Source organism: Delphinapterus leucas, chromosome 7, assembly GCF_059928025.1.
Source record: "Delphinapterus leucas isolate spDelLeu-1000000601 "Yukka" chromosome 7, BTC_Dleu_Yukka2, whole genome shotgun sequence".
In the NCBI taxonomy this organism is placed as follows: domain Eukaryota; kingdom Metazoa; phylum Chordata; class Mammalia; order Artiodactyla; family Monodontidae; genus Delphinapterus; species Delphinapterus leucas.
Genome location: NC_143135.1, coordinates 2,652,092 through 3,228,807, shown reverse-complemented (window position 1 = coordinate 3,228,807; position 576,716 = coordinate 2,652,092). Strand labels below are relative to the sequence as shown.

Below are 576,716 nucleotides of genomic sequence, written 5' to 3'. Positions count from 1 at the left end.
CTGTAGCCAGGACATAAGCTGCCACAATTCCGAGAACTGGCCTGAAGGAAATGGGAACACACCGACCCTGGAAGTGAAGATTGACTGTCCTTAAAACAATCAAGATGACGCTGATCAGAGCACCGCACGACCAATTTCAAGACGGCTGTCAGAGCCGACCGTGCTGTTTCTGCATGGAGCCCCCTCCCTCCACCCCCGGAATGTGCACTCCTGAAACTCCCCTTTAAAAGCTCTTGCTCCCTGATCAGCAATAGGGAGTTGGTTCTTTGAGACATGAGTCCACCTTCTCCCCAGGATTGCTGGCTTCCTCAGTAAAGCTATCTTTCCTTTTACCCAACACTTGTCTCTCAGTATTGGATTCTTGAGCGATGAGCAACCATACCTGAGTTCAGTAACAATCTCTTTTGTTTCCCACCTTTCAGGAATCACTGTCATTTGTTGCCCGATGCCTAGTCTTAAATCTACTGTTTCCTATGTTGTCTGAGCTTTGGTTGTTTCCTGCGGAAAGGTAAATCTGGCCTCTGTTTTCCCATCACGGCCACAGGCAGAAATAGTCTTAGCAGTGAGCATTATTATTATTTTTTATAAATGTCTAAGTTTCTTTTTTTGAAAATTGCAAACATAAACAAAAGGAAAGGAGAGCATCACGGGAAACCCTACGACCTTTCCTGAAACTTCCACGATCATCTGATTCACGGTATTATTCTCGCTAAGCAAAATCACACGTCCCTGCCCTGAATCCACACCGCCTTGCTTCTCACTGTGCTGTCACTAGCTGACCCCCAGTGGGAGTGGAAAAGTGACACTGCCATCCAGCCCAGGACAGTAGTGACTTTTCACCCCCTGCCCCCAGCTCAGGGCTGAGAAGACCCTCACCAGCCCCTGGCCCCAGGCTCACTGGCAGGTGAGGTGGCGCCCGCAGCCCAAATGCCAGAATGAACGCCGAGGCGATCCACTTGGGCTCACTCTGGGGTCCATGATCACAACTGAGAAGACACAGGGGACCACTGATCTGGACAAAGGAAGAAATTACCGGTATTCCTGAGAGCCCGAGCCTCCCCCCACTCGCCCTGCCCCTCCTGCATTGGCAGACTGCGGGCACCTAGCTGCTACAGCAGCTCACAGATGCTGTGAGATCTGGCGCGGGCCACTAACAAGTAAGTCATTTAGTCTCTATCATAACCACTTAGCAACCTCTTTTCTCTCTATTTCCTGTTTGGGACCTTTGGACGCATCAGGCTGAATAATTGATTTGAGCAGGAAAGCCTCCAGCTTTTGAAGTTGCTCACTAATTACCTGGACAGAAGGAAGGAAGGATCTCTACTCAGCCACACGTCTGCTAACCACGATCGAAGCAGCCCCGCCTGGCCTGACTGATTCCTCTGTTAGCAGGATGCATGGTCCCCTTCACTGAGGCACAAGGCTTCTGAGTGCCACCCCTCTTGCAAGGAGCGCCGCCTTTCCACCTTACGCCAGGCACACTTGGCTACGACGGATGAAAAGGTGGTCTGCAGAGCATCTTTTTTTTTTTTTTTTTTTTGCGGTACGCGGGCCTCTCACTGTTGTGGCCTCTCCCATTGCGGAGCACAGGCTCCGGACGCGCAGGCTCAGCGGCCATGGCTCATGGGCCCAGCCGCTCCGCGGCATGTGGGATCTTCCCGGACCGGGGCACGAACCTGTGTCCCCTGCATCGGCAGGCGGACTCTCAACCACTGTGCCACCAGGGAAGCCCTGCAGAGCATCTTTTATAGGGCTCCTGTGATGGGCTAATTTGTGTCCCCTCCAAATTCATATTTTAAAGTCTTGACCCCCAGTACCTCAGAGTGTGACTGTATTTGGAAATTGGGCCTTTTAAGAGGTAACACTGAGGCTGGTCGGGTAAGCCCTAATCCAACCTGACTGGTGTCCTTATAAGAGGAAACTGGGACACCCCATGAGACCCCAGGGATGTGCCTGCACAGAGAGATGGCCGTGTGAAGAGGGTGGCCGTACACAAGACAAGGAGTGACACCTCTGAGGAAACTGGCCCTTCCGGCCTCCAGAACTGTGAGAAAATGAATTTCTGTTTAAGCCACCCAGTCTGTGGTGTCTGGCTGTGGCATTTCGAGCTAAGACAGGTGCTAAGCCCTGTGCTGGCTGTAGGGATGGCTGGGAGACTGTGGATGCTGAGTGAGTATATTCCAACGTAAGCAGCTTAAAATGGACGGGGCTAATTCAAACCAAAACACAGTGAAGAGAGAGGCCACGGAAGACGGAATAATGACCCTAGAAGTGAGATGTCCAGGCAGTTAGCTCATGGTCAACCGCAGTCTGGGGGTGCATTCACGGAGGGCTGCGAGGCTGGGGCAGGTGGCTGGAATTCGGCCTCCATCCTGGCTGGGGTGTTTTCCGCTAAGGGGTCAGAGGAGACCTCCCAACAGGAGGAATCTAGAGGTCAGTTTCCTCTGGTAATTGCAACTGTCACCCCTTACACGGAGACAGTCACCGGGGGAGGCTGGAGGTGGGGACCCTGCTAGCGGAGGAGCTGTCTCCAGCCCCAGGATGGATTCTGAATTCCTCGTTGAAAACATCCCGGCCATGAGCTCAAGAGCTCAGTAAAAGGTAGTGCCATGAAAGAAACGCAGAGAGCTAAGTTCCCTTCCCCCTCTCAGTTCCCCGAAAGGCCCTTGCGGGAATTCCTCAGCTTCATAACCCAGAAAAAGCACTAAACATGATCACGGAGACCGCACCTGATGGATTCTTGGAGGCGGCTGAAACTCTCAGAGCTCCGGGGAGCTGGGGAACTTCTCATTCTGGGTAGAACCTCTGGCTGGAGGGAAGGTGCCTGCATTTCCCCAAAGCCACCTTGCTGTGGACGACAGCCAGCTTTCCTCCTGGACGACGGGCCACTCGGCGCCTCCTTCCCTGTGTGGGCAGCACGTTGTCGCTGGCCTGCCCACTTCTCCCGGGAGGGGAGGGGTTTGTTCTCTTCGAGAAAGCAATGAATGAAAGGCAGACCGGAGCGGTCTGGGTGTGGTTCATCCAGGTGGAGTGTTGGTCTGGAGGCAATTGAGCGGGGCAAAGCCGGGTTTGTTTGCAACGTGCGGCCTCCGAGGCTTTTGTTCTTGACATCATCCTCACTGTAGAGTGCCCTCCCCCCGCCCCCTTCCTTCCTGGGGACTCGAACCCCTGGTACTCCCACGCAGCTGGTTACCAGATGCCTGGGAAGCCCTGGATGGTGAGCGTCAGAGCCACGGCCAGGCCACGGTTCCCGTTCCCCGAGGAAGCTCTAAGCTCCCAGTCTGCCCTTTCTTCAGCTTTGGGCACACAGGGCGTGGCCTCCACTGCCTCCTCTTAGCCTAGAATGACCAGGGGGAAGTGAGTCCAGCTCTGGGGTCCCTGCCCTCTGAGCAGACATCAGTGCCGAGTGAGGGTGCGCAGGGCTAACCGGCTGAGCCTCCGTGGTGGATGGCTGCGGGGGGCCTGATCAGCTGTGCCTGGGTTTTCTTCTGCTTGTCTCCCCAGTGGGACGTCCTGTTCCCTGGTTTCCAGGCAGGGTGTGGCAGGGAATTCGGTCTGACTCGTCCCAGAGCTACGGAGGGTGCGGCAGCACGACCTGGGTAACTCCCTGCTCCCTGCCTTGGGCAGGGGTGGATGGTGGGCTGACACGGGGAGGAGACCCCAGGAGGGAGAAGAGGCCCAGTTGGCGCTGATGGGGGTCCTCGCTCTGTTTGTCCAGTGGCTCCCCAGCTCCCTTCTGCTGGTAACTGCAGCCCTTTTCTTTCCCCGGCCTCCCCATGCGGCCCCACACAGTGTCAATGGGAGGACAGCCCTCTCTGGTCATGGGAAAACCCACATGATCTAGTCCTGGCCAATCAGAGCTCCCCATTTCCCAGGCCACAGTGATTGGTTTAGGGAGGGTCATGTGACCCAAGTCAGGCCAATCAGAACCCTGCCTAGATTCTGCCAGATCTCCTGGGGAAGGTGGTCTGTTTTTTTTGGGGGGGGTGGGGTGCTGGGAGGGTGTGTGAACAGGGAAGGGGGTCCTTAGTGGGAAAGACAGGCCAGCACCTGGAAGGGCAGCAGTCAACCGGGGAGAAACAGAGAGAGAGGGAGATACAGACAGAGACAGAGAGACAGAGATGGAGACACAGAAACAGAGACAGAGAGAGAGAGAGAGGCACAGAGAGACAGAGATACGGAGCAAGAGATAGAGACAGACCGAGACAGAAAGACAGAGAGACAGAGAGAGAGGAAAGAGACAGAGATACAGAGAGAGAGTGAGAGCGGGGTACCACTGTGGACCTCTGCATCCAGCCAAGCGTCTGGGGACCCACTGCCTAATTGTTGAGTCACCTGCACGTCAGATGCCAGCTGAACCTCAGCTATTCAGTTGGGCACATCAGCTGTCACTGTCTGACTGTTTTTTGACCTAAAAAAATGGCAGCTTCCACTTGTATCACTCAAAGTTGAAAGAGCCCAGGATAAAAATGGATTCAGCTGGTTGCTATGCTGAACTGCTGCCCCGGCCCTCTGAAGCCCTGCCTTCGTTTAGATCTTACGGGCTTCATGAGGAGCACAGAGCACTCCTGTCCTTGACGAGCCGTCTAAAAAAGCGGTATTTCAAATTCCTAATGGTAGCACCTCCCTGGGGTACGCTCTCTAGGTGGCCCTGACCCAGCAGGGGCGCTGCCTGGCTCTCTTTAGAAGCTGGGGACCCCCGAGGGCACCCCCGAGCCTGCTTCTGGGGATACGGACCCCCGGCCCATCACCCGCCTCCTCGTGGAGGCCTTACCCTGGAAGCAGCCCGCACCCCACGCCTCGCTGTGGGCAGGGCTGGCACCTCGCCTGCTCTGCTGAAAGCCTGATGCCGCCTGTGGGCCCAGATTCACACAGGGCCGCCTCCTTCCAGGCTGGCTTCTTGAGAGGGAACACCGAGGGGGCCTCTCTCAGCCGAGGGGCTGTAGGACGTGGGGAGGCCTGGAGTGGGGACCAGGGTGGCCGAGGCACCCAGAAACTCGTGCCCACTCAGCCCCACATCCATTGGGGCCTCAAATGCAGCTCCCTTTTTGGAGCTATCAGTGTGGTTCCAGGGACACAGACCCTGCCTGTCACACAACCGAAGATGTAGGTGCCAAGTGAGGGGGTAGAGGGAGAGGAAAAGAGAGAGAGAATAGGACAAGAAGACCCCCCAGGCTGGTGTGTTGCCCACAACTCCCTAGTTCTGGTCACAGAGAAGACACATAGCTGGCCAGCAAGTGCAGTATTGTGGGTCATAAGAGAAATGCAAGTTAAAACCACAACGAGGGCTTCCCTGGTGGCGCAGTGGTTGAGAGTCCGCCTGCCGATGCAGGGGACACGGGTTCGTGCCCCGGTCCGGGAAGATCCCACATGCCGCGGAGCGGCTGGGCCCGTGAACCATGGCCGCTGAGCCTGCGCGTCCACAGCCTGTGCTCCGCAACGGGAGAGGCCACGACAGTGAGAGGCCCGCGTACCGCAAAAAACAAACAAACAAACAAAAAACCCACAAAGAGACACTTCCGCACACCCATCAGAATGTTTAGAATGAAAAAGCCCGACCACACCAGGCGTAGGTGAGGGCATCGAGGAACCGGAACTCACACGTGGCGGGAACACAAAATGCGGCAGGCGCTTTGGAAGACAGTTTGTGAACTTCTTAAAAAGTTACACATTTATGTACCACGTGACCCAGCCCCTTCCCCTTCTGAGTATTTATCCAAGAGACAAAAACCCAGATCTGAGCAAAGACTCGAACATGAATATTCACAGCACTGTCACCTACAGCAGAGTGGAAACCGTCAAGGGCCCGTCAGCAGGTGAGCGCACAACCACGCAGTGGGACACCGTAGATGGGACCCTCACTCAGAAACACGGGGGGAGGAATGGCCGGCACAAGCAAATCTTGAAATAATCACGCTGGGCGAAAGAAACCAAAAAAGAGCCTAGACAGTGTGATTCCACTTATGTAAAATTCTAGAAACAGCAAACTGCTCTGCAGAAGCACCAAGTTGAGGGATGGTGGCCGGTAGGAGGCGGGGCGGACACAGGGGCGTGGGAAACTGCTGGAGTGACGGGTGCGTTTATTATCCTGGACTTGGTGACGGCTTCGCCAGGGTACACACAGGCCAGAATTCAGAAAAGTGTACCCTTTAAATATCTGAAGTTTATTGTACATTGATTATATCGATGCCTCAGTAAAGCTCTTTGGGGAAAAAACCCTTACACCATATCGCGGGAGGTCAGCAGAGAAGCTGCCCCACGTGGGGAAACGGCATTCAGTGTGAAGAAAATACAAGAGTGTGACCGAGACGCGAACGTGACCTCGCAACGGCCCCTCCAACGTTTCAAATTTCTGGGGGACGCTGTCCGAATCCATGCCCTCTGCCAGCCCCACTGCTCCTGCCGTGAGGACGGGGAATGGGACCCTAACTGACACTCCTGCCCCAAACTCCGCACGTCAGCTCAGGAAAGACCATTTCTGTATTCTGTCCTCGCGGCTGCAAAGTGCTTCTCAGCCCGAGGATTCGGGGGCACGCGGCCCCCCCTGTGACAGTGGGGCTGCTCTTCACCCTGCCGCAGGGCCTGGGCCGACATCGATGGTGTCCCGGCAGAGCCCTGGTCTCTGCATCCTCCCCGGGGCTGGCCCTGCTACGCCAGGTGCTCTCTGGCCATCAGCCCTTCTCTTTTCCCGCCCAAAGCTCTGCCCCAAGCCCAGATCTCCCAGTTCTGCCCAGTCTGGCCTGCTTGGGCCAGGGCCCAGGCGCAGCCATGCCCCCCAGCTTGGCACTGACGGAGAACCCAGCAAGTGCCCCCCCTGGTGTATGACCTCACGGCCCACAGTACTCACAGCAGCCCCCGGCCCCATCCCGCTAGATCCTGCCTGAGTTTAACCCCAGCTGATCAACCTCCAGCTCCCGTTTTGTTTGGGGCCTTTCTGCTGGGGCACTGTCACCGGGCCCAGGCTGCGCCGGCCTCTTGGGAACACCTTGGTGCACAGGGCTGGGTGCTCCACACACATCCCTCTGGAACTAACATCGTAGGATGTCAAAGCCCCACCTCCCCACGGTGGACCGTACTAGGAGGGTGGGGGGCCATTGGAGGCAGGACAGGCTGGTTTGGTGCCTACCTCTGCCCCTCCCTCACACTGCACCTTTGGACTGGTCGCCTGACATCTCCATTCATTCATTCATTCATCAATCAAGTACTTGACTCCTGGCCCCTGGTTCCTCCCATGTTCACATGTTTGCACTAAAAGGACCTTCTGGTCATCATCCCTCTGCCCTCGAGGGGGACTTGGCTCATGGGACCCCCTGCCCTTCCCCCACTCAGCATGCACCCCTGGCCCCCACCCCGGGCAGGGAGTGTGTGTGTGGGGGGGCTGGCTTGATAAGGCGTGCGTGTACCCCAGTGTGTGGATACATAAACAGACACACAGACATTGGGGGTGCAAGGTCGCAGAAGGACAGGGGTTAGAGGGCTTCAGAGCACTGCCTGACATGTTTCTAGAAAACCTGGACCGTGGCTGAGTGGCGAGTGCAGAGGTTCGGGAACACGGGCTGGGCAGAGTGATGGAAGGCGAGTTCCCGAGGCTCCTGAGAGCTGGGGCTGGACTTTCCTTTCCCAGCATCCCCATCAGATCCCCGGAGCTTGGCTGTGTGCAGCCTGGTGGCGTCAGGGGCTCAGCACCTGTTGACTGACTCAGTGGAGTGTTCAGGGTGCCCGGGGTCGGGAAAGCACACTCCCAGCCCTAGCTCTGCCCTTAGCCGCTTGAGTGAGGGGCCACAGCCTCCCCGAGCCTCAGTTCCTCCCTTTATATGATGGGGATGCCCACGGCCGCTGTGAGGCTCAGCAGAGGTCCTTGAAAGCACCTGTGAGCCATCCTCTCTTGAGGCCTCACTGGGAAACAGGACAGCAGAGCCACTATCCCAGAGGGATCGGTTTGGTTAATGACTAGAAATAGGGACACAGTCCGCAGGCCATGAACACCCAGCGAACGTCAGCCCCTTAGAAGTAACCACAGTCATGCAGCTTGTGGCGGGATGGTCCCTAAATAGGTCCCAAGACTCGGCTGCCCAGGCACTCTGGTCCTCCACCAGCCGCTCAGGGGCCTATTCAAGGCCCCCTTCCCCGCGCCCTGTCTCGGGGCAGCATGAGCAGTGAGGGCCCTCCTTGCCTACCCCCATCTCCGCGCCCGCGTCACCAAGGACCCTCTTCCCTCAGTCTGGAAACCGTGACAAAACAGAGCCCAGAAGCCCCCAGGGGACTGGTAGTTCCCACCCCGTTAGAAAGAGGAAGAGTGACTCAAAACCACGCCTGGGGTGACCACTGACATTTTGAAGCACGACGAGGGGGTCGTCAGTGTCCCAGACCCCGGCTGTGGCTGTCCGGCTCCCTGCAGGATGGCCACGGTGGGGCCAGGCTCGGACCCCCGGGCGGCACCACTCGGGCTCGGGGGGAGGGGGTCACACGGCTTCCCAGAGCCTCCACTTCATCATAAACAAGGACCCAAAGTGCACAGGCCAGTTTTGAGAATGAAGCCGGGTGACAGGCGTGTGGGACCTGGGCAGTGGCCGGCAGCACAGACGCCGACTGACCACTGCTGCTCCCGGCACAGGGCACGTGCGGACAAGAGCCCAGGACTCCCCGCCTGGTCGCGGTCAGCCCTGCAGCCCCCGGGAGCCCTGACCAACACCACAGCACAGGACAAGTGGTCGGCGAGGACGGTGACGGGGCTCCGGGCCCAACTCCCCTCGGTGGCCCGTCCACGTCAGGAGCTCTGCTCCAGAACCTTCCATTTCCCAGAAGTCTCTCTTCGCAGCCCCCATCCCGAAGTTCCATGGGACCTGCTGCTTCGGTGGCTGCCCCAGAGACACAGCTGGGCCTCCACACGGCCTGTGTCACCAGGGTCCTTCCTCCGACCCTGGCAGAGACCCCAAACCAAGAGGAAGAGAAGTTTGGGGCCAGCGACGAGCAGCAGCCTGAGCGGTGCCTGGACTTCGATCTCGATGCCTGAGCTGCGTCAGGTACCTCAGCGCCCGGTAGAATCAGCTCTTGGTTCTTGCCTCAGGGTAGGGGTGGGGAGGTGGAGGGAATGTCAGGACTGCAAGGGGCTCAGGATGCTGGGGAAGCGCCAGGGGCGGTGGGCTCAGGGCAGCCCCTCTGAGCACGACGTCAGGTCTGGGGAGGGCCTGGTAGGAGGTGGAGAGTGCACAGGTTGGGGGCCGGGCAGGTCTGGAGGAGGAGAGGTCAGAGGTCAGCTGCCCGGGCCTCCAACCGGTTCACCCTCCCAGGGCTGTGGGAGCTTCACGGCTGGGACGTGAAGTACTTGACCAGTGCCCAGAACACACTTACAGGCTGGCCTGTGTCCCTGAAATACCCATGTTGGAGTCCTGACCCCCAGCACCTCAGGATGTGGCTACGGGGTCTTTCAAGAGGTGAGGAAGGTAAAATGAGGTCACTGGGGTGGGGCCCTAACCCCACAGGACTGGGGTCCTTATACGAAGAGGAGGTCAGGACACAGACACACACAGAGGGACGACCCCGTGAGGACACAGGGAGGAGACGGCCGTCTACACGCCGAGGAGAGAGGCCTCAGGAGGACCAGCCCTGCCCACACCCGGATCTCGGATTCCAGCCTTAGGACTGGAGACAATAATTTCTGCTGTTTAAGCCGCCCGGGCTGTGGCACTCTGTGGCGGCAGCCTGAGCAAACTCATACACGTGGTAAGTGCAGGGTCCTGTCAATGCCTAGACGCTCTGTACCTATTTCACAGAGCGGGGAACGGACGCACAGAGGTGTACGGCACCTGGCAGGCTGGCGCCCAGAGCCCCCCTCGCCCTGCCAGGCCCCACCTTCCTCTGTCTGCAGAATGCGTCTGTGATTCTCAGAATGACAACAGGCTGCCAGGGCCGGGGCCCTGCCTCCCGAGGGAAGGAGGGATAGGCACTGCTTTAGAACTTGTAGCCTAGCTCTACACGAGCCAGTTTCCAGGGGGCTTCACTCTGCTCGCCCGAGGATGGTGACATCATGCACAGCCCACGAGGTCGCAGGTGGCACACACCATCCTTTCCCACAGCGGTCACGGGAGATGCCCAGAGAGGACACAGACTTCCTGGCCTATGTCCCAGGGCCCCCATGTGCTCACTCCCATGGGGCGACGACGGTGGTCTGGACACAGCGGTGGCAACAGCGTGTCCCCAGGAAGGTGGGGGTATGGTGGCCACGGCCCGAGGGGCCCGGGTGGGTCACAGGCTGGGCCGTTATTTCACACACCAGGGCTTACCAGCCAAGGGGCGGCCTTGTGCCTGAAGGCAAGCGAAGTGGTTACATGATTCCACCTGCTGATTTTCACAGCCAGCCGAAGGATCTGAGCCCAACCGCTCAGAGACAACTAAGGAACAAATGACTGCTCCTTCCACGAAAACGCTGCTCATCTGTGATGGTTCAGACCCTCGGGATGCCATGAGCTCAGACATCATGTACTGTGGCGATTCTCAGCCTGCTTCTTGCCTTGACCCAGGGTGGGCGGCATTCCCATGCCCACAGCAGTGTCAGCAGGGGATCTCACATCTGCCCTTTCTTTCCAGCCTTTGCTGAATACAGGCGAGTGTAAACACTAGGTTAAATACCCTTCTTACTCTGATCTATTGTAAGTAGTCCTTCTGCTTAAATGTAAGACATGACGCCGTACAACATCTCTCCTAGATGAGAACACAGGCAGAACATTCTCTGCCATAAATTGTATCAATGTTTCCTTACGTCAGCCTCCTAGGGCAATAGAAATGAAAGCAAAAATAAACAAAGGGGACCTAATCAAATTTATAAGCTTTTGCACAGCAAAGGAAACCACAAACAAAACAAAAAGACAACCTAAGAACAAATGGTGTGACCGACGAGGGCTTAATTTCCAAAATATACAAACAGCTCATACAACTCAATGACAAAAAACCAAACCACCCAATCAAAAAAATGGGCAGAAGACCTAAATAGATATTTCCCCGAAGAAGACGTACAGATGGCCAACAGACACATGAAAGGATGCTCAACATCACTAATTACTAGAGAAATGCAAATCAAAACTACAATGAGGTACCAGCTCACACTGGTCAGAATGGCCGTCATTAAAAATTCCTACAAATTATAAATGCTGGAGGGAGTATGGAGAAAAGGGAACCCTCCTACATTGTTGGTGGGAGTGTAAATTGGTGCAGCCACTATGGAGAACGTTACTGAGGTTTCTTAAAAAACTAAAAATAGAGCTACCATATCATCCAGCAATCCCACTCCTGGGCATATATCAGGGCAAAACTCTAATTCAAAAAGACACATGCACCCCAATGTTCATAGCAGCACTATTCACAATAGCCAAGACATGGAAACAACCTAACTGTCCATCGACAGATGAATGGATAAAGATGATGTGGCTATAAATATATGTATATATATGTATGTGTGTGTGTGTGTGTATATATATATATATATATAAAATGCAGTACTAGCCACAAAAAAGAACGAAGGGGCTTCCCTGGTGGCGCAGTGGTTAAGAATCCACCTGCCAATGTGGGGGACACGGGTTTGAGCCCTGGTCCGGGAAGATCCCACGTGCCGCGGAGCAACAAAGCCCATGCGCCACAACTGCTGAGCCTGCGCTCTAGAGCCCGTGAGCCACAACTACTGAAGCCCATATGCCTAGAGCCTGTGCTCCGCAACCTGAGAAGCCACTGCAATGAGAAGCCCGCGCACCGCAACAAAGAGTGGCCCCTGCTCACCGCAGCTAGAGAAAGCCTGCGCGCAGCAAAGAAGACCCAACACAGACAAAAATAAATAAAATAAATAAATTTATATAAAAAAAGAATGAAATAATGCCATTTGCAGCAACATAGATGGACCTAGAGATGATCATACTGAGTGAAGTATGTCAGGCAGAGAAAGACAAAAACCATATGATATCACTTGTATGTGGAATCTAATACGATACAAAAGATCTCACTTACAAAATGGAAACAGAATCACAGTAGTCATAGAAAACAAACTTATGGTTACCGAAGTGGAAAGGGTTGGGGGAGAGATAAATTAGGAGTTTGGGATTAGCAGATAAAAACTACTATATGTAAAGCAGATAAGCAACAAGGGCCTACTGTAGAGCACAGGGAACTATATTCAATATCTTGTAATAAACCATCATGGAAAAGAAAAAAAAGTAGGTCCTTCTGTAAGCTCTGCACCCACCCCATCGCTGCTGCGTGAAGACGCAGAGGGTGTGGACGTCGCCCCAGCCCAGCCCCGCTCTGTACCAGTTGTGGTGAGGTCTTCCTACTGGTCAAGACCATCATTCCCAGCCAGTGAACCCATGAGGCATGACCAAGCGTCTAAACGAACAACAAAGGTGCGACTTCCTGATAAAACAGAAGGAGGCCCCGGCGTGGTCCCTGTGACGGCCCCCATCAGTGTCTGGCTGCCACACAGCTCGGAGAGGACAGATGGGTGGGAGCCGTTGCCCGGGGGCATCCATTGCTGGGCAGGGTTGAAATGCGTCTTACTTAAAGGAGGCCCCTGCGAGACCCTGGCCCGTGTCTACAATCACAGGGAACCCGGGTGAGCCCGCCGAGCAGAGCCCTGGAGGAAGAAGCTGGCCTGTACGGGGCACCTAGGATGCGTAGGTTCCGTGCCAGGCCCAGGGACCCCAACCTAGACTCGATCGGCCCTGCTCACTGCCTGGTGATGGATCCGTGTCGGCCACCTGTCAGCACAGACCCACCTCCGCCACGCGGCAGCTGGGCTGAAGGGCAGCCTGGGCTGGCCCTTCAACGGTGCTGCGTGGCCGTGACCAGAATCTGCCGCTGAGCCGACTGTCCTGTGTGAAAGGCGGCGTCTGGGGGACTCCCCGAGCCCTGCAGGCAAAGGCTTGCACCCGGGCGCTGCGGCTCTCTCGGCAAAACCTCACAACCAGCCCCAGCCTGTGCCAGACAGAGGAGACCCCCAGAGTCGCCTAGAAAGATGCAGAGGGCTTTGAAGTACAATGTGATACCCATCTCTGCAGCCTGACCTGTGGCACGGGACCCTCTGATGGCAACGTTCATCCCACACGTTCTCCTCGGGGCCTCCGTGCCAGCCTTGTGTCCAGACATGGCCACAGCGCGGCAGGGGGCACAGCTGCGTGCACTTGGTGATACGTGCTAGGGCTTGGGCGGGCACAGCACGTAGAGTAGAAAAGCGGATCCTGGGGAGTGGAGGCAGGGGCGTTGGCACCGGGAAGGAGGAGAGGGAAGAACAGCTCCACTGGGGGGGGGTGGGAGCCAGAGCTATAGGGATGGGGGGGCACCTGGGACTCTGGAGTGAGTGTGGGCAGAATCGGGGGGACGGGGGAGCAGTCACTGGCTGAAACCAATGGTGTGCCGTCTGTCTTGATGGCCCCCCACGCCGCATCGCCTCCCCGAAGACCCAGCAAGAACATACAAAGAATGGATTCTCCCCTGGAGCTTCCAGAAAGAACCAGCCCTGCCGCTACCTTGGTTTAAGCCCTGTGAGACCACTTTGGACTTCTCACCTCCAGAACTCCAAGATAATAAACGTGGGCTGTTTTAAGCCACTACATACAAGGTCACGTGTTATAGCAGCCGCAGGGAACACATACGCAGGTACAGCTGGCTTCCGCAGAGGCTGGAGCAGGGTGAGCCGCGGGGGACCTGGCTGAGGGCTGACGGCGGGGGGTGGGGGGGGGGTCTTCCCAGACCAGCTCCTTCCCTCTCGGTTGTGGGGTTGCGCGCTGGTGGGGACCAGCTGTGCTTGAATACCTCTCGACAGGCAGGCGGCGGCACTCAGTTCTGCTCCCCGAAATTCCCCCCGTGTCCACGCGGCACCAGCGGGCCGTCTCCGAGTGCCCCTCGCTGTCACAGACCCCGTCAGCCTCCAGGACGCTCCACCCGCAAAAGGAAGTCCAGCCGCTGACGTGCAGCGTGGATCAGCAGGCTGGGCTGCTGGTGACACAGCCTCGCTCTGGGCACGCTGGGGTTCGCTCACTGTTGCCGCCAACGGGGGCTCAAGATGAAGGGGAGGGGCCAGGCCCCCCGCCAGGACTAAGGATAGCTCCTAGGCGTGGCGCCTCGAGACCATGCACGTGAGCGGCCTCCCCACTCTCCAGGCCCCAGTCCACCTCCAGCTCCACCAGTGGTCGCCTGGCCTGGCTTCCTGAGACAGCCAGAGAGAACCTGGCACAGGCAGGAGTGAGGCCAGTGGGCCCGGCTCCAGCACCAAGTCTATGTGCCAGTGGGAAGCTTCGGGACCGTGCCGCCCGCAGCAGCTGAGACACGCAGGGCAGGTGAGGGCGGGCCTGGGGGCTGGTCTGCTGGTTTTCGAGCCCCTCTGTGAACCCTAGGAGCGCCCCCCCCACCCCAGTCACCCTGCCTTGTCACAGAGCGTGCCGTATCCAGGGCACTCGTGAGGCCCCCAACCCCTTTCTGCCGTCATCAGCCCCTGTCCGTCCTGGGTTTAAACCGCCTCAGCGAGGTAACCCAGGGAGGAAGATGCTAGGCTGGGGACAAGAGGAGCCTGAATTCAGGATAAACCCAGGCTCGCGGTCCTCCTTTCCTGCAGACGAGTCGTCCACGAGGACCTCGGGGGGAGGGACGCAGTGGGGGAATCAGTTCCTTTGCAGGGGGGCAGGGGAGGAAAGGATTTTGTGGTCACTGAAATAAAACCGCGAACTAATCACTTATTCCACTAAATTAGGAAAGGCCTGTTGTCCCACAGAGGTCCCCTTTCCATCTGAACACATTGTGCGTTACGTTAGGGCTGCTTGGGCTTTCTTTTTATTTATTTATATATTTTTACTTCTGACTGACAGCACAACTTCACTGTATTTATTTTTATTTTATTTTTTTGTGGTACGCGGGCCTCTCACCGTTGCGGCCTCTCCCGTTGTGGAGCACAGCCTCCGGACGCGCAGGCTCAGCGGCCATGGCTCACGGGCCCAGGTGCTCCGCGGCATGTGGGATCTTCCCGGACCGGGGCACGAACCCGTGTCCCCTGCATCGGCAGGCGGACTCTCAACCACTGCGCCACCAAGGAAGCCCCTTCACTGTATTTTTTAAGCTGAGGGCAAAGAACGAATCTGGGGGCTGGATGGCGCTCAGAGGCAGCCCGGGAAGTATAAGAGCCCGGCATCTTCACGGAAGCAACCTGCCTCCATCCTTGCTGTGCCGTCTCCGAGCTGTGTGACCCTCGGAAACCATCTGACCTCTCTGGGCTTTCACTTCATCTCCCATACAGAGAAGGTCCCAATGTCATCTCTCAGGCTGAGGCAAGTGGGGTTGGAACGTCTGTCCCGGCTCAGTCTCTCCTTTCAGCCAAAGAGCCGGCACCAGGGGAGGGCTCGGCCCAAGCAGAGAGCAGACGGGGATGGGGCAGCCGCCGGGGCCTGCTTTGTGAGACGTCCAGAGAGCTCGTGCAGATCAAAGGGAAGGAAACACCCAGTGCCGGCGTCCGTGCGATGGGAGGGGCCTGGGTGGGGGTCAGCCCCCAGGTGGCACCCTCGGCATCCCGTCCCTCCAAGCCCCTCAACTCCATCTGTGCTGGTTGATCTCCGTGGAGCCCACCATGCCCGGGCCCCAGATCCAGTCAGCATGTGAACACATGTCTGAGCACGGCGAGCACCAGGGTGAGACTTTATCTGCTCGGAACACTCAGCCTCTCCTCCTCCTTCAAGTCTTGGACGCCCTATGCTCTGCACAGAGGCAGCAGACAACACAGACAATACAGACAGGAACCCACTCTGGTCTGATGAGGTGCTGCAGGAGCTGGAGGCCACGCAAATGTGTCCCCACGTTCCTGGCAAATCCAGGGTGGCCCCTGAGCGATACTGGTCCTGAGGACCCCAGCCCAGCGTTGGATGCAGCGGGGGTCCCTGAAGAGGCTTTGCCCAGAGGTCACGGCCAGAGGGGTCACTGAGTCTGCCGTGCAGGAATCTGGCGGCTCTTCAGAGCCAGTGGGGAGGGGGGCTTTGGAGAAATGTGGAACCCTGGGCCCTATCCCCAGATGATCCGAGCTGGTGGGTCTGGGCTGGGGTCAGTGAGTGGGGTCTGCGTGTTGGATATGGGTGCTGCCGTGTGGACGGGGCGATGCTCGGTGCCGGGGAAGGACCTGCTGGTCAGGGCTGGTGCTGAGTGCCGACCTGTGGGGCCGTCTGGCAGGGGACAGTGGGGGGTTCCGAATTCTGCCTGGCCCTGGGGGAGGGACAAGGGGCTTTCTCTGAGGGGTTTGCGGGAGCTGTGGAGACCAGGGGACGGGGGTGTCTCTGGAGAAGGGGACCCCCGGGGGACTCCGGGTGGCCCAGCAGTGTCACCCCAACTGATGCAGGAGTGGGAAGGAGGCCTCCCGGGTGGGGGGAGTGCTTGGGAGCACGGGAGCTAGCGACTGGGAGGGAAGGCAGTGCTCAGAGACCCCCGGCTTGTGTTACGTCACACAACCGAGTGAGCGCTTGGCAAATACCAGCAGGGGTCTCCTTCAGCCACAGGTCAAGCAATTGCCACGGGCCAGCTGACTTCCGGGCTACAGAGGGGGCAGTGCCAGGGGGCCCAGGCAAATGGAGCAGGGCGCAGACACTCTGGATAGCCACATCCCCAGGTCCCCAGGGGTGGCCCCCTCTGTGCTGAGTCACTCAGGATAAAACCCTGGAGTCCTCCTGGAGGCCCTCCTCACCCCTCCACCCCACCACCAGCAAACCAGCACCCACCTTCTCCAACGTCGACCTTGAGTACGCCCACCCCACATGCCCACTGCCAGGACCCTCTCACGTGGATTCGGGCAGGGACCTCCGAACTGGTTCTCCGAGCTGCCCTCGCCCCCCTGCAGTCTATTCTCAACCAGGCGGCCAAAGAAGATCTTACTGCCCAGGGCACAAAACATAGGCAGTTAAAGCCAACCCTGCACCGTGGCCAGTGAGGTCCCTGCAGCCTGGCCCAGCCATGCCCCTTATGTCACCACCAACCATTCTCCCGGCTCACTCAGCCCAACCTCAAGAGCTCCCCCCCGCCACTCTCCTCCAGCTTCTAGGCACGGCTCGTGGCGTCTGGAATGATGTTCTCCAGACACCCACACAGCTTCCTCTCTCCCCTCGTGCTGAGCAGCCCTGACCACCGCAATGAATGCTGCCACCGCCCCTCTCCCGGCCGTCCTGTACCGCCCTCTGGCAATCATCGCCCTCTAGCAATCATCGCCTGCTCTCTACTCAGACAGTTCACTTCGTGGCTCTGCCCATTTGCAACTCGAGCTGGTGCCTGTCCAGGCGGTCAGCAGAGGCGTGGAGGTCGGAGGGTTGGAGGACAAGCCCTGCAGCTTCACTGCCACCACCCCCGGGGCAGCATTGGGCCTGGGGCTTGATTTAGGTGCTGTAGAGGTTGTCCTGGATTTTGTGTGGGAGGCATGGTGAATGCCACCTCACAGCCCCTCCGCGCTGGATCTGCCCAGGCCACCCCACCTCACCTCAGCTCGGACAGTGCACCATACTCTGTGCGCTGGCAGCCCCACTGACCCAAGAGAGGACTTGACCCAGGGGTGGCTCATCCACTGGCCGGCCAGGGGCCACTGTCAAGGTCTGAGGCAAAAGTCGTTGCCCAATGGAGTGGGGATGACCTGTAGAGCCAGATGGACCGGCTACTTTCAGAATCAGAGAATTCGGGGCCAGTGGTAGTAGAACAGACTAGCAGAGGGGGGCTGGGACAGCATGAGGGAGGGACAGGGACAGTATCCAGTCTGTAAAGCTGCCCCAGGCCCCCAGGCTCCGACTCCCAGAGGACACTGTCCTACAATATGCCCCCCCGCCCAACCCTAAGTGTCATTAAAAAATTGGCCAGAACCTGTCCCTGTTCTTTGTTGCTAATGAGTACAGGTGTGCTTTCATCCATCCTTCCATCCATCCATCACTCCATCCATCCATCCTTCCATCCATCCATCCTTCCATCCATCCATCACTCCATCCATCCATCCTTCCATCCATCCATCCTTCCATCCATCCATCCTTCCATCCAACAGCGATGTGAACTATTGAATAAGCACCTCCCCTAGGGAGACAGTGAGGAATAAGACAGATTTGACCCTGGCTCGTGGAGCTTCCAGCCTGCAGGAACGCTGAGTGAACAATTAATCAGAGTGTGAAGGTTCCTAGAGGGTGGCACAGGTGCCTGCCCTTGGGGTGAGTAACACAGTGGGGGCTATTCTAATCAAGCAAAAAGGTCAGAAAAGGCTTTGCCAAGCACGCAACCATCAGACCTGGCTGGTGCCCGGGGCTGGCAGGTGAGATCGGGGCAGGGAAAAAGGGGGGCTTTTACTTTTCTGCCTTATTTACGGGTGCAGAATTTAACGAAGCATTCTGGGCAGACTATGGGACGCCGGAGAGCCAGGGGAGAGGGGCTCGTCCTCAGTGGAAGCGTCTGGGGCACGATCAGCTGGGTATCTTAGAGAGATCCCTGCAGGCATGGGGGAGGGGCAAGCACCCGGGGTGGGGATGCTGTTAGAAGGTCACTGTGTTTGTCTATTGGTTTTGCTTCTCTTAGGGAAGAGCCAGGAACCAGCAGCACAGGTGGTCCTGGCGCCCAGCGGGTCACTCAGAGCCGGGCAGTGTGACACGCGGATCTCCGTGGGGATCTTGGGCGGCTGGCCAAGTGGCACGTGGAGGGGACATGTGTGGACCCTTAGCATCCATTGCTGGGCTCGAGCACCATCTCCCTGAAACCCAACTGGCAGGACTGGTTACGAGGCACCTGAATTTTTGAACAAGGCATTTCCCACCTGTTTATTTTTCCGGACTCCCTTCTTCCAGGAGAATGATGCAGGAAGCACAGCTCATAGCCAGTGCTGTTTGTGGGAGTGTGTTCTGGAGGCTTCTACCTGGGACAGGTGAGCGCCTCACCTACCAGAGTGGGGGTGGTGCGTAAGTTACGCTGTCTCAGAATGCTTTGCTACTGAATACCATAGAAAAGTCAAAGTCCCCCCCCGCCCGCCCCCGCCAACTTCATCATCCCCTTCCCGGGAGCACTGCAAACATGCCTCTTCAGACATTTGTACAAATACAGAAACACGTAGGTGTCCTTTTTAATAAAATGGGGTCACTCTCGAGTCTGTGGTTCCTGCAACGTGCTCTCATCACCTGGCTGTCTTGGCTGGGACACTGGATTTCTGGCACTGTTTTCCACGGCCACACCATATTCCACGGAGAATTGTGCTGGGGTTTATGAAGGCAGTTCCCTCGGCCGTCCAGGGACATCACACCGCACAAATCACCCAGAGGATCAAACAGTACACCTCTCTGCCCCTCCTGTAAACGTTCTCTAAAGGCAGACTGGCCATCGAAACCCCCAGTAGGCAAGTCCTACCAGGCCAGAGACCGGGCGGCAGGAGGGCAGGCGAGGAGACCCTAGGGAAATGCCCCGAAACAGCACCATCATTGCAGGAACATTCCTAGCAGTGAAAGCCAGGGAGACGAAATTGGTTTGGGGGATTCTGTGCAGCCGTCAAGATCACAGACATCGGTACTTAACTGATGTGGAAAAATGGTCTCCCTGTGTTGTCTGAAAAAGGGCAGGTTACGATGGAGAACATGAGGAGTCCATATTTCAGAGAGAAAAGGTGTTTGTGGAGAAGATCCACAGAAAACAAGAGCCAGGGGCATCTGGGGCTGGTGAGGGTGCTCCTGGGGGCAAGACGCTTGCCTTTGAATAATTACTCTTTTAAGTAGTGTCTGCCCCTGATAGATGTCAAGTCTTAAAAAGGAAAAGACAGAGAGCTGGAGGGAAAGAGAAGGTCCAGAACTAGAATGGGATGGAAAACAAGAGACAGAGAAGAAAGAAGCAAGGGCGGGAAAAGGGGCCCAACCCCCCGGGGCATGCCGGCACAGGTGATCACAGGTGAACTAGCAGTGCAGGTAAATGGAACCCATTCTCGGCCAGTTGGGGAGGGGATGCCATCACCAGTCCCCACCCAGAGTGAGAGGCAGGATTTCTGCCCATCTGGGATTGCACAGCAGATTTATGGTCAGGGGTCATTGGCAAGTCATTGACTAGGACCCTGCAGAGCTGGGATTTGAACCCGACTCTGTCAGACCTTGTGTAAGTCAGCTCGGATGGCTGGGACAAAATACTAGACTGGGGCTTAACCAACAGCAGTTGATCGTCTCACGGTCTGGAGGCTAGAAGTCAGGGTGTCAGTACAGTCAGGCTCAGCTGAGGACCCTCTCCCTGGCTTGCAGACGGCTGCCTTCTCTCTGTGTCCTCACATGGCAGAAAGAGTTCTGGTCTCTTCCTCTTCCTGTAAGGGCACTGATCCCATCGTGGGGGCTCCACCCTCATCTAACCCTAACTACCTCCCAAAGACCCCTCCTCCAAATACCCTTGTAACTAAGCAGGACCCTATGGGGCTTTCCCAGGACACATGCACCCCATTCCCCCAACCACCCATGTCCTTCACCTGCCTCTTGTCTGTAGAGAAACTTTACTCAAAGAATAAATTTACCCAGAGAATTGAAAAAAAGGCAGAAGTAAAGAAAAGCAGTCAAACAGGACAAAATAATAATAGTTTAGCCATCAGACAAAGTCAAGGACCTTTAGTTCCTCCGCCAGGGCTGTAGCTAATATATCCTGAGCAGTACTCTTGGAGCTGTTATGTAGCTGCTGAAATCCCCACCAGGTGGAGGAAGTTAATTGCATGATAACCAGACTGTAGCCATGACATAAGCTGCTCCATCTTACACAATTCTGAGAACATTTCCTCAAGGAAATGGCAACAAACTGATCCTGGAACTGAAGGTTAACTGTATTTAACTGTATTTAAAACAATCAAGATGACGCTGGCCAGACCTCACACGAGCAATTTCAAGATGACGGTCAGGGCTGACTTGTGCTGTTCTGCGCGTGGCCCCCTCCCTCCGACTGTGCACCCCTGAAACTCCCCTCTAAAAGCTCTTGCCCCCTGACTGGTTCTTGGACACGAGTCTACCTTCTCCCCAGGTTGCCGGCCTCCTGAATAAAGCAAACTTTCCTTCCTGCCAACACCTGTCTCTTGAGTATTGGCTTTCGAGCTGTGAGCAGCCGGACCCGAGTTAGTAACACCCTCACATGTGGTTAGGGCTCCAACCTGTGAATTTAGGGGGGCGCAGTCCAGTCCATCGAAACAGCTCAAGGCTCCTCTTCCTCTGTCACATCCCCCTTTCTCTCCCAGACACTGTCCTGTGCTCACTGGCTTGTCCGTCCGTCTGTCAGCCCTGCTGGGAGTGAGCAGAGGCTGGGTCACGGGGACACCAGTGAATGCCAGCCAAGAAGTGAGGGGTGGCCTCCCTCATCGTGCCCAGGCCACCAGTCAGGTGGACACTGTGGGGAAAGCTGGGCACTGGGGACCCCGGTCTCTGGCTGCCTCAAGAGGGGACGAGGCCTGGGCTGAACGATCAGGCAGAAGGGCCTGGCTCGCTGGACGGTGAACACACTCCGAACCCTGCATCAAGCGGTGGGCAGCCCTGTGGCTGGGAATCCACCCTCTCTAGTGGAAGCTATATGCACCCTGGCTGAGGCTGCTGGGCAAGCTCCTTGGCCCATGTCTCTGGGTCCACAGCATCCTCCTACACGCCCACCCCTGCATTTCTGCACATCATCTCACCACGGGCTGACGTCTGCCCGGGACTCACTACGCACCCGCAGCCTCGATCACTCACACTTGCCTGAAACGAGGACCTTCTGGGCACCCGTTTCCCACCCAGGGAGCCCGGGCGTGTCCATCTCACTGTGCTAACGATCAACGTCCAGCCATCCCCCCACCCCGGCCTGCCACAAAGCAGGTGCTCAGCAAACCCTGGGTGAAAGGAAGACAGAGTCGCTCGGGAAGCCGGAGGCTTTCTGGGGTGCTGGCTGTGAGTGGGGGCCAGGGGGCTCTCACCCTACGTCACAGACCGCTCGTGCCCAGGACCATGCATGGTGCCCACAGCCCAGGGGAGGCCCAGGCCACCTCTGCTGCCTTTTGAAGCCCCTGCCCCAACACTAGCTCAAATATCAGTGCACATGCAGCCCAGCAAGGGTAACTTTTTGGCTGTGAAGTATCAGAAGACATTTGTACACTTTTGCTTCTGCGGCCGTCTGGCTGGGTGGGTCCTCTGCTGGGGATGGACCGTACCTGCTCAGTGATCCTCACGTGGCTCTGAGATTACTTGCCCACTGAGAAATCTCACCTACAAATTCGTTTAAAATGAACATTCCATGTAACAGTAAATAAAGTCTGGATACAAACTTCATTAAATATTTACTCATTTAAATGGCTTTATTATCTTTTCAAGTTTTGGAGCCTCAAAATGTCTTTTCTAGATCTCTTTGCTTTGGCAAAGCTCGTGAGCTCTCAGCTCCTGGCAAAGGCGTCCTGGAGGATGCCGGTGCCGTGCCACCGCCCCCTCCCCCAGCCTCCGCCTCCTCACTGGGCCTGGTGGCTGTTCCGCCCTCCTGCCCCATGGGGCTGCCGAGGAGAAGAGTCAGCAAACCCCAAAGTGCTCAGAAGGTACCCTCCTACAACATCCCCAGGCAGCGGGCGTCCACGACCGATCTGTCGAATGAATGAATGGATGACTGAGCGAGCAAACAAGGGTTAAGGGCCAGGAAGCCTCGGGGCGGGGGCGGTTCTTGGTGGCCAAGCAAAGCGTGTCCACCTTCTGAAGGGACAAAGGGGTGATCTTGTCCTTTCAACCAGCCCCCGAGCCTGCTGGCTGGCAGTCCCCGTCCCCCGGCTGTTGGGAGGCGCCCAGGCGAGGCAGACGGAGACAGTGGGGGCCACCGGGGTCCCCTTTCTAATCCTCCATAGACAGAAAGGCCATTCCAACACAAGTTTCTCTCCAAAGTTCCCCAACAGGCCGAGAACAGAGGCAAGCATCCTCCCAGCTCCCGTTGTGAAGGAAAGAATGTGAAAAGCCAAGAGGAAACGGGCACTCCCCCCTCGCACCCCGTAATGGGGGTCCCCGCACAGCCTGTCCACCTCCTGGAGGGGGCCCAGGCCCCCGGAGCCTCACAGCCCAAGGTCACTGCCGATGTGAGAAGGGAGGGGGCAGACAGAGAGCTGGGGGGCGGGGTGTCTGTGCAGCTGTCATCATTCCTTCACTAGTTCATTCATTCATTCATTCAACAAGCACATGGCAGACACCACGCTGGCCCCTCTGACACAACGATGAGGACACCTGTGCGGGACCTGTGGTGTCAGGCGTGGTCTGGACCCACCTGGCGGCAGTGAGGCCAGCCTGCAGCTGACCTTCCCAGGCCGCCCTGGCTGTGTCCACAGGCCTGACACACGCGGCCGCCCCTGACACCTTGTGGTCAGCCGGGCAAGACCAGGAAGGCCCCGTGACACTGTCCTACCTGAATTCCCCCGTCCTCAGAGGCTTGGCCCTGCCTCCCTGCCCATCAGACAGAAAGAATATTCTTCAGGGCCATGAACGCTTTGTATCAATAGAAAACAGGTCCCTTTAAAGAGGGAGCTTGACAGCCATCAAACACCACTGATGGACAAATGCGTGAACGAAACATGTACGTCCATCCATGCAGGGGAATGTTTTTCAGCCACAAGAAGGAATGAAGCCATGACACACGCCGCCACGTGGATGACCCTCCATGACGTTCTGCTCTAAGTGAATGTAGCCAGACTCAGACGGTCACATTTCGTGTGATTTCATGTGCATGAAACATGCAGAACAGGTGTCCAGCATCCATGGAGGAGACCAAAAATCCAGGAGTGGCTGCCAGGCTCGGGGGAGGGAGAGGGGAGCGACTGTGGGGAGGGGAGGGGAGCGACTGGGGGGAGGGAGAGGGAGCGACTGGGGGAGGGGAGGGGAGCGACTGTGGGGAGGGGAGGAGAGCGACTGTGGGGAGGGCGAGGGGAGCGACTGGGGTGGGAGAGGGGAGCGACTGTGGGGAGGGGGAGGGGAGCAACTGGGGGAGGGAGAGGGGAGCGACTGGGGGGAGGGAGAGGGGAGCGACTGGGGGGAGGGGAGGGGAGCGACTGGGGGGAGGGAGGGGGAGCGCCAGCTGATGGTGTAGGGCTCCCTTTGGGGGGGGGCATGAAGATGCTCTGGAACCTGCCAGAGGTGGTGCTTGTGGGACACCGTGGAAGCAGTGAATGCCACTGAATTGGACACTCTGAAATGGTTAATCTTCACCTCAGTAAAACGTTTAAAAAGTGAACTTGAACCGAAGATGGGTGAGACAGGCTTCAAGCCTGATGTGCTGGGTCCTCCTCAGGGAGCCCATTTCTCGTGGACGCCACTCACTTCACGCTCCCCGCTCCCTGGGCGGCTGGGGAAGGGGCCGGCTGCCCCTGCAGCTCCCGGGACGGGCTGTGCCCGAGGGAGGGTGCCCGGCTGCCACAGCCTTGCTTACTGCAGCCCGAGGCCCCTCCTACATTTGCTCTTTGCCCCACAGCCCAGGCAGAACCGCAGGCCGGCCCTGGCACCAGCCCCGGGACCTCCCCCCGGGTGGGGGGAGGGCTGCAGGCCTGGCTGGCCCCGAGGCCCCCGTGCCAGCCCCGCCCTCCCCGGCCTTCCTGCAGCCAGCGGACTCTATGCCCGTTTGTTCAAAATCCACAGCACCATATGCGCAGCAACATTTAATTGAATAAATTTCCTCATAATGTGCCCGAGGCTTGTTTTAAAGATGAACTTTCACCTCTGAGACGCGGCTTTAGAGACCCAGAGGGAGCCGTGCCCACCTAGGGAAGCACCCAGCCTGGCACCGAGCTCTCTCCGCCCAGGGCCACTTGCTCTGCCACCCAGCAGCCTCACACATGTCTATGAAGTCGGAGGAGAAAATCCCCAGCCCCAGGCCCAGACTCCACCCCCCAGTCACAGGAGAGGTGGGACCCGCAGGCCTTCCCCAGGCCAAGGGTCCCCCCCTGTACTGGGTTTAATGGTGTCCCCTCAAAATTCATGTCTACCCAGAGCCTCAGAATGTGACCTCATTTGGAAACGGGGTCTCTGCAGATGTCATCAGTTAAGATGAGGTCACGGGGAGTAGGGGGGGCCCTGATCCCACAGCTGGTGTCCTTATAAGAGGAGAAAATACACAACACGGAGGCGGTGGCCATGGGATGACCGAGGCAGGGGCTGGAGGGGCGAGGCCACAAGCCCAGGGACAGCTGGGGCCCCCAGAAGCTGGAAGAGGCAGGAAGGACCCTCCCCTGGATTCTGGCCTCCAGGCGGTGAGAGCATCAGCTTGTGTGGTTTGAGCCGCCCGGTGTGTGGTCACTTGTTCCAGCTGCCCCGGGACGTGGACCATCCCCGCTCCAAGGACAGCTCCCTCCCCTGTGCTCTGACAAAAGCCCCTGGCACACAGGAGGCACCTGCCACAAATCTATGGAAGACCTGAGGGGCGCATGGCCAAACTGGACACTTTGTTGCCCTCCAGGCTTCCTACCCCTTGTACTTCCTCCTGGACGACCTGGTGTGTGGGGACCAAAGGGCCGGGAGGCACGTCTGCCAGGCGGTTCCAGAAGAAACCACAGCCCATGGGGCGGGGGGGGGTGCTTCTGAGATGGGCTGGGGTTGGGTGGGAGCGAGGGCGAGGGGCTTCGGGGCTTCTAGCTTCTGGGGCGGGAGAAGCGCCGTGACCCAGAGCCGTGGCCTGGGTCCTGGCTCTGGGTGTCCAGCAGGCGCTGCCCAGGCAGTGGGGCCGGTGGGTCAAGGGGCCGGCGCCCCCGCCCCTCCCCTCGGCGAGCATTTATCAGGTGCCCTGTGCCATGGCCCCACAGACAACTTGCCTAGCCCAGGGGCACGGGTGCTTTGATGGGGTGTGCCTAGGGCACTGGGGGTGCCAGAGCTGGGCCCTCACCCCGACTCGGGGAGTCACAGGAGGCTCCTCGGAGGAGGAAGTGGGGTCCACAGTGCAGCCTGAAGGCTGGGAGGGGCTGGGGCACAGCACGGACACAGGCCTAGAGGTGGAGGGCTGGGGGGAGCTGAGAGATGGAGGGAGACGCGGCCGACCTGCCACGGGCTTCATCCCGGGGGCAGTGGGCAACACGTGTCTCGTCCGGCCACAGTGGGACAGGCTGCGAGTGCCTACCCGCAACCGACGCTAACCGCTGACCTCTGCCACCACGGCCAGAGGGTGTGCCCAGGGGAGGGCCTGGCCCTTTCTTTGAGGTCTTGCTGGGGGAGATCACACTCATGAGTGAAGTGACAGGAGGACCGACCGGGACAAGGGGGCTCCTGTGTGGTCGTGACCCTGGGGTCTACCACCCGGCTATCCCAGGAGCCTCCACAATCTGGGGTCAAGTCCCCACCTCACTTGGCCTCTGCCTCGTGGTCACATGGCATCTTCTGTCTCTTATGAGGACACCCCTCCCTGGCTTTAGGGGCCCCATCCCCACCCCGGGTAATCCAGCATGACCTGGTCTTGAGACCCTTACCTTGATTACACCTACAAAGACCTTTTCCCCAAATAAGGTCACATTCACAGGTTCTGGGTGGACATGAATTTTAGGGGCCACCACTCAGCCCCTGCGCTCTGTGAATATTTTAGTTTATTTCATTTCAGTCCTTCTGATGGCCGTGGACGGATACAAGCTCCCCCCACGCCCCAGTGAGTGAGACCTGTCTGCACCTGTATTTTATATCCATCTCGAAAGCCCTGAACAGGCCCCCCCAGGGCCCTCTGGAGAAAGCGGAGTATGAAATGCACCTGCTGCCAGGTGTGGCCGTTCCCTTCGGGCCAGGTGGGCAGCAGCAGTGGGGCGCTGGGGGCAGGTTTGGGTACATAAGGGGCACGAGGCTGCTGGCTCCCGCCCCGTGTCCTGCTCGGGCTTCACTCTTGCCCCTCTGCCTTCCTGGGGCTTGTCCCTTCCAGAGCACCCACGACTCGAGGACTCAGACTGGGAGACGGGAGAGCTATGGCTCCAGAAGACCCCGGAGGCCAAGGAGCCCAGGCGTAGTTTCTGGACCTCACCGTGGGTCTGGGGCCTGTTGGAAAAGCCACGTGAAAGGTCACCTGTGGCAGCTGGCTACAGTTGGGACTTCCTCACCTGTCACGGTCACCCTGCCCCCGCAGGTCCCACCTGAGATGTCACCTCCCGCGAGCCACCCACTCGGATGCCTGCACTTTCCCTCCCGCACCGGCGGGCCCGTCTGGGACCTGGCAGTGAATGAGACCCTATCCATCCCCCCACCCCCACCCCATGGAATCCGGGGCCAGCAGAGCCCGAGGCCGCTGCAGGAGGAGGGGCAGGAAGGCTGCAGCAGGCGTTTGATACGAGTTTGTCGGATGAATGAAGGGCGCGCGCGCGGAGCTCCACACAGCTTTGCTCGGCTGGAGTGTAGGGTGTTTGAAGGTGGAGAAGGCAGGGGAAGAGGCTGGAAATGTAGGCTCGGGGGCCTTAAATATCTGGGGAAGGAGTTTAGAATGGATCCCAAGTTAGCACAAATGACTCAAGAAGGAATCAAAACCGGAATAGTCCGGCAACCATGAAAGACATCACACCAGCAATTACACATCTTTTCACCAGGAAAACACGAGGCTCAGTTGGCTGTCTGAGCAGGGTCAACCCAGCACGGAAGGAACAAATGATTCTAACCCCAATAACGTCTTCCAGAGGTAAAATGAGAGAACACCGCTCCCCAGCTTGTTTTGTGAGCCTGAATTGATTCTCAGATCAGAAAAGGACAGTATCAGAAAGGAAAATTACAGGAAATCTCATTCATGAACTTAGATGCAAAAATCCTAAATGAAATAATAGCGAATGGAATTTAGCGATGTATTAAAAAGATTACTTCATCATGGCAACTTGGGTTATCCTAGGAGCCTAAGGCGGGTCTCTTAGAAAATCGATTCATGTAATTAATTAGCAAAGGGGAAAAGCCACACGATTTTATCAAGTGATACGCAAACGCCCTTGATAAAATTCAATATCCATTTGTAATTAAACCAAAACCCCTCAGCACATTGGGAAGAGAATGAAATACTTTAACCTGATAAACTGTGCGTCCAAAAACGCCTAGAGTCAACAGAAATTTTGAAAGCATTTCTTTTAGGATCAAGACAAGTATGCCCTCTATCACCACTCCTATTCAATATTTTATGGCGGGTGGGTCCTACTCAGCGGAGAGAGAAAAGAATAAAAGATACAATCAACAGATAAAAGATGAGAATTAATAAGAGAATTTTAGCAAGGTAGCAGGATAAAAAATCCATATACTTGGGTCAGCTGCGTTTCTACACTCCTGCAACAACCAGCAAATGTAATTAAAAAATATATACCACGAAACGACAAAAGATGAAACTACTTAGGAATAAATCTAAAAACGTCGCCTTTAAGCTCTTTACGGAGACAATTATTAAATCTTTCTGAATGACAAGAAAGGAGACCTTAACAGATGGAAAAACAGTTACGTTCTTGGAGGGGAAGATGATATGGCATAGGTGTGGATTCCCCCCAAATTGGTCTATTTTGGGTCAATGCGATGCTAATAAAAATCCCAACAGGGTGTTTTTTTTGTTTGTTATTTGGTGTAACTTGATTCACTGAAAAAAAAGTATATGGGAGAGTAAAGGTCCAATAGCTAAAATAATCCTAAAGAGGAACAAGCTGGGTTGAGTGGGGGAAGGGAGATGTGTTCGGGACAATGGCACCAATGCCCCACCCAGAAACAGACCCGCATCCGCGTGGACGCTTGGTTTATGATTGAGCCAGCACTGCATTACTTGGAGAAAAGTGTCTTACTCCACAAATGATGCCGGAAGAACGGGTTTTTCCACCTCGGCGGGGGGCGGGGGGGGGGAAGAAATGAAATTGGGTCCCTACTTCGTACCACACACACACACACACACACACACACACACACACACACATTCCTGGATTAAAGACTTAGATGTGAAAGCCAAACTTATTAAATTCCTAGAAAGTAAGACTGGAAAATATCTTTATGACCTCTTGGTAGAAAAGAATTTCTTAAGTAAGTCACAAAAAAGCACAAGCCCTTAAGGAAAAGTTGGATAAATTCATCTATATTACATTACGGAATATACAAAGAACACAAATCAGGAAGAAACAGATAAACAACCCCAGGGAAAACTGGGCCAAAGAGGAAAACAAGCATTTCCCAGAAATGGAACCCCAAACGGTTCACAAACATATGAAAAGATGCTCCAGAGGGTGCGTTGGTAACCAGGCAATACGAATTGAAATGCCAATGAAAAACCACTGAATGCCCTTAGACTGGCAAAAACCACAAGGTCTGGGCAATAGCTGCGAAGCTCTGAGACCTGCCTCCCAGCGTGATGGTCTGGGGTGCGGGGAGGGGGTGGGGGTGTGGGGCAACCGGAAGGGCCACTACCGAAAGCTCTGTGCCAGCCCCTGGGAAAGCTGCCCTGGTAACAGCCACAAAAGCCAGGAGGCTGCCAAGCGTTCGCCAACAGAAGAGTGGACACCCACACGACGGCAGACGCCAACATCATCTCCCAAACTCCCCATCAAAATGGCCCTGAAAACAAAAAGCGTTTCTCCTTTTTTTTTTGGGTAATTTGATTGGTGGCAAAACCTGGTCACAACAGGAGCAAAGGCATTAATCACGTACATTGATCCCACTTCGTGTGAACATCCCGATATTCTGATGCGGGAAAATCAATGTGCTTGATTACACGGTGCTACTCACTGGGATTATACGAAATACAATAGAACCTTGTATTTTGTAAAATTTAGTTTATAGTATAAAATATACACATGATGCATATTTATTTTATCACCTTTGCTCTGAAAGGAACCTGGCCCCGTGGGCTCCGGATGAGGCACTAAGGACCTGTCTGGTCTTAAGTGGAATCCTTTACATTTCCTGGGAAAGCAAATAAGGCACATACTTCTCTGAGGATAAACCTCAAATGCACCACGATAGCCAAAGAAGCAGCAGCCCATCCAGGAACCTAGATGCCCAGATTCCACTTGCGTACGGTTGGGAAACAGGCAGAAGTGAGCTCTGTTTGTGATATAAACGCAGGTAGCCGTCCAGAAACTAACACGATACTGTAAAGCAACTATACTTCAATTAAGAAAAAACAACGCAGGTAGCCCACCACAAAGGGAGCCCAGAAGCAGTGGCAGGGAGACAGCTCACAGCTAAGGGCCCTGCTGTCCCCTGCAAACGGTCCCTGGGCTCAGGCCAGCATCTCCCGGCTGACTCCAGGGTGAAGGAACGTAGGACAGAACCTGCCACTGATGGGCCACGTCCACCACACTAGTCCAGTCCTGGACAGCAAGGGACCCTAGCTCAGGCCACACGTGTCACTCCAGGTAGGAGCAGGCAGGGGGCTGCAAACTGCCCTCCAGATGCTTCTTCCTGCCCTCCCTCTTCTGTACAGGCACCCCACCCCCACCCCACTGCCTGAAGGAGAAACCTATGTCCTGGGTACTCTCCTCAACCTGACCCCCCCAGATCCAATCCAGCGGCTGTTCCGGCCCATCCACAGCTGCCCTGGTTACAGCCACAAAAGCCAGGAGGCCACCCAGCGTTCGCCAACAGGAGAATGGACACCCACACGACGGCAGAGACCAACATCATCTCCCAAACTCCCCATCAAAATGGCCCTGAAAACAAAAAGCGGTGGCTGCCTGACGCATCACCCTCCCCACACTCCACGGTCCCCATGGCAACCTCATGGTCTCTCAGGGCCACAGGTCAGCCTAAAGCACAGGGGTCCAGGCCTCCCTCCTCCATGCCTGTGATGCTCCTCTCTGGGTACCGCCTGGCTCTACCATTACCCAGGTTACTGCTGAAGTGTCACCTCCTCCAGGAAGGCCCCCAGGATCACCTGCCCAAATTATCCAGGTCCCCTGCATTACTGTCACCATACCCTGGCTGCTGCCTATGTGGCATTCTCACAGTTTGTAAACAGTTTTCCTTCCTTATTTACTTTCTGTCTCCTTGAACGACAAGCTAAGTATGGGAAATATTTGTGTTTGTCTCTGTCGTGAACCCAGGGTCCAGTAGAACCTTTACTCAGGAGGAACACAAATACTCTTGAGCAGATGAACCACTAAGAATAATGATAATGACACCAGGGAACAGAGAGGCTGAGTAACTTGCTTAAGGTCACACAGCCACAGAGCTGGGATCTGGGGAAGTGGCCTCCTCCATGCTGGGCAGTCCTTTCCTGGGCCAGTCCAGCTTTGGTGCTTTCACGAAAACTCAAAAGGCCCTGGAAGAAGACGGGACAGGTGGGGGTCGGCCCAGGTGGACTGCCTCCCTCATCGTGCCCCTTTCCCAGCTTAACTGACAGGTGAGGAGATGTCCACGGAGCCCTCCGCTTATAAGGAGCCTCCCCCCGCCCAGGGGGCATGCAGTGACCCACCTGGATGCTGGTGGCCGCAGTGATGTGAGCAGATGGGGGTCAGCGCCCAGCAGAGAGGATCAGGGAAGCAGGACAGCCCAGTACAATTACTCAAGCAAATACTTAACCAATGGGCGGGAGCTCCCAGCGCTCACGTAGACCCGCTCCTGCCCCCTCTTCTTCTCCCTCCTTTAATAAATATCCCCAAATGGCTCTCCCACCCATGGTGGGGGGAGGGGGCTTCAGAGCAACCAGACAAAAGCGAACCTAGCGAGCACATGCCTGTGACCTTGGCTGACCTAACAGTCAGGGAGGCGGGTGTGGAGCTCTGAGTGTTCCTGGGGGGCTGTCCGGCCTGACCCGAGGGCAGCGGTCACTTCCAGAGGAGGGAGCAGTGGGACAGAAGGATGTGCAGGGCCTCAGGGGGCTCGTCGAGTGGCCAGCTCTCCCGGGAGAGGAAGCCTCGTGAGGACTGTCCACTGGCTAACGCCCGGCCCTGAACCCCCTCCCTGGGTCCTCCCTGCACCCCTGTCCAGTCTGGACACAGCGACTGGGGACCCCCGACATGCACAGCTACTTGGGGGCCCGCAGGCCCCTCTGCCCTCTGAACGGTCTGGACGGTGAGTCCAGTGGGCCCGGGGCTGGAGGTGGCCTAGGAGAGGTGGCGCCGGCACTCTGGACCGGGGTGGGCACCATCCTCACACCTACTTTGTGGACGTGGACCCTCAGCCCGGGAAAGGGTAGTGGTCACCGCGTAAGGGTGATGATGTCACTGCCACAAGGGGTGAGAGACCTTCCCCCGCGCTGTGTGTGCCATGTGAACTGTCACACGTGTGCACATACACATATACAATGTAACACAGTAACACACAGACAGAGCGGTCCTGGTGCCTGACACCCGGGGAGGGGAAGGGGCGGTGCAGACACGCACACCCGCGCACACACACATGAGGGCTTACAGGGCGGGCTCGGCAGTTTGGGGGCCGATCCGTAGGCACCATCCCTGGCATCACAAGGCCCTTCATTCAGCTGGAGTCTAGATGGGCCTCGGGGTGGGGCGGCCAGGGGCAGGGACTTGACCTTGGGTAGGGCCAGGCCGGAGGCCTGCAGCGGCCCTCCAAGGAGGGGACACATTTAATTACGAACAGTGTTTCCGCCCTGGATGGCCCCTTCCATCAGGCCGCATTTCTTTGTATATAAAAATGTCCTCCCGGCTACTCCAGATCTTAACTGACAGCGATTCCTTGGGAAGAAGCTCTCGCTCTGGGTGGCCTGGTCACAGGGTCACACGGTCACACGGTCGTGTGCCTTGGGGCGGGCACACCCGCAGTGAGAAGTGCAGCCCCAGGGGCAGCCAAGCTCGGCACACCCCCAAGGGCGAGCTGTGTGCCTGCCGTCCGCCCAGCAAGGGCCCCTTCTTGGGATGGCCTCTCATTACCACTCATTTTTAGGTCAGACTCTCGACCCTTGAGTTTTCCTAATGCAGCTGGTCCCTCACCTTCCAGCGTGGCGCGAGCTCCTGCCAAGTTCTTAATGGCCCGAGGCCTTCAGTCACCTTATTTTTAGCAATTTCCACTCCAGCTGCTCAGTGAAAGTGCAGACGTATCAGGAACTTTTTCTATCTCATACTTTCTTCCAAAGAGGCGGATGGAGGCAAGGGGTACAAAACTGGACCCCGCAGTTCCCTGGACCCAGTGCACAAAAGCAAGTTACAGATATAAATTTCCAACCCGTTTCTTGATGTTTCTCCTCCTGGTGCCAGAGCAAAGGGAACCTGGGAAATTTGATGGCAACCAGCCCCAAGACGGCAGGCAGGCTGGCTCTGGTCCGCGGTCACCACGGCAGCCGAGCTGTAAGCCTGGCACCAAAGCCACATCCCTATTTGGAACAGGACTGAAGAGAAATGCAGCTGCTGCTTCAGTGATTTCACCTCTCTCCACGTCCTCTGCAGGAAGCATGGAGACACCAGGAGGACACACAGGATTGAAATGGTCCCTCTGAAATAATTTATTGTTCCCTCCCTCCCTCCCTCCCTGGAATAAAAAGATGCTGTGAAATATCATCACGCAGGAACTCTGGGGAGAAGCCCCCAGAGGGCTTGGGGTCCCCAGATGGGCCATAGCAAGTTGGGCCACAGCGAGCCCCACTGCCTGGGAGTATTCTTGGTCCGGGACACCCAAAGAATGTTCTGAGCTACCCCATCACCGTCAAAGACCCATCTGAAAATCAGCCCGTCCCATTTGGAAACCGTCTCCTTATTCTCCACTGGAACTGAGGGTCTCATAGAAACAGCCTTAGCAAGTCCAGCTACTTCCTGCCTCAGTGCCTTTGCACATGCTCTTGACTCCTCTGGACGTGTTTCCCCCCCCCTTTTCCATCTAACAGACTCCTCCTACCCACTCTCTTAAAATCCTCGTTTGCATTTGCAACCTTAACATTCAAGCAAATTGCCTGGGATCCTGTTAGGATTCGGAGTAGGATTCGGCAGGTGCTGGGTGGAGACGAGACCTGCGTTTCAAACAGGATCCCGGGTGATGCGGACGCTGCTGGTCCAGAGCCTTGTTTGGAGTCCGATGTTCTAGAGCCCTGACTTCTCCATTCTTCCACTGACCTGCCTGCAAACGTCCTCACGCATCCCAGACCACGCTGCACCACAGTTACCTGTGACACACGGACCCTCCCCCTGTCCTTGAGGGCCATGCCGAGTCCCAGCCGCCTCTTTGACCTCCAGGACCCAGCCAGGGCTGGGAGGTACCCAGGGGCAGAGAGTCGGGAGGAGCAAACCTCATGTGTTCCCAGTCCTCGGGCGCCCCCCCCAGCCACGATCCCCGTTACTGGGTCAGGCAGCAGCAGGAAGAGGCTGGGAGGGAGGAGGGCCAGGCAGCACCCTGGGGAGGCTTTGTGCTCCCAAGGTCCTCAACCCTGGACTCGGCCCTGGAGACGGGCGAGGCCCAGCCTCTGGCTTGTGACCCCCAGGCCCCTGCCATGATGCCTGTGTTTCAGCTCAGAGATGAGGCACTCGGGTGGGGTCGCAGGCAGCGAGGGCCGTGCCCCTGCTCCAGCCTCTCCACAGAGCTGGGGTCAGACGGGTCTCAAATCCATGAGAGGATCCGAGGCCCCTCAGAGGGAGGCAACTTGCCACTAAGCATCCAGCCTCACCCCCGGAAACTAACGAGGCGATGGGCCCTCCTCAAGCCTGAAAAGAAGTGGTCCAGGCTCGGGGTATTCACAACTGGCCCAAGCCTCATATCACAGGCCTGGGGAGATTTTATTGCATGAAGTGGTTTCTGGGCTAAACTCTGGGCCAGGCCTCCCTGGAAGGTCAGAGGTGTCCCACCAGCAGATGCCAAGGACCTGGGGACCTGGTCACCATCAGACTCCCCCTTCCTAGCGCTCCCATCTGGTGCTACCCATCCCCCGAACCTAAAACACTTGCTTGCTGGGGACCAAGCGGATTGGCCTGGAGGAGGGGCTGGTGTCTCTCACACTCCTCTCCTGTCCAAGGGGAAAGTGGCACCAGGGTCCCATGTGGGCCTGCCACCACGCCCGCGGCCAGGCACTGGCTGGTGTACATCGTTTGGAAGCAGCCATGCTGTCTGGCTCCAGGCTGGCTTGTCCCTTAGGAAGCCAGTGTGCTGTCCAGAGAGAGAGGGCCAGGGGTGAGGGCAAGAGGTCCCGGCCAGCTGGGGTCGAGAGGAGGTCACCCAGTGTTCTTGTTGTTGGACAGGGTTTAACCCCTTCCTCCCCACCCTCTCTTAGAAAGAAGAATCTACTTCTGGTCTGTCCTTGTGGGGCAGGGTGAGCAGCTGCCTGTCGTCTGCTTGACTCTGACCAGAGAGGCTGAGTGACTCCCCCAGGGTCACTTTCCCACAGGAAAGGCAGCACCAGGTCTCCCGACCACTTCCCATCAAGTTTTCTGCGGAGGAAACAGACGCAGGTTTCCCCAGACGCTTTTGCTGGAAATGTTTCCTGACGTGCAAGGAGGGTCTTTTTCTTGCCTCTCTTTGTGAGAAGAGATAGTTTTTCAGTCACTGGTTGGGATGCACGGGGACTGACTTAGTCGGACAGCTAGGGGGCCCCCTGGGGAAATCTCAGCCCCTGGGGAGTGGGCCCATGGGCCTGAGAGGCAGGCTGGGTTCAATCACAGCCCTGTAGCTCTGAGACCTGGGAGCCCAGGCAGGTGACCGCAAAGCAAGGAACGTCGCTTCCCATCTGGTTCTGCAAGGATCAAGCCACTGACCACCGCAGTCACTGACCTACCATACACCCTGAAAGGAGTTCCGGATGAAGGGCAGGACGAGGGACCCTGTGCTTTGGGAAAACAGGCAGAACAGGCCCTTAGATGGTTACATTTCAGGAAAAAGTTTTTACGAACCCGAATTCTTGCATCTTCCCATACTTGGAAAAGCACTAAAATCACTAACTGAGATGCCTGTTCCTCGTGACCAGCAGCAACCTTCTACCGAGACTTGTGCTTGATGGCACGTACCCCCTTGGCCAAAATCACATCTATACTGGCCTCTCCCCCGACCTCTTTGGAGCAGTTCCTCAGAGCTTTCTGAGAGGCTGTCTCCCGGGCTATAGTCCTCAGTACGTCCCTGAATAAAACTGAAACTCACAGCTCTCACGCTGTTTTTTATTTCAGTCGACATCACCCATCCTTCCTCTGAGCCTCAGTTTCTTCATCTGGAAAATGGGTTCATGGAAGGGCTAGTGTCCAGCCCATGCACAGCAGAGGGACCCAGTGAGGGCTGCTCTGCCTCTTCCTTCTGGCCATGTCCCCAGTGGTCAGCAACGGGGCACTGCTCTGTGCCGGCCTCTCGCTGCAGGATTCAGCTCCCCACACGACCACCTGGGCGTGGGCCCCGGGCACACAGAGGCCCATTCACGATGGAAAGTCTATCCTATTTAGTCTCGTGTGTTTACAGAAGATGACAGAACTTGATCTCAAGTTACAAGCCACTCAGCTCAATGCGGTTTATTACGCAAAACCTCACTTGGATGGCTATAAATGACCCTCACAACACAGACCTCAGGAATTCTCTGGAAGGATGCTGCCTGGTTTTGAATATGACATAATGGAAACACAAATTGATGCTAATGAAGTTCGCTGTGTGGAGAGGACGCCTGCCTGGGCAGCTGCGGGCAGTGGGACTCAATCAAGAAAACCCCGCCTGTGCGAGGGCCCGGCCGCTGGACCGGCTTGAGAGGGGTCGGGCTGTCTGCTCGCTCCTCAGCCCTCGGCCCTCGGCCCCAGGAGGAGGAGAGGCTCAGAGAGCATTTACCGCGCACACACACAAAGAAATGAAAGGGCGTCTGGACTGCCTTTGAAGGCAGATACTTTCTGAGTGGAAGAAGAGAAGAGGACCCTAGGGGACTCGGCTGCAGAGAGGATGAGAGCTCCCAGAAGGCTGCCCCATCTATTCAAGTCGGGCCCCCAGACAGATGTAACCGAGGGCACGGAACCCGGCGATGGGTACAGAGACAGTCTGGCAGGGCTTCCATAAGTTAACTGTAGAGTCACCCTAGGACCCAGGACCCCACCCCTGGGGGATGTGCCAAAGATGTGCGTCCACACACGTGTACCCCCCCTCCATGTTCAGAACTGCATGATTCACAACTACCAAAAGGGAGAAACAACCCACATGTCCATCACCAGAAGAACGGAGAAGCCAGAAGGGGGTCCGTCCACACAGTGGAACGTTATTTGGCCATAAAAAGGAACCAAAGATGTGCGTCCACACACGTGTACCAAAAATGTGCGTCCACACACGTGTACCCCCCCCTCCATGTTCAGAACTGCATGATTCACAACTACCAAAAGGGAGAAACAACCCACATGTCCATCACCAGAAGAACGGAGAAGCCAGAAGGGGGTCCGTCCACACAGTGGAACGTTATTTGGCCATAAAAAGGAACGAGGCACAGATGAACTTACCTATAAAACAGAAACAGACTCACGGACACAGAGAACAGACTTGTGGTTGCCAAGGCAGGGGGAGAGGGAGGGATGGAGTGGGAGTTTGGGGTTAGCAGATGCAAAAAACTATCACATTTAGATGGATAAACAACAAGGTCCCAATGTATAGCACAGGGAAATATATTCAGTAGCCTGGGATAAACCATAATGGAAAAGCATATAAAAAAGAACATATATACGTGTATAACTGAGTCACTTTGCTGTACAGCAGAGATTGACACAACACTGTAAATCAACTGGACTTCAATTAAAAAAGAAAAAGAAGGAACGAGGCACTGATACATGCTACCATGCAGACGAACCTTGCAAACATTCTGCTTGGTGACAGAAGCCAGACACAGAAGGTCCCACAGTGCAGGGCTCCATTTATATGAAATGTCCAGAATAAGTAAATCCAGAGACAGAGATCAGATTGGTGGCTGCTGGGGACTAGGGGGGAGGGGCGGGGGAGTTGCTTAATGGGAATGGGGTTTCCTTTTGTGGGGATGAAAAGGTTCGCAGGCTTCCCTGGTGGCGCAGTGGTTGAGAGTCCGCCTGCCGATGCAGGGGACACGGGTTCGTGCCCCGGTCCGGGAAGATCCCACATGCCGCGGAGCGGCTGGGCCCGTGAGCCATGGCCGCTGAGCCTGCGCGTCCGGAGCCTGTGTCCGTAACGGGAGAGGCCACAGCAGTGAGAGGCCCGCGCACCGCAAAAAAAAAAAAAAAAAAAAGGTTCTGGAGCTGAATGGTGCTGCTGGTATCACATTGTGAATGCACTTAATGCCACCGAATTGTTCACTTTTACATGGTTAAGATGGTAAATTTTATGTTATATGTATTTTATCACAATTAAAAAACAGTTACAGGACCAACGGGGGCCTTAGAGGGGTGCTTCAGTGCCCCTGAAATTCCATCAGCTTAACCCATTCTTAGATTTGGAAAATGGGCACGTTTGCCTCTAACATAGATGGCCTCTGTGCTCAGCTTCCAGGCCCCGCCTGCGGCCTGACCGGCAAAGAATTGCTTCATGCCTGCGTCTGGTTTGCTGCCGCTCTGCCAGAGGGTCTGTGGGGTGGCAGAAGTCACGCCCTGTAACCTCGGGCCAGGCCCCACCCCGTTCGAAGCCTTGGGCTTCTCAGAGGCAAACACGGAAGCTTGAACTGGGCTCCAAGGATTCCCTTTGTTCGCTGATTCTGAGGAGATGATCTTCTAAGCAGCCTGCACTTGTGAAGTAATAATTAATTTTCCACTTTATAGTAATTAAAGGCAAACGTAACTACCAGCCAGAGCTGTTGACTGGTGCCAGTGGACAGAACAGGTCCGGAGGATTCTGAGTTAGCGGATGTGATTTTAGCCCAGACGTAAATGTGACACAGCGCTGGCATGCACGGGGTACCCAGGCAGCGCTTCCAGCGCTCCTTTAGGCTTTCTGAATATTTAAAGCGGCTCATATATCCCAGTGTCACACGAGAGGACCCGTGGGGATCCACAGGACTTATGCCAAGAACGACGGAAATCTCTCTCATCTTAAAACGCCTTGATTTTGAAAAACAAATGGTCCTTTAAAGATGAACGCTGCTTCCAAATGGAACCTTTGGGCGCCCTGAGGGTGTTGAACCTGTCGCCATAGTGACTAATAGGCAAACTTAGGCTTTCCAGATTTCTATAAACCAAGACCTGCTTACCCACACATGCCGAGGCTTTGGAATTTATTAGAAGCGGCATCCTTTTAAAAAGAGCTCTGAGGTTCTCAAATCAAAGATGCCACTTCCCAGGGCTGGTGCTAAAACAGTGCAGGAAAGGGTTCTCTCACAGAAGTCCCCGACGGAAAGTTCACGAAGGTTGCAAAGGGCACGTTCACAGGTGCCGGTCAGCTGAGGTCCTGCTCTCGGAGGGGACGGTGAGGCAGGCCAGGGTGGGTCCAGACAGCATCGTCACCCCCGACTCCACAGGCCCAACTGGAGCCCCTGGCCGGTCCCCACCTCCCCTTCCCATATCGTTCCTGCATTGGTCCCTCAACACCCCCAGGCACTTGGTCACCACCTACCACCTGTATCTCATCCTTCATGGATCCCCCCACCCCTGGGCTATATCACAGGGCAGAGTGACATGGGAGAGAGACAGAGGACTTCGGGTCTGAGGGCATTTCTGCATTTGTTGATCTTCCCATGCTTTACCTCAGCCCTGCATCAAACCATGGTCTTGGAAAGGTTAAAAACTCACAGAGGGCAGGGACCTGTTGGCCAGGGGCAATCCAGGAGGGCATCCTAGGGTAGGTGTCATCTGAGAATCCGTTGTTCCTTTAACTGCTTAGGGAGAATTTCTAGGTAGCCAGGCACTCAGGATGGGCCTTCCAGGATGAACAAAGGAGTTTAGAGAACTGTCTTCATTTCTACTGAAAATGGCAATAAAAGGCAATTTTCAGTTCTCTCCCAGGCACTTAGGATCACGAAACTAGGCTGCTGCTGAAAGGGAACCAAAAGCCTCATCCCAAATATGTCTGTGAGCTGCTAAGGATGGCAGCCCTTGGGGGTCGTGAGAGGCACGAGGTCTCCAGGGGGAGCCTGGGGACCCCGGGCTCCATGCCGGGTCAGGGGGGCCTTCGAGGGTCACCTGTGGAGGTGCATGTTCTAATAAGGGCCCTGAAGGTGCCCCCTCCTGCCTGCACACACGGGCTCTGAGTGCGAGAGCAGGCAAGGTGGGGCTGGCGAGGACCACCCAGAGAGCCACGGAAGCCCACCTACAACACCCCGCCTCTGATGTCGGTGGTACAGTTCAAGACTGCCGCAGGACAGGTGAACACCTGGCATCCAGCTGACCAGGCCCGTGTCTCCAGGTGGGGCTTCAGGCCAGAGCAAGAAGGGTCTGGAAGATGCACCTTCTCACCAAGAACAGGCCCAGGCCTGGAGCTAGGGGAGCCTGGGGCAGCTGGGTCCCGGGGCCGCCCCTACACAGAGCCCTGGACACGCCCCCCCCCCCCCCCCCCCCGCTGTATGTCTTGCACAAGGGGTGTCCTGACACGGGCCCCGCTCAGGTGCTCCCCAGGTGTGCTTCATGGGCCAGCTCTGCGGGTTTCCCAGCCTGTCACTGCAAGGAGCCCAGGCAGCAGCCCTGGCCGGGGGGTCTCCCCGAGGACAAGGCCCCGAGTGGGTGCTCAGGCAACAAGGAAAAGGACCAAACAGCTCAGCTGTAACTTCCACACTCCCGGGACATGGCTGCTGCTTGCGCACATGCCTGTGGAAAAGTGCAACGAAATGGGTGCAAATCAAAAGCCCCAGTGAGCTCAGGACCCTGGCTCCTGGGACCCTGCTTGCCTCGCCACCACCAGAGCTAGGGCCGTCTCTTCAGTCCCCAGGTGTCCAAGGAAAGGCCAGCCTGGTCTTTGATCTGATGCCTGCAGGGCCATCCGTGGCCGCTCAAATGTTTTTCTTCACTTATGCACACACACGCATATGTCCTCTCGAATACTTCTCTCCTTCTTTATATAAGTGTATTTAGATAAATCATACTTTTTTTTTTTTTGCGGTACGCGGGCCTCTCACCGTTGTGGCCTCTCCTGTTGCTGGAGCACAGGCTCCGGACGCGCAGGCTCAGCGGCCATGGCTCACGGGCCCAGCCGCTCCGCGGCATGTGGGACCTTCCCGGACCGGGGCACGAACCCATGTCCCCTGCATCGGCAGGCGGACTCTCAACCACTGCGCCACCAGGGAAGCCCCAAATCATACTTTTAATGACGCATCATCCCAGGAGTATATCTATATATCAGAGAGCTATGACACTGCTGAGATCGCCAGGTGCCAACCCCACCTCTATCCCAAAGTAACTGGGATTCTGCATCTGTGCTTTTGTGTGTTATTACATGTTCATACCCCTAAACAATCCATTGATTCATTCTGCCTCCTTTTTAGGGAACTTGACATAAATTGTAATCAAACTTTATGCCTTCCTCTACAGCTTAAAGTTTTCCCTCCACACTGCTTCTGAGATTTATCCACGCTGATGTGCGTGGCTGAAATTCATTCATTTCCCCACTGCTGGACAGCATCCCTTCTTCGAACGCATCACAGTTTCCCGATCATTTCTCTTGTTAATAGGTACTCGTGTCATTCCCAGTTTCTCGCCACCGTGAGCAGAGCGGCTCGGAACCTTCTTGTGCGTGTCCCCAGTGCTCGTGAGTCTGGTGGGGGGTGTTGGTGGTGTGTGTGCCCCAGAGTGAACCGCTGCTCTTACAGTCGGTGCATTTTCAGTTTTTGTGGACAACTGTTTTCCAAAGAAATTGCAACTTGGGGTCTTTTTCATGTATCCTTCCAAAAACAAAGTGTTGAAACTGGAAAAGGCTCTGAAAGGCCTGGCTTTGTGCAGCAGTGCTGTCGCTGGAGGTGCGCCCCCCCCCCCGAAAAGATATGCTGAAGTCCTACCTCTCGGCACCTGTCAATGTGGCCTTCTTTGGAAATAGGGTCTTAGCAGGTATAATTAGGATGTAAGTTCAGATGAGGCTGTACTGGGTTAGGGTGGGTCCTTAATCCAAAATGACTCTTCTTATAAGAAGAGGGGAACGTGGACACAGATATAGACAGAGGGGCAAGGCCATGCGACAAGAGAGGTGGAGTTGGAGGGAAACAGCTGCTGGCTAAGGATTGCTGGCAGCCCCCAGAAGCTGGAAGAGGCAAGGAGGCATGTTTACCTAGAGCCTCAGCAGAGCGAGGCCCCGCTGACACCCTGACGTGGAACTTCTAGCATTCAGAACAACGAGACAATACATTTCCGTTGTTCTAAGCCCCCAGCTGTGGTACTTTCTTATAGCCCCTAAGACACTAATACAAGCAGCATTCCCGGTCCTCCCCCGGCCCGCCCTCCAGCCCAGCCATTGTCTCCTGACCAAACAGGTCTTTAGTTATCACTGTGAGAGCAAGGACGGCCGAAGCCCTCCACAGATCCACAAGGATGTGCACGTCCCCTGAGCACGGGGTAAACATTGGAATCCTTCTCAACACAGCTCTGCAGCCGCCTGATTCCACCACTTTATCTTAGCAACAGGAAGGACTGCACTTCCCATCCCTGTGTTTAGATGCTTCTAAGGTGGGACAGGGAAGGGGCAGCTATTCTGCTCCTGTCTGGGGGACTGTGGTCCCGGAGGTCTGGTGAGGCTGAGGGAAGGAAAGAAAGACAACCTTCTTTGATCCACACTGTGCGCTGACCCGTTAACCACGTGCTACCTGCAGCACTTCGTGGACGAGGCCTTCAGAGGGCCTGATGCCCTCAGCCTCTCTCCAGGCCCAGCACCCGAGGGGTGGGTGAGGAATGGCCCACCACCAGCTGGGCTCAGAGGGGAAGTGGGGCCGGAGCACCTCTGCCTGTGGCAGCCCCCATCTGCCCTCCGTGGCGGGGACTGGCTCCTTGGGTGGCAGCTGTTGGGCTGGTTGGTCCAGTTCTGGGCTCGGTACCAGCAGCCCGCCCGCCCACAGAGCTCAGCTTCATGGGCCAGCGCTGGCTTTGGGAGCGGTCCGGGAGGTCTCTGTCCCCACCTCTCTTGCTCCCAGGTCTGGCTCCCCATTGGGTCAGTGGTGACGTGAGGGTGAGCGAGTTCGGGGGACCCCAAGAGGAGGCCGTCCACAGCCCTGGAGGGTGAGCCCAGCAGAGGAATAATATCCGAGTACAAGCGAGAGAGGCTGGGGCGGAGGGAGAAGGGACAGGAGGCAGGACCAGGCCCCGGGGTGGAGCTGGGTGCCGCTTCCTCCAGGCCCAGGACCTGACACCTGAGGAGGGTGGTGGGCTGGAAGGAGGGAGGCTGAGGCTGCCGGGATGGAGGCTGGGATGCGTTTCCAGGCCCAAGAGGCCCAGAGCCTGGCTGCATCCCAGGCAGGGCTTCTGTCAAGCCCGCCACCTAACACGGCCCACAGGTGAGCAGCCAACCTCCTGAACATGCACCTGCCGTCACGCAAGAGGGATGGCAAACGTCACCTGCAAAGGCCAGAGTTTAGATATTTTAGGGTCAAGGTCACAGATCCTCCCGTGTGTGTGTGTGTGTGTGTGTGCGTGTGTGTGTGTGCGTGCACGTGTGTGTGTATAACCCTTTAAAAATGTAAGAACTTGTCTGTTTGCAGGGTGCACCAAAACAGTTGGGGGGTCAAATTTGGCCATAGTTTGCCAAACTTGCTATAAAAGAGAAAATCGTTGAAGAGCTGGGTGTAAGAAGACCCTGAGTGAATTGTCAAAACCAGGGGTTGTCGGGACAGACCACAGGTGTACTCTGGTTGGGATGCAAATTTAGTTCTGGGCTTCCTGGGGGGCTGGGTAAAAAGGGAGACATAGCAACTGAAGCCAGAGGCAACACAGTAGCCCCTTGGGTTTCCAGGACCCACCAGCCCCAGAGCAAGTTCAAGTTCAGGGTGAATTTGGAAACTGGGAGGGCGGCAGGAATGGAGACCAGATTTTCAGTAGCAGGGTGGGGTCTGCCGCCAGCAAACACGACCTAAGCTTGAAAACGGAGCTCCTGAGGGGTGTCGACCGTGTCAGGCATGTGTAAGTTTGATTTCCTAGATGACAGGGCGATTTTAACTCGGGGACACAGTGTAATGCACGGAGGAGGCCATTTCAGAAGGTGAAAATGAACCCAGAGGAAAAAGTCCTTGGGCCTTAGGACCCAAGTCCCGTGTTAACAGGCACTCACGGCCCGCCTCGCTCTCCAAGGACAGAGGCGCACGATTCCTCGGCAGTCCTCCCACTAGAATCCCACGAGTAACCCAACCCCAGGCCTGCGGCTGGGACTCGGTAAGTAAGTCACAGAGCGCAAGGCTGGCTGCCTAGAGAAGAACCGCGAGGCACGTGGTTTATGAATACCGTAATCCAGCGTAATTAACACCGACTTGGAGAGCAGTACCAAACTTCTGGGTCACGTTAGCCCACATCTAAAGGCCGACACCACACGGAATGTGGTGAAAACAAACCCGGGCCTGGGAAATCGGGCAGGGAAGGTCTGCAAATGTGGAGGCCGGCTCTCCAGGACCTACACGTGACTGTGGAGCAGAGCCACCAATCCTGAGAGCTACGTCAAAGGGTGGTGAGCTCCGTGGGGACCAGGGACACCCCAAAAGCAGCCAGGAGATGAATGAGGGGGAGCCACTGCCCACCTGCTCATCATCCCTCATCCTGTCTCCTCCTGCCCGCGGGCCGGGCTTCTGTCAAGCTTCCCTCAGGGCAGCCCCCAGTCCCGCCCCCAGGCATGGTTCTAAGCACTTCCTGTGTATTGATCTGAAGACCCAGATGCGAGTGTATTAGATTTCTTATTACGGCTGTAACAGATGACCACAAATTCAGTGGCTTAACACAAACTTATCTCACAGCTCTGCAGGTTCAACTGTCGGGTGAAATCAGGGTGTGGGCAGAGTCCCCGCTCCTTCTGGAAGCTCCAGGGGAAGGAGGACCCTTCCTGCCTCTTCCAGCTTCTGGGGGCTCCAGCTGTTCCTTGGCTGCGGCTGCAACACCCCAACCTCTGCCCTCTCCCCATCTGTATTCAAATCTGCCTCTGCTTCCCTCTAGTAAGGATGCTTGCGATGAGACTGGGCCCACCTGGATGGTCCTGGATGGTCTCCCATCTCAACATCCTTGACTCCGTCACACCTGCAGGGTCCCTTCTGTTGTGGCTGGCAACATACAACACAGGTCGGGAGGCTTAGGACGCGGATGTCTTGGGGACTGCGATTCAGCCGCGACCACAGGAAAACGCTCCCTTCCATCAGGAGGAGCCTGGGCTTGGAGGGGAGGTCACAGCCCAGGGACCCCATAGTGCTGGCGCCGGCTGGCGGTATTTGCGGGAACGGACCCTTGGGCTGGCCTTGGTCCATGCATGCCAACATTCCCTACTGTGAGGATCTGCTTGGTCTAGAGCACGTGTGCCTTCACTTTGTTCTGTCCTGGTCTCCACACTTGGGTGGAAACGGGTACTTACCCCCCTAGGGTCACAGGTGCATCCACTCCACACCCACCTCTCTACTTCGGCTTCCCCAGAGGTGCCATGGGGTGGGTGTGGAGTTTCAGGGTGAGAATGCAAGTTGAGCTCTTCCCACGGTGCCTGGCACTTCGGGAGCCTAAAATATTGGCCAGTCTAATTGAGACGCGGTTCAATATTTCCCATGGCAGAAGCATCATCTCACTGCTGCAGCCTCATCGCAACAAAAACATAATCGTTCTGCCTTTAAGAAGCCTGTAATGCGTTGGGAGAAATGCAGATTTCACGGGCTGTCAGTGAAGGACTTAATGAAGCAGAACAGGTAACCCCATCAGGATCACCAGGAACTCGGAGAGCTGACTCTTCTGGGCAACGCTGCCGCCACCTGTGGGCACAGAGGTGATGCCCCTTCCCGTCCTCCTTCCCTCCAGAGACTCCATCGTGGGGGTCCTTCTTTCCCATCTGCTCTGAAATCACTAGCTGGGCTGTTCATCCACGCTTGCCTTGCCCGCAGGCCAAGTGCAAAGTCTGTTGTGATGGGCTGAATACGTGTCCCCCCCACCCCCAAATTCATTTGTTGAAGTCCCAACCCCCAATGTGCCTGCCTTTGCAGATGGAACACTTAAGGAGGTAATCAAGGTTAAGTGAGGTCATGAGGGTGGGGCCCTGATCTGATAGGGTCAGCGTCCTTATAAGAAGAGACACCAGTGCCGTGTTCTCCCTGTTTTTCCCCGTCATTTGAGGATGCAAACCAGGAAGAGGCCCCTCACCAGGAACTGAATCTACCTGCACCTTGATCTTGGACGTCCGGCCTCCAGGACATTGAGAAATAGATGTCTGTTGTTTAAGCTGCCAGCCTATGCCAGCCTGTGCTGACGAAGACATTTGTAGGGCCAAGTGTGACACCCACCAGGCCTCAGTTCCCCATCTGTAAGGGGGGTGGGAACAGCACCTGCTCCAAAGGCTACAGGGGGATTAAACCTTCCAGCCTCCCCTCTGAGTGACCACACGGCAAGGCAGGAAGACCCACAGGAAGCTTCCATGCAGATACTGGGGTGCAGAGAAAGACTGTGCTGATGACCTCCCCAGATGGCCCCATTTCTGGGGCTCTGTATGTCCAACAGGAGTTTTAAATGCTTTACTCACACCGAGGCACCTATTCTCACCATGTCCCTCCGTCCTGATCCCCATTTTACAGCCGAGGAAACTGAGGCAGGAGCTGACAAGCGCGAATATGTGGAGAAATGGGGCTCAAACCTAGGCCTTCTGAATCCAGAGACCCGGCTCCAGCCCGGGGCCAGTCTGGACTGCGACATCTCCAAGCAACCCAGGCTGGTGACCGTCTCGGAGGGAGGAGATTTTGCCGGTGCACATGGGCAAGGAGAATTTAAGAGGGAGGATGGAGATGGATGAGGACCACTGCTATGAATCTTTCCCGGCAACATCGGTAAACTAAGCTGAGAAACACATGATTTATGGCTTCGAGGCGGAACGCGATAGAGTGTGTCTGACAGGTATGGCCAGCGGGAGGCATGCTTGTGTCCAGGCCTAAGGAGCCTGCAGGTCCCCGCTGGGGAGGGGGAAGGACTTTGAGGGGTGGGACCCCATGCCCAAGGCCACCTGCGGCCCCTTCCCTCAACCCAGGAGAAGACAGGCTTCTGAGCTCTGGTTTCTCTGAGCTAAAACAAACCTCCCGGTTCTGTCCACACCTTGCTGGGAGTTCCCAGAGCTGAGCCCGGTCCCCCCAAGGAGGGGCTCTGGCCGCTCTGCCGGGCTGTCCCTGAGGTGAGTCAGGCTAAAAGCATGTCACTGGGGCTGTCAGTGGGCCAGCCGACAAGAACAGCTGGCCGACGGCTCCTTGGCACCTTTTGGACCCAGCGGGGGGATCTAGTGAGCATCTCACCCCCCCAGGGCACAGCGGGGCTCTCCATCCACCCCAACCCCAGCTGCCTATCCCAGAGGGCCCCGCGGTCGCCCCGCTGAGTGTGAAGAAAACCAGAATCCCCCCATCTGTGAGTTCTAGCCTCGGAACAGACGCCCAGTCCGACTCTTTCTCTCCACCCCAATGTTTGGATGGACCGTGGGCCTCCTCTGGGTCTTCCTGTCCCCTGGGTGAGTTTCCTGGGGCCGCACAACTGAGTACCACACACTGGGGGCTGCAACCAACAGAAACCTATTCTCTCACAGTTCAGGGGGCCAGAGGCCCCAAACCAAAGTTCCTGCAGGTGCATCTGTTGTAGCCTCCCTCCCAGCTCTGCCGGGGGCTTCTCCCAGCTTCCTGTGTCTCCCCTCCTTCCAGAAGGACACCAGTCATTGGATTTGGGGCCCCGGATGCGGGATGCTTTCATCTCAAGATCCTTATAATTACACCTGCAAAGACCCTTGTTCCTAACAAGGCTGCTGATGGAGTGAGATTTGGGCGGGGGACACTACGTAACCCGCTGCACCCTCCAATCCCTTCTTCCCGCGGAAGCCAGACAGGCTGAGTCGCACTCACCCACCCCCGTGTTACTGCCCATCCCAAACGCTGTCGCCCTGGAAATAAAATCTGAATTGTTCACCGCGTCCTCTGGGGCCCATGCCTGCCTCTCCCACCCACCCTACCTCTGCCCCATCACTTGGACCTCCTGTCCCCAAGGCTGTTGCCAGTCTGCACCCCTGGGCCTTCCTGCAGCCGCTCCCACAGCCAGGAGATGGGGGATGCTGCCAGCCTCGGCTTCTCTGCTCCCGGCTCCCCGCACACCCTCCTCAGAGAGGTGGCCCTGACCCACCCCCCGGCCCAGAAGCCCGGCAGGCCCAGGTGTGGACGGGGCATGTGCAGGTGCTGGGAAGAGACGGACAGGAAGGAAGGAGGGAATGAAGGAAGGAAGGGAGGGAGAAAGGGAGGAGCCGCTGGGGAGTCTTCTAAGCGGACGGTGACGGCAGTCTCACATGGTGACCCAGCCACCCGTGGGTACTTAAGTTTAAATTGCTTAAGATTAAATAAAAATTCAGTTCCTTAGTCACGTGGCCACATTTTACGTGGTCAACAGTTATGTGTGGCCAGTGGTACCATATCGGGCGGATGGGACATTTCCAGAAAGTTCTGTTGGACCGCATTGCTCCGGACCAATGAACCAGAGAGAATTAGAGGCTGTCAGAGTAGCGAGGGGCCCTGGGACTCTCCTCCAACCTCCTGATCCCTCCCAGGCAGGCGGGAGCCAGGCTGATGTGGGGAAGACATGGCTGGGCTGTGCTGGGCACTGGGACGGGGGACGGTCCCCGGCCTCGGTCCCAAGGCGGGGGTACAGCGGGACCTGCTGCTAAGAACGTGGAAGACATCCCAGAAGTGGGAACTGCCGGGGCCTCTGCTCCCGCACGGGGAGGAGCCGTTCAGAGTGTGGTCACCTCATAGCAGGAGGCCCTGGTGTGCCCTGGGGGGTGTGGGACAGGAGAGGCCAGCCTCAGCCTGCCCAGAACCTCCTGGGACCCAACATCCCGGGACTGGCAGGCGCCCCCGCTCCAGGAGGCTTCCCGGCTTCAGGAGGGGCCGAGGCTGGGGGCATTTGCGGGAGGACGTGCAGCCACCAGCGCTGAGAACAGATGGATGGACGTGGCGGGGGGCGGCCCGTCACTTGCAGCATCTCACTGCCCGGCCCCGAGTCTCCGTGAGGTGGGTGCACGTCATACCGCTCTCCCAGGGGACAAGGGGAAAGGACCACGGCCCTGAGGGCAGGCGGTGCTTGGTCCCCTCCTCCCCCTTTCCGGGGAGGGGTTTCTCCACGAGGTCTGGTGGATGCTGCCCCCTCCCAGAGGGCAACCATGGTCCCCCCGCCTTCGCAGGACTCACGGCCACCTTTTCCTCTGCCACCCAGTCCTGTCTGTCAAATAACCGCCCCCAGGGCCAGGGGCCTGATAAAGAACAAAGCCGAACCTTGGACCATCTCCCCGCAACGCAGGGGTCCTCAGCCCGGGCGACCCCCGCCTGGAGACGTTTTTGGATGCCACGACCAGGAGGTGCTTGACACCGCACGACGTGCATATGGGCCCCACAAGCTGAGAGAGCCTCGGTGGGGAGAGGCTGCCCGATCCCACCTCCCTCCCAGCCACTAGGCCCCGTTTCTCTCATCTCTTTTGCAAAGAGAACCTCCACAAGCGGTCCCCTCGCATTGCTCCCCGTCGGCCTCTCCCAGGGGCTCTGTGGTTCCCGCCCCCAATTCTCCCACGAACCTCTCGGTTCCCGCCACTGTTCTTTCCCCCCATCCTAAGTGATGTCTTGGGTCATCCGGGGGCCTCTCACCCACTGCTCTTACCTGGACGCTGCCTCTTGGCCCCGGCCCTGCTCTCGGCACCTGCCCCTCACCTGGATGTCCAGGAAGCACCACAGACCACGCCGTCTGAGAGCCAGGCCCCGGCTCTGGCCCCCCTACCTGTCCTGGCCCCGCCTTCACAGCCCAGCAAGCTGCAGCCTCCACCCAGATGCTTACGGCCAACCGGGGAGTGTGGTCAGCCTGATTCCTCTTTTCACCGTCCCCCCCAGTTCAGAGTCATCAGCTAATCCTGTCCACTCTCCCTCAGACCATCCTTCTGACCTGTCCTCCCCGCCCAGTGGCATCAGAGCATGTGCTCTGATGCACTCGACTGGGCTGGCTCTCCCGCTGGCGCCCCTGTCATCTGCTCTCCACACACGATCAGCGTGACCTTCCCCAGTGTAGGTCGGGCCCCAGGCCACCCCTGCTCCCGGAGCGAGGCCACCGCTGCTTCGCCTGTGTCACCCTCACCCCTTCCGCCATGACACGCCTACTTCCCTGCGGGGCTCTCAGCTCCCAGAACACGCCCTGGGACTTCCTTCCTGCCTCCAGGGCTTTGCACTGGCTGTTCCCTCTGCCTGGAACACCTTTCCCTGGTCTGGAAGGGCTGCCCCACTCAGGCTCCAATGACGCCTTTCTGGAGAGACGCCTTCCTGCCCTGGTCCTTAAACACCCACGTGAGGGTCCCCTTCAGCAGGTATCACCACTCGAGCGCCATCTCTATCTGCTTGTTGCCTGGTGGACACGTTCACCCCAGCATCGTTGCGTGATGACACATGCGCATACTCCCAACTCAGGACGCTCCCCCCACCAGGGTGTCGAAGTCTCTCCTGGGGCTCCATCACACACTGCCCCGTGGTGACCTTTGGCCTCCAGCCCCTCCCAGAGGGTTGGGCTAACACGTTTTGTCTCCAGTCTGTTCCAGAGGTCAAAACTGATATGGGGTGGCCCCAACCCCCCATCACAAACCACACTGTTAGGCTGTGGTGGCTGAAGCCCCAGCAGACAAAGACACGTATCAGGCAGGACAGGACGTCCCAGGGGCCCAGAGATCCCCTCCCAGGAGCTGAAGGCAAGGGCCGGACCTCTCTTTGGGTCAGGCTAGTTCTTCAGTGCCTGGGCCTACCCCCATTTTACAGGTCAGAAAACTGAGGCCCAGACATCAGGGAACCTGCCCAGAGTCCGAGCAGTGGGGGGAACTGAGCTCTGATGGCTCAGCCCCTCTGCTGTTTCAGAAGGACCCTCAAATCTCCATACCCCACACCATCCGGAGGTCGATCACGCCGGTGCCGGATGTAACCCCAGCCCAGCTGCTTGCCAACAAATCCGGGAAATGGAATAAAAGATATTTGTGTAAAAATGGAAAAATAGGACATGCTCATGTATAAAATGCGCACGTAGAAGGATGAGTAATGGAGGAAGAGTGGTCCCCACCCATTCACCCCACGGAGACCTCTGGGACGTGGGGGCCTGGCGTCTTAGTGGACCCCTGCCTGCCGCAGAGCCCAGGCCTCTGCCCCCCCCCCACCCCGCCAACAGCTCTGCCTTCAACTCCTCCAGGCAGCCTTGGTCCCAGAGCCCCCCTCCCCGCTGAGCGTGGTACCCCACACCCACAGTTGCTAAGAGACGGTTGCCGAGAGTCACAACTCAGGTGGCAACGGAAAACGCCCCCAGCAACACGGTTTGCCGGGCCCATTTAGAGACGTGTTTTCTGGTCCGCTCAATACCTCGGCCTTTGTGCAGACATTTGAATGGTTTCCTCTCCCGTGGTATCTGGACGTCACGGAGCATGCACTCTGCGTTTGGGTGTAGTTGTGAAACAAACATACCAGTCACTATGTCTGCATTCAATGTGGCATGAAGCCCGGGACCGAGAGGCAGGGAGACACCGTGGGGAGAATCCACTTCTTACCACAGGCAGGCCGGGGCTCTCGGCTGACTTAGGACCTTGTCTCATCGGATCAAACCCCGAGCAGGCAGCTTCACGCCATGGAGTCCAAGGCCCAGCAGATTCACGGAAAAGCAGGAGAGGCCGACGGCTCTCACCCCGCAGCAAGGCAGGGTGTCTCTGCTGCCGTGGGGAGCCCGAGCCACTTCCTGACGCCCCGAGGCCCAGAGCAGACGTAGCACGAGGGCTGAGCCCCGCCAGCAAGGGCTGAGATGCTCTTCACCAGCTCCTCAGGCCACATATATTTCATTTTTGGGGACCCCAACCCAGGGACCCCAGGAGCTGGCACAGACAGTGAGTCAGACAGATGCCCAGAAGTTAGGATGGTGGCACGGCTGAGGCAAGGCACTTTGCCCGAAGCATCTCTTCTCCCCAGCCCTCCATCTGGCCAGGAATTCTAGCACGAAAGGCTCTCGCTTTTGGGTTCTGTTCACCAGAAGCCCCATTTTTCTGTCTGGGCATATGCAAGGTGTCACTTCTCCACCCTCTTGAGGCTGCGTGTGTCCGATGAGAGGGGAGCAGAAGTGACAAGTTATCCAGGCAAAGCTTAGAGAGCCACCACACCATTCACCAGGCTCCCCCACCCCAACCCGCCTCGGCCACTGTCACCAGCTGGTGACGGCCAGTGGGTGGGGGCTACACCCACCGAGCTTCTGAGTGAGGATGACATGGGACAGAGCAGAGCCATCAGGCCATGAGGGCCAGCAGGAAATAAACCACCGTGATCTTGGGGCTGTTTGTTACCACAGCCTGACCTAGGCTGTGCTGACTGCTACAGGCTAGGCAGGTATCACACCTCAAGGGCACCCTTTAAAATGCTAGCATCCCTGGCATGGGGGAGGTTTCTTAAATCTGAAGATTTGCTCAGGTAGCCCACGTTTGCATGAAGAGGTCCACAGGTTAAGCCAGGAGGTCCCGGAGGAAGGGGACTTGGGAGCTCAATTCTGACAGGAGCCTGTGGGGGTGTTCCAGGCAGGAGGTGGCATGGGCAGGAGGCTGACTTCAGGGCTGGAGATGGAAGGGATGCTTGTTACGTGACGGAAGGGGGAAGGCGGGGCAGGTACCAAATGCACACGCCCCCTCCTTCTCTTTCCTACCCAGGCCCATCCCTGCCATGCTTCTCTGGGCCTCAGTTTCTCTATCTGCAAAATGGGCTGAGTCACTCCTGTCCTGCACACAGTCTCACCTGGTGAAGACCAATGGGAGGACTCTGTACTGTGAGGGCCGGATACACAGTACCATGGTAGTGCCTCAATATATAAAGAGCATGTCTCGCTGGGATCTTGTTCAGTCCTGCAGTAGTCCCGAGAGCTAAGTATCCGGCTCCTTCTTTTGCAGAAGTAACGGAGGGCTTGCCCCAGGTCACCCAGCCCACTGAAGGTAGAGCTCACACCCAGCACCAAGCCAGCGTCACTCCTCTGATTTCCGGAGCTGCAGGCCCCTGAGCTCTGCCTTCCCTCCGGCTGTGGGTGTGGTCTCCAGGTGGGGAGAGGCTGCAGCAGCATCTCCCACCCTACACCCACCCCCCACCCCCCACCCCCCACCCGACAGGTTCTGGGAGAACCTCTCGACCCCGACCCCGCAGAGTGGACAGGTGTGGCAGCGTCAGCAGCATGCCTGAGGCTCTGGGTGGGTAAATAATCCCAGTTCCGGGGCTCCAGCCTCCAGCGTGGCAAGGCAGTGTGTTCTGTGCAATCAAAGACAGGATGTACTTGGGAGAGGCCGCACAATTGTTGTGAAGTGGAAGAGAAATTAATTTTAATCTTGGAGTCGATTCCAGCCTGGGAGGGAAGTGCCAACGCTCAGAGCGGGCTGGTGGCAGGCATGTGCTGCCGCTCACGTGGCCACTGCAGCCTGAACGTGGGGGGACATGCAGCCCAACGGGCACCCAAGGCAACACAGCCTCCCTGGGGACCCTCCCTCATAGCACCCCAAGCCCACCCCTACATCCTGGCATAGGAAGAGGCCCCGGCCCCCTCATCCCACCCAGAAGGTCTTGGATGCGTTTTCTAGAGCTAGTTCCTCTCCCTGGACCCTTCCCTCTCCCACTAAAATGTACCCACCCTGGGATGCCACCCACCAGATGCAAAGGGGCAGGGGCAGGGCAGTGGGCCGAATAGAACCACCTCTTGCAAATGCCCTGGACACTCTGATCATGCCTCTGCCATTCCTCCCTGAGCCCGGAGACCTACAGCGAACAGGCCTCCCCACTGACCCCTGACTGGTAAGCCCCACCCCGTCTCTGGGCCTCAGTTTCCCCAGCTGTATGGCCAGCGGCTGGTGGCCAGCTCCGTGGGGGACCAGTCTGACAACACCCATTCTACTCTCCTCTTCCTTGCTTCGGGGACCCCAATTGCATCTTTGGGGGTGGAGGCAATGGACCAGCTCTAAAGGTCTCTCCTGAGCCTGACCTCACTGCTAGAAGTGGCCACGAGGGAAGACCACCTAAGGGGCTTCTAGAAAGCTCTCCACGGGGGTGGGCCCAGCCTTCACTCCTTTGCCCCCGGCCCTTCCCCTTCTTGCTGCCCGAACTCCCACGACCTGCTGCGGTGGAGCGGGCATCTTGGGACCCCAAGGAGGCCCCACACTGAGGATGGCCATGCCAACGGCCAGGAGGAGCCTCAGTGTCACCCCTGGATTTCTGGCTCCATGAGAACCCCATGATCTCTCTGTGGATTAAGACCCTGAGGTTTGTTCCTGGCCACTGGATGCAATTCCTAAGTGATGCAAGCTCCGAACAGGGATAATAATAACAGCTGTGTTATTATTACTAACGCAGGGACTGCGCTGAGCCCTTCAACCCTGAGGATCTCATTCACGATAGCAACGTGAGGCCAGTCTCGCTACTGTGTCCATTTTACTGACGGGGCTGAGAGATGGTGGTCAGTCGCCCCGATCTGGGGAGGGGGCTTCATTTTGAGGGCAAAAGGCAACAGCTCTAAGCGAGAGAAGCGGGTCAGAAAAGGTCACAGGTTGTACGATGCCATTTACAGGAAACGCCCACGACAGGCAAATCCTTCGAGACAGAAAGCAGATTCGTGGCTGCCGGGAGTTTGCAGGGCAGGGGCATGGGGTCGGGGGTGATTGCTAATGGGTACGGGGCTTCTCTTTCGGGTCATGGGAATGTTCCGGAACTAGAAAGTGGTGATGTTTGCACAACACTGTAAGTTGCCTTTAGAACAGGGCCTCCTGGTCTCCTCTCTGAGTGGGGGGACACAGGAGCCCTGGCTCTGTCAACCCCATCCACAGGGAGCAAGGAGGCACCAGCCCCAGCCTGGTCCTGCGGATGGCAGGGGACTGTGGCTGAATCTCCAAGACCTCACAGGGAGTCCTGGGGTGTGGGCTGTGCCTGCAGGTGATTGGCCGAGGCCTGAGCATCCAGCATCCTTCCTGCTGGGACTACAGACCCCCCAGGGGCCCAGCTCCAGTCCACAACTGGGTCAAAGGCAACAATGAGTCCTAAAAAGACAAACAGGGCCACGCCGGGAGAGCCTGAGCTGGAGATGTGACCGCAGTGGGCTTTAGCTCACACCCTGCTCCCTACCACGCTGGGCAGCTACCTGGAGGTTCAAGGCGTGGGCTGAGGGCCTGTGTTTGGTGCAGGAGAAACCACCCCCAGTGGGCCGGCCCTGACTTCACAGGTGTCTGCAGGTCAGACGCTCCGGGCCCCAGAGGGCCGGTCAGCCCGGGACAGACCCAGAGGGCAGCAAACGGAAGGGGAGGCGGGTCCAGGGCTGCCCTGACTGCGGCGGGAATGGTAACAGGTCCGCGTGCAAAGGCAGGGTCTCGAGGCCCCAAGGCCAGCCTAGTCGGCTCTGACATCTGCCTGTCATCCAGCCCCCGCCCCTGGTGACCCGGCTCCCGCCCCCTGGTGGCCCCGTCCCCCAGACACATAGGAATGGATTTAAATAGCAAGAACAGAGCATCAGATTAGCTATGAGGAGGCAAAGTGTAGACCAACCAGCTACCAAGAGAAGTGGGCAGATCCCTTCTGCGTGGCCTTTAGAAAGAGAAGGGGGTTGATTTTCCCAGAATAAATGAGGCCCAGTTGCCTACAAGGAGGGAGGGCCAGCAGGGCTTTTCCGGGCTCTTAGGTTTTGTGCAAGCGACACATTTAGGCGGAGTCTGAGAGGAGCCTGCGGGGCTGTGTCCGGCGCATGGGTGCACACATGCCCCTTCCCCGCCCTCATCAGACAAAACTGTGGTGCTGCACCCTTTTTGTCAGCATTGACCTCCCCGTCCAGGCAACCGAGGCTTGGGCTCCCCATCGGCTCAGCCAAGTCACTCAAGGGACACTGAGTTACTGAGGTCCGAGGGCCAGGCACACAGCGGAGCTCCGAGCCAGGGGGGTGACTGTAAAGGGTGCCGGGAACAGGGCGGTGCAGGTGCCCCTAGCAGTGGGGATATGGGCCCGGCATCTGTCCTAACCTGGGGGCCAGGGATGCGGGGATGCTTCCTGGATGGGCAGATGGGGCTGTAAATATGCACATCCCGAGCGGGATGGAGCCGTGTCCTCTGATCTAATCAGCCTCTGTCTGACGGCCCTCCTCGCCGCCAGGCCTCCCGAGCTCGAGTCTCGGGGCCGAAATCTGTGGGCTAATTGGATCACGATCCAACTCGTTCTGACTGCCCATCTGCGGCCCATCTTGGAAAACACAAGTCTCGGAAGAGGAAAGCGGTTTCCAAAGGTAATTTTCTCTATTACATTTCTCAGAATCACATGTGAAAGTTGACTCATTAGATTTCTCCTTATTTTTGAAAAGAAAATTTATGACTTTGAAGGCTTAAGTGGTTTTCATTTACAAAACAGAAACAGACTCACAGACTTCAAAAACAAACTTATGGTTACCAAAGGGGAAAGGTTACCAGAGGGGTAGGGATAAATTAGGAGCTTGGGATTAACACATACACACCACTATACATAAAATAGATAATCCACAAGGACCTACTGTAGAGCACAGGGAATGCTACTCAATATTCTGTAATAACCTATATGGGAAAAGAATCTGAAAAAGAATAGACATATGTGTATGTATAACTGAATCACTTTGCCATACACTTGAAACTAACACAACATCGTAAGTCAACTATACTCCAATATAAAATAAAAATTAAATTAAAAAACACAAAGTACAACGAAAATGTCAACTCTTTTCTGAGAAAGGCTACGTTGAAACGCTAAACATTCCGATGAGATTTGTTCTTCAAGAGTGGGCTGTACGGGACTTCCCTGGCGGTCCAGTGGTTAGGACTTTGCCTTCCCGTGTAGCGGGGGCAGGTTCGATCCCTGGTCGGGGAGCTAAGATCCCACATGCCTCGTGGCCAAGAAACCGAAACATAAAAAAAAAACAGAAGCAATATTGTAACAAATTCAATAAAGACTTTAAAAATGGTCCGCCTCAAAAAAAATCTTAAAAAAAAAAAAAGAAAAGAAAAAAAGAGTGGACTGTACCAGATTTCACTCCAGCATCCACACTGTGGGCTGTTCTCTCCTGAGATCTGAGCGGCCCCAGGTGTGGCTCCCTGCCCAGGTGGGTTGGAAAGCGCCTTTGAGTCAGACCCATGTTCTTGGTTCAGCCAGAGGCTCCTTTCTTTCCTTGATAACAGTCTGGATTTTGATTATTTTATAGAACCTTCTCTTACAACAAAATACTGCCCCCACCCCCCATTTATATCTGATGCTGCTTGGAGACCCCCGTCCTCCAGGGCTGTGGTGAACTGGTATTGGTCCAACACATGGCAGGCACTCAGTAAATATGGTAACCAGGATGGTCATTCCACGAAAAGCTAAAAAGGGTAAATGTACAGCAATAATTCTTTTCAGAAAAAATTATTATTGATTTTTTAACTTTTTGAAATAAGGTGGTGTTGACTTAGAAGGCAACGGGGTGAGGGTGCAGATATGACCAGAAAGAGAACACTGCTCAGCCATGCGGGCTGGGACGCCGGGTCTCCGAGAGACGTCATTACGTGAACCCCTGAATCCCAGTGAGGCCCTTGGACCGATGAGGGGGCAGGAGGGTCTGGAGAGTCACTAGCGCCTGTTGAGGAGACAGGCCCTCAGGTCCCCAGACCTGGATATGGGCAGGAGGGGCTGTCACTGGGCAAAGACGGGACAGTCAAAGAGAATAATGTCTGCAACAGATTTGCATGCACTGAATATATAAACTCCTGTGAGTCCATAAGGACACGTAAGAGAGACACAGACAGAAGGAGGGAGAAAGAGACCCCCCCCCTCCACCCCCAACAAAGCAATACAGACCCAACTCCCTGGATATGGATGGAGATCGCTAAAGCACTAGCTCCTTACAGAGAAACTTGATAATGCAAAAGAAAGCATCAAGCATCTATTTTGCCTTCTCGTACAAATGGTGTTTCGGCTTAACCACATGGTTGTTTGTTTATTTGTTTTTTGCCTCACCACACGCAGCCTGGCAGGATCTTAGTTCCCTGACCAGGGATCGAACCCGGGCCCCGGCAGTGAAAGCGCCGACTCCTAACCACTGGACCGCCAGGGAAGTCCCCCAGATCGTTTTATTTGATCAGGGAACATTCTTCACGATTGGAGAATGCCAGCTAATAACTGTGCAAGGGGTGTCAGCTTAGGAAATGACCATTCACCAGCCCTCATGAACTCATCGATGTCGGCGGAGCCCGCCCTGGAGAGACAGAGAGACCCCCTGGGCGAAAGGCAGGTGGGGAGCTTCACGACAGAGCCATCACCGCCCAATCCCGCAGGCCCAGCTCCTGTCACCCTGGGGGGAGGGACCAGATCTCCGTGCCTCCTGATGGGTTGAGGCATGAACCGCGTGGTACCCCCAGTGGGCTGTTGGGCCCAGTGGATGGAGCTGCTGGCGCTCACCTCCACCTACGAGAAGTAGGAGGCACAGAAAGAACAGGTCAGTGACAGCACAGGGGACAGACATGCGCCCAGGTGTGCGGCAGCCTATGGCCAACCAACCCAGGAAAAGGCGGGGAGATGGATTAGACTGAAAGAAACTTGGGGGACAGAGCTGCCACAAGCCACACGGGGTCCTGAGACAAGTCACTGCCTTCTTTTTTTTTTTTTTTTTTTAAGTCACTGCTTTGAAAGGACCATTCCTGAGATGACTGGGGAAAGGGGACGATGGGTGGGTTTCAGAGGATGCTGAGGGACCAATTGAACGCTTAGGTGGGACAGCGGTGTTGGGTCTCGCAAGCAGGATGCTGTGCTTTTAAGAAATGCAGACTGAAGTGTTCCAGGGGAAGTGACTCGATGCCCGGGATTTGCTGAGAAAAGTAAGAAGAGAAAAGAAAGGGCTGGCTGGATGGTAATGATTTCTTGGCTATAACACGGAAGTACAGGAAGCAAAAGAAAAAATAGATTGGACTGCGTCAAAATCAAAAACTTCTGTGCATCAAAGGACACAACCAACGGAGTGAAAACGCAGCCCAGTGAATGAGAAAATGTTTGAAAACTGTCTATCTGATAAGAGATGAATATATCCAGAATACATAACGAACTCCCACAACTCAGCAATAACAAAAACATAATTCAATTTAAAAATGGGCAAAGGACCTGAATAGACATTTCTCCAAAGAGGGTATACAAATGTCCAATAAAAAGCATACGAAAAGATCGCCAACATCACCGGTCATTACGCAAGTCAACACCATAATGAGATACCACGTCACACTAAAAACAACCAAAGCAACAAGAGTTGGGGAAACTGGAACCTTGTGCAGTGCTGGTGGGAATGTAAAATGGTGCAGCTGCTCTGGAGAACAGTATGGTGGCTCCTCAAAAAAACTTAAACATAATATTACCATTTGATCCAGTGATTTCACTTCTGGGTATGTACCCCAAAGAACTGAAAGCAGGGACTTGAACAGCTATTTGTACACCCACGTCCACAGCACCATGATTCATAATAGTCCAAAGGTGGAAGCAATCCAAGTGTCCACGGACGGCTGAATGGATAAACTAAATGTGGTCCATCCATACAATGGCATACTATTCAACCTCAGAAGGGAAAGAAATTCTGACACTTGCTACGACGTGGATGAACCTTGAGGACATTCTGCTCAGTGAAAGAAGCCAAACATGAAAGGATAAATCCTGCAGGATTCCACTTCTATGAGGTCCCTGGGGGAGTCAGGTTCATAGAGACAGAAAGCAGGATGGTGGTTGCCAGGGCTGGGGGGAGGGGGAGGGAGTGTTCAATAGGGACAGAGCTTCGGTTTTCCAAGATGAAAAGAGTTCTGGAGATGGATGGCGGGAATGGTCGTACATTATGAATGCACTTAAGGCCACTGAACTGGACACTTGGAAATGGTGAAGATGGTAAAGTTTGCTATGTGTATTTTACCACAATTTAAGAAAGCATTAAATGAATGTAATGGTCAAAAAAAGAAAAAGGGAGGGGATGGAGGGAGTGAATGCAGGCTGTGATTTCTTGAAGGACAGATCTCCACGTGGCCAGATCAAGGCTTCAAAAATCCTTGATCCTGTCCCCACTGTCCTGGGCCTCACTGCGTCTTAAAAGGCCCCCTAGGACCTGGCCCCCACCCATTCCTCTGACCTCATCTGCCCCCTCCCAGAGTGTTCTAGAACGCACGGCACCCCTTCCTGGTCCAGGCAGGGCCTGGCCCTTTCCCCAGCCTTTCCCTCATCTTCTAGGTTTCAGCCTAAATCTCACTCCTCTGGGGCCCTTTCCTGACACCCATGGATGAGGGCTCCGTCCCTGCTGCTCTGTGCCACCGCATCCTAGCAGGTGCGTGTGTGAGTGTGTGCACACGTGCGTGTGCACATTCGCTTCCTGGGGCTGCTGGGACAAAGGACCCCAAACTGGGGGGCTTAAAACAATGGATTCTCTCAGTCTGGAGACCAGAAGTGAGAAATCAAGGTGTCAACAGGGTCGTCCTCCCTCAGAAGGCTCTAGGGGAGGACCCTTCCGGCCTCTTCCAGCTTCTGGTGGGTATCGGTGTCCCTTGGCTGTGGCCGCGTCCCTCCAGTCTGTGCCTCTGACTCCACGTGGCCTCCTCCTTGTCCGTGTAAAATCTGCCTCTGCCCCCTTCTTACAAGGACGCCTGTGATGGCATTTAGGGTCCACCTGGATAATCTGCGATCATCCCCCCACGTCAAGATCCTTAACTTCGGGCTTCCCTGGTGGCGCAGTGGTTGAGAGTCCGCCTGCCGATGCAGGGGACGTGGGCTCGTGTCCCGGTCCAGGAAGGTCCCACATGCCGCAGAGCGCCTGGGCCCGTGAGCCATGGCCGCTGAGCCTGCACGTCCGGAGCCTGTGCTCCGCAACGGGAGAGGCCACAGCAGTGAGAGGCCCGCGTACCACAAAAAAAAAAAAAAAAAGATCCTTAACTTCATCAAGTCTGCAAAGACCCTTTTCCCATATACGGTGACACTTACAGGTCCCAGGGATGAGGATCTTCGGGTGGCCATCGTCTGTCCTACTATAGTGTGTGCATGAGAGAGAGTGTGCACGTGTATGTATGTATGTCTGCACGTGTGCACATGTGTGTCCCTGAATGTGTGTGAATGTATGAGTATGTGTGTATGTGTGTGTAGACCTCTTTCCCTCGAGCCATCACCGCCACCCCTGTCCTGGTGCTTGTGGACTGTGTACTCCAGTCCCCCCAGCGTGCTTGGGTGGGGCCAGGGCTCTCCATCTCTGCCGAGGCCCCACCATGGGGCACAGAACTGACTATCGATACAGGTTTTCCACGTGAACACCCTGTACTTGAACCAGGTAGCCAGAATCCAGCCCTTGCAGACGAATGACGGCACAGTTAGCTTGACTAGACCCGGTGCCTGAAGGGAGCCGGGCCTTGTTTGTTATTCATAGGTGGGGCCTGGGCTCACAGGGTGCTCTGGAGAGCAGGGTGGAGAAAGATGGGGCGCTGTGTGACTGGCCCCTTGCACCCCCAGAACCCCAGCAGCCTTGCTGCCCTTATAGCGGCCTCCTGAACCCCAGATCTTGGCCCCTGGTACACCAGGACCCCAGTAGCCCTGTAACCCCAGATCCCAGCGCCCTGGTACCCCCAGAATGCCAGTAGCCCAGGGAAATGCCAAGAAGCAGTCACCATGGCACCTGGGCCAGACTCCAGCAAGCCAGTGAGCCTGCCGTGTGACAGGTAGTCTCGTCTGGGGTCTGTGAGCCACCAGCCTCGGCTTTACCTGTGGACCCAGGCCTGCGGAGCTCACCTGAGAGGTCCGTGCAGGCGGGTCCCGTCGCAGGTAAGCGCTCTCGGCCCAGCAGAGGAAGCTGGAAGGTACCCCTGGGCCAGCCGGCAGCCCACAGTGGGCTGGGATGCACATGGCAACTGGGGCTAATTTTCTCCTGCAGAGAACTTGATCCCATAATCTGGTAAATACACACTAATCATTGCTGCGCAGGGAGCATACGTGCTCCGGGGTCCGGGGGGAATGGGCTGGCGGAGAAGACACCGCCGGCTGCCAGCATGAACACGCTGCCCGGAAGGGGGACCCCCAAAGCCAAGGCTGCAGTAGGAGAGGCTTCCGGTGACCGAGGACGGGCTCCGTGTGGGACGTGCCACCCCTGCAGTCACTGAATCCCACACCACGCGCCTGCCTGACACCACTTACAGACCAGGGCACTGAGGCCGAGGGTGTGGACGGGCCCCGTGTCTCCCTGCCGAGCATCCCTGGAGCTGGGATGCAAGGTGAGTCAGCCTGAAGCTCTCCCGCTTTGCACTGAAGCACAGTGAGTCCGGGAGGCTCCGAACAACCGGACCACCACCCACTCTGATGGGAGGTGCTCTGCTGGATCAGAGGTGGCCAAGGGAGCCCCGTTTTGTTCACTCTGAGTTTCTAGCGTAGTAATGATAATAGAAAATCTGAACAATTACCAACATATGCAATGTGGAGATTTGCTAGAAAAATCTTGACGTCCGGCTGCTATAGACTGAATGTTGGTGTCCCCTCCCGCCCTGCTGACCGCCAACATTCCTATGTTGAAATCCTAACCCTCCGGTGTGATGGTGGGTGGAGGTGGGACCTCGGCAAGGTGATTAGGTCACGAGGCTAGAGCCCTAATAAATGGGATTAGTGCCCTTATAAAGGAGACCCCGGAGAGCTCCTTGGCCCTCTGCCCCGTGAGGACCGAGCGGGCAGAGCTGCGGCCCGAGGGAGGCCTGATTTGCCCCCTGCTCACACAGAGCTGCCCCTCTGGCTGGGGGTCAGGAAGGAAGTCACCCCCAGGGCGGGATGCCCATAGAGTGCTCTCGAGTCTGGGCTCTGGAATCTTGAGTGAGCCGCTCAATCGCTGGAAACGTCACCATTCTTCATCTGTAAAATGGGGTCGAAGATGCTAATCCGATAGTACGACTGACCAGCATCCTAGTGGTGCCCACCTGGGATGGGACTTAGAGGGTCAGGAAGAGCCTCTTTGCTCCACTTAAAAAATTTCAGCTAAAGTCACATACTGGCCATTTCCTCATGAAAAGTAACAATAGATACCGGACAGAATTTTTTTTCTTTTGACTGCATTGGGTCTTCATTGCTGCGCGTGGCCTTTTTTCTCTAGTTGCGGCGAGGGGCGCTACTCTTCGCTGCGGTGCGCACGGGCTTCTCATGGCAGTGGCTTCTCTTGTGGAGCACGGGCTCTAGGTGCATGGGCTTCAGGAGTTGCGGCACGCGGGCTCAGTAGTTGCGGCGCGTGGGCTTAGTTGCTCCGCGGCACATGGGATCTTCCCGGACCGGGGCTCAAACCCGTGTCCCCTGCACTGGCAGGCGGATTCTTAACGACTGCGCCACCAGGGAAGTCCCAATACTGTACAGAATTCTTTTAATGGTAAATTTTTCTACAATGCATTTCTTTTAAAAGTGCTTAAGTCGGGCTTCCCTGGTGACGCAGCGGTTGGGAGTCTGCCTGCCGATGCAGGGGACGCGGGTTCGTGCCCTGGTCCGGAGAGATCCCACATGCCGCAGAGCGGCTGGGCCCGTGGGCCATAGCCGGTGAGCCTGTGCGTCCGGAGCCTGTGCTCCGCAGCGGGAGAGGCCGCAGCAGTGAGAGGCCCGCGTACCGCAAAAAAAAAGAAAAAAAAAAAGTGCTTAAGTCTGTCCATAGGCTCTAGTAGAAGGCACTTCTCCGTCAATGGCCGAGACCGACCCTTTGCTCTCCTTATGGCCCAGGGACACCAGGGCCCCACCTCCCCTGCAGTGAGGGACGGCCAGGACATGGGATTCCAGTCAGCGGAACGTAGGTGGAAGTAACTAGCCAGCCAGATGTGGTGGAGCCTGGCGACCCGGGCACCCATATATTGGGGATAGAAGACCCAGGAGATGGGGAAAGCCTGGGTCTCTAATCACAGCGTGGACAAGGGCTGGCCGCCCTTTGGGAGCATCCTTTTGGGACTTGAAAGGAGCAAGAAATAAACTTCCGTTGTTCAAATTACAACCATTATTCATCGTGGGGCCTGTTTGTTACAGCGTCTGGCGTTACCACCGCGACACAAGGTCCAATGCGGTGGGAGTCCTGTGAAGGCAGCTGTCCCTGGGCAAGGGTCCGGCACTAGGGACTGTCATCAGCGCTGGCTCTTGTGGGTGAGTACGTTCACATTCTTTCGTGGGAGTTCGCAGGGTGAGGGAGAGAGGGTCACGGGGGACCGGACGCCAGGGTGGGGAAGGTCAGAAGGACAGGGGCCGGGGCTGCTGTGTGTCCGCACTGTCCCTGGGGCAGAGGCTATTTCATGGGGTTTTCTCCTTGGACAGATTCACAGGGTCTGCCATCAGGGTCTCTTTAAAAGGACGCCAGGAGAAGTCATCCCGACAATTCCTGTATTGTGCCCTGATGCCCTGATCGCAGACCATTCTGAGGAGCAGGGAGCAGTCAGGCTGTGGCTTCCGGGTACACTTTTGTGGCCGAAAATGCCACAGGCTTTACAACTTTGATTTCCTGTTCGATTCAAACTCAAATCCCGAATTGCAGCGCCGGGGGGGGGGGGGGGGGGGCGGCGGGGAATGACCGGGTGGAGACGGCGGATGACGTGGCGGGGAGGGGGCGGTACTTAGCCGTAACCCCAAGCAGAAGGTGGCCTGCTGGAGCATCCCAGGTGAACCGCTTTTGAAAACGAGGTTCTGCCTGATTTATGGGGACAGTGGCTCGTGATCACGACTCAGGGAAAGCTGAAGAGTGTCCCCTTCTGCTCACACCAGCCGGAAAGGGAGGCCTCCCGCGGCTGCCTGCACCTGCCCTCGTCTTCTGGGAAACAGCAAGCGGGGCACGCGCTTCCTGGAGATTCACAGCTGGAACAGGAGTCTCACCGCGGAAGGCGGCTAAGAATCCCGAAGGCCTTAAGAGACCGGGAACGATGCAGCGGTGTGACCCTCAGGCTCGCCGGCCGTAATCTTCCCGGTTTGTTCAACTTTCATCCGACGACAAATACAAGTTTTAGAGAAACTCGCACCTCATAGGAGTCGCCTCCCTTTGACTCGCCCCCATGCACCTCATAGGAGTTGCCTCCCTTTGACTCAGCCCCACGCCCATCTCCTTCTCCCAGGGAACCCGGTTATCACAGAGCTTTTACGCACATTCATGTTCCCTCGGAAAAGTCACAGTACGGAGAATGAAACTTTAAAGGAAGCATAAGCGTTTCCATGCTGTAGTGGTTGTTCTAAAACCTGCGTCTGCCACGTAGGGTTACATTCTGGGGATCCCTTGTGTCTGCACTTACCTCTTGCTTTTTATGCTGCAAGTTATTTTTTTTTCAATTTTTATTGGGGTATAATTGATTTACGTTGTGCCAGTTTCAGGTGTGCAGCAAAGTGCCTCTGTTATACGAATACATAGATCTACTCTTTTTCTAGATTCTTTTCCCATACAGGCCATTACAGAGACTCATCTCTTTCTTTTGAACTTCTGCGTAGTTTTCCTTCATCTGACAAGGATTTACTGAGGGTCTGCTACGTGCCAGGTGAATAAAAAAGACAAAGTCTTTGACCTCTTCGAGTGTACGGCCCCCTCTGGGGCCGGGGAGACAGACCTACAATAAAATATGCATATAAACTATGCCATGTGGTGCTGAGTGCCCTGAATACACAGGAAGCTGATGAAAGGACTGGGGATGGGGGAAGGCAGGAGTGCTGGGAGCCGGGAGGCCTCTGGGGGCCTCTGAGATGGGGCCCGGGGGAGAAAGAGTGGCCAGCAGGATGCTTGCAGCTCGCCCGACTCACCCCTACTGCCGGGGTCTTCCCCATCTTATCACCATTTCAAAGATGCTGCAGGGAACGTGCTCGTTCATGTGAGAGGCATGTATCCCGGTGGGACAGGTCACGCACAACACAGAGCACGTCCATGCCTTGTGTGACCCTAGGACCATGCACAGCGGGGCAGGGGCATCGGTGATCCGTTTCAGAGCCGAAGGAACAGTTATGACTCACCTGTGGTCTCACGGTATTTTTAAAAAGTCAAGAATACTGCTTTCTTTCTTTCAAAAGAATAAAAAAATAAAAAATAAACTGTAAAGTACACATAACACAAAATTCACCATCTTAACCATTTCTAAGCGTACAGCTCAGGGGCATTAAGCACATTCAAATTGCTGTGGCAGCAGCCATCAGCGCTGTCCATCTCCAGAACTTCACGTCACAAACTGACACTCTGTCCCCATTAAACGCTAACTCCCCGACCCCCTCCCCCAGCCCCTGGCCCTCACCGTCTACTTTCTCTATGGTTTCGACTCCTCTAGGGACCTGCTATGAGTGGAATCACAGGCTTTCTACCCCGGCTTTGGAATTCCTGGCCCCTGTCCCTCTGTTTCCCGAAGCTTCCCAGCCCGGACACCTCGGGGGGCAGTGGCGAGAACGGAGAGGGGCTCCCATCCCAGGGCAGAGTCCGCAGCCCCCCGCTGCGGCTCAGCTCCCGCTCTGGGCAAGGTGGCAACGCTCCCCTTCCTACTGTAAGTAAAGAGGAAGGTGGCCCTTTGAAAGCACACCTTTTGCAAGATTATTCCAGAGACAGGCTTAGTATGAGCAAAGCCAGACAGAGGACGACCTCAGAATCCATGCCCAGACCTGCTGGCCAAGCCTCCCGGCCGCTGAGCCCCACTTTGCTGTGATCATTCCGTTAATTCCTTCCATCATGCGTTTATCTCCCAAACAACAGCCCGTGCCTTGTGCCAACCAATACCTGCACCTGTATCTTGATAAACAAATGAAGAAGGAGGTCACTGGCTATTTAAGGTGACCTCAGCCGAGCGGGGGCGATGGACAAGCCAGGGGTTAATCAGAAGGTCGCGATGAGGGTGCGTATGGAGAGGGCTGGCCAGGGGGCTGCTGGGCACACAGCCTGTTCTCAAAAACAACCTCCAAATGAAACCAAAACAGGCAATTCCATCCAGAAGGCTCATTAAAAAACACTCCTGGAAAATTAACGGACAGCAAACACAATTTCTTCCTGGTACGGGGGGGCCGGGCCGGACACGAGAATGGGAACCAATCGGTACAGGCCCACTCGCTGCAGGGGCTGGGCTGCTGCCTAACGACAAGGTCATGACGCGTGTGCCTGCCACCAGCCCCTGGGCTGAGTCACCTTGCGCTCAGAGACTGACACGCCCCCGTCTCGAAGCACGCCCGGGACCCAGTGCAGGCGGCCAAGCTCCCTGCCAGCCCTCAGGGCCACCTCCCCAGGAGAAGACCATATGGTGTTCAAGAACCACCGACCCGGAGCCCAGACTTGGGTTCGAGTTCTGACCCATCCCCTCCCTCGCAAGGTCGTCATGCTGACCAAGCCCCCAGAGCCTAGGGTGCAAATGGCACTACTGTCACCTCCCTTGCGAGACACAGCAGGTGCTCAGCAAAGGACAGAGCGTTCCAGCCCCGTGTGGACCTCAGCAACTCGCAGGTTGAGGCCTGGGGCCGAGACGGTAGCGTTTCTGGTCTCCCTGGCTACCATGCCTCCCTAAGGGAGGCCGTTCGGTGTAACCGACTGAGTCTCAGGCTGGAAAGATTGTCCATCAGACGTGGCCTCGCCCCGCACAGCAGGTCAGAGGCCCCGGGAGCTCATTTCCCAAGCATGCTCTTGTGGACTGAATGTGTGTTATCCCCAAATCCTTATCTTGAAGCCCTAACTCCCAATGTGATGGTATTCGTGAGGCATTTAGGAGGTGATTAGGGTTAGATGAGGGTGCAGCCCCCATGATGGGATTAGTTCCTTTACAAGAAGAGGTGCCAGAGACGTGCTCTCTTTCCCTCTCTACTAAGTGAGGACAAAGCAAGAAGACAGCCGTCTGCAAGCCAGGAAGAGAGGCCTCACCAGGAACTAAATCAGTCGACACCTTGGTCTTGGCCTCCCCAGTCTCCAGAAAGAAAAGAAACAGGAGAAATAGATGTCTACTGTTTAAGCTGCCCTGTCGAGATAGTAATTTTTACAGCAGCCTGAGCTGACTGAGACACTCACTTATCGCAAGTTTGCCCCCGGCCCAAGCAAAGGTGCCCAACCAGGCCCCTCACCCTCAAAATTAATGCATAGTGTGGCCACAGCTTATCTCTCCCAATATGCGCGGCCCCCAGGGCTGCCCCCTCTCAGCTCTGCTGGGGACAGCCAGGAGCTTCTGTCCTCCCTCGACTCCTCCTGTTTTCCAGTTCAAGTTTTCACTCCGTCCCTCCCTTTGAAAATACTGGCGGAGGAAATGCTAATGTGTGACGGATGCCTTCCTCTTGGGCATGAGGCTTGGGGGAGAATCTAACTCCGTGGTCTTTGGGAAGAAGGACTGGGTCTGATTCATTTCTGATTTCCCCAGCCACTAGGCCTGGCCCTACGTAACAGCTGCTCAAAGTAAGTCTGTAGATATGTAACCCAGACACACACTTGATCCCACATGTTCAGTCCATGCCTAAAATGAGTTTCAAACTCTGCTGAATCTGCCTACCCAGCGGTTCCTCTTCCTCTTTCTCACACCTGAAACTCTACCTTCCTTTGCGAGCCCACCCACCCCGGCTCTCAGTCCTTGTGGCCAAGGGGGCTGACCCAGCCCAAGGCCTAGGGGAGGGCATGTGATCCAGCTCGGACAATCAGCATCTTCCAGCGGCTTAGCCAATCACTGGCTCAGGGATGGACATGTGACCCAAAGCAGGCCAATGAGATGCTCTCTTTCTGCTGGGGTTCTTCAATGGACAGGATGAGAACCTGCAGCTGCTGGAAACCACATCTGCCGCCTTCATGGGGAGAACCCACCCGAGAGTGAAGCCAACATAGAGGAAAACAGAGAGAGGGGGTAAGATCCTGGGAACATCACTGAGCACCTGGATCCAGCTGAGCCTGAAGCCAAACATCTCTGGGATTTTCAGTTACTCAAACCAGTAAGTTCCCTCTGCATGCCGAGCCAGTTTGGCTTGAGTTGTGTCAGTTGTAGAGGAAGTTCTGGAATAACACACATTGGAGAGAACGGAGGAGATGGGGCACTCTTGCTTTGCTCCCATCCTTAACCAACTTCCCTTGATGCTTTAAGACAGTTCCCTTCACCTCCTCCAGGAAGCTCCCCAGGGGTCCTCTAATGAGCTATGACCTTCACCTTCCATGGACTTTCAATCCGCTTAGTCAGTGCCTCCCCTCAAGACCTGAACTATTTCATAATCTCCAGTTGGGCCTCCAGGCTGGGCAGTAGGATCCACCTGGAAAAATGTGACAGGGGACAGTGCAGCCCTCGAGTCCAAGCCCCAGGGTCAAGCCCAGCCCCACCATGAGAACTGTGGAGTGAGTCTGGGCGCACCATGTGACCTTTTTGAGCCTCAACTTCCTCATCTACAAAATGGGACCATCAGCAGAACTGAGCTCCTGGTGCTGGGAGGAGTGTGAAATGAGACACTGGCTTGTCCTGCACACACCGACCACCAGCAGAGGACGCATATTCTGACCGAGTGGCCGTGAACCCTGTTATCTGGGCGAACATCCATCACTTAAGGCTGAAACCGGCCCTTCCTGCTCTTGACCCTGCAGCCCCCACTGCCCCCCTTGGACGCTGTAACCCCCGCCTCCTTCATCTAAGGTGTCCCTTTACTAGGCTCTCCTATTCCCCCCACCTCTGGCCCTCTTGGCAGGCGACCCACCCATGACCTCCAAGATGATCGGCCACCCAGAACCAGGCGTGTGCCCGTCCTCACAACCTGTCCCCATAGTCCTTCTTGCCACCTCTGCTATGGTCCCTCTGGCCCCTGGTCCTCCTTGGTTCTACCATCTCCAGTCTCAGCCTCTGTAAATCCAGGGGCAACAGGTTTACATGCCTTCTATATGAAAACTACCCGCCCGGGGAAGATGCAGCCCTTTGAGGCATGTCCTGCATCCCCTGACCAGCGTGGGTGCCAAGACAGCCCTGGGAGATGTCCCTACCCCACCGTCCCCCGGGCCCCCATCTCTCAAGGCCCTGCCCCTTGGTCAGTTGTGTTGTGGATGCTGGGCAAGACGCTCTGTGTGGATGTCCCATCCCACGCTCTCCTGGGAAGTCGGTTCTGCTACTATCCCCCACCCCAGGAAGCCTTCCCCGACCCTCCAGCCCACCATGGTCCCTCCCTGGCCAGCCCCTTTACTCCGTTCCCTATTCCAGGCCGTGTGGTAGAGATGTTCACGATGTGGGCTCTGAAGCAGCCGCCTGCCTGGGCCACAGCCCGGCCCTGCCACTCACTCGCTGTGTGTCTGTAGGCAAGTGAGTCCTCCTCTCTGTGCTCCAGCCTCCCTGTGCAGAAAAAGTTGCTGATAGGAGTACCCAAACTCGGCGGAGCGTTAAGTGGGTTCAGCACGTGAAATCCCAGAAATGAAGCCTGGCACACAGGAAGTGCTCAAGGAATTCAAGCATCTCCCTTTGTCTTGTCCTCATTGTTGTTTATGTTGTTTGCAGTCAGCGTATGCCATCCAGCAGTGATGTTGCCAGTGGGTTTGAGCTCTGGCTCCATGGGCTGGGCTGGCTCCCCTTCCTCTGCTCCTAGGCTTCTCCCACCAGGCCCAGCATCAAGAGGGTTATTTACTAAGTGCTCACTGAACAGCTGTTGATTCAACCCAAGGCTGGGTCAGCAGTTTAGATAAACAAAGAGTTACCCTATAACCCAGCAAGCCCACTCCTAGGTACATACCCCCCAAAAGCTGAAAATAGGGACTCAAACAAATACTTGTACACTTTTGTTCACAGCAGTATCATTCACAAATAGCCAAAAGGTAAAAACAACCCAAATACCGATGAATGGATACACAAAGCGTGGTTCAACCATCAATGGGATGTTATTTGGCCATAGAAGGAGGAGCACTGACACAGGCTACAACACGGATGGACCTTGGAAACATTCTAGGCGAAAAGGTCATGTGCTGTAGGATTCCACGTACATGAAAAGTCCAGAACAGGCAAGTCAATAGAGACAGAAAGCACATTGGCAGTAGCCTGAGGCTGAGGGAGGTGGGGGGATGGGGAGTGTCTGCTAAATGGCTATGATGGGGCTGTTCTTTTTTTTTGGTACGCGGGCCTCTCACTGTTGTGGCCTCTCTCCCGTTGCGGAGCACAGGCTCCGGACGCGCAGGCTCAGCGGCCACGGCTCACGGGCCCAGCCGCTCCGCGGCATGTGGGATCTTCCCGGACCGGGGCACGAACCCGCGTCCCCTGCATCGGCAGGCGGACTCCCGACCACTGAGCCACCAGGGAAGCCCCTAAGGTTCTATTTCTTGATGCTGGTGGTGGGTACACAACATTGTGAACGTACTAAATGCTGCTCGACTGCATGTTTAAAAGTGATTTTTACAACAATAAATTTTCAGGTATGTGTATTTCGCCACAATAAAAAAAGATATACACAAGGAGAAAAGTACATGTGTATACACATGTGACAAAACGTATCTCTAACAGACACACATAAAGAAATAAAAACCCAAGATAAACCTCGCTATAGTAACCCTGTCTCCTGGTGGCATTACCCGACCTTTTCCTTGGGTGACAGGGTGAATGTCTGAGAGGCAGGAGTGTTACGTGGTCAGAACATGGCGCTGGGCCCAGACCTCCTTGGAAACCCAGCTGGTAGAGCTTGTAGGAGCTCTGTGGCTCTGAGCCTGCTAATTTGATCTTTCTGTGCCTCAGCTTCCTCATTTGAGAAACGGGGACAGTGCGAGAACCCACCTCACAGGCTTCTGACGATGCCTAAACGAATCAGTACACGCGGAATGCTTAGGGATGTGTGTTAGCATTGGTAGCCGATGCTGGAGACACGGTAGGAATGGGCGGGGGGTGGGGGGTGGGGATGGGATGTTCAGTCCGGCATCCTTGCTTGGGAGAAATCTAGAAACTCAAGTCATTGTACCAGGAGCCACACCATCGAGCTCCCAGCAGCCTGCAGCCACGGGTGGCCACAAAAGGCAGCTGGTTTCTGGTCAGCTCATGGGCAGAGCACTGCCCTCCTGCCTTCCTTCTCTCAGCCCCAACCCCAGCTCTCCAGGACCCGTGCTGGACACTGGGGGTCCTGGGGCTCACACCTGACCTCATAATGGTGGGTTCCATGGGGAGAGGTTCCCAGGCAGTGAGACCCTGCCTAGGGGGAGAGGGGGGGCCTGGCCTGGTCGGGAAGGCTCTGTATCCCTCCCACGCGCTAACAGCAACAGCAATGACAATAGTAATGGCTCCTCTTGTGAATACGATGAGTCTTCTTTGCAGATGAGGAAACTGAGGCACAGAAGGGTTGTGTGACTTACCTAAGGCCACACAGCGCATAGGTAGAGGAGTTGGATTTGGACCCAGGTGGGCTGCCTCCTGGCACTGTGCTTTTAAGTCCTGCTCTAACCTGCTTCTCAAGGGCAGCAGCCTCTAATCTGGTCTCTCTGCCTCCACCCCCTTTCTTTACAAGGCCCCAGCTCGGTGATCCACAGGCCATGGACTTCCCTGCCAAAATGCCCGAGGTAGCTTGCTTCCAGTGACTGAGTGAGGTCCCACCGCTCAGCTCGGCCCTCAAGGCCTTCCCTGGTCTGCAGGTCCTGTCTCCTTTGTCCGTCCTGGGCCTCCCGACATTCCCCACACATTCCTATGCGTTCCTGCCTCTGAGCCTTCATCCAGGCTGTGCCTTCCATCATTTCACAGACACTGACCGAGTGCCTGCCACGTGCTCAGCTCTGGATGGCTCCTTAGCTCGTGGAGCTTCCAGGTCAGGCAGGGTCAGTGACAGGCGCTGACAGTGAGCAGGTGTCATGGGGAATGTTGGGAAGGCTTCCCGGAGGAGGGTCCACCGGGAAGAGATCTGAGAGCGAGCTGGAGTTACCCTGCTGGAGGAGAGGGAGGCGGAAGAGGGGTAACGGTGAGAGAGCGAGTGTGAGAGAAGGAGGGAAAGAGGGGAGAGAGGGGGAGGCAGCAGTGTGGGCAAGTGCTGGGGGTGGGAGGGGGTATGACACACACTTGGGAGACCAGGGAGAGAGGGCCAAGGTCAAGGCTGATCTGCCATCTCCTGCACCTGCCCAAATAACCCGTTCCTCCCTTTGCACCCCAGCCAAGTTTACAGGCCTCCCTCTCCCCACACACTTGGCCCCTCAAGTCAGAGATGGCCTCTTTCATCTCCAGGACCCCTAGCCCTGCCCACAGAGGGCCGAGCACGGAGGATGCGCACTGAAAGCTTTGCCATATGAAACCGAAGGCCCCGGGGAGAGGGAAGTGGAAAACTGGCCGGTGGGTGGTTGGTCTCATGGCACAAAAGCAAGGAGACCATCCCCAGGATTTTGCAGCATCAGACGGTAACTGTGGCCTTCCATGACCCCTTCCCCACTCCTTCTTATTTCAACTCTATTTATCTTTGGCACACACACACACACCCTCATGCCCAAGACTGACAAACTCCATCAATTAAAAGATCCTACAGGGCATTTAGCACAAGGCCTTCCTTCAGTTCATTTGCCAACCTAACCACTGTATCATGAAACTCCCCACAAAAGGGCACTGCAGACAGAGACAAATCAATGCTAACGAGGGCCTGCAGAGCTCACTGGGAGGTGGGTGAGTGGTCGGAAGGGAGGGAGGGAGGGCAGGTGGAAAAGACCCAGGAGGGCTCCTTACAGGCGAATCAAGAGGCCCACCAGAGAAGACTGAACCAGAAGCTTCCTATGTGGGGATCTCAGCTCACCATGCCTTCTGCAAACCTCACCCTGTGTACACTGGGGCTGGATATATAGCATCCTTCCTGGGTTGAGGAAGATCATTATAAGATTACATTTCAGTGACCCAGGATTTACCCAGGGTATCAACCAGACCCAAGCTTGGGAGTCACCTCAATCAGATCTCCCTGCGGGGTCCTGGCAGGCTACATAATCTCTCGGTTTCATCACCTGCAAAATGAGCATAAAACACCTACTTCCCAGGAGTGTCCACCGTTGCACGTGTCTTGGGGCCTCTTTTATGTATCAGGCGCTGTGCTGGGTACTAGACACACAGCAGAGACCAGGTCAGCAAACTGTCCAGCCCAGAGGGAGCAGGCATTCTTGGGAAGGAGACAAACATAAGTCAACCAGCCAACACACGAGAAGATTTGGACAGTTGAGGAAGCACACGGAGGAAGCATTAGTGTCGGGGGCAACCAGAGGGAGGCTGGGAAGCCCTCCCTGAGAAGGTGACGTGTGAGCGGAGACTTCAGGCTGGCTTAGAGCACAGGACGGCACAGATGCTTTACCGCAGTGATCCCTTCACGCCTCCTCACGGAAGAGATGTCTCCACCAAGCAGACAAGCACACTCACCGAATCATAAGCTGTTGTGTCCAGGAAGGCCAAGGACACAGGACACAGAGATGGGAGGAGACGGGAATGCGGGAGGGGAAGTGCTGAGCCCGTGCACCGGGCTCCTCCTGATGGCAGGCTCCGTCCTCTCGGCTCTCAGGTTCAGCACCCTGGAGAGGTCTGACCCCGGGATAGATTTCAGCACCGTGGACAGGTCTAAACCCTGCAGAGACGCCATGCGCCCCAGAGATTCAGTACCTTGGACAGGGCCCGTCACGCCACCCTTCCTTCTGTTGCTCCCTGTCACTGACCAGCTCATACGTAGTTGCATCTACTTAAACTGACATTCCAGGCCCTCCCTGGACCAGCCTCTCAGCTCTACAACATCTGACCACTCTCCAAACCCCCCTGAATGTTCCTGACCCCCTGAGCTTTCTCTGGACCCCTTCCTCTCTAGTTTTCTGCCTGTAGAAACCCCACCGACTTACCAAAGCATTGAGCCAACCCCACCTCTTTCATGAAGACCTTTTCCTGATTTAAATTGGGGCCTTCGCCATACCCTACTTTTTGCCCTCCTTCCAGACTGTGAGTTCCTCGAGGAGCTGTGTCTGATTCATGCCTTCTCTCCCAACAGCACACGCCAGCCCAGCACCTGGTGGGCACCCAATGTGTGCTGCAGGAGTGAATGAATGAAGTTGCAAAAATGACTTATACAAGTACCACCAATTGTTGAGAGCTCTCTCTGCCAGAAACTGCATGCGTCACACACATTTTTATCTAGTTTAAGAAACTGAGGCCAAGAGATGAAAGATTTGCCCAAGTTCACACAGTGAAGAAGTGACAGAGCCTGGATTCAAACCCAGATCACACTGCACAGCCTGTGCCCTTGACCGTGGCTCCTTTCTGTCCCTATCCAACCCAGTGCACTGCCATCTGCCAGTCCCGCGGAGCCTTGAGCACAGCAGCCATGGTCCCCTGAAGTGACTCTGAATCTTTTTTTAGCCTGAAATTGAAATCACTGATACTTCAAATTAGAACCCCAAAATGAACGAGCCAAGAACTCACACCTGCAATCGCTAAGCCACCCGCATCCACCTTCTCAGCAGGATTCTGGGCTACTCCTCAGCCTGGACCACCTGTTCTCAGTCAGTATGGAGGACAAAGTGAACTATTCTCTAGGTACAGGAGGAGCCACGTCTACGTGCAGGAAAGGGGACCAGCCTCCCAGCCTTCCAGGGGCTTCCCAAGAGCAGTGCCCTCTTTAAAGCCTCAGAGAGCAAAGACTTAAGTGCAGTGAGCCTCAGAGAGCAAAGACCCCAGTGCTATGGCCTCGGACAGCAAACACCCCGGTGGTAGGAGCCTTGGAGGGCAAAGACTTTAATGACAGCCGTTTGCCCTGGGCACTGACATATTCTGAAGGCAAAAACAACAAAATTAGCCGAACTCCTCTGTGCTGACTTTTTTTAGCTACTAAAGGAATGTTCTTCAACCATCACTGAGAAGATAGCAGGAAGCTTAGACCTTAGCAAAGTCTCGGCAAGGTGATAGAGAGGCAGGTCAAGATGGCCACAGCCTCCCCTCCTACAGTAGCTCAGGTGCTGGCAGCCCAGGAGCAGGGGAGCTCGAGTGGGAAGCTAGCCAGGGGGCCCAGGTCTTTTCCAAAACCAGCACAGCAAGAAGCCGCAGAGCTTCAGAACGGAGACACTCCACGTTCGGAGGGACCCGGGACAGCCACTGGAACCTACTTGTCTTTTAACGTGAAACTGACAAAACTTGACCACCAAAGTATCAACATGATTCAAGGTCAAGAATTCGCCAGTCGCCCTAGCTTCCTGCCAACATCTGGCACTCGCTCTTTAACTTAGTTATTGAATCAAACGCCCATTTAAAATGACTTAAATAAGATATTAGGAATTTTGCGGGGGAGGGCAGTGGGTAGAGTTACTAGATCGGCCACACAGGCCACCAGCAGGACATGTGACAAAGCCTCTCATGATACCCTGGAAGGTAAGACAGAGAAAGTGAGCGGTGTGGCGTGGCTGAAAAGGAATGCTGGCACTGGGGAGACCACAAAGGGCTCTGGCCTCGTCTCTGGGATTTGTTGCTAGAGGGTAAAATGAGAATCATGAACAGGAGTTCCAAGATTACCTAAAGCCAGACTCGTGCCAAAATAGGATTGAGCAACGCAGTGAGTGCCGGGGAAAAAGAGGTTCAAGCCAAATCCGGAGGCAATGCCTGCCAAGGATATCTGGGGCTTGGGGTGGGGCGGGGTAGGTGTCTGCATTAGCTGATGTCCCCTCCACAGAGAGGCACCACGAAGCCACAGCCAGAGCGCTCTTGGCTGGAAGTGCCCGACTGTATGTGCTTGGCCCATGGCGGGTGTGCTCTGTAACAGCTACATGCTGGAAACGACAGTGGTAACAATCACCTGTCATTATTATAACATTATGACTTATTATCTTTTAATTGAAGTATAATTGATTTACAGTGTTGTGTTAATTTCCGCTGTGCAGTAAAGTGGTTTGGTTATATGAATATAGACATTCTTTCTCAGATTCTTTTCCATTATGGTTTATCACAGGGTATTAAATATAGTTCCCTGTACTATACAGTAGGACACTGCTGTTTATCCATCCTATATATACTAGTTTGCATCTGCTAATCCCAAACTCCCAGTCCTTCCTTCCCCCTCCCTGCCTCCCCCTTGGCAGCCATGTCCTCTTTGTGTGACTTATCACTCTTACTGGTTCAGTCACTGGTTTCATCTCCTGAGTCAGGCGCCATCAGTGACGATGAAGGACACGATGATGACCAACAATGGATACTGACGGGATGCTACGCCCAGCACCGCTAGCCCCGCGTGGTCTCCTCGCCAACAAGACAGGGGCTAACAGCAGCTCGCGTGCCTAGAGCTCGGGTGGCACATACAATGGACCCTTGAACAACACGTGTTTGAACGGTCTGGATCCACTAATGTCCGTATTTTTTCAGTAACTATATAGTTGGCCCTCCGTATCTGCAGGTTCCACACCTGTGGATACTGAATCCTCGGACACAGAGGGCTGACTGTGACACTGAGCATTTATGGATTTCGGCATCTGCGGTGGGTCCTGGAACCAATCGTCCACGGATACACCAAGGGACTGTAGTTCACCTCCGGTGCCTTAATTCACACAACCACCCAATTTGCTGATGGGAATGTTGAGACCCAGGAAGCGTGTGCTGACTGATGACGTGCATAACCACCGATCAGGAGTCACCTGGACTTTACTATTTACTCTCCTCCGTGTAATACTTAATTTTCAAGCTGGGGAGGCTGACCGGTTATCACCAGGTTGTAACAACTGTTCATACCTCCAGCTGGGTTGAAAGTAATGGTTTGGGCAAACGTGCAGCTAGGATCTGTGTTACATTTTCCAAGTCCCGGTTCCCAAGCAGCAGCCTGACAAACGTTTTATAAGGTACTCCAACGGTCTCTAAGGAAAACACCAGGGCATCCCTCAGCGTCCTCACTTCAATGCAAACTGAGATTATAAAACAGTTCCAGGCCACCTTTAGTGCAAGTATTTAATAGGAGGAAAAAGTAATTAGCAAACTCAAGCATCACTTTCCTAGGAGGAAGGATATTGCTGCCTGCTTTAATTGCAAGGGAAAACCTATTTAGGGAAATTAACACGAAACGAGATTGGCCACTTCAGGACTAAGAAAACAATCACAAAAACCATGGGAGTCTCCCGTACTGCATCAGGTTGGGGGCGTGCTGGCCCCAGGAGAATAATTAACGCCCACCACAGCGCTGTTGACCTGAAAGCAAACAGTAACTCCTTGTGGCCACGGAGGCTGAGACATTGCTCGTCTGCCTGAGATGGCTTCTTCTAAGGAATAATTTTCCATTTGTGAAATGAATCCCTGTCAAAAGTTAATACTGTCTTTCTAGAAAATCTGAGAAATAGAGAGAAGTCTGCAAAAGAGAAAATGATCACACAGGATCCCATCACCTAGGGGTTAATACTTTCTCTCCTTTTTTTCCTATGCTTATATTGGGGGGGAGGTGGTATCATTTAGAGGATATTGTGCAGATAACTTTAATTCTGTCCTCTTCACCTAATATGGGGTAACCGTTCCCTGTTGGTAGTGAGAACTTCTTGCAAGCATAATTTTTAATGCTTTCTTATAAATCCACAACAGATTCATGGTGTCCCCTTCACCATCCCCCTCTACCTCCACCCTTTTCTTTTTGCCGCACTGTGATCTCTGCCTGTTTTTTAGATCATTCCCTGAGGGTGGGGGATGGGCTCCTCGATGTAAAATTCCCGGTTCAGCTTTAGGGCTCTCATCACATACCTGCCCCGTCAATTTCTAAAAGGTTTACGGCAATTTATCCTTTCACATGGCAACCTAGGAGTGCTGTCACCAGAGACAGGCATAGTCATCAAAGAAGTGTTTGCTAATTAGAAAATAAAAACTGGCCTCTCCTTGCCCGTGCTTCTTCTTACTCTGTGCCCCTGTACACATCCGGCCCATCAAAACATCTCCTAGCATCTCTGAGCTGTGGTGTTCTTGACTCAGACAGCCTGGGCTGGAATCCCAGCTCCCCTGCTGCGTGACTGTGGGCAAGTGATCTAACCTCTCTGTGCCTCAGTCCCCTCATCTGTAAAATGGGGATAATACCGATGTTATTTTACAGGATTATTGTGGGGGTCGGATGAGACATTGCAGTGCATGGCAGATACACCCTCGATGACTCCAAATAAGGACACGGGCCTTCGGTTGTATTTGTTGTCAATGTTGTTTGCTCTTTAGATGTTTACGGTTTAGTTGTAGTATGAGCAATTCTTGAGATACAGGATATTTGAGTTTACGAAAGTAATGCAAGAAACAAAACTCGAGTTTCCAAATGGGGAGGCTTGTGGAAGAAAGCCAGTGAGACCAGCGCGGTGCCTGCTTCTATTTTTTTGTTAGAACGCTAAATTAAGATGTTCAAAGAGCCAGAACAATGAGGCCAGCCGGTCATCACCCTTCCTGCCCAGCGGAACCCCCGGCGGCGTCACCGAAGCTCCCTAGAAACGCTGATGCTCCTGCCTCGTGGTTCCGATTCTGTGGGTGTGGGCTGAGCCCAGGTCTCAGTGTCTTTGAAAGGTCTGCAGGCCACCCTGGTGCCCAGCCGGCTTTCACTGGGTGAGGCCGACGGGCACTCCAGTTTGTTGAGTCCCTGCAGGAATCAGAATGACACCCCCACCTCCAGTCTCCTTAATTACCTCATGCAAAACTGTCGCCCCATCCACGTCCTCCTGACGACTCCTCCCGGCAAGCGGCCTCTCCTGCCCCACCTCCTGTGGTTGAGGAGCTTGAACCGAGATAATCTCAAAGAAATAGCAGACGGAGTATTCAACACACTGTACCCGAGGCTGGCTGCCTCTCAACTTCGACTGCGACTCTCTGAGGCGTCTCACTGTTTTTTAAACCAGTCTGAATTGGGTTTCCTTTTGGTCCTTAATCATTCTTGGCTGGTGGAGGCCCCGACCTTAAATGTGACCCGCACAGGAAGAAAACTTGCCCAGACTCCCCCGCCTGCTTCTCCCTCTGGGCTGTCACTGCCCCCGGCCCACCTCTCTGAGGATCACTCCCTGCCCCCCCAGGTCCCCAAAGGGACACTCAGAACCCACCGCCCACCCTGTCCACTCCCACTGCCCCCAACAGCTCTCTGGGGAAGCTTCAATGTCATCAGCCATCCGGGGGACTCGGGCACGTCAAGCTGATCTGAAAATGGTAAACACACGCGGTCTATGGAGCCGCCTGCTCGGATGTCTCCATGCACGGAGTGCCCACTTCCCCTTCTCCAGCCCTGAGATGAGGTTTCATGACAACCTGCTGGCACACCAGGGCCCATCTATTTCATGGTAATTCCCAACTGGAAGATAGCCTTTTCCACAGAACTTCATTCAGACCTTTGGCTTTTTGGCAGGAGGGAGGGGCGTGGTCAACAAAGAAACAATACCAACAACAAAAGGACAGACTCCTCCCCAAGGGCAAGGCAGAGAGATACACATTTTAGAGGGCGAGCACCTAAGAAATGCACGCACAAAGGAAACCCTTGACAGGGTCAACGCCGGCAAGATGACCGTGTGTGCGTCAAAGTCCAAGAAGGAAAAATGAAATCCAGTAGCTGCTGAAGATTCTGAAGAGTGAACATTCACTCCAGAAGTTGCCTCTTGGTCCCAGAGTTCACGCTGCAGCGCACGTTTTTAAAGTGAAAGTAAAAACCGGACCCGCTTTGAGTTCCTTTCCAATGGCAAAGAGAAAGGAAGGCTTGCGGGAGGGTGGGGGGGGGCGGGGATGTGGGGAGATGTGGACAGTTTGCCCGCCCTCGGGGCAGCTTCCAAACAGGACCCTGCACTTGACCAAGAGCCCAGAAACCCCAGGCTCTAGGATGGCTTCCGGTCAAAACAAAGATCCACCTAAGACATGTGAGTCTGTCTAAAACAATCCCTCCACGGTTGAAGCTTTTCACTGAAAAACATAGAAAAATCTTCTGTTGGAAAAAACATGCACCTACAAGGCTGTAAATGATTTTACTATTCCAGGGGCGGAATCCGGCAGCTGGGAAAACAACTCAGTGGAGATAGTCCTTTACACCCAAGCTCCTAAAGGAGAATTTCTGAGCCCCATGAGGCAGCCTTGGAATGAAGTGGGAGGAGCGAGGTTCCCAGGGCCCCCCACCACACACACCGGCCGGCCCACTGTGTTCCCCATTAGAGTAGGACCCGCGGTGAGCAGCCTTGTAGGGCCTGGGGCTGTTTGGGGCCCACATCTCCTTCAGGTCATTTGAGACATAATAAGACAGACATAACCTTAAGGCAGCTCAGGGCCAGTCATTCCTGGAACCCTGGAATTCAGAGGCTGCCCAGAATATAAAAGCTGTTCCAAAGTGGCAAATACGTTTGCACAGCAGAGGTTAGAAGCAATGTCAGACGAGGTGCTTGGAAAACAGAAGAGCAGAAACTCTTAATGCTCCTAATTTCCATGGAGCCTTCCATCCATCCGACCAGGTGGCATGCCTTCTCTACCTGGCCCAGGTGTGCGCTGCGGACACGTCCGCCAACCGAGCGCAGCTCTGCTTCCTGGGAGAGGGGTGGGCCCAGCAAATGCTCTGCGGCCGTCCCACGCTTCTTTTGTTGACTAGTTTATCAAGGAAACAATCTGATGAGCCTAACAACCAGGGAAGCTCCTGCCTCTGCAGCCCTCATTTATTATTTAAAACCGAACACCAGCAACAGCTATGGCAACTTACTGGAGTCTCTCTGTCTCTGCCTCTCACACACACACACACACACACACACACACACACACACACACACGAAGGGGACTTACATCACAACTGCAACCTACAGAAGACGATTCAACCCAGTCTCTCTGCATTTTCATGAGGTTACAAATCGAGTTAACTCATGAAACCACAGCGGGTTTCGGTCTCCACCATGCTGGGTACGCATCCCACAGTTTCAGTGGACGAGAATCCACGGGAGTGCAATTCTTCATCTGAGCCAGGCTCTGATTGGTCAGTAGTAACTTAAATACATCTTTCAACACACACAGTGAGACTGACGCACGATGCCTGGTATAAGGTAAAGCACCTTCTGTTTCACGGCTCTCTCTCCTCCAACAGCATCTTTCCTTCCGGGTTTCCAGCACTCTAATAGTCTCCAGAAACACCAAGGAGATCATGAGTAGAATTGCAGCTCCAAAAGCACCCTTGGAAGGTTAGGCATCGTGGAGAGAAATGGCTTTAAGCCGCCGTCTCGCCATGGCCTGGATCTCCTCCTTTCCAGAACGAACAAGTGTCTGGCCGGCCCCACGGCAGAGGCACCGAGTGCCCGGCTGGACACCATGCACCCATTCTTTCCACCTACAGGTGGATTTCCAGAGCAGATGAGACAGGGCTGAGGGTTAGCCCTAAGGAATGCTCTTGCAAGAAACATGAACTCCCAACGGGGGCCATCTGAGCTTACCAAGCCTCTTAGAAATAATTTTTTCAAGGTATAACACAGTCTTTTATTCTTGATATTTCCAAAGGGTAACACATTCCTTTGAAAGTAACACCTAAACGTGCAAAAGGCAGGGAGCTCAAGTGTGCCGGCAGCTTGGTACCTCAGACACACCACCATGGTGACTCCAGGTGAGGCTTGAAGCAGTCGGGCACTCACGTCTAGTGAGATTTTTTAAACGAAGAGGACTCTCCCTCCTTTCACCTACTAGCAAAAGCTAGTTTTCCCAGCGTCTGAGTTTAAAAGTTTCCTTTTTGTACCATCAACTCCAGCCACCCATCTTGCCCAGGCTCCTTGGTGTTGGAAGGCCATCATCCATCCAACCTGTCAGTTACTTCGACTTAAAAATCAACAGACTCTCAGCCACCAACGCTACAGACCTCACGTGAGCAACAGCCATAGTACAGCGGTTTCCAGCCTGCGCTCGTGACACGAGAATGGGCCATGGCTCCTCTTGGGTCTATTCATACAGTCACAACCACACATCCACGCGTGTCCCCGACACCCATCTTTCTCTTCCGTCTACCTCCTACTTCAAGACCAACGGCCAAGTTACATACATTTCAAGCCTCCAAAGAGATAAAGCTACAGTCTCAAAGACAATCCCAACACACAGTCCTCAGAAGATGGCATCCACCGTGGGTGGAAATAACCAAGCAACCCCGGTCCACGGCAGCCTCCGTGCCTGCCCCCAGATCTGGCCCAATGACCATGCTGCCAAGACCACAGACCCCAACCCCACGAGAGTCGGCACTCTCCCCAAGCAGAAAGATATGAACACCGCTGTCCCTACCTCAATCAAGAAGTCCCCAGTCCTCAGTCCGGCTTGCCATGCCACCCCACCTTCATCCACGGACTCCAGGTACTGCAGGGCTGGGAACGCTGGCGTTGGCGTGAACTCTTCGATGGGCGTATCCGCTGGGAAGACAAGGTATACCTCATTACAAGCCTGGGAGATGTTTCCAAGTTGGTAGCCCAGGCCTCCCACGGGACCCTGGGGGAAAGCAGGCCCTTGTATCTCCGTGGGAAGTGGGTGGTCCAGGCCAGCTCTCCCCCGGGAAGGGGCTGATACTCCTGGTCACGGGTCAACACCAACTCAAGCGACGGAGCCAACTGCATTTTGGTGCCACCAACATCTCTCTTGGCCTCTGCGCTGAAAACACAGGATAACGTGCTCCCCTGTCCATGTCTGTATGTACACGCCTGTCATTTTCTTTAAAAGCATCAGTGACTAAACATTTTCAGTTCTATAAATGGAAAAGTTCCCCCCATAACCACATGGAGCTACAGAAACACCACACTGAACTGCTTGCCAAATTTACATCTACGTAGACTCGCAACCAAGGGAATTCAACTTGGAGCGTGGACAGAACAGAACGCTGACCCAGTGGGTGGCTGCAGATCTGGAATCCGCTTGTGAATTCTCTCTGTTGGGAGCCCGGCTCTCTGTGGCCACTGTGCGGCCAGCGTCCATGGGAGGGCTGGGCCCCCACTCCTCAGCAGAGCCAGCGTTGGCTTCTGGGCCCCAGAGCTGCAGAGGGAAACTCTAGGGGAAGAGGTGGACTTTCCTGGGTGGTCATGTGAGGCCGGGGGTGGCGGGTGGGAAGAGGAAGACGGCCTCGGTCGGGGGAGGGGAGACATCACACAGACAGTCATGGACACACACGGGGGGGACAGCTGTATCTCTTCTCCCTCCCTATGAACGAGCTGCTGTCAGGGCAGCCCGGGCCTTGAGCAGGTGGGGCTGCCACCGGGGAAGGAGGCCTCCCGGGCCAGCACAGGTGCGGGACCCCCAGCGTGGCATGGAGGCTCCGAGATCAAACTTGCACACGGTTTCCCCACACACGCGGGGCACAGATGTCTCCTCTCACGGGGACATGATGCCATTTTGTTTTATTCTGAAAGGGAAGACCCCAAGTTCAGGGCTGGCAGTGGGGGCACTGCCGTGGAACACGTTCCTGGAGCCCTCACTGCAGGCCACGTGACACGTATGCTGCCGGCTGGGCCACGGCGGAGGGGACCATCTTGCAAAGTCACCTTAGAGGCGGGCACCCGCACGCCTGCCGCACTCGGAGCTGGGGCCCACTCCCAGAACGGGGCAGTTCTGAGGTGCCCGAAACTCGGGACCGGGTAATTCTGGGCGTCTGAGACCAGGAGCTCCGAAGCCAGCCACAATCAGGCTGAACTAAACCATGAAACATAGATGAAACCCAGGAATTAAAAAAAAAAAAGAGTGGGGGGAGGGAGGGAGAGAGAGAGAGAGAGAGGGAGGGAGGGAGGGAGGGAGGGGGGGAGAGAGCGAGCAATATTGTGTACAGAAAATTAAAAATATTCCTAAAGGAAGCCCCGATGTTTTAACAGGCAGAATGTTAAAGAACATGGTTGTCTAGCAACCGAGTACCCCCAGGAAAAGGGCTTCTTTTTGAGCCGGGGAACATTTTTTCTACAGGCGTGCACACACACACACACACACACACACACACACACACACACATGTGGATGCATCCAGGCTGGGAGCCGCTGCTCTTACCTTTCGCCCCGCGGAGCACAAATCCGAAGCCCTCATTGTCTTTCTTCTGCAGGACCACGGTCTTCTCCTCGATGATGCAGTCACTGTAGAGAGAATTCCGGGGATAGCGCCCATTACTGTAGCCCGTCATCATCACCGTGGCCGATCCTCCAGCGGGGACGTTCATCATCATAGCCAATTAATCACCCCAGCTCGCGGGATCCAGGCAGCATGGAGGCAAGCAAGCCGGGTGCAGGAGGAGTGAAGGCAGCTGGGGGGCAGGCTAACGGGATAGGCGGGCTCGGAGGGGGGGGCCGGGCAGAGGCAGAGCGGGAGCGAGCAGGAGGCAGGAGTCATACATGGTGATGGCAGCGCGGGCTGGCTCTGGGCAGCGGAAAGCAGAGAAAGTAAGTGGCCCGCGGGCACGGAGGAGGCCGCGCGTTACGGAGCCCGGGCCGGAGGCAGCATCCAGGGCGGCGCAAGGAAGTCAGCCGGAGCGGACAGGAGGCAGCAGGCTTTGTTTTTTTTTTTTTCTTCTTCTCGAAGGGCTTTAAAAAAACATCACATTCTTTGTGCTCCCTGCAGCCGCAGGCACCGGGAGACGCGGCGACCCCTCCCTCTGCTCCGGGGGAACGCGGGCCCCCCTCGGTCTTCGGCGGAGCCCACAATGCCACCGGCGGCGGCGGCGGCGGCCGGGCGTCATCCCGCGCGGAGAAACCGCAGGCCGGCGGAGGGGGCGGCCGGCGGGCGGGGGCAGGTCACTCCAGTGACACGGGAGCCACTGACAACCCGGCCTCCTTTGGCGTGGGGACGGGGAGAAAGGGGGCTGCAAGCTCCCCCTTGGAGACACAGTCTAAAGCCACACCAGCTGCCTCTTGGCACAGAATTTTTGTTTTTTTTTTTAAAGGAAAGAAACCCCAAAGCTCCAACTTTGCTTCGGTGGCCAAAGCCTCCCACCATCCAGAGTACGGGCGCGTCGCCACGTGATCAACCGCCCGCGGCACCGGGTGCAGGACCGAGGTGGACTTCCCGGCACCCCGCCCACCTTCCGGGGGCTGCATCCCTCTAGGATTCCCTGCTGCCCCGGAAGTAAGTCGGAGGGGGCGGGCAGGGCCGCTGCAGGGGAGGGGCAGGAGGCAGCCCGGAGAGGCTTTCTCCAGGGTCCTAAGGGGCTGGCGTGGGAGGGCAGGGTGAGGCGGAAGGGCCCCAGCGGGCGGGCCCCCAACAATTCCGCAGGCCTCTGTCCTGGAGGGGGAGGCCTGGGGATGCAGACGGCGAACGGTGGGACGGGCTCGAAGTCCCAGACGACTGAAGGTCAGCTTTGCCCAGCACTGGATTCGCCTCCTGCAGGAAGCTCTTGGCCCCCGCTTGCAACCCAGGTAGGGTGGACCGGCAGGGGCCAGCAGCCGAGAGCATCGCACAGCACGGACGAGCCGGGGCAGCTTCCGAGAGGTGGGGGACGCAGCCGGAGGACACACAGGTGTCCGGACCCGCTGCTGAGCCCTCCAGCCCTGCATGAGGTGCCACACAAAGGAACTCGTGGGCGTGACCCTGCCTTCCAGGAAAGCAGGGAGGGACATACACCTTGACAACAGGCAGACCACACAATCCAGGATGACCGGTCCAGGGTGTTCTCAGAACCTGGGCCGGGGTTCAGTCCCTGGGCACTCACTCAGCCTGCCAAGTACAGGGGGCCCCAGGGAGCCATTGCTTTAACTGCCGCTTGGCGGGGAGCCAGGACCCGGGAACCACAGGAGCGGAAGGGGAGGGGCTTGGTGGGCGGGGCTCTGGGGGGAGTGGACCCTCCACCAGGCCTGTCCGCCTTACCATCCCGTGCCTTCCCCGACCAGAATACAGACACGACTGTCTCCCCACCACCCCTCCTCCCCACCTCTGAACTTCTCAAGCCTGAGGGTGCCCTGGCTGGGCAGGTGCAAACCCGCCACCTGCTCCTCCAGCGAGAGGCCTCCAAGGGCCTGGCTGCTGAAGCCACACCTTTTGCAGCTGCACGTCCCCCTGCAGGAGCGGCCCCTTGAAACTCTGGAAGGATGGTGCCTGTCCCCCTGGGGACACATGTGGCCCCCGACGCCTGCCTCTGCCCGGCTCCAAGGTGACCCTGTCCCGCTCTCCCCTCTCACGGCCTCACCATGGGCCGGCTCCGCCCGCCTGGCAGGCGACCCCGACACCTTCAGCTGGACCCTCCAGCTGTCCCCCAGGCCGGGGAACTTGTTAGGGGCAGTGTGGCTGGCCGGCCACTGGTTGCCTCCCTCCCTACTGACCGTGGTGGGCGAGGGAAGGCATTAGCGTCACGCAGAGCTCAGCTCAGCTCCTGGCTTTGCTCTGGCCCCAAGGTCGCTCTGACCTTCAGAGCCTCAGGGTCCCGCTCTGCAGAATGGGAATAATAGCAAGGCACGCCTTGAGGACTTCACGAGGAGTCAGCAAAGCAATCCATCTGAGCCCAGGTACGCAGCACGTGTTAAGAACAGCAACCGTCCCGAGCGGGGTCATCGTTGGCGTGTGCCAACCCCCTCCTCCTCCTGTAAGGACCCCTCCCAGGCTAACGGCAGAGCCCCTCTCCTGAGTCCCCTCTTAAACCTCGCAGCGGTTCCTGACGACTTGCTCATGGCTGCCTGTCTTGGCCCCGTGCTGTGTGGCTACGCCGTCCTGCTCACCGAGAAAACGCCCGACTCCTTAGTCTCTGATCTGAAGAAAGGCAGCTTGAATTCCTCTCTCCTGCATTAGTTCAGTAGCTAAACAGCCCCCGGTCCCCTGCCCGTCATGACCCCATCTCACCTTCATTCACACACAGACCTGGGTTTGAATCCCAACCTGGGCATTCACCAGCTTAGCTTCTCAGAGCCTCAGTTTCCCTACCTGCAATGTGGGAGCAGTAATTCCTGCCTTGCAAGGACTCTGAGAGCAAGTGAGGGCAGTCCCCCTGCCCTCACAACAGGGGAAGGTGCCCTTGTCAGCATCCCCACGTGCCGAACCCCCCAGGAGACAGTGACCTCTTTCTGGGGTTACCCAGCACGGGGCCACGTGAAATGGAGCAAAATGGGCATGAACGCAGGCGTGCAAAACTGGGGTGGCAGTGGCCGAAGGAAGACCGCAGGGTTTCGAGTGAAGAGGTCTCCGGGACGGTCCCCAGAGGGCAGGGCGGCTCAGCATTGTGGAGGGCCTACTGCACGCAGCTGGCTCCGCCCAGGATGGGAAAGGCAGTTCCGGGCTCTTAGAAACCTACAATCTGGGTAGCAGTCCTTGAGAAGCGATGGGAAACTCCAACACGAGAGTCATTCCCTTAAAACAGGAGCAAATGTCCAGTTTTGTCCGAATGGCCCGACCACCCGCATGGGATGAGAATGGGAAATCCCACAGTCCAGACCTCAGGGCAGGTCCTTCCCCAGGTGAGAATCTCCCAGGGGGCTCTTTTGGCTGCTTTATGAACCTAAAAACCGTCTCAGGACGGCAGCCGCGGCATCTGGAAGACGTGGCTTCTGTGTGCTGCCGCCAGAGATGTGCCGAAGCCCCGAGAACCAGAGGCCGCCTGAACCTCCGCCCCAGGCCAGCCCTGGTCCCGCCCGAGCAGATCTGCCCTCCAGATGCAGCCCCAACGCGCGAGATCTGACTTCACTGGGGCAGGACCTCGACACGTGCACGGTCCCCGTGCTGCTCCCCGCGCTGTGCACGCAGAAGTCACCACCACCTGGTCCCTGGGGACGGGGCCTAGGGACGCAAACAGCCCAACCCCAAAGTGATCACGCCCACCTTGCTTTGCATCTTCCCCCTGCCTTGGACCCCAATCGCAGCCCAGCCTCACGGCCGAGTCTCCTCCATATGCTCAGTTTCACTCCCCTGAAACGCCCTCCACTTGGCCTTATCATTTACCCACGTCCTCGCAGTACCTCACTTCCTTCTGTTCCACGTTCCCTTTGCCGGCCACGTCCACCCAAGCCCTCCTGACAAGGGGCCATCACATAATCTCTCTACGGGGGTTCCCTCCAGCCTTGTCCCAGCCTCTGATGGGGCCCTTCTCACCTTCAAAGCCATCACCTGTGGGCTCCTTGGGAGCAAACATCATGCCCCTTTCTCTCTGAATCTCCCTACATGCCATAACATCTACTCTTGGTAAGATTCTAACTGTGTTTGTTAACGAGAAAAAATTGTAATCCCGTTGTGCTCTCTTCCGATGTGTTTTCTGAACAGGGCAGGAGAGCACTTTAACGCACCCCAAGTGTACCCTCCTTTGGCAGATTCCTCTAACGGGCGCTGTGGAAGGTAAAGGGGGTGGGCGTTCAGCCCAGCCAAGTACAGTTGCTCAGGTTGCGCACAGTACAACTACGGAGCACACCATTACATCGTGGCCATCATAGACGCATATGTTTATTGCAGTGATTTTGGCTCAGCTGGAAGGAAAGGGCCTCGAGGAAGGGGCAGCCACCTTCATCGAGTTCATGCAAAGACGGAGTGCAGGCTTTTGGCTGCCTCGGGGAATGCAAGAGATGTCCATAGATGCCCGTCTACCTGGGGGCTGGGCTGCCGTGGAATCAGGAGGTATCCATAGAGAACCACATCCACACTGGCAGACACAACCCCGTGTTGTAAGTCTCCTGGGAGCCACACAGTACAGACCGTGCAAGGTTTCCGTCTTTTCACTCCCTAATAGCCCCATGCACACAGCAGGAAAGAGTGTGCCGAATACACATGGAGCGAGGCAGGAGTATGGTGGGAAATCGGTTGGCTGCCAGAGAGGGCCTCAGAGTCCCTGCCCCACTGGCAGGCCTGAAGACATTCCTGGTGCCTGCCTGGCAAGACCGCAGGCAGCCGGGCCTCAAGTGGCCTTAACTGTGGCCCCATGATGGGCCTACAGAGAAGGCTGCGCTTGGCTTGGGTCCAGAAAGGAGCACGTGCCAGTGATGACAGCTGGCATTTAGGATTTGCCAGTCACTGAACAGGCTCCCTTGGCAGTGGTGTCTGACCCTGGAGGAGCTGTAAACCTGAAGCCACAGGAAGCCGGGCCTGGGCAGCTGAGATATATGAGCAGGTGGGGCCCTGGGGTGGCTCTGTCTGCCCTGTCTCACGTGGGAAGGCTCATTGCAGGCGTTTTAATTTTTTACACAAGGACTGTTGGGGTAGACCAGATGGCCTCAGCCGGGCTCTCAGGATCCCGGCTGGGATGTGACCCTGACAAGTCAAACAGCTCCATTTCTTCCCTCTGCTCCACTGGGATTGCATTTTGGCCTAGAACCAGAGTTTAGAAGCAACTGGGGCCAATGGTTAAGCTACCACGTTAATTCATAAATTAATGCAGCCCTTCCTTACTGAATACCTTACTTCACCTGAAGTGTCAGGTGAGGGAATGGCTATTCGGCATTTTTGGAGGGAACAAACCAGACCCAGTCTGGCCCTTGTGGACATGTCAGGGGTAGTGGGTTGAATGTGGATCCCAAAATTCTGTTCAAGCCCAGCCCCCCATATCTGTGAACGTGACCTTATTTGGGAATGAAGTCTTTGCAGATGTGATTAGTTAAGGCGCTCAAGAAGAGCTCGTCCTGGATTTAGTGAGGGCCCTAAAACCAATGACTTGGGCCTTAGAAGAGAAAAGAGAGGGAGATTTGAGACAGAGGCTCAGGGGAGATAAGGCCGTGCGTGTGAAGACAGGCAGAGACAGGAGGGATGCAGCCACAAGCCGAGAAGCACCAAGATCGCTGGCAAGCACCAGAAGCTGGAAGAGGGAAAGGAAGATCCTCCCCCGGAGCTTTTGGAGGGAGCACTGCCCTGCCGACACCTTGATCTCAGACTTCTGGCTCCAGAACTGGGGGAGGATACATTTCTGCTGTTTGCGGCCACTCACTCTGTGGTCATTTGTTACAGTAGCACCAGGAAGCTCATACACCTGGCGGGTGGGAAGATAAATATGAATCCAACCATCACACAAATGTGTAGGATATAGTGCTGTGTGAACTAGAAGGGGGCTGGAGGGCTTCCTGTAGGAGGAGGACCAATGCACGAATAGGAGTGAATGGGTTGAGGGGCTGGAGAGGGAAAGAGGGAGAGGAGAATATTCCAGACAGAGGTGGAACCACAGGAATAAAAGTTCTGAGGCCCACCTGGGAGGCAGGAGGGGCCGATCACACCAGGCTGTGGGTGTGGGCCGCCTGCACACCAAGAGCAAGGCCCAGGGGTGGCAAGAGGCTGGAATGCAGCTTCAGGCAGGCCCAGGACAGCCCATGCTTCCCCCTAGTATCACCCGGAAGGCCAAAATGATAGAAAGCGGCTGATCTACCACTCTCCCCACTAGCCTTTTCCTGGCCAGGCCTGAATCCCGCTGGGATAGCCCAAGGCTGACATAAGCATGTGGCAGAAACTCTGTCCCACAGCCATGTTTCCTGCTCAACAATTCACACAGGGAGTCTGCTGTTGCTGGTGTAACAGCTCTTCCCAGGCACCAGAACGAGATGCTGGCCAGAGATGCTGCAGGTCATCAGGCCGGCCCAGCCCTGTGGCAGGAGAGGATGTCAGATGAGGCACAAACGCGGGTGCAGGAGGGGCACACACGCCGGACGCGGTGCCTTGGTCAGAAGCGCTGATCCCCTTCAGCTTTGCGGAAGGGGCGCTGTGGACTGCCGGGCGCAGGCAACAGGGCTCTCTCGGCAACTGGGCCCTACAACCCAGCCCCCAGTGCCTCAAAGCTTTGGGGACCCCACAAACATGTTTGCAAGCTGGAAAAGAAAATCCACTGGCTCCAAAATCCAAAGAGCAAACAACATGGAAATTAGCCTGCGTTTAATTAAGTGTCTCTGAAATTGAACATGGGGTCAACTTCATTACTGGCTAAATTCTGTTATCCATCACGCACCCTTGCATGTGAAAACTACCTGCGAGTCAGATTTTCTCACTTGGAGACACTTCGTGGGTATGTGGCTCAAGGCAAAGAAATCACAGAAGCCGCTGGGGGTCTTCCTGCACTGAGCTACTCACAGGCAAACGGGTCCAAAGGCAAAATTACCAAAATCATTTCAGAACTATTGTCTGTGTGGTAAGAAGGTATATTGAATGCGGGCTGTGGGCGTGGTGAACACAGCTGATTAGATCTGGGCTGGGGCGGCCGGAACTCAGGGTGCAGGGCCCCAGGGGGGTCTTTCTAAAGCAGCGGAGGCCACGTGGGTAGCCTGGGGACACCTGGGGAAGATCCTGGAAGAGAGGCCGGCATATGTACCACCTCTGAATGCTCCTCCCAGAGCACCTGTGGGGGGGATCTCGCCTTCTCTAGGGCAGGGAAACGGAGCCCCAGAGAAGCCGCGTGTGCGTCACTCCCCATGGAAACGCATTTCGGTGACAGAGCCCGATGGAGATGGGAACCGGGACGCTGTTAGAAAGAGGGGCCTATAGGGACGGCGAATGGCAGCGGCTGTCCTAGAAACTTCCGGGCTCTGCCAGTCAGGAAGGATGAGGCTACACAGAGAGCCCGTCGGCTCTTCCAAGGGGGATGCCAGGAGCCTCAACAGGTGTCCCAGCTGGGCAGAGATGCCAGGTGTGGGCAGGCGGCCCAGCTCACCACGGCGGCGCTGGCTGCGGAGTGGCACAGAGGGCCACTCCACAGAGGGCAGGGCCAGGCCCGCTCCTTGGGAAGGGCTGGTGGGCCATGAGCGAGCGGGAGGGGTTCCCCAAGTCATCTGTCCGTCACCGCCAACACTCGCTACCGGTGGGGCACCTCTCAGCTCGCAGCCACACACGCTGCTGCTCCCTGAATCCTGCTTCCTGCATCCCAGTCGGGAGAACGCTTGGTGTTGCCCTCTAGCCCTCTCCACCCCTCACGAGCAGGAGGCAGCCCTAATTCCCAGGGGATGGGAAGCCCACGCCACCTCGGTGCTCAGGGAGGCGGACTGCGCAAGGCTGCTCTGTGTCACGCGCGGGAGACGATGAATGTGGCCAATTCATCCCCCAGTGACACGGCTCCTGGCTCCTGGGGGCCTTGCCCGTGAAGCGGCATCACCTCAATCTCACGGGTGAGGATGACGGGCTGTCCCCACGGAGCGCACCCACCCAATCCACGGAGACGCGCTCTTACGGGAGCCGTTTCTCCAACAGGCGATTCTGAACACGCCCCGCCTGCCACGATCACGGCATCTCCCTGCTCATCACTAACGTGATAAACAATTACAAGTTTTTCCCAATAGAAGCAATAATGTGCAAAGAACTTGATTCAAATTAAATTGTCTCATCACTTTGTAATAAATCACCCCAGAGCATGTCCTAAGCGCAAGCAGGCTGTGTTACCTGCCAAGGACGTAGACGACAAAGACATAGCTTAGATGCCTCCGGAATCATGACAGGAGGTGTGATCATCGCTCCCCGAGGAGATGCACGGAAGTGTGATCGGAAAGGGAAACCAGCCACTTAGAAGCGGAAAGACCCGGGTGGGGGGTCCCGGTTTCACCAAACCAGCTCTGTGACCTTGGATGTCAAAATATGGATGGCAACCGCAGCCTTGAAACATCACAATGAGATAAGAAATGGGGTAAATAAAAAAGAAATTAGGAGTTTGGGACTAACAGATACACACTACTATATATAAAATAGATAACCAACAAGGACCTGCTGTACAGCACAGGGAACTACATTCAATATCTTGTAATAACCTATAATGGAAAAGAATTTGAAAAAGAATATATATATACGTAACTATATCACTTTGCTGTACGCCTGAAACTAACACAACGTTGTAAATCAACTAGACTCCAATAAAAAAAAAAGTCCACAGCACAGGGTGTGACATACAGCAGAGGGTGGCAGACTTTATCAGCTAGTGAGAAGGTATCTTATGCGTTCATTCTGAAAACGTTAAATGTAAACTGAAATATTTATACATGCTCCCTACGTAAAAGGATCTCCTGGTGACATCAGCAGGGCACCCCAAGGCTTCCTTCCGTATAAAGGTGCAGACAGACCTTGCAGTTACCGGGGGTTCAGCTCCAGATCACGGAAGTAAAGGGAACACGGAAACAGAGCGAGTCACACGAGTTCTCTGGTTTCCCAGCGCATATAAAAGTGATGTTTACACTGCAGCCTACTAAGTGTGTAGAAGCATTATGTCTACGATAATAACGCACATACGTTAATTAAAAAACACTTTATGGCTGGGCTTCCCTGGTGGCGCAGAGGTTAAGAATCCGCCTGCCAATGCGGGGGACAGGGATTTGATCCCTGGTCTGGGAAGATCCCACATGCCGCGGAGCGACGAAGCCCGTGCGCCACAACTACTGAGCCCGCGCTCCATAACAAGAGAAGCCACCGCAATGAGAAGCCCACACACCGCAGCGAAGAGTAGCCCCCGCTCTCTGCTAGTAGAGAAAGCCCACGTGCAGCAACAAAGACCCAACACAGCCAAAAAAATAAAAATAGAAAAGAAATACTTTATGGCTAAGAGATATTAACCATCATCTGAACCTTTAGTGAGATGCAGTCTTTTTGCAACAGTAACATGAAAGATCATTGATCACAGCTCACCGTAGCAAATATAATAACAATGAAAACGTTTGAAATGTGAGAATTACCAAAATGTGACGCAGAGACACCAAGTGAGTAGATGTTGGAAAAATGGCGCCAACAGACTTGCTGGACACAGAGTTGCCGCAAACCTTCAATTTGTGAAAAATACACGATGAAGCAAAGTGCAGTAAAGTGAGGTGTGCCTGGACATCCTTCACGTGCGTTTATTTAGAGCAGGACACTCCTGTGAGTCAGAAAGCCAGGAGGCAGGGGGCCCGTGAGGGAGGGATGCCCAGGCACCTCCCTGTGCTTTCAAAGTGGCAGGAGCCCCCAGGGCTCTGCCTGTGTAGACGCCGCGTGCTGCCGTCACGAGCAACGTGCCGTCCCATGTCACCGGAAAAGCAGGGAGCTCAGCCTTGCAGGACGGGGCCCCCCAGCAACCGGGGAAAAGATGCTCCAGGTTCCAGGGCCAGAGGAAAAGAGCCTTGGTACCCATGCAAGTGGGACGCAGAATGCCCAGGTGCCGGTCCCAACCCGGGGAGTCTTCCTGAAGCCTCTGTTCCCACCTAACCTGTCGGTACGTGTCATCCGCAGGAGCGCCAAGACAGAGCCGGCATTTGCACACCTGTCCTGAACTCCCCGTATTCCAGGGCCCCGTCATCTTTTCACGTGAGGACCACAAAAGCTTCCTGACCAGTCTCCCCTTGAATTCACTCTTTGTTATAAAAACCTGAAATCAGATCATGTCTTTCTCACTTAAAATACTCCGACAGCTGCTCATCAGAATCGGGTAAAAATCCGAATTCCCCACCACGGCGAAGACCCTGTGTGATGCCCGGTCCTCTTCCTCGATCTCCGTGTTCCAGCCACGCGGCCGCCACCGGGTCAAGCCCACCTCCACTGCGGTGCCTGCGCTCCGCCTGGAACGCTGCTGCAGGCCCTCAGGAGCCAGACTCCCGTCACTGGCCACGTCCCGAGGTCACTTTGCGGAGGCGCCCTCCTTACTGCCCAGACGCACCCTCCATGGTCCCGGTGCTCTGCCCTTCCCTCTGCTTTATAACTGTCTTTTCACTTACTGAATTTGAAATTGTGATTTATTTGTTTACAGTCTGATTCTCCCAGCAGCGTGTGGGTGCCCCCAGGGCGGGGCCTGGCCCTGCCCGCCTCACTTCTAGACGCCCCGCTTTCTCGTCCTGGCTCTGGCAAAGGCTGGCAAGGGGACCCTGGACAGGATCCCCCCACACACTCTGGGCTTGGGGTCAGAACATTCCGGTAGGTACTTAAATGATGCTCACTGACTCAACAAATGAAACCTAAGCCCGGGACTCTTGTGTACGGTCTGGGATGCAGATGGGGTGACCCACGTCCTGGGCTACCCGGGACCGGGGGGTTTCCTGAGACACGGTGCTTTCAGTTTTAAAACCAGGCTGGTCCCAGGCAAACCAGGAAGAGATGGTCGCCCTCCTGTTCCGCCGCCTTCAGCGGGGAGCACAGTGCCCGCAGACCTGTTTAAGCCGCTCTCCCACACTACCTCCCCCAAGACCCTTCCCACCCTCCAGGCGGGTGGGATCATTCTCGTGAGAGTCCGTGAAGCTGGTGGGGGAAGGGGTTTGCCCAGGGCCACGTGGCTCGGCCAGGGGCAGGGCCAACTCATCAACCTTGGCCTTTGACCCTGAACTGAACGTTCTTTAAAGAAAACAAGCAAAATACAGACACACACAAAGAAACCAAAACTAGGGGAGCAGGACAGTGTTCCTGGCATTTTGCTGGGGGTCCGGGAAGGGGCTGCCGTGACTTTTCTTCCTTTGGTGATCAAAACGACAGGCCAGGCCGCCCCATCTGTCGGTCTCGAGTTTGCCCCCAAAGACCACGCTGAGTGGGCTGGACAGACACTGGGCTCAGCTGGCGAGGCCAGTTCCTGAGTCCCTCTGGGGGAGGTGGGCGTTATCCACAGCTATAAAGCCACTGAATCGGACTGAGCGGGGGTGTCACTCGGGGACCCTGGCTTTGGACAGGAGGTGGAACCTGGGTGGGGTGAGGGGCATGGAGGGCTCACCCTGACCCCACAGTTCCCCTGCCAAGCTCACCTGCCCAGGATGGCTCTGACCTCTAAGGTGAGAGGCCACGAGAACCCCAGGCTGGGGTTCTAGCCCGCGCGCTAGAACCGGCTGGAGGGGAGAGCCCGGCCACCGCTCCTGTCCACCCCAGAACACCAACCTCCTTCCATGGGAACATTCTATTCTTGTTCCAAGTGCTGAGGCTTAGATGAGAGACTGCCTCCACTGAAGGGGAAGTTCTAAAAGTCACTCAAAGGGTGAAGGAGGCACACTTCCAGGTGGATGGAGCCCTGTGAAAGGAGCTTGGCAAACGTTCTAGATCAGGGGTTGGCCTTCTTTCTGTGAAGGGCCGGAGAGTAAACATTTCAGGTTTTCTGGGACACAGAGTCCCTGTTGTAACTACTCATTCTGCTGGTTGTGGCTGAAAGGCAGCCACGACACTATGTAAATGACTGGGCGGAGCTCTGTTCCAATAAAACTTTATTTACAAAAACAAGCGGTGGGCCGGATTGGGCCCGTGGACCGTGGGTTATAAAGACATGTTCTAAATGTCCTGAAGACACTTGAACTGACACAAATAATACATGTATATGAGTGCCTCAAGATAACCCACAGGGACCTACATATAATAAAAGCTAAGAAAGTCTTAATCCTCCTATGCAAGCAACATTTATACGACCGCACACAGGTGCCAGGTTTGATATATCTGAGCTTTTCCTCTGAAAAGAAAAAAAAAAAACTTTTTAGAAATGGGGTCATCTGTGAGGTGCCCTAGAAAGGTTCAGAGGATCGTACGGAGAGTCCTTTCTGAAACACAAAGAGACACCCTCCCCCATTACTGTGTCTGGGTTTTTGTGTGCTTAGTTGGCTCAAAGTGGGAGGAGGTCTGGATTCTGGCTTAACTGGTTATAATGGAGAAGTAATAATAGTAGACGTCATAATTATCATGCACAGTCCTTGAGCACTTTTGGTCACTAGGCAGGGTTCTAAGCGCTTCCTGTGTTAAATTCACTGCATCCTCACGATGACCCCGTGACGGAGGTACTATTGTTACTCCCACTCTCTGGATGAAGCAACTGAGGCACAGAGAGGTTGAGTGATTTGCACGAGGACACACAGCTGGAGGCAAAGCCGTGCTGTCTGGGGCTGGCGCCATGACTTAGCACTGCGTGACACTGAACAGCTGGGGGTCACTGGCCAGGTGGGGAAGGACCTGTCGGGGTGGCAGAGGGCCGGTTCCAGTAGCACATTCTGGAGAAGGCATCTGTGACTTCCTGTCAATACCCGAGCTCCCCGGAGAGCCCCTGGGGGTCCCCCAAGAAGCTTCTGCCGGTACATCCTGCTCCACATTGAAATAGAACCGGAAATGGTGTGCCACGGCGAATGCAAGCAAGGAAGAACACAGTGGGGTGAGCAGAGCTAAAAGCAGAGGCCCGACACCTAAGACGGTGCAGAAACCAAACCTTCTGTGTGAAGGTTTCCCGTTGAAATAGCATGCGTAGTTCTGAACGTGCGCACCTTACAAGCCCCTGTTGCAACGAATGGGCCATCTGCCAGGTGAGGTCTTCCTGGCTGAGGGATGTGCTGCTCCTGTGCTCATGTTTTTACTTCTGCCTGGAACACGCTCTGTAGCCTCGCTATCGCCATATGCCGAAGTCCTATTCATCTTTCAAAACCCGCCAAAAGCCACCACTTCCAGGCGCGGCCCGGAGCCTTGGCCCTCTCACACACCCAGCTCCTTCCCCCGGCCTGCTTTCCACTACCAAGGCTGGAAAAGTCAGATCCTTGCTTTCCCAGCCTCCCTTGCAATTAGGGGTGGTCACTGGACACGGTTTTGGCCAATGAGGCCTGAGGGTGAGTGTCTGGGGGGCCCTCTTGGAAATATTTTACTTGAGGGGAGAGAGATCAGAGGAGCGCTTCCTGGTGCTTTATTCCCCTATATTCTTGCATAAGATTTGCTCTAAGGACGTGATATGCGGAGCTGTGGCCGCCGTCTTGTGGCCATGAGGGAAAGGCCAAGAAGCTTACAGAGACGCCACTGACCCACGGGACAAACCCTGGACATGCCTTCCTCCAGGCTCACCATGGTAGCCTCAGGCACCATTAGTGGGGTTTTGATTATTTGCAAATAATAAAAGCTTTCCTGTCGGACATCTAGAGGTTGGAGAGGGAGGGTGGGGAGGTTGGTTATAGATTAGAGGATACGGACCATGCTAAGACTTCCTGATAAATCCTTCAAGTTATGTTCTGGGCCGGGAAAGAGTCCTCCAGACCCTCTCCTTTGCTGACTGATTACTGGCAGTGATGATTCAGGAGCCCTGGTGACACAGACCTGAAGTTCTGCGCAACCTTCAGTCTTCCGAGGAAGATTTGGTGACAGCCCCTTGTCTCAAATGGACTCAGTTCAGAGTTGAGAGCGAAATAAAAGTGGTTTCCTTGGTCTTAGCCAAGACTGATTTCCCGCTAACCATAGCACAGACTCCCTAGGCATCCCAGCTGATCCAAAGCTCAAGGTCATACAGCTGCCCGGGGGGCGGAGCTGGGCATCCAGAGGAGGTGCTGGGCTGCAGAGAGCCCTTGGCCGGCGGAAAGGGACCACAGAGCTCCTCCCCGGCCCTCAGCAACCTTTTTGGGATGTGCGCTGTCTGGGCCAGTTCCTCCAGGCCATGCAGAACTCGGGGGCCTGGGACCCACGTCCTGTCTCCCCACAACTAACACAAAGGGCCGCTGTGCCCGAGCTGGGTGAGGGCCAGAGCCTCAGCCCTGGAGCAGAGAGGGAGTCGGGAAGGACGGGCCCCCAGTCCCCCCTGCGGGTCTGCCCTTCAGGTGACCTCCCTTGAAACACCTCCCTGCCCCTTCCAGCCGCCTGCCCCATGCCGTCAGCCTGTTCCCTTCACTCCACCAGATCGACAACAGTCTGAAACGACCTCCCTTCCTCTCCCCACGTCCCTGGAGGACCCCCCTGGATGGGGCCTGGGGAGGGGAGGGCAGGGTGCCGTCCTTCCTGCTGGCCCCGCCCTCCCCAAAGCCTGGGGTGTCTCCATGCACAGTGGGCACCAGGTGGCTTCTGTGTGTAACCTGAGTCCCCCGTCAGAGCCCAGGCCTGGCCCAGACCTTTCCTCGCCCACTGCCTGCCACCCACCCCAGCGCCCTACAGGCTCCTGGTGGCCCACGTGCCAACACGCAGGGTGATCCATTTCCAAGCCCCCAGGGCCCACCCAGGGTGTGAGTTCCGCCTCTGGGGGTGCACAGAGGGTGGCGGCAGGCGGGTGTCAGTCCTGGGCACTCGTTGGGGGCGCTTGTATGCCCGAGGGAAGACATACGTACAGTGGCTGGAGAGCGTTCCCCCCAAATTCATGTCCACCCTGAACTCGGAATGTGACTTATTAGGAAACAGGGTCTTTGCAGAAGTAATTAAGGTAAGGATGGAGGAGAGATCGTTCTGAATCTGGGGAGCCCTGAACCCAGTGAGAGGCGCCCTCATGAGAGGGGAGACGGAGAGGGAAGAGGAGAAAGCGACGTGAAGACCAGGCACAGACTGGAGCGACGCGGCCACAGGCCCAGGGACAGCCGGGGCCCCAGAAGCTGGGAGAGGCAGGAAGGAGCAGGGCCCCGCCCACACCTTGATCTCAGGCTTCTGACCTCCCGAACTGGGGGAGGACAGATCTGTGCTGGTCTAAGCTGCCCAGTGTGCGGGCGCCTGCAGGGCAGCCCGGGTCACTCATTCGGGGAGTGACCTGTGGAGTGACGTGGCCGCACAGGCTGTCCGGAGAGGATGCTGTGGGCTCAGGCGGTGAACGCCGGCTCTGCGCGCTGTCTGCACGAACCTCTGAGCAGGTGCCGGGGCCGGGATGGGTCCCTCAGGGCCCCACGGTCTTCCGAGGCTCCCGGGACAGCCAGCACCCTGACCAGGGGCGGCCGGCTCCCTGGGGGAGCAGCACGGAGGAGGCAAGTGAGAAGCAGGCCGGGTGCCGTCCTGATGCCACACTGGTCAAGGTGGCCTTCCTCCAGGTGCTGTGTGAGTCCGGCCTCCGTGGCCCGGCCCTGCCCTGTGCACCGTGCTCCCGGCCAGCGCCTTCGCTCCCGGATGCAGGCGGGCTCTGGCCGGGGCCTCTGCGGCAGCAAACGCCTACCGTCCTCCTGGGTGGCCCTAGCACAGCCTCAGAGCAGGGGGACCCCGTGGATTTTCCCAGTGGGCACACGAGCCCAGACTTCATCTCCTGTCCTGCAAGCCTCTGGGATGACAGGGGGTCCCAAGGAGGCCTATGAGCGAGGGAGGGGGTGCGGTGGGAACCATCTGGGACAGAAGCCGGGGTCCCGAGTCCCTTCCTGGCCTTGGGCAAGTGGCCGGAACCCTTGCAGCCTCAGTCTCCCCATCTGTAGAGTGGGGCCCTCTCTCCCTGTCCCGGGCAGCAATGTGCTTACAGCGAACAGGGATCAGAACGGCCTGTGCCAGGGTCTGTTCTCACTGCTCACAAACACTTGTATTAGTTTCTGTCGCTTCTGGAACAACTTAACACAAGCTTGGTGACGTCCACAACGCAGATTTATTCTTACACTGCTGGAGGTCGCAGGTCTCACGGGGCTAACATCAGGGTGTGGCAGGGCTAGCTCCTCCCGGAGGCCCCAGGGGAGAATCTGTTTCTCACCCTTTCATTTCTAGAGGCCACCTGTACCCCTTGGCTCGTGGCCCCTTCATCACTGCACCCTCTGCTCTTCTGTCATATCTCCTCCCTCCCTCTGCTCCTGACCCTCCTTCCCCCCTCTACTAAGGACCCTGCAATCAACACGGGGCCCACTCAGATGCTCCAGTATCATGTTCCAATCTTGAGGTCAGCTGACACACTGACAAGGTCTCACGTGCAAACTTAATTCTCCTCGGCCATGTGACACAGACATGTGCCAGAGATCAGGACGCAGCGTCTCTGGGGGGCCACGACTCGGACTACCACACCGCCTAAGCTGCCCCTGCCCGCGGTGGAGAGACGGCGAGACAGACCCGGCTTGCCATGCAGGCTGGGGGTGTTTCCAGTAAACCTCGCCAATCTGGGGCTGACTCATCACGTCCCAGGCCCTTCCTGGGGAGATGCTGGGGTGGGGGGAGAAGCAGGTCGGGGCACGGGCACTGGCATGGGAGCAGGCAGACGGTACCGCGGCGGACACATTCACGCGTTCTTTCCTTGTAAGCCACGCTCTCCCGGGGTTGGAGGAACAAAGCCAGGTCAGTAATTAGATCACATGCAGTTACCCACAGAAACAGCAAACATGCCATTTCCTGGGGGCTCTGCTGTCAAGTGCCCTGACTGGCAAGAGAGCTGGGCGGTGACATGGGCGTCTCAGGGGCCCCTGCTCCGTGGCGTAGGGTCACCCCGGAGAGTGCCCGAGAACAGCTCGCGCGTGGAAGTGTTCCTCCGTGTTTCCAGGTCCCCGGTGGAGGAGAATTCGGCAGAAAACTCTGTGAGACCCACAAGTCTAATCCAGCACGTGACGCTGATGAATTTCAGCCGGGGCTGGCGGGCACCTCGGCTTGCAAGGTTAAAGAGTCCATCAGATTCCCAGCACAGAAACTAATGAGATAAAGATGGAACTCAGGTCCCCTGGGGAATCATCTCCATGAAGGCCGAGAGGTGCACATCGCCGGGCATCCACCCCAGCTACTCCGGGAAACTGGATCCACCGCCAGCCCTGGGCGCCCACTGCCTTGCCGGCGGTGGGGGATGCACCCCATTTTCGCGGGGGGAGCAGTGAACTTGGAGCATGCCTGGTTCCCAGATCGTTCAGTTTCCTACCTGCTCAGTCCGTTTCGTTCAAGTAGTGGATCCAGCCCAGCCTGCCAACACCGTGACCCGGGGTCGGGGCAGGGAGCCCCCAGTGCCCCTCAGAGAAAATCCATCCTTTCTCGGTCTATCAGTTGGAGCTCTTGGTTTCAGTAACAGAAACCCCCTCCCGATGTCCTGAACACACGGGATTCTGCGCCGGTTGCACGAGGATGCTGATGGCTGAACAACCTTGGTTTTATAAGAACCGGATCTAGACTTGTTTAGGTTGAAACCTGCAGGGAACCCACCTGGGGTGAGGGGGACTTTCTCCAGGTTGGAGGTAGCTGCTTTTTCCCTGTGACAGAAACGGGGGCCCCACGCCATCGGCCAGAGTGCGAGTGAGCCCCAGAGGGAGGGCTCGGGAGTGCATCTGGCCCAGCAAATGGTTTTAGGGACTGACCGGATAGAAAGACGCCCTCAAGGGCACAGCGAGGCGTGTCCATGATGGTGACACTGCTGTACTCCCCAGACCGGAAGGGCCCCAGCTACCTGCCAGGAGGAGGCTTCTGAGTACCCTGGGGCCCATGCCCTAAACGGCAGGGGAGAGCAGGTAGTGTCCCTATGCGTCGGGGTCAGGGATCACCCCACAGGTGAGGAAGTAGAGGTACAGATGGTGACGCATCTGAGGTGAAACAGCGGAGGGGGCCGAGCGGGAACTCAGAGGAGAGGGTTCGCCCTGGGAGGTGGTGGCACCAGCTTCGCTCCCGGCCCCAGGGTCTCTCTTCCGCTGCTCCCCTCACCCCTCTCTCCAACCTTCCCCACGTCTTTGGTCCACCCGCAGCTTCTCAGCGGGGTCCACCCGGTGTCTCTGTTTAATGCAGCGGCCTGCCCTCCCCCTGCCGACCAGCACCCACTTTCTGTTGCTTCTGCAAAACGTGTCACCTCCTGTTGACCCTGCGTGAGTGTCCTGGGGCTGCTGCGACCGGTGACAGCACGCTGGCTGGCTTCAAACAGAGGAAGCTAAATTCCTCACAGTTCTGGAGGCAGAAGTTCACTGTCAGTTGTCACCGGGCCAAAACCAAGGCATCAGCTGGGACGGCTCCCTCCAGGGGTCCTAGAGGAGGGTCCTTCCTGCCTCTTCCAGCTCCTGGGGGCTCCAGGCATCCCTGGGCCTATGGCCACGTCCCTCCAGCCTCTGTCTGTCATCACGTGGTCTCCTCCTTGTCTGTAGTCAAATCCCCCTCTGGCTCCCACTTATAAGGACACCTGTGATGACATTTAGCCCCACCCCCCCGCAGATAATCCCAGATATTGTCCCCATCTTGACATTCTTAACCACATCTGCAAAGACCTCCGTTTTCTGCCATATAAGGTGATATGCACAGGTGCTGGGGACTTGACACTAACGTCTTTGGGGGCCGTTATACAGCTGACCACACACGCCAATTACATCAAGCAGAATCTCTGCACATATGATGCATGTTTTCTCCATGAACTCATTACAAGAGATGGACGAAGTGCTGGGTCCCCGCTGCGCTCCCCACTTCTCTGTATCCACGTCCCCCTCCCAAGTGTCTTCATCAACCCATCGCCTTATCCGTTCATCACCCTGAGATGTGGGAAACGGCCCCCAGAGCCTGACACCGCGCACGTTCAGAGACCCACTCCCTGGTTTCCTAAGACAACGTCACTCATTCCCTCACGCGCTCCCCATCGGGAAGTGCAGGCCATGGCAGGAACACTGGGGCAGGACACAGGCATACCCCGCCCCTACGCCGCGCCCGGCAGGACGCACAGGTGCCCTCCCTGTCCTTCCAGTGGAGGAGGGCCGATGGCTGTGGCACTTCCAATAGATCACATGCCTCTCTGCCTCGGGGTCCCCATCAGGACAAAGAAGCTCTAAGCACACAGACGAGAAGAGAATAGGGGAGAGGTAAAGCATTTGTGCATTTCCTGGGTGGAGACACCGTGACTCAAAAAGATGAAACCAAAGACCCTAACATTTTCTCGGTACCCGACTCAGATCCCTGACCTCAATCCCAGCCACGTCCCCAGGCGGTGCTGCCAGGGGGCCCCCACCTTCCCACCTGAGAATCCCCAGAGGCTTGGGCAAAAAAGGTGATTTGTGAGAAGAGGCCACACTTTTGGAACAGGACAGAAGAACCTCCCGATCTCCAGCCGGAACCTGGCCTCGGAAGCTCCAACCTTCCGTAGAGCTCACCTCCCCACCGCCCCCCGGACCCCCTTTGCTCATCCTCCAGCCCCTGCTCGTCCACAAACAGCCTGGGCTCCGCAGGGCCAACTCCAGGCCAGGGACCGGGGACACAGTGGCGCCATCGGCCACGCCAGGCTTCCGGCCACCGCAGCAGCCTCCACTTGGACCTTGATTAGCGGAGTCGGACGGGAATCTGCAAAGCCCTGGTCGCAGGCTGGCAGCCACCCAGAGTGTGGACAGACATCCTGGGGCTGCAGAGGGTGTAACCCACCTCCAGGGGAGAGAAGGCAGCAGGGCTTCTAGGCCACGCCTTCCTGCAGGCCCGGGTGGCTGCATGTGGGCCAGTGTCCTGGGGGCTGAGACTGGTGTCCTTCTGCCCTGGAGGGCAGACGGCAGCTGCTCCTTTCCTCTCCCTATGCGCCGGGACCCGGCCCTTCGCTTCCCTGCCTGGGGCCGGTCCTGCCTGCCTGCTCCTTGGACTAAGCCGACCTTTAGACAAAGCTAGATTATGTTCTGTTCAAAAAAATGGAAGTGCAATCGACAAAACGTGAAATTAACGGAAGTGCAATCGACAAAACGTGAAATTAACGGAAGTGCAATCGACAAAACGTGAAATTAACCACCGTGAAGCGAACACTTCGGAGGAAGTTAGTCCATTTACCATGCTGTGCGTCCACCAGTTCTGTGTAGCTCCAGAACGTTCATCACCCCTAAAGGAAACCGTGCCTGTGAGGCGGGCGCACCCCACTGGAATGATTCTTGAAGACACAGGGAAGAAAGGGCCCTCGCAGAACATAATATATCAGAAATGGGCATAAGATGGCGCTAAAGGAGAAAGTCCCTCGAATCCTCGTAAGGCTGAGGCTGAGAGCTCCTGGCTGTGGGTTTCCTCATCTCCACAGAACAGGACACGGACGTTCCCGTGGGGTGAGGTGCTGAGAAGAGGCTGTGAAATTGGGGTGCTCTGAATGAGCAAGCCTCAGTTTCCACACCTGCGTGAGGATCAAGGATGCAGGGCAAGTGCTCTGCACACGGCAGGTGCTCAGTGCTTTGGGGGCCCCAGCTCTGGCACTGCAGTAAATCTGATGCAGGTCGGGGAGGGGATCTGTGGAGGACGACTTAGGCTGGGGCCGGGGTGAGAGTGTGTCAGGAAACAGAGCCAGCCAGGGCAAAGGCACGGAGTACCACGGAGGGAGCAGAGGGGCCTGCGGGCGGAGGAGAGGTCCTTACACGACACACAAAGGCGCCAAACGCACTGCGTCCAGTGCAGGTTGTACGCGTGCAGGAAACTCTCATTTCAGAAACACCACTCGAGTGGGTAGACTGTGAGGGGGACAAAGCTGCTGGTAGCCAGGAGATGAGTCAGAGAACTGAAGCCCAGTCCAGGTGAGAGCTGGGGGAGGGTCGAATCTGAATCTGGCCCAGGCTGCAGCGAAGGGGGAGGAGGCCCAGCCAGGGGAATTGACAGGACTTGGGGTCGACTGGCTACCAGGGAGAGGCCAGTGGCTGCCGTCTGCTACCTGGCCACGTCTGCTTCGGAAATGCCTATGCTCTACATGAGGAGGCCAGAGCCCTGGCTTGCCTGCCTTCCTTCCATCTACTCGCCCACCAACCCACTCAGGCATCCATCCATCCATCTCCTCCATCCACCCACCCACCCATCCATCCATCCATCCATCCATCCATCTCCTCCATCCACCCACCCACCCACCCATCCATCCATCCATCCATCCATCTCCATCCATTCAGCTATCCACCCATCCACTCATCTATTCATCCATCTATTCATTCACCCATCCATCCACCCATCTGCTCACCCATCATCCATCCATCCATCCACTTCCTGTCCCCACATCCCCTGCATCCACTTTCACCCCCCGCTTCCCATTCTCTGAGGGTTGAGCACTTGCCAAGCCCTACGACAGATACCAGGGAAAAGGTGACAAGTCAGAGTCAGCCCCGGTCCTGTCCTGGAGCAGACAGATGTAGCAGGTGCAGGACGGAAGGGGCAAAGGCAGAGCAGCTCCCCAGCTACCCCCTGGCTCAGGTGACGGGGGTCTACTTGCCTCTCCCTCTGGCTCCTGCCAAGTCAGACACCAAAGACCCTGCTGCTTCTTGGAGGAGGGCCTGAAGCACCAGGCCTTGGCCAGAAGTGGGGATTCAGCACGGGCATCTCCCAAGGGCCTACTGGGTGCCACTGTGAGAACCAACCTCCTCATCTCCTCCTTGGCTTGGCATCCCCACTGGCTGCCTGTGCCTGCATCTCAGGGTCTGCAGCTCCCAGGAGGTTTACTCACAGCTGCCCATCGGCTGGTGATGACAGCAGTTTCAGGCAGAGTGTAGAGTCTAGAGCCAGTAGAGACATTGGGGATGATGTAGCCATTTTACAGGTGGGGAAACTGAGGCCCAGGCAGGTGGCCAGTGTCAGAGCTGGGACTGGGACCCTGGCATCTGAGCCAGTTGGCTTGGGCTTGAAGCTGCCCCCAGGATTTCAGATTAGTTCACCTGGTCACATATTTGAGGGCTGGCCCTGTCTCAGACCCTGAGCCAGGGCCGCGGGGGTTGGAGGGATGTGGACATTGGCCAGGGGAGGCGGTGGGGGCTCCTGCCGGCTCGCAGGGCTGTCTCTGCATCTGGTGACCTCACGTGGGCAGCTTGAAATCAGCCACGGCGGGAATATTCACACTGTGGGCACTGGCAAAAGCTACAAACCAGGGCGGAGACAGGACGGGGGCAGGGAGAGGCCAGGCAGTCGGGGAGGAGGTGCGCAGAGGCAGAGGCTGCTTTGGCGGCAGTGACCCTGTTAAACGTTAGGGAGAACCAGCCGGGTTCTCCGGCCGGGTGCTCTGGGGGCTGGGAGGTTCTTGTGACACGTGGTCCTCACCTGCTCCATCCCTGTGGGGAACAGGCAGGCCACATTGGGGTCCAGCCTGGAGGTGTGCCGGAACCCCAGCCTCCCCCCGCTCCTCCTTGGCTGTTTCTCCATCGTCCCCCCATCCGCCTGCGCTCCCCCAGCCCACACACCCGCTGGCCACCTGGGCGTGTTCTAAATGTGGCCTGAGGGAGCACCGAGCCAGGCGCCTCCCTTGTGGGGAGAGACCCACCCCCTGGCCCCCAGGCAGGGGCCTTGAGGTCCAGAAAAAAGGGGCCAGAGCCTCCTTGAAAAGGCTGATGAGAGAGCCCTGGGCCCCTGAGAGCCTCAGCTTCTCTGCCCTGGAGGAGGGTGGCCCTGGGGTCCTCGCCGGCCAGGCTCAGCAGCTCTGGTAAAGCGCCCCTCCCCCAACCTGGGAGGCCCAGGGCTCCCCAACCCCCTGCAGAGCAGTTTCTGAGCTGGGTCCCCAGGCCGGTCAAGAGGAGACTCCTGCCATTGTAGAGGGTCTGAGTATTTCCCCAGCCAGAGCAACCTCCCCTCACATGGATCTGGGGACACCAGGAAAGCCCCCAGGTCCTGCGCTTAGAGGCCAGAGTCCACTTGACGCCGCCAAGCCAGCAACCCCCGGCTGTCCTGAGGGGCTGGGAACCAGAGCACACCCAGGACGCATACTAAGAGCCAGGCCTGTGCTGTGCTTCCTGAATAACGACCTATTCAAATCCCTGTGGCCGATCGACACCAGGTGGAGCGGAGTGAATGGTCTTGTCTGTGTCATGGAGCTGGTGAGGTGAGGCTGGGGGGACGCAGGTCTGAGCCCTTTGCACCGCACACCCTTCCCTGACCAGAGGGCGCCCCCGCTCGCCACCACCCAGCGTGGACCCAGCATCCCCGGGACCTGCTCTCATCGCCACTGCGTCACCCGCCCCTCTGTGCGCGCTCACTCCAGAAGGGGACACACCGGCTTGGGCTCTGCCTTGAGAGCAGCTGTGTGCAGAGACCTGCCCGTGCAAGGCTGTCTGGTTTACCCCCCCAAAAACCCAGAAACCACTTTTCTCAAGCCTTGGAAGCTTATCCCATCACTGAAAGGAAGAGCTCTTGGAACATCACAATGCGATCGCCAAAATAATAACTTAAAGGGACAGGTGAGAAGTTGAAGGAAGTTCCCAGAATACAGAGCAGAAAGGTAGAGAGTTAGAAAACATGAGAAAGGATGAGGGACAAGGGGAACAGACCCAGGTGGTCCCGCAGGAAATCCAGAAAGACAGAGACGGAGAAGTGAGGGAGTTTTTCAGGGGGAGGATACAAGGATATCCTTAAAGCTGAAGCTACTTCAGTCTGAAGAAGCCTCCACGAGAGTGAAGATAATGGATAAAGATAAGACTCACGGGCTTCCCTGGTGGCACAGTGGTTGAGAGTCCACCTGCCGATGCAGGGGACATGGGTTCGTGCCCCGGTCAGGAAGGATCCCACATGCCGCGGAGCAGCTGGGCCCGTGAGCCATGGCCGCTGAGCCTGCGCTTCCGGAGCCTGTGCTCCGCGGCGGGAGAGGTCGCAACAGTGAGAGGCCCGTGTACCACAGAAAGAAAAAAACAACAAAAAAGATAAGACTCACACCCAGGCCCATCACCAGGGCATTTCAGAGCAGCGAGGGAAAAAGATGCAATGACTACAATGACGTTCCTACAAAGTTCCAGGGAGGAAACAAAGAATCCGCCCTGTAACTTGTCACCAGCAACAAGGAAAGGTGAGATGAAAAGGAGGTGATGCCTTTAGCATTCAGCAGGATAACCATTTTGAATCTGGAATTCTACAAAGCTGAGCACGTTTGAAAATCAGAGACTTTTCAGATATGAGAGTCTATACTCTAGGTGCCTTTCTTGAGGTTGTTACTTGAATACGTGTCCCAGCAGAACAAGGATAAAGACACAGCTCTCTTATCCAGTAGCTCCAGGAAGGGGACTCTCAGAATGACAACTGTCCACTGGGAACTGCACATTAGGGCCGAGAGCCAGAGGCCTCCAATGAGAGCGACAGGGATCCCAGTGATACATAAGAAACAGGATGATATCTTGATGACATAAAAAGAAGACATAATTCTTCTCGCACAAGAAAAGAAGAAAGGCAATGCGAACATCGCGACCCTAATGTGAAGCTAAAATTTGTCATGATTTTGAACGACTGATGGAGTAGAAGAAAAAAGGATCCGCTGGTCTGTGATATTAGAAAGACCCTTCTCATGGGTCTATAAAGAGGAACTGGAGTCCTAGCCCCATTCCTGGTCCTCATGCAAACGTTTACATTATCATAATAATGTACTGTTTTCTGCCGGTTTTTAACTTTCGAATCCAACTTATAGACAGAACTTAGAGTGCTTAAATATGGACGTAAGCATAACAAAGGGTCGAGTGATACTGTCTAAAATTTATTAAGCAAGAGAGGAATTTGAGAATGTTACTTAAAGGTCATCAGCAGACCAACAGTAACTTCAAAACTGGGGAGAGAAGTGGCAGATGGATGAAGGCTTCATCTTTTACAGCCAAGAATCAGTGGTGCTTTACATTGTTAAATTAACACATAAGGAGGTAATCGGAGGGTTACGGAGGTAACCATACGAAGAATGAAGCAAAAACAGTTAAAGTGGTCCCTCTGCCATCTGGGGTTGTGTGGATGAGGTTGGGGAGAGGTGGAAAGACAAAGTTTTCCTTCCTTTCCCAGCCCTGCCTTGTGGTTTGGTTAAATTAATGACTGACTTTATTACATGCACGTAGCACTTGGACCAAAATCTGTGACGGGAGGGAAAATGTTAGCCTGAGAGTGACTACGGAGCGGGTCTCCTGGGCAGTCAGACAGCGGTCGGGGGACAGAGAGTGCGGACCAGCGCTGAGGGGGCCCCACCTGGGGCGGCAGGGTGTCGGGGGGAGGGGGCAGGTCTCCTCAGACCCTCGTGATGAATTGAGCGAGGAGGAAAGGGAGAAGAAAGGGAGGAGGGAGGACCAGACTGCAGAGAAGAGCATTTTTTGGTGGGGGGGGGGAACCATAACAGGCTCAGACTGGGGCACATTCCCTGGGGCTGTGACTGGTGCCAATGGAGACCTGGATCCCAGCGGCCATGTGTACGCAAGTGGTCCCACTGGGAGAGGGAGACGGAAGAGTGGGGATGCGCAGTTGGGGTGACCTCTGACTCTGTGCCCAAAGGGCCACCCCTCTCTTCCTTGGTTTCACAAAATTACGAAAGCAATACATCATTAAAAAAATTAAAAATTAGAATTAAAAAAATTAAAATACATATACGTAAAAATTAAAAACACAGATATCTATCGAATAAAAAGCAAAACCACCTCTTTCCCTACCACAAAGGAGCTGCCCCGAGGGCTCCATGACTAACCGCTGGGCCCGGCCATCAGTTAAGAGAGAGAAAAACAAGACTATGTTTCCTTACGAATCCAGACGGAGCACGTTCTCAGAGATTGATCCCTCTTTTTTGAGTCTAAGGCATGATAAAAAAATATAAAATGATGGTGGAGGAAGAATGGGGGAAATCAATGCTTCTTGCCATTCAGTTCTTACTACCTACACACTGAGGCAGTCTTCCAGAACACAGAGTTAGGGTTTCAAAGGAAAGCCAGCTACCCACACACGCGTTCACAATTCCGCATCTCTCTGGATTTATATAGCCCATGCTTCGAGGGAGCTGCAAGCACTAAACACATGTTTTTTCATTCATTCTTACATGAACACCGCTGGGGACATGGCACCAGTCGGAAGCATGATCTTCACTCTGCAAACCTGGTTGTGGGTCAGGGACTGAAGCTCAGAGAGGGACAGCAAGTTGCCCAAAGTCACACAGGGACTTAGTTGGAAAGTCAGATTGAAAACTTAGCATGCTCTATTATCAAGGGCTTTAAAGGGCTTCAGATAATATGCACACATGCTTCTGTACTCAGAGTCCGTCTCTGGAAAGATCCTCAGGAAACCAGTAACGGAGGTTCTCTCTGGGGACAGAAACGGGGGCTGCGTGCTAAGGGCGACAGGGAGCCGCGCTCTTCACGCTGTAGCACTTGTGAACACTTTGCATTTTTGAACTGTGTGTATCTATTTCCAATTACCAAGTTAAAAAGATATAAAAATTGGACTATGATATCGGAACGCCATGAAAATAAATAGCTACGGACAGTGGATATTCAACTGGTGGACGGGCATGATTTGCCATCCTTCTAATTCAATCTCTAAGAGCAAATTGGTCTCACCAAGGGAGAGGAATAATGAAATCTCGCACCTTCTGAGACCCTTTCCCAGAGCTGTTTGTGAGCACGTTCCTTCCAAGTGGATGAGAAGCTGCCTGTGCAGCTTTGCAGGTGCCCTAGAGGTGCCGGTAGGTACTGGGTCTGAAGCCCCCTCGCCTCTGGGGGCTCCTCCCCGCAAAACCCAAGGGAAGGTGGGGAGCCCCCCTTGCTGTCCCTCATCCCCACATCCAGTGCCTCGGCAGGTTCCGTCCACTCCAGCTTCACCGCATACCTCGAATCCACCCACCCCTCCCTCTCCACCTCCCCTCCAGCCCAAAGCACCATCGCCAAACAACACCAAGACGGCGGCAATGGTCTCATAACCCATCCATCCATCCTACTGTCCGTTTTCCTGCAGCCAAGTGAACCAGACCATGTTGTCACTCCTCCAGTCTCCTCCGACTGCAAGCGTGGAAAATGCAAAGTCCTTCCACGAGGCCTCAGGTCCTCCCTGACATCGTCTTCTCTGCCCTCCTCGTCCCCTGCCACCCTGCACGTCAGGTTCTTTTCACCCCAGTGCCTTTGCATTTGCTGATTCCTCCTTGACCTTCCGGTTTCAACTCAAAAGCCGCTTCCTCCGAGAGCCCTTATGACCCGCTACCCAGAGTGGGCCTTCCCCAACCTGCCCAAGAGACTGCCTGGCAGTACTGCTGACTTGCTTCACAGTATAACCACAAAGAGGGATTTTCTGGCTCATTTATTTGTTAACCTTGTTGTTGCCTTCGCTAATTAGACTTTAATCTACATGAGGTCAGAGACTCAGCTTGTCTTGTTTACCCCCATACCCTTAGCTTCCTGAATAGTTAGGTTGTGTTGAATACTGGCTAACAGATGGATAGATGAATGGAGGGGATGAATGGATGGATGGATGAGTGGGCAGGTGGATGCATGGGTAGGTGGATGGATGGATGGATGGATGGATGGATGGATGGATGGATGGATGGACGGATGGATGGGTGGATGGATGGATAGATAGATGGATGGATGGCTGAATGGATGGATGGATGAGTGGGCAGGTGGATAGATGGGTAGGTGGATGGATGGATGGGTAGATGGCTGAGTGGATGGATGGATAGATGGATGGATGGATGGATGGATGGATGGATGGATGGATGGACGGACGGATGGATGGATGGACGGACGGATGGATGGACGGACGGATGGATGGACGGATGGATGGCTGTGAAGACAGCTAGCTGGCTGGTTGGCTGAGTAGACAGCTAGTTGGATGGATGGGTACCTGGTTGGATGGATGGATGGATGGATGGATGGATGGACGGATGGACGGATGGAGTCTGATCATCCTAGGGTGAGACCCTGAGGTCCAACCTGCCTCCCCCTGGAGGCCCCAAGCTAATGAGGCTCGGGATCTGATTTAAGGGCAGTGAGAACCTGAGACTCCACCCCCTAGTGTTGAGAAGTGTTTCTAAAAATGACACTGAAATATGTGTAAGGTCCTTGTAGAAATGGCCCCAGGTCCTCTGCCTTCTGACCTTGACCACGTGTCCACATTTGTAGACCCTTTTGTCAGGTGCAGGCTGGGTAGATGGCAGGGAATCTGAGGAGGGAATCAGCTGGAGCAACTAGACACGTTCAACCACGACCGGGTGTGTTCCCACCATTCCGCTCTCAGCTCTGCATCTCTGAGTAAAGTTTTTGAAATAAGAGGGGATGGGAAGGGGAGAAACCTCCTGACTGATTCAGAAACTGTCTCCATTGAGCCTCACTTCCCGTGGCATATTCTTTCATCACATTTGCGGCGGCACTGGGGCAGCCTCAGCCACGAACCGCCCGCCCGGACGATCACCCAACCACCGACTGCAGGTGATTGGCCCGGGGACTGGCGCGGCCCCCAGACCTCTGCGCCTCATTAGGCCACGTCTAACATGAATTTGGAAGCAGGCTAACAAGCGGCCGGTTGGTTTGAGCCCGCACCGCGGCACGCAATTCCCTTGGACGCTTTCTGCCGTGCACCCAGAGGACCAGAGGTCAGCCTCTCACTCTGGCACGTGCTCCAGAGCCGCCCCCGCCAGCCGCCTGGGTGACAATGGTGCGTCGGGGCCCCAGGCTCCCTCACTGCCCGCCCTCCACGGCCTCTGTCAAATTCACAGTCTGGATAAGGCCAGTTCCGGGAGGCTGCAGGATCCCACAGGCTGACCCCTGCACCCTTTACGGAAAAGCTCGGAGGCCCTGCGATAACCAAGGCAACACCATTGTCCATCCTCCCAACACCCATCACAGGGTGATGGTTCTGTCCTGAACTAGCTTTCCTCAATCCCAGGCTGATCCCTTGGCCAGCCTGGGGCAGTAACATCTTCACCTTGGTGGAGGGTTAGGGGGGCTGAGGGCACGGGCTCTGTACTCTGATGGCCTCAGACACTTGGGTCTGAGACACTCAGGTCCTCCTGTCTCCTCTCTAGAGACCTCCTGCCAAGTGGAGAATGACACCAATTTCAAGGTTGCTGGGAGGGTGGGTGGTCGGCGGTGCTGGGATCAGTGCAAGGTGGCTGGCCCGTGGCAGGAGGTCAACAAATAGTGCGATCGTTACTCTGATTTCTTTCACGGCAACACCTCGTCAAGTGAGGCCCACGGCCTGATTCCTTCTTGTGGGAAAGGAGGGCTGGCTCCTAAACTGCGGTCAAGGTCAGAGCTTTTACCATCTGCTTAGAAGCTACCATGCGACCCAGGTGTGTCCAGCTGTCCCCCTCCTCTGTGGTCCTGGACTCTGGCACTGAGCAGGTGGTCAGTATACACGTAGAACGCAAGCCTTCATCTGGGGCCAAAACAGGGATGCAGACCTGGCTGTGATCTCAGAGGTCATTTAGTCCAAACTTCTACGACATTCCGCCACGACGATGCCCACCCTGCTTGACTTCCTCCAGCGACGGGGAGCTCATCATCTCCCGAGACGGCTCTGTCCTATCACTTAACAGCTATGACGGTTCCACATGTCCTCTGTCGGCCGACCTGCAGTGAGCATCCCTGGTGCGCTCTGGCCTGTTGCAGCCACAGGACATGTGGCCCAGACAGCCTGGCCCTGTGGTCTTCTCTTTTCCCAGCTCAGTCAGCCCTGCCCGTCTCGAGCACCGAGTGTGCGCGCGCACCCGCCCTCACACACACACACACACCAAGGGTGGCCTGCTGGCTGCCCTCTGCTGACAACGGATCTCGTGGGGACATGGCTTTGCAAAAGCCACGGCCTGAGGGCAAGACACAGCCTGGACCCTTCCAGCACCCAGAGGCCCTCTTTCCCTCAAAGCCCCACTCCCAGCCTGGACAGCCCTCCAAGTCACCATGGCAACAGCTCTTGGGCTTCTCGGAGACTCAGGCGCCCTCCCTGCTAGAACGGAAGCAAAGAGTGACAGCATGCTGACCGTGACCGTGGGCCCAGGGTCCACTTTCACAGACGGCCTCCAGCTAAGGCAAAAACGACTCATCTGACCCAGATAGACTCATGAGCAGACGCCAGGGGCGGGTGTAACTCCCTGGAAGCCATCAGCCTCTGAGCGCCCTCTCGGGGCTGCGCTGGTGGCCAGGCCAACGATCACAACCTGGGCTTTTAAGGTAAAAAAGTGGACAATCTTAGCAAGACCTGGAGAGTCTGCAAAGCCCCCCGGAAGAGGGGACCGGCTACTCTGCTGGGAATGGCATTTCTGTTATAGCGCATCTTGTTTATATGAGAAAGGTGGCTGGGACGGGTCAACGTGAAAACCAGGTGACCAGCAGTTCCACTCCTAAGTATACACCCCAAAGAACTGGAAACAGGTGTTCAAAAAATACCTGTACACAAATGTCCACAACAGCCAGAAGGAGCACCTCAAGCGTCCATCCACGGGTGAACGGAGACACAAAATGTGGTCCATCCATACAAAGGAATATTATTCAGCCTCAAAAAGGAAGGACACTGTGACACCTGCTCCAACAGGGATGAACTTTGAGGACATGATGCTCAGTGAAAGAAGCCAGACACAAAAGGACGCATACTGTATGATTCCACTCGTACGAGGTCCCTAGAGGAGTCACATTCATGAAGACAGACAGTAGGATGGTGGGCGCCAGGGGTTGGGGGAGGGGAAGGGGAGTGAGTGTTTCATGGGGATGGAGTTTCAGTTTGGGAAGATGGAAAGGGTTCTGGAAATGGATGGTGTGATGGTTCCACAAGAATGTGAATGTACTTAATGCCACTGAGCTGTCCACTCAGAATGGTTAAGACAGCACACTGTACGTTATTTATATTTTACCACAGTAAAAAAATTAGGGAAAAAAAGGGACGAAGCACTGATACACGCTACAGCATGGATGAACCTTGAGAATATTCTTCTAGGTAAAGAAGCCATTCACGGACGATTACATACTGTGGGATTCCATTTCTAGGAAAAGTCTAGAACAGGCAAATCCTTAGCGACCGAAAGCAGATTGGTGGCAGTAGGGGGCCGGAGGAGGGGAAACCCAGAGGTATTCTCATATTCTGGCCCCCACCCCCCGGGGGGGGGGGATGCTGATACGTTGGTGCTGCCTCAAGGCTCCTGTGGCCGCCAAGCACTGTCATCTTTACCATTTGTACTGCTTTCCCCCCAAACAACACCAGGTTTCCCCCTCCTTGAAAGACAGCTCTCTCCCTTGGCCATCCCACAAGTGCGCTCCAGCCCGACCCCAAACTGCAGGCGGCACAGAGCCCACCTCTCGGGCGGGTCCTCTGGAAGACGGCGGTCTCCATCATCCCAGCCCACGTCTGGGCGGTGGGTGACGGGGACCCATAGGGGGAAGCAAGCCAAGGGGTTCCAAGTGCTCCATGCAAGGTGGTCCAGCGCCTTCAGGACACCTACGAGCATCTTTGACCGGAGGGGGCCTGGCAGAGAAAGAATCACGTCTTACCTGGAAGCATCAAAGCTGTCATAAGAGCCGACCGTGTAGTGCCGGAAGAGTTTCTTGCTGCGGTCTGCACGAGTTTCTGCAGAGGGAAGAGAGACATCGTTTAGAAAGTCACGGTCCCCGAATGTTGAAACCACGCGAGGCCGGCCGGGCCCCTCATTTATCTGACCTACGAAGCGTGAGACCCGCTCTCCTGCGGAAAGATCTGGGAGGAAGACGCGGCCTTGCTCTGTGGCCTAACTTTGCAAACTCTGGGGGACGCAGATGAACCTCAAGGCTGACTACTGGAGAGTCATGCGCTCCATTCCCACATGGAGGCAAGTCCCAGGGTCCCTGGCTGGTGCAGGATGCTCTCTGCAAAGAAGACAGGGCTCTGCAGGCTCCGGCCGCTCAGCACACAGAACCCGTGACAGTGGTACTCTCAGGTGATGCTGCCGAGCCGTCTAGCAACTCCGAGAACCTGCGGATGACTGCTTTGGGAGAAAGGAAATGCTTATTGTTATTCTTCCTGATTATAGTTGCTTTCTCCTAGAAACAAACAAAAAAACATGATTAGGTTCCTAATTAAGTCCCCTGCTTACTTCCCTTACTCAGCAAATTTCGACTTAAATTTCTCGGGAAATTATATGAATGACGTAATTAGACTTAATCGATAGCTCAGAGCTGGAGGGAAAAAAACCCACAAAAACACAAATGCAAGAAATACAGCGGCTTCTGATTTACTCTTTAGGTACTTTCCCCCAAATAAAATCTCCTGGGCACTCTCTTTCCCAAACCCTGGAAACAATACAGAGAAATTATGTGACTGGCTTCAGGAAAAATGGCTCAAACTCTCATTTAAACCCTGTGACCCTCTCTGCTGTCAGTCTCCTTGACACCACCTTCCAAGGTGAACGTGATTTTACTCAAACCCAAATGCACGTTTTCGGCTGAAAAGTGAACACATGCAAGGGCTCTGAGAAGGGTCGCGCTGATACCTCTTGGCTCCTTTCATGCCCAGAGGCAGCCTGTGCAGCAAAAACACACGCTCCCTTTCTACATGGTGTGGTGTTGCCTTGGGGGTGCTGGGAGGAGCAGATGTCCAGCCCAGGACTACATTTCCCAGCACCCCTTGCAGCCAGGCGTGGCCACGTGACCAGCTCCCACCAATGGAACGCACGCGTGTGTGTGCGTGTGCGTGCGTGTGTGTGTCTGTCCCTTCCAAGCTCGGCTTCTATGGAGGCCAGGGAGCTCTCCCTAACCTCTCTTGCTGCGTCTCCCAGCTCAAAGCTAGGACTCCCAGGCTCTACAGGATGATGGGATCATCAGGGATTCCTGGCAAAAGCCTGGGTCTCCGTGCATTAGCTCTTGAAAGAAGCAACAAACTTGTATCGCCTTGTGCTACACTCCAGGGACTTGCTTGTCACAGCAGCGAGTGATATCTTAAAGGACCTGCAACCGGGTTCTCAGTGACTCGGCTCCCGCTGCCTCTCCGCCCCTTTCCCATCACGCCACCCGAGGCTCCAACAATACGAAGGTTGCAATTCCCTGAACGGTGACAACATCTTCGTCACCATCTCGGTCCCTGACACTAATTGAGTGCCGACTGGGTACCAGACCCTGTTCCAAGTTCTGCTCCTATACGCTCTCATTTGTCTGTCACGGCCCCCAGGGAGGGGGTGCGTGTGTCACTCTGCAGGTCCTGCCAAGTCCAGCCAAGTGTGGCCCCTCTGCTTTTGCTCCATTTCACGCCACCCTTCCAATCCCTCTGCAGGACCTTGGTGTCCTCGTTGTGGAGTGAGGCTCTCGCCTCTGCTTGGCGTGTCTCTGCTGTGTCATCACTGTCTTTGAGACAGGCTGGGACCCGGGACCCCTCACCGGAGTGTTTGCCCCTGGACAAATGTCTCCTCAAGCAACAGATACAAAGAACCTCTAAGGGACTAAAAATAAATCCGCGCTCCCAGTGCAAGGGGCACGGGTTCGATCCCTGGTCGGGGAACTAAGATCCCACATGCTGCGCAGCCAAAAAAAATAAAATTTAAAAAATGTCACTGTGGCCAGGGGAGGGGTGGATGTTTAAAAAAATAAAATAAATAAATAAATAAAATTTAAAAAAATAAATAAACATAAACACTCACATGCACAGTTGGGGCAAATTACAAACAACAAGATGCAAAAAGACCCAAAAGCCCAACTGCCACTTCCGAGGTACAGGGAGGGAAAGCAGGGTACAACGCATGATCCCTGCACATGGCACCGCCAAGGGGGTGGGCAGACCACCTAAGCCCCTCCCCCGGCTCCGCCCACCGATCTGCCCCGCCCTCACCCCATTTAAGGAGCCAGCTCGCCCCCCCCCCCCCCGCTTGGGGTTTCTTGTTCTCTCTTCCTATGCTACAGCATGAGTCCCAGTAAAGCTCTGTCTGAGTTTCTTGTCTGGCCACATCAATTTCTATCGATTAAAGGGTCCAAGAACCTGGGTCAATAACATCTTCGTCCTCACTAACATTTCCTGAGTCCTTCCCCTGGGCCACAATTCGTGGCCATCTGGGCCAATCCACTCCCACTTGCTGGTCACAGCAGCCCGGCGAGGGAAGTACAACGGTTGGACCCATTTTACAGATGGCGCCTGCGAGCACTGCCGATGCAAAGGCACATCCTGCTAAACAGTGGGGGCAGGGTGGGCCCCCCGCGGGCAGGTGGGCTCCAGGGCCCAGGCTCAGAACCAGCAGGCCGCACCAAGTGACCCTCGGAGAGGACCCGAGTTTCCGTGCTCTCTACGGGGCTCGAAGGTGGGGATTTGGCCTTATTTCTCTCTGTATCACCGCAGGTGTTTCACTCCTGGCAGACACCCAATGTCACAGCTTGCCGAGCCAATCTCAACAGTCCGTTGCAAATCAGCAAGAAGAAATACACTGCACCCTGGCAGAGTGGCCCGAGGGCATTGGTCCAGCCGAGCTGCATGCACATCCCCTGTGTCTGGCAGTCAGACCCAACGTACCCAGGTGTTCCGTGTCCCTCTTCCCCTCCTCCCTGGCATCTTGCATTGCGTACATGTTCAAATCTAGTTACCATTTATCAAGTCCACCTGAAGGTCAGGCCCTGTGCCCCAAATGCAGGGATTAGAAGGCTGCTCGGATGGGGTGGGGCCTCAGATCTGTTCTCTGGGGCTCAGGATCCTGGGGGTGGGGTGAGGATAAAGCTAACAGATGCTGACTTTCCACGGGCTGGGCTGAGGGCCCCAGCAGTCAGATCACTGTGCAGGGGGGGAGCACGTGGGCCAGGCAGTGCCTCTGGCCAGGCCAGCCCTGTGACATCGCGTGGAGCACACATAAAGGCTGGGCCCGGGAGGGTTAAGTGGGATTGGAACCTGTTTGTAGGGTTAAGCAGAGTAGCTCCTGAAGCCACTGAATCACCGTGGGGATGGGCTGTTAATTGTTATTATTACTCTTAATTGCCTGTTGTTTATGCCCCACGTGGCAGCTCTGTGCTTGTTGCCCAGGGAACCGCTGGGCCCTGAGAGCTGGCTGGTGCAGGCCCTCGGCTGAGGTCAGAGGTTCCAGATCGAAGGAGCAGAGAGCGTAGTCAACGCGCGCGCGCGCGCATGCGTGCGTGCGTGCGTGTGTGTGTACCTGTCCACATCTTTGTCAGAGAAAACAAATGTTTCAGAAAGGGACTCTTTCTAGGTCAGTTAGCCAGTGGTTCCCAGACTTCGGGATTTCATGGACCAAGAAAATGTTAAACGAAAGGGGGAAGGGTGGAGACAAACATGGGATTTAACAAGTTATTAATCTGGCCTTAAAAACAATGGATTCCCTTCCACTACCATAATTGTTTCATAAGAGAAAGGGGAACTTTTGGAATCATATTATCTCTGTTTTGTGAAAAACTCTCTCACTGCACAGGCCTTCCCTGTCCTCTGGCTTCTGGACACAGTCAGACTTCTGCTCTGAGATACAGCCCCCAGGGACAGGAAAGGGGTCCTGAGGGACAGCATCACCGCCACCATCATCATCGCCATTGCTACCATCATCACAGCATCGTCCTCGTCACATCACCATCATCTCTGTCATCACCACCGTCATCGTCCTAACCGTCACTGCAGCTCTGCTGAATGATCTCTTTTTTTTAGTAAATGAAAGTCCTTCACCTTATTTGGTCTTCCCACAGCAGCCAGGGCTAAGTGGATTTCTTGGAGCTGTTCTGCAGAAGTAGCAGAGTGCCATGGTGAGGGATGTGGGCTCGCAGGCTAGACTGGCTTGAATTCAGAGCCCAGCTCTGCCGTTTACTGGCTGCAAGTCACCAGGCTCTTCATTTGTAAAGTGGGGATAATAATAGTTCCTACTCACAGGGAAGTGACGGAGGAGTAAATGAATTAATACAGGGAAAATGCTGGAACGGTGCTTGGCAAATGGAAAGTGCTATACTACCTGGTTATCGCTGTGCACAGAGAATTGGGACCTTCTACCTTCCAAGGTGGCCCTCGAGGTCACACAGCGCACCAGCGCACCCACACCAGGGTCAAGCCCTACCCGTGCCCCGAGTGCAGCAAGGGCTTCAGCCGGCGTTCCAACCGCATCGCCCACGGCTGCACGCACACCGGCGAGAAGCCCTACCACTGCCTCGACTGCGGCGAGAACTTCAGCCACAGCTCGCACCTCAGCGCACCCACCGCCGCGTCCGGCCCTGCTGCTGCCCCCTGTGCGGCAACAGCTTCAGCCGGCGCTCCAACCTGCACCGGCACGAGAAGATCCACGCGGCGGGGCCCAAGGCCCTGGCCCTGCTGATGCCGGGGGCGGCCGGGGCTCTGGCGGCGCCCCGGCTGGCCCCCACCTAGGAGGCTGAGAGGGAGGGGGATTGGTGGGGGGGCAGCCGCTGCGGGGGTGTGACCTGGGAGGTCCAGGAAGGGAGTTGGGGAGGTGCTGGCACGGGGGTGGGGCGCGGCAACAGGGGAGGAGCTCGGGGGAGGGGCAGGCATGCTCACTGCAAATTAAAGTGAGCAGACCCCCAACTCTGTGCCTCCCCAGCCTGGCTGACAGCAGCCAACAGCTATCGTGTTTCGAAACATCCATGCAGGGCCCCGTGTATTCTAAGTGCTTTATGGGCAAGAGCTCAATACTGTTACTATCCCTGGTTTACAGCTGAGGAAGGTGAGGCTCAGAGAGGTTGAGTGAGTTGCCTGAGGTCACCGAGCCAGCAGGTGGCAGGGATACTGCACAGCACAGCCTCCTGGGTCAGCATCCACTTGGGGCCCTGGGAGGAGGCATCTCCACCAGCAACCTGCCCATGGCCCACGGAGGGCCAGCTGGCCTTTTTCTGAGATGTGCTGAGGTCTGGATGCTGAGGAAGGAGATCTCGGCTTTCTCATGGGCCGTGAGGTGGGAGGACGTGGGGTGTGGGCAACCAGTGGCCATCACACCACATCATGGGGAAAACTAGCCAATGAATGCAGCCTGCACACAGCGGGAGGCTGGGGGACAGAGGGACACAAGCGGCCCGATGCTGAGAATCCCTGGATCTTGGCTTGTGGTGGTCATGAGGGCTACTCATTCAATATTTCTGTCTTTCCTCCCTCTGGACATGTGGTTGGATGGATCCCTGCGATTCATTTCGGCCAATGCGTTTTCAGAAGAACTCGTTTACTTCACTTCCTGGGTGGATGGAACATTTAATTCCCAGTCCAAGATTCTGCCCCCCCCCGCCCTGCCTCCCCTCGCCCCCCTACTGTTTCTTTGTCCATGGGCATGGCAACCAAAACGTTTGAGACAGTGGTTATTCTATCAGTCAGGGTCCCTAGGTGTGCCCCCTGGGACACATGACAAGCAGGTGGTGTGAGTGGGAAATAAACCTTGGTGGTTTTAGGCCACTGAGATCAGGGGCCTGTTTGTTACTGCAGCCTTCCCTGGCCTAAGCTGACGGATGCAGACCATGCATGGCCTTCTCTGTCGTGCGAGCCAGTACATTCCATGTTTTGCTCAAGTGTGGCAGAGCTGGCTTTCTGGCAACCAAAAGCAGAAAGGAAGCCCAGACAACATCAAGGCAGAGGCTGAGTCTGGCCCCTTGTCTGTGAGGATCTCACACCTTCTAGGAGAAAATGGAAAACCACACAACGGACGACAGGAACGCATCCCATCGGACGTGGAGAGAGCACGGCACAGAGCACAGGCCTCTATATGTCTCAGAGGAGGCCTCTGGTTACGACAGAGGAGACGGAAAAACCAGCCAACCAAGAGGGAACTATTCCCTCGTTTGTTTCCTAAGCCACGTAGAAACTTCTCAAAGGCAAGAACCTAGTAGTTCACAGACAGGCCCACCTCCTGGGCCAGGTTCCAGGCTCAGTGCTTCATACAGCAGGTGCTCAGAAATGTCTGTAGTCCCACTCAGCTTGGAGGCCAGCAGCCACTACTGCTGAATGATCTGAATCATCTCCTGAACCTCTATGCAGAATGAACTTCAGAACATGTAATCGAGTGATGCCACTTCTCTGCTTAACGTTTTCCGACAGCCTCCCAGTGGAACTCGAGTCCCCTCCTCGAGCCCTCCGATGACACAGGCCCGACGCTACGCAGCCCTGCCTTTGAACCCTCCTCTCCCATTGCTCCCCGCCCCCACCGCAGTCACTCCACTCCCGCCCTATTAGTCTCCTTTTTGTTGCTTGAACATGACAAACTCGTTTGCACCTCAGGGCCTTTGCACTTGCTAGACTCTCTCTGGGACATTCCTTCCCCAGCTCAAAGTTCACTGCACTGCTGGGTCCCCGGCTCCTACAACACAGCCTGGCACACAGTAGGTGATCAATACTGCGGAGTAACTGAACAACAGGATAAAACCCACACGCTCTTGGACCCTTTGTTCTTATCCAGCGTGGGCACTGTCACCTCCTTGGGTCTGACTGTGAAGAACTAAGGATATGGCCCAGAGGCTGAGTTTAGTTTCGACTGCCAAGGGAATGGAAGTAGCCCTTCCACAAACTGAGAAACTGGATTTCTAGTCCTGACCTTGGTGGTGATGGCGTGGGACCTCACTCTGCTGCTCTGAGCTCTCATTTACTCAACTATCAAACCAGATGTTTGTACGCTCTGCCTTCTCAACGTGACATCCCCTCCGCCACCAATGCGACTAGGGACGTAACCCCATTTCCCAGGAGAGAACCACGCAGTGATTACGCTGATGTGCCCTGAAAGTTTTTCTTGGAATATGGCCTAGAAAAATCTACATTGAAAGGGGGAAAAAAAAAACACCCTGGAAATTCCATTCCGTATACCTCTTGTGACTCGTGAAAGGGAGTGACAGATCGCATGACAAGCTTCAGACTGTCAGCATTTAAAATAGCCCTTTACGCAGAGCGGCTGGGAAGAGGATCCCGTCTAGCTCGCAAGGAAGCCAGGATGGGGCATCCAGGGAGATACTGATGGCCTCTGAGCCTCGAGCGTGACTGTTTATGAAGAGGAATCTTCTCCAAGAAATCTATTAAGACTCTGAAAGGCCAAAAAAGAATTCAAAGGATGGCGTGGGGAGGAGGTGGGCTGTCGGGTCAAGAGACGGGCGTGGGGAGAGGCCAGAACACCAGAGCAGGGCTAAGGCTGCGTGGGCACGCCAGCCCCGATCCCCACCCAGGTCCCACGTGGGACGGTTCCCTTGCTCATGAGATGCCACAGACAGGAGAGGCAGGAAGGAAGCCTGCATCTAGACAAGGAAACGTGAGCTTAAGTCCTCACCAGCTGCAGGGCCTGGGCAGGAAACAAGCTCTCCGAATCTCAGTTTTCTCATCTGTACATGGGGCTAGCAGCTGTATTGACCTTGGCCTTGTGGTGAAGCTATAACACCGTCACGCGTCTAAGTCCCTTCCCAGGCGGGCTGTCGGCCACAGTTGTCCTCCAGGAAGACATGTTGGTCTTCCCTCTCTGAATGTATCCTTCTGCCCCCGGGACAGAGCAGGACCCCAACCATATCTGTACACAGAACCTCACGCCCTGGTCAGAGCTGCCCGGCCCGGCCCATCAGACCCCCTCCTGGGGACCTGGAATAGAAGTGGCCAGTCTCTGCTCCCCGTGTGAACAGAGGACACCTCCATTCATGCAGAGAGGCTGTCACTGTGGGAACACTTTGTGGGGTGGGGGAGAAGCGAAGGACGGAGACTGAGGCAAGGGGCTCGGGGCGGTGATGACGCATGTGTGGCCCTAGAGAGATGGCTGAGCTGGCCTGGCTCCTGACAAGCTCCGCCCGCATCCTACTTCCAGGACCTGCTTCCAGGACCGGGGGAGGCTGGACCCCACGTTCCACTCTCGGGGTCCAGGAAAGGCTGCTGCATCCCTGCGGTGGAGGACCTTTCTTCCTTTGACCGAGCTCACGTGGGTTTTAGGTTTCTTGAACCGCAAGAGCCCTGGTCTTTCGGCTACTCTGTCGCTCCGGGTAGGTCTCGTTACCCAAGCGGATGGTGGCGGCACCTCTGGATCTCACCCCGGAGCCTGGCTAGGGGCCCGTCCACCACGGCGGTGCTGCCGGCCAGGGCAGCCCTGGACACCTGTGTCCAGGTCCTACGTGCTGGTACTGACTGGGACAACACCTGGCCTGCACAGTTCCAAACACCCCCGGAGGCAGCGTGCCCTCAGTGAGGGCCGCCGACCTGGCCACAGGCCAACATCCTTGGGTTCACACGACCAGACGGAGGGCACTAGGGACGCAGGGCGTCCAGACATCTCCCCTCTCTGTGATAAAGACCCTGAATCGGCCACAGACGGGAGACAGCGTGTAAAGATGATAAAACACTCCTGTGTCGCACTGCCTGGTTCATCCCCAACAGCTCAGTGTGCTGGGGGGACGGGGTCCTCCTTCAGGGCCTCCAGCTAAAGCCCAGCCAGGTGACACCCGACTCTGGGCCCATCAGACCCTGAGCACAGAATCCAGGTGCGCCCACCTGCACTGCTGACCCTCAGGCCTCTGAGCTGATTCGGGGCTGGGGTCCAGAGCTGCGTAGCTGAGGTTTACCCGCCGTGCAGCACAGAAATGCAGAGAGCTGGGGCCTCGGCTTCCTTCAGAGTCCTGCCTGGGGGTTCCTCTGGAGCTGAGCCTCCAACCCACCAAAAGCAGAGACAGAGACAGAGAGACAGAAAAAGACAGAGGGGGAGGCAGTGTGTCAGAGATACAGGCAGAGAGAGACAGAGAGACACCCACAGAGACAGAGGATACACAGAGACAGAGAGAGACACAGAGACACACAGAGAGACAAAGAAAGAGACAGAGAAAGAGAGAGACAAAGACACACACACACAGAGATGGAGATACAAAGAGAGTCAGAGAGAGAAGGGAAAGTGGTCCCTGGGCTCCGCAACCCCACCACCAGCTCCCCTCTGCTCCAGCCCCTCCTGTGGACTCCACTCCCTTCGGGCTGTTATTCTCGGCCCCTCACCCTGAAGAGGCAGAAAGGGCAGGGTGGACCCCTGAGCAGGCGGGGTCCCGCTCCCTCATCACGGCAGCGCCTGGCCGAGCTGGACGGGCCGGGCCAGCCTGCGAGGTGGCACTTCCTGCCCGGACACAGGGCGCAGGGCCACCCGACTCCCACCCCCAGCTTCTCATCCACACGCCTCCCTCCCATGCCGGCTCCTGTGATCTCCAGCGGGTTTTAAATCAGACACTGTTCGGGCCGCGCCCTGGCTGGAGAGCCAAATGCAGGCTCCAGACCACAAGGAAGAAAGAAATCACTGATGGGGATGGAGACAGAAATAACTCTTCTTTTTTAAAACCAAAGATGCCGATGGGCTCCATGCAAAGCGGAGAACCACAGACAGGAGCGTGGGGAGAAGCCCCAGTGGGCACAGGCAGGCTGGCGGGACGCGGGTGTGGGGGGCTGGTGGTGTGTCCAAGCTCACCATCACCTCCCGCCCGGGGCCAGACCCCAGGACGCAGAAAAGGGGGCAAACCGCGTGAAGGGCTGGCTGGAGACTGGGCAGGGCAGGGGCAGAGGGCAGGGGGCACGGAGCTCGCAGCCTGCACAGCCCAGCTCCACCCCTGCGGGTCAGGGCGCTGTGCTGACAGGTGCCCATCCCACCGCTGGGCACGGAGATCAGGGCCTCACCTCTGAGGAACACCGGCCGAGGGGCACGACTTTGATCTGAAGCCACTTCTCATGCTCACATCACGGCAGCTTGGGTCCTTCGTGCAATCACTACATCAGCTGCGGATCACTGATCCAGCACCTTCTGGGCGCCGGACATTGGGCTCGAGGGCGAGGGGAGGGAAAACAGGGACCCTGCTCTTCAGAGATAGCCAGACTTCACTCCATACCCCTTAAGGACAGAGGATTAGCTCCCCGTGGCTGCTGTCACGAATGACCCCGAACCTACTGGCCCAGAACAACAGAAGTCCATTACCCTACAGCTCCATAGGTCAGCATCCAGCGGGCGTCTCTCTGGGCTAAGATCAAGGTGAGGGCGGGGCTCGTGGCTGCAGGAGGCTCCCAGGATGAACCTGTTCCCTTGCCTTTTCCGGCTTCTAGAGGCGCCCCCAGTCCTTGGCTCGCGGCCCCTCCCTCCACCTCCCAAGCCAGCACCGGCGGGTCGAGTCCTCAAACCCCCACCACTCTGATTCTGAAGTCTGTGCCTCCCTCTTCCACTTTAAGGACGCTTGGGATTACAGGGGGCTTCAGGGATAACCCAGGATCAGATCATCTCTTCATCTTTTTTTTTTGTTTTTTTGTTTGTTTGTTTTTGTTCTTGTTTTTTTTTTTGCGGTACGCGGGCCTCTCACTGCTGTGGCCTCTCCCGTTGCGGGGCACAGGCTCCGGACGCGCAGGCTCAGCGGCCATGGCTCACAGGCCCAGCCGCTCCGCGGCATGTGGGATCTTCCCGGACCGGGGCACGAACCCGTGTCCCCTGCATCGGCAGGCGGACTCTCAACCACTGCGCCACCAGGGAAGCCCCATCTCTTCATCTTGAAGTCAGTCAGCTAGCAACCTTCATTCCACCTGTGACCTTACTTGCCCTTTGCCATGTATCCGGACACAGTCACCTGTTCCAGGGATCAGGACACAGACATCTTCGGCCATTATCTGCCCACCACGACCGCAAAGAGACCATCCCTGTAGGGATAGCACAGTAGGGCAACGCTTGCTCAGAAAACTGTTTAAACCCATCTTAGTTAAAGAACTCAGAATCTTGCTTTCAGGTCAAAAACTGTCCAAGTGAAAGAAAAGTACTTCTCTAGGAAGTGTATTTCCCTGTTTAAAGGAGCTCAGTTCAATTTCTGACTCTGCAGAATCATGGTGAGACCCAGGGGACTGCTGTTTCCTCTGACCCTCGTCCTCTTCTCTGTGCAAAGGTGGATAAATGGTTCGCTCCGTGCCTGTGGCCGCTACACAATGATTCCTCCTTCAGAGAATGGAACCAGGCTCTGTACAAACAACGGCCCTTCCCCTAGGGGCCTGCAGCCCCACCTGCCCTGGGACCTCACTCTCCTCCCCCCGAAGCATCTTGGTTTCAGTAGTAGAAGCCGCCTCTACGGTGGGCTGTGGCACCAACATGCAACTGAGTCATTGGTTCTATTTATTCCCAGCTCCCTGGAGTATCGCTCTGTGCCCCCCAGCGCGTGTGCACACGTGTGCCGTGTGTCATCGGGAGAACCGGCCCTGTGCTCACACAGTTGGTTAACGCCCCGGCGGCAGGGGCTGCCGTAAGTTTTCAAAAATAACCGTGTGTCTTGAATTCCCTTAGAGTGGGCATGGGGGTGTGGGCACGGGGAGTGCCAGCCGTTCCCAGCCCTGTAGGGTCCCAAAACACACCGGCACCACATGAGAGCCAAACCTACGGGCTCCAGAAACCAAAGGCAAAGGAAGGTGCGGGGATGCAGCAGATTTTCCTTCCCAGGATACACGGAAAGCACTTCAGAGAACTGGGCACTCCGGGCACGCTTGGTTTTTCCCCTTAGTCATCCCAGCCAGTTGACCGCTGTGTTGTAAGAGGACAGAAAACACCTGGAGAATTAACAGTAGTCGCATCGCTGAGCGAAGGCTGCTCGTGTAGCTGTAACTTCAGGAAGTGGTCTTCCGGCCCCACACCGGGCGCAGCTGTGAAGCCCTCTCAGAGCCTAGAGGCAGTGGGGCTCGGGCACCCACCAGCCGAGGCCCACCAGCACCAGCTTCATCCGTTCAGCCTCGGCAAGATAAGCCCGTGCGCCAGGTAGCCGAGGGTGCCCGCGGCCAAGGGCCGTGGCCGTGGCGCAGCCGGGATGCTTGGTAAATGCTCAGGAGGCAGGAGGACCCAAAGGGAGGGAGAGGCCAGCCTCCCAGAGCAGGGCTCGAGGACGAGGACTGGGGCCAGGGGGAGAGGACCCCAGGTGCATCACTGCCGCCATCACCGTCCTGATCTGTGGACGCCCATCGCCCGCCATCACCATCACAGGTGACACCCAGTGGCCACGCACCGTTCTAAGTGCAAAACACGTGAGCTCCTTGCAACGCTCCAGTAGCCCTACGCCCTCAGCAGCGGCGCCCTGCGCTGTGTCGGCGAGGCGGGGCAGCAGCTGGGACCCCAGCCCGGGTGGCCCAGTCCGGCAGCTGGTTGCCCTAACCACTGCCCTGCACTGCCCAGCACACCTGGGAGCAGAGCCCGCTCTGCCTTGTGCCGAGGTGGCCTTCCTTCCGACCAGCACCCTCTGCCAGCCACTCAACACCTATTTCTAAGCACTGTCTCCTTTCCCTCCATGGGGACTGGGGTGCCAAGAACCCACCTCCCCAGCCATGTCCAGGAGCAGCCGCGTGACCAGGTCTTGGCCAGTGAGATGGGAGCAGGTGTCTGCTGGGAGGAGCTTTCCTTCCCAAACCAGGCCTCCCCAGGGCACGTCTCCGTTTCCCATGTGGATTGTGGAAGCCAAGCCGGCTGAGGACTGAGGTAGGAGGAAAGAGCTGTGTCGGGCCCCGCCTTCCTGTTGGGTGGGACAGGGAAAGCCCTGTGTTTAGGTAGCAGCTCCTGAGGGTTCTGTTTCTGGAAGCCAGCCCAGCACCATCCCGACTGCAAAGACACATCTTCTCTGGTTTAGTCGCCAACAGCCCCATGAGACAGGCGCTGTTGTTACAGGGGAGGAAACCAAGCACAGAGAGGTTAAGTGACCACCCCAAGTCACACAGCTCACGAGTGATGGACTGGTTTTCAGGCTCTCTCTTAACGCCTCTGCTGTCACCACCCGGCAGCTCCACGAGGCATGTCTGTTCTCCCAGGAGAAGACCAGACACCATGGGACAACTTGCAAGGTGCTCAGCTCGTGAGTGGAGGGCTGGGATCCTAACCCGGCTCAAGGGGACGCCATGCCCTTGACTGCATCCTCCCCTTCACATCTTGTAAGAAAATTTTGTTTTTCAGGTTTCCTTTTTTGATGTAGACCATTTTAAAAGTCTTTATCAAATTTGTTACAGTATTGTTTCTGTTTTATGTTTTGGTGTTTTGGCCCCAAGGCATGTGGGATCCTAGCTCCCCGACCAGGGATCGAACCCACATCCTCTGCATTAGAAGGTGAAGTCTTAACCACTGGACCACCAGGGAAGTCTCCCCTTTGCATCTTTAAAGGACAAACCTTCGAGATGAGTAGTTCCCTGCAGAAGATGACTTACGAGGCTGCCCTTGAAAATTACTAGGAAATGTAGGAAACCTGGACCCCAGGCTTTCAGATTCAGGACCCCCATCTGAGAATGAGTGGGACTTGTCCAAGGCCATGGTGCGGGGATGCACCTCCCGACACCAAGATCCCCATTCACTCATCGGACGTCTCCTGCCCGGGCAGCCGGTGCTGTGACCGGGGGTCTGAAGCTCTGCTTTGCCCACCTCTCTCCCCGTCTCGCCAACCTTGGGCCAAGCGAGGCTGGGGCACCACTGGAGGGAAGCTGACTAAGCTGGGTTCCTGGCCACGTTTCCCCGATCTCCACCCTCCCAAACTGGCTGGACAAATGAAAGAAGCTGCTGGCTGTCAATGAGTTGCTTTCTACTCTAGTAATTAGAATTAAAAAAAAAAAAAAAATCAGCCCAGGCGGCTCAGTGGAAGCATTTATACCAATACATGGAGCCAGACAGGCAGTTTAAATGGAAATTACAGTAAATGGAGGAGCCTGATTGCATGTTGTTGCTAAGCTCGGCTGGAGTGTCCAAGCCAAGGAGGCCCTGCTTCTCCTTCTCCATCACAGGGAATGCGCAGGGGCCGGGGGAAGCTGACCTGCCCTGGCCCAGCAGCCCCGGGCTGGCGCGACCGTGCAGAGGGGCAGGGTGTTTGAAAACATGCCAGGACCTGGAAAAGACTTTTCTGGCACTGAATCCAGCAGCCAGGCCCCGGGGGAGCAGCAGCGCTCCTCCCTCTGTCCTGCCAGGATACCTGGACTGACCCTCCTTTTGCTTCCCCAGCCCACTGCCTCCGCCCAACGCCCGCCCCTCCGACATCAAGACCTCCCCCCAAAAATCATCACCTCTTAGGTCCCACTTGACTGCAGCCTTTCCCTGCCAACTGCAGCGCCTGGCACAGAACCGAGGTGCAGGGGAGCCCCCGCTGTGGAGCCCCTCTCTCCAACCTTAGAACACCCGAGGCAGGGTTAGGCACCTCCCACCGCCGGGGCCCAGAAAGGTGAAGTGAGATGCCCAAGGGCACACAGGTGTGAACAGTAGAGCTGGATTTAAACCCAGGAACCGACTGGGGGTGGAAGGATTCTTTTTAGTCCCTTAAAATCTTTTTTAGGGGCACTGGCAGCTGAGGCTTAGGAAATAGGACACAGAGCAAAAGGGACCTGTTGAGCACAAGGAAACCGCCCTGTTTGTGTGGGAAGGCAGCTGAGTCTTCCCAGCTCGGCGTCGAGGCGGGCACATCTTGGGCTAAGCACGGTTCAGGACCAAGGGAGTAACTGTATTCATGCCTAGAAGGAGCAGGGTGGGTTGGGGGGAGGGTTAAGTGGATCCCCATGGCGCTAAAGGATGGCACAAAGACCCACCCTGGCAGTGACCTTACAAGTGGTGCCAGCCTCTAAGGTACTTATACCCCATAACCCACCAAGCTGCCCCCCAGAGATGCTACATGTCCCTGACAGACACTGGTGGGTCAGGACCAGCAGAGGGGACTGGGAAGAGGGGGGTCGCCGGAGCCTCGACCATCCGTGGCTCAACCTCTCTTTGCGCACCTCAGAGTGACACCTGGGAGGGGGCTCCTTCAAGGAGATGCGTCTTATCCGACCAGGTCGCCAAGCTCCCCGGCCGGAGCCCTTGCAAGCCAGCCGTGTCCTCTGTCCTCCACTTCTGGGAGTGAGAGGGAACAGTTGGTAACAACCAACTGTAGAAAGTGAAGAAGGCGATGCAATCTGAAAATACAGATGGTGTTTTCTTGTCTCAACGGCTACAACGGTGGATGAGCACCCAGTCCACTTGATTAAAAAAAAAAACCGAACCAAAACCACAGTAGCCATGCCTTCTTTGAAGGAGGGCTGGCTGGACAGGCGGGGAGGCACACTGCCCTGCTCCAGTCTGAGGGGAGGTGCCATACAGTTTGTCAGGGAGAACACACAGGAATCCTGGACAAATCTATGCATTGAAGTCACAGCGACACACAATGCAGTCGTCCGCCCTTGGAGTTTAGTAACAGTGCTTACTAGGAATAGATGCTCCAGTTGGTCTTAACCCCGCCTGGGTGCTCGAAAGGACTCCTGAGAATACGGGAAGGGCCCTGGGAGAGGCCGGAGTCTGCCCGGGTGATCTGACGGCTACCTTGACCTTCCCTTCTATCTCGGGAGCAGTGGAAAGCCGTTATGGAAACAATAGCCTTCCCTGGTGAAGCACAACCACCAGAAATACAGTAATTTTAAAACACACCCAGTGCAAAGCCATCGCCTACACAGCCAGCCACCCTGTCTCACCCAGCACCGGCAGGACCGGCAGACCTGCCGCGCCACCATCCCCGGAGGGTCAAGAACAAAGACTCAGCACATCCACCCGGAGCAGGTCCCGGAGACGGCATCGTACCTCCAAAATGAACTTTCTTCTTGAACCGGGAATTCTCAGCCATCATCTCTAACCTGGGTGTGACCATCTCACTCAGGCTGGTCCCACTGCTTGTCCGGGTCCATGCGGAGTCCGCGTCCACGAGGCCGGCCTCATCTGCTATTGTCCATTAATCCAAGAGGAAAAAAGTTGCAGCCCTCTGGGGTCAGAATCGCGGAACAAAAGGGGGGAAAAATCAGAGGAAGAAGAAAGACGGCTCCGAGTGTTTAATCCACGGGGAGGTTCACAAATTTGACTTTTGGAGACCACACGCTGGGATCGGCTGAAAATTCGGTTCTTTGACACAAGTTGTAAGCTCCAGGTTGGAGCCGCATCCTTTCACTTCCCACTGTACTGGGGATGGTTTTTTTTTTTTTCCTAGTGCCGGTTTCCATGGCAATGCATCAGTCACTAGTCTAAATAAGTACGGGTGAAGGACGCCTGGAAAACCAGTGCAATTACGCATGCCATTAGCGGGGAGAGGAAAATGATTCAACCCGGCGATAAGCACGGGGCCGAGGTAACACTTAGAGGGTGCTGTCACCGTTGTCCAGAGTAATTTTCTTCTCATTTTGTGACACAGGGTTTTCTTCAGTCGCGGCGGTTCCTGAGCCCGGCGTTCTGCAGGGTAGACGGCCGGGCGGCGCGTCCATTTTCGCCGCGCCACCAGCTGAGCCAAGGCCAAAGGGAGGGACAGCATCTCCGTGAAGTTGGTCTTGGCTGACGCTGTCCGTTATGCCTTCCTTTGGTCCATGCATCCCTAGTGGGGGGAGGTGGGAATGGGCCGTGGTGCGGTTTGGAGGGACCTGGGGGGAAATTCAGAGACACTCTGTACATTCAGTGTGAAGGCTGGTGGTGAGCGGTCTGCAGGGTGGGAGGCAGGGGCGGGCGGCCGAGCCTTGCTTCGGGGGGCGGGGACCAAGCCCGTCTCCTCGTCAGCGACATCCTCTCAACTCTAGGCTCGTGTTTGGGAAGCGTCAATGGGGTAGAGCCTGGGCTCTGGTTCCTTCTTCTCATTTGTCATCAATTTCTTTTCTTGAACAGCTGCCACGAGCTCCCTGTGTGTCCTTGGACGCGACCCTCACCTGTCTGAGCGGCAGGACTTCTGTCGGTCCAAAGGGTTGGTGATTCTCAGTCAAGGTTCTCTGGACCCCGAAAGGCAGGCCATGTGGCCAGGCGACTGCCAGGATCCAGGTCCCAGCTCTGTCCCCACCGGCTGCCTGGCCTGGGTGCAGTCTCTTATGTGTCAGATGGGGATAATAATAAGTTCTCTGAAGTTGATTATCAATTAATTAAACCAGTTACTTATTAATTTGATAATTCATACATAAATTATTAAAATGGGATGTTACGGTTGGTAGTATTTTTACTTCAGTGCTAATGTAAAGAGTGCAAGAACCCCTGCTCCCCGTACATTGGTGTGGCTCGACGCCACCTAGTCAAGGTATAACTCACCCTCTGAGTCCTGTTCACGCAACCGTGTTGGAATAAATGCCCCATGAAGACTCAAGAGATGAGGACACTGGCCCAGAGAAGTTAAGTGAGCGACCTAAGGGCACACAGCCAAGTAAAAGTGGGCCTGGAACCTGGGACTCTTGCCCCAGCCCTGTGCCCGCACCATGTCCCCACCTCCTGCCTCACACTCCCGGGGACTCAGGGCTCTCAGCTGACCGGTGGGGATGGAGACCAAGGTGGGCTGGGATGTGTAGGCCGTGGGCTTCCTCCTAGGAGGTAAAATGCGGGTCCCTAACTGGGGGTCCTGGCTGATCTGAACGGTTCCCTGATCCTGCTACCCTGTGGCCCAGACCTAAGTGGACTCCTGCTTCTTCAGAGCCCCTTCCCTCCACCCGCAGATAACTGGTCTCTGGGCAAAGCAGGGGTCACAGAAACAGGCCCAGGGGCTGTGGCCGCCACTCCGCAGGAGGGAGCCCATGGGAAGCGGCAGTGGAGACAGGAGCGGGTTTTCCACCACAGCCCGGCCCCCTTCTCTGCGCTCCACACCACGCACACGGCCCTCAGCCCCAAGTCCCCCCTCCCCGCAGGCGGCTCAAAGGCTCGTGTCCTTGGAGGTGCCCCGTCCCCCTTGGAGGGCGATCCGCTGGGGCTGCACGTGGGAGGGGAGCTTCCACCTCCTTCCAGGTTGCTGAGCCGCACGGCAGGCCGATGGGGGAGAGGGTGGCGGGCAGACCCCAGGCTCTGGGTGCAGGGCTGGCCGTTCCTGGTTTGTGACCTTTGGCAAGTTTCTCACCCACCTTGAGGTTCTGCTTCAGGAAAAACGGGCCAGCAAGAACATGTCCTCCTGGAAGGACGAACTGAAAACCATGAGATGGCTGGGAGGTAGCTCCAGGTGGGCGGAGGCAAGTCTGACCCGGACATCCCTGTGTCCCCAGGCCTGTGCCCCCAGACGCCCCCATGTTCCCACGGAACACACGAACGCGCCGCAGAAATGGTAAAGTGCTGTGTGGGATCATCACCTGTGCAACCGGCTTATCACAAGGGTGGACGTGGCCCAGGGCGCCACACACACGCACGGACGTGGTCCTTCCTGCTGACGCCTCCAGAGACAGCAAAGGACTAGCTCCGCACCTTGCGGTCACGACGGCCTGGGTCTGCATCCCCTCCCTGACACGCCCGCGGGTTACGGGGTCTTTAGGGACGTTCCTGAAGCTTTGTGCTGCGTTATGGACTGAACTGTGTTCTCCCTCCCCTCAAACTCATATGTTGCAGACCTAGCCCCCCTCCTGTGGGGTGGCATTTGGAGGTGATTAGGGTTAGAGGAGGTCATGGGGGGTAAGCCCCCATCAGGGGATTAGCGTCCTTATAAGGAGAGGAAGAGACGAGAGCTCACTCCTCCCGCCCTGCGAGGGAGCAAGAGAAGACAGCTGCCTGCAAACCGAGAAGAGAGCCCTCTCCAGAGACCAAGCCGGTGCCTAGGCCTTGGGCTTCAGCTTCCAGAACCGTGAGGAGCATCTGCTGTGTGAGCCCTGGTCAGGGCGGCCCAAGCAGATGAGACAAGTGTGTTCCTGCATCAGGGAAGTGGGGACGAACAGGGCACCGACTCTCAGGGGATGGACGCGCAGCCCCAAGGGCGCCCGCTGGCTGCGCCATGGACAGAGCAGCTGGAGACTGCGCCCATCACACCCACGGAGCTTCCCGGGCGGGAGACCCAAGACACTGAGACGCATTTACTTCTCTCTGCAGAACACCTGCCTCTAATGACTTAGAAACTGGCAGGACTGACAGTTGTGTGTTCTTGAGGCTCATGTGTGTGCACGTGTGCGTGCGCGCGTGCGCGCGTGCGCACACACACACACACACACACACACACACACTCACGGTGGGAGGGACGGAGCACAGGCTGGGGATTCAGAATTCTTCTCTTTTCAAAGAAGACCTAAAACTCAGAGCTTCTTTCCAGAACCCAAAGGAGCCCAGTGCACGCTCCTGGGATGTTGGGGCCCCCCTTCTGCCTGGTACCACAGGGCTGAGGTCGGACCCCTCCCTGGATCCCACCCAGCATCTCCCTCGGCTCCAGCTAGCACCCAGGACTTCGGGATGCCTCTGCTCTCCACGTAGAGACCCGGTCTCTCAGGCGGGCTCTGTGTTCCTTCCCGGAAGGACCCAGCACCCCTCTCAAGTCCCATTCACATGTGTCACAGCCAACAGGTCTGCGCGTTGGGACATGTGGGGTTTCCCAGAGTGTGAGCTGCTCATGGGCACACACTCGCTTTCCCGTCTCTGACGCTTCCTCCCTGGCACCCAGCACAGGCTCAGTTCTCAATGGGTATCTGTCCCTTGGGTTTAATAAACAAACCAGAGTTATGTGCAGGAGTCACAGACCCAAATGTCTCCAGGTGGGCCGTGTGTAAAGGAACAGGCATCAGACAGTAGGGAGCGGTGGGGTCTGGGGTCAACGGAATCTCAACAGTGTGCAAATCCTACTTTCCAGGAAAGCGCTGTTCTTTCTGAATGCAGCTGCAGGTGGAATCGGGCTCTGGGCACCACCTTGCAAGCTGCAGGGGCCCCGGCAGTGTTCTCCCGGGGGGGCAGTCCTGTGTCCTGGGGCTGGTTTGGAGGTCGTCTGCCCCAGTGCTGGAAAGTACTGTGAGCACGTACCAGCTGCGGGAGGATGGATCTCTGAGCTCAGATCTACATTCTTGTCACACGAGACACGGGGTTTTTGGCATGGATCAAACACGCACTGGATGCTCCAGAAATGCCAGCACCTTCGACATTAAGTGAAGAATATTCTTTGTTCATCTGGAGCCTTTCCGTGACGCTCACCGAGTCCCCAGACCACACCCCTAGCGGCGGGGACCCTCAAGGTCTGTAGGCATATCAGGCAGCGTCTGGGGCAATCCTGGCACCTCCCTGAGCAGAAGCAACCATGTAACTACTGCTTTCCGGTCTGGTGGCCCCAGAGCGTGCGCGCACCTAAATAATCCTGCACCGTCACGGGGCCCTTTCATACCTCCCTGCCACCCCAGTGGGGACGTATGCCCCCTTTGGTACTCTGTCTCCCTCCCACCCTTCTGCACCCTGGGAGGGGGGGTAAGTATGGACACTGTGTTTCCCAGACCCCTTTGCCAGGACAACAGTCAAAGGGGTTCTGGAGGAGACCCTGGTGCCAGGCTGCGGGGAAGTGCCACTGCCCTGGTGTCCCTGGCGGGAAGGTTCTGCGCACCCCGAGGAACGCCTCTTGGCTGTTTTCGATCCCCTAACCCAGGGGCAGCGGTGGCATCTTGCCATGACCCGTCTCTGGGTGGCATCACCTGCCCCTTTCTCTTCCTCCAGACCCTCCCGTCGTTTTTGTTTTTTTTTCCCCCGGTTGCACTGGTTCTTAGTCGCGGCAGGCGGGCTCCGTAGTTGCGGCATGCGAACTCTTAGTTGCAGCATGCATGTGGGATCTGACCAGGGACTGAACCCGGGCCCACTGCACTGGGGGCATGGAGTGGACACACTGCGCCACCAGGGAAGTCCCTCTTCCCGTACTTTTAACATTTTTAAATTTAAAACATATTTTTTATTTTTGGCTGCGTTGAGTCTTCATTGCTGCTCGCGGGCTTCTCTAGTTGTGGCGAGCGGGGGCTACTCTTCATTGCGGCGTACCGGCTTCTCACTGCGGTGGGTTCTTTTGTTGTGGAGCACGGGCTCTAGGCATGCAGGCTTCAGTAGTTGCAGCACACGGGCTCAGTAGTTGTGGCGCACGGGCTTAGTTGCTCCGCGGCATGTGGGATCTTCCCAGACCAGGGCTCGAACCCGTGTCCCCTGCATCGGCAGGCGGACTCTCAACCACTGCGCCACCAGGGAAGCGCCATAACTGTTTTTATAAATGGGTGCATCGTGCTTCTTAGAGCTGGGAGACTGAGAGCTGCTGTGAGAGATGGTTTCTGAAAGGACTGAGCCAGAAATACGAGTCAAAACCTCACCTCCCACCCCTCCGTACTTCAAAGGCTCATGGCACGTTAACCCGGGGAGTTATTCCAAGAATCTCTTAGCTTCAAAGCAGGACCGATGACGGGAAAAGTGGCGGCAGGATGCAATGGGCTCTGGAAGACTCTAAGCCTCCTGATAAAACAGGTTCGGAATAACCAAAGCTTTGCAAAGGACACCAGGTAGAGAAAAACCCCACCACTAACACTGGAGAAGCCCCAGCTCGCACTTTTCTGTTTGGTTCCTACTTTCCTTCTCTTGATATGACATTTTACGAAGTACCACCGGACCCCACGTGGGGTTAAAAAATATGCTAATGGTCTCCATGGCAGAGAGACTGTTAAGTGGCCATGAGGATCCCACCTCCCAGTGAGATTCCCTCCATGTGAGTGTGTGTAGGGGGACCTAGGACGTGCCTCTACCTGGCAGGATATGGCAAAGGGGACAGGGTGTGTGCGGTCACACGACTCTGTCACTTATGATATTGTGGTGCCTTTCTCACTGCGTCTCTGTCTCTTGCCGGTGGGAGGAAGCAGGTGACCCTCTTGGGGAATCCCACCTGGGAGGAACTGGGGGTGGCCTCTGTCTGCTGAGAGGGGCCTGCAGCCTCCAGCCAGCAAGAAACGGAAGCATTCAGTCCTACAAACCCAGGGGACTCACTTGTGCTGACAGCCCGAGACGGCTTGGAAGGGATCCTTCCCCAGTCAAGTTTCCGACGAGGACACAGCCCAGCCACCATGCTGAGCAGAGGAGCCAGCGGAACCAAGCCCCGTCCTGACCCACAGAAACCGCGAGCTCATACGCGCACAGAACAAGCCTCTCAGTTTGCGGTAACACTGTCATGCAGCAACAGTGTTGTTGTTTAGAGTTCAGAGCCATACCAAGTATCAGTACTTGTGTAACACGATACAGCCATTCTGCAGGTGAGACTGTCCTACCTAGACTCTAGTAAGCACAGAGACGAAGGAGGCAGATAGACAATGCGCAAACAGCAAATCTAAGAGAGGAACAAAGGGAAGCATCTCCAAATGGTGGTTTGTTGACCAGCTGCGATGGGCCAGCTGTCCCCTCAGTGCTGTTCTGAGCACACTGGGGTCGCACACAGAGCCTTCTCACGGCTTAAGCCCCAGCCCGGTCAATTGACGCACGGAAAAAACCTCAAACTCACAGCCAACCCTGGACCCCTCGTCCAGAGGTTATCATATAATAGCCCAAAGGTTATTCATACACTCGGTCAGTGAAGGAAGATCCAATCGGGGAGTGGTTTTTGGTGTGTGTGTGCGTGCATGCGTGTGCATGTGTGTGTGTGTGTGCATGTTCATGAATATGCACAAACTTTCCCAAGAACTATCACTGCCAGAAGAATCCCTGAGCATCCTCTCCAGAACCCTTCTGGATCTTAGCCGGGCTGTCTTCTCCTTTAATCTCTTAACATTTCCTTATAGAAATTCAGACGATGTGTAATTCAGAGGATTAAAAAGGCTGGAATTTCCCCAAGAAAGCATGGCGACCAGATGGCTGCTTCTGACCACACCACACAGAGCTGTGCTGGGGCCCCTGTGGTCAGGACACGTCTGGGCAGCTCTGGGTCCGAACAGCAGCCCAGACGTGGCAGGAACCCAGGTTAACTCTGGGTTCAGAGAGCTCAGCGTTTGGGAGTGGAAACCTCTCAAGGTCTAAGGATCTGATCAGGTGGTGAACACTGGTCAGGAGCGGGTGGCTTGTGTGTTTATGTCCATGAACCCCCACGGGGCAGCTGTCCAGAGAAAATGAGTTAAGAGATAGAAAGAAAAGCCTCCATGATAGTACCAACCAAACCCAACACAAATTTCAGTCTAAAGGTAAGGAAACCAACACCTGCTGAATGCTGGCTATTATCACCAAACCGAACTTGAATCTGCTCATCTGCTCAATAAAGCCAGTCTACTGACACAGGCTTGTGGTGAAGGAAAGCACAGCATTTATTCCAGGTGTCAACCAAGGAGAACGGGCAGCTAGTGCTCAAAGGACCCGAGCTCTCCAGGGTTTTTTCAGGGGTTTTTTAAAGGCAGGGTGAGGGAGAGGATCTCAGGGTGTGTGATTAGCTCGTGCACAATTCTCTGGTTGGCTGGTGGTGAGGTAATGGGGTGATGGCTCGGGAGTCTCGGTCATCAACCTTCTGGTTCCAGCTGGTCCGGGGTCTATGTGCTTGTGGCCAACAGTTTCCCTCTGGTGGGAGTCTGGTTTCTGTAAAAAACAACTTAGGAATGTGTATCAGACATTGGTTTCTAGGTCCTTCAGGGAGGACGAATAGGTCCTGCCGCTCTGCTACACCGCTGATCTGTTGTTTAAATTGCTACCAGCTCTCCTGCTGGATTGCTGTTCTTTGTTTCTACATGGTCTCACTCCTCTGATCATTAACACTTGGGCCAGACTTTCTGAAATTCAGGGAAGGTTCAGGAGGCTGAAGTTTTTATTTAAGCGAGAGGAGAGGAATATGCAGGGGTCTGTTACTGAGAAAAGCTGGTCCAGGGATTGATCGGTTTCACTATGTGTTACGAGCTTTCATAGATAAGAAAGGAAAAGGAAAAAAATACTATGTTTCATGAAAATGGTGCTTTAAAGCTTGATTCTTTGGGGGGAAAATCCTGAAGCTCATTTTAAGACTCTCATTAACCTAAATAACACAGGCAAAAATGAGTGCTGTAGAGTGTACTAAAGGGAGTGATTTTTTTTTTTTTTTACTGTGAAATTTCAGTGAGTAAATGTTTTCCTACAAAATTCATAAATGCCACTAACACCCCAAACCAGCAACATTTAACTTATCTGCATCTGGTTCTGTGTCACATTTAACACGAATCATATTGCAACATTTGGGGACTATTAAAAACTGAGTTCGCAGGAGGAATTTCCTTGGATATCAGGGTAGGAACAGAGAGGGCTGAGGGCTTGTCAGTGTGCAGTGGCCCGGAATGACACCCCTGCAAGGCCTTTGCCAGCTGCCGTATCTCCGCTGCCACCAGCTGGCCGGAGCTCCGAGCTAACGGGGTCAGAGCGAGGGCCTGATGCCTGAAAAGGCTCATGACGGGGCTGAATCACTCCGACCTGTGGGCATATTCACACGACCTCACCCCGAGGCAGGCCACTGTCCCACGTGGGCGTGGCGTGAGGGGATGCGTCAGTATCAGCTTCAGAGTCTCAGTATCAACAACAGTGAGCAGGGTCAACTTCTGAGGCCCACTTCCTGCCAGCATATGGTAGGCACCCTATGTACTGATTCCCCATCTTCACGGATTCTCCCATCATCCTCTGCGGACAACTGAAGTGAATGAAAAGATACCTGAGAAAGCGTGGGGAGCACACAGGGCCCTCCAAAGCTGCAGCATCTGTGCCCATCTTCACAAGCACCCAGGGCGGGCTTGTTCTTATAACCGATCCCATCTGACAGTTGACGTGGCCACCTCCAGGGGCCACATGCCCACGTGGGCGGGTGTGAAGGTGCCCGGCAGTGGCGGGGCTGGGGCCCAACGCAGGCGTGCTCTCTCAGCTGCACGCATTTTCTCCAAGCTCGGCCGAGCTCCTCACAGCTGTATTTCTTTCAAGTATTCAGAGGGCTTTTAAATCTCTTTCCCAGCCTGCCATGGTGGGCGCCTCTTCTCCAGTGAAATCTTATCCAGATTCTAACATACAAAGCAGTTGGAGGCGGAGGCCCACTCAGTTCCCATCAGCATCTTGGAGGGGCCTGGGCTCCCTGGGGCTGGTGCAAGCTGTGGGTGAAGGGCCCTCGGCTGCCTCTGAGGCAGGGAGAGCAGAGGTCCAGGAGCCAGGTGGGCTCAGACCCCTGCGGTCAACGACGTCCACCCACCAGGGCTTCGTGAAGCCCCACGTGCCAGGCTCTGGGCAGGGGCTGGAGATGCAGGGTCTTGGCCCCGAAGCAACTGCCATCTGGTTGGGACCAGGGCTTGACCAGAGGTGCGAACAAAGCCAGGGGCAACCAACAGGCAGGAGCAAGCGTTTCTGTCTGTGAGGCTCACAGGAAGTTTTCAGGAAAGAAGAAATTAAGATTACCCGGGATGGCAGGTGGCAGTCGACTGCAGTAGACTGTTCGCGAAAATAGCTGCAATTATTCCCCTCCTTGTATCCACACCCACTTGCAATGTGACTTTGAAGTCTTTCCACGGAGAGAAAAGGTCTATTTGCCCAGCCCCCGAATCCCGGCTGGCCCTGTGACCTTGTCCAACAGAACATAGTGTCGGTGACACTGTCCCAGTTCTGAGTCCAGATTTCCAGAGGCCGTACCTTTTCTGCTGGTCCTGAATGCTGCACAGCCACCACGCCAACAAGCCCGGGCTAGCCCGCTGGACCATGAGACCAGTGCCCCAGCATCCTTTCCAACTTGCTGGTTGTTTACCAACTGCCTCCACAGACACAAGTCGGTGTCTAGTGAGGACGGCAGAAGCTCCCAGCAGAGCCCAGCCGAATTTGCTGACTTACACGGTCATGAGATAAGTGGTTATTGTTTCGAGCCACCAAGTTTGGGGGCAGTTTCTTTATGCAGCAACTACTGACTGCTACATTAGTTACCCGACTTTCGGCAAGTCGCTCCGTCACTTGGCGATGGTTTCACCGTCTAACTGGAGGAGACAGGTCTTGCCCCCTTCATGGAGCAGCGTGTAAGAGTCACACGGGTAACTGCAAAAAAAGCGCACTGCGAATTTTAAAGTGCAAGGCAACCGAGGGGAGAAGTTATTAGCGTTAGAAGGATGGTCTGGAAAACTTGGTGTGGGTGGTTGGCTAACGCTTCACGTATAAACTGCCGTGTTTAATGCCTTTTTCCAGAGAATGGCAGAGCTACCTGTGGGGTCTGCTGTGGGGATGCTGAGTCTCCACTGACTTCTGGGTAGTTTCCAAAGCTTTCTGGTTGCTAAGGTGGTAGGTTATGTGCTTTATGATGGAAGAGGCACCAGGAACAGCAGCGAGCACCCTAGGAGCTGGAGTCGTGGAGAAGGTGTTGGATTCTGGCTGTACAGCCAGAATCATTGCCATTTCGTAGTTTATGCCCTTGGACAAGAGTGTTCCCTTTGCTAAGCTGTTTCCACGTTTGTAAAACGCATGCCGCCATCCCAGCTCTGCACGCCACGAGGGGCAGGTATAAGGCGGAGATGAGAAAACCCAGGTCAACGTTCGGGACCACCCTGAGTTACGACTCTGCGTTAAGTGACCTCCTGAGGTCCTAGGAAGATCAGCTGTGACCACAGACATTCAGCTGGAGGCCCGGCAGAAGCAAACTTCTTTTCCACCACACCATCCTGTGGAGGCCGTGGGCTGTTCTCCATTTCTGTGTGTGAACATTTATGTGAACAAAAGGAAACCTACAAAGCAACAAGGTGACTCTCTTCGTGTGGGAAAAGGCGGCAGAGAGGTTTTCCGGCCATTTTGTTGGCTGACGTTTTCCAGAACTTATCTACAGGGGGCTCGACGAAGGCTTTTGCTGTGTTTACTGTTCTGTACTGTGAATGCTTTAAATAAAGAGTAAACGGCTACACGAGCATTCCGTGTCAGGGCAAAGAACAGGCAGGTATACATGGAGCCAACACCTCCCTCCCAGCTCCCTGTTTACTATCGCCATAGAGACCGAGCCAGGCAGAGAGAGGGCAGCGCCTGGTAACCAACACAGGGAAAGATGCTCCTCGTTTGGTACCCAGCCAGTGCCCAGGGCACTCCATCTGCTTGCCGAGGACACGGGAGCGTCGCACGCCTCCACAAATGCAGATGGGATTTTGCAGGACGCGCAGATGCATCACACAGCCTTCCTCTGGGATGAGTGAGAAGGGGACCAATTCACCCTCAGCCAGGGGGCTGGTCCGAGGCACTGTGTTTCCGGAGTGATCACGCTGAATTCATCTGGTAGAAGGCGGCCCCTCCCGACTGCCAATTAACTCAAGGCAACCTGGCAGCCTGCCCCTTGCCTGTTCACCGCGCAGACTCGGATGAGTTGTCAGCAAATGTGAGTGAATTCCCAGGGCTCCGAGGGCCCCAGCGTGAAAACCAGGGCTCCAAGTCGCCTGGGTAGAATGGGGTCGGGCTCGTTAGCTTCACGGGCAGAGAAAATTAATTTCCACCCAATCAACACATCTGTCTGGAAACACTCAAGGCTGAAACAAACATGCACTTAGATCACGCAGAAGGCGTGTGGTTCTTGTTTTGTCTTAGATGCTAGGGGTTGGAATGACCAGGCTACCCCCAATTCAGGCTTTCTTTAAAGAAAAACAAGTTCCAAACACTTTTAATTACACTCACACGCTACCCCACGCACTCCCTCTGATGAAACACGACGCTCAGTGAGGGAGGGAGTGCCCTCCAGATGCAAGACTGCAATGGTGCAAAAGGTCCAGAACAGGTAAATCCCAGAGGCAGGAAGTCGACTGGTATTGCCAGGGGCTGGAGGGAGGGGAGAATGGGGAGTGGCTGCGAACGGGTCCAGGGTTGCCCTCTGGGGTGATGAGAATGCTCTGGAACTAGACAGTGGTGATGGTGGTGCAATTTCGTAAATGCACCGACTGCCACAGAATTGTGCGCTTTCAAAGCTTGGTTATTATAGTATTTGAATGGCGTCCCAAGAACTGTTATAGAAAAGTAATAGATCGCGTGGGTGTCTGTGCCCCATGGCCTAGGTTTCAGTCCTGCCCCACCATGGATGGCTCTGGGGCTTTGGGCAAAGCCAGTCACCCCTCCACACCTCAATTTCCTCATCTGTAACGGTACCCACCACACACAGATGCGTGGAGCCTGCAAAGAGCAAGCAGTAATGCATCCTAGCTGTGCCTACTCCTAGGGCTCTTATTACTATTATTATTATTTTTGTGGTACACGGGCCTCTCACTGTTGTGGCCTCTCCCGTTGCGAAGCACAGGCTCCGGACGCGCAGGTTCAGCGGCCATGGCTCACGGGCCCAGCCGCTCCGCGGCACGTGGGATCCTCCCGGACCGGGGCACGAACCCGCGTCCCCTGCAGCGGCAGGCGGACCCTCAACCACTGCGCCACCAGGGAAGCCCGGGCTCTTATTATTAATGCTGTTTGCAGCCTTCAAATCGAGCAGGACCCTATGGGGCCTTCCCAGGACAGACCCCCCTGCCCCATGTCCTCCACCTGCCTCTTGTCTGTAGGAAAATTTTGGCCAAAGAATAAATTTAATCAGAGAAGTGAGAAAATATGGAAACAAAGGAAAAAGCAGTCAAACAGGACAAAATAATAATAGTTTAGCCATTGAACAAAGTCAAGGACCTTTAGTTCCTTCTCAAGGGCTCTAGATCATATTCTGAGCCGTATCCTGTGAGCTGTCTTGTAGATACTGAAACCCCTACCAGGTAGAAGTTAACTACATGACGACCAGACTGTAGCCATGACATAAGCTGTCACAATTCTGAGGACTGGCCTCAAGGAAATGGGAACAAACTGACCCTGGAACCAAAGATTAGCTGTACTTAAAACCATCAAGATGATGCTGATCAGGCCAATTTCAAAGATGACTGCCGGAGCTGACTGTGCTGTTCCTCACGTGGCCCCCTCCCTCCGCCTATGCGGCCCCGAAACCCCCCTCTAAAAGCTCTTGTCCCCTGATCGGCAGGGGCGAGTTGGCTTTTGGACAGGAGTCTACCTTCTCCCCAGGTTGCCGGCCTCCTGAATAAAGCAAACTTTCCTTTCTACCAACACGTCGTTTCTCTGCTCAAACCCTTGAACGGCCCCATGGGTCAGAACAAAACCCAGAGTCCTTACTGTGGCCCATCCCTCAGTCGGATCACCCCCTCCCCATCACACTACACTCACGACACTCTCCTTGCTGGTCCCGAAGCACAAGCCCCTTCCTGCCTCAGGGCCTTTGCACCTGCTTCTCCTGCCTGGAATGCCCTTACCCCACGTCTGCACGCCTCACCCCTCATTTCCTCCAGGTTGGACACCCCACCTCGGCATTGCCATCTGTGGCCTCGCTGTACGCCACCTGCCCCTCTGCTTGCCAGCACTCCCACCCCCGACATGCGGCTTCGTCCCCCAGTGGTTGCCGTTTCCCCGCCTGTTGCTGGAACCCAGCTCCTGGAACAGTGTCTGGCACACACAGCCTGCACTAGCACATCTTTGCGGAATGAATGAATCTGAGCGTCTCTGCATGTCAGATGCTGGGGATGGAGAGATGACTAAGCTAAGACGAGGCACAGGCTGGGGGGAGACAGACACGGAACAGATCATCACAACAGAGTGGGATGGGCCACGGAGGGGAGACGGGTCGTGCACTCTGGGGGCAAACAGGAGTGCGGGCTCTCCCAGCTGGGTCTTGTAGGATGAGTGTTTGGCAGATGGACAAGTGAGGGAAGGGTATCCCAGGCAGGGGGAACAGCACAGCAGAGACGCAGTAGTGTACAAAACTGGGCATATTTTCACAGGGCAAGGAGTTGAGGGTGTTATAACGATCCTTAATAACAATGAACGATTACCCTGGATCACCTTGCCAGTGTTCACTCCAGCCCCGAGTGGTGACAGAATGACCATCTTCATTTTCGACAGGGACACTGAGACTCTGAGAGGATCCATCCTTTTCTGGAAGCTTTGTAACTATTGGAAGTAGAGCTGGGATTGAAAGCCGGGGCCTGAACTCCTGGCCACCACGGGGTCTGCAAATGAGGCTGCCACCCACTTTGTCGCTAAAGTTTTGTTGGAACACAGTCACCTCCTTTCACCGCGTACCGTGTGTGGCTGCTTTTGTGCTATGATGCAAGGGGGAAGCTGCTGCTACCCACCCTGCCCTTGAAGACAGATATTCACTCTCTGGCCCTTCAAGGCTCGGTTCGTGGAGCCCTGGCCCAGGGGATGGAGATGAGGCTGGGCAGGCAGGTCGGGGGTAGGCGGGGCCCCTGGTGTGGGGTCCAGGCAGGAGGGCTGGGGAAGGGGGAGGCGTGGAAAGGGGCTCAGGGTGGGGAGCAGAGGATGAAGGAGAAGAAACACAGGCTCTCGGAGGCGGGGAGGGAGACCTTCCAGCACTTGTTACCCTGGTGCCTTTCTGGGCCTGGCCCGTGCCTGGCCAAAGGGATGGAGACAGAGTGCGGGGCTGAGTCCCTGCCACGGAGGTGCTCACGGCAGGAGACAGAGGCGCAGAGAGCGGGAGAGAGGGAAGAACCAGCCAGAGCTGGGAGGCAGCGGTCAGCGGGGAGGCGGGAGGCGGCGGGGAAGAGGCCGGGCAGCTGGGCTGCGGCACGGAGGCCGACCCTACAGGGCACCGTGCGTGCAGCGTTTGCTAAGTGCAAAGGTATTTGAGCTGCTTGCCTGGGAATACTTTGCCTGATGCTCCTGAGCCGGTTTTGAAGAGCCAGAATAATTAAAATCTGAGAGATGTTAAAGGAATATGTGTGAAGGTCACACTTAAAAGATGCATCTAGAAGCCCACGTCATGATGAGTGACAGGGAGCAAGAAAGGACAGCCTGGGTCTCCCTGCCCAATGCAGCCACAGCCGTGGTGAGGTTGGTGAGACACAGTCGGGCTCCACTGACCTGGAGCAGAATCCCAGTGCCCCAAGGACATCCAGTCCTTCAGCTGTCCCTGCTGAGAATCTAGAGGGCGAGGGCCCAGGAGAAAGTGGGCACAGCCGGTGCTCTTGGGCGTGGCAGGGAGGGCTGGCATCGACCTTCCTGCCAGGAGAGGCTGTGGACTATGGCCTGGGTCCTGGGGGCCGCCACCCGCCCCTCCTTCTGGAGGCCAGAGGGCAGCCTGGGGATGGGCTTGTGTCAGACAGGCGAGAAGAGGGGCTACTGGCCCTGGGGTCTTCCCAGTGACCGCCTGAGAGAAGAGGGCCCTGGGGGAGGGAGCCCGGGCAGGAGGCAGCCCAGCCGAGAACAGAGCAAACGCTGTGCGGAGAGGAGCGGCAGGATATTTTAAGCAGCACATGGAGGAATTCTGCGTTACCCTGGAGATGGGGTGGATGCAGGCTTCAGCGGCTGCAGAGCGTCTGTGCTCAGCGAGAGGCCTGCACTGAGTCTGGGCTGGAGTGGCCAATGTGATCCCTCCATCGTGGGGGTCAGTGTGGGCGGGTGGAGGTGGCCGTGGCTGCCCTGGCAGCGGGCAGCTTTAAGGGCCCCTGCCCTGCGAGGGAACCTACCAACCCAGGGAACCCTGGGGTCCCTGAGCCAGCCCCAGCCCAGCATGACGGCGAGTGTGCAGAGGGAGTGATAGGGGGATGTTATCTTCTCACCTCCCTTGCCCCGGACACATGCTCCTTATGATATGGCCTCAGACTACTCTGCTGCCTGCCAGGTTCTCCTGGCCCAGGCCACTCGCCTTCCTCCAGTCACCAGGGCAGCCTTCAACATCGTTAAATGGTAGTCATCTCATCAGAGGCCCCCTGAGGCCCTGCCAAGCTGGACCCAAGCTGGCCCATGTCTGAGGCTCTTGGGTAAGTACCCAGCTGAGCCTGGTAGCAGAGGAATGACAGAGGCCCCTGGCCAGGAGAGGTGGGTGCTCAGCTGGTGACCGCAGGCAGGTTCGAAAGCTCGTGCCCCCAGCTGTAAATAGTCACTGGATGCTTCTCCAGTAAGGAGGAAGGTCCTGCTGGCAGATGTGATCTCATCTGGTAAAGAACTCTTTGCAGCTGTTAAGGATCTCGAGATGGGATCGTCCTGGGTTACCCAGCTGGGCCTTAAATCCAATGACAAGTGTGCTCGTCAGGGACAAAAGAGACACAGACACACAGAGGGGGAGGCCGTGTGAAGATGGAGGCACAGGTTGGAGGGATGCGGCCACAAGCCCAGGAACCCCTGGGGCTCCCAGGAGCTGGGAGAGGAAGGAAGGATCCTCCCCTGGAGCCGTGGAGGGAGCACAGCCCTGGGACACCTTGATTTCAGACTTCCAGACTCCAGACTGTGAGAGAATCAATGTCTCTGCCCAGCGTGTGGCCGTTCGTCATGGCCGCCCCAGGACACGGATGCAGTGAGCAGCATTTACTAAGAGTCTCATCGGTGCCAGGCACATTCTAGGCGCTTCACAGGCAGGACTTGCTGGGCGGCTCCAAAGCCCTTCCGAGTCCAGCAGGCATTCCCGCCACTGAGCCCATTCTCCAGACGAAGACCCCCAGGAGTCCGGTGCCGAGGACACGGCCCCAGGACGAAGGGGACTGGAGTGTGACTCTGAGTTGCTTGGCGCTGGGCCACACGTGGGACCCTGTGCACAGAGCTCCCATGGCGGGGGCAGGGCATTATCAGGGATGTCACCCGTTGAGGCAAAGTGCAACCTGGCAGGTGCCCCAGGAGCAGCTGCAGGCCTGGGTGCCTCAGGGTGAGCCTCGAAGAGGAACGGTCTGGCGGCTGCTTTATTCCACATCATCCTACTCAAGCCTTAGCCACTCCGGCTACAGAACTGGCCACTCGGCCCGACACTTGGCTGTGACCCTCGCCTACCTCCCACCCACGTCCCACCGGCGTCACTCTTCCTGCTGTTCCACTCTTGTTCATGCCGCTCCAAGGCTGTGTCCTCAGGGACAATGGCCCTGGGCACGGACCTGTGATGCCCACTGTCTTCCTGAGTTCACAGGATCACTGAGCTTCTCCCACTCATCCTTGACATGGCCCCTGCCCCACCCTGACCCCGACACCTTGTCACTGATCGCTATGGACTGGATGCTTGTGTCTCCCTGCAATTCCTATGTCGAATACATCCCAACGTGATGGTATTTGGAGGTGGAGCCTTTGCGAGTTAATTTGGGTTGGATGAGGTCATGAGGATGGGGCCCCCATGACGGGATTAGTGCCCTTATAAGAAGAGGAAGACTTGAGCTCACTCTCTCTCTCTGCCACACGAGGACACAGTGACACCCAGCTTCCCAGACACCCCAGCCAGAAATGCACCAGGCTCTGCCTCACGCTGGGGTCTGCACTGCATGCTCCACTATGAACCCACCTGTGCCTCGCAGCAGCCCCGTGAGGTTAGACTGCACCCCCATTTCTCAGATGGCAAAACCGACTTGTGCAGGCTCACAAGGGTTGAAGTGAAGAAGAGTAGAGAGTCAGACTCAGGTCAGAAGATCCTGCACATCAAGGACCCTCAACACCGATGTCCCCGTGACGATGACGCTGTGTCTGGGGGTGGCTGAGCCTAAGGGCTCCCCAGAAAATGACGTAGAAGGACCAGCGTCCCTGAAACGGCAGTGTGTGAACTTCCCTCTCCCTGGTATCTTGGGGACAGAGCAAACTTGTAACGGAAGCTTTCCTCCTAGACCACAGCTCCAGAGCGCAGCTACTCCTTGTAGGAGAGGCTGGGTCAATGCTGTGGGCCAGGGGAGCCCCAGACAGCACCCCAGCTCCTGGTACCTGTGGATCAGAGGACGCTCCAGGGGTCCTGGGCATGGAGAGGAGGAAGTGCTCCCGAGGTGGTTACCCAGCCTCCTGAGTCCTCCTCTCCCTGACAAAGATGCTCTTCTAGCTGGTCTGGGTGGGGAAGGGGTTGGGAGACCAACGCAAGGAGATGTCTGTAAATGCTTCTTTGTGCTAACTGGCCAGAGCGGGCGGCCTGTCCCCGATGGCAGGCCTGTGCGGGGAAGCCGGCCCCGGGCGGGGCTGCAGCCTCAGCCGTGCCCAGGAAGGCGAGGCCGTGATCCACCCACAGACTCTTACATCTCCAATGTTCAGAGGACTGATGCTTCTAGAATACAGGCTCTATGGGGCCAGTTTTCCTGCACACAGATGGTGAGAAGGCCCGTCATTTGCTCCTTGTCAGTAACAAAAGTTGGCACAAAAATGAAAAAACAGAAAATACATTTGTTAATAAGGCACCACAGAGAACGTGCAGGACAAAGACAAGGATGCCCAGTGGCACCCAGGGATGGAAGAGCGCGGATCTCCTCCGCAGGACAAGGGCTCAGGCCTCCTGACTCCCGGGTGCCAGGTGCAAGTGTGGGACCCACACGATACGGGGACCCGCTCACCTCCCTGTTGCTAAGTTGTAGGAGGACGGCGTGGCCCCAGACAATAGGACAGAACCTGGATCCCCAGTCCGGAGGAGTGGCTGCACCTGAGCAGGAAGCTGACGTCTGGGACGCCCCTTGGGGGTCCCACTCCTCCCCACCCACAGTGAAGAGCTGCGTCTTCATGCAAAATGAAGCTCTGTATTCTCTCTTTTTTTAAAATTAATTAATTTACTTTTGGCTGTGTTGGGTCTTCGTTGCTGCATGCGGGCTTTCTCTAGTTGCAGCAAGCAGGGGCTACTCTTCGTTGCGGTGCGCGGGCTTCTCATTGTGGTGGCTTCTCTTGCTGCAGAGCACGGGCTCCAGAGCGCCGGCTTCAGTAGTTGCAGCGCGTGGGCTCAGTAGTTGTGGCACGTGGGCTTAGCTGCTCCACGGCACATGGGATCTTCCCAGACCAGGGCTCAAACCCGTGTCCCCTGCATTGGCAGGTGGATTCTTAACCACTGTGCCACCAGCAAAGGCCCAAGCCACGTGTTCTTAAGGGCGTGTGACAAATGAGTTTCCCGAACTCACTAAAGCTCCGTCAATTCTAGAAGGGATGCCTGGGGCTGGACTGGGTCCCCTGCGCTCTGATTCCCAATGCTCGTGGCAAACCCTCACCTGGGCTGGAGGTGGAGGTGACCCTCCCCTGGGCTGCTGTAACCCGTGGAGACTGAGAGCCTGTGAAGGAAAACTTCTGGAAGGGTCCCCCGTTTGGGTCTGCTGGGAGGTAAATGTAGGAACAGTGGCCCGTAGTGCCCAGGATGTGGGTGCCACGCTAGGCCACAGCCACAGGAGCCTCGGGGGCTAAGGGGGATGTTTGCGCCCAGGGGCAGAGCCGGTTCACACATCGAGGGGTTGCTCCAAAGGCCGTTCCATCTGTCCTGACACCGAAGCGCCCCCGGGGCAGCAGAACCGGAGCAGAAGGGGCTCGGCAGAAATGACACAAGTCTCGAAAGTGCTCAGAGACCGGAGCAGAAGGGGCTCGGCAGAAATGACATGAGTCTTGAAAGTGCTCAGAGACCGGAGGAGAAGGGGCTCGGCAGAAATGACATGAGTCTCGAAAGTGCTCAGAGACCTGGCAGATCAGATGCTTAAAATTAAAGAACAAGCAAAGCCACAGAGGGAAGCAGGCATGGCCTGGCAGAAATCCCGAGTCCGCGTTTTCCCTTCGTACCGACCCTACACTAAATACACAGCCCGGCCAGTCTTCACAACAGCCTGCGGGGCGCTGCTCTCACGGGCGGGTCACAGGCCAGCCGCCCAAGCCCCAGGGAAGGTACGCGGTGTGGCCGAGGAGACACAGAAAGAGGCAGCCTGCATGGGGACCCGGGTGTGATGACAGCAGCAGGCCTGCTCGTGGCGATGGCCCTGGCGTCTGCACACCTGCCCTGTTCCGTTCTGGTCAGTTTAGACCCGAACTCATCCTCGTATTTCAACAAATCAAGGGGCGGCTGGAAGGACGGCCATAGGATCCTCCCCCTCCCGTCTTCCCGCAGTGGGCTGCTCGTCACTTGGCCAGTCCTGACGGTGCAGACGGTGTGCAGGGAGGATGGAGTATGAACCAGAGGCCCAACTTCCTGGAAAACACGCTGCTCTTTGGAGGAAGTGGTAAAATACCGCAGAATCAGTAAAATCACCATTACACCCCCTCCAGCAGCACTCAAGATCACACAGATGCAGGGAGGCTCCGCAGTCCGCGCACCGCCCATTGGCCCACCCAGCTTCCCCAGCCACCCTACATGGTGGTCCAGGACAGGTCCAAGGCAGGGAAGGGGTCCGTGGTCTGACCAAAGGACTTCCAGAGCAAGGACTGGGGCAAAAGGGGGTTCAGACAGCCCTCGGGATGCCAAAGAGCAAAGGCTGTTGAGTTTCTCCAACCGAGGTGTTGGCTCGTCTATCATCTTGGTCTGGACACCTGGTGGCGGGCTGTACCTACTCGGCTTGTTAGCCAATGACTTGGTGCGGCCAGTGGGGCCACGCCCACCAGGGGACCTGACCGACCAAGGACTGTGCGTAAGGGCACATGCACTTGGGGTGTACACACCCCCCAGTCCCGGACCCGGGCCCTTCTCCCTCTGTCCTCTCTCCTCTTCTCAGAAGAAGGCAGGAATCCATCAGCAACAAGGCCTTTCTCCCTTTACCTGCTCACCACCTGGTGAGAACCTGCCGCCATTAGGGCAGGAACACGTACCAGCCTTTATACCCAGGCCCCCGCCTCTCACTCGCTTTCTCAGCCCCTCAGGCCCATCTGTGCCCACGTGGAGAGGGTGTGCGTTCTATTCTGTTTGGTTCCAGCCTATAAGGAACCATCTAAGCCTAAGCCTATGAGGGTGCCATCAACCAGGGCCATGTGGATCCCAAAGAGGCTGCTATGGGCTGAATTGTGTCTCTCCCAAAATTGTATGTTGAAGCCCTAACTCCCAGTACCCTAGAATGTGACTGGGTTTGGAGATGGGGCCTTTGCAGAGGTAATAAAGGTTGAATGAGGTCATGTGGATGGGCCCTAATCCAGTCGGACTGGTGTCATAAGGAGAGGATATTTGAACACGCAGAGAGTCATCAGGGATGCACGCACACAGAGCCATGTGAGGACACAGCAAGAAGGGGGGTCACGAGCCAGCAGGCAGAGAGGCCTCCCAAGGGACCACACCTGCCTACACTTCCATCTCGGACTTCGGGCCTCCAGGACTGGGAGAAGATAAACATGTGTTGTTTAAGCTGCCCATCCGTGTGATTCTGTTATGGCAGCTCGAGCAGATTGACACAGAGCCCCACTCACCCCCCCACTGGGCTTTCCTAGTAAATCGGCACTGTGCCTCGAAGCCCATCGATTTATTTTTATTTTTTAGTTACTATTATAATTGTTTATTTGCACATCTCATGCAGCAAGCACTTCACATACATTCCTTTCGGCCTCCTGACAATCTTTAAAAGGAACACAATTATCCCCATTTTACAGATGGAGAACCTGGAGCTCAGAGACCACACATCAATGGAAGCAGGACGGGAACCCAGGTCTGTCACGTGACAAAGGCTCTGGTCTTTCAACCTCACCACAGTGATTTCCCAAGCGCCTAAGAAAAGTCCCGTTTCAACTCTGTGTGCTGTCGGCGGGAACGTAAACTGGTGCAGCCACTACGGGCAACAGTATGGAGGTTCTCCACACCCCAAATTAAAATAAAACTAGCATATCATCCAGCAATCCCAGTTCTGGGTATTTATCCAAAGGAAATGAATTCACTATCTCCAAGAGAGATCTGTACCCCCAAGTTCAACACAGAATTTTCACAACAGCTAAGATATGGAAACAACCTAAATGTCCGTGGATGGAGGGACAGGCAAAGATACTGTGGTAAATATACACAGTGGAATATTATTCAGCCATAACAACAGAAGGAAATCCTGTCGTTTTCAACAACATGGATGAACCCGGAAGACATTCTGCCAAGTAAACAGAGAAAGACATATATACCACATGATCTCATTTATATGTGGAATCTAAACAAAACCTCACAGAAACAGAGAGTAGAATGGTGGTTGCCAGGGACTGGCGTGGGGAGATGCGGAGACGTAGGTCAAAGAGTACCAAGTTTCAGTTATAAGATGAATAAGGTCTGAGGATCTAATGTACAGCATGGTGACTACAGTCGATTACACTTTTGTAAAACTGAAACTTGCTAAGAGAGTAGAACCTCAGTGTTCTCCCCCCAAAAAGACAGATACATATGAGATAAGTGAGGTGAAGTGTGTGGTAATTAACTCAGTGGGGGAATCCTTTCATGATGTGTATATATATGAAATCCTAACGTTGTACACGTCTTAAATATCTTACAATTTTAGTTGCCGGTGAAAAAATAGTGCCCTTTTATTTAGACCTAACCTGGAACGTCATCGTCACTTTGAGTGGTCTCCACATTTGATGAAGGGCTAGCTAAATGTGTGCAAGAGATGCTGGGTCTTTCACTGTCGTGATTAAAGGTCTGGACACCCTTTTAGATGACGAGCTGCTGGATAAACCAGGGACGTTTTGGTTGGGAAATAAAAAGTTGGGAAGGAAACGTGCCAAAATGTTAACAACGTGTGTTTCTTAATGGTGGGGTAACAGGTGATTTTAATTTTCTTTTTTATAGTTTCTAGATTTTCTATGAGGAACATACTTTTAGAGAAAGAAAAACACCTTGATAAACCATAATTAAAAGATGAACTTGGTAGCCTGCTCTGTGAAAACGGTCAAGTGTTTTGCTTATGACCTCGGAAGAGAGGTTGGGCCCAACGTGTAAAAATGATCATGAGGCACATTTGGGCTCAAGGCAGATGGGACTGGCTGACCTGGGAGGTGGCCGGAAAGCCTCCAGCCACAGGCCGGGGTCACGCTAGACCAGATGAGGTCCCTTTCCACTTTTATTCTGTGACCTGAAGCCAATTTGGTTCCTGGTGTCTGTTCTTAGCTGGTTAAGGACACAGAGAGGAAAGATCCCCCCAACCTCCCAACCAAGCAGCCAGCTGTCACCCCCGAGCCCCCCTTTTCCGGAGGGATGGGCTGTATCTCAGGTAATGAGCCTGAAGCAAACCATGGGAGGGGGGCAGATCCCGGGCTTGGCCTCCCTACTATATGGAGACCCTGGACAATCACAGGACCAGCCAGACCAGGGGCTCCCCAAGGTTTGGGAGTTTTGCATTTGCTCACTTACTCTATCCCTGGCACCTTGAACAGCGCTTGGCACGTTGTAGCTGCTCAGTAAACACCTGCTGAATGTGGGCTTCTCAGAACCCCTGCCTCACATTCGTGTGAATAAAAATTTTAACATCTGATTGCGCTGGGTTCTTGGGATAACCCCTGGGAAAGGGCCCCACCCCAGGACCGGAGCATAGTAGGTGCTCAGTAAAGCTGGTTCATCTATCCTGATCTCTGCTCTGTGTCGCTGTGGCCACCCACCCTGCACCCAAAGCCTTGGGAAACCCTCCTTCAGTGGTTAAACCCTGTCTTTTCTGGGTCTCATACATCCTGCAGCTATAAACGGGGAGAGGCAGAAGCACCCCTCCCCCGGGGAGATGGCGTCAGAGGGCCTGGGATCAAAGGCCTCCTTGCCCTCTCCCTCACCCCCTGCCTGCTCTGATAGGCTCGGGCAACAGCACTGCGGCCCCAGTTATTTTTAATCACATGATTCCCCGGGGTCTTTTGTCACTTAAACAGTTTAATTGGGAGCTGTGGCCCGCCTACAGCAGAGATGCTGGAGGAGATGTCAGCTGGAACACCCCGGCGGTGGCAGGTGGGGAGGGCCTTGTCCCTGGAGCCGGCCCCTTCTCTGGGGTGCTCCAGGCATCTAGAGCCAGTCTAGCACCATCAGGCAGATGAGGGAGAACTAATCCCCTCCACTAAGGGGAAGCTCCTTGAGGACCTGCAGCCCCAGGGCAGGGGGTGCTCATAGGGGTTGGCCATGGAGACAAGTTGCAGCTGAAGACTCTTGATGGGCAGTAAAGTGGAGGGGACAAAGTTTATCTGTGTTATCCCTTGCTTATCTGTTCATCCATTCGCCTACCCGCCCATCCTGTCCATCCATCCTTCCTTCCATGTATCCATCCATCCAGTCACCCATCCTTCCCAACCACCCATTCATCCATCTCATGCACTGATCCGCTGTTCACTGCGCATCTACCAGGTACCTCCTTCCACCTTCAGACCCACTCAGCTTCCCTGAGGGGTTGCCAACTCATCCATCCATCCCGTCCTCCCATCATCCCATCCATCCATCCTCCCATCCTCCCATCCACTCGCCTACTGTTCGCTAAGCACCTACCAGACACTTGCTCCGACCTTTAAACCCACCGACTTTCTAAGGTGTGGGGCCTCCTCTTCACTCCCAGTTGGTAGGGGCCTCCGGGCCCTTCCCACCGCTTGGCCGGCCCCCTGCCGGGCTGCATCCCACCCTCCACCGTAACTTAAGCAGCTGGCGCTCCCCCGCTCCGGGAAGGAAGGAAACTAACAGGACACCTAACGTGTGCTGGGCACGCCACCTCTGTTTTCTCACTAAGTGGTTATTCAAGTCCACCCCGCTTTTCCCAGGAGAACCGGCAAGGGGTAGAACAAGGCCTGGAGTGCGCGTTGGACTCCGGATCCAGGATTCCCTCTGCTCCCCCTGGTGGCTCCCCAGGAAGCAGTCCTCGTGCTAACGGACTCTGAAAAGTCTCCAGGACAGACTCAGTGTTCAAAGTTCCAGACCGCCACCCTGGTTCCTGCGCTGTCCCAGCTAAGGGGCTGGACCTCTCTCAGCCTCCATTTACTCCCAGTAAGACGGGATAACGTACGCGTCTTATAGGTCCAGCACCTGCTGCTCCTTCAGCTGGCCACCTTGGCTGTTGCATGTTCTGGCAACTTTCAACCACTGGAGGCCACTGCTCTGTCCCCAAGCCACACCCTTGGTGGCCTCAGGGGCCAGAAGCAGAGACTTTACAGTTCTCCCTGCAGCACAGCATGGCCCCTTCCCTCTTCTCCTCCTGGTGATCTCCTACTCATCCTTCAACGCCCAAGTGGGCTGTTACCCCACCTGGGAGGTCATAGCTGTCCAGGAGCCCACTGGGCTGAAGAAGGCCAACGGGGTCCCTGCCCGCCCCTCAAGCCACTGCACAAGGTGGAAGCTTGGGATGCTTCTCCTATGGGAGGAACATGGTTTCCCTGACCAGGTCTGGGCCCATTCTTGGCAGACTTCCTTTTATGAGGAACCACCTGAGACCAAGTAGGAAGGGGGCGATCTGACCGACAGAAGAGGAGAAAGCCAGGTGAAGAGGGAGGCAGAGACTGGAGGGACGCAGCCACAAGCCAAGGAAGCCCTGAAGCCCCAGGAGCTGGGCAGGCACGAAGGATCCTCCCCCAGCGGCTTCAGAGGGAGCCAGCCCCGCCCACACCTTAACCTCAGACATCCGGCCTCCAGAACTGTGAGAGAATAAATACCTGTTGTTTGAAGCCCCTCCCCGCCCATTTTTGGGACTTCGTTACAGCTACCCCAGGACGCATAGGTCATCCCAGGGATGAAGAGGGGGCTGAGGCACAGAGAGGTTATGCGAGGTGCTCAAGAACACACAGCTCAGCACACAGAGTGTCAGGATGCAAACCCTACTTCCCTGGCCCCAAGCCCGCGTTCCTAACTACTCAGTGAGGGGCGGAGCTGGTCCAAGGGCCCAGGAAAGCTCCCGATCACCACACAGCCTGCCCTTAAGGTCAGATCTCCCATCCCATCTTCCCGGACACGCCCCCCTCCAGCCACACCTGCTCTCGGCCTGGCAGCGTCATAAGCCCATGCCTTTGCCCAAGCTGTGCCCTCATTCTAGAATGTTCTTCCTCCTCTGCTCACCAATGTCCTCCCCACCTCTCACTCCGTATTCCATGTCCCCACGGGCCGGGGAGCAGGGTCCATGCTGCCTGTCTGTGGATAAGCTTGAAAACAGTGATACTTGAACCTGCACACTGGAGTGTGAGATGCCCTGCACGACATTCTTTCCCTTAGCCCCGTGACAGCACTGCAGAGCCCGTGGGGTGGAGATGACTGCTCCCATTCTACAGATGGGCAAATGGAGGCTCAGAGATGGGCTGAAAGTCACGGCCCAAGGTCAGCAGCAGAGGTGGGAATCTGAGCTCGGAAATATCTGATTCTAAAACCCAGGGTTTGTTCTACTAAAAAGTACGTAGCGCTCACGCACACACGTAGCTGCCCCACCAAGCGCTCTATAGGCATCAGCTCGAAATGCCCTCCAGCAGCCCTGCGGAGCGCACAACGGAGCCCGTGCTGCAACGAGGGACCCGGGCACCTGAGGCCACACCAGCAGCCCCACGCCACATTGTAGGGAAGCTGCAGAGCACAGGGTCAGACTCTGGCTGCTCTGCTTTCCGGCCCGAGTTCACAGCTCCAGGACACAGCCCTCCACCCTGCGCCCCCTCCTCCTGGTGCACCCAGAAATGCACCCCTGTTCCGCTGGGCTCAGTCCCAATCCTGTGAGTGGTCTCGGTGGGGCTGCCTCTGGACCATCCTGCCCTGCCCTAGCCTGGGGTGGGCCTGAAGCCCAGTGGGATCCCCGCACCCTCTCCTGGGAGTGGGCGTCTTGAATAGAGGAGACGGTGGGCAGAGCTGCCCGAGCCCCTGCCTTGCCTGGCGCCTCTCCCTCCAATCCTGTGAGCCGCCGCCCTGCTCCTGCCCTCACCTGTGCCGGCCAGAGTGGGCCTCCTCTCGCCGGCAACCTTGGGAGGCTCAGGGCCCTGGTGCACCCTACGTTTCTGAAGATGGGAATGCAATTCTGGTTCAAACGGCAGCTTCGCATCTCAATTTGCCACGTCGTAGGTTTCAAGCAAGGGCCACTCCCTTCCTCCCTCCTGGCCATGATTTTTCAGTGTTTGAAAAAGCTCTAAAGTGGGAAAGCCAGGGGCACATTCATGCAAAACATAAGTCTTTGAAAAGCAGAACACGTGTGTGCTGATCTGTCGTGCTCAGCCTTCCTGCTGACCAGACTGGGACCCCAGACGCCCACCCGGCCAGCCACGGACCCGGAAGGGGCTTCGACAGAAGTTACGGGAGGAGAAATGACACAAACGCCGCGCCTGGACCAGTGCAGGGTCAGCGGGCAGAATCACAGACAGAGGCTTCCAAGCGCTGACTGGGATGACCTCCGAGGGGTGTGAGATAACCCAGTGGGGTCATGTGTATACACGCCCAGACGCACGTATGTGCACTTGAGCACACACATACACACACCCCCACACTTGCACATCACATACCCATGTACACACACGAGCACGATGCAGTCTTATGCACACACACGTACACGCATACACACACGTACACACCCACGCTGTGGGCCCTAGCGCTCAGCACTGAGAGGGGGCCCACAGCAGTCCCCAAACAGCCCCATTTCTGGTACAAGCCTCTTCACGTTGCCCGGTCAGTCAGCCCTCAAATCCCAGGGGGTCTGCGAGCTGAGCCCCAGCTCCGCAGCGGGCCCGCCTGGGCCGTGACAGGGAACCCCAGCGCCTACGGCTTCCGGCTCTGTCTGCTTGGGATGTTGAGAGGGTGGGGAAGCCTGGCGGGGAAAGGACTTTTCTGTCCACAGGAAACAAGACCTGGCTCTCCAGGCCTGCAGCTGGCCATCCTCCAGGTCTGAGTCCGGCCTCCCTGGCAGCTCTCAGGCTCCGGCTGCACGGACCGTGGGGCCATGCCCACCCGTCCCTATGGGCTGCTCTGTCCCGGGCTCCACCTTCAGGATGGCATGTGCCCACCTGGCCCTCAGGTGACCCACCTCCACGAAGCCAAGCAGGGTCCTGGTGAGCCCTGTCCGCGGTCACCTGCGGGGACCACGACGGCCCCTTCCAGCTCCAGGCCGGAGCGCTGTGTGCAGGGGGTGGGAGGGAGGGGCTCAGAGCGAGCAGGCGGGCACACCTGGCCCACCAGGGGCATCGGCAGGGGGTGCAGGAGAGCTCGGCCCTGAGGCCGAGGCTGAACCTGGGAGGATAAGGAGGGCGGGCCAGACATCAGGCTGTGGGGTGTGGCCAGGTGCAAAGGCACAGAGGTGCGGGAGGACATGATGTGCCTGGGGACAGAGCATCACAGAAGGCCAAGAGAGGGACGTCAGTGCCTGAGGGGAGAAGCGAACAGGGGCCAGATCCAGACGCCCCACTGGGCTCTTCTGAGGTGACCCTGAGAGCCACGGGGAGACACTGGGGCTGTGAGCATTCCTCACACCAAAGGAAGGCCCATTCCACCTCCCTCCCAGGGCCAGCAGTGCACTGGCAAGGAGTTTCTCCCCGTCCCAGCCCCCGTGGCTCCGTCCTCCTTACGGTCCTGGCCACCGCCTGCACGTGGTGTCCCCGCCTGACCGGAGGCTGGTCTCATGGTGAGGGTTGGGGGAGCTGACCCTCCAGCAGACATGATGCACAGGCAAGGCCTCAGGCCCCAGGCCAGCCTCGCTCATTGCAAGTCTGCGTTCCCAGCCCAGGTGCCCGTATCCGCAGCCCCTCATCGGTGGCCTGGCTGAGGCATCCGCACTCTGACCGACCACTGTGACTCAAAACCTTTCACCCCAGCCCTTCTCCGTCTCCCTCTCCCTGGCCCACGTGCCGTAAAGAGGCAGGAGGTCCACGGCAGTAAGACTGCCCCCGCCCCCCGGTCTGTGCTGAGCCTCATCCTAATGGACCACCTGGACGCCTGATTATTTGCACAACACTCAAACTGTGAATTGGGTGAAAATCATGCCCGTGTACCGGGCTGAGGACAGGGCTCCACGCGTGACTACCTGCAGAGTCTCAGGAGGGTGGCTGGCACGCCGGCCCAGGATGTGCCCGACAGACATGGGTTACACCCATCCTTGGGGTTTGCGCCACCCTCTGTGCTGCTCTTAGGGCAACGAGGAAGCAGCGGCCAGACCCTGGCACTGGCTGGGCCCAACCCTGGAGCCCACTGTAAAGCTGCCTTGTGCCTGGGCGCCCCTCAGCTCGGGGTTTTCTCACCCCGGAAGAGCCTCCCAGTCCCGCTTTCAGACTGCCCAGACCCCCTCATTCCATCCACGCCTGGCCACCCCAGTGGAGACACTCAGGGCACATGCCAGGGCACTCCAACCTGTCCCACCGTCCACAAGCACCCACCCTCTTCACCCATAAACGCGCACGCCCGGTTCTCTGTAGCCGGCACCGCGCCTGGCACAGAAAATATCAATGGATGTTAGAGGAAGAAAGAAGGGAAGGAGACAGAAAAAGTATGTAGATCCTGGGAGGTGAAAGTAGCCTGAAGACCACCGTGCCCACCAGTCCATTCAACAGTCAGGAGAGCCAAAGAGGTTCTGTGGCTTGGCCAAGATCACACAGATCCTGGCAGAAGGGATCGTCCTAGGCTTTGGCGCCCAGCCGGGTGCCCCGTCCACTGCACCACACTACCTGGGAGGCTCTTCCCCTTCCCAAGAACTCCAAGCTGCTCCCACCAGCAGATGCAGCCCCGCTCAGAGCTGCAATGTAACAGCCCAACAGGGGTGGCCTCTCCCCAGATTAAGTCCCCACAAGGCACCGCAGTTCCTCAAACTGCTGGTGAAGCAACTGGCCCACGGATGGATTCCTTGCAGCACGGGTTCCTTTTGGCAAGGGTGAGCACCTCAAAAGCAAGCATTCATTCACCAGAAAAGCCGCTGCTCCCTTCTCGCTCCCCATAGCTATGGGAGGACGCTGCGCTAATCTCCGGTGTTGCCTGTAGGGACTGCTGGTCCGGGGGCAGGAAGAGGCCGCCCAGAATCAGAGAGGGCTAGTGCTCAGGCGGGGACCTCACAGCACCTGATGTATCAGTCCCTAAACTTCTCAGACCTTACAGACCACCTTTAAAAATTCTGTGGTGCTGTTCGTGCACTCTCCCGAAGTGAAATCCATAGATGATGCACCTTCCCTGTATACGTAGTCCCAATATAATGCCTTCTGACTGTAAGACGCAGGCTAACTAGAACAAGGAAGTAGTTCACAGTAAAATTATCTGCATTTCAATATGAAATGCTTATACCTATATATAGCATCACCACGAATGTGAAAGCCACAAATTCAGAATAAGCAGGTGACCCCCGTCCCACCAGCCCTGCTGCTGTCAGCACCGAAGTGCGAAAAGGCTCTTGGTAAAGTTCCAAATGAAAACCCAGCACAGGAGGCTTCTGCTCTCAGCACGGTGCTGTGGAACCGCTACAGAGCGACCTTCCCGATGGTCACAATCATAAGACTCTGCACAATAAAAAGGCTGCCCCCCCCGCCCCCCGCAGCAGTGACCCGGGGATTCTGTAGAATAAAGAACAGATTGGCACAGAGGCAAGTTTCTATTCTGCGGGACTTGGCCCTGAGGGCATGCTGCAGACACAAAGCCAGGAGGCACAGGCAGGGAAAACCCTCATAGAACGCTGCCCATCTTCCTGGCTGGAAGAACTGGGGAAGATGCTCAGGCAGATGGAGCTGGTACTGGAGGGGGAGAGGAGAGGGTCCCGGAGGGAAGAAAGCCAGAGGAAAGACGTCCCTAATTCTGGGTATGTCTGCAGAAGTTTCAGCCTGACCTTGACTCGTGAGCGTGTGTGTCAGACTCAGATTGAAGCGCAGCAAAAGACTATATTGTTGAACTAAGACTTGAACCGCTGACAGTGAGATGGAGCTTAAGTAGCCTGAGTAACCGTCAACTGCAACAAAACATTAAGAGCCCTCAGAGGACTAGAACAGAGCCCAGAGTCTAAACAGCATCATGCTCACCATGTCAAGCAAAGAACCCCAAATTTCCAGAAAACCAGGACCCATTCTCAAGGGAAAAGACAGCCAATAGGTACCAATTTTGAGATGATACAGATTCTGGAATTGGTAGATGACGGCTTTAATGCTACTGTTATAAGTCTTTCCCTGAGGCAAGAGAGAGGTAGTTGACATTTTCATTAAAAAGGACGAAATGGAAAATTTAAAACTGAGAAACACAGTATCTGGAAAAAAAATTCAGTGGATGGCCTAGATGGTAGAATGGAGATGACAGAGAAAAGAGTGAGTCAGTGTGAAGATAGATCAATAGAATTTATCTGATAGGAAGAAGAGAGGGAAAAAAAAAGATTGAAAAACATTAAGAGAGAATCAGGGTTTCAAAGGACAACATAAAAAGATATATTAGAATTGGGTAATCAGAATTCCAGAGAATGAGGCAAAAAAAAAAAAAAAAAAGTACTTTAAGAAATAATGTCCTCATCAAAAGGAAAAACATTTGTAACTATGTGTGGTGGCAGATATGTTAACTAGACTTATTGTGGTGGTCATTTTGCAATATATATGCAAATATCAAATTATGTTGTGCATCTGAAACTAATATAATGTTATATGTCAATTGCACCACAACAAAAAATGAAAAAAAAAAAAAGAAATAATGGATATAAACTTCCAAAATTTGATGAAAGAAATAAATGTACAGATGCAAGGTCAGCACGGGATTCTAGTTCCTGGAAAGCTAGAGTAAGCACATTCCACTGTGTCTCCCCTAATGAACGCAGTAATAAACCTGGACAGATGCAGGAGTAATTACCTGTGGACTAAAAATAGCAGCAGGCAGGCTGGGGAAGGAGGCCAGATTTCAAAGCACCAGTAAACAGGCTGTGACTTTCCACTTATTTTGCTTCAGGTAGAAGCTGGCTGGATTCCAAGGTTACCTGAAGGCCAGGCCTGCACACCAAGTGCAGATGAAAAAAGCTTCAAGAGGAGCCTTTGTTTTTTTGACCCAAGGAGTAGGACAAGGGAATCCTAGGGCTCAGAGAGAGTGTGTGTGTGGGGGGAAATCATCTCTTTTTTTTTTTTTTTTTTGCGGTACGCGGGCCTCTCACTGTTGTGGCCTCTCCCGTTGCGGAGCACAGGTTCCGGACGCGCAGGCTCAGCGGCCATTGCTACGGGCCCAGCCGCTCCGCGGCATGTGGGATCTTCCCAGACCGGGGCACGAACCCGTGTCCCCTGCATCGGCAGGCGGACTCTCAACCACTGCGCCACCAGGGAAGCCCGAAATCCTCTCTTTTATTCTTCATTGCATTTTCTCCTACCGATGGCTCCAGGAAATCCTGCAGTGGATACCGGGCGGGCACCTAAAACTCTGAAGGACAGGAGACCTTCTCTCTGGCCATAGGAGGTGTGGTTCCAAGAACGTGCGATGAATCCTCACTGCTTTCTTCTTCTCTCTGTTCTCCTGCCACATGGCCATGGGCGAAGACACATTTGCAGTAGTTCATGGCCAGGCAGGGAAATTGAGGTCGCAGCTTTTTGTCTGGAGCACACAGCAGCGGTGCCCAGAGCACTGGAAAGTGTCCGGGAGACTGTGGAGATGAGGGAGCAGGGGAGTGATCATGTAAAGTGGTATATGAACTTCTGCGCTTACTTCATGCTGTGCATGTGTGGGTCAGACCTTCAGTAGCATGTAAAGACATTGAGAATGGGTCTAAGGGGCGATCCCCCACCCATCTCCAAGACTGGCCACTGCTGGTGCACACGTGGGGCGGATCTGAATAGCAAAGGCGTTGAAGACTAAACTGACACTGCAATCACACCCATGAAAAATTGGTTGGAACTTGGGGTCTGACCCCAACCAAGTTAATTGCCTAAATCAACATTTTCCATAGGATTTACACAAGACCCACAGTATTGTAACAAAATATTCAAAACGTCCAGGACACAAGATGAACTTAGTTGGTATACAAAGAGCTAGAAATATGCCAGCTCTCGAGGGAAACAACAGATGTAGAAATATTTACTGGATATGCTCAAAAACAAGATTGAGGAAAGAATCAGTGAACATGAAGATAGATCAATAGAAATTATCCAGTCTGACAGAGAGAATTACATAAACATAAATTCAAGAAGCTCAGTGTAGCCCAACTGGATTAACTCAAGAAATTCATACCCAGACACACCATACGCAGATTGCTGAAAATGAAAAGCCAATAAAATATTCTACAAACAGATAGAGAAATATGACTCCTCTCTTATAGATGAACAACAATTTGAATTATTGCAGAGTCCTCATCAGAAACCACGGGGATCAAAAGGAAATGGAACAGTGTTTTAAAAGGGCTGTTAAGGGACTTCCCTGGTGGTCCAGTGGGTAAGACTCCGTGCTCCCAATGCAGGGGGCCCGGGTTCGATCCCTGGTCGGGGAACTAGATCCTGCACGCACGCCGCGACTAAGCGTTGGCATGCCACAACTAAAAGATCTCACACGCCTCAGCGAAGATCCCGTGTGCCGCAACTAAGACCTGGCGCAGCCAAAATAAATAAACAAACAAATAAAAAAGTGCCGTTAACCCCAAACTCTACATCCAGTGAATACCCTTCAGGAATAGTGGTTAAATCAAGACATTTTCAGATGAAGAAAAAGCACGAGAATTTTTTGCCAGCAAAAGCCAACTCTAAAAGAAACGGTGAAAGCAATTCTTCCACCGCAACATGGAAATGATACAAGAGAGAAACTGAAAATCAGGAATAAAGGAAGTGCAACAAAATTGGTAAAGAGCTGTGTAATAGCATATCATTCACGTCTGACGTTCTTGAAGATATTTACGATGGTTGAAAGTAGAAATGATTACGTCACATGATAGGGTTTTCAATACATGCAGATTTAATACACGTGAGAAACAGAACATGAAAGGAGGAGAATGGGGGACCCACACAGGGGGAAGGTTTTCACATTCCACTTGTAGCGGTAAAATATTAACGCTCAGAAAACTGTGAAAAGTTACGTAACCAGAGCAACCACAAACACATGAAGCTACACAAATAAGAGTAAGACCTTCGGTAAGTAAATTAAAACTTGGAAAAGTAAACTACCCAGATTTAAAAAAGAAATCAGGAAAGAAAAAAAGAGAACAAAGGATGGAGAGAACAAAAGTAAACTGGTAGATACCAATATAAACAGATTAATAAGTAGATCAAATTTAGTTTAAACACAGCAGATAAAGAGACCCCGTCAGAATGGAGTTTTAACCAACCACCCACTGATCTGCCGTCTACAAGGAATCGGCTTTTCATATAATGACATAGGGAAGTTTGAAGTGAAAGGATGGAAGAGATATATCCTGCATATACTAATTACCAGGGATGAACAGGAACATGAAATAATAATCAAAAGATCAACCCACCAAGAGTACATAACGGTCTCGAATAAATTTGCACCTAATACCAGAACTCCAAAATACAGGAAGCAAAATCTGACAGAACTGAAAGGAAAAAATGGACAAGGACATAATTATATTGCAAAATGTCAACATTCCTCTCTTAGCAATCAATAGAACTAGCACAGGGCACGTCAACAGAGGCATAAGAATCTCTGAAAAGTAACATCAATAGGATCTAATTGACATTTATAGAACAGTCCACAGAATACACACTCTTTTCAAGGCCTGCAGAATATTCACCAAGAGCACACATCCTGAGTCACAGAACTAGAAAAAGTGCAAAATAAATTCAAAGCACGCAGGAGGAAGAAAATAACAAAAGCAAGAAATCAGTGAACTAGAAAAAGAATAGAGGAAAATCAATGAAGCTGAAAGCTAGTTCTCCGAAAAGATCAATAAAGTTGATAAGGTTTTAGCAAAATTGGCAAAGAAAATAAAGAAGACACAAATTACCAACATCAGTAATGAAAGAGGTGCTATCACTACCGAAGAGACATTAAAGAGATGATGAGGGACTCTAGGAACAACTCAGATAAATCTGACAATTTAAAGTGGAGTAATTCTTTGAAAGTCACAAACTACCCAAATTCACCCAGGAAGAAACAGATAATCTAAAGCGCATTATAGCTATTAAAGGTATTGAATTCGTAGTTTAATAAACATCTGAAAAAGTCATCTTTAGACTCAGATGGTTTCACTGGCAAATTTTACCAATCATTTCAAGAGAAAACAACACCAGTTCTACACAATCTTTCCCAGAAAAGAGAACTGGAGGAAACACATCCCAAATCAATTTATGAAGCTAACGTTACACTGAAATCCAACCCAGACAAAGACAGCATCAGAAAACGAGGCCGGTATCTCTCATAGTGCCCTCAACAAAATACTGGGAACTCAAATCCCTCAACATATAAAAAGAATAATACCTCATGACCAAGTGAACGTTACCCCCGGAAATGCAAGGTCGGTTCAATATTTGAAAAGTCAACTGACACAAAGGACCACACAAACAAACTGAAAAAGAGGAACACAACCACCTCGACAGATGCAGAAAAAGTGTTTGACAAATTTCAATGTATCCGTAAAGAAACGGCGTGCGCCAGGCCTGGGACCCAGGTCCCTGACTCCCATATTTTGGCTCCAAGTGGCTTGGGGAAGGCTGAGGCGGGAGGTGGTAGAGACAAGAGCCTTCTGGCTCCCCACCGGCCTCTGCTGCTACCTGAACAGCACAGGCCAACGACGGTTAGTGGAACTGCCTTGCTGGCCGGAGGGGGAGACAAAGATGAGAAAAGCCAGGGGGCCCAGGCCATGCTGACGCCTTGGAGACAGAGCAGTTTCCCAGGAAGTGCTTACTGAATTGAGGGGCTGGCAAGGACTGCTTAAATGGTTGGATCTAAGATGGCCCTGGACAGGAGAGACATTGATTACAGGGAGTACCGGGTCCCCTCAAAGATACGAATAACAGCAACGATAGTAACTATAATAATGACAATTATGCAATAATAGCGATAGGCAATAAGAGAAGCAAAATGCCTGAAGTGCTTGGAAACGTCCTGCACGATCCCCCTGGCTGTCAAAGGCCTGTTTATAATTATTTGAGCCTAGAGTCGAATCCCTGTTACATATAAGACAGCAGATAATCGGCATGGCTAGTTAATTAATAACACAGTAAGATTACGTATAACAGCACCTGCCTACGCTGTGGCAGACGCTGTGCTGACTGCTTCGCATTTAAATCAGCTGATCCTCCCAAGGGAACGGGGCGAGATCCATCGTCCTCCCTCTTTTACACACGAGGAAATTGAGAAGCAGAGGGGCCACCCAGCCAGCCCACATGGCGTTGTGCGGACAGTCGGGGGTGAGGCTAGGGTTTGAAGGCAGGCGCTGGGGCTCCAAGGCCTCGCCCCACGCTGCCCGTCTGAGATGAAAACCCACCGTCGCTGTACGTTTTGTGTGGTGCAGGCATTCCTGAGCCCGCTGCCTGAGCTCACGGAGGGTCTGGAACAAATGGCAAGTCCGTGTGCAGCCTTCTTACGGGATGTCAGCCTCCCAGGGGCTTCCTTGAGGTGAGTGTGCGCAGAAGGGCTGCCCTCCGTCCCTCTGCCCTCAATCCCCCTTGCCCTGTCCCTGCGCCGGGACCGTCCATCCTCCCGCTGGCCTCCTGGTGTGTCCGCAGCCCCACCTGGCCCTGAAGAGGCCACAACGTGACCGCAGGCCTCTGACTCCTCAGTCGACAGGGCCAAGTGGGCTCTGCTCGGAACAGTAACCTTGAAAACATGCTCCCTACTAGAAATCCTGGTGGAGGGATGCCCGATTCCCAGGAGGAACTTCTCCCCAGGGCTCCGATTGGAGCAGGGACCCACACGCCCCTCTCTGCGGCTTCTGCGCCCCGCGGCTGCCATCTAGCGACTGAGACAGGGAACACAGGGCCAGGACCGCTTCCTGAAAGGTCCAAGAAAAACAGCAAGCGGAGGTGGGGTCACTGTGTCGGGGGGTTCCTCCAACATGGAGGCTTCCCGGGGGGCTGCGAGGACGCAGGAGGTCCTAGGACAACTTCTCCATTGTGCTCCTATGCTTGGAAACTAGCAGTTATTTCCGTATTACAAAACAGCTTCAGGTTATCCAGGTTTTGAATAACCAGACCTGTACCCTGGTATAGGAAGACCAAGTGCTGACCTGGGCAGCCTGGGGGGCGTCCTTCTGTCCCCAGATGACTTAGTGGGGACCTGTGTGATCTTGGCCGGTTCTCCCAAAAGCTGGTTCAGGGAGAGGGGCTGAGAATCTTTTGGAACCGAGACTACACATCTCCCTTATCTCAAGGCAGTTAGATGGGGTGTGAGGTGTGCCGGAAGCACATTTCCCCTGGATGGAGGGAGGGTGGGGCTCGGGAAGGGTGAGCAGAGCCAGCAGGAAGGGAAACTGGGCACGTGGCCGGTCTCCCGAGGCCATCCTGGGCCCACCAGGTCGCCCTCCCATCCCAGAGAAGATGCACAAACCCTCTGAATGCACCCCAACCCCAGCCCCCAGCTTCACCGTGCCCACGAGTCACTGGGACTCTGTCAACATGCAGGTCCTCCTTCAGCAGGTCCCAGGGGGCCTGGAATTCTGCATTCCTAACAGATGCCCAGGTGGCCATGCCGACGCTGTGGTCTATGGACCACACTCAAAGTAGCAAAACCTTCCCACATGGCCCTTGACTTCGTTAAGCCAGGATCTCAGACTCCAGGTACACCCGAATCCCTGGAATTCCCAATTCGGGGGCGGAACCCAAGCACCTGCATTTCTAGCAAGTTCCCAGGTGACACCACTGCAGTGGCTGCTGGTCAGGGAGCACGTCCGGAGACCCACTGGCCCCAGCCCAGGCCACCTCAGTCAGCCTCCAGGGTGGGATTTTTAGAGCCCCCCATCAAGGGACTCTGAGAACCCCGACTTCCACGCCACCTCCATGCCACCTCCTCCGCCTCAATCTGCCCACAGCGTCTCATGAATTTTTTCATCTCAAAGCCGACGGGAGAGAGTAAAACTCCAACAAAGTGAAACCCAAGCCATCACGTTAGTCATCAAAGCGCTGCTGTTTCCCAAACACGGCCTAAACGGGGGTTACTTTTAAGCCGAGGGAAGAGCAGGCCCACGTTCACCGCCGTCCCCCCTAGTGCAGGGGTGGGGCGGCAGGTCTCCGAGCATCACTGCAGTTGGGACCCCGGGAGAGGTAAGTTGGACGCAGCCGTCTCTGAGTCGGTGTGACGGCGCTCACGGGCAGCTGTGCTGCGTGCTGTGACTACCAGGATATGCGGCTCTGTGCAGGCTCTGGGGGGGGCAAATAAAGCATCTTCCCACCCCAGCCACCTCCGCCCAGTCCAGAAGCAGTCACTGTATGATAAGGCGGGTGGTCCACCGCGGGGTGCACGGGCCCCTGGGCAGCGGAGGGCACGACTTCTCAGCGTGTGCCATTCTGGATAGCCTGGGACTTTGTTTGCCTTGGGGGCAGCTGGCCCTGGGTCCTCCAGGTCAGCCACACTCACCTGGAGAGGCGAGAGGTGAGCACAGTCAAGGTCACCTTGGCTGCCCACAGTGGCCACCTGACACATGCCCCCAGTTTGCCCCGAAGGAGGAAGGAAGGGCAGGCAGGTGGTGGCCTTGTTTGAGGAGCTCAGAAGGAGAGGGGAGGAGTGAAGCGTCTTTCTGAAGTCATGGCCCACGGCCAGGCCACGTGACTGCCACCTGCCACCACTGTGAGGTCCAGCTAGGCCGAGGTCTCCCTGGTAATCGGACAGCCCGCTTGGGTCGGGCGCGAGGCCCTGGGGCACATGATGTCCCAGCTCCAAAGGAAGCTGGTAGAAAACGGGTGAAACATTACCACCCCAATCCCCCAACTTCCCCTGGCGTGATGAAGTGGGAACTTCCCTCGGGCTCTGGACTCAAGCCCCGTCTCTGCCTCTCAATTGGCTGTGTGACCTGAAGCAAGTGACTTAACCTCTCCGAGCCTCCATTTCTTCACCCAGAGAACAGAGACCAGCGACTCTCGAGGGCAGGTCTAAATCACAACTGCAACCAAAACAATAAATCCTAAGGGACACCATTTATTGAGCGCCTACTGTGTGCAGAGGCCGTAAGAGCTTTATAGTTATGGGGTCATTTAATCATCCTCAAAACAATGCCGTGTAACAGGATGACTGTCGTCCATGTGGCACAGAAGGGGAAACGGAGGCACCAAGGGTCAGGAGGGAGGGGTGGAGGCGGCACGGAGCCCAGGGGGTCTGGATGGACCGTGGTGAGGATGCAGGTAAAGCACTTGCCCCGGTCCTGGCACACACAGGGGGAGTCCACCTGCCTCCTGCTGCCCTGGGGCCACCCAGGACTGTCTGGGCTCACCGTGGTGGGTGAAGGGCACGTGCCCCACCCGGCGCTCCCGTGCTGTGTCCCAGCTGTCAGTCACACGGGGGAGCAGCATATGCTTTCGGGTCAGCGAGTCCCACATCAATGGCACACGTGGAGAGCACCGCGTGACCAGACAGCGCAACACGCCTGGGTTTGAGAGTTCTGCCTGCCGGGCCACACGTATACATCACTCGTAATGGACATGAGCTACACGTGATAAAGAGGACTCGGACAGAACCATGTATTTCCCACCAGAATCACACCCAGTGAGGCAGGAGAGGCCTGGGCAAGACGGGGGGACCTGAGTCGGCCCGAGGAACTGTGAAAACACAGCCCCAGTTCCCGCTAGCTCAGGAGGGGTGTTCACCTGGCCTGCGTCTCCTCTCACCCTCCTCAACTGGGTGTGGCTTAGTGTCACCCATGCTATTAAAATGCTTTTTAAAAGGGCTGAACGTATGAAAGTTAAATGATACCACCACATTAAACTGCATGTACTTAATCAGGGCTGTGTGATCCACAAGTTTTCCTTCCTCCAGCTGGTTATTAGATCACCTCCAAATCCATGCATCCAACCATCCGCCCACCCATTCCTCCGTCCATCCACCCACCTACTCATCCATCCATCCATCCACCCACCCACCCATCCATCCATCATCCATTCACCCATCCATTCATCCACCACTCACCAAACTATCCATTCATTTATCCCTCCACCCATCCATCCATGCATCACTCTGGCCACCCATCCTTCTTTCCATCCATCCATCTATCCATCCACCTGCCTGTCCTTCCTTCCATCTACTGTCCACCATACATTGAGCAGCCCCTGTTTTACACTAGGTTCTGTACTGGGCAGGCAATGAGGATCCAGAGAGGGTATTACGGTCCTTCTCCTACTAGATTCTCAGGCACTGGGAGGAAGAGCCTTACAAATGCAAAGACAAGCCAGCGAGCAAGAGCCCTAGGGGATGAGACTAGGACAGCGCTGTTTGTATCGGGGAGAAAAGAGTCAGGGAAGAAATCACAGGGTGTAGGAGCAGAGGAGGAAGGGACATATGCGCTCAGCCTGCCAGTGTCCACTTCCTCCTTCTGGGGAAACACACCTAGCCCCAGTTTAGTGGATGTGCTGTGCCCAGTCCCCTCCAAGGATGGGCATGGGATCCTGGTCTGGCCAATGGGTCCAGCCTACCCCCTTGGTCACATGACTTAAATCAGTTCATCGAGACCCAATCCTGAAACTTCTCTCATGATGATTGGGAAAGAGGCACTCTCCTCTTTCTACGGCTGCTAAAATAGTTGAACCGTAACCTGGTGCTGTTGGTGGCCACCTCCACATGGTACGGGGAGAGCCTGCCAAAGAACAGAATTCATACAGAGGATGCCAGAGAAAGGGGATGGAAAGAGAGCTTCCTGATGCTCTCTGAACACCTGGATCCAGCCACGCCTGAAGCTCTTATCCTTGACCTTTAAAGCTATTATGTCTCCTTTCTGGCTCCAGCCAGGTTGAACTTGATTTTTACCATTTGTAACCAAGAGGCCTGACAGATACGAGAGGTAATATTCCATGCTTCAGGACACAGGTTCTGACCTGGTAAGAGGTCCAGGATCTCAGAAGATGGTGAGAAATCTGATGGAACTTTGGAACCCCCAGCCAGGGCCCCCAGGGTGGCTGGTATAAGTGTGCAGGCACTGACTCACCTTGGGCAAGTCCCTTCCACTCTACAAGCCTCAGTTTCTCCGTGTGTGAATAAAATTTTTTCTTACTTAAAGCATCCCCCCCCGCCCCCACCACCAGCTGTGCTCAAATGACATCTCACGTCTTGCATCCTGAGCTGCTCTGGGTGAGGTGGGGGTGGCAGCTGTGGAGGGGAGGTTGTCCAGATGCGGCGCACACTATGAAAACAGGAAGAAGGCTGGTCCTTAGGACGTACTATGGCAAAGTGGCCAGCTGTCTACCCCAACGTCAGTTCTCCACTTTTTCCACAGGTTGTCTGGAATAAAGGCTATAACGCTCAGCCTTCCTTAAGATTAGGTTGTGGCCAATAGTTGGAAGAACAGTTGACACTTTGCATGTCCTTAAAAAGAGGGAGTGTGGTTTTGTGTCTTCTCCTTTCCTCTGCTGGAATGTGGATGCAATGGGTGGAATCTAAGCAGCTGCCTTGAACCATGAGGCAGTCTGTTAAGGATGATGGAGCAGCAAGACGGGAAAAGCTTAGATCCTCAAGCGCCCAGAGCCCCCACCCCAGCGTTGGACCATCTTCCTCTGTCTCCTCTAATATGACAGAGGAACAAACCTCTACCTCATTTAAGCCATGGTTCTCGTACGTTTTCCTGTCATGTCGAGATGCTCCAGCTGAGGGGGAGGGAGGTGGTAAAGGGGAGGAGGGTCTCTTCTTTCAAGATACACGTGTCTGGACTTTGACACTAATTGGAAAGCATCCTATTTATTAGAGTTCTCCAGCCACGCCTCACTTGTATATCTCCAGGCCCAGACCTAAATCACTAAAATACTTTCTACTCCTAAGCAACCACTCTTTCTCAGATGGGTTCTCGTCATGGGTTTAATCAAACCATAGAAGCCGCATGCGGAAATAAAGGCTCCTGGGAGTATATGGGGCAGCTGTGCCCGTGGCTGCTCCCACAGGTAGGGGGGGTGTTCCTCACTTGTTAAAATGTACCTGTCGATTTCCTTTTTGTTTCATAACAACTCCATTTTGTCACTCTAATTTTAGTGGCAATGTTTTTGTTCCAATCAGCGATCATTTTGGAAAAGCAGGCTGCTGGAAGAGTTCTTGGCACACAAAATGACAAGCAATTTTTAAACGGCATAGGACTGGTGATTTTTTAACTGAATTCTAAATCTGTTTCGGGCTGGTTAACTCTCGTTAGAAAATAACGAGCTCTTTCAGATTGCTGTTCTGCTAGCTCCAACATGGCAGGCCTGTGTGGTGGGCCTCCTGGGCGCTGGCCTGGATCACTGGGGGCAGCAGGCAGGGTCCCTGCCCTGGGGAGCCGCGCACAGTCAGGGGGCGGGGACACACATGTGGGGAGGTGTCACAGCAGATGCCCATCTGAGGGCTGGGCTTCGTGCACCACATGCTGGCTGCAGAGAAGATGCCAGGCCAGACGGGGCGAGGGTATCACTGCAGCCTTCCAGCCCACACTCCTGCCCCAGCTCCGGGAGGCACCAGCCACACTGACCTCACTCTTCAGAGTCAAAATTCCAGGGTGTGGCGAAGCCTGGCAGGTCTTCAAAAAGTGAAACATAGCATTACCATATGACCCAGCAATTCCTCTCCTAGGTGTGTCCCCCAAAGAACTGAAAACAGGGACCCAACCCAACCCTTAGACATGTTCATAACCGCCGAAAGGGTGGAAGCAACCCAAACGTCCATCGATGGATGAATGGATAAATAAAATGCGGCATATCCATACAATGGGATCTTATTCAGCGCTAAAAAGGAATGATGCACACTGATTTACGCTACAACATGGGTGGACTTACAGAACATTACACTAGGTGAAGGAAGCAAGACACAAAGGGCCACATATTATGTGGTCCCTTTCACATGAAATGTATAGAAAAGGGAAATCTATAGAGACAGAAAGTAGATTAGGGGGACGATGAAAATGTTCTAAAATTAGACGGTGGTGATGGTTGCACAGGTAGGTGGGTATTCTAAACACCACAGAATTGTCCAATTTAAAATGGTTCATTCTGGGGACTTCCCTGGCGGCCCGGTCCAGTGGTTAAGACTTCACCTTCCAATGCAGGGGGTGTGGGTCCAATCCCTGGTCGGGGAGCTGGGATCCCACATGCCTCGGGGCCAAAAAACCAAAACATAAAACAGAAGCAGTACTGTAACAAATTCAACAAAGACTTTAAAAATGTTCCATGTCAAAAAAGTCTTAAAAAAAAGTGTTAAAAAAAATAAAATGGTTCATTTTACGTTATGTGAATTTCACTTCAATTTAAACACATCTGAAAAAAAGATTCCAGAACATTCTGCCCGGGGCTCTGCTTGGCCACCACTGCCTTCCCTCCAAGCCCACACTCCTCGGGTCACCACCTTGGATGCTCTGGGTCTCTCCTGCCCAACCCTGCAGGGCCCTGGGCCGAGAAGCAGCGGCGGGTGGGGTGATGGAGACAAAATACACAGGCCTGGTTCAGCGCCGGGGTGGCCACTTGCCAGCTGGGAGACCCGAGAAAGCTGCAGAGCTTCTTGGAGCCTTGGTTTCCTTCCTTGTAAACTGGAGAGAGTCGCACGTCCCGGGCCCCGTTGTGTAAGGTGAGCTCCCCGCCCCCTGTCTGTAAGCGCAGGGGCCACGTCTGGTGGTGGATTTATTCAGGGAGTTGGTCCCGACCCGGCGAGGGATCTACACCAGACCCGGAATTGCTGACAAAATGGCAAGCGAGGCAGACAAGGTCCCTGCTGTCACTCAGGAGACAGAGGAGGAACAGATAGACCCCAACCAGCCAAGGAGTTTCATGCTACCAAGAGGAGGGCAGGGTGGGCCCTTGACGCGGTGTCTGAGCTGAAATCAGAGGCCGGGAAGGAGCGAGCTGGTGGCAAGGGCACTGGAGCTGGGAACAGCGCGGGAACAGAATGTGCGGGCCAAGCTCCCGAGAATGGGTGCGGGCACATGGGCGACTGGCCTCAGAGCAGGCGCTGTTCTAGTGGAGGGGCTGGTCTCTGCGGGAGAGAGCCCCGCCCCCTACTCCCCCCCCATCTCCCGAGTAGGCGGGCACCACACTGCGCTCCTGATTGGCTCAACAAGCAAAGGGAGGGAGCGGCCATGGGTCGGGGGGTTTCCTGGGCGGGAGAGCAGGGCTGCAGAAGCCTCAGGCCTTGGGGAGCTCCGAGAGGGAGGAGCGAGAGGGGGCCTTCCCTCTGCCCCCGGGCCTCTGTGGCCCCACCATCCCGGATTCACGGAGCCTGTGCAGGAACCTGCACACAGAGCTCGCAGGCTCTGCAAACAGCAGACAGCCGAACGCACCACGCTTGTTGCTAGGACGGGAAGAGGCAGGGAGAGCTTCCGGGGGGAGGCGGCCCTTGGATCAGGCTTGGTGGAGAAGCAGGGCTTTTGCCAGGAGGAAAAGAGCTCAGGCTCAGAAGAGCCCGGGGCCCCACGCTGGCTGCGTGGGCCTTGGGGAGGAAGCTTCACGCTCCCCACCGCCTGCGCGGCAAACCCGGCGGCAGGGCCGCTGCTGGTGCGGGCTGGCCTGCCCTGGTGTGCACAGTGCGAGTCCCGGCCACACTGGGGGACACAGCGGGTCACCCTGGGCCCAGGAGGCCACTCTGCGGCTGGATCCTGACTGCCGTGCAGCAATGGACCGGGGCCCCTGCGCCACGCAGAGACGCCAGGTGCCTCTACGGGGGTCACGTGAGTTCTCGCCAGGCCCAGCAGGACCGTCTGCGGGCGAAGGGACCGAGCCCAGAGAGGGCAGGTGACGTCCCCAGGTCACTGGGCCAAGCCGGGGTCCCCACCAGTGCAGAGCCACGGACATCTCTGCCCCTGCGGGGAGCCCCTCCAGGCAGACCCTGAAGGTGGAGGCATGACCCTCAGACATGAAGGGTCACTGGACACGAGTCCAAAGGTGACAGACCTGGCCCCATTCAGCCAAGCAATGCCCCAGAAACTGGACTTGTCCTGTCGGTGCCAAGTCCCTGCCAGTGTCTGGGAGGCAGGTCTCCAGTGTGGCAGCAGAGGGCGCCGTGCTGAGCACCTGGTGTGCTGGGCGCCGCCACCCTGAGCCTCTGGGGCTCCCTGCGGGGTTTGTCCACCCTGGTTAAAAGTCCCTGTCTCCCCTCCTGTAACTCAGGGGTGGGCTCTCCTCCGTGGAATCCAGGCCCCCCACCCCAGGTGTCGGCCAGTGCGAGGGGGGTGGGGTGAATGAATGAACGAGTGGGTGAATGACCAGCCCCGGGGCTTCGGTCTCCCATACCGGGGGAGCGTGTCCTAACACCCGGACCCGCCAGGCCTCTGTTCCCGGCAGTAAGTAGGGCAGCCCCGTGCACCTGGCAGCCGGCAGGCGATGCCAGCCGCCCTTCTTTGCTCTCACAAGTGTCCCCATTTGGATGGTAAATGATGCAGTCTCCCTGGCAGTGAGACTCCTTCTAGGAGCGTCCACGAGAAAAGCCGGGAGCTTCAGGAATAAGAAGTGGGTCAGATCATCGCTGGGCTTCTGTCTCTGTGCCAGGGCTCAAGGACAGCTCGGCCCTGAAGCCAAGCGGGAGCTGCACGTTTACCTGAGTGGGTGTTCAAGGGACACACCGCACAGCTGGGGCCCTTGGCGGGGGCTCCTTGAGCCTCTGGAAGAGTCCACGGCACTGTGTGTATGCACTCGTGTGCACACGTACGGTGCACCATTCAGGCGTGTGTGTGTACGTGTGTGTGTGCAGCTCTCATTGACCCTCACTGAGGTCTGTGACCCCTGCCCCCAATGCTCTGATCTGTGCCAGTGGGAGAGGCTCCAACACACATGGCGTCCTGCAGACCCGGGAGGCTGCAGGCACGAGGCTGCCCCCATTTCCCACCCCGACGCGGGTCACGGAGGGGACCACTGTGAGGGTGTGACCTCTGGGTGGCATGTCACAGCAGGTGTGTGGCACGACCTGGGACCCCCATCTCTGATGGGCAGCGTGCAGTGGGGGATCAGGTCAGATAAAGCTCTGGTCCAGGGGAGAGAGAAAGTTCTAGTTTCCACTCCAGTATCCCGCATGTGGGATCAGAGCTTGGCCTTCTCTCCTGTTCTTTCCTCGGGTGTCCTTCCGGGAAATAGAACCACCAGCCCAGCCCCTGCCCCAATAATAAAATCTAGGAACACGATGCAGGCTTGGGGAGGCCCTCGGGGCGACTGCTAACATCGCTACTGATCTGCTTGGGTGGGAACTTCCGGAGCCCATCAAGGTCATGGTCAGGCACTGTCCTGATTAGCTGTCCGGCTAAATTATTTGACAACCCCTTCCCCTCCCCCACTGCCGGCCCTAAAAGACCCATTTGGATGGACGTCATCGTGCTGAGAAGGCCAGTGAGCCCGGGTCCCAGCGTGACTGCCAGGAAGTTACTTAACCTGTAGTGTCCTTCTCTGTAAAATGGGCCCTTTGTATCCCGCAGAAGACACTTGGGAAAAAGAACCGGCACTTTGAGAAGTTGTAACCATTTGCAAACCAGAAGCACTGCGGTGACAAAGTGACTTTGGTGTCAGTTTTCTTGGCACTAATCAGAGGGTGGGGCTTCCCTCTCCTTAGAAAAAGGCTCCCAAAGAGTCCTTCCTGCTCCGAGTTCAGTCCCTCCTCCCCACACAGCACCCCAGGGGTTAACAGGCTCGGGGGACCCTCCACTGGTCCTGAAAGGAGGGGAGGGAGGGATGCGGGCAGCCCCACGGGCAGAGGGCACTGTTCAGAGACACGGAGGCTGGGGCGCGCTCTGGGGCCACCCTCCCCACTGGCTAATGCTAAAAATGCAAGGGCAGCTGGCTCCCTGGGCACCTGACAAAGGAAGGTGCTCAGCCCGGGGTTGGGGGGTGCTCCACGGAGAAGCCCAGGGGCGGCTCCTCTGCACACATGGAGGGCAAACTGAGAACCTTCTGGATTCGGGTGAAGGGCATATTTGCATCATAAGCAGGGGCCGCTGGGGCACATTCGCCACAGTCAACAGCTGTGCCGAGTTGGACCACGTTCCTGGGGCATCTGGCTGCATTCGGCAATGATTTCTCAACACAAGTCTCTAACGGAGACAACCTGGAGCCGGAGCTCCCGCTGCAGGGGGGCACCGGAGCCTGTGTCTAGTCGCAACAGGCTTCTGCAGCCTGGCTACCGCTCCGCGCCCATCCTAGCAGGTGGTCCACGGTGCAGATCAGCCTGGCCCACGGTGGTCAGCACGGCCACTGCTGAGCCGAGTTTAGAGCCCTATCCTTGGGTGGGGGGAGGCTGGAGGGTGCATCAATAATAGATACTCCCTGTGGCCAAATCCCAACCTCAGCTGAGCTGCAGGAAAAACTCCCAATGCGCCGCAGTCCGTGCCATCAGGAATTAGGAAACCCTGGGTGTTTTCAAAACATGGTGCCTTTGTTTAAAGATGGCAGTCCTCTAGAGGGTGACGATCTCTGAGTATAGGCACTAAACGCATGCCCTCGGGGACCAGGTGGAGGCAGGTGGTGGCATATCCAAGTCAGCAGAGCCTCTAGGAAAGTTTAGGGACCCAATGCAAAATGAAAATGGGGGTGGGGTGGGGAGGGTGTGCAAAAATGATGAAGAATTCCAGGATGGCGACTTGGGAGCGTTAAAGAGGTGAGGGCCTGTGCAGCGGCGGGTCTCACCTGCCCCTGGAGCCAGTCCCTGCTGATTTGAGAAAAGGTGTATTCTATGTCCCAAAGTCCCCTGCCCCGAGGGCTGTAGGCAGGTCCTATCTTTAGGGAGCTGCAGAGAGCTGCACCCCGAGAGGACCCTTGGGGACTCCCTGAAGGAGATAGACGGGATACAGTCAGATGTCTGTCCCGGACATCAGTGCAGTTCTAGGGCTGAAGACAGAGAAGAGGTGGCTTCACGCTGGGCAATGTACCAGGGCAAGGTGATTAAAGGCGACGCATCCTGAGGACATGGACACAGAGCTTTTACATTGTGGGACTTCCCTGGTGGCGCAGTGGTTAAGAATCCACCTGCCAATGCAGGGGACACAGGTTCGAGCCCTGGTCCGAGAAGATCCCACATGCTGCAGAGCAGCTAAGCCCATGCGCCACAACTACTGAGCCTGCGCTCTAGAGCCCGCGAGCCACAACTACTGAGCCCACATGCTGCAACTACTGAAGCCTGTGAGCCTAGAGCCCGTGATCCACAACAAGAGAAGCCACCGCAACGAGAAGCCCGCATACCGCAACGAAGAGTAGCCCCTGCTCAGCACAACTAGAGAAAGCCCGCGTGCAGCAACGAAGACCCAATGAAACCAAAAAAACAAAAAAAAAAAATTGTGAGGCTGCTCGCTGAAGTGCTACTTGCAATAGCAAAGTGGATAGCTGGATAGCCAGTGTCATGTCAATGTCACATCAATGACATCAGTGATGGACATTGTCCATCAATGGCTCAACCACGACGGCTTCCAGAAATGGTGTTTCGGAAGACTGTTTTCAATCCATGACACCAAGTCCTTTGTCACTTGGGAAAGAGAAAAAGTAGGATCCATAATTTAAAAGGATGCATTCAACTTTGTTTAATATGTATTTTTACTCAAAGAAGGACCAAAATTTAGGGTGGGGATTATCAATGTGGGGTAGGATTATGAGTGATTTTTGTTTTCTTTGTACCTTTCTATGTTTTCCAAATTCACTGCAGGACCAGACACGACGAGTATGATAACATGTTAATTTAAAAAGCGAATGCCTCTCCAAAGATTATACACAAGCGGCCAATAAGCACATAAAAAGATGCTCAACGGGCTTCCCTCGTGGCGCAGTGGTTGAGAGTCCACCTGCCGATGGAGGGGACACGGGTTCATGACCCGGTCCGGGAGGATCCCCCATGCCGCGGAGCGGCTGGGCCCGTGAGCCATGGCCGCTGAGCCTGCGCGTCCGGAGCCTGTGCTCTGCAACAGGAGAGGCCACAACAGCGAGAGGCCCGTGTACCGCAAAAAAAAAAAAAAAAAAAAAAAAAGAAAGGTGAAACAGAGTTACCACGTGACCCAGCAATTCCACTCCTAGGTGTGCCCGAAAGGAACTGAAAACAAGTGTTCAAACCGAAACTTTAACACGAATATTCACAGCAGTACTAATTCAAAAGCCAAAGAGCAGAAACCCAAATGTCCATCAACTGATGAATGGATCAACAAAACGTGGTCTACATTTACAAGGAAATATTATCCAGCCTGAAAAAAAAATGAAATTCTGACACCTGCTGCAATATGGATGAACCTTGAAAACATTACGCTAAAGCAAGTCAGTCACCAAAGACTGCATATAGCAGCCTTCCACTTATAGGAAATGTCCAGGATGGGCAAATCCGTGGAGACAGGAAGTAATGAGTGACTGCTAGGGGCTGGGGGAAGTGGGGGATGGGGAGTGATTGCTAATGGGACAGGTTTCTTTCTGGGGTGATGAAAATGTTCTGGAATTAGATAGTGGTGATGTTTGCACAACCTTGAGACTAGACTAAAAGCCACTGAATTCTACACTTTAAAAGGGTAAGTCTTATGGTTTGAGAAGTTCATCTCAGTTTAAGGAGACAGAAAGGTAGGTGCCACGTCTGAAGTCCTTCAGATCGTACAGGGAAGTAAAATGAGGCAGAAAAGGTTTGAACGTCCAGCACTGATCTTACACCTGATTTGACTAAACACTTTTTTTTTTTGCTGCGCCGCATGGCATATGGGATCCTCGTTCCCCGACGAGGGATCGAACCCATGCCCCCTGCAGTGGAAGTGTGGAGTCCTAACCACTGGACCACCAGGGAAGTCCCTTGTTTAACCACTTGGAAGCTTCTGGAAGCTGCATTTGCTGAACACGAGTGCTAACTCTCGATTTACGTCTGTGGATGGTGCCCAGGCTGCCACTTCCTGCCCTGTCTCCCGGGCTCCCTGGTGCCAGGTCCTCTAGGAACCCGGGCTCCTCCCTCTCCTGGCGTCCCCAGGCCCACAGACCCTACCCGGCTGGGGACAGGGGATATTCAGAGCGTCCTCCCAGATGCTCTCCTTGGCTGTATGATTTGTTGAAGCAGGAGGCTGGCCCTTACACATCTCCTTTACATATGCATGTCTTACATTTAATCTGCCAACGTGAGAGTTCATCTTTCCCAGCATGCAGCCCCCATAAGCCAATGTTTATTCATTATCCCCGGATCTGTTTCCTATCGTCTATTTCAGAGGAGTCAGAAACAACATCTTAACTCAATAACAGAGCACCATATGACGCTTCCGTTCTCCAAAATGAGCCACGGCTCACTCTGGGGGGGTAGCCCTTGGGTCCTGTCTGTGTCCCAGCTAGAGGGGAGCTCCTGGCCTGGCTAACCATCCCTAAACCGGGTGCCCAGGGAGAGGCCGCAGGTCTGTCCTCACTAGAATGACAGATGGCAGGTCAGTGGCCACCTGTACATACTGGGAGCAGCTCATTCATCCCACCTCTTGCAGGGCATGACAACACCCGTCTTCTGGGGCCCCCAAGAGGCCAAGTCACTCATGACATGGACAAGGGGGATGGGGCAGTCGACTGCTCCAGCAGGATGCCCTAACCCCAGCGCCACTCCTCCAGCTCTGCCGGGTGGGCTGGAGGTCCAGTTCCCTGTATTTGCAGGCGGGAGGACAGGCAGAGACGGAGGCCACTGTGCCTCTGGGTCAGTTGAAGGGACTGCTCCCTAAACATTCTCCAGCAGCCAGACCTGAAGACACCCTGGCCTGGGATGTCGACGATGCTGGTCTTTTCTTAGGTATCACAGTAGCCCATTGCCTTCCCTGCTGTCCACAAACTCCATGGTTTTAAAGAGATCTCATCCAGTAGAGCTGGGGAGGTTTAAAGTGGGAGAGGCTCCACAACTGGAATTGGGGTGAGCTGTGTGTGAGAGGGAGAATGGGTATTGACCCCACCCTCATGCAAGGTCCACCCATCTACCTGTCCGTCCGTCCATGTGTCCATCCACCCATCCATCCATCTGTCTGTCCATCCATCCACCCATCCCTCCATCTCTCCATCAATCCATCCATCCGTCCATCTGTCCATCCATCCATCCACACAAACCTTCACCCATCTGTCCATTCACCCATCCACTCCCCCATCCACTCATCCATCCCAGAAGTACTTTCTCAGCACCTGCTCCATTTCAGGCCCCACGTCCAGTATGCGGAACACCAATGTGAACCCGCTGTATCCTCCTGGTTCTTTGCCCTCACAGAGGACAATACACCTTGGTCAACTGACCTTACAAACCGTATTTACAAACTAGCTTACGGCCCCTCTCCTTCCATCCCCTTGGCTTGCACCAAGTGTACTGATGAAATCTGCCCCAGAGCAGAGGACAGCCCTGGGGCTGACCCTGAGAGGCTTCCAAATGCTGGTGTGTCAGCGTGCAGCCTGGGCAGGGAACAATCTCATGACAGAGAACACAGTCACTGCCCTCGACTCAGACAGAAGAACGGCCCCACTGGGGATGGGATTGTGTGACAGGAGGGCGTGGGGGGGGCGGGGGGAGGCATCTGCAAAGTCCCACGTGGAGCAGAGCACGGCACATGACTACCACTCTTCACCACCATCACAGACTGAACTGTATCCCCAGGTTCGTGTGTTGATGCCCTAACCCCCACTATGACTGTATTTGGAAATACGGTTTTCAGGGAGCCGAGTAGAGTTAAATGAGGTCCTAAGTGTGGACCCTCATCCAATAGAACTGGTGTCCTTACAAGAAGAGGGAGAGACACCAGGAATGTGCGAGCACAAATAAAGGCCACATTAGGACACGGGGAGAAGACAGCCATCTACACGCCGAGGAGAGAGGCCCCAGGAGCCCTGCCCACACCTGGATCGCAGATTCCAGCCTCCAGAACTCTGGGAGATAAATATCTGTTGTTTTAAGCCCCCGGTCTGCGGTATTTTGTCACGGCAGCCCTTTCCTGCCCACTGCCATCCACACAGGTGACCCAGGGTAGGAGTTAGGAGTGTCCCCGACCCCCGTGAGAATCTCGGTGACACCCGCCCCCCTCCCCCCAGAACACTGGCCCGTAGTGACCACCACTGTGCAAGGTGACTGGGGACAGAGCTGCAGGCGCCACATCCTGTAGCATCAGGAGGGGCCGTGGGGAAGCAGGGCAGGGCTGGTACCAGCATCAGCAGGTTGCCATGGTAACCAGGGGCAGGCCATCGCTGCAGCGGGGAGGGGAGAGGGCCTGGGTCCCAGAGTGACGTCAAGGACTGAATCCTCTCGGCGGAAGCAGACAGACCTGGCAGATATCTATTTTGGGGGCGAGCCCGAGCGTGGAGACCGGTATTTAAAACACAGAGCAGCTGCCTGGAGACAACAGCACACACACCAAGGCGGCGAGGCTCCAAGTGTATTTTAATAAAATGGCGTAAAAGAAAGAAGGGGGGAGGCTGTATGCTTCTGCCACGGTTGTTTAACAAAAACACAGTCATTAGCAGCCAGGACGATGAATTCCCATATTGATTTTATGTTCCGCTAGGGAGCAGTGAACTCCTTCAGAAGCCGGCTCTTGTCTCTTATTAATATTTTAAATTCCAGTTGTGCTAATAGAGGCGTTTGCCTGTATTTTTAAATGTTCTAAAGATAACAAAAACATTCCATTTTGGAACCGACCGTGCCCACTATGGTATCTCGCAGATGGTTCACACGCACCGTGACTAATGGGACGCCCGTTTCATAGCGGCGACCGCGCTGGCTGCTGCCCTGTGGCTCCAACCAGAGCTGCCCGCAGGTGCGGTGACACCTCCCACCCCTACCTTGTCTCCCAGGGTGAAGGCGGGTCACAGCAGTGGCCTCCGCCCCTGGTCAAAGAGGCCAGACTCTGGCCTCCCAGCTGAAGGGGAGGCTGCAGTCGTGGCCCGCAGAAGCCCAGCCCCCCTCCTTTGCTGGTCAAGCACCAGACTGGCCTTGGCATTGCCCTCCTCCCACAGCCCTGCCCAGGCCCGGCAAGTCACACGAGCACACCCATCCCCCAGCGGCAGAGAATGGTTCTACATATGACCCAAGCCAACCTAATCAGGGCCAGTCCTGGGACATCTGCAGAGGAGGCAGGGGAGACCCAATTTCCCTCTCTCCCAACCCCTCTCTCTCTCTGCTGGACCTGGATCTAGCCCAGGGTTCCCAGGGGCCAGCCTGAGAGGTGAGCCGGCCAGAGAATAAAGCCTCCAGGCGTGCAGTATACCTCTGCCCAGCCCAGCCCAGCCCAGCCCCTGGCGTAGCCCTTTAGCCCCTGGGCTGGACCCAGGCTGCGGGCCTGATGGGCTGGAAGGGAGGACCTCAGGGCATGCTGCCGCCGGACAGACTCCTGGGAGGACCTGGGCCGGGGCTGCTGGGCCCCATGTCCACTCACCATCCCGCCCCCAAACTTGAGGCGGCCTGAAGATGGCAACTGAGAGTTTTGGGGTGAACCCTGCGGTGGGGTAAAGGGAGGTCTCTGGTGGGCCTTGGGGTGTCCAGCCGGGGAGGCTCCAGAAGGCAGCCCAGAGCAGCCCCCCTGGCTTAGGGGTTGCGGGAGACCCTGGGCTTCACTCAACACCTTCCGGGGGTGGGTCACACGGGGCACTCTGTGTTGAAGGTGAAGGCCCGCCGTGGCCTTGGGCATCGCTCCCATCAGGTCACGGCACCTGAAACCAAAGATGAGCCGGATTCCTGTCCGCTGGGTGCGAGGAAACAAACGCTCAAACAGCCGTCTGAGCTTCAGGGACCGTTTGGATTCTGGGTGGGGCTCAAAGAGCAGGGATCTCGCTATCAGCAGAGGGGCCCCCGATGGGCTGGGCATCCCACCGTGCTGTGGAGAAGGACCTGAACCATGGCCCCAGCTCCCTCCTAAGGGTGAGCGAGACTGTGCAGGTGTTTGCAGTAGTGGGGCAGGGGGGCGGGCCAGGACAACTTTCATGTAGACACAGAACTGGTATGAAGACCTGAGCACCTCACCAATGCCAAGGGCGACTAGATGGAATTGCTATTTCCTATCAGCTTTTCGCTCCTCCCCACAGCTCTGGTGGAGGAGGGTGGCCTCATGGAACTCAAGAGCCGGCCAGTCCTCTCTGTGGTCACCTTGGTAGTGGTCACCTATGGAATGCAGGGGGGAGGGGCTGTTAGACCAAGACCCACAGGGTTGGGTGGAGGTGGGACAAGTAAGCATGATAAGGACCCACTCCTGCTGTCCAGGGTACCACATGCCCTCAGAGAGCATCGAGGCGGCTGGTACTGCACCACTGTTATCGGGGCACCAACTCTGTAGATATCCATGGTAAATGTGCGATGGGTGTGCGGGGAGGGGCGTGTACATAATTAACTGTCCATTTCCTCCAAATTTCCACCCTCCACGCACACACAGTAACATCGTCACCCGTGGCACCTTGCTGTCAATTCTCTGGGCTGATGCACGCAAAGAGATGAGTTTTTATAAATCGGGACTCACCTCCGTCTCTCCTGCACAGAAACAAAAAATCCTACAACTACACTCCTTCCCCCTGACCCTGTGCACACATCACCTTCACGTCCTTCCCAGGTGAAGAAACCTATGCAGAGCCGTTGAGTCGCCCGTGCCAGCTGGGAGGCAGCGGAACTGAGAAGGAGCCTGGGCCGGCCCTGAGTCCCCATCACTCCGGGAGGACACGTGCCAGGAGTAATCAGTGGTGGTGGGACTCCAGGAACCCACGCCGGGCACTCCATAGGGAGGCTGCCCGGATGTGGGGCTAGGACAGAGCACAGAGCATTAGAAGTTCTCTTGTGTGTAAATCACGGGCTTACTTCCTGCCCTACTCATTCCACAGGCCGGATGAGGCTTTCCACGGAGGAATGCCTGTTGGAAACACACATGGTCCTAAGAAATCAGAACCAAGGTTAAATGAGCAAGTGCATCACTTGCTAAATAAATAACCACCACGCTCTTCATGGAACCGAGTGGAGCTTATTATCAACGAATCAGCCAACGAGCAGGTGCCACCGTTTCGGTCTGCTCTTGGCTACCCTTGGCCCCTGATCTCGGTCATCACGCGGCGAGAGATCAGGTGGTCCCACTCATAAGCGTAAAGTGCCCCGAGCAGGTTTCTCCATCCTGCTGGTCCTTCCTGGAATCATTCACCTGTCACGCAGTGCACGTGAGTGAGATCTGTCAGCTAAATGTTCACTTTACAGTCTGTAAAAGTGGTCCTCCACGAAAGACAAAGCGTCTCAGGGCTCAAACCAGCCAACTCTGTACGGAAGGAGCTTGCTGCATGGAAACATTTAAAAAATATTTTCTGCCATCTTCTGGATTCTATGTATATTCAACACAGTTTTCAACATTAAAAAAACAGGCGCTATAAAAAGTGCTAATTGTGAAAGCAAAGAATGGAGAAATTGGACTTCATTTAAAAAATTTAAAAACCTTGTTAAAAGACACAGCAATGAAAAGGCTAAGTCACAGGCTGGGAGAAGTATGTGCAACATATATCTAACCAAGTACTGGTAAGTAGACTCTGTAAAGGACTCCTACAAGCCAATGATGGAAAGCTAAACAGCCCAATTAAAAATGGACAAAAGATTTGAACCGATACTTCTCAAGAGAAGCTATACATGAGGTAAGAAAGCACACGGAAAGGTGTTTAATAACAGTAGTCATCGGAAAAGTGCAAATTATACCCGCAGTAAGAGATTCTCCACCCCCATTAAGAATGGCTGAAATTAAACAGACTGGCGTTACCAAATGTCACTGAGAAGTGGAGCCACTGGAATGCGCACACACTGGGGGTGGGAGTACAAGAAGGCACAGTGGTTTGGACAACTGTTTGGTAGTTCCTTATAAAATTAAACACACTCCTACCTTGTGACCCGGTAGTTCCGCACCTCAGTGTTTCTCCAAGAGAAAGGAAAACACGTCTGGAGAAAGACTCGCACAAAAATGTTCATAGCAGCTTAAGTGACGAGCCCAGACTGTGAAGCAATCGAAACATCTATCCCCAGGAGCATGAATAAACATACTGGGGTATAAATATACAGCCGAACACTCTCCTTCGGCAGCAAAAATTTACAGCCCGGCAGTAGCATTCAGCTGCGTGGAAGACACCGGGCTCAGGAGCACGTGCCGTAGGTTCCAGCTCTGAAATTCAACAGCACAGGCTAAACGGGTCTCTGCTGACAAACTGAAACTGAGCAGGACCCTGCGGGGACTTCCTGGAGACAGAACCCCCCCACGTCCCCCCTCGCGTAGCTTTGCCTCTTGTTTGTAGAAAAGCTTCCGCTTCCCAGGCCCTCCCCGAGTTCCAAAGAGCAAATGTAATCAGAGACGTGCAACACCAAAGGGAAACAGTCGAGCAAGACAAAATAATAATAGTTTAGCCGTGAAACAAAGTCAAAGACCTTTAGTTCCTCCTCAGGGGCTATAGATGATATCCTGAGTCGTGTCCCTGAGTTGTTTAGCAGATACTAAAGTGCCCACCAGGTGGAGGAAGTTAATTGCAAGCTGACCACCAGCACGTAGACCCCAGACTGAACGGAACCAGAAGGTTGATGACTGAGATTCCTGAAACATCACCCTGTTACCTCACCACCAATCAATCGGCAAACTGTGCACGAGCCGATCACATACCCCATGACTCTCTCGCTCCGACTATCTTTCAAAACCCTTCCCTGAGAGCCTTCAGGGCGTTCGGGGCTTTTGAACATAAGCTGCCCATTCTCCTTGCCGGCCTCACATCGGCCACGTGCAATGAACACTGGCCTCTTCCTTCACCACAACCTGGTATTAGTAGATTGGCTTGGCTGCACGTCGGGTGAATGAACCCAACTTCGGTTCGGCAACAAAATCAGAACCGTGGTTGCCTCCTGTTGGGAGGTGGGTGACTGGAAAGTGGCCTGAGAGACCTTTCTGGGGTGATGGACAGGTTTCACCTCTTAACTGCAGTTGGAGACACAGGAGGAGACATTTGTCAAAATGCACTGAACTCTTCTATAACCTGTGCATTTTCTACCGCACGTAAACCATACCTTTATAAAAGACGATGTTAAGTCATGATCTCAGAAAGCCCAAGGCAAACGGAACCCAATAGGAACCACCTGGACTCTCCCCATCCTAAAATCCAGCTCGAATCCCATCTCCTTTGCACTGTTCTCTCCCTCCACCCCACTCCACCCCGGGTCACAGCGGTGCCTCCCTCCTCTGGCCAATAATCCACACCATAAGCAGGGTTACCGTGTTCTTATTTACCACCCTTAGTAGACAGAGGATGGTCCCCCCGCAAAGATGCCCATGTTCGAATCCCCCGTGCCTGTGAGTACATGACCTTACAGGGCAAGAGGGAATTAAGCTTTCTAATTAGTTTAGCCTGACCTGGGTCCTCCAGGTGGGGCCAATCTGACCACATGAGACCTAAAAACTGGAGGGAGAGGAGGCAAAAGGGAGAGTCAGAGAGACGCGGCATGAGACCCGGCCCACGACTGCAGGCTTTGAGGACAGAGGAGGGGCCCCCAGCCAAGGGATGCTGTGACCTCCAGAACCTGGAAAAGGCAAAGGAATGAACTGTTCCCCAGAGGTTCCGGAAAGGAACACAGCCCAACTGGCACCATGATGAGACTGCCCAAGGGTGCAGCAAAGCCATCGGCCACAAAGCGAACGTGGCCACTTCTGACACATGCACCATGGGTCTGGGATTCTACCAGAAGCCAGCAGGGCACGCGTAGACCAGGCTCTTAGGAGAACCTAGTGCTCTGTGTGTCTCCACCTCTCCTATTTGTTTCTCAGTACCGTTTTATATAAGTGGTTTCCTCCTACCATTTCAAACAATCCAATCTTTTGGCAATCGCTTTCAGGACAAACGTCAGCAGGGGCTGTGTCTGGGAGTTCTGCGAGGGGCCGCAGTGATGTGCCTCAGACCTGCTTCGAGCACAGGCCTGTTTCGAGCAGTTTTCACTGAGACAGCAAACCTCGAGTCCTCAGGGAGGGCACAGCAGGGGCCGGCGAGGAAACGCCAAGCTGCCTGTTGATGATGTCGGCGTGAGAGATCGATAAAGCAGTTTCAAGCATTTACTCCCCCCCCAAAGCCCTTTTCCGACGGCTAGAACGCACGCTCCATGTTTCCTGGCACAATGCATAGAGCAGCGTTTTAACGCAAAGCTTCCAGGCTGCCCTGCAACCGATTTCTGGTTTGGACAAAGCCCAGTGGGATGGCGTCCACCGCTCGGAGGATCAGAGAAGCCCTCGGCCCGAAACTCAGCCTTTCTCGGTAACCACACACCTGCCCGTACCTACCGCGCGCTCTATGTCAGCAACGACGCCGACCCCAGGCCGGACAGAGGTGGACGGACGAGGGTGGGGTCTGCCTTACCTGCCTGGCTCTCCTTGGGCTTGCACTGGACCTCCTCCACACACTCGGCTGGGAACCATCCGATGTGGCCGCGGGCGCTGCCTTCCCAGAAGCCCCCTTCGCCGATGCTCAGAACTAGAGACAGATGGGGAAAGGGGGAGGGGTTAGTGGGCGGGGCTTGGAGGGCGTGGGGTGTGGATGCAGGGAGGAGGGGCCGGCGGCTCTGGTCCATTTGCTGGCTGACCATGCCTCCCTTCAGCCGTAGACCAGGGGCCTGGCAAAGTGTCCCTCGGAGGGGGCACTGCAGAGCCTCTGAGCCCCCAGGTCCCCTCTGCCCGTTAGGCTTGGGGGAGAGGATGTAAGCGCCGGGCGTCCTGGCGTCCTCGTATCTCACACCACTCGGCATATGTGGCCACTGTGTCCCGTCTCTCGGGTCCCAGCTGAGACGGGAGAGTGGGACCTCCGAGACCCCACCATCAGTTATTTCAGGTGTCAAAGTCGGGGGACAGGCCACCCTGATGAAGAGACGCAACCATGAGGTCGTGTCGGCCCCTCTGGAGCTTGGGGAGGAGAGGCCAAGAGTCCAGGCCCACAGGACCTTTGAAATTTGCTTGAGAACAGAGAATTCACAGCAGGAGACAGGCAAGCAGCCTGCTTGGCAGCTACAAGATACTACCTGGACTTGAAGTGCAAGGGCAGCCTGGTCGACGCCCCATGGGCAGTCCCGGGCTTCTGGCTGGCTTATCAGTGAAGAACCTGAGGATTATGTTGGCGCCGCAAGCAGCAGGGGACCACTGCACAGTGAAAATGCAAAGTCAAGGGTCATGGGACAGACACAGCTGCCCTGCCTGCAGGGCTGAGGGCGCTGGGATTCCCCCTTCCTTGGCTCAGTGCTGGGCGCACAGAGGGCCTCACAGACGCCCACTGGGGGGATGAAGCGTATTCCTTTTTAAACTGGACCGATGCCGAGCGTGGGTGAGCAATGCAAACCCACAGACACGAGGTCCCACGTGCTGCCCAGGCACTGCTTGGACAAATATTTTGGTTGTAAGGGTCAGGCTGGCAGGGGTGAGGCAGGGGAGGGTCTCTGTCTCTTAGGCCTGTGATGCTGGGCTGGGGGCACACCTCCACCCCAAAGCCCTGGCTCCCTCAGAGTGTATCTGTGCGGTGGGAGGTTAGTATAATCTCTGCACATCTTAACCTTCTGTAAATTACTCAGGACCCCCAGGCACCAGAACTGCGGAGAAGAGATCATGGCCACAGAAATGTCTCCTTCCATCCCTCATCTTAATCTCAAAGGCCAGGTAAGGACACCTGGACCCGTGAGTTTTGAAGGTGAACAGCACAGAGGACCTCAGCTTTAGAAGTCTTTGCCTAATAATTTGAAAAGATGGCCTAAAGGGAACAGACAGGCAACCTCCCTGAGGACCATTAAGATGATAATCGCTTGAACCATTTTCTCCAAAAATCAGTGCTGGCGCCTTACGCTCAGCGCAGCCCAGCTGACGGGGATGTACACCACGGCAGCCCAACGGAACCCAGATGTGAGAGGGTTGTCTCGGAGCGCTGCCCTGGATGGCGAGTGGAGGACAGGGACCTGCCCAGGCGCTGTCCAGCTACTGGAGTGGCCTGGCTGACCGCCACGGGTCCACGTAGAAACTCGTGGTGGGGACCGTGCATCTGCCTCTCGTCTCTCCAGGCAATGTCAAGGCCACACACTTGGGCACAGCCAAGTGACGCTGGCACCAAGCCGACTGCAGGGGTGAGCGACTCAGAGAGACAAAGGGGGCTGGGCTTGCAGTCCAGACAAACTAGACCGGAATCCCCGTCCCCAGGTAGGCAGCTGTGGGAGCCTTGCCCCAAGTTACCATGTAACTTAGACAGGAGTCTTTTACAGGCTGGATCCTGTCCCTAATATTCCTCTGTTGGAGTCCTGACCCCCAGCAGCTGAGACTGTGACTGTGCTTGGAGATGGGGTCCTTAAAAGTTACAATGGAGTCCAAATTCCATCCGGGCGGTGCCCAGTCCTTCAGCAGCCCAGAGACCATGTAAGGATAGGCTGCCCAGTCTCACAGCACAGTCAGGGCACCGAGGCAGCCATGGAGCTCCTCCTCGCCACGACCTGAACTGAGCCCCTGTGTGGGCTGCATGGTGTCCTCTCCAAACCCCTATGTGGCAGTCCTAACCCCCAGAAGCTCAGAATGTGGCTGTGTTTGAAGATGGGAGTCTTTAAAGAGGTGATTAAGGTAAAATGAGGTCACTAGGGTGGGCCCTAATCCCATAGGACTGGGGTCCTTATAAGAAGAGGAGAAAAGCACAGACACACACAGAGGGACGACCCCGTGAGGACACAGGGAGGAGACGGCCGTCTACACGCTGAGGAGAGAGGCCTCAGGAGGACCAGCCCTGCCCACACCTAGATCTCGGATTCCAGCCTCCAGGACTGGAGACAGTAAATCCTGAGGTTTATACTGCCTAGTCTGGGGAGCCTTGTTACAGTGGCCCGTGCTGACACACACAATGGGATCTGACACCTTCGGCCCACAGTTGCTATGAGGTTTACAAGGAAAAACGTGTGATGTCCCCAAGCAGGGTGCCTGGTAAACAGCAGGTGCTAAGAAGTCTCCACCTGTATCTCCTCTGTTATCATCTCTGATGTGTGGACGAGGACACGCGGCCCCCAGATATGAAGTGACCGGTAACTGGGTCACCGGGAAGGCTCCCCAGGCCCTTCCCAGCCCAGCCTGAAGCCCGCCACGGGCCTGGGGGCGACAGCAAGGTGGATGGATGGACGCCTGGGGGCCGAAAGCCCAGGGGTGTGGGCCCAGCAGATTTCAGAGCTGGGCTGGGCAGCGAGACCCAGTGCTCTTTGGTATTTGGTATTAAAATTCCAAATTGCAGGTCATGTGAGTGCTTATATTTATTATTTGAATGTTTTTAATTTAAAAGTTAACAAAAATACTGTGTTAAACTACATAGGGACGATCAGGGACTTATGGGTATGATGCTCAAAGACCCCACTGGACCCCACCCCAGGAGGCAGCTATAAACCCTGAATATGATGCAAAAAGGTACAGGACACGGACAGAAGTAGACGGGCCTGGTGGGATGCATGCTTGCCCGGGGGGAGAGGGGAGCAGAGCTGGATAGGGAAGCCCCTTCTCCATGGCTTGTAGCCTGGACTAAGTATGGTCCCCACGGCAGGGCTGGCAGAGGAGGGGCACATGAGGAAAAACCTGCGTTCTGAGTGGCCTAAAGAACCAGAAGGATGGAGCCAGGAAACCAGGCACCCTGAAGAGAGTTGGGGTGTCCTCACAAGGGAAACAGCCAGGGAGGGGTGGCCAACTCAGGGCACCCACCTCTCTGAAAAGATGCAGAGCAGCTCCGCTCAAGTCGGGGCCTGAGCTGTCACCCAGGCAACCCTCCAAAAAGAAAGAAAGAATGAACTGAAGCCATAATCTCCACAACTTAACACCCTGATGTCCAAAACGCAACAGAAGATTACCGGACACGCAAAGACCCAAGAGGATGGCACCCGTCCTCCAGAGGAGAGAAAACCACGTGAGCCTGACCCCAAAATGACCCTCGTGGTGGGACTACAGACGGGGATTTTAGAGGGACGATGACACCCGTCTACGATGTTGTAAAACAGCAATGCACATCCAAAGAGTGAAAATGTCAACAGAGCAATAGGAAGTCTTGGCAAATAGAGAGAAACTATAAGAAAATACACGTGGAAACGCCTAGAATTTAAACGTGTCATTTCTGAAATTAAAAAATTCACAAGACGGACTTAGCAGTGAAGGGGGCATTTCAAAGGAAAGAGCAAGTGAACCTGAAAATAGACCAAAAGAAACGACCTAAGGTTAAAAAAAAAATGATGGGAATAAAACAAACAGAGCCCCTGGGACATGCTGGTGCCACCAGATGGTCAAGTTTCCATGCAGCTGGACTACCAAGAAGGAGTTGCAAGAGAAAACGGGTCTCCAGCTGTCCTCGGAAACTTGTAAAACCCAGGGGGTGTTGGCTAGATTACTGCATGGTACGGAGGAAGGAGCAGGTCATCACCAGCTCAGGGCCAGACGGATCTGAACCTGACCGGCTGACCCCTATGGGGCATACTGTGTTGCCCCTGCCATGCATCTTCCGAAAGCTGCCCTGCAGCGACAGGGCCAGGCATGGTGTGCCCTTTCCTGCTCCACCTGGTGAGCTCAGCTGCCCCCATGTGGCCTGCAGCCCACACCTGTCACTTCTCTACCCTCCTCGTGTGGCCTCCAGTGCCACAGGGCTCCTCTACAGCCACTGCCAACCTCCTGAACGTGCCTCCACTAAACCCATCTTCCCTAAGGGCCTCATACACCTCATCTTCCTGCTCAGAAACCGTCGCTGGCTCCCATCGCTGGTACTGCCCCTGGTCTAACTCCTGGCATGCATGGCGGCCCTCAAGGCTTTTCACCCACATTTCCCAGGATTCTGCTTTGGGCATCCTTCCCTATAACCCGGCGGATCTCCTTCCTTGGAATGTCACAGGCCCCCAGGCTGAACCATCCACCTGGATGCCCCTCCCTGAGCCCCGAGACGCGTCTGAGTCCGACCTGTGCTTGGCCGCATCCCAGCACCACCTCCCACCTCCTCCTGAGGCCCTGGGAGGTTTTCCAGATGCAAAAGAGCTGCCCGTCGCCGCCCTCGCCTGCCCCTCCCCTGCTTTTCTCTGCAGTGGACTCCCGTCCCAGACAGTCACGTGCTACCCTTCCCAATGGACATTAGAGTCACCGCGGCCATGAGCATCACTGTGGTCCCCGTTCTGCCCCCCCAGGGCTCTGTATTTTCCACGGGGGCCCCGCAGAAGCAATGCCCTGGACGCCGACACCCCAACGGGGATAAACTGAGGCTGAGGGGCCCCAGCCTGACCCCGCCCTGGAAGCAGAATGGACACTGACCTTTGACCCTGTCGCCACGGTGAAGGGGGATCTCACCATCGACCTGGGGCTGGTATGGCTTGACGACAATGAAGAGCCTCCCGGGCACCGCGCTGTACAGCTTCCGCTTGGGCCCCGGGTACTCGAAGGCCGAGAGCGCATCCTTGCTGGCGCCTGGCAGGAAAGCCGGACTGCAGGTGAGAGGGGGACAGAGACAGAGAGGGAGGGTCACGGCCTGAGAGACAGAGCAGGGTACACTCCAGACCCTTGGCCCATCTGTTCATAACAAACGCTGAGCCCCGAGCAGTCACATCGGAGCTCCTGATTCTAGACGTGCCCGGAGATGCGAAAAGGCCCCGGGGGGCAGCATTAGTGCTTAAAAGACTCAGGTAATTCTGGCAGTTCTACTTCTGGGCAGGTACCCCAAGAAGTGAAAGCATGGCCTCAAACAGGTATTTGCACACCCACGTGCATAGCAGCATTATTCTCAAAAGATGGCAACGACCCAAGTCTCCACTGATGGATGAACGGATACCCCAAATGTGGTCCATCCACACAATGGTATATTATTCAGCCTTAAAGAGGGAGGAAATTCTGGCACAGGTGACAACATGAATGAAATTTGAGGACGTTATGCTAAATAAAGGAAAAGACAGTCACAGAAGGACAGATAATGAGTGATTCCACTCAGGGCAGGTGCCTGGTGTACTGAAATTCATAAGCAGGATGGTGGGGGCCAGGGGCTGGCAGAGGGGGAGGGGGAGTTTGCCTTTAATGGGGACAGAGCGTCAGTTTAGGGAGATGGGGAAGATGGAGATGGATGGTGGGGATGGTCGCGCGACAACACGAATGTACTTAATGCCACTGGACTGCACACGTAGAAATGGGTAAGATGGTAAATTTTATGTGCATGTTTCAATTTAAGAAAAACTCCAGTGGAGGCAGCAATCAAGGGAGGCCCTGGGTCTCTGCCATGTTATCAGAGTCTCACTGTGAGCGCCAACCACACCATGTGAGGAAACACCCAGAACCTACTGGCGAAAGCCTTCATTATCGCGGTGCAGGCAGCCCACGCCCAGCTGCCCTGGTGACATTTCACAAGTGGGACTTAAATTCTTTCCTGTTTTATGTGACTATATCACAAAGAGCGTGCGTTTCTAGGCCAACTTCCCTGCCTGACAGTGAGCGTGGACATCTAACTTAACGGGGCCCAACGGTGAGATATAAGAGAGACAGAGAGACACAGAGAGAGACAGAGAGAGAGAGAAGCACATGTTCCCAGAGAAACGTGCAAAGTGGTTTTCCGTGACGACATCCCCCCCATGTCATTGTGACGGTTGATGGGTGACCCGGGTGACTCCTTCTGGAGAGCAGAGAGCACGTTCTTTTTTTTTTTTTTTTTTTTTTTTCTGCAGTACGCGGGCCTCTCACTGCTGTGGCCTCTCCCGTTGCGGAGCACAGCCTCCGGACACGCAGGCTCAGCGGCCATGGCTCACGGGCCCAGCCGCTCCGCGGCATGTGGGACCTTCCTGGACCGGAGCACGAACCCGTGTCCCCTGCATCGGCAGGTGGACTCTCAACCACTGTGCCACCAGGGAAGCCTGAGAGCATGTTCTTATCACTCATAATCTGGAGGAGTCATACTGAGCTCTCCTCCCATGGTGGGGTCTTTAGAAAAAACCCAGGCACGTGGATGAACCTGGGCAGGGATTCAGGGGCGATGCTCCAGAGCCTCCTGGTCAGAAAGAAAAGCATTCACGGCCGGCTGGTGTCTCCCAAGAGGACAACCCGCCACGGGGAAGAGGAATATTAATAATACTTGGGGAAGGTTCCCGAGTCAGGGAGCCACATCTGAGTCTCGGGAGGGGGGCCACTCATGTCACAAATTCATGGCCGTGAAGGGTAGGGTCCCCAACTATGGTTCTCCTTTCAAACTACAGATGCCGTGGCCTGGGATCCCACACAGGGAGCTTGAGATTCCTGCAAGGAAGAAGTTCTTACCTTTAGGTGTGAAACAGGCTTGCAGGGAATATTCTAGAATATGCTGTGACCGTTCACTTTCGGGATTTAACGCGAACCCCCCATGTTCCTTTTGTGTCGTGCTTTACCCACGTCGGCACCCCTGATAGATACGTATGGTCTGCTTTACGCCTGTAAGAATCCACGGAAGCGTGACTGTGCTGTATTTTGCCATGCTTTTTACTTTTTCACTCATGGTGATGAGCTGGCCGCAGGAACCCATGTCTACACACGGGAGATGCTCAGTTTACACCCTAATTTATGCTAGTCAGGTGAGAAGGATCGACCATCAGAGCTGCCTGCCCGACCCCAAAGCCCAGAGCTCTCCCTAAACCACACGGAGCAGAGGGCGGGCATGTGACCTTTCCCAGGTGCTCGCCTGGGCTCAGAGACACAGAGAGTGGACAAGCTCTCCTGTCCCCAGGGATGCCCCCTCTCCGGCCTCCTCGACCCCAGCCTTCCCTGACCAAGTTGAAGCCACAGACAGAGGTCAGAGCATCCTGGGAAACAGGTGCCCCTGTCAACTCTGGTACCACCAGGCAGCCCCGCCCGGCGGCCTTCCTGCCCCTCCCCACTTCCTTCTCCCCACCCAGCCAGCTACAGATCGGCATGCACAGATGGGAAAATCCACCCTGAGCGCCAGAAGCTCCCTCTGGATGGATATCACTGATCCCCAAACACCCCGGGAGCCCAGAACTGCGACGCCTGCACGAGCCAGGTTGTGTGACCGCCTCTGGTCCAGAGGTGACAGCTGGCAAGGCAGCTGACGCACAGAGAGGAAGGACTATCTGGGCCACCTGCCTGTGGTGGAAAAGACCTGGGAAAAGTAGAGCAGCCCCCAGAGCTCCCGCCTGCGAGGACGTCCCGCCCACCTTCTGCATCAGGAAGAAGATCCAACCATTCAATGTGCCTCAACTCAGCCTCACTCGGAGCTCGGGGTGGGGTGGGGGAGACGGCGCCTTTGCCACAAGGGGCTGGACATCATCAGGGGTCTCCTCTCCGGCTCCCAGGCCAGGGGACAGTGAGCCCTGGTAACCAAGGGCACTCGGTCCCTTGGCAATAGGGAAGTGTCCCTCGGGGCCACTCCACCTGGACTCAAGGGTTCAGAAGAGGCTTAGGGTCAGCAGAGGGCAGGCGCTCCAGGGGGGCACCCCACACCGGGCTCAGAAGGCCTCCTCTCCCCAGACCTCCACAAACAGTGCTTGGATCTCCCCTGATGCACCTGCCATATCTGCACTGAGCGATGGCCGGGTGGGGCCCACCACACGGGGCTGCTAGGAGGATCAGTGAGGGAAAACAGACGAAGCTCCCCCTCTCTGCCCCCCGCCGGCTCTGTCACTGAAGCTTTGATGGCAGCTATCACCTCTGCATCTGACCATCACCCAGGCTGGCCTGGGAGCCATGCAACACAGGGCTATATCTACACCATCTCCATGCCCCCATCCCCGGTTGTGGGTGCAGTAGTGGGTGCTCAGAAGTGCCTGATGCGTTAAACCCCAGTAAGAGACTGCAGGTTGTCCTACCAAGGAGGTCACAAACGGGCCACACGGACACCCCTGGATGGGAGGTGTGGCTGCAGCAGACGCCAGGGGCGATGAGCGGAAGGGCAGGTAGGCCCATGAGTTGGTCCCCAAGCACCAGAAGGCGAGATGACTCTGAGGGCAGCAGGGTTAAGGCAGGTGGGCTTCTCCCGCAGGGGAGGGGGCGGGTCAAAGTCCAGAGAAAAGATAAAGATGGGCCATGCTGATGATGGCTGGGGCAGGGCAGAGGGTAGCAGCTCAGCGGGGCTGCCAGACCTGCCTCCCAGCTGCTGGTCAGCTACAGGAGCTGCTGCTGTGCCCAGAGCCTGGGGACCACATGAGGCGCCCAAGGAACCCCACTGTGTGTAATCAACGACAATCAGCAAGGAGACTGCGTCCAACCTGAAAACTTGATCCTCAGGAGAAACCCATCCAGCTGCCCATCTCTCCACCTACCCACCCACCCAGCCATCCATCGACTCACCTGTCCATCCATACACCCATGCATCCATCCTCCATCCATCCATCATCCATCCATCCAATCATCCATCAACTCACCTATCCATCCATACACCCATGCATCCATCCTGCATCTGACCATCCATCCATCTATCCACCCATCCACTCACTTATCCATCCATCCATCCATCCATCCTCCATCCATCCATCATCCACCCACCCACCCATCCAACAAATCATCCATCGACTCACCTGTCCATCCATACACCCATCCATCCATCCTCCATCCATCCATCATCCATCCAACCATCCATCCATCCAATCATCCATCGACTCACCTGTCCATCCATACACCCATGCATCCATCCTGCATCCGACCATCCATCCATCTATCCACCCATCCACTCACTTATCCATCCATCCATCCATCCATCCATCCTCCATCCATCCATCATCCAACCATCCATCCATCCAATCATCCATCAACTCACCTGTCCATCCATACACCCATCCATCCATCCTCCATCCATCCATCATCCATCCAACCATCCATCCATCCAATCATCCATCAACTCACCTGTCCATCCATACACCCATGCATCCATCCTGCATCCAACCATCCATCCATCTATCCACCCATCCACTCACTTATCCATCCATCCATCCATCCATCCTCCATCCATCCATCATCCATCCAACCACCCATCCAACCAATCATCCATCGACTCACCTGTCCATCCATACACCCATCCATCCATCCTGCATCCGACCATCCATCCATCCATCCATCTTACCACTTATACAAACATTATGCATTCACTCATTCATCCAAATTTCAGAAGAACCCTGCCGGAAGCCCAGCTGATCACTTAGCACCAGATTCTGGATAAGTCAGTTAACCACTGGAAGCCTCGGTTTCCCCGTGTGGTAAGAGGGGATGGTCTGGAGAGACCTGAGGGTGAGCCAGCAGGAGCCACTCTGCACAGGTGTGTGAACACTCAACACGTCTGCTTCACTCTCCACTTAAACTGGAAAGTGGGTGACAAGATGCGCGTGTCAGCCAGCTGGTTTCAGCCGGTGCCAGAGTGTGTCACGGGGCAGAGAAGTCAAAGCGAACACAGCTCCAGTCTGGGAGTCCTGTTCCTTGAGCCACTCTGCAGACAGTCAGCTCCCGAACTCATCTGTCCAAGCCCGGAAAGGCTTTGTCTAAGAACAGGAAGAAATTGGTCCTTGAAGACCAGAGTGCATCTACGGTCCTAGGTATCAGCAGTGATGTGTGGTCCACACAAACGCTGAAGCATCTTCTCAATCCAGGTTAATTTGAGCCTTGCAAAGTGCCATTTCACGAGTGGAAAAATGGAGGCTCCGTAAATAGTGACCTAGGCGCAGAGATACAGAGCTGACCTCACATCCTGGCTCCCTGATCCCAGCTCAGGGTTCCCTGCAGGCTCCCTGCTCTGTGCGGTGACGAACCAGGTGACCATGACCTCCCTTTGCCCCGTTTTATGAAATGCACCCTCTGCTGGGCCCTGCTCGCCCGTGGCAGCCCTCGACGGCAGCAGGGGCCACGGCCCCCCAATGGCTCCAGGTTGGCAGTGCCGTCCCCTCTTGGAGGCCAGGCTGGGCCCGTCCTGCCTGCACAGTGAGGATGGGTCTGAAGTTTCCCCCACCCCAAACGGTCCACACTCTCCTTGTGTTCCATCCAAGAACAGCCAGGAGCGATTCCAGCGGCGTTGTTTTGGTATGAGGGCTACATCACTGACTTGTCAATATCAGAAAACTGGTCGGCCGTGGGGTGACCTGGGCATTTCCCAGCTCTCCTGGATGAACAGGGACCTGCCTGCACATGGAACTTTCTCCGTTCGTTCCTTCGTCAGCCACTTACACATCCATCCACTCCTTCACCGGGCAAGTATTTAGTGGATCTGCAGACACCCATGGACTTGAGACAGACTTGAGCCTCATGGGGGAGAAGTACAAGTTGACAAGATGCTTCTCTGTGTGTCTGATGGGTCAGCACAGAGGCTGGGGTGACGGGGAGAGGGCGTGGGCTGCGCGAAAGGCTCTGCTGGGACGTTTGGGGAAACGTGATGCCACAGAGACCAGGGGCATGATTGGAGGGGCACTGGGTCACCCTAGCTGCGCTGGAGACGGGGAGCCCTGTGTGCAGAGTGGTGGCAGAATCACAGATATGAAGAAGCAGAATCTCCCGGAGCTGGGGACCTGCTAGAAATCGGGGTGTCATCCAGGTTCCAGGCTCACGTGGGTGGAAGGAGGCTGCTGGAGGGTTACCTGCCGGCGGCTCTGGGAGGGGGTGGCGTTTCCAACACAGAGAACCCAAGCCCTGACCCCGCTGACAGCTGTGTCTTAAGCATGGAAGCTCAGACTCCACGTCACCCCCTGTACCATCAGCGTTGTTTCCTCCTCTGCCTTCGGGCCGGGAAGAAATGCCAGAGCTCTCAGCCCGCACACCTCCCCCTGCACCGTGGCCCCCTCCCGGGCTTCTGGGTTGCGTTTCCGGCTTTCGTGGCTCTGGTGCCAGCACCCCACACGCCCCACAGCCTCCCCGCCAGGTCCTGAGGAGGTGCTTCGGGGATGGGCAATCATTAGACGTCCCGTCCTGCTGGGGTGGCCAGGGTGCAGCGGGGGCTTTTGTGGACTCCAGAGAAGTGGGACCCCCCGTGATCTCAGAAGTGTGCCCGCCTCGGAGCACCCACACTGTCCAGCTGCCCCGACACACTCCAGGACGGCCCCAGGCCACCGGCGTTGGGATTCTGCCTGTTTGCAAACAAAAGGCTCCAGGCGGCAGGGCGTGGGCACCTAGAGCCCCCGAGGGATGGGGAAGAGTCTGGAAGGTGCGTCCTTCCCTGTACCTTCCCACGCTCTGCTCCGGTCACACAGGACCCCTTGCCTCTCCCCGATGCCTGGCTGGCCCGCTTCTCCACCTCCGGAGCCCCCCTCCTCCCCCCCAGGGAGGTCTGAGCCCTGACTTGTGTGAGCTCTGCCTCTGGGGGAGGCAGCCTGTTAGGGGCTCCCTGTCATCGACTACATCAACCCCGGGGCTGACACGCTTCCCGCCCTCATTTCTCGGGTGTCCGCCTCTGCACGGCGAGCGCCCATCACAGGCCGGTTGTTCACAGGTTTATGCCACCAGCTGAGAGAGCAAACACTGAATGTCCCCGGTGCGGAAGGACAGAAAGTGACAGGCAAACGCAGCCCGTGTGGTGCCCGGACCCGATTCCTCAGCAGGCCGGATGCACCTGCTGCCCCGGGGCGCCCCCTTCACCTGGCCCCGCCTACCCGCCAGGTGGCCAGCTCCTCACGGACCCCCTACTCCTGACGTCTGGGTGACATGCCTTTAGCACCCGGGCTCGGGCAGCGGGCAGGGTGGCGGGGGACAGCCCGACTCCACCCCTGCGCTGTCTGCTGACGCCCTCCCGCCTTCTGGGTCAGGACGGGCACGTGGGGGGGAGCAGCACAGCAGCTCTCACCGAGGAAACCAGGTCCCTGTGCCGCTGGGGAGCACAGCTCTGGCATCCTGGTCCCTGTGTCCCCAAGAGGCGGGACGGGCGTGCGCAGAGGTGGACAGGCGCGAGCCAGGGGGGTCCCACAGCGCCCTGTCACCCCCCGAGTCTGCCCAGATGGGGGCATATCCCCCTGAAGGGATGTGCAGGGCGGGGTGGATTCCCACTGACCCAGACCCTTCGGGGACCCCCGCTCCGCCCATAGAGCCGAGTTCAGGGAAACGAAAGCAACGTGGTTGAGAGACAGACTTTGGGAGCCCTTCCCGCTCAGCCCCTGCCCATGGGGGAGGTGGGCGCGCAGGACACAGCCAGCCAGCCTCCCTGCCTGAACGCAGCAGGCTTTTCTCTCTGCCGAGCCCAACGCACCCTGGAACCGCTCCTTTGATGGGAGGGTGGCCGGCACGCCCCCTGGTGCCGGTGAGGCCAGGGCAGCCCTCAGGACTAGCTGGCGAGCTTTGCGGGAATACGTCAAGAGCTGTTCCCAACCTGGTGAGAACAGGGCAGCTGGGAGGGATCCTAGGAGGACCCGCACTCCTCTCCACACTCCGGTGGTGGGTGATGGGGCCACCCAGCGAAACCCCTTCTCAGGCCGGTTCTTAGCAACGTGGACCAGCCATGCCAGTGGGCGCCACTAGAGGGCGACGCAGGCAGGCGCATGCAGAGCCTCCAGGTGAGGCAGGGCACCGGGACGGGCTGCAGGCAGACGGGTTCCCGTCCATTCTGAACCCTCTTCCTTCTTCTAATTTGCACTCAGGTTGGCTGGCTATCGAGGGCTGGCTCCACGTGGGAAGCTGCCCTGGCCCACAGCGCAGAGCCCAGGCCCGGGAGGAAGCCGCTCGGCCAGGGCTGGCAGAAGCCCAGGGATGGGTGTGTGGGGCTTGGGCAGCTGGGGGGGCCTCGGCCCCATCTCGTCAAGCCTACACCTGAGGGTTTGGCCCGAGGCCGGTTCTGGCCACGTGGAGGTGCCCATCACACTCCCGGCTGAGGCTTCTGGGGCCTCAGGTGGGCGTTTACGGGCTCTGCCCGAGGGAGGGGCGCTGAGTGGTCAGAATTCCCCGTGGGCAGTGAGAGAGGAAGGGGGGGGTGAGGTGGGGTGGGCAGCCAGAGGGAACCCCTGCCAGATGCTCAGGATGCTGGGACTCCCTCAGGCTGGCCTGACGCCCTCCACTTCCCCTGCCCCTTACTTTGCCCAAGCCGCAGCCCTCACCAGGATGACCTCCTCTGCAGCGGTCAGAGGGTCGGTCAAGACGCCTTTTACAATGAGGAAACCAAGGCAGCCAACATGTCTGTGGAACTTACACGTGTCTCAGCACGTGGCGGGTGCTCCCTTCAGCAGCATCCTCGGCCCAAACCCAGTAGGTCCCCTTTTACATATGAGAAAACGGAGGCACAGAATGGTTGAGTGACTTGCCCCAAGTCACACAGCAGGTAGGAGGCAGAGCTGGATGCAACTGGCGGGTTGGCAGCTACCCACTGAGACAGGATCCGCAGACAGAGGGGTCCGCGTGGGGCTGGGGCTCTCCCCTCCGTGACCGGGGAGTATCCCAACCCACCTCTGGGTTCTGTGATAACCAGAAAGTGCTCTGGGGGCACCTGGGCAACCCCGAGGCTGGGAGCCGTGGCCTCCCTGCAAGGGTCCCCGTCTGTCCCAGGCAAGGGCTGGGCTCTGAGCTGTGAAGACAGAGATGGGATGGAGGGTTCAGCTGCCTCCTTGGGCCCCCATAAGGCCCAGGGGCTGTGCTGTGGTACCCTGAGCGCAGGTACCCCATCACTGGGGCTGCGTGTACGGCCGTGCCCACACCTGAGCACAGGTGTGAAAGCAGAGAGCCTGCATGTGGCTCAAATGCCATTATCCTGGCAACCCCGGGGAACCAGGGTGCCTGGCAGGTCCCTTTTATGAGACGGGAGTCTCGGGGGCAGGACCCCAGCAACTCAAGGGGCTCCTGTCAGCGCATAGCTGCTGAGTGAGCAGATCCTGAGCACACAGGCACACACACACACATGCATGGACACACGTGCACACATGGACATGCAAGTGCACACAGGCACACAAGTCCACGCACACACACACAAATGCACACATGGACACAAAGACACATGGACACACAAGTGTGCACACACACACACACACACCCCACAGGACATCAGGGACGATCAGATGGGGTCCCTGCAACACGCCAGCTGCCGTCCTCTCTGCACAGCAATATTTCGCTTGCAGCTTTTGCAAGTCCCTGGCCACCCTGCCTTTGGTATCTTATTAGATTTTGTACTGGAGGAGGGGGCACACTCTCTTCAAAATTATAGTCATAATTCCAGCTAACGGCGTGAAGTGGAATTTGAGGCCTCGGGGGAACCCTTTAATTTAGCTTTATGGCGCTCGGCAGCACCTGGGACTTCTCCCTTGGGGTGACTCAGAGCGAGAATCTAGACCAGAGAAAGGATGGGCTCTCGGGTGTGAGAATGAGACTCCAGGGGGGAAGCGCGGATGGGCTCCAGCGCCGATGTGGGCCTCCGGGCGCTGGCACCGAGAAGGGGCCAGGAGACCAGGGTTGCCACGGGCCCGCTCTCCCCACGCCCTCACGGCTGCAGCCCGGACGCCTGGCCTGCTTTCCCCGGCCACAGCAATCGGCCCTCTCCCAGGACCACGCGAACCACTGAGCCCTCCCTCCGGGCTGAGCCCGGCCGCCTCCTTGACATCCCCGACCGGAGCTGGGGGGCGTGGCGTCAGGAGTGACTACGGCTGGACAGACTCACCGCAGGCAGGTGTGGTGAGCCCAGATGAACGGGGCACGGTGGGATGGGGAACCGGGTCACGAGGCAGAAGGCCGGACCAAAGGGGGCATTCAACCCTCACCAGAAACACCACGCCGGGCAGGACACACCAGTGTGCCGGCTCTCCCTGGGCCACCGTGGGTGAGGACAGAGTTCAAGGAGGACAGCTCTCATGACCTGCCCCAGCTACATGACCTGGCCTCAGTGCTCTCATCTGGGAAATGGGAGGCTGCAGGGTCCTCTGTGGGGAACGAGCCAGGTGGGCTGAGGCGCACGGAGCAGTCCGTGGGTCCACATGAGATTGCAGAGGTGGTGACGGGGTCAGAAAGGTCACTGCTTCGGTTGCTTCAACCAGCACTGAGGCCCCAGTGACGAGCCCATCCCCAGGGAGTCTCATCCTGGCCTGACAAACTCTGAAGGCCACGTGAGGAGGTGGACAGTGTGCCCGGGAGCTGGAGCTCTGGGTGGGAATGCAGCCCCCCCGACTGCTGGGGACACAGGGCAGTCAGAGGAGTGCCCACGGCCCGAGTGAGACGCCCGAGGGGGGTCCACGCTCTGGCCTATGCTGGCCTTGTCTCCTCTTCTGGAAAGGGGACGGAATGGGGTTCCCACCCCCTGGGCTGCTTCAGAGTCTGCCGGGACGCTCCCCCTGCCCCTGCCTCGTGGGCAGACACAAGAGGACCAGCCGGGGCTGCTACTGAGTCTGGTTGGGGGGCGGTTGTCAGGCTCCAGCACTAGGACGTGGCCCCCTCGGAGCTTCACCTGTGCCCGGGTTTCTGGTGGCTACGAATGTGAGGGCTCATTCTGGCTAAGGTGTGTTGACGGTAAACATGGCGCCTGGAGAAACAACCTAAATATCTATCGACAGACGAATGGATAAAGAAGACGTGGTGTATATACAATGGAATATTACTCAGCCATAAAAAAGAATGAAATAATGCCATTTGCAGCAACATGGATGGACCTAGAGATGATCGTACTAAGTGAAGTCAGTCAGAGAGAGAAAGACGGGTACTGTATGTTATCATTTATACATGGGATCTAAAATATGGCACAAATGGACCTATCTGTGAAACAGAAACAGACTCACGGACATAGAGAACAGACTCGTGGTTGACGAGGGGGAGGGGGGTGGGGGAGGGAAGGATTGGGAGCTTGGGATCAGCAGATGCAAACTAGTGTACAGAGGATGGATGAACAAGGCCCTCCCGTACAGCACAGGGAACTCTATCTAATCCCCTGGGATAAACCATAACGATAAACGAGCATACAAGGGCATCCAAAGGAGTGTACAAAGAGAATACATATATGTATAACTGAGTCACTTTGTGGTACAGCAGAAATTAATACAACATTGTAAATCAACTGTACTTCAATAAAACAAACAAAGGAACAAAGAAAAAAGTATCCCCTGGAGGAGCCCTCAGCCCAGGGCAGGCTGGTGCCCTTAGCTCCCTGTCTGTCCACACTTCACTTCTGAGACCCAGAAGCCAATGCACAGGGAAAGGAGACGGACTCCAAACACCTGCAGCTGCCCAAGCCAGCCTGGCTGCTCTCAGGTGATGGTCTGAGCCAGGGCAATTGGCAGAAGTTTGGTTTTCAAGTGTTCTTAACATCCGGGTTGGAATAAAACAGGTGCTCTGCTCAACCTCTGGCCCCGCCTGAGTTCTAGAATCCAGGGGCTCCGAGCAAGGAGGTCTCCCTCTCCCTGGTCCCCACGGGAGCCCACCCACCCGGCCGCTCCTTACCCGACGTGCCAGGGCTGCCAGGGCCTCTTGCCATCCTCGCCGGTGCCGCCCAGCCTGTTGAGCGAGGGGGATCGGCTGCGGGGCCCGGAGGTGTAGCTCCCAAGGGTCTTCACGGCCCCGTCGGGCCTGCTGGGCATCTGCTGCGGCAGCTGGGGCGAGAGGCTGCGGTGGGGGCCGGCCGAGCGGATGGCCCAGTCAGGCGCGCTGGCATTGAGGTTGTTGTCGCTGTTGGAACGCAGCAGGACCCGGGGGGCGGCCAGTGTGCTGGGGGGCCGTCGCCTTCGGTTGGAGTACGCCGGGGCCTCTCGGAAGGGCACTGCGTCGGAGAGAACGCGAGAGGCGGGTGAGGGCACATACGGCACCGTCATCGAGGCCCCCAGCCACCAAGGACACGGACACCATGAGTTCTGCACCGATCCCCCCATGGGACCCCGCCATGTGCAGAACTCACCCCGACACAGGAGCAGAGACGGGTGGAGACCAAGAGAGTCTTCCTTCCACGGAGGCTCAAGCCAGCACTTGAGATGGAAGGGACACAGGGTCCGACTTCCATCCGGGCGGCGCCCAGGCCCTCAGCAGCCCAGAGACCGTGTAAGGACGGGCCGCCCCGTCACACATGACAGTCAGGACACTGAGGCAGCCATGGAGTTCCTCCTCGCCACGACCTGAACTGAGCCCCTGTGTGCACTGGATGGTGTCCTCCCCCAAACCCCTGTGTTGAAGTCCTAACCCCTGGGACCTCAGAATGTGCCTGTATTTGGAGATGGGGGTCTTTCAAGAGGTGAGGAAGGTAAAATGAGGTCACTGGGGTGGGGCCCTAACCCCACAGGACTGGTGTTCTTATAAGAAGAGGAGGTCAGGACACAGACACACACAGAGGGACGACCCCGTGAGGACACAGGGAGGAGACGGCCGTCTACACGCCAGGGAGAGAGGCCTCAGGAGGACCAGCCCTGCCCACACCTGGATCTGGGATTCCAGCCTCCAGGGCTGGAGACAGGGATTGGCTGTGGTGGAGCAGCCCAGATGCCCACAGCCCCCAGCTCTACTGGTGGGAATCAGTCTGTCCCGACCCCCACTGGGCTCCTTTCTCTACCCATCAAACCAGGACCTGGCAGCGTGAGACAGGAGGGGGTTGACAAGCCTCACCAAGCTTCTTACGAAGTTCTAGACCAGAGGCAAGGCCCTCACTCTGTGAGATCAGTACACCCAGGGACTTGGAATGAGGATACTGCCCGCGGGTCCCGTGAGGGCCGGAATCCACACGGCCCGTGCCCTGGGCCAGAGACAGAAAGTGTCCTTTCCAAGAAGAGGCGTCTAAAGAAATGTAAGCCTCTGGGTTGCAGGGGAAGCGACACGCCAATTCCAGCAGCAAAGGACACGGACCCGCTTCGAGCTGGCTGCCCCAGGCCGAGGCCCAATACACGAGGCTGTGCACACTTTGGCCAGAAGCCTGGGCGGCCAGTCCGTAAACCAGCCCGCAGGGCCACGGGCAACACACAGCCTCCGGGGGGCTTATCTGGACCTGGGGAAGCCAGCACCTCAGAGAACGGCGTCAGCAGTTCAGGACGGGGTCCTGCATGACCCACCACCCCAGCTGCCCAAGATCAGAGGTGGTGAAGTTCGTCATGGAAACTAAGTATAGCAACCCCCTGCTGCCAGCCCACCCCCACGCTGGAGGGCAGGGCTCACGGGGACAGAGGTGGCGTGGGCAGGGCTCACGGGGACAGAGGTGGCGCGGGCAGGGCTCACGGGGGACAGAGGCGGCGCTGGCAGAGCTCCATGGAGACAGCTGTGACCAAGTGCACCCCTTTGCCACCTCCCTGGGATGCAGGGCAGTCCTGGGAAAGCAGAGATGCAGCCAACCCAGGGAAGCCACACGGAAATGTCACAAGGCTTCCCGAGGACACACACTCAGAATCCACATCTGGCTCCTACAGTTGTGAGAACGTGGAAGCGACCCACGGGGGAGGTCACGCTCTTTCCAGCCGCACCCTCATGCCAGCCTGCTTCCTCTGAGGCCTGGCTGTCAGGGCAAGAGACCCTATCACTTGCGTCCTCAAAGCAAAGGAACTCTTCAAAGCCTGGCTGGGAGGGAGATGGAGTAGGAGAGGCATGCTCCGTGGACCCCTGTCTCCAGGGCCCAAGAGGCTGCCCTCTCCAGGGCTCAGCCCACCGAGGAATCAGCCCAGGCCTTACCCCCACCTCCTAATAAAATCTCAATTTTGGGAAAAGTGCCGGGTTTGTGTTTGCTGGTCACCAGAGAGAAGCTCACCCTTGTCACTCCCTCTGTCAGTGTCGGATGGAGGCCAGAAGACTTCTGGAATGAGGGAGGGTGATGTGAGCCCCGCCCGGCAGAGAAGTGGGCGGGGGCGGGGGGTGGGGGTGCGGAGACCTTGCAAAGGACGGCGGTTCCAGGATCTCCGAGAGCAGCGGAGCTCTCCATTCACAGAGCCCGCTGGCTGCAGGACCACAGCACCAGGAGGGAGCCAGGCTCTCAGGCAGACGCTTGGGGTAGAGCCCCCTCGGGCTCCTGGCTCGTCCTCCTTGCCCCCCACCCAAGGACAGGCCCGGGGGACCGGGGGGAGGGGGGACCCCAGCTCAAAGGGGACACCCCGAGACCAGGAAACGCCCACACTCCATGACGCGAACTTGGGCCGAGCCTCCCAGCTCCCCTGACCCTACCTACAGTCAATTCTATTTTTCTGACCAATGTAACCGGGTGCATACAGTACTGACGACCTTGACAGAAAAGTGATGGAACTTGGGGGCGGGGGGGAGTCCTGCCAATGGCTAAGAAAGGCTTACAAGGGAAGAAAAATCGAGGAAAGAAGAGAGCACAATGAACAAAACACCATACCCCCAGCTGAAACCCTCGTGCTGTGCACAGATTACAAAGACCAAAGTCCCAGAAGGCGAATCTGGGTTCATCATGTAAGCAAACGAGCACAGACAAAGTCTGTTCTTTCTAAACATTCCCGAGAACCAGGCAGAAGAGGTCTTTCTGAGAGAGGTGACAATTCACATGGGGCAGCTGCCCTTGGAAGATTAAGGGACGAAAGAGCTGGGACTTTTGCAAATACATTTTGCCTGAGGATCCATCGAGTTACTCGGATGGAATCGCCTAGGTGACATCAGGGTGAACATTCTAATGAAAATTATCTCGCTTAGACACCAAGATTCACATTAAGTCCGTTTCCTGTGCGGTATAATTGGAAATTTCTTCCATGTTTATCTTATGGCTTGGGCTGGGAAATATCTTTTTAATCCCTCTAAACTCACGTCTTCATAAACCTCCTGATTTCATAAAACAAGAGCTCCCTGTCTGACAAACTAACTGGAACCAGCCGTGGAAATGTTGCGGGTATTTGTGAGAAAAGGGTTAGAAATAACTCTCTTCCTGCCTGAAAATAATTAATAGTCCACCCAACTGTTTCCTTCTTCCAGGCAATCTGCAAACTCTAAGTGGGTGGATATTTCCTTAGCTGTCTTCCATGCATTTACTTACACGTTTCTTTTCCACAATACAAGTCACACAAGGTATGGAAAAGCAGATGCACTTTTAAAGTCTACCGCGCTGCATTTCCCATCCGCTCCAACCCGGGGACGGCCAAGGACAGCCGAGCGGTGGTTTTGAAAGCGTCCACCCGGCCGGGGAGGCCAGCAGTGTCCTGACCTTCCTTACTCCTGTCCAAGTGCTCAGCATGTGCTCCAGGTAGCGGACAGACTAGAGTCAAACTTCCTATTTTCCCCAGGTCTTAGTTCCTAAACTGCCCTCTGGAAGCACCAGGGATGCACATGCCACAATTCTGCAAAGGGGCTGGAGACTTAGGAAAACAACAACAGCAACAACAAAAAAAACCCCGGCGCCTTCAAGTGGGTTAAAATTCCAGACCAACTACAACAAAGCCCTTTCGCCCACCAGAAGTAATTATTCCCTTCCATGACGGGGATGAACGACCAGCAATTTTAGGGGGAAAGGGAGGCCCCAGCTCCCCGGGAGAATCAGTAAGAAACTGCTCATTCCTGTGTGCCACGCACCCTACAGCTCGTTCCTTACCTTCCTTCTTGCTGAAGGCATTTAACAAAGACTTCATTTTCCCTCCGACTTCGGCAGTGGTCCGCTCATTATATAACCTTCTCGGATGGGAGGAAGGGGAGCAGGGCTGCCCGGCCCCTGGGCTCTGGAGCGGCTTGGACCGGGGGAGCGGTGGCGGGCCTCTGGGCACTGCCGGCTCCCAAGCACAGCTGGGCAGGCCAGACCCAGCATGCTGGTGACAAAGCCCACCCCATATTCTGCCTGTCAGCTGGGAGCCAACTGTGCGTAGACTGGGGCTGCTCTCAAAGCCCGCGGCCTCTCCCCGCGCCCGTCATGTGAGCGGTGCCACCCTGCTTTTGTGATCAGTGCATCGGTGAGCCGGAACCCCCCCCGCCCCCCCCCCCACCCCGCGATGACCCAAGGACCCTCCGGCTGGGGCTCCGGCCACTCCCGCTCAGAGGCGCCCGGGGCTACATAGCATGCGCTGTGCTTCCCTGATTTTCATTTTAAAGAAAAAGCCAAATGCTCTCGAATGCTGTTTGTCCGCCAGCTGATGTGGGGAGCCAGTCGAGGAGATAAAACATCCCGGTTCCAGATAAGCCGCGCGCCAGACCCGTGTTAACTGGGCGGCCGGTGCCAGCCTCCTGGAATTTCTGAACATGACCCAGATTTCCATTGGCGAGAATCACACACAAGGACCCATTGCTTCTCTGGCTCCCCCCCCCTCCCCCCTGGAGGTAATGACCCTGGAGAAAACAGGATTTCCACCCACCCTCCTTTTTTTTTTTTGAAACAAAAGAGAGATAAAACAAACTGCAGCCCAGCCACGGCTCGCCCTAATTCCAGGCAGCTGAGAAAAGTGAGCGTTTTCAGAGCCACGCTGCACGTTCCTTACAGAGTCCGGGAGACACAGGGAGAGGCGACAGGGAGAAAGTTCTGCCCGTGCAGGAAACACAAAGGGAGGGGCCATGGCTGGCGAGCCCCACGGCAGGTGGAACGGGGTTATTTCTACACAAGGAGAAAGGTCTTCCCGAAAACTAAACGGAGCATCTCAGGGAGCGGGCTCTGCCACCCGACGCATCTGCTGCTGGGGCTGTAATTAAGTGTGTTTTTTCTGTTGCTAAGAGAACTGCTTCTGAAATTCGAAAAAAAAAAAAAAAGAGCGAGCGAGAGAGAAAGATGGGAGGAGATGAGGAAAAGCAACGGGAGCCTGTAAGTTGAATTCCATATGGTCGACATGCTTTGTGCCAACAAAAATGGCAGCGTAAGCACTGGGAACATCTCCTCACGGGATGCCCAGGCTGGCGGGACGTCCCACCAAACGGTCTCTCCAGGGTAGCGAGAATGGAGACTGGGTGCCCTGTACCAGCCGAGCATTTGAGCCTCATCCTCCTTGCACTCCCACGACGCCCCATTGCACAGCTCGGAGCTGCCTTCAAACCCCGCCCCAGGTGACCCTCCCCCGCCACGCCAGCGCCCAGGCCATTTCTGCCCCAGGAGACATTCGGCCGCTGGTGCAGTTTATCAACAAAGACCCCACGACCTGCCCCTCACCACTCACGTCCCTGGGGGACAGAGGTGGCGCTGGCACAGTTGGATGTCCTTGGACCTTGGTGCAAGGCTGAAAAGCTTCCAGAAGCATCTCTCTCGGATGCAGAAAGCGTCACCAACAAGGACACAGCCGCTTCCACTTGGGGAGCCTGCAGCTCTGCCACCGGGTTTACTCGCCAGGGGTCTTCAGGGTGGGGAAGTCTAGTTTATCGGGGGGGGGTGTTGGCCACCTGCCCCGGCTGGGACAGGATGCCACAGGGACGGTGAAACTAGGGACTTCCCCCCCCCGGAGGCCGGGGCCCTGCCATGTTGGTCCCGAGCGCTTGCCCAGCCCAGGAAACCCTCTGGGGAGTGGGCGGCTATGCGGTGCTCAACCCTCCCTCCATCTGCTAGTGATTGACGCTGTCCCAGAGCGTGAGCCTCCTCCCGCACCAAGTCCCTGCAACGATCTTTGCTGTGGCGCTGCCACCTTTGCTGTCAGCAGAGAGCGCGTGTGTTCCGGGGTTGATGGGCGGCGACCTCGCCAAAGGCCAGAGGTGCCGGGCCATCGCCGGCTCCCCTGCTGTGGACCTGGGGCGCAGCCCTTGCCCCCGTGCTGGGAGCAGAACCAGAGATGCCCAAAGAGCATTTACACGTGGCCCAGGCGAGCCCCCAGCCCGCCTCCCCGTCACTGTGTTCGGAGTGACCCTCATGGGTGCGTTTGTCCACAAGTAGGAGCAGAGTTCGGAAACGAGGGGGCCCTCCCGGCTGCCCACCCGAGAGGTGAGCCTTGCTGAGACAGACCCTGTAACCAGGAAACAGGCTGGCTGGCCCCGGGCAGAGGGGCAGGCGGGGCTCTCCGTCACCCCTCACCCCCCCGCCCAGGGTCTGCGTCCCATCACGCATGTGGACCCGAGCTGTGCGGGCCCAGGGGATGCAGCAGTGGTCAAGACAGAGAAGATTCTGGCTCCTTCCCAGGCTGCATGAGTGGCGGGGTGGGGGCATAAGAGCAGACTTTGGACATAACAGAATTTGAGGAACCCCAGGAAACACCCCTTAGCCAAAGGATTCCCATTCCAGACACCTTCAGTTCTTCTAATAAGCAGATAACTCTTCCAATCACCCTTCCAGGAATCTGAGCAAACAATTCACCAAGACTAGGAGCCAGAGCTTAGGTTCATGTGCAGACCTACTGTGTGCCCGGCCCCACGGACCAGGCTCTGCTCCACAGAAATCCTGCCGGGCTTTGGGGAGGAGGTGGTCCATTCCTGACTTCACCCTCCTCGCCACTGGCAGGCATGCTCTCCTTGAATACTTCCAGCAACAGGGAGCTCACTACCTGTGTGCTGGCTCTGCACCCATGTGCACCAGTCTCCTTTACTGTCACACAGACAACATGCCTGCACCTGCCACATACTAATTGGAAGGGAAAGCCGAGGCATTTGAAGCACAGACTTCATCCCAACAAATAAAGTAGGTTTGGAGGTGTCGGAGCCCAGCCCAAAGATGGCTAAGCTTTCCTCCCATCAACTCCTAGACCCTTTCTTCCTACACGGGGCCTTCCCGGAGCATCCCAAGTGAATATCAGAGGCTGTGCTGGTCACATTCCTGCTGACTGAGGTTTGGTTCCAAATGGATTTCATTCCAAACGAGGGGGAGAAGGGAGAAGAAGAATTCTGGGTCCAAGCAGGGCTGGGGTGAGGTGGGTGGCAGGTGGCAGGGGGTGGGGACCTGGATGCTACCTGGTGAATCTGTCCACCTGCTCACCCACCCGTCCACCTCAAAGGATAAATGAGCATCTTTTGAGTTGGGGCCTGTTTGAAAGACACAAAGGCAGGAGGAGGGATTAGATGGAGGCCCCCCCAAATCAGATAGCTTACGGAAAGGAAGAAGGTCACCCCGGAACGAACACCTAGCTGTCAGTCTTCTGGCCTGGCCCTTTAGCATCACCTCAGCCCCACCCAGCCCGAGTCCAGTGCCAGGCCCTCGGTAAGAAGCAATAAATAAATCATAAACGATGCGTGACACGGCCCCGTCCTCCCGTCTGCCCCATGCCCCCCCACCCCAACCTGCACAGCTTTGGCCTCTGCGCCCCCTGCCCCCTGCCCCCGCTCGCTCTGGCCGCCTCCCAAACCCTCTAAGCCCTTCATTTGCCAAGTCTTTTGACAACTGCCTGATAACAGGCTGAAAATAATTTCATTTTTCCTATAAAAAAGGCTCTTTGCACATCAGAACATTTCAAGACGCTCTGAAGTCCTGGCAGGGAGGATGCGCCAGGCGATATAAGCAAGCCTGGTGAGAGTCTGCGAGGCTGGTGGGTCTCAGGCGTGGACAGTCAGCCCACCTCTCCTCGCCGTGCCAGCCGGCGGGGAAAGAGCCCGGTGAGGGCAAGTGGGCCAGCATCTGATTTAGGGGCCGGCTCTGTGTCTTACTGCTTGGCGGCTATGGGCTGGTCAGGCACCCTGGCCCTCGGTTTCCCCATCTGTAAGGTAGGAATAACCCAACGCATTCCCAGTGTTGGCTGTGGGATCGCATTAGTCGTGTTTAGAGCACGAAAAGGGGGAGGTCAGCCTTCTGGGGTCGAGTCCCAGCCCCTTCACCTCCCAGCTATGTGACCCGGGAAAGTCGCGATAAATCTCCGTACATTCATTTTCTCTTCTATCAGTGGGGATGTGAATGGTGTCGCCACACAGGAGGCGAGGATCAAATCAATATCTGTAACAGTGCCTGGACTTGAAGGTTGCCATGGTTAAATGTGCAACTGCTAAATAAATACATTTAACTAAAAAAAAAAAAAATCTGTGAGTGAATACCATGTCAATCTACCCGGCACCCACCCTGCCCCTGTGCCTGTGATAAGCCCTCCAAGGTCCCTCAGAATGCATTTACATGGCCTCTTTGGGTGCCGCCTCCTCCAGGAAGTCTCCCGGATGGATCCAGTCACTGGAGAGACGCCCCCCCAACACCGCCCGCCCGACCGAGGGCCACCCTGGGGACCTTTCCGGCTCCAGGGAACATCAAGCTTCCTGAAGCCAGGTCTAGCGTCCAGCTCCCCTATCGTCCCGCAAATGGGGTGTGCTCCCACTGCTGTGGACATGAGTGAATGAATGAACCAGAAAAGAGGGAGGTGGCGGGTCCAGCTTCTACTTTGTTCTGAGTGTCCCCAGGCCCTTCTCCAGGCCCACCAAGCTGGTTGTACTGAAATCGCCTCCCTTCTCTGCCCCATCCTACCTCCATCCACCCCCATGTCCACCCAGGCCCTGCCCGATCCTTGGAGGCCCAGCTGCCCTGCTGGGCAGCAGAGAAGGACGGCCCTGCAGGGCTGTCGCCCGGTCCCCACGGGCAGGCGCGCTGGACATCGGTCAGGCCAGTGTCCTCGGTGTCCTTGCCGTGTCTGCAGAGTCCCCACCCCCCGTCCTGCCTGTCTGGGGGTGGGGGGAGCTGGGGCTCATTCTTTCAGCTTTTGCGCTGCTGCCGGGGCTCCAGGCAACCCGAGGCACGGCCAAGGCTCTGATTCAGGAGGAGCAACGCCACGGGGCCAGTGGGCATGGGCTCAGGGCAGCGCCGGCTCCATGGAGCAGCCATGTGGGCTGGTTACCAGCCTGACCACACAGCTCGCGAGCCTGGCTCTCTGGCCCCCTTGGCACACTGAGAGCCTCCAAAATCCTTTGGGACCTTCCTTTTCTTCATCAACAGCCAGAGTGCTCTCTTCAATAAGACCCTGGCTGACCAGCTGGCGGGGCTGGGGCTGGGATACGAATGTCTCCAAGGCCCTGAAATCCCAGAGGTAGTGGCTGTTTCCCTTCTCTTTCCAAGCAGCCTGGGGATTCACTCAGGCCCCGCCTCCTATTTGTGGGGGTGTGGAGAAGGGAGAGCTGGCTGGGATGGAGACAGGGGCTGGGTAAGCAGGAGAGTCCCTGAGTCTATCTCTGCCATAATGCAAACTTGCGGAGGCGGCTGTAGCCTCTCGACAGACAGGAGGCCCATGGGGAACTGAAAAGAGGAAACGAAACTCCAGAGGGTCTCAGTGGCCCACCAGCCCCGCCCTCCACTTTATCTTACAGGAGCGAAAACCAATTGCTGAAAAGGAAACTGTGTGTGCGAGAGCCTCGCCCAGCTCACCAAGCCAGGATCAGGGAGGCAGCGGGTCCTGGGGGGCTGTGGGCTAGACCCGGATTCTTCCTGCTTACTCCCCACCTGATCCAAAGTAGCAGACCTTGCTTCCTTTCCGCGTTGCTTTAGATAACTGCAATTTTAATATTAGTAGGCAACATTTCTGCATCTCACAATAATTGTTAAATGAATCATACTTTTATAAATAACAGGAGATATAAAAAGGCGTCTCAGCAATAATGCGGGGTTATCTTTGAACAAAGATGTAGGTGTCTGCAGGATTTGTAACGTTCCCGTCAGCTGGGGCCACAGAGGGAAGCTTTGCTCCTGGAGGATCCATTGAGGCCCCTGGATAATTGGGTAAGGGGCACTGATGAGGGGGCTTCAGAACCCCCTTGGGGTGGGGGTCTCTCCCCAGGGCGGTCCGGCTCCCTGCTGATGGTAGCAGGGGTCAGGGGCTCTGGCAGGGGCTACCCACCAGTCCTGACGCAGTGCTTTAGAGTCAAGACCAAGGTCAGAGCAGGGACAGGGAGAGGGGCTGTGGAGGGTTGAACTGGGGCTGACCACACAGAGGATGAGGGTCCCCAAGGTGCATTCTGGAAGGACCGTAGACTCCAAACCCTGCCTTTGCCCCTCCCACCGTGCAGCTTCAGCCTGTGCCCTGGAGTCCCGCAGAGACACTGCATGCCGGACAAACGCTCTTCCCGGGTGGGGTGGGGCAAGGGGCAGCGCTGTGCTTAATAAAGAAAGCAAGAGCCACCCTGGGTGGCCCTTCTGAGAGCCCAGCGACGGAGGACATCTGGACATCCCACAGGGGAAACTGAGGCTCAGGGCACTGAGACAAGTCACCAGTGCCCACCCTGCCCAACTGCTCAATGGAACCGCCCTCAACCCCCAAGGCCAGACGTGGACACCTCTTCCGGAAGACTTCTGGGTGCCTGGACACTGGGGACTGTACTGCAGGTGCCAGGGCCCCACAGAGTGAACCTCTGCAGCCACGGATGCCCACATGTCTCAGGACACACTGAAAAGTTAACCACACACAGAGCGATTTGTTGAAAGGCAGCCCCTGAGCTGGCTGGAGGGTAACCAGAGTGACCACGTGCTAGAGACAGAAGGTTATCTCCCCCAAATTCGTATGCTGAAGCCCTGACTCCCAGTGGGATGGTATTGGGAGGTGGGGCCTTTGGGAGGTGATTAGGTCATGAGGGTGGGGCCCCATGATGGGATTAGTGCCCTTATAAGAAGAGGCAGGGAGAGACATCTCTCTCTGCCACATGAGGACACAGAGAGAAGGCACCATCTGCAAGGTCCAAGGCACCTTGATCTTGGACGTCCAGCCTCCAGGACTGTGAGAGATAAATGTCTGTTGTTTAATGTGCCCTGTCTGTGGTGTTTTGTTAGAGCTGCCTGAACTTCAAAGACACCACATGTGGCAGGCTATGTCACTCTCCCTTATAGGCCCCCAGGGGTCCTCATGCCATCACCTCTGCTCCCCCTGCTCCTCCACACCGCCCCTCCCCCCACAGGCCCCTGCCAGCTCCTCTCGGCGCCCTGAACACCCCTCTGGGCCTCACCTCTTCTGTGGCCCCCACATGGACTCCTTTACCCTCCCCTCGAGCTGGCTTCTCTAACCCCCATCCTTCAGCACTCACTCTCGAGGTCGCCTCATCCCAGAGGTGTTTCTTGACCATCCTTTCTAAAACGGCAACCCTCTTATTCTCTCTCTTAGCCCCTTGTTACTTTTCCTTCATTGCACTTCTCAAAAACTGAAATCACACCATTTGTGAGTTTGCTTATATGACCGTATTTTATCCATAGGGACTGCGTCTGTCTTATTCACCACTTCATCACCAGAACACAGCTCAGCCTCCCACTAGATACCTGTGCTTTTCTACCTTGATTTGATAAATGAATAAATGAAAGAATGGCACTTTCCTACCTCACATCCTGGACTTTGTCACTGAGGCTTTCACTGTGCTTGTCTCACTACATGAAATATCTGTTTCTAGAACTCTTCCCACCATGAACACCTCCACCCCACAGCTGGAACCTTCTGGAAGGCATGGGTGGGGGAGGGGCTTTACACAGGATACAACACAAGACCTGGCACCAAGAGGGAGCTTATAAATACATGTTCCAGTTACTTTAGGTCCTTGTCTGCCTATTAACATCTGGGTTGTCTCTGGGTCTGCTTCTGTTAATTGAGGTCTCCTTTGATTACATGGCATGCTTTCCCGCTTCTTTGCTTGTCTAGTCATTTTTGATTCTATATCAGCCATTGTGTTTGATATGTTGTAGAGACTCGGTCTTGTTATCTTCCTCTGAAGAGTGTTGAGTTCCTCTGGCAGGGAGTAAAATTATCAGCAGAACACTTTGTCCTGTGAAGGCATGGCTTTTGGCTTTTGGGGGAAATCTCTGTTGGTGTGGTCCTTATGGGAGGTCCTGAGTTCTGGGGCCCTTCCTGGGCTCTGGCAGAAACAAACTCCTCTAATGAGACAGAACCCAACTCCACATTGTCTCCCCTTGGCTCGTTGAGCTTTAAGTTACTGTGTTCCATTGGGACCCCTGGACTCTCATTTTGCACATGACAGTTCAGAAGTCGGTCGAGGATTTGAGGGGGATTTATGTGCAGATTTGGGGGCTATCCACTTTCCACCATCTCCCCCTGCCCCCCCATTTCCAGCCACTCAGGTGGCCCTGACCCTGACCTCCAACCGCTGGATCCTCAACCCAGAGAAACTCACTTTCTATCAGGGAACCCCCTCATTCACGTGGGTCTCACCTGGAGGACTCCCCTTCTATCAAGGGTCCTGGCCCCTCTGGTTCCATCTGCTTTCAGTTACCTATCAATGGCTCAAAGCAGTTGTTGTTATTTTTATATATTTTGTCTCAAGTTTGTCATTGTTATCAGCAGGAGGGTTCATCCGACCTGAGCTGCTCTGACATTATTGGAAGGTAGAAGTCATGGGTTCATAAACATACATTAAGCAAACAAGCATCTCCCCAACTGCCCACCTGCATGCACACACAGTACGTGGCAGTGAGTCCCTGATCTCTGTGTCTAGAGGCAGCAGGTATGTCCGTTGGGGAGATGGTGAGTGTGTCAAAGCAGAGACAGGCCAGAGTGAGGAAGCCTGGGTGTGCCTTGACCACTGACTGTGGAAGCCAAGACATGCAGCTGTTCCTGGCACCATGGATGCCCTTGCAGCCTGGTGGGAAGGATCACAGACACTGGGGAGGTTTGTTTCAACACAAGAACCCAGCCTTTGAAGGTTTCGGGCCCCCACCTTTTAGATCAAAGTGTTAGCGGATTGAAACCTGTACAGGTGCCGGGATGCCTGGAGAATGAAGTGCTCGTGACAGCCCTGAGTGAGCACCGCGATGGTCCCCGTGTCAGTCCCACCTGGGTTCATGACCTCGCTAGCAGGTCCTAAGGCAGGTTTGTATTCTGGGAACTAATTAAGCCTCGGTGACTGATTTCACCATCAAATGAATTCCTTCCCGGGTCGAGCTGGCAGCAGAGCTCGATCAGGTGCCACCATCAGGCAAACCCCAAGTCCAGGCAGAACCCAACCGCGAGGGGCAGGAGAGGAGAGCAGACTCTGGTGGGCCAGTCAGTGGGCCGTGGCCTCGGAAAGTCAGGCGAAGAGATGCGGACGGCGGCTGCCTTCCATGAGCAATTTGGGACGAGCAGAGGGAGGGCTCTGAGGGCTGAGGCGGTGGTCGTTTCTCCAACATTAATACCCACATCATCACTGTAGCCCCCCACTCTGAACGCCCACCCAGCGCAGCCCAGGGCCGGGCCTGTCACACGTTCCGTTCTCTCGACAGCCAGGTGAGGTGGGTCCTTTCATGCCCATTTTACGGATGTGAAGATTGAGGCTCAAGCGGTGCCAGAACTCACTCAACCCCGTGCCCTTCAGTCTGCGGCAGCGCTGGCCTCACTTCCACCTCCACCTCCACGTCAAAGCCAGCCAGTGGTGTCCCGACCGCTGGACAGGAGGGAGTGGGGCAGACCCTGCAGGGGGAGGGCAGGGGCCTCACCTTGGGGGGCAGGGGGAGGGCAGGTGATGCTGAACGGGGAAGTCAACTGACTCACCTGTGTGTGTCCTGATCCCACCTCTGCTTGGCTGTGGGTCCCACATCCCCTGGGCCTCAGTTTCCCCATATGTCAAATAAGGGGTCAAGCAGAATGCCCACTAAAAGTCCTTCTGGCTGGCAAACCCGAGGACCCTGCCAGCTCCGTGGAGCATCCTTCTCCAAGAGGAGAGAGGGTTCTTGGGGCTGAGTGGTGCGATTTAGGGGGAGCTGGGCAGCCACACAGGGAGGCTGGAGCCTGCAGGCCATGGGTACCCCCCAACCCCGGCAGGCTGAGGACAGAACCACAGAATCTTCAGGGCTGCTGGGCAGGGTCCCACTTGGCCACCTGGGCCCTGGCGTACCTCTGAGACTCAGGGCAGGCCTCCCCAGGTCAAAGGGACTTGATGGATTTCACTGGGGCCCCACAGACACGTTGGCTTGCTCTGCTCTCTTGCAGAAACGTAGAAAAGACGTGGGATCCAGAAATAAGACAATAGTCACCACAACAGCAAAAGTGGAAGCAGTAGACAATGACTGCTACGCGTGTCTCCTACCTGTCCCTTCTCCCCACGACCGTGCCAAGTGGCGACTCCTCCCCATTATGCACTGGAGGACCCTTGAGGCCCAGAGCACTTCAGTGACCTGCCTGAGGTCACACAGCCTGACCATGGGGGGGGGGTCTGCCCTTAGCCCCATCCCTGACCCAGCTGCTGATACTGCACCCAAGCCCTGCAATTCGATGTCCCAGAAGGGCCTGGAATTTCAGCCCTGACCTGGGTGGTTGCACCAGCCCCCGAGATGTCACCAGCCCCTCTGCCTGTCCTCCCCACTCACTGGGCGAGCCAGCTCCTGCAGGATGAGGGGACTGGCGGGGGCGGGGGCGGGTTGGGGGGGGCGTCTACCTGTCTCTCCTGTGCTGTTTCCTACCTCGTCTGGGGTGTCCAGCTGACACACCCATCTACGTCAAGTCTCAGTGGCTGCCACAGCCTGGGCAGCCGTCCCTGGAGCCCACCCCACCCCATCCTTCAGTCCCAGAGGGGACCACCCCCTGCCCTTCAAGTGGTCCACCTGCAACCACAGCCCTATTTCCCGGCAGGGTGCCATCCCCGTGGGACTTGGCCACCTTCTGTGTGTCTCCCCATTCACTTGGGGCTCCTGCAGGATGGGGGGACCTTGTCTGTCTGTCTCAGGTGCCCCGCTGCCTGCCAGGGCCACCACTGCTGCCAGACCTCAGTGGGACAGTGAGGCTGTAGGTGATCCTCGTGTAGACCTTGGGGACTCCCAAAGCACTTGTACACGTCCAACACCTCATTATGTCTGAAAAGACTTTCAAATCACTCACTCTTTTTAAATTAGAAAACAGTTTTGCCTTCCCTTGATTTGGGGCCAACACACAAGCTGGAAAGAGAAAGCCATTCTGGGGGAGGAAGCACCTTTTCCCTTTGGGGCAGCCCGGGCCGGCTCCCAGAGACACCGTGGGCGGGCCCGAGGTGGTCAAGATGTGGGCCACAGAGCCCCAGGGCCACAGTGGCTACTGCAAGGGCCCTGCCTTCCGCCAGTCCTGGTTGCACCTGTGCCAAGGTTTAGCTGTGTGACCACAGACAGGCTGAATGACCTCTCTGAGCCTCTAAGTGGGGCTCTGGTGGCGTCCTTTGCACATGGCCTTTCAGAGGCCCCTTCAGTGGGAGAGAAGTGGGAGGAGGGGAGGGGTCTTCAGCCCTGCACCCCCGGGTCCTTCGGCCAGGTGTGGGCACCTCTGCATACCTTGCTGACCTGAGTCCAGGATTCTCTGCTTCATGGGACCCGGCTCCTCCTGGGAGGCAGGGGCTCACTTCATGCTCAGGGAAGAAGCCAAGCCCTGTCTCAAAGCTGAAGGAAACTTTGCTGTAAGGCTCAGGGGGCAGCAAGCAGGGCTCCCACCGCCCAGAGGCCCAAGAGGCGGGCAAGGTCCCTCCGTGCCACACTTCCCTGAGCGCCGTCCTTCAGGCCTGGGCTGGGAACCAGGGGACTGCATACACATGTCCCTGTGCTTCCACCTTCGGTCCCTAAATTCCATCTCCTTGGATGAGTGGCTGTACCACCCTCATCTTCCTCCTGGGCTGGGAGATTGGGCCTCAGTGAATCCTTCCCCAAAGACGCCCTCAGCCTTCCCTGGGAGGAGCCATGAAGCCTTTGCACCCCCCATCACTCCCCAAGTATGTGTTGGGGGAGCACCCCGAGCTGTTCAGTGCCCTCTCTACGCCCAGCCCGGCCGGCTTTCCTCCACGTCTCTGGACAGAAAGAATCTCCAGCACCATCATCCCGACTAACCCGTCCTCCACGGCATCAGCTCAGCTCATGCATACTCTGCTTAAAAAAAAAAATCCAGCAAATGCCCCATTTTCCTAATGGGGTCAGCAGAGCACTCCCTTGTGCAGAACTCTAGCTGTTCAGAGTCACCACCAGGCTGTTCTGTTTCTGCCTGAAATGGTCATGCAATTCCGCTCCCTAAACTCTGAATCTAGCCCACGATAAAGAGCCGCATCTTCCAGAAGAATATTGTTTTTTTTTGTTTTAACATCTTTACTGGAGTATAATTGCTTTACAATGGTGTGTTAGTTTCTGCTGTATCACAAAGTCATTCAGCTGAGACAAATATTGTTTAAAATGCCATGCACACTTTCCAGTGTGGCACAGACTTGCCCACTTCCTAGGATTCAGACACACCCGGAACAGCTGTGGAGGTGGACCGGGTTCTGCATTCTGCCCTTTAAAGTACTACCTAGTGTCCCAGCAGTATGGGTCATCCCGCTCCAATCACAGAATATCTGGTGAGTCAACATGACAAATTCCTTAGAGTCAGGCTGAGATGGTTTTTGGCTTCTCGCTTTTATAAACAACGCTGCCGAGAACATCTTCACGTGCGTAGCCCCCCCCCTTCCTCTTTCAAGTCACTTCCTCTGACTCTATTCCCAGGAGCGAGTGGAATTGCCAGGCCGAAAGGTCTGAATGTTTCTATGGCTCTGGATACACTTCTGGGAAATTGCTTTCCCCAAAGAGTTATACCAGTTTTTACAAATGGGCAATTGGAACCAAATTTTCTCTTAGAAGGAAAAAAAAAAAATCATTTCTGGAGTGAGAAACAGAAAATGTGTCTCAACCAGGCAACGGTACATTGAGCAAAACAAGAATATTAGAGTGCTAATAAGAGAACTCGTACCTGGAGTGGCTTATTAGAGGGGATATGATCCCACTCTGAGGGGCGCACCACCGCCAGAGGGTCTCTCCTTCCAGCGGAGGAGTGGGCTGTGCTAACCCCAGTCCCCCCAGGTCACCAGGCAAGTCCATGAAGCTTCTCCTGTTTGGCTTCATGAGCTTTTCCAGGGGTCTGCTTGTCAGCACAGACCGAGCTGATGGCACTGGCCTTACTGGATCGGGCACCCAGGGCAGGAGGCTGTCATGGTCCCAAGGGCACAGGCGGAGCGATGGGAGATGCAGGTTACGACGCCCCCGTGTCATTCACACAGACTGTTCCCAGGAGTCCGAGGCAGGATTTGGAGGAAGCTGACGAAACTGAGATCCTATTCTAAACAGGATGTATGTGATGAAGGAGAGAGAGATGCCCAGTGAGATTAAGAATCAAACAGGTGGCCCCGAGTGAATGAATACACATTTCCCATAATTACAGAGAGATGGAAAACAAGGGACCAGAACAAAGGAGCGAAAGACAGTGCGTTTCCAACTAGTTTGCAGCACGGTCTGAAAATAGATGCAGTTCGAGGTGGCGCTGGACTGATCTCGCCAGCGCTTGACCCCGCACTTCCTGCAATCGGACTGCAAGCAATGCTCAGTGGGCAGGAAAGCGCACAGATGGTCCCCGTCTCCCCCCGGGAAAAAGGTGGCCTAGGGCAGCGGCCAGGAGCCCAGGATACCGTCTGGGTGCACAGCAACCCTGAGACTGGAACTGGGTTGCGTGGCTTTTGCAAAGTGGAGAGGCAGGGAGGGGGACTGGAGGGTCTGGGACGTGCCTTTGGGAGGATGGCAGCCCTGTGCAAAGTCAGGGACAGAAAGTGGGGGAGGGACCTATCTATCTGGGCAGAAAAGGACGGCGCTACCCTTCGGTGGGCTTCCTGGGGAAGATATCTGAGCCCTCAGCGTCTCAGGCTGCTCATCTGTGAATTAACAATAACAACAATGGTGATGATGATGCCGGCTCACGCTGACCCGCTGCCGGCACGGTCCCAGCCCTGCTTTAGCACGGCGCGCGCCTAATGTCAGCACCAAAGCCACAAGGAGTAATACTATCCCACTGATACCAAGGAGGCAACTTCAGCTCAGAGAGGGTCAGTAACCCGCCCAAGGTCACAGAGGTGGGATGCAAGCCGAGGCCTGGAGTCTGCTCTCATTTAAACCCACACACCCTCCGGTGCCTGGAGGACCTACCCGCGGTGGGTGCCGTGGGCACTGAATGGGTTGATCCAAACGTGGAGCCTTTGGTGCATTTCCTGGTGCAGAAGGTGTGCCCCGGGCACACGACGGGATGTGGGAATTTGTCTGGGTTTGCAAAAGAGCACTGCGCCAGGGGGCCGGGCCTCCTTCTCTGCTCTGAGAGGTGTGACCTCAGCAGGGCCAGCGGGGCCCTGGAACAAGACGGCTGAGCCCTTGGCTTCATGGGTGAGGGGTGCAGGCTGACACAGGAGGGGGCCTCCACCCCACACAGGGTCTATGCGGGCCTCGGGGAGACTGAGACACCGGCCTCTGCTTTAGGTCTCATGAGCCGTCCCGTGGAGTCAGGGCTCCTCTGGCAGCTGGGATGGGATGTCCTCCCCTCTGCCAACACCACTCTGATGACGGGGTCCCCCAACGCAGCCTTGTCCCTCAGGGCAGCGCCTCTGCTCTGTGTTCTTAAGCAAGAAAGCAATGCCAGGAAGCAGAGCCGTCCACCCCAGAATCTGCTGTCGGTGTTAAAAATGCGGGGCGTGTCTGGCTTCCAGATCACGTGCCGAGGAGGGGCCTGCCCCTCACCCCACCCGACACAGGCATCTTGAATTAACTTCAGAGTCCTCTAGAAAGGGCCGGGCAACAACACCCTGCCCGAGCGTGTCTCTGCCCGTGGCCGCCGCCGCACCTGGTCTCGCTCTACCAAGTGCTCAGTCCCCACGCTCGGCCCCCCATTAATTCAGCCCAGGGCTCGGGTTCACAGATGCAGCGTCTGAGCCATCTGAACGCGCCCGGGGTCTTCGGATAAATGAACTGACTCGGGGACTTCCCTTCCCTGGCAGTCCAGGGATGAAGACATCGCCTTCCAACGCAGGGGGTGAGGGTTCGAGCCCTGGTCGGGGAGCTAAGATCCCACATGCCTTGCGGCCAAAACACCGAAATATAAACAGAGGCAATATTGTAACAAATTCAATAAAGACTTTAAAAATGGTCCACATCAAAAAAATCTTAAAAAAAATAAAATGAACCGACTCAGCTCTGCTACCCCCTGAACCCTTGTAATCTGGCCTCAGAGTGGGTCACCTGGGAAGGTGTGGACCAAAGGTGAGGGCAGGGCTCAGGGGGCGCCGGGGTGGGGCGCCGGGCGGGGGGGAACCGGCCAGCGTGGGGCACGGCTTCCTTGCGGCTCTAGCAGGCCTGGCAGGGCCCGGGTGCAGGAGGCTGTGCATCCACTTTCAGTTGCTGGAAAGAGCGTGTAGCCCGTGGCTCTTCATTTTACAGCCCACGAAGCAGAAGGAGGGGCCTCTCCCAGGACAGCGTTTCTTTCTCCCCGAGTCTCTTAGCTACGGCAGTATTATTACGACTTCCTAAAAAAGAAGCCGGCACCCTGGATTTCTACATGAAATCTGATTTTAAACGCCACGACTAGTGACTGTTTTATAGAAATGTGTCTTAAGATCTGGGTAAAAGGAGCTGCTGTGAGCCGCCGGGAATTTGGGGGCTGGGGGGCTTGAATGACGGCTGCTCCCTCTCTGAGCACCCCCGCAGGGGGAAGCAGGCACCCCCAGCCCACCCCCGAGCACCCCACCAGGCCCAGCGCAGTCACACGGCGGCCTTGGTGTTGACTCAGTGCGGCTTTCCCAAAGTGAGTTCCACGGGACCCTGGGGACCCTGGAGGCAGATGGTGCAAAACAGGTTCCACAGTCGAGTCTGGGAAACACCAGGTCAAACAATGTCAGTACCCACCAGGGCCTTTAACGTTCTAAAGTGCGTCCCGAGGGTCCAGGAAGGGTACAAAGCAGGCAGTGTTTCCAACGGGATTCTGCCCCAGACCCATGTGTTCTTGCAGAACAGCCGGGAACTCACTAGAACCCAGGACTCTGCACGTGTGATCAGGGCACAGGCGGCAGGCCACCGAGACACAAGCTTCCCACGGTGCACCCGGGGTGCGATCGCTCTTACGTTCAGAATCAGAGCCCCCGCCTCACCCCACGGGGCGAGCCTGACCCCAGCCCCTTTGGAGACCACCAAGCATCAAACGAGTACGTGACTCTAAGGACCAACGCCACAGCGGCACTCAGGCCTTGTGGCCCGGTGGCTCTGCTCGGGGGTTTATATCCCAGGAGGCCTGAGCCGCGAGCAGGGGCGGCTAGGGCGCCCAGGTCACGGTCAGTGCTGCAAACAGGCGGGGCCGAGCGCTTGGGACGGGGAGCAGGCTGGGCACGCCCCCTGGGACGGCAGACGGGGTCGGCGAGGACCGTGAGGCCATCCCCTCCGCCGGGGCTGGTGGCCGAGGCAGGCCTGGCTGAGGAATGAGGGGCTGGGGCAGAACCGCACGTCCACCCGAGGCAGCCCCGGGCAGGCGACCTCACCTCTGGGCCTCGGTTTCCTCCTCCTCCAAATGGGAGACGCAAGTGCTTGAGTGAGGATGAAACGGGCTGACACACACGTTAGCTATTCCTGGCCCTTTTCTCCCTTTGAGAGTTCTTCTTGCGGCATTTATGCAGTCGGAAGGCAACCGACGCAACAAATAGGCAACAGGCGGGGGCATCGCGTCAAATCCACTGACAGCCGCCATTTATCCAGTCTTCGGGCTCATGATCGGGGTAAATATTTCATTACCTTATCTCCTTTTTCGAAAAATTATTATTATTATTTTTGCGGTACGCGGGCCTCTCACCGCTGTGGCCCCTCCCACTGCGGAGCACAGGCTCCGGACGCGCAGACTCAGCGGCCATGGCTCACGGGCCCAGCTGCTCCGCGGCATGTGGGATCTTCCCGGACCAGGGCACGAACCCGTGTCCCCTGCATCGGCAGGCGGACTCTCAACCACTGCGCCACCAGGGAAGCCCCTATTTTGCCTTCACTTTTTTTTTTTTTTTGCCGTACACGGGCCTCTCACCGCTGTGGCCTCTCCCGTTGCGGAGCACAGGCTCTGGACGCGCAGGCTCAGCGGCCACGGCTCACGGGACCAGCCGCTCCGCGGCATGTGGGATCTTCCCGGACCGGGGCACGAACCCGTGTCCCCTGCATCGGCAGGCGGACTCTCAACCACTGCGCCACCAGGGAAGCCCGAAAAATTATTTTTCATGATGGTCAAATACACACAACCTAAAATTGACTATTGCTGGGAGTCCCCTGGTGGCCTAATGGTTAGGGTCTGGTGCTTTCACTGCTGTGGCCCAGGTTCAACCCCTGGTGGGGGAACTGAGATCCCACAAGCTGAGCGGCATGGCCAAAAAAAAATTTTTTTTTCTACCATTTCTAAGTGTACAGGCCAGTGGCATTAAGTACGTTAACACTGTTGTGTGGCCGTCCCCTCCATCCATCTCGAGAACTTCTCCATCTTCCCAATCGGACACTCTGTCCTCATTCAGCACTAACCCCCCACCCGCTCCCCAGCCCTGGTCCCACCATCTGCTTTCTGTCTCTCTGGGTTGAGGACTCTAGGTCCTCCTACGGGTGGAATCGGGCAGGATTTGTCCTTCTGTGACTGGCCTGCCTCACTCAGCATGTCCTCCGGTTTCGTTCATGTTGTAGCAGGGGTCAGACTTTCCTCCCCGATTCCCTTGAATCTTCACCACAGTGTCAGGAGGTCGATACTCAGACGGCCAGAGGGGCTCAGAGAGGTCAAGCGACATGCCCAAGGTCACACAGCTCCACCTGGGACTTGGCCCTGGACATGTCTGCTCTAAGCCCCACCCTGGCACTGGCCAGCCTCACGCCCACGAGGAGCAGAGGTTTTCACTGAGGTTTCCCTGGATGAGAAGCCTGCATTCACCGGGGGTAGGCGCGGGTGGTCTACCCCATTCCCTCCTACTCCCCCAGGCGGTGCCCAGAGCTGCTGAAGAAGCCTCAGGCACCCGCGGAAACCGTCTCTGGTGAGGAATGTGTGTCCTGGCTACTCCTGGTGGTTGTGCAGGACCCCGGCTCCGAGTGCCCCCGGCCTGGGATGTAACTGTGCCTGCAGCTCAGGCGGGTTAACGTGGATCACAGCTGAGGGCTCAGGGCGCCGCCCAGAGGGACCCCGGCAGCCCGTCGAGATTGTGGGGAGGTGGAGGGGGAGGACCCGCGGGGCCGGGTCTGGACAGGGGTCCCCAAGCCCAAGCGTATCCTCCTGTAACGTGGGCACGCTGCCGCTGTGTGCCCCGTCTCAGAGCAAGGTAACGAGAATGGGACTATCTGTGCCCTGAAGATGCACAAGTGTGGCTCTGGCCCTCCAAGAGGCTCTGGGAGGGAGGGCGGGACCCAGCCCGCAAGGGACTGTCAGCCCCCGAGCGGAATTACCGGACCCTCCCGATCACGCCCAGGTCTCCAAATTGTCCATTCCGCCAAGCCCTTCCTCTCCAACCCTTAGATCCAAACCCCAGAGCCTCACAGAGAAAGGACAGACCTTCCTCTGGAAAAGATTGCTTCAATAAAGGCAAAAGAAAGGTCTGGCGTGGCTCGGGCTCCTGCCTGTCCCCCCTTTCTGTCCTTCTATCTTCTTCTGTAACAGAACCTGGCCCTTCAGCTGGTCACCTGGTCACCCAGAAAGAAGATGGCATTTCCCTTCTAAGAGGGAGCCGTGTGGTGAGGTCCTAGCCAACAAGATGCAAATGAAAGCAATGTTGCCATTTAGAAGAAGTATCCTTACAGGGTGGGGACATGCCTGCCTCCTACTCCTTTTTCCTTCTGGCTGATTAGAATGATGATGTGATGGCTAGAGCTGAAGCAGCCACCTTGGACTATGAGGGAAATTGGGAATGAAGTCCACATAGGGCGGAGCAATGAGATAGAAGGACCTGGGCCTCAGACACCATGGAACGCTGTCCCAGGGCCGGAACACCTAACTGAAATTTTATTGGAAAGACAAACTTTTGAAAAATTTGGAATTAACTGGTTACTCACAGCCAGATCTCACCATGACTATTAGAGGCTGGCAATGCTGATTTTCTAATACCCGAGAGTGGAAGAGCAGAGTCATTAAGAGCTTTGGGGCCAGTTGGACCGGAGGGTGAGGCTCAGCTCCCCTGATAATACTGAGTGGGTGCAAGGGTCAGATCACCCATGGCCCCCACAGTCTGGTGGAGAGACGGACTCCTGAACAGATAATTACAATACAATGTGATCAATTAATAAAAACCACTGACCCAGGGAGCTCTACCAGGCATCACGTGACAGTTCCTGCATCCCTGAAAGTAATCAAACACAGTTCCTGTTAAAAGCAAGATCCTAGAGGCCACTCTGCACGCTGGGGAGCAGGAATCTGCAGGGTCCGCTGACCCGGGGGGAGACCTGGGGGGCGGTCTGCAAAGAAATCAAACACAGTTCCTTTTAAAAGCAAGACCCTATAGGCCACTCTGCACGCTGGGGAGCAGGAATCTGCAGGGTCCGCTGACCCGGGGGGAGACCTGGGGGGCGGTCTGCAGAGGAGACAGGGCCTCCGATCCAGACACGAAACACTGCTCTGTGTCGGAGCGTGTGGCCGGCTATCATTTAGAAGGTGCCCCCTGGGAACGCAGGGCGGGGAAGGCTAAGGGCGTGGCTCTGTGCGATGCAGGGCGGGGGCGGGAGGACAGTGGAAGGCAGGAAGGACTGAGGCTGTCCCCCCTGAGGATGGCAGCGGGGTAGGACCTCGCTCCGTGAAGCCCAGGTGTCAGGGGGGTGCGGGGTGGCGTGTTTTCCTTGAGACCCACACCCAGGGCAAGTGTGTGGATAGGAAGGGTCCAGCATGGGGTCCAGGGAGGTGGTGGCTGCCTTGGCGAGGCCAAGAGCCAGCTGGTCTCCACACCCTTGTCCACAAGATGAAGCTGATGTCCCCTGACCCAGCGAAGCGGGAGGCTGTGGGAGCCGTGACTCAGGCACACTCGGGGGCGGGGGACGTGTCCCGGGGGCCACGGCTGCAGTACCTCTGGCCCCTGGAGTTGGGTGTGCGTGGACACAGGGGGCCTTGGTAGGTCCGACAGGCCCTGGAGAGCCCGTGGGATGCAGCCAGACTGTTTCAGGGAGTGGACTGCAGAACCCCAGCTGGGCGGGGCTGGACCAAGGGTCCCAGAGCCTCCCACAGCCCTGGTGCTCAGAGCTTTGAGGGCCCTGGAACCTTCCACCACCCCAGGGAACATTCCCCGCTTAAGGGGATGAATGTGAAGCAACGCTGGAGCCTGGGGAGCAGCTGGCGGCGTCTCTCTGCTTTCTTAATGGGCCAGCGGGGTCCCACGCTGCTCCCTCTTGGCGGGCACGACACAGGCAGATGTATCATCCAAACAGCACCTGTCAACTTGGAGTTTGCCTCGTGTGGGATGATTTCTGGGCGTCTTCGTCGGCTCCCAGTTAAAGGAGGAGGTAAGACTAAAACATGGGTGTGATCTCTGAATCTGTGTCCTGGCGCTGCCTCAGCTTGCCGCGAAGTGGGAGGCTCCGAAGAGCTGGAGTGGATTCTCCCACGTTCTGGAGGCCAAAATCAAGGTGTCAGCAGGGCCACACTCCCTATGGGGGCTCTGGGGGAGGAGGCTTCCTGCCTCCTCCAGCTTCTGGGGGCTCCAGCGTCTCTCGGATTGTGGCCGCATCCCTCCAGCCTCTGCCCCAGCTTCTGTGTGTGCCTATCTGCATGTCTCTGTGTCTGAAGCCCCCCTCTCTTCTCTTAGAAAGACGCCAGCCAATGGATTTAGGGCCCATCTTAATTCAGTACGACCTAATTTTAACTGAACTAATTAAATGTGCAAAGACCTTACTGCCAAATAAGGTTACATTTGGAGGTTCTGGGTGGATGTGAGTTTTGGAGGGGACACTATTCAACCCGTTGTGATCTCCCAGGAATACGACGTATCAGTGTAGACGGTGATTATCTCAGAGGGATGGGGATTTGAGTGATTTTCACATGAAGGTATGTTTGTGTAATTTCTGTGAAGATCCAATATTAACTCTCTAAATAAATTAATACATTCTTGAAAAAAGCCAAATTATTTCAAGTCCCCAAGCCCCTTCGTTAACCATCACGTGAAGGAAAGCTACCTCCACCCCGCTATAATGTTGGCATAAATCCTGGTGAATCCACCCCACGAGAAGGTGACCAGCTGATGGTTCAGGAAAGCGTGGTGCCTTACAGTCGTGGCCGCCACCGCTACCCAGGCGAGCCCCCGCAAACATAAAGTAAGGAGCTCGAGGGAGAGGATAAGCAAACGGGCTGAGCGGGCTGCAGAGCCAGCTCTCTGGGGACCCCAACCCGGCCTTGAATCTCCTGCCTCCAGGGGGCCCTCTGGAGCCGGGGAGGGGCTAGGCGCAGACCCCAAGGACAAACCTCAATCTCCCTGTTCAGGGATGAGCTGGGAAAGGCCCTTCTGGAAACGGAGCTGCAGGAGCTGCGAATGGAAAACGGACGGACTCACGCTCGGAAAGGCTCAGCCCCGGGCCGGCAAGCACAGCTGTACAATCCCGTTCTGCTCCCCCCTGGGAGCAGGTGACGTGGCAGCAAAGCCCCTGGGCCCTGACCAACCCATCCTGAGAGGGGACGGGACTGGTCTCCCTGCTGCATCGGCGGCCCATTTCAGGAGGGGACAGTGGCACCGACCACACTCAATTACGTTTCTGCAGAAGTTCAGAAGCGTGTTTCACCCACGGCCATCGGAAATCTGGCCCTGGATGTTCCAATTAACATCTGTGGAGCGAGGTGGCCTGGGGCCTGGTCCTGCTGTCCCAGAAATCTGGACGCTTCTGGTGACCTGTTATAAAGAAAGGATGGACGGCCCTCTGGCCAGACGCCAATAGGTGCCCCTGTGGCCCTGGCTGTATGCACAGCAGGCTCACCTGCTTGTCACCGGCTTCATTACGAGGGATAATTAAAAACCGCTTTGCCCTGTTCTCTCCTCCTCCCTAATCCAATTTGGTCACGTGAGGAAAAGAGCTTGGAGGAAACAAACAAGGTACCCTGAGCCCAGGGGACCCACGATTCAGTGGCTGAGAAGTCAGCCGGCTTCTGGAGAAGTCTGGAAAACTGATGGCTCAGCCCACCTGAGTCACAGACGACTGCGGGGCCCTCCGCACTGTGCCCCACCCCCTGCACCCCCTGGCTCAGGTCCCGTCCTCCCAACAATTCCAACAAGCTATGGACAGTGCCCTTCAGTCAGCCTCTTCTTTCTTGGTCCAGCTGAAGCCAGACAGAGCCCCCCAGAATGCAGCTGCAGCCAGGGCCCTGTTTTGGGAATCGTCCACAGCTGCCACTACCCGGAGGGACTCCTAGCCCCGCCCACCTGCCTACGACGGGTGCCTGGACAAGGGGAAAGCATCACCCAGCACCACCACCCTGTGCAAGCAAGCCCACCCCCCAAGCCGGGAGGGACCCCCAGAACCATGTGGATAATGACAGCGATGGAGACAGTAACAGAGGCTGAGCCCGGTGATGGGTCAGGCACGTTTCTAGCAACTTCGCGTGTACGGACCCCCATGGGAACCTGGGAGGGTGTGAATCCCAATCCCTGTACCCAACCTGTACCCACCATCCCGTGAGGTAGTCCCAGGTATTCGGTACCTATCGGAGCAGAATTCTCCCCCCCGCCGCCCTCCTCTACGTATAGAAGCTCAGTGGGCCCTGCATCTGGAACCCCTACGAGAACCAGGACGGGACCCGGCAGTAGACGTAACGCCTGACCCTTGGACGGCCCTCAGAACATGCAGCCCAGTGGGACCGAGCGCCCTGATCCTGCTGGCTCCTCTTTCTGTCCCCCTGAAGGGTCCACATAGTGCCACACAGGTGTCACACCGACTGATGGGCAGAGATCTCGGGAATCGTGTTTGTGGATCACGTCAAAGGCTGGCTGCGAAGGTGAGAGCTGAGCCGCATGCAGAGGACACGCAGGGTGTCTGGGACTTGTGACGGGGCTCCCCAGGTGTGGACAGTGGTAAGAACACAGGAATGAAGGAATTCCAGGGTTCAAATCCTGGCCTCTAAACTCACAGCAGGCAGTGGGTGAAGATAAACTGGCTGTCCTTGAAGGCAGGAGAGCCACCTTCTGTGTGGAGAGCACAGCCTCAGCACTGAGCAGATGTGGGATGAATGAATGGATGGGTGGATGGATGGGTGTATGAGAAGAAAACAGGGAAGAATGAAGGAATGAAAGTAGAAAGGAAGGGGAGATGGATGGATGAGTGGACGACAGGAAAAAAGGAAGAAGGGAAAGCAGGAAGGATAGGTAAGTGGGTGGATGGATGGATGGATGGATGTGTGGACAGGTGGGTGGATGGATGGAGGGACAGATGGATAGATGAGGAATAAATGAATGGATGGTTGATGGATGGATGATGGACGAATGGGTAGATGGATAGGTGGGTGGGACGATGGACGGATGGGTGGATTGGTGGGAAGATAGATGGGTCTTTGAAAAGATGGAAGGATGAATGGTATATGGGTGTGTGGACTGAATGGATGGTTGGAAGACTTGAATGGCTGGGTGGGTAAATGGATGGATGGATAAATGGATGGATGGGCGGGCAGAGGGATGAATGGGTGGGTGGATGGTTACTTTAAAAATTACAGTATTACTCATGTCTCCGCTAACATCTTTAAGAGGGGCTGTTGATAGGTGGCCTGAGGCCAAGTCAAAACGGTTTTATTTTAATAGGTCACTGATATATACAAGTTGAGCTATTTCGTATACAAAGCCTGTGCTTCGGGACACACTTGTACAACTAGAGGACTTGGTGGCACCTGCCCACGTTCCTGCATGGCGCCCACCAGCCAAAGCCAAGCACCAGCTACCCCCAAAAGGGGTGAGCTCTCCAGGTGCTCGAGGCCCCTCCGCGATTTGTAGGATTAGGAAGAGAGGGAAAGATTCTTTGCTTCCGTGTCTCTCTCAAAAGAGGGACAAAGAAACACAGACCAGCTGTGTGTGTAAAGAAACACTGCCCTCTGCTTGGCCGGCTTCACCCAGTCCCCCGCCTCTGCACGGTGTGCCTTCGACCCTACGGCCAGGCACCTGATTCCTGCTTTCTTGAATCACAGTTACAGGGGGCTTATAAAATCCCACCCAGTAAGCTATTGGCAGAGCTGGGATTCAAACCCACCCACGTCTGTCTCTGTGCCCAGAGCCCTTGGCATCGCTCTGCCTGCTCTCCTCAACATCGCTTTGGACCCCTGGTCATCTATCACTTCGGTAGCCGGTGACTCACGGGCCCGGCAGCCCACCCCACTGCCCCCAGCACTCCGGTCCTTGCCGGGGCCCAGCACGTGCTGCCCAGGGTGGCACGGGGCACGATGGGGAGATCTGAGTCCAGGAGGTCTGGGACGCCCCAGGAGGAATCGTGAGGGCCCATGGGGCCCAGCAGCCTCAGCACAGGGCACGATAGAAGACTGGCATCGTCGTGATTTCCCGAAGAGACGCCAGGACGTCATTTCACAGGGGCGCCGAGGTCCTGTGAATTCTGCTGAAGGTTGAAGAGTGGTGGCGACAGCAGGTAAGGGTGATGGGGCGCGTCCATGGGTGACCAGCGGCCCGCGTTCACAGGGAGCCCTGGACCGGTGCCTGGCGGGGTTGGCTGCAGCCCCCGCCGGCCCCATCTCGGAATCTCTGCTTGGCAGCTCAGACTCTCAGGGCCCGCGGCAAGCTGCAAGATGCCAGGAGGAGGGGGAATTATTCAAATTGTGGCACACCCCTGACCTGTGCTTCTCAGCTTTCATCCCAGCCCAAGTGTGCTGGGAGCTAAAATTAGGGTGTGGCTTGTACCCAGCCCGCGCTCTGTCAAGAAAGAGCAGAGTGCTGCCCAGAAGCCACCCCGGAGCATCTGCTCCCCGTCTCCTGCTCCGAATGCGTTCTAAATGGAGCCATCAAAATTCACTGCCGTGATCATAGAAAATAACAGCAGTGCTGGCCACGAAATGTGCAAAGCGCAGCGTGGTCAGGCTGCTTCTTCACTTAATCCTTAACGCGCCACGTCAGTAGGCAGAGGCAGCGAGGACTTGTGTCTAAAATGACACGCGTGCTTGTGCACATTGCCAAGCCTGTCGCTTCCTCCAGCCTTTGCCGTCCACCAAGGCGCTAAGCCAGAAACCCAGGCATCACCCTCCACATCCCTCCCCTGGCAGCAAGGCAGACACACAACCTGTCCCCACTCTCCATCTCCAAGCCCACTGCTCCATCTCCCTGGACATGGCAGCCTCCTTACACATCACCCTGCTTCCCTCACCTCCCTAAAGGCAACTGTCCACACAGCAGTCCATGGATTCTTCCTAAAAATACACATGAGGGAGACTCCTTCACCAAAACCCCTAAAAGATTTTCCATCACGTTTAGAACAAAATCCAGACCACGGATTTGGGACCATGAGGCCCCGGGGACCCCGCTCCTGTCTTGCACCTCTCCTCCAGGACTCTGGACCCCCTGCCCTCTCACATGCCCACACCTGGCGTCCCCAGGTACTCAGGAGAGCCCAAGCAGGCTTTTTTCCACCACAGGGAGGTGGCAGAAGCTGTTTTCAGGAATGTGTATCTGCACACATCTCTGCACAGCTGACGCCTCCCACCCTACAGCTTCCCGACCAAACGGCACCCTCAGCAAAGCCTTCCTTGAGAATTCGTCTTGAAGCGGGGACAGCCATCTGTCCCTGTGACTTCAGGTGTCCTCTCCCCCATGGCATCACTGGCGCCTAGCACAGGATCAAAAAAGCATAGTACATACTCTCTGGGTGGACGGATGAAAGGATGGATAGGATGGGTGAGTGGATGGATGGATGGACAGGAGGATGGATGCGTAGATGGATAGCAGCATAAGTAGATGAATAGGTATCACCACCCCTTAAACTGAGTCAAGCGAAGATAGATTCGAAATCCTGTACTCTAGTTTTAGAAAGATATACAAGGTATTGACACTGAGACAAGATTGTGGCTATTTAGTTCTGTTCTATGACAATGAATGAGCATCTACTCTGTGGAGGTGGGGGGGATGCTTTGCCAGGTTCTTTAGCTGCTATATCTTTTCGTATCTCACTCCATTCCTTTCCCTCACCATAACTTTGGGTAGAAGCTGTGTTCTAGCCCATCTGAACCAGTTTAAATCATCAACAGTATCTCTTTCCTTCCCTTCCTCCATCCATCCATCCATCCATCCATCCATCCATCCATCCATCCATCCATCCATCCTCCCATCTATCCATCCAGCTACTCATCCATCCATCCACCTAACTACCCACCCACCCACCCATCCTTTCCTTCATTCATCCAACAAATAGTGAAGGAGCACGTATTGTGTGCCAGGCACCGTGTTAAGCACTTGGGATAAAGTCATGAACGAAACCTCCTTCAAGGAGCGTATATTCTAGTGAGGGGAGGTGAAAGCCAATAAAGGAAGAGGGCACGCGAACCGTAACATAAATTCCCTTCGTTCTAACTTCTCGTTTCTCCGGGAGCCCAAGTGCAGCTCGATGAGGCTCTCCCCCAGGACCCAGGGAGATGACACAGCCGGTGGCCCTCAACCTGCTGGCTACACAGAGGGCAGTGCTGGCCCCGCTTGCTCAGGGGAGAGGTTGATGTGCCGAGTCCACGAGCCCTGCAAGTCCAAAATGGCAACCCCGCCAGGCATCTCAGTGAGGCCTGGTGAATACATCCTGCCTCTCACCTGTGCGTTTCAACCCTGCACTTGGAATGTCACGTTTCACAGCGAGTCCTGCTACAAAGCCTTTGTTTCCACTTGGAAAGAAATAGGTCCCAAAGCTACTAATGGTTTTACTCCTCCAAATGTCCTTTTAAAATGCGTTGTGAGGACTAATGCTTTAAAAGTACCACACAACAAGGTCCAGGAGGGCTCTGACGCCACAAAAGTGTATGAAGATGGAAATGCACGTTTTCCTGCGTCAGCGGCGCTGAAACAGGCTCTGAATGAGGTAGAATAATTGGGCCTCCTGACTGCAAAAAGATCCCCAGCCCGACCAGCACCTGAACGCGTATCAGAGCATACGATTTCAATCAAAATTCTCATCAAGTCTTATCTGGTGGAAAAGAGGTCTTAGAATTGGTGTTAAAAAAAACCATGCAAATAGCCCTCCCAGGCGTAACTGCCCTGAATTGGCCTCTTTGATGCCAGTTAACTGTCTGCTGCTCAGAACCAGGGGTCCTGGTCTTAGAATTTCCAGCTGAGCGCAAACCCAGGACCCCACAGGCATCGCTGCAGGGGCCGTGCCCTGTGAGGGGCTGGCAGGTGCAGAGCCGAGGCCAAAAGGGCCTGCAAGCGGCAGCCGCATGTCCGTTTATCCACCAAGAAACTCGGCTGAGGGCTGACTGAGTGGCAGGCATGGGGTCAGGGCAGGGAACAAGCCAGACACGGGCCCGTCCGTAGAATCAGATAATAAACAAGCCCAGGAGCAAATGAGTGATCTAAGCTGGAGGAGAGCCATGCGATCAACAGGCAGCCACGATCACGGAGAACGGGGCAGCACCCAAATTAGATAAAGTGGCCTTAGGAGCAGAAGGTGCAGCTGAAACTCAGAGAGCAGTGGGCGGAATGGCCCCAAGATGAGTGGAAGCTGGGAAGAGGCTGGTCACACAGGGCCTCCCAGGCCTAAAGGAGATTAGAGTTGATGCTAAACCCACGGCGAGGGCAATGAAGTGTTTCAATGGGGTTGGGGTAGTGGGTGGGGGTGATATGGTCAGAATTATGTTCTATTTTGAAGATCCCTTTTCCAGCTGCTGGGGTGGAGACTGGGTTGTTACTTTATTTGGAAATAGGGCCTTTACAGGGGTAATCAAGTTGAAAGGAGGTCATAAGGGGGGGGCCCTAGTCCAATGTAACTAGTGTCCTCATAAGAAGAGATCTGGGCACAGAGAGAGAGAGAGAGAGAGAGAGAGAGAGAGAGAGAGAGAGAGAGAGAGAGAGAGGAGAGAGAGAGAGAGAGAGAGGAGAGAGAGAGAGAGAGAGAGAGAGGAGAGAGAAGAGAGAGAGAGAGAGGAGAGAGAAGAGAGAGAGAGAGAGAGAGGAGAGAGGAGAGAGAGAGAGAAGAGAGAGAGAGAGAGGAGAGAGAGAGAGGAGAGAGAGAGAGGAGAGAGAGAGAGGAGAGAGAGAGAGAGAGAGAGAGGAGAGAGAAGAGAGAGAGAGAGAGAGAGGAGAGAGGAGAGAGAGAGAGAAGAGAGAGAGAGAGAGGAGAGAGAGAGAGGAGAGAGAGAGAGGAGAGAGAGAGAGGAGAGAGAGAGAGAGAGAGAGAGGAGAGAGAGAGAGAGAGAGAGAGAGAGAGAGAGGAGAGAGAGAGAGAGAGGCAGACAGACAGACAGACAGACAGACACACACACACACACACACACACACACACACAGGTAGGACCCCATGTGAATGTGAAGACAGCCGTCTACAAGCCAAGGAGAGGGGTCCGGAACAGATCCTCCCTCTAGCCCTCAGAAGGAAGCGGTGCTGCCTTCACCTTGACCTTGGACTTCCAGCCTCCAGAATGCGGAAGACCATCAGTTTCCTTTGTGTTTTTGTTTTGTTTTGTTTTGTTTTGTTTTTGCGGTACGCAGGCCTCTCACTGTTGTGGCCTCTCCCGTTGCGGAGCACAGGCTCCGGACGCGCAGGCCCAGAGGCCATGGCTCACGGGCCCAGCCGCTCCGTGGCATGTGGGATCTTCCCGGAGCGGGGCACGAACCCGTGTCCCCTGCATCGGCAGGTGGACTCTCAACCACTGCGCCACCAGGGAAGCCCAGTTTCTGCAGTTTTAAGCCCCTGTCTGTTGACTTTGTTTCGACTGTCCTAACAAACTAATGCAAGGAGCCACAGGGAAGAGGCACTGGCAATCCCGTCCTGGGCCCTCGTTACCGACCCCCAGACACCCTGCTGAGGACCAGATCAGGCCCAGGCGTCCACTTCCATCCACTTCTCATGGCAGAGAAGGAAAAGGGAAGAGGTCTTTCCAAGGGCCAGCCTCTGGAAGATAAAACCCCGCTCTGTTGCTGTGGCGACCCTGCTGGGACCCTGGCTATTTGCGCATTTTCAAATTGGAGGGGCTTGTGTATAGGGAAAAAGGGAGGGGGGCAAAGAAGTTGGGAATGTCCAGGGCAAATTAAAAAAGTTAAGAAAGAACTGTCTGTGCTCACAGAGTTCAGTGAGCCCATGATGTCCTCAGCAACGTCCATCCCAAGTGAGTGATGGTGGCTTAGCCACAGGTTGGCTCAGGTCCCTCACTGTCAGATGGGGAAACTGAGGCCTGATGAGAAGTGACCTGGGCAAGATCCCAACCCAGTGACCTGGGGGTTCTCAAGGTAAAGCCAGCTGGTTGTGGAGAGGCTCTCTATTCCTGCAATGGACTGAATGGGTCACCCACATTTCTTACATTGGAACCCTAATCCCAATGTGGTGACATTTGGAGGAGGGGACTTCGGAGGTGATGAGGTCATGAGGATGGAGCCCCCGTGGTGGGATTAGCGCCCTTATAAGAAGAAGCCAGACTGCTAGCTTGCTCTCCTTCCAACATGTGAGGACACAGCAGGTAGCAGGCCGTCTGCATGGCGGGAAGAGGGTGGTGACCGGAACCGACCGTGCTGGCCCCGGTCTCGGGTTTCCTGCCTCCACAGCTGTGAGAAATAAATGTCTGGTGTTTAGAAGTCACTGAGTCTGTGGGGCTTTGTCTGTCACAGCAGACCCAGCTGACTCAGACAATCCTCCTTTGAGACCCCAGGAGTGGGTTTGAGGGGCCCTGGAGATGCTGGGGAGGCCAGAGGAGTCAGACCTGCAGCCTCACTGAGGGCAACCAGAGAGATTCAACTTCTAATCCTGGGTCTGGCTCACGGGCACTTGGGGAAGCCAGTACACAGGAAAGAAAAGATGGTGCAGAATTCAGCAAAGTCTAAACTGAGCCTGACCGAGAATCTGGAGCATGTGAGCCTAGAATGTCCCTGTTCTGAAGGGACACAGAAAGAACACAGTGGACTGGGTGAGGAATCCACCTATGAGTAAGTGGGCTTAGGTGTGCTGTCCTGCCAGAGAGAGCATGGAAGTTGTCACCAGGACACCTGCCTTAGGGAGCTTCCATGGGCCGCCCAGACTTGATGAGATGCAGCAGCCTCGTTACCCAACAACCCCCAGTCGCCAGGCAAAGATGGGGTCTTGAGTGGAATCCACATCTTTTCCCAAAGTCTGCTATTCCTATCCCCGAAGCTGCTTTCCCTGCCCACACGCCCTTTGTAAAAACTGAGAAACTGCCTCAGGGTCCTCATCTGTAAACTTTTCACTGTTTAGTTTGACAAAAGGAATGTTATTTGTTTAAATAATTTAAATAAAATTTAACTTAAAAATAAATGATGGTAGTGACATCAGTGCAATAAATAAATATATGTTAATACCTTCATTTAAATTAATTTTTTATTTTATTATGGGAAAAAAACAATAAAAGAACAAAAAAGCGACTTAGAAAGAAAAGGAAATTCCATACTTAGTCATGGCAAAGCAGAGAGACCTGCCTAAAAGTTGCTGAGCTAGGACCATTACGCCCTTCTTTCCTTTGGCTTTCCAGCTCTGCTAGGTTTTATCCCGGGGTGGGGAGGGGGGCAGGAGGTTATTATATCGTCCAGACATTATGTTATTGAAATATGCGGGCGGCTCCTCCTACATGCCCAGCTTGCCCAGTCCCTGGGCGGGGCCTCCCTGGATGCCTGCTCCCTGGGGGACTCACTTCTCCCCGACCGCTTCCCCTACAGCATCCATGGGACGGGACACTTGGGGGGTCGGGGGAGCAAGGCAGACTCAAAAGGCAGGAGCTGAGGAGAACCAGGCATCTTCAAGACCACCCTCGAGCCCTGTGGAGACTACCTGGCATCGCCTTCAATGAAGCGGCTGAGAAGTGGTGTTTTCCTTACAGCCTGAACCTGACCACTGTCTCACCAAAGGAGTGAACCTGTCCTTCCTCTCTCCCTCCCCTCCTCCCTCCCTCTCCCTCCCTCCCTCCCCCCTCCCCTCCTCCCTCCCTCCCCCCTCCCCCTCCCTCCTCCCTCCTTCCTTCCCTCCCTCCCTTCCTTCTCTCCCTCCCTCCCTCCTTCTCTCCCTCCCTCCCTCCTTCTCTCCCTCCCTCCCTCCTTCTCTCCCTCCCTCCCTCCTTCCCTCCCTCCCTCCCTCCCTCCCTCCCTCCCTCCCTCCCTCCCTCCTTCCTTCCTTCCTTCCTTCCTTCCTTCCTTCCTTCCTTCCTTCCTTCCTTCCTTCCTTCCTTCCTTCCTTCCTTCCTTCCGTAGAAACTGAGCACCACCTTGGGCCAGGGGCTGCCTGGCCCCAAAGATCCAGGAGCAACGATGGTGCCTGAGTTTCTGCTCCCCGCCCCCACCATGACTTCAGTCACCAGATAAAATGTCTGGGGGCATCGGTCAGGGGGCCCCTCCCCAGTGATCCCAGCCCCTGAGGCTCTGGTACCACCATCCTCCTCTCCCTGCAGTTACTATGGCAGGGGGGGCGGGTGATCCTCCACCATCCTTCAGGCTCCTGAGCTGTCAGCACATTGGTGACGAGATCCCTGCCCTGTCTGAAGGCCCCGCAGTGCCCCGTGTTCTGGAGTGGACTCCAAGGCACACATCACAAGGGAGGCGTCCAGGTCTACACCCTCTCGGCAAAACACGGTCCTCAACCCCAGACGGCATAGCCGGGCCGCTCCCTGCCAATGGGAAAGCAGGAAGCATAATAAAACTTGGGGACACGATCCCATGCTTCCTTTTGGCACCAATGGGGGGGGGTGGTTTAGGAGGAACCGAGACACAGCAGAAGAGAAGACAGGAGGCTTCTGTGAGAAGTGGGTGATTAGCATTCGGGATCCAAGGTGGAATGCAAACCAAGGGACAGATGAGACCCAGGAACATTCAGGACTAACATTTGGCTACACAGAGAGTCCTAAGTGCTTCTCTGTGTTGATTTTCTAGAAAGTCAAAATCACGATTTGCTGTGGACCTCAGTAATTCATGCACCCAAGGATGCGTTTGAGGGTCTGAGGGCAGCAACCTCCAAGGAGGGAGGGTAAAACCAAAAGTCGAATCTCAGCAAGAATGACTTTTCTTATCAGTTCATGAAAGGAGCTGGGAACAAACCAACCTAGAGCAGACATTAGTCATCACTAAAGGTCCCTTTGGGTGTGAGTTTTCCTGTGTCTACCCTGTCACCAGTGCAACCCAACAGCTCCTGCAGAAAGGGCAGCGTCCAGAACGAAGCCCCCCAAGTAATTCCCATTGGGATGGGCAGTTCTGGCCAGGAGAGCCCCGGGCAAGTGTGAGGCCCTAAACCTTCCTTTCCCGCTAATGGCCGTCTAACTTCATCATGTCCTGGTGAATGACCCTCTGATTTCTCCCTCAGTGGGACCACCAGCCCCAGCTGGGCGGCAGGTACGGCTTTTCCTCTTGCCCAGGGACTCGCTCACAGGGTGAGGCCATGTTCCATCTTATGAAAAACACAGGCTGTCTTGCTGGTGAGCAGACAAGCCCACACAACCGGGACTCGTGCTCCAAAGGCAGGTCTGTCGGGCTCTCGAGGGATCTAGCGTCAGAAACATTTTCACAGGGGTTCCTGGAGACAGCCGCCCTCCTGTGGCATGGCTGGGCACAGCCCGGCCGTTAGGCAGGTCCCACCGGTCCTGAGGACGTGGTCCTGTGGGAGCAGAGCCCCGGGGACATCTCTAGGTAAGAGATGAGGGCCCAGGAGCGAACCCACTGGTGTTTCTCCCCCCTCACCGTGGCTCACTCCAAATGATGCAGGAGCCAGTGGCTGGCAATTCAGGGAAGCAGATGCCAACTGAGTAACATCTGTGTGGGCCCCAGAGCTGACTGGGAGCCCGGGGGGACTGGAACCAGACCAGGGGTGCTTGAGAGGGGAGTGGGAGGTCCCTGGGGAAGGGACTCCCCACTCGGATTCTCCCAAACCCTAGAATAGACACGTCCGTCCTAAGTTGGGGGCTGGGAAGTGTTCGAGTGGTACCCATGCAGGATCAGATGCAGGCAGGGAGAGGAGGCGGGGGCGGGTCCCATGAAAGGACTCCCACTCATCCGAGTCCTTGGAAGAATCCGGAACAGGTGCAGGGGCCAGGGAGGAGCCCCTGCAAGGGACCCAACTCCACACGGGTGGCAGAGGCCACAGGCAGGTCTGGAGGCCCGGGCCAGGGCCAGGGTTCCAGCACCAGAGGGACAGGAGGGCAGCCTCGCACGTCCGAACAGGATGTGCAGCCAGACAGCTCTTCCTGGTCTTCGGGTCACAGACACCTCCCCAGGCCACTGGCCTGGGACGAAGAGGTGAGCTCGGCCACTTTGCCTTTGGAGGACGGAGCCTATAGGTTTGTACTCATCACGCACCAAAGTCAGAGCCAGCCGGAGGCCTGCCTCTCACCCCAGTAAAAGCCTCCCTGTAACATTTACCCCGCAGCACAGTCATTATGCTGTGACGATAGCTACAGCCTGGGCATTTTTGTCTATGTCTCTGTAACGTTTCCCAGGAAGGGTTTTGAGCGCTCAGCACCAATGCCCCAGGGACATGGCTGGTGGGTTTCCACGGCGGCCCCCAAGGCACCTGCGATGATGGTCCCCCCTCCCGCCCCCAGCCGGATTCCACGTTCCCACGGCATGTCTGCCACCACTTCCTTCCATCACTGCCTGGCGCCTCCCATGAAGCTGATCAGTGCCAACGCTGGGCGAGCAGTTGGGTGGAATCACCGGGCGACCCGACCCCTGAGCTGACTATGCAAATCCAGCAGCCTGCAGGTATTTGATGGCTTAATTAGAAACACAAATAGCAAAAGCAGTGATAGGAAGTTTTCCCTTCTCAGTTTTGTTTTCTTACTTTCAACAGTGTGGTCAAGAGCCTGCAGGTGAGTTACGTGCTCAACCTAGAAAAGGGTCCCACCTGCCCAGGGTCGGGGTGACACAGAGACATGGGCCACGGACCCAGAGCCGTGTGTGTGACCTGTTCTCGGACAAACCTGGCTTCCCACCCTGCACCCTCCAGGGTCAGTCAGGCCAAGCCGTATCAGCTCCAAGGACTTGGGCTCTCCCTCTGAGAACTGGGGCTTGTACTGTAGTAACGAGTCCCTCTCCATCACCACCGCTTCAAGGCAGGCACGACCCTGACAAGCACTCCTCACCAGAACCACCCGAGGGCGCTGACTGGCATTTTCCCCTGAGACACAGAGGACGTGACTACGGCACAGACAGGTTAAGTTACTAGCCCCCTAAAGTCACACAGCCCCTAAGTGGCAGAGTCAAGACGCAGACCAAGAACGGGCTCCAGAGTCCATGCTCGTAGCCGGCATGTCGAGTTGCGCCGTGTCCACACCTGGTGGTGGGGATGCAATCGGTGAGCACCTCCCAAGGACAAGGGCCACCTGACAGGAGCTGCCTGTGCCAGGCCTAGGTCACCAGCGCAGGACGGGGGCCCTTCTCATCCTTAGCGGGTCCCTTTTGCTCAGCTACCCGATTCCCACCCAGAGCGCCACTGTCCTGGAACCAAGGGGCGGGGTTCCCAAAGGCAGAGGCCGTGTGCAGGTGGCCACCGCGTGCTATCAGCTGAACCGTGTCCCTCCGAAATCCATCTGTTGAAGCTCTAATCCCCGGTACCTACAACTGTGACTGTATTTGGAGGCAAGGTCTATATTTCTTTTGCTTTTTAACATCTTTGTTGGAGTGTAATTGCTGTAGAGTGCTGTGCTAGTTTCTGCTGTATAACAAAGTGAATCAGCTACATGCATACGTATGTCCCCATATCCCCCTTCCCTCTTGCGTCTCCCTCCCTCCCACCCTCCCTATCCCACCCCTCTAGGTGGTCACAAAGCACCGAGCTGATCTCCCTGTGCTGTGCGGATGCTTCCCACCAGGACGCAGGGTCTTTAATGAGGGTAAATTATGAGGTCACTAGGGTGGGCCTTACGCCTACATGGCTGGTGTCCTTATAGGAAGAAGAGACCAGGACACAGACACACACAGAGGGCCGAGCCCGTGAGGACACGGGGAGCAGACGGCCGTCTACACGCCAAGGAGAGAGGCCTCAGGAGGGACCAGCCCTGCCCACACCTTGATCTCGGATTCCAGCCTCCAGGACTGGAGACAAAAAATGCTGTTGTTTGAGCTGTGGGGTGGCAGCCCGAGCTGACCGATACACTGCAGAACCCCACGACCTCGGCCAGTCCTCCAGACCGGCATGAATGACGGGGGCCGTGCCCACAGGCAGGGGACGCAGGGCATGCACCACCTTGCTGTTATGAAACCAGTCGGGACCGACAGCTCCATGTGTCGCACTTGGGGTGGGGTGGAGAGGGGAACTGATGCTTCCAGACCAGGCTTGCACTGTGAGGGGCGAAGCTCCGTGCAGACCTGCCCGCCACCCAGCCTGTCTCTCCCACCTCACTGCCTGCTGTCCCTGCTCCCAGCCAGGCTCCAGGGCACAGAGCTCCCGAGGGCGCCGGGGCGTGCTGCCTGCCCTGTGTCTGGGGCTTGATGCATGGCCGTGAGCAGAGGTATTCGTTGGGGCAGGCGGCTGTGCAACTCAGGCACGTCACGCTCTGAGTCGTGGTCTCCAGACGTGGGGTGAACAGGGCAGCGGGTCGCCGAGTGACGGGAGCTCTGCGTAGAGCGCCCGCCATGGCCCTGCTGCTAGGTCACCGCTGGGGACGTGCGGGGCCCTTCACCTCCAGCAATTTGTAGCCCATTCCTCTGCCTGAGACACCCTAGGCCCCCTCGTCCGGGAAACCCCTACACGCGGTGCACAGTGACTCCTGCACTGGGGTTGACAGTGTCGTTTTCCCCCTTTCCAAATTCGTGTCCACCCAGAACCTGTGAAGGGGACCTTATTTGGAAATAGGGTCTTGGCAGATATAATGAGTTAAGATGAGGTTGTACTGGAGGAGGGTGGGTCCTCATCCCATGACTGGTGTCCTTATAAGAAGAGGATGCCCAGGGTAACATGGAAGGGGTTTTAAGTGGAACAACAGAATCTGAGTGGTGGAAGCTTGCTTGGCCTGCAGTGCTCGGTAGCGAAGGGGGACAAAACCAGGGCAAAGACCACCATGACCTGTTGCCGTGGTCCAGGTGACATAAAAACAAAAGCCCAAACCAGTGGGGAGGGAGGGGGCAGATTGAGGAAATACTTAGAGGGAAAACACATGGGAGTCCGATGGGCTGGACAGGGCAGCCAGGAAGAATCTAGGACGGTCAGGGGTGACGGCTTCTCGTGCCCTGAGACGGGGACACACAGGAGGAAGGGCTGTTGGCCAGGAAGATGCTGTATCCGTGTTTTAGGGCTGCCGCGACAAAGCCCCACGGACTGGGGACTTAAACAACAGATTTATTGTCCCAGCCCTGGAGGGTGGAAGTCTGAGATGGAGGTGTCGGCAGGTGTGTTCCCTCGGGGGCTGCGAGGGAGAATCTCTTCCGTCTTCCCTGCCGTTGCTGGAGATTTCGTGGCCATCTTTGGGGATCCTTGGCTTGGAGAAGCATCACCCCCACCTAGGCCTGCATCTTCACAGGCCGTTCTCCCTGTGTGCAAGTCTGTCCCCAAATGTCCCCTTTTTATAAGGACCTACTGGATTAGCGTCCACCCTAATGGCCTAACTTGATTACCTCTGTAAAGAGCCTATTTTCAAATAAGGCCACATTCTGAGGTATGGGGCGTTAGGACTCTTAACGTATGGATTTGGCGGGACACAATTCAGCCCATAACAGATGGCAGCCTGGGGTGCAGCGAGGGGTCTGGGCTACCTGGGTGAGTGGATCCCACACGCAGGAGGTGGGTCTGAGGGTCTGGGCAGAGGTCAGGGGAGAGCTCTGCCAGCCACCAGCACAGAGGGTTAGGGTGCGGGGGGGCGGGGGAGAGAGAGGGCAGAACGTGGACACAGCCTGTGCCTGGGCAGCCTATCCGCACCGAGCCCACGTCTGACTCTCACGGGGGCCGTGAGCCCCTGGCCCCAGACCCTGACGATCCCCTAACCCATCTGCCGAACCGGCCAGGCAGGAAAAGAGGAAACAGAGATCTGGAGAAATAAAAACAACTGTGTCTCTGACTGAAAGAGAAGAAACCCTAAACACAGCAGAGGGAGATACGCCCAGCCCTCCCGGGCCCCTGCGGGGTTTTATGGGAAACCGTAGACACATGCGGCAGGAGGGGGCTGGGGATGGGCAGGGAAAGAGGCAAAGTCCTTCTCTGACCTTGATGGAGAGATTCTCTGAAAGCCTCTGTGATTTCCAAATAAGATGCCCTTTAATTTTTAAAGCAAAGATGCACCCCATCCTCAGAGGCAACATCATCTTGAAAGGATCCTTTGAAATCCTTAGGAGGTAGACCCAGGGTTATTTTAAGGTTAAGAACTCTTGTTCATTCAACAAATACAGATCCAGGCCACCGTCTCTGAAAAGCGTGGGGTGGGGCTGTTGCCCGGCTGCGTCATGATAATACAGCCCACGTGCTGTCCATCACGGGCACCACTGGTGGGTCTGGACAGAGTCCCATAATCAATCACGTGCGGATTCCTGCAGGGGATGATGGACCATCACACAAAGTAGGGTAAATAAAGGGTATAAATAGCCTCAAATCAGTTCAGGTCAAGTTTGACTGCCAATGAGTTATGAACAAGCTTTCGCTTCTGAGATCTTCTTTTCGGATAAAGGGTGTGGATCCTGCATCGTCTGACGGCCTGTGGGGTGAAGAGTGGGGTGTGGGAGTGGAGACGCCCTGCCCTATAGGTACCCGCTCCCAGCCCTGAAGTTTGCAGAGAAGGGTTAACAGCAGAAAAGGAAGGAAAAACACGTGTGTGAAGAGGAAACACAAGCAGGAGAGGCTGTGAGCTGGGGGCTCTGGGCGGGAGGAAGCAGAAAAGGACAAATCTCCTTCCAGAAAGGGCCCGGCAGGAACGGCGAGGGCCACGCAGGCGCCCTCCACAGACCACGGTCTTGGTGCACAGGGGCCACGGGAAAGGCGTGACCAGTCCCTGACCAGTCTCTGGACCATGTTCATATCCATTCTCTGGCGTGTGTCCTCTAAGCCACGGACACCGACGGTTCCCTTCTCACCCCCTCCCCCTCCCCCGTTGGGCCAATTCAAACTGATTTGTAAGAATTCTCATCTGTCAGTCTTAAGTGTCATGGGCTCCTTTGCTGGTGCTGAAATCTGGGCTCACGCTTGGGCAGGGCAAAGAGCTGGGGATCTCTTGGCTTGCCACGAGGAAGGGAGCCGGTGACACCCCAAGGAACCCGCTTCCTCGGGGCAGGCTGAGCACAGCCCTAGTGTTCATCCCCTCTACACAGTCCTTCATTCTACTCGTTATTCTCCACTCAGCCCAAACATCTAAGAGACCGGAGATGGTCACAGGCGCTGACGGAAAGGGGAGGAGTGCAGACAGCCCCCAAGTCTGTCTGGCACCTCTGCTTGCTGGATGGTGGCCCCCAAGGGAGGTGAAACCTGCAGTTTGGACCCATGCCATTCACAGGATAACGCTGTGGTTCCCCAAACAAAGAACCATTGCCATGACAACTGTGGCATCCCAGAATTCAGGGACTATTCTGAGACACTGAGCCGTGAGCTGTACCTTTAAACGAATTTGATACGATTGGCTTTGACCGTGGTAACATTCTCTGGCAAGATGCGTTAGCAGCAGAAGGAGGGAAGGCTTCCAACGGCCTGACACTCAAAAAGCCCCCACGAGCGACATCTGCTCGGGAGACAAGAGGACGCAGTGGCCCGAGACATGTAATGAGCGAAATAAGGAAATGGAAATGGCAGGTCTCAGGCCGGGAGTGGGCAGGATCCCTGACCCTTCAGCCAATGGCTCGGGGCAGGTGGGAGGCGCTGCCGACAGAACCACCTGGAAGACGTCCCTTCTTCAGCGTCACTGCAAAGACCCCGATGGAGGGCAAGGGCCCACGGCAGCCACCATCACCCTTCGCTCTCACCGTTTTCCCAACTTTTTGCCAGTTCCCATAAAACTTTGCTGTTGTGACGCCGAGAAGACAAAATTGGGTTTGTTCCCAGCACCAGTGACCTGTGGTCAGCACGATGGACAAACCGTCCTCACCGACACTGGACTGTCGGTGAGAGAAACACATGTGGCCAGAAAGATGGCAGGGTCTGGGCGGGGGTAGGGGATGCAGGGCTTCAATACAAAGCATGCTTTGGACGGAATGAAGAGAATATACGTCCAAATATGTCACCCGACGTTAACTGGATGCCCACTCTGTCCCAGGCCCTACAGGCAATGGACACCCAGGACCTTGTTGCCAACCACAGGTGTCCCTTGCTCTGAGTGATGGTGGTGAATTCTACTGAAACAATGCAGCCGAGCAAGCATTTAGAGGCAGGACGTCCTCTCTTGGGGCCACAGGCATGCCCCACCCCCACCCCCAGTGCTCTGACTGCCTCTTAGCCTGGTCCATCTGAGCACTGACAAGTGCCCTTAGCCCCCAGCTCTGGAGAATTCCAGGACTCAGAGCCCTTCACACCAGCTTTGGTGCTGTCTGGGAGCTGTCCACCTGGCAGAGCGGATCTAAGCGTGGCCCCAGCGAGAACTGAGCAAAGATTATCGCCTGCCCCCCACCCCCACACCAAACCCTTGGTCACACAATTTTGTCATCATTCTTCCTCATCAATATTTTAGTATCTGTTCTGGGCACCAAAAAAGACATCGATAAATTCGTAACAAAAGGAGCAAAACAGTGTTCTGAAATCTTTTTCCCCTTCTCCATGTCGAATTTGGCTTCCACTAGCTGGAAAACTCTACAAGAAAGCAGGGCATGTGATGGACAAGAGGCAGAGTCGGAGACCTGGGCTTGAACCCCGACCTCACCCCACTGATGGGCATGTGATCCTGGGGAAATCATCGAGCTGTGTCTGAGCCAGATTTCTGTAGGAACCGCCTACTGTGCTCGCCAGCACCTGCCACCTTCTCTGGTCCTTTCTCTGGTGTAGCATCCTTCCCCGCCCCGCGGGCTGCAGGATGACCACAGAACCTAGAACCGGCCATCGGCCAACGACGAATGATGGCACTGCGATTTAAGGGAAGGGCTGCTTCCCTGCCCTCAGCCCAGCTCCGGCTGCATCCTGCCCCTCCAGGCCGTGGTATTTGTCCAGACTTCCCTTCCCAGCTCTCCCGCGGAGGACACCCGTGGACCTCCCAAAGGTCTTGGCCAATGGCCCCAGGGATGAGTGTAAATTGATGTCTGTTTTGTGCCTGGATCCGGATGACTGAGAACTTGACACTCATCACCCCACGAGCCAAGACAGGTTGATTTTCTCTTCTTTGGCCTCCCTTCTGACCACCTGATGCTCCCTTAGCATCAATGTGTCCCTTCTAGCTTGGCTAAAATCGGCACCTCTTCTGTGCCCATGTGGACAATTCTTTTTTCTTGAAAGCCACCTTAAGCGTCTTTCCACTCCCTCTCATTAAACCCAGAATAGAAACCTTTTTCTGCATTCAGTCGAATTCTACCCCACACAGTCTTCTAAGCCCTCAGCCTGCATATGAGATCAAACACTTGCAAAGCCACGAAGAACTTGAACAAAAGACACTTAGTTCTCTCTATTTGAATCTGGGCTCAGCCCTAATCATAAAAGAGCCCCCAGTGCAGCCGTGGGACAGAGTGGAGACAGCGCTCACGCCTGCAGTCACTGCTGAGACCGGGAGAGATGCTGGGGCTCCTCCAAGGTCCCACAGATGAGTCCAGGTTGAACCCATGTCCTCCTGACCCTTGGCCTAATGCTTCCTTCTGGTCCCACTACCCAGCCGCCTTTGCACCTTCATGACAAGGTAGCTTCCTGTGCCTATTTCCTGACATAGTTGAGATGTGCACACTCCAGGTGGTTCTACGCCCCAAAGTCCAGAAATTCCGGGGTGTGTGCGTTTCCGTAAAGGCCACGTGGGGCTTTGCCAGGCTTGCTGAGAACGGATGGGTCCTTAAAAGCAGGACACCAGGGGAGGGACACCCTCTCCTGGCATCAGGACACCAGCCTGATGGGGACCTTGTCTGGGGTCCTGTAGTCACTCCGAGGCTTGGTGAGTCAGGGACCCTACAATGGAAGGTCGTACGTGAAGGGTCAGAGCAGAGCCCAGGTGGGACCCAGCACCCTCACTGCGGTGGTAACGGACGGGGAGTGGCCCAGAGCCTGCTCTCAGGAGCACCCCATCCAGCCCAGAGGACCGTGCACCACGATTTCTGTGAAATAAGCTTCTACTCTGAATGCAGAAGGGAATCCTGCAAATGGGGGAAAGCGTGGCGGGGTAGGGCCCCTGCTGGGAGAACCACGGGGAAGGCGGGGGTGACCCACAGAGGCGGCAAAGGTGCCCTGGGAAAGGGGGTGGGTGGACAGAGGGCCGCAGGCGGATGGGCCAGCAGCCCTCTGAGCCGCATGGAAGCGGCTAGAAGTGAAGGCCGCACAGGTGGGTGGCATCGAGGACTTTCCACCTGGAGGTGGACGGGTCTTCCTAGCGCGGCCCTGGGGGAGCCGAGGGCCATCTGCTCTGGCTGGTCCTTCGACCCCACAGGGAGTGCCCCGGGCTGGGGTGAAAAGATGCAGCTCCTGGTGCCACTGCCCAAGCGGAGCAGCCTCACGACAGCCCTGCCTCTCTGAATCACAGGTTCCCGTCCCCAGAACGTGGGGCCCCGGGTCAGGGTCCCACTGCTTCCTGATGACGGGCATCCTGCTGGGAAGGAGGCTTCTTGTCCCCGCCCCCCAACTCAGGCCAGGCACGGGACCTCCTGGGGGCGGCCTGGGTTTCTGGAGGTATCTGTAAGGTTCCTCTGGACTCCTTCACGTTCTGAGTCTGAGTTTCCCTGGGGTCACCAACTGTCACCCCCTCAAAAGACAGTTACTTCCGAAAACACCCTGACCTTCTACAGCTCTCACCATGAAGGCTGTGGGGGGAGGGCGTGTGCAAACCTTAAGAGAGGGGTGAATCTCCAAGGAGCCTGGCCTGTTCTCTTTTCAGGAGGTCCCACTAGACCTCCCCAGACGTGGGAATTAAGGGTGGGCAGTGAGCTCCAGAACCCTGATCTCCTTTGGCTGTACTGGATCCTTCGTCTGTGACACAGGTGCACTTAACTCACTAAAGCAGAGTTTGGAAACCATCCCCTAGAGGCACATACTGAGGACCAGAGTCAGGGCACAGGTGAGCCAGCGTGGGGGAGAAGGCGGGGGGTGTGGTCGAGGGGAAGGCAGAGGAAGGGATCCTGAGGGATGAGCCGGTAGAGAGCTGCTGGGTTCCTCGTCCTACAGGCCACTCGTTAAGGCGCATCTCGGAGCAGCAGGGAAACTGGTTTTCCTGGATGAAATGGCTCAGATAAAGACCCCAGGCCAAGGGTTGGAATTGGCCAAGGGCTGCTCTCCTTGGAAGGTTCCGTCACCGCTGTGCCGGCTCTGGGACAGGAGCCTGCACCAGCTCCCGTTGACCTGGTGTCAATGGGAGACAGACCAGGGCTGGGGCAACTGGGCTGGTGGGTGCAGAGGGGGCATGGGCTCGGCAGGCAGAACCCAGAAGGTGCTGGTAAAATCAGCCAAGAGCTCTGGGGGTGGGGGAAGGACGGGTGCCCTCGGGGCCCTCCTGGAAGGTGGCGGCTTGTCCGCGGGGAAGTGCTCCTCTGTGCGCAGCCTTGGGGAGCTGCCTGCCGACGCCCCAGGAGGCAGGACTGCCGGTGAGCGGGGGTGGGGGGTGGGGGAGGGTCCAGGATGCACAAAGGGTCAAGGACAGCATCATGGCAGCTAAGGGTGGCTCGGTCCAAACCCCAGCTCCCCGTGACCTCGACATGGAACGCATTTCTGAGTCTGGGAGCCTCACTCTCTTCATCTGTAAAATGGGGACAGCGACAGTGCCACCTTGCTGGCAGGGATCGAACAAAAGCAGTGAGTGCGATCCAGGCATGAAAGGGCACTGAAACAGCATTAACTATTTCTGCTGTTCAGATCAAGATAGCCTGGTGCCTCCTCCTCCAGGGAGCCATCCTGACTCTACAGCCCATTGGGATTCGCTGCCCCTAATGCTGGCTTCAGCCCCTCCCCACTCCCTCCCACAGACGTAGACATTCTCCATCTGCAGGGAATCGACCACCAAAAGTCCAGCCCTTCAGCTGGGACACGATGTCCACCAGGAGGACAGTCACGGTGGGAGAAGAATGGCGTGGGGCGGGGAAAAGCCAGAGCCCGGCCGAGGGGACCCAGGGGCCGGGAGAGGGGAGGGGAGGCCCAGCAGAGCTGCAGGAAGCAGGGTGAGTGGCAAAGCCAGGGACCCTAGGGCACCCACTCACTCGTTCCCGCTCTTGGACCCACTTCCACTGGGTCTGAGCACAGCCTCAGAGAAAGGAAAGGATGGGCCTGGGCTGAGACGCGTGTCCCAGGACACGGGATCAGAGGCCGGGTCTTGGAAGCAGGCCAGAGGATCAGATGCAGTGGGTGCTCGAGGTTGGAGAGGAGCCTCCCTGGAGAGGGAATGCAGAGGTGCAGCGGCCTGCAGTCCAGGGTTGCCTCCCCCCTGTGCCCGGGACCACCCCGTCAGTACCGCAGCTACGGTTCCCACACGGGCCGTTGTCCATCCTGCTGCAGGGGCCTTGGGGGGGTTCCCGTAGTTGGCCGGGGGGGGGTACTTGTCACAGGGGGTGGGCAGGGGTCAGACTCCCTAAATGTCCAGCAGTCGTGAGACAGTCCATGAGTTGTGAGTGACCCTCCAGACGTTCGTAGAGACGCAAAGCCTGTTTATCTGAGCATAAGCTCCCGCCCACCCCGACTCAACAGACACACCGCCTTCTGCCCGGATATTCACTGAGCTCTCCGGAAATGCAGCCACTACCTAAGTGAAAGAGCGTTCGTGGCGTTTGGTCCGGAACTTTGCCAAGCACAGCTCACGATTTCAGGAAACCGTGGCACCGGTGGCTGGCGGGGCCCTCCTGGTGTCACAGCTGCCCGAGGCGCTCAGGGATGTGAGGTTGAGTGTGCTCGGAGGGGAGCAGCATCCCGCCCTGGCCTGCGCCCTCCTGCGTGGGACACCCTCTCGTGGACGCGCAGGCCACCTCCCCGCCCATCCCTCTCTGCCTTCCGTTCCTTACAGGACAGTTGGGATGTTACGCCGATTTTTAAAAATTCCATGTGTGTGTTAGGTTATGTTATCTATGAATCTCACTCTCGGACAATGAAGGTGGTGCTACGCGCTAATGGTTATAAAAGGCGCTGGGGCCTGAGGTGCCTGGGAGCCACGGCACGGGCAGGTGCTCACCTTGAAGGGAATTGTGCAGAGAATGTGTGGTTGAGGCCGGGGGGAGATAGGGGGGGTCTCTGGGGCTCCCGCTTGTCCGCAGGGGATGGAGTCGGGGAGGGGTCTTCCTCAGGGGCCCAAACTGCGCAGGAGTGGGCAACAAATAGCCGAGAAAGGCTCAGGGTTGGGGACCGGTTCAACCCAGAGGAGTAGATGTGTGCGGGCAGGTGGGCGGATCCTCTGAGCATCTCTGGTGGGACACGTGCTCCAGCAGCCACGTACATCCTCTGCACGGGGGGCATCACAGCCGGGGACTTCTTGGAGGACGCGTCCCCAGCCTGGGCCTCCGTCAGGCAGCGTTCCAAGGCTGCATGCGTGTGAAGGGGCCAGGGAGAGCCCCAGGGGCAGAACACGACAAAGCAGGGGAAACACACAGGGCTCAGGGTGTCAAGGCCTCACGGCCGCTGCTGCACCCTCTCGGGACCAAGACAACGAGTGTCTCCGGGAATCCAGTGAGCAGAGCGTCTGGGACAGACCAAGGCCACCGGGGATCCCCAGCGGACACTCACCGGCCATCAGGGCTGGGGGTCGGCCATCCCGACAGAACACAAGAGCAGCCCTCGTGCGGGGTCACAAACGGGCATCACCTTAGCTTGCGCCCCGGAGCATCAGCTATGTTCCAGGATTTGGGGATAAACTCGGAGACAGCTATGCCTGGGGGAGGGGAGGGGAGCTACAGCAGCGAGCACATGACCACACACCGAGAGCAGGACGATGGAGACCCCGGGCGGCACACAGAAGAGGGGGGCTGGCGGCACCGGAAGCGGCAAGGAGGGAGCCACGCGCACCCGGCTGGACGAGGCATCGGGCACGGGTGGCCCGCACACACCGCACGGCTCCCTCAGCCCCGAGAGGGCGGTGACACGGGAGCAGAATCGGCTGTGACGGGGCGACAGCGGGCTGCTCGCATCTGCTCAGGCTGTGTCTGCTGGGGCTTTATCACGCCTCCCTCCCTCAGCAACTTGCTTTGAAAATATTCTCTGGGCATCTAGGCAACAGCTGTGATGGCCGCATCCTTCTAGGGAACAAACTAGCCCAGCTTTCCCTGGGAAGGCTCGTTCTGTAAGCTCACAAGGGGAAGGCTCGGCAGTGCTGACCCCAAACGAGCCAGTCTGATGAAATGAAGCAGTTTAGAACTCTGGGTTCTCCCCAGGACCCGCCGGCTCTGCGTGCAAACAAAGGATGCCGTGCATACTTAATATAATTGCTACGTTTCACGGTAAGTAGCATATTTGACAGTCCAAATGCCAGGAGATCTGAATGCTGCTTTCAAGTCGGATCTATTTTATTTCACAGCAGGTGAATAGCTACCAAGCAGGTATTATTTTTTTTTAAAGCATCGTAGCTCCATATCAGCACAGATTTTACATTCTCACACGTAAACACGCACACACCGCACCGCCCCCGCCCCAGAATAATGCATTAAGAAATCTGTTTGAAAACACCTCCCTCTCTTCACCATCTATACATATCTGAAACGTAATGACATAGCCACTCCGTCTCGAAACCTAGCAACGGTATCCAAGCGATCCTTGGGCAGCTCATCAGACACCCAAACTCACACATCAGCTCAATGGACTTCATCTAAAAAAAAGCAAAGCCTCTCGCTTCTCTCCCCGTAGCTGCGGAAGGACAAGATATAGGAAAACAAACCTTGTTCCGCTGAAGAAGAACAACCCATGTCATTTAATCCATGACAGTGCATCTCCCCACAGAGCCAGGCAAAACCAAAAATAACAAAGGTGGTAAAAAATAGGTTATCCCAGTCCAAAGCTTATCAGCTTGCAACATGCTTAATCTTTGCATGACTATTTCGGATTCGAGCTCCCCAGCTCCCCAGCAGCCTTGCTTTGGGGGACCTCCATCCTACAGAAGCCATCGCAAATGCTCGATGGCAAAAGCTTTTTAGACCCGCCGGGCTCACGGACTCAGCCGCAACTCAGCAGTGGATGAAAACAAGCAGGTTTAACTTTGGTATTCACGCTCGCTCTTAGACCATCCCTTTCTCTGAGTAGGAAATGAAATTAACAAATGGAGGTCACATTTAATTTTTTTAAAGAGGAAGGGAGTTTAAAAAGAAAAAAAAATGAACCACAGCTCCGGTGGGCAGCAACATACATGCTGGCCGGACTGTGAACAGAAACGCTTCACGACAAGATGCAATCTCTCTTTTAAAGGGATAGGGTTCTATCTACACAGCGAGCTGGATCCACTTCCGGATTCTACAGACCTCGGAGGGCCCATGAATCACCTCCTGTGTTTCAACACGGTTAGCGTCTTCCCCTAGAGCCACAGCGGAGCCTCCTAAGTGCCCTGATTTCTCAGCGGGGCACTTTTGTGTCTGGAAAACGAAGGCTGGCTCCGTGGCTTGAGGCGGGGGATATTCCAGCCGTTAAAGGGACTTTTTCAGAAAGGCATCCCATCGATTAGGCTGCATGTAGAAAGTCAGGAAAATGTGTAGCATTTCAATTTGCTCACTTTGAACACCAAAATCAACCCCAAGCCTAACTTGGAATCTGGGGGATCCTTCCACCATGTCTATCTTCAAAAATGCAACCCAACACGATCTAGGCAAAGGTGAGTCTTACCTTCATTTCCTCTGAGTTCAGGATCCTGACATGTGAGGCTGTGCTCTCCAAAATGGTGTCCCAGCCCCCATTTAGCCCCACTAAATGCCTGATAAACACAACCCTGCTAGCAAGCATCACGGGCACCTCCTGACAGAGGCGAGAGCCAGCAGCCTCAGATACAGGACGTGAGTCCCCATTCTTCTGGATCGCTGCTACGCTGTGGTACAGCTTATGAAGTCAAATTTTACTGAAGACCATAAGGTAGAAATACACCCCCCCATCCCTCTCCAGCACCCCGACCGTGATTCCTGAGGTTGCAAAAGAGGCAAACGGCCTATGAATTCCCCCAGCAATCATACCAGATGCCTACCACTCAAGAGTCCGGGGGCAGACGAAAGATAGCCCTGACCAAGACGGACTCTGACAGCACCCTCCCAGGTCACAGGGGTCAGGGAAGCCAAGCCACAGAAGCTGGAGCGGAAGAGCCATGTGGCCAGGGAGCCTCGCACATGACCAACTGGAGACCCCCAATCTCATATGGCCCCAGAAAGACCTGCTGTGTGGGCGGAGAGCACTGCCCCCAACACGACCCAGTGCCCCGTGCCCCCGCCTCTGACGATGCTTGGGGGGCAGAGAACATTACACCCTGGCAAACACACCCAACCCAGGAATCGATTTGCCCACAAAGGGCTCGGCTCCTTGACACCCAACTCCAGGTGCCGGGAAATCAGGATTTTATGTCCAGAAGGGCGGGCGGGGAGGTGCTGAATGTGGAGTGGAAACACTGACGGGGGAGGGGGTCACTCATTCAACGGACATTTACTGAGGCCCCACCGTGCGCCAGGCACTGTAACAGCCCAGGGCGACAGTCATACAGCAATGTGAATGCCCTCCGCGGGGTTGATGGCAGACCCCAAAAGACGTGTCCGAGTCCGAATCCCTGGATCCTATCATCGGGACCTTATTTGGAAGTAGGGTCTTTGTAGATGTCATTGATTTCAGGATCTCAAGAAGAGATGGTCCTGGATTTCGGGTGGGCCCTAAATACAGAGGCTGATGGCCTTACTGGAGGAAGCAGAGGAGATCTGAGACACGGCAGAGAGGAAGGTGGTGTGAAGAAGCAGGGATGCTTCTCCTTGGCCCCAGGAATGCCAAGGACTGCCAGCTACCATTAGAAGCTGGGAGACACGTGAGGGAGGAGCCTCCCCGGAGCACCCAGAGGGAAGCAGCCCTGCCGACACCTTGACTCTGGACTTCCGGCCTCCAGAACCGTGAAAGAACACATTTCGGCTGTTCGAAGCCACCCAGTTGACGGCATTTTGTTATGGCAGCCCCATCCTCGTGTTCTGTGTAAAGCCCACCAGACATGGGGGCAGGGCAAGCAGGCCTGGAAGGTCCCGGGAAGCAGATCAGAACTGCTGGAGGATGGAAAATGGCAACGGCAGGGGCCACCCCGGACCTCCTGGGTCAGGTTCTCGGGGGGGAGGGGCTGCCCTGAGCACCTGCTTTCTACACGAGCTCCCCAGGGGCACCCACACCTGGCACGTGCTGCTGGACACTGGGGAGCCTCGGAGGGTTTCTGTCGGCGCGTCAGGAACAGTCAGGAACAGGAAAGAATTCCCCATCTAGGGGATCGACTGCCAGAAACACAGAAGGCTCGCTGGGGTGGGGGATGAAGACGCAGCCGAGGTGCCTGGGGACCGGGACACGGGGGAAGTGGAGTGGACGCAACAATCACAGTGGCCGAGCGCATGGGGAGCTGCTTTTCCGAGCAGACGTGCGCCGTTCTCCCTGGGACAGCGGTTGATGGGCAGTTCCCGGTTTGGAAGGTTCGGGGTCTGCGGTCCTTTCAACGAACTCCTGAACCCCGGGGGCAGGGAGGCAAGGAGGACATCGCCCTCTGTGTCATCAGCTCCTAAAGGGCCAAGGCCTGGGACAAATGAATGTTTCCGAAGCCCCAGATGAGCAGGGGGCCCGAGCGGAGAGAATGCGCCAAGAAGATGCTCCTGGAAAGATGGCGGCAGAGAGGAAAGAGCTTGCCCCTCAGGAGCCTGCTAGTTCAGCTCCTCCCAGGCCTTCCAGGGCTGTTCAAGCACGGCACAGCGGGGAGAAGGGCTGCCTCCGCCTTTCCCGGGAGGCGCGAATTCTTCTCGAGACCGGAACGAACTGAGGGGCAGTGGTGTCGGAGTTCCGGACCAATGGCTTCTGAGGTTTTCCTGTCAGAACTCTTCCCTTTGGTCGCCCCACGGAGGTGGCTCTATCCCCCAAGCTTGTCCTCAGGCCTCCTGTCCTCTGTCCCTCCTCCAGAGAGCAGCTTGCAGGCCGTGTCCTTCCTCGGTAAGGCCTCCCGGGGACCCTGACCCCGCAGGGGAGGAGCAGTCCCAGCGCCCTTGAATATGTCACAGCAGGAGAGAAGCAACAGGCTAGACATTTCTCTTTTTTTTTTTTTTTTGCGGTACGCGGGCCTCTCACTGTTGTGGCCTTTCCCGTTGCGGAGCACAGGCTCCGGACACGCAGGCTCAGCGGCCACGGCTCATGGGCCCAGTCGCTCCACGGCATGTGGGATCTTCCTGGACCGGGGCACGAACCCGTGTCCCCTGCATCGGCAGGCGGACTCTCAACCACTGCGCCACCAGGGAAGGCCGACATTTCTCTTTGAAATGTGAAAACTCCATGTGGAAGCCGAAGCCTCTTCCGGGGTCGTCCTGACGGCACAGCTCGGGGCTGCTGGCCTGCAGGGCCCGTACCTCCGTCCTAATCCAACTGATTCTCGGATGACCCCTCTGCAGCCCCCAGGCCCAGCCTCACGCTGCCCCCGAAGTGTCCTCTTCCTCCCCTGCCCCTGCCCTCTCAGCCCAGCTGGGGAGCAGAGTTCGGCGGAGAGATGCTCAACTCTGGTGGCCACAGAGCACTAAGCCTGAACCAGGAGGCCCAGAGGAGAACTTCCCGGGGGACCACCCCCCTGTCAGCGGTCTGGGACCCAAGCACCCTCTTCTTCCCTCTCCATCCCTCCACCCACGCGTCCAGCCCCGGTGCCAGCGCCAGCCTGCGTTGCTGCCTGAAGCCCTGGCTTGCAGCCCCCCTGTTCTAGGCTCACAGGGAGGCAGGGAGACTGGTGGTGAAGAGCCCAGAGCCCCCCAGAGTCATGTGAGCCTGGCTTCAAGGCCTGGCCCGGCCAATCACTCTACCACGTGGTTCTGGGAGAGTCCCGCCTGGGAGATGCCACTGGAGCCCTGCCCACAGCCACTGGCACTCAGTGCGCCGGGTACGTGGGCCACTTGCCCCTACGGGCACCTGCATCTCCCCGAGGAGGGTCCTCCCTGGCACGGAGCAGGCCTGAACTAACAGGAACTTGACCTGGTGGGTAAATGTACAAGTCACCTCGCCCCTGGGTGAGACAAGGCCAAGGTGCGCTCCCGCGACCCCCCCCCCCCCGGAGGTCCTGATGGGACTGGGCCTCAGGTGCCTGCAGTACCTGCTCGTTAAGGCACCTGAGCTGGCGTCCTGTCCCTTCCAGACTTACTCTCTGTGCTCCCACTGCTGCCGCCTGGCACCACCTCCACGGCAAACCACTTCCCTCAAATCCTTGCCTCAAGGTCTGCTTCTGGGGGAACTCAACCCAAGTGCCACGTCCCATGTCAGCTTCGTCCTTGGTCACACGGAGACAGCGACCGTATCCTTGGAGGAGCATGGGACGCTGGGCTTGCAGGCTCAGAAAGGGTTGGCTGTTTTCCTGGACTTATTCCTTCTCCCAGAGGCAGGGCGGCTTTCTGAGATGGCAGGCACGGACCCGCACGCGGAACTTAGCCAGACTCACACGGGGGCGGGGGGGGGACAGCGCCAGACCCTCCCCACGCCCACACCCAGCATCCAGCCCCGCCGGTAACGAGGGGAGATGCAAAGCTGGGGGCGGGGGGGGGCACAGGGCACAGAGCAAACAACCGGGTTCAAACCTCGAGGTTTAGTTAACACGACGCTGAATTGGGATCTTAGGATGGATTTACTGTGCGTTTGAGAATGAATGCCTTGAGTGACAGCTGCGCCCACGAGGGACCCACAGCTTCCGTGCCCTTCATCACCTCTCTGTGAAATTTCAATAGAATCCACTTAAATGGCACAGTTTGCTGGTTCACAATCACTGATGCTGAGTCAGACGACCCAGAGGAAAGAAGAGGACTCTTTTTTCCTCTTCTTTGGAGATGCTGAAAGGACCCAGCAGGGAAGCAGATTTTCCGTACTATCCTTTCCCTTTGGGACACGCCAGGGAAAGCCCACGGCGCAGGTAACGAGGGGCATGGATTGACAGGAAAAGCCACCCCACATCCTCACTGAGCCCCGGGGCGTCTACAAAGGTACAGCAAGCAGACCTCAAACCTCAATCCCCACACCGTGACCCACGGAAGTCGCTCGCGCCCACCGTGACTACCCCATCTCTCGACAGGGCAAGCCCTTTACAGTTTAAAGAAATCATTGACTCGATCGGGTGAGTGGTAATTAAAATGTGTTCACCCAACAGACAGGTATTATTTCTATAATAAGAAAACCTGTTTGTAGAGAGGTGTTTGCATCCCAGATACGAAATGGAAGAGACAAGCCAGGAACCTCCCCGACCTGGGTTTTAACATGGGCACTTTTTGAGCAGGATAGGTTCACGGCTGGGGTGGGGAGGGGTGTGAATGTGTAGGGCAGGGCTTGGGGGGCAGGGGGTGGAGTCCCTAGTTTCTCTCAACTCCCTTCCAACGGCTGGGTAAGGAAACCACTTCACGCCTCCCCCTGGCGTGCAGGCCCCAGGCAAGGGAAAGTGAAAACAACGAGGGTAGGTAGCCCCAAGTTTGTCACCATCGCAGAAGCTCAGAGATCCAGGGGTCCTTGGCACCATTAACCATCCCGCGGTCCTGCTTGGGGCCTGCACACCTGTCTTCTTGGGTACCTGCCCTGCTCAACAGAGTTCCCACTCCCTTCACAGTAACCGGTGTTTGTAGACCTCAAGCCAACCCTGTCCGACTGTACCGCTCTCTCGTCTTAGGGTGGGTGGTGCTTGGAGTTGGAGAGCTCAGTTCATTGCCCAGAGCACTTTGCGGACGTGAACTCGCCTATCTGTATGATGTGTGTAGGAAGATGCTGATGTGGCCGTGGCAGAGGCCCGGATCGCGGAGCAATTAGGAGGTCCGCCCCGGCTCGCGGGAGGACTCGCGTCAGCATCGGGCGCAGCGTCTGGGAGGCCCCGATGCTCGGCTCAGGGGACCGGATGAGGCAAGCAGGCATCCAGCCGCGCATCCTTGTGCGATTCTCAGGGGCAGGTGGGCGCCTGCCAGACACTCGACACGGTAAAGACTGGACAGCCAAACACACGGTATCGCTCGTCCCCAGCCCCAAACTCAGGGTGAGCGGCACAGGCAACAAGACACAGACGCCATCTGGCTCCTTCTCCAGATGCCCTGGAGCCCCGCTGCCCACCCCCTCGATGGATGGCACCATCTTGAAATCTCACCGCTGCTGGTCCAGTGTAAGCCCGGGGCTGGAGGAGACAGGCCAGCGGGCTCTTCCAAGATGCAAGACTGGGCCCAGCCGCCGGCAGGGCGATGGGAGAGGGGAGGAGCCCCAGAGACAGTCCTCCTGGTTGGCACGAGGGGTACTAGAAAGGGGAGTGGTCATCAGCAGACATTGGGAGGGATGCAGAGGAGGGAGGGGAGGGGGTGCCCCTGGAGCTTTCCTGCTTCATTTCGTTGCCATCTCTTACTTTAAATGGAATCATGTCTGTTACAGAATCTTCCCAGAAACACATCTCCATGAGTTGCAAAGTGATCTGGTTCTCTGGATGGACAGCAATGCCCTGCGACCACTGCCGGCGTCCTCGCCTGACATCTAAGGTTTCCCTTACCCCAACCCTGCCAAGAGTTAAGAAACTGGAGCAAGAGAGGCGGAGAAGATGCTAGCACTCTGCTTTCTGTGAAGGTTTTTGCTAAAAGCAGACTCTGAACCAATCTAACGAGGTGACCAATCCCACAGAACCCCTCACGGTTCATTCGCCACCAGCCTACTCACCGATGTCGGTTTCCTTGTGGTTCTTGATGTACTCAGCCAGCTCGAAGTTACCAGCTATGATCGCCACCTGCAAGAGTGGGAATCACGTTAAAGCGCTAAGTTCACGACGCTCTTCCACTTCCTGACGGCCTGACAGCAGAATGAGCCCAAACAGAACTTCCTTTTTTAAAAACAAGAGATACTCCCTTTTTTCCAGTTTACTGAGATACAGTTGATACCCCAGCACGAAGCTGAAGGTGTACGGCATAATGACTCGACTTACGTTATTTTGCGAAATGACCACAATAAGTTTAGTTCAGGGCCATCACCTCATATGGCTACAAAAATTTTTTTCTTTGTGATGAGCACGTGGGGGATCTACTGTCTTAGCAACCCTCACGTGTACCACATGGCAGCATTACCTGGAACCATCGTGCTGAATGTGACATCCCCAGGCTAATTTATCTTGTAACTGGAAGTCCAACTTTGGACCACCTTCACCCACTTCCCCCACCCCCTGCCTCTGGGAACCACAGATCTGATGTTTTTTTCTATGAGTTTGGTTTAGAGTCCACTCGGAGTGAGATCATAGAGTATTTGTCTTTCTCTGTCTGATTTCAGACAGCACAGTGCCCTCAAGGCCCATCCATGCTGTGAACCAATCATAACTGCTGAAACGGCAGCTACAGTACCCATCGTCCCCAGGCAGAGGCACATCTTCCCACTTTGCCCCTCTCTAGGCGTTCTTTGACAATGAGGCCATCATTCTGTGAGAATCTACGTGAGAGAGTCCTCGGCCCAGGAGGCCACAGCGGGGGCAGTTCAAGGGGCTGAGCCTGGAAACTCCCATGGACCACGTCCTGCATCCCCGCCAAGCCCAACTGGTCCCTACACCCTCCCCTGGGGGGGAATCTATTCCTCTGATTGGTCCCCATAACTGGAGGGAGGGGGAAATCTCGAAAAAGCATTCAAAGCCGTTCACTGGTTTTCACTCAAGCAGAAAAAAACTCCACCCATGCACCTGTGCACGGCAACGAAACCAGCACCTACAGGAAACGGTCCGACTTGAGCCCTACAGAGGCACTGACTAAAGTAAAGAGGCCATGTGGTCCCTGATGCACTGCGGCAGCCAGACAGGTGAAGCCAAAGTCCCCTGGAGTGGCCTGGGGCTCCTGGGGAGACCTGAACCAGAGCCCCCATGGGCAGGGCTCTCCGTGCCCCAGACGGGGAGACCTGGTGGGCCCGGGGGCGGCTGTCTCCACCCTCAAATGAGCCGGGCGTTCAGATGCCAGCCTGCAGACACACACATGGACCGTCAGTCGACTTTCAGTGATGATGTGGGTGGGCCTTCCCCAGTCCTTTGGAGGCCTTCAGAGCAAAGACTGAGATTTCCTGGAGGAGAAATTCTGCCTCAATTTGTAGCACCAGCTCCTTCCTGAGTTCCCAGCCTGCCCTTCAGACTGCAGACCTGCCAGCTCCCACAGTCCTGGGAGCCAACTCCTTAAAAGAAACCTCTTAAATATATACATATCTCCATCCTGCCAGCTCTGTTTCCCTGGAGAACCCTGATTGATACAGCTTCACATGGGGGCCAGAGGCTGCGGCGCTACAGAGACCCAGGGGGGACCCCAGGCTCCCATCCTAGGAAGTGACATTGATTTCAACTCTTGGGCCCCACCTAATGCTAGGTGCCCTCCGAGGATGCCACCGACAGGAGCAGCCCGTATCCAAATCCAGCCCCCTCCCCGGCCTGTTAATGTCAGGGGAGCCATGGCAGCCCCTGTCCACACCAGCCGGGGGCCGTGGGGGTGGAAAGCAAAGGCCATTTCAGGGGCAGGGTTAGAACTACCTGGTGAAAGGCGCTTCACCAGCCTCCTGCACGGTGACCGCCCATCTGGGACCCAGGCTTCAGACCATGGATCCTTGAAACACGACAGGGACAGAGGTGAGGACCCCGGGCAGGAGGTCCTCACAGGCCCTGAGAAGCCAGTGACCTAGTGTGCTGGCATTTATAATGTGAACGTAAAAGGGCGGCTCTGCAGGGTTACTTGTAACATGTGACCCAATGTCATTTAGGTGACAAAGGGTCAGAATCATTCCTGGTCAGAATTCCCTGGTGGTCCAGTGGGTAGGACTCCACGCTTCCACTGCAGGGGGCCCGAGTTCAATCCCTGGTCAGGAACTAGGATCCCGCAAGCCACGTGGCGTGGCCAAAAAAAAAGGAAAAAAAAAAAAGGAAGAAAGAAAAGAATCATCCGTTGTCTTCCAGCCAGACCCTCAAAGGTAAAGCTCGCTCCCACCCGTCGGGATGGCTACTATCAAAAGACAGAAAACAACAAGAGTTGGCAAGGATGTGGAGAAACTGGAAGGCTTGTGTATTGCTGGTGGGGATGCAAAATGGTACAGCTGCTGTGGACAACAGCATTCAGGTTTCTCAAAAAAATTCCACATATGGGATTTCCCTGGGGATCCAGCGGCTAAGACTCCACACTCCCAATGCAGGGGGCCTGGGTTCGATCCCTAGTCAGGGGACTAGATCCCACCCACACGCTGCAACTAAAAGATCCTGCATACCACAGCGAAGATCCCGTGTGCTGCGACTAAGACCCGGCGCAGCCAAATAAGTAAGTAAGTAAGTAAATAAATATATTTTTTTAATTCCACATAGAACTACTATATGATCCAGCCACTCCACTTCTGGGGATTCACCCAAAGGATCTGAGAGCAGTTACTGTATAATGGTTAGTTTTATGTGTCATCTTGACTGGGCCACAGGGGGTCTAGATATTTGGCCAAAAATTATCCTGGGTGTTTGGGGGAGGGTGTTGCTGGATGAAGTTAACATCTGACTCAGTAGACTGAGTAAAGCAGATTGCCCTCCCTAGTGTGGGTGAGCCTCATCTAGTCAGCTGACGACCTGACTGGACCAAAAAGGCTGAGTAAGAGGGAACTCCTGCTGCCTGACTGTGAGCTGGGACATCTCTCTTTTCCAGCTTCAGACTCTGAGAAGCGTCAGCTTTTCTTGGGTCTTGAGTCTGCCGGCTTTTGGATTGAAACTTATACCATCAGCTCTCCTGGGCCTCCAGCTCGCCATGACCTCAGATCTCGGGCTTCTCAGCCTCTGTAATAAATCTCTTTGTGTGTGTGTGTGTGTGTGTGTGTGTATTGTGCAAGTGGGGCGCTGCTGTAACAAATAACTAAAAAGGTGCAAGCAGCTTTCGAAGTGGGTTGATCCTGGGAGAGTTTTGAGGTGCATGGTAGGAATGTAGATGTTAAAGGTTATTCCGATCAGATCTCAGATGGAAATGAGGAACTTGTTACTGGAAACTGGAGGAGAGGTGATCCTTGTTATCAAGTGGCCAAGAGCTTGGCCGACTTGTGTCCTGGGGTTTTGTGGGGGGCACACCTTGTGAGCCATGAACATGGACGTTTAGCCGAGGAGATTCCCAAGCAAAGTGCTGGAGGGCTGCTGATGGTAAAATGCAAAAAGATGGATGAATTGAAGGAGGAATTGTTTAGCAAGAAGGAACTGGAATGTGAAGATTTGGAAAGTCCTCAGCCTGTCCGTGGTGCAGGAAATGAGGAAGCAGGTTCTAAAGAGAACGCTGAGGGTGTGGCTGGACCATCACGTGATAACGAGGTTGCAGAATTATACGTGCATAGGTACTGCCAGTTTACTCGGAAGGGGGTAGAGTCGTAGGGTGAAGCGAGGGGAGGCTGTCGGACTTCTAGGGTTTAACAAGACGGCATGATAGAGCCACTCAATTGCGAACATGTGCTATTCTTCAAAAAGAGGGGGAAATGACCCCAAAAGTGAGTCAGAGAACATCAGGGCCACTGCCTTGGTTTCAACAGGTCAGAGAGCCTTTGCCAGAAGCCTTGGGGGTAGGATCACCCTGCCGCACTGTGTGGGTGACACTGCCGCCCCGACGGGCCTAGGGGACAGAATGCCGAACCAAAGAGGAGAGTTCTACGTCTTAAGGTCTGATCGATTCACCCCGATAGGTTTGGGACTTGCTTGGGACCTGTTGCTCCTTCCTACTTCCCGATTTTTCCCTTTTGGAACGGGAATGTCTACCCTATGTTTGACCCAATGTCGTGTTTTGGAAGCACATAACTTGCTTGGTTTCACAGGTTCATAGCTGGAGAGGAACTGGCCTCAGGATGACTCGTACCTGAAGTTTCACCCACACCTGATTTAGACAATATTTACATGAGACTTGGACTTGAGAGTTTGGGGGTGGTGCTGAAACAAATGAAGACTTTGGGGGCTGTTGAGGTGGAAGAATGTATTTTACATGTGAGAAGGACATGAATTTGGGGGCCAGGATGTGGAATGCTAAGGACTGGATGTTTGTGTCCCCTCAAATTCATATTTTGAGGCTCTAACTCCCCAAGTGACAGTGTTAGGAGGTAGGGCCTTCAGGAGGGGATGAGATTAGATAAGGTTATGAGGGTGGGGCCCCCATGATGGGTTAGTGCCCTTATAAGAAGACACACCAGAGAGCTTGCTCTCTCTGCCACGTGAGAACAAAGCACGAAGGTGGCCGTCTGCAAGCCAGGAAGACAGCTCTCACCAGAACCTGACCACGCTGGCACCCTGATCTCGGACTTCCAGCCTCCAGAGCTGTGAGAAATAAAGTCCTGTTGTTTAAACCACCCAGCCCATGGTATTTTGTCAGAGCAGCCTGAGCAGATTAAGACAGCGGGGACTCAAACACATATTTGCACACCCATGTTCATAGCAGCATTAGTCAGAATAATCAGAAGGTAGAAGCAACCCAAGTGTCCACTGATGGATGAACGGGTACATTAAATGCGGTCTATACATAGAATAGAATATTATTCAGCCTTAAAAAGAAATGAAATTATGACACAGGCTACAACATGGATGAGCCTTGCAGACATTATACTAAGTGAAAGAAGCCAGAGGCAAAAAGGACAAATCCTGTGTGATTTCACTCACATGAGGTCCCTGCGGGAGTCAGACTCATGGAGACAGAAAGTAGACAGAGTTTCAGTTTTGCCAGATGTAAAGAGTTCTGGAGAGGAACGGTGGTGATGGTTGCAATGTACTTAATGCCGCTGAACTATACCGTTAAAAATGGTTAAGACAGTAAAATTTGTGTTATCTGTATTTCACCGTAATTTAAAAAAAAAAGGTAAAAGTCCACCTGTGTGGATCAGAAGGTGAGAAGGTCAAATACGAGAACACGGACCCACCCCGAACAGTCAGGCAGGTGTTAGGAGAGACACCGGGGCTTTGGAACAGCCATCCCTCCACAGGCAGGGGTTGGGGGTGGGGGGTGGGGGGGATGACCCAGCCCTAAGGAGGAGGAGGGAGGAGGGGCCTGGGACAGCGCACAGCTGAGCAGGGAGAACCTATCTAGTTAGCAGGATGGTCCCGGGCATATGGACCTATCTGTGGCTACTCGCCTCCGGGTAATCTTGTCCAGACTCCCGAGCTGCTGCTTCTGCTGGGAGCGAAGGTAAGCAGGCAGGCACCTTCAATCAGAGAGACAGAGACCGAGATGCCCCCTCTCTAAGGGAGACGCCGCTCCCCACGGCTCACCTATTCCTACAGGCTGGCCCCAGCCGAAGCCTGACGTGAAGCTGGCAGACAGGTGCTGTAGAGGAGAGGGGCTCTGGCCTCAGGCTGCCTGGCTGCAAATCCCACACCTGTACTAGGTGACATCAGGCATGACGCTTAATCCACGGGCCTCGGCTTTCTCAACTTTAAAATGGGTTTAGGGGACTTCCCTGGTGGTCCAGTGGCTCCCAAGGCAGGGGACCCAGGTTCGATCCCTGGTCAGGGAACTAGATCTCACATGCATGCCGCAGCTAAGAGTTTGCATGCCACAACTAAAGATCCCACATGCCACAATGAAGATCCCGCACGTGGCAACAAAGATCCACAACTAAGACCAGGTGCAGCCAAATTAATAAACAAATATTAAAAAAAAAATGGGTTTGTTGTGGGGATTCGATGAGATTACGTACGTAAAGGTTTAGAGCAAAGCCTGGCACACAGTGAGCCCTAAAAATGTCTGCTATTACTATTGTTGTTCACGTGGTTATTACTGACTACTTGTCTGTAAGCAGCGGACAGCTCGTTATAAAGGTCCCCTAAGCGCCCACGATAAACACGCCATCAGAAACATACAAGCGCACACCGCACATCTGCACTCCAATGCACACCCAGGACAGCTGCCGAAAATAACCTAAAAATGGACCCACAACCAGCAATTCCGAGCTTATGCTTCCAAAGAAAAGCTTTAAGAGCTGCAAACCGAGTTACCGCAGCACGGAAGCCACATGCGCTCTTCTGGCCAAAAGAACCGAGTCCAAGTGAGAACAATGCAAACTTGTATTTGTGGTAACTGGCTGGCTGTTTCTCCCCTGATGATTTCAAGGCCAGGAAAGTCCTCTCCTGCAGGAAGCAGCCGCCTGCCTGTCCTGCTGCCTGCTCCATGCTTGGGCATCCCACGAAGTGTATGATGGGAGGATGGAGAGCGGGCTGGGTTTGATGGAGGCGTCTCAGTTCCATCCAGCAAGCGTCTGGCTGCTGGTTTGATGCGTAAAGAGGGCAGAAGGTTGGGGTCTGTCTTCTTTGGTTCCAGGCATACGATATCAATAATAATAATGAAATCAAGTTACGCCAAGCACTTAGGTAGACACACTGTTTGTTCTAAGGGCTTGACATGGATAGAGCCTCTTGGATCCTAACAAGTCTATGAAGTGGGCACTGTTACCTCTACTTGACATGGGACGAAACTGAGGCACAAAGAGGTTAAGTAACTTGCCCGACATCACACAGTAGTCAGTGCTGAAGCCAAAATATTAATAACTCAAGCCGTGCAGGGCCAGAATCTTGATCTAATTTTCAAGGCACAGAATGTTGTCTATAAATAATTTTGATTTTCATCACATGGCATTTTAAAAACAGTTAACCTGTAACAGAATCGCAGTTTAGACGCCTTAGTAGAGGAACAGCAGCACAAGGAAAAATATGACAGATTGCTCTCGAGGGCTTATGACAAGGCACGGTCAGGGTGCTGAGTCGGCTGAGTGACCACAGAATTCTCTGTTGTGAAAAGTGCAGGCAAATGCGCTTTCTGTAAGGATGGACACTGCCATTCACAGGTTCTTCAGGATCCGAAAGTGAGAACTGAGCCCTTCCCGGCTCACCTGTCCTCCTCCCCCACCTCCACACCCCCTCCCTTAACTCAACTTTCCTTCTCCCGTCTTGCTCTCAACCCCGTCTCAGCAACACGTGCCAAAGCCAGGCGTCTGGGCATGGCCATAAGGAAAGGCAGGTGTCCAACTCGAGGGGAAATGTCTGGAAGCCCAGGACAGCAAGGACTACCTTTTGGACTCACAGGCTCCTCCTGTACCCTCCTTTCTTCAGCCATCGCCAGGCTTTATGGGTGGATGCAGGGAGGGTGCTGGCGGGGGTACCGGGAGGAGGCACTCCTGGTCGGAGCAGTGAACGTGCCCCATCGGTCCACACCGCAGGCAGGATGGATGCGGTGGAGCGGGGGAAGGGCAGAGGCTGGCTGGGGACAGACTGGCGGGTCCTGTGAAGGATTCAGAAGGGAAAGGCTAAGGGAGGGGGAAGGGGAAGCTGGGACGAAGTGAGAGAGTGGCGTGGACATGTATACACTACCAAACGTAAGGTAGATAGCTAGTGGGAAGCAGCCGCATGGCACAGGGAGATCAGCTCAGTGCTTTGTGACCGCCTAGAGGGGTGGGATAGGGAGGGTGGGAGGCAGGGAGATGCAAGAGGGAGGAGATATGGGAACATATGTATATGTATAACTGATTCACTTTGTTATACAGCAGAAACTAACACACCATTGTAAAGCAATTATACTCCAATAAAGATGTTTAAAAAAAAAAAAAAAGGCTAAGGGAGCCGGGGCTTCTGCAGAGAAGAGGGAAAGAGAAACCCGCGGATCGGAGAGGCGGCAGGGAGAAACCATAGGATGTGAGGGAAGCCACAGGAAGAGCAACTCGCCAGGGGCCGGGCAGTGGGTGGGGGAGGACCCAGGTGGCAGGTGGCCAGTTCTGTGGTCCACACCGGTCACTTGCCGAGGCCTCCAGGGAAGACGCGCAGAGCCCTTCTTGTGCCCTTCTCTCTGCAGAAGCGGGGCTGCGCTTCCCCGCCTAACAGCCGCCTCAGGGTGAGGCTTTCACGCTTGTGGGTCCCCATTATTCTTGCCGCGAGACACAGTCAGCACCTGAACATGGCTCATTTTATAAAGCCTCAGATGTTGCCTTGTTACTGAGCAAACTGGCTCATTTTATAAAGCCTGGACCGGCTCATTTTATAAAGCCTCAGATGTTGCCTTGTTACTGACACGATGCATTTCAGGTGTTACAACGGTCTGGGCAGCATCGACGGTTACAGTTTCGAAGGATGCGGGGATGCGCCATGAAGTCATGACCCTTTGCTGATGCTGACGAGGTCCCTTCCGAGAGGCCAACGGAGTGTGGAGAACGAGGTCAGATGGAACCCGCTGCCCGATGCCCCCAGGGGCTCTGCCTTGGTGACCAGGCTGTGGGGAGTCCTGAGGGTGCAGGAATGTTGGCAAGGGCAACCCACATCTCCCCAACAGCGGCATGCGGTGGGCAGGGAAAGGTGCCCCAGACGCCTCTCCACTTGGCAGGGCAACCCCACCCCCCAGCAAAAGCCCCTCCACAAGCTTGCTCCCTCTTCCTCCTGGACTTGAATGGCCGAGGGCAAGGGCGGGGCTTTTGATCTATTTCTGTAACTCAGAAATCGACACCTCTAATCGACTTGATTTCAATCCTTTTTTTGTTTTATTTTGTTTTGTTTTTTACAAAATTTGGTCCTTCAAGAATGTTTTCACAATCCATATATGACAACATAGCGCACAAGGAATTACGCTCGTAGAAAGATGAGGTTTGGGGACTCCACCTGGCATCACAGGAAGTACCACAGCAGAGCAGGACCCAGCGTCATGGGGAAGACAGCAGTTGGGGCTGCCTTGTTCACGAGAGGCTGGGCCCGGGGTCCAGGCTCCTTTGTGACCAGCATCTCGACACCTCAGGTCCTGGGCGTTTCTCCTCCCCCCACGTGTGTCCCAGTGGCCGCTGCCCACACCCCAGTACTCGGTGAGAGCCTGGAGGAAATGCACAGGGATGATGTCCTTCTAGAACCCCGAGCTCTGCCCCATCCTCATTCCCATGTCTAGCCTCTGTGCGAGGGGGCCCGTCACAGAGGAAGTGCCCCCAATTCCCAGTGAGCCCCTCACTTCTGGCGCTTATTTCAACCCTCTAATCTACATCTGAATGAGGCAGATTCTCCCATCCACCCAGTCTCTGCACCCCCCCATCAGGGATGCTTGCGGATTTCCTGTGGGCAGACACTGGACCAAGGTGACCGTCCCCTACAGACTCAGGGACACACTCCTCAGTGAGTAAGCGGAGGAAAGGTTCAGGCTGCAGCCATCCTGGGTGCCTGAAAATGGTCCATGTCTCGGGCCAACGGGCCATGCCGGATGCACACGGGGGCCTGGGCAGGTCAGTGCTGTGTGTGATGTAGCAGGGGGTGCCCTCTGCTCAGGGTCCCACAGGTGGTGTGAGGTGCCACCCCCTAACTGCACTGGGCACCTGCCTGTCGTCCCTCCCCAGGTCAACAAAGGAAGCTGACCCTGCATACCTGCTATGTGCCAGGCTTTGTGTCAGACACTGGGGGCCCGGGTGAAACCCCAGTCCTACCCTCAAGGCTGTCCCGCAACCAGACGGCTGGAATCCCACACTGTCTCCTAACATGCCGTGCCCTCCGTGGGGCTTAAGGACCACCACGGGGAAATGTAAGGAACAGAACGTGCGGCCAGGCTCACACGGCTGAGGGGGCTCCGTACAGCACCAGGAGCAAGGACAGACCCAGGGGAAGATTTGATGGAGGAAAATTAACTCGACAGGCAGGTAGGGGAGGAGAGTGCAAGGCAGTCTGGTTGGTCCTCGCTCAGACTTTCTGCTGATCTATTTCTACCCCTCCTGTATCAGGCAGCCCCCTCCAAAGAGTTTCTTGGAAGACTCCAGCACCATGTGCAGAACACCCTCTGTGGGCTCAAGTCACCCATCCATCCATCCATCTATCCATTCATCCATCCATCCATCCATTCACTCACCTGTTCGACCACCCTCCAGTCACCTACTCATCCATCCACCCATCCACTCTACCATCCATCCAATTATCCACTCATCCTGCCATCCTTATATCCACCCACACACCTATCCAACCACACATTCACCCTCCCACCCAATCACCTATTCACTCACCCACCCATGCACCCGCCCATACAACCATCCCTCCACCCAGCCAATCGCCCACCCACCCAATCATCTACTCATCCACTCACCCAGCTACCCATCCACCCATCCACACACCCAAACACCTACCAACATACCCACCCACCCAGCCACCATAATCTGACGTCACCATTTGCCATGCCCTATGCCACGTAGCACTTAATCTGGTCTATTTTAAAGCTCTCCTTGGTCTGCGTAAGTTTGCATTCCATGTGAGGAAATGACCCTATCTGAGCCCAGGTATCAAGTGGACTTGCAACCTTTTCCACCTGTCACCTGGTCCAGTGCTGAGCTCCAAGCAGATGCCTTCCTGCGAGGGCTGGAGGAGGGGCGGTGCACACGGACCCTGGCACCTGAGTGTCAGTAAATCTTCCAGGGAGCTGGACTGCCCCATTTGGACATTCCGCTCGGTCTCCTGGCTCTGGTGGTGGGCGGTCAGTGCCCTGGAGGTGCTGTGGCCCCGCTGTGGTGCCCACGGTGGGCCCTGCTGCACCCCTCTGGGCTGGCGCTGGAGTTGGAATCAGGGTGAGGGAGAAGCTGCCTCTGTTTTCATCACTGGTGAGAAACTGTCATCTCCTGGGATCCGCAGCCAGGATGCGGAGGAAACCCACCTCCTGCCCCGAATGAAGCATCCTCTTCTCCCCAAAGCCACGTGTGTCTCCCAACACAGAGCTATTTATAGGCGGCTCTGAGATCCTGACACGTCCTCGCCAAAACTGGAAAACAGCTCCACACAAAGACAACGACGGAAACCACGGGCTCGGCCCGTCCCCTTCCTTGGCTTTCCTTCCAGATGACACCATGTCTCCTACTTGAGACTCCAATGGTGAATCAGGAAGTGACTGACACCCGAAGACCCGGGAGCCTGGGAAGGCGTCTTACTTCTGAGCATCCTTCAAGCATGCGGGGAGGGGACTGGGCCCCAGGCTCAGGGGGGTCAGAGGTCACGGACTCCACCGGACAAACGCCAAGGGAGTCTCCGCCGCCTCTAGGCTGGGCTCCGGACCAGGGAGGCTGTGGGCAATTCTGTAGGTTCCAGACAAATCCCCTGTGGAGACGGGAGCCTCTGCAAACTGACGTGCTACCTGGAGGCTCAGGGACTCCACACCAAACTCAGCGGGGCTGCCTGGAGAGAGCCCCACTCGGCAGTGGAGGCAATCGGCATCCGTACCACCGGAAGTTCCGGCTCCAGGGGCTTCCGGCACTGAGCCAGACGAAGCAGCCAGGGCTGCGAGGCTGCTGCACGGGCAGTGCCTTGCTGGGTGACCCGCCTGCCTCCCCAGGTTAAAGGGGGACGCTGAGCATTCCTGGGACACCCGTCCAGGAGAGGCCTCTCCTTTGCTGGAACCCCAAGGCTGGGGGTGAAGTGGCCTCCTTGTCCCCTGGCCCAGGAGTGAAGGGAACAGCCTGGGCGGTGGTCAGCCTTCACTTGGGCAGTGTGGTGCTGTGGTCACGGCCACAGACTCCCCGGCGTGGATCCCTCTAGCACGGACACCGCAGACAAGCTACCTCGCCTCCTCCGTAACTGGGGATAATTTACAAGTCTAACCCTTCTATGATGCTCGGAGGATTAAAACTGTTCACACTGATAAATGGCTCACAGCAGAGCCTGAAGTTCCACAAAGAAAACTCCAGGCCCAGGTGGCTTCTTAGATGAATTTTCCCAAACGCATAAGGAGGAACTCACACCCATCTCACCCAAACTCCTCCAGAGAATAAAGAGGGAGAACTTCCCCAACTCCATGGACGAGGCCAACATGGCCTCAGTACCAGGGCTCCGCAAGGGCAAGCGTCACCTCTCCCAAAGATGCAGGAAATCCCAAGCAAATACAAGCAGATCAAATGCAGAGGTTTGTGTATGAAGGAGAAGACGTCACCATTATGTAGACTTATTACAGGAATAAAAGAGCAATCAGTATAATTCACCACATTAACAGAAAAAAGGGAAAGTCAGTAGGATCACTTGATGGTTGCAGCAACTGTTATCAATTTTCGTAAGTACGTTACCAGAAAGCATTTGATGAAACTTAATACTGATTCGTGATAAAACTTAATAGACCGGGAATAAAAGAGAGCGTAATCTGCTAGCGCATCAATGAAACATCTCACTGCCTAAGAAGCCTCCACGAAGCAAAGCGGGTCACGGCTCCAAGGACCACCGATGTGGGCTCCCCGTGCCTTAAGTGAGGGTCCAGCTGGGCTGGTGCGTCCGATGACCTCACCGCGTGTCTTGGCATTGACCGAAGCCCACGTGTTTGCTTCCACCAGGCCTCCTGGCCTCAGCAGACACGACTCCCTTACACGGTGGCCTCAGAACAGTGTCCCACCTGGGTAAAATCTAAAGCTGCCAAGCCTCCAGAGGGCAGGCTCTGGAACCCCACTCTGCAGCACCACTTCTGGAATATTCTACTGGTCAAAGCACACGACCGGAGTAAAGACCCGAGGGGAAATACACTCCACCTCTTTGGGGAGGGGCTGCAAGTCACCGTGGCCACGCTTCTCAGTCTCCTACAATTCCACTCCGCACTGCCTGGTGACCACAGCCTGGGCACATTCACCGGTCCCCATGGGGGTGTCTTGTCTGTGCTTTTGCACCTGAAACCAGGCGGAAGCCTCAAAGTTCACACAGGCGTTCAGAATTTGTCTCCAGACTCCAGAGCCTACACTCCTAAGTGCTGCACGTGGTGTGTCAGGTTAAAGTTGTTTCAGAGCAGGACACGAGCCTCTGTCATTTACCTCCCAGGGAGGCTGGGGCTCAGCCCCAGAATTCCTCCCTGCTCATACGGAGATGCTGAACCCGCGGTTGGTGCTGAGAATTCATATTTATGGAGAAAACCTCTCTTCAGTGTTCAGAAGTTGCTGACCTGATCAACACGTGAGGTCAGACTCGATCTAGCTGGTCTACTTCTAGCTGTGGCAACACCAACCAGGGAGAAACCTCCCAGGCCCCGGGAAGGGGACCGCGACCCCCAACCCCTCTGATGCAGAAGAGACCCTCTGCACGGTATTATCCAGTCCTCAGTGGTATAAAATATTCATGACAGTCAAGGGAAAAGCAGCCATAAGAGAGGAATAAAAGTCTACCACATGCATGAAAGAATGAGAAATGATTCCTTCCCATGGACCCAAAGTATAGTCCCTCTTCCAGATGGGTTTGCCAACAAAATGCAAATTTCTCCTTTGAAATAGCAATGGCTTTGAAGGACACCATTTGCTCCCAGGAATCTTGCTAAAAAGCAAACAGTTCTTTGTTGTTTGCAAAAAAAAAAAAAAACTGCCTTCATGAGGGCAGCTCCCGATGGGACCAACAGGTTGGAGAGGCGTGAACCCAAGGGGGACGTAGGACTTTTCTACTTGTCCCCTCAGTCCCCCTGACTCACAGGGCAGAATGAATGAAACCACTGTATGGTGAGAATCTGAGATTTCGGGGATTACAGACGTTCCTAGATTGGCTTCTACCATGCTGTAAGAAAGATGACTACAGTGGTCAAATTAATAGCAACGACAACGGCTCATGCTGACTCAACAGGCATGCTCACCCGAGCACCTAAATGCAGTGAGATTTAATTCTCACGCCTGGGAAGGGGAGCTACTGTGACTCCTGTTTCCCAGATGAGGGAACAGGCTTTAAGAGCTCCAGGAAGTTAGGTGTGTACCTTTCATACAGGTAGACCTTGTCGTCTGATCACAAAGTCTGGGGCTATAATCCGGTGCTACGTACATGGCCTCGCATGGCTCTCACCCCAGAAAATTCTCCTGCACCTGGGCTTAGGCAAGGACCCCCTTGCCTGAAAAGAGGTCCGGGAGAGATTAATAATGAGATCTGATTCAGAAGCAGAAATTCAGCACCATTTTCTGCAGGTCAGCAACCAAAGAAAGGAGTAACAGTTGAGGCCACCAGACACCCGTTAGTGGATCAGCTTAGGCCACCCTAGTAAGTCCCACAGCCTGGGAGGCTCAAACCACAGACATTCACTGTCTCCAGTCCTGGAGGCTGGAATCTGAGACCCAGGTGTGGGCAGGGCTGGTCCTCCTGAGGCCTCTCTCCTCGGCGTGTAGACGGCCATCTCCTCCCTGTGTCCTCACAGGGTCACCCCTCTGTGTCCTGGTCTTCTCTTCTTATAAGGACACCAGTCCTATGGGATTAGGGCCCCACCCTTGTGACCTCATTTCACCTTAATCACCTCTTTAAAGACCCCTCTGCAAACATAGCCACATTCTGAGGTCCTGGGGGTTAGGACTCCAACTTAGGGATCTGGGGACACAATTCAGCAAATAAGACTTTGCTTGCTTAGCACAAGAGTACGGAGAATCTCTTTACCTTCCTCCCAGACACGTACATTCCCCCGGCAAAGACCCGGATTAGACATGATGGGGGCACACGATGGCTTGAGAATCCCCTCAACGTGGTCGGTTTTTAGGGTGCATACGGGGGGTGTGGGCTGGGGCTACTGTCACAATGGAAACACAGGAGCAGAAATTGCTTCCTCTGTCTTATCTTTACACAGAGCCTTTATCCCCTGCACCCTCAAGGTTTCCTTAGGAAAAATTTCAAACACACCTAAGAAGCTGAAGGAATACAGCAATGAAAATCAATACACCATATACTACAGCTAGGTTACACAATGGTTTCGACGTTGCTTGGTGTGGCATGTATACACGCACCTGTGTGCACAAGCAGTTTTTGGCTAAAGCATCGTGACGCTTCTCCTTCTAAATTATTGCAGTATCTGCAGAGATGAAAGACATTCTCTTACACGTATTGTCACAAATGGAAGGTCAGCCTTCCTTTCCAAACATCCTCTCATAACCACTCCACATGTAGAGTTCTCCAAGGGCCTCTATCCCCGCAAGTTTTCAATTGCTTTCATTTAGGTCAAAGTACCTACATCGAAATGCAAAGAAGGTACGTGTACAATCTGATGAACGTATGTAACCCACGTAACCATCACTCCTGTCAAGAAAGAGAGCATTTCTGGGTGGACCTGGAGACGACCACATTGAGTGAAGTTAAGTCAGACAGAGAAAGACAAATATCGTATGGTATTACCTTTATGCGGAATCTAAAAACAATGATACCAATGAACTTATTTACAAAACAGGAACAGGCTCACAGACTTGGAAAACAAACTTATGGTTACCAAATGGGAAAGGTGGGGAGGATAAATTAGGCGTCTGGGATTAACAGATACACACTACTATATATAAAACAGATAACCAACAAGGACCTACTGCATAGCACAGAGGACCCCACTCAATATTCTGTAATAGCCTATATGGGTAAAGAATCTGAAAAAAAACAGATACATGTATATGTATAACTGCATCACTTTGCTGTACACCTGAAACTAACACAACATTGCAAATCAACTATAGTCCAATATAAAATAAAAAAGTTAAATTAAAAAAAGGAATAGAGCATTTCCGTCACCCCCTTCTAGTCAATCTTCTCCCTCTCCCTCGCCAACTGAGACAACAGGTGACCTCACATCGCTCATGTCCGTGTGTTGAATGCCACACGCACGAAATCATATGTTACATACTCTTTGTGCCTGGTTTCTTGTGCTTAGCATCCCGTTTACGAGCATCACTCATCCTGTTGGGTATCGTAGCTTTGGTTCTCTTGTTCATAACCTCCCTAGGGGCGCGATGGCTGGTGATGGGGTGGTGCAGCTCTAGCTTTACAAGAAACTGCCTTCCTTCCAAGATGGGGCTGCTGTTCTGTGTCCCCACCAGCAACACCTGAGAGCTCTAGTTACCCCACATTCTCACCGACATTTGGTGTTGCCCATCTTTTTCATTTGGGCTATTTTCGCACTTTTAAGTTATATTTTTAAGATACATTTATCTCCCCCTCCCCTTTTTTTAAACCTCATCACTGCTACCTTTAAAATAAAATGAACTCATATGGTATTTGTCCTTCTCTTTCTGACTTACTTCACTCTTAGTGAGATAATCTCTAGTTGTATCCATGTTGCTGCAAATGGCGTTATTTTGCTCTTTTTTACGGCTGGGGAGTAAATATGGCACAAATGAACATATCTACAAAATAGAAACAGACTTGCAGACTTAGAGAACAGACCTGTGGTTGCCAAGGGGGAGGGGGGAGGGGGGTGGGGGAGGGAAGGACTGGGAGGTCAGGATTAGCAGATGTGAACTATTATATGTAGGATGGATAAACAACAAGGTCCTCCTGTAGAGCACAGGGAACCATATTCAATATCCTGTGATAAACCATCATGGAGAAGAATTTAAAAAAAGGACGTCTCTGTGTGTATAACTGAGTCACTTTGCTGTACAGCAGAGGATGGCAAAACACTGTAAATCAACTCTATTTCAGTAAAAAAATATATATAAATAGAATTAAAATAAAATGAACTTTCCATTTTCCGCAAAGTTGGAAAACATGATGATTCCGAGACTCAGACCAAGAACTGAAAATCTCAACCTCGCTGAAGCCACTGCTAACACAACGACGGCACCTGCAGCTTCCACAGGGCCAAGGAGTGTGAGGAAAGAACGGCCACTGCTCTTTCCCCAGAAACATCATTTCTCAGCCCAAAATAACAAAAGTGAGGATGGCGGTAGCAGGGATCAGTTTCTAAAGGTTGTGATAACACTTCCAAGCTGACCTTACACACACCAAGAATATTTTACTTTATTCAGTGATGTGAAGCAAGTTTGACAGATTACACCGTATAAGCTAAAATCGTGCTTGTGTGGTAATACAAGGCTGTAAATAAAAAGGGAGCTAGTTTGGTCTTTGGGAGGAATTTTACTTGCTCCCCTTCTACAAGAAACAAATAAACAATTTCACTAAAACAACTGTCACGTGGCACATGGGGGAAAGATTTCTGAGATGTGAACCAACGTTTTCCCATCAAAACCCAAAGCTCTTTGGTGGAATCTGCCCTGTGTCTTTCAGCTCTGCTCCCCAGCTGCTGTGGTCTCATTAGAGATCTTTAAGGCAAGTTCCAGGTTCAGTCCACCGTCTCCCCCACTTCTCCAGCAAAGAAATGGAAAAGGAAATAAAACACTCTTTCCTTGTCCCCGCTCTTCCCCTCGCTCCAACTCCTCCTGGTGTGTTTATAAATAAATACAGGCTGGGTCATGCCCTTTAGACAAAAAAAAGCCATCAACTTATAATTAATCCCAGTGCTACAGAAGAAACTTATTACATAAAGAGAGTTTTCCTTCTTTTCCTTCATACACTCTAAATTACAGCTCCTATTATTATAACTTTGACCACTCAGGGAACAGTATACGGTACCCAGAGGATTCTATCTGCTAAATATATGGGATGGACGTGAATTAAATTCAACACGACTAAATAACATAAAGTTGCATTTTAATACCTTTAGGAATAAAAAAAAAACAGCAATGAATCACAAGACATTTACTTTATTAGGAGAAACGTGGGGGTGGTGATTTCAGTTATTTGTAAACGGCAGGTAAAGTTTGGAACAAAGCAAAACACGGAGGAATGAGCGGGGAGGGAGAAAATGGGGGGAAAGATAGAAAAGAAGAAGGGGCAGTTTCCCTAAATGAGATTTCATTTGAAACCACTAAAAGCAGAAGCCAAGGACTCAAATGCTCCCACTTTGGGGTCTGGGGTCTAAAAGAGATGATCCCGTGCTTGGAGGTTGGTGCGTTTTAAACCCCACCCCAGAACTCATGCTGAAACACAGCCCCCAACGGGTCTTTTCCCGGGAAAAGGAATTGTACGCGCTCGGGTCCCCGGTTTAAGTTCTGGCTGGCCCAGCTCTCGTGCATCTGTGGCCCAATCAGAGCAGCCCTTTCATTTCCACCCTGAAAACACCGCTCGGTTTAACTACACACTCATCTAAGTGCTCAGGTGATACCCACCGTGCTTCATTAGGGAAAGAAGCTGGCATCAGGATGCTGCCGTTAGAGCAGCCACGTGAGTGCTCATTGCTTTTAAATTAACCCACTTTGTGACTGAACATATTTACACTGGGGACTTCCCTGGCAGTCCATGGTTAGGACTCTGCGCTTTCACTGCCATGGGCCCGGGTTCGATCCATGGTCAGGGAACTAAGATCCCGCAACCCGTACAGCGTGGCCAAAAAAAAAAATGTTTCACGTGACAGCATATTTACACTGGTACAGCAGACAGAGGAAGTCCTAGCGGTGGAGGGTTTACGTCGGGAGCCCCGCCGGCCTGCCTGCCTGCTCCGGGCCTCTGTTTGGGGACCTAGAGACGTGCCCTGGCTTGCACAGGGCCACGGGAACAAGGACATCTTCCACTTCACACTGATTCTCCCTGACTCCCTGGCTCTCTCTTCTGGGCACAGCCTGCCAGTCACCAGGGGAGTGACCAGCTCCCCAAGCCAGGGCTAGAGGAAGTTCTCCCCACCTGCACATCTGGGGCCCAAGAAAACCCAGAGTGAGATGGAAAACTCTGAGCTGGCACCGAAAGGCCCCTCCAAACAACCATCTTGTAAGCAAACGTGAAATGACAGGTCTACGAAAAGGAAGAAAATTCTGTTGCTAAAAGCGTCTAGGAAGCTTTGGGGTCAGAGGGCCGTTCACTTTTTAAACAAATGTTTTTGAAGTCTAGTTGATTTACAGTGTTGTGTTCATTTCTGCCGTACAGCAAAGTGACTCAGTTATACACATATATATTCTTTTTCATATTCTTTTCCGTTATGGTTTATTACTTTTAAATGCCCTTTATCCACTGTGATCTGCGCACTGGCTTCCGCCTCCTTCATCTTAGCGATGGGCTTCGGGGGGCAGCTGGGTGCTCCCCGCTATTGGCTTACGCTTACAGTCGCCTCTGGAGGGTTTCTAGGTACTGCTTCTTGCATGGCAAGTCCGTCCTTGGTCTTGATACCATGGGTCAAAATATGGATGTCTTCTTTTAAAAGCAGACCTTGGTCCCTTGGAGACACTTTTGCTGCTACTGGGAACCTCATCTCAGATGTGCACGGCTGCTGTTCCCAAATCTGCTGGCACGTGTTAACAGACTGTACCCCACCCCCAAATCCCTTAGCAACGACATCCTGGTGCCTCACATTTTAATTCTTTCGGTTATGATTCATGGTGCCGTCTGTGGACACATAAGGAGAGACAATGATCCAAGAATAGCTCTGAGGCATTCGTTCAGCAGAGCTGCAGCCCACCGCTGGGGAGGCCCCGGTCCACTGAGGGTGCTGCCACGGGACACGGGACCCAGCAGGTTGGAGCAGAGGGTCTGGGGTGCTGAGCCCACCTCTGTGACATCACCGGCCCCAGCCGTCCTCAGATCCCGAGAACACCCAGAGCGTGGCCTCAGAGTCCGGGAAGGATAGGAGCCCCAGGAAGGCTCCCCGGCACGGGGCTGTCACCCTGCCTGCCAGGGCGGAGGGGGTTGGGGGCTGCGAGGAAGGAGCCCAGCTCGGGGGAAACAGGAAGGCTGTAAACCCAAGGGCACGCTGCAAAGCCTTCTGGACTATTTGACTAATTACGCTTGAGCGAGTCACAACTTTTTAAAAACTAGACTCCATCACGTTTCTTGTAGCCCCTTTTATTTCAGAACGTGCACCTGGACCGTGGACACCTAAGTGTGCCGCATACATTGGGCCTCACTGCATGCTCTCCACCAGGCACTTGCCCTTCCTCTCCAGAGCCGATGTGTCTGGGGAGGTCTATGTACTTTCTGCAGGAAGGGGTTAAAGAACTAATGGTGATGCCACCCTCTGTGTCAGTGGTTTGCCCAAAGCCACTGAAAGGCGAGCTGGACGCCTTCCCATAAATCCTGCAGGACAAAAGTCCCCCTCCACTGCTCACTGCTCCCCAGGCAGAGGGCAGACCGGAGCTGACATGCCCCGGCCTCCTGGAACCTTTCCTGCCGGGTGTCATCCTCACGGGTGCAGCTCTGCAGAAAGGTCGGAGGACATGGGAACAACCTAGAAGGGATGGGGTGGGAGCTGGAATAGAAGAGCCCCGCCCACGTCCCCTCTGCTGACTTGTCACACGGTCACAAAGTGGCCGGAGGCATAAGCATCCTTGGTGCTTCCTGAATGCAGGGCTGGCAGAGACCAGAGATGCTAAATCCTACATCGGCTGCACACACACACACACACACACACCCCGCTGCCCTGTCCCTCCCCCCGCACAGCAAGCTGCAGAAGTGGTTTCCAGAATTCTAATGGCGCCTGAGTCACTGGCAGGAGAACAAGGATATAATTATCCACGTGTGTCATTCACACAGCAAGGGTCCCCCGCCCCCCACCCCCCGCCGCAGCCCACACACCGTTCAGCATCTCCCTGCTGTCCACACCGAGGTTTGAAGGAGTGGCTGTCTCTCCTCCGAGCCCACAGGTGTGCATGCTCGGGGCCAGCAGCCTGGGGAGAGGTGAGCTGGGACCAGATGGAGTCCAGGGAGAAACAGGCCCAGCAGCTGGTGCAGGGGTGCCAAACCTCCCCCTCAAGGAGCAGGGCTTCATTTCTAAATCCCCATGGTCCCTGAGGTCTGGTGCAGGGGTGTGTGTGTGTGTGCGTGTGTGTGGGGGGGGGGAGGTGTGAGTGTGAATGTGTGTATGTGTGGGATGTGTGTATGTGTGTATTTGTGTGTGTGTGCGTCTGTGTATGTGGGGTATGTGTGTGTATATGTGTGTATGTGTGTGGGTACGTGTGTGTGTATGTGTGGGATGTGTGTATGTGTGTGTGCGTGTGTGGGGGGGAGATGTGAGTGTGAATATGTGTGTGTGTATGTGTGGGATGTGTGTATATGTATGTGTGTATTTGTGTGTGTGTCTGTGTATGTGTGCGTGGGGTGTGTGTGTATGTGTGGGAGGTGTGTATGTGTGTGTGCGTGTGTGGGGAGGTGTGAGTGTGAATATGTGTGTATGTGTGTGTGTATGTGTGGGATGTGTGTATTTGTGTGTGTGTCTGTGTATGTGTGCGTGGGGTGTGTGTATGTGTGTGTGTATGTGTGGGATTTCTGTGTGTATTTGTGTGTGTGTCTGTGTCTGTGTATGTGTGCGTGGGATGTGTGTATATGTGTGTGTGTATGTGTGGGAGGTGTGTATGTGTGTGTGGAGGTGTGAGTGTGAATATGTGTGTATGTGTGTGTGTATGTGTGGGATGTGTGTATTTGTGTGTGTGTCTGTGTATGTGTGCGTGGGGTGTGTGTATATGTGTGGGGGGGATGTGTGTATATGTGTATTTGTGTGTGTGTGTGTCTGTGTATGTGTGGGGGTGTGTGTGTATATGTGTGTGTGTATGTGTGGGATGTGTGTATTTGTGTGTGGGGTGTGTGTATGTGTGTGTGTATGTGTGCGTGGGGTGTGTGTGTGGGGGATGTGTGTATGTGTGTGTGTGTATGTGTGCATGGGGTGTGTGCAGGTGTGTGTGTGGGATGTGTGTATATGTGTGTATGTGTGTATTTGTGTGTGTGTGTCTGTGTATGTGTGTGTGGGGGTGTGTGTATGTGTGTGTATGTGTGGGATGTGTGTATTTGTGTGTGTGGGGTGTGTGTGTATGTTTGTGTGTGTATGTGTGCGTGGGGGTGTGTGCGTGGGATGTGTGTATGTGTGTGTGTGTGTCTGTGTATGTGTGTGGGGGGGTGTGTATATGTGTGTGTGTATGTGTGGGATGTGTGTATTTGTGTGTGTGTTGTGTGTGTATGTGTGTATTTGTGTGTGTGTGTCTGTGTATGTGTGTGGGGGTGTGTGTATATGTGTGTGTGGGATGTGTGTATTTGTGTGTGTGTGGTGTGTGTATGTGTGTGTGTGTGTATGTGTGCGTGGGGTGTGTGTGTGTATGTGTGTGTGTGTATGTGTGCATGGGGTGTGTGCAGGTGTGTGTGTGGGATGTGTGTATATGTGTGTGTATTTGTGTGTGTGTGTCTGTGTATGTGTGTGTGGGGTGTGTGTATATGTGTGTGTGTATGTGTGTGTGTGGTGTGTGTATTTGTGTGTGTGTGTATGTGTGCGTGGGGTGTGTGTGTGTGTCTGTATGTGTGGGTGTGTGTGTATATGTGTGTGTGTATGTGTGGGATGTGTGTATGTGTGCGTGGAGTGTGTGTGTGGGATGTGTGTGGGGTGTGTGTATATGTGTGTGTATGTGTGGGATGTGTGTATTTGTGTGTGTGGGTGTGTGTGTATGTTTGTGTGTGTGTGTATTTGTGTGTGTGTATGTGTGCGTGGGGTGTGTGTGTGTGGGATGTGTGTATGTGTGTGTGTGTATGTGTGCGTGGGGTGTGTGTGTGTGTGTATGTGTGTGGGGGGTGTGTGTGTGTGGGATGTGTGTGTGTGTGTCTGTGTATGTGTGCATGGGGTGTGTGCAGGTGTGTGTGGCCGGGGCCTCAGTACACCAGGCCATTACTTTGGGCTGCTTTGCTTCGTTTTTATTAGTAAACAGGGGATGGGAAAGCAGCGTGACAGCGGGGAAGTGATTAGGCAGAACCACTCTGCAGCAGGGCAGGGGGAGGGAGCCAGTCCCCACGCCAGCCTCAGAGGTCCCAGCAGCCCCGCCTGCTGCAAAGGAGACGGGGGTTAAGGTCGCACCTGGTGAGCTCTGGAAGCTGTCAAGCCAGCCCACACTTTAAATTGTTTCACTGTGAGAATCAGGAAAGAAAAGCAAGTGCGGAAACACAGGTGCCCACCCACCTTCCATGACCAGGGCCAAGTCGGCAGGAGAAAGGAATCTCCAGCCTCACGGCCCACACGCTGCTCAGTGGCGGGGAGGGAGCTTTGGGCAGAAAGGTCACTGGGGGCTCCTGACGGGGCTCCTGCGTCAGCCCTGAGGACACGAGTCAGATCTGCTCCTATAAATCGTCACAACTCTCCTCTGTCCAGGGAGGGAAGCCAACGGTACCAATTCCACTGACACAATTACATCCTAGAACCACCAGGCCACCAAGCACTCCTAGTTCATCATCCACGTCAGGTACAGCACAGGTGGCTGTGGCAGCGGAACAGTAATCAGGGGGAAAAGGGCCAAAGCCTGTGTGGATGTTTTAAAACATTCCTCAAAAGCAACCGACTACTGCTTGTAACTGACAGTTTCCAAAGCTATGGAAACACAGTACAGTGGTCGCGCAGGGAGACGACCCTGCTTCTGGTTCCAGGGTGTAGTTTGCGTGCTGTGTGGCTTTGGCTATGTTAATGAACATCTCTGAGCCTCAGTTCCCTCATCTGTAAACAGGAGGAATGACAGACTCTACCTCACAGGTATCTTATCAATTAAAGTGAGACAGTGCTTGTAGATTATCAGCAGCACTGCCCAATAAGCACTCAATAAATGGTAGGTACTTAATAATTATTATTTTTAAAAGCATTCTCTGTAAACAATGGAAGAATGTGTTTAAAAAATTTATTACCTAAGGGGGAAAAAGAGACGAGAATAGAAAGGAGGGGGGAAATGCTGGACCTCTTTGTATTTACCTTGTTTTATAGATTTAACAAGAGAATGATGCAAACATTTTATATAATTATTAAAAAATTAAAAATTTAAAAAGCAATCCTTAAAAAATAAAAACAAATAAACCTGTATGTGTATACAGCTGGCGGCATAAACAAGTAGAGAAAAATTACTCCGAGTGACCTTTAAACCCTGTAACTTGATTGCACATCCCTAATGAGAGCTACTCTGATGACAAAACCTAACTGCAAATGAAAATCCTAAGCCATTTGAGCTTGACATTGTTGGTGGAAGTGTTGGCGTGATGACCGGGAGAATCCTGTGTGTGCCTGTGGAAGAAACCAGGACAAGAATGATGTTGCTGATAAAACTTTCAGTTTTTGGCATGGCAGAAAGGAGACACAGATAGAGGTTCAAGGAGATTAGGTAAAAAACTTGTCCTGAATTTGGTTCGGCAACATCAGAAGACTCACCATGCACAGCGTCTTTAAAATAAGCCCCTCCTTGCACTTAGAATGTGGCCCCTAACACCCATTTGCAATAAAAGGAATGAGGCATCCCTGGAAAAATGGCGGATGCCATGCCCGAGACAAGAAGTTTACTAGAGGAGCGTGAAACATCTGGCCTCACCAGAAAATAGGGAAGCTATCAAAGGCTATGGGGTCGGGTCAGAAGGACTCAGGAAATAATCTGGATAAGTCTCCACTGAGCACAGACGGGTATGGTGAAGTCGCTAGAGGCAGGTGTACGCTCCTGCCAAGAAGAACAGGAGAGAATAAACAAACACAACGCAACAGACATCTCTGTAAAGCAACAGGGAGCTGCGGATGTGACAGAGACCAGAGTGCCAAGTTCTGAGAGGGGACGGCAGCAAAAAGTGAGCTGACATCTATTCCCCGACATCATCTACACATTCCAGACTCAGTAACACGGCTAAGACCCTGCGGGCCAATCCCTACTGAGTGCAGAGAAATCAGTGGAGTTTTTAGCCGTCAAGTAAGGCTTCCAAACAGTCAAAACTGCAGACCTGACTGACCAAAGTCTGGGTGGGAAGGGAGGGGTGGGAAACTGAGTGAGACATTGAGCTGCTGTCCTTTCAAGATGTTTAGCAAACTCTGAGACTGGGAGGGACAGAGGGCTAAAAATCTATTTATGAGAATTGGAGTGCAGGACCCACCAGGGAGAGGGACATGTAGGCACACCAGGCTCTCAGTTGAGGGCATCTTAGGGCTGCATTTCAGAAGAAAGGGAGAGCCAGAGGATAACAGGAGAACGAATGCTCAGAAAACTGCAACCCAGCCTTGACTCAGACCAGCCTCTGACCAGATGAAATGAAAAGCCCCAACTCTGTTGACCTTGCACAAGAGGGAGTAACCCTCCCTGGAGGAAAATAACATTCCCTGGAGTCCCTATAGTTTTATAAATATATGCAAGGCCTACGCTCTATAAACAACTACTAGTCATTCCCAGAGACAGTACTAAGGGCTGCAGAGACGTGGTGGAAAACAGAGAGAAAAAAACCGTCAATAGAAACAGACCCATGGATGGTCCAGGCATTAGCGTGAGCAGCTGAGAACTTTGCAATAATTAATATCTTCCAGAAAATAAAGGAAAAACTAGAAAAAAATAGCTGAAAAGATGGGAGAATTTTGCCAGATAATTGAAATGCACAAAAAAGAATCATTGTAAACTCCAGACTTGAAAATACAGTATCTCTAATTAAGGACCTGCAAGGTGGATTTAGGATGAGGTTATACATAGAAGATGGATAAGGAAATTGGAAAATAGGTCAAAAGAAAATGCACAAACTAAAGCACAGAGAAGAAGCAATTGAAAATATGGGAAGGAGATATATAACTCATGTTGTGTTATCAGTCCACCTAGGAGAGAAGACAGATAATGGGGCAGGAGTACCACTTTACATTAAGCCTAAACCAATGAAACACGTAAACCCAAAGTTGTATGAGTCTCAAGCAAGATAAATACAGGAAAAACTACATCTAGGTCCACAAATTCTCAAAACTAAGGACAAAGAGAAAGTTTCTAAAGCAGCTATAGCAAATGACCATTTCTACAATGACACTGGCAGAATTCTTTTCAAAAGAAACGCTTAAAGAAAACAATGGCCAGGGTAGAATCTATACCTAACAAAAACATTCTCTAGCAACAAGGCTGAATCAAATCGTGTTCAGGAAAATCAAAGCAGAGAGTCTACCTCTAGCATGAAATCGAAACGGGATTCCTTGTAGCAAAAGAAAAGCGGTCTCCCCCAAAACCCCCAGAGATGCAGGAAGAAACGAAAACAGCAAATGGGAAATAAATGAGCAAGGGAGAGAGAACCCTCAAATTCACAGGTGTAAAATTTCTAAATGTGTCACCAGAGCCAGGACACAATGAGGAGAAAGCCGACTTGGTGACGTAAAGAATAAACAAAACACAGCAAATTTTTCTGAGCTGAAAAAAACTATAAGCAAAGTTAAAGGAAAGGATTAATTTGAAAAAAAATCTATAACCTATGATTGGTAAGAGGTACAGTACCTATTATATTATTATAAACCTACAACAAAAAGGCTCAAACCCCAACCCCCAAACAGGCAAGACCCAATGAGGAATCTTCATAGCAAGGAGTCAGTGGGTTGCCAAGCAGGTGGTAGAAACCATCAGAGGAAGGAAAAATCTGCTCTGTGTGGCGGGCGGGGCTGATGAGAGACGTGGGGCTCATGTCTCTGGACAGGGGCTGTGTGTATGACAGTGCAGGAGGGAACAGCTGGGGAAGCGGTCCCCACACGAATGCCTGCCCGGATCTAGGCTTTCGCCCACATCCCTGAGCACTGGCATCAGTGTATTTGAACCCTGACCAGCTTAGCTAGCGGCCCTTCTTCCCTCCCAGCCTTTGGCATTCAGCCTTGAGAAGGCAGACGTGCCCGTCACTGCCCAATGACCATTTTCACAAGTGCCGGGAGACACAGCGGGGAGCCCTGCGTGTGGTCAGTGGGTCCAGGAGACACGAGGCTGGCTAGTTACCCAGCGGGTCTTGGGTGCTGCTGTGAAACGCTGGTTTTCAGATGTGTGAGGGTCAGTGCCCCTCCCACTCTCGCTCCTGGAAAAGGTGTGGCTGAGCCCCCCTGGGTTCCTGGCTGAAGATTTTTCCATCCTTCACGTGGCTTCCGTGGGCAGCCACGCCAGAAAGTCTCACCCAGGAAGATGTCAACATAGACAGCTCACGATTCTAAAAGTCCACCTCGAGATTCTGGCCTGAGTATGTTGGAGATCACCCTCTCTTTCACGTTCTTTCTTTCCTTCCTCCCACCCCCATCCCATGTACACAGGGAGGCCACAGTCTTCTTGGAGAAATGGCACCCATCACAGGCAACTCTGGGGTTGCCTTCTGTCTCCCCCAAAACTCAACGCTTTGGGGACACTGTGTCCTCGAGTTTCTGTTCTGTAGCCGTCGCCCACCCCCAATCCTACAAGTTCAACCGGACCTTTCTCCTCCTACCACCGTTCTGCCCCCCAGGAGGGCAGATTCCTGATGAATGGAATTTAACACCCTTGCCCACTCCAGACTGTTGCCCTAAGCTTCCTTCCACCGGTGGGTAAGGAAATGTACAAAGTCAGCTACGAGATGACGGTCCACGGCCCAGAGGGAAGGTGTGAGGGGTTTCACAGGGGCCACTATTTATATCTGCATGAATCAGAAGCCTTAGGCTGTTTCTGTACGTTTAAGAAAGAAGTGGGTAAATAGATGCCCCATTTCACCAGGGACTTTACGGAATAAACATTTCTAAGGTATCCTGCTAGGCTGACCCCAGGCTAAGAAACACGCACTTTATTGAAGACAGCCCACCGAAGTGAAGAAAACCCTTCTAATGCTTGCAGGTGAGGTGCCTGATGGCTATAGAACTCTCCAGGCCGCTTCATAAGGAAACAGCCTGTTCACGGAATGTGTCCTTTCATCTTTTGCGCAAGATCTCTGCCCCACTTCCTGCACCTACAGTCAACACCAAGCAGAAATCTTGAAACGTCCCTGTGCGAAAGCCAGATACTTAAAACCTGTAGAAAAACACATTTGAGGCAGATCATTGCTGCCTGTATGCCAGTGTTAGGGTTCACGTATAAAAGCAAACCTAGGCTACACACCCTGCAGGTCGAGCCCAGTGGGAAGAGAGGCTGGATTCTCAACAGGTGAGCGGACCGAATATGACGTAACCGTGAACTTGGGGGAGCTGGGTTTTTCCCTGCTTGCCCAGCAAGGCGCACGAAGCAGCAGCTTCTCGCAGGGCTGCATGCACACACGGTCCCGTGTCATCCCTTACGGTGGTATGACCTGTGAAATCGCTGTGAACACTGACTTAGAGACCCTTGAACCAGGGATCCTAGCAGAGATAAGGGTTGGGTTCCTGCAGGCTCATGGTTACATTTTCATCAACCGATCATGACATAGCCTTGCTTTACGTGTGTTTCTGTTGAAAGACACCTTATTTAATACGTACTGTTGATTCATTAACACTGAACTGACAGCCAGCAGCACCATCGCTTACGCCTGGACAAAGCTTATCTAATGCATGTATTTCTCCACAAGGCATATTGCAGGCTTCGTGCACTTAGGACACTAGACAGCTCTTCAGTACCACAGCTGGGGGCAATTTTATGCAGCACCATCACCAACAGAAAGCACAGAACTGTGAAAAGGGCTGCAAGTCCCTGATGAAATGGGGCATCTATTTAACCACTGCGGGTTAAACATAAATTTTACTGAGCCGGTGAATTCGCAGATACAGAATCTGCGAATAATGAGAGGGACAGCACGGAGGTTTTCAGAATCCCCTAGTCTGGCCCGTCCTGCTAAAAGGAGACATCTCATCCCTACTTTCTGCCATGAAGCACGAGTCTCTCTTCTGTCTCCTGGTTGGCTCCTCCCCACCTGCTGACAACACTAAGAGAGGTAAAAACCCGTGATCAGAATCCCCTGCTCCATCGTGTGGCTGGGAAGGGGAGCCCCAGGCAGGCACACAACCTATGTTTGTTAAGCCATCTCAATAGGTTAGCTTCTTCCTTTAAAAAAAACAAGGATTCACAATAAGAAATAGACTCAGAAGAAACACATGGAGACAAAGGATTCTTTGTATCTATTTCATAAACAATAATACTTCCCATAGTGTTAAAATAAAAATCCCTGAATGCTGACTCTGAATGCCATTTAAATATTCATGAAGATTCTGAACTCTATCTGCAGAAGAGATTTCACAATACTCCCTTTAGGCTGTCCTTCTTCCTACGTGTCCTGGGACATTTCACCCCCTGGTGTGTGTGGGAGGCGGGCTTTTCCCATGGGACTGATGAATTTGGTCCGAGGTGGAAGCAATGGGAGCAAACAGGGGAGGGAGTATGCAAGTCAGTGTGGGAAGAGACCCTGACAGCAGGCCACTTGGGAAGTAATGAGCTCCCCATCTCTGAAGGGGTTCAAGTGAGGGAGGGCAAGCTCTTAAGGATATGATAATTGCCATAAGACGCAGGGAGTGTCCAGGTGGTCTTCAAGACACTTCCACACCATGAATCACATGCCCTGAGACTCAGATGAATGAGGATATTCCTATCAACACCTGTTCCCATCTTTGGAGATGGCTCAGATTCCACAATTCCTTAGTCACTTAGGAGAGACTCTGAGAAGCTTGGGCCTGTCCTCTTCAACCCTTGTGCTTCAAAGATGTCTAGAAGGAAAGGCTTGTCTATTTGAAGGGAGAACAGCTGAGGCCAGAGACAGCTGGTCAACCAGCCAGGAAGCCTTGAAATTCAGTGAGGAAACCAGCTCCCAGGGCAGACCAGGCACTGATCAAGGGCTCGTGCTGGGGCAGTCCTGAGATGCGTTCACTGAGATGGGAAGCAGAGTGTGGTTGCCAGGGCAACCTCATCCCCAGAAAGGGCCCTCCAGGGGAACGATGCTGCAGGGGTCTCCCGCCTGTTTTGATCTGGAATGTGGGACGGGATTGCAGAGCCTTGGGTTGCAGACAAAGCACAAGATATAAGGTGCGGGCATTTGTTTCAAAGCTGATCCCTGGGAGGAGATGAGATGGGGTGGGGGCACCAGGGATGCTCTTTCCTGAGGGAGGAACCAGCTTCCTCGAAAGTCACCCATAGGACAGAATCAGGACCAAGGAAAAAAAAGGTCACAGGAGCACTGACAAAGGTGCACAGTGCTGGCAGGTAGGAGTCAGCCTATGACCCTGAACCTGGACAGGCAGCCAGTCCCCCTTCAACCCCACACCCAGACTGTGCCAGAGATGGGAGTCCGAATACCCCACACATGACAAAGGGTGAGGGGTGACCCCAACGTGACTCCCGGTACCTCTGGGGTGGGTGAGGCTGGCGGGAGAGGAAGCAGACCCATTCTAAAGGGGACTGAGGGGGACACAGCCCTGAGGAAACTCACTGATGTAAAGTAGAAAGAGAGGGCTCAGGGGGGCTGCTAGTGCAAAAAGAAATGGCGTCCACTGGGGGGAGCCACACGCCCAAGGGCTTGTCACCTCTTTAATCTTCTCTAGTGCGACTTCACCCATGGTCACCATTCATTAGTTTGCATCATAATAAGGAAGCAAATTTTTGCAGAGAAATATAAGGGGTGCAATGGGGAGCGCGGGACGCCTGGGTGTGAACATGGCCCTGCCCCCAACTGGGGCCACTCAGTGTCATGGGCAGTTTCCTCCTCTGTCACATGGGGACAATAACAGGACCTGCCTCAGAGGGTTGTGTGAGGATTCAGTGACCGGGACATGAGTTTCCTGTGGCCGCTGAGACAAAGGACCACAGATGCAGTGGCTCAAAACAACATACCTGTATTATCTTACAGTTCTGGAGGTCAGAAGTCCTAAAATCGAGGTGTCCTCAGGGCTGGTTCCGTGTGACAGATCTAGGGGACAATCGGTGTCCTTGCTTTTCCAGCCTCTAGAGGCACCTGCATCCTTGGCTCGCGGCCCCTGCCTCCATCTACAAGGCCGGCAGCCCAGCATCTTCAGATCCCTTCTTCTCTCCGACCTCCGTTCCCAGCATCACACCACTTTCTCACTCTGACCCTCCTGCCTCCCTCTTTTAAGGCCCAGATTGTCCCATCTCAAGACCCTGAACTTCATCACCTCTGCAGAGTTCCTCTTGCCGTGTAAGGTCACGCAGTCACAGGTTCTGGGGATTGGGATGTAGGCATCATTGGGGGACCATTATTCGGCTGACCACGACCTATAAAGCAGTCAGCCTTGGCTGGCTACAGAAAGGTGAGCCGTCCGTGCCGCTGTGATGATGACGAAGGCGGGGATGCTGATGTGGAGGGACAGCAGAGACGAGCACAGGAGTAAATGTTTGCGCCTTTGCAGGCCCTACGGCCTCTTTCGCAGCTGCTCAACTCTGCTGCCGTACTGCGAAAGCAACCAGAAATCACATGCACACGAATGGGCGCAGCTGTGCTCCAACAAAACTTTATTGACAAAGACAAGGCAATGGACCTTGCCAGATGTGGTCCTAGGTGGCCAAGCCCTGAAGTAGAGCTTTCTTGGTTCCAGTCTTTCTATTGCTTCTCCCTGGACGAGACTTAGACAGCCATGCCCACCACCTGTGACCAGTAGGACCCCCTGGGGAAGGGAAGCGTGTCCTTCCCTGCCCCACTGACACCAGGCTCTGCCTGTGCTCTGTCCCTCTGCCCAGAGAACGGCCATATCTCCTTCAGTCTGGATTCTGGGATAGAGGCTAACTGGGGTGAAGCCTTTAGGCATCGTCACCAGATGGTTGGAAGCCACTGAAAACGTGAGGATGTTTGTTACCACACACAACCTAGTCTAAGCTGACCACTGCAAACTAACAGGTGCTAGTCAGTATTATTCTGTTTACTGTTTTTACATTATTCTGCCTCTTTCCATCACCCCATCTGGCCGGCGCTGGATGCTGAGGCTGAACCACTCCCAAGTAACCAGCACGTCTGGGAAGAGGTCACTGGCCATGGGGCTGATTCTGCAAAGCTAAATGCATTTCGTAAAAGGACAGGAGAGCACAGAAGCCATCAGCTGATGAACGGATATACAAACTGTGGCCCATCCACGCAATGAAATATCATTCCCATGGAAAGGAATGAAGCCCTGAGACAGGCCAGAGCACAGATGAACCTTGAAAACAGGATGCACAGTGACAGAAGCCAGACGTAAAACGACAGAGATTGCAGAACCCCATTTGTACGAAATGTCCAGAAGCGGGGAATCCACAGGGACAGGAAGTGGGTTTGTGGTGGCCAGGGCCTGGGGGGAGGTGCGGTTAGGGGAATGACAGGGAGAGGCTTCTTTCTCAGGTGTGGAAAGTGTGCTAACACTGACTGTGGTGACGATGGCTGCGGGCCTCTGTGAATGTACTGAAAACCACTGAATTACACACAGTCAGTGGGTGAGTTGTACGGCATGTGAATTATACCTCAATAAAGCTGCTGACTCGGCTGCAGCAGGTGGAGTCAAGGGCAAGTGAAGATGCTGAACGGTCCTCTGGCTTCAGGTGTGTTTTACAGGTGGGGACACTGTCAACGAACCGCCAGGGTCAGTGTTTTCCAGGGCATCTTTTTTTTTTTTTTTTGCGGTACGCGGTCCCCTCACTGCTGTGGCCTCTCCCGTTGCGGAGCACAGGCTCCTGACGCGCAGGCCCAGCGGCCATGGCTCACGGACCCAGCCACTCCACGGCATGCGGGATCCTCCTGGACCGGGGCACGAACCCGTGTCCCCTGCATCGGCAGGCGGGCTCTCAACCACTGCGCCACCAGGGAAGCTCCTTTCCAGGGCATCTTTAAGACCTCACCGACCCCTTTCAAAGTTAGAAGAGAAAGTATCCTGAGAAGGTTCTGCGTTAAAGGTCACTGCTGGCCTGGGAGCCGGTGCTAACGTCTAACCACCTCCCGAGTCCCTGGTGGGCTGAAGCCACTGCCTGTCTGATGGGCCTCTTTGCACAGACCCACACTCTCTACCACCCTGATTATTTTTCCAAAGTCAAAATCCTCCTCCTAACATTTTTAAAAAAGAACGAAACACATCATCCATTTTCAAATCGGCAGAAACCCTGGTGATTCAAAATTAGCATAACAAATATTGTTTTTTTAGAAAACTCGGAGTCTCTACGTGCAGTATTTATTACCCATTTCCATAGGCCCCCGCAAAACTTCTTAGAATTACCATAATCTCTATGACACCGTAGCTTCCATTGGAAACGGCTTTTTCCAGCTGAAACCGTGATGTTGGAAGAAAAGCAAACATTTGGGGGACATCTGGTTCTAGACAAAAGGGCTGGTTCTGCCTTGGCGATGGAAACCTCAGCCACAAAAGCAAAGTCACTTTGAGGAAACAAAGTCATTGTCTCTGACAAGAGGCACGGGAAATATTAATTTCCAGGTGCACCAGTTTTCATCTTGAACCCCAGCCTATACAAGGCGGGGTCTCAGCTTAGACACCCAGGAACAGGATGAATAAGGGATCTCAAACCCAATTGGCAGCAGAAGCAACGAGGTTCTGATCGGCCCCATGACTGTGGTGTCCCGGCCAGGGGGCAGCAGGTGCAAAAAAACTGGCCAGAGAGCAGGGGGCACCCATGTCACTAACTTCAGGCCGATTCCCAGGAAAACAGCTCTGTTTTCCACTTTTCCCGCTCAGCTGCTGGGCCACAGCGCCCCAGGGTGTGAGCAGGCATCCTCTCCTCTCACAGCTGTCGGGCCTTCTGTTAGTACAGAGGCAGCTGAGAGGTAACCAGGACTCAAAGACCCCACACGGGGTCCACCACCTGGAGGGGTGGGTGGGGTCTCCTAACCACCGCCCTGCTCAGCCTTGTGGCCTCCTTGCAGTCTTGTTCTGGTGGTTGCCACAGAAACAGAACTACTAAAATCACATAGCACAGCACCTCACACCCATCAGGATGGCTACTATATAAACAAAACTGAAAACCACCAGTACTGGGGAGAATGTGGCGAAATTGGACCCTTGTGCCCTGTTGGTGGGAATGTAAAGCGGTGTAGCTGCTGTGGAAAAGAGTACGGAGGTTTCTCAAAAAAATTAAACATAAAATTACCACATGACACCGCACTCCCACTTCTGGGTATTTATCCCAAAGAAGTGAAAGCAGGGACTTGAAGAAGCATTTGTACACCTATGTTCATAGCAGCATTATTCATAATAGCGAAAGGCTGGAAGCAACCCAGGTGTGCAGGATGGATGACGGATAAACAAAATGTGCTCCATTCATACAAGAGAGTATTACTCAGCCTTAAAAAGGAAGGACATTCTGACACTCGCTACAACATGGATGAACCTTGAGGACATGATGCTAAGTTAAATAAGAGAGACACAAAAGGACAAATCCTGTCTGATTCCACTCATATGAGGTCCCTAGAGGTATCAAGTTCAAAGAGAGAGAGTAGGAGGGTGGGTGCCTGGGGCTGGGAGCGGGGAGGTGAGTGGGTGTTTGATGGGGACAGAGCTTCCGTTTCTGAAGATGAAGAAGTTCTGGGGATGGATGGTGGGGATGGTTGGACGACACTGTAAATGTACTTAACGCCACCGAACTGTGTGCTTAAAGATGGTTAAGGTGGTAATTTCTACATTATGTATATTTTACCACAATTGAAAAGAATCTGAATTTCTAAATTCCCTTGAAAAGCGGGAAGATCTAGCAACATTGGATGCGTGTGTTTTACCGTAATTTTCAAAAAGCAAACAAAACAACAACAAAGGGCTTCCCTGGTGGCGCAGTGGTTGAGAATCTGCCTGCTAATGCAGGGGACACGGGTTCGAGCCCTGGTCTGGGAAGATCCCACATGCCGCGGAGCAACTAGGCCCGTGAGCCACAATTACTGAGCCTGCGCTCTAGAGCCCGCGAACCACAACTACTGAGCCTGCGCGTCTGGAGCCTGTGCTCCGCAACAAGAGAGGCCGCGATAGTGAGAGGCCGGCGCACCGCGATGAAGAGTGGCCCCCGCTTGCCACAACTAGAGAAAGCCCTCGCACAGAAATGAAGACCCAACACAGCCAAAAATAAATAAACAAATAAAAAGCCAAGGCTTTGAAGCCCTTAAAAAAACAAGAACAAAAATACAGTGCATGAAAACCAGGTGTTCACCACTTATCGCAAACCCAGAATCCACCCATGGCCCTCAGTGCCGCAGGGAACACGGCCCCGCATCGGGCCAGCCTCCCCTCCCCCTTTCTCATCCCCCGCCCCGCACAGCCGGCATCTTCGTGCCGTGGGACCTCCAAACACGCGGCCCCCAGTCTGAAAAGCCGCCCTTCCCGACCTGCCTTCTTGCTTCCGAGCTGTTACTCACTCAGCTTTCAGATGTTGGATGGGCCCCAGGCCAAGTTACCCTCAAACATCCGCCCCTTCCCGCCGCAACTCCCAGTGTCTACGGCCACTGTGACGACGGTGCTTCATTAGATACAAGACCCCTCTGCCTGCACGATGCTCACTATTTCATGTACTCGACAACAGAAAAGAGGCTACATCGAAAAGCACTGATGGTAATGATTCAGCGTGAGAAGGGAGCCCCTCAGGACAGAGGAGACCAGGCACATAACTCAGAAGGTAGCAGGGATTCCCCCTGACGGAGTCCGGCTCGGGGACAGCAGGGAGCTGGCACTGCGGGATGTCCCTTTCCTGGACCCACAGACACTCACAAGGTTTTCAGTAATTTTTGCTCAATTATGAACAAGCCTGGACGATCACATCACAGTCAGGGAGCCAGGAACCCACACAGAGTACACAACCAGGCAAAGGGGTGGCCCCACCAGGAGGAAGTGGGGCATCCCACCCAGGACACACACCATATCTTCAGGGAGTCTGCTTGGCAGAGGTGGGCACCGAGGGCCCCCCGGAGCTGAGCACCATGGTGGTCTCGTACGAGCCAAGACGTCTTCCCTCAGCCACCAGCCAGGACGGTCACTACAGTGACTCATCCTAGGCGCTGACGGGTAAATGATCTGCAGTGGACACAAGGGCTCCCCAGGATGGGCAGAACCGTCGCCGCTTAACAGACGAGCCACTTGAGGTCCGAGATGAGACGCTGCCAAGCAGACGAGCTGGCCCGACTAACCAAGGCCAGTCACGTCAACCACTGGACTTACTTCTAGAACTTTCCTGTCTTGAGCTGCTTGCATCTTGCCAGGGACCAGGATATAAACCAAAGTGATGGAGCTGGAGTATGGACCTGTGTTAGCTGCCCTATTCCATTTATCCCACGTACTGTCCACAGTCAAGTGGCTGTGTTTACTAGTCCCATTTCACAGATAGAGAAACAGTCTTAAGTTAGTAACTACTCCTGATGACGTGGTTAGCTGGGACCTGTGGGCTCGCAGCTGAGCTGTCCCGAATCCAACTCAGGAGGTCACTGTGGGTCATGCCCGCCTTCCTAACACCCTAAAATCTAAAGGTGCAACCAATTCTATTCTGTCTGGGCATGAGGTCTTCTCCAAACCTGGTATGCTAACTTATTTTTTATTCATTGGTTCAATCAACAAGCACCCCTACTCTGTGCTGGATCCTGAGCTGGGCCCTTGGCTTTAATTAAGAGATGAACAAAACACAAACTCTGCCCAGAAGATGCTTTGCTAAGACAAGAAAGCCGTGTGCGAGAAGGCGGCTTGATGATGCTTTTAAAACTCCAAGTTCTGAAAAGCAGGACGAATCTTTATACCAAGTTTCTTCTTTGTGAGGCTAACAGGCATTTTAGGCTGGACCCTGCACTGTGAATTGCTTCTGATAAAGCATGGGTTTGGAGGCCTCCACCACAGGCAGCTTGGGGTTTACGTGCAACAGGGACCAACGTGGGCCTGCATCCCCACTCCAGCTGCACAGGCCAAACCCCACGGTGGGTACCACTCCTGGGTCCCGAGGCTGAAGTCCCAGAGGAATCGACATCCATTTGGCCTTATCACTGTCACAGCTGCCTGGGCCTCCTCTCTCTTGAATAAATATCCTTCCCTTAAATGCCAGCTCTCTAGAGCCTATTCCCAAAACGTTCAAAAGCGATGGGGGAAGAATCCCAGTGCTAAAACCAACTTGAGAACTTATAAATACCTTCAAAGCAACAAGGCAAAAGAAGCGAGACCCCCCCCCCCGTTTGTCTGGGCTACTTATTTGTCCATTTTGTTGGCAATCCTTTTGGTTTCTGATGACCACGTCAGCACCTAGAAGCATAAGCAAAACAGTTCTCCACCGACGGGAGCTGGTGCTGGCCAGGTGAGCTCTGGGGGGACCTGTGTCTTACCCACCCCCAACTCCCCGGGCCCAGCTGCTCACCCCCATTGCTGACAGCCCTAAGGGCCAGAGATTAAGAGGAAGTGAAAATCCCCGAATACACCAAAGGGAGGGTAAATTTCACTGGTACCCATTGTCAGTCCCTGGCATGATTCAGTTAACACCGAATTTCCTGGGAGAAACAACAATCCATGTTGGAATTCACTCGTCCGTGTCCCTTTCCCTCCCTGGGGTTTGTTGATCGGCGTGACCTTTCCTGAAATGTCGCCGCTAGCTGCAGCTTTTAAGTTGCAAGCCTGAGATCTGTAGCATTACACAGGCACCTCTGTCCTGCCCAAACCCCGCTCTTCCACCTGGCATCAGAACGGGACGTGCCAGCCCTGGACAAGCTAAGATGCAGGGCAGGGGGACTCTGGGTTTTTAATAAAGTAATAGGATCAGTATTGCTTACGTCTGGAGGAAGTGTTATAAACAAACAACAGCAGATGCCCAGATGCTTTCAAAACTGAGAGGGGGTGGAAGAAAGTGTCTCTCGAGGTGAGGGAGCGCATAGAGATCTTCTAAAAGTCCCGAAGCCACGTGGCAGTCAGGGAAATGTCCAAAACCCAGAAGCAGACAGGAACGCCAGAGCCCTTCCCCGAAATCTGTCACTGGGCCGTGCTGAGAACCCAGCTTGGAGGCCCCAGGCCTGAATGAGACCCTCCCCAGCAGAGCCGCGGATTGAAGCAGGTGGCTGCGTCATCGTCACCCCCTTGGTGTCTCCCTGACCCTAAGCCTCCCAAAGGCCCGGGGGGGCAGGGTCAGCCCTACCTTCGTGGACGGCCCACGCGCCACACACACTCTGGAAAAGGGCTTCCTGTGGCCACACGGGCTTGGTGCTGCCTTCGGGGGTGACGGTGACCCGTCCTTTAGCCTCCGTCTGTTCCCTTCTCTGTGCACCTGGCATTTACCTCTCACCCAAGGTGACCACGTGCCCGTCGAGTGCCCCCAGAGCCTGGCACTTGGTGGGGCTCAAAGGATAGCCGTGGGAAAGACGTGTGAACCGTGAGGCGGGCAGACGTGGTGGAACAGCGGTGGGACTCAGAGGAAGAACATCTGGGTCCGACCCGGCGCCGTCCCTGTTCAACCTGGGAACTGCTTATATCTGAGGAACGCAAACCCACTGGTTGGCTCGACGAAAAAGGTAGTTTGGGGGAATCTCATGAAAACCTAGTGCAGGTTGTTTGACCTCTTCATCTGCGTGTGTGTGGGTGTGCACGGGTGTGCATGGGTGTGCACGGGTGTGCATGGGTGTGCAGGAGTCTGTGTGTCTGTCTGTCTCACTCTCTCTCAATCCACATTGTCTCCTCCCCGTCTTCCTCCATTCGCTGTGTCCCACCCCACTCTCCCTCTGCTTCCCCAGGCTCTGGGTTGCCAGGGGGTCTTTATAACCCCGCCCTCTCTCCCCTCATCCTAATTTTCTAGGGGACAAAATCTAACTGACTCTGAATCAGCCAATCGTCTGAGGACCGGGCAAGGCCACAGCTGCAGGGAGACAGGAGAGTGACAACAGAATCCCAGAACATTTTCAGGAGACCAGCATCACTGGGGGGCGGTCCCAGGCACACCTTTAACCCCTGTGCCTGGAAGGGACGGTCAGAGGAGTGGGTGACACTGAGCGGGGAAGGCAGGCAGCCTTCATGAATGTCACCAATCGAGCTAAAGCTCTGGGATCTTGTTGGAACACAGGGTTCCCTCCCCAACGAGGAAGGGCAAGTCCCTCAAAACGGACACTCACGTTAACCCAAGGGGTAAACGCATCACAAGGCTTAAAGGGCTGGAGGCCACTGCAGCACTTATAAAAATCCACGTAGGTACAGTTCTGTTCACTGAAATTCAACCTATAAGCAGGCATTTACTGGCCACCCATGGAGGGTCATCCGAGGACCCACGGGGAGCGAGATGAGGTTCTGCCCCGTGGAAACACGCCACCTGTGGGGGAGACAGACGAAGACCCCAGAGGCAATGACGATGCAGCTGAGGGGTGCTGCTGGGGCATCACACCCCACTTCCGGGAAGGGCTGGAGCTTCCCTGAGGGCCCTAGCCCTAACCTAGCCGGCTGAGCAGTGCGGGGAGGGAGGCGAGTTCCAGGCAGAAGGAATAGCATCTGCAAAGTCCCAGAGGTCAGAGTCAGGCAGCGCAAGAGGGAAGCGGGGGAGATGCGAATCAAGGGAGGCGGCATCGCAGCTGGGAGGTGCAGGAATGGACTCCGCCCCTTGGACCGTCACCGGGGGCCGGGAGCCGGTGAGAGTCCGGTGGAATCGGGAGGTGCGAACAGGGTTCAGGGCTGAGGGGGTAATGGTCGGGATGGGGTGGGGGCAGGAGGGATCTACAGAACGGGGGAGGCATACCGATGCGTCCCAGGGGCGTCAAGATGGTGGCCCCAGGCAGCTCCTTGCCACCTCCCATCCCTGGCTGCAGGTCTCGCTGGGAGCTTCTCAGCGTCTGCTGCGCTGCTGTGGTCACCCCGGTGATGGGCACCAAGCCTGCCATCGGCCCTGCCCTGTGCCCGGGGTTTCATGCACGGCTCAAGGCCTTTGGGTTTCGGTCACTCTGGCCTCCCTGGTCCACCTGGACCTGCAGAAGTTCTCGTGCCTCTGCCCCCTCCCCCACCAGGTCTGGAAATGCAGCTCTAAGGCGGGGGTCCCTCTGCCCTCGTCCCATCCAGAGCCCTCTCCTCTGCTTGGTTACTCTTTCGCTCTCGTGTGGGCAGATTAATGGCCCCCCAAAGACATCAGGTCCAAATCTCTGGAACCTGACCAGAGATTACATGGCAAAAAGGGGCGTCTGCAGGTGTAATAAAGTTAAGGATCTTGAGATGGGGACATGGGATAAGCCGGGATTATCTGGGGGCCCCCTAAGTGTCATCACAGGTGTCCTTATAAGAGGGAGGCAGAGGGGGATTTGAATACAGATGAGCAGGAGAGGCCACATGAAGAAGAGGTAGAGACGGGAGGGTTGCAGCCACAAGCCCAGGGACCCCGGAGACCCCAGGATCTGGAATAGGCAGGAGGGACCCTCCCCTAGAGCCTTTGGAGGGAACGCGGCCCTGCTGACACCTTGATTTCAAAGTTCTGGCCTCCAGACTGTGAGAAGATACACTTGTGCTGTTATAAGCCACCCAGTTATTGTCAGTTTCTTGCAGCCCCGGGGAGCTCCTATATTTCTGCCCTTCCCCTATTGTCCTTTTCCTTTCTGACGATCCCCAACAGAAGTGACTTAATTATATACAAAAACTGGCATTTTCCCCCAAACAGAAAGCTCAGATGCCTTAAGCCATTCTGAAAGGAGATGAAGATCGGTTCTCAGGGGGACAAAGATATTTTCCTCTTTTCATGCATAAAGCGCAGCCATAGGGACAGCGCCTAGAAAGGATTCACAGTGTATCTGCGGTACAGAAATGCCACGGGGGGCGGGACGGCGATTAGGAAAGAAAGGGGAGAAACACCAACTTGAACCAACAAGTACCGAGCGGGGGTCCTGGGGGGCCCCTCACTCATTAGCCAACCTGCAAGTTCACCTGTGGGAACAGCAGAGGCTGCATTCATTCTGGGCAGGGAGGCCAAGATTAACAGGGGGTCATCAGCTTGAATCCCAGGAGACAGATGGGCCGATTAGAGACGGGACGTAAGTTTGGAGTCCGACAGCCCCAAATTTCAATTCTGCCTTTACTAACTCATCTGTAAAAGGGGTTCAAGATATTTAAACGTGCAGGGCATCTGAAGACCACATTCTCCCAATAAAATCCCCCTGCATGGTCCACAGTGGACACTCAGTAAATGCCAGTCTCTCCACCCTCCTCCCTCTTTCTAGAAAGCTGCAGGGGCATTTTCTGATGAACTGGGTAGTTTTCTAACCTGATACACACGTGTACGCATGACTGCTCCCAGAATTACGTCTGCAGAGGGACAGCAGGGTACCATTCAAAGTCAAATGTGAAACTACAGATAACAGAAGCATTAGAGCAAACTGAGAAAAACTTGGCCCAAAACGTCTCCTGGTCTTGCGGTTTGGGTTTAAGGACTGCATGTGTCCTCCCCACTCCCAAATTCCTGTGTTGGGGCCCTAACGCCCAGTGGAATGTATTTGGAGGTGGGGCCTTTGGGAGGAGGAGGGGGTTGGAGGAGGTCACGATGGGATCAGTGCCCTTATAAGAAGGGACACCAGCGATCTCTCTCTCCAGGACACAGTGAGAAGGCAGCCATCTGCAAGGCAGGAAGAGAGCCCTCACCAGGCACCAGAGGGGGTGGCACCTTGATCTCAGACTTCCAGCCTCCAGAACTGTGAGAAATAAATGTTGTTCTTTAAGCTGCCCCATCTGTGATCTTCTTTTACGGCAGCCGGAGCTGACTGATACAGGGTCATTTCTACTTCACTTCAAATTGATGAACAATTCCAGAACTGACATTCAGGACGTGTTTCTTCAGGATAGAAATAGTAAACATCAGTCTTCAGCATCCTGTACCCCAATGTTCACTGCAGCTCTACTGACAACAGCCATGATGTGGAAGCAGCCTAAATGTCCATCAACAGAGGGACGGATAAAGAAGACGTGGTGCACATAGACAATGGAATATTACTCAGCCATAAAAAAGAATGAACTAATGCCATTTGCAGCAACATGGATGGACCTAGAGGTTGTCATACTGAGTGAAGTAAGTCAGAGAAAGAGAAATATAATACGATATCACTTATATGGAATCTAAAAAAGGGTACAGGGCTTCCCTGGTGGCGCAGTGGTTGAGAATCTGCCTGCCGATGCAGGGGACACGGGTTCGAGCCCTGGTCCAGGAAGATCCCACATGCCGCAGAGCAACTAAGCCCGTGGGCCACAACTACTGAGCCTGCGCGTCTGGAGCCTGTGCTCTGCAACAAGAGAGGCCGTGACGGTGAGACGCCCGCGCACCGCGATGAAGAGTGGCCCCCGCTCGCCACAACTAGAGAAAGCCCTCGCACAGAAACGAAGACCCAACACAGCCAAAAATAAATAAATTAAAAAAATAAATTTAAAAAGGGTACAAATGAACTTATCTACAAAACAGAAATAGAGCTATGGATGTAGAAAAGAAACTTCCGGTTACAAGGGGGTAAGTGGGTCAGGGATAAATTAGGAGATCGAGATTGACATATGCACACTACTATATATAAAATAGATAACTAATAAGGACCTACTGCATAGCACAGGGAGCTCTACTCAATACTCTGTAATGACCTAGATGGGAAAAAGAATCTAAAGAAGAGTGGATATATGTGTACGTACAACTGAATCACTTTGCTGTACACCTGAAACCAGCACAACACTGTAAATCAACTACACCCCAATTACAAAAAAAGATCGGCAGCACCCTGGCTGCCCCACCTGCACACCTGGACCGAGCCGACCCAAGTTAACGCTGCCACCTAGTGGCCAGTGTGAGGAATTACAAAGATTACCTGACAGGTGACCAAGGACAGCTGCCCAGTCACAGCGCATTCCATCTCCAGTTAGACGTGTTCATCATCTTCCGCTGGGCACTCGGACTTCAAAGGTGGGAGAGACGGGGCATCCTCTCCTCCAAGAACTTTACAGTGTAGCTGGGTGTCTGATGCAGAAGCCGTCCGTGCTGATACATTACGTTACAGGTGCGTGTCAAGTAACGCGGGCACCAAAAGGAAAGCACCACCCGGACAGCCCAAGGCTGCAGGAGAGCAGCCTGCAGAGAGAGGGCTTTGGTTTTGACGGGTGCATAGGAGTTCACCGGGCAAAGGTGAGCTCATGGTAAGGGGAAAGGGGGAACAGGAAAGGCTGCCTTTAAAAAAATGAAATCAAATTTTTGCCTCTATAGGTGCCACACATCAGGATGCATGGTCTGAAAAGTCAAATCCTTCTACACGGTTGTCCACACCCCTACTGCCTACACACACACGCCCCAGACCATGTTCACACTTGCTTGCTTTCTCAGTCCTTTGCTGCCTACTTCTAAACAGCACACTCCTGGTGCTGTCTTGATTTCTTTCCATTTAAATATTAGTTATCAACATCCTGCTGTGGAAGACGAGAGCTCAGCTCATCCACCATACAGCCCAGTACAGGTGTGTCCCCTGCTTTGGTTAATCATCACCCCGTGTCTACATTAGGATGGCTAGCTCCATCTTTCCCGCAGCCAAGTATGGGTCTCTCTCCCTTGAGTGAATAACAGCCACCTTTAAAACTCTGCTCTTCTACTGACCCATAATTAATGGATCACCAGGTTCTGACAGAGGCCTCCTCTCCAGCTGCAAGCACGTCAGGCCATCTCTCCGCTGCCTTCGTTTCCAGGTGATGTCTGCCCTGGAGGATGAAATTCATGGTCCATGAGCTTTCAACGCTGTTGCTGAAATGTCTGACTCCCGATCCTCCATGTGGAAATGGCTTTTCCCTTTTTGAAATTTAAGGATCGCATTTTTATTTTTAGTTCTGAAGTTCTGGGCTCTCACGGGCCCTGTCCTTGCTGTGGACACTTGCCCACATTTGATACTGGAACCTCAGGGGCCTTTTTCCAACTGGGAATCTCGTGTCCTTCTGTTCAGTGGCGTTGTCTTGAATGATGTCTTTGCTGATTTCTTCTGCTCTCCCTGGAAAGTCCGTCATTCAGGTGTCAAACCCTCTCCCAACTCCTGGATTACCTTACGTCTCAGTTCTCCCGTCCATCTCCGGTCCTCTTCAGCAAGGCTGCGCTCATAGCTTAGCTGCCATTATTATTTATTATGAGCCCCTTCAACCCTCACTTCACAAATGCTTTATCCTCTCTTATCACACTGAGGAGATGGGGTACATACACATATATATATTTTTTAAACATTTAATTTATTTATTTATTTTGGCTATGCCGGGTCTTCGTTGTGGCATGTGGGATCTTTAGTTACGGCATGTGGGCTCTTAGTTGTGGCATGCAGACTTCTTACTTGTGGCATGCATGTGGGATCTAGTTCCCCAACCAGGGATTGAACCTGGGCCCCCTGCATTGGGAACATAGAGTCCTACCCACTGGACCACCAGAGAAGTCCCTGGGGTATATATATATATATTTTTGTTGTTGTTGTTGTTTTGTTTTTTTGTCTGTTTGTTTTTGTGGTACGCGGGCCTCTCACTGTTATGGCCTTGGCCATGGCTCACGGGCCCAGCCGCTCCGGGGCACGTGGGATCCTCCCGGACCGGGGCACGAACCCATGTCCCCTGCATTGGCAGGCGGACTCTCAACCACTGTGCCACCAGGAAAGCCCCCTGGGGTATATATTTTTGAAGTCCCCTTCCGTTCTCTAAGTTTCTCAGTTTCTACCCACCATCTTTATTTCTGCTTGTTTGGTGTCTGCCTTTCATGTTGGCAGTTTTCCCTTAAGGCTGGTGATTCTCAGCTGTCTGTTCCTATTTTCGATTTGAAGCGTTTGCATTCAGAATGGAAGCTCTGGATGTGGTAGGTTGCTCTTGCCAGTGGGAGGACGCCCCCGGGGGCTTTCATGGGGGGGAATGAAGCACAGGATACTCGGCGGAGGGGTTCTACTCACAGAGGTGACAGCAGGTGCAAAGGCCCTGGGGCAAGCGTGTGTCTGGCGTGCTTGAGGAACAGCAGGGGTCAGGGTGTCTAGGGCAAAGGGAGTGAGTTGGAAGCTGTGAGGTCAGCGAGGTCCCCATGAGCCTGGTCATACGGGCCTAGTAGGTTCAACCAACACACCCGTTTCCAGCCTTACCTGCAATCCCCAACACAGAGGAGCCTTGCTTCCAACACCCAGAGTCTCCGGGGTCCTGACCCGAGGTCGGGCCGGCTCCTCGCTCTGTGCACTGATGGCAGGCGGGGCAGTTTCCCTAATGCTCTTCGCCTCTATTTTCTTCCCATCCTGGTGCTGTGGACCGGTGACCGTCTCGCCTTCATTTTTACATAATAGGGTCAGGTGCCCACATGCCTCCTGAGCTTCACACGTTACCTGGGGACTGGGCGTGCTTTTCTCAGCTCGTGGACAGCAGCACCTACCAGCTGACCTCCCTGGGCCCCGGCCCAGCCCTGCCCACGTGCCCGGGGACGGGAGGGTGGGGGGGGCATCTCAAGGCTGGCCGCACAGTGCTCTGTTTAGGGGGACAGACTGCGTAACTTTAAACTCGTGAAACCTGGGTTTCCCACCTCAGCTGCGGTGCAGGGGTTCCGGGGAAGACCTCTGATGACTCAACCCCTGCCCCTGACCAGGCGCCTACCCAGGGCCCCCCGGGGCCCTCATGATTCTGACCTCGAGACACATCCGTCACAGTCTTGCTCTCCACCTTGCCACCCCTCCCCCGATGTTGCACAATCAATCAACCAACCAATTAATTAGGAAAATCTCCCTGTCCTGACCCCTGGCTGGTTCAGTTCATGGGGCACCCCTCACTCATGTCATTCAAAGGGTAAAAATCAGCCCTGCTTTTCATATGGGACCACGGCGGGCTGTCGGATGGGATGGGTTGATTCCCATTTTAGAGTTTTCTTCTGTCCTGTGGGTGCTACACGTCTTGCTCAGAGTAAAGCCCAAAGTCCTTCCGAGTCACGGGGGCCTCTCTGGCCTCCACTTGCCCGCTCCCCCACTGGCTGGCCTCCTTGCTGCTCCTCAAACAGGCCAGGCATGCTCTGACCCCAGGGCCTTTGCACATGCCAGTTCCCGTCCCCCAGATATCAGCATGGCCCACTCCCTCCCTCGTTCCTGGTGTCTGCTCAAACATCAGAGGTCGTGCAAGGCTCCCATCATGATACAGCCTGGTAGAGAGACACCCCTGTGTCTCTACCCGCTCACTCTGCTTCTCTTCAAGTAAGTTAGCAGCCCTGACGCATTCCCTGTATATCTGTTTAATTGTTCACCATAAGTCTGACTAATGCACACTCCGTGAGAGCAGGGGCGTCGCTGTTCATTGATGCATTTCCCAGCACCTAGAAGGGAGCGTGGCTCTAACCAGGAACTCTGTGTGTACTGGCTGGAATAATGAACTTGAAACCCGATTCTTCTTCATCATAGATCAGCACAGTAGATCAGCCAAAACACGGGTTTCCCAGGTTCCTATGCCCGAATCTAGAAACACGACTTCCTCTTCCCTGTTTCTATGGGAACACAGAATCTGAATCCCAAATAAGAAGAACTTTTTAAAGAAGCTACTTAAAAATGAATGGCTTCCCCGACCGCATGACCTAAGCAGGGATCACGGGCAGGAGGGCTTAGAGGGATCGGCCAGGCCACAAAGGGGAAGAGGCGGTGGGGTGGGTGGGTGGGGGGGGCGGGCGGGCAGTAAGGAGCGGTAGGGACTGCAGCAGGTTGGCAAGTGGCGACCTTCCCAGAGGGGCAGTGCTCCCCAAACCTGGCCAAATGCCAACACACACAAAGGCTGCCTGCATGTGCCCACGCTTCCTAATTATTCGACGGGAGCTGGAAATTGGAATGTTTATATGAAATTTCTGGATATTTAAATGTTGGCAAAGAATTTGGTTTTTAAAGAACTCTGGGCAGGCCACAAAGTCACTGGGTTGAGATCCACCATCTGGATGGCAGGTGGCAAACTGCGGCTCATTCCACCAACAAATGTGGGAGAGCGGGGTGCCCCGGCCCGTGGCATGTGGTCTGCCCCGTGGAAGGTCAGCAGATCCCAAGACGTGAGGCAGGTACCAGCGGTGCCCTGCTCCTGCCCCACCGAGCTGCTTCTAAACGCACCAGAGAAACACACGCAAAGAAGCAAAAAGAATCTGGCTGGACAGAAAAAAATAGTTTTTTACTGTCGCTCATGGAAAGGGCTCAGCTGAAACCTGATATTTCCTAACCCACCCTGTGAGGGTTTAAATGCTGCTTCTCACAGAGCACACGTGAAGGGGGCTTGAAAGTGGAGAGGCCATGTGAGGACACAGAGAGAAGGCGGCCATCTGCAAGCCAGGAAGAGAGCCCTCGCCAGGAACCAGAGGGCTGGCACCTTGACCTTGGCCTCCCCGGCCTCTAGGACCGTGAGTAATAAATGCCTGTCTGAGCCACCCCGCCTGTGGGACGTGTCACAGAGGCCAATGTGGGACTTGACACACCACGGGCAATGCAGATGTCACCTTCGGGTGGCTATATGGCCCAGCTCCCACACCGTGGCTTTCCTAGTAGCTTCCATTGGTGGCAAAGAGCAGAGATGCACCCAAGCTGGTTACAATTTTCACAGAGGGCAGAAGGGAAACCAAGGAGTGAGCCTGGTGCAGGGCCAGGCAGGAGGGCACCCGGGGACTTGAGCAGTGGGAACTTGTGAGCTCGCAACTTGACAACCACCAGTGGGCTCTTGTGTCAGTGTCCTGGGGCCACTGGAACAAATGACTACAAACAACCGGCTTCAAGCAGCAGAACCTTATCCAGTTCTGGAGACCACAGTCCAAAATCAGTATCACTGGGCCATAAACAAGGTGTGGGAAGGGCCGTGCTCCCTCCAGGGGCTCCAGGGGAGGGTCTTTCCTGCCTCTCCCAGCTTCTGGGGGCTGCAGGTGCTCCTTGGCTTGTGGCCGTGTCCCTCCAGCCTCTGCCTCCATCTTCACGTGGACTCCTCGTGCATATCCCGTTAGAAGGACCCTTGTGATGACACCGAGTCCTCCCGGATAATCCAGGGTAACCCCCCATCTCAAGATGCTTAACCCCTTCTGTGAAGTCCTTGCCGTACAAGGTCACATTTGCAGGTTCCGGGGATTAGGACCTAAATCTTCTGGGGCCGTTATTCAGCCCAGAACACTGCCCTTCCACGTGGGGGCCCCTGCAGCCCTCGCCCGTGCCTGCCGCAGGGGTCGCCTCCTTCCCGAACACGCCACGCTCTTCCCAGACCCCTGGCCTTTGCTCATGCCCCATCCCCCTGGAATGCTGTGCCCACACAGCAGCCCCCGCCTCCGCTCCACAGATGTGTCACCGCCTCACACCTGTGTCCTCGGGCCCCTCACTCAGCCCTGCTTTCTCTTCTGGTCACCTGCCACAACGTGCCCGTTTCACTTGGTGGCGGCGGTGCCCGTGAGGCTCTGGTCCCCCCTCGCCACAGTCCCCGCTCCTCCCCCAGCTGGTCCACCCACCCAGACACAGAACATCCACGTGGCCCAGGCATGAGGCCAGGTGCACGGGTCCAGGTGAGCTGAAGGTCAAGCTGGGATCTGTCTTTGGGTCCATCGTGGATGGCGTGCAGGGGTCACGTGGGTGCTGGTCTACCTGAGCAGGGGGGGGAAGGAGGCCCTGCGACCGCCTCAGAGGACGAGGGGAGGAGCCGTGGTGTGCCCGGCAGGGATGGAGTTACAGGCATGGTCACGGCCTCTGAACCCGGAGCTTGACGCGCTCCTCCAGAGGGCCTGAGTGTGTGCACGTGTGCATGTCCACATGTGTGCACGTGCACATGCGTGTCTGTGTGTGCATATGTGTTGGTGTGTGTGCATGTGTCTGTGCGTGCATGTGTGTATCCGTGTGTGTGTGCGTGTGTGTATCTGTGTGTGTCCATGTGTCTGTGTGCGCGTGTGTGTATCTGTGTGTGTCCATGTGTCTGTGTGCACGTGTGTGTATCTGTGTGTGTGTGTCCATGTGTCTGTGTGTGTGCGCGTGTGTGTCTGTGCCTTTAATGCAGTCTTGTGTTAACTGCAATTTCGCGATGTCACCTCACGCCATTTGTAGCACAGAAGGCAGCACAGCAGGAGAGGCCTGGGACCCTGCCCACGACATGCAACGGGGAAGCATAAGGTCACAGGAGAGAACGACAGCACCTTGACCTTGCTCTACAATCTGTGTGGATTTCGACAAAATGCTGCTGAAGTCTTACTGTTGAGTCACTAATGATGAAAGAAGTTCAGAAAGACAACTGGAGGACGCAGGGCCTCGAAGTGCCTGCTGAGCGGATTCCATCGATTTCCCAGGAAAAGTACAACATCCGGAACACGAACAGCCCCCAGGGTGTCAGGCTGCCTTTGTCTCTGGGCCGCCTTCCAACCCAGCAGCAGCGGCTGGGAGCACACGGAGAAGGACGGGGAGACTTGGTCACTTGCAAGGCGTCACTGCATTGCACGTCAGGCGTGACCTGAGAGAATCTCCATCCCTCCCCAGCTGTGCCCTGGATGAGCGAGCGCCATCAGAGCTCCGGGAGATGCTCATAGACCTGAAGGACAAGAGCCGGGATCTGACACTTCAGGAGAGACCCAAGGTCATTCCTGTGAGTGGAGTGGCCCCCAGAGAACATGCGATGGCTCGGCCAGTTCCTGGGCATCAGAGCGTCAGTCACAGAGGGAGGGACTGCAGGAAATGGATTTATGGGCATCTGCCAACGCCCGGCTCGGCCCCATGATTTACTGCCTAAGACCCAAGGAATTTAAAACCCCTCCATCCTGGCTCTGGCCTCTCTCCTCCTTTTACATCCAGAGTGACGGTGGAGGAAGGACTCAGGGCCCCGGGCTGTGGGCAACCCTCACCGTACCCTTCGAGCTGCGGACCCCGGCGTCCACCCACCTCTCCATCCAGTGGGGACGATGGGAACCTGCATCAGGAATGACGTGTGTTAAAGACTGAGTGCCCGGCGGGGCAAAGAGCCCCTGTTCCCTGGGCGGCAGCCAGCGTACCCGGGCACGATGTTCACCAAAAAGACCCCACGGCCAGGACTTCTCTGTCCCCCGGCATCTTGTCCTCACACGCCCCTCCCTGTATGACAACTGGACGTTAGACCTTCCAGAATGTCTCTCATTGCCTTTCTCTGTCTTCCTCATCCTCTCCTCCCTCTCTGCTTCGGGACATCTGACGAGCAGCTGTGGAGGACACAACGGTGACACGTGTCGGGGCAGAGCTGCTTCCCCAAACACACAGGGGCTGGAATCCTTACCTCCAAAACCACGAAGGACCGTTGGAATGGAGCTGCTGGGGGCAAGAAGGGTTCAGATCAATCCTCCCGGGTATCAGCCAGAGCTCTCCAGGGAGACAGACCCATCGGATGTGTACACACACACACACACACGCACTTACACACGCACGCACACACAGATTAATTTTAAGGAATTGGCCCATGCGATAGTGGGGCAGGCCGGCGGCAGGAACCCTAGGCGGGGTCTCCGTGTTACAGTGTGGAGGCAGAATTCCTTCTTCTCGGGAACCCCAGTTTTTGCTCCCAAGGACTCCGACTGATGGGATGAGGCCCCACCACATCCTGGAAGGCTCATCTCCTTTACTGAGTCAACTGCAGATGTGAACCACACCTACACGGCACCTTCATGCACCGGCGCCTAACCCAGCGCACACCACAGCCCACCCGCAGACGGCCGTTCCTCTGTTCCCCACCCCAGTTGTACTCTCCCTTCACTTAGACCTTCCACCTCTGCAGAATTCCTTCCTTCCCATTTCTCTCTATCTTCAGAACCAGGACAGGTTTGCTCCCTTGGACTGAGCGATCCCAAAAGCAAGGAATCCCTGATGCTGTGTGCTCCATCTCAGGATGCAAGATGAATCACAGGCCAGAAGGATGTGCCTGCCTCACCCCAGACCACAGAGCCCTGGACCGGTGGTCAGAAGGCCTGGGGGTCACAGACTCGGCCACTAACTGATTCAGGACTCCTAGGCTTAACGTCTCTACTTCCATGTGTCCTATAAACTGGGCAAAAAAATGCCTACCTTGTTGGGCTGTTGAACATTAAACGAGAACGCACAAAAGAGCATCTGTGAGCTTTAAGATTCTGTGCAACTGGGGACTTCCCAGGTGGGCCAGTGGCTAAGACTCCACGATCCCGATGCAGGAGGCCTGGGTTCGATCCCTGGTCAGGGAACTAGATCTCACACGCATGCCGCAACTAAAAGATCCCACATGCCGCAACTAGGACCCAGTGCAGCCAAATAAACAAACAAATAAATATTTTCTAGAAAAAGATTCTGTGCAACTGGGAAGGATCGTCATCATCACTATGATCATCAGGACCCTGACCACCATCAACGCCACCAACATCGTCATCAGTGTTATGGACCGAATCGTCTCCCCCAGGATTCATACGCTGAAGCTCTAAGCCCCGTTGTGATGATATTTGTAGATAGGGCCTTTAGAAACGTAATTAAGTTTAAGTGAAGTCATAAGGGTGGGACCCTAATCAGATGAGATTCTTGTTCCTACAAGAAGAGGAAGAAACACCAGAAAGCTCTCTCTCTTTCTCCCTCTCTCCATCTTTCTACATGTTGCACAGAAGAAATACCAATGAGTAGGTGCAGGAAGAGAGCCCTCACCAGAAACCAGATCTGCGAGCACGTTGACCTTGGACTTGCAGCCTCCAGACTGTGAGGAATAAATGTCTGTTGTTTAAGCCCCCGAGCCTGTGGTACTCTGTGATGGTGGCCCGGGCTGATTCAGTCACCACCGTCACCACCGTCACCACCGTCACAAGTAACGTTGTGAGTACTCCCTCCTGTTCCTTCGGAAATTCACCTCTGTCTCTCTTGATTCTCAAACCTGAGTGGATGTCAGCGTCTCTAGGGGGCTTGTGAGAACACAGGACCCGAAGCCCTGCGCCCAAGCTTCAGATTCCGGATGCCTGGGAGTCTGCATTTCTCTCAAGTCCCTGAGTCCTGCTGTCGCTACTCCAGCCTTTGGATTAAATCATTAAGCAAAGCTTGGCCACATGAAGTCTGTCAAATATTCCAAGGTTTCTTAGAAAAGCCCACGCCCACAACAGCAGCTGAATACCATCAAAGCTTCCCAGGTGGACATACTGGGTCCCTGTTAAATGGCGGGGCAGGCCATCATTCCCCCCGAAATCAATGGTGTTGATTCATCACTGGGAGGGAAGGACCGTGAATGCTGGGGACATTTGACAGGCAAGGCTCCAAATACTGAATTAAGTCTCTTTGTGCCATGAAAACACGAGAAGGTGGGGAGACATGAGGGGGAGACCAGCTCCCGGCACACGCAGTCGGAGCCCGTGCTGGGCGTGCAGAGCAAGCATCCCAGGCTTTGGTTCCGCCCGTTACATGAACAGTGTCTGCAGGGCACAAAGTCCTATTATTCAAGCGTGTTTGCATAATTGTCTTCCTGAATCATTTGGGGCACTTGATTGATTATCGTTAGCAAAATAGAGACAGATGGCCTTGGGTCTGAGCTGGTGCGAATTTGCTGCCAGGAGGGTGCACGACGCTTCCTGCCAGGCCTCCTGGAAGAAGGGGTGTCCCTGCCCCTAGGTGGTCGCTGCCCGTGGTGAGGGGACAGGAGTGGGGACTCACAGGGAGGTCACTGACAGTGACGTTCTGTCCTGGACGCCGTGCACAACTCACTCCCCCGGAGCGCCAGGTGGCGGTTACAAACCTCTACCCAGAAGGGGAGAAATGGCTCCTCTTCCATCACCTACGCCTTTACCATGAATCAAAGGGCATTAGCTGCTCTTCTCTAAGCAATTTAAGCACCGTTCTGACTTCAAAGAAAAAAAAAAGGGCCAAAGAAAGATATTATTTAATGGCAACAAAATATTTAAACCAAGGCCACCAACCCACTGCTGAGCCCAAAAGGGCAGATGGGTCCCAGCACGAAGTGGGAAGAGCCCACGGCTCCTTCATCATCACCACTGGAACGAGAACAGGCTTTGGGGCGAAACCGTAGTCTTTATAGACGCATCAGCACAGCAGGAACTCACTTCCATGACCCGTTTCCCATTACATATCTTCAAGCCACGGATTCAGAGTAAAATCCAGGCCCGTCAGTTCTCATGAACTGAGCAAAGTGGTTAATGAGCCGGTCTGGGGATTGAACTGGTTCATTCTCAAGGCATCAAGCTCGTCTGTATTAGTAATATCTAAGGAGAGGATTAGTCAAGTCGCCCGTGGAAGCCAGGTCTAAATGAAAGACCTCCCTCAGCTCAATAAGATGTAAAACTTACTTCCAAATAAAAAGAATCGCAGTCACCTCAACGTTCAGTTCGAGCGGAGCGGGCTGTGTTCAGGATGAGAAAGCATTTCAATAACTTTGAAAAAGTTACAGCCAAAAAAAACAAGTTTTTCCACCCTAAACCATCTGGCCAGCTGCCTCAAAGTTCCATGAGCCCCATGTTTATAAAATGGGATATTAGCCATAAAAAAGGATGAAGCAGCAATACACACTACAACACAGATGGACCTTGAAAACATAATGCTGAGTGAACGAAGCCAGACACAGAAGACCACCTATTGTACGATGCCATCCCCACGAAATGTCCAGAAGAGGCCTGTCCACAGGGGAGAGAGCGGATGAGTGGTTGCCTAGGGGCCGCGGGAGGGAGGAACAGGGAGGAACTGTCGGTGGGTACAGTTTTCCTTGGGGTGATGAAAAAGTTCTTTACTACACAGAAGTGATGCTACCACATCGTGCATGTGCTGAAGGTCACTGAATTGTACACATTGATATGACTACGATGGTACATTTTGTGTAATATGTATTTTACCACAATTAAAAAAATCAGGACCCTGGCTTCTCACTCCACCATGTAACCCCACGGCCACTCTGGACCGGGTCGTTCACCCTTCACCGAGGATAGCAGGCCGGGTGAGGGCACCGGATGAGGGCAAGCCAGCTCCCTCCCGGTAGATTCTTACCAAGATCTCCCCATTCCCAGGATCAGCACGAAGCCAGGACTGCCCCACAGCTGCTGCAGTGAACGGCATCCACGTCTCTGCTGCCTTTCCCAAGCTGCCTGCGTGAATCGCCCCCCTGGAGGCATCGCTGCATTAGCGATGCTGTTCGGTCTAACTGGAAGGAAGCCAGTGTGGACTGGCAAACTGAAATAGGGCCGCAGCTCCACACACAGACCCCGTCCCCGACGGAAGGGCTGAGCTCGTGTCAGCACACACAGAGGATGTGTGGGAACGCGACGACACGGCGTCTCGGGGGTTTGATGAGTCCCCGCTTACCTGGAATGGGGTCTGGCTGTTGTAGTTCTTCAAGTCTTTATTTCCACCCCGAAACAGCAGCACGCGTGCACAGCTGTCCTGCAGAGAAGGAAGAAGAAATCCGTGTGTAAAGCGGTGGCACAGGCATCCTCTAGAGAAGCCTGTTCACAGGGCGATCTCACAAGAATTCAGAGAAACGGAAACGCAAAGTCAACAGGAGGGCATTTTTGTTCGTCGGAGGGGCCAGGAGGAGGGTGTACAGGCCCTGGATGCTGTCAGCTGAAGCTTCACTTCTGCAAAGACTTTGGAGAGCAGCTCAGCAGAATCTACAAAAATTTCAAATACATCCATCCCACGGCCGGTGATTCCACTTTTTTAAGACCATCTACAGAGAGCTTTGCACGTGCGTATAAAATACATAATAATAGAAAGGCTGCAAGTAAAATACAAAAGGTAAAAAAGGAAGAGAAAACCTGGAGATGGCAAAAATGTTCTAAAATAAAGGAAAGTGGGAATCATTCTGGAACATTCTTTTTTTTCCAAAACAAACAACTTTTTATTGAAGTATAGTTGATTTACAATGTTTCAGAGAAGTACAGCAAAGTGATTCAGTTATACATATATATGTATATTCTTTTTCAGATGCTTTTCCATTATAAGTTATTACGAGATATTGAATATAGTTCCCTGTGCTCTACAGTAAGTCCTTGCTATCTATATTTTATATATAGTAGTCTATATATGTTAATCCCAGACTCCTAACTTGTCCTTCTTCCCCTCCTCTTCTTTCCACTTGGGTAACCATAAGTTTGTTCTCTATGTCTGCAAGTCTCTCCCTGTTTTGTAAATAAGTTCATTTGTGTCATATCTTAGATTCCACATATAAGCGATATGATACGTCTTTCTCTGTCTGACTTACTTCACTTAGTACGATCATCTCTAGGTCCATCCGTGTTGCTGCAAATGGCATCATTTCATTCTTTTATGGCTAAGAGTCCCTTGTATATATGTACCACATCTTCTTTACCCATTCCTCTGTCAGTGGACACTTAGGTTGCTTCCATGTCTTGGCTATGGTCAATAGTGCTGCTATGAACATTGGGGTGCATGTATCTTTCTGAATAAAATGCAGTTTTGTCTGGATATATGCCCAGGAGCGGGAATGCTGGATCATATGGTAGTTCTATTTTTAGATTTTTAAGGAACCTCCATACTGTTCTCTATAGAACATCCTTTGCCGAGGCAGTGGTAGCAAAAACAAGAAGGCAGACCGATATAAACTGACAAGAAAAATACCCAAGAATGTCTAAGTAGAAAACGTGAGTCTTAGAACAATGATATAGCTTAATTTCACTTACATTTTAAAGCCAGTATTATAGAAAGCAAAGAATATGTCTGGAAAGATGTTACCAGTTAAGGCGTTTTACTTTCTCAGGAAGGAGAAGGGATGACGGAGTAAATCCTTTGTTATTATTATTTTCTGTACTTACATTTTCTAACGTTTTTAAAAGGCAGCCAACAGTCATTTCTTGTGGATTTGTACAATGAAAATCAGTCTATTCCTGTCCACTTATTGAGCATCTACTATTCACCCGGAGAGGCCAACCCTTTTGAAACTCCTGATGGGGAGGGTGGGGACAAATACCCACGGATAAAAAGACACGCGCAAGGGAGTTCCCTGGTGGCCTAGTGGTTAGGATTCCGGGCTTTCACTGCCGTGGCCTGGGTTCAATCCCTGGTCGGGGAACTGAGATCCTGTAAGCTTCATGGTGCAGCCAAAAAAAAAAAAGACAAGTGGAAGCACATGGCTATAGAAGCAGTGGTGATATGAACACCTTGCCTAATAGATGCAGCTGGGCTGTTATGACGGGCAAATTACACTTTGGGAAGAGCGTCTGGATGATCAAGTGCCCGCAGGTGCCGGCGCCTCACGCAGCTGGGCTGCTCCGACTTCTACAGGTCTCTGCACAGGGGCTCCAGTGCAGGTCGTGGTCAAACCCCCCAGCCCTGGGCCCATCTCCCTGGTCCACCTCCGGCTATAGAGTCCAGAGCAGAGGCAACGGGCGTGGTCACCCAGGGTGGACACGCGGCAACTGCACAGTGATGAGTAAATGAAGCCACTGACCAGGGTCCCCCCAGGGGCCTGCTTACGGGGCCAGGCCAACAGCCCCACCCCAGCCCAAGGGGACCTGCTGTCCCGGGAAGAGTAGGGCCGAGGCCAGGGCACACGGCACGCGCCGGAGGACCTGGAGAAAGAGGAGGTCTGAGACGAAAGCTGAAAATCCAGAGACAGAAGGCGGATGGGCGGTGCCCAGGGAGGGTGGGAGCTGGGGAGTGGTCTGCTGTGATGAAAACGTTCTATTACTGACCGTGGGGAATGGTTACCCAACCGTGTACACAGACTGAAAAACACTGAACGGTATATTTTAGATGGGCAAACTGTATGGTGTGTGAGTTATATCTCAATAAACGTGTCATGTATTAGAAAAGTAAGAGAGATAGAGACAGAGTCAGAGACCAAGAGACCACAGAGACTGAGGGAGACACAGAGATAGACAGAGACAGAGAGACCAAGAGAGACACAGAGAGAGAGACAGAGATAGAGAGAACAAGAGAGACACGGAGACCAAGGGAGACGCAGAGATAGACAGAGACAGAGAGACCAAGAGAGACACAGAGACAGACACCAAGGGAGACACAGAGATAGACAGAGACAGGGGAGCACGCCTGCTGAGAATGCCGGCAGGAAGATCACTCTCTGACCACGAGGTCCAGCCAAGAGCACATCTGGGTCAGGCAAAGCACAGCTGGGGCGACCCTGGTCCCTGTGACCTGGGCGAGGGCCCCCCTGGGGCCTCCACTGCACGATGATGACTTTAATGAGGAAACCACTTGTGCACGCGGCACACAGGAGCCGAGGCGGAGGGACTCTTGTTCTCTGAGCCGCGGTCAGGGAGGCCTCGGACAGGGCGGGAGCTGCTCGCACACCCGCGGCCGGGGGTGGGGCGGATCTGAGCTCTGCAGGAAAAGACTGTCGTCGGGCTGCGGGGGTCCCGGGGCCTTAGCTGTACCCTTGGGTGGCTGTGAGGGTCACTGCAGACTTAGGGGTGCTTGCTGCACGGGCCTGGAGGACGCTGCCTGCGTGGACCGCTGTGGGCAAAGAGGGGGCCCGGGGTTCACGTCGGGGTGGGTCCCCAAGAAGGGGCAGAGGGACATGGGGCTGTCAGGAGTGAGGACAGCCCCCGTGGGGTGGCGTGCGTGAAGAACACCTGAAGATAGAGATTAGGAGAAAAAAAGACAGTGGAAGGACACACTCGCCAGGAGCCCCACTGTGTCCTGAAACAGCCGTGAGTGTGTGAGCTCGTGCCCGGGTTCAGATGGTGGGCAGGACCCGCACCACAATATAGGGGTGGAAACTGCAGGGAGACCTGAGGCTCTGTCTACACTGTTTGCACCTTTTCCACGAGCGTTCGCAGTGCTTTGAGTAACTAAAAGCATTTGAGAAAATTTTAAAAGATGTACTATGCGTGGCAAACACACCTTTCATATCTGGGGTGCAGTGGAACCCAGGGTTTAAAAGAAGAGTCCCGGGCGTTACTTCAAGTGGACTGAAGGCCGGTGAAGACCGCGCCCCGCCCGGGTCTTGTTATTTTATTCCAGTCTCAACTCCCGCTCGGCTGGGTCTGTAGGTCAAGTTCTATTCAAACACAGACCCCTGAGCTTTCCAGTCCTGCCCCAGCCTCCCTACCCCTGGCTGGGTTTCCAGAACCCGCTCCAGCATCCCTTTCTCCCCTTGAATTACACCTAGCTGGATCTTGTTAATTACAACCCGAAGTAAATTAATTTAATTAATTAAAATGACCGTGCTATCGTGTCTCAGCAAGCAACGTCTGCAATGAGAGAAAAAAAGCCGAGGGTGTTTGAAAGAGTCCTGGCACGGAGGGAACACAGAGCCAGGAGATGGGCGGAACTTGGGCAGGTTACATCTGGGGTGTGGGCGTGCAGGCGAGAGAGAAGAAAGAGTGAATTCCTGAGGCAGCAAGCGGGGCAGACCCCACCAGGGGCTCAGGGGACCCGAAGGCTGCCTGGGGGGTCTCACCCTGAAACGAGTTCACACTGGGCCTAAGTGTGCCCTGGCCCGACTCCAGGGCAGCCTGGGAGGACCAGCCAGCTGAGCATCCTCAGATGCCCAGAGCTACTGGCCTATCAGGACCCCGAACGAGAGCCTGACCCGGCGACTCCTTGGAAACGCTCCCCACGCTCAGCAAGGGCTTCCACTGAAAACTTCCATTAGAAAGGAGGTTGGTTTCCTATGAAGCTAAGAATAAACCCTTGTCAGGCAATGCCAGGCACACTCTCCTGGGAGGAATCCAGCCAGGATCCCAGAAGACTCCTCTGCTCACCCACGGACGGGCAACTCTGAGTCAATATTAACCAACCTGAAGGTACACACCCCCTGACTCTAATATTTACCAGACTTCAAAGGGAGAGCACGTCCCGGAGAGCGATTTCAAAACGGAAGGGCAAGTGGTTCACGGGGCTTCTGAACAATGACACTGTGTGTGTGTGTGTGTGTACACGGGCACATGTGTGTGTGTGCACGTGAGCAAGGTGTGTGTGCGTGCGTGCATGTCTTTGCACGTGTGTGCACACGTGTGTGCATGTAAGTACAGGGGTGTGTGTGTGCGTGTGTCTGTGTGCAGGCACGGATGCTTTGCAGTTCAGAAAACACATCTACCTGCTCCTTGATTCCACCCTCACAGCATCCCTGCAAGGGGCTAGTAGGAGGCCCATTTCACAGGTAAGGCAGCAGAGGCCAGGAAGGGTTAAGTGAAAAACTGCGGCTTCAGAAAGGGAGGAAAAGGAGAAGTTGTGACCCAGAGGCGTTGCTAATGGAAGCCTAGCTCTTCCCTTGCACGACCGCTAGCTGCCCAAGTTCCCTTGTGAGGGAGGTGTGTCTTCGTCCTTTTAAACAAGTACATCAAGTACAGATACAACCTGTGTGTTTTGAGGGCCAAGGCTTCAGGAGGAATATCCAATTATCTTCTGGGCATGACTTGCGGAGAAATGACCCTTAACAAACGCACCCTCCTCTCCTCCCCGAGCATCTTGAGGGTCGCCCTGTCCTGGTCCAGGCATGCAGCCCCTGGGGTCACCACCCCCTGCAGGAGCCCAGTGATGTCGCTTTCATCTTACACATGAAGACGCAGGCCCCCAAAATGTATTCATGCATGCAAGCAACGAGTCGGTACTGAGTGTTGGCCACGCCACATACCATCCCAGCCCCTGGGGACACACAGCACCACACAAACCATACAAGACGGTCATGTGATGGAGAAAGTGACTGCGGGTGGTCAGGGAAGGCCTCCCTGAGGCGGTGGCCTCCAAGCTGAGCCTCAGCCTCGAGGAAAGAGCCATGTGGCAAAGGGGGGAAGTGTTCCTGGCAGAGGAAGCAGCAAGTGCAAAGGCCCCGGGGCTGCAGGAGGCCGGGGCCAGGGGACAGGAGAGGAGCTGCCGGGGGGGGGCGGTGGGAGCGGCAAGGGCCTTCTGGGTCACAGGAACGCAGACTGACCCACGTGGCACAAAGCCACTCCAGTGTTCCGCAGAAAGTGAGGGAATAAAGACCGGGAGGCAGGAGATGGGTGGGGGAGGGGGGTGAATGCAGCGGTCCAGGGCAATGATGCCAGTGGCCTGGGCTAGGCTGGGAGGGGACAGAAGGGAGCTGACCAGACCCGGGAGAGGGGTCGTGAGGCCCAGTAAGGCCACCCAGACTTCAGGCTGGAGCCACAGGGAGTCGGGCACTATGTACACAGGGGGAGGAGCCGTTATTGGAGCCACCCACGCCATCTCCACGGGGATGTCGCCACGGGGTGGACATCACTGCCAGAGCCCAGGGGAGAGATGAGTCGGCACGTTGGGACCCAGCCGGCGGTGTTTTCTGGAAGAGGTACCTAAGGACACAGACAGGCCTGCCTGAGGTCACCGTGGGGAGAACTGGGGCAATGGAGTGGGCGGCACGGACGCCAAGAGAAGATGCCGCGGAGCGGCTGAGCTGCGTGGGGACAAGGCGTGACCGCGGCGATGCCACCCGCTGCCCCGAGCAAGAAGGGGTGGAATCTGGCCGGAGTGTCCTGTAAGAGAACAGGGGCAGGAAGTGGAGGCTGCGAGTCCAGCAAGGTCTGGACGAGACCTGCAGTGCAGACGTGGTGAGAAGTGAAGGCGGACGCGCTCGTGCAGCCGAGGCAACACGCGGAGGAGATGGCGGCACCTGCGCATGCGCACGCGGCCCAAAGATGGAGGAGGAAAGGCCAAGACAGGCGCTCTGAGCGTTTTGCTTCAAATTACCCAGGATGGGTCGGCTTCAACTCCGGATTTCCAAGTCCCCCCGCCCCCGGAGCTCTCATTTCCACTGCACCGAGGCCGTCTTCGCATAAGTGTCACAGACGTGAACTACTGAATACTCCAAATTATAAGTCAGGAACTCATTTCCTGTTTAAACGATCCCTTGAACGGAGCCTGTCCAAGTAGACACAAGCCCAAGAAGAGCCTAGATGCGTACGATCAGTAAAATTTTAAAGTGTAAAGAGCTGGGAAGTTGATGTCACCAGAGCGAGGTTGGAACCTGGCTCCACAGACCACCCTCCTTTGAAGGGTGGTGCCCCAAGACCATGCTGCACACACGCCGTGGCACACACGCCGTGGCACACACCTTCACCTGACTTGTGACCAGTGGAGCCCCATCCTCCCCCCAGTCGAGGGGTTACAGGAACGTGTCCCCAAAGCCTGGGGGAGGAGAAATACAGGGTGGGTTTCGAAGCCCAGCTTTGGCATTTACCAGCTGAGCTGCTTTGGACCAAACCTGCATCTCCTGGCCTGTACAAGGGAATGACAACCAACAGTAGCCACCACAGGCTCGTTGGGGGGATCTAAGGGGAAGGACCGTGGTGACGCCTTTCTACACGCCCTCAACGCCCAGGGGATGATTACCCCTGTGATTGCCCCCACGGAGGCCCCCATCAGCTACTATGACGACTGCTCTGCGGGATTCGGACGGGACACAGAGACACAAACAGAACACAGCCTGTCTCTTTACCTTGGCTCTCACTAGAACCAAGAGGCCTGCTCCAGAGAGGCGGGGTTTATTTTTCTATCTTCCAGACAAATTGGCCCGGCCTAGTAACCTTTGATATTTAATACTCCTTCCCTTCCTTCCTTATCCAAGGTGGAAAAACAAACACCAGGCTGCGTCCCTCCCTCTGGTGCTCCTGGAAAGCCAGCAACAGATGGAGGGAGTTGGTAGATTAGATGCAATTTGCTGCTTACAATCAAAGCCCTAATTAGTTGATTTCATAAGAGAAGAAGAGAGAATATTCCGATCACCGTGTGTTTTACTGGAAGTGTACAGATGAGGTCTGCCTAAAATTGATAAAACACACAATCAATCCATAAATTTGATGCTTTCATATTTAATGAGAAGCTTTGTAAGTCAAATTAACAGCAGTATGGGCAGTATCCTAATCACCACCTTCACCGTCAACATCACCATCACCACCATCATCGTCACAATAGTCACCACCATCACCATAGTCACCATCCATCACCACCATCACCATGGTCACCATCCATCACCATCACCACCACCACCATCATCACCATCACCATAGTCACCATCCATCACCACCATCATCACCATAGTCACCATCCATCACCATCACCACCACCATCACCATTACAGCCACTCTTACTGAAAATCTGCTGTGTGCCAGGCATGCCATATGTTTGCTTTCTATTTTAAGCCTCTTAGCAACCCTGCAAGCTGGGTATAATTATCTCCATATTACAGAGGAGGGATTTTATGAAACCCAGACTGCCATGGCTCCCTGCATTGCAACTCTACCTAGAGGCTGCTTCTTAGTGCCTTTCCCTGACTCCCATCCTGACCCAAAAGCACTGTGTCCCCACGGCTGGGACAGTCTATTTCTCAACGTTTCTCCCCAGAGTGCCCTGTACAGCACCCCTTTCTGCTTGAAGTTGCAGAGCGGTTTCTCTTGCTGGCCCTGAGCCTGGCCTCACACAGCCATACACATCCCATGTATGGAGAAATTGAAAGTGGACACAGCGAGGAGGCCAGCACACCGGTGACTTGGGGAGGACAGGACTTCAGGTTAGGTACCATTGCCGGGTGCGCCAGACAAAGGCTCAGGGACCTCCATCCCTCCCTCCATTCCTCTCGGACAGGTCATCACAAGGACGCTAGTGTGTACGGAGCTATGCATCTCTGAATCACACTGGGAGGCCGAATGGACCGGCTTCTCTTAGTACATCAGTGAGATGCCTCAACGGCCGAGGCGGGGCTGAGGGCAAAGGTTAAAGGTCACACTAGCATCCCAGGGAAGGGGCACGAGGGATTAATGAAGCTGGATCCCAGAACACTTGCTGACTCCCAACTGGACATGCTGTCCAGGGGCTATGGGGCCACCAAGCACCAGTCTGTGACCCTCTGTGATGGCCCCTGGCGCATAATGCAAGGCAGGGTGTCCAAAACAGGAGATGCCACCAAAGGCACTTCTACCCATGCTGCCACAGAGGGACAGATGGGTGGAGCTGGACAGCAGTAGGCTGGCCCCGGAGGTCCCAGGACCCTGGAGAGGGGACAGCTCTCACTCCCTGACGGGGCCTCCCTGGCATGCTAGGAGGAAGGCACTCAGCCCTGGAGTGGGGAGTCTGTCCTTACCTTACGCCTGGTGAGAGGACAGATGCAGCCTTCTATGCCTGGCTGGGCCTGGCAAACTGGGGCCCGCAGGCTAACCTGGACCGCTGCCTGTTTTATAAATAAAGTTTTATTGGCGCACGGCCGCACATTAATCCGCATATCATGTGGTTAAGCCCACACCGCAGCGGCAGAGTTGAGCAGCTGTGAAGAAGTCCACGTGGTCTGAGAGGCCAGAATATTTGCTAAGTGACTCTTTACAGAAAAAGTCTGCTGGACCCTCCAACCTAAGGCAGGAGTGGAGGGGTTTTCCTGAGAGCCCTGGGCAGCTCTGGGCCCTCCTACAGTCATCAGCCGAGGGTGGGGACAAATCTGAAGGAGGCAGAGTGACACCCGTCAAACCCAGCACCATGAATAACTCAGAATTCAGATTCGCAACACGTCTTGACATTTTCTAACAGAAAGGTTACGTGTTCAAAGACCATCTTGTCCACCATTATTTCAAGAGACAGAAGACATGGTTTTCTGGGTTTTGTTTTGTTTTGTTTTTCATGATAAGATATGCTTAAAATCTACTGGGGACAATTAAGGAATGTTTTTTCCCTCTAAGGCAATAATTAAGAAGCACACGTTGGCACAGATGTTTTACCAGCCAAAGCCAAGGTTCACGATGCGTGTTTTTCTAGTGCAGCCAAGCAAGATCTCTCCGTGCTCATAAAGCCATTCCAACATCCAAATGCCTTGGAACACCTAGGGCCCCAGCTGCGTGCAAATCCCATCAGTATGCTTGCATTGAGGAGCTGGCCAGCAGCTCTCAGAATACTCCTTGGAGTCAAACTGAAATTCTTCCCCAACCGCATCTGGCTGAGCTGCTCTCCTGTGCCAGGAGCAGGGGACACCCTGAAAGATGGTGGTTTACGCCCCTGAGAAAGTGAGCCCAAGTGGGGAGGGGACGCCCCTAGGGAAGACAGGTAAGGCCTAATAATGACCTGATCCTGGGCAGTTCACCCTGGCTGTACTGCAAAGGGCTACAGAGTAAAAAGTACAACTAACTCGATCAGGGGCTCATCAAGGAAAGGCTTGACTGAGGGCAGGATATCTCAGTTGGGTTTTGAAGGATGCATAGGAGTTTTCTAGGGCAAAGAATCTAGGAGGTTTCAATAGCTAGAAGCAAAGTGGGATTACAGAGTGGCTGGAGGGGCCTGGGATGGAGTAGCCATGGAGTGAGCAGGGAAAGGACTTGGGTGTAGGCAAAGGCTGGAGATTTCACTCAAAAAGATGGAATCATTGCTTTGGATTGGATGGCAGAGAGAGGATAAGCAGAGTGCACACAGCTTAGGGGGCCCCAGCAGTCACCCTAATCCATGATTTCCCCTCTGTTCCTCTAGGTGGTGGACCCCCCCACCCCTATTTTGCTCAGCTGCTCTGTGGAGTGTCCACACCTCCCCGCTCCAGACCTTAAGTTCCCTGAAATCAGAGAAAGAGAAGAATAAAAGAAGAAAGGACAGAGGAGCCCTTACTAGTGATATCCAGGAACTATCTTGACTTCAGGCACCAAGGAAACTAACACCACCCCCTGAAGCAGTGCCCCAACCCATCTCCGGGGAGCCAGCCCCTTCCCACACCCCTCCACATGCCCCCCTGCCGACTTCTGGCCTCCCCCTGCGTCCCGGCAGGACCAGAGGCTCTCAGCTTCACTCCCCACACGGCAGCCCAGTGGTCACACTGCACAGGGTGTGTGCCCCGTCATTTAGGAGGCATGCCTGGGGGCAGGCGTCGCATCCCACCCCTGCTGCTTCCCGGGGACACTCACTCCCAGCCCGCCCTGGTTTTCAGTCCGTCTCACACAGAAGACTGTGGGTTTTGTACAGATTGTTCTCATCGAGGCTTCACTTGTGGGTGTGTCCCCAAAAGTAGTGAGAGCGGGGTCCTGAAGAAAGATTTGCACGTTCACGGCATCACTATTCACAACAGCCAAGAGGTGGAGGCGACCCATGTCCCCTGACAGATGAACGGACAAAATGTGGTCCATCCACACAATGGAAGATGACTCAGCCTTAAAAAGGAAGGAAATTCTGTCACAGGCTACAACGTGCATAAACCTTGAGGACATGATGCTCAGTGAAATAAGCCAGACACAAAAAGATAAATACTGCGTGATTCCACTCCCATGAGGTCCCTAGAGGAGTCAAATCCACAGAGACAGAAAGTAGCTGGTGGGGGCCAGGGGCTGGGGAGGGCGTGGGGAGTGAACGTTTAGTGGGGACAGAGTGTCAGTTTGGGAGGGTGGAAAGTTCCGGAGAGGGATGGAGGGGATGGTCATACAATAATGCGAGTGCAGTCAATGCACTGAACTGCATGCTTAAAAATAGTTAAGACAGTCAAATCTTTGTTATGTTTTACATATTTAGCCACAATTAAAAAGGAATTGAAAAGAAAAAGCCCACTGGGGACATGCTTGTACATGTAGTGATGTAAGGCTTGCCTCTGTTTCATGGTGGTCCTGTTGGGGTCTGGTGGGGCACCATAACTGTCCTGGGGCCTCTGTCAGCCACACCCTTCCCCATTTCATGGCTCCACCCCGCACCCCCCCAGGCCCCGGTAGAGACCCCCTGTGGGGTACGTGTGACACCATAACCACAGAGTCTGCACCCTCAGCCATGGGGGTTTCAATGCCCATCTCTGACTGTACCAGCTGTGCCCCAGGACCCTCCCCTCACTTCCTGTGGCTCAGTTTTCTTCTCTACAACAGGGATAACCACTCTCAAAGAAGCAGGTGAGTACCACTCCCCGCTCTGCACTGAGTGCGTCTCCCCAGATTCCTATGTTGAAGCCCTAACCTCCCAACGTGACTGTATCTGGAGATGGGTCTTCAGGAGGTGATTAGGTTAAATGAGGTCATGAGGGTGGGGCCCCGATCTGATAGGATTAGTGTCCTTAGAAGAAGAGACACCAGTGCTCGTTCTCTCTCTCCACATGTAAGGACACAGTGAGAGGAGTCGTGCAAACCCAAACCAGGAAGACGACCTTCTCCGGGAACCAAGCAGGCTGGCACCTTGATCTGGGACGTCCAGACAGGACTGTGAGAAATAAACGTCTGCTGTTTAAGCCGCCCCATCTGTGGGACTTTGTGCCAGCAGCTGGAGCTGGACATCCACCTGCAAAGCACTCAGCACAGCCCTGGCCCCGGTGCCCACATGGTTATGGAGGGTGTGGGGCAGCTGCCCTGCTCACTGACCTGGTTGTAGAGGGCGCAGATGTGCAGGGCAGTGTTCCCCGAGGCGTTCTGGGCCCCCATGTCAGCCCCGTAGAAGAGCAGGTGCTCCAGGTGCTGCACGTGTCCGTACCTGCAGGCCTGAAATGAGAGTCCACGCTGTGAACCGGGAGCTGCCTGGGATGCACCGAGCGCCCCCAGAACCAACGGTGTGGCCAACACAGCCCAGCCCCCATTCTGGACCAGGTCCCACACCTCAGACCCCTGGGGAATCAGGAGAAGGAGCTCGTATTGGGTTTGAAGACTGTGCTCAGCTGTTCGACTGGGGGGTCTGCAAAGGGGCCCCCGTTCCTTCCATTCAGCCCCGAGGCCCGGGAAGCCCAGAGAGACCAGGGCATGTCTTTGCCCCTGGCCTCAGCGACCAGGAAATGCAGACCAGGATGCTCCATCCCAGGTCCTGTTTATCCAAGCTCCCCACCCCGGAGGAGGCGTGAAAACAGCTGGGAGCGGTGCATGGACCCGGCTGTGTTCTGGGAAGCGATCCTGCCTGACCTCTGCAAGGCAAGGGGCAGCCCCACCCTTTTCTGAGCCCTTCTAGGAGGTGATGTGTGATTTATGAGCCAACAGGGCTCTGGGGTCAACCAGATCTGGCCTCGTTTTCCAGAACTTTCACTGAGCCTCTGTCTTCATGTGTAAATGGAAACCCTACACTTTCCAGGGTTCTCATGAGAGTCACATGGATAAGGGGCCTGAAAGGACCCCCAATGATGCTCAGGGACAGGCCAGCTGCCCCCCACCCCTTGCAGCTCACAGGGAGCAGGGAGGGACCCGTACTGTGACCAAGGGGGCTGCCGTCCAGGTCCAGCAGAGGGTCCAGCGCATGCCGTTCGATGCTGGAGCAACCCTTGACCTTGGGAAGCAAGTCATATCCGACTAACCCCACCCCATCCACCGGCACTTCCTGGGCACCCAGCGATGGGCAGTGCCAAGGGTGTAAGACCCACTGTCCCTCTGGTGGGGTGACAACCGGATAGGGAGACATGAAAGGCAGGAAGCGGGGGTTCTGATCCAGAACCGCTCACACCGAGGGTGGGGAAGCGCCCGGCGGGGAGACGGCCGGCCAGGCCAGGCCAGGCAGCTGTGGGTGGTTTGGGTTGGGCTGCACGGTAGCCAGAGGAAGAAGGGCTCAGTAACCCTGCCTTTCCGATAACTGGGACAGATGGAGGGGCGTTTCACCTCTGCACGGTCCACGACAAAGAGCTACACCTCCCCAATTAATAGAGAGGAGAGCTGACAGGAAAGACACGGGGACTAGTAATTGGATGAGCTTTAAAAACAAACCCTGAGAAACACCCACTCACAACCCCTGTGCTGCCCGTAAAACCATCTCATCCGTTTACAGAGCAGATCGTTACCAAAGATACGGTTGCTTTTCCCTGCCCACCCGCGCCTTCCCTTCTTGTGGCAACAGCGCCTGCCTCTTCCTCTGGGGGCCACGCGACCCCACTCCCAGAGGTCTGGGGGCCTGCCCCACCCCCCATGCCTGCAGTGGACACAGAACAATCTATCTTCTGGCCACAGGCGTGGGCTGGGGATGCCCAAGTGACTCTCGGGGGCCTGTGAAGACGGGACTGGAACATTTGTCAGAACCACTGAGAAAATGAAGTTCTCTCTTTCCTCCAAGGTGGCCAGGAAAAAAGCCACAGAAGCCCGGAGCTGCTGGGGCCACCAATGCAGAGGAAGGGAGAAGTGGGAGCTAAAGGAAGGAGAGAGAAAACAAGACACACACACACACACACACACACACACTGCCAAGCAACAGATGCCCCGTGGACCCCTCTCAGCTACAAATGTGCCTGTGTTTTTCAGGATGTAAGCCTAGGCATAATTTTAATTTTCCCCTCAAGCCAGTTTGAGTTGGGATTTTTGTTCCTCAAATTGAAGGAGCCCTGGCTAATCAACTCTCTCCAAAGAACTTCCAGGAGGCAAGACTGTGTTATGGCATAATTGAATTGTCCTGTAGTCAAAAACAAAGAGAGTTAGCGTAAAAAACATTTTTACAATCACTCCAGACTCACCCTTCCTCTTCCCCTGGTTCATCTGAAATTGTGGGGTTTTACATTACATCATCGGGATGGTGTTCATGTTCTCCCCACCAAGGGTTACGACAGGATCAACGCAAAAAGGTAAAATAGAGCCTTTTACTCTGGGCTGACTGTCAGGGAAAGAATCCCCCTCAAGGGCTTCTTTCTCCAAGCCTATTGTTTGAAAACAAGCGAAACCAGAAACATCAGACAAGTGCTGAAACAAAAAAATCTCCTGTAATCCCACAGTCTTAAATTCTACCATTCACTTTTTTAAAGGATCTCCTTTGCATGTCTCTTCTTTTAAACCACCGGCTGTTACGTGATAGAAGCCGTACCTGCTGAGGAAGCAGCCTCGCAGATGGGGAAGGGTGAAGGGAATCTGAGCAAGGTGCTGGCCAGACGAGTCAGCAGACTGGCTGCATTCAGGGGGGGCTGAGCAACAGGTAAATGAATGGAGGAAAATGGGAGCAGGTTTCCCACCGTCAAAGAAAGGGAGTTACTAATCCAGTGCGGGAGAAAACCAGAATGAACTCTGTGGTACTGGACAGGAAAAAGAGCTATCAGTATAAGCACATGGTTTTCAATATAGAGAAAAGCAAAAAAGTAAATGTGTAGGTACATGTGGACGTGCGAGGACGTGTGTCCCTAACTCCCCCTCCTGAGAGGGGCTGGGATCAGCAAAAGCCCGGTAGAAGTGAGCACACTTAATACTCGGATCTTGGGTTCTAAATACCACTCTATACGGTAAGTCCCCCTACACATGAACAAGTTCAGTTCTGAGAGGGCATTCGTAAGTCCAATTTGTTCGTAAGTGCAACAAAGTTAGCCTAGGTTGCAGATAACACCAGACACGGGAACTAAGTTACGTGACTGGACATGCGAACACACATTCTCTTCTTCGAAAGCTTGCAACTTGAAGGTTCGTATGTAAGGAACTTACTGAACTCAGAAGAAAGAACAAGGGCTTCTTACAGAGATGGCCTATTCCAGGGCTCAGGCAGGAAAAGAACGAGATGAGCCTGGAATACCTTGTGGAGCCAGAAGGTAAGGAAGTGCACAAGAAATGATGGGGGTGTGTCCACAGGACACACAGGCCACCTTGATGCGGCTCCCTGGGCCCAAAGTGGGACAACATTAACAGATGGTTACCTGTTGAATGAGTAGACAGCCACGAAACCACATTGCTACAAATAGTGAATAAATAAACAAGAAGAGAAAGCTCTTCCTGATAACAGAAAGACAACGAATTAGTGTGAGAAGCAAGGATGGGAGTAGAAAATCTCCATTTAGATTTAGAGAATCTCCAATGAATTACTTAATTCAGACAAGAAATACCATTGGGTGCTAAAACTAGCAGGGGAGAGGGAGATGAGAAAAGGGGTTTTCTAAAATAGTCTGAAGATCCCACAAAATACTCACTTCAAAGGGAAGAGAAAACTGGTGGAGAACCTGGCAGATTCCCCGTGATCAGGGGGTCAGAGTGAACATTACCAATAACAGCAAATGGTCACCACCTGCCACGTAACAGTACTGCCAGAAACACACGTCCCTTCCATGACATTCCTGCAAAAATGCACATCTTGCATCTCATCACGAGGAAACACAGAGCAAACCCAAATTGGGAGACAGTCTCCAAAATGACTACCCCATAATCTTCAAAAGAGTCCCTTGAGAGAATCTAGGGAAGACTTATGAAGTCTCCCAGATGGAAGGGCTCCTGCAGGATCCCGGACTGGATCCTTTGACTGTAATGGGCGTTATTGGGACGATGGGAAAAACTCAAATGTGGTCTCTGAATGAAGGGAATACGGGAGTACTCTGTATTGCTTTTGCAACTCCTCTCAAAGTTTGAAATTAAATACTCATTCACAGTTAAAAAAAAGAAAAAGAAATGAGTGCCTGCTTGACATAAGGACCTCAAGGCTTATCAAAGTAAGAATTTGTCCTCCCCCAAGATAAGCCGTGCTAACCCTCTGTCCTTTTTCTGAAAAGGGTGTTGTCCTCTCTGGCCCTTGGGAGACAGATTAAAAGGATGGACAGAGGTCAGAGAGTAACTAGAATGTAAAACAAAACAGCACCTCTTACACTCACATTGCTTACCCATTTTTTTCTGAGATGCTTTATGGAAAATGCATGTATGTGTAGGGCTCCGCCCCACATCTCCTGCTTGCAAATCTCCCAGGCACGAGTATTTGGAGTAGACTCCCCACAAGATTTGGGATTTGGGATTCACCGACCTGTGCTGGGCATCCCCCCCAAACACATAATTTGGTGTAAATTAGGGAAAAGAGTGCTCCTTCCTTCAAGCACTTCACTGCCACCTGCTGGACACCTGTTGTGATAAATCTACAAGCCTACATTTACAGCAAGTGTAACAGCGCCCCCTGGGGTTGTGCAATGCAATTGGGGAAATGAGGAGTTCACTGCATTGCAAATGCTTCTGCTTGGTTCAGTGCCACAAGCAAAATTATTTAAGTCCACACCACACTTGGGCTTTTCTCCTATAATATGTACTTTATAAGACAAGCTGGAGATATGACAGCAGAATAGTTAGCATGCAGTAAGCACCCACACAGAGAGACCCAGGACCACACCATGAGGGAACCTCCCCAGGGGCCTGTCCCTTACTGTGGGGTCAGGGGAAGCGCCAAGGATTGAAGCCCAGGGCTGAGGGTGAGCAGGAGTTAGCTCAGTGAGGAAGAGGGACAGGAAAGAGCAGCAGCCAAAAACTGTAATTTCCTTAGAGTTAAAACTCCTCACTTGAAAATGATAAATAATAAATAGCAACCAATAACAAAGTTAAGGCCAAATGATAAAGCATCCTTTACAGAATCACTGCAGGAATCAGATGAGACCTGTGTGAAGGCCTGTGAGCAAACTGGTTAAGTGCCCTCTGACTGCCAAGTATCATCCCTCACAGAGGAAACCAGACATGGCCTGATGACAATGATAAGGATGACAGTGATGGGGGCGTGGTCAGATGATAAGGACCAGGATGGTGATGGGGGCGTGGCCAGATGATAACGACCATGATGGTGATGGGGGCGTGGCCAGATAGTGACCATGATGGTGATGGGGGCGTGGTCAGATGATAAGGACCAGGATGGTGATGGGGGCGTGGCCAGATGATAGTGACCATGATGGTGATGGGGGCGTGGTCAGATGATAACGACCATGATGGTGATGGGGGCGTGGCCAGATGATGACCATGATGGTGATGATGGGGGCGTGGCCAGCACTTATTGAGCACTTACTAGATGCCAGGCACTATAGTCAATGCATCATTTAACTGTCTTGAGAACTCTATGAATTGTTACTCAGGCAGCTTTACAGATTAGCAAAGAAGCTCAGAGAGGGTAAGCCACTTGCTCAGGTGACCCAGGCCATGTTGAGGGGGTTTTGCAATCCCAGCCCAGAATATACGCTACTGACAGCACGCGAAGGAAATCTCACTTATCCTCCAAACGGAATCGACAGACTCAGGGAAGGAGGAAGGGAGCGAGATGCCCCATGTGGGCCAGTCCCGTGGGCATAGCTGCCCACAAAGGTGTGTGGAAACATGAGACCAAGCAGCTGTCCTCTCACTGGGGACGGCGTCCTCTTCAGGAACCTTTGCTTCAACAGCAACTCTTCCTCAAGTCCTGAGACAGCCAAACCCCCCTCCTCTCTTTGGTCGGAGCTAGGTGCCGGGCACTGCCCCGGTGGATGTGAAAGTACTTAGCAACTAAAACTTCAGTGAAGCCCCTGTAATCTGGCTCACCATGTTCTGGGAATGCATTTGGGTGTTTTTTACTTCCTTCTTTATGTTTCTTCGTAGTTTTAAAGACTTTCATGTCGAGCAGATATGTCTTTTGTAATGAAAAAAATTAGAGTAACCTGAATAACAAGTTGAAAGATGGTTTGCAGACAGTTCAAAAAAGTTCTCTTCCAAAGTCAGCATTCAGGGGACGGGCGTCCCCAGTCGCGGGGCCTGGGGGCTGGATGTGAAGACCTCCCTTTGCAATTAAACACCTGCCCCGGGCAACGCCCCGGAAAGCCACGCAAGCCTTCTGCAACACCTGTGAGCAGGTCAGGTTGCGGGCACTCAGGTGCCCTGGAAGGATGGGGAGCCAGCCGGCTGGGAAGGAGCTGTCGGCTGCCATGCAAAGGGAGTTATGGACCCCAGAACTCCGAGGTGCTTCTCCAAGACAGCAGGGCTAGAATCAGTCCAGCTGGGCGATGCAAACCCACCTGCCCTCCACTTCCTTCTTCCACAAGTGCCTTGTCATTAGAGGGGTGGCTTCTGTCTGAGAGCCCTGGAGGCCGGACAAAGAAGCAGGCTTCTGGCCGGGAGCCGCGCTGGGAGCCTCGGGCTGGTCACTCACCCTCTCTGGGCCCGGCTAACTCAGAGACCAGCGAGGGTGTCTGCGAGGGCTGCTGGAGGGGTGTGAAAAGATGGAGAGGACAGCGTTTGCTGGGTGAACGTGAGCCCTGACGGAGGATGATAATCCGGGGGTGGGGGGACGGCAGTGTGCGAGGTTCCTCGCTGAGCATCCTGCACGATGCCCTCCTGACGGTCACGCCAGAGCAGGTGGAGACAGCGGCTTGGATAACGCAGGTGCTTCCGCAGGACTTGCGTGAAAAAGAAACCCGCCACTAGAGGGCGGTGGATGGAGCCTGACGGGTGACGCGGTATAGCGGAGCAGGATGGGACAACTGGGCTGAAGGCCTCCAAGCTCCAAAGGCGCTGCCGGGGGCGGGGACCCCGGAGGTTGGCTAGCTCTGGTGCTGGATGCTCGGAATCCACGCAGGGGGTGTCAGGGGCTGGAATCATGGCAGAGAGCCGGCACCGAAGAAAGTGACCCCCACTGCCCCAACACGCACGGTCACCCTCCGTCTCAGGGCAGCCGTCCCAAGAGACAAGCGAGATGGCCACGACTGTCACGTGCATTCGATGAGGGAGTCAGACTCAGCGGGAGGCCAATCCAGCATGGAGTGGGGGGAAACATTAGCCTGGTTGAGGGGGGAGGGGAGAACAGGTAGGAAGGGGGGCGAGGGGAGGAAAGAAGAGCTGTCCAAGGTCTCCTCAAGGTCGTCGGGGCACGGAGCGCCCCCGTGAGGGGTCACTCAGCTGGACTTGGGCTGAACGCCATCCGTTGCCTCGTGTTCTGTGTTTCTGATGCTCCAGCACCAGGGGTCTTGCTGGCTGCTCCCCTGAAGGGGCTGCCCTGCCAGGAAGAGCTGATTCCCGGAGATGGAAGAGGACTCAGCCACGAGCACAGCTTCCAAATACAAACCACCGTGCAGAGTCCTCACCTGAGCCTTCCTCTCTGGGGCCCTCACACCCAGGGCCCCTCACCCCTGTCCTAAGCACCCAGGGCAGGTGCCAGACAACAGGGCGGCCCCCGTGCCCCAGGGCCACTGAGCTCACTCAGCCTGCTTGTCATGCCTCACCTGTTCCCTCCCTCGAAAACCACAGTAACGGCTCTGCGCGCACAACCCCCCGCCTTCCCTGCGTGGCCGTGCGTGGTGGGCTGTGCCCCTCTTCTTGGTGTCAGTAACAGACCATTCTCACTGGCAGGTACCTCCTGATGGGTTGGCCTCACCAGGCCTGAATAGTAGAAGAACCTACATTTAACAGAGGGGCTTAGGAGCAGATGCCTGGCATGTGGAAATACAGGGTCCTTGAGGACCCCCAGGGCTGCTCACGCCAACAGAGCTAGGACCCCCCCTTGGGAGTCGCTGGCGGAGCCTGAAACTCTCCCCTTTCACACTCTCAATGGGTCCACGTGTGACGATGGGCTTGGCCTTTTAAAGGTCACCACGGAGCTGACGGCCAAGTGCAGCTATGAGCGGAGACGAGCAGAGGGACAGAGCACTGCCCACACCTTGGGGACCCCCGTCCTGCCCCAGCCTGGTCACCGTGTGAACCATCTCGGGGAGATGTGAAGCACTGCCGGGCCTGCGCCACATGTGGGCACAGACGTGTGTGTGTGCGTGTGAGCACGTGTGGGTCTGTAATCTTTGTTCACATCAATTTGTCTCGCTGTCCCCACCCCCCGCCACGGGGACGTACGACCCACAGGACTGGGTGTTTCTGTTCACCGCTGGGTTCGGTGTCCAGGACGCTGAGCGGGCCTGGCGGGTGACATGTGTGCCAGTGGGTGGGCGTGGGCCTGCCGTGTGGCTGCAACGCCCGGGGCTTTGGCTGAGTGGCTCATGGTGGCCGCCTGGCACCCGAACACCACGAAGCGTGAGCAGTTATGGGCCTAGGCCCCAGGCCCAGTGGGGTCTCCAGCACTCATTTGCTTTGCTGAGTTAAAGGAGGCAGATCCCTGGAGCACGGCCCATTCCTGGGGGTGGGGCAGATGCCCCCCAATCGGCAAGGCCGCCAGTCGAGGTGGCCGGTGTTGGAGGCGTCCTGAGCCTCTGCCCCTGCCCTTCAGCTCTGCCCCCCACCCCCAGCCTCTCAGGCCCTTGCGGCCTCGCTCCCCGCATAACTGACCCTTCCATCCGCCGAGAGGCACGCGTGCCTCCTCTCAGGCTGAGCGGCATCCCCGCAGGGCCCACACCTCCCCTGGGAACGCGGTGGTTTCATAGGACGAATCTGAACCCAAACGAAGACAGCATCACAGAACTTGAGATCTGCCGAGCAGGAAACCTCGGGGACGCAGAGTCTTCACTCCACCCAAGCCCTTCTGCTCCGTTTCCACGTCTCTGGAAGGATGCAAGCTGTGCGACACTGAGACCCTCAGCGTTGAGACTCACATCCCTACTCCTTTGCCTCTTCCAGGCCCAGGGGGCACCTTCAGTGCCTGGGTGTGCGAGGGCAGGCCGTCCCCATCTGTCCAGGCTGGCAGTGCCCACTGGGAGCTCCACTGCCGGGACCACGGCCTCCAGCCTGATGCTCGGATGCCAAGTGACAACCCTGCTGGGGGAGGGGCAACTCCTCCCAGCACCTTCTTCAGTGAAGCCCTGGAGACCTGGAACTGGTCACTGGCGAGGTCCACGCTGGGCCCTCCGTCCCCCGTGTCACCTGAGCAGCTCACCCCCCGCCCCCCGCACGGAAGAAGCCAACAGTACCGACGCCATACACTGCCCAGCACCACTGTGGGCGACAAACAGAGCAACGCGGGCTCTGGGGTTGTGCGCAGCCCTGGCTGGGGAGCTGGGGGCCCAGGATGTGACACTCCAGGCAGAAGCAACCGCTTCAGCCAAGAGGCCAAAGCAGGAAGGCTGGACTTATCTGGAAAACATTGGGTCTTGCTAACATTCCATCCTCTCTATGGCCCGAAGGTGTGGGAGGCCCTGCTGATGCCCACTTTACAGATGAGCAAACAGAGGCCCAGCGGGCAGGCAGGCATCACTGCTCCTCCGAGGTCCCGCCCAGGGTGTAGGCTCGAGGGGCTCCTGTGAGCAGCTTCGCAGAAGTTCCCCCCTCCCCCAGCACAGCCCCGTCACACCACAGGAGGGAACTGGATGCTTCTCCAGGCCGCGGGGACGCTGATGAACCGGAACTGAGCATTAGAAAGGCCAGGCGGGGGAGGGGGTGGGGGTGGGGTGGGGGGCAGCCGGGTCCTCTGACCACAGTGGGCGGGTGCGTGACCCTGCTCAGATGGGCAGGTGCGTAAGGTGACGGCGGTGGAGGGAAACAGGCAGCCTGACAAGCAGCGAAACTCACTGCAACGTAAAGGCCGAGCGAGAGAAAGTCAGAGCCTCTTCCTTGACCTCCTGGACGGGCTCTCCCCTTGACCTCCTGTGCGGATATTCCCCCTCTGCTTTCCCAAACCCACTGTCCACCCTTCTCCACCCGGAGACCCTGACCTCCAGGCTTGCACCACTAGGCTCCGTGATTGGCCCGCTCTGGCGGGGCTCAGCCAATGGGAGGGCGGGAGGATGGAGAAGCCGTGGCACTTCTTCCCCGCATCCCTCCGCGACACGGCTCCCGCTGGGTGCCCTCCTCCTCGGCCCGCTGTCCCCGCTTCCGGGGACACAGTGTCTCCTCTCCTTGCCCTCGGTCCACTAAAGGCTCTTCATCAGAGCCACCAGGTGGATCTGTTTCTGCCACGACTACAGCCGACGTTCCCCCAACTCCACTGCTGCAGGTGGGATCTGGGAAGTGCGCCCTGTGCTGGGGCACCTGTGCGCAGAAAGCACCTGCATGCTCTATCGGGGCGCCCACGCCTCCCACGGAGGGGGCATTCACCCAGCACCCCAGCCCCGCCCGTCGGGAGAGCAGGTGAGGGGCGAGCCCCACGCACCTGGTGGATCTCGTGCCAGCCGTTCTCGTCCTTGCAGCTCACGGCCGCGTGCTCGTGCAGCAGCAGCTCGCAGCAGCAGGGGTCGCCCCCGACCACCGCAGTGTGATACAGCGGCGTGAGACCGTAGCTGTCCTTGTAATCCGGGGATGCTCCAAGCTCCAACAGGGTCTGAAAAAAACACCAACGTGTGGTCACTGGTCTCACACCCCCCTTCACAGGAGTGAATCGATCAAGAAGGAAGAGGAAGGTCACGCTCCCCCGGGCCAGGGTGACGGAGCCCTCGGTTCCCGAGCTTCTCCTGGCCTCCCGGAATTAAGGAGGCCCCAGTTTAGACGACGAGGTTTCTGGCCCTAAAGGAGCACTTGGTGCAAGGCGCGCACACGTGCTTACACATCCGGGAGACGGGGAGGCCTTCTGCACACGCGGCCCGCTGGGCACTACCTGCTTGAGCCCGGCTGGGCCCTGTGGACCAGCGACGAGGGGAAGGTGACATTTGCAGGAAAAAGGTGTGAACCTAAAAGTCCAGTGTAACCCATCTCCGTGCACGTCCTGCAGCTGGCGAAACGAGCAAGCATTGTCACTTATTCCGAGGAAGCCAGATGACGGGTGTGCAGCTTCTGTGCAGTTAAGAAGTCTGCTTTACAGAAAAGCACCATCTTGGGGGTCGTCACCCCACAGCTGTGGGTCCCCTCCCCTCCGCGCCAGGGCCCTGATAGAGCATGGGCTGGGGGCATGCGCCCTGTGCCCGCAGGCACAGAGCCAGGGCCAGTAGAGCATGCTCGAAGAACAGTGCGGGGAGGAAAACGGGGGTGAGGTCCGCCCTCCCCCCTCCGTCGGCATCAGCTTCCAGTGTCTGGGGGGGCTCTGGCAGCAGCGAGGCTGGCTCGGTGGCGGAGGGCTGGCTTTGCAGCGCCCTCCCGTGGAGGGAGGTGGGTTTGAGCTGAAAATACGAACCCTTTGGCGGAATCAGAAGGGGAAAGATAACTTTCTGTGAGCAGCAGATTCTATAATAAAAGCAACCACACCAAGGGCGGGGCGGCAGGAGGGCCAGACCACACTTCTGAGCTCTAGTCGGACACAATTTGGGGTCGCCGCAGGTGGCTGTCGTGGGATGGGGAGTGGGGCAGGGCCTACCCAGGGGATCAGAGGAGGGGGCGTCACCGTGTGAGACGGGCCCCGCCTGTACCTTCAGAGCCAGCAGGCTCCTGGCGCGGGCGGCTTTGTGCAGGGCCGTCATCCCGTCTTTGGCGCGGAAGTCCAGGTGGGCCCCGCCGTTTCGGAGAGCTTTGATCACCTCCACGGGGTCGTCCAGCTGCGCGGCTAAGGTCAGGGGAGTCTCTAGGGACCCAAACACATGCACGTCAGAACCGGCACTTGGGGCAAAGCTGCCAAGTCACATGACCCCGTTAACCAAGTTCAAACGTCCCAAAGTGAGCTTGACAAACTGACCCGCCAGGGCATCACGGCTCCCACCCACCTGCCGACCCCAAACGTCCGTGCACTTAGCATGGCTCTGGCAACCCTAGTGACAATGGCGGTGACTCTCGGGGTAACGGGCAAATCAAAACGGGGGCAGAGGCAGGGTTGCACATCATCGCCTTGTGGGCTCTGAATTTGAGAAGCTGCCCCGACTGCCTCTGCCCTCGGTACACAGAATCCCGCAGCCCCAGCCGACGCTGCCCTGTAGGAGGAGGGGTCAGTCAGGGCTGCAGCTAAAGACTGGAAAGGCAGATGCCCGCCTTTCTTCATTTCAACTTCACAGCATCTACGGGTATCTTGGTAGATGCCAGGGACTGAGCTGCAGGGAAACAAGTGAGCAAGACATAGGGTCGTGCCCTGCAGGGGTCTCCATCTGGGAGAGCAGAGAGACCCCAACAGTCATCATGATGGGACCGGACCAACGCAAGGAAGGACCAACATACAAAGTGGGGCAGAAGTTCAGGGGACCAAAGGCTGAAGCCCGCCTTTGCGGTGACGAGGGTCAGGAAGGGGCTCCCACACCCCGTGCAGGTGGACCAGTCTGCAGGTGGCCATGGCCGAGGATGTCAGTCTCTGTCAACAGACGTCTCTCCTCAGTGACCCTCACGTGCCCGTCATCGCCACCGCCAAGCAGAGTGCATGACTCTGATGTGGTTAATTTGAAAGGCTCTTACGTTACAGAAAAGTGCAAAGAGTAACACGACAACGTGCATGTTCCCGTGGCCCAAAACGCTAATAGTTAATAAGGAATCGTTCTGTCCTCAAGCACGTTTTGAGAGTAAAAGGACTGGGGCATCTTCCATGGGGTGGAATGCCCTTCTAGCCGCCTGTCACTGACACATCAGCACATCACCCTCCATCCCCAGAAAAGGCAACTTCATCACAAATCTAGATTGACGACTCCCATCTATTTTCAGTTACAACATTTATTTATCCATAAATGGGTATTGTTTGGAGGGCTCTTAAAATTCACCATTGGAATCCCTCTGTACCTTGATTTTTTGTGGTGAGTCTCGTGGGCTTATCCCGCTCCTTGAAACTCATCTGTAGCGTGTAGATGCGCCCTAGAGCATGTGTAAAGTGCAACTTATGCATTCTCTCCCGAGGGAAGTGGTATGATGGTCACGAATGCCACTGACACATCCCTGCTGCGGACCTACGAGAGGCACCTTCTCACGCGGGGGTTTTTGAAAATTAGGAGTTTTGGGACTTCCCCAGTAGTCCAGTGGTTAAGACTCTGCGCTCCCAATGCAGGGGGCCCGGATTCGACCCCTGGTCAGGAAACTAAGATCCCACATACCGCAACTAAGAGTTTGCATGCCGCAACTACTGAGCCCGCATGCTCTAGAACCCACACGCCACAACTGGAGAAGCCCACGTGCTGCAACGAAGACCCGGCGCAGCCTAAATAATAAAATTAATTAATAAAAAATAAAAATAAGTGTTTTCTGGGACAGCTAGGGGACGCTGGTGACAGTGGGAATGTGCCCTCATAGAAATCATGCGCAAGGCAAGGAGAGCGTGATGTGGTGAGGGGTGTTTGGGAATCCAGACCATCTGGGAAACGGGGGTAGAGATGTGGAAACGGGGCAGACGTGCAGAGAGAAGCACACTCAGAGAGAGACAGCAGCATCTGAGGGTCTGGGTTCCTTGCAGGGAAAAGACATCACAGGAGGGCGGTGGGCGAGGGGTGATCTGGGAAGGGCGTAAAGGACGGGGCTGTCGGGAGCTGCCAGCAACTACCCTCCAAAGCCAAGTCTCTTAGAGCAGCTCCCAGGTTTGCGCTGGCATTCGGGATGATGGCACCTAGGGCAAGGTCAACCTTCCAAACGATTCGGGCTTTTCTTTCTTATTTGGCTGTCTGCACGTGGCCAACGGAAAAGCTAGGCGGTCCAAAGGAGATTTTTTTTGTTGTTTATACGGCACTATTTTCATAGCTGACAGCGTCAAGGTCATTTTACAATGAGGACACTGTCTCAGAGGGAGGCACTGGCAAATGGTAAAATTCCAAATCACAGACCCCTGTGGCCCGGCTGCGCAGACAGCACCGGGCACGTAAGCAGGTGGAGAGAACTAGACACCCGTCGGTGGCTGTGCCGTCTCCTGTACGAGCTGGGACCTCCAGCCCATGGACGCCATCCAGGCACATCGAGTGGCACGTGGCAGCATCTCGAGGGTTCCAGAGACCCTCCTTGAATGACACTGCAGACCTGCCACGTTCACACCCGGCCACGACCCACGCTGGCGAGGTCAGGGGGGGCCCCAGATTAGACCTCACGTTCAGGAAGGTTCAGGAAGGGGGCGTCCATTGAGACCCCACATGGGCGGATGGGACCACCAAGAAGATGCTCGTCAGTCAGCTGCCATACTGCCCGTATAACCGGGTCACACGGGACCCCTCCTCCAATGCACTTGGGAGCGGCAGTTCCACGGCACCGTAGTGCTTTGGAATTTTTTCTGGTTTTGCATTTCGAAATTTTCTAAGTTAAAAAAAAATACACAGGAACCTCCGCAAATATAACCTCATCAGGGGACCGAGGTCTCTCATCTTTGGAGATGACTCTGAAGGCAGAACTGCCTCCAACCTAGAGACTGGCTGCTGGCATTGGCTCCGGGAATGACCAGGTCGTGCTTCGAAGGGGAGGTTTTCAGGTGGGCACGAGGAGGGAGGCGCCTACGAGCACGGCAACAGGGCGCCAGCTCCACGGCTTGCGGTCTGTCTGGGTGTCGGGGGAGACCCGGGCAGGAGACTGTGCAGGCACAGGACAGCCGCCGACCCCTGCAGCTGGGAGTGCGTACCAGCCTGGGTGCAGGGGTGCATCCGGGGGCCTCAGAAGGACCCGGGGACCAGAGCCTGGTGAGAAACTCCCGCAGAGCCGGCACAGCCCAGCTCTGCTCCCGAAAGGCTGGGTGGCTTCCAGCAGGTGTCCCAAACTCTCTGGGCCTGTTTCCACACCTATATGGTCAGGGTAAAAGCAGGACCTGCACTCCGTGGGGCTCTGTGAGGATCGAATGTCAACGTCTGATGCTGGAACAGTGCCCAGCCCACAGTCAGAGTCTGTCCAGGGGATTCAGCTAGAGATGGGCTTTATTTTCTTCATTACGTTTTTTTTCCTGTATTTTTAAAAGCCTTTATTATATTATAATCATAAAAGTGATTCTAAAATAAACTGTGAAGCCAATGCTTATTCTCCCCCTCCCCCTCCCCCTCCCCCTCCCCCTGGACAGGCACAGCCCCTCGTGACTGTCTTTCTTTTCTCAGCAAGAGATGGTCTTGGTGCCCCCAGGATGCAGACCAAGTGAAATATGCATTCACAGGTCTACTAAGTGCTCTGCCCTGTGCTGGGGATGGTGGCTGTCCCGGGGCAGGGGGAACCAGGCATATCTCCTCGAGCTATTATAAGACAGATGGATACACAGACAGGTAGATAGGTAGGTGGACGGGTGGGTGGGTAGATGTGAGGGAGGGAGAGAGAGGGAGGGAGGGAAGGAGGGAGGGATGGGTAAAGGAAGGGCAGATAGATGGATACACAGACAGAGATGCATACATGCACACAGACGGATAAAAATGAGTTGAACAAAGCAACACAAGATTAATATTTGATCTCAAGGTTGTCCGAGGGAGCACAAACAGTGCACTCAATTTATCTTTGTAAATAATTAACCCATTGCTGAATATAAGACCCATTACTGAATTATTCCTAATGGAGAGATTTCACCCACCCCATTCCCTGTACCCATTTGCCTCATGCAAAACGACACAGGTGGGAAAAGCCTGGCCTTGGGGCCGGAACCTTCAAGTTCGAGTCTGGGCTCAGCCGGTGACATTGACAGAAGCCTTGAACCCCACAGGGACCTCAGCCACACCTCAAAATTCCCAAGGACCCGCGAGAGGAAAGGCAGGATTCGGGGATTCCTTCCTCATTACCTAGAACAGCAGTTCTCAGACTTTGGCATGTGTGGGAATCACCCAAAGAGCTGGTTAATGCAAAGCACACTGGCTCCATTCCCAGAAACGCTTCCACAGGACTGGAGGGCTGAGAATCTGCATCTCTGAGAGTGACCCTGGAGGTCCAAGGGGTGCACTTTGCTAGAGGACAGCTTCACATACTTGACTGCACGGTGACATCACGTGCTCCCAACCCCCAGACACTAATTGAATCGGTGTGGTGCATGACCCAAGTATTAGGATGCGTACAACTTCCCAAAGTGGTTTTTAACGTGCAGCTGAGTTTGAGACCCTCTGCTCTAAACACCTGCTAATTCAAATGTGCTCCATGGGTAGCAGCACGTGGGCATGACCAGGAACTGGTTAGAAACACAAAATCTCTGGTCCCACTCCAGGTCTACACAATCAGAACGGACTTTTAACAAGATTGCCAGGTAACTCATAGACATCAAGTCTGAGATACAAGGACCCAGGGCACAGCTCTCCCACTTTATCACGTATGTGATCCATAAACAAGCAAACCAAGGAAAATGGTGCTATGTCCTCCATACGGATTTATCCCTTTATTTATAAGTCATACACGACCATGGGAAAAAGAACAGTCTTTTAAACAAGTGGTGCTGGGCCCACTGGATTTCCACATGCAAAGGAATGAAGTCAGAGCTCTACCTCACACCATATACAAAACTTATCAAAATGAATCACAGACCTAAATGTAAAAGCTAAAACTATAAAACTCATAGACGAGAACTCAGGATTAAATCCTTGTGACCTTGGGTTAGGCAATTTTTTTAGATATGACACCCAAAGAACAAACAACAAAAGAAAAAATAGATCCATTCGACGTTACCAAAATTAAAAACTTTTCCGCATCGAAGTACGCTATCAAGAAAGTGGAAAGACAACCCACAGACTGGGAGACAATACGTGCAAATCATATATCTGATAAGGAACCTGTACCCAGAATATCTAAAGAACTCTTACAACTCAACAAGAATAGACAAATACGGGCAATAATATCAAAATATGGGCAAAGGATCAAGTAGTCATTTCCCCAAAGATATACAAATGGCTAATAAGCACATGATAAGAATAACCAGCCAATATCACTGGTCATTAGGGAAATGCAAATAAAGCCACAATGAGATATGACTTTATACTCACTAAGGTGGTTATAATAAAAACAAAAAAGATAATAGTAAATGTTGATGAGGTTGTGGAGAAACTGGAACCCTCATCCACTGCTGGTGGGGTGTAAAATGGTGCAGCTTCTTTGGAAAACTATCTGGCAGCCCCTCAAAGGGTTGAACATGGAGCTACTATACGACCCAGCAATTCCCTGCCCCCTGCCAGGTATATACCCGGGAGACAGGAAAGCATACGTCCACACAATTTGTACAAGAATAATCACAGCAGCATTGTCACAACAGGCAAAAAGTGGAAACAACTCCAAGTGTCCATCAACTGATGAGCTGATAAACAAAAGGAGTAGATACAGTGGAATATTACCCGGCCGTCAAAAGGGACGAAGCGCCGGCACATGCCGCAACACGGATGAACCCTGAAAACATTACGTTGAGTGAAAGAAACGAGACACAAAAGGGCACATATTGTGTGATTCCATTTCTACAAAGTGTCCAGAACAGGCAAACCCAAAGAGACAGGAAGTAGATGAGTGGTTGCCAGGGGCTGGGGGGTGTGGGGAGTGGGAGGAAAAGGGGGGTCACTGCTAGTGGGTACTGGGGTTCTTTTTGATGTGATGAGAATGTTCTAAAATTAGACAGTGGTGATGGTGCACAACCCTGTGAATATGTTTTTAAAGACCACTGAATTGCACACTCTAAATGGGTGAATTTAATGATATGTTTCAACAAGGCCTTACAAAAATTGAATTTTAATCGTACGTCGATTATACCTTAATAAAATTTTTAAATAAAAAATACACGCCCTATGGCACTCATATATTAAATAAATTACAGAATACACATAGACAAAATGTTTTTAAATGGGGAGATAGATCGTTTGGTGTTTTCTGCTCTACCCCAGTGGATCATCTGTGCCTTCTTTGTAAGATGAAAGGACGGTGAAGGTGAGTCCAAAATGTCTTGTAGGTTAAGGCTCTCCGATCATCCCAGCTCACCGACTGACACCTGTCCACAGCAACCACACAACCTGCCTGGGCCACGTAAATGCTCACGTGACTGTGAGAACCAGGCGCTCCACTCCACCTCTGGCACTCGGGGTCACAGGGTGCACAGGAGGGGGTAACTCACTGCCCTGTTATCACAGACAATGGGGTGGGTGGGTGGCTGTGGGCTTGGGAGCCACCTACCAGGATGGACAGCACCTGTTTGGATACAACAGCACCTCTGGCATGGATCTGCATTCAGTGTTTCAGTGTTCATTATCTCGTTATGAGTGAATCATGCAAAAATCACAAAATCTTCCAGTATGCTAAAACAGGGATCCCTATCCACCAGAATATTTGATTAATAACCCACCCCCGACCATGAAAGAGAAGGAGATTTACAGTTATCTTCCTCTGAACAGTCATGGCTCTCGAGGGCGGACACTTTCCCGTGAAGAGCTCCCAGGCCAGCATGTGAGACTCATCCAAACGACCCACGGGCCTCTGAGGCCATTAAGCAGAGTGGATGGCGATGGTGGGTTTCCCCCAAACTGTCAGCACCCCCGAGCATTCCAGAGACTGGCTCCCATGTTGGTCCACAAGCCAGCGGAGCCATCCTTGCATTCCCACTACCTGCCACAAACGGAACAGTCCTGACCATCCATCCTCACGGTCTCCCTGACTCTGGCTTCGGTGCTCAGATGTGCTGCAGAGCAGACAGTCCCGAGTGGGTTCACGAGGCCGAGATTTGTGGTCAGAGACTGACAGGGAGAAACAGACACAAATCTCTTTTCTGTGAGGGGAATCTTTGACAATAGGGAACAAAAGCACGGAGGCAGGGTGAAGAGATTTTGGTGAAAAGAACAAGGGCCTCGTGTTCCAGATAAAAATCTCTGTTACCAAGAGGTGATCTGGCTAGTTTCATAAGAGTTATCAGATCTGGCCTTGTTGGACCCAGATGAGCAGAATTTCCAACAGCACCAGGAAAGCCGTGCATGCAGGTTCTCCGTTCCCCTGATAGAATTACGTCAGATAGAACTAGGCCTGTGAAGGTAGAATGCACATAGCAACTGCTTGGAGATCAAACAGTTTAAAAGTGGATGGTTCTTCAGACTTGAGATTGCCAAGGGGGAGGGGCTGCGGGGGCAGAAGTATCGGGAGTTTGGGATCAGCAGATGCAAGCTATCGATATTATATAGAGGACGGATAAACCACGAGGTCCTGCTGTAGAGCGCATGGAACAATATCCAATATCCTGTGATAAACCACCATGGAAAAGAACATGAAAAGGTACATACATACATACGTATATATACAGGTATGACTGAATCACTCTGCTGTACAGCAAAAATTAACACAACAGTGTAAGTCAACTCTACTTCAATACAATTTTTTTAAAAGTGGATGGTTCTTGCTCCCAGACAGGTGTCCTGGGCTTGTTGGTGTCGGCTGCGCGGACCATGAGGGGAATGGGACATGCGGTCCCATTTGTCCATCAGGTTGTGGAGAAGGCATGGGTGAGAAGTTGTGACTTTTGTCCTTCCAATAGCAAAATCAAGGAGGGCAGCTCTGAGAAGTGGTCTACGGCCTGTGATTTTCCTTCGTTTTTGTTTTTTTTTTTAAGCATTACCATTTTTTAAATTAACTTATTTATTTTTGGCTGTGTCGGGTCTTCATTGCTGCACTTGGGCTTTCTCTCGTTGCGGCGAGCGGGGGCTACTCTTCGTTGTGGTGCGCAGGCTTCTCACTGTGGTGGCTTCTCTTGTTGCGGAGCACGGGCTCTAGGCACGCAAGCTTCAGTAGTTGTGGCACGCGGGCTCAGTAGTTGTGGCTCGGGGGCTCTAGAGCGCAGGCTCAGTAGTTGTGGCACACGGGCTTAGCTGCTCCGTGGCATGTGGGATCTTCCCGGACCAGGGCTCGAACCCGTGTCCCTTGCGTTGGCAGGCGGATTCTTAACCACTGCACCACCAGGGAAGTCCCAGTGGCCTGTGATTTTCTTACAACTAAAGCCCTGGGCAAAAAAAACACACACACACACACAGACACACTGGTACTAATGTGGTTTGAAGCAGACACATGGGACCTATCAAACCAAGAATTTGGAAAGTATAGGACATTTTGAGCAAGTAAACATTCAAGGCTAGAACAATGAGATCCCACTACACACCTATTAGCGTGGATAGAATCCAAAACACTGACAAACCCAACTTCTGGCAAAGATGCAGAGCAACAACAGAGAACTCTCATCATTGCTGGGAGGAAGGCAAAAATGGTACAGCCACTTAGGAAGACAGTCTGGCAGTCTCTTTCTAAACTAAAAGATGTTTTACCGTATGATCCAACAACTGTACCCCTTGGTATTCACACAGCCGATCTGAAAACTTATGTCCACACCACAGCCTACACACAAGCGTTTGCAGCAGTTTTGTCCATATTCACCAAAAGCTGGAAGCAACCAAGAAGCCCTTCAATAGGTGAACAGATAAACAAAGCCAGGACATCCATACAGTGGATTATCTAGTGATTAAAAAGGAAAAGTGCTATCAAGTCATAAAAAAGATACAGCTAGGGGCTTCCCTGGTGGCGCAGTGGTTGAGAGCCCGCCTGCCGATGCAGGGGCCGCGGGTTCGTGCCCCGGTCTGGGAAGATCCCACGTGCCGCGGAGCGGCTGCGCCCGTGAGCCATGGCCGCTGCGCCTGCGCGTCCGGAGCCTGTGCTCCGCAACGGGAGAGGCCACAGCAGTGAGAGGCCCGCGTACCGCAAAAAAAAAAAAAAAAAGATACAGCTAAATCTTAAATGCATGTGGTTAAGTGAAAGAAGCCAGTCCGAAAAATCTACACACTGTATAATTCCAATGATATGATATTCTGGAAAACTTAAAACTATGGAGATGGTAAACAGATCAGTGGTTGCCAGGGGCTCCAGGGAGGGGCAGGATTGAATAGGTAAAAGGCACACAGGATTTTTTTTAAAAGTTGCAAAACTGTTCTGTATGACACTGTAATGGAACTCTACAGCACAAAGAGTGAAGCTTAGTGTATGCAAATTTTTAAAATAAAGCTCAGAAGTTCATTCAGGAGATGTGGGATCCCAGGACAGAATGCAGAATGTGACAAAAGAGTCTAATTGTATTAAAAACGTTAGAAACAACCCCACTGGAGGAGGTGGGGGAATAAAGTGCTGACCTATGTAACTGTGGGAATGAGCAGAGTCTGAAAGACAAAAGGCAAAAGAACTTCACGCAAGCACGGTTCTCTAGTTGATAAAGCTGCTTTCCACTGTGGGGTGCAGGTCAACAATCTAGAAACCACTAGACAGGTGCCCTGGAATTGAGCAATTAAATACACAGACGGCAGAAAGTGGAAGCCAGGCTTCTCACTGTCTGCGTGGGAGGTCACAGAAAAGCAAGGAGAGGAGAGAATGATCCCCCTGGTAATGGATTCGGATTGGGGAGGTCAGTATGAACTCATGTTTCGCTTAATACAGATGCAGGTGGTTACACATAGAAGCATTTATAGATTGGTACACACATGTATCTCCTTGTTCTTTCCTCTGAGAGAGCTCAGAAGGAACTACTCCCCAGTAGCAATGAGCACACCCAGCACCCAGATGTTGGTTTCTAAGACCACTCTTCCAGGGCACTTGGGAGGAACGGCAGATTCTAGGACTGGAGCAGGAAACATACAGAATGAGCCTGAAACACCTTCTGGTGCCAGGAAGCAAGACAGTGGTCAAATCACCATCGCCACCACCATCATCATCCATATGGATGGGTACGTGTCAAAAGGACACAGGTGGGACTTCCCTGGTGGTCCGGTGGGTAAGACTCCGTGCTCCCAATGCAGGGGGCCCAGGTTCGATCCCTGGTCGGGGAACTGGATCCCACATGCATGCCGCAACTAAGAAGTCCACATGCTGCAGTGAGGATCCCCCATGCTGCAACTAAGAGCTGGTGCAGCGAAAATAAATAAGTAAACAAATAATAAATAAATAATTTTTTTTTAAAAAAGAAGTAACACTTCTATTAAAAAAAAAAGACACAGTAGCCAAATGAAAGAGCTCCCAATGGCCGAAGCTGGAGCCATCTGAACAACAAAATATGTCAAGTAGCCCTGTATTATAACGCAAGGTATAAATTAAATATCCATGAGTCCACGCTGATAAAAATAACTACATAAATAAATGAATTCTTTCCTCTGCAGAAGAATTCCAAGTAATTTATGGAGCTACACTGCCGTCCAGGAGGTGGAACGGAACTGCTCATCTTTAAGTGTGGGCTGGGTTTAGTGACTTCCTTCCGAAGAGGACAGTCCATAAAGAGGGGAAAAGAGTTAACTACAGTGGGAAGCCTGAGAAGCACGTCTCAGCCAGGGGAGCAAGGTCCACACCACAGTGAGAGGTGTGCCCTCGATACGGCGCGATGAGAAGGGCATCTGCCCCTGCAGCCTTCTTCCCAAACCTACATATGACCCCCATCTAATCATGACCTAAACTTGAGACAAGCCTCAGCAGAGGGATGTGCTACAGAACACCGCACCAGCTCCCAAAACTGCCAAGGTCATCAAAAGCAAGGAAAGCCCTAGAAACTGTCACAGCCAAGAGGGGCCTACGGAGACGGGAGGGCTACCTGTCATGAGGGATCCTGGAACAGAAGACGGACCTTCAGTAACTACGAACGAAAGCATGGGCGTGAGTTAATTATAACACATCAATATTGGTTCATTAATCATAACGAACGTACGCTACTCACGTAAGACGGTGACGGGGAAAAATGAGTGTGGGGCATGGAGGGGGACACATCCTGTAAGTCTAAAACTGCTGTAAAGTAATCATTCAAAAGAGCTGTGAAAAAACGCACCCCAAGGTTCATGTTTCGGCTGACGATTTCATGTAAAAATGCTGCTGTTGGCTGTCCCCACGTGGCCCCCTGGGGACACCACCTACCTAAGGCTGTGTGTGCCTGTCATGGGTCACCTGACATCCCCCTCGCCCTCCGGCCGGCTCTGCCACCGTCCCCAAAGCCAAGGCTCACCCCCGGGGGCCCCGTCTCTGCCGCCACATCACCGCCCTTTTCCCTGCTACCTCAAGTTCTCAGTTAATGCGTTGCATCTTCCTGGACCACACGCACCTGTATGCGTCACCTATGATCCTTTCTGAAACATGGCAGATTACACATAAGAAAAAGTCGTCAATGATCGAATATGCTGTTTGGAGCTCTCACTTAAAAACAGGCCTCTCTGTACCAGAAACTGCACCCAACAAGCCAAATGCACCCAGACGTCTTCGGGGTCACTGGCTCGGCAGCCCTCAATCTAACTCCACTGGCACTGGGTACTCCGTGCGTCTTGGGCCCCCTGCAGACTGGTGCTTACGAGGTCCCAGGGCTGTGTCCCCGAGGTGCTATTCCTGGGGAATTTCACACAGGGACTCGCTCAGGGGCTACAATGAGACTGTAGGATCTGGACCAAAGGAGCGCCATCAGTAGAGAGCAATCCAGTGCCCGAGAAGCCTTCTAGTTGGGCCGTGCGGGAGCTGGTCAGGGGGCTCCCCGGGAGCCCGGCTGCGGGGGCGTGTGGCAGAAACAGGCACATCTCGGCCTGGATGACGAGCTGCTGCACTATTACCGCCTGGAAGCTGACGGAGTCACTGCATCTCGGAAACGAAGCCGCGACTCACCACAGGGGATCTGCAAGAACAGCCCCACCAACGCGTACTCAATTTCTGCTTCTCATCGACCTGCTTCAAGGGCTGAGAGACGTTTCTAGCTTTATTACAGCCCTGCCTCTGTTGTGCCTGTGGACTTCTTTCAAGTTTGGGAAGACAGTGCAAGACAGAAGCCCGAAGTTTTGCTCGAGTTGTTAGTTTTAGCTCCCTTTCAGGGCTCGAAACACCATCCATCTCGTCCCAGAGGTTCCAGCTGAAACAGGAGATGAGCCTGGCAGACAGTCTACTTCTTTCTGCTACTGGCATCGTTACCTGACCAAATTTCCATCAGAAAAGGTACTAGAAGGTCTGAATAACACAGCCTGCTTTGTTTTCATTGACAGGTCATTTCTCCAGGATTTAATTATCTTCTGTGCGTCCCTCAGTCCAGAAGTGATGCTTCGCCCCACTCGGGTTCCCGAGCTCAGCCCAGGGGCGCCTGAGAACCACGCAGCCCGAGTGCAGGGATGCAGCTCAGGCGTGAGCATCATGGCACTGCCTGCACTTAGGAAGGAAGCTGCTTTCAGCTCTCCGCTTGGGACGTGAAGTCTGGTTCTCAGCCAGATTCTGCCAATTACCAGGGGGCTTTTAAGAAAGTCACAGAACTCCGGGTGGAGCTGCTAGGACACAGGTACAGCCTGGGGCTGGCAGAGCCGCTGAGGACAGCAGGGCAGTGTCTGGAGTAAGGGGGATGGGGGCGGCTCTTCCCCCCTTGGGCTGGCCTGGCACTGCAGCAGGAGACTCCATCCAGGAGCTTGGCAACCACAGGCTCTCCAGTCCCGGACCCTCTGTGTCCGCCACGGCCTCGGCCACATCCCAGCAGCCACGGCACGGGAGAAGGGGGCCCGCAGCCGACCCCGCTTCCCTTCCACCCCGGGTGAAAGCCTGGAAAGCAAGGGCAAGCAAGCCGGCCTCTGCCCCCCAACCCCCGCCTCGAGGCAACCTGGCGCCCGGCCTCTGCTCTCAGAGCCCCCGCTCCTCCAGGGATGCTGGCCTCACAGAAGCCCTGCTTCGTGGGAGCCCGAGGACAGAGGGAGACAGGCCTACCACGCCCTGCGCACATCATCAGGCCCCAGGAGGTTCTTGTTTAACCTCGGCTCTCACTATGAAGTGCCCCCCATCACTTCTCAGGCGATGGGCCTAGGGTGCCAGCGTGTCCGGGACCAAGGGGCTTCCCAGACGGGGACCCTCAGTGTGAAAACCAGAGCTGTCCCTAGAAAACTGGGACAAGTTGGTCACACCGCCTATCACCTGGGGGCGGCCACCAAATCAACCCCGTTTTCCTCCCTCTGGGTCCACAGCCAGGAGAAAACAACATGTACTGAGTTTCCGTTGTGCCACTGACATGAGAGGCACGTTCTGGAGACCCCACCAAGCATGAGCCGCTCCACACGGGGACACTTCACATGCTCCTCACCCAATGCTCACACGTCCCCACCCCGCGGGGACCGCCACCCTGTGGAGCGGACAGACGCGAGAGGGAAGTCGTGTGCTTGTCCCCCAGACGTTAAGGCGCTGGCCTCTCGGTGGAGCCAGTGTTACATCCTCTCCTGGTATTTTCTCCGTTTGTAACTGGGTCACTATACGCCCTTGTCCAGGGAACTGCCCATGACTTAGATTGTTTCCAAGAATGTCCACCCCATTGTTCGCTTTTCTCATTTCACGTGTTGCCCTTGGTCCCCATTTTCCCAGGACAGTCTGCTTCTCAGCTGGGGATGTGAGTGAAAATTCTCTAGGTGTGGAGAGTGGAGCAGTGATGCCGGACGAGGCGCTGACCTGCAGCAGAATCTCAGGTCCACCCTCAGCTTCCGGTTCAGAACTTTCCGTATTCACTACCTCCTTTACCTTTTTTGCTTGTTGTAAGTATTCCTTTGTCTTAAAGAAAAAACCCACCATGTTTGATCACCGTCAATTTTGTCCACACAGAACCCCGCACGGAGGTTTATAGCAACTTTAAGCATAATCACCAAAATCTGGAAGCCGCCAAGATGCACCTCAGTAGGTGGATGGATAAATAAACCGTGGTCCATCCACACAATGGAATAATCTTTGGAACTAGAAAGAAATGTGGGAGGGAAAGACTGGGAGTGTGGGATTTGCAGACGTAAACTATTATATACAGGATGGCTAGACAACAAGGTCCTACTGTAGAGCACAGGGAACTATATCCAACCTCCTGGGATAAACCATAATGGAAAAGAATATAAAAATAGAAAGTCTCTGTGTATAACTGAATCACTTTGCTGTATAGCAGAGACTGGTTTAACACTGTAAATCAACTCTACTTCAATATAAAAAATGAGCTATCAAACCATGAAAATCAGGGAGGAAACAGAAGTGCATATTTGTAAGTGAAAGAAGGCAATCTGAAAAGGCCACACACTATGTGATTCCAACCATATGACATCCTGGAAAAAGCCAAACTATGGAGACAGTGAAAAGATCAGTGGCTGCCGGGGGTTAGTGGGAGGGAGGGATGAACAGGCAGAGCACGGAGGATTTTCAGGGCAGGAAAACTAGCCTGCATGATGGTGGATGTGTGTCCTCATACATTTGTCTAAACCCACGGAATGTACAGCACTGAGCGAACACTAATGTAAAAGTGGACTTGATTTCACTTTCTGACTTACTTCACTCTGTACGACAGTCTCTAGGTCAGAAAAACAAGTATCATATATTAACGCATATATGTGGCATCTAGAAAAACGGTACAGATGAACTGGTTTGCAGGGCAGAAATAGAGACACAGATGTAGAGAACAAACGTATGGACACCAAGGGGGGGAAGGAGGGGTGGGATGAGCTGGGAGATGGGGATGGACATATATACACTGATATGTATAAAACAGATAAATAATGAGAACCTGCTGTAGAGCACAGGGAGCTCTGCTTCACTTCGCTGTACAGTAGAAACTAACACAACACTGTAAAACAGCTATACCCCGACTGAAAACAAAAGTGGACTTGAGTTAATAATAATGTATCAATGTAGGGTCATCAGTGTAAAAATGGCCACACTGATGCAAGATGTCAGTAGCCGGGGAGCCTGGGGGTGGCTGGTTATACGGGACCCCCTACTCTTGCCATTCAATTTTCTGTAAACCTAAAACTACTCTAAAAAATGAAGTCTAATTTCAAAAATATGGGAGTGGGGTGAGGGGAGGGAAAGTTCCGCCTTACAGAGAGTATTAGCTATAAGACATAAAGCTGATGTAGAAAATTACCACTTGGCAGCCACCGTGTGAGGGTTGTTCAGTAATTCTGCTTTAAATGTTAAAACTGAAAATAAATAATAATTGATCATTGATCTGCCCAGACCCCCACCTCCAAAAAAAACAGAATCCAACCAAAACCTTCTGATGACTGTTAGCTATTGGCTGAGATCCAGGAAGTCCTGTACAAGAACTGCCTGCCTGGGAGGCGAGCGTCCCACTGCTGGTCCCCAGTCGGATGGGGTCGGAGCCTGGTCTCAGCCTTCGCTGGAACACCTGCCCTGAATTCTGTGCTTTGTCAGGTGCCAGTTTGCACGGATTTCAGGGGAAAACAGGTTTCCGTTTCTTTTCTCAGAGTTCGTTCTTCCTGATCAGTGAGCCCAGAGGCCGTGGTCACGGGGATAGTTCAGGAAATCCCAGCGTTCATTTCACCCCATGCCACTTTCTCCACAGGTTGCTGCTCCCGGGTCGAGTCTATCCCAGTTCTGAGGAGAGTAGATGACATGCTGCCTCCGTCTCTCTCCTTCCCGGGTCCCCGAGGCTCCACTGCATCTGCTCTGACGATGACGCCATCCACCGCCACCAGGACAGCGTTTCTAACTACAGGCGGGGCCAGGAGAAATGACCGCTGACCCCCGTTTTGAAATAATCTAGGGTCTGTGCTGATGTGCTTTTAGAAGCTCAGTTAGGGTCGGCTCTGGAATAACAGTCGATCCAAACTCTTGGAATCCAGCGACACCACCGCCAGTGAAGCAGGCCTGCTTCATGATGGGGAGGGGGGAGCAGGAGGGGCGGTGTCCAGCCCGGGGAATCATCGGGAAACAGCCACGGATGCGGCCAGGCCAGCGGGAGCCCAGGCCGGAAGCTGCCCGAGGACCACAGACCCCAGGCCTGGCTCAGCTCTGCCACTGTCCCTGAAGGCTCATGTCCATGCTCAGGAATCCACAGGCCCATGTGTGGTCTGAGCCCAAGTGCTGGGAGCTACACTGCAGCGATGGACGGTACCCACCCACCCCCCGCCCAACGGGCTGGGAGCCAGCCTAGGTGACAGGGCACAGAGGAGCCATCCGCTGACCACGGGGCCAGAACCAGCACGTGCTCACCGTGTGCCCACCCCGCCCTGGTGCTCAGACCCTCTGCTCAGCTACACACACACCCCCAAGGAAGCAGAGCCCCTGCCGCTGGCCCCATACCTGCTTCCCCCACAGACCGAACATCCAACCCTACAGCTGCCCCGTTCCCCGTCCAGACTCTCCGCAGACGCCCGTGCCCCCTGACCCACCACCTGCTACAGGCCCTTCTCCCCACCCCTGGGGTCTTGCCCCATCACTCCTGACCTTAGAAGGTCAGCCCCACGAAGGTACGGCAGGGCCCACCTCTGCCTTGTGCTCCATCCACCCATCAGGATGCCTGATCAGGAGCCCGCTTGCCCACGTCACCCCGCCCCAGCTCCCGGCGCACAGACCCCCAGCCTCCTGTCTCACCAAGTGTCTGCCTGGGCTGGTACCCTCCTCACCTTCAGCCAGGCCTCTGCGCTCGTCCCCCCTCCAGGCCTGTGCTCTCCTGTCCCCATCCAAGCATGTCCTGTCCCCTGGCATCTTGGGCATTGAAGCTGTGTCACCGATAAGCCAGCAGCCCTGTTCTCACGTTGCTCAGTTAAATTTAGGAGACAGGAGTCGACCGTGATTACAGCACGGCCACCTGTGTGCGGATGGGGACGTGCACGGCTGCAGGAGCACGGGTGCAGGTCCTGCCCCAGCTTTGGAGTCCCCACAAGTGACGAGAAAGCTCCCTCCTTCAGCTGACGCACCTGTTGTGGGTTCAGCAACTGTGAGGTGGGACACATATACGTGACACTGGCACAGGGAGGACCGGCCCAGCCCAAGAGGAGAGGGGGAGGGAGGCCCCGCTCGCTGAGTCCAAGATAAACGCTCTCTGCTAAGCACCACCCGCTTGCCCGGATGAACGCTCCAAGTTGCCATGGAGACCCTCACCTGAGCTGCTCTCGGCTCTCACGGCAGCCTCACCTCAGCTGGTCGAGTTCACGTGTCCCCCGGGCACAGGGCTCTCACCTGGGATGACGGTGCCTCCCCCCCCCCGCCAGGGCACACTGTGCAATGTCTGGGGGCATCTTTGGCGGCCACAACTCGGGGGTGTTACTGGCATTTGTGGGTGAAGGTCAGGGATGCCGTACACATCCTACAGTGCACAGCACAGCCCCCAGCATAAAGGACTGTCCAGCCCCACCATGGAGCATCATTCATCCATGAAAAAGAAAGAAATCCCGCCATTTGCAAGAACCTGGATGGACCTTGAGGGCATAATGCTATGTGAAATAAGTCAGATGGAGAAAGACAAATCTGTATGATCTCGCTTACACGTGGAATCTAAAACAACTGAACCCAGAGAAAAAGACTGGTGGTCACCAGAGGTAGGAGGTGGGGTGGGTGGAATGGGTGGAGGCGTTCAAAAGGTCCAAGCTTCCAGTTATGAGATAAGTAAGTCCTGGGGATGTTGTGCACAGCATGGCGACTGCGGTTAATAATACTGTGTTGTATATTTAAAAGTGGCTAAGAGAGTAGATCCTAAAAGTTCTCATCATAAAAAAAATGTGTAACTATGAGTGGCGACGGATGTTCACGAAACATATCGTGCTGATCATTTCCCAGTATATCCATATACCAAATCGTTACATTGTACGCCGAAAATTAATACAATGTTTTGCGTCAACTGTATTTCCATAAAACTGGAAACAAAAAGAGAAGAGATAAGATTAAACAAAAGTCAATGCCCATTTGGAACTGGTAAGAAACAGAAAGGATCCTCCGGCCCCTATGTCAGCGGGGTGGAGGATGAGAGCCCTGTACCGTTTTATCCCACGCGTGATCTGAGGTCCCACGCGCAGGGACTTGGTTTCCAGCAGGGGGCGCTAGGCACATGCGGGTGCATGTGCGTCTCCCAGGGCTGGCATGAGACGGCTGTTCTGCGTTGTCATTCATTCATTCACTCATTCTCTCCTCCAGCTCAGGTACGTACTGAGCACCTACCACTCGCCAGGCACCTCCCGGATGCTGGCGATTCCATGCCGCTAACACAGGCTCCCGGAGGAGGGAGAAAGCACTTTTAAAACCAAGCAAAGCGTGATGCTGCCTATGCACGTGTAATCCGAACGACAGAATCACCCTTCCTCCCCGAACCCACGTTCCAGCGGGGTTTCCTCAAGTGTCTCCAACCAGCCCCTACCTCCCGTCTCCAGGTCATGGAAATTCGGATCCAGGCCTCGTTCCAGCATCTTGACGACCTTCTCCACCGAACGATGCTGGATGTAATCCATGCATTTTTTCAGGTTGGTCTGAAGAGAAAAGCAAAATTGGTCTTACAGAGAAACGTCTCTTCAGGCCACAGGAAGGCTCCTTGCGGGGTGCACCCTGGCTGGCCGCCTTTGCAGGGAGGAGAGCTGCCCCTTGATGGGGCACCGCTGCAGTCCCCAGGCTCACCAGGCAGCATCCTTCTGCATCTGGAACCCTGGGGCCAAGCCCGGAGCCCAGCACATGGCAAACGCAATTGGCCTGTCCTGGATGAATGTTCTAGAAATCCCCCACCGACCTCTGTGCTTGCCGAGAGTCACAGGATGTTCTTTCACTTTCAAAAGGATGAGCCACCTGAACCACTTTGAAAAACTACACTTTCCAGGGTGCACCCCAGGTCTTCTGACCCCATCCTCTTTTGAGCGAGGCCCAAGGATTGGTATTTGTGTTTCCTAATCTCTAAAGCGGTGGCTGCTACGGAGAGCAGAAGGGCACTGCTCACTCAGCTTAACCCGCTTGTGGCTAATCCCGTGACCTGCAGGTGGACACAGGGATGCTTGGGTCACCGAGCGATTCAAGGTGAGGGACTCAGTCACTCCTCGTGAGACCAAAATGACCAGGGGCTCAACACTGACCAGGTTGCCCAGACTCAACTGCAAGGAAAATAATAATTTTCTGTCCATCTAGCAGATAGCCTGGGCTATTTGATGGTAATCACAGTATCTGAGATGCCTCTGTCAGATGAATCTAATGCTCTCACTGGCCCAGTTCTCCACCCGCACTCCACACCCCTCCCCAGTCACCCTGAAACCAACCCCTGGACCCTTCAGCCCGCGGATCTCCACCTGGATGCTTTCTGTACATTCTGGGACTAAACATTAACAAATGCTCAAGGACACAGGATACACTTGGTTTCACTGAACACCTTCATTGCTATTTACTAATCGACATTATTTTAAATGCACAAACACATTTTCATGTACACATTAGAGAGTAATCAAAAAAACCCAAAGTGCCCAGACCAGACTTGGATCTAAATACCCCTGTGTGGGCAGATTCCAGGGCTGGGCAGGGAAAGTGCAAGAGCAGCCTGACCGTCTTGTGCCTGCAAGTCGTCAGCACTCAAAGGATGGTGGGGACAGCGCCAGAGGGAGGAGAGCCAGGCAGAAGGGCCACCGGCCACATCCGGACAACTTGGGCACAAAAATAAACAATGAGAATGGCAGGTTATAACCCACTGAACACGATGAAAATCCACAGGTCCATCCTGATATGAATGGAGGGATGAAACCAAAGCAAGGGGACCCCAGAGGTTGGGGACGCTCTCTGTGGACTCATGGTTGCAGGTGAGCTCACCTGGGCAGATCAGGGCTGGCTTAGGTAAGCTGAACGGGCACCGTCCTGACTCTGGCTCTCCCTGTGCTCTGCAGGGGACGCTCCAGGCTCTCCGGGGAGGGGCTGGACCTGGAGGAGGGCATCTGAGAGCATCCTTGGGTATCACACATCTTTTTCCGTGCTGAGCGAGGTGCTCACCGCACTCTCCAGCTCCTGCACGCCCTGGACAGGCACAGCATCCCTGACGGAGCGCAGGTGTGCCTGGAACACAGCCCACAGCTCTTTCCTTAACTCTCTCCTTCTCCCCTGCTTCCCTTGTGCGTCTTACCTCCATGCAGTTTATGTAAACAGCACCTTAATCACGAGAGTGGCGGCACCAGACACCTACTTCAGTGTTGTCCCCTATGTCGGCAGCGAAGGCTCAGAGGGAGCGGCCACCCCTCTTCCCAGAAACACCCGGGAGGAGGTGAGTAGAAAGTAGGGTCCCAATCTCCACTCTCAGGGATATTATTTCCCTTACGTGCAGGCATCGACCGCGTTTGCGTCACACGGGAGGAGACGATGGTGGTGTTTAACAGGGCTCTGGCGGCAGCAGGGGCTCAGCAGCCTCAGCCATCTCACAGGAAGAAGAACCCTCTGCCCAAGAGCTCCCCTGAGCTCTGAGATGATGACGCAGAAATGAACACCAAGGGTCGGCACAACCAGTCCTGGCTTACCTTCGTGTGCAGCTTGGCCAACTGTTTCTCATCCAGATTGGATTGTCTATACACCCGCTTCTTGTAGCGAAACTGGCACAGACACACAAACAGGAAAAAAAGAAAACCAGGTAAATATTTCACGCAGCCGTTCAGAGGAAACACCTGCCTTGTCCGTGGGTATTTCACCCAGGGCGGGGGCTCCCTAGCAAACCCTTTTGTGTTAAATAAACTACTTGCGTTCGCACCACAGAGCCTACGACAGCGTAAGGGTAACTTCTGCGGAGATGCTGCCGCCGTTTTGGCTGGAAAGTCACAAAAAGAAATGAGAGCAACCCAGACTCAGCCTGATGTGCTCTGCTCTCCTCTACGTCGTCAGCATGGCAGCAAATCAGGACCCGCTTCTCACGCGGGCTCTGTCTTCGACATCGTCAACCTTTATTAAACACACTCAAAAGCCCCAGCCTGGCAAAGCCACCTGCCCTCAGCCCACAACCTCCACCTGGGACTCTGGGGCTCAGACTCATTCCTTCAAGCGGCACAGCACCTCCTCTAACCTGGCAGAGACGTCATGGAAACAGAGGGGCTCGCTGAGTAAGTCTACCTGGCTCAGGTAGAGTGATGGCGCCCGGGAGGGTGCACTGGGGCCGCAGGCTGCTTCCGAATCCCCAGCGCCTTTCACCCGATGCCCTGTTCCTTCTCCTGGGTGCCCTGGCTGCCTCTGCAGTACATGCACTGTGGCGGGTTTGGGAAGCAGGCTGGCAGCTTGGGAGTCACTGGGACTCTGAGCTGAGACACAGCTCCAAATCCACCCCGCCACCGCCCTAGTGTAACGGAAAGTGGGGTCCGGCTGCTCGCCGCTCAAAAGCCAATAAAGAGGCCAGGTTGGTGGAAAGGAGAGTTTGCCTTATGTTGATGCTGGCAGCCTGGAGGCAAGGGAGGGTGGACTCCCGTCCAAAGGCCAACTCTGCCCCACTGACAATCAGTGGGCTAGAGCTTTTGTAGACAGAGGGAGGGGGCTACATGCAGACACGGCACGGTCAGCTCTGGCAGTCATCTTGAAATTGGTCATCGGTGCTCTGACCAGCGGCATCTTGATTGCTTTAGGTCCTGTTAGCCTCAGTTCCAGGGTTGGTTTGTTCCCATTTCTTTGAGGCCAATTCTCAGAATTGTGGCAGCTTATGTCATGGCTACAGTCTGGTCACCATGCACTTAACTGCTTCCACCTGGTAGGGGTTTCAGTATCTATAAGACGGCTCACAGGATACGGCTCAGAATATTATCTCTAGCCCTTGAGGAGGAACTAAAGGTCCTTGACTATGCTTAATGACTAAACTATTATTATTTGGTGTCCTTTGACTGTTTTCCTTTGTTTCTGCATTCTCTCACTTCTCTGATTAAACATATTCTTTTTTTTTTTTTTTGCGGTACGCGGGCCTCTCACTGTTGTGGCCTCTCCCGTTGCGGAGCACACGCTCCGGACGCGCAGGCTCAGCGGCCATGGCTCACGGGCCCAGCCGCTCCACAGCACGTGGGATCCTTCCGGACCGGGGCACGAACCCACGTCCCCTGCATCGGCAGGCAGATTCTCAACCACTGCGCCACCAGGGAAGCCCAAACATATTCTTTGATTAAACTTTTTCCACAGACAAAAGGCAGGTGGAGGACACGGAGGGGAGGGAAGGCCCATAGGGTCCTGCTCCGTTTCGCTAGCAGCCGAGTCACTGGGCTGGACACCTGCCCCATCTCAGACTCTGTTTCCTTGTCTGTCGCACGGGGATCACAGAGCTCCCAGGGTGCCCCGAGGATTGAATGTGAGCTTCCTGGCACAGAACCGGTGCTGGGCAGACGCTGTCTTACCCTTCCCTCCCCAACTTCCCTTGATTCCCTCCCACTCCGAGGAGTTTAAAGAAGCACAGGCATGACACAAAGGGTGCAGAGCAGGGGGTGACCTAACCCTGAAAGTCTCATCCCATGTGAAGTTTCCAGAGCGACCACCTTATCATCTCCTCCCCTCCACTCCACACAAAAGAGCAATCCCACAACAGACAAAATTCTTTGGTGCCACAGACCAAAACTTGATTATTTTTTTAGGTGCCAAAATAAACCAGTGAAATCAGAAAGTCCCGTGAAACGCAGGCTGCACCCAGTTCCTGGATCACGTGCACCGTCGCAAGTGTCCGCCTTCTCGGACTGACCTGGCAGGAGGAGACGCAGGCCGTTTTAGGACTCTAGCCCTCAGATTCTAGATTCAACCAGGACAGCACATTCTGGGCACGGCCGTGAAACTCCCTATTGCTTATCTTCATGCGTCACGGCTCTGAGGCTTCAGAAGCCACTGAGAGTGACGTGAGGGGATGTAACGGACTTTGCTAACTTGACGGATCTGTAGGAATTCAAGTCAATGGGTGCTTTTTCAGTTATAAAAAGAAATATGCTGGGGTCGATAACATCTCTTGGCAGGAGGGGGACACACGGAGGAGGCACATGGAGGAGAATGTCTATTTCCACAGTCATAAATGTTTACGGCTTGTGGCTAGAGGGATGTAGGCTCAGAAACACACATCCTTTTCTTGCTCTTTTCTCTGTGTTTCATACGTAGCCAACTGTGTTTTACGGCCACGATCCAAGGCAAAGAGCTCAGATCCAGGCTGCCCCTGGCGTGTCCACCTCCAGGCCCGGCTCAGCCCCACACAGCGGACCACCTGGCAGGATGGCGATCCAAGGAGATGCATGAACACACGTGTAAATGACTCCTTCATGGCAATGACAGCTGATGGCAGGAGCAGCTACAGCACCCACCAATGCAGGCACTCGCACATTCCCAGGCCTTATGCTAAGATCACTGTCCCAAGGAATAGCTCACCCGAGCCTCACAGCCACCAAGAAGATGGTAGTAATGTCCCCCCGATTTCAAACCTGGGAATCTGAGGCTCAGAGAGGCTGTGGGGTGGCATGTAGGGTCCCACAGTGACCAGGACTGGACCAAGTCCACCTGATGTCACAGGCCACCCATCCACATGGGGCAACGAACGCTCACGTGCTCGCCTCTCAGCCTCGGCTGCCATGAGTCCCTGGATGGGACAGCAGAAGGACACGCGTGCCGGCTGCCCTGAAAGGCAGGACACAGCACTGCCCAGGTCCCACCGGGCTCTCCCAGGCCTCCTCTTGTTCGGTTCTCGGGGGCTGGGGGACGGGCCCGTGTCGCCTCCTCCAAGACACTTTCCGATCAAGGGTAGGCTCCGGACTGCCTGTTCTCGCCCTGTTTTACTGTCTTTATAGAAATTATCAGCCCCCAAATGAGCTGTTTGTTTACTGTTCCTGGCCTGTCATCTCCTACAGGAGTGTAAGCTCCATCAGACCAGAACCTTGACTGTCCCATGCACGTGGGCCATGCCGAGAAAGGGGCAGGTTGTGAGCAGGCCCCCGACAAGGGGTTTTTCAATGGACACCCAGTTCACAGGTGAGCAAACTGAGGCCAGAACAGGGAACCACTTGACTCCCCAGGGGCATCCCAGCTTTTCCTGACAGAAACCCTTCTCCCTGGTCCAACACATGTTGGGGGTCTCAGAACCTCAGCTTCAAGGTCACTGTCAGACCTGGGAATGTGCAGATGAGGGGCTGCCGTGCTCCAGGACGTCTCTGACTTCAGACCAACCCCCTTCGAGGGCCCAGATGCCACCCACGACACCACACTCACAGGCTCTCACTGTTGACTAAGCTGAAACGAATGCGATCACTTGATAATAATAGTGACGTGTGGGGTCACAGTAGAAATGACCACATTTCCACCTACTTGTGTCGCTGTCTTAATAGTTGTGGGGCGGGGGAGGAGGGATAAACTGGGAGGTTGGGATTGACATACACGCAGTACTGTATATAAAATAGATCACCAATAAGGACCTACTGCACAGCACGGGGAGCTCTACTCAATATTCTGTAATGACCTATATGGGAAATGAACCTGGAAAAGAGTGACTGTATGTGGATGGATAACTAATTCACTTTGCTGTGCACCTGAAACTAGCACAACATTGTAAATCAACTATGCGCCAATGAAAATTTTTTATTCGTTTTTATTGGAGTATAGTTGCTTAAAAATTAATTTAAAAATATACCATGTGGGGCTTCCCTGGTGGCGCAGTGGTTGCGAGTCCGCCTGCCGATTCAGGGGACACGGGTTCGTGCCCCGGTCCGGGAAGATCCCACGTGCCGCGGAGCGGCTGGGCCCGTGAGCCATGGCCGCTGAGCCTGCGCTTCCGGAGCCTGTGCTCCGCAACGGGAGAGGCCACAGCAGTGAGAGGCCCGCGTACCGCAAAAAATAAATAAATAAATAAAAATATACCATGTGGAAATACCATACGTAAACTCAGGGTGCAGCAAGCCCGGGCTCCCCAGGGCAGAGCCGGGGGACACACATTCTGTGGATGTAAGGCTTGCCGGGTGTATGCACCCACCACTTCACGAGGCAGCCCAAGAGCACGTGACTGGCCACAGCGGCTCAAAGAACCCACAGGTCATTCCCGGGAGTCATGCTTCTGACAACAGCTGGATGGCCACGGGCCACCCTGAGCCCAAGGGCGGGGTGTCGGGGGAGATTCAAGGGAGGTAGAAGCAAACCCCATTCTGCGTCCCCAGGGCTCACAGCTCCAGGTGACGCAAGCCTGAGTCAGACCCATGGTCCGCTCACACCAAGATGGCCCTCCAACGAGTTCATCCAATCCACAGCAGGAAAACAAATGGCTAAAAATTGCACCCTGGTCCGCAAATCAGGACAAAATCTGCCGCGACCTTGAGAATGCACACTACCGTCCTGAGCTAAGAGCGATTTCCCAGAGTCCGAAGCAAATGTGCAACTGGGGGAAGGTCCTCCCTCCACCATCACGCCCAGGCTCTGAGGCGGTGACCAGTACCTCCAGGGAGGGGATGCCCCTGCCCACGGGCTGCGGGTACGCGCGCAGAAGCCGTTCCTCATCCAAGAACTTGCCGTCTCGCCCGTCGCTCGCCGGCTGGAACAGCCCGTAGTTCAGGACGTCCTTCAGGCTCTGGTTCAACGAGCACAGAATCCGCTGCTTCGCAACCCACACCGTCGCATCTGGGTTAAATCGAATGCACTTCTGCACGGAAGGACAGAGACCCCTGGTTAGTGATGCAGGATGCCACCCCGGCACGTGGTCAGAGATGCCAAAGGTGCTTCCATTCCATCCTGAGAGCTCCTCTGCGCTCTGGACCCCCTGGCTTTTCTGGATGAAAAATACGACCTTCTTGTTGCTTCGGTAAATATAAAAGGGGAAAAGCTCAGATCGACTCACTGATTCTCTGGCCTCAGCTCTCACCATTGGCTCCAATCTCTGGGACCAGCTGTGTTTGCTGGTCATCACTCCCCACCACCTATTGCCCTGGGCAGTTCCCTCACTTGTACGGAGCTTCTCAAACCTCCCTGCTTGTTAAACACAGACTGTTAACCCGCACCCCCTCCAAGCAGAGTGTCTGAGCCAGCGGGTCTGGGTCGGGCCCCAGAAGCTGCATTTCTCACAAGTTTCAAGGTGATGCTGCTGTAGCTGGTCTCGGAAACAGACTGAGGACGACGGCGCGAGTGAATTACAGTGTGGCTTCGTTTTTACCCCGATTGCTCTCTCTTGGCATCTCAGGCCCAGGTGGACGTCTCCTCTCGTAAGCTCACTGATGGGAAAGCCCAGGGCACAAGCGCCCCAACCCCCTGACTCTGAACGTAACAGCTGCAAAAACACTGACACCGCCCCTCCCAAACCATAAAGAACGGCAATTATGAAGAATGATTTGATTTAGAAATCGTATCAGTTGCCGTGAAAGTTAATTTTTGAAAAAGCTAAATAGTACAGACGGTTCCTGCAAACCAACCACGAACACTTTTCAAGAACAGAGCGAAGACGCTAAGAACCAGAATGACACGACTTGGTCACGTTCCCAGGTCCCTTCAGTGAGACCTGCCAATAAACCAGGAAAACAAACGTGAGGCCAAATCCCCTTCTGACCATCACTTCTAATTTTTATTGAATTAAAATTATATTCTACTGCACGGCCATCGGCAGGGGCTCAAAAATGTGCTTAATCACTGTAAAAGCGTTCAGAAACGACGAAGTTTGACTGCGTATGAGGCTGGAACCAATTCTCTGCAGGAGGATTTTGCTCGCCCAAGGATGCAAAAGGCCCTACTATCTCCCTGACCCTCTGCCTCGGGAGAGCTCCTCCCTGCTGGGTAAGAGGATACCCCTACTCTCAACAACAGGTTGGTTGAACAGGCAGCCCGGAATCCCACTGCCGGGAAACCTGACCCCACGGGCATGAATGTGCCGTCTGTCCCTCTCCGATGGCAAAGACTGAATTCAAGAGTAAGGCTCAGAGCTCCTCTCGGGGCTGCGAGGCTGGGTGGGGGCCGGTTGTTCGCTTCAGTGACTGCCAGCTGCACCCCTGCCATCTTCGCCTGAATGAGAAGACTGTCTGGAAACTCCCAACGCAACACTGGAGCTGTATCAGAGGTGACCAAGTAGGGCCGTGGATATCTCGCCAGTTCCTGCTTTGAGAATCGTTGTCGGCCTCTGGTTCCGGCTACATGGATGCATGAACTCAAGTTCCCTTAGAGGCCAGCATCCAAAGCGGGCCTGAGGCTCCCTCCCTGCGGCCGGCAGAAAGGATCCTGCCAGCAAGTGGGTGCTGAGCAAAGCACAGCCTGAAAACCATCCCCCGGGGGATCTGTGTGGCGACTGTAGATGATCCCAGAGACTGGCGTCCACTGCCACTCAGGGGGCAGGGCTGGGGATGCTGAGTCGCGCACAGGCCAGCCCAGCACAATGAAGAAATGTCCTGCTCCAAAAAAAACGCCAAGAGGGCGCCACTGAGAAACTGCTCTAGAAGCGGCAGGAGCTCGGAGGTCAGAAAGGCTTGGATTTCCAACCCAACTGCATACACTAACCTTGGGATCCTGGGCAAATTCACCAACCCAGGGGTCCCCCTGTTTCTGTGATGAAAACCATGGTAACTGCATAACTTGCAGGGCAGTTGTAAGAAGCAGACGGAACATATACAATACATGTCATTATGGGTTGAATTGTGTCCCCCCAAAAGATAAGGGTTCCTGCCCCTTAAGGAGCTCAAAGCCTCGTGGGGTGTGATGTGGTGGTGGTGATGACGGGGATAGTGAACATCATGGTGATGACAGTGATCGTGAAGGTGACACAGTCGTGGCTGACATGTATTGACTCCTAAGTGCCAGAAACTATGCTAACTACATTTACCTTCGACACAACCACGAGTGGAGAGTCTTGTCGCCATTATAATCGTTATTATTGATATAGTGACTATTATATCAATAACTATAATTAATATATAATTATATGTTAAAATACAATGTAATAACAGTTATTACTATTCCCATTTTCCAGATGAGGAAGTTGAGCCTCCGAGACTCACGTAACTACCCCAAGGTCGCGTGTCTAGAAAATGGTGGAGGTTCAATCCGAACCCAAGCTGTATCGGCCCGGCTCTGAAGCCCTCGCTATTTAACTGACACGTCATTTCCTCTCTGTGCACGCGGCACCTCAGTGCGGACAAATCATAAAACACCAGACGTCTAGTCACTGAGAAAACAGAAGAGAATACTTACGTTCAGGTCCTCTGTGGACCAGGGAGATACTGCCTTTGTTCAGGTTTTCCAACGACCTGTCAACCTGCCCCAATGTTAGACGTTGACAGTTACAAGGGAGAAGCAGTTTCACCTCCATAGCAAGGGACACTATTTGGGAGATGCTAAGTAACATTTTTCAAAGAAGTAAAGGCTATGCTCCGAGATACTTTGAAAAATAGACAACGTCACAGGTCTCAAGGCATGTGATGCTGTGCGGATTAGCCGCGGACGTGTCTCCCAGAAAAAGCAGGGGAGCACCACGGACGTGGTGTCCTTTCTTCTGCTTAACAGCTGGGCTTCAGGGAGGATGGACAAAAGAAAACCCCCGAAGAACAACAAAGCACTTCAAACAAAGATTTTCACCCTGGTGTGAATTCACAAGACTAACAAAATCTTGGAACAGGCTCCTCAGCCAGCAGTGGTGACAGTGGTGGACCGGTGGCAGGACCCTGGACACAAAGGAAGGTGCTGACCACGAGCCCAAGTTCACCGAGCAGGGAGACGCAGGGACCTGGACGCCAGCTGACAGATGAGTGGCTCCAGCGTGGGCTAAGTGATAACACCAACCTAACAACTCAACCCCCAAACAGATGCCCCCATCGTCCCCCCCTGCCCCTCCCCTCCTGCTCCCCAATCTCAGCGGCTGCCCCTCCTCCCATGCCACAGACCCAGGAGGACCTCTTGACAGCGTCCTGTCCCGCAGCTTGTGGACTGGTCTGCATTAATCCATGACCTCGGGTGTGTGAGTCCTCATCTGTCCCACCTCCGCAGCCCAGCAGCCCCAAGCCTTTCTCACCAGGCCACTCCAGCGGCCACTGCACCGAGCTCACCCCATGCCCCTCGGGCCCACACAACCTGACTCCCTGAGCGGCCGCCAGGGTCCCCTCTCAAGCCAATAACTCCCCACGTCCTGCCTGTCGGTACCACCTCTGCCCTGGCCCCAACCCCACACACGTGTGCACTGGCACACACACGCATACACACACAAACGCGTGTACACAAACGCGTAAGGACACACAAATACAAACACACATATACACCTGTACATACACACATGCGAACACATATACGCACACAGACACACACACATATGCACAGACAAACACGCGCGCACACACTCCAGCAATGCACGGGCAGTCCGCTGGAAAGCCAGGCCACGTGTGTCCCCAGCCTCCAGCACCTGTGCACCTGTGCTTCCAGCTGGCCGTCCCCTCCCCATCTCGTCTACCAGCTGAAACTGCACTCACACCTCCCACGGGGTCCTCCCACAGGGTCAGGGACTCACCCTCTCTCTGGTCTCCCAGCTGAGCTGACCGCTGGGCTCCCCGAGTTGAACCCACAGCCCACGGACCATTTAAGCTAATCCGGCTGCCCCCTGCTCCCTCCTGTCCAGCCTGCAGGTCACAGCCTCTCCAACCCGCATTTCTTGTCTCCTGGGAGGTGGGACACGCATGTATTCCTCCTCCCTTTCTCCTGACACGCAGGTAGGAGTCGGTACCTGTCACTCACTGATCTCCCGCTGCGACAGCCCAAATGCCAGGACATCCAGATGCATCTCAAGGCCGCCCGGCGCCGGGTGGCTTAAGACACGGAACACTTGCGAGAGGACGTAAGGGCATCTCCAAGACCCACATCAGAGTGCTTCTCGCTTACGTCCTGACAAGCATAGCGCTCAACACGGGATCTGCGTGGTTTGGAAATGGGAGGCGCAGAGACGTGCACACTCTAACAGAGAGAGAAGGGGTTGTGACCGGCATCAGCCCGGATGACAGGAGGGCAGCCGGCATCCAGGAAGCTCCGAGGACGCCCGCAGGCCAGCTTCAGCATCCTCCCGAGGGAGGCACGTTCAAGCCCAGGTAACCATCTACGTCCTCCTCCAAGATGCACCCATTCACATCCCCCACCCTCTCCCTCTCCCGGCTCCTGGCACCACCGGCATTCAGCTGGCGAGAGCACTCCCTGGCCCTCTGAGCTGCTGCGTGACGACAGGGCTTATGTCCTGTTCTTGGCACAACCATACCTGACGTCCGTGCAGCTCAGTGGATGTCACTGGAACTGAACTGCACTGAATACAAAGTTCCATACGTGGAACCGTCCTGGGTGACAGAACCCGGCAGTAAAGCAAGGTCCACACGTGATCAGGAAGAGGATGGGGGGAGCTACCATTTCTGGGGGCCCCGCGTTGCACCAAGTGCACCGAGACCTCATCAGCTCCTTGAATGACCCAAGAATCCTGAGAGGAGAGACACACCACCAAAGTGGGCAGAGCTGCGGTCGGCGTGCGGTCAACACGCACGATACTCTGGCCCTTCCGCTGGTAGAGCTCATGGTCAAACTGAAATCTACAATGAAGAGACTGAGAGAACTCCTACATGGCCAACGTGAGCTGTAGCTATTCTGCAAGACATGAGGCTAACCCTGAAATACCTGGACTCAAGGGGAGGCACCCTGGCCCTGGAGACAGAGAGAGGCAGGTGCCCAGCCTGGGTGAACCACGCAAGACCCTGGATCTGTGTGTATGAGTCAGCTTGGGCCACTGTAACAAAACACCACAGCCAGGGAGCTTAAACAACAGACATGTACTGTCTCCAGTCCTGGAGGCTAGAACCCGAGATTCAGGTGTGGGCAGGGCTGGGTCCTCCTGAGGCCTCTCTCCTCAGCGTGCAGACGGCCGTCTTCTCCCTGTGTCCTCGTGGGGTCGTCCCTCTGTGTGCGTCTGTGTCCTGACCTCCTCTTCTTATAAGGACACCAAGTCCTATGGGATTAGGGCCCCACCCCAGTGACCTCGTTTCACCTTATCCATCTCTTTAAAGATCCTCTTCTCCAAATACAGTCACCTTCTGAGGTGCTGGGCGTCAGGACTCCAACATATGAATTTTACGGGGACACAAGGCAGCCCATCACACTGTGACCACGGCCAAGCCTCTGCCACACACAGAGGGCCACACTGGGCCGTGTCTGTGTGGCCAACTAACTCACAGGATCCACAGAGGGTCACACAACCTGGTGCTTTGGGGTCACGTGTATCTACCGGAGGGGCTGGCCCGTGGAGCAGAAGCAGGCAGAAGTTGGACAGGCTGTTCTGATTCACAAAAACACGGCAAGAGAATTCTATGTAAGAGAGTAAATTGCTCTCCAAATCTGTCCTGGGCCCTGCGAAACAGAAATGATGACAGTGGTTGTTTTGTAAGATGTCAGAAGGGTAAGACGTGTCTAGACAAAGCTTGAGGAATGGTAAATATTACACTGTGTAAAATGTCTGTCGTTACAGTGAGCTGTCTGGAGGCCAAGGGAAGAAGCAACAACAACACGGGTTGGATTACACCATCTATTCAGATCACCTCCCCCGCCACATCTGCTCACTCATGGTCCTCAGGTGAGACTTAAATCCAGCTCACTCTTGACTTCCTCCCAGAAAAGGCGAGAAGAACGAGGGGGCGGCCTGACAAAGCATTCAGGGGTCGTGGTGCTGAGGGAGCCCCCTGCATCACCCCCGTTCACCTGTTCAGGATACAGAGCTGGAAACACGGACCCCAGTGCATTCAGGAGGAACGCAAGGTATCCTGAAAGAAATCCCAGTTTCTGAGCACATCATTCATTGCAAAAGAAGCACATTTCACATCATCCTCAATTCTTTCGGGATGCATTTCAAAGGCCCTTGATAAACAGAACTTGCCAGGAGTCACTTAAAGGTGCATCGAGGGGTGGCTGGCCTCTAACGGCTGTTCACGTGCCATCTGCATACCTGCCAACCTCTGCCCCCCAGAACTGTGAGGGGGTGGTTTCCGAATGCAATCGTCCAAATGAAACAATGCTTTTTGCCATGGACAAACACCCACCAGGCTGCACCTGTGGTGGAAAACATGGAGACGCTGGCGCGGGTAACACACGAAAGGATGTATGTGGAACGGGGAAGACAGTGGGTGACTGTGACCGAGAAGGACAGCCTGGCCTGAGGAAGCTGATGGCCAGGAACCACACTAGTGCTTCTGAAGGTTTAAACACTAAAGGCCAAAGTGGCTGTGGATTAGGGTTAGGGTTTTTCCAATCGGAATAACATTTTCCAAAGAATAAACGCTTGACAGCAGCCCCGGATGATTTGGTGAAGTGGTGGGTGGACCGTGCATCCTGGTGACCTTTAAGGGGCCAGCTAGTGGTCCTCTGCGGCTGTCAAGGCCATAGTCACTGAGAGGCACTAGTTGGGCTCTGTCAGAGACTCACACCCTCCCTGGAGGTGAGTTCACTTTCCTCTGTTGGTCCCCACGGTTTCAGGCAGGCTCAGAGCAAAGCAGAGGATATGATGCTGGCTAAAGAGGTCCTCCTAGAAGCAGTAAGTGGAGGTGGGTAAGGGCAGGCGGGGGAGAATTAAATCGTCCTGACCGCAGACACAAAGCACTCACTGTGCGCCCGCCAGCCCAGCAAAGAAAGCTCGTCAAACGCACCCTCTTCTCCTTAAGCTCTCCTGGAGGAGGTACGAGCAGCCCCAAGCCCAAAGAGGAACGCCGTAAACCCTAGGAACTGCTCCCCACGTCACGCAGCTGCCAGAGGCGGGTCTGGAATGAATGGACCAGAGGGCTGATGAGTTTCAACTTGGTCCCACTGCATAGGATGGAGCCGCAAATCGGGAGGGTTCACCAGGCGGGGCCACGAAGTGGATTCCAAGCAGAGAAAGGGAGACAGGGGAGGTGGTGGCCACATCACATGGGGACAGATGCTGTGCGGACCGAGTGGAATTAAGAGCTCCTGTCTGTCCGCCCAGAAAGGAGGGCTGTGGGCAGAACGGTCAGAACCGGGAGGGAATGCAACCACAGAGCAAAGGTGCTAGAAAAGAGCCTCACCCTTGGCACTAATGCAGAAAATTAACTTCTGATGACTCGTGCCCTCTTATTGCCACTTTCTGGATCATTTTACCAGCCCAGGACATCAGGGAAGGAGGAGAGCTCTGCTCTTCCCCAGGGTGACCTTTGAACCACAATATTCTCACCACATGGGATTTACAAAGCTTTTGACAGGATGTGTAATAATTCCAGACCCAGGCATTAGTTTCTCGACAGGATTTAAGTGGGTTTTGACAGCAAGCTTAAACAGAAGAGCACACCAAGCCAGACATGTGTCGCTTGGGCTACTGAGACCGCGTGAGCTGGCCTGACCACTCTCGTGTATGGAGCGTTAGCCTCACAGCTAACAGGAAGACGCAGCACGGAATCCTTACAGCACACAAAGCTGGGGCTGGTTAAATAGGCTTTTTGCTTCTTAATGATACGTATGAAAATAAAGCTCCTCTCAGCCTTTGGCAAGCTGCCCCGTACATGAATGGTAACCAGCACACTCGGGGCCTGACTTTCTTGCGGGCCTTTCACAGGAGGGCCCTTGAGCTTTCCCACGACCCAGCAATCCCACTACCGGGCATATACCCTGAGAAAACCATAATGCAAAAAGAGTCATGTACCACAATGTTCACTGCAGCTCTCTTTACAGTAGCCAGGGCATGGAAGCAACCTAAGAGTCCATCGACAGATGAACGGATAAAGATGTGGCACATATATACAATGGAATATTACTCAGCCATAAAAAGAAACGAAATTGAGTTATTTGTAGTGAGGTGGATGGACCTAGAGTCTGTCATACAGAGTGAAGTAAGTCAGAAAGAGAAAAACAAATACCGTATGCTAACACATATATATGGAATCTAAAAAAGAAAGAAAAGAAAATGGTCAGAAGAACCTAGGGGCAAGATGGGAATAAAGACACAGACCTACTAGAGAATGGACTTGAGGATATGGGGAGGGGGAAGGGTAAGCTGGGACAAAGTGAGAGAGAGGCATGGACATATATACACTACCAAACGTAAAGTAGATAGCTAGTGGGAAGCAGCCGCGTAGCACAGGGAGATCAGCTCGGTGCTTTCTGACCACCTAGAGGGGTGGGATAGGGAGGGTGGGAGGGAGGGAGATGCAGAGGGAAGAGATATGGGGACATATGTATATGTATAACTGATTCACTTTGTTATAAAGCAGAAACTGACACACCATTGTAAAGCAATTACACTCTAATAATGATGTTAAAATTAATTAAGTTTTTTTAAAAAATGAGGGGCTTCCCTGGTGGCGCAGTGGTTGAGAGTCCGCCTGGCAATGCAGGGGACGCAAGTTCGTGCCCCGGTCCGGGAAGATCCCACATGCCCCGGAGCGGCTGGGCCCATGAGCCATGGCCGCTGAGCCTGAACGTCCGGAGCCTGTGCTCCGCAACGGGAGAGGCCACACAGTGAGAGGCCCGCGTACCGCAAAATAAAATAAATAAATAAATAAATAAATTAAATAATTACCTTGCTTTGCCAAAAAAACAAAAAACAATAAGGACAATGAGGCTGATTATCACCACATCACAGAGAAAATGGAGGCAGAGGGGAGTCAAAGGGTGTGGGGAGGTTGGCTCTCTCTGGCTTTACCAAGCAATGAACGAAATCACAAGATAACAAGGTTCCGTGCTTTTACCCCCTCAACGTGATCCAGATGCATACTACAAAGGACATTAACAGGGCTGCTGAAAGTAGAGATCAAAGGTCCAAACAAGTATTTCTGTAATGTCAAAAGGGCAGATGGATGGATGGATGGATGAGTGGATGGATGGATGAGTGGATGGATGGATGAGTGGATGGATGGATGGACGGATGGATGGATGGATGAGTGGATGGATGGATGGATGGATGGATGGATGGATGAGTGGATGGATGGATGAGTGGATGGATGGATGGATGGATGGATGAGTGGATGGATGGATGGGTGGATGGATGGATGAGTGGATGGATGGATGAGTGGATGGATGGATGGATGGATGGATGGATGGTTGGATGGATGAGTGGATGGATGGATGGATGGATGGGTGGATGGATGGATGAGTGGATGGATGGATGATTGGATACATAAAATAAATAAAGACAAATCTTAAAAATATAACACCAAGTGGAAAACGTAAGTTATAAATGACATGCCCAGTGTGATACCAGGTATATATATATTCATTTTTACACAACAACACAACAGTATACAGACATCACTGATACATATAAAAAGAGGCAAAGGGACGAGAGGAATTCACAGTGAATCACGGCAGTGTCTGCCTCTGAGCAGAGGGGCCTGGGCAGGAGGGTGAGGGAGACTTGGGCTTTATCAGAAACGCTTTAACCCTGTGATTGAAAAAAGACAAAATGTTAACCACTGTCAATTCTACATAATAAACAATAAAGCTGGTATATAGGATATTATTCTTTGTATTTTTCCTATGTTTCAAATTTTCTCTCAATGAACAAAAGATACACCAATCTGGAACCTAAGGCGTTCCTCGGCCCCTTAGGGGCTTCCCTGGCTGAACCAGAGTCGGCCCTGGGCCAAACTTCACCGCCATAAACCAAGTTCCCGAAGGAAGAACATTGTCACCGTTATCACCTTCTGCCCATTGAGTCCTCGTCGATGACTTTTTTAGGGCAGAAGATGTACACTCAAGTCAGGGTCATGTACAACTAATTTTCTAATCAAGTCTAAAATCCCAAACAAGTTTCCTTGTGGTCAGCAAACAAGCAGGCGAGAAAGGAAAATCTGGGACAGGAAAATCTGAAAACAAAATGGCAGAACAAAAGACGAAAGAACATTTTGATGCAAGAGTTTCTCACCTCTGCGTTGCCTGGGCTACTGGGTGACCCGTGAGGCCATTTAATGGAGACATTTATAAGGCACCAATGGGATAAGCGTTGTTTTCAGGGGAAGACCTGGGGGGATGGGCTTGCCTCCAACAGGAGAAGCTGACAACAAGAGTGAGTAGATATGAGCTGCCTCCCAGGCCACACATCACCTGATTCCGCTGACATGGAACGTCCACAACAGGCAAATCCATCGAGACAGACAGCAGATGGTGGTCGCCAGGGGCCGGGGGAGGGTATGGGGACACCCTGCTAACAGGTACGGGGTTTCCTTCTGGGGTGATGACATGTTCTAAGATTGACTGCGGTGGTGAGTACCCTCATCCATGAATTTACTAAAATCCACTGAATTTTTTTTTTCTTAGATTCCATATATATGTGTTAGCATACGGTATTTGTTTTTCTCTTTCTGACTTATTTCACTCTGAGTGGGAAGCAGCCGCATAGCACAGGGAGATCAGCTCGGTGCTTTCTGACCACCTAGAGGGATGGGATCGGGAGGGTGGGAGGGAGGGAGACGCAAGAGGGAAGAGATATGGGAACATATGTATATGTATAACTGATTCACTTTGTTATAAAGCAGAAACTAACACACCATTGTAAAGCAATTATACTCCAATAAAGATGTTTTAAAAAATCCACTGAATTGTATACTTTCAATGGGCAAAGTGTATGGTATGTGAATTACAACTCAATCTTTAAAAGAAACGGAGTCTTTTTTGGTTCCTGTGCTAAGAAACTGCAAAGACGCAGGCAGGGTGTTGATACAAATCACCCTTAAGGACCCTTTGCTTGGCCAGAGCACAATCTCCTGCAAGGGCCACATGTGCTCTGATGACCTCGACTTTGTCATCAGGAACCTGTCCCCGTCTCCACCTTCTCCCGCCACCCCTGGCCCCAGCCTCCAACACCCCCTACCCCCTGGATTCCTGCAGGAGCCTCCTACCTGCTTCTGTGCCCTTCCCTCCTCCCCCGAGAGAAGCCAGGGTCCCCTTTCAACTATAAACGAGGTCACAGGCTCTGTGCCAAATCTTTCCAAAACTCCCACTGTTCTTCAGGGGGAATCACACCCCCTCGCCTCAGCCCCTACCCACCGCCCTCCGCCCTGTGCACCCGCCCAGCCGGCGGCCTCGGCCTTCCCCGCTGCTCTGACTTGCCAACCAAGTTCATTCCCACCTCAGGCATGCCGCTCCTGCGACCCTCTGCCCGGAATGTTCTGGGCAGAGATCCTTGCCAACCTCTCATCACCTGAGGCTCAGCTCAGATGTCACCTCAGCAGGCGGGGGCTGAGATGAATTCATAAGACGTCTAGCATTTGATCCTCTTTTTTAATTAATTTTTATTGGCATATAGTTGATTTACAACGTTGTGTTAGATTCAGGCGTACAGCAAAGTGATTCATTTATACATATGCATATACCCACTCTTCTTTACATTCTTTTCCCAGGACTTCCCTGGTGGCGCAGTGGTTAAGAATCCACCTGCCAATGCAGGGAACAGGGTTCGATCCCTGGTCCGGGAGGATCCCACATGCCACAGAGCAACTAAGCCCGTGTGCCACAACTCCTGCGCTCTAGAGCCCGCGAGCCACAGCTAATGAGCCCACGTGCCGCAACTACTGAAGCTCACGTGCCTAGAGCCTGTGCTCCGCAACAAGAGAAGCCACCGCAATGAGAAGCCCGCGCACCGCAGCGAAGAGTAGCCCCTGCTCACCGCAACTAGAGAAAGCCCACGTGCAGCAACGAAGACCCAACGCAGCCAAAAATAAAGAAAAACTTTAGATTCTTTTCCCATATAGGTGACTACAGAGTATTGGGTAGAGTTCCCTGTGCTACAAAGTAGGTCCTTGTTGATTATCTATTTTATATATAGTAGTGTGTATATGTTAACCCCAATCTCCCAATTTATCCCTCCCTCCCCCTTTCCCCTTGGTAACCATAAGTTTATTTTCTACATCTGTGACTCTATTTCTGTTTTGTAAATAAGTTTGTGCATTTGATCTTATTCTAAGAACAGTAAGACTCCTGGATGGGGGGTGGTCTACAACAAAGAGGCAACCGGGTTCGCATTAAAAACAACTGCTTTTAGCACTGTGTGGAAAACTTCTGAGAGGGAAGTGGGGTCTGCAGCTCCCCTGGTCCAGGAGGAAGATGGCAGAGACAGGGCTGGGGTGGGGAGAGAGTGACACGGGTGCAAAGGGATTCAGAAGGTCAAAGGGCAGGACTCGGGAGTGGATTGGTTGAGGGGCGATGGAATGCTCGGGATAACTCCTGGGTTCTGGCTCAGACAACAGAATCAGAGAAGTTTCACAGCCCAAAGTGGGAACAATCCAACTGGCCATCAACCGGGGAATGGATTCAGCCACACGATGGGCTACTACCCGGTGATAAAAAGGAAAAAACAGACAGATGTCACGACGTGGATGAGCCTCACTCCCATGACACTGGGTGAAAGAAGGCCACACCGCATGTGACCTGTTCACGTGGGTGGTGCAGAAGAGGGGGCTCCATGGAGACAGAACACGATTAGTGGCTGTCGGGGCTAGAAGTGGGGACGAGGAGGAAATGCAAACAGGCACAAGGTGGTGATGGGAAGAGTCCAGACCGAGGTGGCCGGGCAACTCAGCAGACTTACTGAAAACCATTGGACGGGGCCCTTAAAATGCGTGAGCTTCACGGCTTGTAAATCACACCTCAGCAGAGCTGGGTTTTTTAATGTAACCACTGGCCAAGAGAGGGAAACCAGTGGGGCCAGCTGTGGGGTCAGAGGGAAGAAGCAAAGGGTCATGGCATCTGCTCCGGACCATGTGAGTCGAGGGGCCTCTGAGCTTTCAGAGGAGATGTCAAGGGAGAGACGAGGTCCAGGCCCCGGATGGGAGGTCGAGCTGGAGGCGTGACCGTGGTTGGGACGGCGTTGGACAGACATGGTAACAGGACCTCCCGCCAGCCGGAGGGTCAGGGAGGCCTTGCCGAGCTTGGTTGCCGTGAGACATGAGTAGAGGTGGAGGGATGAGGGAGCGGCGGAGGGATTCCAGGAGAAGGAATCCTGTCTGAATGTGAGACAAACCCAGGCAGGAGGGAGCCCGGGAGGGCCAGTCTGCAGGGGCCAGGCTCGGCCAACCTGCGCTTCCTCCGCCCGAGCCTCCTGCCCTCCATTCGCCCAGTGCCTGGATGTCCAGAGAACATGGCAGAGGGTCCACCCAACCCACCACATTCCCTCTGGAAAGGTGCGTCCTTGGCAGTCAACGACAAACCTTTTGGGAGTGGAATTCAGAGGCTGCAATTAACTCCCAGAAGGAGACTCTCACCTCCCGAGGGGCCCAGAGTGATGGACTGAACACGCGCCCAGCCGTGTGCTCCGACAGAGCTTCTCAACGTGGCGAGCCACTCCTGCACAGGCCTTCCAGAACCTTTTCTCACGATACATGCCCACCTCCTGGTCTTTGCAGAGTGAGAGGCCAGCCGTCGGGGCTGGATTCTCAGCTACTGTAGGAGGAGATGGGCTCAAAAACGGACAGGACAGGCAAAGTCCTCCTCATATTCAAAAACCAGGGAAGCCTCAGATATAAAAAGCAAATACGACGGTTGTCTGCGGCAACAGGATAAGGATTTAAAACCCTGAAGGAGGAGGAAGTGAGCCCTCTGTGCTCTTGGAGTTCTGCTTTGATTCTCAGTGATGAGCCAGAGGACCCAAGGCCACTTGGATGGAGCAACCCTGACAGCCCGACTGGAGGCAATTGATGGATTGGGGTGGGGTGGGGGGCACTCCGGTCAGCTGATGTGGGCGTCAGGGCCGGGGAGGCAGGCAAGGCGGGGATGCAGTGGGGATGAAGGATGCGGCGGGGATCGGGGATGCTACGGGCTGCTGCTCTCGGGGAGAAATTTGAGGGAGAGAGGAACGGGTGGACAGAAACAAATTGCGGCTGAGGGGTCAGGAGAGCAGCTGAGATGCTCTTTCCTCAATGAAATAAACTCGAAGACGCAGTTATCTAATAAATGGAAGCATCGATTAAAGCAAAAAGGCATCTTCCAGAAGCCTCTGCCAGGTGGGCCAGGCTCCTGCACCTCCGTTAACTGGCTCAGACGGGTCGTGGGGGCAGACACGTGGACTGACAGCTTCCCCGCAGCCACTCGGTGCCAACCCCTGGGTGGAGGTGGGCGTGGGGGGCGGATGCCGTACACACCCAGGGGGATCCCATCCCCTTCTGTTTTCCTCTGTGCCATCCTTGTGATGTGACATTCGGGGAGGCTTGGAAAGGGGACTGTGAAGGTCCTGGTGCCAGCTCTGTCCCCACTTCCCCATTTGCTGTGCTCCCAAATAGAAATCACACAAGAGCTATATAGTTTCTATTGATTTTGCCTCGTGTATCTTGCTTAAAAGGCCAAGTTTACCGACGGCTGCCAGAGCTCAACCCCACCGTAAGCGCCTTGTGCCTCTGCGATGCTCCAGCAAAGCACAAGGAAGGCCCTCCTGCCACACTCCAGAGCCCACCCCACCTGTCATCCCCGCGTGGCCTGCACACCCACCCACCCACCCACCCGGGACTCTGCTCATTGGCGCGTGCGGGGGCCCCCGGGGAGCCTTCCTGAAAGGAGTATCAGTACTACCAGAGACTCTCCATCCACGGTTCAACACTCCAGTCCCACTGAGATGCAGAAACAGCAATCACTCAGGAGAAGCAGGTCCAGACCCCACCTGGGGAGGTGAAACGGAGCAGGACCCTATGGCCTTTCCCCCCGCCCCCCCGCCCGCCATGTCCTCTGCCTGCCTTTCGTCTGTGAAAAAAAAAAAAAAACGTTAGCCAAACAATAGGTTTAATCAGAGAGGTGAGAAAATGCAGAAACAAAGGAAAACAGTCAAAAGAGCCCAAATAATAACAGTTCAGTCATTAAGCAAAGTCAAGGACCTTTAGTTCCTCCTCAAGGGCTAGAGATAATATTCTGAGCCATGTCCTTTGAGCTATTTTAGATACGGAAACCCACCAGGTGGAAGAACTTAATTACATGGTGACCAGACTGTAGCCGTGACATAAGCTGCCACAATTCTGAGAACTGGCCTCAAGGAAATGGGAACAAACCCATCCTGGAAGTGAGCATTAACTGTCTTTAAAACAGTCAAGACGACACTGAGCAGACCACGGCATGACCAATGTCAAGATGACCGTCAGAGCTGACTGTGCTGTTTCTTGCTCCATCTATAAAAGCTCTTGGGGCTTCCCTGGTGGTGCAGTGGTTGAGAATCCGCCTGCCAATGCAGGGGACACGGGTACGAGCCCTGGTCTGGGAAGATCCCACATGCCGCGGAGCAACTAGGCCCGTGCGCCACAACTACTGAGCCTGCGCGTCTGGAGCCTGTGCTCCGCAACAAGAGAGGCCGCGACAGTGAGAGGCCCGCGCACCGCGATGAAGAGTGGCCCCCACTTGCCACAACTAGAGAAAACCCTTGCACAGAAACGAAGACCCAACACAGCAAAAATAAATAAATTAATTAATAAACTCCTACCCCCAACATCAAAAAAAAAAAAAAAAGCTCTTGCCCACTGATCGTCAGGGGAGGGGAGCTGGCCTGTAGACATCTGCCCTGTGTCCCACCCATTGCCTCCGCAATAAAGCAAACGTTCCTTTCCACCAACCTTGCCCCTTTATTGGCTTTAGAGCAGCAAGCGGCTGGACCCCACTTTCAGTTACAGAGGGAGCCTCTTCCACCTGGGGCAGAAGAGGGGCCGCCACGTGAGCTTCTGGAGAAGCCGTGAGCGGGCACTGGGCTGATGAACCCGCCTGGCAGCTCTGCGAATCCTCTGGGCAGGAGTCCAGGCCCGTCTCGAGCCCCCAGCTCCAGGACTCACCCTGGCAAGGGCCTTCAGGCGGGAAGAACGGCCACTGTCCTGAGCGCTCATACCCGCGGGACTGCTAGTCTCAGGCTCCAGGGCCTTTGTTTGTGTTGGACAAAGTGAAGAGAAGAGAGGTGTTCCTCAGAAGATTCTGGAAACAATTATGCTCCTGGGAGTAGAGACCAAACCCCTGGGAGGATCTTCCTTTCGGGAAGAATTTTGGTAATTCTGGGCCTGCAGAACAGGTATTTCTCCATCAGCAACTCCCGACAGGTCCCCAAAGCCTGTGGCCTGAGGACAGAGTACCTTCCGGGCCACTCGCTGTCAGTCGGCCTGTGACAACCTTCCCTGACGTCCCACACCGGGCCTGGCCGCCCTCGGGGCCTCCCAGCAGCCAGGCTGGCAGAAGGCCTCTCTCCCTGTTGTGATGATAAGTGCCCCCTGGGGCGGACTGTTCAGACAGACAGGCTTTGAGCAGGGACAGCCCTCGAGGTCACAGACGTTTGTGAGCCCAGCCTGCGAGGCTCACTTCACACCTGCAGGGGGGCCGGCCCCCGGCCTCGGAGACCTTCAGTACTGGCCCCGGGCACACAGGCAACCCATCTGGGGCGACAGGTGAGGAAGGGACACATCATCTCCCCTTCCTCCACATTCCCATTTGCGTCTGGGGTCTGAAATCGGAGGGGAGTGCTTCTCCAGTCCCCCGAGCCCCTCCAGCATCGATAAACAGTAACAGAATTCAGGGGCTCAAAGGGTTAAACCCTGCAGCGTGAGGACAGGTCCATGCCGGGCTGGCGGGGGTCACCCAGGTCCCCACCAGGGAGGGTCTTTGGATGAGCAGTGCAGCACCCAGGGGCCGAGAAGAGGTGACGCCAGGTCCAACCCAGTGACCCCAAATAATGAAAGCCACCCCCAAAAGCACCCAAAGCGGAAAATGGGCACAACTAAGGCCATAAACATCCTTCTCGTACACCCCAGAGAAACTGAATCCTCCAGGGGAAAACTCCTAACCTTCATTCCCGGAAGTGGTACTGGCAGGGACAAAACTCCAGACATTTTGCATCAATATACTCAAACCTGGACAGACGTGAACACGGGGCCCTTCTCTCTTCCCTCCTTTGACTGGGCAAGGGTTGGGGATACAAAAGGAGACCCCCCCGAAGGGCTGCTTGTTAACTGGGGGTGCTCCGAGGGCTGGGGGTGTCCATACACGAGAACGGGACAGCTCCCTGCACCAGAAAAATCTCCAAAGAAAGAGCCTGGACCTCCTAAAAAGACTCAACACTCCCCACACCTGGGCGTTTGTGTCTAAAAGAGCCAAGAGACAGGCCGCCAAGTCTGACTCACTCTCGTGACCACAACAAAGAATAGCAAGTCACTGAAGAACCCCAGGAACAGGTCAGGAGAAACAGTAAAGAAATAACAGAGACGTCACGGGGAAAGAAACGGCAAAGAGGAAGAAGGACGGCACGCAAAACTCAGACACCTGGTTCATCTGTTCTGGATGAAAATACACCCCGATTAGGAAGAAGAAAGGTCTCAGTACTTCATGCTAAGGAGGAAAATAAGAAGCCGTGAAACCAACTCTACAAACAAATAACTCAAAAGAATAATCTTCCAAAACAGCGAGCACGGGGCTATGAAAACAAATGGGAAGGCCAAACAAGACGGTGATAAATCAGAAGGCACAGGACAGAATGGACGCACCTGAAGATACTGTAAAGAAAGAACAAACAGGGAAAACGCCAGGTGATCAAAGCAGTTAGAGAAAAGAGGACAGAACCAGAGAAGGAAAAGCCCATATGAGAGCGACCGTGTCCCCACTCTGGAGAACAGCATGGAGGTTCCTGAAAAAACTGGAAACAGAGCTACCAGATGATCCTACAATCCCACTCCTGGGCATATACCCTGAGAAACCATAATTCAAAAAGATACATGTATCCCAACGTTCATTGCAGCACTATTTACAACAGTCACGACATGGAAGCAACCTAAGTGTCCATTGACAGATGACTGGATAAAGAAGATTTGCGGGGCTTCCCTGGTGGCACAGTGGTTGAGAGTCCGCCTGCCGATTCAGGGGACACGGGTTTGTGCCCCGGTCCGGGAAGATCCCACATGCCGCGGAGCGGCTGGGCCCGTGAGCCATGGCCGCTAAGCCTGCGCGTCCGGAGCCTGTGCTCCGCAGTGGGAGAGGCCACAACAGTGAGAGGCCCGCGTACCGCAAGAAAAAAAAAAAAAAAAAAGAAGATTTGGTATACACACACACACACACACACACACACACACACACACACAAATACTACTCAGCCATAAAAGAGAACGAAATAATGCCATTTGCAGCAACATGGATGGACCTAGAGATTGTCATACTAATTGAAGTAAGTCAGACAGAGAAAGACAAATATACTGCTTATATGTGGAAACTAAAATATGACACAAATGAACTTATTTATAAAACAGGAAGAGACTCACAGACATAGAAAGCAAACATATGGTTACCAAAGGGGAAAGGGGGGAGGGACAAATTAGGAGTTTGGCATTAACAGATACACATCACTATATATAAAATAGATAAACAAGAACCTACTGTATAGCACAGGGAACTATGCTCAATATCTCGTAATAACCTATCATGGACAAGAATTTGAAAAAGAATAGATATATATGCATAGGTGTAACTGAATCACTTTGCTGTACACGTGACACTAACACAACACTGTAAATCAACTATACTTCAATTTAAAAAAAGAGCAATTTTGTCTCTGAAACAGAGAACGCTTCCCCCAGAGGGGAGGAGAAAAAAGGAAAAATCTGTGAAGCAGAGTGCAAGCCCCATCTGCAGATCAGAAGCTCTTCCAGGAAACACAGAACGGCCAGCACCAAACACTTCCTGGTCTAGCAACTAAAACGGATTCTTTAGGAATCCAGTAAAGAAAAACACCAAGTCCCCGACAAGGCGTGTCCAAAGCGAGTTCAGGGCAAGCGGACCATGGAACAACATCCCTGCAGATCTGGGGCAACGTGGGGCGGGAACTGACTCAAAGATCCCACAGGAAAACCGCACGCAAGCCGACGATTTCAAGCACATCGTTGATGCTTGTTATTTGCAGATTCCGTATCTGGGAATTTGCCTACTTGCTGAAATTTACTGGGAACCTCAAATCAATTCTTGTGGCACCTCCGTGGCCACTTACAGACACAGCACAGACGTGCCCGTTCCCAGCTGAGTTTGAACAGAGGACCTGCTGCCTTCTGTGTCAGCTGTGATCTTGTAAACAAGTGTCCTTATCCTAGTCTATTCAGTGCTCCATTTTTGCATTTCTGTGCTCTCTGTTGCTGATTTTGCTGTTTAAAGCGGTCCCTGGGCACAATGCTGAAGTGGGGTCTGGTTTCCATGGGTGAAAACGCTGTGACGTGCCTCGGGGAGAAATCACATGTCAGCTGAGCTGCATCCAGGTGTGAGTTACAGGCTGCTGACCGCGAGCTCGGTGTTAATAATGAGTCAACTCTATGTATTAAGTAACATTCTTCACACAGAAACGCACCTACAACAAGGCTGCATACTGATCCATGGATGAAGATGCAACCAGAGGCTCGCAGGATCCTCACCTGTGTGTCACCTGTGGACGACGGCCCAGGACTCCCTGGATCAAGGAGACTTCAAAGAGCATCCCGACCACCGGTGATGAGGCCCGTGGGCCGTTCACTGCGGAAGCACGGCCCCCAGGACCTCTTCCTGAAAAAACCCTGGACAGTCAACTCCGTCCACTTAAGAGGTGGAATGACATGAAGAGCTGTGACGAGAAGGCCACTGTCCACCCAGCAATGAGCAGTGAACCTGGAAGACGGCCTGAGAGATGCCGGGGCTCTGAGAGCTGCAGCAGGATGCACGTTACGTTGGGTGGACAGCGGCCACGTGCAGAGAGCTCGACACCAACAAGAGTCGGGGGGTGGGGAGGGGAGGCCGCGTGTGTACACGTGTGTGTGTGTGCGCATGTGTGTGCACGTGCAAACAGCTGCCTGTTCTCCACACACTGTGACCTTTTCCTTCCCAGGTTCAGAGCTAAACTACATTCCCCACCCTCCTCTGTGGTCAGGTGCTTGGGGTCAGGTGCAGCCTGCGGAGGACGTGAGGGAAGGTGGGAGGAGAGACGTGGTCCATGGGTTATCTCTTTTCCCTGCCTCATCCTCTGAGCAGATACAGGAGACCCGGGGGAGGACCCCAGAGGCCAGGCCATGTCCCCACTACCCGGCTGGAGGAGCCTGAGTCCCTGAATGGCTGCATGGATCAGAACTGCTACCGCCACCTCTTCATTCCTGCCAATCCCCAGTGGACCGGGAAATAAAGCATCTATGGGTCAAGTGCCTGAGATCTGGAGGTCTGTTTATCACAGCTATCAGCTTAATCCACCCCAAACAATACAAGGAGAGAACACTAAGTTCCTTACAGCAATAAAAAAGGAGGCAACAAGCTGTAATCAAAAATGACAACAAATAAAGATTTCAGCCTTCCAGTGTTTTGTAATTGTTTCTTTTAAGTTTACAGATTCATTTGGAAACAGTCTCCCTTATGGCAAAAAATAAAATAAAATAAAATAACTAAAGTTCAGCATTTCCTTCACTGACTTTTTCTCCTTTTAGAGTCAAATGAAATCATCATAATGATGTTGATTTATTAACAGCGTGTGGACTTTGAGGCTTACCCACGTATTTCTATCCGTACACGGCCACCTGTTACCTGTAACCTTTTGGAGAGACACGTCTGAAATGTTCATTAAATGTTACTGACAACCACTTCTGGCATCTGTGCTTTTCCATATGACGAAGTTTTTATAATAATCTTGTTAACTTTTATAAGAGGTGTTAAATGACATGGAAGAGAGAAGAGCTGGGACTTCCCTGGCGGTCCCAGTGGTTGGGACCTTCCAGTGCAGGGGGATGTGGGTTCGATTCCTGGTCAGGGAGCTAGGATCCCACATGCCTCTGGGCCAAAAAACCGAAACATAGAACACAAGCAATATTGTAACAAATTCAAGGAAGACTTAAAAAAAAAAGGTCCACATCAAAAAAAATAAAAATCTTAAAAAAAAAAAAAAAAGGAAGAGCTGAATGCCAGGACAGCCACATTGCTGGATTCATTCTGGGGTTCGGGTCGCCCTGAGCTCTCCCTAGAAGGTAGGGCCGTCTGGCCTCGCTCTTAGATGACCAGTGTCAGCAGCACAGCACGCTCAGCCCATGTAGGGCCCCTCCCCAGAGAGCAGGGCTGGGGGAGACCACGAGCAGAGGCCTCCTGGGAGAGCAGAGACCCCACCCCCGAGGCACCAAACCTACTCATTAGACCCCCGGACACCAGGAGATGAGGTCCCGCGTCAGAGGCCACGTGATGTACCTGCACCAAATGGCCAGGTGGTGGTGCAGCGAGCCTTTCCCCCCACCCCCCGCGGCCAAGTCCCTCTGATCCCAAGCGCGGCCCCTTCCCCATCAGGGCCTTCAAGTACAAAGGCTGGACGTGGTACACCCGACCCCCCCTTCCAGAGCGCCCCAGAGGCCGTCTACATCCGAGAGACAAGAATTCCCAGCCAGAGGTGCCCACTCAGCCTGACTGTGGGTCTGCCATCTGCCGGCCTCCAGAAAGCCCCTCCTGGGTTCCCCGACCCATCTCAGCCTCCCCATTGGCCCAGACGCCGTACCCAGTAGCCAGACCCTGGACAGTGTCCTCGGGGGGTTCAAGTCCAGCCCAGCCCAGCCCAATGGGTCCCTCGCCACACTGTACCCCACTGCCAGGTGCCCCCCCTCCTGGCTTCCCGCGTGCGTCCCTGTCACCTGCCATGCCCGCGCCCGAGGGAAACCCTCCTCCATCTTCCGAGGCCCCGCTGAAATGGAACCACGGCCGGGAAGACCCCTCTCCTGCACCCCCAGGTACCTCACGCACGTCCACCCCAGAACGACGGTCTTCCTCGCGGGCGATGCTACAAACAGCATTGGGCCTGGGCCTCCAGGGACAGCTAGGACGTGGCCAACAGGCAGCGCGGGGAAGGGCACACCGGACACAGCTTGCACACCCCAGGAAGTGGGGGGCACAGAGCGGCAGGGGAAGAGGCAGGGCCCTCCTGCGTGCTGGCAGCCCACCTGCCAAGGCGCCCACTGTGCGCGTTGCCGCTGCAAGGCTGGTCTCTGTGCCCCCGACGCTCGGCCTCCGTCCCTGCTGGCAGTGCATGAAGAGGACGGAGGGGGAGGTGGTCGGGACCACCAGGAGGGGGCAGGCGGGGCGGGGGCAGGAGCCCAACGCGTGGGCCACGGGGACCGGCCGGGCAGAGGGGCCCAGGGGCATCTGGAGTTCAGGCCACGCCTGGCGCTGACCCGGCCGCAGGCTCACCGTCTGCTGCAGGTCCTCGATGACGATTCGCAGCACCAGTGTGTTGCCCTGGCTCTCCTCCGCCCTGGCGCCGCCCGGCTTCTCCGCTGTGGCCCGGATGGTGTCGTAGATGGTCTCTTCCTTGGAGCTGTCCGAGTCCGATTCCTCCGAAGAGTCGGAGAAGCTCTGGGCCATCTCGTCCTCGCTGGACGTCGGGCTGCGCGGCATGGCTGTTTGTGTCTACACGGAGGGGGAGAAGGAAAACAAACTTTGGGGGAAATTGAAGAAAGAACCCGGGGGCGTCTGAGTGAGGCAGGCTCCCACTCTGCATGATCACAGGCAGAGTGACCCGTGTCCAGCGCTCGAGCCAGGAGGCCGCCAGGACCCAGTGGGGGCCCCGTGAGCCCTGTCTGCCCCGGTGCTTGGAAACCCAGCATTTAAAAGGAGCCCTAACTCTCTGTGGCCATGACCACAGCTTACGGGGATTAACCAAAGGGGCAGTGGGGCAGTTTGAAACGTTCCGAGGTAATAGAAAAGGCTCCCTTTGTTTTTCTTGGAGGACAGAGCAGCGGGAAGGGAAGAGATGCAGGCTTCAGGTCAGAAGGGTGCTGAGCTCCCGCTATAATAACCCCCTCTGCTTCAAACACAGCAATGATAGGTATCGTGTAAAAACAGACCCAGCGCGCAGGGCCAGGCTCAGAAATGAGATAATCTCCAGGCCCAGGAGTGCAGCAGAACCCAAAGTGGTGGGCAGGCTGACGGAGGAGGCTCGGGGGTCCCCAAGAGCCCGTGGAGGCTGGGAGGGCAGCTTCCTTACCATCAAGCGCAATGAAAGTTCAAAGTTCCCCATGAAGGACCCAGGTCAGGAGGCCAACTGCCACCTTGGACCACGGCTGTTAGCAGGACAGAACTGGGGAGCAGGCAGCCCACTGGCACACCCCCAGCTCTATGGGCAGGGGTCCAGAAAGGTTCGGATAAAAGCCAGTGCGACCCGGGGGTGATGGTGGGGAACAAACGTGCCAAACCAGCAGGTGCACTTCTGCATGACTCTGTAAAGGAGGTCAAAGGCCAAGGTCACGTGCACAGGAAAGATGTCCAAGACTGTTGCCTGCAAAACCAGGGTGTCCTGGGCGACCCGGCTCATAGGCTCTCTTCTTCCCATGGACTGCACAGCTGTGAGCAGGCTTGAACCCCAGCTACACACACAGGACCCCAAATGTAATCCTGAGAAAGGAAATCGGTCTGTAGGACCATTCAGACATGGTGTCCTTGTTCACAAAGGTTGGAAAGATGCAGACTTGTCTACTGACTGTGAGTGTGATGTGAGTGACGGGGCAGAGGCACCGATGGGAAACACAAAGTCCTAAAGTCGGGAGGGGCAGAAAGGGGTTCACAGGGCCTGTGACGCCACTTGTAACGTTCGGTTCCAGCCAACAGGACAGAATGCCAAATTTCGACAAACCTGGGGACACAGATGTTTGCTACCTTATTCTCTGTGCTTTCCTTTCACTGTGTTGGAAATATTTCACAGCAGAAGGAGGGGATGAGGGAGGGAGGAAGGAGGGAGACAAGCAGGAGGGAGGGGGGAGGGGGGGAGGGAGGAACACGGTCACCTGCCTGTCTGCCTCAGGTGCTGGGGTGCATGGCCCCTGCACTCTTTCAATTTGAGGGGAGCCTCAGAAAAGTCCCAGGTAGGACAAAGCTCGGCCACTGCCAACTCGGTGTCCAGTCTGGGAAGGCTGATGCCCACCGTCTATTTCCAGAGTTCATTGAAGGACAGCAAACACCCCGGGAAGTGTTTCTCTGCTCGTCCACCAGGTCCCTGGACATTTGCAGCAACTGACCAGACACACAAAGCCCGGCAAAGTGCGGGAGCCACTTTAGAAACGCACCCTCACCCAGGGAAAGGCAAGACCGTGACTAGGTCAGGGGCTCCCTTCCAGCCACGAGGATCTGGACCATCCTTGGGCAAGGGGCCGGGATAGTGTGGCCCCCAGATGCTGTTCTGTTTGGCCTGCAGAGGGTTTAGAATGTGTCCTAGCCCAGAGGCTTCACATGAAAACAGATTTCTGGCTCACTGTGACCCTCGGGAGAATCTGGCATTGCTGGGGGTGGCCACACAGCGCTCGGGGCAGGAGCCAGCTGCGGCGAACTCCCTGGCCAGCCCGCCCTCCACCCCAGGTCCTCCCGGAACCAAGAGGCTCCATGCTGCCAGATCTCCCTCCCGCCCGGCTCTCTCCCTGGCCCACGGGCCGTGAGTCTGTGCACCTGACGACCGACCCGCCCAATCCCCCAGGCTGGCCTTCTCCTCTGTCTTCTGCCTTCAAACCACCCGTGAGGGGTCCCCAGCTAAACATCTCAAACAGCAGATCATCCAAATCACCCAGGGAGATCTGACTTCTTAAATTAAAATTTCCAGAATTCACCCGTGTCGTTCTGCATTAACATTTCAGGGCACCTGGGAATTCCTGTATTCACTGCCAAATGACTTTGTCATTTGAGCTTCATGTTTTCCCAACCATACAAGTGCAAAATGTGGAGAGGGTGGAGAGGGCTGTGGCCAAGGGCAGGGTCTGGATACTCCCAGTTCTACCTTAGGAAGGTCCCAGGCAGCCTGGCTGCAACTTCTACTAACACGTTCACTCCTGCATTCGCTCGTTCACCATTTATACAGGAAAAAAGTAAGTGCCTGGCATAATTACATGCTACATAGACACTATATAATATAGAATACAGTTACAATTATAATATAGAAATAATTGTATATTATTATATTACATATAATTATATGTATGTAATTATCATAATATAACGTAATATAAATGTAAATTTCCAACTAGGGTTCCAGGTTTCTATGAAGCATATCCTCTAGAACAGGGGTTCTTCATCCTGCCTGCACAGGAAAGTTACCTGGGATCTTTAAAAACAAAAACAAGGGCTTCCCTAGTGGTGCAGTGGTTGAGAGTCCGCCTGCCGATGCAGGGGACACGGGTTCGTGCCCCGGTCCGGGAGGATCCCACATGCCGCGGAGCGGCTGGGCCCGTGAGCCATGGCCGCTGGGCCTGCGCGTCCGGAGCCTGTGTTCCGCAGCGGGAGAGGCCACAGCAGTGAGAGGCCCGCGTACCGCAAAAACAAAACAAAACAAAACAAAAAACAAAAAACCAGTGGTGCCAGAAGGTCTGATTCAGTTGGTCTGGGTGAGGCCCCAATATCACATTAGCTTTAGACGCCCCCCAGCTGAATGCAATGAGCGAGAGCTCCAGGTCGCCTGGAGCCGAGTCCGTGCCGGTAACTGAATCACTAGGCATCAACACAGAGAGACACAGAGGGATGAGCCCCGCCTCCGCCTGGGGGGTGAGGGGCCACGTCAGTGGTGGATGGGATGGGCGCGGCTGTCGGGTCTGGTCTCTCCGGGCTTCGGAGGCTTCTTTCTGTCCTGATGGGTGGAAGTTAGTGCAGAGTAGCTTCTGCCCCAGTAAGAGCTGCTTCTTCCCCTCCTGACCCCGTGTCTGTGCTGCTTCAGAACCCAGCAGGGACCAGCAGAAAACAGGCAGAGGGATAATGGGACGGGACATCACATCACAGGTGGGGATCCGTACCAAATGAGGAGGGACCACGGTCAGGTCCTTGGGAGGCCAGGTGCGGGCAGGGGCAGGGGCGTCTGCTGGTGGGGTAGGGTTTAGTGTTGGGGTAGGGTTAGGGCTGGGTTAGGGGTTAGGGCTGGGGTAGGGTTAGGGTTGGGGTAGGGTTAGGGTTGGGGTAGGGTTAGGGTTGGGGTAGGTGTTAGGGTTGGGGTAGGTGTTAGGGTTGGGGTAGGGTTAGGGTTGGGGTAGGGGTTAGGGTTGGGGTAGGGGTTAGGGTTGGGGTAGGGTTAAGGTTGTACCTGGGGTTAGAGTTAGGGTCTCTGGGGCAGCGTTCCCATGCAGGATGAGCTGGGACCCCAGAAAGCTCATCGGCTTCCGGCTGTGTGGGCCTCAGTGCCAGCTTTCGAGAATCGGGCGCGTGGAGAGCCAGGTCAGAGCAGACACAGCCCCCGCCCATGCCTGCCAGGCCCTGGTGTGCCTCCCTCAAGTGCATTCCAGGTCCGGCTTCCAGAAACAGCTACCATGGCTTGAAATTTTTTAAATATAATTGTGCCCCGACCATTCACTTCCACCATGTCCATTTTCTCTAAAGCCCTCGGACGTGCTTTCCGTCTCATCCTCTTGCTAATGCAGCATTTCCATCCATCCTCACTGTCCCTCCATCATCTGGAGCACAGGGGACACTCGCTGAACCCTGGGCAGGAGTGGGGGGCAGCAGGCCTCGGGGAGGTGCCAAGTTCTGGCGGAAGCTCAGAGCTCAGCCACATGCTGGGTCTGCAGGCGTCAGCTGCCTTTAAACTCCAGCCACTGCTGCTGGGCAGGACTGTGAACAGCCCACATTTCCAGATCCGCAGGTGGTTTTGAGACAGGTCAGATGAGAGGTAAAAGCTTGGAATGTACAAATGTTGGAAATTCGTTGTTTTTCCAGGGTGACGTTGCAGCTGCAGACCCCAAGCTGGTGACCCATCGTGGACACGCAGGCCTAAAGAGTAAAGTGTGCCTGACCCCAGGGTCTTCTTTCCAGAAAAGTGAAAGCGGTGATGGTGGTGGTTTGAGGATGTTTGTGCCAGGCTACAATCAAATCGACTCTGGGAACAGAACTGACAACACCAAGGGGAAGGGGTCCTGCGTCCCCAGCTTCCCCACCGGCCACAGACATCATTTGGCCACGAGGACCCCACCGTGGCCCTCACATCGGCTTAGGGGCGATTGTCACACAGAGACGTGTCTGCCACCAACACCCACTGGACGGGTCTGAAAGGGAAAAGGCAGCACCGGCACCTGCTTCCTTCCAGGATGTCCTAGGAGTTCAGGCCAAAAGCCCCAGCAAGAAGGTCTTGACCTTAATAACGGGCTTGGGTAACGTGATCACCTGATCCATGGGAAAAGCAAACACCTGGGAAAACACTTAATTATTAACTGTGGGTGGGATCGCAGGTGACACAGAGGGCACCGGGGGCCATTTACATTTTGGATAAACAATGGATACGCTTTATCCTAAGTACTCCCTAAATAGCGCATGGGGCATACTCACGCTAAAACATCATCCATCTGAAATTCACACAGGCTTCTCTAACCCTATCATCATGAGGGGGCGGGGGAGGTTCCGAGGAGAGACACCGAAAGACCAAAACTCAGTCTGGATACCACCTCCCCCAGGAAAAGTCAGCGCCAGGACACGGGAGGGAAGGTTACTCACCACCCACGGGCAGACGTTTCTAGTATAACTAACCTCTTGGGGAAAATACCAAGCTCTACAAACACAAGTCGATAAAGTTCAATGTCTCTTAGAACGTGTTTGTTTCATTGGCCCCACTGGGTACCTATTAATAAGGGAAAAAGAAAATAACGGTGGTAAAAGCAATTTTAACAAAGACTCCATGTTCTGATGCCGAAGTGTTCCAGGGAAGCATGCAATCGTTCCAAGAAAACATAAAATCTTAAACTGTCTCATGAGTCCCCTAACACCTGTGAGGAACAGGCAGCTAGGTTTCAGAGAAAATATGAAACCTGACCTGGGACAGAAGTCAGTTTGTTTTTGGTAGTAAAAACAAACCAAAAAACCCATGGCCGAGGCTGGCTTTATCAAGGTCAAAGTTGCAAGAATCATCTATATGAAGATCACCTTAAAAATGGAGAGTCCACAGCTCTGGTTTATTTCGCGCGCGCGCGCGCGTGTGTGTGTGTATGATTTTCTTGCAAAAAAGAGGTTTTTATTCAACTGGAATCTCAAAGACACCTGACACATTTAACACACTGGAAGCAAGATTTTGTGACTATTCATTTATTTTGCACATTCGAATGTATATAACTATCTTATCCTCAAAGCAGTGAGACCATCCCTTCCCTGAGGGGCTGCACCGACACTCTGTAGAGACACGGGAACGCGGGTCAAGGTCACAGCCAAAGGTTGGCAGCAGCCTCCACCAGAACTGGCAGGTCTGGAACCGGATTCGGGAGGAGCCCGGGTTCTATCGCACTGTTTGAAAGTTGCTAACAGATGATGGTCAATGCAGGCTGAGAGCGAGTGAGGGTGGTGGAAGTAGGTGGGTTTCGGGGAGGAGTGGGCCAGGTGGAGCATAAGAGCAGCCTGGGAAGGTGAGAAAAAAGCATGCCCTGTGTCTCTGTGTTCATTTAATCCGTGTTACTTTTCCCCGCACCCATACAACACACCCACTGAGAAGGGACCGGGAGGCCCTGGGGCACTGGGCAGGGGCATGGACTGCCCTGGAAGTTGCTGCAACACCAGCCCCCCAGTAACTGAATCAGAATCTGGTAGGGGTGGTCTAGGGTTCAGACCACACCTCAGAGTACGGGGAGACACCAGGATTCAGGTCAAGCACCACCTCCCTCTTCCAAGAACCCCTGCCTGGAAGCCGCCCCCCTCAACTACCCCCAGCAGAGTGACCGCAGCTGCAGCCCACCTGGCGCCACATGGCAGCCACCCCATCTGTTAGGGCCACATCCTCTACCACACCACAGGGCCGGTGGGTGGTGTAAATGCAGGCCCCAGCCACCAGCGTGGCGTTAGCCCCTGTGTCTCCCCATCAAATTCACATGTTGGAGTCCTGACCCCCAGCACCCCAGAATGTGGCTGTATTTGGAGTTGGGGTCTTTCAGGAGGTGATTATGGTGAAATGAGGTCACTAGGGTGGGGCCCTAATCCCACAGGACTGGTGTCCTTATAAGAAGAGGAGGTCAGGACACAGACACACACAGAGAGACAATCTACATGCGGAGGAGAGGGGTCTCAAGAGGACCCAGCCCTGTGCACACCTGGATCTTGGATTCCAGCCTCCAGGACTGGGGACAGTGAATGTCTGTGTGTGAGCCCCCCGGGCTATGGGACTTGGCTATGGCGGCCCCAGGAAACTCACACAGGGGTGAGACCCTCCTGACGTTCTCCTTAAATGGGTGCATGAACCACATTGATGACCAGAATATGCCATTTAGCCAGGTTTTCTTGGCATCTCCATAGCCACTGTCTAAAATAAACTCTCCATTTCCATCCCATCTCGCACCTTCAGAGGAACTCAGAGGACGAGGTCTGTCCTCTCTTCCCATGGCTTGTCGGTACCATCATTTCCCCCTGGGACCCTCTCCCGAGCTCCCCGAGTCTTTCCTTCAAGCCTGGCTCACCCCAGCCCAGGTCAGACCCGACTCCCAAAACTATACAGACCCTCCTCCCCTCTCCTCGCTCTCTCCCAGGAATACCCGCTGTCCATACCGCCCTGTTAACCTCCAATGATTCCCAGCTAGTTTTGTGAGAACCATTCCACCACATACACTCCGATCCCCCCCTGGTCAAAGAAGTTTGGGAAACATAACTAGATTAAACAAAAATGCACCAATCGCTTTACCGCAGAATTGATCAGAGCGGTCGTCTCAGAGAGTGGCAAATGCTGCATTTCCCAAAAGCACCTGACCCCGAAACGCTTTCCCCTGGAGAGGACAAACGTCATCTCCCGCAGCAGCCGTGTCACGCGCCTCCAGTGCACGTCCCCCACAGGCCAGCTCCCTGCCAAGCACAGCCGCCCTAGGTCCTTACTGCATAAAGACACGCACGGCAGGAAATCTGAAATATTCCTCTACTCAGAAGAAAAGGGCTCCAGGCTTACAGCTACTCAATACCTCCTCCTTCAGCCAAAATCATTTTCCCCGAATCAGAAAAGGAGCTGCCTGAATTAAAATGATGTCTCCATCGAAGATCGCTGACTACGAGAGGAAGGGTCACACGCCTTCGTGGTGTGTTCTACGTGCACACGGGAGTATTGAGAAGGGTTCTGGGCAGATTAACAGAAATGCTGGGATTTGGAGCATTCACGAGGCGAACCCACTTCCCTTCCGTGCTGCCGAGTTCCCTCGGGACTGTGTGCTCTCCAGGCAACAGGAGTGTGGTCCCCACCGCTTCCTTGTCCGGACTCAAGACGGCCTTGGTCTCTGCCTCCCCCAGTCCTGGAGAGAGCCAGGCTGGGTTTCCCATAGGGCCACAGGGGGCTCCCGTCCGGGCCTCTAAGGTAAACGGGGCCACACAATTCTAAAGAAGTCCTGTTTTTATCATAGGCCCACATTTCCGTTTTCTTCCAGCATAAATTAAGAGATTCTGACCAACCAGTGGGCACACAGCTCCTAACCTCTTCACAACATTAGTGGCTCACTCGTCTAACATTGTTGCAGAAACCAAGAATCAATTCACCCAAAGAAAAATGAGAGCCAAGAAGTCCCTCCCTCTCCTGGGAGGCGGTCTCTCCCGGCGCCTCTCAAACCCAAGCTGTGTTCAACAGTCCTTGTGTCCTCAGGGATCAGAGGCCCAGACCCTGACAGCGCCAAGGTGGATGTCAGGGGACTAGGAAATGAAACACCCTCAGTCAGGACCCAAACTCTTAGAACACGAAAACTAAAAGAGCATTTCCTTAACTGGAACAGTGCATCTCCCCCAGTCCTGTAGCAAACATCAATATAGTCGATAAACAAGCCAACAGATAAGTGAATACATTGTTTCAGGATTAAAAGGATGGACGAAAATAATTACTTTTCAGATATAATGCTTCTCTGTGTGGAAAAGCCAAGAGGATCTAGTAATAAATTATTTAAACCAGTGAAAAAGTGCAGCAAATGTCAGATAAGAAATTAATACACAAAAGTTAACTGAATTCTGTTACATTTGCAATAGACAATTAAAAAACATTAAAAAAAATACTATGGGGGCTTTCCTGGTGGCGCAGTGGTTGGGAATCCGCCTGCTAAGGCCGGGGACATGGGTTCAAGCCCTGGTCCGGGAAGATCTCACATGCCACGGAGCAACTGAGCCCGTGAGCCACAACTACTGAGCCCGTGTGCCACAACTACTGAAGCCCACGCACCTAGAGCCCATGCTCCGCAACAAGAGAAGCCACCGCAATGAAAAGCCCGCGCACCACAACGAAGAGTAGCCCCCGCTTGCCGCAACTAGAGAAAGCCCACGCACGGCAACGAAGACCCAACGCAGCCAAAAATAAATTAAATTAAATTAAATTAAAAAAAAATACTATCGTACTCCCAACGATAGCCAAAGACATCTAAGAAAAAATATCTCAAACAACCTGTGCTAGACCTTTACGGAGAAAATTAATAGGACACCATTTAGAACAAAAAAAGAAAGAAATGAAGGAAGACCCAGATGGATGGAGAGAGCCACCATCATCACAGGTGCTAGGGTTTCATATCTTAAAGACAAACGTTCTCCACAGTACACAGATGTGCTGTAACTTCCAACAGAAAACCTGGTAGCACTGTTCACAGAACTCAACATTCTGATTGTAAAGTGTGTGGACAAGGGGAAAGAGCCCAAAATAACCAGGACAACTTTGGAAACCAAGAGGGGAATCACTCGATTGTTTGCCAAGGCTTCCTAAGCAGTTATAATGTGAGGTCAGGATGACCTTGCTACAAAGACAGACACGGAGATCAGTGGAAAAACAGAGAGCTCGGAACAGGCCTTGTAAATGCAGGTATCCAACGTGTGTCGGTGCGTCGGAGGGAAAAGAACCAGTACATACGTGATGCGGACATCGTGGGGTATTCATGTAGAAAGTGTAAGAAGCAGAGCCCATCCCGCTCCGTACACGCAAATCAATGCCACACGCGCTCAAGACTTGACTGTGAAAAGCAAACCTATAAACGTCTAGAAGAAAAAAATACGAAATGACGCCGTAATAGAAGATCTCTTATTCAAGGAGTTTGGGATGCTCCAGAGACGCTGTTTTAGCACTGCTGTAACAGATGAGCACAGACTTACTGGGATAAAACAACAGAAAGGTATTCTTTCTGAGCTTTGGATGCAGAAATCCTAAATGAGCCACACTGGGCTAATGCCAAGGTGTGGTCAGGGCTGATTCCTTCTAGGGATTCCAGGAAAGACTCCGTTTCCTTGCCCTCCTCAGGTTCTAGGGTGACCTCTACTCCCCCAGACAGTCAGCCCGCCTTCTCCCTCCAGTGCATCTGTGTCAGACCCCCTCTGCCTCCCTCTAATGGAGACCCCGAGATTACATTCAGGGCCACCCCAAATCGTCCAGAACAACCTCCCTATCCCAAGATCCTGACCTTTATCACATCCACAAAGCCCCCTTTGCCATATAAGGTCCCATTCATGGAGTCCAGGGATTACAGCCTGGATATCTTTGGGGGCTGTGACTCAACCTACCACAAATACGTGAAATGATTATTTGCCGAATAAATCAGAGGGGAAAAGCCTTTCTTTCAAGAATGCACCAAATACAAGGCCTAAAGGGAGAGACTGACAAACTCAATGACGTGGAAGCTAAAACCTCCATTAGACACAGAGAACAGGCACCGGAAAGCTCTGCAACTTCGGAAGGACTCGTGTCAAGGACGCAGAAGGAGTTCCCAAAGAGCACAAAGCACGGGACTCAGATGCACGTGGGCAAGGGCGTCGGAAGGGCTGAGCGACAGAGGAAAACCACGACACGGGACGCAGGGAAGTGCAGGCCCCGTGGGGAAGGGCCCTGGGAGGCTCTGCCATTGCGCCCCGAATGCAGCCCCTAAAGCCTCACTGCTACGGACTGTAGTGTGTCCCTGAACTTCATATGCTGAAGCCCTAACCCCCAATGTTACCGCATTTGGAGAGAGGCCCGTAGGGAGGTACTTAAGGTGAAATGAGGTCATAAGGGCTGAGCCCTAATCAGATAGGGCTGGTGTCCTAAGAAGAGGAAAAGACACCTGAGTCCCCCACCCGTTGCGTCCCCCTCTCTGCCACGTGAGGCCACAAGGAGAAGGCGGCCGCCTGCAGGCAGGAAGCGAGCCCTCACCAGGAACCATATCAGCCGGCACCTTGACGCTGGGCATCCAGCCTCCAGCTCTGGGATAAGTACAGCCCGTCGTGTAGCCCCCAATACTTTGTGATGGTGGCCCAAGCTGAGACACTCACCTTCTTCAGAGTCAAGTGCAAAATATTACAGAATCTACAGGCAAACAGGCTTGGGCAGCCCAGACCACTCAACCCCATGCAGCTTCACCCACAGGGGCCCGAGGAAGGGACCCGCCCAGCCAGGTCGGCCCCTGCACGGGCCTGAAAGGCACGGCCCACCACACACCTTCATCTCTGGGCCCCTGGGCCTCTGGCATATGTGTGTCCCCAGAATGTCTGCTTCCAGTAGAGACCAGTTTCTCCAAAATTGAAAGCGAAATCCCCAGACAGACTTCTTCAAGGAGTTTGCTGTTTTACATGCAGGAAGCAGTGTCTTCACAGCCTCGGCACCTGCAGGGCAGCGTCCTCAACCTCACTGACACAGTGGGTGGCACTGAGGTCCCCAGGCCCTGGAATGGCCACTCCTTGCAGGAGAGATGCCCCTGCTCTTTGGAGTTCACACACTTCCAAGGCTCGCTCATGACTGGGAGAAGTTTGCCTGCGGTTGGGTCAAAACCCTAACACGCAGGTGTATGGGCCTCTCGTGCCCACTGTTAACAAATCACCACGAACTTGCGTGAACCCCTTGTTTACAGAAGCAAGGTTGTGCCTGCTTCCCCTGCACTCACCAGCCATGCCCCCGGCCCCAGCATTTATTCCCCAACACCACTCACTTGCTCATGAATGACATACACCATCCTTCCCTTCTTTGCACACCGTGTGTGCATCCCCATTCTTGAACGGACCACATGCTTCCTGAGGGGTGACCTCTGCATCTGGCTGTGCGCCCCTCCGCGGGGCCAAGAAAGGAGTGTCGCCCGCCCTCGGGGACGCTTGGTGAGTTACCAGGGAACTGATGGGCAACAGCGCCCATGCCACCAGGAAACAAAGTGAGGACGCTCTGTCCACATCAGGAGTAATCACAGAGCAGCCGGGACAAACCGATTCAGGTGACATGTATTGACACGAAACAGTGAAGGGGAAAATCAACTCATCGCAGAACAGACCCCACTGATATAAAGTTTTCAAACATAAACTAATTATATAGATGGCCATGGCCCTATCGATATATATACATATATAACCAAAAATCAGAACAGCAGTTCACACTCAGGAAAAACCCATGGGAGCCAAGTGTGAGTTATCTCAAAATTTTTCTTTAAAAAGTAAGTGAAATAAAATGGAAGAAAATATGGCACAATCTTAGAATGTTTCATTCTGATGGTGGGTATAGAATGGTTATTACGTTTTTTTACCTTTCTATGTTTATAATGTTTCTAATTAAAAATAAAATCTTTAAAATATTAAAGGACTAGGATCTGCCTGTAATGGTCTTATCACTTCCGTCCCGGGGCACCGGGCACACCCTTCTTCAGCAGGAAAGCTGAAGGACAGAGGGCAGGATGCTAAACCTATATAATGTATACTCTTAAAGTGTACAAAACGTACTAAATATGTCTACATAAAAGTATATTATATAAGTATGTTATTTATAAATAGCATTATTAAATATTAAAAGATAAATATATATTTAAAATATGTTATTAAATATATTATGAAAATATTATTGACCTACATAAACATATAAAATATATATAATCGATAATTATTAAAACATGTATAATATTTTTAGGTGACAGATTTTCATGCTCGCAGCGCTCTTAGGTTGAGAGAAAATGGAGCTGACAGTACAGAGGGCTCCCGTGTACCCGCTCTGTCTCCTGCTCAGATAAGCAATGTACTGTTTAACTCCTAGACCATTTCTGCCTCAGGCCAGCCTCCCAGACAGTTTCTCTTGGACCAGAGAGGCCTGCAAAGGACAAAGATCTCTAATCCCATCTAGTTCACCCAGTTCTGATGAACCTGTCTCAGGATCAAAAACAAAAGGTAACATCAAAATACACCCCTGTGGCCCGGGTGGCTGCTGCTCTCCGGATCCTGGGGTGCCCTGCACCCCTCAGGCTCCCGCAGTTGGTGTGGGCCCCCCTGGTGAGTTGCGGCCACCAGGCTGTGACGCGGGTGAGAGGTGAGGATGTGGGGTCCTGGCCTGGGCGCCTCCCCCTTCCCTCCTCTTGCTGGGCACCTGAGGGACCGCAGCTGCACCCTGCGGCACCCCTGGGAGGTGACACAGCCCGGAGAAAATACCCCCAAGGGCATGCGAGCTCTCAGAATCCAGGTCACGGTGGTGAGGGTGAGGGGCTTGTGCCCTTTCGATATTACCCACCCCCGCCTTTCGATGTCAGCGGTGTCTGGCTGGCTGACAGTGCTGGCTGACGCTCCTTCTGAACTGTGGGTTACCAGCAGCGAGGTCAAGGTCTTGAGTCTGGGAACTGGGTGCGTCAAACAAGATTACAGACTTGAGACATCCGGCGGAGACGATATGTCCCTGAGATCTTAAAACCGAGACGAGTCTGTTACAAAAAGGCTTTAAATTTTTCAGATGGAGCATGGGGTCTCCCAACAGCTTTCTGTGCTGCTCCCAGGCATCAGGCACTGCCTGGGTAGGTGGGTGCTCTGTCTGGGCGCTAAGTCCCTGACCCTGCAGGAAGCTCTGTGGCCACTTGTTTGGGGACGGCCCTGGCTGCGCCTTGGGTGGGGCAGCCGCTACCCTCCCTGGTCCTGCCATCACCCATAATGACAGAGTTTAAGCTGAGGGCGGGTTTTCTTTAATTCCTGTCATCCCAATGGCTGTGGGAACCTGCTCTCCTCTGCAACCATGGTTTCAACTTTCATCTCGTTTTCCCAAGAAAGGACCTTAAGGAAATACCTTTCTCCTCCGGGAGTTTAAAACCACCAAGCTACCCGCCCAGCGAGAGAAACTCTTGCAGTCTCTACGGGGGACGCACCTCAGGTCAGCACATCCGTCCAACAGCCCATGGACCTACAACGTCCCCCCGCAGGAGAATGAGGTCCAACTGCCAAGCCCAGAAGTCAGTTCTGACTCACCTGTGCGTAGCCTGGTTGAACCCCACAGTGAGATCACCCAGCCCACAGAGCTCCCTCCTCAGAACCCCTACACTCAGCCTGTCCTGGGGGTTCCCAGCCCCACCTGAGATTCAGGCTGTCCTGGGATCCAGGAGTCGCTCACCTTCAGGTGCCCCCCAGGTGGTACAGATGCTCAGCCAGGGTTGAGAAACGAGGGCGCCTCTTACGCTGTCATCTAGCTTTCTCCTGGGAGCAGAGACCCCTCGTCCTTGAGCAGCCCCCCAGAATGCCTTCCACTGGCTGACCTAACAGTCCACTCTACCAGTTCTCAGGACCCAGCCCAGGCCAAGTTCATGGAGCATCTCTGTGACCCCTGGCAGGAAACCATCTCCCCTTCGCCCTCTGCTGACCTCCAATGGAGGATGACCCTTCTACACCTTCCAGCGCTGCACAGATGGACGGACTGATGGACAGGACATCTGAGCTTGCAGAGAATGTGAGCAGGGGAAGTGCTTAGGTAAGAGACTGGCCAACAAGGCACGTCTTCCCAGACAGCATGAAAGCAGCGGGTGCACGGTGATGGGGCACCTTTAGTTTTACTAGAGGCGTGTGTATCCTTACTTACTTTCCAATTCCCGTCCTAGAGGGACTCAACGTTCACAATAGTGGCAGGTGGCATCTGAGGAACACTTGACAATATTAAAGAATCCATGTGACTCTGAAATGTGTATCTACATAAATCTAGACATAACATGTGGAATGAGATACAGATTCTCTGCATAGACGTCTGAGTGGCAGAACTGTGACTCACTTAATGTTCATAAAAATGTTCAATGAGATTAAATTTTCAGAAAACTGAATTTGAACGTCTTTAAATATCACGATTTGAAATTATGATGTGCATTTATTTTAGTATTTTGCCTTCTAATGGATAATTAGAAATATTTTTGTAGCTATTGTTTTCAAAACCTTGTGAAAAAAAGTTTAATGTTTAAATTTATTTTAGTTCACATTTTAAATAATCCACCCAGATTCTGTACACTTTGAACATATTAAATTTTTAAGTATTTAGATTATCACTCTCAATGGAACATAAATTATGTAACAATTTATGGATTACATAAATTGGATTATAACAACATGCATAGTAATTTTGCTAAACAGGAGGCAAGACAAATACATTTTATGGGATATATAATAATTAACGAGTGAAGTTTATCTTTATTACTTATCCAAATATCAATGGGCATCAACACAGTACCCAAGTGTGCAAATAATAATTAAATCCACTCATATTGGTATATTGCCAGCTTTCAGTCATATAATACGGTAAATCCACACACTTCTAAATTTATTATGAAGGATGATCTGTGAAAGCAGAAGGAGAAAACATATTTTATCTAAGAGCTTGCTAGCTTGATTTACAATTTTTAAACAGGAAGGACGTGGCTTGTCGTGTCGGCCTCCATGTGTACTCCTGCTCCAGCCCCCAGATAATAGGACAGGCCTGCCAGGAGGGGCGTGTGGACCGCTCCCCACAATGAGCTCTCAGCGGACCTGAGGTGTAAAAACTCGGAGACTCCCAAGAATGACAGGGGAGCAGCTGTTTCCTCTGGGACTATGGACCTTCCCTGTGCATAAAATCACAGGAGCTGCCGGAAAACAGATGCCCAGCACACACACGGGGGTTCTGCTGGAACCAGATCAAGGTGCCGGTGTGGTCACATCTGGGTGAGGACCCTCCTCTTGGCCGCAGACGGTGTCTCCTCCTGTGTCCTCACCTGGAGAGGGGGAGCGCTCTGGGGTCTCTTCCTATGAGGACACTAACCTTATAGGATCAGGGCCTCACCCTTGTGACCTCATTTAACCTTAATGATGTCCGTAGAGGCCCCATCTCCAAATATGGCCACACTGCGGGTTAGGGCTTCAACAGAGGGACACAAACATTCAGTCCATACCATCCGGGAAGGCCCACCTCTGCCAAGCCCCCCGGCCACACTGGAGCTCTCGGCTGGAGGCGTGGTCCAGGGCTGCAGGAGTGGGTGTAAGAGGAACACCCCCACAGGTGCCCGAGGCTCCTACAAGAGACGAGCATCACTCGCTCGGCACCACTCTGGGACGTGTTGAGCGTGTCACCAGAAGGGGCAGATGGCCGTCAGAATTTCCAGCCCAGCGCACACACCCCAGGCACAAAGGAAACTCTCAAAATACTTTAGCAGCCGAGATCTCCACCATCTTTGCCACCCCGCCAGCTCCCTCCCTGACCTCACACGGAGGAAGGATGCCCAAGAAAGGCTCCGACACCAAGAACACAGGCGGAGGGCCATGGGCATGGTTTCTCGTGGAACTTTATTGAAAAGAAACAGCCTTTTGAGCATCTTCTCCCATATTTCAAATGGTTTCTTCAGGAAAGGTTCTTAGAAGCGGAAGAACTGTGTTATTAGCACGTATGCATTCCTACATGCAATCCCCCATGAGAGAACACAGCTAGAAACCTCCAAAGACAGTCATAAGGGCTGCATTTCAAAGCCCCACAGCCTCCTGGGCTGATGGGGGCTGAGAGGTGAGCATCCTGTCCTCCACCCAATGTCACACCTGTCATGTCCAAGCAGGGAGAGGTATCACAACTTGCCTGACAGTGTTTTATAAATCTGTTACATTTATTTTTCAAGCATTTGGACTTTTGTAGACTTCAACAACAATAAAAGGAAAATCGTTCTCAGCCCTCAGGGAGGATAAGATTTTAAAAGGGGAGAAATCAATTCCAGATCGGGTTCCCCTTCTTGCTGGGACCACAGGCGGGCAAGCGTGCTGTGATCTAAGCTTTCTGAGTAGAGTGAAATTGAAGGCCCCGAATGCCACTGTGCAGGCTGACTGCTGTGCTGGCCTCGGTATTTGCACCACTTCGTGCAGGCTCAGGGTGAGTCCTTTTCCCAGGACGGCTCGGCTGCCAGCACAAAGAGGGACTACTGTTGAATCCTCTTCCTTGACCAGCCAGACAAACATCCCCCAGGGAAATGCTCCTTCACATCCACAAGCTAAGAGGGGGCTTTGGCTAAAACAATGTTAACTTCTGCCCAAGAGTTTCCTCTTCCAGGAAAGTAAGCAACGCAAATGCTGACGTCCCATTCATGCAACACAAGCCCAAATGGACTGGGTTGAATAGAGTCCCCCCAGACTCACATCCACCCAGAACCTCAGAGTGGGACCTTATTTGGAAACAGGGTCTCTGCAGATGCAATTAGTTTAGTTAAGATGAGGTCACACTGAAGCAGACTGGGTCCTAAATCCAGCGACTGGTGCCCTTACGAGAAAGCCACAGAAAGATGCAGACCACGTGCAGGGAGGAGCAGGGAGACAGCCAGGTGATGACGGAGGCAGAGACTGGGGTGATGTGTCCACAGGCCAAGGTCATGTCAAGGTTGCCAGCTACCGCCAGGAGCTGAAAGAGGTGAGGAAGGATCCTCCCCTGGACCCTTCAGAGGGAGCAGGCAAGGCCTGATGAACCCATGAATTTTGAACTGTGACCTTCAGAACTGTCAGAGAATAAATTTCTGTTGCTTTAGGCCACCAGCTCGTGGCAATTTACTAAAACAGCCACAGAAAACTAATACACCAAAGATTTACACTCAAGGGAGTAGCACCATTCAAAACTCTTCTCGGGCTTCCCTGGTGGCGCAGTGGTTGAGAGTCCGCCTGCCGATGCAGGGGACACGGGTTCGTGCCCCGGTCCGGGAAGATCCCACATGCCGCGGAGCGGCTGGGCCCGTGAGCCATGGCCGCTGAGCCTGCGCGTCCGGCGCCTGTGCTCTGCAATGGGAGAGGCCACAACAGTGAGAGGCCCGCGTACCACAAAAAAAAAAAAGAATGTCTATATATGTATAACTGAATCACTTTGCTATAAAACAGCAATTAACACAACATTGGAAATCAACTATACTTCAATTGAAAAAAGGAGACAATTTTTAAAAACAAAGCAAAATCCAGGGGCAAGGACAGAACCTCATACAGCCCCTCCTTCCTGCCAGCAGAGCCCTCTACACAGCCCCAACTGGACCGCCCAGTTATTTCTCGCTACAAAGCATACGTCCACTTCTATGGGGAAGACGGGCCACATCCTGGCTTCCTCTTGAAATCCCACAGAAAAGGCAGCAAAGGGATTTTATTTTTAGCACACACGAACACCAGGACAGGCAGAAAAGGAGCAGCTAGGAAAGCACAGGAGAGATGGCAGAAGTCTGGTGAGCACAGCTGCCTCCAAGGGTAGACCAGCAGCCAGCTGGCAGCTCGGGATTCCAGAAAGGCTTGGAAGTGACCTGTGGGTTCCTCGCCTCGGGCGGAAGGCGGGAAAACTGGTTCAAAGTTTGTCCGGGGAGCAGTCGGATCCCCAGGTCCAGTCCTCCCGCAGGGCAGCCGGGTGACTCTCCTTGTCCCCATAGAAGGAAAGAGGGAAAGTGGACATTCTGGAGGGAGACCCTGAAGGTGGGGAGGTGGGACAACACAGGGAGCGAGGGGACTGAGTGGAGTCCACACACGGAACAGCGGGTCTTCTGCCCCCACCAGGCCCCTTCCCCTCACTGGGATCCCAGGACTCAATCTCTGAGGAGACGTGACGAACCCGAGCTAAGAGCTTCATTCCCGGCCGTCGGGATTCCCCAGTGAAACGGGCAAACCCCCCTTCGCTCCCCTGTGGGATGCCCGGCAGCCTGCCATCCAAACCCTGCCTACCTTCCCGTCACGTTGCCAACCGTCCACCTTACACGTAAACAGCTGAAGGCTGTCCGACTCCAGGCAAATTATATGCCTGATCACAGAAGGCCAAGGGGATAAAACTGAGGGAATCTTCCAGGAGTCAGAACAACAATGCAAAGAGATGGGACACAGGAGAGAAGAGATAACAGTGTAATAATACAACAGGGGCAGTGCAAAAACTTTACAGCATAACTAAAATAAGCTCTAGAAAGGAAGTGCGGAAAACAGAGGGAGGAGTTTATCCATAAGCATTTTAGAATTGAGGGGAAAGTTCATTACCGGCGGAATACTACTTCTGCCTAAACGTTAGCGAAGATTCAGAATGCTACTCTGAAGACCGTGTCGTGTCTTTCACCGTGGTCCCCGGAGCCTCTGGCTAGGGAGGCAGCGGCGTTGGCGGGGCAGGGGAGAGGGATGCTCCCTAAGAGTGACGCTTCCAGGCCACACCCCCCAACACTTAGCCCTCAGGTGACTCTTCTGTGTGACCTTTGAGACCCGAGTGGCAGCCCCGCAGGGCACCTGCCGAAACAAGGGCTGTGGGTGTCAGAGAGAACCTGGGTGGCCACAGGCAGGAGGAAAGCGCTAGAAGCTGCTGTGCGGACTCAAGAAAAGGGGTCCAGACAAGACACCCCCGCGAGGTGGCCTGCAGGGATGCTCTATGTGAAGGCAACTTCAGATGCCTTTCAAACGAACGGAACTGGTGAGAAGGAGAGCCACAGCTGTGCGGTTGCCCACCGACCTGGACCCGTCAGACCCACCTGGGGAGCAGCTTACAAGGTGCAGGTCCCAGGCCACCAGATTCAGATCTGCTGAATCAGAGCATCTGGTGGGGTGAGGGCGAAGGAGCTGGTATTCTAGAAAGAAATCTACCGCCCAGGGTTCTGATATGCCCCCTGGGTTGATCACACGTGTGGCCCAACCTCCACACTTCAGCAACCCCACCAGGGTTCCCCCCTTACAGGGGAAACCTGGGCGATAAGAAGGTTTTCCTCTTTTGTGGAGGAAAAAAAATCCGCTTCCCTGCAGCTTCCAGGTGCTAATGCTGGTTCTGCAGCCTTGCTAGAGGGCTGAGGTCTTCTCCTCCCACAAGACAACCTTCCTTCAGGAGAAAGGAAACCGTGCCTTCCAATCTGGTCCTGTCGCAGGTTCCCCATGTCCATAAGTATCAGCACTAACCGTCTGCTAGGAGACGGTCCTCCTGGGCTCTCAGCCCCTCTGCACATCCCAAGAGAAGTGGCACTGAGACCCTCCGCTTCCGACTACAGTGAGAAGCCTTAGAGATGTATTTGTTCCTGGGGCTGCCGTAACAAAGCACCCCACACCGGGTGTCTTAAAGCAGCAGAGGTGTCCTCTCTCACGGTTCTGGAGGCCAGACATCCAAATCCAGCTGTGGGCAGGCCCCCCCGAGGGCTCGGAGCCGGCACCTGTGCCAGGCCTCCTCCCGGCTTCCAGCAGGACTCAGGTGCTCTTGGCTCGTTGGCAGTCATCTCCTCCCTGCATCTCCACAACATCTCCCCTCTGTGTCTGTGCCCAGATGCCCTCCTTCATAAGTACACCAGTGGCACTGGGCCAGGACCCAGCCTAATGGCCTCATCTTGCCCCTTTGCAAAGACCCAACTTCCAAGGAAGGTCATAATCACGGGTCCTGGGGGCTGGGACTTCGCCACGTCTTGGGGGGACCGGATTTGACGCAGACAGAAGATTCAGTGCTTCCCTTAGGACCGAAAGGGGGCATGCTCACTGTTCAGTATGTTTCCCTCCCATCATGCAAACCACTGCATGTGCGGTGCCCAGGGGCCCTCTGGCATCACTGGGTGGGGATCTGGGCTCAGGGAACCATGACAAAATGCTGCTGTCTGCCTCTTACTGTTGCCATGAGTAATAGACGGATCTCCGTCTCTGACCAGGGGATTCGTGAAATCCTACCCAGCGACGTGAAACTGCGGCAGGGTGACTCACAAGGGGAACTCTCAAACCCTCTACAGGTCTTATTTTTTCCATTTTCTAAATTGAAGTATAGTCGATTTAGAATGTTGTGTTAATTTCTGCTGTACAGCAAAGTGATTCAGTTATCCATATATACACATTTTTTTAATATTCTTTTCCATTATGGTTCATCCCAGGAGATTGAATATAGTTCCCTGAGCTCTACAGTAGGACCCTGTCATTTATCCATTCTATATATAAAAGCTGACATCTGCTAACCCTAACCTCCCACTCCATCCCTCCCCCAGCCCCCGACATTGGCAACCACCTGTCTGTTCTCTGTGTCCGTGATTCTTTCTGTTTCATAGATAGGCTCATCTGTGTCATATTTTAGATTCCACATATAAGTGATATGATAATATGGTATTTGTCTTTCTCTTTCTGACTTAGTATGATAATCTCTAGCTGCATCCATGTTGCTGCAAGTGGCATTATTTTGTTCATTTTTATGGCTGAGTAATATTCCATTATACATATGTAGCACATCTTCTTCATCCATTCCTCTGTCGTTGGACATTTAGGTTGTTTCCATGTCTTGGCTGTTGTGAATAGGGCTGCTGTGAACATAGGGGTGCATGTATCTTTTTGAATTAGAGTTTTGTCCGGATATATGCCCAGGAGTGGGATTGCTGGATCGTATGGTAATTCTACTGACCCTCTCTAGTTCTTGACCCCAACCATTTGCCCCAGTTAGAAGTAAAGGCATCCCCCTTGACATTTCTAATCCCCGTATCCTAGCCACCCCTGAGACCTGGAGACTTGACCTCCTCAATCTCTCCCACCTTCCCTGTTGGCAGCATCTGGTCTAGAACTGCTGGCACGGCCGATCCCCATCCTGTCCACATCTGCTGAGTCATCTCCCCAACAAACGTCTGACAACGTCATCCTTAACTCCTCAGGGAAATGCACCGACAACCAAGTCAGGTCCGGCTCCTTCGTTCTGTACCATCAGTAGAAGCATCTCCTCCCATCAGAGTAGCCAATGCCGATCGTCACTAACACCAGTCGAGGGCCATATGCCTTACATGGGTTGTCTCTTTGATCTTGACAACAATCCAGTGGGGCAGGTATTACTGCCCCAACTTACGGAATCCCATGGAAGTAAAGGCAGAGCAAGGCTTAACTGCTTCCCAAGGTCACACAGCTGTTGGCTGACGGTGGCAGGAATCCAACCCACTGGCTGACTTCAGAGATGATGAGGTTACGTTGCAACCCTACAGCCGTCTCCCACTTACCAGGCTGTATGAAACAGACATTAGGGTGGGTATAGTGTAGTGGATTCAAGATGGCCACAAACTCTGCAAACTCCTTCCATGCAGAGGTAGAGCCTTATTTCCATCTCCTTGAATCTGGGCTGGACCAGTGGCTAGTTTTGACCACTAGAATGTGGCAGAAATGAAGCCATGAAACTTCAGAGAGCTGTGGCTCCCAACTTTACTTTTTGGAACAATCTACCTCTTGGAAGCCAGTCCCACGTAAGAAGTGCACCGACCCAAGCCCCAGAGAGCAACCTTCAGGGAGAGGGACCACGTAGAGAAGCCCCAGCCCGGACTTCTGGAGGGGAGCAAGTACCACCAGCTCATCCCTGCCCGAAAGCCCAGCCCACAGGGTCATGAGCGAGTAAAATGGTTGTTGTTTAAACCCCTAAGTTTCGGGGTTGTTTCTCAAGCAGCGGTAGATGACGGGAGAGCATTCAAGGTCTGCTTCTCGTCTAGACTGGAATTCACTCCAGGAGAGGAGGGACGGGTCTGTGTCTGTTCATTGCTGGACAGCGCTGGGCACTGAGCATGGCCTTCAACCAACATGCCCTCGGAGAACAGAGCAAGGCTTCAATGGACATCCCGCCACCTCCAGAGGCTGCCGCAGGGACCACCGGCACTGGGGTGAGGAGTTCCTCAAAGCATCTTCAGAACAGGAGGACGGCAGCCCCTTCCCCCCACGCCGGGCCCCCGGACTCCCTCCCCTGCACTGAATCAGCAGGAAACCCCGGAAAAGCCCAAGCAGCTCTCCACCCCCCAGAACATGCCATCCCTCTGCAGACCGAGGGTCTCCAACCAGGACCCACACGTGCAGCTCTCCACCCCCCAGAACATGCCACCCCTCTGCAGACCGAGGGTTTCCAACCAGGACCCACACGTGTCCTTTCAGAAACAGAATTCTCTCCCTCCGGGGAGGGGGGTGTCTGTGCAAGGCAACAGGGAAACACAGTTAATAATTATAGATGACGTATGAGAGAACACAGGTATGTGAATAAATGAAAGGCGGAAATAACCGTGGCCACGTGGATTGCCTTGGCAACCGGGCAGAGCAGCAGAGAAGACGCACAAAAGTCAAGATGGGCCGGGCATGGGGATGGGATGCACAGGGATGGTGCCCAGGGTCCCATCCATTCCTGCATCAGAGCCCTGCCCAGTCTCACTGGCTGTGAACTGGACAATGTCCAGACGGAGCTCGGGTCCATGCAGTCTACCTGGGGCCCTGACCTTTTCTCTAGGGGGAAGGGGGTGTCACCCGTCTCACTCCATCGAGCAATGGGTCAAGGTAGGTGGGAGCAAACCCCGGGGTTCTTGGAGCACAGCTCCCACCTGGATGAAGCCTGAGCCCCTGGAAGCTGCCGGACCACGGGGCACGACTGCCAACACCAGGACCCAGTGACCATGGACGGGAAGAGGGGGACGAAGTTCTCCCGTCCTCTGCACAAGAGCTCAGGGTGGGTGGCGGATGCAGCCAACGTGCTGGGCCTGATGCCATCAACCATCCTCCGTCCTCAACACCTTGTTCTGGGTTCTTGATCCCAAGCCTCCTCTTGACCTTGGCTTCCCCATCTCCCAGCAGATGTCCTGATCGCTCCCGGGCACCGTCCATCTCCCTTTGGCTCTGATGGGATCCCATTCCCCATCCAGCGGCGTTATCCCAGCGCCCGGTGCATCATGGGTGGTCAGTCGGTGCGTGTGTAAGTCACAAACCCCATATACTCAGACAGTGTCACTTGTCTTTACACTTGAGCCCACTGACGCCCAGAGAGGGCGAGTTATGTGTCAAGCGCTGCACAGCTTAGAGGCAGACTCTGAACCCAGATCTCCCCTTCTGATTCCTTGACTGCTGGACCCGTTGCTTCTCTGGGGAGACACATGAGGCAGGAAGCCTCCAAGATAAGGCTTGGGGCTCCTCCACCCCCTCAGATGTCAAAGCCCAGAGCCCCAAGGAAGGGCTGACTGCCTGGTTACAGTGATAAGAGAGCAGAGAGCAGAGCCTCTAGCAGGACAGTGAAGGACCAGGCCTGTCCAGGTGGGCGGCTTTCTCTCCCCAGCCCGGCACAGACCTCATCTGCCAAGGTGCTGCAAGTGGTCGATCCATAAGGCAACTGACAGCAGATGCATCCAGGTGCAGCCCACCTGGGGCGCCATGTGCCCACGGCTGAGAGAGGACACAACCAGCAAAGCAGAGTCAGCACAGCCCGAAGCTGCCATTTTTCCAGTCCCTGCTCTGGTCCAAGCCGGCCGACGTCTCCTCCCGCATGTCGAGAAATGCTTCAGAAACGCCAAAGGAAGGCGCCCTTGATCACAGCTTTGGCAGGCTGTGCTCGCCCTGCATTTAAGCAACAACCAGGCCCTGAGGCCTGAGGGGAGGTCCAGGGGCCAGGAACCGTGAGGCACCTTTGCATCCCAGGAGGTCAGTGGGGATAAAGAGAGCTCTGAGCCTCTTCTCCGAGGAAGGCACGATGGGTGGCCGCTGTCCGCAACTGGGACGGTGGAACCCGTGGGTGGTCGATGGTTACATCTAAGTGCTACCACCACCCTCCCCGGTGGCGGGGCTGAGACGGCCGCTCAAGGCCTCTCCCCTCTCCGACCACGGATATCCAGACATGCCAGAGATTCCAGCAGGACTTGACAGAACAGGGGACAGGAGACGCCCAGAGACACGGTGACAGCACAGGCCTTCAAGTCGGACAGAGATGCCCCACCAGCCTTGGCCACGTGGCTGGAGCAAATCAGCCAGGTCTTTCTCATCCGTAAGGTGGGGGCCGGCACTAGGGCACCCGAGAAGGCGAGAATTTAAAAAGAAATATGTGTAACGCACTTGGCATGGCTGATACTCACTAAATGATCGTCAGCACTGTAACTTCGTGTGACTATTAACTCTCACAGTAAAGGGAAGCTGAGTGCATCATCTGAGACGGCTCCACTCTTGTATGAGTCTCCTCAGGCCGTAACAAAGGTCCACGGCCCGGGCAGCTTAAACAGCAGACATTCACTGTCTCCGGTCCTGGAGACTGGAATCCAAGATCCAGGTGTGGACAGGGCCGGGTCCTCCTGAGGCCTCTCTCCTCGGCCTGTAGACGGCCATCTTCTCTCTGTGTCCTCACAGGCTTGTCCCTCTGCGCGTGTCTGTGTCCTGACCTCCTCTTCTAATAAGGATATCAGTCCTGTGAGCCACAACTGCTAAGCCCACGTGCCACAACTACTGAAGCCAGTGCACCTAGAGCCTGTGCACCGCCACAAAGAGCAGTCCCCGCTCACTGCAACTGGAGAAAGGCCACATGCAGCAATGAAGATCCATCGTGGCCACAAATACATACATACATACATACATACATACATACATACATACATACATAAGTTTATTTAAAAAAAGGATATCAGTCCTTACACATATGACCTCATTTTACCCTAATCACCTCTTTAAAGATCCCATCTCCAAATACAGTCACATCCGAGGTGCTGGGTGTTAGGGCTTCAGTATATGAATTTGGGGGACACGGTTCAGCCTGTAACAACACGCTCCCTCACAGCGGACCTATGACAATAGCCCCTTGTAAACGACAGGGCAGCATCTATGAGCCTGTTTACAAACATGTCAAACAAAACAATTTTCATGTCATAACTCACATATGTATCCAGTCTTTTTGCCATAAGCTTCTTTGCCATAAACCTCTTTGCCTCAAGCATTTTTGCCATAAACATTTTCACTGCATAACTAACTGACTGTAAGACAACTTTGCCATGAACAATAAGATAACTGGATGACAGTTTGGTTTCACCTGCTTGAGAGGCATCAGATTTCCCTTTGGTTAGCATTACTGATGGCTTTATCAAGCTGACCAATGATGATGATTTGCCCCAAGAGTTGGTTTCTTATTTTGAAACACATTAGATTAGAGGAGAATGAGGCTGAGGGCCTCAGAGACGCAGAATTGGACCCACATTTCCATAGAACTTTAGCACGTCCATCAGCAGGTGTGTGACAACCTGCCAAGAGAACGCAGCAGTGTGGAGACTGGCACTGCATGGTCCAGAGCTAAGGTAAAAACACCCATCCTAACGTTTGGAAACTGATACCTCTCTTAATGAAGGAAGAAATTTTAGAGAAAAAGAAAAAGTGCGATGCCAAACAAGGAGACGAAATCAACAAGCAAAATAAAACTGTAGAAAATACAATGACCTGGAAGACAAATCAATCTACACACATCTTAAATGTATTCGAATGTTTTCCATTTTGCAATAAAGCCTTTTTATTTTGTTTCATTTCTCATGTTTCATTATGACCTTTTTAAGGTACCTCTTTTATCTTTTGTTGTTTTATCTTTTACAGCAAAACTGCCCTATAGGCAACTAGTTACATGAAGAAAGTGCAGCAAAAATACTTACGGCAAGGAGCTTCAACATGACGGAAGAGTAAGACGTGATCACCTTCCTCCCCACAAATACATCAGAAATACATCTACATGTGAAACAACTCCTACAGAACACCTACTGAACGCTGGCAGAAGACCTCAGACCTCCCAAATGGCAAGAAACTCCCCACGTACCTGGGTAGGGCAAAAGAAAAAAGAATAAACAGAGACAAAAGAATAGGGACGGGACCTGCACCAGTGGGAGGGAGCCGTGAAGGAGGAAAGGTTTCCACACACTAGGAAGCCCCTTCGCAGGCGGAGACTGTGGGTGGCGGAGGGGGAAGCTTCAGAGCCGCGGAGGAGAGGACAGCAACAGGGGTGCGGGGGGCAAAGCGGAGAGATCCCCGCACAGAGGATCGGTGCCGACCGGCACTCACCAGCCCAAGAGGCTTGTCTGCTCCCCAGCCGGGCCGGGCGGGGCTGGGAGCTGAGGCTCGGGCTTCGGTCGGAGCGCAGGGAGAGGACTGGGATTGGCAGCGTGAACACAGCCTGCAGGGGGCTAGTGCACCACGGCTAGCCGGGAGGGAGTCCGGGGAAAAGTCTGGAGCTGCCGAAGAGGCAGGAGACTTTTTCTTCCCTCTTTGTTTCCTGGTGCGCGAGGAGAGGGGATTACCAGCGCCGCTTAAAGGAGCTCCAGAGACGGGCGCGAGCCGCGGCTAACAGCGCGGACCCCAGAGACGAGCAGGAGCTGCTAAGGCTGCTGTTGCCGCCACCAAGAAGCCTGTGTGCGAGCACGGGTCACTCTCCACACCTCCCCTCCTGGGAGCCTGTGCATCCCGCCACTGCCAGGGTCCCGGGATCCAGGGACAACTTCCCCAGGAGAACGCACAGCGCGCCTCAGGCTGGTGCAATGTCACGCCGGCCTCTGCCACCGCAGGCCCGCCCCACACTCCGTGCCCCTCCCTCCCCCCGGCCTGAGTGAGCCAGAGCCCCTGAATCAGCGGCTCCTTTAACCCTGTCCTGTCTGAGCGAAGAACAGACGCCCTCAGGCGACCGACACGCAGAGGCGGGTTCAAATCCAAAGCTGAACCACAGGAGCTGTGCGAACAAAGAAGAGAAAGGGAGATGTCTCCCAGCAGCCTCAGGAGCAGCGGATTAAAGCTCCACAATCAACTTGATGTACCCTGCAACTGTGGAATACATGAATAGACAACAAACCATCCCAAATTGAGGAGGTGGACTTTGGGAGCAACAATATATATATATTTTTTTCTATATTTCTCTTTTTGTGTGTATGTTTCTGTGTGAGATTTTGTCTGTATAGCTTTACTTTTACCATTTGTCCTAGGGTTCTGTCTGGTTTTGTTTTTATGTTTTTTGGGGTTTTTTTAGTATAGTTTTTAGCACTTGTTATCATTGGTGGATTAGTTTTTTGGTTTTGTTGCTCTCTTCTTCCTTTCTTTATTACTTTAAAAAAATTTTTAATAATTATTTTTTTATTTTAATAACTTTATTTTATTTTATTTGCTTTCCTTCTTTCTTTTTTTTCTCCCTTTTATTCTGAGCCGTGTGGACAACAGGTTCTTGGTGCTCTAGCCAGAAGTCAGGGCTGTGCCTCTGAGGTGGGAGAGCCAAGTTCAGGACACTGGTCCACAAGAGACCTCCCAGCTCCACGTAATATCAAACGCCGAAAATCTCCCAGAGATCTCCATCTCAACACCAAGACCCAGCTCTACTCAACAATCAGCAAGCTACAGTGCAGGACACCCTATGCCAAACAACTAGCAAGACAGGAACACAACCCCAACCATTAGCACACAGGCTGCCTAAAATCATAATAAGGCCACAGACACCCCAAAACACACCACCAGACGTGGACCTGCCCACCAGAAAGACAAGATCCAGCCTCATCCACCCGAACACAGGCACTAGTCCCCTCCACCAGGAAGCCTACACAACCCACTGAACCAACCTTAGCCACTGGGGACAGACACCAAGAACAACGGGAACCACGAACCTGCAGCCTGCAAAAAGAAGACCCCAAACACAGTAAGATAAGCAAAATGAGAAGACAGAGAAACACACAGCAGATGAAGGGGCAAGGCAAAAACCCACCAGATCTAATAAATGAAGAGGAAATAGGCAGTCTACCTGAAAAAGACTTCAGAATAATGATAGTAAAGATGATCCAAAATCTTGGAAATAGGATGGAGGAAATACAAGAAACATTTAACAAGGACCTAGAAGAACTAAAGAGCAAACAAATAGTGATGGACAACACAATAAAAGAAATGAAAAATTCTCTAGAAGGGATCAATAGCAGAATAACTGAGGCAGAAGAATGGATAAGTGACCTGGAAGATAAAATAGTGGAAATAACTACCACAGAGCAGAATAAAGAAAACAGAATGAAAAGAATTGAGGACAGTCTCAGAGACCTCTGGGACAACATTAAACACACCAACATTCGAGTAATAGGGGTCCCAGAAGAAGAAGAGAAAAAGAAAGGGACTGAGAAAATATTTGAAGAGATTATAGTTGAAAACTTCCCTAATATGGGAAAGGAAATAGTTAATCAAGTCCAGGAAGCACAGAGAGTCCCATACAAGATAAATCCAAGGAGAAACATGCCAAGACACATATTAATCAAACTATCAAAAATTAAATACAAAGAAAAAATATTAAAAGCAGCAAGGGAAAAGCAACAAATAACACAAAAGGGAATCTCCATAAGGTTAACAGCTGACCTTTCAGCAGAAACTCTGCAAGCCAGAAGGGAGTGGCAGGACATATTTAAAGTGATGAAGGAGAAAAACCTACAGCCAAGATTACCCTACCCAGCAAGGATCTCATTCAGATTTGACGGAGAAATTAAAACCTTTACAGACAAGCAAAAGCTAAGAGAATTCAGCACCACCAAACCAGCTTTACAACAAATGCTAAAGGAACTTCTCTAGGCAGGAAACACAAGAGAAGGAAAAGACCTACAAAAACAAACCCAAAATAATTAAGAAAATGGTAATAGGAACATACATATCGATAATTACCTTAAATGTAAATGGATTAAATGCTCCAGCCAAAAGACATAGACTGGCTGAATGGATACAAAAACAAGACCCATATATATGCTGTCTACAAGAGACCCACTTCAGACCTAGGGACACATACAGACTGAAAGTGAGGGGATGGAAAAAGATATTCCATGCAAATGGAAATCAAAAGAAAGCTGGAGTAGCAATTCTCACATCAGACAAAATGGACTTTAAAACAAAGACTATTAGAAGAGAAAAAGAAGGACACTACATAATGATCAAGGGATCGATCCAAGAAGAAGATATAACAATTGTAAATATTTATGCACCCAAAACAAAGGAGTACCTCAATACATAAGGCAAATACTAACAGCCATAAAAGGGGAAATCAACAGTAACACATTCATAGTAGGGGACTTTAACACCCCACTTTCACCAATGGACAGATCATCCAAAATGAAAATAAATAAGGAAACACAAGCTTTAAATGATACATTAAACAAGATGGACTTAATTGATATTTATAGGACATTCCGTCCAAAAACAACAGAATACACATTCTTCTCAAGTGCTCATGGAACGTTTTCCAGGACAGATCATATCTTGGCTCACAAATCAAGCCTTGGTGAATTTAAGAAAATTGAAATCATATCAAGCATCTTTTCTGACCACAACGCTATGAGTCTAGATATCAATTACAAGGGAAAACATCTGTAAAAAATACAAACACATGGAGGCTAAACAATACACTACTTAATAACCAAGAGATCACTGAAGAAATCAAAGAGGAAATCAAAAAATACCTAGAAAAAAATGACAATGAAAACACGACGACCCAAAACCTATGGGAGGCAGCAAAAGCAGTTCTAAGAGGGAAGTTTATAGCAATACAATCCTACCTTAAGAAACAAGAAACATCTCAAATAAACAAACTAACCTTACACCTAAAGCAATTAGAGAAAGAAGAACAAAAAACCCCAAAGTTAGCAGAAGGAAAGAAATCATAAAGATCAGATCAAAAATAAATGAAAAAGAAATGAAGGAAACGATAGCACAGATCAATAAAACTAAAAGCTGGTTCTTTGAGAAGATAAACAAAATTGATAGACCATTAGCCAGACTCATCAAGAAAAAAACGGAGAAGACTCAAATCAATAGAATTAGAAATGAAAAAGGAGAAGTAACAACTGACACTGCAGAAATACAAAGGATCATGAGAGATTACTACAAGCAAAGAGATTACTACAAGCAACTATATGCCAATAAAATGGACAACCTGGAGGAAATGGACAAATTCTTAGAAATGCACAACTTCCAAGACTGAACCAGGAAGAAGTAGAAAATATGAACAGACCAATTACAAGCAGTGAAATTGAAACTGTGATTAAAAATCTTCCAACAAACAAAAGCCCAGGACCAGCTGGCTTCACAGGAGAGTTCTATCAAACATTTAGAGAAGAGCTAACACCTATCCTTCTCAAACTCTTGCAAAACATAGCAGAGGGAGGAACAATCCCAAATTCATTCTATGAGGCCACCTGATACCAAAACCAGACAAAGATGTCACAAAAAAAGAAAACTACAGGCCAATATCACTGATGAAAATAGATGCAAAAATCCTCAACAAAATACTAGCAAACAGAATCCAACAGCACATTAAAAGGATCATACACCATGATCAAGTGGAGTTTATTCCAGGAATGCAAGGATTCTTCAATATACGCAAATCAATCAATGTGATACACCATATTAACAAAATGAAGGAGAAAAACCATATGATCATCTCAATAAATACAGAGAAAGCTTTTGACAAAGTTCAACACCCATTTATGATAAAAACCCTCCAGAAAGTAGGCATAGAGGGAACTTTCCTCAACATAATAAAGGTCATATATGACAAACCCACAGCCAACATTGTCCTCAATGGTGAAAAACTGAAACCATTTCCAATAAGATCAGGAACAAGACAAGGCTGCCCACTCTCACCACTATTGTTGAACATAGTTTTGGAAGTTTTAGCCACAGCAATCAGAGAAGAAAAAGAAATAAAAGTAATCCAAATAGGAAAAGAAGAAGTAAAGCTGTCACTGTTTGCAGATGACATGATACTATACATAGAGAATCCTAAAGATGCTACAAGAAAACTACTAGAGCTAATCAGTGAATTTGGTAAAGTAGCAGGATACAAAATTAATGCACAGAAATCTCTTGCATTCCTGTACACTAATGATGAAAAACCTGAAAGTGAAATTAAGAAAACACTCCCATTTACCATTGCAACAAAAAGAATAAAATATATAGGAATAAACCTACCTAAGGAGACAAATTATGCGGAAAATATAAGACACTGATGAAAGAAATTAAAGATGATACACATAGATGGAGAGATATACCATGTTCTTGGATTGGAAGAATCAACACTGTGAAAATGACTATACTACCCAAAGCAATCTACAGATTCAGTGCAATCCCTATCAAACTACCACTGGCATTTTTCACAGAACTAGAACAAAAAATTTTACTATTTGTATGGAAACACAAAAGACCCCCAATAGCCAAAGCAATCTTGAGAAAGAAATACGGAGCTGGAGGAATCAGGCTCCCTGACTTCAGACTATACTACAAAGCTACAGTAATCAAGACAGTATGGTACTGGCAGAAAAACAGAAAGATAGATCAATGGAACAGGATAGAAAGCCCGGAGATAAACCCACGCACATATGGTCGCCTTACCTTTGATTAAGGAGGCAAGAATATACAATGGAGAAAAGACAGCCTCTTCAATAAGTGGTGCTGGGAAAACTGGACAGCTACACGGAAAAGAATGAAATTAGAACAGTCCCTAACACCACACACAAAAATAAGCTCAAAATGGATTAAAGACCTAAATGTAAGGCCAGACACTATCAAACTCTTAGAGGAAAACACAGGCAGACACTCTATGATATAAATCACAGCAAGATCCTTTTTGACCCACCTCCTAGAGAAATGGAAATAAAAACAAAAATAAACAAATGGGGGCTTCCCTGGTGGCGCAGTGGTTGAGAGTCCGCCTGCCAAGGCAGGGGACACGGGTTCATGCCCCGGTCCGGGATGATCCCACATGCCGCGGAGCGGCCGGGCCCGTGAGCCATGGTCGCTGAGCCTGCGCGTCCGGAGCCTGTGCTCCGCAATGGGAGAGGCCACAACAGTGAGAGGCCTGCGTACCGCAAAAAAATAAATAAATAAAAATAAATAAACAAATGGGACTTAATGAAACTTAAAAGCTTTTGCACAGCAAAGGAAACCATAAACAAGACGAAAAGACAATCCTCAGAATGGGAGAAAATATTTGCAAATGAAGCAACTGACAAAGGATTAATCTCCAAAATTTACAAGCAGCTCATGCAGCTCAATATCAAAAAAACAAACAACCCAATCCAAAAATGGGCAGTAGACCTAGACATTTTTCCAAAGAAGATATAAAGATTGCCAACAAACACATGAAAGAATGCTCAACATCATTAATCATTAGAGAAATGCAAATCAAAACTACAGTGAGATATCATCTCACATCGGTCAGAATGGCCATCATCAAAAAATCTACAAACAATAAATGCTGGAGAGGGTGTGGAGAAAAGGGAACCCTCTTGCACTGTTGGTGGGAATGTAAATTGATACAGCCACTATGGAGAACAGTATGGAGGTTCCTTAAAAGACTAAAAATAGAACTACCATACGACCCAGCAATACCACTACTGGGCATATACCCTGAGAAAACGGTAATTCCAAAAGAGTCATGTACCAAGATGTTCATTGCAGCTCTATTTACAATAGCCAGGACATGGAAGTAACCTAAGTGTCCATCAACAGATGAATGGATAAAGAAGATGTAGCACATATATACAATGGAATATTATACTCAGCCATAAAAAGAAACGAAATTGAGTTATTTGTAGTTAGGTGGATGGACCTAGGGTCTGTCATACAGAGTGAAGTCAGAACGAGAAAAACAAGTACCATATGCTAACACATATATATGGAATCTAAGCAAAAAAAAAAAAAAAAAATGGTCATGAAGAACCTAGGGGCACGATGGGAATAACGACACAGACCTACTAGAGAATAGACCTGAGGACACGGGGAGGGGAAGGGTAAGCTGGGATGAAGTGAGAGAGTGGCATGGACATATATACACTACCAAACGTAAAATAGATAGCAAGTGGGAAGCAGCCTCATAGCACAGGGAGATCAGCTCAGTGCTTTGTGACCACCTAGAGGGGTGGGATAGGGAGGGTGGGAGGGAGGGAGACGCAAGAGGGAAGAGATATGGGGACATATGTATAACTGATTCACTTTGTCCTAAAGCAGAAACTAACACATCATTGTAAAGCAATTATACTCCAATAAAGATGTTTAAAAAAAAAAAAAGATGCTTATGGCAAAAGTACCTAGAACCACCTACGTGAACCCTCACCCTAATCGCTGGCTGGAATCCAGTCCCCCTGAATGGAACAGGACAACACTGAGACCTCCCAACCTGCACCCAGAACTCGAAATTTCACGAAGGTGTGAAAAATAAAAAGAAACTCAAGGCAAGGGTTAATGGGACAGGCTGCACCAGCTTAAATGGAAGAGTCTTGCTTTGATCAGGAAAATTACTTAATCAATCCACTTTTACACTTTCTGCTTTCAGTCATTACTAGAATGTTCACCTACAAATGCAAATTGCAAGGCAATCTGTACTCATTAGGGCTTTCTTTTTCCGAGAGTTTTTATCAAGCCATCACGAGGCTATCAGCTCGTAAACGTGACGGGAGAAAGCAAGACCCAGAGAAGGCAATCAAGCCTGCCTAATTAAATCGTCTGCAGGGTGCCCGAGGAAATAACTAATAACTAAAATAATAACTATATAACTAGTATAATAATATAACTAGTATAATAACTAATAACTAGTGTATGAACAGTCTCTGCCAAAGGTAAACATGCAATTCAAACAAAAGCAGAGTAGCTCAACCTTCCTTACTACCTCAGACAAGTCTGGAGAACCCAACCTGGTTATTCGGAAAGTACTAGGAAAAGAACAAGGGAGGAATAAAATCCTTCTCACAGTTGCCTTGTCAGGTGCACATAGAGACAGATGCCTCCAGGTGATGCCGAGAGGTAATATGGGCGCCGAGGCTGTGCCGAAGCCAGACGCCTCCGCCATGTTACGCTCAACTCAGGAGCTGCTCGGATCCGAAATGATGGCGATTCTCACAGGAGGGTGCTGGGAGGGCTTCCGGCCTGGCATTCTAGCCCACGGATCCTGGGGCCGCCTCCCCACAGCCCTGCAGCAATTCCAAGTCAAAGGGGGCTTAACTTTTTTTGCCAGAAAAGTAAACCCATTTCCTGGGTTTACCTACTGTCCACAGAGCTATTTCACATCCCACAGCTGGACCTGGAGCAAGAGTCTTCCTGACCCGACACAGTGGAGGTGCCGGGATCGCCATCACACGGGAGAACTGAGCCTTGGAAATACCTGCCGCTTCTCCAAGGTCAAAGGGCACCAGAGTCCCGGTCCAGCTCGCCATCAGCATCCCCCTGGATGCCACTGCCTCCTGCAGTGAGCTCTCAGCCTGGAGGTCTCTGTCCCTTTCTTGGCCCCTTGGTGCCCGTAGTAGTTTGCTCGGGCTGCCGACACAAAGCACTCCAGATGGGGTGACAACAGACATTTACTGCCTCTCAGCTTTGGGGCTGCAAGTCCAAGATCCAGGTGTCGGGAGGGTGGGTTCCGTGTGGGATCTGCCAGAGAAGGAGCTGCTGCAGGCCTCTCTCCTTGGCTGTGGATGGCCGTCTTCATGTTCACGTGGCCTTCTCCCCGTGTGCATGTCTGTCTTCAAGTCACACTGGATTTAGGGCTCACCCTAGTGACCTCATTTTACCTTACTCACCTCTTTAAAGGACCAGCTTAAATACAGCAACGTGGTACTTTAGTCGCAGTATTCTGGGATACTGGGGGTTGGGATATCAACGCTTGAATTTGGGGGAAACAGCTCAGCCCCTGACAGCACCATCGCTGGAGTGGCCAGGCCAAGAGCACCATCGTTTCCGTGTTACAAGGAAATCACGGCACAGAGAGAACCCCAAAGCCTTACAACACCAGATAGATCCCCACCAACTCCGGGGTGGCGGGGAATGGGAAGGGTGGGTGTCCAGACAATTCACAGGAAAAGCTTTCCCCAAGTGGCCATCAAGGCTGCATCTGAGATCTGTCTGCAGGTGGCTGGGCCTCAGGTGCAACTAAGAGGCAGGCGGCTGTTGGCATTGGCATGGTCCCTGGGCCCCGGCACAGCGCTGGGGGGTCAGGGCTGAGATTCGACTTGGGAACCCCGCAGGGGTGTGGGGAGGGGGCACGCCACACCTGCTGCAGCCCCCCACTCTCTACCTTCAACTATTCACAAATGATCTCATGCCCCAACGCTACTCACTCCTTGGTCTTCTTTGAATCACCTCCCTTTTCTAAACTCTAATTTTATTTAAAAAGAAAAACCAGAATCACGCCAGTAAACATGACTTAACTGCTGGAGCCAAAAGGCAGACCAGGATGGGACCGGAGCAGATTTCAAGGAGAGGACAGTATAGAATTCTGGGCCCAATAAAGTTATAGGAAGCTACATGCAGGTGTGAAGGATCTGATGACATGGCCATAAATTGTCTTCAGAGCCAAGCTGGAAGTAATTTAAAAGTCTTAGGGGAGCCCAAGAAATGCAAAATAGCACGAAGCAATTGAGGGAGTTAGCTACAAATTTCCTTACAAGCTAGGATGGCAGATTCAAAGCATTAAGAATCATCCAGGCTTCTGTACCTGAGCAGGGCCCTGGGCTGCTGGGCTGCAGGACCGAGGCCTTGTACGTCAGGGAGGACTGGACAAAGCCACACAGGTCCTGGTCCCAGCCGGACGCCCTGGGAGATAGCCAACCCCAGGCCTGAGACTAAAGGACCACATTGCCGACTGGTCTGATTCCTTCGTGGGTCGATGCTCTGTAACCCCAAGAAGCCTTAAACCTAAGGGTGACATAAAAACAGACACCAAAAGCACCTTACTAGTATTACACGTTAAATCCAGGAACAAGGTTTCACTTTTACACCCTGTACCTGTTTATACTCGTTATCCTGGTCAACATAGGCAACAGAATGGCAGATTCAGACATAAGACTTTACACCAAATATAATTTTTAAGAAAGTTGAAAATTCTCTAGAATGTTTCAGAGGATGTAATAGTCCCGGATTTTCAGTATAATTAGGTTATGCTTTACTAGTGAAAGTAATAAAATAATTACTTTCATCCCCGAGGCAGAATTTTTTGTTAGAATTCATGGGTATTTGAGCTTGTGAGATCCCACTGCTATCAAAGGCCCACTCTTCTTAAGGGATTACAAAATCAACCAGATTCAGAAATAACAGCTGTAAATCAAATTCATGAGCTTTAGGGAAGTTAAGTCTTTGGGTTGGTACCTTGAATAAACTTAATATTAATTCTAAAATCACAAGTAACCCAAAGTTCTCTTTGCTACATGAGAAACCTTTGCTTGGGGCAAAGCGGGAAATTCGCATGGGCATAGCGCTTGTCATCAAGCCAGCTGCTGACTGAAAAAAAAAATGTACAGGGCTTCCCTGGTGGCACAGTGGTTGAGAGTCCGCCTGCCGAGGCAGGGGACACGGGTTCGTGCCCCGGTCCAGGAAGATCCCACATGCCACAGAGCGGCTGGGCCCGTGAGCCATGGCCGCTGAGCCTGCGCGTCCGGAGCCTGTGCTCCGCAAGGGGAGAGGCCACAGCAGTGAGAGTCCAGCGTACCACAAAAAAAAAAAAAAAAAAAAAAAAAAAAGTACGATGTAAAAGTTGAGAATTATGTTTTATTCAGTGGACAAAACTAAGGACTTAAGCCCCGGATACAGCATCTCAGATAACTCCGAGGGGCCGCTCTGAAGAGGTGAGGGGGGAACCAGGACATACAGGAGTTTTCGCAGCAAAGACCAGGTGGTGGGAACATCAAAAGACGACTGTTAATTAAAGGGAAACCAGGCATCTCAAGTTAAGGAATTTACCGCTTTTCTATGTATGGAAAGATGCAAGAGTCTGGGCTCCCTGAAATCACTCCTCTGACGTGCACCTCTGCTATCTGGGGCCCATATCCTGTGCTTTTTCATCCTGAGTCTCCTCAGGGTAGGGGCAGGGCGTGGCTGCAGGGGCTGAGGGCTTGAGGGTGGGCATCCTGTTTCCATCCTGAGTTCCCTCAGGACTCACCATTGGGGGCGGCTGTAATGTGATGGCTTGATGGCTGCAACATCGTTTGTTTACCGATACGGCCGTCAACATGTTTTCACTGACAGCCATAGAAAGAGATGTGAAGGTTATTAATCCAGCCCAGAACTCCAGCCCAGCCAGGCTCTCAGCCTGCCTCTGGCTCTTTCTGCTAAAAAAGGAAGATCAGTGAGTTTCTAAGAAGTCTCAAAGGCTCCCTGGCATGACAAACCAGGACTCTCCCAGCGATCACTCAGAAGGACCCATCCTCTCGTTCTCATGACTATTTCTTTTTTTATGGTTTTTTGGGGGTTTTTTTTGCGGCACGCGGGCCTCTCGCTGTTGTGGCCTCTCCCGTTGTGGAGCACAGGCTCCGGACGCGCAGGCTCAGCGGCCATGGCTCACAGGCCCAGCCGCTCCGCGGCACGCGGGATCTTCCCGAACTGGGGCATGAACCCGTGTCCCCTGCATCGGCAGGCGGACTCTCAACCACTGCGCCACCAGGAAAGCCCTCACGACTATTTCTTGAGCACCGTCTGCATGCCCAGCTCTCTGCTTAGGTGCTTGGGATACATCATTGACCAAAACCAACTAAAATCCCTGCCCCGGAGAGCTTCCTCTCCACTGGGAATGTTATAACAGAATTAAACGGAGAACAGATTTTTAGTTACGTCGACTGAAAAAAATGCACAACCTAAAAGCTGAGAATTACGCTTTATTCGGCTGATTTTCTGAGGCCTTCAAGCCCAGCAGACAACAGCCTTTCAGACAGCTCGGAGGGACGGCACTGAGAAGTCAGAATATTTAGGGGTTTTTGCAACAAAGACCAGGTAGTCGGAACATCAAAAGACTACCGTTAATTAAGGAAAACCAGACATCTCAAGTTAGTGAATTTAGCACTTTTCTATATACCGGAAGATGGAAGAGTCTGGGCTCACAGAAATCATTTCTTTGATATAAGCTTAGCTCTCTAGGGCCAGTACCCTGTTCGTTCCCATCCTGAGTTCCCTTAGGGCTCAATACCAGGAGCAGCTCTACTGGCTTGTTGGTTGCAACATCCTTTGTTTACTAATAGGGAAGCAACATTTTTCATTCACAGTTAGCACCTGAGTCAGGGCTCTCCAGGACTGCATGATGGGACCGGCAGAGTCACTGCATCCATCTGAGCCCAGGCTGGGAAGGGGACGGGTCAAGTTGAGGGCTGGGCTGCAGGCCCATGACCCACCCTCCGTCGGGCCACTGGAGCCAGGTCTGGGGTGTGCAGTGTTCACAGACCGTCTTGCTCCCTCTGTCTCTCCATCTGGGCAAGTCCCACCTGCTCAACTGGACAATAAATCCCGAGGCCAGAGACCCTGTCCGTCTTAGACATCATCTCCATCCTCTAAAGGGCACCCCGGTGGGCATTCTATAAATAACTGTTGATTAAGTGGCAGGAAATTTCTGAGCCATGTCTCCACACCTGTGCAGCCCAAGGAAAGGGCATTTAAAGCAACAAGACTTAATCACCACCCGGCCACGAGAGGCGGGTGTAGGCACCCCTGCTGTGAACTCCAAAGTCAGAGCAAGTTCAAACATGGTGACAATGATGGGGGCAACGTCCAGCGAGTCCCAGCTGACCGAGCACCAGTCTGGCCACTGCCCCACATCAGCTTCACACCAAGCCTTCCAGGATGGAGACATGAGTTTGCATTTTGGCCTTTCTATGTTATGAATTCTGTGGGTGACCCGAGCAGAGTGGACGCTAGGGCTACCTGCACGGCATCCGGAACCCCGTTGGGGTCCCACCTCGTGCAGGGAGCCTGCAGACGCTGGCTGAGGGGTCACATGTTACGTTAGGAGACATCTCTAAGAAAGAGCACGGGAAACAGATGCCCTCTTCCTTAGGACCTTGTCTGGAACACTCCACCCTCTCACTACCAGTCTTTGACCTTGGACAGGAAGGGACCCTGGCCGGCCCTGGACTCCATTCCATCCCCATGCCGATCCTGACCACGGCTTACTCTGAGCCAGAGTCAGAAAGCCAGGACCAGACTCTTGGTCCAGCAGATCTTCTGGACTGAAAAAAAAAAAAAAAATGTACAACCTAAAAGTTGAGAATTATGTTTTATTCGGTGGACTTGCTGGGGACTTAAGTCTGGAAAACAGCCTCTCAGAGGACGCAGGGAGGAACTAGGATATACAGGAGGTTTTGCAACAAAACCAGACATCAAAAGATCACTGTTGATCAAAGAAAAACCAGACATCTCAAGTTAATGAATTTAGCACTTTGTATGGAAAGATGCAAGAGTCTGGGCTCATTGGAATCGTTCCTCTGATGTGCACCTCAGCTCTCTAGGGCCAGTATCCTGCTCTTCTCCATCCTGAGAGTCCCCTCAGGGTGCACAGTTGGGAGCGGCGACATTTTTCGTCCACCAAGTCCTTGTGTGAAATCTGAAACTGCCATGAGTAGTTCTGGAGCCCTCAGTGGTGGCTGCGGCTTCCACCCCCGAACGTCCCGCGGTAGGCTTAACCTGCTGGGCTCAGAGCTGTCTGTGACACCCCACCAGCACTGGCGCTTACACCCCACTTCCCCGAATCCCATCCTGTTGTCCTGCCTTGCCCACCTGCCCACCCCACCACGACAGACGCGCAGCCCATGCCCCTTTGTGTGCCACCCTCGGGACCAGCCTTGGTATGGCCACTTGCTGTGTGACTTAGAGGAAGTCCCTGGACCTCTCTGAACCTTTGCTCCTTCACCTGTCACGTGAAGCTGTAGTTCTCATTTTCCCAAGTAATTTACGGTTACATCAGACAATCTCTGCGCACTCACTTTGTAAACTACAACTACGACACAAGTTCTGTCTCTGGTTAAAACACAAAGGCCACCACGGAAGCCAGACTCAAATAAATGTCGAAGAGTTGATGAAAACAAGCTGCCTCGGGAGGGAGAGGAGGACAGCGTGACCACCATCGACGGTCCCTAGTGCCAACCCCGCAAGGATGCCTCTAAAGCAGGTCGGGTCACCTGCAACCATGGAAGGACCTCACGCCTTGCTGGGCGGAATTCCAATCCCCTGAGGCTGGAAGAGACAGCCCACGACCCCCTCCAGGATGAGCAGACCTCGGGGAAAGGGCTGCATGAGTCGGTGTTACTGGGGACAGCGTCACAGGCACCAAGGATGCAAGAAAACAACAAAAGGCCAGGCAGGAAAGCCAGCCCCCTGGCAGAGAGAACGGCGTTTGACTTCAAAACAGATTGTTCATCCATTCATCTGTCGATGGACACTTGGGTTGCTTCCATGTCCTGGCTGTTGTAAATAGAGCTGCAGTGAACATTGTGGTACATGACTCTTTGAATTATGGTTTTCTCAGGGTAGATGCCCAGTAGTGGGATTGCTGGGTCACATGGTAGTTCTATTTGTAGTTTTGTAAGGAACATCCATACTGTTCTCCATAGTGGCTGCATCAATTTACCTTCCCACCAACAGTGCAGGGGGTTCCCTTTTCTCCACACCCTCTCCAGCATTTATTGTTTGTAGATTTTTTGATGATGGCCATTCTGACTGGTGTGAGATGATACCTCATTGTAGTTTTGATTTTCATTTCTCTAATGATCAGTGATGTTGAGCATCCTTTCATGTGTTTGCTGGCAATCTGTATATCTTCTTTGGAGAAATGTCTATTTAGGTCTTCTGCCCATTTTTGGATTGGGTTGTTGGTTTTTTTGATATTAGGCTGCATGAGCTGCTTGTAAATTTTGGAGATTAATCCTTTGTCAGTTGCTTCATTTGCAAGTATTTTCTCCCGTTCTGAGGGTTATCTTTTCTTCTTGTTTATGGTTTCCTTTGCTGTGCAAAAGCTTTTACATTTCATTAGGCCCCATTTGTTTATTTTTATTTCCATTTCTCCAGGATGTGGGTCAAAAAGGATCTTGCTGTGATTTATGTCAGAGTGTTCTGCCTATGTTTTCCTCTAAGAGTTTTCTAGTGTCTGGCCTTACATTTAGGTCTTTCTTTTTTTTTTTAATTATTTATTTATTTGGCTGTGTTGGGTCTTTGTTGCTGCACGCGGGCCTTCTCTAGTTGCGGTGAGCGGGGCTACTCTTTGCTGCGGTACGCAGGTTTCTCATTGCTGTGGCTTCTCTTGTTGCGGAGCACGGGCTCTGGGCGCACGGGCTTCAGTAGTTGTGGCACGCGGGCTCTAGAGCGCAAGCTCAGTAGTTGTGGCGCACGGGCTTAGTTGCTCCGCGGCATGTGGGATCTTCCCGGACCAGAGCTCGAACCCGTGTCCCCTGCATTGGCAGGCGGATTCTTAACCACTGCGCCACCAGGGAAGTCCCACATTTAGGTCTTTAATCCATTTTGAGTTTATTTTTGTGTGTGGTGTTAGGGAGTGTTCTAATTTCAAAGTTTTACATGTAGCAGACCAGTTTTCCCAGCACCACTTATTGAAGAGGCTGTCTTTTCTCCATTGTTAAAAAAAAAAAAGTAAATCAACTAAAATCTCGGGATTCCATGAGGTGAAAAGTAATAAACACACAGATTAAATGGGAAAACCAGGAGTCCAGAGATATAATCAATACCAAATAAAGATAATCTGAATATGCTTAAAAAAAACCACACAGATTTTTCTTCCTAAACACAGGCAGGCAGTTTTGTTTTCTTGTTTGTTTGTCCGTTTTTTAAGACTGTTATTTTTTTTTTTAGCAGTTTTAGGTTCACAGCAAAATTGAAGGGAAGGTACAGAGACTCCCATGTACCTCCTGCCCCGACACATCCCCCACTGCCAACATCCCCACCAGAGTGATCCATTTTCCTACAACTGATGAACCTATATTGACACATCACCGTCACCCAGAGTTCACAGTTTAAATTAGGGTTCACTCTCGGTGTTGTACATTCTGTGGGTCTTGACAGGCATATAATGACATGTATCCACCACTGCAGAATCATGAAGAGCATTTCCACTCTGCCATAATAACCCTCTGCGCTTCACCTATTCATCCCTCCCCACACCCACACCCCTGGCAACCAAATGATGTTTTCACTGGCTCCATAGTTTTACCTTTTCCAGAATTTCATATAGTTGGAACCATACAGCGTGCAGCCTTTTCAGCCTGGCTTCTTTCACATAGTCATGTGCATTGAAGGTTCCTCCATGTCTTTTCATGGCTGATAGCTCGTTTCTTTTCAGTGCTATTATTATATTATTCAATATTCTATCACCCGGATGGACCACAGTTTATTTATCCATCCACCTACTGAAGGGCATCTCGTGGCTTCCAATTTTTGGCAATCATAAATAAAGTTCTAGAAACATCCGTGTGTAGGTTTTTGTGTGGACACAAGTTTTCAACTCCTTTGGGTAAATACCAAGGAATGAAGCTGCTGGGTCACATGGTAAGAGTGTGTGTCGTTTTGTAAGAAACCACTAAACTGGCTTCCAAAGTGGCTGCAGCATTTTGCATCCCCACCAGCAGCAACGAGAGTTTCTGTTGTTCCACATCCTCTCCAGTATCCGACGTTAATGTTCCGGATTCTGGCCCTTCTGCAAGGTGTGTTGTGGTACTCAGGGTTTTTTGTTTTTGTTTTTTAGCCATTTGTAATATTGAAATAAAATTCACCATTTAAAGGGTACAATTCAGTGGTTTTTAGCTATGCTGTACAAACATCACCAGTATCTAATTCCAGGCCATTTTTGTCATCCCAAATGGAAACCCCATGCCAATCAGGGGTCACTCCCCCTTCCTTCCTCCTCCAAATAGCACCGACCCCCCCAGCCAGTCCTGCCCCTGGCCACCACGAGTCCAATTTCTGTTTCTGTGGATTTGCCCATTCACTGCACTTCATATGAATGGAATCACACAATGTGTGACCTTTTATGTCTGGCTTCTTTGACTTGGCATAACGTTTTAGAGGTTCGTCCATGTTGTAGCGTGTGTCCGGGCTTTATTCCTTTTCACGGGTGAATAATATTCCCTCGTATGGATGGGCCACATGTGTTTATCCATTCATCTGTTGATGGCCATCTGGGCTCTTTACACGTTGGAGCTATTGTAAATAACACTGCTGTGAGCAGTCACATGTGTCCGTGTCTCTTCCAGATTCCATGAGGTGAAACACAAGCAGGCAGTTTTGTTTTCTTGTTTGTTTGTCCATTTTTTAAGACTTTTTTTTTTTTTTTTAGCAGTTTTAGGTTCACCCTCGGAGACATATGTAGACATATGTGAACACGTGTTCATGTCTCTTGGGTACGTGCCCAGGAGTGGAACTGTTGGGTCACATGGCAGCTCTCTGTTTAACTCTTTGAGGACCCGCGGCCTCTTCTCTGCAGTGGGTGGCCATGTTTTCATCAGTGTCACCGGCGTGGCTAGAACAGTCACTCTTTCGACAGTTGTCGTTCTGTCTTCAAGCTCCTTACCCCTGTACTTATCCAGGATCACCCCTATTCTACCAATAAGGAAACAGAGACATAAAGAGAGAGAAAAACCTCCTAAACCAGAGAGCTAAGACACGGTAGAACCGAGATGTGACCTTGGACCCTCTCTCCGAACCACTGCTGGCAGTAAAGGGTGAACACAGAGGGCCAGGGTTGTCCAAACCCTTGCTGGGCTCCTGGGAGGGCACCTCTGAGTCCTTGGAATGTCCTCCTAAGAAGAGTGATTTTGTTTATAGGCTGCCCTGAGCCACATCAGGTCATTTACACTGAGAACGTGATTTATGGTAGGGGGGCCTTGGCCTTGACCTCTGGGGGGGCTGGAGACTAAGGTCAGCCTGTAGGTGGTCAGCCACGCCTATGTGAGCCCCTGGACTCCGGGCTGCAAGGCGTGTCCCTAATTGGCAGTAGTAGCTCACGTGTGTCATCACACAAGGTTTCTGGAAGAATCAAGTGCTGTTTGTAAGTCTCCAGTGGGACAGGCCAGCTGGGAGCTGGTGCCTGGTCTCTCCTGGACCCTGGCCCACGAGCCTTTACAACAGCTGAATGTCATCTGTATCCTTTCCAACAAAGTGTAACTATAATACTGATAGCTTGGGCTTCCCTGGTGGCGCAGTGGTTGAGAGTCCGCCTGCCGATGCAGGGGACACGGGTTCGTGCCCCGGCCCGGGAAGATCCCACATGCCGCAGAGCGGCTGGGCCCGTGAGCCATGGCCGCTGAGCCTGCGCGTCCGGAGCCTGTGCTCCGCAACGGGAGAGGCCACAACAGAGGGAGGCCCGCGTACAGCAAAAAAAAAAATCCTGATAGCTTGGCTGAGTCCTGTGAGTCCTTCTAGAGAATCACTGAACGTGTGGATGGTCTGGGCAGCCCTGAACATCCGGTCCTATACGTGGCTGTAGTTCTAGGGAGAAGAGTTACATGGGAGGGGTGGGGAGACTGACAGCTGGATTAATTTACCAGCACGTAAGTTTTATTAAAGTACAGTTGAAAAACTAGAAAAATGTAAACCCAAACAAGAATCACATACCGCATAGAGGAAATCTGGAGATCATTTGCTCCCAGGGTTACCAGAGGACCAGGGCAAGCGACCCGGCTCGAAAGCACGACTCCCGGCCGGAACTGGCTGCAGGGACAACCCCCCAGGCAGGTAACCAGATCCGACGCGCTTCCCGTCTGCGCTGCCCAGAACAGCTGCCAACCCCCGGGTAAGGTGAGCCTGTGCTGGGCAGGGACCCGCGTTCCCCATGGACAAGTTCTCGGGTGACAGACTCCCCACGTGAAGACGCAGGACAAGCTACCGCCCGGGACTCCTGAGACAGGTGTGCGTCACATACAGGCGCTGGGCATCTGGGCCCTACCAGCTACCCCTGCACCTTTAGGGGAAGCAGGATTCCTGAAGGCAGGCCCCACCCAGGTCTCACCTGGACCACCTCAGCCTAGGCCTGATCAGAGACACAGAAGAGAGGCCAGGGGCGTGCTTCCAAACTAGTTCTCTCTACCTGGACACCGCCTACAGTGGCTGCCGTGGAGCCACCCAGAGCCAGTCTTGGGGAAGGGATGCAGATGCCACAGAAACACCATCTCCCCGAAAAGGGAAGCCTCCTCCACTGTTGGTGGGAATGTAAGTTAGTGCAGCCATTGGGGAGAACAGCATGGAGGTTCCTCAAAAACTAAGAATAGAATTACCATGTGACCCAGCAATCCCACTTCTGGGCATATTTCCAGAGAAAATCATACTTCAAAAAGAGTCACGTAGCCCAGTGCTCATCGCAGCTCTATTTACAATAGCCAGGACATGGAAGCAACCTAAACGCTCATCAATGGATGAGTGGATAAAGAAGATGTGGCACATATATGCAATGGAATATTAGTCATAAAAAAGAACGAAATCATGCCATTTGCGGCAACATGGATGGACCTAGAGATTATCATACTAAGTGAAGGAAGTCAGGCAGAGAAAGACAAAAACCATATGATGTCACTTATATGTGGAACCTAAAATATGACACAGATGAACTTGTCTATAGAAGAGAAACAGACTCACAGACATAGAAAACAGACTTGTGGTTCCCAAGGGGGAGGGGGTGGGGGAAGGATGGACTGAGAGGTTGGGATTAGCAGATGCGAACTATTATATAAAGGATGGATAAACAAGGTCCTACTGTATAACACAGGGAACTATATTTAATATCCTGTGATAAACCACAATGGAAAAGAATATGAAAAAGAATATATATATGTATGTGCATAACTGAATCACTTTGCTGTACAGCAGAAACTAACACAACATATAAATCAACTCTACTTGAATAAAATTTTTAAGAAAAGAAACACCATCTCCCCATGGCGTGTCCAGGGATGCAGACAGGGATGCCAGGCAGAGGAATGGGCGCCGGGGCGTTCGGGGCGTGTGACGCAGTCCCTCTCAGGACAGAGCAAGTGATGTTGGCCTGACATGTGTATCAGACCTGGGCCCTCTCACACCTGTCTGTTGGGATTAAGTTTAAGGAGGCCCAAGTTGCCCAAAGGGGGACGAGGAGCCTCTGGATTACCTCTGAATCCCACAAGGTGGAATGTTTCAGAAAGGGGCAGGGCTGCCAAGGCTTCCCACCCTCCACCGACCATGCTGCCCCCGAGGTGTATGTCGCGCGTTAGCGTGTTGGTGGCGGGGAGTGGTAGAGTCTGCAGGGTCACTTGGAGGGCAGGGGTGTCCACGGGGCCATGTCCACAGTCATTTTCCGTGGCTGCTGCAGACAAGACAGGCCCAGGGAGAGCTGCCCTTGGGCTGCGGCTGCAGAAGAAGGGCCCCAATCAGCACAAGGGGCCCGTGGACCAGCCTCGTACCCCATCCTTGGGATCCCGTATCCGATTTCTGATGCCGTGTGCCCCAAGTCTGTGTGGGGACCTCAGTGTTTTCTGAAGCAATCGCTCCGTGAACACACGAGGGAAAAATAATAAACGAACTCCGCAAACCAGCTCGAGGGCCCCCTGCGCTGTCAGGCGTTTGTGCTACCACAGTACGGGGGCGGAGTGAGGGGCATAAATGCAAAATTTTCTGTGTTTTCCTTAACAAGCTGGTTCACAGATCTCCCCGCGCCCCCTGCCAACTGATGACAGCTTCGGAAGGCGACACAGCACACAGCCGTGCTCACGACAAACCCCCGATGGGCCTGCTCTACATTCCAGCGTCCTGGCGGCTGGCATTTCCTCCATGCGTTGGATTAAATATTACTTTGAATCCATTTCGTGACTGTGAAACAGCTCTGATTAGCGGAACCGCTCCCTCTAAAAACATCCAGGGAGAATTAGCACTGGAAGGCGACTGTGTACCTGCCATCCAGGTGGAAGGAATAAATATAAAAGATGAACAGAAGCGTAAATATTTAGAGAACATGGGAACCAGCACCCCTTCCCTTCATCCCTGACTGCGCTCTTGACAGACAGGTAAATTGCACTATTTTTCCCATCCATGGCTATGGAACCACAGCAAAATTACAGACATCGGCTTGCTACGTAGGCAGACAGGTGATAATTCATAATATAATAAAAATGCCAACGGTAAAAAAGAAAAAGGGACAATTTGCATCCAACCAAACACCTTGAATTTTATTTCCAACAGTCTGCGATAGGAACGCCTCATACACCAGAAAGTTGACGTGTTTGTCTTGGTGAATTACAAGGAAAGGTGAAGTCAGCAAGTTGGTGACTCCCTGCAGTTGTAAAGCCATGTGGCAGCTGTTCCTTCCAGCAGAACCGGGCGACTGGCCAGCATCAGCCCCCACATGAGACCCTCTCTGCCAGGTGTACCCCTCCTGGTCGATACAATAGCCATGAGCTCTGGACACCAGGTTCCTAATCGGGTTCCCTCAACACGGCCCCTTTGGGATCAGTCTCATAAAACCATCCCCTGGTGAAAGCGTGGTTAACACCCAGTGTCACCACCCTAGAAAATTCCTGGTTTGGCTACACGATTTGTTTCATTTGAAACACATACATACATATTTATTTTCACATTACGATCACTTTACCTACAGTCACTCTCACCCAGCTCCTTCTTACCAGGAAGCCGTCTCTACGAGCCTCGGTATATTCGGCCCTACATTGAGACCAGATCCTAACTCATTCCATCCAGCTATCTCCACCCACTTGGCCCGGGCTCAGTGGACGGGAGAGACCCAGGCTTCTGCCGAGAGAACCCAGGACACACCCAGCCTGCTCCACCCAGGGAAGCCACATTCCACACCCGGATGCGGGCAAGTCCTGCTGCAAAGAGCTGGTTCAGCAGCCTCAGGGCTGCAGATAAAACTGTCTCGGGGAACAGAGACACCAGCTCGTGAGAACATGGAATTCAGTGCCTGTTCCTCCCGTTTCCTGGGATCCTCGGACACGCGACCACGTCCAACTCAGACCCTTGGGCCAGGGCGGGAGCCCCGCTGACCTGACGGCCGGTCCACTGCTCAGGGCCATGGTTTAGGGGGGATCACGGGGAATGCTGCAACCCGAGAAGCTTCCCTACCCCAAGGAAGCTCCCCGAGGCTTCATCAGGCCAAGTCGTCTCCTTCCGACCCCCTGGCGCCCAACCTTGGACTCAGTGCGACACACTAACGTCATCAATTTTTTGTTTTTAAACACTTTGGCGAAGATGTAATTCACACGCCATACAACTCATCCATTGGAGGGCACGATACCGTGGGTTCTCCTATAACCATTAAGTTGGGTAGAGCATCACCTCTATCCATATTAAAACAACTTTCATTACCTCAGAAAGAAACCCGCAATTCTCAGCCATCCCCTCCCAACCCCTCACCCCCACCACCTTTGGCAACCGCTCATGAGTTCCTGTTTCTATAGATTTGCCTGCTTGGGGCATTTCACATAAAATGCAACCACACAGTCATTCAATTCTCTTTCTTTCTTCTCTTTGAATTCTCTTCTGCAAAAAGCCTTGCCCTTGGCCAAAGTTACCTCTGACCATGGTTCCTTAAGTCCTACGTCTGAATCTACGAGACAGCAACACACCTGAACCCCCCAGCTTACTGTCCACCTCGAAAATGTTGTTGTCATGTCCTCAGCTTTCACTGAGGTCAAACGGTTTTTGAAATCTATTTGGGTTTTTCTTTTTTTTTGGCAAAACCACAACTGAAAACACTGTGTGAAAACATTCCTCCTAGGCTCGAGTGCTAAGAAAAATCTGCCTCCAGAGGAACTAATTTAATATCAGACAAGAGAACGCTGTTATTCCATCTTTCCCTTTTCTCCCTGGCTGCCAGGAAGCTCAGAGATAAATACCACACGTGGCTGCAAAAATGTGCTCTCAGCCCACGGGTTGGTCGTAGCCTAAAATGATTAAAGCAGAGTTTTACCCATGGGGCCTGCAGCAGAATCATTTGGTTATCAGGCAAACGAGGCAGATTCCTACTGAATTGGATTTCCTTTGGAGGAGGCCTTAGAATCTGCAATTTCAACAAGATGCCCAAGAAATCTTGTTCCTCAGGCCAGGCTCTAAAGTCAAAGCAAAATGACATGGCCCTTTTGTTAGGACTGAGACGACCCATTTGGGGAAACAAACCCAGTTCTTGCTATTCCTCGATCGTCCTCACCCTTGAGGGGGAGCGTCGGTGAGCAGCCCAGGTGCTGTTTGCAGGGCCTGACACATGCCGCATGAAGGGGCTCTTACTGCCGAGATGATGACACGGTCCTTGGCTGAGCTACTCGGAAGGATCTACGGGATGGGCCCAATGACCACCACCCCTTTCCCTAGACTCACGGCCTCCACCTCATTCCTCAGAGCAACCCAGCAGCTCCTGTCAACACTCCGGTCCGCCTGGACCCGTGCGCCCTCCTCAACATCACACACCCCGCCCGGGGCTCTGGAAGCCCGAGGACGTTCCTGTACCAGCTTTTGTGGTCCCACTGCTCACCGACCCTGACACTGGGAGATGCTTCCCCGCACCACCTGCCTCGTTGGGTAACCAGGTCTAAAGCGGTGGGAGAGGGCGGAGGGAGAGGAGTGGGTAACCCAGGGCCACCGAGCTTATCCCTCCAATGGCACCGAGATGCCCGAGGGTGCAGCTGCATGCTGCCCTGCACAGGGGCCTGCAGTGGGTCACAAAGAACATGCAAAGGTGGAGACAGGGGAGCCCCCCGGGAGGTGGGGTCTCCCGACAGCCGAGGGGACGGGCACCAGGAAGGGTGGTGCACAGAGCAGAGGCGGGAACCTAGAGGCTGGGACGGGACCGTCGGGCACGGGGAATGCACCCAAGGACAGTGTGGAACCGTGTGCTGCCCCTCGGGCCTCGCTCCCTCTGCCCTGATGAGAGGTGAAGATACTGGGGCAGCCGGAGCAGAATTTACCCACCCAGAAAGGCCATAGGCAGGAGGCGTGTGGGATGGCCTCCAGGTGCCCACCTTTACCTCCAGGCCTAGGAAGAAGGCTGAAGCACTCAAGGTGTACATTCGTGCAGGGAAACTCTGAATGTGTGAAATACTCGGGGCACTTCCATGGGGGCCCAGCAACGTGCAGCCGGCGTGGGGACGCCGGCCAGCACGTCCCCAGCCCGGCTGAGAGGGGAGATGCTCGCGGCCCGCAGGAAGCAGCTTGCAGGAGCTGCGTTCAGAGCAGGCTACACCTCTCCTGGCGGCTTATCTGGGGGCACGTCCTGCAGACAGTGACAGGGTGAGGGCAGTCCTGCCTACGCCAGCTCCAAGGCCCCTCCCCAAGGTTTCAGCTGGGCCGCGGTGACCTGGGGAAAGGCCGTCACGTCTTCCCGCGGTGACCGGCCTGCCATCAAGGTAACCCCGGCGGAAACCTGAGCCCCGGCCACACGCGAGGCCCACACTTCTCCTCCTTCTCACCGAAAAGTGACCCTGTTCCCCAACCAAATCCAGATCCACATGCTGTATGAGCGTCCCGGGGCTGCCATAACAAAGTGTCACACGCCGGGCAGCTCAGAGCAACACAAATGTATTCTCTCCCCATCCTGGAGGCCGAAAGTCTGGAATCAGGTTCACTGGACTGAAACCTGGGCGTCGCAGGCCTAGTGCCCTCCGGAGGCTCCAGGGGAGGGCCCTTCCTGCCTCTTCTGGCTTCCAGGGCTCCAGGTGTCCTGGGGCTCTTGGCTGCATCACCCCAGTCCCTGCCTTTGTCATCACGGGGTCTCCTCTGTGTTCACATCTCCCTCTGTCTCCCTCTTGTAAAGGCTCCTTGATGGTGTTAGGGGCCCAACTAGATCATCCAGGGTAACGCCCCATCTCAGGACCCTTAACTTGATCACATCTGCAAGCTGTACTGTACACGGTGACACATGTGGTCCTGGGATGAGGACTTGATACCTTTAGGGCCATTTCCAACGGCCCCACACAGCGACCCTTCGCTCCTCCTGGAGATTCCTGGGTCCCTCTGGGGAGATAACAGTGATTGAGGGCCACCTCCTTCACACAAGCTCAGAGAGGTACCATCACCCTCGCCTGGGCCTACACAGGGACTGCCCCGGGGAGGGGACAGTCACCTGCTCCCCATTTACTGACTGCATACCAGACCCAGGTTGGGGCTCTGGGTGGAGAGCAAGGCTACTGTGGTTCTGTCCCGCAGACGACACGCAGACGGGGAGAGCAGACGCCCCGCCCTTTGGAGCCAGACATCTGGAGACAGTGGCCCCCATTCGATGTCCACACCCCTCGCCTACCATCACTCCCCGGCTCACTGCAATCTGAGATGTGGGGGGCTGCGGGGGACCCCTCTGGAAGCAGCGTCCATGCGGTTTGTACAGCATCGCCCCCACTTCGTGGTGAAGCTGCTGGACATGCCCGGGGCCCACGACCTCTTACGTACACAGCTAATCCCTCCCGTAATGCCCTGGGCGACACCGGCCCGGGCCTCCCTCTGGCTGCCTGGACCTAACAGCCCCCAAGGCCCAGATCCAAGCCCAAGGAAGCCCATTGCCTACATCTCTGGAATTCCCTATCAAAGGGGAAGTAGGATGAACAGCATAAGCGGCAGCCCATAGGGTCCTGACTTGGTCCATCATAAGCCTTCCTCTGGGCGGGGGGGGTCACTGGTTAGGGGCAGTCCCTAAACGCCACATCAACCTGCTCCCAGGAGGAAGGAGCCCCCTGTCCGGAGCCCACCTCCTACGCAGATGTCACAAGAAGAAGCCACACAACTTAACCAAGACATAGAGGCCTTCAGACCAGGAGGACGCCACGGGCCTGCAGGCTGAGCGCTCACGGCCCCGGGGTTGTGGACGGAGAGCATCTCTCAGCATCTGATCTGCTTGTCAGCGCTGGATGCGCCGAGATCACTTAGAACAGGGGTCAGCAAACTCTGTGTAAAGGGCCAGCCTGTAGATATTCTCAGCTCTGAGATCACACGGCCTCTGTCACAGCCACTCAGCTCGGCCTCTGTAGCATGAAAGCAGCCAGAGATAATACAAGAAGGAACGAGCATGGCTGCGTGACAATAAAACTTTACTTACAAAAGGCAACCCACGGAGTGGGAGGAAAGATTTGCAAATCACATATGTGGCAAGGGATAAAAATCCAGAATATATAAAGAGCTTCTACAATTGAATAACAAAAATCAAGCAACCCAATTCAAAAATGGACAGAGGCCTTGAATAGACATTTCTCCAAAGAAGACATACAAATGGCCAAGAAGGACATGAAAAGATGCTCAGCATGACTGATCACTGCGGAAATGAAAACCAAAACTGCAGCGAGATACTACTTCACAGCCACTAGCATGACTACCATCAAAAAGACAGGAAAAACTCATTGGTGAGGATGTGGAGAAACTGGAACCCTTGGCATTGCTGGTGGGAGTGCAAAATGATGCAGCCACTGTGGAAAACAGTATGGTGACTCCTCAAAAAGTTACATGTACAATTACCATGTGACACAGCAATTCCACTTCTGGGTATATCCCCCAAAGAACTGTTTTTTTTTTTTTGCAGTACGCGGGCCTCTCACTGTTGTGGCCTCTCCTGTTGCGGAGCACAGGCTCCGGACGCACAGGCTCAGCGGCCATGGCTCACGGGCCCAGCCGCTCTGCGGCATGTGGGATCTTCCCGGACCGGGGCATGAACCCGTGTCCGCTGCATCGGCAGGCGGACTCTCAACCACTGCGCCACCAGGGAAGCCCAAGAACTGGTATTTTTACACCCATTTCCGGAGCAGCATTAATCACAACAGTCGAAGGTGGAAAGAAACAACCTAAATGTCTGTTGACAGTCAATGGATACACAAAGTTTGATCTCCATACACTGGAAGATTATTTGACCTTAAAAAAGAAGAAAATTCTGACAGAGGCTACAACATGGATGAACCTTCAGGGTAGTATGTTCAGAGAAAAAAGTCAGACCCAAGAGGACAAATCCTGTAGGATTCCACTCATCGGAGGCCCGCAGAGTCATCAAATCCATAGAGACAGAAAGTAGGATGCTGGGGCCAGGGGTGGGGGACGGGAGGGGGAGCGAGTGTTGAATGGGGCCAGGGTGTCAGCTTGGGAAGATGGGAGGTTCCGGAGGTGGAAGATGTGATGGTTGCACAACGATGTGAATGTACTTAATGCCCCTGAGCCGTCCACTCAGAAACGGTTAAGATGGTAAAAATTTATGCCACGTGTATTTTATCACAATTTAAAAAAACTGGATTTACAAAAACAGATGACGGTAGGATTTGGTCCGTGAGCCATAGTCTGCCAAGCCCTGATTTAGGACCACACACTAGGCACCCAGTTTTGGAGAGAATTACTTGAATCTCATCACCGAAGACAGAGTCTTCACCCAAACCTGTTGGATGTGTCACGTCACTGCCAGGAAAGTCACCTGGAACCTCAGAAATCCTCTGGCACCCTAGGGGGGGGGGTGTGTGATTATACCCACAAGTGGAAAAAGTAATTTGAGGCAGTAATAAAGACCACTTCACAAAAACTGAATCTTTGAATTCATTCCATCCGTGATTCATTGAATCACGGGTGAGAATACACAACACTGTACCTTAATTCTGTTACTCTGAAGTGGAACCCTTCTGCCACTCGTCACGTGACATCTGGCTACTCACTAAATTACCACGCAAGGGTAACGTCCCATTTTTTCTGAGTGGCAGCAGGAGCGGATCACTCCGAAAGGTCTGAAACCCAGAATCCACACGGGTTTATTAAGTGATGAATGTTTCACCTGTAAGGTGATGCTTCAGCCAGGGCAGGGGGGCGGTGAGGCGCCCACACAGGGGGCATCCGTGATGAATGGAGGCCCCAGGACACCCGGAGGCCGCTGAGGGGCAGGACTGCTTTGTGGGACACCTGAGGATGCAGGAGAAGCAGCTGAGAGGGAGATGAAGAGTCCAGATGAACCTGAGGTTGATGGAGAATTCTGCCTCAGCTACGCCCACACCCAGGACGCAGCACCTCCTGGGCTCAAGAAGATCCAAGCCCGAGAGATGGAAACCTTCCCCGTCCACAGCACAAGGGCCACCATCCTTCCTCCAGCCAAGAGACCTAATCTCCCAATGAACACCTGGTCCCCTGGCCTGGAGACAGCCCGCTGTGTGGGCGAAAAGCGCCCTGGCCGGCAAACCAAGATTACAACACGTCCATCCTGGCCTGAAAGGGCCGTCCGGTCCAGCTTGAAAAACCTCTTCTCTTTCCCCTTGTACATCAATGACCATGGTCACAGGGACAGATCCTGAAATCAAATGCTCCCACTGCTTGGGGCCAATGGTAAGTATAACAGTTCTCTAAGAAGAGGCTGGAGGCCCAGCCCGGGCAGCACCCTACCTCAGATGCCGGAATGGTGACAAGCAAACGCTCAGATCCAATGGTCAAGTGTCCTTTCTCAGGAAGAAACCTGGAGGAGGTCAGAGGGCCTTGGTGCAAACCCAGGCTCAGAGAGGTTCGACCTCGTCATGAGCCAACAAGCCCCCCATCCGGCCTGAGGCGGATGACCCACAAATGCAGAAACACGCTGCACGGGGGCTTAGTGCTCTGCCACCAGCTGCCACCATAATGAATGATATGTAAGTCCCAAGTCCCGAACCCAAGGACGTCAAAGGCAGGCCTTATGGACAACGCTGTATGTACGGTTCAGCCTAGTGCGGGACCGTCCCTCAAACCTGGACACCCTCCTTCTCTGAGGCTGCTCTGCCTCTAGAAGAAAGGGCTGCCACATCCTCCACTAGAGTCACGCATCTCGTGTGCATCCATCTGTCACCTCTCCACTGAGCCACAGTGAGTGAGCAGGTACCGTGGGGTTCAGAGCCAGGGGGTTCCCGACGAGGGGCCAGCATCCAGCATCGGGGAGGAACAGAGGACAAGGGGACTGTAGGCTCTGCCCACTCAGCAGAGACAGCGGGGGCTGGTCCTCCATGGGGCCCCATCACCACCGCTAGCCAGGTGAGTGCCCGTGTATGCCCGGGGGAGGGCAAGAGGAGAGGCCAGAGAAGCTCAGAGCACTTGGAGGGAATCATGACCACACGGAAAGGCTTCAACAAGGACAGTGAGAGCGTCTGAACTGGATTTCAGGCAGGACTGCAGAGCTGGGAAGCTGGGGGTAGGAAACCAGTTAGGAGGCAACCCCCAAAAGCAGTGGAGACCAGGACCAGGGCAGGGGCAGTGGCTCCGACATTCCGCTCCTGCCCGCTGTATTTGTAAGTCCGGGACATGCACTCTCAATGCATGGAAGGTGAGACGGATCTTAGTGTTTTTAAGTAGGAGGCACAGATATACAAGCAGAACATGAACAGATATATAGCCTTTCCATAGTATTAAAATTTCACTGGGGTGGACAATTTGGAAAAACGGTCCAAAATGTCTCCATGGATAGGCAATGATATTTTTTTATAAAGCCTGAGAAACAGTGTCCAACGGGGAGTAGACCTCACAGACCTGCCTTTCTGGTCCCCAGTACGCGGAGCCAGGCTGGGCGGCCGGGTGTCGCACCAGAAAGAGCCCAGGCTGTGCACAGCCAGGGCTGGATGGAGCCTCTCAGGACCAAGTAGTCCATGAGCAGTGTGTCTAACTGCTGGGAGCCTGTCCCCTCACCTGAGAATGGCAATCATTTCCCTTTCTTCATGAGGTCAGTCATGGTAAAAGCCCAGCCTTTAGGCAACATTCAGCAAATGCCAAGTTTAAGCACATATTACAGATGAAACGATGCCAGTGGAGTACATATAACAAGCTCTGGGCACCAGACTCTGAGCACAGGGCATATCTCGGCTCTGCGGAACCACAGACTGTGGGCTTCCCTCCATGGTCCCTGTGCCGGACACAGACAGGTGTCCCCTGATCCAAGCAAAAATGGAGGTGGGGCACCTGTAACACTTCCCCCATCATCCATTCTCAGCCACATTGGCTGAGTCCAGCCTGGACATCTCAGAGCACAGACAAGGAGCCAGACCTGGAGCCTCAGCCACAGTCCCAATAATTCCCCCAAGGTCACATTAGCCAGGCACCAAGGGGCAGGCTTGTCCCCCCAGCGCCAAGGGCAACTCCACCCACCCTCTCCCCACCCTGACACAAGCACCTGGGCCCTGACTGCGAGAAACTGGCCATCCTCTGGCCGCAGTGCCAAAGGGATGAGGCGAACCACACCATGGCAATGGAGATAGGCTCGCAGATGACAAGGACAAGAAGAAGATGTTCTAACTCACCAGAGGTGCTGTCAGACTGGGCCCCGCAGAAAGGTCTCTTGGAACAGGAACCGTCTGCACTCCAGTGGGTCAAGGCATGGAGACAGGAGAGATTTCCAGAGCTGCAAGAGACAACCAGGTCATGGTCCGATAGCGCACGGGTCCCCATCAGCCCGTGGCCTGTTAGGAACCGGGCTGCACAGCAGGAAGTGAGCGGCAGGCAAGCGAGTGAAGCTTCACCTGTATTTACAGCCACCCCCCATCGCTCACATTACTGCCTGAACCATCACCCCCACCCACCCACCCGTGGAAAAACTGTCTGATACGAAGCCAGTCCCTGGTGCCAGAAAGGTTGGGGACCGCTGAGATGGAGGCCCCAAGAGGCAGAGGTTAAAACTTCAAGTGCATCCTGATATGTCTGAGCTGAAAACCAGGGGCTGCACTTCTGCTTCCGGAAAGATGGAGTAGACGCACTTTTCCCTACTCCTCCCAAGAAGAGCCACGAAAAACCCAGTATGTCGTACAGGAAACAAACATAAGATTCTGAGAGGTAGAGAGAAGGCAGCATGGGCCGGGACCAGGGACCCAGGGAACAGCACGGTGGTCGGTTCTCCGGGCTGGAGAACCTCATATCCCAGACTGGGAGATAAGAAGTCAGAAACCCAGAAACACCAGTAGAAGCAGAAAAAAAAGCCGCAGCGGATGACTATTCTCTCCAGCCAAAACGCCAGGAAAATGGCAGATGAAAAGGACTACGTTTAGATAATAACTGCTCTACTCCACCCAGATATCACAGGAAAACTGTGGCCTCCACCCTGACTCACAGCAGCAGAGGCCAAGGTGGGAGCCTGGGCTTCTCCTTGTGCGGCTGCCGTGAGGCACCCAAACCTCCACTGGGGGGGATCAAATAAACTGAGGTGCAGAGCTGGGACTTTCTTCCCTACCGAGCTGTAACAAATCATCCTCTGGTTCCATTCGGGGAGCCTGGATTTCCACACGCCTCCCTCACACCCCCACCTCACCCCGCTGGACTGGGGTCAGAAGAGGGCTAATGGAGAGTCAGGACTTTCCCCATCACCAGCAAGAATGAGGCCACCCCCCATCATGGTATCAGTGGAGACCACGTGGGGAGCAGGTCCCCTCCCCCACCAGCAATAACAGGAGCCTCCCCACTTGGGTATCAATAGAGGTCAACTGAGGAAGCTGGACATCTACCTCCATCTGGCAGGAACACTTCCCTTGTGAGAGTGATGTCAAAACAAGCCAGCTAAAACAGAAGAATTCCATGAAATGTTTAAAGAACAAACATCAATTCTACACAGTATCTTCCACAAAATAGAATCCAATCCATTTTGCGGAACAAATATGACCCTGATACTAAAACCATATAAAGAGAGTACAAAAAAGAAAACCACAGGTGAATATCTCTCATAAATATAGACATAAAAAATCCTTAATAAAATATTATCAAATAGAATTAAGCATTATGTGAAAAGAATTATATATCATGACAAGTAGAGTTTATTTCTGGAATGCTAGGCTGGTTCAATATTTTTTTTAAAAATCAATTTATAGGGACTTCCCTGGTGGTCCAGTGGTTAAGAATCTGCCTTCCAATGCAGGGGACGCAGGTTCAATCCCTGGTCGGGGAACTAAGATCCCACGTGCCGCGGGGCAACTAAGCCCGCGTGCTGCAACTACTGGGCCTGTGCACTCTAGAGCCCGTGTGCCGCAACAAAAGACCCCACATGCCACAACGAAGATCCCGTGTGCCGCAAATAAGACACGATGCAGCCACATACGTACATACATAAACATTTTTAAAATAAATTAAAAAATAAAAATAAATGTATGTAATACACTATACCAACAGGCTAAAGAAGGAAAATCACACGGTCATAGCAATCAACGCAGAGAAAGTATTTGACAAAATTCAACATCCATCTGTGACAACATCTCTCCCAAAAATAGGAAGAGGGGAAATTCTTCAACTTGATCAAGAGCATTTGCAAAACTTCATCTCATCAGCTAACATTATTCCAAACAGGGAAAGACTAAATGCTTTCCTTTTGTGATGAGGAACACGGCAAGGATGTCCGCTCTCATCATTCTCATTCAACATAGGGGTAGACGTTCTAGCTAGCACAAAAGGCAAGAAAAGGAAATGAAAAGCATACAGATTGGGAAGATAGGAATAAAACTGTCCCCATTTGTAGATGACGTGATTGTAGAAAATCCCAAGGAATCGCCAAAACAACACCTCCTAGAAATAATACATGAGTTGTGAACAAGGTCACAAGATGCATGATTGACATATAAAAGTCAACTGTATCCCCACATACTAGCAATGAGCATGTGGCCACCAAAATTTATAATCCAATACCATTTACAACTGCTCAAAAAATAAAATACTTAGATGTGAATCTAACAAAACACGTACAAGACTTGTACACTGAAGTCTACACGAATCGGTGAAAGAAATCAAAAAATATCTAAAGAAGTGGAGAGACATACCCTGATCGTGGAACACAGTCAAGATGTCAACTCTTCCCAAATTGGGAAGAGTTGGGTGGGACACAATCCCAGCAAGATTTTTTTTTGTGTATATAGACAATATTATTCTGAAATTTACATGGGAAAACAAAGGAACCAGAATAACTAAAACGAATTTGGAAAAGAATAAAGTGAGGGCAATCAGTTTACGCAATGTCAAGACATACACGGCCAGAGTAATCAAGGCTGTGTGGTTATGGAGGACAGATAGGGACACAGATCAACAGAACTCAACAGAGAGCCCAGAAACAGACCCACACAAATACACCCAGCTGATTTTTCTTTATAACTTTATTTATATTTGTATTTATTTATTTTTGGCAGCCTTGGGTCTTCGCTGCTGCCCGCGTGCTTTCTCTAGTTGCAGCAAGCGGGGGCTACTCTTCTTTGCAGTGCGCGGGCTTCTCTTGTTGCAGAGCACGGGCTCTAGGTGCATGGGCTTCAGTAGTTGTGGCTTGCAGGCTCAGTAGTTCTGACTCACGGGCTCTAGAGCACAGGCTCAGTAGTTGCAGCGTACGGGCTTAGTTGCTCCGCAGCATGTGGGATCTTCCCGGACCAGGGATTGAACCCGTGTCCCCTGCATTGACAGGTGGGCTCTTAACCCCTGCACCACCAGGGACGTCCCCCAATTGATTTTTGACAAAGGCATAAAAGCAACTCAATGGAGGAAGGATGGCCCCCTTCAACAAAGGGCGTTGGAGCAACTGGACATTGATAGACAAAATAACAGCCATCAGCGTGAGCCTTACACAATGACCCAGCAATCCCTCTCCTCGGCATATATCCATACAAAACTCTAATTTGAAAAGATACATGCACCCCAATGTTTACTGCAGCATTATTTACAATAGCCAGGACATGTCCATCAACAGACGAATGGATAAAGATATGGTACATATATACAATGGAATATTACTCAGCCATAAAAAAGAATGAAATAATGCCATTTGCAGCAACATGCATGGACCTAGAGATTATCTTACTAAGTGAAGTAACTCAATTATCTTACTAAGTGAAGTAAGTCAAAGACAAATACCATATGATATTGCTTACATATGGAATCTAAAATATGACACAAATGAACATATCTACGAAACAGAAACAGACTCACAGACATAGAAAACAAACTATGGTTACCAAAGGGGGAAGGGGTGGGGGAAGAGATAAATTAGGAGTTTAGGATTAACAGATACAGTACTATATACAAAATAGATAAACAACGAAGGCATACTGTATAATGCAGAGAACTGTATTCAATGTTTTGTAATAACCTATAATGGAAAAGGATCTGAAAAAGAATAGATAAATATCTATATATGTATAACTAAATCACTTTGCTGTATACCTGAAACTAACAGAACATTGTAAATCAACCATAGTTCAATTTTTAAAAAATCAACTCAAAACGGATCATGGACTTAAATGTAAAATGTAAAACTTTGGAAAAAAACTTCTCGCAGGAGAAAATCTTCAGGATCTAGGGTTAGGAGTGCCAAAAGGATGTCAAAAGCACAATCCACACACAGAAAAAAAATCAATAAATTGGATCTCATCAAAATTAAAACCTTTTGTTCTGTGAAGAAGAAGATAAAAATACAAATCACAGACTGGGAGAAAATGTTTGCAAACCACACGTCTAACAGAGGACTAGTGTTCAGAATATAAAAAACTCTCAAAACTTAACAGGATAAAAACCAAACCATCCAATTAAAACAGGGACAAAAGACATGCAGACATTTTACAAAGGGGGATAGCGAGATGACAAAAGAGCACATGAAAAGATGTTCAAAACATCATTAGCCATAATGCCTTTTAAAGTGCAATGAAACATCAAGAAATTATAAATCTTTTAATTAAATGCTTCTTCAGTGTATCTTAAAAAAAAAAACAAAACACATCATTAGCCACTAAAGCAATGCAAATTAAAACCTCAGGGACATACCCCCACACCAGAGTGGCTAAAGTAGAAAACAGTAAAATTCTGTGAGCAAATGGGCAAACTCTCACATTACTGGTGGGAATACAAAATGGGACAGCCATTAGGAAAACCCTGTAGCTGTTTCTTAAAAATCTAAACATGCAACTACCATACGACCCAGAAATTGCACCCGTAGGCATTTATCCCAGAGAAATGAAGGCTCACGTTCACACAAAAACCTGAAAACTAATGTTTATAGCAGCTTTATTCGTAACAACCCCAAACTGCAAACAACCCAGGTGCCCCTCCAAGGGTGACGGGTTGGACAAACTGACGCATACACACCATGGAATCCTACCCTGCATAAGAAAGCAGGGACCACGGATACGCAACAATCTCTACGGAGTTTCGATGACAGAGAGAGAAGCCAACACCAGAAAGTCACTTACTGTGTGATTCCACTTCTGTATAAGTACTGAAATAACAAAATTATAGAGATGGAAGACAGATGAGCAGTTGCCAGGGGTTGAAAAGCAAGTGAAGTAGGAGGGAGTCTGTGGGGCTATAAAAGGGCAGCATGAGGGATCCGGGTGCGATGGAAACACTTGTACCTTGACCGTGTCACTGTCAATGTCCCTGTGCTGAGATGTTGTCCATTTAGTTCTGCAAGATACTAGTCATGGGGCAAACTGGGTAGAGGGTACAGGGCACAGCTCTGTATTATTTCTTAGAATTGCAATTATTTTAAAAATAGTTTCCGTTTATTTTAAAAAGTACCTTGTGGAAAATGAAACTAATGAAAAGAGGTTACAGAGAGTTGCCATGTGACCCAAGACGCATGATTCTACTCCGAGGCGTAGAGCTAAAACAGATAAAAACACATGTCCACACAAAACCCTGTATCCTAATCTTCATAGCAGCCCTCTTCCTAATAGCCAAACAGTGGAAGTAACCTAAATGTCCACCAACTGATGACTAGATAAATAAAATGCGGTCCATCCGTGCAATGGAATCTTATTCGGCCACAAAAAGACACGATGCACTGACACACGCTACCACGTGGACGAACCCTAAAAAGCACGATGCTATAAGTGAAAGAAGGCAGACACACAAGGACCTCACACATTGTACGGTTCCATTTACATAAACTGCTCCGAATAGGCACATCCACAGAGACAGAAAGCAGATGAGGGGTTGCCGGGGTCCGGGAAGAGGAGGGGGGATGGGGGGGCACTGCTAATGGGTACGGGGTTTGTTTTGGGGGGAACCAGAATGTCCCAAAATTGATGGTGGTGATGGCTGTACAATCCATGAATACACTAAAAATACACCGCCGTATACACTTTAAGTGTGTGGATCGCATGGTATGTGAAACATACCTCAAATTGTTGAAAAAAGCAAGCAGTGACTGGGTTCTAGGAAACTTTAAAAGCACCCACTTCAGAGCGATCCTCCCTGTCGCCCATGGAGAATCACTAAATTATTGAACTATTTAAAAATGTTAGCCGGCAGCGTTCTGCAGCTATTTTTAGCAGTGCCCATCCCATCATTCCTAAGGAGATGGAAATCGTAACTGTGAAGCATTCTGAAACAGCTCTGTAACCCCCAGGGTACGCCCCAGGCACAGAGTAGCACCCGTGTCCTGGGCGGGAAGTCAGGAGGCGCTGGCCTGTGCCCTGGACAGACCCGGCTGCCCCAGCCCCGCGGGCCCTTCTCTGGAAGACCAGGGCTCCCAGAATCAATCTGCCTGGTTCCAGCCCCGCTCTGCCATCACCCCCGACTGCGTGCCAGCTAATTCTGTGAAATGGGAATGCATGAAGACGCCACCTGGAGTCCTGAGGATTAACTGACCCACGCACAGGTGGCTCCCCTCCACGGGCACCCCAAAACAGAGGAAATGTCACCACCCCCCTCTCATCCAGAAAGGCAGCGGGAATGGCCCCATACTGCAGGTCCTCCCCTTAGCGAGGAACCTGATTCTGCCAAAGGTGAAACAGCTGTTCCAACAAAAACTGGTACAGGAATGTTCCTAGCAGCATCGTTCACAGCGGTCAAAAAGTGGAAACAGGGACGTCCCTGGGGGTCCAGTGGTAAGATTCCATGCTCCCAATGCAGGGGACACGGGTTTGATCCCTGGTCGGGAAACTAAGATCCAACGTAATAAAAAAAAAAAAAAAGTGGAAACAACCAAAGGTCCATCAACGGAAGAAAGGACTGACAAAATGCGCTCTATCCGTACAAGGCAGTATTATTCACCCATTAAAAGGGATGAAGCACTGACACAGGCTACAATGTGGACGAACCTTAAAAACATTCTGCTCAGTGAACGAAGCCGAGGGCAAAGGACCTCATGTCGTACGATCCACTTACATGAAATGTCCAGGGCAGGCAAATCCATAAAGACAGAAAGCAGACGGGTGGCTGCCAGGGGCTGGAAGGGACTGTCTGTGGGTTTCCTTTCGGGGTGATGAAAACTAGCCCTTTTTGTACTAAATGCCACTGAACTGTACAGTTTTCAATGGTTGACTTTACGCTCTGTGTATTTCACCTCAATAATAAAAAAGAGTCTCATTCTCGACAGCTCACGAGGGTTCAGAATCCACTTTACAGAGCGAGGGAGGAAAAAACCCTGAAAACGAGGCAAAATGCCAACACTGTCAGGAATGAGGAGAAAAGGGAAAACTCTCTGATCCTCGGCTTTTGTCACAGCAACCTTCCGCAGCCCTCGGGGAGCGGCGGGAACACGTACACCACCTCCCCACCGTGCTGTCTACACCACTGCTGAAGTCATCTGATCTACCCATTCTCCCGATGAGAAAACCGAGGCCGAGGTCCCACAGCAGCTGAGCGGCCCAGCCGGGACCAGAGCCAGGGCCCGGCTCCTCCATCCTGCCTCTTTCTGCCTCCGGGAAATCGCTCCTCACCAAAGCAGGACCCGGTGGGAAGTCCCCGTGGCCCTTGACCCCCACGTAAGGCTCTTAACTCTCCTCTGTCCCGGCTCCATTACCAGAGAGGGCAAAAGTGCAGGTGGAAGTGAGCTTAGTAACAGCTCTCGTGTAAAATTATTCAGAAACAAAGTTAAAATATTAATTACACCTGCCAGCTGAACCACAGAGCCCGTGACCCCTAAAAGCGTGAAACCCCAGCTGGCCCCTCCACTGGTGCCCGCGATGATGGGTGATGATAATGACCAGCAGCTGGGGGAGCCTAGCTGCAGGCGGGGCTGCACCAAACCCATACGGGGTGCGCGCCTCCCTGGACCTTCTGCCTGGGGACGTCCTCTCCCAATGACCCTAGACTTGGCCATCATGCTCGCTTCAAACAAACGGGCCAGGGCAAAGGGATGCATTCTCGCCGTTCTTGGGAGCCCTGCAAGTACTACCCAGTGACCAAGCCAGGCTGGCCCGTGGCGGGGTGAGAGATGGATGATGCAGTTACCCCCCGACCCCTGCCAACGACCAGCCCACCCGGGAGACGTGAGTGAGGCCTGCCCACCAGCTGACCACAGGTGAACTCAGGAATCATCGGAGTCCTACTCAAATGGTCCACTTTCCAAATTGCGAGGTAAATAAACCAGGGGTCGGCAAATTATTGGCCTGTGGGCCGAAGTCAGCCCACAGCTTGTTTCTCTAAATAACGTCTTATTGGGGCACAGCCATGCCCATTCACCTGACTGCTCTTGCTTTGTAGAGAGACTGTACAGCATAAAGCATGAAATATTTACTCTCTGGCCCTGAAATAAACAGTGGTCGTTTTACCCAAAGTTTTGGAGTGTTTTTTTCTGCAGGTTGTCAGCTGACACAAGCTCCATCTAATTGTTACTGATTAGGTGGGCGTTACCATCCCACACAGCTGAGGAGCAGGCAATGCCCGAGGCCACACAGGTGGTCCACGCAGGCGGCATCCGCAAAGCGGAACTGAACTCTGGTTTGTCCAACACCAAAGGCCCCGGGCTTTTCAGAAAGGGCTCTCAACTGGATGACTAACTTAATAAATATTCCACCCCGACCTCCCAGGTCCTCTCCTCCCTCTTCAATAAAAGATGGCAGGATAAAATTTCAAATGAACAAGAGCACATCCGTGTCAGGAGCATCATCTGAGAGCCAAGAAGGTCCACTCGAAACAGCACCTTCCGCCCGGCCCAGCCCAGCCACCTGGGGCTCCTGCGGGGCAGTGGGCGGGAGAGCGCCCCTCGCTGAGAAACCCTCCGTGGGAACTTTCCGGACACACCAGGGAGCGGAGGAGCCCAGGTGGGCCCCCAAGGCTACCGATGACCCCTGCAGGGGCAACAGGTACCCTGGAGGACTGCCGGGTCCCCCCCACCCCGTCATCCGGAGCCCCTACATAAACCAGGTGCACTTACAGCTGAGGCCAGAGGCTCTGCAGAGACCAGACGGGGCGGGAATCCACAGCGGGGCCTGAACAGGCTGTCCCAACAGGACAGGGGGAGCGAGTTGGCAGACTCCAACCTGTGCGTGACGCGGGTCCAATCTGAACAGAGCAAGTACACACAGGTGTTGCCAACAATGACGATGAGCGCAGCTCAGGGTACACCAAGGCCCATCAGAGTGAGATAGGCGGGGACCTGGGACCCTTGGCTGCAGGGCTGCCGTGCTTGCACCTGGACAAACGTCTCCTCCAGCTACAAAATACAAAGAAACTAGAAGGGACTAAAGATAACTACATGCGTGTGCAATTGGGGCATATTCTGGACAACAAGATACAAACAGACCAAAAAGCCCAACTGCCGCTTCTGAAGAGCAGGGACCAAAAGCAGGGTACTGCGCATGCCCCCTGCACACAGCACCACCACAAAGAGGTGGGCAAACCCCCTAAGCCACCCCTCCAGCTCGACCCCTAGACACACCCCTACCTGCCCCCCATATAAAGAACCAGCTTGCCTCCCCTCCCCGCGGCGAGTGAGCAAGCAGGGGGCCCAGTAAAGCCTTGCTTGAATTTCTTGTCTGGCCTTGGATGAATTTCTGTTGATTAAGGAGGCCAAGAACCCTGGTCGGTAACAACAGTCTGGACTTTATGTAGATGATCTCATTTAATGCTCAAAGCCACTGGAGAGGTGTTATTACCCCATTTTCAGGATGAGAAAACTGAGGCCCAGAGAGGCCAGCTGGCTCACCCAAGGACACACAGCAGTCACGTGGCAGAGCTCAGGCACCACCTACTTGGAGGACACACAAGCATGGACCAAGGGTTGTGCAAACACTCCCCAAAGCTGCAAAGATCCTGGGGCAAGAGCAGAGATGTAAAACAACTGCAGCCCTGCCCCATCCTGGCCAGCGCTATACTCCCCATCTGGCCAAAATCCTCCAGGCCAAACACCCCCGACTACGGCCTTGAAGGAGGATGCTCTGGAACACTGCACACGCTCATCCCCGCCAGGACAAAGGCACCGCCCAGGTTCAGAAGCACATTTGAGAAGCTGACCCCGCCTACCTCCTCCTCCCCCCTCCCAGAGGTCGGGGGAGGGGGCTATCCAAACTGAGTTACAGGGGCAGATTCCCTAGTAAGTGGTCAGTCAAGGCCACTGGGCACCAGGATGGACAGACACACGGGGAGAGAAGCTGGACAAAATCCTCACATCCCTCCAGCTCTGAGACTGGCCTGGTCAAAGCACAAAGGCACTTGCTGGGCTCAAAACCCCAGTCAATGCACCTCTCTGGGCCTCAGTTTCCCCTTCTGTAAAATGGACATAAAAATACTTCCCCCCAGGGATGGATTGTGAAGATGCCACGAGACCACAGGCATGAAAGTGCCTGGCACCGGTAGGCAATGAAACATATTCTGACAAAGTCTGGCGATAAAATGCAAATAATAATAACAATGAATCAAGCTACCCACAAGGATATAGGTAGCTATTATTTTCTTTTTCTTATTTTATCTTATTTTATTTTATGTGATGGCATTGTTAATAGAAAATATTTAACAGGAATTTATTTATTATGATGTAACCAAGTAAGCCTGGTAAAGAAATCATTTCTGCCTCACAACACGGAGCATCATGGAGCTGACTGGATGGTCTGTTACCTCGGAGGTATTTCCTGTCTTCTGGGAAAGCACCAACCCCACCACAGGCCACTGACCCCACAGCCAAGCACATGTTACATTCTGCTGGGGAATCTGCCGGGTGTCACAGGTGACTGCACAACCTGAAAGCCTTAGGACCACGTGGACACCCCAGCGGGGACCAGAAAACTGCCCATATGTCTAGGGGCAGCAATGAATGTTAAATAATAATAATATTATTCCTAGACACTTCCAGTAAGAATCCAGCTTTTTTGGAGAATAAACCCCAGAAGCTATTTCACTGGGCCTGGTCTGGGTAGAGAGTCTACACCAACCCACAGTGGCCTCGGGGTTTGGGGGAAGCTGCCCGGCCCTGGGGACCTGGGGTCCGGCAGGAAACCTACTGGGACCTGGCCAGGTCCCTTCTCCTTCCTGAGGCCCAGTGTTCTCCCAAAAGCTGGACCTGGGCCCCCCAGCACAAACATTCTAGAACCCTGATCAATCCTAAATTAGCTCTGGGGTCCCCTCCCACCCCAGTCTCTCTGAGAGGTGGGCCTGAGCTCCACCCTGGGGTAGAAGGCTGGGATGATAGAGGTTCTCACCTCTCTCCCTTTTCCTCCAGTGAAGATTCTTGGCTGCTAAACCCAGGAAGCACGTCTGCAGGAAGGGGGCTCCATCTGAGAACAAGACAGTGGGGCGACAAGGTAGAAGCAGGAGGGACTGGGTGGCGGGGGACAGGGGACAAGAAATAAGGAAGCCGATCCCAGCCCCCAGTAAGGGCTGCTACAAACCCGTGCTGACAGCAATAGAATTCAAGCCACCAAATGCAATTTTCAATTTCCTAGTAGCCACGTTTCAAACAAGAAAAGAAAAACCCAGTTGAAATGAATACTTATATTTTACGGAACCCAATACATACAGAATAGCGTCCCTTCAACTTGTGGCACTAGCCACGTTTCAAGGGCTCGACAGCCACGTGTGGCTAGTGCCACCGCACTGAATGGACAGAAGTGCTCGGTGGTAGCCTGGGTCCCTTGTCAAGGAAGCGTCTGTCCAGTCGCTGAAGATAAGACACCGGCTCAGCGCTTTGGCATCACCCTGGTCTGGCTGAGCCCCTGGGTCCGGCATGTCTGAGCCTGACCTGCCCTGCCATGTGCTGGCAGGGAGCCCTGAGCTGACCCACCCCTCTGAACAGGCTCCTTTTCTCAACCACAGAATGAAATAATTTGCAACGTGGTTGTTTGCGGTCTAAAGGAGATCATACCGCCAAGTCTCAAAGCTCCTTTGAAAGGGATTGTAAACACACATGGTGGACTTAGAGCCAGATCGATAGAAAACCAATCCCCAAATGAGCTTGGGAGCTGGATCTGTGACAGAGGGGGAGAGGCAAAGCCAGCAGGGGCGGGGGCAGGTCCTCCTGTGCTGAAACAGACAAATCACATCCCGGCCTGACACAAGGGCCAACTCCTGATGGCATAAAAATAATAAACGAATATAAAGCAAGCCATTAAAGTTATTAGAAGAGAATACAGCAGAACCTCTCATGACAACAGGGTAGGGATGACTCGGAACAGAGAAACCCTGAGGCACCACAAGGCACCAGGTAGTGAATGAGTGACATCTTGCAGAAGGGCATCCCCTCCCTGCTTCTCTCTCTGTCCCGACACCTTCCTTGGTCCTGCCCAAGACCTGGATGAACCCACAAAGGTGAGACCCAGTTCCCAGGCCTTTCCTCCTTGGGAGATGGGAACACAGGATATGGGAGGAATGTTGCTCCACAATTTCTCCAACAGACGGAGTCATTCCCGCTTTGTGGAGAGATTCAAGAAGAAAGATGGGCCTCTTTCTATGCGAAAGCAGCCTGGGTGAGGCGAGTGGGTGGGAGAGGTTCAGCTCTGCAATCCCAAGACCAGATGGGCCTCGGGCTGGTCACCGCTTCAAAACGTGCTTTCTGAAAGGAGGGGCTGGAATACCCACATTTATGGCAGCATCATTCACAACAGCCAAAAGGTGGAGGCAACCGAGTGTCCACGGACGGATGAAAAGATACACAAAATGTGGTCCATCCGCACAATGGAAGATTACTGAGCCTTAAAAAGGGAGGAAGTTCACAGACAGGCTACAACATGGATGAAACTTGAGGACATGATGCTCCGTGAAATAAGCCAGACACGAAAGGATAAATAATGTGTGATTTCATTTATACGAGGACCTACAGTCATCAAATTCATAGAGAGAGACAGTAGGGTGGTGGGGCCCGGGGCTGGGGGAGGGGGAGGGGGAGTGAGTGCCGAATGGGATGGGGACAGAGCGTCAGTTTGGGAAGACGGAAAGTTCTAGAGATGGATGGAGGTGAGGGTTGTATAACAATGTGAATGTGTAATGCCACTAGGCTGTACAGTTAAAGTGGTTAAGATGGTAAATTGCATGTTACATATACCTTAACACAACTTAAAAAATGTTAAGTGCAAATAAGTGTTTTCACATCAAATTCTTCACTTCTTATTTACTACTGCCCTCCCCTCCTTCAAGTCTTTGCTCAGGTGCCAGCTTCCTAGGGAGGCCCACCCTGACCACCCCTCCCCCCCCGCCCCCTAACCAAGCTCTCCTTCCCTCCTGGACCACAGAGGTGTCTCTTTGTTATCTCTCTTCTCATTATTTGTCTCCTCTGGCTAGAACTAATGCTAAGCCAGCAGAAGGAAGGAAATAATAAAAGTGAGGGTGAAAATTAATGAAAAAGAACATAGAAAAATAAAGAAAAATCAATGAGACCATAAGTTGGTTCTCTGAAAAGGTCAGTAAAATTGACAAACTTTTCACTAGAACGATCAGGAAAAAAAAGCGGGAAATACTCAAATCACCAAACTCAGAAATGAAGGGGAGACACTTAGCAGCCTCACAGGAACAAAAGAGAGGATGAGGAAATGCTATGAACAACTGCATGACAATAAATGAGATGGTTAGAGGAAATGGATTTCAGTGAGATGCAAACCAACCACTGTGATTCAAGAAGAAACAGAAGATCTGGACATACCCAGGCCAAGCAGGGGGAGAGTTAACAAATTCAAAACTGCACAGAAAGACAAGCTCAGGCCCAGGGGGCCGCACTGGTGAATTCTACCAAACATTTAAAGAAGAATTAGTATCTCAGAAAGATACACGCTCCCCTATGTTCACAGCAGCAGTATTCACAATAGCCAAGACATGGATGAGCAACCTACATGTCCATCGACGGATGAATGGATAAAGAAGATGTGGTCCATATATACAATGGAATACCACTCCGCCATGAAAAAGAATGACATAATGCCATTTGCGTTTGGCATGGACCTAGAGATTACCATCCTAAGTGAAGTAAGTCAGACAAATACCACGTGATATCACCTACATGTGGAATCCGACACAAATGAACTTATCTACGAAACAGAAACAGACTCACAGACATAGAGAACAGACTTGTGGTTGCCAAGGGGGAGGCTAGGTGGGAGAGGGATGGATTGGGAGTTTGGGGTTAGCAGATGTAAACTATTATATACAGAATGGATAAACAAAAAGGTCCTACTGTATAGCACAAGGAACTATATTCCATATCCTGTGATAAACCATAATGGAAAAGAATATTTAAAAAGAATGTATGTATATGGATAACTGAATCACTTTGCCGTACGGCAGAAATTAACACAACATTGTAAATCAACTATACTTCAATTTAAAAAAGAATTAATATCAATTCATCACCAACTTTTCCAAAAAATAGAAGAGAACCCTTCCCAACAATTTTTTGAGGCCGATATTACCATGATACCATCCCAAGAAAACTACAGACCCATAGCTCTTATGCACATACACACAAAAAGTTCAGCAAAATACTAGAAAACTGAATCCAGCAGCATATAAAAAGGCTTATAAACCATGACTAAGTGGGATTCATCCCAAGAGTGCAAAATCGGCTTCACATCAAAAAATCAATTAATGTAAGACACCGTATTAATAGAATAAAGGACCAAAAGCAGCTGATCATCTCAAGAGATGCAGAAAAAGCACTTGACACAATCCAGCAGCCCTTCAAGATATAAACACTCAACAAAGAAGACATGAGAACTTCTTGAACCTGATAAAGGGCAGCCACAAGAAACCCACCGCTAACATCACAACTAATGGTGAACGGCTGGATGCTTCCCCTCCCCCGAGATCAGGAACCAGACACGGATGCGCTCTCTCACCATTTCTATTCAACATTGTACTGACGGTTCTAGCCAGGGCAATTAGGCACGAAACAGAAGCATCCAGATTGGAAAGGAAGAAGTATGGAAAGTTCTCTCCTCCCTCCCGCTGGCTGCCCTGGTCCCCCCACCCCACCTCTGTCCACCGGTCCCTCTGCATGTGGACCCTGGTAGCAGAAAACAGCCTTCTTGCTTTACAATGTTGCCATGGCTCCCCACCTGTCACTGCCACACAATTTAGCTCCTGGTGACATCACACACACAAGTTACACCCCTAAGAGCAAAGTGCTAGCTGTGGATCAAACCAGCTCCCGCCTGGCTGAGCCCACATCCCACCACCCTAGCCTCTGCCACCAGCGGGCCTGTCCCATGGGGTGGGCACCACCTGATGACCTTCTGGGGTCCCCAACTAAACTTCACAGATGCATCCTGAATGACAAGAAAAGGGACACGTGTTAGAAACATCCACCCGACTACAGGGCAGAGCCAGCTTTCAGACCCACACCCTGTCCGTGTTGCCAGTCCCATGCTTCTTCAGGTGGTTCTCAATGTATGATCCAGGGAACCCTGGGGGGGGTTCCCCAAAGCCCTCTGAGGGGGTCTGTGAAGTCAGACCATTTTCATAATAACACTAAGACGTTAGTTGTTATTTCACTCTCACCCTGTCCCAAGTGTACTTCAGAGTTTTCCAGAAGCTACACAACGTGTGATGTTGCAACAGGCTAAATGCGGAAGCAGATACAAAAATCCAGCCATCTTCTGTTAAACCAGACAGTAAAGAGATTTTGCAAAAATGTAAAACACTCTCTTCATTTTTTCTTGTTTTGAAAAATAGCTATTTTTCATAAAAATATTTTATTTACAATAACACATGTAGGTTTAGTATTGTCATTTTTAAATGCATTACTAACCAAATAGGTTTAAATTCTCTTTTTAAATTTCTAACAGGATAAGTATCAGGAGATACAACGCACATAAACAAAAAGCTCTCTGGGGTCCTTAAAAGCTCTCCAAAGATGGGGCTTCCCTGGTGGCGCAGTGGTTGAGAGTCCGCCTGCCAATGCGGGGACACGGGTTCGTGCCCGGGTCCGGGAAGATCCCACATGCCGCGGAGCGGCTGGGCCCGTGGGCCATGGCCGCTGAGCCTGCGCGTCCGGAGCCTGTGCTCCACAACGGGAGAGGCCACAACAGTGAGAGGCCCGCGTACCGCAAAAAAAAAAAAAAAAAAAAACTCTTCAAAGAGGGGAGTGGGGTCCTTAGACCAAAAGTTTGAGAAGCCCTGTGCTACCCTGGCCCACTCGTCCTGAAAGGAGCAGAAAGGTCAGCTTGGGCATCACCCCTGAGATGACACAAAGGATGGGGCAGGACGGGTCCCTAATTCTGCACCTTGGAGTGGACGGCTGCCTGGTGTAGGGTCCTGGCAGTCAGGTCAGCTCCCTCTGCCTTGGTTTCCTCCCCGGAGAACGAGCATGAGGATACAAGTGCCCATTTCTCGGGTCTGTGGTGGGGATGGAGTGCGTCTGCACGTGGAGCCTTGCACAGCTCACACACTCGCTGTTACCCTGATTTTCACAATGTAAAGTCATCGAGATGGTCCACCGAGGGAGAGAGACGGACGGAAAGACAACTCCGGGAGCCCGTTTAGCCCCACAGTGACAGTGACAGTCCTGGGTCCCCCAATACATCCCTGACCCTGGTCTGAGTGGATGTCCCTCCCCCATGACCCAAAGAACCTCATCAGAAAGAGAAACAGATCGAGAGGCAGAGCAGAATCCTGCCGACTCAGCACAGACACCCGCGCTGTCACTCACCAGCCTGGGACATCCCCAGAAGGGACCCCAAAGAATCAAAATACACCAACACCAGGCGGCCTCATCCCACATATTTCTGGACCATTTCGCTGCAGGAAAGCCAAGAAGCCTTGAAACTCTTGGGAACCAAGAGTGTGCCATTCACCACCCCAGGTTTGGAGAATCATTAACCTCACACGCCAGGCTCGCCACAACCGCCTTCAGGAATTCCACCCCCACCTTCATCTGGACTCCGAGTTTTAACAAAATAAGCATTTAACCACAGCTGATTTTTTCCCCACCCTCCCGTCCCAGTGCACCAGCTTTGTAAACATCCCAGAGGTAATCTTGGTGGATGTAAATTCACGTGCCACCTGCCACGAACCGACATCCCGGATGTGGGTGGCAGGGAGCGGCCAGGCCTGAGTGCAGCTACTGGGCTGGCCCGGTCTGAACCCTCAGGGTGAGGCCAAAAAAGAACAGGCCAGTGGCCTGACTGGTTTTGTGACTTCCGGAAGCTGAATACACATGTGGGAGGGGAAGTGTGGAACCACTGATGCTGTCCAGCTCCAAGGACAGGGCTACTCCGAACCGGTACCCCTCCGGAACCCTGGGATACAGAGAAACAAGACCTAGTCCTTTCCCGGGGACCTGCCTGCCTGCTGATGGGGTCTACAGGCAAATCCCTATCGTTTGCCACACCCCGCCCCGGTTGATGGGGGGTGGTCAGGAAAACTCCCGGATAGGAGCTGCTGTGCCATGTGCTTTTCGGGGTGCAACCAACCTGCCTCTTCCACCCCCACCCAACCTTCCTCGCCCCCGGGGCAGGGATCCCAGGCTGAATTTTCAGGAAGGTTCAAAGGCTCATTTCCCTCCTCCAGGCCGGCCTTCAGCTCTGCTCAGGATGTGTGACCCTCTCCTTGTGCCCCAAGCCTCCTGGGACCCAATCTGGCAGGACACAGACCCCACTGCTCCGTCCTGCCCTTCCTCAGGCTCAAGCCACACCATGGGCCCATCAGAGCCCCTGGGAAAGGGTCCTGGCGGTCCAGGCTCCTGGCCAGGAGGATGGGCCCTGTTTCTCATTTCTCCTGTGCAGCCCTGGGAGGAACCCTGAGTGTTGACAGTCTGGGGCAGGACACCCCCATCCACAGGGCCTGGCCCATGTGGAGCACACAGGTGGCATCCTGTATCACTCTGTCACCTAGGTGTCACCGCTGTCCCCAGGGGGGATCACCTGCCGGAACCCTGAGGGCGGGGCTGTGTTCTTGCCCATTTCCCTCTCCTCCCCTGCAGGGGGCTCCAAACTGGGGTGCGTGGACCCTTTCCAAGGGGTCCAGTCTAAAGGGCATCAGTCTTTTCTGAAATAGCTCAGTCACAGAGAGGCCTGGGGTCTCCCTCTTCCCAGCAGCCCCTCCCATCTTTCACCTTTGAAAGGCCTTCCAGCCGCCTCTGAATCTTGTGGGGAGGGGACTCCCGGATACCAAACAAAGGGGGAACTTCACCTAAAGCTTTAATTTAAATACCAAAAACACCCACCGCCTGATCGCTGAGAGAGGCAGTTCCAGGAACATTTTCCCTTTTCCATTTCTAAAACTCTGTAATGTATATATAGTGTTTGATCACAGGGCTTTCTCAATCCAGAAGTGACTTTTTAAAAAATACTTAGTGACTTGAGGTTACAGAAAATTTTAAAAATCAATGTATGTATTATTTTCCTTGCAGAGAAATATGCTCGATCGATTAATAAAAGACCCACAAGCATAAAAGTCTATTATATCAGGATAAAACTCCTCGGGGAAGTGGGGCTATAAATCCAAGAAAGGAAAGGAGCAAACATCCCCTAAAGGCCCTCCAGGTATCTGTCAAGCAAAGGTGGGTGTCAAGCCACACTTTAGGCCGCAGTGGATACGGTTAAAGTTAGGGAACAGTTACTTTTCAAATGTCAATATTTACCTCACAGACCACATTCTACATCCTCGGCAAATATTTAAACCTACGAAGCACAACTTTAAAGGCTGACCTGAAAATGCCTGGGAAGTCTAGGGAAATGGTTCATAGAAGGATCTGCGGTGGGTGTAAAGTAATTCAGGGTGCAATTCTCTCAGCAATTCTCTCATACAAAAATGTTGCAGGAAACGTGTGAGAGGACATACAGTCTTTTTAAAACAATGTTAAGGGAGTCGAGAGGCAAAAAAAAATTTGTTTGGAAGAAAGCTGTCCCAGCAAGGTAGAGCCACTGTGGGTGAGCAATGATTATCCACCTGATGGAGGCCTCCAGGTGCACCTCCCAAATCAGGCCTTTTTAATTGAAGCAGCAGCTCAGGACTCCGGCCAACCATCTTCCTCAAAGTGCGTTCCTAGAACGCCGGACAGTGGGACCCTCTGGGGAGCTCCCAGCCTGCTTCTTGGGCCTCTGGGGAGGGCCAGAAGCCCCTCACCCGAGAGGCCCATCATATGAAATCTGCAGCTCTGGCCTTTTCAGGAAGGACTACTGTCCTGCGTGTGTGGTGCTAGCGTTTGATTGGAATTGCAAATAACTAGGTTTGGGGAGAGAAACGGAGCCCCACCTAACTTCTTTGCAGTTAACACTTAATGCTTTGGGTCTCTATTTGGCAGGGGGAGTTGGTAAAGGGAGTAATACGCTACTTTTGGAAGATAAGCCTGGACAGTTTGAAAATGCTAAGTTTGGGCACATTATTTAACCCTGGACCTGCACCCTAGAAACCAGCAGAGCAATAAAACGTTGTGTTGTCCAGGTGCCCGTTGACATTTAGAAGGAATTCCAGAAGACACTTGAGTGTGGGCAGGTCTGTGAAAACAGCTCAGTGTTGTGACCTGGGGGTGCCCAGAGACCCTTTCAGGTTTCCTATGAGGTGAGGACTTGTCATAATGACGCTAAGATATCGGCTTTTCTTCCCCATTCCCAAGTAAACCTGGATTTTCTAATGAGTGGAAAGCAGATGCCCATGAGAATCTAGATGTCTTAATAGAAAGATCCATGTCAGTTTCTAATGGATTCATGAATTATAATAAAGGTGACTGTATACATAAGAAAAAAACAAGAAAGGGGGCTTCCCTGGTGGCGCAGTGGTTGAGAGTCTGCCTGCCGATGCAGGGGACACGGGTTCGTGCCCCGGTCCGGGAAGATCCCACATGCCGCGGAGTGGCTGGGCCCGTGAGCCGTGGCCGCTAAGCCTGTGCGTCCGGAGCCTGTGCTCCGCGGCGGGAGAGGCCACAACAGTGAGAGGCCCGCTTACCGCAAAAAACAAACAAAAAAAAAAAAGAAAGGAAGGTAGGAAGGGAGGGAGGGAGGGAGGGAGGGGGAGAGAGAGAGGGAGGAAGGGAGGGAGAAAAAGAAAGAAAGAAAGAGAGAGAGAGAGAGGGAGGGAGGGAGGGAGGGAGGGAGGAAGAAAAAGAAATCTGCAGCTTTGACATCTGGAGCCTGTGGCTTCATTCCATCCTGAGAGGCAAGGAGAGGACTCTGAAAACCTCACAAGGACAATTTTCAAACCCTGTCCCACCCCTTCCTGCACTGGCTTCCTGCAGCCAATCACTGGGGGCCCTGCAGCTGCCCACTAGCTCCCAGCAGCCCTGAAGGCTTCTGCTGCCTACCCCCCTTCCCCCCAACCCCCGGAAGTGACACACGCCTCAGCTGGCCCATCCCTGGGGCATAACCGTCAAGACCGACACAGCTCACGACCCTGAGCCCTGGGCAGCCTCTGGGATCTGCCCCAGTATTGGGCGTGGGCTCCCCTTTCCCTTCCGTTAAAACTGCAAACCCCTTGAGTGGGGGGAAGGCCTGTGCTAGATGCATCCTTGTCCCCCAAAGACCCATCTCAGAACAACCACTGGAGCCATTGACATTAACATTTTTAGCCCCTTCCAAGCATTTCTTGAATCAGCTTTCAAAGAAAAAAAAAAGGCCTATCACCTCAAGAAGTGTGATCAGAAACTCTGGTTTTCACTTTCTGGCTACAGTTTTTCTCACACCACAGTTACAAGAAAGATCATCTTCTAACCACATGAGTTCTCCCACTGGGTGATGTGTGCGGTGTGCAGGCTTAAGGGCTGGGCTCTCCCAAGCTACCTGGGTGCGATCCCAGCTCACCGTGCACTAGGTGTGTGGTCTGGGGCAAGTGGCTCCACTGCTTCGAGCTTCAGGCTCCTGATCTGTAAATTGGGAATAATAACCAATCGCACCTCTCTCCTTCCGGAGTTTTGAGAGACTTGGATGAGGTCATCTATGGCAAGAGTGCCGCGCCAGGCCAGGCAGAAGGTGAGAACCTGACAGCTGACAGAACAAGAACCAGACCATTCCCGCCAGGTCCCAGGGCAATGCAGACACCCCAGGCCTCATCCAGGTGTTTTTAGAGCCCCCACCCCCTTCCTTTCCCAGACTGGGTTGGGGATGCTCTCTGTGCCCTACAGCGCCCAACGGTCACCTCCATCACAGCTCCTGTCCCACCGTGCACTAATGGTCCAATCCCCCTCTTCTCCCCGCTGGCCTGGAACCTCCCGTGGTGGCCTCCTGTGGCCAGCTTTGGCCGTCAGGTGATTATTTGTTGACTCGATTTTACAGTGTGCAGAGAAATTCCGATATAACCTAGATCGCCTCGGAATGAATGGCAGGCCCCTCATTCGGGTGGGCGGGTCAGGTGCAGTGGCCAGGTCACAAGGGTCACCCGGCCCTGCTCCGAGCCCTTCACCCAGGCAGTCCCAGGTGAGGGCTGGGGGCTCCCAAGATGAAAAAGACCAGGTCTTTGTTTGGGGTGCCTTCCTCCCCACCCATCCACAAACTACCCCCTCAGTCAAAGCAGAGGATTCAATAAATTTGCCCCAGGGGTCACATGGATGATCGAAGACCGTAAATGTTCCCTCCCTGGGGCTCAGGACAATGCAAGGCCCCAGGAGAGGCCGTAAATGTACTTTTCTCTTGGTTTTTCCACCCATGCTCCCCTCCACCCCACCCCACCCAGCCCAGAAGTAACTATGGACTCCAGATCCAACAGCCTGCCACCAAGCCGTGCCTTAAGTTGACAAAGCAGGAGCTGGAATCCTGGGGAAACGTGTTCAGCGGTCAGGGGCTGGGGTCCACACTGAATTCATCCCCACCATTCCCTTAGCAACCCCCAAACTGAGCCCCACTTTGGAAAAGCCCCCTGTACTCACCCGAGGTGACAAGGACACCAAAACTCTATCATTTAGGACTCCAGGACGTATTTAGAAAGAAAGCGAGTAGGATAAAGAATTATTTTTCTAGAAAAATCAGTTCAACTAGTGTTTCCCTGCACATTGGTTAACTCCCGGCACGTTTTTCGTATGTCAAGCTTTTTCTTCCATCCTCTTCCCCAGCACCGATGAAATATAAATTGCAATGCTATCTCGGAACAACACCATCTCCCTCCTGGTGGCATTGCTCACATCGGACCCCCTGCCGAACCCTCGATGATCCAGGCTTCTCCTAAATAGGGCCCCCACCCCCCGCGAGGCTTGGACCAAATTGGTGACCCTTAGGTGCCAACTTGGGGGCCTTCCTCACAACCCCAAGCACTTCAAGAAAAAAAAAAAAAATGAAGGAAGGGAAACCTCTGGGAAATTCACCTGAATGTGAATAGGGCTTTCTAAAGCAAATTGTACTGGGAGTCAGGAGGCAAAAAGGTTGCCTCCCCAAGCCCACCGCCCAAAGGGATCTAATTTTTTCAAAGCAGACAAGTGCGCTCAACAGTGCCCACTGGGAACCACCTTTACGGGCAAAATCACTTCATGCGCAAAGGGCTCCTTTTGATTCTTGAAGAATTCCAGCCGCTTCCACTGGGGCCCAAAGGAGCACCAGCTTTCCACCCAGTTCTTTCTTCTTGGAAAAGCAGAAATTCCTCAACATAATAATGGAACCCGCTTCCTTGATAACACTGCACTCCAGGAGTTTTACATCCAGACACTTGTAAAGCAGCGTAATTCCTATTAAGACAAGGGTCTCCCTCTGGCCTCCTTAAGGACACCGTGACTTCCTGGGCAAAAATCTACGCTACCATTTATTAACCCCCCCCTTAGGGCAGCCACATCCACCTTTCCCCCCCTTAATCACTGCCGAACCGCCAGTGGGCACAAAGCTCCAGGCAGACAGATGTTCAACCCCTTTATCAAGACGCAGCCTTGTTATCGCGGACAAGTGGTTTGAAAACTCGGGTCTCCAAAAGCAGCCGCCTCCGGGGTCTCTTCTGGTCGTCCCGAAACCCCCAGGCGCGGAACCGGTGGTCACTAATTATTTAACGCGGACAGCGCGGCACTTGGATGGAGGCTGAACCCAGCGCCCACGTGCTCTCCCTGCGGCCGGATCAGCAAAGCCGAGGGACAAGTCCCAGGTAGAGATCAAGGCGCCCTCAACGGAGGACTTCCGAAATTATCTCTCTGATTCTTGGAGCTTAATTTAATTAGCGGATTGACCTCATTAACGTTCGAACTTGAGTTTCAAACAAAAAGAGGTCACGAAACGATCCAATTTACGACCTCGAACTTCCACGCGGAAACCACTTTATTTTCGGAAGGCCTCTAAGGACTCCCGGGACCGTGGCCACAGCTGCCGGCCACGGGGCCCGCGGGTACCGCGGCCTGAGTTCCCACCTGGGAGCCCGAGCGCCTTCTCAGATCCGGCCGCCCGGGGTCGATTTAAAAGCTCCGCCTGAAAGCCCACTGTCACCAGCAGAGGCCTCGCCCCCTTCGGACGCCCCCAGCCCCACGGAAACACTGACCGCGCCCGCGCGCCCGCCCTCCCATCCCGTGCAGTGTCTGCGCGCAAACCCGCGGGAGGCACGCCGCTGGCCCGCACCCTCCGAACACCGGCGGCGAGGTCATCCGGCCCCGGCAGCAAGGTCCACCCCTATCCCCGCACCCTCCGAACCCGGGCAGCGAGGCCCTCCGCGGGGATCGCACCTGCGCGCACAATCCAGCGGCCCCAGCTCCGGCGGCGAGTGCACGGTTGGTGTCTCCAGGCGCCCCCGGCGCCCGGACACCCAGCGGAGGCGCCGGTGCCGCGGGCTGCGCGGGCGGATCGATGCCCGGGCGAAAGTTGCCAGGGAAACTTGAGCAACTCGAGCCCGCCGGTGCCAGCCTCCTGCATAATTCACGGGCGGCGGCGGCGGCGGCGAGGCGCGGGGGGGCCGCTCATCGGCACCAGCCGGGCCCCCCACCCCGGCTGGGGCGCGCGGCGCGCAGAGGCCGGGCACCTGGCGGGGGCTCTGCTCGGCCCCGGGGACCCGGGGATCCACTCGCGACCCCCGGGCCTGCGCCAGGTGCACCGGCCCCGGCCTCGCCGAGCCCGCTGCTCCAGCCGCGCGCACCTGGATGGGGGCTCTGGGCGCCGGTGCGGGGCCGGGGTAGCCGACGCAGGGTCTCCGGGGACCTGGCGACCGCAGCGCCTGTCACCGCCCCCGCGCGCCCCCTGGCGGCCCTGTGCCAGTTTTACCGCCGGGCATGCGGGCCCAGGTACCCGGGCCAGCGGGCGGCGACCTAGGGCAAGGAGATCCCAGGCAGGGGGCGGAGGTAAGTCCACCTGCGTTACCCCAAGGGAAGGGGCTGGAGGTGAGAGGGTTCATGCGCGCGGGGGACAAAGGCGGTGCTCCTGCGCTCTGCCCCCAGGCCGCTTCCAAAGCATTTTAAACCGACCCCTAGTCCAGAAGGAAGACGGGGGGGTTGCGGGGGCGTCGCTACAGAGAAGCGACCCCACCAGGACGCGAAGAACCCTTGCCCCAACCTCACATCCTCAGTCTCTATGGGCCCGAGACTGCTTGGACCCGCTGACTCCTGGAATCCAGACGCACCCAAAACGCAGCCGGTGAGGACGATCGGGCGCCCGAGGGCCACCTCCTGTCCTTCCCGGCCGCTCGGGGTGCCTCCGCCACCCCGCCCCGCTCGCGAAGCTCACCGAGCCCCCCGCCGCCGCCTCACCTGGCTCGGGGCGCAGCTCAGAGAGTCCGGGCCGGTCAGAGCCGCCAGGGAAGGGCTGGCGTCCGCGCGCACCTGGCTCGGCCGCGGGGACCCGAGCGACGCCGCGCCCAGCCCGGCCGGAGCGCGGGAGCCGCCGCCGCCGCCGCTCAGGTGTCCGGGTAGGGGGTGGGGACGCCGCGGCCCCGCCCCGCTTTGCAGCCGGGCCGGGGGCTCCCGGCAGGGGCAGCTGGGCCGTCCCTCCCCTCGGCCAGGAGCGGGCGGTTGGGACCGGCAAGGCTGGGAGAGGGGTCCCCTTTCGGCCAAAGGGCGCGCGCGGCCGGGGACTCAGGTGCGCCCCCCCCAATCTCCCCGCACCCCCCGGAGGCCGGTCAACCCCTCCCCACCCGGCCCCGGCCGGCTCCCGCCTGCCGTGGCGACCCGCACGCGGCGTGCGGGATCTGTTGCAGCAGCCCGGGGCCGCTCCGCCCGCCGCCCCGCCCCGCCCCGCCCCGCCCCGGGCTGCGTGGCTCGCCGGCCACACAACCGGTCAAACCCAGCGGACCTGAAAGTCCCTGAATTTTGCAAAGCCCGGTTCCTTCTGCGCAGCCCGCTCCCGCCCCAGAGTGTTTTATGTTCACAGGATTCGGAAATACAGAGGCCGATTGCCCATCTGAAGGTTTGCAGAGCAGATGAAAACTTTGTGCCTGGGTATTGCGCCGCCATCAGCCTCCCGGGCCACCTTGCACCTGGATGGGCGCTTCGTCCAGGGCGTGCAGACGCGTGTCTCGGCCAGCGGCCCTCCCAGCCGGGAAAAGCTTTAGCGGGTGGAAGAATTAAAACCAACCGCTCAGATGAATCCTGAAGTCGAAAAGGCACCCTCCGGAGACTCCCGGGAATCCTGTTGTTATCCAGGCCTCCGGGATCGTTAGGTTTGCCAAAACCCAAAGCGGGGCGGGGTGTCCTGAGCCTCAGGCCCCCAGCACCGAGCGGGGACGGTGGCTTTACTCTTCCCAACCTGAGGTACGAGCAATCGGCTAACAGCTTTTCTCAAGACCCTGGTAATTCACTGGTCACTCCACCTGTCTCTGAGTAAGCTAGGGAAGTTTCTGAGTCCTGGGATTTCCAGTATTCTGCAAAGGGGGAGCACTTGCTGCCGCCAAGATGTGCAAGCCTGAAGGCAGCTTGGAGGGGTTGGCAAACACCAGCGTCCAGGCTGTGATGTAGAACAACGTACTTCCGGGATAGCAAGCCTTCAACTATGCAAAACCTCAATCCATGTCTCCCCGTGAAGAATAAATATATTTATTTTTTTAAGTCAGTTTTATAGGACATGCCTGAGAGATTTGCATGGGCCGGTGACATCAACATACCAAAGGCAAAGTTAAATATTGGCTCTAGGTACTTTTTTTTTCCTCCTTGCATAATTGTCCCACATTTCAAAGAAGTCTTTAAAAGCACTTAGATTAAAAAAAAAAAAGAAAAGAAAAAAATGTTGTGTTTGGGGCCTAGTATTTCAGGACACACATGGGGTAAAATACCGTAACTCCTTTAGGGCGGCTGCCAAGATGCAAGCTCCTTTCTCTCCTCTGCTCCCTTAAGCATGAGATTTAATAAAATATTTATTGAATGAATAAAGGAGGCAATCAATCAAATAATAATAATCCTTCAAACAGGAAGAATGAAGCCCAGGCAGGATCTTGCAGGCATAACTTCTTTGGCCTGGAAGCAGGGGATCCTGCTGGGAAGGAGGGGGAGGAGGAGGGGGAGGGGGAGGGGGAGGGGAGGGGGAGGGGAGGGGGAGGGGAGGGGGAGGGGAGGGGGAGGGGAGGGGAGGGGGAGGGGGTGGCCAGCAGAATGTTCTGATGTTCTTTGGGTTTGTCAGTGGCGGCTCTTCTGGGAAGTGGCTTATAGGGAGTGAGGGGGCTGGGGGAGTGCTTTCTTCCACAAGTCCCCCCATGACCCCAAATAAAACGTGTTATCCAGGGAATTCCCTGGCGGTCCAGTGGTTAGGATTGCACACTGTCACTGCCAAGGGCCCAGGTTCAAACCCTGGTCGGAGAGCTAAGGTCCCAGAAGCCACGTGGCGAAGCCCCCCCAAAAAAAAAAAGTTATCTGAAGTGGCGTGTTTGCCACTACTATATTTAAAATAGATAACCAACAAGGACCTACTGCATAGCACAGGGAACTCTGCTAAATATTCTGTAATAATCTAAATGGGAAAAGATTTTGAAAAAGAATAGATACACGTATATGTAGAACTGAATCACTTTGCTGTACACCTGAAACTAACACAACTTTGTTAATCAACTATACTCCAATATAAAATAAAAATTAAAAAAATATAATAAAGTGGCTTGTTTGCCCTACAACTCCAACTCAAGTCCCTAAGATATCATCCCCCTCCAACCAGATTCCCACCCCCCAAACTCTCTTGCTCGGATTTCTAGAACCATCCTGCAGAGAGCAGAGGAAGCAGCTGCCCAGAATGCGGCCAGGGACACATTGCTGCTGTGCTCACGCAGGGCTCCAATGCCAAAGCCCTTCTGCTGTGTTCAAGAAATACTTCCCTGGGGGCCCAGGCCTCTGCCAGCCCGTCCACCCAACTGGACGCCCCTCGGCCACCCGCTCCAGTGCCTCTGATCTGTTTGTTGCTCAACAACAGGGCTCTGTGTGAGGCGCATCTTTTGGCATTTTAAGGACAGTATCCTGCTTTCGTCCCAGTTTCTCTGTGTCCATTTCGGTATCCAGTTCAGCCTTGTACGGATTGGGCAACGTCCTTCCAGTCTTCAAAAACCTCTTGTGAAAAGGCTGGGGATCCAAAAACACTGCAACGGTGCCTTTACTCACTTGTTGATGCCCTGAGAACGTGTTTCAGGGTAGGGGGCACCCTCAGCCCCTGACTGCCCGTGCCTGCCAGTGTTTTGCACCTTCGGGCATCCCTGTGCACGGCTCGTTTGAAGCGATCTTCCTGGTGGACCCGGAGCAGTCATGTCACAGAGCACCGTAACTCCATCTCAGTTTAGGAAAAGGGAAATCATCCTTTTTGCTTCTCGGTGTCAGAACTGCCTGTTTTTGCTTCTGTAAGCGGCCTTTACCTGGACGCACCCCACCCCCCAACATGTCTGATGATGCATGAATGAGCTAGCAGAAAGATGTAACGCTCTCCATCTCTGAGCTTTTCTTTTTCCTTGTAAAACCTGAAGCATTCGACCATCAGTCACAATATTTCTGGGTTGCCCCCCTGAGCACGGGGCACGCCAGGACTTCCCAGAAAGAGTAACTGCTTTACAGAGGACTAGAAACTGCGGCATCGTACCGTGAAGAGATGCGAACGTAACCAGCTCCTCTGTCCTGGGGAAAACATTATAAATATTTTGTGGCTTTGATTAACCCAGATGTTCATTGCATTCAGCGGTAGGCTTGGTCTGTCCCTCCCGAGGAGAAGGTCCGGGGTTTGGGATGCTGGAGGACAGCATCCTTCTTCAGAGAAGGGTTCTTAGGCTACCCAGATGGGAAGGACCTAGCCCAACCCTTCAGTTTACATGTGGGAAACTGGGCAGCAAGGATATATGGGACTCACCCAAGGACATGCGGTCAGAGCCAGGTAAAATCAGGTGTGCACAGGGGAAGCCTGGTAAACGCAAGAAAAAGTAGGTGCTCCAGCCAGCAAGTTTGCCCCATCCCCCCATCCCTGCCAGCCTCCCCTACGCTTCTGCAATTTTTTCTACATGTTTTCCACTGTAGCAAGAGATCCACTTCCCTCATGTTCCCGCACATCAAATATTGGCCCATACACTCATTTATTTGTCATTTCATGACAATTTCTAGCTCAGTTCCATAACCTGATACTATAAATATTCCCAGATCTCGCAAATCCCTCAACTCCTCTGCCAGCGTGCCTCCCATGTAGCCCTCTGTATCTTAACAAGGAGTTTTATTACTCTCCTTTAATTTTCCACATAGTTATTTTCCATAGACTTGTTTTGAAAAGCCCCCGGGACTGATATCTGAACAGAGAGTCGGGGCTGCTCACACAGGGAGCACCGAGGGAACCGAGGGAGAGCTGGCTTCTCCTGGAATCTGTGATGGTAGGTGGGGCTGGTCAGAAGCTCTCCCTGCTGGACTGGCAGATGGGGAAGCAGCAGACAGGAGGACAGGCCGGCAGAGGGGCCGAGGCTTTCCCCGTCAGGCAGCCCCCAGGCCAGCGTCTTTCTGCTTTCTGCTCTAGGAAATCTGCCAGCCCCCTGACGGTGCCAGCGTAGCCTGAAGACTGCGGGAGTTATGGCCCCAGGGGCAGCTCTCAGCCATCCTGGAAGCATCCTGGGAGACTGGAGGTGGAGATGCTCTGCTCCCCCCAAGCAAGTGAACAGTCCTGCTGGGGGAAGTTCTGAGGCCTCTAGGAGGTGCCACTGGTGGCCCCCATGCTTATGGCACAGACCTCAACAAAACCCCTTTATTGGGGGGTTTCCTCCTCTGTGTCTCCCTTTCCCCACGCCCTCACTCCTGATTCCATGTACCAACTCTCAAATACAGCATCCCGCATCCGAGTCCTTGTCGCAGGCAAAGCTTTCCGGGGAAACCCCAGATTAAGTAAACACGCTCTGTGATCCGGTGTCATGTCCATGAAGATGAAGCCCAAAGGGACAGCCGAGATCGCCCTGGAGGTGACGTGACCTGAGGCCAGGGGAAGTCCCGCTAAGGAGAGGGCGGGGGGGGTGGTCAGCTGCCGCCAAACAGCAAGAGCCGCTGGGCGCTGCTACGGGAAAGTGAAACATATCAGAAAGTCCCCTTGTAACCAGCTCAGAGGCTCTTGGGGTTTGCTTGGCAAGCAGACAAATGAAGCAAAAACCTTTTAAATTATCTACAGACAGAACACAGCCGGGCTTTGATAAAACAACACACCACGACTCAGTGAGGTTTATTCCCATAAAGCTAGAACGTGTCACGATTAGCAAATCTATCAAGAGAAATGTTTGATCCAACAAAACTTCTTCGTAAACAAAAAGGTATTGTTTGAGACTATTTTGATATTGTCCAGTTTTAAATATCAAACCAAAGCCAGCGTGATGTTCCCTAGGAAACACGAAATCACCCTCGTTCGATTCAGGAACAAGATACGGGAGCCTGCTTGGGAGTTCCCTGGCGGTCCAGTGGTTAGGGCGTGGCGCCTTCATTGCGGTGTCCCAGATTCAATCCCTGGCCGGGGAACTAAGATTCTGCAAGCTGCATGGCACAGCCAAAAGAAAAAAAGAAAACGATATGGGGCCTGCTAACATTACCAGCACTTAATATTTCTCTAGAAGTGCTAGCCAATGCAATGGAATAGGGAAATGAAATAAGAAATGTATATATTTGAAAAGGGAGGCAAACTTACCATTTAGGGAGGTGCTATGATTGTCTAGTTGAAAAAATCTAAGGAAATAAACTGAAAGCTCACGAAAGAGTTTAGTAAGGGGACTGTAGGGAACCAGTAGCTTTTCTATTTACGAACAATAAACAGTTGGAAATAGGAAACAATGACATTCCTGGAATCAACAGAACAAAAGGGGAAAAAGTGCCAGGAAAAATATAATGAGAACTTTTGAGACTTAGAGGGAAAAAAACCTTAAAATCCTCTTAAGAGAATGAAAAAAGTAGAATAAATAAAGGTCTGGTGTAGGGTTGAGGTTAAGGACAGCAACTATTAAACCAGACTGCTTGGTCCTGAGTCCCAGCTCCACGCTTACTAACTGGGTGGACTTAACTGTGTTTCCTAGCCTCTTTACATATTCTAAATATGTAAAGATTCTTTACAGACTAGCTATCTATTTAGAAAGTAATAGAAATCATTTAAAACCCTAATTGAAAAATGGGTCAATGACAGAAAAGGACAAGTTATTTTAAATATTTTTTTAAATGATAAGTCTTTTTAACAAATGATGCTGGAAGAATTGAACATCCATATGGGAAAAAAAATGAACCTCACACCTTATAAAAAATTACCTTGAAATGGATCGTAGCTCAATGTAAAAGATAGAACTATACAACTTTTAGAGGAAAAGCTAGGAGAAAATCTTTCCGTCTTTGGTTAGGCAAAGCGTTCTTAGTTATGATAACAAAAGCATGATCCATAAAAGAAAAGAAAATGGATACACTGGACTTTATCACAGTTTAAAATTTTTGCTCTTTGAAAAACACACTATACAGAGAATGAAAAACAAGAAACAGACTGGGAGAAAATTCTTGCAAATCACAGATCTGCCAAAGGACTTGGATCCAGAATGCTCAAAATAAGAGCTCAAAAAACTCAGCAATAATCTGAAACAAGCTGCCCAAGGAAAACACGGGCAAAAGATGAGGCCACCGTCTTCACAAAAGAAGATATTCAGAGGGCGAAAGCGCCCATGAAAAGATGCTCAATGTAATTAATCATTAGAGAAATGCAAATTTAAACTACACACCTATTAGAATGACTAAAAAGAAAAAAGGGCTGAAGACGGGGAGCAGCTGGAACCCTCACACATCGCTGGCGGCTACATAAAAGGGCACAAACTCTTTGGAAAACAGTTTGGCGGTTCTTCATGAAACTAACCCCATACGTAATACATTCGACCCAGGTGTTTACCCGAGAGAAATGGAAAATGTTTCTGTATGAATGTTTGTAGCAGCTTTAGTGCTAGCCCCTCACATCTCCATGTCCCTCACATCCTCCTTCTCCTGTCCTGCCTGCATCCAACATACCTCCCCAACCCAGCAGGTACCTGAACCCTGTCCCCCATCACCTGCTGCTGGTTCTGAACCACCTGCAGCCCTGCCCCTCACCACCTCGTCACACCTCCGGACAGCTGGGCTAGCTGTGCATGGAATTCCTGCCCTGCTTTAAGTCCCACGGGCTCCCACCCCTCCTGGGTCAGCTCTAAGATCCTCCCGAGGTCCTCAGAGGTCTCGGCCTCCCTTCTCATCCCCTGTGGAGGGTGGCTCACGGTCCCCTCCCTTCAGAGAACCTTGATGGCACACAGATACTTGCTGTCCCTTCACTGGGCTAGAAATCCCAGGGGCGCCTGACATTTCCCATCCCCAGGGCGCCCTTCAGGTTCGCAGGGGATGGCTGGAGCCTGGGGCCAGGGGTTGTTTCACAAACCGGCTGCATACATGGAGGGCCAGGAGAGACGGACGAAAGAGGCAGCCGCTCCAGACAGGCAGGTGGAATCAGCAGGAGACTTACATACAGACTTGTACGTAAGACCAGTAGATCTCTGTGTCTGCCCGCCAAATCCTGAAGGTTATATGGAGGTCAGGGCTCAGTCTCAACACCGGCTGATGGTCTCAGTACCACCCTGCTCTCTCGAGGCCACATCCTTGAAAACGGCTCCCACTGTGGGCCCGGTGGGCAGAAGACACATTCAGGCACAAGGGACGGGTGAGGGGCTGCCGACTGCCCCGGGGCCAGCTCACAGGTCAACTGGCAGCCACGTCCACAGGGTCTTTGAATTCATTTAATGTAAGAAACGTGATGAAGCTGCTCCCAGGGACCAGTGTTTGGGGCGCGGCAGACACGGGGCTCCCCAACGTGCATTCGGCATGAACAGTCCTGAATCGGGATCCATCTCGCAGAGGAGGTGATGTTTGGAACCCACCCCCCCCCCAACAAAGAGGACAGGCCACCTGGGCACGGGGACACCGAGATGGGGTGGTGCCGCCCAAGGAGAGCTCTTGTCTACCCCACCATCGGGGTCCTCGTGCCCAAGAGAGCAAATCTCAAAGCAATTTAAATTTTACAATTATGCGGAGCTGATTTTTGTTAGAAGCATCAACTTCCAGGCCTCCACTGCTCTATTTTTTAAAGGAGTAAAACACCTTCGTTTTAAATAAGTGAATGACGGCTACAGTGATGAATCTGGCCTGTTACCACCACCTGGGAAGTAGACGGAGCATACCTGGTAGGTTTCTCACTTTTAACAAAGCTGTCTCCCTCTGACCTTCCAAGGTCAGAGTCAAGGAAATGAATTCTAGAGGAAAGAGGTAACGTAACACTCAAAAGGAAATGTCCACGGTGAATTATTTGACTTTCTGCTACAAGAGATGAATGCCTTCTCCGCTGACAGCCTGGAGTAGAGGGTCCACCCTTAGGACAGACAGGAAGCAGAACTCGGAATCATTTTATTAACGGTGATTTAACTTTTTAACTTTCTGTCTTTGGACGGTGGCGGGCACATACCGCAGGGTGTGGGTAGGAACTGCCAGGTTTTAAGAACCCAAGATGGGGACTTCCCTGGAGGTCCGGTGGTTAGGACTCTGCGCTTCCACTGCAGGGGGCACGGGTTCGATCCCTGGTCAGGGAACTAAGATCCCACATGCCACGCAGCCAGAAAAAAAAAAAGATTAAATTAAAAAAAAATTGAAAGAAAACAAGATGCCCAGCCCCTCGGCGACCCTCTCATTCCCTCGGGTGAGGCTGGGTGTGAGGGCCTCAGACAGGAGCCCGTGTCTGGAGCTCGCAGGCGGGAGCCAGGGGAGCCCCCGAGTCCCAGCCGAGGGGTCTGAGTTCCTCCTGTTGGCCTGCTGTGCAGGGCACCAGAAAGCGCCACCCCCCTGCCCAGGGCATGCCTCCACCCCAGCAGCCCACTGTGATGGACAAGTCGGGGCCGCCACAGTGCTCATGACTCGGGGGGGCGGTGTCAGGGGGCAGCGGGGGTCTGGGCGCCCCCGAGAACCATCTCATGCACTGCAGGGGAGCCCCGCTCTGGGAAATGCTGCTCCACAGCTCTGAGACCTCATTTCTTCATTTGTCAAATTCCTCTAAAAACTGACCTCCGAGGTGGGAATGGAGGTGCAGCAGCAGAAGCTTGGAGACTGGAGGGGCCACGAAAGGAGATACCTCCCCTGCCCCCATCACCAGGCGTCCCCTTCATTATCCCACTGTGTTGTCCCAACGTTGACCCAGTGTTCCACAGCGAAGTGGAAACGTGGAGATGGTCCAGGGCTGGGAACAGGATGCTACACAGACGTTTATTTGCATAAATGATCATGTAATTATTATTATTATTACATTATTATCTTTGATTAATTGTTCTGTTATTGTTACATTGTTTTTATTATTGTCAATTAGTACAATAATAGAGTAATAGGTTAACAAATTTTTGTCAAGGCAGACGCGAAAGATAAAGGGTACCTCTCATGGGGAAACCACCTTGCCCTGTCAGAATTCGTCGCCCCACCCCTTGGTCCAGGCACATCTCTGAGGTGGTGGTGGGGGAGGCCTGAGCTTGGGAGGGGGAGGGGGAGGGGAGGGGAGGGGAGAGAAGGGGGAGGGGGAGGAGGGAGTGTGGAGGAAGGCAGGCTACACAAGCATCCTTGATTCCAGTTTCTCCGATTTGCATTACGGAAAGTAGCAGCTTGTGCTAATTGGGCCCTTGCAACTTTGGGGACCTCAAAACTACCCCACCCACACCCCCTCAACAATATGAAATCGTGTTGTTGTTACATATTTGGCAAGACAGGTCAGTGGAAGAATGCATTTCAGGAGTCCAGAACACGGAGAGCAGAAGCCACCTTTAAGAAAGGTGGAAACCTGGTGGGTGGGTCCGGCTGGGAGCTAGCACCTGCTGTGTGATCAGACTCTGGTCCCATTTGTACGAGCTGCGTGATGCTGTGGGGGCTTACTTATGTATGCTGAGCTCCACATCCCTTGTTTGTCAAATACGGACAATAATAGTATGTGTTTCACTGCCTTTTATGAAGGTAGATGAAATCGTGCCCAGAAAGTGGCTTAACACAGAACCTGGCACAAAGTCAGGGCTCATTCAATGCTAGCTATTGTCATTATGAAGACTCGTGGAGAGAATTGGAGATACTTAATCTAGAAATAGAAGGAGGCACTAGAGCTGCCGTCAAATCACCGAAGAAGTGGCTGGTAGAAGGAGAATTAGACTTTGTCTAACTCTTGTGATTTGGGTTCAATACAAAGAACTTTCCTTGACATCAACTCAAGGGCTCCAGCTGCATTGAATTTGGGGCACACTTTCAAACTCAGAAATTTGGGGTGAATGTACAGAAACATTGAGGACTGACTTTAAAGCACTTTTCATTATTCTGAGAATATGGATTTGGTTTTTTAACAATAGTAAAATTAACTGATGTTTAAATTACCTATTCAGTTAAAATTAAGGGATGGACTGGGAGTTTGGGGTTAGCAGATGCAAACTGTTACACATAGAATGGATAAACAACAAGGTCCTACTGTAGAGCACAGGGAACTTTATTCAATACCCTGTGATAAACCATAGTGGGAAAGCACATGAAAGAGAATATATATGTATGTGTAACTGAATCACTTTGCCGTATAGGAGAAATCAACACAACAGTGTCAATCAACTATACTTCAATACATTTTTTTTAATTCCAAAATATAAAAAAAAATTTTTAATAAATGATAGCAAAATCTCCCCCTAGACATTCTTGCCAATGTCTCTGCAAAGTGGAACTGTGTCTGCCCTGGCTGGATGTCTCTCTAGACTCAGGAAACCATGGTCTCACGTTCTAGGAACTGTGATCTATCTCAGTGCCTGACGGGTGATCGTGCTGGGCGCTTCCACAGCAAGTGTAGCTGTCCTCCACATGCGTGACCCATTTCAACCAGGATTCCGTCTGAAAGACAGTGCATTATCGTGTCCACTTGTGTGGCTAGCGTTCATTTCACTATTCATAGGACAAAAGACAGTCTCCCCGGTGCCTCTTGGAGGTGTGAGGCCCACCTGTGGCCACCTGGGCACACCCCTCAGGAGCCCCATCAGGCCCCCGCAGGAACACACTGGACTGTTTCAGGGCAATAGTCCGCACCGCTCGGCTGGTGCAGTTTCTGCAGCGGGCATCCCTGTGTTGGCTGGAGGAGTGAGCAAGGGGACTTGATGGGCTTTCTAACCCTCCGAGGTGGGTGCCTGAGAACAAAACAGGGGTTTCAGCTCAACCCTTGGACCGCCCAGAGGTCCTCTGAAGCCTGCTTCGTTAGGAATGATTAATGGTCTCGCTATACAAGTCTTTGCACTATAGGCCCTGGCATTAAGGTTAATTGGTCCAGCAATAACTTAATCACGAAATGCACATGACAAAGAATTATAACCAGTGTCTTCCACTTAATGATTCCTTCCCTGCGCCTTCCCACATATTCCTTAAATGCCTTTTAACGTGAAAGCTGCGGAGAGCTTGCACTGAGAGCATCACAGGCCTGGAGGCGACCGTATTTTGCTGCCTCAAGAGATACAAAGGAAAAAGGAGAATCAAACCTAAATAAAGATGGAATCAAAATGCACAGACAGTTGTGGAATATGCCATCGATTCTTTTAATAACAACTAAATATAGATTCCATACCTGAATTCTTTCTAAATATAGATTCCATACCTGAATTCTTTTATTTCATTTTTGATTCTATAATGAGAGCTTGGATGGCGACGGGTTTTTGTTGCCACATGTATTGTGAAAAATAGCAAATTAAGTGGCAGGCATGATGAAAAAAAAATAAAAGCGGTGAGATGGAGCTGGCTTTTGTCTGGCTTAAGACTCTCCAGGCCGAGCCTTAGGGAAGGATGAAGGTGAATGCGGTCCTCGTGGTTGGAGTTGGGTCATGTGGTGTGCAGGCAAAGGAGAGGCAGTGTTCTACCCGCTGGCCACGGCATGGGACTGAAATATTGTCCCACGTGGAACCCTGACTTGCTTCCAGAGACTTAATTTCAGCACTTTGGTCACTTTATTTTTAACATGCCCTGTCTCCCTGAGTCCTGGGATTAATAGCTCCTGAAACGGCTGCAAAAGAGCCGCCAAGCAGATTGCAGAGAAGTACTGATTATTGCACGAGGAAGGCTGGGGGCCAACTGGATCGTTGCAGCTTGACGGACTGTCCAGTGGCCTGTGAAAGCCAGGGGCCATCACTACCCCAATTCTAATACATGGCTAGGAACAGGAGCCCAAGACCTGTTAGCTGCACAAAGGGACATGCCCTTGGGGCCGGATGGGCTGTGGGGCAGCTGTTGACCCCGTCTGGAGATGGCAATGCTGGCAGGGGCCCCACTGGGCTCCTTACCACGGAGACTCCATCCTGCACCAGTGCAGGAGGATACCTGGGCTGCCAGCAAGGAGCCAGGCTGGTGTTAGATCAGAGAGTAAAGAATGTGGCAGGCTAGGCTCATATTTTCTTTCTTCACGTAACAGATGAAGAAATGTTTCTTTTAAAAGACCTGGCAAGCCTTCAAAAGGGGAGAAAGAAGTGGTGCCAGAGACAGCTGGGAGGAGCTTGTATCAGCCAGCATGGGCTGAGTTATATTGTGACGACAAACATCCCCCCATTTCAGTCGGTTTAATACAATAACAACCTGTTTCTCCCTCACCACTGTGGGTCTGCGTGGCTTTCCAGAAAAGCTGACCTCCATGTGCCTCCAAAATTGTCACAGCAAAGGAAGAGAGCACCAGAAGAACCCCCATCCGTTTTTAACCGCCTCTGTGTCTGCTTACGCTCGTTCCTCATTGGCCAAGGAACATCGAGTGGCCACGCCTAACCTCAAAGGGGCCGGGAAATGTAATATTCTCTGGGATGCGTTCGGGAAGAGGAGAACCAGAAACGGGATAGACCAGCCTCAGTAGTGCTTGTGATGAAGCTGTATCTTATATAGAAATACAGGGGCAAACTTCCTAGGGACTGAACCTTCACATATGGCACCCACCATCCCATGGATTATTCCAATACAGGTCATTTCCTCTCCCTGGGAGAATGCAATCTCCTCCCCTCCTACATCAATAAGAAAGAGAATATTAAAATCACAGGCGTGCACACACTCCTAAAATAGTGGCTTTGGAGTTTATAGTGCTGAGCTTGTGATAGAGTCAAACAGACCTGCGTTTGTTACCTACCAGTCGTGTGACTTTGGACAAAGAAGTTCATCTTCTAGATCTCAGTTTTCTCATCTTTCAGATGGGGATAATAGTGATAGCTATCTTAGCTAGTTGTGGTGAGAATTAAACAAGATAATTCAAGTAAACTGCTCAAAATAAGTGCTCAGAAGGTGAGTTATTCTTAGCTCTTAATGTTGGTGTTATTATTAGCACAAATTATATTCTACTCATTTTCTTTTTTTCACTCAAATTATTTTGAGTTTATTTACTTGGAAGTGAACAGTTAAAAGGGGGGGGGGGAAGCCTGAGTTTGGCATGAGTATTACTAAGCAGAAAATTGACAGAAGACGGCAGTATACATTCATCTCTACACTCACATGCTGAAAAAAAGTTGATAATTTCACCAACATGCTCACAATTCATGTCTGAAAAACAATATGGAGCAAGATTTGAAGAACTACTCTATCAACAACAAAATATCACTGTTAGTCACTTACCCAGCGGAAACCCAACTTCCTTTTTTCTCTCTTTCCATATGTGTACTGGAGGGTCTTTTAGTTCCATGAACAGCTACTCTGTTCTCCCACCCTCCCTACCCTCCGTCTGTGAGTGGAGCACACTTCTCCACCCCGTTGATTTGACTTGCTTTGTTCAGTGGGTGGATGGGACCCACCATCCTGGACTGGCAGTGGAAGCACAGCATAGGTGCTCGCCAGCCCTCACATATTCCTAATGTCCACTGTGAGAAGAACAGACCCCAGATGTGCTGCTCCTTCAGCCCCAATCCCAGAATGAGGGATGTGTGGAAGGAGCTGACCTGAAGCTTATCCGACCCACGGCCTGGAACTCAGCCCAGCAGAGCCCGGGGGTCTGGCAGAGCCAAGGCCACACACCCCCACCCTGCAACAGTCCTGTGAATAAGAAACACACCCTTGGGAGCAGAAAGCCACTAAGATTTCAGGGTTGTTTGTTACTGCAGCAAAAACTGACTGATACACTTAGAATGTGAAAAGACCTTGAGCCCTTGGCCGGATCAGAGACTGACATTAAGATTAGCATTAAATAAGATACATTTGCTAATACAGAAAGACATCTCCCATATGCTGTAGTTTGAAAACTGGCATGTGAAAATATGTTTGCTATTATATACTTTTTCATAACTTCACATGCATGCATAAATACATAAAAATTCACCTGCAAAAATAAGTACTAAAAGATTAACAATATTTGCCTCTTAATATTGGGAATTATGGATGATGCTTCCCAAATCATGTTCTTCATTCTTTTTTTTTTCTAAGATTTTTTTGATATGGACCATTTTTAAAGTCTTTATTGAATTTGTTACAATATTGCTTCTGTTCTATGTTTTGGTTTTTTTAGCCACGAGGCATATGTGGTATCTTAGCTCCCCAGTCAGGGATCGAACCCACCCCCCTGCATTGGAAGGCAGTCTTAACCACTGAACCGCCAGGGAAATCCTGCATTCTTTTTAGATTATAAAACTATTGCACAGATGGTAAAAAAAAAAAAAAAAAATCCAAACATTATGAAAGGGATATCAAATTAATAAAATCAGTTTTTCTCCTATTCTGAACCCCCCCACTCACTTAGCAGAGATCATAATTTCTTGGTGTCATTCTAGAAATTATCCCTGGTAGCCATATTTTCAAATGATTCCAATTCACCAACTAGCCAAAAAACTAAAGTTTTACCAGTCGCTGAGCGAAAAGACATAATAGTCTAAAATAATACTATACCCAGGACAAATTCTTAATGTCCTACACAGAACTAATCTGTTTCTCATTAAAATTATGGATCAAATGTCAATCCTCACATTTCTAGAAATAAGAAAAGTCTTTGTACTCTTACTTGCTTACCTAGTTGAAAGGTTTATATTTATCTTTGAAAAATAAATCTCATTTAATGCAGGAATGCAGGATTATCTATTATGTCATTAGATCAATTTTGAATCATTCTTAAAGGATTTTATTTTTAAGAAAGGAAAAAATTTCCTAAGGATCTGGTCAGTTCTCCAGCACTTCCAGGCTTACCCTGTAGCTTAAAAATTCTTCCACTTAGTGGAATTTGCTGTTAAGAGATGAAGCCACGTGAATGGAAAGAAAATAAATTGACATATTAGGTTCTCTGGAAGTTTACTGTGTGTTTGTTTCTATGATCCAAATATGCTATTCATGGAAGCCACCAAGGGAAAAATGTCAAATAGAATTTGACACAATCTATACATAAAAGAGCCATGTGAAAATTGACATGTGAGAGGCAGTTTCCCGAGATGATAGGAGTGTTTTGTTTAATTAATTAAGTGATTTTATTTTTAGCTGCATTGGGTCTTTGCTGCTGCATGCGTGCTTTCTCTAGTTGGGGCCAATGGGGGCTGCTCTTCGTTGCGGTGCGCGGGCTTCTCACTGCGGTGGCTTCTCTTGTTGCGGAGCACGGGCTCTAGGCGCGCGGGCTTCGGTAGTTGTGGCTCGCGGGCTCAGTAGCTGTGGCTCGCGGGCTGTAGAGCGCAGGCTCGGCTGTTGTGGAGCACGGGTTTAGTTGCTCCGCGGCGTGTGGGATCTTCCCGGACCAGGGCTCGAACCCGTGTCTCCTGCATTGGCAGGCGGATTCTTAACCACTGCGCCACCAGGGAAGTCCCGATAGGAGTGTTTTCTTGTTGTTGTTGTTGTTTTAAAGTGAAACATCTCTCCTGGTTTGAAAGAGTCAAGTCATTGAAACTGGCTAATTTATCCATGGAATGTGACCCATTCTGGGGTCAGGGGAGGCCCCAGGCTCCCAGGAGCAGTTTCACCATCCAGGATGTAGAAGGTAAGACCCGTGGAATAAGGTTCAGCTGGGGGCAGGTCCTGGTTGGGGTCTGCACTGGCCCCTGTTGTGTGTGGGGAGTCTTTGGTCCTTTACATCAGGCCTTTCAGTCTCCTCTTCTCAGCACTTTTCTAGATGATCCATAATTTCCTGCTGGCCTCCGGGTCCCCAGGAATCCCACCGACCTGTTCCGCCTTCTCCTGGAAACGCATGGGTGGGGAGCAAAGAGATCGAAGATGGAGAACTTGGAGTCAGAGCTGTGGCCACTTTGAAACAGGGTGGCAGGTTTCTGAAACGTTAAACACATCCCCTCGGTATGACCAGCCACTCTACCTGGGATACTTACACAGAAGAAACAAAGGCACATGTCCACACAAAGGCATGTGCATGAATGTGTACCACAGCTCAATTTGTAAAAGCCAAAAGCTGGAAGCCACCCAGACATCCATCAGTCGGTGAACAGCTGAGAAAAGTGTGGTACCGAGCGGGTCTCCACGCCTCGGGGACAACTCAGGAATGCAGGGGGAGTGAGATGTGGATACAGGCAGTGACCTGGGTCAGTTTCAAAATAATGATGCTCCGGGAAGTCCAGATTCCAAAAAAATCCATCCTGTATGATTCCACTTATACAAAATTGTAGAAAATACTAGAAAAATCTATAGTGGCAGAAAACAGACAGGCAGTTGCCTGGGGTGGGGGTTACATGCAAAGGAGGGAACTTTGGTGGGTGGTGGCCATGTTCACCATCTTGATCATGGTGCTGGTTCCATGGGCATGCACCACACACTCAAGTGGTTCTCAGGTGGGCATGCTTTGGCCCCTTGTGTGACACTGTCTGGAGACATTTCTGTTGTCACACCTGGTGGGTTTGCTACCGGTATCTCGCACTCAGAGGCCTCCAGGGATGCTGCTAAACAACCTATAATGCGTAGGACAGACCCTCCTCCCCCATAATAAAGAATTTCCCAGCCAAAATGCCAGTAGTACCTAGGCTAAAAGCCTTGGTGTGTAGATATGTCACAACTTACTAAACTGTACACTTGAAATCGGGGCAGTTTATTGTACATCAAGTCTACATCAATAAAGTTGTAAAATAATGAAATCCCAGCCCTGCCACTTGCTAGCTGTGTGATGTTGGGTATTTCACTTCACCTCTCTGTGCCTGTTTCTGCCTGTTTCTTCATTTCCCAGTTTTGTTTAGCAGGAAATGAGATTCTGAGACCTGAGCTGTTCCATGTCTCAGAGCTGACTTCAGCCATCAGGTGAAGAACTTGATAAATCATCCATGGAAAAAACATTTTCACTGCACACCTGTCCCTACAGAAACCAGCAGACCAAGTAAAAATGACCTCAGAATTTTTAGGTAATGGTCCCAGGCCCGTGGGGCAGGGGAGAAGCTCTGGACAGAGTCTGTCAGTCCCTTCATCTGTAGGTAACAAGAACCTTGAAATGACCTTGAGGTCTGACTTTCAGTCTGACTCTCAACAGGAAATATGACTCTGATATGATTTAAGGCACAAATACATCAATTTATGTGTTGGCCAAGATTGTCGTTCACTGGGCTTCAGCCACAAAAACACTCAAGAAAATTGAAGAGGCTTGAAGGTCTGAGCAGAACCCAGGCTGCCCTCGAGGAGTCTGGGCTCTGTGCCTGACGGGGCCGGTTCAGGATTACTCACCATGCACATTATTGCAGTTTAGGTCGAGACCCAGTAATCATGGCATTACCCCAGCCGGGCCCTCCCTTTCCTCGATTCAACTGCACCTTGAAGAAGATAAATTGGAGAGGGCTTAGGAATCAGGAACTGGGAGGCCTCAATCAGCTCTTTGTTCACTGGGGAGGCTGAGTGAGGCTGATGGAGATGCTGGCGGCCAAACAGCACACCTTTGTCCCTGTGCAGTCCCAGGGCCTTTCGGAATCCAGTGCGGGTGGGGGCGGGGGTTACTCTCCCGCCTGTGACAGTCCATGGCGCCTTCAGGCGTCCTTCTGTCCTAGAGAGCGCTGAGAGCTGTGTGTCTTCTGGAGACCAGGCAGCTGCTGGTCACCCCATGCAGTCGCCTTTCCCTACGAGATGCAGCTGCGCCTCAGAGCATCTTTAAGAAGGCAGCCAGGGTGGCAGTGGACCCCAGGGAACTCCAGGATCCCCCGCCCCCAGCACTGTGGTCCTCTGGGAACAGGGAGGCCATTTCCAGTCTATGAGGGTCATAAGAGAATCTCTCACTCCTGACCATGCCCTGTACCTACCGTGGAGTCTTCTGCCTGCAGGATGGGTCCTGAGCACCACGGAATAGGGGCAGGTGGTGGCCTGGCACCACCTCCGGGGTCCCCTGATGCTCGTGGCCCTGCAGGCCTCCCTCTCTGCCCCAGGGGAACCAGAAACTCCCTGGAGGATCCCGTCTTTGCTGACGTGTTTCCTCTGCTGAGAATGCCGCCCCCACCGCTCCTGGGCAATTCCCATCCCGTGGGGTCCTTGGGGCTCTTCTGGAGCAGTGTCCCCTCCAGGCAGCCTGCCTTGACATTCCGAGGCTGGGTGAAACCCCTGGAGGGCCACGCATCCCCCATTCCTCCCACCTTCTCTGAAGGGGTCCCTCCCCCGGTTAGACTGATAGAGGAGCCATATCTTGGTCACACCTGAGACCTCATTGCTGGGTTTGATGCCTGACACAGAGAAATCCCCAACACTGTGTTGAATACACATGCTCAGTGAGGGTCAAATGAAATGGCTTTCTTTCTTTCTATCTTTCTTTCTTTCTTGCAATTGAAGTATAGTTGATTTACAATGTTGTGTTAAATTCTGGTGTACAGCAAAATTATTCAGGTATACATATATATATTCTTTTTCAGATTCTTTTCCATCATAGGTTATTAAAAGATACGGAACATAGTTCCCTGTGCTATAGAGTAGGTCCTTGCTGGTTATCCATTTTATATGCAGTGGTGTGTATCTGTTAATCCCAAACTCCTAACGTATCCCTCCCCCTGAAAATGGCTTTCTTAAGGGATTTTATGACCTCAAATATCCAGCAGAAAGAGGGGGCAGCTGAGGGACGGTCAGCCCTTGAGGGGAGGGGAAAGGCCAGCTTCTCAGGGCCCCTCTCACCACCAGTGTCGCCAGGCTCCTTGTGGACGGGTGCCGGCTGCCTGGAGCAAAACAGGCTTGGCTGGTCGGGTGGGTTGTGTGGGGTAAGAATCAGGAAGAAGGACGTTGTTCTTCATAATCCAGCCTGTTTACTGCAAACAATAAAACAGGGCAGGATTGTTCGGAGATGCCGGACAGCCTCCGTGAGAAAGACCCCACCGGACAGAGAGGCCTGCTCAGGAATGCGCGGAGCCTGGGAAACCCAGAGGGGAGTGGGAGCCGGGCATGAGGGCGCAGGGATGCGGCCCGGCTGCCGTGCGCCCGAGCGCCTGGCACTGGCTCAAGAGTCAGCTGGACACATTTCTTCCCAGCTCTGCGGGCCATGACATCAATTTTATGTGTCCACTTAGCGGGGGGCCTGGATAGTTGGTCAAATGTGACTCTGTCTGGAAGGGTGTTTCTGGACGAGATTAACATCTGAATCAATAGACTGAGGCCAGCAGATGGGCCTCCCCAAAGTGGGTGGGCCACATCCTATCAGTTGAGGGAGGGGCTGACTTGAACAAAAGGCTGAGGAAGGGAGGCATTCCTTCTCTCTTCCTGACTGTCTCTGAGCTGGGACACTGGTCTCCTGCCTTTGAACTCGGACTTGGACAGACTTGGACTGGAAGTTGCACCATTGGTTCTCTGGGGTCTGGACCGCTCAGCAGCCATGATCACGTGAACCAATTCCTTATAATTAATACCTTTATGTGTATATGTATATCTCCATCGTGCTGGTTCTGTTTCTCTGGAGAGACGCCGTCATACCTGAAATCGCCCACGGCGGGGTGTTTATACCATGGGAATCGGCAAGCGCTACACATCAGCCCCTCCCCAGACCATGCCCCCCAGCAGCATGCTGTAGCCCAGGGGGCATCGCTGCCAAGCAAGGCCATGGGGTCCTCTCTGGGATCCACCTGTGACCGCTGACAGAGCTGACCTGGACCTCAGCCTTCACCTGGAGCCACAGCTGGGAGACGTCACTTCTTCTGAGGCAGAGGTGCCCCTCTCGTCCGCGTCCACCCCCGTTTTCATCTCTCTGCCTGTCCGTGGAGGCTACTTTTCTGGTCCCCACTGCACAGTGAGCCTCTAATCGTACGATCACATCTTACTCTTCCCTCTGACCCCAAGGTCAAGGACAGAGGGGGACACAGGGAAAGGGCTCGGGGCACGACTGCAAGATGGGGTAGGTCTGTCAGGCCAGAACACTCGCATCTTCCACAGATGTGAAATGCAAACCCAGGCCGCCCCCTCGCTTTGAGAGGAGTACTGCCGAGTCCTCTCCTCAGGCAGGGGCCCATCAGTTCCTAGGTTGCCGGGGGCGTAGAACTCATCTCAGCTGGTTTAAGGGGAAAGAAAAGAATGATTTACTGAGTCATGACTCTGGGAAATTCAGATAATCGGGACGGCCGGGTCCAGGGCTTCAGGTCATGGCTTTCCATGCTTGCTTTGCTCGGCTCTGATGAGCTCCAATGTCAGGGATGCCTCTGCCCGTGGGTGCGGATGGCTGCCAGCAGAGACTGGATGAGTGTCAAACCTTTGCTGCCCCCTCCGCCGTCCGTCCCCACTGGAGGGTCACACCCCCAGCCCATCAGGCTGGGCCGTGATGCACTTTGGTCGAGGAAATGTGAGTGGAGGTGACCTGTACCATTTCCCAGCAGAAGCTTCTGGGCCTCCTTTGAGTTTGCTGTCACCATTTCCTCCTTGCCAGGAGATCTGTATGTCTCAAGACCAGCAGACAGGCTGCTCATCCAGTCTCAGACCTAAAATGAGGAAGCCACGGAACAGAGCTCCAGCCGCCGGGCGCCGGACACTGATGTGCGTGAGAAACTCACCTTTGTCGTTGGGATCATTAGTCACTATCTCAGTCTGCTCAGGGCAGCCATAACTAAATACCACAGACCGAGCAGCTTAAAAGAAACTTATTAAGTTCCAGAGACTGGGAAGTCCCAAATCAAGGTGCTGGCTGATTTGGTTTACGGTGGGGACTCACTTCCTGGTATGCAGACGTCCACCTACTCTCTGTGTCCTCATTTGCGGAGAGACACACACCTCTCTCTTCCTCTGCTTCTAAGGCCACCAATCCTATTGGGTCCGGGTCCACCCTTTTGACCTCATTCAACTTTAATTACCTCCTTATAAGCTATATCTCCAAACACAGGTACATTGGGGATTAGGGCCTCAGCATACAAATTTGGGGGGCACACAATTCAGCCTATAGCAGTTACACAGCGTAACAAGGTATGCTAGCTGATACAATCCCCTTGGAGGCCCCAGTGGAGGGATCACCTGCCTTTGTTAACACTTACAACAAGCTGTCTGACCTGAGGGTCACTCATGCACTTGACCGTGATCAGCTTGGGTGCCTGCCCATCTCTGATCCAAACACTGCCAGGATGCTCAGAAGCCCTCTGGGCCAAGCCAAACCACTTACCCACTTCTGCTGCCAGGGAGAGCTCGGCAACCCCATGGGAGCCATATATATGGAGGGTCAGGGCAGTCTTCTTCCCAGGGAGGAACTGAGGTGCTCTTTCTGGGAAAAGGGAGAATGGATTCTGGGCAGCCAAAGCCGACCGATGTCTGCCTTGCCCTGAGTCGGAACTCCAGGGATCCTGAGAAAGGCTGATACATAGGCCCTGACTCCCTTTCTTCAGTGCCCCCCACCAGAGAACTTATGAAAATTAGACGTGAAAACAGAGACAAAGCAGTAAACTTGTGACCGTGAACACTCAGCCTGGATGGGGTCCCCCTCCCAGCACTTGAATCACTCCTTTCTTTCCCAACCATCCAAGCAGGTGGGATGATTCCTCATTTTTCCTTTATCTTGGGGGTCCTGGGGGCAGGGGCCCCTCCACCCCCTACACTCAGTTCACGGCTCCCGCTGTCCGCTGGCATCCTCACGGTCATCCCAGTTGGTGTGTTTGGCGCGCGCGTGGGATGCACGTGCCACCGCGGAGAACACGGAGTCCTGTTACCAGTGAGCGTGTGCTTCAGATCGATGCTGTCGTGCTCTAGATCCCATTCTCCTTCGCACTTCTTTCACCCGGTCCTGTTTCTGTTGTCGGTATTTCTTTTTTAATGTGGTAAAATACACATAACACAAAATTTACCATCTTAACCATTTCTTTTTTTTTTTTTTTTTTTGGCGGTACGCGGGCCTCTCACTGTTGCGGCCCCTCCCGTTGCGGAGCACAGGCTCCGGACGCGCAGGCTCAGCGGCCACGGCTCACGGGCCCAGCCGCTCCGCGGCATGTGGGATCCTCCCGGACCGGGGCACGAACCCGCGTCCCCTGCAACGGCAGGCGGACTCTCAACCACTGCGCCACCAGGGAAGCCCTTAACCATTTCTTAAGCGTACAGTTCAGTGGCATTAAGGACACTCACACTGTTGTACAACCATCACCACCATCCATCTCCCGAACTTCTTCATCCTCCCAAACTGACACTCTGTCCCCATTAAACACTCAGTCCCCACCCCCCTCCCCCAACCCCTGGCACCCACCATCCTACTTTCTGTCTCTATGGATTTGATTCCTCTAGGGACCTCCTGTGAGTGAAATCAGACAGTATTTTGTCCTTTTGTCACTGGCTTATTTCACTGAGCATCATGTCCTCCAGGCTCATCCATGTTGTAGCCTATGTCAGAATCTCCTTCCTTTTTAAGTCTGAATGATATTCTATTGTATGGATGGACCACATTTTGTTTATCCACCTGTAGATGGAGACTTCAGTTGCTTCCAGCTCCTAGCTCTTGTGAATAATGCTGCCGTGAACATGGGTGTACAAATACCTCTCCAAGACTTTGCTTTCAATTCTTTTATGTATATACCTGCAGGTGGAATGGCTGGATCCTACGGTAATTCTAGTTTTAATTGTTGGAGGACCTGCCGTATTGTTCTCCATAGTGGCTGCACCAACTTCCATTCCCACCAATAGTGCACAGGTTTCCAATTTCTCCACATCCTGGCCAACTCTAGTCATTTCCTGTCTTTTTGATAGCAGCTGTCCTAACAGGTGTGAGGGGAACTCACGGTTATCATGAGCCATCTCCACGTTGCTGTGTGCGCACCTAATCCGTGGGGAGAGATGCCAGCCCAGTTCCATCTGTCGTTTCATGATGTTTTACTAACCCAGCGCTGACTGGCAAGCTTGGCACACGGCTTTCGGGATGCAGCCGAGGAAGGTGCTCGGGCTGGGCGTGCAGCGTGATGACGCTGCCGTCGGTGGCTTCTGTGCCCCACGTACCGTCCAGGTAGAGCTGAAAACCCGAGACCTGCCAGACTCTTTAAACACTCACTCAGTGTTCGGTCCAGCTGCTCCTTCAGCTGTTGACAAGCAAGACGGTGCAATCACTTGGCAGGCTGGCTGGTCACGGTCACAGTGCTCAGAGCCGAGCTCTTGACACTGGGGGATACAACACAGGACTTTTAAAGGCTGGATCTGAAAGCAACTGGATCACGGGATTCAAAAACAGTCCAGTTTAAATTGTCAGCACAATTAAAAAGAATGAAATAATGCCATTTGCAGCAACATGGATGGGCCTGGAGATTATCATACTAAGAGAAGTAAGTTAGACAGAGAAAGACACATATCATATGATATCATTTATATGGAATCTAAAAAAAAATGATACAAATGAACTTATTACAAAACAGAAACAGACTCACAGATTTAGAGAACGAGCTCATGGTTACTGGGGTGGGGGGAAGGGTGGGGAGTGGCAGGGTAGATTGGGAGCTTGGGACTGGCATGTACACGCTGCTAACCTAGTGGCAGGGCAGGAATAAAGACGTAGACACGGGCTTCCCTGGTGGCGCAGTGGTTGGGAGTCCGCCTGCCGATGCAGGGGACGTGGGTTCGTGCCCCGGTCCGGGAAGATCCCACATGCCGCGGAGCGGCTGGGCCCGTGAGCCGTGGCCGCTGAGCCTGCGCGTCCGGAGCCTGTGCTCCGCAACGGGAGAGGCCACAACAGTGAGAGGCCGGCGTACCGCAAAAAAAAAAAAAAAAAGATGTAGACACAGAGAATGGAATTGAGGACACGGGGAGGGAGGGGGAAGTTGGGGCGAAGTGAGAGTAGCACGGACATACATACACTACCGAATGGAAAATAGTTGCTAGTGGGAAGCAGCCGCATAGCACAGGGAGATCAGCTCGGTGCTTTGTGACCACCTAGAGGGGTGGGATAGGGAGGGTGGGAAGGAGGCTCAAGAGGGAGGGGATATGGGGACATATGTATGCATATGGCTGATTCGCTTTGTTGTACAACAGAAACTGACACAGCACTGTGAAGCAATTATACTCCAATAAAGATCTATTAAAAAACGTTTAAATAGAATAGATAACCAACACGGACCTACTGTGTAGCACAGGGAACTCTGCTCAATACTCTGTAACAACCTAAATGGGAAAAGAATTTGAAAAAGAATAGATACAGGTATTTGTATCACTGAATCACTTTGCTGTACACCTGAAACTAACACAACGTTGTTAATCAACTCGACTCCAACACAAAATAAAATTTTTATAAATAAATAAACAAATTGTCGGCACAATGCTGAAAGTCAAAAAAATCAGCGCTCAGTGCCAGGAAAGGAATCCCTGAAAACCTCGACAGGCGCTGGAAGGGATGAGGAAAGGTGGAAGTTTGGGGCAGTCGCTCCTTGAAAACTGTCCCATGGGCCCCCCTTCAGGTAAGCGGGTGATGACTGCACAAGACCAGGGGACACCGTCCACATCCACTGAGGTCCCTGGAGTGGGAAACGGCAGACCTGCCCACCCCTGAGACTGTGTTAAGCCAAGGCCCAGGGCTCTGGCCTGGCCCTTTCAGGCACAGAGACCGACAACCTCCGTCTGGGAGAAGCAGATGGCAAGGCGGGGGCAACACCCCTACCTGGAGAGGGGAAGCCAGTGATCCACCAAGAAACGGTACCCCTCCTCCGAGTCTGCAGCCTCTTCCCACACCTCAAAAGTAAGCTTGCTAGCAGATAGGTTTTCAGCACAAGCACGTCTCCAATATGGCATGAGATATGCTTACACCGAAAACTTATTTGTTGCTTACCTGAAATTCAAATCTGACCTTGCACCCTGTATTTTAAAACACCTTATGTATAAGTCATCTTTGTTTTCCTAAGGAGTTTTAGGTTCATGGCCAAAACGGGCAGAAGGCCCTGAGAATTCCCATATCTCACATACCCTCTGTCCCCCGAACACACACACAACCTCCCCCATGATCAACATTCCCCAGCCAGGTGGCACATTTGTCACAACCCCTGAACCTACAGTAGCACGGCATCGGCACCCAAGTCCCCAGTTTACATCAGGGCTCGTGTGGTGTTGCACATTCTATAGGTTTGGACAGACGTATAATGACGTGCATCCACCTGGATTAGGGTGGACCCTCAATTCAATGACCGGTGTCCTTATGAGAGAGGAGAGGAGGAGACCCAGAGGAGAAAGTGATGTGAAGGTGGAGACAGAGATGGGAGGGATGCAGCCACAAGCCAAGGAACACTGGCTGTCACCAGAATCTGCGAGAGAGGACTGGAATGGATGCGCTCTCAGAGCCTCCACAAGGAAGCAGCCCTGCCCACACCTTGACTTCAGACTTCCGGCCTCCAGACTGTGAGAGGATCCATTCCTGCTGTTTCAAGCCACTCAGTTTATGGTCATTTGTCACGGCAGCTACAGGACCCTAAAACTGGAAATGAACATGTAAAGTGTGGGTGCAGCAGGGCCGCTCCAGACAAGCCAGCCAGGATGTGACAAACCCAAAACCATTTCTGGAGGGTAGACCAAGGAATAAAAGATGTGAGCGCTTCATCTCAACAGTGAAACTAGGAAACAAGGAGGGCAAATTGGCCACACGGCACAGATAAAGATGTGAAAAATATTATATTTCACAATTTTGCCTGTCCTCCCACCCAGATTCAATGATCATTGAAGATTTCTCTTTTTTCTGCCCAAAGAGAACACGTTGCATAAGCTCAGGTTTCTAGGGGCCAGAGAAAGAGAGAACAACAGCATCTCAAACTCTCCCTGATCAGCCAAGCAAGCGGTCCCGGCTTTCCAAACGGCATCAGCAAAACCCTAGGGACCACGGATGTCTGCTCACCCCGGAGGGAGGGAGGGAGGGAGGGCGGGGGGGGGGGGGCTGGGCCTTTCAGATGACCTGGTGGGTGGGACGTGGGAGGAAGACACAGCCCCTGCAGGAAAATGAAAGACAGAGGTGCTAATGGTGCAATTTCAATGAAGTTTCTAGAGAAGATGCAGGCAGGAGGTGCGAGCAAAGATTTAGAATTTATCTGCTTTTTTCCTGGAAAAAAAGCCTCCTTGGAAATTGTTTTTCTTAAGGAACAGAAAGAATATTTCTAAGGACATGTTAAGCCTCTGCCTTTCAGAATGACTCCATTTGCCAAGGTGAGGACCTTGCCCCACCTCTGCCGGTCAGCATCTGGCGGTGTCCCCAGGGTAGGGAGGGAGGGACTCTGAAATCATAGGGCCGCAGTGGTATTTGGGGACACTGGGTGGCTGAAGGTTCCCCAGGCCCTGGATGCCGGGGTTTGGGCTGCTGTTTCCTCCACCTACTGGTCCTCCTGCATTGCTCCAGCAGCTGGAGGATGCAACATTATCGCTACAGTGAGAAATTTCCACAACTGGGAAATTTCCAGGGCAACCTCAACAGAGGAGGGTGGTGCTGGTCTGGGTGTGTTAGGTGTCAAGAGATGCCAGGACGAACAACCCTCTCCAAATAGCTCTCCTTTCCCCCGCGGGTCCTGAAACCCACTCGCCTGGGGAGCCTGGCGGGATGAATTGCTTCCTCCGTGGTTCTCCATAAACAGGCAATTTGTCACCCCGTTACAATGCTTAGCGCATTGCTAGGGTCAAGTCAAGAGACAAAAAACATGCAGTCGTTTTAGCAGAACTTACTATATTAGAAGGTGGAAGGATGCCCCCTGGGGCGTGAAGTTGTTCAGACCTGGCTGATGGAGGCCCCGTGAGGACTCCTAAGGCTGCAGGAAGCAGCCAGTCCAACAGGAGAAGGTGGAATTGGGGAAGAGCCGCCCGTAGAAGCTCCAACTCCGACCTCCGAGGAGGAAACACTTGCTGGTCCAGTGGGTGTCTCCGAGGGGGTACAGTGTCACAGGTTCTGCCAAAGTTAGGAAATCTGCAGACTGTACCAACTGTGCACTGGGAAGGAACTGCCATCGCCCGAGGGAAAAAGTGTTTCTGGGAGATGCTCGCAGAAGCAGGAAGTACCTGCAGCCCCGCAGCCTCCCTGGAGCGCCCCCTATGGGCACAGGCGCACGGGGAGTGGCTGCCCCAGCACCAGCTTCACAAAGTGCTGGGAGCCCACAGGTTTATAACTGAACGGTCCTCTCCTTTGTCTATTCAGCCTCTATACACACCCATAACATCCCTACCAAAAAACAAAAAAAACCCACAGAAACAAAAAAACTTTGTGTTTCTGCTTACAAAGCTTCGTACAGGTAACATCCTTCATGCCCATGAAGATTTTCTTACCTTCTCCCCAAAATGAGGAACTGCCAGAGCCCCGCCCATCATTGCGTCCTGGGAGGGGGTCACACGACATCTCTGGGCTACACCATGTGTTTCTCAAATCCAGTCATAGTAGGTCCTAGTTCCCTATGGGCACTGTAATGCATGACCACGAAGTTATGTAGCTTCAAGCATCACGCATTTACATCTTGCCGTTCTGGAGCTGAGAAGTGTCTCATTGGGCTCACATCAACAGGACTGCATTCCTTCTGGAGGCTCCAGGGGAAAAGTTATTTCCTCGTCTTTTCCAGCTTCTAGAGGCGGCCCCATTTCTCGGCTTATGGGCCCTTCCTCCACCTTTAAAGCCAGAAATGTTACATCTTTCTCTCCATTCTCTTTTTCTGAATCCCCAAACCTGTCCAGAGTCTGATGCAGCAAGATGTTCAGTAAATCCAAGGCAACGAATTCTTGTAAATGCAGCTGTGCACAAGTCTGTCGTTCCCAGGAGGTCGCTCATAAGCATTCAGAGAACCAGTGCTGTGTCTACATCCCCTAAAGGGCAGTCCTGATTAAATCCAAGCAGGATAGGATCTATGTGCCCCAAATCAGCATATGGAAGTTTAAGGCATGTTTTTCAATTGGATTGTCTTTGATAAGGCAGTCAGAATATTAACACCCCTTCTGGTTGAGCAACGATCCAGAATTCATACCCTAGTATTAGTTCATAAATTCTCTATCAAAAACTAGAATGGGGGCTTCCCTGGTGGCACAGTGGTTGAGAGTCCGCCTGCCGATGCAGGGGACATGGGTTCGTGCCCCGGTCTGGGAAGATCCCACATGGCGCGGAGTGGCTGGGCCTGTGAGCCATGGCCGCTGAGCCTGCTCGCCCGGAGCCTGTGCTCCGCAACGGGAGAGGCCACAACAGTGAGAGGCCCACGTACCACAAAAAAAAAACAAAAAACAAAAAACTAGAATGGGACTATATACAAAATAGGTAGCCAACAAGGACCTTCTGTATAGCACAAGGAACTATATTCAATACCTTGTAATAACCTATAATGGAAAAGAATCTGAAAAAGATTCTTTTCAGATATACATATATATATATGTATATCTGAATCACTTTGCTACAAACCTGAAACTAACACAACATTGCAAATCAACTATACTTCAATTTTTTAAAAAAAGAACACAAAAGGCAGAAAGGGAAAGTTAGGAGGGACAAAGTGAAAGCACAAAGCATGCTGTAGTGGGTCAAATGTTGTCTCCTCTTCCCCAAATATATGTCCAAGTCCTAACCCCTGGTACATGTGAATAAACGCGACCTTATTTGAAAATAGGATCTTTGCAGATGCAATGAAGTTCAGGATCTCAAGGTGAGATCGTCCTGGACTCAGGATGGGCCCTGAAGCCAATGATGTGTGTCCTGATAAGAACTGGGGAGACATGGAGACACAGAGGAAGGCGAGGTGAAGACAGAGGCAGAGACTGGAGTGAGGCGTCTACAAGCCAAGGAACGCCAAGGGCTGCCAGCCACCGCCCGAAGCTGCACAAGGCTGGGAGGGGTCCTGCCCTGGAGCCTCCAGAAGCACAGCCCTGCTGACTTTCAGCTATTTCAGACTTTCGCTCAGAGCTGTGAGGGAACCAGTTTCTGATGTTTCTAAGCCAGTCGGTTTGTGCTGACTTTTTATAGTAGCCACAGAAAATGAATACCCATGCCTCCGTGGGACATCAGCCCAGATGAAATGGCACAGTGAGGGGCCATTCTGGGGGCCTTCGGGCAGCAGAAGGAGGTGTGAGGAGAAGAGGATTCAGCGCTGTAACAGGGGAGGGGCGGCGTCCCCAGGAAACACCCACCCCTCACGACTGTGTCCGGGGCAGTTCTCCTTGGTGGGGCCCGACTCGGGCCAGTCACAAGAGCCAGGATGGGCCCAGCTCCAGAGGGGAGAGCCCAGGGGTGCCGTGGCCCCCGTTTGAGCTAAGAAACTCTACCTGTAAGGGGGAGGCACACTTGCCTGCATCCTAGAGGGAGGATTTTCAGGCAAATTCAGCAGGCAGAGGGACGGTGTCTTCACAGCCTACGCAAACCAGTCACTTGGGGGCCAGTGGAGGAAACAGGACGGTTCTCCCACCAGCGTGGACCCCAGAATGAAGGTACCCACAGGCTCAAATGCAGGACAGCAGCACAGAGAACCATCCAGAATGTCTTCTTTCCATAAAGGAATAAGGAGGAGTCGGGAAACTGGAAGGAAATGGAAGTGATACCAGCTGGGGGTGGAGGACTGAAGAGTTATCATGGAAACACGCAAGTCTCAGGTGCCCAGCGAAGGAACACAACCGAGAGAGCTTGGCGAACAGTCCGCACCCACCCAGAGGAGAAGGGAAGTCAGCCTCTCCCCACACTCGGGCTGGCCAGTGAATACGTTTTTTAAATGTGACCTTTACAATAAAACTTTGAAAGTCAGAGGTTGGCACGGCGCTTATGAGAAGCTGGGGCGGGGGGTGAGTGCAAAGCAAAAGCAGCCTTTGGGTGCTTGATTCGGCACCCACGGTCACAGCGTAAGAGAAGATCGCTGGATGGTGGCCCCTCTTTGGGTGTCTGCCCCCTCCCCGCACAGGCTGCGAGACCTTGAACCCCACATTAGAAACTTGTTCTGGGAATCCGTTACTGGGCAAGAAGCCACCCCAGAAAGTAGAGCCTGAAAACTATAGCATGGTTTGTTTTTCTCTTCTGTGCGTCTCTGGGGTGACGGGGCTCAGCTGGCGGTCCCTCGTGTGTTGCAGCTAGGCGGTGGCTGTGCTGGGTCTTCTTGGAGGCGTCCTCCCTCAGGAGGCTGGTGGTTGATGCCAACCTGTGTCTTCTTCATGTGGCCCGGGCTTCCCCGCAGGCTGGCGGCTGGGTTCCAAGAGGGAATGAGAGGCAGCAGAAGCCAGTCTGCCTCTTAGGACTCAGCCTCTGGCCGCAGAAGTCAGGCAGCCTCACGTTGGCTACATGCCGCTCATTAGAAGCGAGTTGCTAAGACGACCGTTATTCAAGGGAATGGAAATTAGGCTCCAGCTTTGGATGGCGGAGTGTTGAAGGATTTGCGGACATGTTTTGAGCCACCAGCCTTTCCTTCTGGATTTAGTGGGAGGAAGTGAGGTGGGTCGGCTCTGGCTTTGTGGCTTTTAGAGATCACAGAGGGATCCCCGAAAATAGCCTCGAGGAAGTGGAGAGTCCACAGGTCAGTGCGATGTTGTCCTGTGACCTGGTCCCTGAGCCTCAGTCTCCCCATCTGCAGGGTGGGCGGAGCTGGTGAGCACGAGTCCTGGATTCGAACCCGGTTCTCCCTGCCTCCAAACCCACAGTTACGCCCCCTCAACACCACCAGAATCTTTAGAGTGGCCCCATATTCCTAGAGGTTTAAACGTACGTACCTGAAAGTTTCATTTGTACTTAGATCTTTATTTAACCAAACCAAACTCTTGATCATTTGCTCTGCGGGCAGAGCTGCCAGAAGCCATCTTCAGCCTGTTGCCCACAGCTGCCCCGGCGCCTCTTTGCAGGGCTCGGTGCCGGGTGCAGAGTCAGGCCTGTCCTCCCTCTCCAAGGTCGGTGTTCCATAACCCATCAGGAACATACCCAGGCAGCCCGGACCGGGAGTGCAAGGTGGCGGAGGGCTCTCCGTCCCCCTGCCCGCCCCAGCCAGCGACAGCTTCTCACGGAAGGGCCCCTCGAGGTGACCAGGGCAGGGGCAGCATGGGGAAGGGAGCAGACCCACCCCCACCCCCGCGCACCTGCCGATGGTAACCCTGGCGGAGAATCAAGGGGGGACCTCACGCCCCCATCTTTCTCTCTGGTTGACGAGCAATTTGCTGGAAACCAGCTCCCTTCCCCCTTTACGCTGGCCCATTAGCTGGCAAATGAGTAACTTTGGATCATCATTGACTAATTTCTAAACGAGCATTATTGGAGGACTTAATTATTCTGTGCTTATCCAATATGTTGGCCTGTGATTCTACAACAGCTCCAGGTAACTTTCTGCTACAAAATCGATTTGAACAGGCTTTCAAAGCACCCGCCAGGGGATGTCGTGATCCAACCGTTGTGTATACGCTCCCCGCCCCCAGCCAAGTCAGATGCACTGATACACTGATGGGGGACTGACACGCTTATTTGGAATAAGAATGGGCTGACTGGTAGAATCTAAAGGAAGAAGCAGGGTTGAGTGAAACCTGCCAATCGGGTCTTGCTCTGTGGGGTTAGCCCATTATGGGGAGACTGTGGCGCCAGACCAAATGGACTCTTGGCACCAGGGATTCCCTACAGCTCTTCTGAAAATCATTCCTGATCTTAGACCAAAGAGGGGAGGGTGGTCAGAAAGAAAACATGCTAGACTGCTGGACAGGAGACCTGGGTTTAGCCCTTGGTGTGACCTTGACTGAGTATCTTAAAGCTCTCCATTCCTTCCGTGTTCCAGAGGCAGTGATGGAAAGCTTCCTGGTCACCAGGCACCACTCCCCACCCTGTGGACACAGAGGTGATCCAGAAAAGCATGTCCCTGCCCTCATTAACTCACAGTCTCTCTGGGGAGATGGAGGTTAAACAAATGAGTGGATGTATAATTCATTAAAGTTGTGGTAGATAGATTTCCTTAGGCTTCCCAAAGGTTTTAAGGAAGCGTACACAGCGGACATTCAGGCTGCCACCCAGCCTCCATTCCCCTCTTCCCTCTTCTGAACTGCAACAAGATTTTCTTTGGGGAGCCACCCTCTATGGGGCAGACCTGGGGTTGGGTGGGATGGGCCCTGCCCCTAGCTCAGGATGGGTTCCGATGGAGAGCACCTCTGTGATTGGTCACTGACGGGCATGTGACCTAGACCTAAGCCAATCAGCACCAAGGCATCCCCTCTGCTGTAGCAATTAATCTGGAGATGATCCAATCAGGGTGGAGATAAGAATTGTGTTCAATGGCTGGGAAAGACATGCCCTTTGTAGACTGAAGGGCTGGCAACATAATTTTGCTCGGGACAAAAGGGAAACAAAGGGCCATTGTTCAAAAGCAGGAATAAAGAATTGATATTATTAAAGCTATCAATACTAAAATATAAAGCTTATCGTTTATTTCCACAGTCTCTCCCTTGACATGTCTCTTTTAAATTTGTCATTTAATGTCGTTCTAAGGAAAATTTTAAATTATTAGCATTAATTTTAATGTTTACATTTATATTGTGTGATGCCAGTTTTAAATGCACATATAAGAGCACCTACCTCGCTTGCAGAATCACAGGAATCACAAAATTTGTATTTCATAACCCACATCTGCATGTGCATTTTGCTCTCAGATAATTAACTCAACTGTTTTTATTTTACTCTTTGATCCGTCCTTCTTCTACCCACACTCTCTCCCTTTTTTTTCCTGCAGCCCAAGCCCAAAGGGTGTCACGCTGACCCTTTCCTCTCACACAGGTAATGGCATCCTGGCCCCACAATCACAAAGGATGCGGCAAAAGGAAGAGTGAGAGGCCGACAGGCAGGCTCTGTATTGCTTCCTCAGTGTGGATCTCCTGGACCCACGGAGGTCCCCTCACTCGGCCTCCCTGGATCAGAGCAAACAGAAACCGCAGATGGGACGAGGGAGCTGACCCTCCCCTCTCTCTCTTATAGCCTCTGAATAAAAGTACAAGACGGTACTTATTCAGAGGCTAAGGTCATGTAAAAGGAGAGGTCCCTTCCAGCACCTGCTCCCTTACTTTATCCATTAAGATTAAAAAAAAAAGCAGCCAACGCTGTCTACCTTCAGCTGACTGACGAGTAAAGAAGGATTGAAAGGAAAAAAACACCTGTGGGTTCACGGACATCTCCTCTTCCTTTAGTGCCATTATTTGCAGCATAAATAATTAATATAGGAAGGTCACATGAGTAAGAAAAAAATATGATAGGATTCTGTTATGGACTGAATTGTGTCTTCCCCAAATTCATATGTTGAAGCCTATCTCCAATGTGACTTTAAAAAGGTAATTAAAGTTAAATGAGGTCACTAGGGTGGGCCCTAATCCCGTAGGACTGGGGTCCTTATAAGAAGAGGAGATCAGGACACAGACACACACAGAGGGACGACCCTGTAAGGACACAGGGAGAAGACGGCTGCCTACACGCCAGGGAGAGAGGCCTCAGGAGGACCCAGCCCTGCCCACACCTGGATCTCAGATTCCAGCCTCCAGGACTGGAGACAATAAATGTCTGTTGTTTAAGCCGCCCTGTCTTATGTATTTTGTTCTGACAGCCCTAGGAGACGAACACAGGCTCCCTGGTGGTACATGTTCTTAGAACACCATCGTCTCCTGTCTGCACCTGAAGCAAGTTCTGGCTTAAATGGAAAGCCTCCTGGGGCTGTGCCATGCTTACTGGCCTGCAGATGTAACACACTCATCCTGCACTCTCACCGAGTCGTGCTCAACACCCATGCATCACCGTGAGTCCACCAGAATTCTGTGCTCCTGGGCCATCACAGACGCTATACTAGAGGGGACAGCACGGGATGGTGGGCAGCCATGGGCTGTGCCCACGTCTCCTTTGTCACATGCACGCTCCACTCTGATCGGACTTCAGTTACCAAACACATGTTCAAAGATAAATTCTTAAGAATTTCAAGTCAGCAACAACCAAGGCTGGGGCCCTTCTAAGGGAGGCCGCCCCTGGGTCGTGGATAGAAGAATGGAATGCTGGAATGTCACCTTGTGACGGGGGAGGGATGTCACAGCTCCAGAACCAAGCTGAGAAGAGGGGCAGAGTGGAGCCGGGGGAACCGCAGGGAAGCAAAGATGGAGACCGAGTGACCAGCCGCCAGCTCTCGGCTCTGAGCTTCCAGACACCAGCGCCACTTCCTCTGAATCACTCTGAGCTGGGTCTCCTGCTTCTTGGTCCCCAGGTGTCAATTTCCTATCTGTGGGTTGGGGATGCAGCGTTCCTGCCCCGCCCGACAAAGCAAGGCTGTCGGGCTCTGTGAGAAGCCGATAAATGAGAGGCTGGCAAGAATCGTGCACACAGAGCTTAGGCTATGTCTTCATCAGATCCTCACCGACCGTGACCTAGCTGAGCAGGGGAAGCACTTCACAGTCTTTTTCATTCTGCAACAATCTGTTCTTTCCAGTGGTAGCTGATTTTGAAAGGTGCTTGAGGAACACCTGGTGATCCAGGACCTGAGATCCTAGATTAAAACACTCATGAATGTTTGTGAATTCATGCTACCCTTGGGCAGTTCCTTGAAGTACTTAAAACGAAAAGGCAAAGAGTGTCTTACAAGTGTTCTGGGGCTATCATAACAACTTCCCACAAACTGGGGTCTTACATCACAAATTCATCCTCTCTCAGTTTTAGAGACCAGAAATCTGAGATCAGGGTGTTACAGGGCCGTGGCCCTTTAGAGACTCCAGGGGAGGGTCTTTCCTGCCTCTTGCAGCCTCTGGGGGCTCCAGGCATCCCTTGGCTTGAGGCTGCATCCCTCCAGTCTCTGCCTCCACCTTCACACGGTCTCCTCCGCTCCCTGTGGGTCTGTGTCTTCCTCTCTGTCTCTTGTTAGGATGCTGGTCATTGCATTTAGGGCCCACCCAGGTGATAGAGAATGATCGCATCTCAAGATTCTTAATTTAATCACAGCTGCAAAGACCCCTTCCCCAAATAAGTTCACTTTCACGGGTTCCAGGGGTTAGGACATGGACATTTTGGGGGGATCACCATTCAACCCACCAAAACAGTGACTCACTGAGGAATGCTCCTATGAAGAGGACTCGACCCCACTCTCCAGACCCACTCTGGCCAGAGAAGCCGGTCTCAGCCAAAACCAGAAACAGCTGTTCTGAGTCCCAGGCTGGATGTTTCTGGGTGAGTTGCTGTCTAGTCTTAGAAAGGCCTCCCCTGAAGGCTTTTCCATTTTAAATGCTATTCATCCTCAAGCTCTCAGAGATGGCTGCTGCAAAGTGGCCTCTTAAGCTCGGCACTCCTGGCATTTGGCGCGGGGTCATTCTCTGGGGCGAAGGCTGTCCTGTGCAGTAGGACATGCAGCTGCATCCCTGGTCTTGACCCTCTAGACTCGAGTGGCACTTCCCAATCCTGACAACCAAAACTATCTCTAGACAATTGCCCACTGTCCCCGGGGGCAGACAGAATCGCCCCCAGTTGAGAGCCACTGGTCGCACAAGCAATGGTGGAAACAGTCTCCCACCCTGGAGTCCGAAGGAGGGACCTGAACTGACCAGCTGTGGGACTTTGTGCATGTTCTAGAATGTTCTGGTCTTGGATTTTCTTTATGGGGATGTGAATACTCAATGGGTTGATTGTGATAGTATCAGGCACTGTGTGTAAAAGGGCTGTCAGGAGAGCTCCCTGGCGGTCCAGTGGCTAGGACTTGGCACTCTCACTGCCGTGGCCCAGGTTCAGTCCCTGGTCAGGGAACTGAGATCCCACAAGCCGCACAGCTGAAAAAAGAAAAAAAAAAAAAGGCTGTCAGGAAGAAAGTAGATTTTGATTTTATTTTCCGAAGTGTGCCATCTTCATGCACCCTATACCAGGCCCAGGAACCAAGAAGCTGCTCACTGGGATGCATCACCCTGGGCTCACGGTCATCTGGCTGGTCCCAGGCTTCTGGACATCTGGCCCCCTAGCTCCAGATGTCCCTTTCTCCATGTGGGACATGAAAGGGAATGAGGAAGAAGCTGAGACCCCGCCTCCTGAGGGATCTGGAGTCTCCTTCTAACCCCCAGGCTGCCTGCGGGCCCTCCTAAACTTGTCCTCAGTTTGCATTTTGAGAAGACGCTTCTGGAATGCCAAGGGCTGGCTGGGAGCCACGCTCCTCAGTGTAAATCACCAGAGTCATCCTGGGAACTGGCCTCCACCCAACGGCGCCCCAGATGGGCAGAAGCCCTCTGATCAGGCCTCTCAGGATGCCGTTGGACTTGAGCCATTGCCCACTCCAGGAACCATGGTTCTGCATCGTCAATTATTCACTCTGTAGCTGGGTCAAGAAAGGAGAAAAAAATGGAAGATTTAAGGATTCCTTTTAAAAAAATCCGCCGCATTGATATAAGATGGTCATTTTCTTCCTTTTTTTTAAAAAAAGATCTTGAACAGATGGCCCAAGATCTACCCATTAACAGAGTTTCCCTTTCAGGGTACAGAATCACTGACTAGAGGTGCAATGTACAGCAGGCCCCCAGGACTTACTTACCTTGTTTAACTGAAACTTTATACACCTTGGACATCGCCCATTTGCCCCTCACTCCCCACCCAGTAACACAAATCTGCTCTCTAATGCTGAGTGTATTTTAGATAACTCATAAAAGTAGAATAATGAGATTTTTGTCCTTCTATAACCAACTTATTTCACTAAGCATAATGTTCTCAAGGTCCATCCATGTCATTGACCATGGCAGGATTTCCTTCATTTTCATGGCTGAGTAATATCCCGTTGTATGTATAAACCACATTTTCTGTATCCATTCATTCGTCGATGGACACTTAGGTTACTTCCATATCTTGGTCATTGTGAATAATGCTGCAGTGAACATGGGGGTGCAGATATCTCTCCAAGATCCTGATTTTAAAACTTTTGGATAAATACCCAGAAGTGGGGTTGCTGGATCCTATGGTAATCTTATAATTATAAAATTATAAAATATAATTTTTTATATAATCTCTATAATGTTTTCCACAGCTGTTGCACCATTTTACATTCCCTCCAACTGTGTGCAAGGGTTGCAATGTCTCCACATCCTCTCCAACATTTACCTCTTATTTTTTTGGTAATGGCCATGCCAAGAGGTGTGAGGTAATGTCATTGTGGGGTTTTTTTAATATAAATTTATTTTATTTATTTATTTATTTTTGGCTGTGTTGGGTCTTTGTTGCTGCACACAGGCTTTCTCTAGTTGCAGTGAGCAGGGGCTACTCTTGGTTGCGGTGCACCGGCTTCTCATTGCAGTGGCTTCTCTTGTTGTGGAGCACGGGCTCTAGGTGCGCAGGCTTCAGTAGTTGTGGCTCGCGGGCTCTAGAGGGCAGCCTCAGTAGTTGTGGCGCACGGGCTTAGTTGCTCTGCAGCATGTGGGATCTTCCCGGACCAGGGCTCAAACCCGTGTCCCCTACACTGGCAGGCAGATTCTTAACCACTGTGCCACCAGGGAAGACCCAGTCATTGTGGTTTTGATTTCCATTTCCCTGACAATTAATGAGGTCAAGTATCTTGCCTGTTGGCCATTTGTACAGATTCTTTGGAGAAATGTCTGTTCAAGTCTTTTGCCCATTTTTAAACTGGGTTATTTTTTTGCTATTGAGTTGTAGGAGTTCCTTATATATTTGGGATTTTCTTCTCAGGTGTTTGGTTTGCAGATACCTTCTCCCATTTAGTAGGTTGCCTTTCTACTCTGTTGACAGTTTCTTTTATTGTAAAGAAGATCATTTCTTCCATCTTTGTGTTTCTGTCCTTCACTCAGCAGTAAGCATATAAGATTCATGTGTCTTTTCATGGCTTGATAGAGTATTCCTTTGTTGTGGACTGAATGTTTCTGTTCTCCACAAATTCATACGTTGAAACCCAAACCTCCAATGTGATGGCATTTGGAGGTGGGGCCTTGGGGAGGTAATTAGGGTTAGGTGAGGTCATGAGGGTGAGGCCCTCATGATGGGATCAGTGCCCATACAAGAAAAAGGTAGACAGAGAAATCTCACTCTCTCCACACTGAGGAAAGCCCACGTAAGGACACAGCAAGAAGGTGGTTGTCTATAGCCCAGAAGAGGGTTCTCTCACTAGAACTTGACCATGCTGGCACCCTGACCTTGGACTTCCAGCCTCCAGAACTGTGAGAAATAAATTTCTGTTGTTTAAGCTGCTCAGTCTATGGTATTTTGTTATGGCAGCCTTAGCAGACTGAGACAAGCTTATGTGCCATCTATATATCTTCTTTAATGTCTATTCAGATTTTTTGCCCTTTTAAAAATAGGGTTGTTTTTTCTCTACTTGTTATATTTTTAAAATTCTTTGCATATTTTGAATACAAGTCTTTTATCAGATATGTGTTTCGCATATATTTTCTCTCAATCTGTAGCTTGTCTTTTCATTCTTTGGCAGAGCAAATTTTCAAAATCTTACTAAAGTTCAACTTACTGATTTTTTTCCCCCATGGATCATGCTTTAGATGTCATGTCTAAACACTCACGTCCAAACCCTTGGTCATGTAGATTTTATTTATGTATTCTTCTAGAAGTTTTATAGTATATTTTACATTTGGGTCTCTAACCCAGTTTGAGTTAATCTTTGTGTTTAAGGATTTGTATCTAGATTCTTTTTTATTCTGCATGTGAATGTTCCAGCACAACTGTTGAAAAGGCTACCCTTCCGCCATTGAATTACCTTTGTGCCATTGTCAAAAATCAGTTGACTATATTTATGTGGGTCTATTTCTGGGCTATCTTGTTCCATTGATCTATGTATTTTTTAACTGATACTACACTGTCTTAATTACTGTAGCTTTGCGTTAAGTCCTAAAGTTGAGTAGAATGAGTCCTCCTTTTTCTTCAGTATTGTGTTGGCTATTCTGGGTTCTTTGTCTTTCCATAAAAATATTAGAATTAATTTGTTGACATTTACAAAAGAGTTTGCTGGGATTTTGACTGGGATTGCATTGAATCTATAGATCAAGTTGAGAAGGCCTGACAACAGCATTAAGTCTTTCAGTACATTAACATGGAATGTCTCTCCATTTATTTAGGTCTCTTTGATTCTTTTCATCAGCATTCTGTAGTTTTCTGCAAATAGGTTTTGTGCACATTTTGTTAGATTTATACTTAATTACTTCCCTTTGGAGTGCTCTTGTAAATGGTATTGTTTTTTAAATTTCAAATTCCAATCGTTCATTTTTTGTATGCAGGAAATCAATTAGCTTTTGTATATTGATCTTGTATCCTGCAACTTTTCTTATTAGCTGCTCTAGGAATTATTTTTGTAGGTTCTTTGGGGTTTTCTACATAGACCGTCATGTCATCTGCAAATAAACACAGTTTTATTTTTCTTTCTAATCTGTATACCTTTTCATTTCATTTTCTTGTCTTATTCCCAATTTTGGGGGAAAAGGATTCAGTCTCCCACTATTAATATGATGTTAACTAGGTTTTCCATCAAATATTTTCTTCATTAGGTTAAGGAAATTCCCCTCTATTTCTAGGTTTTTTTGAGAATTTTTATCATGAATGAGTGTTGAATTTTGTTGAATGTTTTTTCATCATCTATTGATATGATCATATGTTTTTTCTGATTCAGTCTGTTAATAGGATGGATTGCATTGATTGATTTATGAGGGTTGAACCAGGCTTGCATTCCTTGAATGAACTTCACTTGGTTATGATGTATGATCATTTTTACTAAATTGGTGGATTCTATTTACTAATATTTTGCTAAGGATTTTTGTGTCTACGTTTACGAGAGATACTGGTTTCTAGTTTTCTTTTCTCATAATGTCTTCACTGGGTTTTAACATCAGGGTAAGGCTAACCTCATAAAATGAATTGGAAAGCGTTCTTTCTGCTTTTATTTTCTGGAAGAATTTTTGGAGAATTGGTATTATCTCTTCCTTAAATACTTGGTGGAATTCACCACTAAAATCATCTGGGCCTGGTGCTTTCTTTTTGGAAGGTGTTAAAATATTGATCCAATTTCTTTAATAGATATAGCTCAGTTCAGGTTATTTATTTCTTCTTCTGTGAGTTTTGGTAGTTTGGGTCTTTCAAGGAATTGGTTCATTTTGTCTAAGTTATCAAATTTGGGGTCATAGAGTTATGTATAGTATTCCCTTATTATCCTTTTAATGTCTATGAGATCAACATTGATGACTCCTTTTACATTTCTGATGTTAGTATTTGTTTTTTCTCTCTTTTTAATTAATTATCCTGGCTAGGGGCTTATGAATTTTATTGATATTTTCAAATAACCAGATTTTTGTTTCATTGATTTTCTCTATTATTTTCCTATTTCAATTTCATTGATTTCTGCTCTAGTATTATTAGAGTTTATTAATATGTTTGCTATAGGTTTATATTGCTCTCTTTCCTCTAATTTCCTCAGATGTAAGCCAAGGTTATTGATTTTTTAATCTCTCTTATCTTTAATATACACATTTAATGCTATAAATTTTCCTCTAAGTACTGCTTCTATGCATCCTGTGAAAATTTTGATAAGTTCTTTTTTCATTTAGCTCAAAACATTTTAAATTCCTGTTAAATCTTCTTTTCTGACCCATAGGTTATTTATAAGTGTGTTGTTTAATTACCAAATATTTGAGAATTTCCTAGCTATCTTTTTGTTATTGGTAGCTAGATTAATTCCACTGCAGGAGTCTGAGAGCATACTTTATATGGTTTCTATTATTTTAAATATGCAAACGTGTGTTTTATGGCCCAGAATGTGACCTATCTTGGTGAATGTTCCATAGAAACTTGACAAGAATGTGCATTCTGCTGTTGCTACATGGAATATTCCATAAATTTCATTTAGATCATGTTGATTGACAGTGCTAATCAGATCATCAATAACCTTGCTAATTTCCTGCCTGCTTGATCTGATCTATCAATTACTGACAGAGTGATGTTGAATCTCCAGCTATAGTAGATTTGTCTATTGCCTCTTTCTATGCTATTGGTTTTCGTCTTATTTTTTAAAGCTCTTTTGTTTGGTATATACACAACTAGGATTGTTGCATTTCCTTGAAAAATTGATGTAATACCCCTCTTTATCCCTAATCAATGTCTGTGTTAGGAAGTCTGCTTTGTCTGAAATTAATATAGCTATTCCAGGTTTCCTTTGATTGGTACCAGCGCAGTATTCCTTTTTCCATCCCTTGGCTTTTTTCCTATCTGAGTTTTTATATTTAAAGTATATTTCTTGTGGACAACATATGGTTGTGTCTTTGTTTTTTTTTTAACTACTTTGACAATCTCCATTTTTTAATTGATGCATATAGACCATTCACATTTAAGTGATTTATTGATATAATTGGATTAGTATCTGTCACTTTTGTATTTGTTTTCTATTTGTTGCATGTGATTTTGTTTCTCCCCTCCCCTTTCGGCATTTTTTGATTTTTCAATTATACTTCTTTCATAAATTGTTTTAGTGGTTGCCCTAGGGTTTATAATAGTCACTCAAAACTAATCTAAGTTCACCTTCAAATACACTATGGTGCTTCGTGAGAGTGGAAGTAACTTATAAAGGAGTGTTCTCAGTGCCTCTGTCCTGCCCTTGTGACATTGCTCTTATTCATTTCTCATCCTCATGCTATAATCATCCAGGACATTGATACTATTATCGCTTTAACCAAACAGTTATTTTTTAGGGAAACGAAGACTAAGAAAAATAAAAGATGTTATTTTTCTTCCATATACTCCTTCTTTCAGGTGTTTCCTTTCTTTATGTAGAACCACATTTCTGACCTATATCGTTTTCTTTCTTCTTGAAGACCTTGAAACATTTCTTGCAGGATAGGTCTGCTTTTGACAAATTTCCTCTGTTTTTTTTTCTGAGAAAATCTTTATTTCTCCTTCACTTTTTTCCCCAGTAAGTGATTTTTATTCTTCTTTTTTATTTTTATTTTTTAGAGTAGTTTTAGATTTACAACAAAATTGAGAGGAAAATACAGAGATTTCCCATATACTTCTTTTCCCTGTCCATGCGTAACTTCCCCATTATCAACATCACTCACAGGAATAGTACATTTTTTTTAACCAAAGATGAAGCTACATAGACACATCATAATCACCCAAAGTTCATAGTTCACTTTGGAGTTCGAGCTTGGTGTTGTACATTCTATGAGTTTGGACAAAAGTATAAAGACACATATCCATCATCATAATATCATACAGAGTATTTTCTCAGCCCTAAAAATCCTCTGTGCTCCACTTACTCATCTCTTTCCCCACCCCCTACCCCCCACCCCAGCAATCACTGATGTTTCACTGTCTTCATAGTTTTGCCTTTCCCAGAATGTCCTATCGTTAGAATCATACAGTATGTACATTTTCTCATTGGCTTTTTTCACTTAGTCATATGCACTTAAGTTTCCTTCATGTCTTTTCAAGGTTTGATAGCTCACTTCTTTTTTAGCCCTGAATAACATTCCATTGTCTGGATGGTCCACAATTTACTTATCCATTCACCTACTGAAGGACATCTTGTTTGCTACCAGGTTTTGGCAATTGTGAATAAAACTTCTAGAAACATCTTGGTGCAGGTTTTTTTGTGTGTGGACATAAGTTTTCAACTCTTTTGGGTAAATACCATGGAACACGATTGCTGGATCATATGGTAAGAGTATGTTTAGTTTTTGTAAGAAACAAACACTGTTCCAAAGTGGTGGTGCCATTTTGCATTCCCATCAGCAACGAATGAGAGTTCTTATAGCTCCACATCCTTGTCAACATTTGGTGTTGTCAGTGTTTCGTATTTTGGCCACCCCAATAGGTGTGTCATGGTGTCTTGTTGTTTTAATTTGCATTTCCCTGATGACATATGATGTGGAGCATCTTCTCATATGCTATTTGCCATCTGCATATCTTCTTTGGTGAGGCGACTGTTATGATCTTTGGCCCATTTTAAAATCAGGTTGTATGTTTCCTTTTTCTTTTTTTTCTTGTGGCCATGCTGCACAGCTTACGGGATCTCAGTTCCCCAGTGAGGGATTGAACCTGGGCCATGGCAGTGAAAGCTCCGAATCTTAACCAGTAGACCACGAGTGAACTCCCAGATTAGTTGTTTTCTTATTGTTTTCCATTAGAGCCCTAATGTACTAATCATAGTTGTTTTAAATTCCCTGTCAGAAAACTCTAACATCTGTGTCATGTCTGAGTCTTGCTCTGATGATTGCTTTGTCCTTTCAGACAAAGCAATGTGTTTTTTCTTGCCTCTTGGCTGATTCTATAACTCTGCTCTTTCTTTGCCAACCCACACCTGCCTGAGGCCTTCTTCCCTACATTCTGGGAAGCCCAGCCAAGACCCCTGACCCAACACGGGACTGACAGGGTTTATTTTGCTCTTAAGTAAATATGAAAAACAACAACAAATAAAAAATTCCTGCCCCTTCTGCTTTAAGGAGAATGAGTTTGATGTCACTTCTTTTGTCTCCAGCAAATTCAAAGGGAATCAGATTCAGCACACAAACGTCCTCTTTCTCCAAAACTGAAGCACAAGCAAAGTACAAGTAAGTAACTTCCTCAAGTCCCACAGTGAGCGGTGAACTGGACTTCAGCCCAGAGCCCTGCACCCTCACCTACGAGGAGGGGAGGAAATAGAACTGGGGCTCCCTTCAGCTCTGGGCTGGGAGGGAACCTGGGTTCCATCTGAGTCATCGCCTCCCCTTGCCTCACCCTTTATCATAGGTCTGGCCATCAGGTGAAGAAACAACTGAGTCCTCAACAGTCTGAACTCACACCACGCCTGTAGCTGCTTACCCAGCCCTGGAATGGGCACTGCAGAAAGAAAGGGTCTTTCTACTAAATTCCTGAAGCCTGATTCTATGAGGGTAACTGATCGATAAACAGTAATATTTTAAAAATGCACCTCAGTATAAGTTAAGAAGGATGCAATAAATGCTAATGATAATAGTGTTAATTATAAGACTGGGTGCTTAGTACAAGCCAGCTGAGGCTTTAATCCTTGACACACGTGACGGGGTATCTGAGCCCCTCTCTCCACTGGGGCTCTGAGCTCCACGAGGACAGGAACATGCATGCTTTTTTTCACTCTGCTTCTCCAGCACTGCCCTCTCTTATTCTATGAGAAACAATCACAAAGCAGAATACATGAGGAGAGCCATGAAATCACCAGGCATCCTTAGACTCAGTATTGTGAATGGTCATGCTGGGAAAATAATGACAGAAACGAGGGTTTGGGGGAGTTTGGTGTTCTTTGTGCCTGCACCTTCCTTCTCAGGAAGCACCAGAGCACCCCACATGCAGGAAATCCCATTGTCTCTTAGCCTCAGTGAACTTTGCTTATAAGGTGGCTTAAATGAGATCATTATCCAAAGCCTCATGTGTTAGTCAGCTTAGCTGCCATAACAAAATACCACAGACCTGCGGGCTTAAGCAGCAGACATTTTCTTCTCACAGCTCCAGAGTCTGGAAGTCTGAGATATGGTGTCAGCTGATTCCGCGTCTGGTGGGGATTCTCTTTCTGGCTTGTAGACGGCCGCCTTCTCACCCCGGCCTCACATGGCCTTGCCTTTGAGCACACACGGGCAGAAAGAGAGAGAGACAGAGATAAACAGAGACAGAGAGCACGGGATAAGGACACTCATCCCATCGGATCAGGGCCCCACCCTTACAACCTCATTTAATATTATTTACTTCCTTACCCCCAAAAGAGCCACGTGGCAGGGTTAGGGCTTCACCATAAGAATTTGGGGACACAAACATCCCACCCATAACACCTAACAAGCAGTGTGCGTATGGTGACTCTTGTGCGTTGATTACAGGCAGTTAGTGGGCGGAATGGGGGTGGGGGAGGGGGGAACAGGGGTCTCGTCCCTACCGAGTGGAAGTACAGGGTAACACAAGGCGAACGGGCTTTGCCGTGAGAACCCTCCACTTTCCACCTGACCTGGGGAAAGCCACTTACCCCTCTGCCTCGATTTCCCATCTCCTGGCTACAGGAGACTCTACAGCCAGGCTGTGTGCTATGCATGCATCATCAGTGTCCCCATCGCAGGCATTCTGAGGACCAGAGATGGCGTTGAACGAGGGTGGGGCTGCACAAGGATGTGTCGGTCTTGGTGGCTCTCACTTTGGTCACCCAGTGGGACCACAAAGGAGTGACCAGGCCGCCTCTCATCCCTTTGTGTTGACAATTTCTGGTGAGCCTTTGGCCACGTGGAAGGTATTTTCAATCCCTTTTCATCTACCAACTGACTGCTGTAGTCAATTACAACTGCTCTGGAAGAAATTACGAGTCTAACATGCAAACTCATCCCGGTGACAGGACTGGAAGCAACTCGGTGACCTCTAGGTTATCAAGCTTTTAACCAGTTGTCACGTGAGCCAGGTCACACAGATTGGACACGTTGGACGCCAGTGACAGATGTCGAATTAGGCTCTGGAGCTGTCGATTAGGGAGCACGTGCTTGCTGCTGGGTGTAATTAACTGCTGTGCTGAGCATGCCTGGCACTGCCCGGGCTGGGAGGGTTGGCGACCGGGCCATCCTCGGATTCTGCCTCTGCTCCCAGCCCTCCGGCCCAAACTCCTCTGGGCCCCATGCAGAGGTCCCCGTGTCCGATCCTGGTTCCCCAACTTGATGCCTCCCGGACGGTAGAACCACCCAAGCTGCCGTTTCCCGGGAAAAGGCCCCAGGCCAGGAGTCCGAGAATGGACCCTGAACTTGGATTCTTCTGTCAGGTGCTTTCAAGGACTTCATACTTCCATGGCTGGATCAGCTTGCATCAGACACTTCCCGGGCGGATCGCGGAGCAAAAATACATCCCTTTGTTTTGACCTGTCTCCCCGTCCGTTTACAGCAGCTCTAGGTCTTAGCCCAGAAGTGTGAAGGAGATCACGTGTCTTCATTTCCTTTAAATCGACCCCAACTCCAGCATGACCTCCTGTCTGGGCTGCTGGTGGACAAGCAATCCCTGTCCCGGCTGAGACACCTCCTTCCCCTCCTGCCTCTTCCCCTCCACCACCTCCCGGGTCACATGGAGGTCTGGGGCTGCGGCCCCCAGAGCAGGTCTCGAGGGGCTCAGGGCAAGGCATTGGGGGAGACCCAAGTGGAGCACCCAACCACCCCCGGCCCCCACCTTCTTCCCAATCTGGGAGCGGCGCCCCTCCCCCACCCCCTGCAGGGGGCACCTGGCTTGATCTCACTATCTCCAAAACAGCTGTCCGTGGACACCCAAAGGTTTCTGATTCCTGCCCTGAACTTGGAGGTGCAAAAGGTCTGCGCTGGACCGGGTGGAGGGGAGGGGAGCAGAGAGCAGATAGACACGAATAAGCAAAACCAATAGACTCCCAGGTAGCACCCACATCGCACAAGTACGCATGCGACACCTGCCCTTCTCTGGTCGTCCAGCATCTTCCATCCTTCTGCTGATAACGCCCTAACAGCCCATGATGTTCTGGGACGTGGTCACCCCGCCATTCTGACTCTGTGCCTTAGGCATCCACACAAGTGGTCGATGGGAGGTGGCCGCTCACGGACCCGTGCGGCCGGGGTCCAGGCAGATACTGGGGACACCAGAGCTGAGAACGACGCTGAGAGCCAGTGAGAGGCCAGCCAGGAAGGATCTGGGGCGCCTGTGCCCACCCAGCAGTGACCCCGAGGGAGATGCTGGACATGAAGTGTGGAGGCCAGGGCTGCCGGCAGAGAGAGGAGGTCCCGGGCTGGTCCACCGCCCCGTGGACTGTGGGAAGGGGGAGGGGGGAGGGGTTGGAGAAGTCTGGGAGGAAGGGCCGCTCAGCTGGAACATGGGCTCGATCTCCCAGAGCGCAGGTGACCTGCAGGGAGAGATTTGCAGAAGCCAAGCTCAAACACGCAGGCACAGGTGTGCCGACCAGGCCGCCAGCGGGAGATTTACAGCCCTGGGGTCCGGGCTGCCTGCAGCTCCACGTGGTCTCTAATTGCTCCACACACTCAGCCCTGAGATCCAGGAGAGTCTGATGCCTTACCTGCCACCCGAGTACGTCAAGGTGGGCTCTGTGGCCTGGAGTGGACGATGGGGTCGGATAAACCGAGTGAGTCCAGACAGTAAGAGGAGGGCTGGCCGTGGAGGAGGTGTGGGAAGGAGAGCCATCGGGAGGAGAGAGAGTTCCGGAGCAGGGGGCGCCAGAGGGCAGGCTGTCCTGCTGGGCCACTGACCCTGCTCACAGGGCGCCGTCACAAAGGACCACGACTGGGTGCTTAACATAGCAGAAATGTACTGCCTCACAGTCCAGAGGCCAGAAGTCAAGGTGTTGGCAGGGCTGGTTTCTTCTGAGGCTCGAGGGAGACTCTGATCCGGGTGCCCCTCCCAGCCCCTGGTGTTGCCGGCCATCCTAGGCATCCCTGGGTGTGAAGCTGCATCCCCCCCACCTCAGCCTCTGTCTTCTCCTGCTGGTCTCTGTGTCTTTACATGGCTCATCTTCTTATAAAGACCCACCTGCCCATCCCTTTGTGGACGTCCGCCCGCATCACCAGCTCAGAGGGACCCTGGCCCAGCTCGTGACTGTCCCCCCAAGCCTGCTCCATCCTGGCTGCTGGCACCTCCAAACTTTCAGGTGCTCAGTCGTAACCAGCCTGTTTCATCTTCTCACACCCCACATCAAATATGTCCCTGAGTTGTTAATTCTGCTTTCCAGCTAAATCTCCAGTCCGGACACTCCTCAGCCCCCCACCACTGCCCCCTGAGGCTGAGCTGCCTTTACGTCTGGCTTGGGTCCTTGCCGCAATCTCCTCACCAGTCCCGCTGCCTCCCCTCCTGCATCCTTAGTGGCTCTTCGTGTAATCCTTTAAGGTATAGGTCACATCAAGGGACTCTGCTCAAAACCTGTAGGGCTCCCCATTTCCCTCTGAGTAAAAGTTAACATGTTTACAAAGGCCTGCTGAGTCTGAGGGGGTCTGTGGAACACCCACCCCTGTAGATCCTCCCTGACCTCATCTCCTTCTGTCCCCCCAACTCACTCAGCCCCAGCCTCCTGCCCCTTCCCAAACTTCCCATGTATGCATCTGCCTTAGTGTCTTTGCATGGGCTGTTCCTTCTGCCTGGAATGCTCTTCCCTGCACAACCTCGCAGGCCGTGCTCCCACATCACCTTCTCCAAGAGGACCCCCGACCCTCTATTTAAACGTGTCACCTGCAGCCCAACATGCATCCCAGGTCCTCCTAATTCTGCTCTCTTTTGTCCAATCAGCTCGGGTTGCCATAAACCAGAGGGGTGGCTTATAAACAAGAGAAATTTATTGCTCACAGTTCTGGAGGCTGGACGTCTGAGATCAGGGTGCCAGCGTAGTCGGGTTTGGCTGAGAGCTCTCTTCGTCTTGCTGTGTCCTCCCAGGGCAGAGAACAGAGAGGGAGGAAGTTCTCCTGTGACTCTCATAAGGGCACTAATCTCGTCCCCTCAAGACCTCATCTAATGTAGTCACCACCCAAAGACCCCACCTCCTAATATCATCACACTGAGGGGGGTAAGGCTTCAACATATGAAGCTGGGGGGACACTTACAGTCCACAGCCCTTTTCTTTTCTATGGCTACCACTTTTTACCAGTTTACCTATTTATCAGGTAATTTACCTGTCCAGCAGGTGTATTGCTATAGGAGAGAAACCTTAGTCCCTTTGAACCCTATGTGTTCCAAACTCCTAGGAAGTGCTGGGCACATAGTAAGGAAGATAACTATTTGCTGGGTGAAAACCTGCGTGAAGGCAGTGAGCTCATACATGACAAGGCGTGTAGGTTTCTGCCTGTTACAGCATCTGTCGGGGGAGTGGCATGGCCCGGCTGGTGCGCCCTTGGTCTACGCCTTTTCCGCCCCCTCCCCTCCCCCATAAGCAGGGGGAGGAGAGAGGGCAGAAGCCACGTCACAAAAGGACAGACTGCTGACACGGATGGATGGATGAACGTCTCATCCTGATGCACAGACATTTAGATTTGACTTCATAATGAAATGTTTTTTAACTCGTGTAATACTAATGAGAAAGCTAGTTTCCAAAACGGCCACCAATGGCCAAAGGAATACTCCACTTGTAAACAAACTGGTATATTTGGCTGTGCCACTGAGTACCTCAGCATTTTAAGTAACTGACTGTGCAAGGTGGGGTTGAAGCCAGATAACATCACGTTCTGGAAATTCCCATGATGCGGGGAGAGGTGGGGCCCATGCAGGTGGGTGCGGAGTGGGAGGCCCCCTTGGCAGAGCAACTGCCTGGAACCTCCATCCACCTGCCCCCCCCCCCCCCGAGTAGGACTGCCCTCCCTGTGTTCCCCAGAAGCACCAGGTGATGCCCTGCCGGGAGCCAGGTGGAGTTCTCACCTGGGAGGGAGCGGGGGTCGGTGAATCAGATTGAAGGGCTCTTGCCACGTGCTCTCTCTGGAGTCGCCCACTTCCCTGAGCTGCCCACTCCTGTCCATCCCACCTGGGGTCAGAGCCACTGGGTGGCACACCCATGGCCTGGAGGCTCAGCTGGGTGGCCGTCTGGGCTCTTCACTCCCTGAGCAAAGACTGATGGAACCCCGGCAATTCGCTTTAATTCTTATACTAATGCACACTTCCTTTTTCCTGAGAAGGGAGTCAATTCCTTTCACCAGGTCCTCAAGGGTTTCATGATCCCTAAAATGTTTGAACCACAGATGTATTTGGAGAGACAAGCTGTTCCCTACATTTCATGAGCACCTTCCGTGTGCCAGGCAGGAGCTGCGAGATTCCTCCAATAGCACGTCTGCTAAAAAGTGTTTAATTAAAAAAAAAAAGTTTTTTGAAATACAAAACGCTCTACATCCTGAATGTATACAACTCGATGAGTCTGAAGATACACACCTGCGAAACCATTGCCACAATCTACGCCATGAACTCATCCATCACCTCCGAAAGTTTCCTCTTCTCTTAGCTGTTGTTATTTTGTGATAAGAACACTTAGCATCAGATCTACCCTCTGAGCAACTTCTGAAGCACACAATGCAGTGTCGTTGACTACAGGCACTGCGTGCGATAGGCAGTAGCTCGCTAGGACTCATTCACCCCGCAGAGCTGAAACTTTGTGCCCTTTGACAAATTCCTCCTGGTTTCCCCTCTCATATCATCTCTTGGGTAAAGGGATTAGTCTCTCAGTGCTCAAGGTGAGGAAACAGAGGCCTGAAGATACTCGGGGCTGGGACTCTAAGGGGAGCTCTGAGCTCCGAGGCTTGGACAGGTCCCGGGTTAGGGTGGTGTGAAGGAAAAATGTTGGCTGGCATCTCACTAACAAAGGATGTTACAACCATCACACCATCGCATTACAGCCGCCTGGACAGAAGGTGAGCCCTGAGGCGACTCAGGAGGAGAAAACACAGGGTACTGGCCCCAGAGAGCTGAGGTGCACATAAAGGAATGATTTCATTGAGCCCAGACTCTTGCATCTTCCCATACACAGAAAAGCCCTAAATTCCTTAACTTGAGATATCTGGTTTTCTTTAATTAACAGTAATCTTTTGATGTTCTGACCAGCTGGACTTGTGTTGCAAAAACTCCTATATATCCTGGATCCCCCCTCACCTCTTCAGAGCAGCCCCTCAGAATTATCTGAGATGCTGTACCCAGGGCTTAAGTCCTTGGATTTGTCCACCACATAAAACATAACTCTCAACTTTTAGGTTGTGAATATTTTTGCCAGTCGACAGTGGGGAGTGGGTACATGAATGAAGGGAACCAGCCATGGGACGGAAGGGAAGGGGGGGTCGGGCTTAACGCGGGAGCTCAGGGCAGGGTGGCGGGGCGGGGAGAGCAGAGCCTCTGCGAAGGAACAGGCAGGGCTGTGACAGGCAGAGTCAGGGACACACCCCAGGCCTGCCATCCCTCTGACCTGGCTCCCCACCTGCAGAGAGGGGCCAGCTCAGCACCCTTCCTGTCTAGAAAGGAGTCCTCGGGTCCCACTGGGAAGAGCTTCTGTGGAAAGGGCAGTAGGAGGGGCTCCAGGACAGTCAGCAGCAGGGCAGACAGCGGAGGGGAGGGGGGCCAGATACTACCTCCCTCCTGCCACTGACTTAGGCTCCACCCAGGGAACTGGGGTCGGGGGTAGTGAGAGCTGCCTCTTCCCAGCCTGTGCCCGGGAGGACTGAGCCGGCACTGGATTCAGTGCAAATCCTGGGGCTCCCCTCCAGCCGCCATGCCAGGCATCCCCTATCCTGCCCCTTGCTCCCCACGCTGGAAACCCACTAAAGCAGTGGGGTAGAGGAGGCCCCCCTCCTCCACAGGCTCCTTGCCCTGCGGGGCCCTGAGCAGGTGTCAGGCCTGATGGGCACCATGGTCACTGGTCATTGCAGACATGGCTGTGGCCACAGCAGCAAATGGGACCACCTAGGGCTTTTCTAGGCTCTTCTCCTGCATTAAGGACGTTAAGAGCATCGTGCCCTGATCCTGAAGATGGATCCATGAAATTGCCACGAAATGAGATGGAAAAAGACAGGCCGGCAGTTCCCTTGTCTCTAATCTCCTTATTCGAGCTCAATTTGGTGTCCAAACACACCCCAACGACAGCACTGCATTTTGCCAAGAGATTTAGAAGGGCAGGGTACTATGCAATTTCACATTCACAAGTGTGTGCATAAATCTGCATATCATATGCATCTATTATAATGGGTCATGTGTGGCATAATCAACTCAAAACAATCGGTTTTTGTCCTACTGTATTTTTATTCGTTTCCTACAAATGACACGAATCCCATTATCTAGGAGCTCTACAATGGGATCACATTGACTCTAGACTAAGAGTTGCTGGCCAAGTTCCTCTGGGAAGGAAGTACTTTGGGATTCAAGGAAGGCAGGGGTCCAAATGCTGACAGTACGTTTTGCTGTTAGCCTAGTCTGCACTGCACCCCTTCCTGGCCCAGAGTTAAGAGCCCAGGAGTAGTCTTAGCACCACGAGGGTCTCTGGGTCGATTATCGTCTCTTGCCTGGAGACCCTAGTCTGTAAAAATGGACACAATTACAACACCTGCTTCTTCTCTGACTCTCGGGTTGCTATAAAAATTACCAGGGTCATCGGTTAAGTTTTAGTTGCAGGAAACAAATTCCACTCTCGATTTAGGTTTTAAAACAAAGGATCTTGGAGCAGCTGGAAGCACAGTTCCGGGCTGGGACTCCAGGCAAGCCTGTCCAGAAAAGCCCATAGCCAGGGAGGTGCCCAATCAGGAAGCTGCCCTTGGAAGTGCTGATTTCTAGAATGTCCTCGGGGACCGTGATGTGGGGGTCGGCTGCTGTCACCTGCACATCCACCCCTCAACACCCACAAAGCCAGTGGCCAGACTGCAGGAACCCACTGCTCCATGGTTGTGTCCATCAGCAGAAACACAGGCCGTCCGCGGCTCACACAAATGTATAATTGGAGAACACTGATTTGCATACTGCAAATTTTTCATTCAGAGCCCCAACCGCAAGTGATCTCGGGTGGCCTCGACCTGCAGTGGCTTGAAGCAGGGTTCCGGTTCCCCGGCCAGAGATTGAAGTCGGGCCTCGGCAGTGAGAGCGCTGAATCCTGGCCACTAGACCACCAGGGACCAGTGGCCAGTGACAAGGCCCTGGCCCGTCAGCTGCGTAGAAATGAATTTCCACAGAGACACGGAAAGTTGTGAAACAAGTAAAGTGTTTATTAGGAGGAAAAGGGTATGCGTGGGTAGACACATGGGCTAACTCAGAGAGAGAGTCGTGCTCTCTCGAGCACGAGTGGTTTGAATCACTTTTATGGGGCATTTCTTCCAGGTTTCCTTTGGCCAATCATCTTGCTTTGCCTGGCTCTGAGTCTGTATTTGGTTTATCTCAGGGTCCTCCCATGTGTACACGCGCATCTCTTAGCCAAGACGGATTCTAGCAAAGAAGCCTATGGGTAGGTTGACTTAACTCCCTTTTTTTTTTTTTTTTTTTTTTTGCGGTACGCGGGCCTCTCACTGCTGTGGCCCCTCCCGTTGCGGAGCACAGGCTCCGGACGCGCAGGCTCACCGGCCATGGCTCACGGGCCCAGCTGCTCTGCGGCATGTGGGATCTTCCCGAAGCGGGGCACGAACCCGTGTGCCCTGCATCGACAGGCGGACTCTCAACCACTGCGCCACCAGGGAAGCCCCATCACTCCCTTTTTGACCTTCAAGGGAGTCTTTCGGAGCATGTGTATTTGGGAAGGTCTCCTTGACCTCCAGAACGAGGAGCGTGTGGTCTTTTATCTCTTATCTGGGCAGGGCCCAGCCTCCTCTCTGGCTCCTGCTATTTTGGAGTATCTGTCCACAGGGGACAAACTCCAGCTGCTCAGTCTGGGGCCCATCTATCTCCTGCCTCACAAGGGTACCTGGGGAACGTAGTTTTAGTTTCCCTGCTTCTGCAACACAGGCAGGCTCCCCGGCAGGCGGCCGGAACAGCTGAGGGTCAGCGCACCAGGCCAACCACACCTGGTGAGCAGGGCACCGCCGGGCCCAGGAAAGACTGATGCAACGCCACTCACTCTGGCTCTTTGTGCTGTGAATGGCCAGTGTTTCCTTACATCACGACCGCTCTCAGATCTGGGAGCAACCGAGGGCAGGGTGATGGGGGGCCGGGATCCGCAGTCAGACCTGGGCTCCACCTTCCCCGGTGCTGCAAGTTACAAACGCTCCAAACCTCCTCTCCCTCCCTGCAATGAGCGGGGAGGGAGACAAGGTCTCCCTCCCTCCAAGCCTCTGTAAGAACATCCATATACAGGCTACTGGGAGAAATAGAGGAGATGGCGCTTCAGGAACCTGGCCCAGCGCCCGGCACACAGCGAGGGCTCAGTAAACGTGAGTCATGCTGGACGGAGGGCCATGAGGACGAGGCCAGTGTGGTGCTGGACGGAGGGCTGGTGGGAATTGGAAGGCCTGGGCTTTGGACCTTTCCGAGTTGTCCCGAAAGAAGTTTCTCCCCTGTTTCCACCCCCATCTGTGAATCAGCCATTGGATCCATTGGCTAAAAGCATCCCAGCAGGATGGCCTTAGCACCAGGCTGAGGGGCCGATAGCTCAGGCTGGACCCCAGGAGCGCCCCATCCATTTCTGCCGAGCTGGTCTGAGTGGGGAGAATGGGCACCGCCAGCCCCAGCTGCACCACGCTTGCTGAGCAGGGCCCAGACGCTAATTATCTCCCGCTGGCCAGCCTGCACCCCGGGCCCCAGGAGGCCCCTCCCACTGGCCCTCCTGGCCGCTGGTCTGCGTGCCGCGCCCATTAACCAGCCTCCCAGGTGGTCCAGGTTCCTTCTCCATCTCACCTTCACGGCCCCGGAGGAAAGGCTCGGGCAGGTCTCAGAGGGTCAGCACCACTTCACTCCCGCCTGGGCGCCCATGCTTGGCTAGGGGGTGGGAGCTCTTTGCATTCTCTGGAAGCTTCTCAGAGGGTCCCCATGTGGAAGTGGCTCTGAGAAGCCACCTGCAGGCCCAGCAGGGTGCACAAATCCCCGTGCTCAGCCCCCATCACCTGCATCCCCCGCAGCGGGGTAGCCATGCTTCCCCAGACCCCTCGCTCTGTGGCCCACCTGGACGCTCCGTGAACCAGGGCCATGTCCTCGGTCACCCCAGGGACTGTAACTGAAGACACACGGAGGGCAAGCGGCACAGACCCGTCAGCTGCTTAGACGAGTCACTTGGATGAGGCCACTTCAGTACTAGAAGGTTCTCCTCACAGACAGGCACCAGTGGTTCCAAGCATGGACAGAGCCTGAGCTGGACCCCACTATGGGTGCCGGCTGCACGATGTGGATGAATCACAGAAACTTCGTGGGAATTTCCTGGCAGTCCAGTGGTTAGAACTCCACGCCTTCACTCCGAGGACTTGGGTTCAATCCCTGGTAGGGGAACTAAGAGCCCGCAAGTTGCACGGCAAGGTCAAAAAAAAGTAATTAACTAAAATTTAAAAAAAGAAACTTTGCTCAGGGGAAAGACAAAACCAACAGTGCAGGGAGGTCACCAGCCTTCAAAAGATACTGTGTATACAACAGTCCCCATGGAGGTAAGCACCGAGGAAATTGCTCCATCTGTGGGAATTGTTGCTACGAAGAAATGAACATCCAACCCATAGCTCGGTTCTCTGCAGTGTGCGGGACAGTCCTACTCACTCTTCCATGACCAGGGACCACTTCTCCCTTTTTTTTTAAAAAATCTTTATTGGAGTATAATTGCTTTACAATGTTGAGTTAGTTTCTTCTGTACAACAAAGTGAATCAGCATTTCTTATACAACGCAGCTTTCCCCTGAAGCGAGCCTTCTCCAGGCTCAAGGGTCCCTGCCTTTCCTGGCCCTGGGGGCCACTTTTCCTGGATCTGTTCCTATACACTATCTCCCTTCCAGAGTTTGGTGTTGGGAACTGGATGCTGTACTCCACAGAGTTTAGGACTGTAAGCCCAGCTGTGCTTTCACCTCCCTTGTCCTGGACATAATACTCCTGTTAATGCAGCCCAGCAGTGGCTCATGACGTGGCTGGTAGTCCAGAGCTTGCACTTGACCAGAGAGGTGAGGACCTGGCTTGCACACTAGGATGGATGCAGGGTCACTCTGGTCAGTGCTGGCTTCTGCTAGCTGTCCTCTGGGGTCTGCAGCTGCAGTGCCCACCCTTCAGTCCTTCTGAACTGAGGGCCTCTGGCTGGCCTGAGACCTCCACCCTAGTCACTGGCTCTCCTGCTTGGCTTGGGCAGAGCTCAGGCTGAGCAGGGCTTCTGGCCTGTGTGGGAAGGAGGACGGATCGGGTAGGGAGAGGGATGCGTCTGGCATTATGGCTGCCATCTGGGAACCAGCACGGTGAGGTGGGCGGATGTCATCTGCTGAGCACAAACCCTGGGAGGAGCCAGTCTATTGATTTTGAGAGTAAACGTTGCAAAACCTCGCTGTTCCAGACTCTAAACAGAACCGGGAAGTTGGAGGACAGGCCCAGAACCTTCTGCACTGCCTCACCACAGGCAGCCGGAGGACGGTTCAGAAAAGCGTCGCCGTACACAGAACCCTGCGGAGAAATCCTGAGTTACGAGCTTGCGCCAGAGGCGAGACGTCTTTCCCGTTAGTCTCCGTGTATGTTTCTGGGAAAAATAAAAAAGGAAATACTGGACATACAAATGGCAAAAGTAATCACGAGCAGGGTGCACACCCCGGTACACACGGTGAAACGCGCCGTCTGTGACAGCCTCCCTTAATGCTTCTCATCTGGCGGGGGCGGGGGGTGACCCTTTGTCATCCAAAGTGGACGGTTTTGAGAAGGAGGGTGGTGCTACCAGTCATCACACCGGGCAGCAGGTGTAGAGCCGGGAGGGTGCTGGTAAACGGGGACCTACGGCTGCCATAGCGTCTGTGCAATTTTCAGGGATGACGAGATACAGACGAGAGGTCCGTGCAACCGGGATGGCACCCCTGTCAGTGGGACATTTGAGATGCTGAGGTGGAGACACCGCCATCTCTGTGGCCGATTCGTCCATCCTTCAGGCAGCGTCCTCTGCATTTGAGCTCTGGCCGCGTGGCCTTGGGGGCAGTTACAGAGGGAGAGAGCCTGCAGCTCGCGTGCCCACCCCGGAGCCAGCTTGGCAGAGAGGCAGCAGCTAAAACGGAGAGAATGGGTCTGCAGACTTGAGCCCGCCAGGGTTCAGGTCAGTTCCCACTCGCACAGCTCACGGGCCGAGCAGGGAAGACGTTTGTTGGTGTAGATCTTCTCCACTCCTGCCCTCCTGAGTCTTGGTGGGGAGGACAGGCCTTTGCACTAGGGAAGCTGAAAGCATCAGACCTTGGCTTTACCAGTCTTCCTGGGAGTTTGGTGTGGGAATGTGGCCTGATCCAGCCAATCAGGTGTTCTTGCCCTGAACTAGTTAGCCAATCAGATGCATCTGCCCAGAATCATGTAGCCAATCAGATGTGAGTGTCTTAAACTTCTTAGCCAATCATATGACTCCCCTGAGCTTCCCAGCCAATCAGATGTACCAGCCATGAATTACTTGGCCAATCCGGTGTGACTGTCCTCTCTGGGCCAGTCTGCTGGTGTCCTGGCTGGGACTTCTATCCCTCAGGGTCCCGGCCGCAGCCCTCCTCACCTGACCAGTTCTGCAGCTCTGGCTACACAGCTATGGAGCAGCATTTTCCCTTCCTTCTGCCAATGTTGTGCACTGCCCTTCATTTTTCTAGTATAGTTCTATTCTGATGATACTCGTCAGAACCCGTTTTTACCTTCCTTACAACCAAAGCACCTTAACTGATAGGCTGCGTGAGCTTGGGTAAATCTTGCCAATCTCTGAGCCTTACACAGTCATCATTAAAAGGGGACGAGCTCCCCTGCCCTGCAGGTTTGGTTAAGACGTGTGCTGTATGTGTATCCCTGAGCCCACCCACGCTACACGGTCCTGGAGAAACTGTGAGTGCAGTGTTGACAAGAGTGTAGCAGCAGACCCACGTTGCTAAATTGTAGCTTGTTAGCCTACTTATTAAACCAGTCTCCTTTATGTCAAGAGCTCAACATTTTCAGAAACAAAAAGTCAATCAGAAACAATATGTCAAACCCATTTAAGGGCCCACTGAAGTGCTTTGCTTCCCAGGTAGAGTTGTCAGCTATAATACAGGACACTCACGTACATTGGACTCTCAGATAAACAACCATTTTTTATTTTATTATTATTATTAGTTTTGGCTGCACTGCGCATCTCGCGGGATCTTAGTTCCCTGAGAGGGATTAAGCCCGGGCCCAGGCGGTGAAAGCACCAAGTCCGAAACACTGGACCACCAGAGAATTCTCAAACAACTATTTGTTGAAGTATAAATATGTCCCATGCGATATTCAGAACATACTATACTAAAAACGTGTTTGTTGCTTATCTGAGATGCCAATATACCTGGGTGTCCTGCACTTTTGTTTGCCACGCTGCACCTTGGCCTCCTCTGGGAACCCATCTCTTGCATCCCCGTAACCTGCATTTGCTTTGCTTTGCGGGAGCTCTGCTGACCATCAAATGGCTTTTAGGTGATGCATCTCTGAAAGCCTGCTGCGTTGACTCCGAGCTTATTAGAACGAGCCATTCTGACAGCAATGAGGAACACGCGGGCACACACAGCCGTGCTCCAGAACCAATGGCGTCTCGATAACAAAACTACCAGCACCCTCACGTACCTCACCAGAGGGAGTCCAGTAGGAAGCAGAAACACCTTTCTAGCTCATTATGGCTCATTTTCGTGTCCCAAAGAGTCTGTTTCTCGGTGGGTGCTGTGATCCTCCCTCCTCACACACAGCCCTGCTCAGCCCAGGCCCATTATGCACTCAGCTCTGTCCACTGCTGCCAGGGAGCAGTCATTTTCCAACGAGGAAACACATTTGCTCGATAAGCCTCGACATCCCAGTTTCCCCCTCACATAGACGTGGATGCTTCTTGGGAGTTCTAATGTAACACCCAGAGAGGGAAACCATTTCCTGAAATGTATTGCCTGGAAAAAAACTCTCCCTCCAAAACATGGCACCTCTAGGGTAGAACCTGGTGGCGGCCACGTGGTGACCTGTAGCCATGTGGAGAACAGAGCCCCAGGTGCCTGTGTCAGAAGCTACCCCAGCCTGTGGGCTCTGTCCCGAGGCCACAGAGCTGGTGACTCAAATAGGATTCCTAACTGTGATTTGGGGCCTTTGTGGAGCATATTTCGGGAGGCTTGTCAGCATCTCTGGGGAAGCATTTCATGTGGTTCACTGTTGCTGTGAAGGGGATGCAGCAGCCTTGAAAGGGAGTGTCTAACAGGGGCTGTCCCAGAGAGTGATTTAGGTTAATTACTGTAATTGCCCACTGGGCTCTGTGATGCTGGCTTCTTAGAATAAGTCATAAAATATGTAGATGGTCATGCCCAAAAAAGTCCCCCCTGTAGCCGATTTTAAAGTTGCCATAGAATGCTGACTTTCCATTGTGAACCTGGAGACGGTAGTCCATTCAGGCTTCAGTCCTGCTCTTCTTTGATCAACCCACTCAAGAAAATTTTCTTGTGAACTTCCCTGGTGGAGCAGTGATTAAGACTCCTTGCTCCCAATGCAGGGGCCCGGGTTCGATCCCTGGTCAGGGAACTAGATCCTACATGCATGCCGCAACTAAGGAGCCAGCGAGCCACAACTAAGGAGCCCACCTGCCGCAACTAAGACCTAGTGCAACCAAATAAATAAAGTAAAAAGAAAAAAAAACCACATTTCTTGTGCACCCACCATGTGCCAAGACTTCTGTCCTGGGTGCTGGGGCCGCTGTGGCAATGAGGAGGGGACAGAGAGGGTCCACGGGGTGCCGCTGACGGTCTGGGGGAGGGATGCATCGGACAAGGAATCACAGGCCATACTTGATAGAAATGATCATGCTGTGAACAAGATGCACCAGGGACGTGTGCAGAGAGGCTCTGATTGGCAGCTTCTGCGCTTACACGGCCGCCAGGGAAGAGGGCCCGCTGTTCCCAGCTCTGCCCCATCCTGGTCCTCCTGCCCCACCCCGTGTTTTTGCCCTCCCAGGAAAGGGTCCACCCGGTGGCTCAGGTCAAAACCCCAGAGTCATCCTTGCGTCCTCTCCTCTCACGACCTTTATTCAACCTCTGCAAATTCTCCTAAATCTCTCTTTAAAACAGAGACTTACAATGGAATATTACTCAGCCATAAAAAAGAACGAAATAATGCCATTTGCAGCAACATGGATGGATCTAGAGATTATCATATTAAGTAAAGTAAGTCAGAAAGAGAAAGACAAATACCATGTGATATCACTTACATGTGGAGCCTAAAAATATGGTACAAATGAACCTATTTACAAAATAGAAATAGAGTCACAGATGTAGAAAATAAACTTATGGTCACCAAAGGGGAAAGGGGGTGGGGAGGGATAAATTGGGAGATCGGGATTGACACATACACACTACTATATATAAAATAGATAACTAATAAGGACCTACTGTAGAGCACAGGGAGCTCTACTCAGTACTCTGTAATGACCTAGATGGGAATAGAATCTAAAGAAGAGTGGAAACATGTATATGTATAACTGATTCCCTTTGCTGTACACCTGAAACTAACACGTAAATTAACTATACTCCAATTTAAAAAACAAACAAACAAAACAAAACAAAAAAAACAGACTTAGTCTGACCACACTTCTCCATCTTTAGTTACCAGCCTCGTCCTGGTTGCCGTCGGCTCTCTCCTGCGTCCACAATAAACTGACGCCTCTCCCTGCTCCCTCTTTTCTGTCTGTACTCTTTCTTTAGGATGGCCAGAGTGATCTTTTAACCATATAAACCGAATCATGGCCTCCCATGTGGTTTCCCATTACACGCAGGATAAAATCTAGAATGCTTGCCCGGGCGTATGAATCCGAGAGGCTTCAGCCTCGCCCCTCATACCACCCTCACTGGTGCTTGCCCTGTCTCCACGAGCTCCAGCCAATTGCACATCTGTCTGTTCTGCAAACAAACCACACCCATCCCTACCTCAGGGCCTTTGCAAAAGCTGTTCCTCCCACCTGGGGTGCTCTTTCCTGGTCTTCAAATGCCTGGCTCCTTTGCCATGTAGATCTCAGCTTAAACACCACTTCCTCTGAGAGGTGGGCTGCGCTCTACATAGCATCACCTGACTGCGTTGGGTTTATTATTTACCTCTTTGTTATCTGTCCTTCTCCAGTGCGTGTCTTATCCTGACTCCTGTAACGCTGTCTGACACACAGCAGGCGCTCCATAAATACCTTTGCACAGACAATTGGATGAAGGAGCACAGATGCAGCAGTGGTGTCTAAGCCAACTCCTGCCGGTGGCGGGGAGTTGGCCAGCTGAGGAGCTGGGGAGTTCATTCCAGGAGGAAGCAACAGCATTGGCCCAATCACTGATGAGGGAGATGACTTGGGACATTCAAGAAATGGGAAGATGACGGATAGGGTCGGGGCTCGGGATGTCAAAATGCGTGGTCAGTCATTCCAACGAGGTTTGAGAGGAAAATGGACCACAGCGGGCAGGGCTGGAGGCCACACCCTGAGTTCTAGTTTTCATCCCAAAAGCAATGGAGAAACATCGAAGGCTTCATGGAAGGGAGTGATACAGCCCAACTTGCATTTTACAAAATGTGGTGTCATAACCTATAATGGAAGAGAATGTAAAAAAAAGAATATACATATATATATATATATGTATAACTGAATCAATTTACTGTACACCTGAAACTAACACAGCATTGTAAATCAGCTATATTTCAATAAAAATTTAAAAGGAGAAGAACAAAAGGTGGCTCTGTGGGCAGCAAGAGGGAGTGGAGCAAGGGTGGGCCCACAGACCAGTCTGCGATGTTGCAATCATTGGGCAAGAAAGGAAGTGATGGACGAAGACAGTGCTGGACTCAAGGTCTGCACTGAAGGAACCACCGGCTGGCCCAGGATGACCTGGGGAGGGCAGAAAGTCAAGGACAGCTCCTGGTCTTGGTCATCCACAGCCAGGAGAAGGTGTGTGCTTTTACTAGCAGCGGGGTGAATGTGTGGTGGGCGTGGGGGAGGTCCAGGGCTAGGTCTGGGACACATTAACTTGGAGGTGCCCATGAGAAATCATAGTAGAGAGTTTGAGGATTTGGTTGGATAATGTGATAATGTCACAGGGAATCGCAGAGCTGGAAAGTCCAGAGTATTCAGACCAACAGCCATGTTAGAGCTCAAGGTCAAGCTGCTACTGACCGGATGGGCTGAACTGTGTCTCCCCAAATTTATATGTTGAGGTCCCTGACCCCAGGACCTAAGGATGCGGCTGTATTTGGAGATGGGGTCTTTGATTAAGGTAAAATGGGGTCACGAGGGTGGACCCTAATCCCATAGGACTGGTGTCCTTATAAGAAGAGATCAGGACACAGACACACAGAGGAGGACAACCCCGTGAGGCCACAGGGAGGAGACGGCCGTCTATGCGTTGAGGAGAGAGCCCTCAGGAGGACCCAGCCCTGCCCACACCTGTGGGATTCCAGCCTCGGGACTGGAGACAGTGAGTGTCTGCTGTTTGAGCTGCAGTCTGTGGTGTTTTGTTATAGCAGCTGCGCTGACGCATAAACTGATCTTGAACTCGCCCCCTGTTCCCATGACCTGCTGTGGTTCCCGCCCCCACCTCTGCCACGATGCCGCTGTTCCTGGTGGCCCCTCCCGCTCTGGACCCTCACTCGGGGCAGGGCCTTCACCCCCACCTGCACGCAGGAGGCTTACAGAGCCCCTTCCAGATAAGCCTCTCTTCAGAGGCCACGTCAGACTCCCCCAGCTTCCCCGACGTCCCCAAACCACCACACTCTACCTGAACTCACCACGCCCTTTGTCCCCAACGGCCCCCGATTCTCTATTTCAAAGACAGTGTCACCGTCCCCCTGAGGACCCACCGCAGAACCTGAGTAAGTGCTCCGTCCTCTCCTCTCCACCCAGCCCATCTGATTGGCTTCCGAGTCCTTTGTCCACGTGCTCCCTCTGCAGAGGGGGGATGGGCATGGTGTCCAGACTCAGGCCCGATCTCAGACCTGAACCCGAACTGAGTTTGCACCTGAATCCTGTACCTGCGCCCTGTACCTGAGCCCCACACCTGAGCCCACACCTGAGGCTCGTACCTCAGCCAGCACCTGCTGCACCCCGCCAGGTTGCTTCCTCAGGGGCCTCTGCAGGTTCAGAGCTCGGGATCTGGGGGCCCCCAAGTTTGAACAGTGCCAGTCAGGGTTGTGTGGCGCTAGGCACATCCCTACACCCCTCAGCCTCCACCTGCCCTTCTGTGGGACTCACAGACACACTGCTCCTCACAGGGTGCAGGGGACCCGGCTCTGTTCCTGCTCAGGGCTGCCTTGGTGATGGCTGCTTCCTCCTCCCTTCTTTTCCTCCCTCTTTCCCTGTCCTTCCACCCTTCACCTTCCCCCTCATCCCCTGCCCTTCCCCTGACCCCCCACCCAAATCTGCAGAGGCTCCAGCTCAGAGAGGGCCCATTTCCTGGAGGGAGCTCGACCCTGCTCCAGGCCAGGGTGAAGGGGTCCAGTGCCCACCCATCTTTGATGCCAAATCTGCTCTTAGCCCCCACTCCCTATCTGAGTGCCCCTTTCCCCAAGCACTCCCCAGCGGTGATGAACCTTTTCTACAGGTTGCATGGGGTCCAGAACCTTTGCTCCCTGGGGAAAAGGTCTGTGCTGTTTCCCAACCCAGGAGCCGGGGCCGAAAAGTCCAGTTAACGTGAGAGCAGCCGCGGCACCCTCGGGCTCCCGGCAGCTGCTACCGCGTGGCTGGACGGCTCCCTCTTCTGCAGCCTCCTAATCGGGGCACCACTAAGGGCACAGGGATGCTGGGATTTAAAGAGGGAACTAGGTGGCCCTGAGTTGTTGGCTTTGAGAAATTAACTCCAGAAACTGCTGTGAGTCCTCACAGCACGAGTGCACAGGTGCTGTCAGCCGTGGCCTGGGGAGAGGGAGATGGAGGTGCTGGGGGGCGTCCCAGGCAGCCCTCCTTGGCCTGGGGAGGCACACGAAGAGGCTGCCGTGCTCCTGCCTGCCAGCCCCAGAAGGGCACACACTGGCTCAGCCCTGACTTGCTTGCTGACTGGTGGGGAGGGGACGCCCTGGCCCCTGCGACTCCAGGTGTGGTCTGTGCACCAGCAGCATTGGTGTCACCTGGGCGCCTGCTCTAAGGCCAAATGCTAGGCCCAGCCCGGGCACAGGACGCAGTGCCGGGCCATGGCAGAATTCAAAAATGAACAGCAGAGAGCTTCCCTGGTGGCGCAGTGGTTGAGAGTCCGCCTGCCGATGCAGGGGACACGGGTTCGTGCCCCGGTCCGGGAAGATCCCACGTGCCGCGGAGCGGCTGTGAGCCATGGCCGCTGAGCCTGCGCGTCCGGAGCCTGTGCTCCGCAACGGGAGAGGCCACAGCAGTGCGAGGCCCACGTACCGCAAAAAAAAAAAAAAAAAACAGGACAGCAGAGGGAATGACGTCATTGTGTTCAGTGGACAGCACATGTTATGTGGACTAGAACGCCCATGGATACAGGAGGGGTTGGAGGAAGAAAAGATTAATAAGGTGAGTGAGCATGGTGATGAGCAAAATACGGTCCCCACCCTGGGAGGGCTCATGGGCTAATTGGTTTATAGCCGAGACTTACACGATTTTCCAGGATCGGCCTGTGCCTCCCTCTTCTGCCCTCAGGCTCATCCCCTACTCCCTCCCCCTCATCCATTAGTTTGCTTCTCAAAGTGTGGTCCATAGTCAGTAGCATCACTCAGGAACTTATTAGGAGAGAAGGTTCCTGGACCCAACCCCAGACCCATGAGTCAGAATCTCTGGGCGTTGGATCCAGGGATCTTGCTTATAAACATGGGCTTAATGAGGGAGGGGTCTGTCCTCCCCACATAATGAGAAGTACGAGGAAAACAGCCCAGGATGCTTTCTAGCAAAGCTGCTCAGCCAACCGAGTGCGCAGAGCTTGCCCTCATTCTGGCCGCCGTACGTTTTCAGGATGACTGTCTGCTTCTAGCACGGACACGCGTCCCAGGCAGGAAGAGGGGAAAAGGGGCCAGCTGGGTCTGCCCCTTGTAGCCCTTTTCTCAGAAGCTCCCCCAGCACATCACTTATATCTCGTTGTTCATAACCATCACATGGCTGTACCTGGCAGGGACAGGATCTGGGAAACACAGCCTTTTATCTGGGCTGAAGGCCAACCCCCTCCCACCCCACTGGGCTTCTGCTATAGGAAGGAGAATAAGAATGGGTCCTGGACACCGTCAGAGTCTGCCTGTGCACACCCATGTGTGTCCTCTCTCCTCAACATGCAGGGCTGCAGTCCTATCTTCTTTGTGGGGACTGGGAGGCATGGAACAAGGTCTGACAAATGAATTGTGCATAGAAGTAGGTCAAGCATTTGGAGTGTTGGCCTGCGGCTCTCTAGGGCTCTTTCCATCTGCATGGCAGCTGGCAGGGTTTGAGAATGCAGCTGCTCCCTGAGCTTGGGGCCCCAGGTGACTACGATGAACAGAGCCTCTCTGCTCTCTGTCCCTGATCCCTGCTGACTTGTGATAGACGTGCTACCTGAGTGAGAAATCATCTGGCATTGTTTAAGACCTCTGGGACTTGGGGGATGTTTGTTACTTCAGTGTAACCTTGGTTACCCTGACTGATACAATTCTTCTCAACAAATATTATAGTCCCACAAGATGACTTAATTTTTTTAAACAAACCGTTTCCTGTAGATAATCTTGTCCATTATCAGACTCTTGTCCATCCTTCAAAACTCAAGTTGATTGTCCCCTGGGAAGCCTGTCCTGACTTTCTCAGGGTGAATGGACCCCGTGTCTTCCCTCTTCTTTGCCTGGCACCCCTATCAGAGCAATGCCTCCTTGGCCGTCAGCTGTCTACACAGCCTGCTCCTCTCACTACACTGATTTTCTCAAGGGCTGGAACTAGGTCTTACTCATCTCTGGATCTCAGCTCCAAAATAGCTCCTGGCACACGGGAGACCCTCAAGAGAGAGTTGTTGAATTGAACTGAAATGGGACAAATATAGACAGACAAGCACATGGGAGACCAGTGGTAGACTTTTCTTGCCCAAGTGACTTTGCTCATATGTCTTCCTCTGCTTGCAGTGTTTTAGTTCATCTTTTGAGTCCCCATCTATGCCTATTATGCTTAAACCCACCTGTAAGGGAGGTGTCGTGTAGGGAAAGTAATCAATCACACAATAACTACATATTGACAAGCTACTACAGACACGTACTTTTCTAGATTCTGGGTCTGCAGTGATGAACAAAACAGACAAAAGTGTTCACATTCTAATGGACAAGATGGCAACAGGAAAGTACGTGAAGATGTCAAGTAATGTGATATGTGCCAGATGCTCTGAAGAAAAGCTAATCAGGGAAAGGGCCGCAAAGTGATAGGAGATGCTGTTTTCAAAGGAAGGTGCAGAAAAGCCTGGGAGCCCGTGACATTTGAGCTGACACCTGAAGAAAGCGAGAAACTCGCCACGCAGGCATTGCAGGGAAGGGCGTGCCCAGCGGAAGGAGTGACCAGTGCAAAGGCCTGAGGTGGGAAGGGCAGTGAGCGATGGGGAGACTGAGGCAGGAAGGCTGGAGAGGTGGGTGGGGCCACAGAGACCCCTCTGGCCGAGAGTCAGCGGGTAGATGGGGCTGGGGGTGACGGACATGGGAGACTAACAAGAGTCAGCTGTGGCCTGTTTGATGGAGCCTCTGCTAGATGGCCAACCGGCCGTGTGGGGGACACTGGATTTGCTGGTCTGGGGCCCATGGTAGAAGGTGGGACTGGAGGGGGATATCTGAGGACCTCTACCATCTCTGGTCGTTAAGCCAGTGGCTGGACGGCATCACCTGGGGAGGCTGGTAGATAGATAAGCACAGAGATCTAAGGAAAAGACAAGGGCCTCAGGTAAAGCTGGGAAGAAGAGGAGGGGTCAGCAAAGAAGGTGAAGGAATGGCCAGGAAGGTAGGAGCAGAGAATAAACAAAAGGCAAAATCATGACGCTCACATGAACATAAAATGAGCACCTAAGATTTTGTCGGACTCACTAATTAACGAGGAAACCAATCAGATGTTACAACCAGCTCCGAGGAGAATTCAAAGGACAATACAGAGGACTCAAGGAATCCAGAAATAAAGTTACATATATTCCTGACAGTTCTGTTCACAGGACAAAAAGCAGTTGCATTCCAGCAGCCACAATGAATTTGCATTTCCGAGCAAGGGAATCCACAAGAGTTTCATGCAGCGTATAAAACAGCTCCATGAAAGGCAGGGAAAAACCCAACGGGTGCGGTAGACGGGACACTCAGGAAAGTTGTGCCCATTTAAAAGTCTTTCCCTATTTTTCCCAACACAAGAGACCATGGCGTCTTAGAAGCCACATGAACAAAGCGTTTCCAGCAGGAGTGACCAGCGTGTCAGGTACTGGAGAGAAGGTGAGATGAGAGTCGGCCCCTGGATTTGCCCAGATGCAGAGGTTGGTGACATTGACAAGGGAAGTTTTGGTGCATTGGTGGGAAGAAAGGCAGCTGCAGGGGGGGAGGTGCAGACAGTAGAGTCAGCGAGATTAGACCCCTCTGGGGAGTTGATCACAGAGTCCTCTGACCTGGAGCAGAGAAGGGCTGGAAGGAACAGCTCTTCTAGGCGGCTCTCATCACTGCCCCCAAGGCCGCCTCCGGGGTCTTGCTGCTTCCCTTGGAAAACAGATCCAACCAGTCATACACCATCTGTCCCATGAGAAAGAGCTCAGCACCAAAACAAAAGCCCTAATCATCAAAGGAGGACGAATTCCAGGCGAGGCAAATAGCGTGAATACCAGCCTAGTCCCCAAGCAGGCATCTCGCGGCCACTGGGGACTGGGGTCCACTCTGAAAGGCTGCCACAGCTCTGTAGGCTCCGGGCCAGGGTAGAACCTCTCGCATCCCCCTGCCTCCACCTCCCAGGTCCAGATCCCCTTCCTGCTCTGCCCCCTCCCGCCCTGCCTGCCTCTCTCTGGAGCTCCAGGGCTTACAGCTATGAAGAGGCTCGGCTGGAGTTGTGCCCTGCAGTCTTGGGGCCCCAGAGTCTCTGCTCTTGTAGCTGCAGTGTCATTCTTCTGCCATCTCCTGCCAAGAGAGAAACGTGTTAGAAAATACCATCGTGCTTCCCCCCATGTGAGACATGGTGTTTTGGAAATGTGTGATTTCGTCTGTGCATTTACCCCTGAAAATTCACCATCATATCGAGGATTATCTTAGAGGGAAAAAAAAAAAAAGGCCAAGAGAAACTGTGAGAGGAAGAGAGAGTAAAGAGGCAGCCGCTAAGGATGGCATGGCTGGTAGGGCTGCCGGGGGAGGGCCTTCTCTGGAGGCCTGTGATCTCGGTGCTCGTGCTTCGCAGAGTCCCTTGCTTTTAAGCCTCCTCGCAACCAAAACCTCGGCAGCTGTATTTTCTTCTCACTTCGCAGAGGAAACTGGGGCCCTGGGGCTTTGCTACGATCCGGAGTTGGGAATCGCCCATGTCTGCGTGGCTACAAAACCCCAGCTCTCGTCCCATCACGACCCCCCAAGGGAGCCGTGAGTCTGATGGTGCTGCCTTTGAACCTGGAGTTGGGCTGGATTTTCCAGAGAAGTGGAACTGGAAGCAGCTGGGAAATAACAGTGCTGTTTTGTTATAAAAGGATGGGCAGCACTGGCCAAGGGCTGTGCTCCCCTGTAAATGTCTGCAGTGGGCACTCCACCTCTACACCTGTGTTTGAGCAAAGACAGAATTCAAGGTTCCCTGTCGAACCCCCAATACACCTGGGGCTAGGGGTCTCCCGTCCCTGCCACAATGAGTCCCAGCGGTGCCCAGCCCTCTGGAGCCATTAACAGTCTCCCCCAGCCGCGAACAGGGGGACTGTGGGGCTACCCAGGCAAGGCTGAGCGCTCTCAGAAGGATGATCAAATGCATCCCCTCACCTGCTGTGACGGGGCCCAGCAGCCCCTGGTGGCAGTCCCTGACAGCAGGTGTGTTGGGGAGCAAAGGGGCAGGACCCTGGCTTTCCGGCTAAGAAGGCAACACGCAAACAAAAATGTGAACCCAAATCTCCAGCGGCTCCCGGGTCTCCTGGGTGCTGCCCCGGGGGCTTCATGGTTTCCTTCATGGTTTTGGAAAGTTTAAAGGCAAAATGAGGATTTAAAATGGCATGTTCTGCTGGCGATGAGAAGACTGGGGCTTTTCCAGAGATGCCCTTGCGAGCATCTTCTCTCCTTTTCATACTCTATTACCCTTCATCACACTCCCCTCGTAGAAGACAAGGGCTCGTTCTTTTCCTTTCTTCCTTTTTATCTTTTTGTAACTCAAAGTAGGACATACATGCATGCGTGTGTGTGTGTGTGTGTGTGTACATAAATACATCTAAGAATACGCATACGTCAAAGAGCGCTAAAGGGAGTATAAAGATAAACAACTGTCCCCCACTCCTACTCCAACTCCTCAGGGGCTTTGACTTAGGTACTGACATCATCTCTACTTTTAAACAAATACTACTTTCATTGCAATCTCTTGATTCATCACCTTTAGGCCATATCTACAGAACTGTGAAGTGCTTACATCTCTTTAAGCTATCAGCTCCTCTCCTGGTCTCTCAAAGTAGCCGCGTGTCAAATTCTGCACAGATCACTATTCAGGATTCGCATTATGGCAACTAGGTAAATATTATTTGCTTTTGAGTCAAGTATGACTAAATTTTCTTCTTTCTTATACAATTTTTGTTTTTCCTGGAGTTAATATTTGCCTTTATTTCCCTAAGTTGCTTAGTGTTTTTTGTTTTTTTTTTTATCATATCTACGCATGGCTAAGTCTTCCCACACTCCAGCAGCCTCTCCACACAGTTTTCCCCTGGCATCCAGCCCATCAAGTTACCCTCAGCTCCATTTCTCCTACAGCCTTTCTTCTGGTTCCCTCCAGCCATTTGACTTAATCCGGATCTTTGCTCTTTAGGCCTGAGAACTAGGCCTGTGGGCAGAGATGGAGGTCTGGCGGGGAGAGGGGTCCCCATTCAGTCTGCAGACCCTACAGGCACTACTTTTAGTACATTGCCTCACCCCTGCCATATTCTCTCACTTTGGCAATATTTTTAATCCATAGGTCAGGCTCATCTCTGGCACAAATAAGCATCTCTGAGTAACTCCAGGGAATGGCAAGCTTCCTATGACTGCTGCCTCAACTCACCTTCCCATCTCTCCTCCTCCCCTGCTGTGCCCCTGCCTGAATGGCCCCTCCATCCCATCCCTGTCACAGAAATCCTAAGTCCCCTCCCTGTAGAGGTCAGCCTCCGCCTCTCTTCTGTTTCCGGACCAGCTTTCTTTTGAGCTGCCGCCTCCCACCACCGCACACTGCTTGCTGTACTTGCCTACAGTCTTTCCCCCTCCCGGAATGTGAGCTGCCGAAAACCCAGATAGCATCTACCACAATTCTTTGCCCAAAGCCCGTATTCTGTAAATATTTCATAAGTACTGATTGATATCCTTCTAGTGTCATGGTGAGGGGTCTTCAGAACAGATCTCTCCCCAGACGGCACTCTTAGAAATCAGAAAAAAAGAAAAAGGATGCCCCTTATTCGCACAGGTTTTGGCAAACATCTTTCATTCAGTGTTAACTCTGTGTACATTTCAGCCCGGCCAAAACTAAGTCTCCAGGGAAATGTCTGGAATGAGAAAAAACAATCACTGAAACACCCTGAATTCTAGAGCCTGTAAACCTTCTAATTTTTAAAAAAGTATATTCATTGCTTGTCTTAAGAAGGACACTCTACTGGGTTTGGGGAAGTATTAACCAAGCACTAGTAGAAACATTTGATTTCAGTTGTTTCTACCAGAATTTTCCCAAACAACCTCCCTTTCCTGCTAACAATTTTATAGGCTACCATGTCAAACCGGGGCATAAGGCTCCCTCGGACCGATAAATGCCAGCCTCGCTGTGGAAATGTGAACATGGCCCTCCTTCATGCCTTTGCCAGATTATTCTGCCCCAAAGCTGCCGGCAACGTCTGTTCTGTCTTTAAAGACAACTTAGCCAATTTTTTTCTCAAAGATTTCAAAGTACTTACAAAAAGATTCCATTGTGAAAATGTCACAGGATTGGGCCTTATTGTCTTTGCTTATTACCAGCTCTCTAGATGAGAGTTCCAGGCGGTGGAATTAGGGCCTTTCTATTTTTGATGGCCCCATTTCTCAAAATAGGTGGTGTGGGAGCTGACTGGCCCAGATTGTTCACCTGGACCCTTGGGTCTGAGGTGGCAACTGCCTCGACTTTCAGCTCAATGCAACGCTTTGCCCAAATCCGTGCAAGGGGCCCAGGACACCTCTAGAATTCACCAGATCCATGGGGCCAGACTCAATGTAGAGGCTCATCCCGGGATCTTAGAAGAAGGACTCTGGTTGGCTTTTTCGAGTCGTCCATTGAATGACACAGAAAATGCAGAACTTTCTGATAAATTTTCAGAAAAATATAAAGTACTTTTTTCCTAGCATTGACTGTATAATGAAGAGTCTACCCCACCCCGGAATACCTTGTTTCCTTCACTTTAGGCTCCCAGCCATCTTCCAAGATGGTGTGGCTGCCTTGGGGATCAGAGAGTGGTCTATTGACAGGAGTAATCAAGGGGCGCTTGGATGGCCACTTGGGGGTGTGATGAAGGGGTCTCCCAAATTTTGGCTGAGCGCTCAGATCGAATGGTCCCTAAATTCCCTTGCTATAGGCCCTGGCTATGCTGGAGGCTGAAGGGGGTCAAGGACAAAGTTTACTCCAGTTCAGGGACGCCCAGTCCATGCCCCGACTCCCTGATCCCCGCAGTGGCCTGTCCTGCACTGTCTCCCACTCTGCCCCTAAGTGACCTGGGCCCAAGGATGGGGATTGGATTCAGTGACATTTATCAATGAGTGAGCATCTCCCCAGAACCAGGCCCTGTGCAATGGGCTTATCATCTAAAGCAGAGATAGGATGGACAGGAGGCCCTGAGGGGGGCCCTGACCAGCCCTGGGCTTGAGAGGGAGAGGGTTGTCACCCCGGTGCAGGTTTGGAAACACTCCCTGCCCTCTAGGGCTTCTCAGTTTCCGTGGAGAGACAGAAAGTCCCCTGAAATATTAGGCAGAGAGAAGCCGGTATTTTTACAGGATCAATCAAAAGCCAAGGGGAACACTGGGCAGCTCCAGCTTCCCTTGCTCCCTGGCAAGGAGGTCTGTGTTTCCTTTATAGAATGCAACATGTTTGCAATCATTTCATTTACCCGGCGATTTATTTCTCTCTGTGTCCCTCACTTGGAAGCTCCTTGTGAACAAGGATTCATGTTTTTGCAGTGCCTGAGGAAAGTTCTCCACTTGTATTTATTGAATGGAAGTGGGGACGAATGATTGGAATTTTAAAAACTAGAGGACTTAAGAGAAAATGAGCCTCAACTGCAGGTGCTTTTCTGAAATACCAGCCACTCCACGGCAGCACCACTTCTTGGAAACTTGCTGTGGTTTCTGGAAGGCACATCGCTTACCTCTTTGTCAAGGAGGCCCTGGGAGAGTTTGTGTGGACAGAGCGATGGAGACCAGAGGCGCTGAGTCCCAGCTTTGGCCTGGCGATGAGGGCTGTCTCTCTCCTCTAATTTCTCTTGTCATTTCTTCTTTGACGCATGGGTTATTTAGAAATGTGTTACTTGGGTTTTTCTAGCTGTCTTGCAGTTATTGAGTTCTAATTCCATCGAGGCCACAGAAGGTCGTTTGGATGTGCTGGGATCACTGGATACACACTTGGAAGAAATGAAACTCCTCTTTTAACTCATATTATACTAAAATTAATTCAAGGCAGATCATAGATCTAAATATATAATCAAAACCCATAAAATCTTCTGGAAGAAACACAGGAGAATATCTTTGTGACTTTGAGATAGACAAAACACTTTTTGGACAGGACATAGAAAGCGGTAACAGCAAAAAAGTTAAATTATTAGACTTTACCAAAATCAAAAACGCCATTAAGGGCTTCCCTGGTGACGCACTGGTTGAGAGTCCGCCTGCCGATGCAGGGGACGCGGGTTCGTGCCCCGGTCTGGGAAGATCCCACATGCCGCGGAGCGGCTGGGCCCGTGAGCCACGGCCGCTGAGCCTGCGCGTCCGGAGCCTGTGCTCCGCAACGGGAGAGGCCGTGACAGTGAGAGGATCGCGTACCGCAAAAAAAAAAAAAAAAAAAAAAAAAAAAAAATGCCATTAAGAAAATGAAAGGAAATCCACAGACTCAAAAAAAATTTCACAAAATATATGTCTGACAATGGACTTGTATCCAGCCTATATAAAGAACTCAAGAAAAAGACAAACAACCCAAATAAAAATGGGCAAAATACATGAACAGACACTTCACTGGCCGTCTGACACTCCACAGATGTTAGTTTCAGTCACCGTCTGAGCATCCTCTGGCTTCTGGTCTTGGCACCTGTTTTTCTTGGTCAACCACTCCCCTCTCCTCCCCTGTGCACGTGGCAGGGCAGACCTCACTTCCTTTCTGGTCCCTGAAAGAGGCCATCAGAGAGCATCACATTCCTCTAACACATAGAGTCTGCTCAGAGACGTGACCCAATCAGAGCCAGGGAGAGGCAATTCCAGGACTTAGAACTTTGGGAGAGAGTCTTTCATCCTAGTGGACCTGAGCTGGGAAGCCAGAGTCCCAGAGCTGCTGGTGGCCAGCTTGCTATGCCACCGGGAGACCCAGACTGAGAGTGCACCCGACAAGGAAGAAGCAGAGATGCTGCTTGAGTCCCTGGATCCAGCCTAGCCTGAAGCCCAATATGGTAGATTGCAACAATGGCCATACATCCTTCCCATCACTGTAAGATGTGCCTTTGCATTGTGACTTTAGTGTCCCCCCAATCAAGGGGTCAAGTCTCTTCCTCCACCCATGTGGTTCTGGGCTGGGTCACGTGACTTGCCGCGGCCAATGCAACAGTAGCAAATGCGACCCAAGCAGAGACTGGGAAAGTGGTTGTGTGTAGGGCTGCCCTCTCTACTGCTGTTGGGCTAGCCTGCCGGAGGGTGAGAGACATACAGCCCAGTTGCCCCCATCATCTCACTGGCCTCCAACACCAACTGACAGCAAGAGTCAACTGGCCACCATGTGACTCAGGACATCCTGGACCACTGGTCTCCAGTCTAATGGCCTTGGCTAAGGGCACACTGTCCAGTGGACTCCAGCCTCATGAGCAATAACACACTGGTGGTTGTTAAGTTTGGGGATGTTTTGTTACACAGCAAATCTAACTAAACTAATACCCAAGATTGATGTCTGGACCTTTCAGTTACACAAGACCAAAAAAAATCCCTTTTATTACTTTGGCCTGGTTTAGTTGGGTTTATATCTCTTTCAAGGAGCAAACCCAAAGCTCTCTCTACTCTTCCACGTCACCTTGGCAACTGCTCAAAGGTCTCACACAAGCATTTCTCTCAAACTTCTTTTGAACATATATATGTGAATCTCTGTGTATATCTTGAATCTACAGACTTATTTAGAGACTAAACCAAGTCTTACTGAAGGTGTGGGTGCCTCTGGACAGAGTAAGCAGAGACTTTGATGCCAACCGTAATCATGCCTGCCGGTGTCACCTGCCATCCGCCACCCTCCTGTGGTTTTAGGTCGACTCTCCCTCAAAGTCACCTGCTTCCTGACTCTTCCCAGAAATGTTTCCCCTTGGCTGGTGACATGTGCAGAGTGACCCATTTCCTCTCCAGTTCTGGGACGAGCTGGGCTCACCAATTAATCATGGTGACCTCGCTCAGCGCCTCACCTTCCTCCACCTTGGAAGAGAGGACCCGCCAGGCTGGGAGTCTCCCAGGGTCATGACAGGTGGCCTGACTGAATGGGGTCCGTAAAGGAGGATCCAGACCCAGCTGGGCCTTGGACATCTCAGGCCAGTGGTTTCTGTTCCCTCTCAAAGGCAGATCCTAAGGCTGGGGATGGGAAGACACGGATTCTCTCCTGGAACCCGCCGGTCTTTGGGGATCAGAGTGAGGGGCCAACTCAGGAGAGCCAGACTGTCCCCAGACTAGAGGCAGGACCTGGAGACCAGCAGTCATTCACAGACTCACCTCCTGGAGGTCTGCTTTTCCCACCTGCTTTACGGGATAATGTCGCTAACTCCCCATGGGGATAAAATGAAATAATGAACGGCAAGCACTGGGCTGAGAACCTCCCCAATAGGGTGCGACCTAAAATCTGGAAATAAGACGATTGTTGTTATGTTGTCATTGTCACCACCACCATCGGCATCATTAGCATCATCATTGTCACTGTTCCTGTAACTGGTCTTGGGACAATCACTGAATATGACAGCAGAGTAATAACAACCACTATCTCTTAATTTGCCACAGTATAATTTACAGAGCATTTGGTCCCTTTTGTTCCTGACAACATACCGAAGGAGCACAGCAGGTGCTGGAAAGACTGAGGTTCAGAGAGATTGAGCGGCTGGCCCCAGGTCACACAGCTGATCAGCGGTAGAGCCACAGGACCTGAGGACTCGGTGCAGTCTGGAGATGACTGTCTCCACCCCTGGCCCTGGTCAGCCTGGACTCCAGGCCGGGCTGCAGTTGCAGAGACTTCGTGGCAGGAGGACTTACTGGTTAGCTCTGCTTATCGTGAGCTCTCAGCCTGGCCTTGATGAAGGGTGTCATTAGTGAGTATAATTACCTCGGTATTAGTTTCCACCACGGGCCTCATCGTCACAGAGAAGCCTCGCACGAGGGAAACGTGATGAAAAGATCCCAAGTCTGCAGAAAAGGCAGGAGGAGGGGTCCTGGGCCCGGGGTGGGAGGGGAAGCCTGCACCAAGGGGGCTGGGATGGTCTTCACGGTGTACGCCTGCAGGTCTGCCTGACGATCTATCTACTTACCTACCTTTCTACCTATCTACTCCAATATCCATCCATACATCCATCCATCTGTCCATACATCTAATCTATCTCTCCATAATCTATCTATCTATCATCTATCATCTCTCTACCTATCTACTTTTCTATCAATAATCAATCTACTCCAATATCCATCGATCCATCCAATCTCTCCGTAATCTATCTATCTATCATCTATCATCTCTCTACCTATCTACTTTTCTATCAATAATCAATCTACTCCAATATCCATCGATCCATCCAATCTCTCCATAATCTATCTATCTATCTATATCTAACTACCTTTCTATCTTTCTACCTAATCCATCCTGTCTATCTGTCTATCCATCCAGCTCTCTAGCTAGCTATCTAATCCATCTATTCATTCAATGTATCCCTCCATCACAGGTATCTCTACATTGGTTTAAGTGAGGCCACCTGTTCAGGGGGACAGAGGGCCACGTCCTGACCTCTTGACTCATGGAGGATGGCGACTTGAATGAAGGAGAAATAAACACCTGCACTGCTGCTTCCCAGGGATGCGAGCTCAGGGAACTCAGCCCTGTGCTCCATGCGGGGCTCCTTTAGGGGAATCCAAGCTCAGCCTGGAGCACGGAGGGGTGGAAACCCAATCTGAGGGCAGACTTGGACCAGGATCCTCATGGGCACCCCTCGACCACAGACCTGCTGGGTGAGCTTGCAAAGAGACCACCCCTCTGCCTTGACTTCCACACCTGTTCATCCCCAACACCCGTCCCTCTACCGCCTGCCTGGAGGGGCCACCTGAGCTAACAGCCATGAAGGTGCTTCCTAAGCCGTATGGGGCATATGGGGCCGCTTGGGACCCATGGGCTCAGGCTCTAGGGCTGCGGAGCTGAGATGGTCCTCAGCTGGGCTTTGCTTAAAGCCAGCTCAGTGGCTCCATGGGAGGGGACAGTGGAGGGGTGTGTGTGTGCGCCCCTTTCCATAATGAAAACATTTCTCTTTCAGGACAAAAACCAGTCCATGGCCTACGGGTCCCCTCAGAGCCCCCATGGAAGCCATCAAGCCACCTGGAAATTCCTCAGCTTTTCCAGGTGGATGTAGGCTGTTCCCCGAGCAGCAGAGCAGCTGGACGCCAGCCTCGCTCACGGAGTCCCCGTGGGTCCCCCAACCTCGAGTTGCTGTTCAGAAACACCAAGCGCCCTGCAGCTCTGAGCTGCTGGTGGCTGCTGGCCCAGGAGGAGGGACCTGGACATCTGTCCCCATGTCCTTAGTGCTTGAGTGATTTTGGGGACCCTGGATCCTCATGGGGTGTCTGGAAAGCACTGGCGCTTTTCCTGGCACGAGCAGGCCCTCAGGAAGTGTCACCTTCTGCTCTGGCTTGGGCCTGAGTGGACAGGCGCCTCACCTGAGCCCCGGTGGCCGGGGATTCCGGGCTCCTCTGGACCAGCTGCCTGAGCCCGGGGGGCCTCGGTTGGGAGAAAGCCAGTGCTGTCACCAAGTCCCTGGGCCCCTCCTGTGACAACTGTGAGTCACCGAGTGCCACCGTGTCGCACATTTCATACGTGGCCGTCATTCTCAACAGGGCCATCCCATTGGCCCTGGGTCACCAGTGAGGATTCAGGTCCAGCAGCTAAGTCCCAGGCCCTGCCATGCCGCTGGGGGGGGCCTCTGAGCCAATGTCTCTCTCTGTCCACCCGCCCGGCCTCCCACCTGCCTCTCCTGAGCCTCTGCTTTCTCCTTTGTCCTCAGGATTCTTCTGGCTCAAGCCCTCCGATGCTGGGAGGCCCAGAGCCCTGCATAGGGGCACTGTCCCAGCCAGGCCACAGCGGGGCTGGGAGAGCCCATCTCAGGACCCGGCTCTGGTCATTGGACCCCAGAGAGGCTCGCCGGGCAGTCAGCCCCAGGATCCAGCAGGAAAGCTTTGTTCTGATGTCCTGAGCTGAGGCCCAGCTGGAGGCCAGTCAGGCAGCTGCCTGACATCTGGCAGGCCCTGGTCAACCCAGCTGGACGCAGATGGCCAGTCCTTCCTCTGAGCCCTGCCCCCACCCTGTGCCAGACTTCTCGCCTTTTTTCTCCAAAAAAAGCAAGACTGGTAATGTGAGAACGGCCCAAGGAGGAAGGGGCGCCTGGAGACAGACAGCCTTGCAGCATCCTTCCTGCACAAAGGCACCACCGTCCCCGCAGCTCTGTGCATCGCTCATGACATTTTTCCTGCAGGTGGCGGTGCAGTGTCCTGAGGAAAGGCAACTGTCTAACTGGCACAGTGGACACCTGCCCAGCCTCACCTCCCTCCGGCCCTGTCTTCTAGCCAAAAGATGCTCTGGTCACTGGATTCACTCACTCACTGGCCATCACACATTAAAGGAGCTGCGTCCACTCTGCTGATTCCTGTGCCCTTGGCCTGCCCCAGCTGAATGGGGCTTGGGTCCTTACCAGCTGGGAATCCACGCAGAAGGGGACCAAGGGGGCCACTGTCATGAGGCCAGACCTAGCCGATTGCCCAGGGGGAGCAGAGCACCGTTTGCTTTGAGATGGTGACGGCAATGTTGGTGTTTTAAAGCCTTGGTGACAGCAAGTCCCTCTGTGTTCTGTGTCTTGCACTCCCTGTGCCCCTGCTGGCTGCCCTGGGAGTGTCACCGGTGGTCTTGGCTCCAACACAAAGCAGGAAGGTGCGTCTCCTCACCAGCCCTGGCCCTCTGATAGTCACACAACAGGTACAGTTGGTAGAAAAGTTAAGTTTTTCGACTGTCATCACACATGGCCCACACCAGAGTCTTTGCAGGGGCTGGCCTGTGTGTCTGTGGTCACTCACGGGTCCGGAGAACACTGCCACCCCACAGGGAAGACAGAGGGGTGGCACACATGGGGGTCCCCCAGACCCCGTGCCCGGCTGGGCATCTCACAGGCGGGATCGTGAGTCCCCCGGGGGCTGACGTTGTCCTCAACCTGCAGATGGGAGAACTGAGCCCCAGGGGGCTGGGATGCCTGTCACCTGGCTGCCAGCACGTGAAGCCACAGTTTAAGTGCAGGATGGCTGGTTTCAATGTCTCGGCTTCCCCACTGAGGGTTTCCTGCCTCCTCGACCTCCAGCTGAGGCTCTACGTGGAATGTACCTGACGGCTCGGTGACATCTGCACTCCAATTGAGACAGGCTGGGACCTGGGACCTGGGACGCTTTGCTGCTGTGTTGCAGTGCTGGCACCTGGACAAACGTCTCCTTGAGCAACAAGATACACAGAATCTATAAGGGACTAAAAATAACTGCGTGCTTGTGCAGTTGGGGCAAATTATGGACAAGAAGATACAAAAAGACCAAAAACCCAACAGCCACTTCTGAAGAGCCGGGAGCAAAAGCAGGGCACTGCGCATGCCCCCTGCACACAGCACCACCAGAGGGCTGGGCGAACCCCCTAAGTCACCCCAGGACACACCCCTACCCGCACCCCATAGAAGGAACCAGCTGCCCCCCTCGGGAAGTGAACGAGGGAAACTCTTACTTGTTCTCCCTCCCCCCTGCTGCAGTGGGGGCCCCAGTACAGCCTTGCCTGAATTTCTCGTCTGGCCTCTGATCCATTTCTATTGATTAAGGAGGCCAAGAACCCAGGTCGGTAACACAGGCACCGGTGTGGTTCAGGCCTCGGCACTTGGACAGCTTGAAACTGTTCCCAAGTCGCCTTCCTGGGCAGGGGCGAGACCTCCCGCCCACAGTGCCTGGGGTCCTTGCCCTCCACCCTTGTCAACTGGCCCGCCAAGGCCAGGGCAGCTTTCCTAGGGGCAGTGGTGGGACCTGTCACACGGCCGGGTAACAGCAGGGCTGGGCAAAGCAGGAAGACCCCTTGCTGTGGGGTCCTGGTCCCTCCCGAGGGTCCCTGTCATCTTGGAGTTTCCCGCCAGAGAATGCACCAGGTCACAGGTTCAGTGAAGCAAGCAGCGCCCCTCCGTATTTTAGGGAAAGATTCCAAAGCTACAGGAACATGGGGAGCAGCGCTGGCCGAGCCTGCTGCTTGGCGTGCTTCCTGCATTCTCGGGCCCCACCACCCAGGACAGGCACCCCCGCGGGCTCACAGCGGCCCTTGGCCTCGGCCCCAATCCATCCTCCACCAAAAGGCCGCTGCTGAGAAAGTTGTTCTGAAATGGAAACCTGGCCAGATGCGCTCGCTGTGTGGATCGGGGTCCTCACACGAAACAGAAGCGGTCCGGGAGTGATTCGAGCGCCCAGACCTTGATGAAAGCATTGGGTGTAGAACTCCAGACAAGCAAAGGGAACGGGGGCCGGGAGGACCAGAGACGGCAGATGGGGCGCCGTCACCACGCCGGGCAGCGTCGGGTGGGATCTGGGCCTCAGGGGCAGGAGGGGGCTCCATCCAGCTCTGGCCCTGCTTGCCTCACTCCCCAGGGGCCCCAGCTAACAGGCGGCAGCATCTCTGTCCAGCTCTGGCCAAGCACGTACCTGGTGCTTGATGGGTCTCAAAGAGTTTGCCGGATGAAAGGTGACCACACCCCACCAACGGTGACCAGGACTGATGCTCACCGAGGCCGCAGGCTCCCGACACCTGCCCGGCCAGTGTTCATCCCTGCCGTGCTGGGGCGGCCACCGCCCCCCCGTGTGCTGGGGACACCGAGTCCCCACAGGGCCTCCCCAGGGTGACGGGCTCTCACTGTGGTGGGTGAGACCAGAGAGCCGTCTCCCCATCCCCAGCCCCAGCACTGACCTCGGGATGTGTGTGCCAGGGACGCGCTTGTGGAGCCCACTCCCTCCTTTTTTTTTTTTTTTTATTTGCGGTACGCGGGCCTCTCACTGTTGTGGCTTCTCCCGTTGCAGAGCACAGGCTCCGGACGCGCAGGCTCAGCGGCCATGGCTCACAGGCCCAGCCGCTCCGCGGCATGTGGGATCTTCCCGGACTGGGGCACGAACCAGTGTCCCCTGCATCGGCAGGCGGACTCTCAACCACTGCGCCACCAGGGAAGACCCCCGCTCCCTCTTTGAACGCACAGACACACGGACACACGGACACACGCACTCACACGAGCCGTCCTGCTCCGGGGCCAGGGCCGGCCTCGAGAGCCCAGGCTGGCAGAAGATGGCCCTGCCCGCCCACTGACCTTCCCCGGCTTCTTCAAGCGCAGCGGGACGGCCAGACCCACAACCTGGTGTCAGGGCGACCCCCGCCGGTCAGCTCCGAACCACAGGGACCAGGCGCCAGCCGGAGCCCCACTTGGGCAGAGACCCAGGTGCTGCTAGGTGCTGGCCCAGCCCCTGCGCAGGGGTCCGAGGCCAGGCCAGGGCCGGGCCGGGTGGAGAATCCACACTTCCACAAGCCCGAGTGACCCCAGCCCATGCTGCTGGGCCAGGGACCTCGCTGAGCTGGGCGGAAACTCAGCCAGCGACGAATATCTGTGCAGAGGAGGCCGCTGCGAGCCCGCAGGGAGCAAGTCGGCCCTGCGAGTTGACGGGAGAGAGGCGGGGTGCACGCCCGGCAGGGGTGGCGGGGGGCAGTGGTGGAGTCCCCAGCACACGCGGGGGGCTCTTCACAGGGACCCTGGATGGCCAGCCTCCTTGCCTCGTTTTGCCGCTGGGAGCTGGTTTACGTCCTGGTCTTGGTCCCACGGGGAGGAGGTGGAATCTCAGAACTTAGAACGCTGCATCCCTGCCACCCTCTGCCACAGCAGGCCCCCTGACCCGTGCCAGGGATGGAGGCACTTCTGTCTTGCAGAAAGCTGTGGAAGGTGTCGGCGAAGGCAACGAGCTGGCGGGCTGCAATGAATTCTCTTGATAAAATCTGCCTCGATGGTGAATCTGCCTCTCAAGGAGAGGGCCGTGCCCTCATTCTGGGTCCAATCAGCTCCTTCCCAAAGGAAGATTTTGCTGGGCACCAGCTGGCGCTCACAAGAGCACTGCACACAGGCCTCTGTCTTTGGAAAAATATTCAAATCCTCTGCCTGTTCTTTAAATAAGATTGTCTGTATTTTGCTGTTGAGTCATGTTTATATTTTTTGGATATTAAGCCCTTATCAGATATACTGTTTGGAGATACTTTCTCCCATTTGGTAGGTTGCCTTTTCATTTCATTGATGGTTTCCTTTGCTGTGCAGAAGCTTTTTAGTTTGACACAGTCTCACTTGTTTATTTTTGCTTTTGTTGCCCTCGTTTCTGGTGTCAAATCCAAAAACCTCGTCTCTAAGTCTGAAGTCAAATAAAACCGCAAGATACTTAAAGTTAGAAAAAAAAGGGGGGGAGGGGGAGGGAAATGCCGGGCCGCTCAGAGGAATCACAGGACTCCAGAAACATGACTTCAAAGATTTACCCCTGTTCTCACTTTCCCCAACAAGGTGGGTCTGAGCAGGTTGTTCCTGGATGCCAGTCCAGTTCTGAGACAAGGAGAGAAGTGAGGAGAAATACGGTGACCCCGATATTCCAGGCCATCCACTTGTCCCCCTAAAGTCTCAGCCAAAACATTGCTGTGATCCCGAATGACCTGTCCCAACCCCCCTCCAACACCGGCACCAGTACAAACACCTCCGCCTGATCTGGGGGTTGAAAACCATCCCATCAGCATAAGTTTGACGTCAGTTGCAGCGTGCCGGTCAGGCCACTCAGACAGGCTGCCTTTGCTGCCCTCAGACGGGAGGGCGCCGGGGGGGTCGGGACTCACGGGATGATGGGGTGCAGCTTTCCGGAACGTCCATTCCCCGCCCCCCTCCCGCCTCCACTCTTCTTTTGAGGAAGAGCTAGGGAATTCAGTTGGTAAGCAATTTCAAACATTTTACTGTAAAGCAAACACCCACGTGATGAAGAGAAGTACTCATTTGTACACATTTTGAAGAGAAGACGGGTCGGTGGTTGTCTGCTGATTGGCTGATAGCTGGCGGGAACGGGGTCACTGGGCCTTGTGTCTCCCAGCATCCCAGGTGGGTCCGCCACTTACAAGGTGGCGGGAGCAGCGTTTCCAAGGGCGAGCCCAAGGCACGCGTGCTTTTCAAGCCCCTGCTTGCGTCATCTTTGCCGTTGCCCGCCATTGTCTCATTGGCCCAACATGACCAACCTATTAAGGGATAGAGACAGACTCCGCCCCCTGATGGGAGGGGGAGAATTTGTGGCCAGTTTTGCAGTCGGCCACGATAGGCGCTCACAAACGTGGGTGTCTGTTGTCCTCTTGCTCTGCGATCTCTCGTCCTCTGGTGCGTGTGTCTTGTGGCCATAATGGCTCCACATTGCAAGGGTTTGTTTTTTTTTGGTTTCTCTTCCTTATACAGTGGCGGAGGTCCCCCAAGAATTATGGCAAATGTCTCTATTTCCCCAGCTCCTAGCGAAGGGTCTGGTGAAGTCTTACTCAGTGAATGTTTATTAAACAAGTCATTGAATTTGTTGAATTGAAAGTGAAAATGGCGGCGGGTGAGCAATGTATTAATTAGACCCAGGATCTGAAACTCCAGGTGGGCAGCATACAAATTAGTAGCGCTTTTTAGAAGCGTTCCTTTAAACCAAAAGTTCAAAGAGATTTGATTCCCTGCCCATGTTCTGGGACACCTGCTGTGACCCAGCAGACTGTCCTGTGGATCACAAATGGGGGATGTTCCCAGCCTCCCTTGGGTCATAGCCCCATTGAGAAGCTGAGGAAAATGATGGACCTTCTCCCCGGAAAATGCACCCCCGTGTTGTATGTAGGGGACTCTTGCAAAGAACAGGATCCCCTCCAGCTAGTTTAAGTAGAAGGGAATTCATCATGGGATGGTACAGGGCGGCAAAATCATAGGATTCCACACAGCTGTGCTCTCACCTTCAGGAGCATCAAGCAGTGGTGGTGGAGCCTTTGCCTTACATGCACTTTCAGTTGGGTGGAAGTCTATCCATGGGTAACGCCCAGATCACAGCTGGACCACTCACTGAAAAGGATTGTGGGAAATGCAGGCCAGGAAGACACTAGGGAAGGTTAGAATGGAGGGTGGTCCTGATGTCCTTTCTTGCTCCCCACACAACCGCATACCTCTCCCCCCCCACCGCATACCTCTCTCTCTCTCTCTCTCTCTCTCTCTCTCTCTCCCACTATTTCCCAGACAGTATCAGCTCCCTACCACCTACTGCAGCAGATGAACCGCAAGTGAACAACTTTAAGATGCAATAGTTCCAATAGTTATTACAGGTTCAGGATCAGAGTGAAATCTTTCCTTAGGGCAAAGCAGGCGGTAGAGTAAGAGTATGACCATTAGGTCCGAATTTCTGAATTTGGTCGTGCTTTAAAGAGAGTGGAGTCAGGGTTATGATTGTGTGTTTGTTTTTGGAGAAACGGGTTGCTTATGCATCTTTCCACAGAGTGCCCCCTCCTAGACGCCCAGCCTCCTGCTGACAGCCTCCCTGAAGAAGGCGGCATACAATGTCAATGGGGGCAGATGTGAGCTTTGCTCTAAGTTTACCCAGGAGGAGGGAGGCGGGGGTGGGGAGAGAGGACACTGTGTCAGTGATAACAATTTGGGCACAGAGAGAGGGCTTTGGCAGAAGGGGCTCTTGCTAAGGCTTGCAGCTGGCTGGGGACAAGGATTCTCTGCTGGGGTCCCAACAGGGATGGGACAAGCTACTGAGGGGGCCTCTGATCTGGGCAAGTTTGGGGCAGGGCCGCGCTTTAGACTGCAGTTCTAGAACTTTATACTCTGTCTTTGAGCACCTTAAAAGTACTCTGAGTCAATTTTTTAAGTTCAGCTGTTAAATAAATATAACAAGTCTTCTTTCTTCATAGCATAATGATGATTCACAAACACACTTTAAAAAATCTCCAAATCTTTACAAAATATTTCCTGCTTTGTGGTAGAGATGAACAGGAGGTGTTTGCCTCTTGGAGTATAACCTATAACAGCCAACTTAGAGATTGACAAGAAACATTCATCCCAGCGATTCCCAAAGTGTGCTCTCCGGCCCAGCAGCAGCAGCCGTTGCCTTGGGAACTTCAGCTAGAAGTGGAATTCTTGCAGATTCAGAAATGCTGGATGGCGGAGGGGGAGTAATCTGTGTTTTAAGAAACTCTCCAGGCGACTCTTTTTTTATGTATTGAAGTATAGTTGGTTTATAATATTACATTCGTTTCAGGTGTGCAACATAGTGATTCAATATTTTTATAGATTATACTCCCTTTAAATTTATTACAAAATAATGGCTATGTTTCCCTGTGCTGTACAGAATATCCTTGCTGCTCATCTATTCTATACATAGTTTGTATCTCTTAATACCGTACCCCTATCTTGCCCCTCCCCCCTCCCCTCTCCTCACTGGTAACCGCTAGTTTTTTCTCTATATCTGTGAGTCTGTTTCTGTTCTGTTACGTACATTCATGTGTTTATTTTTTAGATTCCACATACATGTGATAACATACAGTATCTGTCTTTCCCTGTCTGGCTTATTTCGCTAAGCATAATACTCTCTAGGTCCATCCACATTGTTGCAAGTGGCAGGATTTCATTCTTTCTTACGGCTGAGCAAGAGCTTTCCATTATGTACATATACCACATCTTCTTTATTCATTCACCTGTTGATGGTTACTTAGGTTGCTTCCATATCTTGGCAATTGTAAATAATTCTGCTCTGAATATTGGGGTGCATGTATCTCTTCAAATTAGTGTTTTCCTTTTCTTCGGATAAATACCCAGGAGTGGAATTGCCGGATCTTTGCACCAGTTTACGTTCCCACCAGCAGTGTTAGAGTTCCCTTTCCTCCATATCCTCACCAACATTTGTTATTTGTGGTCCTTTTGATGTAAAAAAATAAACTCCAAATGGATTAAAGACCTAAATGCAAGATCTGAAACCATAAAGCTCCTAGAAGAGAACGTATGCAGAACACTCTTTGACATAAATCACAGCAATATTTTTTTCGATCCACCTCCTAAAGCAAAAGAAATAAAAGCAAAAATAAACAAGTGGGACCTAATTAAGGTTAAAAGCTTTTGCACAGAAGCTTTCAACAAATGAAAAGGCAGCCTACTGAATGGGAGAAAATGTTTGCAAATGATATGACCGATAAGGGGTTAATATCCAAAATATACAAACAGCTCATACAGCTCAACCCACAAAAAAAAAGATTAAAAAACAGGCAGAAGACCTGAATAGACATTTCCCCAAAGAAGACATACAGATGGCCAAGAGGCACATGAAAAGATGCTCGACATCACTAATGATTAGAGATGCAAATCAAAACCACAATGAGCTACCGCCGCACACCTGCCAGAATGGCCGCCCTCAGAAAGACCTCCAGGTGATTCTGATACACTTTCAGTTAGAGAATCACTGGTTTTTGCCCATCTCTTGTGCTTGCAGAGACCTTTACCATCTGTACGTGCCATTTCATATTCATTCTTATAACGGCTCTGCTCATAGAGACAGAGATAAGGTAGACGTATAGACAGAGACAGAGCAGACGGTCAGAAAAGATGATGTCGAGCAGAGGGAGGCTCAGAGGGGTCATGTGACCTGCCTGAGGTCACAGGTCACACAGCTGAGCCAGGACTGCCAAGTTTCTCTTTCCCCATCATTCCATCCTCCTTCAGAAAGGACGAGGTTATGTGAAAGGAGGAGAAGCCAATGGTCTCTCCTCTGCAGCGTGTAGACTTTTTCCTTGAAGTTCAGGCTTCCATCCCATGTAGAGTGCAGCAAAATGGCACCACGAGCCTGAGGTTGCAAGGTCACCCTGACCGTGATGACCCGCTGCGCCCCGTGCCCGCGTCCTTCTCCGAGTAGACCAGCACTCCGCTCCCCTCCTGCTCCCATCCCCCAACTGCTGACCCTGACGGCCAGTCCAACCCGGGGGCAGGCAGACAGCAAACTCGAAGTCTTCAATAATCCTTGCCAACTCAGTTCAACTACTACTTGGCTTAGTTTTTATTTTTTAATTATCCATTTTCCTGTTAAGTTATGCCCTTTCCTCGAGGGACACACAGTCACAGATTCCAGCATCTTCTATAAATCAGTGAGCTTTGGTGCTGGAAAGCCTTACATGACACTGACTTTGGCCAGAGTTGGAAGATGTCTTGAAGATCATCTGGGTCTGACTCTTTATGGAGATACAGAAACGGAGAGTTGCTTTGTTCAATAAAATGTTGGCACTTAATGGGCTTCCCTGGTGGCACAGTGGTTGAGAGTCCGCCTGCCGATGCAGGGGACACGGGTTCGTGCCCCGGTCCGGAAAGATCCCACGTGCCACGGAGCGGCTGGGCCCGTGAGCCACGGCCGCTGAGCCTGTGCGTCCAGAGCCTGTGCTCCGCAACGGGAGGGGCCGCAACAGTGAGAGGCCCGCGTACCACGAAAATAAATAAATAAATAAAATAAGTAAAATGTTGGTATTTAAGAATAACAGTATGTTCAACCAGTCTTCTTATCGAGAATTTTTTTAGTTTAACACAGTGTCATGATCTGCTTTAAAAATTACCAAGTTTTAGTGATGACTTGAACAGAAATAAAACATAAGAATGAAATCACAGTATTGTCCGTATTTCAAAGTAGCAGAAAGGTTCCTCTGGGAACATTTAATGACCAGGTTCCAAAGTTAAGCTCTTTTTCTTCTGAAATCGGAACAAACTTGAGTATTATATAATTCCTAAGCATGCTACCAGCTCCATGAAACCTTCCCCAATAACTTCTTTGAACTCCAGAACTTTTTCTGGACCTCTCGTTAAAACCACAGCATCTGGCTTACAGTAACTCTTGGTGAATATTTAATAATGATGATAATGAAACAAGACTTAACATTTATTGAGCACTTATTACCCACAAGGCACTTTTCTAAGCCCCTTGTATGGGTCGACTCTTTGAATCTACCGCAATCTTATCTTCTCCACTTTACAGATGAAGAAACTGTGCTAGATAGAAAGTTAGGTAACTTGCGTAAGGTCATACAGCTTGCTTGAACCAGACTTCAAATACAGGTGTTTTACTGCAAACTTGTGCGTTTATGAGGTTTGATCTCGGTACTTAATGAATGAGTGAGGAATGGGTGGATGGGTAGGTGGTGGGTGGATGGATCGTTGAAGGAGTGGATGGTTGGATGGAGGGATGGATGGAAGGATGAAAGTAGAGAATAAATAATATGGCGTCTATATTCCTGAGCATCCAGCACTAAGTGCACGGATACAGGCTGGGCACCCAGAGCGGCAGCGTCATCCTGCGTGAGGTGAAGAGGGTGCTGCAGTTGAACTTACAACTGGTTAGGAAGCCCTGGCAGTGACAGGATGGCCCCAGTTGAACCTTCCTACCATCCTCCCTCACTGCTGTTGCCCAGACTGGAGCATAAGGGGTCCCCTAATCTGAGCGCTGAAGTCAAGCTGACGTCCTGGGTGTGATTGCCCATGGGGTCTGAGCTGCCCATGGCACGTGATACCTTGGACTGGGATTGGAAATCCAGCCAAGGGTGGAGACCAGGAGCAGGAAAGTCATCTGGGGGCTGATGACCCTATCTCTCAATTGGCGGGGGTTTTTTTTAAGATTTTTTTTTTTGACGTGGACCATTTTTAAAGTCTTTATTGAATTTGTTCCAGTATCGCTTCTGTTTTGCTCTTTGGCCACGAGGTATGTGGCATCTTAGCTCCCCGACGAGGGATCAAACCTGCACCCACTGTATTGGAAGGCGAAGTCTTAACCCCTGGACCGCCAGGGAAGTCCCTCTCAATTGGCTTTTAGCAAAGCAATTTTCAGCATCCAATTAAGTCGTAATGGGCTGTTAGGATCACTAAATGTTGTGTATTTGATAAGAGAAACTCACTCTCGAGTAGTTCAGGTAAATCACTTGGTGAATGCTGATAATCACACTACACAGGAAGCTGGATTTCTAGGTACATGTATGTGAAACCCATTACTGAGGACTCGATATAAATACAGATTGTTTTCCCAGCAATTACTTCTGACTGTGCTGTCAGACCCCATCTTACCCCTGCCCTTTCCTCTTATCAGCAGGTTACCTGAGTGCTAGATCACCCCGATTCTGACACCCTTTGGATGCTTCTGGTTACTGCAGAGAGACAGACCCACGCTGGTCAACTGCCTGGCATTGAGCCTCAGCTGTGTGACCTTGGGCGCTTCCCTTCATGTTCTCTAAAATGGGGATAATCATAGCACCTAAGCTCCTTCTTCCATGATTACAGCACAGACGGGGGGAGGCAACACATGGAGGGTCCTTAGGGCAGGACTGGCATCAAGGAAGTTATGCCTTTATTAGGACTGAGGCAGTCTCATTATTTGTTCTACAACTTGGTCCTGTTTGTTTTTAAATGTTAATGTCATATGTGACCCAAGGGCTTTCTCCCCCACTGCCCTAGCCCTGACATCTGCTCTGGCCAAGTGAGGAATGGATGGATGGATAGAGAAATGGATGAATGGGTAGGTGGAGGGAGGGATGGATGAATGGATGGATGGATGGATGGAGAAATGGATGAATGGGTAGGGGGAGGGAGGGAGGGATGGATGGATGGATGGATATGTGGATAGATGGGTGGATGGATGAATGGATGGATGGATGGATATGTGGATGGATGGGTGGATGGATGGATGGAGAGATGGATGAATGGGTAGGTGGAGGGAGAGATGGAGGGATGGATATGTGGATAGATGGGTGGATGGATGAATGGATGGATGGATGGATATGTGGATGGATGGGTGGATGGATGGATGGAGAGATGGATGAATGGGTAGGTGGAGGGAGAGATGGAGGGATGGATATGTGGATGGATGGATGGATGGATGGATGGAGAAATGGATGAATGGGTAGGTGGAGGGAGGGATGGATGGATGGATATGTGGATGGATGGATGGATGGATGGAGAGATGGATGAATGGATGGATGGATGGATATGTGGATGGATGGGTGGATGGATGAATGGATGGATGGATGGATATGTGGATGGATGGGTGGATGGATGGATGGAGAGATGGATGAATGGGTAGGTGGAGGGAGGGGTGGGTGGAGGGATGGACAGATGAATGTAATACTTGATTCAAAGTCTTTCTCCCTCTATGTCCCCCTCTGGCTGCCTCAGCCCCGACTTCTGCCAGGGGAACAGCTGAGTGAGGAGAGTTAAAGAGTCAGTTTCTCTCATGCCCCACCCTCTTTGCTGCTCTGGGTGCTCAGTGTGGGTGGGGAGGAGGGAGGCAGAAGAGACGGCTCCTCACCTGACTGTCCAGGGTGAGGGAGCCATCTCTTCCCTGGTCTGGGTGGCTGCTGTGGCTGGCCTGGCTGTGGGCAAGTGTGAATTCCATGGATTCTTCCCCCACCCCCACGCCCACCTCCAGGCTCCCATCCAGGCATCTCCCCTGGGAAAGGAGGCCCTAGTGAGACTCCACATTCCATCACCCCTCGTTCCCAGGCTGTACCCCCCCTGCCCCTGCTTCAGGGTCCTCAGGAAGCCTCAGCACCCATCTCATCCATCCTCTGAGCCCCCTCGGGCCCCCGGGTTCAGGCATGCTGCCCCATCTGCCCACTTGGGGTACCGAGGCAGGCTGTACCCGACAGCCCCGAGCACAGCATTAGGCGGGGGCAGAGCAATACCCAAGTGGAGAATGAACTGCCCCTCTGCCCTTTCGGAGCACGTGGGAGTTTGTGGTGCCAGGGTTCCTGGCCTCAGGGAGGGGAGATGCCCCCTGTGCATGGTGCTGAGAGGGGACGTGGCTTCTCCTGATGCACACAGAGCTCCTGGATGGACAAGCCCACCCGCTTCCCAGCTGCCCATGCTTGGCAGTGGGCGGGGTGGGGTGGTGGGGTGGAGGGTGGTATCAGTCTGTCCCTGAGCACCCCCTCCCTACGGTGGCCCAGCATCCCGGGGTCCTCTGAGCTCGGAGAACACAGCTCTTTCCTTCTCAGTCACTGCCAGTTCAGGCCCGAGTCCCCTAACGCCATCCTGTTACATTCAGAGGAGCCATTGTCTGGACACTCCTCTGGGGTAGAATCTCCCACTGCGCTGCTGACCGCCTAGAAGGTTCCAGGAGTGCCATCTGGAGTTATGCTGGGAAGAGCTCTTCAGAGCACCGGAGTGGGAAGGACTCAACAGCCTCTCTGGGCAGGTGGAGCTGGGGATTCCCAGGGGAGGGCTTCCGGAGCTGCCCCGGGCTGTTCAGAGCTCTGTCCACACCTGCCTTTAATCCTGTGTGTACTTTCTGTCCTGGTGTGGCCACTCAGAAAGCAGCCTCTGTGCAGGCTTGGTGAGGGGCTTTGAGGTTGTAACAGGAAGGGAAGAATGGCTGGGGACCTTGACCACACAAAGACTCCTGACCGGCAAAGGTCAGGGTCAGAGATGGATGGTGGTGTCGGGGGGAGGGGCGGGGGGGGAGGGGCGGGGTGGCCTGCACTGGACAGAGACAAGCCCGTGTCCGCAGCCCCGGGCGTCGGCCCCTCCTGCCACCTGGCTGGGTGGACACCTGCCCCGGGGAAGGCTGACCACTGGCTGACAAGGCACCTGACAGATGCCCCCTTTCTGAACAACAAGCCTTAGTCGGGGGAGACCAGAGAGAAGGCTCAGGAGACCCTCTGCCACCCCGGCTCCTGAACGTGTGTGGACCTCGCCCTTCTTGATGCCCGGTGATCCTGCTTCTCCTGGAATTCCAGAAGGATCTATTTCTATTTTAAATTCGCCTTGGCCCCCGCTCCACTGAATGGGTTTTTCACCCCTCCAGTGAGACACGCCCTCTGTATGCATCGGCAGCGTGGATCTCTCTTCTGCCACGTGGAACACAAGGTGGGAATCTTCTCTCTGAGCCCCTCACCAGCATCCCTTCCACTGGAAGCCTCTCTTGGATATTTGGGGAGTTTGGGGAGCAGGGTCAATGCTTTTCGTCTCTATCCTGAGCGTTCAGCACGGCACCCACTACGAGCTGCTTGCTGGATGACGGGGTGAACAGAGGCAAGAAAGAGACCCAGGGAAGGGAGGCCGCTCCTTTAGTCACAGCCTGCGGCTTGTTCTGGGGGCTGAGACGTGGGGACTGGATAGAGAGCCGCTGGAGGCCTTCTGCTGCCGGGTGGCTTCATCGCCGGAGAGCCAGCCTGGGTTCACGGTGCTGGCGGTGACGATGTCAAGACAGCAAGGGCTACCAGCTCCGGGCAGATGCACGGGGCTCCTCCTTAGGAAAATAAAGCCTCACAAAACCTGCCAGCTGCATGGCAGGGGACCTTCTGACTTCAGCCCCTGGTAGAAAGGGGCTTTTTGGTGACTGAGAAAATGAAGGAGGGAGTGGCTAATACATCCCCGGGAGGAGACCTGTTCTAAAGCCGGGTATTTGGAAAAGATTATCCAAGTCTAAATCCCAATGCAAAATTCTGTCCCAAATACACTGACAAGAAAAAGGTTTTTATTTATTTTTATCTATTTATCCAGGAGCCCTGAGATTGGGTCCCAGACCTCCTCTGCTTTAAAGAATCATCTTTAAGTACAAACTAGATTAAAGAAAAGCGGAATTTACTGGCTTCGCAAACAATGAGTCCGTGATCGAATTCAGGCTTCGTTGGTTAAAGCCGTGCTGTGAGGAATCAGACTGTCTTTCTCCTTTTCCCTTTCTTTTTCTTTCTCTGTCTCTCTCCCTCCCTCTCTTTCTCCCCTCCCCACTCCTGGGGGTTCTCCTGCAATGGCTTAGTTCTCATGCGGGGTCCCCATTGTGGAAGCTTGAGAGTTGCCAGCAGCTTCAGACTTCTGTCTAAGAGGGTAGCTCCCTCACAGGAGCTGCTACCCAACAGCCAGCATCCTGGAGTTGAGCCTCACTGGCCTGGGTTGGGTGACATCCCACTGGGACTGGTCAGCCAGGCTTTGGGCACATGCCCGCACCTGCATGAGAGGGTGGTTATAAACCTCATCCAAACCAACACCAAAGGAAGATCCAGAAGGGAGAAAGAGCGCTGAACCATAAAGGTATCACTCCTGACATGCTGTGCCCCGGATCCTGGCGCCCTCGACCTGCCAGGGCCACGTCCTAGGGCGCTGGGAAGTGGCTCTCTGAGGGGCACCTGAGACTCAGGTGCAGCTGGGCCTGCGGCCTGGGTGTGCTGCTGGCTGCTGTGAAAGGGGGCTGCTCTGGACACCCCAAGGGCTTGTTGGGGCAGTTCTTGGTATTTTGTGTATATTCTCTTCCAAATGAACCTTGAATCATGTCGTCAAATTCCACTCAGATCTCATTGGGATGTGATTAGGGTTGCACTGAATTTCTAGGCGAACAGGGGGGAGAGCTGACATTCTATATATTGTTTCTCATCCTTGAGCATGTTATTTTCTCCCTTTATCTGAGTCTTCTTTAGCAAGTCAGTAGAGGTTTATGGTTTTCTTAATGTTAAGTCTTGTACATTTCTTGTTAGTTTACTTTTCGTCTCTAGGTATTTTATAGCATTTGTTGCCTTTTCCCAATTTTATTTTCTAATTGGTTATCGTAGATTGCGTCATGTATAGGTATTTTGGCTCCCAAGTGATAAAGAAAAACTCAATTCAAACATTTATAACAAAAAAGGAGTGTGTGATTTATTATCTTATTAAAATGAAAAATCGAGGTCTGGCTAGCTTCAGGTCTCAAAGGATGAAACCCCAGTTTATTCCTTCTCCCGCAACTTGCTCGCTTCACATACACATCAGTTAAAACACCTGCGGCTTTAACAGATAACCCGCAGTCTCAGCGGCTTAACTCAACACAAGTCTGTTTATTGAGATTCTAACAGTCTCAGTGCCTCTTCTCTGAGAAGGGGATTCCAGGACCCAGGCTCCACCTTCAACCCAGCGCTCCCAAGGTCAGCTGAAGGTCGACTCCAATCTAGGCAGCAGGGAGGGAGGGGGTGTGTGGGGGTGGTGCTTATGGGTCTACCCGGAAGTGGTGAGCATCAAAGATGAGTGAATAAACAAAAGGTGGTCCAGCCATACAATGGGATATCATTCAGCAATAAAAAGGCATGAATTACTGACACACGCTCCAACACGAATGTACCTTGAAAACACACAAAAGACCATGTATTGTGTGTTTCCGTTTTTATGAAATGTCCTGAATAAGGAAATCCACAGGGACAGAAGGTAGATGAGTGGCTGCCAGGGGCTGGGGGAGGGGAGGAAGGGGAAGGACTGCTAAGGGATACAGGGTTTCCTTTAGGGTTGATGAAAATGCTCTAAACTTAGATTGCAGTGATGGTTGCACGATTCTGTAAATTTACCAGAAACATTGAATTACCTACTGTAAGTGGATGAATTTTTATGCTATGTGGATTATACGTCAAAGATTTTTTCAAAGTGTGAGCAAAACGTAGACATTCTCAGATAGGCATGAGTTTACCACCAGCATACCCTCGCTAAGAGGACTCCTAAAGGAACAAACAAAGTCAAATTAAAACCCAAGACAGAAATAAAATATAGGAGGAGAGACTGGAACACAGGTGTTCTACAATCTCTCCATAGGTAGCGGCAGTAATGCATTCATCCCCAACTTTAAGTTTAGCAAGCCTGTAAAGATTTTATGGTAACCACAAAAGAAAAGAAATAACATACATACTCCCAAATCCGTTGGGGAATGAAGAAGATTAAGTCAGTTCAGTAGAAGAACTGTAAATGTAAAAAATGTAAAAAGAAAAGAAAAGCATCCGAAAAAGCAGTATAAAAATAAATAAATACATCCAGCATCATGAGTCACGTAAATGGGTTGATTTACGTCGTCCATGGCAGCTGTCGCTCTGCAAAGGCAAAGTTGATTAGTTGCGACAGACACTGTAGTGAAAATATTTACTATCTGGCCCTTTGCAGCAAGCTTCCTAGAATAGTTTGACTCTTTAAACCATGTGCATATATAACTTTATACAAATAGAAAGTAAATCTCTTGAGCTGTAGATTTCCATTTTTACTTTAAAAGATTCAACACAGATTTTTAAGATAGAGCATCTTAAAATCTCCTATGTATAATTCATTGCTTTTAACCATCACATAGAATTAGAGGATTTGTATGGACCCAGTGTTATATACTGATTCCCCCGGTCTGTCCCCATGTCCACCTGCAGTGCTCAAGGCTCCGTTGTCACCAGCAACACTGCAGGGAGTCTGGCAGGAATGTCCCCTCACAGGGGGGGTGGGGGTGAAGCTTATGCGAAGATTATGGTTGTGCCTGGGCTCCAGGACGCCCCTCCCCACGAGCTTCCTCTGTACGTGGTACCTGGCTACTTAGCAGGTGTCAAGCAGTATCTCACTCCCATCTTTGTTTTTCTTAGCTTGTAGAATTTCTTTTTTTTTGTTTTTTTTTGTTTTTTTTGCGGTACGCGGGCCTCTCACTGTTGTGGCCTCTCCCGTTGCGGAGCACAGGCTCCGGACGCGCAGGCTCAGCGGCCATGGCTCACGGGCCCAGCCGCTCTGCGGCATGCGGGATCTTCCCGGACCGGGGCACGAACCCGCGTCCCCTGCATCGGCAGGCGGACTCTCAACCACTGCGCCACCAGGGAAGCCCTATAGAATTTCTAATTCCACCAAATCCAAAGAAATCCATCAGTGAGTTGGAGCATTGATTCATAATTTTATCTTCTACTTGGATTGTTCTCTGCTGGGCATCGCCAATCACTGTAGTTTGCCCACTTTCTATAAGTTTTCTTTATTTTTTGTCCATTTCTTTCATTCACTCACTCATTTGTTCAACAGATACGTGTTGAACAACCGTGGTGGACCAACGTGCCGGGATTCAGCTGTGAGCAAACACACACAGTCCCTGCTTTCGAGGGCCTGGCATCCCAGCTGGAGGGCAGACGATTCACAGAAGCAAAGGAAAACTCTGCAGAGAGATCAGAGCCGTGAAAAGCACACAGAGCAGGACACAGACAGAGTGGTGTGGGCGGGACTGTAGGTCCGGGAAGGCTCTCTGCTAAAGAGAGTTTCCCCAAAGACCTGAACACAGTGAGGGAGTGAGTCATGCAAGGAGCTCTCTAGGACCACTGTGTCGGGGCAGCAGAGGCCCTGTGGTGGGAGTGGGTCTGAGCAGAGCAGCCCGCAGGCAGGTGTGACCAGAGTGGGTGAGTGACGGGAAGCAGGGGGGGGGTGACGTCACAGAGTTGGCAGCAGGGCGGGTCGCACAGGCAGAGGCTCAGGTAAAGCCTGTACATTTCCTTCTGGGACGAGAGCCCATTGGGAGTTTTCAAAATTTTTACTATGGTAAAATATACATAAGGTAAAATTGACCATTTTAACCATTTTTAAGTGGATAGCTCAGTGGCATTAGGTACATTCACAGTGCTGTACGACCATCACCACCGTCCATCTCCAGAGCTTTTTTTCTCATCTTGCAAAACTGAAATTCAGTTCCCCATTAAACAAATCTCCCCTTCCGCTCCCCCAGGCCCTGGCCCCCACCACCCTACTGTCTGTCTCTATGAATATGACTCCTCTAGGGACCTCCTACGAGTGGAATCAGACAGCATTCGTCCTTTTTGTGACTTTTTTTCACTCAGCGTCACGTCCTCAGGGTTTATCCATGTTGCAGCATTTGTCAGGATTTCCTTCCTTTTTATGGCTGAATAATACCCATTTATGGATGGACCACATTTTGTGTAAGTACGCATTTATCAATGCACATGGGGAGTGTTTCCATCTTTTGGCTGTTGGGAATAATGTTGCTATGAATAATGCTGTACACATATGGTTTAGGTCCCTACTTTCAGTTCTTTGGGGTATATATTCAGAAGTGGAATTGCTGGATCACACGGTAATTCTACGTTAAGATTTTGGAGGAACCTCTAAACTGTTTTCCATAGTAGCTGTACCATTTTACGTTCCCACCAGCAATGCACAAGGTTCCAATTGTCCACATCCTCGACAACATTTGTTGTCTGTTTTCCTGATTATAACCGCCCAGCTGGGTGCGAAGCGGTGGCTCATTGGGCTCGCACGGAGGGTTCTATGCAGAGGGATGCTGTGACCTCATCTGTGTGTTTCAAAGATCACTCTGGCTGTTGGGCAGAAGCAGGAACTTCAGGCAGGAGGCTGCTGGAAATTCCAGGAGAGAGGGGACAGTGACAAAGCCTCAGGGAGAGGAGGAGCACAGTGAGAAATGATTGGATTCTGTATAGCTTTAGAGGTAGAATCATTAAGATTTGCTATACTTTATGTGGGCCACGAAAGAGAAAAGATAAGAATTACTTTAAAGATTCTGAGTGGCGCCATCCCTTACTTGGACAGAACTGAAGGGTTTGACTGGGGCACGCTAATTCTGACGGAGTTCTCAGCACTTTCTAGGCACTATACCCTTTGCCTGATGTACTTGGAAGCTAAATGCACCTAAAAAGGTGAGGAGGTTCATGACTTATATTTTCACTTTCCTTTGTAATTTCATGTTACATGAGTCCCATTTATTGCTACTTTCCCCCGGGTTACCCTTAAGTTAGTTAAAACAATTGTTGAAAGTTGAACGCAGTTAGTACAAAATTCAGAATATTATAAAGGGGAATTCGTTTAGATTCCGTCGTCCAATTACAAGTCATTAAAAGCGTTACTTGAAGGTTTACTGCCATAAAGGTATCCTGATCTATTCGTTCAACTACCATCATTCAAAGTGAAATCTGTCATCAAGAGGGGGGATGTCTGGGTGGTCTTCAGCCTACAGATCAGCGTACAGGAATGCCCTGTCAGAGGCATCGTGCCGGGTGAATAGCTAACGGAAAGCTAACGGCAAGCAACTTTCGCTCCTATTTCCAAATTTATGGAAAGAATGATACTTGTTTTCAGGTCAGGAAAAAGACAGGAACATCTGATAACTGAAACAAACAAACCACCGTTCGCAATGGCATTCCACCAAGAGGGAGATGATTTTCACAGGTGGCAGAGGCTGCTAGAAGGGTTCCCTTCCAGGACCTGAGTTACCTGGGCAGGTGCAGGGCTTAGGGCAGGCTGCGTGGCCATTATTTCATGCTGAGGACAGTAAACAGAATCTCACAGGTTCAGGCTGGGTCTGGATGGCGCAGTGGCCTGTTATCCTCACATCACAAACATGACAATGTTCTAGATGGTGTCAGCTCTGTCGGCCAGATTCTGGCGTGAGGGTAAAGCAGGACAGAGCCCCTGTGACCTTCAATGGACGTGTAGCACGGGTGAGAAATATGCTTTTGTTTTATGACACTGAGACTTGGGGAATGTTTGTTACTGAAGCACAGCTTAGCCACGCCGAAATAATACACAGGGGTCGCCGGAAATTCCCTCCCCTCGTGACTCTGCTCCGACATAGTGAGTGCCTTGCGAGCATTTCCCAAGATGCTGTCCGTCCTTTCTTGACCCTTCTTGTCGAAGTCTGGGGGGAGGGAGGGCCACCTTCATGTCTGAGTTAGTTCTGAGCTCTGATCAATTCAGCCAAGCTGAGGCTCAGCCTGGAGCTGGTGCTCATGAGACAGGCGATGGGGTCCGGACAGTCACAATCAGAGGGTTATCCTCCTGACGATGGAGGAACCGATGTCCTCATACACTCCTCACTGGTGACCCACACGTCCTTGAAGGTGGAGGGTGAGCACGGGTTGGAGCCACCTACCCATGAGCCATATAGGGAATATGGCTAAACACAGGGCCGGCACGCTGGAGGTCTCAAACAGGATCAGCGGGAAAGCGCGGAACACTCAGGGGGCGGGTTTCCCTTAATTCCATGAGCACATGAGGCCGACTGGCCCGAAGCACTGGGCTCCCCCTGAGGGATCCAGACAACAGGGTCAGGAATGCCAGCCCTGCCCTGACGAGCTCTGCCACACTGTTTCCCAGTCTGTAAAATGGGCTCGCATTCTTCCCAGGTACTAACGGGACAGCACCTTATGGACCGTCTCAGGACTGATCACAGGGCATCACGTCATCTTATGAACCACCGTTTTTTCACAGTGGGGATGCGGCTGAATTCCCAGTGCCTCTGTGAAGCCGTTACCGGTCCCTCCACTGAATACATCCTTCTTTCTGTTCTCTGAGGGCAGGCAGATGTTACAGAAATTCTCACACTTGGGAGGATTCATTTGTTTTATTAAAATGGAACAGTGAAAGCTAACAGTCGTTGTGTGTTAAGTGCATGCCAGACACTTAGCCCAGACGTGGCTTGGTCAAGAAATCTCTCCTGGGTGCTGACTGTATACAAGGTGGAAGGAGTGAACAGGGTAGGCACAGCCTTGCGTTTACAGCCCGTGGTGATCCCCCGGGGGTATGTGATATTGGAGCCCCCCCTTGTCCACAGGAGAGACCAGTGGACAAGACTGCGAGGGAGCAGGTGGCAAAAGTGGGATGTGAACACGGATGCTGAACGCGGCAGGGCACTGCCTCTGTGAACCTGGCTGGGTGAACGAATGATTCTCCTGCAAGATGGTGACACGTGTCCATAGGACTACAGGTTCTTTTGATGGCAGAACCCAACATGGTGTCACTCAGACAGATGGAAGGCAGATTTTGTTACGTACAGCTCCAAAGCAGGGACAGTTGCCAGGCCGGGCCACGGGGGTGCGGCACCCAAGGACGGGGTTACAGTGAGCTGGACCTGCCGGGGGCAGCTCACGGGTGGCCAGCGGGGTGCTCTGCTAGGTTGCACGGGTTTCTTGGATTGGCTCTTTTGAATAATTTCATGGCCTCTGTGCAGGGGCAGTGACATTAGGGACTCGGGGCAGCCCCTAACGGTCTGGTACCCGGTTCTGAAGTGATTAGGGCAGGTGTATCGTGGCCCTGGGGTGTGTGACAGGACCATAAGGGGAGCGGTTGAGGTGCAGACTTAACCAGCTGCCTAAGAGGGAAATTAACCGGCCTCTAGCAAAGGCCTCTTAACCGGGTCAAGACCGCACTTTTTTTTTCGATTGGGGTATAGTTTTTTACAATGTTGTGTTAGTGTCTACTGTACAGTGAAGTGGAGTTCCCTGAGCTATACAGCAGGTTCTCATTAGTTATCTATTTTATACATATTAGTTAGTGTATATATGTCAGTCCCAATCTCCCAATTCATACCACCACCCCCCTTTCCCTCCTTAGTGTCTACACGTTTGTTCTCTATGTCTGTGTCTCTATTTCTGCCTTGCAAGCAGGTTCATCTGTACCATTTTTCTAGATTCCACAAATATGTGTTAATATACAATATTTGCTTTTCTCGTTCTGACTTACTTCACCGCATGACAGTCTCTAGGTCCATCCACATCTCTACTAAAACACAGTATTACACACGGCCAAGATACGCCACCGAGCTCATTACTCACCAAGCGTGCTGCCCACTAAGTGCGTTGTTGCAGAGCAGGGTCTGGGGGGATTGAGGATTTACCCAAGAGAAGTGAAAACACATGTCCATACAAAGACTAGCCTGTAAGTCTGTGCTGTTCCTGGGTGCCCCCCACATTGGAACCTGGTGGATCCTGGAATTTAAATCCTGGAATTTGGATCCTGATGGAGGAGGGAGGGCATCTTTTATGCTCCAACTAGAGACCGCTCCCCCTAAAAACACAAAGACATAAACCAACCTCCGCTCCCCCTGGCCTGGCATGAGGCCAGAGGTCACAGAGCTTGGAAGGGTCTTCAGGGTTCCTGCGGTCAAACTCCCACTTTATAGATGAGAAAACTGAGGCCAGGGGACAAGAACCAGCATTTACTGAGTGCTCGATCGGCGCTAAGCACTGGGACAAGCGCTTTACAGCGTTAACTCATTTCATTTCAACAGCGACCCCAGGGCCGATACCGTTAGCATCCTTCTGAGGAGGAAACCAGGACACTGAGAGGACCAGTCAGCCGCCTGAGGTCACACACGTTGGTGCAGCCAGAGGTCTTAAGGCCAGGCTGGGCCCTTCCTTGTACGCTGGGCTGCTCCCCCGTTGGCTTCTCTTCTGGGACACGGCCCCCAGAAATCCTCTTCAGATACAGATTCATTCCAGGAAAAAAATCAACCCTGCACTTCTCAGCCTGTCCCAGTCTCCGGGAGGAGCTCTGGACATGGGCTGCAGGACAGAGGGACGTAGGCAGGGAAGGGACCCTGCTGGGAGGGGCCTGCATGATGGGGAGCTCGTGGTGGCGCCCACAGATGTGGGGAAGCCCATTTGTCCACAGTGAGGTGACATTCCTTGTGCCCCGGTGCAGACCCCCATCGCCTGCTGTTTCAGAAGCCTGCAGGAGCTTCCGCCCTTGGGCACCTCTCTCTGTCCTGGGCTGTAGTCACAGACTCCCCCCGAGGTGACCCACCTCCATGGGATCTGCCCATGGAGGTGCAGAAGGAGAGCCGGGGGATGCGGGAGAGGGTGCTGGAGACCTGAGGGCCCCTCTCCCTACCTGCTGAGCCTTCCCAATGCAGGTATCCCCCTGCTGCTCCTTCAGCCCTGGGAGTGGAAAAGAGGGGACGGCTCCCTGTCACCACCCGGGGGCTCTGCAACCCCCTCGTGCTGCTTTTCTAAGACTCATGCTCACCTTGGTACGCAATCTCTTTAATAAACCCTCACCAACATTACCTGACGTGAGTGTGCTTTGGTTTCCTGCTGGGATCCTGATACGATTAGAGGGTAAATTTGGAGACAGTCAGGACAGAAAGGCAGGCAGTGGGCTCGGGAAGGGTGGGGAAGTGCCCAAGACAGGCTGTGTGGCCAGCAGTGCAGTTTGTGTGAGGGTGCCTTAATGTGTCTACTTGCCTGGGCCACGGAAGGGCCAGACATTGGGTCAAACATGACTCTGGGTCTGTCTGTGAGATTGACATTTCGGCCCATAGACTGAGTGAAGCAGGTTGCCCTCCCCAAAGCGGGTGGGCCTCATCTAATCAGTTGAAGGTCTGGCTAGAACAAAAGGCATGACCTTCCCCTGAATAAGAGGGAATATCCTCCTGTCTGGTGGCCTTTGAACTGGGACGTCGGTTTTTCCTGCTTTTGGACTGGAACGTATACCATCCGCTCTCCTGGGGTCCACCCTGCCGACTACAGACCCTGGGATTTGCTGGCCTCCATAATCACATGAGCCAATTCCTTATAATAAACCTCCTTCTATATGTGTATCTCCTACGGGTGCTGTTTCTCTGGGGGACCCCGAATAAGACAGTCTGGAGTGGCACATTCCCTCGGGTGAGGGACAGTTCTGTCTCTGTCTTCTCTCTCCAGCTCACAGGGGCCCCAGTGGGCAACTGGCATTCTCGGAGCTGGTATCTGATGTGGCAAGGCTGCAGGCCTGTGCCAGGTCCACATGGCGCCCGGCGGGGCCCACTTCTGTGACCGACCTGCCCACGTGCAGGAGCGATCCACTGGCTCCCCTGAGTGCTGTGTTACACGAGGTGGCGTAAGGGAACGCATCCTGAGCTGTGCTGCACGGTGCTCTGCTTCTGGGCCATGGCACGAGCCTCCTCTGTGTGCAGGTGGTGCATGGGCCACTGGGCATGCCCGCTGGGTCACCGCTCACGGCAGGAGGCACCGCTGGGCTCCAGGGAGTCGGGGCCAGGTGGTGGGACATGGCTGCTTGCTTAATTGGCTCACCTCAGTCCTCAACAAGGCAGCCCCTGTGGTCCCCACCTCACCTGGACCCCGCTCCAGCCTGAGGGGTACTCTGCCACCTGTACTGGGGGTGCACCCCCCTTTCCCCAGCAGCCTCGACGGGCTCCACCACCCAGTTCAATCTGGGGCAATCCGACCAGCACACACCATCAACTCCTTGGGGTGCGGGGGTGTCAGGCCCTGCGTGAGGCCCAGAGATGGAGGAGGTCTGGGAGCTTTTAAGTCAGGGTTAGATCTGCAGGCAGGACACACCAGGCATCAGTGTTGAGAATGGGGCTGTGCACTCAGATCCCAGGGTCTGGGCGGGTCCACAGGCCACTCTCTGGGTGACCTCAGCCAAGTTACTTCCACTCCCGGAAGCCTCAATTTCCTCATCTGTGCAAAGGGGTTAATAATCGCCCTGCCCATAGAGTAGCCATAGGTCTAGATGAAATAATTCAGATTAAACACCTCGCCCGTACCAGACTGCTTGGCGAGCTCTCCAGAGGCAGCCGTCACTCTTGCCGCTAATGTCAAAGAGGATGGGTCTCAGCTGGTATCTCAGTCTCTCCGCAGGGAGCCCGAGGCTGGGGGGAGGCCCGAGCTGCCCTCCACGCAGCCTTCTCCCTGACCCCCTTGCCCACCACCTGGCCTCTTACCTGCAACCCTTTCTCTTTGCTGGACGTCGGGTTCAAGGGCGGCTCTGTCAGCATGAGAGGATGCTGCTCTGGGGCAACGTGCAGCACCTGGTAGAAGGAGTAGTGCCAGATCTGAGGAGAGCGGGGGGCACGTGTTAGGAGGATTGAAATGGAAGTCGTCTGCTCAGGCTTCAGAGGCGATAGTAGGCCTCGAACCGATTCGTGATCTTGCCTGGACTACGTGCCTGCTTGTGAGCTGCCGCCAGCAAGTCTGGCGGCACTTAAGATAAAGAAGGGAGGGGCTCCCCTGGTGGCGCAGTGGTTAAGAATCCACCTGCCAAGGCAAGGGACACGGGTTCGAACCCTGGTCTGGGAAGACCCCACATGCCGCGGAGCAACTAAGCCCGTGTGCCACAACTACTGAGCCTGTGCTCTAGAGCCCGCGAGCCACAACTACTGAGCCCATGTGCTGCAACTACTGAAGCCCACACGCCTAGAGCCTGTGCTCTGCACCAAGAGAAGCCACCGCAATGAGAAGCCCGTGCACTGCAACGAAGACCCAACGCAGCCAAAAATAAATAAATAAATACAATTAATTTTTAAAACTTAAAAAGAAAAAGAAGGGAGTGGATCATGGAATTTCTTGAGCCTCATGGACCTGGTCATTTCCTGGGGGTCTAGAAATTCGCATGATACACAAAATGAGATAAACAGCCCTGCTGAAGAAACCGAGAGCTGCATATTTGCATGCAAATTGATGATATCAGTTAGCGGCCTGGTATTATAAGCGACAGTCCCCTAAACTGCAATTTGAAGTCTCACCCGTGGGGTGGACGCAGTGCCTGGGACCTTTCCCAGCTGGGACTCCAGATCGCTGTTTTCAGGATTCCCAGCGCTGAGTCTGGGTGTAGGTGTCGGCCCAATTTGGCGATGTACGTGCTTTTACTTTTCTATCCCTTTTCATTTCTATTTCTTCCTTTCTAATGATTTTCTATTAAAGTTAAATTGAAATTGTCTATTTGTGTGACGAGTGGTGTCTTTTTGCTAACAAACCCTTCAAACCTAAAACAAAAGTAAAACATTCGGCGAAACAGCACATCAGGACATAAAATTTACCACTGTAAGATTTTTTTAAGTGTACAGTTCAGTGGCATTAAGTATATCCACATTGTTGTTCAACCGTCACCACCATCCATCTCCAGAGACTTCCCATCTTCCCAAATGGACACTCCGTCCCCATTAAACACTAATTCTCCAACCCCCTCCCAGCCGCTGGCCCCCACTAGCCCACTTTCTGTCTCTAAGAATCTGAAGACCCTAGGTCCTCCTGTAAGGTGGAATGATACATTGTTTGTCCCTTTGTGACTGCCCTGTTTCACTTAGCATCATGTCCTCAGGGTTCGTCCACATTGTAGCCTATGTCAGAATCTCCTTCCCTTTTAAGACAATGATATTCCATTTTATGGACGGGCAACATTGCGCTCATCCAGTCATCTGTTGAAGGACACTTGGGTCACTTTACCTTTTAGCTGTTGTGGATCATGTTGCTATGAACGTGAGTGTACAAACATCTCTTCCAGTCCTTGCGTCCAGTTCTTTGGGGATTCACTCAGAAGGAGGATTGCTGGACCATACAGCGATTCTAGCTTAATTTTTGAGGACCCACCATACTGTTCTCCATAGAGGCTGCACCGTTTTACATTCCCACCAGCAGTGTTTCAGAGTCTCAGTTTTCTAATCCCTCCTTCTCACCAACATTTGTTATTTTCTGGGGGTGGGGCGTGGGCGTTGTTTGTTGGTTGGTTTTCTAAGTAACAGCCATCCTAATAGGTGTGGAGTGGATTTAGGATTTTTTATCCATCGTCAGCTTTAATCCTCACAACAGCGCTATGTGATAGGAAAAGTTATACCCCTTTCTTACAGATTAGGAAACTGAGGACCAGAGAGCCAAGTTACTGGTCCAAAATGACACAGATCATAAATGGTGGAGGCAAAATTCAGGCCCAGGTCTCTGACTCTAGAATCGATGAGGTTAGTACCGTTGTGTAGTGTCTCCAGGGACCCAGAGCCAGGAAGTGCCGGGAGAGCCCTGGATGCTGGCGGTACATCCCTTCCTAGGTGCCAGGCAGCGGGGCCGCCATTCGGCATCGATGGGGGCCCTGGGAGCGGGTCCCACCCAACAGAAGCTGCAGCCTACCTTTTCCATGTTGTCCCAGTTGGTGATGGCTGCCCGAGAGATGGGATATTTCAGGTTGAGTTTCCCTCGATTTTTCTGAACTTCATTTCCGATGAACCAGTCTTCTTCTTCCATTCCCACCAACAGCTTCTGAAAGACATAGGCCAGGCCAGATCTGCCCTCAGGAGCAACTCGCCTCACTGGGCTCTCGTGTGTCAGTGCACAGTGAACGGCGGGGAACCCTGACGTGCCACTGGGGATGGCTCTGGGTCACAGCACCACCATCGATGGCCTTCTCAGACCCGTGCACTGTGTCAAAATGCCACTAAGGGGTTTCAGCAAATGACCTGCAGGGAAGAAGTGCACCCGAGGAACCCCTGCTGGGACGCGCTGTTGCCCACCTTGTAGGTGAGGACACTAAGGCCACAAAGAGAGAGGCGGGGGAGGAAAGAACCATGGGGTGAGGGACACACTGGCTTCTACATTTGCTTCGGAAAGTGAGTGGGGGAAAGCGTGCAATTTAAGTTAATTTCTGTTATTTTTTAGGAAGATAAATCTATCTGCTTTCATGCGGATTAAACCATTCGTTCTATCATTCGGAAACGATCTGAGAGTCGGCTGTGTGGTAATCTGGGTCCACCAAGAACCAGACACCAAGAGATGAAAGGTACGAGGATTTTATTAGGGAGCACGCCAGACAAGGCGAGAAGAGACACTGGGCCGTTGTGCAGGTTTGAGGCTGGGTGCAGGACGGAGGGCTGGGTGGGTGCTCTGGAGCACCGCGCCTGCGGCGGTGAAGAAGGAGCAGGGTCACCCTGGTTCGACATGGACGGTGCTCAGGTCTGCCGACCGCTCTGGTTACAGTGGGCTGGGTGACTCCGAGCTGAGCCTCGTCCTGCCTCTCCGTGGCTGCAGGTCCCCCACAAGGGGTCTCACTCCCAACCTGCTGCTACACCGAAGTGCCCAGGAGGAGTCATGGCGCTTGGATGGAAATGAGTCCATGCAGAGCATCCTGTTACGTGCCGACCCCTCTTGGAGACAGACACTTCCTTCCTGCCACCCAGGGGCTTGCCCGAAGCCTGGGAGGATGCAGACGAGATGCCTCACGGAAAACAAAGACAGACAGCCCAGTCGGCTGCGGTCCTGATAGATGGTTTGCTGCCTGATCATTCGTCTTGGTCACACGTTGCTATTTCGGTGAGGAATTTGGGGGTTTTTTGCTGTGATCTTATGCTTCCCCAGGTATGTAACCTACTTTATATACACCCCGTTTCCTATTGTGCCTCTTTGTAGAGATAACAAGTATCTTTTCCTCCCCTGTGGCTGTGGAATATTTTCCATGGGGCAACGTTAAGTTGTTATTTGGGGTTTTTTTTTTTTTTTTTTTACTTTTTGTAGTATTTAGTTTGTTTGTTTTTTTACATTCTTTTTTAATATTCTAAACCATAATGGAAAAGAATGCAACGTTAAGTTTTGACCTTGCAGGACAAATTATTATACATGTCGGGGCAAGAGATACCACACCAGGGATTTCAAACAGAGGGATTGAATGCAGGGAGGTGGTCACACAGCATTGGGGGTTCAAAAGCACAAACAGGGTAGAGAGCAGATCCACCCGACACTGCTTGGCTGCAGGAGGAACCGGGCA

The 576,716-nt window shown here is 53.4% G+C and overlaps 2 protein-coding genes and 1 long non-coding RNA gene across 3 annotated transcripts in view; all 3 read right to left on the bottom strand.

The window, feature by feature from the left end:
- Window positions 1-77,883: 77,883 nt before the first annotated feature.
- On the bottom strand, window positions 77,884-117,998 carry LOC149748663 (uncharacterized). The gene is made up of 3 exons (XR_016393742.1): window positions 116,243-117,998; window positions 84,714-84,796; window positions 77,884-83,101 (listed from the first exon to the last, which is right to left on the bottom strand). It is a non-coding gene; the product is annotated as an uncharacterized LOC149748663 (long non-coding RNA).
- Window positions 117,999-194,868: 76,870 nt separating this feature from the next.
- Window positions 194,869-470,922, bottom strand: LOC111183624 (SH3 and multiple ankyrin repeat domains protein 2). The gene is made up of 14 exons (XM_089914214.1): window positions 470,557-470,922; window positions 446,129-446,229; window positions 389,529-389,747; window positions 366,874-367,077; window positions 361,982-362,053; window positions 359,866-359,974; window positions 341,339-341,490; window positions 340,153-340,320; window positions 329,850-329,966; window positions 317,923-318,000; window positions 264,078-264,144; window positions 207,093-207,408; window positions 195,072-195,241; window positions 194,869-194,987 (listed from the first exon to the last, which is right to left on the bottom strand). Exons 3-14 carry the CDS (start codon window positions 389,733-389,735, stop codon window positions 194,869-194,871), a joined length of 1,779 nt encoding a protein of 592 aa, XP_089770340.1. The 5' UTR covers window positions 389,736-389,747; window positions 446,129-446,229; window positions 470,557-470,922.
- Window positions 470,923-568,159: 97,237 nt separating this feature from the next.
- The window catches only part of LOC149748662 (uncharacterized), a 12,611-nt gene continuing 4,054 nt past the window's right edge, over window positions 568,160-576,716 (bottom strand). Inside the window, 5 exon segments of the mRNA XM_089914213.1 lie at window positions 568,160-568,273; window positions 568,276-568,362; window positions 571,077-571,123; window positions 572,793-573,024; window positions 575,090-575,222. Of these exon segments, the coding sequence (XP_089770339.1) occupies window positions 568,229-568,273; window positions 568,276-568,362; window positions 571,077-571,123; window positions 572,793-573,024; window positions 575,090-575,222 (544 nt within the window). The 3' untranslated portion in view covers window positions 568,160-568,228.

Coding starts and splice junctions, on each gene's coding strand:
- LOC111183624 (XM_089914214.1), bottom strand. CDS start 389,735: ATGCCGCGCAGCCCGACGTCCAGCGAGGACGAGATGGCCCAGAGCTTC. Junction 329,967..340,152: donor GCTGGCACGAGATCCACCAG/GTGCGTGGGGCT, acceptor CTCTCATTTCAG/GCCTGCAGGTACGGACACGT. Junction 264,145..317,922: donor ACAGCCAGACCCCATTCCAG/GTAAGCGGGGAC, acceptor CCACTCTTGCAG/GTGGCGATCATAGCTGGTAA.